Source organism: Rhinolophus hipposideros (genome assembly GCF_964194185.1).
Source record: "Rhinolophus hipposideros genome assembly, chromosome: 22".
Classification (NCBI taxonomy): Eukaryota; Metazoa; Chordata; class Mammalia; order Chiroptera; family Rhinolophidae; genus Rhinolophus; species Rhinolophus hipposideros.
The window spans coordinates 29674639-30161421 of NC_138068.1; the positions used below are offsets into that span (position 1 = coordinate 29674639).

The following is a 486783-nucleotide window of genomic DNA, read 5'->3' on the forward strand; positions in this document are numbered from 1 at the left end:
AATCGTGTTTTTCATTAGCATTCTATACTGGGTTCCAGCCATAACAGTCTCCATGCAATACCCAAGAGGCTCATCTCCTACACAAGGGAATGTGTGTATATTCTCATTAATGATACTATTCTCAACATAGTATCATATAGCAGATAGGGAAGAGAATAGAGGTGAGTGTGAAAAGAGAAAGGGAATTAGCAAGAAAGAAAGCATTTTAACTATCCAGAGTCAGTCCCAAAGTAAGAAGATTTGAAAACGTCTTTTAAATGTTCCCCCATCCTCCAACTATTTTCCTACTGTCTTAATTTAGGGATCATACACCCTTTCAAGGAGGGCAGTCTTTTGGATTTTAGTGCATGAACACTTTCCTAAAGCTTCAATTTCAAACCTCATGGAAAAGCTTATTCTGAGTTATATGCTGCTGCTAAAACCGGAAGTAAAATGGCTCCAAAAATAAAACAAGAAGAACATGTAATGGGAAACAAAGGGAGGCTGAGGAGTTTCTGTTATTGATGTTGTCTTTGCAATATATCTGACACCCTTCAAAGTTTCCGAGTTTCATCTCCCAACCTCTCAAGAGAAAAAGGCAATTTTAGTTTGTCCTTTGCCTTTAGCTTTCCACTCAAGCAAACAAACCAAAAATATTTAATAGATAACTTGTATTTTTAGTTCACTCAAATGTGCTAAATCCACTAGATAAAAAATCATGTTTCAGGTTCTACAATTCCATTACAATTCTGAAGGGAAGACCATGAATGAGTAATCAAATGACTTATTCACTTATGCGACCACAGTCACCTACCTGAATGCACTGTCTCCACATATAAGTGTCACACAAGAAAACGGTTAAATTGTCATGAACGATTTCACTATTTTCCATTTAAATCAAAATTACAAAGACATCAATGTTATCTTCCTATTATCCAACTCAACAGGAAAAGAAAGGGTGAAAAAGATTAAAAAGAACATCTCAAGCTATATCCAATTTTGTAATTTCACTTTTATGTCACTAATTCACGTTACATTACACATTTTACAAGCATCTATATAGTATCTTTCTATGTCTTCAGTTCAAAATCAATAATAATGTTCCCAGAGAAACGGCTCTACGCAGCAGTCTCCTTCCTTTATCTGGAATTCTGTGCATATTATTGAGAGAGTTGCCATTTCTCTGACTCTGATAGATACTTTGATAATTCAGTTGCTGACATTAGTACCAGCAATTGAAACAAGTTCCGTGTCATTCAGTGCAGAGCCTGGAGTAATTAATATAATTTTAAAACAAAGCAGAAACATTCTGAAATTAGGCAAAATTATAATGCAATTATTGTAGTGTAATTCAGAGAGTACAATAGGCTCAGAAGCAGGGTAGATAATATTTAGGATGTTCAAACACCTCCTGTGTCTGAAAAATTACTTTGGAGCTTGATATTACTCAAAGACAGCAAAGGATGCTTTATTATTTCGGAACACATTATACTAGACTGACACAAGACACTTACAGAACAAATAAGAATCCACACTTGAAAGCTTATAGAATAAATATAACTTACCTGGTCCCTTCAACTGCAGCAGTTCCTACTTCCCAGTCCATTAACCTGTAGGAATCCAGAGATTAAGCACTACTGACAGTTCTTCGTCTCCCTTATCCATTTTGGTTTTATGTTCACCTTTCATATTGTTCTGAAAATCAAAATCCTTAAGGGGAAAATCCTTCCGTAGGTTGTTCCTCAATGGCATTACAATTGAGCTTTGGTTCAACTGGAACATACCCAATGGAAAAGCTCAGGGAGCTGGACTGCTATATATAAATGTAGCTTACCTTCTGTGCTTTGGATACTGGAACTTTTTTAATAAGTAATATCATTTTCCTTCATCATAACTGGGATTTTAGTTCTAAAGGGAAATCATATAAAAAGTAGGTTACCATATATCATTGTTCGTGCTAACTCTATAGAATCCCCAATCTTAGTCTCTAAGTCTGCAAGCAAATATTTTTTTTTATTTTAGTATTTAAATAATCACTTTCTTGACAGAATTTTAATTTTATATATTACCATAAGTTTATTTCCAATGTGTAGCTTCTTAGGATAGATATTGAGATCATCGATCTGCCCCAAAGCGTTAAAAGCCGTGTGGTCTGTGTTTCACATTAAACCATTGATTCCTAACCACAGCTTTGTGGCACCACAGGATTGACCCCAATTATATCAGGGAGTGTCTCAAAGCCCTAAGTTAATTTATTTTTTCCTAATTGAACTGTATAGATACACATATAGTAGAGGGTATTTTGAAGGCAAAGGAATGAGGGAGTTTTGTAGAATTCAAATCGCGAACTAACTTAAACTAAAGAAACTGTGACAATGTGTATAAATTTGATATACTACTCCTTCTCAAATCAGCTATTTGAAAAGCTTTTTTTTTAATGTCAGCAAGATTATATAAAAATTGGCCCGTATCCTTCAAAACTATCAGTGTCATGAGAGACAAAAAACATAAAGGAAACTAAAAAGATGTAACAACAAAAAAAATTTTTTTTAATAAGATGTAACAATTAAATGAAATGCCTGATCCTATAATAAATCTTGGATTGGGAAAAATATTGCTATTAAAGACATTTGGAAGAGACAATTGGAAAATTTTGAATATGCATTCTATATTGGATAATATTATATCAACGTTAAATTTCCTGATTTTGATAATTGTATTGTGGTTATGTAAGAGCATACACTTGTCTAGGCAAATACATACAGAAGTATTTAAGAAAAAAGATGGGTGAGGTCTGCAACTTACTCTCAAACAGTCCATTAAATATATGTGTATGTGTATATGTGAATGCATATACGTATACAGTACATATATGGAGAGAGAAATCAAATAAACGTCACAAAATATTAACCAGTGAAGTCAACTGAAAGATGTCTGTGAGTTCATTATACTATTCCCTGAACATTTGAATTTTTTTTAAAATAAGTTTTTTAAAATTAAATTATCAACTGACAGTTGATAATTAATTTTGATAGTAGAGAAATGTTACTAAGATGTTTTCACATATATGTGGGTTTAATTTAAACTATTCTTTCCACCATGATTATAATAAATGTGTTGCATTTTTCCAGTGGATGAGCTAAGCCACCCCAAATTGGGGATTGTATCTTGGTGTTATGCACAGAAAGACAAAGACTAACATTGTATGAGTAGCTTCCACCACAAAATGTTCGGTAACTGCTTGTTCTAGCCACAAATGGTTTTTGTGAACACTACTGAGGACTGATTCCCAGGTTGAAAACAGAAAATTATAAACTTATACTTCATATAGAAAACTTCACCTTCTCCCCACTTCTGCTACCAAATGGAAGGAAAGTAGAAGATACACTTTTGGGCGTATCAGCAGCTCCGGAGAAAAGACTCAAAGACACAGTCACTGGGAGTTTCCCAAAGAAGCAACCAGATTCACTGCCAGTTGTACCTCCCTGTGGAGTGGTTGTTCCCATCTTGCAGGAAGGCTGAGCCGCTTCCTGCAGCTTCTGCCGAGTCTCCAAGGCAGAGAGCTGAAGATGCAACTTGCTTCAGAAGAAATTGTATCAGCAAGATGGCTGAGCTCACACAAAACTATCCACAACAACTGCAGCTGAAATCAGAAGTGAACCAAGAGATTGTGATGTGGAAAAGTAAAAATGTCTTCTATAGGCCACACCCAGGAGGCGATTTGTACCAATACTTCACTTCCTCACCCTCCCACCCCTCATTTGCTTCTCCCTAAAGGAGCAATATTGGTTAATCCAGTTGGGCGTATAGTGGTCTTTCTTGGGCCCATTTCGCTAGAGGGCCAAGTTACGATGTCTCAAAAATCTCAATATTTTCTCTCTTTAACCACCTGATTACACTCAGTCACAGCTGATGCTATTGCCTCAGCTTACTTATGACAGGCACTATGCTTTCTGTCTTTATTTGTCAAGCACACCAGACCGTGTCTATCTGAGGACCCCCTCCATATACTCTTTCTGTTCTGGCTTCTTGCCCTGCAACTGCTAAGGTTAACCAGGTAGATCTGCATTGTGGGTTAAGAGGTCTTTAATTTAGCAGGAGGGAACAAAATATTAGATCTTTGGTTTAAGTAGATAGACAAAGGACAAAGCAGGATGAGAGATCACCGGAATAAGACTTATGAAAACACCAATGTTTACATTAATAGGTATGGAATAGAAAATAAATTTAATATTATTATTTTTAAAATCCAAAATGATACTGAGATAATGACAAAGGAACAAGAGACTATTAATTTTTATCAGCAGATTTGAAAAATAAACTGAAATCAAATAGATGGATTAAACAAGATTAGACAAAGCTGAAGAATCAGATAGATCTGAAGAAATTATCTAAAACGCAACTCACAAACCAAAATATGAAAATTATGAAAGAGAGGTTAGGAGATGTGAATGGCAGAATTAGACAAAGACTAAGTCCCAGCACACATCTACTCAGTTTCAAAAGGAGAAAACCAAATGAATGGAGGATAGGCAATATTTGAGAAATAATGCCTACCATTTTCCAAACTGATCAAATTTCATGACATGTAATAAACTTCTAGTACCTAGACATATTTTAGTAGGTATAAAAGAAAAGATCTTAAAAGGAACCAGAAATGACACATATTACCTATAAAGGAATAAAACTTAGATTAACTGCCAATTTCTTCTAAAAAACAATGGAAGAGAAAAACAGGTATGATAATACTGTCAAGATATTGGTCAACCTATAATTCTTTACTCAGCAAAAATCTTTCAGGAACAAAAGCAAAACAGACGTTTTTAGACAAACAGAAACTGAAAAAGCTTAAACTGGGTGGCTGTTCAAATCTGTTTTGAAAATTATACTTTAAACTACACATACTCATTATATACACTCATGCTATATTTCATTAGACAGAGAGATATATACAAAAGTAAACAAGTTTACTCACAACAATTCCTCTCTAAAAATCTTCCAAAGAATGTACTTTAGGAAGAAAGCAAAGGATTATAGGAAGTGGATTTGAGATACAAGGTATAATTAAAAGATACGGTGAATGTTTAAATTTAAAAAAAATTATTACTAAAAGACGCATTGCCATTAATCCTCCTCAAAATACTCCCCCTTGCTTCAAACACTCTTATCCTAACATTTTTGCCACATTCTGAAGCAGTTCTGAAAGTCCTCTTTCGTGTCTTTACTTCATCCTCCATCATGACAACGCTCTGTGTCACACATCGCTTCTGGTTTACGGCAATTTTCATCAAATAAAAACATTATGGTGCGTCCTCATCCACCTTATTCACCGGATCTGGCACCCTGCGACTTCTGGCTCTTCCCCAAAGTCAAAATGACCACGAAAGGAAAACGTTTTGAATCAATTCAGGACATCAAGGCAGCCATGACAGTGCAACCAAAGACACTCAGGAAAGAGGACTTCCAGAACTGCTTCAGAAGTGACAAGAATGATGGGATAAGTGCGTTCAAAGCGAGGGGGAGTATTTGCAGGGGAATAAATGGCAATGTGTCTTTTACTGTAATAATTTTTTTTTATTTAAACATTCACTATATTGTTTGATCACACCTCGTACAAGAAGAAATTTTGAGCAAAGAAATTGATTAAAATATGCAAAAGCCAAAAAAAATCCTCAGTGTAAATAATTTAAAAAGTACTAAATTCAAGACTGACCCTAAATCCTAGACAAAACATACAATGTGGGTGGATCATTAGATTTAAAGTATCTTAAAATCATTGTGTTGTATTGTTCAGGAGGTAGGTAAGTATATTGATATTCATTCTGAAATGAATACCCTATGATTAGGTTAAATAATGACAGTAAATTTTCGAGGGTATTTGCCAAAAGAAAAGAATATTAATTATTTTTTTAGTAAAGAGAAAAAGTTAGAATTAGATGAAAACTAATTCAAAAAATAAGAAAGGAAAACAAAAAGAAATATTTTAAAAAGAGGTCAAATAAAAAGGCCAAAATAAAATGGGATGAGTTCAAATATATAAGTAATGACAATAAATGTAAATGAACTAAATCTCCAGGTATAAACTAATATTATTAGACTAAACATACTTTAAAAGATTATCAAACATTTAAATGTGTCACATCTGCGATTGCTTTGGATGAATGGAAGAAATATGGAATTTGAAATTCTAGAAAGAAAGGTATGGTAAAGTCAAATCTTGCAAATTATTGAATCTATTTCTTTTGAGAAATTGACTAAGTTTTGATGTAGAAAGCCAATTTGAAATAATTGTCTCAATGTCATTGTTTTATTCAGTGCAGTGTGACTTCTACAAAACTCCAAATAGCTCCATTTGACCAGATTGAGATAAACATGTTAATGTGGCTCATATTTGTTTATTTAGTCACCCACAGTGAATTTGTTTATTCATTCCTCTTACAAGTAGTCATTCCACCCAAAGCCACTTACCCAGTGTGGGGAGTAAGTATTGTTAATACCATTAACTGTTTGACTTAATTCCTGTGTTACCCACATATTATTGGACTGATATTCTTTAAAGAAAATTTCACAGTTGAGTTTCTATTAGTATCAGACCAGAGGTTTAGCTACAACAGTAAGAAGGAGTAAGCAGTCTAATTCCCTTCATCCTTCACTCTACCCTCATTACCATCTCTGACATCTAAACACGTCTCCTAATATATATGTGAACCAGTGTGACCAGGAAGAAAATCATTTAAATCCTGTCTAGATTGAATTTTAACAGCTAAGAAATATGTAAATACCATCTGAGAGTCTTACTGAAGGGAAAACATGGGGGTGGTGTGCAAAGATGAAAGGTGGCGCATGGGGACAGGGCTGCAGAAATGGGAAAAAATTAAATTAGGCTAAGCCTGGCCTTGCTCTGGAATGCTGTGCCTGGGAATTTGATCTTTCATTCTTTTGCTCTAACCTTAAATACTTGGGGATGAGCTGGTGTTATTTTGTCCCAGTTACTATACCTGGTAAAGAGTTTCCAGAAAAAGCAGGTAGTTGGCAAAAGAAGAAATGTAGAAATATATCAAAATGCCCAGTGGAAGAGCAAAATAGACTTGTGATCCCTGGTGAAACCCTCCCTAACTGGGATTGGAGTAGCAGCTGATTAGACTTGTACCAACTTGGGGATGTGGGAAGTCTGCATCGTGTATTAGGAATATGCTGTGGGGTTTTCCTGTCTCACCATCTCTTTGGGTTTCCATATCCTTTGCCTTTCAAGACATAGTTCCTCCTCTAACTGTGCTTATTGGCAGCTCCATAAACCACACCACCATTCCTTCATGACACCCACAAGGGAGGTTGAGAGGAAAGACTCCTTAATTGAGAAAGAGTCTGAGGCCATAGCCTACACTCAAAATGTCCTGAATAGAGAAAAAGGCAGTGGGCCTATGGTTGGTGATTATGTCATCAGGAAATGTAGAAAAACTAGGTGTCTCTGTGCTTCAGTTTCCTAATTTGTACAATTAGAATAATAATCACCAGCTCTTGGACTAAACTCATTAATTCAACATAGAGCATGGTGACCAGTAAGAATTCGTTGTGTTCCCTAATAATAATAACTGTGGTTGTTGTGTGAGTGTATACTTTCTGGTGCCTCTGGGGCATTCCCATATGCACTTGGGAAGACAGCTATATGGCAAAACTGAAATAACCATATTAATTGAGGCCCAAACATCTTTGCTATTGGGCCTTAGTCTCAAAAAAGAAGTTTAGGAGAAAGTGTGTTCTGACTGACCACAGAGAGAAACAAATACAGGAGATTCAGGGGCACGTGGGACAACAAAAAGCAGGAACCCCAAGAAGAAAATATGATTGGGATATGGAGGGGCATAAAGGGTAGTTCAGCACCATCTCAGTGGCCCAGGCTGAGTGTTTGTTAGATTAGGGTTAGAGTTGAGGTATTGAGGTCTGGCAAAGCTAGTAACGTCACTTGGAACAGAAAAACAGAAAATCAACAATGGCTCACATACTACACAAAAAGATCCTTCTCCTCTTGGAAGATTTCCATATAGAGCAATCTGTGTCTCTAACCAACTGTTGAAGTCCTGGTACCTAGAATGAGGTGGGAATACTTAGATGGAGTGTGTATTTTATAAATAGATGTGTGATTATATTAAAGAATAGAAATAATTGTCTGGCCAGCGCTGATAAGAGCCCCTTCATTTTCTATTGAATTATCAGGATAAACCAGAATGTTTTGTGCCTTATGATCAAGGCATGAGCTGCAAATACTGCAGTTAAGAGCATTTGCTCTTATCTAAGAAAGTGCAAGTGGTTTATCTATATTATTACTAGTTCCCTCTTGACAGAGGGTCAAGTTCATAGCCTCCCAGGGACTCATCTGAGGCTTTTTGTGGGTTCCAATAGATAATTGTTAATGGGATGAATGAAATCACTGTAAATTCTTAGACTCCCATCATTGGGTACTAAAGATTTCAGGCTTCTTTGCTGCAGCTACTCCAAATCCTCATTTTTTCTAACCACTTAGTAAGAAATTGGGAAGAAGCAGAGAACTGGATCGTTAGCCACGTGAGTGTCCAGTAGAAGTACTTTAAAAGTCTTAGGCAATGGGAACAGTCTCTTGTACCAGCAGAGGACCTTGCCCCCATGGTAGTGATTAGTTGTTCTCTGACTCTGTCTAAACACCCTGGAGTAAAAGATTTTGAGAACTACTGCAAAAGTCACTTCAGCTCACAGTGATAATCATAGCCCTTCTAATGGGTGGTGAAACCAAGCTGGTTATACAATATATTTAATTGAGGCAGTGTCTACATGTGTGTTTCTCAAAATGTCATTTCCAATTAACAGCTGCAGCATCTCCTGAGAATTTCTCAGAAACGTCCATTCTTGGGCCCCACCCTGACCTATTCATTCAGAACCTCTCGGCATGGGACTTCAGCAATGAGTTTTAGCAAGCCCTCCAGGTAATACTGATGCACACTAAAGTTTAAAGAACCTTGATCTACAAAGACCAATCAGTTTTCACTTGTTTAACTGAATTGATCTGCTAAGTAAGCTGGACCAAAAAGAGTGGTTGCAAATCCAAAAGTCCTGAATTACTAAAAAGTTTACCAACTATAAAGTAAGTTTCTCAAGGGGCTCTTCTTATAAAGTGGTGCCCCAGAGCTGGAGATAGAACCCTAGATCATTGACAAAAAATTAAAATTAAAGATAAATAAAAATAAACACTGATGCCAAGTGCCACCCCAGAAATTATGCTGTAATTGGGGTGGTGTGTGGCATCAACTCTAGTAGATTTTCATGTGCAGCTGTAGTGGGATGACTGCCCCAAATGGTCACAAATTATGGCCCTCCTAGTATCCATATCCTTTTTTTTTTTTTTTTTAATCCATATCCTTTTCAGTGTGCCTTTGTTGTTCCCTCTCATTAAGAGGAGGAATTACACTCCCTTGAATATGACCTTGGGACAGGTAGCAAATTGGACATAAACAGAGACTTGGGAAGGGTTTGTACATTGCAGCTTGCTCATTTGTTGCTTTTGGAACCTGAGACACCATGTAAACCAGCTTGGAGGATGAGACTATGTGGAGAGAGACCCCAGTTGGCTCAGCTGTAACAACCATAACCATCGAAAACACAGCCAGTCCCAACCCACTTGCTGACCATAAATACCTGAGCAAGCACACCCAAGATATGTCAAACTTGAACCAAGAACTGACCTTTCATATTATAAGCTTAAGTAAATAGTGTTTATTTTAAGCCACTAAGTTCTGGGAAGGTTGGATAAGCAATCATGGGCAGGTAGAAGATAAGGCTTGTGGTCAACGAAATGGTGACTCCTGGAAGGAAAATCATCAAGCCAAGGAGAGGGTTCCAGACACCCATTCCCCTGGGGTTACTTGTCACGGCTGACCAAGCCACTGTGAGCTTCCTCCTCTCTCCTTTCAGGCAAGAATGTCCAGTTACCAGCACCTTCCATAAGTCTGATTCATTTGGCCATCATTAAAGACAGGAGAACTGGATCATGAAGGCAAAAAGAGGTGGAGACCTTGAAAGAAGACATAACACAGACATGAGTCCAAAACATGTTTCTGAAGGAGAATATTTATGGTTAAGCATCTGAGACAAAGCTTGGTTTCTGGATCACCCCCAGCAGGGATTAAGGAAAGTTTATGAGATTTGTACATTGAATCATCACCAAAAAAATTCAGTATGTGTAAGATGTATTTCTTGACAAAAAGGCCAGTAGGAAATGAATAATGATGGAACATAATCCTTTGTCTGTAATAGATGATAGTTCCAATACTCTTCTGCTGCTCGTTATAAACAGGATGACATTTTATCTGTAGTGTGTGGGGATTGGGGTTGGGGTGGTGTAGGTTTAGTTTGACTCACATTTGTCTTTAGTTCTCTCTTCATCCTCATTTGGCTTACTCTCCTCCCCACTTCTAACTCTATTCTCTTGTTGCTATTGTTTCTGCCTGGGCCTCTAGTCCCCTTAACTTTAACTAAATTCTTATTTTCAGGTTTAATCATGGATTTAACTATTCCAAAAAGCCCATTTAAGACTAAATTTATGATCCATTTAGTATTTGTATTCTTCCTGTATTTACTTTTATCATAATGCTTTTCACTTATATTGAGATGACACTATGAGAAGCTTTGGAGTAGGAAGTACGTGTTATCAATTGTTGCATATCAAATGTTAGGAGAACATTTGACTGCAAGTGACAAAGATGTGACTAGCAGAGCCATCACAAATAAAGATTTGGTCCCAACCCCGTCAGAATTAAAAGGAATCTGGAGGTAGGCGTTTGGTGGCTTTGATTCCTATCGTTTCAATTGCCAGTGGGAATCCTGGCTCTTTCTATCTTCCTGCTTCAAGATGTTTAGCTCATGATTGATTACATTTCACCTTTATCGTTATTATCCTTCTCTTCATGGGGGCAAGATGGCTGCTATGCTTCCAGGTAGCATGTCTACAATTAAGTCAGGAAAAGAGGAAAAGGAAATACCAGCCAGCTTTATACTTTATTTTCCATGAAAGAAAAGGTCTTTCCAGAAATTGCCCAGCAGAAGCTTGTTTAGGTCTCCTAAATTAGAAACGTATCTTATAGGCACCCGTTGCTGCACGAGTACTGAGTAGCAAGTTAGTGTAGAGTGCTTGTTATGTGTGCTGCATGCATATTTGTTGAATAAATACATGAGAGAATAGCATTTCAGATAAAAGAAGATAATACTGAACTTCTCCCTTTAAGAGTATCTGACATCATGAACACTACAAAGGATGATTGCCATGACTGACTCATTTGTGGCAAATCTAATGAAGTCCATGGATTCATACATTCAACTTTTTATGTTATGGGTCAGCAATAATAGGTGGTATAAATCATGAATTCAGCCATTCTATGGTCTGATTAAAGGGCTGTATATAGAGTTTGAATCTAAGAAAGTTAAGTCAACTTTAGGCAAACGTCTTCTAAAAAAAATTCATGTGGGGATTTAAAATGTCTAACTCCTATCTTTTTACCTACCCAAATTTGGAACTCACTGACAGATGTAGGCATCAGTCAGATAGAGCTCAAAATACAATTATTACAACTGAAAAATGCTAGTTCAAGAAAGTACCTTCTATCTGCTATCCAATATGGCTCCTTTGACCGGAACTTATATACGAGTTACAGAGATACTTAGGGAAATACCAGCCTTCCCCATGGGGACATGGTCCTGAAAAACTTACATTATGGAAGAGATGAGAATGAATGCTCTTTGCTGGCAGGTAGATCCCACAGGGCAGAACTTGAGCCAAACACACTCAGCTTCTTCTGGACTTACCTGTTAGTTGAGTCTTTATTGTTCTCCAGGGGAGGAATAAATAAGGGGATAGAGAAAGGCCAGAGTGCTATTCTGGTAGGAATCCTTTCCTTCCCAGTAGACCACAATATGAAAATGCTCTTACCTCCTTGTCTAGGTACAGAAATCAGCTGTTTTTTCTAACACCTGCTGCTAAACTAACCAGGTGTGAGGAACTTATACCTTAGGGGACTCCATGGTAACAGGATAGAGAATTCTGTGGCAGATGGAATATATTTATCCAGAGAGAGTATTTGCTAGTGGCACCTTACCAAAAGTAAATAATTGATGAAAATATGAGTAATGAGTCTACCCTGGAAGTTACTCCAGAAATGAGGAGAGATGTATTTTGAGTGAAAATGGAAAATAAAACCCAGAAGCATTAAAGGATATAAATTAAGAGAAAAATAAACAATGTGATAGGATATGATGAAAAAATTATTGGCCAGTACAATTTGGTGCCAACCTTTACTTAGAACAGTATTTCTCAATGTTTTTTCCATTATTCCTTCCATTAAGGAAACTTTTTTATACTAATTTCAACTCCCCTCCCCACGTGAATTCTAATGCCATAGTAAAACTGTGTATCTGTTTATTTACTGTAGCTCTGCAGAGGGCTACAAGCCATTATAACATCTAAGATTTTTATCACATCCCCCAAGAACCAATTTCCTCCCCTTCGGCCACAATTGCGTTCTCCATTGAAAATGCAAGTTTTAAGATAACAACACATATTGTACTCTATATTCTCTGCCCATTCGTTCAGAACTTTTGAATTCCTTATAAAGAAACTTGAAACATATGATCCAGGAAGAAATTAAGATTTGTTTTAGTGAAATTACCAGGTATTTTTATCGCAGCCTACTGCTATCCATCAAAATAATAACAGCCAGGTAGGTTTTATGTTCCATGATATTTAATCAATGGATACACCTTGCCTTGGCAACCAACATTTCTTCATTATGATCACTTTACACAGAAGTACGCCATTGGTCACTCAGACAAGAAGATAGTCCTGAAACTTAAAAAAAAAACGGGGGGGCAGTTAAAGTGTTGTTTGGAAGCCAGATTCCACATTCACTAAATTCTAAAACCAACTCAGAAGTTGATGTAAACTATGGTGGTTTCTCTATGTCAAACCTGTAATACCAGTCCCTAAAATAAGGCATGTATGCACTAGCTACTGCTGCATAACAACCCATCTCAGAATTCAGTAGCTTAAAGTAACAAGCATTCCCTATTGCCCACAAGTCTTCAAATCAGCTGCGTATATGTACTTATAGGCGAATGGGCTCACTCATGCTTCTACAAATAGTTGTACATCAAGGAGGCAGTTCTGCTGATCGTGACTGGGCTCTCTCACATATTTGGGTGTTGCCTGGCTGAACGCTGGTCTGGTATGGCCTTGGGTGATACAAATGGGCTTTCTTCCATGTTATCTTTCTTCCTCAAGCAAGCTAACCTGGGCTAGTTCACATACTGGTGTCAGGGATCCATGACAGAGATAGTGGACACTGCACTAAGTAAACTGAGCAGATTTTGTGATCTTAAAACAAATACAAAAATAGCAAATTACAAGTAAAAGAAACAAATGAAATAGCATTAACTACCATGAATACTGGATTCTTTATGAAAAAGAAAGAATGGCATGGTGGAAAGGGCATTAAACTAAAGATAAGAGACTGGATTTCTTAACTTTCCCAGGATGTAACTTTAGAAAAATAACATATTCTCTCAGTCTCAATTTGTTCATCTGTAAAGTAGAAATAATATCTTTTCTTCACATCTCTTAAGCTTGTCATAATGAGCAAATGAGATGATTTTAAACTGTGAAGCTTTATACAAACATGACATATTGTCCCCTCCTCCTATATATTTGCTTCCTGAATTTCTTTTCCTAATTGTTATGAATAAATAAGCAGCTAGTTTTTTTTTTACTTTGACTAAAGGATAGAAGAAACTGTTCCACAGGAAAGAATAAGAATACGTAGCTTAACATGTGGTTATATCAGTAAAAAGCCAAATAACTTTGGGAAATATATATGAACTTGGGGAAGCCACGTGACCTCTGGTCCTTAATTTTTTTCAAGGTAAAGTCACAGTAATATATTTGAACATTTCTAAAATTTCTTCCATCACTCAGATGCTAAATGAACTTACTAGTCTTTCATTGCAGCATATTAAAATATGTTTGTGTTGGTAAAGGCAAAAAAAAGAAAGCAGAATTTTATCTGATCCAGGCATTCTGATGAATTAAAGGGAATGAAACGAATTTTCCTAATTGAGAATGAACCTTTGGAGATAAGAAGCAGGAGAGATGGACAAAGAGGAAAACAGGGTTGGGAATCATAGCAAGGAAGAAGAGTATTGAGGGTAAGAATGACAGGAAGTAGACATAGGATTGGCAGCATTAGCCACAGGTATTTAAACTAAAGTTCTGCCAACAGACACCAGAAAGGTTTTGAGAAGCCAACACAGTATTTAATTTTGTCATACGGGAGACCCTGCTTGCTGCACCATTTGTCATGTGGAGCGGCCTGCGAGGTCTCAGCTCTCTCTTCTCCACATAAGAACATAGGACATTGTGAGGCCAAAAAGGAACACCCACGGAGCCATAGATAAGGGAGTCATACCACTATAGTCTCGCAGGCGGCTGGGTTGGAGACATAGGAAGCAGGAGCCACATGATCCGCAACCTGCCGTCCACTTCTCTCTGCCAACCAACCTCACTTGCTAGCTGCAATCCGCCTCTCTGCAATCCGCAATCCACACTCTGCTGCTTGCCAGCTCAGCCACCATCTTCTTGCTAGGCCCCATTTTCTGCTAGCGTAGCCACGGCAGTTACATTAGTGGCCAATGTCTCACTGGTTACAGCCAACGGCCAACTAGCCACACCTGCTGGCCATCTACTACCTGAGCCAGCACCTTTCCACGTGAGGCTGAGAGCCTGGAAACTGCATTCCTGGCTCTGTCCCCACAATTTTTTTCCTTTTAATGGAATGCCTTTAGTTAGGACAAACATTCTCCATTCAGCCATAGTTTCTAACCCCTAACCCACATCACACACTCATGTTATCTATTTGGCTCTTTTGGGGAATCTGAGTTTGCAATCCTGGGTTGTTAATAAGAGGTAATTAAAACATGACTCCCACCCCTTAGACAATATAGGCTCTATACTCCAACAGCTTTAGCTATATACTGAATGAGCAAGTGTCACTCGGGGCGCCTTGTGGGGTCTCTGCTCCCACTACCCACATAAGAACGCAGGATATGGCTAGGCCAAAAAGGAACACCCAAGGAGCCATAGGTAGGGGAGTCACACCACTATAGTCTCACTGGAGGCTGGATTCACATGACGTGCTACCTGCTGTCCACTTTTCTGCCAACCGACCGACTACTCTCCTCGACTCCCTCTCGACTCTACTCCCCAGCTCAGCGGCGGCAGTTATATTAGTGACCAATGGCTCAAGGGTTACAGCTGATGGCCAACTAGCCACAGCTGACGGCCATCTACTACCCGAGCCAGCACCTTTCCACGTGAGGCTGAGAGCCTGGAAACTGCTCTCTGGGGATCTGTCCCCACAGCAAGTTACTTAATCTGTCAATATTTCCCCTAAATTATAAGCAGTATGTAATCCTGGGTCTCTGGTCTCTCTCCCCACACCAGAACACAAAATATAGTGAGGTCAAAAAGGAATGCCAATGGAGCCATAGATAAAGGAGTCATACTATAGGGGAGTCATACCACTATACTCTCGCTGCTGCTGGGTTGGAGACATAGGAAGCAGGAGCTGCAATCTACCATCTGCTTCTCTGCCAACAAACCAACCCCTTGATATCCACGATCCACTTGCTAGCATAGCCATGGCAGTTATATTAGTGGCTAACGGCTAACTGGTAACAGCTGATGGCCATCCAGCCATAGCAGGTAGCTATCTGATTACAGCTGATGGCCATCTAATAACCAAGCCAGCACCTTTCCACGTGAGGCTGCGAGCCTGGAAACTGCTCTCTGGGACTCTGTCCCCACACAGTAACATCTGATTTGCGGGGTTTTGAGAGAATGAAACGGTGAGCAGGTCTGAAGTGCATAGCACAGTGGCTGGCTCATAAAAGGTACTCAATATTGATTGAGGTCCTCGATATTGGTTCCATTTTCCTATCTCTGTCTCTCTCGTGTTTTGCTCTTCTGTCTGTTCCTCTCCTGCTCCATTTTTTCCAGGGCCTCTCCTCTTTCTTTCTCCTCCTGTTTCTCCTCTCTTCTCTGCTGCCTCTGCCTCAGGGGTTCCTGAGCTTAGCAACTACTCTTGAGAAAAGGCTTTGCTTTCTCCCTGATTACAATTAGTCCCCGCTCCACCTCACCTGCAGCAATGTCTACTGCAGGACTCATGCTGAAGCAACAAGTGGAAAAGAGGGGTTCTGGAATCAGTTTCACATCCATGGACAAAATCAGTATTTCAAATATCAAAAAGTAGAGAACAAAAAGTGATTTGAAAAACATGTCTGCTTAAGGAGATAAAACCGTCCAGCAGCTGTATCTAGAATATCAAGGGGAAGTTATTTGAATTACTTGACTCTTTCTTCTTTAGTTGGAATTGTTTGATATGGCCAATTGTGAAATATAAATGCAAAAGCATCTAGGGCTTTTGCTTTTAAGTAGTTATCTTCTTGAATAATCCTACACACTGCCGGTTGAATTATTTCATTTATTTCTTGATGGTGCTGCTCTTTATGTAAACGTAATGGTGTGAAGTGATTTAAAGAAATGCAACTTGGATTTCTTTTAATAGTTTCTACACTAATCTAGAAGATTGCTGTAACCCTTAATGAGACTCCTTTTAATTTCTTATTTAGTGGGGTATCTATTCTCTCTACACAGGACTTTTCCAGGTAATTGATTATGTTACTTTCAATCCATTTCACAGCTGTGAGATTTATGCTTGCTTACACCATTTGGGAAGCTTTTCTGTCTCTGTCATTTCGCCCTTACCATTTTAGATATGTTCATGTGCTCTCCTTAAAGAGAAAAATTAAAAATAAAGTTCACGCAATGTGTGAGATGCTAAGATGTCCTCCCTACATCCCGTCTGATTAGCCTTGAAGCTACAAACAGATGTTGACACCCTGAGGGGCTACAGCCTTGCTACCCAGGATGAAGCTCAACATAGAAGTACTAAGAAAGTGAAAAATGGCCCTCCTGACAACTAGGCCACGATGTTCCTCACTGAACGTAAACCACGCTCACAACATATAAACAGGACCGAGGCAAAGCCACTTGGCACCCACGACACACGATTAACCATGGAACCCCTCTGACTAGCTCTGCTTTAACCTTCCCGCCTCCTAGAGAAAAATTATTCAGATACCCCGACTTGGACAACATCCACCGAGAACTAGTCCCTCTTTCATTAAGCCTGCCTTAGAATTGTCCAACATGAACCCAAATCCCCTAAGAAGCCCTTTCCAGCTCCCTCTTACTGAGAGGCCCCACTGCTCCTCGGGCTTATTCTCTTTGATGCAGCAAGCTAAATAAATATCACTTTGTTTGACTGAAGGTGTTGTCCTGAGAGACTTTGGTCAGTGAGCTTTAACAGTAGGTTTTTAATAAATGCCTGATTAATGAATTTTCTTTTTTAAAAAAATCAGCAACTTTTTATGAGCACAAATATTCATCCTTTCCAAAGTCCCTCCAGCAATGTCTATGGCACCATGCTCTCCTGACCTTCCTACTGTCCCCTCATCACCTTCTCTGACTCCTTTGGTTCTTTTCCTAAGTCTGCCAACCTAGAATGCCATCTATTTCTCTTTTCTAAGTCACATTATCTTCATCTATAAAATGGATATGTATTAAATATACTGCAGTAGAAATTATTAGTTTCCTGCCAATATCCATTCTTTCTATCGTCCATAGAAATTGATTAAATTTTTTTACTTTTGAAAAATTTAAAACATATATTAAAAAAATAGAAATTAGTATAACTACCCCTATGCACTTATCCCAGTTTAGCAGTTAAACTCATGACAAATCTGGTTTCATCTGAATTCTTCATCCTAACTCTGCCATATATTATTCTGAAACCAACCCCAGAAACATCATCCATTACGACATTTTATTCATAAATATGTCATTATGTGTGTCTAAAAGATAAGGACCTTTCTCCAATGTGTCACACTAAAAAAGTAATAATGGTTCATATCTCCCAATATACCATCGGTGTTTGACTTTTCCTCAGTGTTTCCTAACATTCTTTGTTTAAATCAAGATCTAGACAAATCTTTGTATTCGGCTGACATAATTTACTCCTTGAATTTTTTTTGTCCTTGAAATATTTATTGAATAAACCAGGTATTTTGTCCTGTTTGGCTACCCATAGTCTTGATTTTGATGAGCAGTACCACCTAGATGTCCTTTAATATGTTCCTTTGTTCACTGTATTTCCTATGAACCAGTAGTTAGATCTAAAGGCTAAATAAAAATAAATTTGAATTCTTAAAGAGTCCTCCTCAGTGGTGGTGTATACTTTAATTAGGAAGCTTATTTTTATGTTAGCAGATATTGATGATCATTGTCTAGGTCAATATGAATACAATTTTTAGGAATTGCAAGATGGTAGTATTCTATTATTTCTTCTTCATTTGTTAACTAGAAAATGTTAGCAAGAACACATCTAAAAAGAGAAACTTCCTTTAACTTCCTGTTCAGGTGACCTGAAGTATAGTTCATATTAGCTTGTTTTCAAAACAGTAATGTATTCCCTAATTTTCTCCAAAGATGACCAAAGAGATGTTTTATTCTGTTATCTGGCTTGGGATTTTGAAATTACTGATGTGTTTCAATCTATTACAGTTACTAGCTGTATTAATGGTCTGAATTTTCCATTTTTGGTCAGTGACTCTTAGAGTTTGCTCCTGGGACCTTTTTACATGCACTTAGTAGCTTTGATAGCTTCCTTGTTCCAGGCATATCATAGACATTTGCTGCACTTGACCCAGAACCAGCCATACTGATGGTGCCTTTACTGGAATGATGGCATTTAGAGATACCACTCTGGCATAAGGGGTACTTGCTTATGTAATTGAGTTTGTCATTGTATCCAGACCTTTTCAGCAGTGAGATCTATAAAACACACGCATGTGTGTATCTATTTTTTAAGAGAAAATATGTTATAAATTCATAATGAAACTTCTAGTTCACATTCAGAACTACAGACTTTTTGGTCTTAATTGATTTTTACATCCTATGCCCTTTCTTTCTATCTAAAAATCTATCTAAAAAATCAGTGGTATTTAGCAAAATTATCCATTGCTTTATTCCATTGTCTTCAAACAGACTCACAATAATGATATCAAATCATCACCAATATATGATTACTGAAGATAATTTTTTAATTGCAATTTTGTTTTTGTCCATAAGGTACAGCCCACTAGGTATAAATTTGTAATCAGATTTGTTTCATTTTGCATTTGATTTTTAGTAATTCTTTTTAATTTTTAGTAATTTTTTTTTATTTTTAGTAATTTTTTTTATGATTATGTAAGATATTTACAAGATTCGAAATCAGCACACATTATATTCAGATAAGTCAGCCTCTATCCTGGTCTCTTCTACCCTGTTCCTTTCCTCCCTCTACAGGAGTCTAATTTTTAAACTGCACAGTTCATTTTCTAATATTTTCATAACAGCAAATGTATATGCATTTTGTATGCCTTTCCCTTCTTAGATAAATGGTAGCATACTCTCCTCTATTGTGCTTTTTTTCTACTCATCCCAACGATGCTACCATAAGAGTTTCTAGAACTATTCCCCATTCCTTTCTATAGTTACTCATATATACTACTCCCTGTATAATGTTCTCCATTGATGGACATGTGTGTTGCTTCCAATATTGCTTTTACAACTAGTGCTACAAGGACCACTCAGAATAAAGACTAGTCTTTCTTGGAGTTATATATTGACACAGACTAAACTCTTAAGAGAGGGCTATAAGTGGAAGTGACATTTTTTTACCTTCGAGTCATTGCTTTAAGGGAATGGATATGTTTTTCTCTCCTCCTGTTTCTGCTGGCTGGACATAAGCATGCCAGTGAGTCTAGGGATGGTAGAACAACAAAAGAGAAGGACCCTGGGTTCCTCACAACACAGATCATCATATCTAGAGCAGAGCTTCTACATCCAGTTCAGAATTTTACATGAGAGAAAAATAAATGTGTGTCTCTTTTAAGCAAGTGTTGTTTTGGGTCTCAGTCACACATGGCTGAAGCCATGTTCTAACTAACACTTTTAACTTATAGTTAAGTAATGAGTATTAATTAAAATGACACAGATAGTATGCCTAGCAAAGAAGAGGTATGTCCTTAGGCCACCTCATTTGGTTCAATGTTTCCTTTCTTGCTTATCAGCTGACAATTTCCAAATCTCAATCATCAACCTAAACCTTTCCAGACCCACATATCCAATTCTTTAATAATCTCTACCTCAGACACAAAGTGTCCTCAAGTAAACCTCTCTCCCTTCTTCCTCCTTTATTTGTATCTGTCGGGAACAAATCACCATCTACTCAGTGGCCTAAGGCAGTAGCATAAAGCCACCTTCTAGGCCTTTATCTCTTTTACTTCCTACATCCAATCAATTTCCAGGTCTCATTAGTCTACTTCCTAAAAGGCATACATCCTCTTCTCTACCCCAATAAGCCCTCACTTTCTTTACCATTGCATTAATTCAGACCTTCAGCATTTTTCTCTTTAACTCTTAAAATCTACACCTATGTGGTTTCCATGCTTCCAGTCTTAACCTTTATCATACGAAAGCATTCCTTATCATTGTCAGCATGACCGTTTCCCAAATAGATTGGAAAACATTTGCAGACAGTGACACTGTTTTCCTTCGTTATAAGCCTATTGATTAGCAGAGTCATTGGCACACAATACAGGCATATGTACCTCGGAGATATTACAGGTTCAGTTCCAGACCACTGCAATAAAGCAAGTATCACAATAAAACACAACATCTGTGAAGCTCAATAAAGTGAAGCACAATAAAACGAGGTATGCCTGTAGTTACTAAATAATTAATATGAATCCATAACACTTATCACCAGCTATCAGGCACAAGTCTGAGAGCTTTACGTGTATTAACTTAATTCACCCTCACTATAACACTGCAAGGTAAATAGTTTTATTATCCCCACTTTACAGAACAGGAAACTAAGGCACAAATTGGTTAAGTGATTACAAATATTCAACTAGAAAAAGATCAAATCAAGAATGAATCCCACGTGTTTTTGAATAAATAAAAATAATTGTATGAAAAGATGAATGAATCAATGAAGAAAGATAATCATTTTATGAATACCTAGTGAGCCTTTTATCTGGGCCTATTTGCAAAACCTGCTCTTCCACAGGGCCAGAGAGGTATCTGGAAAAATCCACTGGGACCCAAAATGCACCTACAATCTTTCAATGGTACTGGAGATTTCACCATCAGAATTCATTGTCCTATCTTGAAGCTTTCCTCTCTTAATTCACCAGTGTCCTTTTGAAGAGAACAACCTTTTGATAGTTACTGTCATTTGTTTTTTGGTGTGGATGAATGAAGGTTTTGTTAGGAGGAGATGGGATGGGAAGGATCATGAGGATGGTGGTCTTCTGAGTTGGGTGGAAAAGAAAAAATACTATAGAATATAATGGCCAGCAACAACAGATACTAACTTCCTCTGTGTCTGGATTCTTTATGAGTTTTTATTGCAGAATGTTTATTGGCTTTTATGTTTGTTTTGATTTCTTTTTAATAAAAATGCTTAGATTGCCAGAACTGAAAATGAAAGGTGATAACATGGAAATCTACTGCGTCCATAAACTCGCCAGGGATGCAGGAAATCTCACAATGCCAAATTTATGAGGCCAGACAAGGCCTGGCTACCAACCAGGAACTTTTCATCCTCTTGCCTGGGTGATAAATTATACCATCACTTTCAAGGACCATTTGCTATAGAAAAGCAAATTAACCCAGTAATTTTTAAATTATACCTCTGAGGTTTCATGAAGATACATCTAATCTGGTTGTTTTGGTCCTGAGGCCCTGGCTTCCTGATTCTTCTCTGGTTGTACTAACTCCAGTTGTTATTTTATTCTGAAGGAAGTTCTATTATTTAAGTCTATAACTTAAAGCCCATAATGACAGAAGGCTAGGAATTATGATATTTCAACTACCTCTTAATTTTCTCATAACTTTATGTTCTATCCGTCAGTTTTGAGTTTCCTTAAACTGAACTGATCCTGAAACGTGTATGTATTTTAAGGGGTTGGGGTATTTGGTTTTATTAGCTAAATTACATTCATGTCCATGTAGAAGAGAAATTATAGCTTCTTCTATGACTGTATGTTTTATGCTATTAATTGATGACTATTGATAATGTAGTATTTTAATCAGTCTAATGGTTTTTAAATTAATATTTCTTTTCAGCTTTATTGAGGTACAATTGACAAAAAAAAAATTGTAAGGTATTTAAAGTTTCATTGTGGTAATTTGGTATACATATACATTGCAAAAGAATTCCCCTCCATCAACTTACTTTTGGGGGAGGGATGAGAACATTTAAGTTCTCTCTTAGCAAATTTTTAATTAATTTACTTATTTTTATTGAGATAACATTGGTTAATAATATTATATAAATTTCAGGTGTATACCGTTATAATTTGATATCTGTATACTCTATCATGTGCTCAACACCCAAAATCTAGTTTACATCTGTTACTATGTATTTGACCCCCTTTACCCAATTCACCCTTCCCCTCCTGAAACCACCATTTTATTGTTTGTGTCTATAAGTTTGTTTTTTATTTACTTTGTTAAGTCATTTGTTACTCAAATTTCAATTATACAATACAATGTTAACAACTATTGCCACCATGTTTTACAATATATCTGTCCTCATAACTGAAAGTGTGTACCCTTTTCCAACTTCTCCATATTACACACACTGCCACCCTAACCTTGCGACCACTTTTCTACAGTCTGTTTCTATGATGTTGAACTTTTTTTTATTAAAATTTATTGGGGTGGCACTGGTCAACACAACTACATAGGTTTCAAGTGTACAATTCTATAATACATCATCTATATGTTGCATCAGGTATTTACCACCCAGAGTCAGTTCTCCTTCTATTACCATATATTTGACCCGCTTGATTTTTTAAAAATTTTTATTTTATTTTATTTTTTTTAAGATTCTATGTGTAAGCAATACCATGCAATATTTATCTTTCTCTGTCTGGCTTATTTTACTTAGCATAATGCCCTCAAGCTCCATCCATGTTATCACAAATGGTAGAATTTCCTTCTTTGTCATGGCTGAACAATATTCCATGGTTATATATACCACACCTTCTCTATCCATTCATCCAGGATGGATACTTAGGTTGTTTCCATGTCTTGGCTATTGTGAATAATGCTGCAATGAACTTGGGGGTTCAATATCATGTTTTCATTTTCTTTGACTATATACCCAGAACTGGGATTGATGGATCATGTAAGTAGTTCTATTTTTTGAGGAAATTCCATATTAATTAATTTTTTTAAATATGAAAATGATAAAATATTCTGACTCCTCAGCTTAGCTAGATATTCCTTCCTTGTAGTTAGATAAAGGAAAGCAAATTTCCTCCATGTGGATCTTTTTCTTTTTCTTTCCCAAGTCATTCATTCACTCATTAACCCATCTCTTCTTTCATTTATTCCTTGGATAAATACTCATTGAGCACCAAGTATGTCCCAGATGCTATACCAGGGGATACAGATAAGTGGTTTCAATCTCATGCATGCCTGAATGATGGCAGCACAAGCCCATGAGAGGAAATACAGAGTGCTCTGGAGAATACAGTGGTACTTCATACCCCAAATTAAGCTCAGTGTATGTTATCAGTTCTCTATTTCCCTCTCCTGTCTTCTGTCCTCCTCTCCCCCACACCACAAGGCTTTCCTGCCTCTCTGTATGTCAGTATCACTTTATCTTTGTCCAGATATGCTTCCTCAATATGGCCACCTACTGCTCCATATGCATATCCTTCCAGTATGGCAACCCGAGCAGAAAGCAACCTTGTTCCTCTGTGTATGTATGAATTCCAGGAAGCATTCTAATGGGCCCTTATTAAATCACGTACCCATTTCTTGGAACTATCATGGCTGCCAATACAATGGAGTACTATTTTTTGGCCTTGACTGAGCTATATTATTTTCCATGTGAGGGTGTATGAGGTAATAAGATTGTTAATTCCAGAGAAGCACCTTGAAAGGGAAACATCCATCATAAATTTCATCATACATTGTACTCTCTCTTGTAACTTGTAAAATATTGTTATGTCTTGGTTGTTTGTTAAATGCCAGTTCCTCTAGCCACTAACACCCATGAGAATAGGGGTGTGGAAAATACTGTAACACTGACACATGCACCCACAAGTTTATATCCTTATTCTGCTTGGATCCCATTTGTATATCCCTGCATCCCTAGTGCTTGGCACATAGTAGGCATTTAATACATATTTGTTGAATAAACGAATAATTGGTATTATTGAATTACTCTACTCCCTTGAAATGGTCATGTTTTTGTCCCCAAATTTTCTGTTTTAACTCTACTAGAAACCTCATATCTTTTTAGACCAGGATACTAGAGTGCAATGGATAAAAGAATGTGGTTGGGTTGTGCATTTAAGCAGGTATGAGTTTGAATCTTTCTGTCACTTCCTACCTGAGCGTCTGATTCTTCCACTGTACTATGAAAATAATGTCTACTTTGCATCGATAATTTGATCAGTAAATTAGGTAATGTTGCAAAGCGTTTATGATTGTTCCTGTGGTGGTTTTAAAACATACCTGTATGTTGTTTGTCACTCTTCCTGTCATGAGATGGAAATGAATCCCCCTCCCTCAAAGATGGGCTGGCCTCAGTGACTTCTTTTTAATGAATAGAATGTGATTGAATGCACTTTTACCACGTAGAAGTGACCCCTGCATGACTTTTAATGCTCTTTCAGGTCGTATACTTTTGGAGCCCTGAGTAGCATTTAAGAGTTCTGGCTGCTTCAAGCTGCCATGCTGAAGGGACCACACTAAGATAAAGAGAGATACAGACTCACCCACTCCAGCCCGCAGCTGTTTAATTCTTTCTAGCCCAGGAGCCAGCATGTGAATGAAGAAGTTGTCAAGATGACTCCAGCCATGTTCTCACCCTAAGTGCCCAGCCATGTCAGGCTGCGACTGTATCTGCATGAGGGGCTGCCAGTAAGAACCTCCCTGCTGAGCCCAGTCAAACCCCAAACCAGGAAACATAACAATAATAAACGGTTTTTGCTGTCTTATGACACTAAGGTTGTATTAGTTTGATATAGACCAATTTTGATAATATTGATAATCAGGATGTCACTGACCTAGTAGGAGGTCAATAAATGACAATTTTAAAGCATAAATCTTAAACCACATACTACCATTTCAGAACGTAGCATATATTAGGTACAAAATGAGGCAAATGGTATGAGGATTAGCTATCATTGGAATTAATCCCCAATTATTGTAAATAAACAATAGATTGACTTAATAGTGTGTGTATTTGATTTAAAGTAATGAATGTGAAACAGTGTAGCCATGGGTTTTGGAGACAGGTCACTTGGTTTCAAAACTTAGTCTGTTATTTCAGAAGTGCAAGACCTTAGATAAGCGTCTTTTCCTCTGTGATACTGTTTTCTCATAAAACAGGAATTCTGAAAGTACTTTTATAATTAGCAGAAAATTGATTAATTCCCATAAATTTAGCCCACTGCTTGAGAAGAAGTGCATAATAAATGTTAGCCATTATTATGCTGGATTCTACAACCAAGCAAACGCATGCTACTGTGCCAAATGGCCATGAACTTCTGAGCCATGAGCTATGTTCATGAAGAAGGCATTGAATTAATTCTGAGAGCCTGACATGGAGAAAACAGTCCACAAATAAAAATGCATACTTGATAAAATGGCCTGCAGATGCCTAAATTATCCTAACATAATAATTAATATTCTATAGTGTTTTCATTATGCTTTTTATTAGATGATATTCTTGTTGCCAAAGCTGGCATTCCCGTTGTGTCATGTTCTTCTGGAAGTGAATTTTCTTCCTGTATTTCATAAACTCTTTGAGAATTACGTTAAAATGTTCATTTTCCTGGAACAAAATGTATGCCCATTGTGTAATTCTTTCATTTAAATTAGTGAAATCAGAGCCATAGGACATTAATTTTTAGAATTCTGTTCTGTAAGAATAGATTGTAAAGCTTTGTCTGCTCAAGGGATGCTTGAGACTTTAAGTGGCCCTCTGTTTTGTGCTGTTCATCAATGTTCTTATACATTCATGGTAGAAGGGAGGAGCGCAGAAATATTGGTACAATTCTTGACTGTCCATTCAATGTTTTGACCCTGCGGCTATACACAGATTGGTAAGCTTATAGCTTGATAGGTATCTCTAGGTGGAATCAATGTTTAAGTGATTATTTTTCAGTGTTTAGGTTTGCTTTTCACTTTTTGGCTGACTTTTCTTCCCACTTGTACGAAAACAATACTAGTGTTGAAAACTGACAAAGTAGATGAACAAAGAAGTGACTCCCTTCCACTTCTTTCCACCTAATTCTTTCTGGGACTTTGAAAAAAGAACCCTCTGTCCCTGATTTCTTATTCTTTAGTGTATCAAATAGAAACAATGGCTTCTCCACAGTGAGTGGATAAACGTTGATACTCGGGAATGAAAGCTTTAGAAAGGTGGATGTTCTTGAAATGATGGGCTATGATCATGGGAATCATTTTATCTTTGTCCAGAAATGCTTCCTCAATATGGCCACCTCCTGCCCCATGGACATATGCCATGTTTCTGAGGGCAGGACCAGTATATCATCTATGAAAGGATACAAGAGAGAGGTTGTTTTATGTTCTCCTGTATCAGGATACAGGTGTATTTTTTGTTTTTAATATTTGTCAATGGGTAGTAAGTGAAAAGTGAATAAAAATTTAAAGAGAAAGCTACTGAGGTATCTAAGTCTTTAAGGATAGGAATATATAGGGAAAATTTTAAAGATGAGTATTTTTGACATTTGAACCATCTCAGATCTTCTTGTATGAACAGCAAGCCAAGAAATATTTTACATGTGGATGGCACACATTGAGTAGACACAACTTATGTGCAAAATATTCTGTTCATACTTTATCCAGCATAAAAATAACAGGACTCGTTCTCACAATTCCAGACTCAGAGGAGAGAGATATTCATTTAAGGATTTGACAGGTGGAACATCCTCTTTTCTTTAGAGCCCACAGTGCTCCAACTGAAGAAAATTATGATGGAAACTGTGTCAAGTTTGACTCTCAAATTCTGTCAAAATGTGAGATTCTTTTCACTCCAAGGGGGACTTAGACTTTATGATAGCAGATTTTTTTTTTAAAAAAAAAAGCTTTTGGAAGTTAAGAACTGTAAATATGGTCATAAATTTTATTTCAGAGTCTATATTTTTACATCCCAACTGATACAGAACAAAAAGGGTAAAAAAAAATAAATGTATACATTTAGAAAACTGGTTTGTCAAAATATATTCAATTGTCTCATTAGTCACTGAGTTACTTTACAAATAATAATAGTAAAATAACAACATACACTTATTATATGCCAAGCACTGATCTAATTACTGCAAGCACGTAAATTAATTAAATACTTAGAACAACCCTCTACTGATGATGAAATGAGACATATAACATTTAAGCAAATTTCCCACGCTCTCACAGAATTGTGGTTTGAACCTCAGCATTCTGGTTTCAGATCTGGTTTTCTTAACTGCCATAGGTGTCTTAGCAAAGCTTTCATTGTAAATCTGTCAAATAAATGAGTCAAATATTATGAACTGCTTCATTCAGTATATTAGTCATTAGATCCTTTTTGGATGCCTGAACATAATTACCAAAGTATAAAAATCCAAGTAGAGCCTCCTAATAATAGAATAATTCACTCATTTGACAGATAAATCCTTCTTTAACAACTGTGTTGGATCCTGAGGACACCATAGCAAACAAGAGTGCCTTTCAACTCTTAAAGGGGCTCAGTCTTCCAGGAAGGACAGACGATAAACTAAAGATTAAAATCCAGAGTTGGAAGTGCTAAGATGAGGGGGAGGCATCACAAGAGTAGAAAGGAGAGTCTTCTGATTTAGACGTTTTGGTGGAAGGAAATCAGGGAAGACTTCTTGAAGGAACTGACCTCCAATCAGAGATCCTAGGAAGAGAAGACTTTAACTCGTGGAAGAGAAGCTGAGGTGTTGCATGTTTAGGAGGAGTATAAGAATCCAGATAAAGAGAATAGCATAGGAATCTGGCACTTCTCTTTTAGTATGAAAAAAAGAGATAAAAACTTTTAAACATTTTGAATACATGTGCCCATTACTTTAAATTGGTTTCGATAAAGTTAGCAGCTATTACCTTCTGATTTTGGAGGGGTATAGGAATAGTAAAGATTATGAAATGACTATTCCTTTTTTTCACTCCTTATTTTTATTATACCTTAAAATGTGAAATAGATCTGGCCATGTCTGCGTGTGTTTATCCTGTGAGTGAATTATTCAAGATCTATGGGAATTTCAACACCATTTTCATACCATGTCAACCCATAAGGTGAAAATCGTGTGTGTGTGTGTGTATACACACAAATGTATTCTGCCCCAACATCACTCATATAAATATTCTTTTTTACATTATGAAAGGAACATTCATCATGTCTGTATGTAACCTCATTTAAAAGGCACAATTTTGCTTATCCCTGACTGGCTATATGTGACCACGAAACAAAAAAATTCCAGTAATCTGTTTCTCATTTGTTTCAGTTATATAAGTGGGTGTTCTTTTTTTGCAATAAACAAAAGACCACATTTAGAGTAAAACTGCAGAGAACATTTTGTGAATTTTTAAAAAATGCGTTTTGAAGTTTTAGCAAAGGTCATCACATGCACCTGTGTCTTTCTTTTCCGTTGAAAGAAGATCTGTATCAGCAAGAACTAAGACACATTTGAGACTATTAGTCACAAACTCTCTAGTAGTAGTACAGGTGGTAGGTCAGTGGTAGTAGTAGGTCAGTGGTGCCAAGATTCTAGACAAAAACCCCAGTAGGTGTAAAAGTGAGGGCTCTCGCCCCCATGTCAGGGTAGGTGTGCACTTAACCTGGCAGCAGTCTACCTCAAACGAACACGACCTTCTTAGAATAATGTTATTCCCCTTGACATTTGGGGTTTAGAGAAGACATCTTAACTTCGTAAAGCCACCAAGGCATCATCTAGCTTTTTTGTTTGTTTATTTTTGTTTTGTTTTGTTTTAATGCTTGATAATTTAAACATAAAGCACCAAGTAGTGCAGCTATTGAATAATGCTCATGGAATTACATATTTTAATGTATCCATTGTAGTTTTCCTTTCTGAAGGACATTTTGGACATATTCTTTTAGTATTTTTGCCCAGCTCCCTGATGAGGCAGAGCGCAGAGCAACATGGTGGGCAATTTTGTGTCAGTCTAAATAACTTATTAAAAGGAAATGAGAAAAATTCAAGAAAGTGAAGGAAAATCATGACCTGTAAGTGTACTCATAGGCGGGTTCCAGTGTCTTTTGTACAAATATTAACATTGTAGTTTCATTTTATGATTTAGTATAGATTATTACAAATAATAAAATTGTGGTTAAAAGCAAAAAGGTGTGTGGAGAAAGTGGGAAACTAAATTTCACATTGTGGAAATATTGTTAGAACAAAACTGAAGAGTTTTTTGAAGAGAGTCATCTTTATGTAACACTGAAAGCTACTCTGAAATGTTAAGAGGACTGTTTTTATTTTTTGCAAAGATTACTGTCTCAAAATAAAGTTTCAGATACCCTATAACTGGTCCTACTACAGTAGAAATTTATGACTATGATTTCAGGGTAATCCACAAGGTATTACCCTTGATTTAAATGAATATAATAGTGTCTCATTTATTCAACATGACTGGATAAATTAAATCTTTAGACAATGGAATTCTCTCTCTTTCAACTACAAAACTTTTTTTTAACCATTTTACTCGACCACCTAGAAATTTAGTGACTCCACATTACTTAAAAGTAAAAAAGCCAAACTCCTTATATAGCCTGCAATGATCCCCTCACTGCCTTTCTATCCTCTTCTCTACAGTAATTTAAAATCTATGCCCCAGCCATGCAATGAAGTGTTTCGGGACTCTATGTCCTTACTAATATTGGTCTCTCTTACTGAAATCTAACCCTCTTCACTCCTTTAATCAAGCCTAAGTGATCCTACGACCTCTCTCTGCCTCTTTAGTACCTGTGTTTGTTTGTGCTCTCTGAACACTTGAGGGTGGGAGAGGTAACCTGCCAGGCACCTCCAAAGCCAGGTGACTCCCATCAGCTGAGGGCAGTTCTCCAGAAAAGGGTGAGCCTGTGAGCCACTATCCGCACTTCTCACTGCAGGGACAAACGCACAGCATGGTGAAAGGGATCTGCATCGGGCACTAACAGTGTCCACTGTGAGGGAGAACAGATATGCCAGTGGACATAGATTGCTTCAATGGGAAACCCTCCCCCATAGGTGGATAAACAAACCGTCTCTCCCTACAAGGCATTTAGGAGTGACATTGAAGTCAGAAGCAGAGATCAGAGAAGGGATGTGACAGAAGAAACATGGGTATATTTAGGACCCAGAAGCAAATCTGCAACACCAGTCAGGAACTCTGTGGTGGGGAAAAAGGAAGCTGTCCTGTTCAGCCTGCTGGCCTAACAAGGCAGTCTCTGTTCTGCAAATGCTTCCCTACAGAAAGCTTGCCAGGACGGCTGCCATTCTTTGGGGGTTTCCTATCCAGTTACCTTCTGTTGGTTTCACATTCTCCAAGTGTATACTGTCCTAGGAAATCAAAGAGAACTTCTGTCCTATCAGATGACAAATGTTTTATTATCTTGGCACCACCCCAAGAAGGAGCAAATGCCAAACTCCCAGGTTTTCATAAATGAAAGATTTTAAAACCTGGAAAATCCTTTCCTGGGCTAAAGAAAAAAAAGAAACTCTATCATAATTTAATTTTTCAACCCAAGTGTCTCTGCATTTCAAAGTTAATTGCTTTACTTTCCTATATCGTATCTGTCTAGTTTTAAACAAACTCATGTAAAATAAGTGCAAATTTATTTTTAAATATCCTAGCAATAGGCAATGTATTGTCCCCAGGATATATACATTTTGAAAGTCTCTTTTGTGTTAAAATTGTGTAGTGGTATCCAGTCTGGGAATGTAAGTACCTTGGGGAACAAACACAATGTATTCAATCTAGTCAACACCTTAGAATTAATTTTTTTTAAAAAACGGAACTCTATTAGCAAGGAATGAAAGATATTGTCTAGACAGTTTCCTTCAGGCTGAATAAACAGTGGCCGGCACAGCTGGATGCTTTGCCCTTTGGGAAATGGGCAGTCATAGACAGCTGAGGGCTCAGGGAGGAGGGGAGGTGATTGGGGAGGACCTCCACCCTTTGACAGAGCCCTGAGCACACTCAGATTATCATGTTTCTCTGGGTCCCAAAAGGTGGGCAGTCAGTGCCTTCTGCTGTAATGACAGAGCCCTACATCGCTGGAGCTGGAACAGTCAAGAGGGTGCATTCATTCTTCATTCTTGATTTGGATTTCTTAGATGCCAAATAGAATTCCTGGTTGGCTCTCCAAACTGCCGCATACTCCTGCTCAGCTCAGTGAACAGCCACTCCATGATTCCAGTGCCCAGGCCAAAATAATTTCAGTCATCTTTGCTTCAACTCTTCTTCTTACAGCCCAGGGTTAAGCCATTACTTAATGTTGTTGGCATTACCACTTAAACCAGAATTTGCTCATTCACACTCCCTTCACTGTTACTGTGGTCCAAATCACCACTACCTCTTGTTTGGATTGTTGGAATATCTCCTTACATGGTCTGACATCTGCCCTTGGCCCTGAGCACTCTTAACAGGGCAGCCAGTGATCCTTTGAAAAGGTAAATCAGATCATGCCACAGTCTTCTGTTTGAAACCCTCTAGTAATTTCCATCAGTCTTTTTTTAAAAAATAGGTTTTACAGAAACCTCCTCCTCATCCCCATAGATATCACATTTCTCTTTTAACCTCCTTATTTTTGTCTCTCCACTTGTTCCTTCCTGACACAAAGTCAAGCTCGCCTCTTGCAGTTTCTGAAGAATTCCAGGCATGATCTCACCTTGAGGACTTTGCTTAGAATATTCCCTCCCAGATATCTGCATGGCTAACTTCTATGCCTCAGCAAGTCTTTACTCACATGTCAATTTCTTACTGCCTGAGCTCCATATTTAAATAACAAATATGAGCGCTCCTGCCCCAACTCTCATTCTCCCTATCCTCTTGATTTAATTGTCTCTCTCAATTCTTATCACCACCCAACATACTGAAAATTTGACTTCTATTTTCATTGTGTATTTTCCCATGAAAACAATGATTCATTTCTGTTGGGTTCATGCGTTGATGACCAGGACCCAGCACAGTGCCTGGCACATTAGTGGCCCAATAAATATTTAAAGAACTCTTGCAAGTTGCCAAACACTCAGCCAGTCACTGGGCTGGGCCTTAAGAGTAAGTAAGTCAGCAAGACAGACCTGGCCCCTGCTTTTATGGGGTTTATAATTTAGGGCTGAACAGTCTGATACGGTAGTCACTAGTCACATATGGCTATTTAAATTAGTTAAAATTAAGTAGAATTGCAGATTCAGTTTTTCATTCAGATTAGCCACCCTGCAAGTACTTTATAGTCTCATGGGGTTACTGGCTTCAGTTGGACAGACCAGGTATAGACCATTTCCAACATCACAGAAAGTTCTACTGGATAATGTGGATAGAGATTTTAACCCTTGATAGATTATTAAGGGTTCATCTACTCCGACTTCCTCGTTTACACATGAGGAAACTGAGAATCTAGGACACAGTGATTCTGTTAGGTAGAAGTTAGAAGACATGGGAGAAGGAGAAGGGGTGGGAGGGGGTCCATGGTGCCTACACAAAAAGCTCATAAATAGCATTGATTAACTGCCTCCAGCCATATATCTGTTTTTATGACAGATGACAATAGGTGGCCTGGAGCAAGATAAGGATCTGAGTCAACAGACCTCCACCCATCTTAGGAGGTCACACCCTCCTGTGGAAAAGTATGTACCACTTTTCCCGCCAAATCAATATGTAACTACCTCACCCCACCCAGCAAACTGTAAGTCCTAGGAACAAGGGCTCTCTCTCTCTCTCTCTCTCTCTCTCTCTCTCTCTCTCTCTCTCTCTCTCTCCCTCCCTCTCCCCCATCTTGGCTAGGCCCATTCACTTCCCTAAGAATGTATCACTAATAAACCCTGCCTGCATATTAATCAGCTTGCTAACCTTTGATTCTTCACTGTGTCAACAAGAAGAACTGAGACTCCCGTAACAACTTGACCAAGATCACACAGCTAGTTCATAACAAATCAGTATTAAACCCAATTCTTCTGATTCCACAGGCCAACTGATAAACATGGTATTGAAGTGCTATCTACTTCTTCTGACAAATCAAAATATGAAACAAATAAATAAGCAAAACAGAGAAAGCACCCCTTTGCCTTATGGTATGTATATATTCAATTATAAAGACAGAAAGGATTATTTAGTGAGCATTTCTCTCTTTTCCTGCTATTGTCTGAATCCTTTTCCTATTTGGGAGGCATTTCCTACTGTATGACGATAGTGAAATGTAGACTCTAACTTCTTTTTAGAAGCCACAAAAAGCCAGGTGGACGCTTTTCCCTTCTTTATATGGTAGTTGGATGTTGGGTTTGTGACCAGGCTTGATTAATCAGATGCTCCTACCCAGGACTTTTCACTGGGAGCTGCAAAGACTAAAAGAAATTTACTGGCTGCTTACATTCCCTCAGGCCACTGCAACTGCCATTTGAAGAAACAGTTTTCAGACTTGGGCTCATCTCATTTCCTGTCCATTTTCAAGTTCCAACTATCTATCCTTCCTCCATTTATGTGAGATACCTGCTATTCCTACATACTTTTACAGCTCAAATCAGCCAGAGTTCATTTCTGTTTCTTGTAGATAAAACCCCTGACTAATAAAATGCACCAATCACATTAAAATTCATTTGATTTTAAATGAATGCTTCCTGGTATTTCTGTTTATACTGAACCTTCAATATCAGGCTTACATGGAAGCAATAGCTCATGGCTGAACAGCTGTGGAAGATGTACTCAGGCCCTTGAGCTTCTCATTCTTTTGGAGGAATTAGCTGATTCAATTGGTTGTGCATTCAATGATGAAGAGCCAAATGTAACCATTCCCATATTCATGAGTCACTCTAGCTTTTGGAAAGCCCTTCAGGGAAATACTTGGAAAGCTGAAGCTCAAAGTGTTCTGATACTTCAGTGGTTCTGATGAGAAACACTTCCTTGTGAGTTGTGTAAAGTTAGGCAACGGTAACTGTCAGTTGTTCTCATCTACTCAGCAAAATGTCTGAAGGAAAAATGCAGCGAGCAATGGTGAGCTGGTAAGAGAATTTTCCAAGTTTGAGAATGTCCAGAGTAAAATTGTTCATGAGTACTTATGAATAAAATCATCTTATATATGAATCTACCATATTTACTTTCCATTGGGCACTGAATTTTTTCTAAAACATAATAGTCTGTATCAACTACATTGACCTAATTGATATTTATAACCATTTTACCTAATAACTGCAAAATGCACATTCTTTTTAAGTGCAAGCAGTAGGTTCCTCGAAATAGACCAAACGCTAGGGCATTAAAAAATAAAAGAAAAACAAAACTATATATTTTAAGTGATTGTAATCCTGCAGAGTATGTTTTCTGGCCATGATGGTATTAGATCAATGATATAAGATGTAGAGAAAAACTTCAAAGATTTGCAAATTAAATAACAGACTTATAAATAACCCATTGGTCAAAGAAGAATCATAGTGGATTTTAGAAAATATTTCAAATTGAATGATAAAAGTAAAAGTCTAAAGGAATTCAAGTGGAAGAATCTTTTAACATCATACTCAAAGATAACAGAAAATGATTCAAATCCACCTAAGCTTTGTATAGCATTTTACAGTGTATATATGTATACATATACATATTTTGACATTATATATACATATTTTGACATTTCATCTTAACAACCACTATAGAAGATGTTAATATACATGGGCAGGACATTAAATACCTCTACACTCTGAAGGAGTCATAAAGAGGCCTGTCAGTCCACTGGTTGGCCTATGGAAGGGTGGTCTGGGCCCCTGCCCTGGCTTCCAGCCTGGCCCCTTGCTCTACCCCAATCAGCCTCTACTCTCTCTGCACCTGAGCTTATTCTGTTGCTTCCCTTGCAATACATAACAACATTCAAGAACATTTGTTTATTGATTCATATATCTACCTATTTGTTGAATAGTTTAAACCAAGGTCAGCTGTGACTTACCCTCTACTCCTCAGGAAGTGGGCCAGCACCCCTCAATAGTCGCGTGGGGCAGGTGGCTTCCATGTGGGAAAGACCAGATGGAGAGCATTCCCATTATCACAGGAAGCACTATTGGGTAGTGCTGATCTTTGATCTCTTGATAGATAACTCCGTCCAAGTCCTTGGCAGGAGAATCTTGCTATTTGAAAATATTTAGGGGCCGGCCCGGTGGCTCAGGCGGTTGGAGCTCCATGCTCCTAACTCTGAAGGCTACCGGTTCGATTCCCACATGAGCCAGTGGGCTCTCAACCACAAGGCTGCTGGTTCAACTCCTCGAGTCCTGCAGGAGATGGTGGGCAGTGCCCCCTGCAACTAAGATTGAACATAGCACCTTGAGCTGAGGTGCCTCCCAGATGGCTCAGTTGGTTGGAGCACGAGCTCTCAACCACAAGGTTTGTCAGTTCAATTCCTTGAGTTCCGCAAAGACTGGTGGGCTGTGCCCCCTGCAACTAGCAACAGCAACTGGACCTGGAGCTGAGCTGCGCCCTCCACAACTAAGACTCAAAGGACAACAAATTGAAGCTGAACAGCACCCTCCACAACTAAGATTGAAAGGACAACAACTTGACTTGGAAAAAAGTCCTGGAAGTACAAACTGTTCCCCAATAAAGTTCTGTTCCCCTTCCCCAATTAAAAAAAAATACAGTGAATGTTTAAATGAAAAAAACTTATTACAGTAAAAGACACATTGCCATTAATCCCCTCAAAAAAAAAAAAGAAAAAAGAAAATATTTAGTACTGCAAAACTTAATTCCACTTAAAATGGTGACTACATTTTCAGAGGAAAGAAAGGGTTTGATGTTGAAATAAGGCTGAGAAATGAAAGGAGAAAACAATCATTTAAATAAATTTATTTTGTATTTATTTAAACTTTGGTTCAAATCGTAGTTTTGCACTAGTTGGTAGACCAGGCAGTGAATAAATCAAATTCTGACTTTTGTGTATATGTAGTTATAAAGAATCATGTGTGGTACATCATTCTTTAAGTCACATTTTACTTTTGTAGCATGATCATAAAAAAGCTAATTGAGGGCTTCATCAGTTTTCCCAATGGCTCCTCTTAACATTTTATATTTAAATTACTCACATCCAAAGTACATGTTTAACCAAAATCCTGTTCTCATTTCTCTTTTTCACTTGTCAATCCTGTGAACTTCTCATTTGTCAGATTTGGGGAGGGAAGGGCTCAAAAAGTTCATCAGTGTCACACGTGTTTATATCATAAAACCTAGCTTCTGCAAGAACTTTAATTTCCCTTGGCAATTGTTTATAATTTATTTACATGACATTATTGAAGGTCATCCATCACATGATTGAGAGTAGAAGACAATGTCAAGGAAGAAGAAACGTTTGACTCAGAATTCATTTTATATGTAGATATTGGGATTTCTGTAACTGTAGGGAGGTAAATGATGAATATTCAGAAAACAAGGATCTCTCTTCCCTCCTTACTGCAGCTACTTCAATAGGAAACATTCACAACAAAGGCAATGTGTGATTTAATTAAGTATTACAGTCAACTAAATATTACATTAAATAGCTAATAAATATTATAGTACCATATAAATATTAAATAATTGTCGTCTCAGAAGCCAAGACTGCTTGAGCTCACCAGTATGCATGTTCTCTATTTCTTTGTCATACTACATTTACCAGCCCCCTTGCAATTAGGCAGAGCCATGTGACTAGTTCTCACCAATAGAATGTGAACAGAGTGATGTGGAGCACTTCTGGGCTGACGTGGTGAAGAACAGGTGAATATTGTCCATGTTGTCTTGCTTCCTTTATCTGTCAGCCAAGTGCAAAGGATCCAGAAGAGAATACGGACACCTTAGGGAATGGTGAGTCTCTCCTTAAGAAATAAATCTCTATTGGGTTAAAACATGAAATTTTAGAGATTTTTTTGTTTGTTTGCTTGTTATAGCAAATAGTCTACTTTGAATAGTATCCTGGGTCAATCCATACACTGAATGAATTAAAGTATCTATATGGCATTTCTGTTAAATATTCATAGATAGACTAAATTTGTCCTGTCATTTGGCAGACTTTGAACAGTTACAATGATCCATTGCACAAGAATGGGTTGAGTACTTACTCTATGCTTAGCAGTACACTGAAGATAGCAGGGAGTGTCTAGACAGGAGAAGCTGGAAGGGAAGGATAAATAGTTATTGAATCCCATGCCACACAAGCTCACCCACCATCATTTCTTTCCTGGGTCATTCATTTCTAGCCACCACTCACTGCTCTTCCTGAGACCACAATGGCTTACCCAATCCATCCTTTAAACCATGTCATAGTAATGTCTCCAAAGCTCCAATCTGATCACTTATCTGATCACCTAAAAATCCTCCAGATGTTCTCCCACTTTGTTTATAGACAAAGTCCAAATTCTTATTATGATTTACAACGTCCTCTGTTTGCCTCTCCAGCCTCATTTCATGTGACCTTCCAGCCCCTTTACTTTGTGTAGTAGTTGGATCAGGAGCCACTTGCAGTTCCTTGTACAAAACATGCTCTTGGAAACCTCTGTGCTTGTGCATGTTCTATTCATTCTGTCCACATTCTCCCCCCACTCCTTGTCCCCTTTACCAGAGTGGTTCTTTCAGGTCTCAGCTTGGCATTGTCTGTGTTACATGTCCCTCCCATCCCATGACATACTGTATCTTTCACTCATCCCTGTTGGCACCACACCATATTAACATAGTCTATACAATTAGTGTATAGTGTAATCACACCCTTAAGTGGTGTGATTCACTACTGTTTACCTTTACAATCCTATATAATGGTAGCATAGAGCTTGTCAGAGACAACATATTGAATAAATAGTTGTGGAGTGAATAAATGTTGAATGGCATCAGCATTCTATATGATCGAAACCAATGACACAATTAGAGATCAATACAAAGTGATATATAATGAAATTCTGAATTAAATGCAGTGAGCTTCAAACTTGTATTCTATGAGACGTATGTGCAATAGGAAAGAAAAGTCTTTGCAATTGCGATAAAGTTAAGCATTTTGAGATTGGAAGATTATTCTGGATTGTCCAGGTAGGTCCTAAATGCAATCACAAGGATTCTCATTAGAGGAAGGCAGAGGGAGGTTATATCCATACAGAGGAGAAGAGTGTGAAGACAGAACAGGAAGAGTTTTGAGAATGCTGGTCTGGAAGATTAGAGTGATATGGCCACAAACCAGGAAATGCCAGCAGCCAGCAGAAAGTGGAAGAGGCAAAGAACAGATTCTCCTGTAGGGCCTCCAGAGGGAGAATGGCTCTGCTGACATCTTGATTTTGGCCCAGTGATACCGATTTAAGATTTCGGGCCTCCAGAACTATAAGAGAATAAATTTTAGGCCACCAGTTTGTGGTAATTCATTACAGCAGCCACAGGAAACTAATATAAGGCACTAAAAAGAAAGAAGTCTATGTTTTCTTAGTTAGCAAGAAAAGATTCAGGCAAGGGGTAGAATTTGAACTTGATCATGAGGTAATTGGTAGATTTTGTTAGCTTGCATGTTAAAGGTTCGTTCCAGGCAGAAATAGGTAGCTTTTACATTTGCAAAATTTTTAAATTTTGAAAGAGAATAATAATGGTATAAATGACAACAATGCTAGCTGCTATAGGAAATAAACCCTACATTGCAGTGACTTAACATTGTAGAAATTTCTTTCTCACACGAAACTGAGTACAGATGTCCATCGTCAATACATGATGGATGCTTCATATAGTCATTGAGGCGCATGCTGATGGAGGCTGTACCATTTCTGACTTTGAGGGTTGCCCTGCATATTAACCTTCAGATGGTGCACAAAGATAAAGCATGGAAAATCACACGTGGGCAATTTTTATAGGCCAGGCTTGAAAACTTTTGTGAACATTCCATTGCCTACTGTTATGAACCGAATGCTTATGCCCCTCCCTCCAATTCGTATTTTGAAATCTAATCACCATGTGATGGTATTTTAAGGTAGAGCCTTTAGGAGATAACTGAGTCATGAAGATGGAGCCCTCACAAATGGGATGGGATTAGCGACCTTGTCAGAAGAGGCCACTGAACTCACTTGCTGTCTTTCTACCATGTGAGGACATAACAAGAAGTCAGCAGTCTGCAACCTGGAAGGCGCCCCACTATACTGGCAACCTGATTTTGGACATTCAACCTCCAGAACTGTGAGAAATAAATGTTCATTGTTCGTAAGTCACACAGTCTATGGTACTTTGTTATAGCAGCCAAAGCTAAGATAGCTACATTTCAGTCACATGGCCACACCCAACTTCAAAGGTATCTGCAAAATGTAGGCCATCTGTGAGCCCAGAAAAAAGAAGAAACCAACTGGTGAACACACATACTCATTCTTGCGTTCTCAAACATTTACTTTGTTTGTCTTCCCACACAAGGACATATTCCCTACCCAAGGCGGAGAAGTCAAATCTCCGATCACTACAACCAGCTCTATTCCAGGAGCACTCCTTCCAGATGTGGGTCCTCGTAGTCCAATGACCTATTATCTAAAAAGACAAATTATCTGTAAACTCCCACAACACACACGATACAATGATCCTGCAGAGATTGACGAATCCTCCTACTCATAACAGGGAATACTGGGAGACACACATACAGCAATTATGAGGTTCTGGTAAGCAGGCATTATTTACACTATCCCCTTGCCAGTACCTTGAGGGTGGGGGGAAATCCTTGATAAACCCTGATTCTGCTGTCTGGGAGCATCCCCCTTGCTCATGTTTCCCATGAAGTGTCTTTTTCTTGTCCATAAACCTTCATGGCCATGTCCAAGGTGTTCAGAGAGTATACATTCCTTGTAGACACAGCTTTCATAGCCTGATTCTAGCTGGTGCAACGCTCAGGTTTCTTAAGATTGTATTGTTTTACTTTATTTTCCCCAGCACTGGGTACAGTGGTTTAATGATACAGGCAAAAATGTTCTTCTTTTCATGTATCTTATATTCTAGTGAAGGAGACAGACTAAAGGTTGTTTTAAACTTCAAACAATCCAAACTTTTTCAGTCCTAGCTCACTGTTTCTTTGGCAATGTAATTTTTCCAAAAATTTCATGCACTCACGTCATTCGTTACATAGTTTTTATCCTAAACATCGATCTCAAGCCTTTTTTTGTTAGTTTGTGTCCTAGCCCCCATGTCTTTCTCTTTAGCTAATGGCAGCAACTTTGAGACCATGTAAAACAATACACTCAGGAGGGAAGAAGGTAAGGCCATTTATGTTATCTTGGTCAATGATTGGATCACTTTATTCAATTATGAAGTGTTCCTGAAACTTTCTCCATCAAAGCTTTTTCAGTTTTATCTATTACTATATTAGGGTCCAAACCTATAACAGGGATTCTTTCTATTTCCTTTGATATTTGATTTGAAACCAGTCATTTCTTGTCTAACCCTAATGTGATCTTCTAATACTTTGCTAAAATAAATTTGCAGTTGCCAACAAACAGACTTGTTATGTTGACATTTCCATCCACTTTCCCTACAATAATTTTATCCCCAGACCAGGAGCATCAGCATTACCTAGAAAGCTGTTAAAAATGCAAATTCTCAACTCAGACCTACAGAATCAAAAACTCTATGTGTGGTGCCCAGGAATCTGTTTTCACAAGTTCTCCTGGAAACTCTGATGTCCATGAAGCAGAGAACCATTGTTCTACAGCGACAGGGATGTGCCTTTCACATTATGACAAGTGGCAATATATATGGTTGTCACAAGGGTACATGTTGGTGATAGAATAATGCAAAATCATACAGAGAAAGAAGCGCAATCAGCCAATATGTTGATTATTTTCAGATATTGAGAAAGTCATCAGTTTTTTTCGTGACCAACTTTTTCCAGTTAAGAATTACATACTCTTTGAAGATAACCCTATTTTTCTGCAGTCATTGTGCATACAGTTGGCATTAATAATTTCACTTTAGAAGATGTCATTGCAGAGTACTCCTATATCCCTTGGGATCAGTTTATTTCCCATTCCATGTGATCCCATGGGTACTGCTAATCATGGAATTCCATGCCTTTGGCTATAAGGGAATTACAGCGGTACCTCGGTTTTCTAACATAATCCATTCCAGAAGACCATTCGAGTTCTGAAACGTTGAAAAATAGCTGACAGCTGGGCCTCAGAATCTTGCAATCAGCAGAAGCCACATGACATGTTCAACTTCCAAGCCATGTTCGAAAACCGAAGCATTTACTTCCGGGTTTACAGCATTCGTAAACTGAAATGTTCATCAATGGAGACATTTGAAAACCGAGGTACTACTGTATAGCCAAATTCAGGCTCAGCTGAATTTGGTAATCTATCCATGTGACATTAGTTATTATTATGTGACTCAAGCACAGTCAGTTAGAACGCAATCAGAGCCAGTAACTAACTGACACTTGGCATTGAGGGCCATGGTTGTCTGCTCAGCTCTTCACCTATCCATGAAACTGAGCACAAAGCAAATCTGGTCTTCATTATACCTTATATTAATTGGGGCAATAAATGCTGGCTGTTGTAACATGCAAATCCCCAAATTTCAGTGTCTTACCACAAACGAAACTTATTTCTTTCTTGTGCAAGAGCCATGATACATGTTTTTTGGATAGCAGGCAGCCTTTCATATAGTCATTCAGGGACCTAGCTTCCTTCTTTCTTGTGCTTTCATCATCCCCTTAGCCTGAAAGTCTATAACTTGCTCCCCTGCATCTGTCCAATACAAAGGGGAAGAGAGAGTATGAGAATGGTTGAGTAAGGGAGGTGTTCATAGGCAAGACCTAGAAATGACACACATCACTACCTTCCACATTCCATTATCCAGCACATGGTCATATGGCCATATCAAACTGCAAAGGAGGCTGGGAAAGGAGGTCTGGCTATGTGCCAGGAAGTAAAGGAAAAAGATATTTGTCAACCCAAAGCATTCTGTGTTATCTACTCCACTCAAAATAATTGGTCCAAGTGGTAGACCTGCTACCCAAGGCAATCAATCATAGTTCTTCCTCGGGATTTACATACACTGAAATTTAGTACAAAAAATCCTGTCTTAATTCTAAGATCATTAGCTAGGATAAGCTTGAAGTTGTCTGTCCAACACTGTTCCCTCCCACCCCATTCACAGAGTAAGAAAGAGAGACCAACACTTAGAGAGAATTTGTGCCAAAGTACTGTCTTGACCACTTTGTTTTGAGTCGTGCAGCAGTCACCTTATAGGTCATCTCCAAACTCATCCTTTCTAGTGGTCTGAGCCAATAAAATCTCTCTTCTCTCAAGCAAATTTGAGATGAGTCCTGATACATACAGCCTTGGTGAAATGCTTGACTTCTTTCTTGATGTCACTTATCATAAAATCCTAGAAAAGAAATAGTATCTGAGAAAGTCCCAAATCTGGGGAGAGACTTGGACAGGCAAGTTTATGCAGCTAAAAATTATACGATCATCTCAACAGATGCAGAAAAAGCATTTGACAAAATTCAACATTGATATATGATAAAAACTCACAATAAATTGAGAATAGAAGGAACAAACCTAAACATATTAAAGGCCTTATAGGAAAAACCCACAGCCAGTATCATACTCAATGATGAAAGATTAAAAGCTTTGCCTCTAAGATCAAGAACAAGACAAATGTGTCTACTCTCATCATTCTTATTCCATATAGTGCTGGAAATCCTAGCTCGAGCAATTAAGCAAGGTAAACAAATAAAAGGCATTCAAGTTGGATAGAAGGAAGTATAATTGCCATTATTTGCAGATGCTATGATTTTATATAGAGAAAAACCTAAAGACACACCAAAATATGACTGAAACTAATCAACAAATTTAATAAAGTTACAGGATATAAAATCAATATACAGAAATCTGTTGCATTTCTATATACTAACAACAAAACATCTGAAAAAGAAATAAAGAAAACTATCCTATTTACAATAGCATTAAAGAATAATAATACTTATGAATAAGTTTAACCAAGGAAGTGAAAGAACTGTTTTATAAAAACTACAAAACTTTAATGAAAAAATTGAATAAGACACAAATGGAAAGATATCCTGTGTTCATGAATCGGAAGAATTAAAAATATTGTTCAAATGTTTATACTACCAAAAGCCATCTATAGATTCAATGTTATCCCTATCAAAATTTCAATGGAATTTTTCACAAAAATAGAACAGTTATAAAACTTGTGCAAATCCACAAAAAGACCCTAAAGAACCATGGCCATCCTGAGGAAGAAGAACAAAGCACTGTTATTTTCTTGCTTGCGGGTCTGCAGATTGCCTGTTGCCGAAGTTCCCTCCTTATCTGCCAGGAGCCCCACTGGCTTTGCCTTGCTGGGCCTCTCTCATACTGACCCCAGGGGAGCTGGACCACTAACTTCCACCTGCTACTGAGCCTCCCTCTTCCATGTTTCACCCCCCACTTTGCCATGGATCACCCAGGAGCATTCATGATGTGCTGTCTGGTCCTCAACCCCTGGCTGCTCCTCACAGGCCTTGCTGTACTTCACTGCTCAGGATCTGACACATATGTAGGCCCGAGAATGCCTACAGCCTCCTTGAGTGACCTTCTCTGCTTAACTTTCTTATTCCTGAAATTATGCTCTCATAGATGTGATCCTTTGGTTCACATTAAAATATAAATTCCCTATAGGATGACCCTATTAAGCCTTGCAGGGAATTGCTAATTTACATCTTAATGTGAATGAGGTTATTGGATTTTTCCCTCTTAAAGCAAACTTTGATGGGTGTAGGGGGAAAGTAGAGGAAGCATGAACACCAGATAGAGATGTAAGAGGGTCAGAAAGACGGCTGTAGAGACAGGAGAGGACACAGGAAAGGAAGGTGAATTTTGGTCCACAGTTCTGTCTGGGGCATTTAGTGTACATAATAGTTCCAGGTTCTTTTTACAAACTTTGATGGGTACATTTTTTTGTTTTCTTTTCTTTGCTTGATATTTAATTCTTACTGGGTTGTTTCTGTGATGGAGTAAATAAAATATTTTGAAAACAAAAGGATTAAAGATAAATATAGATACATTCTTATGAGGAAAATTAGTCAGCATGTGGAAGACACCAAGCATACAGGAAAATAGGCATAAATAAATCACAAAACTGTCTGGCTAATGTGTTGGCTGTGGCTAAAGCAACTCAAGAGAGTAGGTTTCTATGGGGAGGCTGATCTCTCTGCTATGGCAATACAGTGTTTTATTTGGTCATTCCATTTTAGGAGTTGGTCCTATTTGTGCATTTTCAGGAACTCAGTTTTTCTGGTGCATACAGTAAAACAGCCTTAAAGGACTGACGCTTAGCTCTCAAATTCACGAGAGTATGATGAGAGGTAGACCTTTCTAGTATGCATAATATTTTACACACTGTCAGCACACGTGCTTTCTAGAACCAGGATTATTAGGAAAGCCAAATCTGTAGCAAGGTGGCAGCCTGGTGGAAAGGAGTGTTGAAGAAAGGCTTATCTTCATAGCTATCATTGAGTTCTTATGGTTACCACAGACCACACTGAGCACTTTATTTCTCATTTAATCCTGAAAACAATCCACAACTGAGGTGCTTTTATTATCCCCTTAGATGAGTAAGTGAGGCTCCAAGAATTGAAGTCTTTCTCCAGATCTTCAGTCTAAAAGAGCCTGAGCTAGATTCAAACCCAGGGAAGTGAGTCTATAAAACCAAACCAACAGGTCTCCCGCTACCTAGAAGACCTGAAAGTGGATCTGGACATGGAAGGATGGGCAAGATGTGAGTGGGCAAACAGAAGGGAAGATACCCTAGAACCTTGTTCAGGAGGAATAAAACCAAAGGGTTCAGTGTGGGTCTCAGGGCTGGGTAGGTTAAGAAATACACTTGGTCTGCATTGACGTCAAAAGAACCAAATCACTCATTTTACTTATACTTGTCTACATGTGCTGTGTTCTGCCTATGACTGGAGAATTATTTGGGTGAAGTAGAAAAATAAATAATAAAAATGATAATGATAATAGCAAATAAAATAAAATAAAAGAAAGAAATTCTCACCCGCTACCATGTGCTGCCTCACTTCACATACTTGAAATAAATTGGGAAAAAGAGGACAATTTGAAGTTTCTCTAGAGATGAATCTCTATTTGCAAATTTTAGTATTGAGATTTTTGTTGTTATTTATTTTGAAAAATTTAAAGTAAACTTTATAGAATTATAAAAATTATCTAAAACTTTATAAAAGATACAAAAACAGTTTTAATCTGATAGATCTATAAGAAAGAAAAATAAAATCAAGGATTGAATTTTATGTCTAAGGATATATTAGATATTTGGCGGAGAGATACTTCACAGAAAAAAAACACATAATATGCTCCATGTCAATCACAGGGAAGAAAGCATCCAAATAGAGTACACACGAAATATCCTTATTTCAAAATCTTTCTGATTGTATCTGTTCTATTCACTAAGGCAACATAAAAATTCTATATTAATTGGGGAACTGAATTCAGACTTGTTCAAGCAGGGCTATATACCCAGTAAGAATTTAGTGAGATATTTTAAGCTAAGTGGATTATGAGTAATTTGGCAATAAATTTTTAAAGAATTGAGTGAAAAATGGAAAAATCAAGAGGTGACTGCGTTTGATACAACTTAAGACAAATGAAGAAACTCCACTGACAAGCAATGAAAGTTTCATAAACACATTTATGTCTCAGTGCTTATAATATGATCATTCTTCTGCTACAATAAAACTTACTATTTTTTTCTAACTCAATTTCAGAAATAATTTTTAGAAGTCAGACTATATCATCTAAATATATAAGTATAAAGATGTGTGCTGAGTGCATGCATTTTACCTACATTTGAAGAGTTCTTGACATCTCTACTATTTTCTCTTAGTGTTTTCAATGAGCTATTCTGTTTTGAACCCAATAAGGCTCTAGAAAATGTAAGCTAAAAGGACCTTTTGAGATAATGAAATGTTCTATATCCACACTGTCCAATGTAGTAGCTACCATCAGAACGTGGCTACTAAGTGCTGGAAAAGTGGCTAGTATGACTAAGACATGATATTTTAAATTTTATTTACTTTTAATAAATTTAATCTAAATAGTTATACGTGGCTAGTAACTACTATATTGGTCAGTATATATCAAGAACATAAAAATATGTATGTTGACAAATGGTTACATATTAGACATCATGGTGATGACTTCATAGGTATATAAATGTTGAATCACTCAGTGGTACACCTGAAACTAACATAGATTGTATATGAACTATAATTTAAAATAAATTTTGAAAAAGAGAGAGACTAATCAAATGAACTAACAAACAAATAAAATAGCTCTGCTTAGAGAAAGCCAAAAGTGGAGTTTTATAAGAAGGCCTTTGTCATAAAACATTCATGAATGTTAGGTATTATTGTTCCACATGAGACACTGGTATTCATAGAGACTAAGTGTTTTGCCCAAGGTTTTCCAGTTTGAAAGTGAATCCAGATAAGAGACATCAAATGCTCAACTTTTTTAAGAACCTGCACTACTTTAAATATGTGAAACCATGTTTCTACTAATGGGCATTCTTATTGGTCTCAGTTTCTCATTTTTCAAAACTAATTATTCATTGAAATGAATCTTTTAGTGTATAAGTCACTGTTCTCACAGCTAATTATATATTTAAAGAGACAACTATAAATTAATTTATAGTTGTAGAGAATATAAATTTTGCAAATTATTTTCAGGAATATTTACACTCCTACCAGCCAGGTTAAAGATATCTGTTTTATCCACATTAAATATGGTCATTTAAGAATATCTTTGCCAATTCAATGAGTAAAAGATATTATCTTGTTTTAAATTTTTGTATTTACTTAATTACCACAAGTGAGACCAAATATTTTTCCGTTGTTTATTTTTTCCGTAAATTATCTGTTTCTGTTCTTTTCTTGAGACCGTAACGTTTTTCCCCTGAGACCTTCTAGGTTGCAGATCTTCTGAGGTTACAAACTATTGGAAAAGTGTTTTCATGAGAAGCCAGTCATTTACTGAAAATTTTTCCCTTTTGAATTCAGAGACATAACTTTTAAAAAAAGACTACTTTGAATAGTTGCATGGGCAGCTGCTCAAATATTTAGGGACTATCTCCAAGTTTTCTGTTCCTGGGCATCTAACTACTAGATTCTTAAGAAGTTTGTTGATATACAAAAATGAAAACTAAATAATGATAATAATAATTATAATATAAATCAGCAGTGATCGGTGATTGCACTACATAATGATTAAACATGAACTATCCTAATATCTTTAAATGTTTATTTAGATTCCTACCTCCTTATAAGATTAACCAGGGGCCCTAGAAATTTACTAGGTGCTACCACTTGAAAAGATGCTACTGCTTGAAGATAAATAAGAGAAGATAAAAGAGCTCCAAAACATAAATAAATATGATTTGACAATAAAAAATTCATGTTTTATAAAACTTCAGGAATATATCACTGAGTAAAGTGAATTACACCTATGGATTAAAATTCAGTGATGATAATAGAGGTTAGTTTCACACTGACGTTAATAACTAATTACTGATTCTCGAGTAATAATTTGTAGGTTCACAAGGTATGGGCATCTTCTAGATTCCACTTTATTTCTTCAGCACTGTTGTATTTCTTAAACATTAAGCAACAAGTGCACATGCTCATTTTAATGAAGTTTTTCCAAGTCTCTAAAATATAAATATACATGAAACAACAGTCTGAAATAGGAGTACAAACGTGAAATGATTTCCATTTATCCCACATGCAACATCAAACGTGCTGGGCTGATTTGTTCGTTACTCCTAACGGCATCATGGAAAGATTCTAAAATTTACTGGCCACTTTCTGATTAGTCAGGATAGGCTTGGTTAGGTTAAGGTGATGAAGGAACTTTAAAATCTTCGTAGATTAGCACATCAAATGTGTATCTTTCACTCATACAGTCTGTTGAGGATCTGGTGGTTCTCCAGGGCAGATGTCTAAGTGGTGACTCAGGAATCTATCCCCTTCTATGTTCTGTTTCCATCATCTCAACACATGGCTTCTGACAGGAAAGAGAGACTTGTCCAACTCAGAGCGAGTGCTTTTCTCCTCTCACCCAAATCTTGGACCATGAATGCTGTCTTAATTTAACTTTTGATATTTTACTTACCATGGGTTTCTTTGCATTTGTTTCTGCTTTGTTAAATATTTCCTTAAAACATTGGTCATCCTGATTACTGAGTTTTGGGGCAGCCCTCTAAATTTGGTGCCAGAAGAAAGAGCCCCATTTGCGTCATCCTCGTGCCAGCCCTGCCTTGCACAGAGAATGTTCCTTGGTCAGCAACCTGTCCGTGGGATCTGTGGCTGTGGGCTCCGACCTCCAGAGCTGCTTCCTATTCCATCATCCTTTGCAGCCACACTTCAGATTGGCATTTGGGAAAAACCCCCGTTAGGGGCTCAGTGGTTACTTTGTGTCTGAAACAGTCTGTCATGCAGGGTCTCTGGTCCCGCTCTCAGCGGTAGACACAGTGTATGGTGAGGCTAAAAAGGAACAACAACGGAGGCATAGATAGGGAAGTCATACCACTATATTCTTGATGGCGGCTGGTTGAGACACAAAAGCAATCATCTGCCAGCACCCCCAACACGGGGTCTTCCTGCACCCCAGTCTCACTGTCAGCCGGGGGAGACACAGGAAGTAGGATCCACATGATCTGCAATGTAATTTGCTTGCTAAGCGCACTTGCTAAACACAGTTTACCATCCATGCTTGTTAACCCCTTGCTAGCTGCAATCTGCACTTGCTAATGTAGCCACGGCAGTTATATTACTGGCTAATGGCTAACTGGTTATAGCTGATGGTCAATTAATTACAGTTGATGGCCATCTGATCACAGCTGATGTCCATCTATGACCTGAGCCAGCACCTTTCCACATGAGGTCAAGAGCCTGGAAACTGCTCTCTGGGACTCCGTCCCTATACATTCAAAGACATGTTTTCTTGACAACACGTGTCTCTCAGAAACCTAACAGGCTTATGATCTAGTATTTGCCTGAAAGCAGTTCTGTGTGACCACTGACCCCAAACAAGGTCTGTCTTGATTGTGATCCTGAGGGAAAGAGTTCCCGAGAACAGTTTCCAGGCTCTCGGCCTCACATGGAAAGGTGCTGGCTCGGGTAGTAGATGGCCATCAGCTGTGGCTAATTGAACATCAGCTGTAACCAGTTAGCCAATTAGCCACTGATATAACTGCCCCGGCTGCGCTGGTTGGGGGGTCGGTTGGTTGGCAGGCAGAGAAGCAGACAGCAGGTTGCAGATCATGTGACTCCAGCCTCCAGTGAGACTATAGTGGTATGACTCCCCTACCTATGGCTTTGTGAGTGTTCCTTTTTGGCCTAGCCACATCCTGCGTTCTTATGTGGGGAGCGGGACCAGAGACCCTGTAGGCTGCCTCACACGACAAATGGCGCAGCGAGCAGGGTCTCCCGCATGACAGATCCTAAGCCTCTTTCACTTAACTAACCCAGTATCATGCCTCCTCTTCAACTTCATAGGGCCTATATTGAAGGCATAGGGTTTCAGTAAGAAGGCTACCCACTTACTTTTATTAATATCTTTGCTTTGAGTCATTTTATCCAACAGTGTAATGTAGGGCTTCAGTTCCTGCTCCCCACACAAGAACGCAGGATATGGTGAGGCCAAAAAAGAACAACAATGGAGCCATGGATGGGTGTTCATACCACTATATTCTCGATGGCGGCTGGTTGAGACACAAAAGCAAACATCTGCCAGTACCCCAATGAGGGGTCTTCCTGCACCCCAGTCTCACTGGCAGCTGGGCGAGACACAGGAAGTAGGATCAACACAATCCGCAATCCACAATCTGCTTGCTAATGACACTTGCTAGCCGTAATCCACACTTGCTAGTTTAGCCATGGCAGTTATATCAGTGGCCAATGGCTAACTGGTTACAGCTGATGGCCAACTAGTTACAGCTGATGGCCATTTACTACTCAAGCCAGCACCTTTCCACGTGAGGCCCCGAGCCTGGAAACTGCTCCCTGGGACTCTGCCCCCACAAAGGGTAAAGTTCTACTGGGTGCCATATCCTTAGTCTTCTCTTTGCCTTGAGGTCGTTTAATCAATTGGAAGTTTATCCTGGTATTATGTTGCCTAAAGTCTTTTCTTTTTCTAAGATCTCATCTTTCTTTGGAAACTGGAAGCACAAGGCTTTTGCCAATATTCAAGACCCTGAATTCTGGAAACTCTCTATTGTCTCTCATATCTACTTAGAAGTTGGCAAATATTTTCTGAGCTTCTCTCTTTCTTGTAACACTTTTGCCAAATGCAGCCAATAATAATCAATGCCTAAGGTTCTATGTTTTAATCTCTACCCCTGGAGCTCACGTCCATTAGGTTCATGTGTGTGCCACATTAGGCAGACTAATGACTAATCAGGTCCACATCCTGATTACAGAAACCCGTGAATATGTTATTTTACATGGTGAAGAGGAATCAAGGTTAGAGATGAATAAGGTTCTTAATCCTGGACCTTAAATTAGGGAAATCATCCTATGTCATCGAGGTGCCCCAATCTAATCATGTGAATTCTTAAAAGTAAAAGAGGGAGGCAAAAGAGTACAAGAGATTCAACAAGAGGACTATACCTGTTATAATGCAGAGTTTCTGGTCCCGCAGGATATGGTGAGGCCCAAAAGGAACAACAATGGAGCCATAGGTAGGGGAGTCATACCACTATATTCTCGATGGCAGCTGGTCGAGACACAAAAGCAAACATCTGTCAGCATCTCAAGGAGGGGTCTTCCTGCACCCCAGTCTCATTAGCGGTCAGGGGAAACACAGGAAGTAGGATCAACACGATCCACAATCCACAATCCGCTTGCTAACCCCACTTCCTAGCTGCAATCCTCCATCCGCTTCTCTGCCAACCAACCAACCCCCTACTGTCGCTACGGCAGTTAAACTATGCGTGGCCAATGGCTAACTGGTTACAGCTAATGGCCATCTGATCACAGCTGATGGCCATCTACTACTCGAGCCAGCACCTTTCCACATGAGGTCAAGAGCCTGGAAACTGCTCTCTGGGACTCTGTCCCCACACCTGTCCTTGTTGGGTTTGATGATGGAGGAAGGGAGCCAGAAGTCAAGGAATATGGGAACCTCTAGATGCTAGGAACAACTCTTAGTTCACAGCCAGCAAGAAAATGTAAACCTCAATCCTACAACCGCAAGGAACTGGATCCTACCAACAGCCCAACTGAACAAGGAAGTGGATTCTCTCCTGGAGTCTCCAGAAAGAAGTGCCATCTGCTTTCACCTTAATTACAGCCTGGTGAGATTTATGTAGGACTTCTGACCTACAGAACTTTGCTATAATAAATGTGTGTTGTTTTCATCTAAATTTTAAGCAATTTGTTACAGCAATAATAGAAATCTAATATATCCCCAAGCTACATCTGGCAATGATTTTAACAAATAGTTTGCTCCCTGCACACATGCATCACTGTCTTTCCAGACTCCGATATATGTTACCTTGTTGCCGACCACTTGCCTGATAAGCTTCTACCAAATATGTTACGTTATTATTATGTATCCCACTTACAGTTTCAATTTTTACATTAGTCACAATAGGTTAAGTTATCCTGTGGTTATAAATTAACCAGAAATCCCAGTGACTCTAATACAGGTTTATTTCTTCCTCACGAAAAATCTGCAGCTGGCCAGCAGAACTCCAGGGCATCACCCTTCTAGGAGGTGATTCAGAGATCCACTTACATCTTACAACTGTTTAATATGTACCTTTCAGGGGTCACAACTGAGGACGAAAACACTGGGGGTCTCAAAGGACTTTGACTTTCTCTGACCAGAAATGACACTTGTCACTTCTAGTCATAGTCCATTGCCCAGAATTAAAACACAGCTCTGCATGGAACTCCTAAAGGGATGAGAAATGTCATTTTTTTGTGTGCCCAGAAGGAGAGAATTCAAAATTAATCATCACTAGTGATATCTTATTATACTTCATTATTTAAAAAGAATTCAGACTGGTCCAATTCAAAGCTAAATTTAAGTTGGATTTAATTTAAACCTCGTTTAAAGAGTACCTTCTCAGTTCCAGACTGGGAGAATTAGAGGGACAGAAGCAGCATGATCAGTGTTTTTATTTCTCCTCCCACTCTAGAACCCTGAAGTGGAGGAAAGAAAATAAGTAGTTTTATGGGGGGAACGTTTCCTTCCTCTCCTTCTAGGTTCCAACTCGTTCATTGGATAGGGTGGATGAGGAAGCAGGAGAAATGGAATCCGTACCTGAATGTCTATTGGTAGTGGGACTATTCTGCTGACGGCCTACACTGAGGTGATCTCCACCAGGATGGTGGTGCCTTGTTTCTTGGGGTAATGTTTAGTGTCCTTCTGCCTCTACTTCACTGAGGACCCCGTGGAGAGCAGAAGCCAAGTGTCGCTGTCCCTTGCCACTTCACTCAGTTGGGCATTGCAATGTTTGAAGTGGCCATTTGGTTTGCTTCCTTTTCTGTCCTTTATGCTTATTCGTGTGGAGTCATGTGTATTGCTGAGGCCTTTCTTTGTGGACTCCAGAGTCTCAAGAGAACTGGAACATGGTGAAGAGTGCCTCCATCTTCTCACCTTTGTGCTACACCAGGCTTCCCCACAACCAACCCTAGTTCTTGTCATTGCTATGTATCTCACTGGGAGAAGTAGACATTACACTTAATGTTCATTCAGTTTTCCAAACTTTGGGGCTACGTCTCAAGCTCTCCCAAGAACTTCCCCCCCAAGCCCCATGTAGCTGTAATAGCACAAAGTGAGCCTACAGGTTTGTGTTTCAGCTGTTGCCCAACCAGATATGCAATAAGATGCCAATCATCTCTTCTGTTGGGCAAACCCAAATCTTTAGGAATGGTTTTTCCCCAAGCATCTTCCTTTCCTTGGCTTGATTTGGGACAAGGACCCCTTTCCTTTCACTCACAGATAGGAAGGGTAAAGGCATAGTTCTTACTAATTCAACAACTGAAGATGCCAATGATTTCTTATTTTTTTCCTCCTCAGTCTGTCTAGGTGTCAAATATTGAGCTAAGCATTTGTGACTGGCCATGCAGTGCTCAGACATTTGTCCAAACATCATTCTGGGTGTGTCTGTGAGGATGTTTCTGGATGAAGTTAACATTTGAATCAGTAGACTGAGTAAAGCTGATTGCTCACCCTAATATGGGTGGGCCTAATACAATCAGTTGAAGACCTGAATCAAACAAAAAGATTGAGTAAGAGAGAACTACTGCTTGACTGCATGAGCTGGAACATTGGTACATTGGTCTATTCTGGCCTTCGGACTTAGACTAAGACATCATCTTGAATCTCAAGGCTGCTAGCTTTGAGACTGGAGCTTATCCCATCAGCTCTCCTGTTTCTTAGCCTTTTGAACTCTGACTAGAGCTGCACATTGGCTTTGCTGGGTCTCCAGCTTACTGACTGCAGATCTTGGGACACCTTAGTGTCTATAATCATATTAGTCAATTTGTTATAATAAATATTTATATGTATATATAAATATTATATGCATATATTATATGTATATATGTATGTATATGTATATATGAGTATATATGTATATGTTTATATATGTATATATAAATGTATATAAATATGTGTATATATATTTTATATATGTATATACAGAGGGTGCCAAAAACTGTATACACATTTTAAGAAAGGAAACAACTGTATTAAAATTGTAATACTCAATACCAATAACAAAAGATGAATACAAGTCGTGTTTGACTTTTGCAATTACAAGAGGTGCTCAAAATGGTTACCATCAGTGTAATTTTAATACAGTTTTTTCCTTTCTTAAAATATGTATAGTATATATTTTTGGCACCTTCTGTATAAATATATGCCCATAAGCATATAATGTATATAAATATATGTTTATATATTTATGTATATTTAAATATGTATATATAAATATGTACGAGGCCTGACAATTAAGTTTGCGAATTTGCCATCGTACACTTACATTGGCAGCACTGTACAAACAGCTCAGGAAAGTTTCACAGCCTTGGTATATCAGTGTCTCACAGCTGTATTCGTGTGGGAGTGTCTTGCTGAATGGCGTTCATTGTTGTTCATTGTTGTTGCGTGTTCTTGTGTGCCTTCGCAAAAATTGAACAAACATTCAATTTCTTGTTAAACTTGGCAAGAGTAGAAGTGAAATCAGGGACATGTTAGTCAAAGTTTATAAGGATAATGGTGTGAAGAAAACGACAGTGTACAAATGGATCAAATGTTTTTTTGATGGGAAATAACGCATCACTGCAGAAGAGAGGTCAGGGCGGCCAGTAACAAGCAGAACTGATGAAAACATTGCAAAAATTTGTCGAATTCTGCGTCAAAATTGTCAGCTGACTGTGAGAAGACTAGAAGGCCAAGTAAACATTGGTAGAGAAACAGGAAAATCTAAACTGAAAATCTTGGCATGAGAAAGGTGTGTGCAAAAATGGTCCTGAAGGAGCTCACTGATGAACAAAAGCGAAGGAGAGTTGAAGTTTCCAAGACCTTTTGGAGAAGCAAGATGATGTTTTGGACTATGTTATCAATGGTGATGAAACATGGGTGTATCAATACAACCCTGAAACAAAGCGTCAAAGTGCACAATGGAAGTCAGCCAATTCTCCACGACCAAAAGAGTTCCATCAGTCCAAATCAAGAGTCAAAAAAATGTTGCTAACCTTTTTTGATATTAGAGGGATTATTCATTATGCATTTGTACCAACTAGACAAATAGTAACCAGGTTTACTGTTTGGAAGTGCTCAAAAAGCTGCATGAAAAAGTTAGATGAAAAGACCTGAACTTTTTGCCATCAATTCATGGTTCTTGCATCAGGACAATGCACCAGCTCACACGGCATTGACTGTGAGGGAATTTTTAGTCAGTAAACAAATTAACTGTATTGGAACACCCTCCCTACTCACCTGATCTGGCCTCCAATAACTTCTTTCTTTACCCAAAGATAAAAGAAATATTGAAAAGAAGACATTTTGATGACATTCAGGACATCAAGGGTAATACGATGACAGCTCTGATAGCCATTCCAGGAAGAGTTCCAAAATTGCTTTGAAGGGTGGACTAGGCACTGGCGTTGGTGCATAGCTTCCCAAGGGCAGTACTTCGAAGGTGACCATAGTGATATTCAGCAATGAGGTACATAGAACTTTTTTCTAGGATGAGTTCGCAAATTTAATTGTCAGACCACACACACACACACACACACACACACACACACACACACACACACATATATATAATTTTCTTTGGATTCTGTTTCTCTGAAGAACCCTGCCTAATGCAATGCTTTATCTCATTTAATTTTCAAACCAATCTGATGAATAAGGTAATTTCATTATCCCCCTTTTACAGATGAATAAACTGAAGTTTAGGTCACCTAGCTAGAAAGAGGCCCAGGTGAACCTATCTTTAGAACCACCCAGCCAGCAGCCTTTGGCTACATAAAAGAAGAAAGAAAGACCTGGAAGACTGTGAAAGGGCAGGGAGCAGGGAGAGGGAACTCCCTGGAGAGACACTTAACAGAATAGGGTGGAAGTAAACACTCTGTGGGCCAGGAATTCTAGGAGATTGCCTTGCCTGAGGTCCCCATGGAGCTTACACTGTGGTTCATTGGGGGGAAAACTTGTGTAACTGGAAAAAAAGACACCCTAATCTTCTGCAGCAGATTGCAAGAGGGTAAAATACAGCAAGCAAAGTTACGTGTAAAGAAAGTTTCTTGCAGATAAAATCTTATTGAGGCATGCTCAGAAGTACAGCTCCCACAGAGTTCAACATCAGTCTGGGTATCAATAACGAACCAGTATTTTTTTCTGATATCAACAAAAATGTGGAGAAACTGGAGTGAGAGAAGCCACCTTGATAGTCATTACCTACAAATTCACCAAAACTACAGCTGGAAATTCCATTATGGCACTAGCGTGTTCCTCATCTCTACCTACATTTAATTCTACTTAACTCATTTCTACTTCTATTTATTCTTATTTTTCTAAACTTAGCCCAAGGCCTGACTCAACCTATCCTAATGCCCATAACCAGTTGGGGCCGGCTCACTGAAAAAGTGTTGCTCTGCCCTCATGGAAATGACGTTAAAGTAGGCAAAAGGAAAATGTATCCAAAGCCATTCAGGCCATTAAACAGATGAAACTAAAGTCATGTTTCCTTGGGGGAAAAAATCAGCGTGGTATTAAAAATAGTAAGAAGCAGTGAGTAATCGATTTCATCTATCTCAAGCTTCTGGGTCTGCATTGTTGGGCTGGGAGTGATGGGGCCACCTTAAAAAGCAGCATAGAAGCTTTTGAGATTTCAAGTAATAAACAAAAATAAAATCTTTTCCACATGCTGTGAGCAATTTCAAATAAATGGTTTGCGTTGGAATTCTCAGTAATCTACATGCTGATTCCCAGAACTAGTCTTCATTCTCTGTTTTAAAATAATGAATTTATTTATTTCTTGAAGGTGTCAGAAAGTTAATTCAAGTTGTATGCAGTTTTACTCTTTTAAATACTTTTTACCACTAGATTCTAGATGTTTTCATTTGCATAATTTCTGAATGTCACTTGTGTTAACTTAATATTTTTTTGTGCAGTCTGTCTGTATCAAAACTTCCCTGTGCTTCATTTTATTTCCCATGGTAAATTCAGATTTCAAAAGCCAAGTTTAAAAATACCTCTTTTCATCATCACAAATTTGAAATAATTCCTCATTTGTTCTCAAGGTTTGGTATTTCTATCTATCTGCCTTTCTATTTGATATATTTAAATTTATGTTTCATATTTAATTTAAACTATATTGTACAAGGGCAGCGGGTGGCTCAGTTGGTTAGAGCGTGAGCTCTCAACAGCAGGGTCGCCAGTTCAATTCCCACATAGGATGGTGGGCTGCCCCCTCTGCAACTAAAGATTATAAATGGCGACTGGACTTGGAGCTGGGCAGCGCCTCCCCCAACTAGATTGAAGGACAACGACTTAGAGCTGATGGGCCCTGGAGAAACACACTGTTCCCCAATATTCCTCAATAAAATTTAAAAATAAATTAAAAAAATAAACATCAAATCAAAATAAAATCTTTCCTTTAAAAAAAAACACTATATTGTACTACTTTATATTTATACTTAGTTTTATGTTTATATTTGACCTCTTATACTATTCACCACATTGGCAAACAATACATTTAGAAAATATTTTAAGACTCTTCAAATTACGTGTTTTAAATCATATATTTTATTCTTCCTTCCTGAAAACAGGATTAATCAAGATATCTAATTTATCTGTTTATATTGTCCACAATATCATTTTCAACCTCACTCTGTAAGGCACAAGATTTTCATTTATCTCACAGATAGGCCAAGTACTTGAGCACTATGAAACTGTAAAGCCCTTATTAATGTCAAATATAACCTCATTCTTATAGTATAGAACTCATTTTGCATAAGAACAGGTAAATTACTTTTTCCTTCATTCCCCTTCTCCCTCTGTGGAAGACAGATAAATGCCCCTCAACCCACCAAGATGCCACATCTTAATCCACAGAATCTATTAATATATTTCCTTATATGGCAAAGGGACTTTGTAAGTGTGATTCAATTAAGGATTTTGAGATATGGGAGATTATCCTAGATTATCTAAATGGGCTCAATGTAATCACAGATTTTCTTAAAAGTAGAAAGGAGAAGAAGAAGAGGAGGTCAGCATGATGGCATGTGAAAAGTGATTCAGCCTCTGGAGCTGGCTTTGAAGAGAGAGAAAGGGGGCCATGAGCCAAGGAATGTGGTAGGGCTTTAAGAAAGTGGAATAGGCTGTGGAACAGATTCTCCCCTAAAGGCTCCAGAGGGGGATGCAGCCCTGCTAGTTTCTTGATTTTATCCCAGTGAGATTCATTTTGGACTCCTACCTACAAAACTATGAAGAATAAATTTACGTTGTTTTAAATTTATAAGTAGTTTTTTACAATAGCAATAGAAAAACTAATAATCTTCCCTTCCTTCTTTTTCTTTTAGCAAATGTTTATTAAGTGATACATACCACACTGGATCTTGGAAATTAAAAGAAAAATTAGTTAGAAGATGGAAAGTATTGCTATTCTCCTCCTATTTTAAATTTCCTAGTAAAGAAAATGTGGTGTCCCTTTCCACTTACAAATCTTCCTAAAACAAAAGAAAATGAGAAAGCCTGTAAGAAGTATGTAACTAAGAGCTGTCACATTCAATGAAGATCAAATAGGGAAACAGAAAATGCTGAGGAGACACCCCATAGTAGTAGATCAATTCTCCAAAGTAGATGGCCCATCCTTTGGGGGTGTGGTGTGGTGTATTTTTTTTCAGTTGAGATATAATTTACATGTGGCTGTGTTTTGAGCAAAAACAGGAAGGAGGATTATCAGCTGATAGTGAGAGTTTCCCTGGACCATATTTGTTACCAGAGAATCAGGGCTGATGAGTATTCACACATATAGAGCATATTTGTAGGAAGTGGTCTCTCAGAGCAACAGGGTAGAAAGACCCCGCCTTGAGAGTAGCCCTGATGATGCCTTTTTGTGGGCTGGAAAGAGAGAAATGCAAATCTATTTTATAAAGACCTCAGAGAAGATGTCATGAGACACAACAACGAGATAAGTTAGCATAGATAAAGGAAAGAACGGAAGAGAACAATAATATCTCAAAAATGAAGGCAAAAATGAGAAGCACAAAGAGAAAAAGATCTTGCTGAATTACACAGTAGCATACATGGAAGATGGGATCAAGAAAAGTGAGCAAAATTAAATGTAAAAAACAAAGTATTAAGAAGGAGTAGAAAGAAAATGAAACATAGAAGACCAAACAAGTCAATCTAATGCATATACAACTCATCTTGAAAACAGAGAACTGAAATAATAGAACATAAAATATTTAAAGATGCAGTCCAAGAAAATGTTGCAGACATCATAACTTTGAATGAAAAACTTGAAAGGGCATGCTATACCTCACCATTGAATATTATCACTGATGCAAAAATATTCTAGTAAAATTATTTTACTTCAAAGATGAAGAACAAATCCTTTGGGAATCTGGGTATAAAAATTAGTCACCTGTCAGGGGGAAAACATCATGCTGGCCTCAGACTTCACTGCAACATTAGATCCTAGAAGCAAGGCCTGTAAAGTCCTCAAAGAAAGAAAAGGTAAACAAAGAATTTTGTACAAAGTCAAATAATCATTGAAATAATAAGGTGAACAGATAGACATCTTGACACATAATTATTAGAGTATATGGGTCCCATAATCCCTTTAAAAAGAAATTGTTAGCGGCCAAATGTCAGCAAACCAACTTACAAATGGAGAAATTTGAGCAAATGGACTATCAAAAAATCCACGCAATTGTAGGACTAAAACTAAATCAAATATCAATTAAACCATGAAAATATAGGAATAAATAACATTCAGGAAAGGAAAGAGGAGAAAAAGTGGAAAGTAGTATTAGTATACTATAACTTTTACAGCTAATGTCCTTTACAGGTGTCAAGGATATTATAAACCAAATAAAGCGGTAATAGGAGTGAAGATATACTATGTAAAGCTATAAACATAAACACTAAGAAAAATAATGTAAGCAATTAAATTTTTGAATGGTGAAGAAGAGGGATTGGGAAGGAAGTAGAAATAGACTTTCCTTATTTCTTATAATAAGGAGTAGTAATTAATGCTATAGGTATAATAAATTATGGCACAGCCGTACAGTGGAATGATAAGAAACTATTAAAAGATTGTGGCTGCTCTAGATGTATAGATATCCTTTCCAAAACAGATAAAATTTAGAAAGCAGAAGAGTGTGTAAGAAGAAGAAATAATATACATATATAAGTTGGTATGGTACAGATAAGTAAGGCACAGGAGTATAATGATTTCCTCTTGGTACTTGAATGTTTGGGGGTGGGAAGCAGTCCTTACTTTTCACTGTATACCTTTTTGCACCTTTTGAATTGTATTTTTTGTGTGTATTACCTATTTTAACATATGTATTTCTCTTTCTTTTGCAAGAAAAAAATGAGTTAGAATCCTGATTTTGCCCTCCAGAGTTTCACACTCCTTTAAGGTGAAACAGATAACTCTAAAACAATGAGGCAAGTGCTATAAAAATAGAAATATACAAGGTTCTTTGGGGAAACACAAGAGGCTTAATTCCTCCTGGAGGGGTTAGAAAATTTGAGTCTTGAATGGGAAGAATGATTTAAGAGTTATTTATAAAATGGAGTCAATCAATACCACTTTATGACTGCTTGAGGTGTAAAGGGAGGCTGTGGAAGAAGTCAAAATATGACTCACTAGTTCTGTTTCCAGCCACTCATTGGATTGCAGGGCCATTCATTTTTAGTTCAGCAAACATTTATTACTATCTCACCGTGTTCCCAGCACTGTGACGAGCTCTGGGGATTAGAAGTTAAATAAGAAATGATCCTTGCCCTCAAGAAAGTGAAATCAAATAAAGTAGTGTGGTAGATGGTAATGAGGACATTTACTTACCACTCCCTTTGCAGCACCCTCCCCCAATGGGCAGGTCACCTGCCCTGTCTCTAGACACTGGGCCCAACCTAGTGACTTCCTGGGCCAATGAGATGTTAGCAGACATGACAGAAGCAGAGGTGTGAAATGAACTTGTGCATTGGCACTTGCTCTCTCTAGTACCTCTGCCACTGCCATGAAGTTGAGATAGAATCAAGACTTGTGTGAACCAGCCAAGATGGACACACTCATTTCCAGTTGCATTGATATTATTTTTTTAAAGGGGTGGGGAAGCCTAAACATCACACTGATCCTTTGCTCTTAATATTTTGTCTGCAAGTCTGCTATAATTAACAGAGTATTTATCGTATATGTGATGGAATTCTGGTGGCCTCATCGGTTCCCATAGCATCAAGCCTATGCTATGACTGTGCAAATTAGAAAAAAAAAAAAAAAGTACTCTTTCTTTGGGGCAAATATAGCCCAGTGCCAGGTGAAAGCTTGGCAAGGGGCACATCTCAGTAGCCACTTACTGCACTGGCTGGCCATCCCTGTCCTACCCCAGGTCGTAGCCCTGCCCAAGTCCGAGATAGGACTCTCCAATATCAGAAGCTCACGCGGGTGCCAAAAACTCAGTTTTCTCATTGATTAAGTGCTAGCACATTTGTCAGCTTGTTTTAGAAAGTCTAGAAAAGGAAATGTCTTTGAGTAAACATTTATACAATACAAGGAGAAGAAAGTTTTCAATCAAGAGGTAAACTCTAGGCATTACAGAGTGCTGTCAATATTTAAAGAATCTTGTCTTCTTTGTTCTGTGACTCAATGTTGTTAAACTGATATGCCTACAACTTCTGAAAGGGAAGGTGGGGTCTCAGTATGTCGTCAGCGGGGCAGATAACCTGAGCAAGTCACGCAGCCTCCCTGAGACTTAAGATGTTCGTCAGTTTGTTGGAGTGACCAGATCTTGGTCCTGTAAGTCACTTCTTGGTGGGCAATTGTAAAAATCCATTATTTTTATCTTGGCCAGCACCAATCACAACGGCAAAAATGACTGAAAAAGGAAGGTCATAGAAATTTATCTTTGTGTATGTATGTGAAAAATTTGGGCTTCCTGAGACACAGAGGAACAATCAATTTAACCAGGTTGTACGTTTGTTGTGATTCCAACCCCATGGAGTCAGTGAAGGAAAGAAAAGAACATTGAGTCTTGTTGACTGTGCAATTCATATTTATATTGTAAGCTAATGTACTTTTCTAATCTTGTTACAGCATAGCAGAGATGGTAGGAACGAACCTTTATATTTACAAAAGTGATTTGTTCACATTTAAAGAAAGGAGAGAAACATAAAACCATGCAATTAGGCCAGCACTTTAGCAGCCTCATTAGGTAGTGTGTATAGTTTCCATATGCTCTCATTTCGTTTTATGTAATCTTCTCATAAACATCAGGTAAGTAGGAACAGTGCACTCATTCGTAAATCATAAACCGTAGGTTAAATGCTGATATCCAGGTTTGAGGCTTTGTAATTTAAATCTAACAACACTTGTTCCTCACACTTTAATGAAATGATCACAAGTATTTTGGCATCAGGAAAAATTACTTAATTGTCCTTTGACTTATTTGGGAAAAAATCCTTTATTTTTTATCCTAAAGTATGTCATAATTTTAGTTGTGTATTTTGCATAAGACATTTAGCAATTCACTTTACCATGGCACAGAATAACCTTTATTTTCACGGAACAACCCATTAACAGAAATATGAACTTAAGTGCTTAGTAGACTACATTGAACTAGTAATAGGGAATATTCCAAGAAGTGGTATGGAAAGACGGGACCGGCTTTCAAGGACCTTTAAGTGCACTATATTAAACCCCCACCAAAATTTTACCATCATGATAGATTGGCTAAATATAATTTGATATATTCATACAATGATATACTACCCACCAATAAAAAGGAATAAACTAATGATACAAACTGCAATGTGGATGAACCTTACAGAGATAATGATGAGCAAAAGAAAGCCAGACACAAGAAAAGTACATTCTGCATAATTCCATTTACAAAAAGTTCAAAAACAGGAAAGCAATTCTATGGTATTAGAATAGCGATAACCTTTGGTGGTGGTGCTGGTGGTGATGGTGATGGTGTGGTGGTCGTGGTGTGAGTGTGTGTGTGTGTGTGGGGGGGGTATTGATGGGAAAGATAAGGAAACTGTAGTGCTGAAAATGTTTGATATCTTGAGCCAGGTGGTGATCACGTAGGTGTTTATACAAGTGACAGTTGCTCACTTGAGACTTTCATCCTTTATTGTATATGTTATACACGTGCCTCAGTGATTGGCATCGTGTCATCACACAGCATGTTCGAATCTCTGCAGTCGAATCAGAACCTAAGTTTGGCTCACACATAGAAAATTCTATTCCTAAACCAAGTTGTTTGGAATGGAATTAAATTCTCGATTGTACTTTTCATTCTATTCTCATTTTATACTCCAGTCAACAATTGATTTAACAGAAGTTTAATGGGTTTTTCTTTTTTTTTGATTGCCATTATATTTTACATAAATTCAGTCCTTGGGCAATTTTCTTCATTATCGTTTTCTTTGGTTCTCAGTGTCTCTAACAAGTTGTTTTAGTTCTTGGCACAGAGTGCAACAAGACACAAGGTTTGGGAGGAGACACCCTGGGGCCGAGACAGCCCATGTCAGACTGGTTTTTGCGCTGCTCCCTTTTGAAAGATATATGTCCCTAATTAAGGCAAAATGGACAAATGGACCAGTCATGATCTTTTCATTTACAAAGGACAGCATGTAAAGAGCTAGGGGAAACTGTGATTAATCTATCATTTTAAATCAGGACAAGAGAGGTACTGCTCTTTCTCTAAAAAGAATACAATGTGATCTTTTGCGAATACAGTTGTGACTAGTGAACTAAACAGAAGTCTTCATTGTTCTTATCTTCCTTTCAGATAAAGCAATAACAACAATCAAGACAGTTTAAAAATCAAATAAGGAACTGGTTACATTGACAGTTTGCTTTGGCCCTTCCTGTGGTGAATGTTAATTCGAATAGAAGATGTTGCCCTGAATGGATAGCTAGAGCCTGTGGCTGAGCACAGAGAGGGTTCAGGGACCTACAGTCTAGATAGGGAAAGCTTCCATAATTGGGTCTAGTTATCTTTCTCATGGCACAAATAATTCCATTTACCTACCAACCCTTTAGCCTGTCTGGGATGGGCAATTTTCTGTATTTTCTCTGTGCTTCCAGTGAACACTGTGGAAGGCTGCTGTTACCTTTCTTGTGGGTATGCCACCCAATAGAGTGGCCTGCCTCGCAAGTGACCTCCAGCAGTAAGATGTGCTAGGCTGAACCACCACATAGTGAACCGTGGACTTGGAATAAAAGGAGTAGAGTTGGGGGTTGTGAGGTCTAGAAGAATTCTCCAAGGGCATTGGGGACACCTGCTGCAATGTCTCTTGTCTCTTACTCAGAGATGCAGATACAGTGAATTTAGAAATGACATCGATGGTCACAGGTCAAGGGTAGAGACACTTGTCCTTTTCCTTCTTCCTCATTCTTGCCCATAATGCTGGAGGAACAAGCCTTGAAGGGCAGTGGCAGGAGAGAAAGTGTGTAAGGGCCAGATTCTGTGCCACACGCCTTTCGCTTCAAGGAGCAAGGGACCCAGCTGGAGCCTGCAATGGGGACAGGGAAAGATTGAATTTAAATAGAGCTTGAAAGTGGAAGATTTAACATAGTCTGAGTATTAATACTGAAAATTATAAAACACAGCCAAGTGGAAAGATTGCTGTATCTTCTTTTTTTCAGTTTATTTTCCTTTTTATTATTAGTTTCAGGTGTACAAAACAACATAATGATTAGACATTTAATCACCTCACAAAGCTCTCTTTTTGTATTCTTGCTCCTGCAGGCATTCTATCATTTTAAAATTTATTTTTCAATTATAGTTGACATACAATATTATATTAGTGGCAGGTATACAACATAGTAATTAGACATTTATATAACTTAAGAATGATCACCCTGATAAGTCCAGTACCAATCTGGCATCATGTGTAGTTATTACATTATTGACTATATTCCCTATGCTGTACTTCACATCCCCATGACTATTTTTATAATTACCTGTTTGTACTTAATCCCTTTCATCTTTTTCACCCATCTCCCCAACTCCTCTCCCGTCTAGTAATCATCAATTTGATCTCTAGATCTATGAATTTGTGTATTTCTTTCTTTTCTATTTTTTAAATTGGGGAATATTGAGAAACAGTGTGTTTTTCCAGCACCCATCAGCTCCTAGTTGGTATTTTCTATCTAGTTGTAGGAGGCTTAGCTCACTGGCCCATCTAGGACTTGAATTGGCGAATTTGGTGTAATGAGCCCTGTGCTCTAAGCACTGAGCCAACTGGCCACCCAGTGGCAGCTCAGCTCCAAGCTCAAGCCATTGTTTCTCAATGGCCCATGTGGGAATCGAACCTGCGACCTTGGTGTTATGAGCACTGTGCTCTAACCACGGAGCCAACCGGCTGCCCCTTGTTTCTGTTTTGTTTGATTATTTTCTTCTTTAGATTCCACATATAATTGAAATCATACCGTATTTGTCTTTATCTGTCTGACATATTTCACATAGCATAATACTCTCGAGATCTATTCACGTTGTTGCAAAAGGCAAGATTTCATTCTTGTTTTGTGGCTGAGTAATATTCCATTGTGCCACCTCTTTATCCATTTGTCTATTGATGGACCCTTAGGTTCCTTCAATATCTTGGCTATTGTATAATCCTGTAATGAACACAGGGGTGCATATATTTTTTCAAATTAGTGTTTTGGATTTCTTTGGCTAATTACCCAGTAGTGGGATTGCTTTGTCATAAGGTAGTTGTATTTTAATTTGGGGGGGAAACTCCCTACTGTTTTCCATAGAGGCTGCACTAATTTACAATCCCACCACCAGGGTATGAGGGTTTCCCTTTCTCCACATCCTCACCAACACTTGTTGTTTGTTGACCTATTGGTGATAGCCATTCTGGCAGGAGTGAGGGTCTATTTCATTATGGTTTTAATTTCCATTTCTCTGATGATTAGTGATGTTGAGCATCTTTTCATTTGTTGTCCTACAGGCATTCTCAATACCAGCTCTCTGAACCATCATCTGATCACGTCCCCACCTTGCTCAACATCGCATCCTACAGTGGGTTCATATCACACTTACACTAAAGCTCAAGGTCCTTTAGGCGGCCCACTGCTGCCTCTGTGACTCCAATTCCGCCCACTCTATGTCTTGCTCTGCCACTCTGACCTCTGTTCTGTTTCTTGAACATACCAAATACATTCTTGCCACTGTTCCCTCTGCTGTAAATACTGTTCCCCACATATCCACATCTCTCTCTTCATTTAGGAATCCATTTAAATGTTGTACCTCCGGGAAGTTTTTACTTTTCCTTTTCACCACAGTTAACACTAATCAATGTCATATACTTTTAATAAGCTATTCATTGTCTGCCTCCTCTGGTAGTATATAAGCTTTGTAGGGGCAATGATTTGCCTGTTTTCCCATCCAAGTACTAACCAGGCCCGACCCTGCTTAGCTTCCAAGATCAGACGAGATTGGGCGCTTTCAGGGTGGTATGGCGGTAGACAGTTTTTGCCTCTTTTCTTTACCTCAGTATCCTGGGCAAAGAATAGTGCCTGGCATATAAAAATTCTCAAGAATGTTTGTTGAATGAATGAATGACTGTCTAAGATGTGATTAAATACAGGAAAACAGAACTTTAGCAGAATCTAATTGAACTTATTATTTTGAAAAAACATTGACTATTTAATGCTTATACTGCATTGAGTTGAAATTCCTTAATAAACTCATATTAGATTGAAAGCCTAACAATAACAACAAAAGAGGCTGTGATTTGGTTTACAAATATGTAAAATTAAAGATAGGCTTAATGTATAGAATTTTGAGTGAGCTGTAGGGCAGAAAATCTAGTTACATGGAAATTGGTATTTGTGGTAGACAGGGGGAAAAAACCAAGAACCACCTTTCTATTTTGCATCTCCTCTCATCAAGTGAAGTTTAGTATTTTTCCATGCTTTGAATCTGGACATGGCCATGTGGTTTACTTTGGTCAATAGGACCTCAGCAACAGGAAGTATGAAATGCTATCTTAAATTGGGGTTTGCCCTCTCTTGTTGCTGGGGACCATGAGTTCACCATAGGAACACCTTGTCATCTTAGCCATCTGGATGTGGCCCCAAGTTCCACATTTCTGCGACTGCATGAGTGGACCCAGCAGAAAAAAGCAGAACTGCTCAGCTGATTGCAGCCCAAACTGCTGATTCACAGAATTGTGAGCTAATTGTTTTAGGCCACTAAGTTGTGGTATAGTTTTTACACAGGAGAGGCGAACAGAAATGTCTGGGTGTACTATGTACTCAATTAAATTCCATTGGTAAAAATAGTCAAGACACAGAGATGCCAGCTTCTCGCTCATCTGTCTATGCGTCTGGAGGAATACAGGGACATACCCAGGACCTCCTGGAGAACTAGGTTTGAAACTAGCTACACTAGTTATTGGCAGTGTGACCTGGAGCAAATTGGCCTAAGAGTTGTCTTAAAATATAAATAGAGAACAGACAAAATACTGCCCTAAGCTCTTGCTTCTCAAAGTCGGATGTGAGGACCAGCAACATTAGCATGACATGGGAGCTTAGAAATGCAGATTCTCAGGTCCTACCCCAGACCTGCTGAGTCAAGGACTGCATGTACTTTGACAAGATAAAGATTTGTGTGCAGATTACGATTTGAGAAGAGTTGCCATAACACCATGGCATCACTCAACATCATCACATCTTGAAGCCTCCTGAATGGTGAGCAGCCACACAGCTTTTCCCTGGGACCTTTGTTTCCTTTCCAATCTGGCAGGGGCACTTGGTCTAAGCTATTTTCCTTGGCTTCCTCATAAGCAGACAGGCTCAAGCCGCTTAGGAGCTTGTTTCGGGGCTCAGCTGAAATTGCAGCTGAGCAGTTTAGTTGGGGAGTTGTCAGTGAGCCCTCAGACTCCTGGGGCTGAAGGACACTCAGTTGGTAAACTTTTGATCACCCTCCTCTTAGTCTTGCCTGGGAAAGGCCAGGATGTAAAAGGAGAAGTAGTCTTTTGCATGTACAATTGCTTCTGTCCCTTGAAGCCTGGACTATTGTTTGTGCATACATTCACCCTCCATTCCCCACATTGCATGAGCGGCCAGGCTCACTCTCTCCTCCTGGCTATCCGGACCTGCCCAGGCGGCTGAGCATGCCCAGTTCAGCTGTGAGCATGGCCCCAGTCCCCAGTGCGCAGGTGCCACGTCTCCGGGTTTTGGTGGCCGCCAGCCGGGAGGAGGAGGAGGAGTGGCGGGAGGGGGGAGATCCCTGCGGGGAGTCCCGGAGCAGCATATTGGGAGGGTCCCTACAAAAGGTGGTGCTAGGCTGAACGTTTGAACGTGAGTTTGACCCGGGGTCACTTGGGGACCATTGGAGAGCAGGGGCGAGGGGCGAGGGCAGGGGAACTGGCTGGGGCCGGGCCCCAGCATCCCTGGGACCAAAGTCTGCGAGGTTTGCCTCTCTGAGGTTGCACTTTGGGGAATACTTTTTGGAACCACTTAATCTCTCCCTGGCTCAGTTTAAGTCTTGAGGGAGAAAAAAAAGAGAGATTAACAGTAGTACTAGCTTTGGGAAACTGTTTGAAAGATTACATGAATAAAAAACCGTATAGAACAGTGCCGATGTGAGCGCTTTAGGTGTTTATCAAACAAAATAAACACTCCCCCCGTCCCCGCCAGCGGCTCTAGGGCACCAGTTTTCGCCAGTCCTGACGCCCCTCTACCCTTTACTCCCACCCCCGCCTCACGGCCGACGAGGGGGCTGCAGGTCTCCCAAGGAGAGGGTGCCACTCGTCCCTTCCCCCAGGGTCTTGCGCCCGGCGACACCCTGAGCGCACCCAACCCCAGGCCTGGAGCACGTGCCGCGGCGCTGACTCTGCGGGGGGCGGCCAGGGCGACCTCCGAGGAGCGCGCGGCGGGGCGGCTTCCCCAGTCGCCCCACCCACCTCCCCCGGCTGGGCCCGCCACCCGCCCCGGGTCGTCGGCAGGGGCCGCCGGGCTGCGCCCCCTCTCCGCTCGGCGCCCCTTCCCCGCCCCGCCCGCCCGCTCGCGGCCGCCGGGAGGCCGGCCGGCCCTTGCCCACCCCCAGCCCAGCCGGGCGCGCCGCACTGGGCATGCTCCGTAGCCCGGGCAGGTTGGGGCTGTGAGGCGACTGCTCGGGCTCTGGGGCCGGGAGGCGAGAACCAGGAGGGAGATTCGGGGGCTGGGGAGGGGAAGCGGCGGGTCCCGGAGGGGCGGCGGGGGCCGGGGGACGCCGAGCCCGGCAGGCGGGCAGGCGGGCGGAGCGAGCCGGCAGTGCCCGCGGGTTCCCGGCGGAGCCCGCGGAGACCCCCGCCCTGGCTGGAGGTAAGGACCGCTCGCCGGCGAGGCGGGGCGGCGGGGGCAGCGGGAGGGCGGGGCCGGCGCGTCCGGAGGGGGCGAGGCGGTCCGCTTTTATGGGGGAGGGGGCGGGGGCGCCGCGAGCAGTGAGTGAGCTGCACCACCAACACGCTCTCACACACACACACGCGCGCACCCAGGCGCGCGCACACTCGGGGGCTCCTGGCGGCGGCCGTGGCCGCATCCCCGGCAGCAGATCCAGGCGAAGTGACAGGTAGGAGAACGCCTTTCGGGGCCCGCCCGAGGATGCTCCAGCCGGCCCGGGCCCGTCGGGCTTGTTTGCTCCGGGCGGATGCGTCCCGGCCGCGCGCGCGCGCCCCCGGATGCCCGGCCGGGGAGCCGGTGCAGGTGCGGGGTGCCAGACGCCCGGTGCGCGCGGGAGGCGAGGGTCCCCGCTGCCACCCTCTGCCCCTGTAAGCATCGCCTACTTGGTTTCCTCGGACTCTGTCCAGATGTTCACTACTTCTGACTACAAATAGCTCGGCCCGACGTGTACATATGATTATTTGGGTTGGAAATAGTTGGCACCGTGCAACGCATGTAATTGTGTATGCGTGTGGATCTTCTTACCTCTTCTGGGGAAATAATAGAGGATTGACCATTTCCACGTAAAACAACACCGACAGGCCAGCCCTCGTTGGGGGCCGTGTTCTGCCCTCTTAAAAGCATACCAGTAGTTTTATTTCAGAATTTTAAAGTTGACTTCCCTTAACTAATTAGACCCTGTCCATGTAGCACAGTACTTCTGACTGTAGACTTTGTAGGCAGCACTGTATAGAAGTATGGAAATATGGAATTCGCCAGTTTTCAAGTGTGTCTAAGTACAACTTTATCTAGAATCATAAAATTAGCATTTCTTAAGAGAAAAATGCAAATGCACATTATATTTTCATAAATATGCATGTATTTGAGACCTGGCCCTCTACTCCTTTTTTTTTTTTCTTTTTTTAAAACTCTTTTAGTGATTCTAGCTGTTGTTCGAAAGCAGGTGTTTGAAATTTAGTTTTGGTCAAAACATTTATGGAAGGTTGCCATTTTTCACCATAAATGTGATACATGGTGGTCTATAAATTATGAGTATGAAGAAATAACTGTTTAATAATCATGTATGGTTGGCAATAATGCCATTCAAACACAGGCAGTTGTATGATAGATAAATTAGAATTGAGTTTTCCCCTTAAAGGGAAATCAGATTCATAAAGTAAACAGGACCAAGAAAAGAAACTGGTGACTTTACCTGGGCAGTTTACAAGGAGGTTAAGAAAGTGTGTGAGCAACTGTGTTTTTCAGAAAAGAAAAGCTGTGTGTGTGTATAAAATTTCAACTTTGTCCTTTTAGTTTTTTCAAGACTATTGGTTTCAAAAATATGTGATTGAACTGGGAACTTAATATTATGTACTCTTCAAACTTCAGTGGCCTGTTATAGAATCATGCAGAAGAACAAAAATCTAGCTGGGCAGGGGCTTGTGATTTAATCTCCCATTATCCCTGTTATGTAATCTAGAATGCTGTGTTTTTCATAGGACGGTCTTACATATTTTTCAGCTGGTGTTTTAATCAATTATGTCATCTTCCTTTTGAACTGTATAAATATAATAAACGATTGCCATCTTGGGAGAACACCTGTTTTCATAAATGTTCACTTTTTAAATGGAATAGCATTTGTTATTTCGTATTTTTATGTACATGAGACTTTTGCTGCCAGAACCAGTAACACTTTGCATGTAACATCGTATAACATATCTAAAGGTACCCTTTTTAGAATTCTGATTACACTTCTCTCCAACTATATTATTGCTCAACCATCCGAACATAGTTTTGATTTAGCTTTGATGATATCATTACCCAGTTCTGAATTAATCACTCGAGAAAATGCTATTCTACAAGTAACTGTCAAAACAGAATTTCTATGACTCCATTTTATCACTGGGTTCACATTTATATCTGTCGGGATAATGCTACCTTTATTTTACAAATGCACACCCATGCTGAAGAGCTTTGTTCTAAAACACTCTTTTCCAAGTTTTATGTTTGCATGCCTGAAAATGTGAGTGATGTTAAACTACTTATATGTCCTGGAATCTTGAGATGGTATGTTTTTGAGTTATGAGGTAGTGAAATACGGAAGTTTAAAAAGTGTTAAGGGTTACTGAAAAGCGTTTGCAGATTTTTTTGTTTTTCAAATCTGTATTACCTCTGAAATATTTCATCCCAGTAGAGACCTAGCCAGTGCTGTTAGCGTCGATATTTTGTCTTTTCCAAGAACATATCCAGCTGTTTTTAGATTAATGTATACTGCTGATTTTGGCAAGATGGAACATTTATATTTGGCAATCCAAATGATCAATGATCATGGTGTTTTCCTATGATACTACTAAATCCATTTGGGGGTTTGATTTATTAATTGAAATGATGACTAAGTGCTTGCCTAATATTTATCCCTAACCCAGCCTCCCTCCAAGTTAAAATTGAGGTGAAATTGAGCCTCCATGCTGCTGTGTGGTTTTTGCTGAACTGATTGCATTGGTATGCTAATTTGTGAAAAGATGTGACATGAAGTGAACTTCTTGATTTTGTGTCTGCATTTCATCCCCAAACTTTCAGGTATAGCTTGCAAACTCAAATATCAGAATGGATGAATACTTTTTCTGGATTATTTAAAAAATACATTAGTAGTTAGCTGTGGAGTTTTTGATTTTTTAATTTTGAAATCTTTTGTTGAGAATAAATTTTATCATTTTGGATCACAGCACTTAGGTAATATAGTCATGGGAAAGAAATATTTTGTATTTCTCATGTTCTCCACAAATGCCCTTAATAGTGAACTCAAATATTTTTTGGAAAGCAAAAATATTCTTTGAAACTTAAAATTATTTAGCAGATTGTGACTAAATTATCGTTGTTTGTGACCACTTGTAAAGGATGAAATAGCATGTTTATTAGCACTGATGACCCAGGTTTTTCATGAACTATCTATTACAGTGTGTCCTGTAAAACCAAGAACTTCTGCGTTTGATATGCAGAATGAGGTCAAGGACTAATAGAACCGCTTTAATGATCACAGTAGGTATTTCTTGTCCAGACTGAAGTTTTTAGCTCATAATGTGAACTTGTAGGTCTTATTAGTGTCTGTCAGAGACTTACCTACCCTTGAGAAATAAATACAGCTTTTCCTCGCTGATGGTCGGCAGCAAGGACTTTCTGTGGTTTGCTGTTGGTGTGCAAATGTTAACTGTGTTTGCCAGGACACTGCTTAATTCTCAGTGCTGTCCATCCTACATTTTTTCTGTTTCCCTGTAATAGTTAAATAACCTTGTGTAGGTCTTTCTTCCATTCCTGCAATGAAAAAAATAGTTCTTCTTTTGATAAAGAGGGATATTTAAAGTAGAAATACTTCTTCAAGGTAATATTATTTGACTTGTTACGCCTTAGAATGATATAAAGGTTTTGCACTTTCAGAGGCTGTGAGCTTTAGCTAACCAAATACAAAAGTGGGTTTACTTCATCCCCGGTGGAAGTAAAGCCTGGTGGTAATGCATTACTGAGTAGATGAGTGAGAAGCTTGCATTGTTCTTATTGGAATTAAGCCTGCTTTGGGTGGGGGTGGGGGGCTGTTATCACTTTGTGAGGGGTGTAAATGTCTAACTATTAAGTTGCGTTGTACACCTGAAGCTAATAAAAAAATAAAATAAAATAAAAAAGGAGTTGAAATGTTGGGGGGGGAAAATCACCCGAGTCAGTTTTCTTCTCAAGGCCCATTTTACTTCTTTCCCCACCCCGCTTTCTAAAAGGCTGGCTGCAAGCTCATGCCTTTGGGTTCTTTTCACATGCTGAGGGTGGAACCCAAGTTCATAGAGGAGAGATGAAAGCAGTGATGCCCTACCTTCCAAATCACAGCTGGGAGATCCTTATGTTCAACAGGATGAATGACCACCAGAGTTTTTATTTTCTCTGCATGAACTCCATCTACTTTTTTTTCCCTTTTCTTTGTGGAATCAAAATAGTTGAAAGGGACATAAATCAGAAAGAAGTTTTTCTCTTAACACTTCTCTTGCTTACTACCTATAAAACCTTCAAAGAGAAGGTCGCACACCATGTGACCTCCAGATAGTGTTATCTAATTCCCTTCATTGGGAGTCTCCTTCACAGCTCTTTTCCCATGATCCTATGGTGTGCTGAGGGCTGGGAAATTCCACCTCTAGCTACTGAGCCATCCTTGGCCCAGGTGAATCATCGCTTAAGATACCTTGTCCTTCTTAAAGCATTATTTTCCTCCTGAACAATTAAAGAATGTTTTTGGCTCCCTGACATGAATGAAGTAGCCATTTCCATAGAACAGGAGGAAGACAGGGACTCAAATTAATTAATTGTAAGTACCTAATCTAGAGAGAAGAGATCACAGACCAGTAGATTTACACTTGACATCTCACTGTCTCCCTCAGAATAGTTCTTAACCTAAGGTCCGCCCCATAGTGGCCTAAGAATGGAATTTGGTGGGTCCATGAATATACAAGGTGTGATCAAAAAATACTGTGAATGTTTAAATTAAAAAAAAAAATTGATTCCAATAAAAGACACATTGCGATTCCCCCCCCCCACAAAAAAAAATACTCCCCCTCGCTTCAAACACACTTATCCCATTGTTCTTGCCACTTTCTGAAGCAGTTCTGGAAGTCCTCTTTCGTGAGTGTCTTTAATTGTGCTGTTGTGGCTGCCTCGATGTCCTGAATCATTTTGACTTTGGGGAAGAGCCAGAAGTCACACAGTGCCAGATCCAGTGAATAAGGTGGATGGGGACACACTGTAATGGTTTTATTTGACAGAAATTGCCGTACCAGAAGTGACGTGTGACACAGAGTCTTTCTGTTGTGATCAGAAAATATGGTGACTGCTGCTGCCGAGTGCCATCCAATGGAAAGGCAGGGATTTTCAATATGGGAAGCAGCTCGTCAAACCTTCGTAACAGTGTGTGATGAGTTTCAACTTGTTGGGTGCAGTCACTCGGGTGTGAGCTACGGTTGAGAAAAGATGTGTTTTAAAGTGTGCCCTAAATCATTCTCCATCATGACAACGCTTCGTGTCATACATCGCTTCTGGTATACGACAATTTCTCTCCAATAAAAACATTATGGTGTGTCCTCATCCATCTTATTCACCGTATCTAGCACCATGTGACTTCAGGCTCTTCCCCAAAATAAAAATGGTTCAGGACACTGATGCAGCCACGACAGTGCAACTAAGACACTCACGAAAGAGGACTTCCAGAACTGCTTCCGAAAGTGACAAGAATGATGGGATAAGTGTGTTGCAATCGAGGGGGAGCATTTTGAGGAGGATTAATGGCAATGTGTCGTTTACTGTAATAAATTTTTTCATTTAAACAGTCACTGTATTGTTTGATAACACGTCATAGCTGGCAACTGAGTCACAGCCTTGTTTTCACTTACGTTCAAATGACAATTAGGGCAGCTATTAGTTACTGCTGATCGTGGCATTTAATGGGTTAAAAAAGAAGCACATATATCACTGTGTCCAGTTTTAAAAATTATTTTGATATTTCAATATAATTGCCTTCCTTTTTAGTTTATTTTATGCATTTAAAACATTAGGCTGAGAAAGGTCTATAGAATTCACCAGATCAAAAGGGGCTTCATAACCCACTCAAGGTAAAGGACAACTGCTCAAGAAACACTTCCTCTTGGAAGCAGCTCGGTGGGTAAGTGGGGAGGAATTGCACTGTGGGTTTGCCTTCAGACGAGTGAAGTTGCTGGCATCAGGTGTTGGCATCAGGCCAGATGCTAGCTGGATTCTTGACTATGTTTTGTATTCACTATTTGACACTGTGCATCCACTCTGGGCCTCAGTTTCCCCATCCGCAAAATGAGAATAACCCAATAGGGCAAAAAATGCCTGGCACTGCACTATGACTGACACTAGGTATTGTGTCACTACTGCTGTTGGTACAACTGCTATTAGTCCTTCTACTATCACTACTAGTATCACTGCTTCCCCCCTCATGCTCCTCCTTCACAGGGACAAATGCCATTGACCTATCCATACAAAGCAGGCTGAGTCAATTACTCTAAGGGATGCATGCTCTAACAGCCCCCTCCCTCCATGCCCCGGCAAGTACAGAAAGTTCTGGTTACCTTTTAGGGCCACTAAGACGTGCCACATCTTCCTCTGGACTTACCCAATCCAGTGACTGCAGTTGGACAGAGGGACCTAGCATTAACTCAGCCCTAAAGGCCTCAAAATTCTGTGACTGTGGGGTTTTGAAATATAACTCGGTAAGCCAGATGCTGTCCCCAGGGCATCTGTGTTTTCTAGCTAGGCTTTTTAAAAAGGCCCCATTAAGCCATTTAGCTCTGAAAAGAGAGAGGCATCTACTAGAATAATTGGGGGATCTGTGATATTTAGGGGGAGGCTTCATGGCTCTGGTTTTCCCATGGGGCTTCAGTGGGAGCACTCCACTTCTCTTCTTTACATAGTAATAGCAACTACGATAACAAAACAACAGACATCTGTTGAATACTTAAAATGTGCCAGGCCGTTTAATCCTCCCAACAGCTTTTTTTGGTGGTTACTAATAGTATCTCTATTTTACATTTGGCGAAAGCGTGACTTGAAAAGGTCAAGTTACTCACTTGGGAGTTAAAGTTAGAGATGGGGTTCAAACCCAGATAGACTGACACCAGAACTCCAACTTTTAACCACTATACTGTGTTACCTGCCTGCCACCAAAGTACGTGCTGCTGAAAGGTTTGTTACAATAAAAAGTTTTGTGACCGTTATTTTAAGTGACTGGGCTGAGATATGACTGAGAAGCTTCCGGCAATCCTACTGTCAGATGGAATTGAAATAGGAAGTTGAGGATAAATTCGTGTGTCCTCATCTAATTAATTCTAGGTGCTTTTGTTGCTACAGTTGCATGGGCCAGAAGTCTGAGAGAGGAAGGTTACTAAATGCTACTCTGGGGGAGCCTGAGAAAGAATTTGTTTTCTGGAGGGCCATTTTACCTGGTGAGATTTCTCATGGTTTCACTCAGGGTGTGGCACACTGATTTCTGGGAGGGCCAGGTAAGCAACATACGGCTGCCCAGGTGTCAGAGACCTTAGGAGTGGAGGGACCTACGGAGTCCATCAGGGAACTCTGCTGTGCCTGAGTTGGCAGGTCTGATGGATTTCTGCCAGGGCATGTGGCTCAGGGTTGCCAGCACCTCTATATTTTCAAGAGAAACATGAAATCCAGATTTAAGTGTGAAATCTTATTTTAAAATGTTTAGACATAATTACATTAAAAACAAACGTGTTAGCCCATGGGATGGCCAAATTAAATATGGTTATGGAACGAATTCAGCCCAGGAGCTCCCATTTTGAGCCTTTGGTCAACTGTAAGTGCTTGGAAACACTGTGGATGAGAAAATGTCGGTTGTTCATCTTTAAGTGAGCGTGGTGTCTCCTTTCTTCATGTGGTTTTTTTTTATTCCCTTTGAAATTTCTTACAAAGGTTGTTAGAATTGTTTATTTCTAGTGCAAGTTAATTTCAGATTTTGAATTTCTGCCTGTTTTTCCTCTCCCTCATTTTTTTAAGATATCAGAAAATATACAAAGTTGAGGGAAGCAGACCTTGGTTTTCTGTCCTATTCTGTGCTGCTCCTTGAAAATAAGAAGACCTAAATGTGGAGAAATGGGTGACTTCATTTATGGGAACATGGAGGTTCTCTTGCCTAAGTCACAAATTTGAACTCTTACCCAGTCACTGAATGTCCCCACTGCTATTTGGCAGTTGCCGTATTTGTCTTGGACGTATAGAATATAGATCTGTTTCTGCAGGTTAGTGTTTCAGTGTGCAGTTACTGAACAGCTTGCATTTTCCTTTGGCTCTTAAATGAGTGGTCCCCACTGGATCAAGTAAAAGTGAAATTCCTTTCCAGACGGGGTTCGGATGGATTTCTCACACATCTGCTGATGCAGTATCATTGGACAAATCACCAAAGCCCTCTCTAGAATTTCTATTAAATTTTCATTTTTTTAAAAAATAATGTATGTGATACATTACTGTGTTCCAGTTGAAATGATAATGCAGAAATACAGAAGCAAAATGTAAAATACTCTCTCCCACCTACACCCATACCCAGATATAACCATTGGCAACAGCTTAGGGCTCCTCTTTCCTTTTTGTGTGCATTTACATATATAAGTATATATACAATCTTTTTATTATTACATAAACTGGATCATGCTGTATATATTTTTCTGGGACTTGGCTTTTGTCCCCTTAAGTGTATGTTATGGAGACCATTTCATGTCAATATATGTTATCTTTTTCTTTTTAACATTACATAAACTTTGGTAGTATGGATGTACTATATTTTGTTTAAACATTCTCCTGTTTTCACTGTTGCAAACTGTAAGATTGAAGATCTTTGTACATGCATCTGTGTGCACATGCGTGAGAAATTCTTGTAGCTAAATTCCTAGAAATAGAACTATTTGGTCAAAAGGATATGCACATCTTACTTTTGAGAGAACACTGCCAAATTGCCTTTTAAAAAGTTCCCCATGGTATTTCTATCTCGTGGAACCTCAAATTATGAACATATCCTCTAATTGAAGCATGTCCCACATTATTACGTTGCTTTACTAATTCAGTCAGATTTCAGTTATATACAGTACACCAGGAAATGACTTTAGAAATAATCTATGTCCTTAAAACGCCTTGATCAAAATACAGTACTTAATCAAAATTAATTTACCATTTAACAGACTATTTTAAAAACTCCTTAGCAAAGAGAGATCTTGTAGAATCAGAGTTGAAAAATCTGTATTCTGATCAATTTGGTTAGCTGAACCTTTGGATGTATGGTCAAAAAAGTGAGGTTTTGTCTGCACAGCCAAGAGAGGTTGATGTTGACCTGGGAAAATCAAGTTAATTTCATTGCTAAAAATTCTGTCCAGGTGGATTTATATCTTTTGACTTCCAAATACTTAATTATTTAAGAATCTATTTTACCTTCTACTTAGAGAATTAGAAAGTATGCAGATACTGTTATCTTACTGAGTTTTATTATTTAATAGATACCTAAAGTTCATTTCCATGATATTTAGAAATAATATACCGACACAGGGCTATATAAATTAGAAACTGCACTATATTTTCATCTAGAGAGATAACAGGGAAAAATACAGAAAATCTAGGTCACCGATTTCCAATTATTTCCAGAAGTGACAACTTCGATAACTCGAATAATCAACTTTGATATCATCAACAATATGAAATGAATTATTAGTTAATTTTTAGAATTTTGCAACATCTCTTGAAAAACTTGGAATCACTCCGAGTAAATCTTGACATGGATAAATAGCAGAAAAATGAAATATTGTTTCTGTTTTCAAAGATGGATTTGCTTCTTTCATCTGTTTCTCCAGATATCCATTTTTAAGAAAAAATCTGGCATGGTTGACAGTGACATTCAGATTCTCATTGTATGCCTTCTGCATATTTATTTTTTTACAGCACACTGTGAATTGTAGAAATATGGTAGGATTCAGTTATATTTCTTTGGCATTGAAACCTTGGATATTGAAGAAAGTCAATATGAGGTTTTGCTCGTGGGAATGTTACAACATTCTGCAGTTTATGAATGATTTCCTTTGATAATGTCTGTGAAAGCCACAGTGGAGGGCCCCACCTGGTCACTGTGACCCTGTGTCATTCAGGGCCCTGCCAGAGAACAGATGGCATGTGTAAACCGAGTCCTTTGAGGAGGGCTTAATAAAGGGATCCTTTAGAAGGTGTGAGGAACACAACCAGAGTGAGTGCTCAAGAGGGACATAGCGACAATGGGGAGGCAAGAAGGGCTGTCCAACAAGAGCTATGTCCTTTCGTAGAGTAGAGGGACACAAGCAACCTGTCATGGCCACAGCTGGGGAATAAATAGGCCTACCTCACTCTCCGCTTGCTCCCCAAACTCTGGCTGGTGCCTTCCATTAGATGAACCCCAACCGAAACCAGAGGGAAGGAGGAGGGCGCAAGGGTGGAGAAGGATGGAGAAGGGGATTGGGGAAGCCAGTGGCAGACTCTACCCACCGGCCATTCTAAAGCAGAGGTCCGGCCAGGGTGGAAAGTCTACAGTCTGGTTTTGTGGACAAAGAAAAGCAAACGGCAGCTACAATGATTAAATTGAAATCGAAGTTGGGAATGTTATATAACACCACGTGGCTGATATCAGTGAGATTTGTAATGGGTCTTACAGTAACTTTTAAAAACAATATTTTTTAGTTCATTTGGAATGAATTGTGTTTCTTGGGAAATGCAGAGAATGGGAAACTTGATGTGTTTATCAAAGAATCAAAAGTGTGGGCTATAGACAGGAGAGATAGAAGGGATTCATAAAGTCTGTCAACAAGGAGTTACTTACATATCTAAGATATAATTTCTTTACTTTTAATACTTTATGAAAATATGTTATCTAAAATGTCAGGTGCTTGGGGGAAGAGGCTAGGAGGAAATTAAGGTTATTAACAGTAATTTTCCTTCAAAGAAGTCAATTTAACTGAATCATTAGCATCACTGAGTAGGAAAGAACAAGCTTATTTCCCCATTTGTTCAGCATGGCCGTAAGACTCCGAGATTTCAGGCTCATTTATTCTCTAGTTTTCTTGGCCCTGTTGTTTGAAAAGGTGAAGACTGCTCTGTTTGGTTTGTGTACTTGTCCTGAATGAACAAGCAATGAAACTTGATTAGAATCATAAAATCATACTACTGGACGGAATATCAGAGTTCATCTCTTCTTACACTCAAGTTTTACAGTGTAAGAAATCAAGACAGCTGCTGTTAGCAACTGCTACTGTGCATATTCCCCGAGTCAACGACTCGGCGGAAGTCACGTCACTTCTCCAACCTGAAAGAACTGCACTAGATTAATGCATTTTTGCCATTTCCCTTATAAGAGCCCTGAAATCCTGATTGCTAGAGCTTGCTGGTCCATTCTATGCTATTTTCAGTGTTAGAGGCAGAGCTTCATAAACATCTTGTCCACCACCCAGCCATTAAAATGGTATTTCTTTGGAGGTCTCTACATTATTCTTGACCCTTTTCACTCTACAGATTCTCTCTGTATGAAATAACTCATTCACTTCTATCTAGCATTTTCACAAATTCACCGATGACTCTTACGTCCCTGACCTCTTGTCCAAGCTCCAGTTATATCCAGTTGCCTGCTGGAGAGCTTAACGTTGAAGTCCTGTGGGTACTTTCAAATTAGTGTGCCTAAAACAGAAGTAGTCGGCTTTACTCCAAACCTGTGTCTCATCCTGGGTTCTAAATTTTTGTGAATCGAGGCACCATCTGTTGAGTCTACCCATTGATATCTTGCATTCCCGTCTACTCCTCTCCATTTCTGTTGCCACTGCCTAAGTTTATGTCCTCAGTGTTTCATGGTTATTCCAGTACCTTTCCATCAGTTTCCCTATTGTGCTCTTTCTCATTCATTCTGTCATTCACGTATTCTGTTGGCTGTTAAGTGAGTATTGGTACTGTAATAGTGATCGAGTTGCAGCTCTTGCCCTCGGGTTTGCAGAGGAGAGAGACAAATAAACAGCTACTTCTAAGTTTACATCTTTGTCCCTTTCCTTCCTTCTTCATACTCAGCTAAAGTAATTTGCACAGAACAAATCTTACTATAGCATTACCTCTAAAAATGCTTCAATAGCTCCCCGTTGCTTTTAAGACTTAATTCAATTTCCCTGATTCGCCAAATACAAGCCGTCCACGGCTGGACCGCTCCAATAAAGTTTTAACACCTTTATTTGCGTCTCCTATCCTAAGTGATATTAAAATTCCAAGAACATAAAGTCTCTGGCCACAGTGTCTTTGCTGGCTTTCTACTCAACCCCCTTCTTCAACTGGCTGAATCCTACAGGCCTTTACAGACCTGCACAGTTGCCATCTTCTCCGCAAAGCCTTCCTTGACTTCAACTCCTGGTTGGGTGCCCCACCTCAGTCCTCCTGTTGAACGGTTTGCAAATTTTAGCCACAGTATGACATTCTTGGAGAGGGAAAGAAGCTGGTGCGTATTAGAGACTAAATCAATGTGTCTTGAATGAATCACTAAATGCCATCATCAAAATTCTGCAGATTGGGCAAATTAGGAAAGCAGTCTGATTAATAAGCAGAAGAGGTGTCATGTTTAATAAATGGAAGCCATCTTCAGACTTATTACAGAGGGAAAAAGTATTCCATGCTTATTTCCACTGGGCACTGGTAAGTAACACAGTGATCTATTTGGGAAGATGATCAATAAATTGAAAACTCTGTATTCATTATTTCTGCTAACAGAAATTCTAATACTGCCATTTATTAGTATCCTAGAACCAGAGGAGACAGTTTCCTGAAGATTAGTTTACCATTTATTCCTGGTGGGCACAATCTCACACTGTTTTCTATTCATGACTTCGATTTTAATCAAGTTATGCTTATTTTCTTTACAGTATGTTAGCACTCTGAATCAGTGACGTTTCCTTATTTCAAACTTGGCTGAAATTTCGGGTGAAAAAGCATTTATTTAATCAGATTATTTTATTAAGTGGGACTCTGGATAACATAAAATGCTTTGTATTTATTTTCTTGTAGCATTTTATTTTCAAAATGTCCTGTAACTATATCAGTGCCAAAAAAAGAAAACAAGAGAGCTATTAATTAATTGAAGAAACGTATTCTGCTGAATGGTGATTTTAAGAGACCATCTTTTAATTCCCAAATTTGGAGGGAACATTTTATTCATGATGTCATGATTTCATGAATCTTATGAAAATAGCGGCTTTGACATTCTCAACTGTGTCCCTCACCTCAAGATTGGGATGCCAATTGTGTTTGAGAGGTTTCTTCTTCACAATTGACATCTTTTTGATACAGCAAATTTATTTTAACTTTGTGCTGAAAAAGTGCTGGCTAAGTATGTTAATTATTAGATGTATCATTATTCAAATTTGAATGGAGACAACATTTAGAAGGATTATAGTTTAGTTATTGCAACTGCTGAGAAAATATTTCACAACACTCTGGGAAATAAAGATGGATAATATTTCCTTTTATTTAGAGCCCTTTCAGACCTATGAGTTCCTCTGAGAATCTTAAGTATGGCCTCATTCTGTCCATTTTTCATTCTGTTTGAAAGAATTTCAAAGTAACTGGTTGGAGTTCCTCTCCTGTCTGCAGAAATTTCTTGTGCAGTTACCATATGGAAAGAAGGAAATTTAAAAGTGAAGATGATTTGGGTATTAATACCTATCATGAAAGGGACTCTGCTTGAACCAAGCTCTCCTGAATCGTTCTGTTACATGTTAGTTTTTATCTTCACAGCTTGAATTTATAAACATGGCAGACCAATAGGTTTTACATGAACATTGAAAACCAGGAGGATAACACTCCTCCATTACGAGCAATAAATGCCTTTAAAAAACCTTCTAGAAATGTTCCACTTTTTATTGAACCAGGGCTCTCCCAGCTTTGTTGGAGAGGTGAAGGCATAAATCACCTGGAAGGTATCCCTCATTTCTAAATAGGGTTTCTGGTCTAGACTATCTCAAGAGAAAGTTCTGCCCATTTCCTCCTAGAGGGGAAAGCAGCCTTTTTATTGCAGAAGGAATATGATGTAAGGAACACAAATGCTAGTGAATGAGTGCTTCCTACCCTCACGCAAAGTGCAAGACCCTTGGAAAGAAACTCTCTCTCTCTCTCTCTCTCTCTCTCTCTCTCTCTCTCTCTCTCTCTCTCTCTCTCTCTCTCTCACACACACACACACACACACACACACACACACACACACACGCACACACACAGTTGGAGACTATACTCCCTGGCCACTACCCTGTGGATTGGGATATGTGAAAAGTCACTCCATAAAAAAATGTAATCAGTGTTTTGATCTTCTTGAGTCTTTTGCAGGGTGGCTTTGTGATATTTTAGAATGTTGAGATTTCCCAGTGTACTGTGAGACTGGGCCCCAAACCCAGCATCTTTTAAGTTTAGGTAGTGTGCCCTGCACCTTAGAAATGAATACAACCCTATTTAATTCTCTGTGACTCTACAGGTTAGGTATAATTCCTATTGTTTGATACTGAGAAAACCGAGTGATTAAAGCATTTAGTTGAAGTCACACAGTTGATCAGTGGTCCAGACAGGTTCGCCTGAATCTGTACATCTACATCTGTGGTCAGCATTGTGCGTGGGACACAGTTCTCCTTCCCTTCTTTCTTATAGAGCTGTGATTTTGCATCAGGGTAGCAACGTGTCCACTTAATACTTCCCTCTTTGGCCTGCCCTGCAGCTGGAGTGCTCAGGTGACACAGTTCTGGCCAGTGAGATGTAGGTAGACCTCTTGTGTAGGTTTTTTTCTTCAGGATTTCTTCTTCTCTTCCTGGACACGATGTTTACATTTGCAGCTGCTATTTTGTGGTTATGACAGTGAGAACCACACACTGAGGATGGAAGAACAGGAAATAGAGGGTGCCCAGTTTCTTGATGACTTACTTGCATGGCCTCATCAGTCCTGATCAACTTACCTGTGAATTCCTTGTTAATTGAAAAAAATAAGGAACTGTTTCATGAAGTCACTTTGATGGGTGTTGTGGACTGACTGGTGTCCCTCCAAAATTCATATGTTAAAACCCTAACCCCCAGTACCTCAAATGTGGCTGTATTTGGAGATAAGGCCTTGAGATACATGAATTTAAAATGAAGCTCTTAGCGTGGGACGTAATCCAATCTGACCGGTGTCCTTTTAAGAAGACATATTAGGACACAGGAGAGAAAGCAGCGATGTATGCACGCCTACAAAGGCAAGGCCATGTGAGGACACATTGAGAAGGTAACTATCTTCACGCCAAGGAGAATTTCCAGAGAACAACCCTGTTGGCACCTTGATCTTGAACTTCCAGCCTCCAGAACTGTGAGAAAATATGTTTCTGTTGTTTAAGCCACTCAGTGTGTGGTACTTTGTTACGTATGACAGCCCATGCAAACTAATACAGTGGGGTTTCTTTTACATTGCAACTGACAGCAGTCCTACTGAAATAGAAACCAAAACAAATGAAATAATACAGTTCAAACTAATACAAATAATTTATTCTACTTTTTTTTGAATCTGTCCAGATAGCATGACATTATGCTTTGTGTACACACACACACACACACACACACACACACACACACACACACCCTACGTTTTCCTTAGGCTGAGATTGCCTATTTTTGTTTCCTCATTCATCTAGCACAACATAGCAGGCACTTTATACATGTTTCTTGAATAAATTAAGAGAACATCCTTGGAAATATTTAGGAAAACAGAAGGGTCAAATTAGAATAATGATAAAAAATTCATATGCTCTTTTATCATTTCAAAATAATAATTTTGGAATTTGAACGTATATTCCTAATTTCAAAAGGTGATTTTTGTCTTGAGCTGGCTTAGTTTACAGAGTATTTGCTTTCACTGGACTTTCATAAGTCAGGTTGTTTATAGGCAGGGATTAGGTCAATCATGTACATTCTTTAGTCAGTCTGCCTGCCTGTCTGTGTATCAGTCTATCTTCCTATGTGAGTTTTACATACTTCTTTAAGGAGTCTTAGAGTTGAAACATTTCATTTTAAATAAGCTTAACTAATTTTCCTTAATTAGGAACTTGAATCGTTGCACAGTTTATAATATGATAAGTAATGTATACTTATTGAATATCTCTGCTGTCAATTGAAATCCTGAGGTTAAGTTTTTTTAAACAGAATAAAAATGGTTTTGGTTCTTCTTTCTTAACTTTTAACTTCTAATTTAACTTTTAAGTAGTCCAGAAAATGTTTTACCTTTTTTCTCTTTAGGTAAGTGGTACTTTTCTAATATTCTTTTGTGGGGGGGAATAAATTGTGTGGCCTTTCATGAGGTGCAATGTAGTATTTTGCTGGAATCTGGTGCTTTTGAAACAGAATAGTGCTATTTTCTTAGACCATACAGACATTTGATTGTTTAGACAAAATCTATTTTGTTTAAAGTACTCTACCCAGAACCTGACAGCTACAACATAGCCTGGGGTCAAAGCAATAAGATGCCTTTATGTATGTGTGTGGAATTTCAGTGACCTCATGAATTCATTTGAATAAACTACGTTTAAGCCATTTGGCTCTTGTGATCATAGCTCATTCTCAATTTTTAAATCAGATTTGTACAGTAGCTCATATATAGTTAGCTCTTAAATGTGTCCTCAAATGAATATGTAAGATAGGAATACTGACCGCATGATGTTATTCTACTTCTCTTCCTTATTTTATCGTTTTGTATGTCCTAGTTTGGATTTGTATGTATTCTATGGTTTCTAAAATTTGTAGTTAAGCAATACACTTTAAAAGATTAATTATCAAGTTCTGTCTTACTCTTAATTTTCATGTGGTTACGTGAGGCAAACAGTGGGCATCCATCTACCTTTCTGACACCTGCTTTCTTGAGTTGAAAATATAATGACCTTGACTATAACCTTGATATTTAGGAGAGTTGATTAGACTCTAAAAACATAAAGCCCAGTGTGATTGTAAATGCCTATTCCTGTGACATTCTCAATAATGTAATAAAAATAATCCAGAAAATTGTCAAGATACTTGAATATTTTATATAGAGATCGGTGTTGTACAGCACAAAGTTACTCACAAGAAAGAGTTCATTTTATGAAGAATCCTTAAACAAACAGAAGGTTGGGCATCCAGTCCTGAGGCTGTGGTTCTGGTTATTATAACCTCAACATCTGGAGGAACGTCTGTTTCTTCCTTTGAACAAAATGATATATTTAAACTTTTTTTTTTTTTCTGTTTGGAGGGATGTTATAAAATGTGTCCATTGCATGAATCATTTTGGAGTGTAAGAGGTGATATGAATTAAATTATCATTGAAATATTTACCCTTTCCCTTTTATTCACTTAAACCATATGAGCTTATAAAGAGTTGAGCAAAGCCAACATGCCAAAAGAAAATGTGATCATCTGAAACTTATTTTATCTAGATTGAAAAGGATATATTTTATGGCTGAGGATCTCACACAGAGAATACCTTTCTAAAGTTCTCTCAGTAATAGCATAAGTGTACAGAGAAGGAAACCAGGATTTTTTTAGGTGCCTAGTAAAGAAAGGTCAGGCATTCCATTTGATGACTTTGACCAAGTAGGCTGGTTGCTTTCATGTTGAATGAGTTCAGATTAGGGGAAGTGATTATGTGAAAAAAGCTATGAAAAAGCGTTTGGAAGAAGTGACTTGTAGCTGTTCATTCTCCTAGTTGACTAAGTGTCCTTGAGCAAGTCCTCTGTCCTATTTTGCTTCATGTCTCTAAAAAAAATTAAAAAACAATGGATGATTGGATAAAAAAGATGTGGTATATATACACAATGGAATACTATACTGCCATAAGAAAAGATGAAATAGTGTCATTTGTGACAACATGGATGGATCTTGATATTATGCTAAGCAAAATAAGTCATACAGAAAAAGTCCAGAACCATATGATTTCACTCATATGAGGGATATAAAACTGAAAGCAACAAAAGAACAAGACAAACAAAGAAACAAAAACTCATAGACACAGACAATATTTTAGTGGTTACCACGGGGTAAGGGGGGAAAGGGGTAGTAGATGAGGGTAAAACGGATAAAAAAATATGGTGATGGAAGGATAATTGACTCTGGGTGGTGAACACACAATGTGATATATAAACGAAGTATTATAGAATTGTACACTTGAAACCCATGTAACTTTACTAACCATTGTCACCCCAATAAATTTTAATAAAAATAAATAACAAAATTATTTTCAATTGTAAGTGAAATGCTTAGGTTTGTAGATTCTTTTAGACTTGCCCTTTTATCATCATAAAGTGTTCCTTTTTGTCTCTAGTAATACTCCTTGTGTTGAATTGAAATCTATTTGTCTTACATTAATGTACTCAGTTCATCTGTCTTTTGCTTAGTTTGTATGCATGGTATAACTTTTTACTTTTTTCCAATCCATATGTGTGCTTCTACTTAAAGGGTTTCTCTTTGCAGAGAGTGTATAGTTTATTCCTGCCTTGAAAATAATAATAATAATTATTATTATTTTATTATATCCATTCTGACAATACTCTGGAGTTAAAGTTTTAAGAGGTATATTAAATTCTTATTTTGAGTTTTGTTATGTTCTCAGTTTTCTTTCTGATTTAACTTTATGAAAAAATAATCTTGCATAGTTGGATACTTGTTAGTTTAACTCGTTTGTTGAATGGGTCACACTTAGTAAGACACAAATAGAAACTCGTTTTATTCTCCCACTTCTATTTTGGATGATATTTTCGGCAGATCCCATAGCTTTTGAGTCATTTTAAAGTTCTGGAATTACCAAACTTTCAAATATTAGGAAAACTAGTACAATGTAAATCAAAACTTCCATTCTTCTGTCCAGTGTATAGCTTCTCTCTTTTTCCGTCCTCAGGCCTGACCCGTGGCTTTGCATTCGTCAGTAAGGAAGAAAGATCATTCTTAGTTTAACTCTTCTCTCGGCTCCTCCTTCTACCCAGTGTCTCTGGCTCCTCTAGAATTGGCAGGGGGATTTAAAAAAGGGGCCAATAAACTTTAATTAAAAGGGAGGGAGGGCAGCGCTGCTGTACTTAGCTGGTGAGTTTGTTTTTATGGCCAGCTCTTTCTCATCCACACCCTGGTGAGATCTTTGGCTATCCCATGCAGAGGCTCCACTGACACCATGCCACCATGTTGGATGTGTGCAGTGCAACTCTTGGGTGACCACTGACAACCTTCAGCTCCTGTCCTCTAGTGCTAAATCACTGCAGTGTCTCTGAACCCCTGTCCTGTCAGCCCACGTGGGTAGAGACTTCAGGATCACTCACACCTCACTACCCTCCATGGTATCCACTTGGTCCACAGGAAAACTCACATGTTAGTACCATTAAACTGAAGTGTAGTCCATTTCCACTTTTACCGAGGCTCCGTTGCCTTGCTCTACTATTGCAGGCAGCATCCACCAGGCTTGAGAGCCCCAAGTTCACACATGCCACATGGAGCAGGCTTTGAGGTTCAGCAGCAGACAAACATGCGGCCAGGAAGTAGCATACCAGCCTCTCTCATTGAGGAGAGCCCCAAGGTATGAGGGGTTGTTTTAGGCAGTTGTTCTGAGCTGATAGAGAGGGAAGGAAAGGGAACCACTCTTTTCTCCTGTGAATTCTCTTTGAAGAAGTGTCTTCTGCAATGCAAATTCTTATTGATAGATGACGGGGTGACCTCTGGACTGGTTGGCTTGTGTAGCAAATCATAAGGTCCTGTGAAGAGAACTCATCATCTGTTGTCTTTACATTGAGGCTTCAGCTGAACATTTGAAACAATGAAGAGACTTCCCTTTATATTTCTATTTAAAAGAATTTGGAAATTATTGGCTCAATAGCAAGATGTATAGATAAGTGTTACACTTTCAACTACTTTTATAACTTGTGAGCTACCATGTTCTGTGAGCTCCCTTCACAGTAACGAGAAATACTAGGTACAAAATAAATGTTTAATGAGTCAACTCATGGTGATTACAGGATATTGGTTTCTGGGGAAAGTAAGGGTGACCAATATAATAAGAGAAGTAAAGTTTCTAATGTGCAACACTCTTAATTTGGTTAAACAGTTGGTCACTTAAATGTAAAAAAATATAATTCAAAACTATTGTTGGCTCACTCAGTCAAACTAATTGGTAAATAGATAGTTGGCCAAGGAAGATAAAACCTGAAATTGGGTTGACAGTTACTTTTGCTAGAAATATCTAAACAGTACAGATCATATATATATATATATATATATATATATATATATATATATTTACATTGTTATATATTACATGTATATTTATGTATATGTTATATATAGATTGTATACATGTATGTGTATGCAATGTATATATGTAAATATGTTCATATAATGTATATGTATATATGCACACATAAATCTCTCTCTCTCTCTCTCTCTCTCTCTCTCTCTCTCTCTCTATATATATATATATATATATTTATAGTCCCGATATAGCTGTCAGAGAAAATGATGACATACGATGAGGTTAACTCAAATGTGTTTTAATAGTTAGCAAAGAATAAATAGCACAGATAAAAGGAGAATGGTTTGGAACAATAAAGAGGTAATTTACCTAATTTTTGGAGCAAATACAGATGAATGTAAGATCAGTTCATTGCTTAGTTTATATTGAAGTAGAAAATAACCTTAAAACATTCAATGTGGTTTTGTACTAGAATCTACAGGTGATAATATAATAAGTCATCTTAAAGTTATAAATTTAATTTTGACTAGTTAATTATAAATATAATTTCAAATATATTAACATCTCATTTTATTACACAGTAGTGATTTATGTGAATAAAAAGGAGATTATATCTCAGTAGTGTCTAAGATTAAACAAAACTTTGTAGCTTATCAAATGATACATGATCATGCTGAAAATATTGGAGACTAACTAAAAAGCACACAGAAGGCAGCACACGTACTCTTAATCTAATCATAAATAGATAACCATTACAGGCCAGAATGAGAAACGGCAGATTGCTTTTTGTTTATTGTTACATTTTTTCTATGAGTTATAAAAAATTGGTCTTTTCATTGCAGAACTTTCTTTGATCTATATTTAATCAGCTCACTTATTTTTCTGTTAAAGACTAAGACAAATTCCCTTTCATGGCTAGACTTCATATGTAGGAAGCTCTACCAAGATTGTGTCCAATATAATCAGAAATCTGCTAAATATAACCTCTCAAACTTTATTTGTAGAGTACATTTTTGTGTAATTTTTTGAGCCTTAGTCAGTTGTTAAGAATTACTTTAAGATGCAGAAAGAGAAATAAGGAAAGTGAGCTATAATTGCATAAGAAAAGAGGTATTTTAACCCTTAAGCATGTTTTTAGTTCTAGCCCTGGGACTGCGCGTGGCAGTTAATTTAATGTGGCTCTCAATTATTTCATTTTGTAAATGGGACGTGTCTGTCTGATTGTGGGGTCAAATGTGAGGGGGAATATAAATAAATGCTTTTGTCGTATTTTGGGGGTATACATTAAGCAAGGTAAACATTCATGGAGGAGTCCCAATTTGCTAGGAAGCTTAGAGCTTTGAGCTATAGATTTTAAAGGAGAAGTTGTATACAGAGTTCTACTTTAAATATTACCAGATACTGTCTTCGTAAAAGTATCTTCATCCTATTTCTTTCATTATGAAGCCCATCTTTTAAAATCATTAACCTTTGGTGAAGATTGAACACTGAAAAATAACTTTATAGAAGAAAAACTGTGAGTTCTGTGGTATTATCTAGTTGCAAATACTGTTTTTTTAATTAAAGTTTATTGGGGTGACAATTATTAGTAAAGTTACATAGATTTCAGGTGTACGATTCTGTATTACATCATCTATGAATCACATTATGTGTTCACCACCCAGAGTCAGTTCTCCTTCCATCACCATATATTTGATCCCCTTTACCCTCATCTCCCCCCCCCCCGCCCCTTTTACCCTCTGATAACCACTAAACTATTGTCTGTGTCTATGAGTTTTGTTTCTCATTTGTTTGTCTTGTTCTTTTGTTGTTTTGGGTTTATATACAACATATCAGTGAAATCATATTGTTCTCTGCTTTTTCTGTCTGACTTATTTCGCTTAGCATTATACTCTCAAGATCCATCCATGTTGTCACAAATGTTCCTATATCATCTTTTCTTACCGCCGAATGATATTCCATTGTGTATATATACCACAACTTCTTTATCCATTCATCTATCGAGGGACATTTTGGTTGTTTCCATATCTTGGCCACCATAAATATAGCTGCAGTGAACATTGGAGCACACTTGTCTTTATGTATAAATGTTTTCAGATTTTTTGGGTAGATACCCAGGAGAGGGATGGCTGGGTCATATGGTAATTCTATTTGTAATTTTTTGAGGAACCTCCACACTGCCTTCCATAACGGCTGCACCAGTCTGCATTCCCACCAACAGTGTATGAGGGTTCCTTTTTCTCCACAGCCTCTCCAACACTTGTTGCTATTTGTCTTCATGATAGCCATTCTAACTGAGGTGAGGTGATATCTCATTGTGGTTTTTATTTGCATTTCTCTGATGATTAGTGATGTTGAGCATTTTTTCATATGTCTACTTGCCATTTGTATGTCCTCTTTGGAGAAACGTCTCTTCAGGTCCTCTGCCCATTTTTCAATTGGGTTGTTTGTTTTTTTGTTGTTGAGTTGTATGAGTTCCTTGTATATTTTGGATATTAGCCTCTTATTGGAGGCTAATATCCAAAATTATATTGTTTGCAAAATTCTTCTCCCATTCAGTTGGTTGCTTCTTTATTTTGTTGATGGTTTCTTTTGCTGTGCAGAAGCTTTAAAGTTTGATATAGTCTTTTTTTTCTTTGTCATGGGAAAGGATTAAAATGGGTTACCTGAAAAAAGAAAGATTATGTCTATTTTCTTAAAGATAATTCAGCTATTATATGGAAAAAGACGCAATGTTCTTATACTAAATCATGATTCCCCCCCCACCCCCAAAGATCTGTGTATGGAAAATGTAAAAATAATAGTAAGTAATAGAAAGAGCAAAAATAGAAACATACTTTCAAGTAACTATCCCAAAATAAGTTTGGCTTCTAACACACTTTCAGGTTTTTAAAAAATGGGTATGAGATAGCTGTCCTGATAGAAATGATGACTGGCAAAATACTCAGTATTGTTTAAAAATCACTGGAAAGGTTAACCTGAAATGGCAGAGCAGAGAAACTCATGTTTGGGCCAATACGCTAAAGGTAACATTTCCATCTATGCACGTATATCATAGATATGTGCACATATTGAGTACAAATAATTACCACATGTTTTGGGGGTGGTAAGTCTATTTCTTCTCCATGAGAATTTATGAAGTTGTTAAATTAGGTTTCACTGGAGTCATAACAGTTTATTTCATTAAGATGTTTACTGGATAAATATTTTCACTAAGGTTTTCATCGACTTCAAAGAGGTATTATTTATTCAATGAAAAGTGTTAGGAGTCTATTGCAAATTGCATCCATTTTTATTTTCTTTCTACAGTGGATTTTCCCCTTTTTTGGTTCAAATGAGTCTATTTTAAACTGTGTCAATAGATCTGCTATCTTGTATGCACAGAAGCAGTGGGTTTTGTTTGTAAGTCCACCCCCCAACCACGTCTCCAAGATCTTGGTGCCACATATTCTGTAAGCATGACATGAAAGCCATGGTGTTGTGTGTACTATACATAAGGAGGGGCTGTTGATTTCTGAGAGCATCTGAAGCCATAGACTCAAGGTTATTTTGTATCATTTCTAAGTCATGCAAGTACCTGGTGGCATTTTTTTGTGTGTGTGTGTGTTTGTTTTTAAAAATGCTGTAGGTATGTAGAACCTTTGTAATCCTTGTAGCTGAAGATGAGCTAGGGAAGGTTATGATCCTGTGTCATGGCAAACCACATCTGGTTTCTGACGTGGGCAAACAGTAACTGTGTTTGATGTCACACTGGATCCCCGCTCCGCAGAAGCTTTTGAGCCCAAAAAATGAAGGTTCTAATGAACGTTATTGCAGTTAATATACACGTACAGTTCATACACAATATTTGAATAAAGGCCAAAGTGAGAACGCAGCATGATATAGCAGAAAAGTGAGAGCTGGCATTCCTGGGTTTGAATGTCGTGTTTGCCTTTTACTAAATCTGTGATCTTAGGCAAGGTCCTTCGCTTCCTCTAAACGTGTCCTCATCTGAAAGGGAGACCCCAGTGAAACACTGGATGTAAAATGCCTAACACATCAGCTAGCTTACAGTAGCTGTTTTGTAAGTGTAGGTCCTTTCTTTGTTCTCCACAGGCATTTGACAAGTAAATGTGTCATGGTGGGTTAGTCGAACAGTTCATAAAACTCATGGTATTTCTAGAAATGAAGCTCATAGATTTTTTTTTTTTTTTTTTTTTTTAGGATCGTGTACTTTTTATTAAGTCTCTTGGAAAAGTAACCTGTATGTGGTTTTGCTCATGCATCCATTCATTCAGCGTTTGCCAGTGCTTGTTGCATGCCAGCTTTCCTCAGCTCTATAATTTTATGTTTTGTTAAGACAGAACTGACTGTAGAATTTTAAGTTTCACAGAAGGTACATTGTTGAGGCTTTGTAGAAGCACAGAGTTGGGGCATCTGAACCAGGACATCCCTTAAAGGCCTGTTCTTGTTTTGTTAGGGACGTTTCATTTCTGATGATTACTTTAGCCATACCTCTAAATATTTCCTTTCCTTTGTTGAAATATATAGATTTCGAAGACTCTCTTAAGTTAGAAGATTCTCCATTTCTTAATCACTAGAATAGCTTTGCTCTCTTTTTTGTCATCATTTTCGTTTGTGTCTCTTAACATGAGAGTATAGTGGGCCATAGGAGGGCATGTACTAGAATGACGTGGCCTGTTATTTCTGATGGTTTTCATGACAACTGCTCTCTCGTAAGCTGGTCGGCCGTTTAGCATGAGGCATCCTCTTGACAAACTGAAACTGTTGATGAGGTCAGTGGCGATTACATAATCATGTTATTGGACAGTTATGTGGAACATAACAGTTAGTGGAAATAGGAACAGCTTCTGAAAACACAGGAGGTAACATAAATTATATCTGGTATATGTTAGAATATTTTTGGCTGTGAATTATAGAAAACAGCAGCATAAACTCACAGAAGTTTGTCTCACCTAACATGAAATGCAAATTTAAGAATCTAACCATTTTGGGCAGGTGCAACATTTTAGAGATGGCACCAAAAAACCAGCCACTTCCTGTGTTTCACTCTTTATTGTCTGGCTTTTGTCCTCATCGTTATGAGATGGTTCTGCACCTCCGAGCAGCTATTTCCAGGAAAGAGGGAAGGGGACATGATCATCTGATGAAAGTAGACATTCCCAGAGACCTCTGTCTTGTATGTCATTGCTCAAAACAGTGTTACATGGCTACCCCTAGCTGCAAGGGAGTCTGGGGGAACAAACCATTTTAACCTGCCATATTGCCACCCTAAAGAAAATCAAGGTTATAAATATTGGTTAGATAAATAGTAGTGAGTGCCATATCTGGGGATTTTATTTTTGTCATTTCAAGTGGCCTTAGGTTTAGATTTCATGATTTGGTAAGTAGTAGTTGCCACCTCATTCATGCATTTATTTGACAAATATTTATTAAATGCATAATAACTTGTAACACACCATTCCCAATTTAATAAAACTAGACCTCAAATATGGCTGCATGAATAAAAATTCATGGATGATTATGGATGTAAGCTAATGGAAGTTTCTTTTAGTTCATGTAGTAAATTGCTAGAACTGTGATTTTCAGATTGAAAACATGTGAATTTTATTTAGCTGACCTCCATCATGCAACTCGTTCATAATTATTACCCACACACTCCCTTCTCTGACTCTTGATCCTTTCACCCATAAATTTGGAAGTCTGCCGCCTCGTAAGGTTGTGTTGTTCTGGTTTTCCCATAATACTCCCTTTTCCAGCTTTTATGTGCTTATCCATTAAGTCAGACAAATTTCCTTTTCAGAATTTGTAATTGTTTCTTTATTGGAAAGGAAACAGATTGTTTTAGGTCAGGGAAACTTGAAAAAGAAAATAGAAAACCATCAACTACAATTTTTTTTTTTAAACATCAAATCTCATGTTAGAATTCACTGTTGGGTTTTGTGTATATTCTATTCCGAGGGAACCCAAGTTTGTTCTTGCCCCTGGTTCACTTTGAAGCAGGCTTGGGATCGATTTACACAGGCTGTTTCCCCAAACCATGACATAAATCCTGCTTTGTAATTTATGTCTGGGGTCAGCTTTTCAGTATTGGTGTGAAGGGTAAGTCAGTCAAATTCTGAGGCTATGAAGATAATTTTATTTGGTGTGACTTTCTCTGCTTATTGTGAACGTTGAGCTGTAGCGTCATGTGTCGCCTTCTAGTGTCTTGCAAATTCTAGCCAAATTATTGGTATGATCTAAAAAGTGCCCGTCTTTTGGCTGTTACCCAGTAGTAGTAGATAACTTAGGTAGCCCAAGTGGCTTGGAGATCTGATAGTTTTTTTATCTGCACTAATAAAGGATCTTTTCTTTCTTTCTTTTTTAATGGTCCTTTCTCAGATCTCTTGTTTAGATTTTTGTTCATGAAATAGATCACATTGATACGAGGCATGACAATTAAGTTTGCGAACTCATCCTAGAAAAAGTGCTACATACCTCATTGCTGAATATCACTATGGTCACCTTTGAAGTACTCCCCTTGGGAAGCTATACACCAATGCCAGTGCCTAATCCACCCTTCAAAGCAATTTTGGAACTCATTTTCTGGAATAGGCCATCAGAGCTGTTGTCATATTACTCTTGATGTCCTGAATGTCATCAAACTGTCTTCCTTTCAATATTTTCTTTATCTTCTGGTAAAGAAAGAAGTCATTGGGGGCCAGATCAGGTGAGTAGGGAGGGTGTTCCAATACAGTTATTTGTTTACTGGCTAAAATCTCCCTCACAGACAGTGCGTGTGAGCTGGTGCATTGTCATGATGCAAGAGCCGTGAATTGTTGGTGAAAAGTTGAGGTCGTCTAACTTTTTCACGCAGCCTTTTCAGCCCTTCCAAATAGTAAACTGGTTAACTGTTTGTCTGGTTGGTACAAATTCATTTAATACCTCTGATATCTAAAAAGGTTAGCAACATCATTGCAACAAGTTCGGGAACTTCATTGTCTTACCTTGTAGCAATTCCCTACGTATATTAATCAAAAGCATATTTAACTACCAGCAATTTCTGACAAGCATGAGATAACCAATGTTTTTATGTTGATATCATGTAATTCAAAGCAGAGATACTTGAAATAATATTAATACAAAGAAGGCTTTATTATAGTTAAATACATTTATACTTCTTATTTGGCTGTTGAAATAATGAAAGAAGGCTTCAAGGCCATTATTACTTCATTTATAAAACCCTAAGTACAGGCTGTTCATTTATCCTAGTGTGGCGTTTAATTTTTAAAAATTTGGCTTATTTCCCTAGTTTTTTCTGTTTTGGTGAAGGGTGTTTGGAAGCAGGAAGGTTGTGATATTTATGATCTGTGCATTTCTCTCTTTCACATATTTTCACACATAATTTTCACTGGATGATCATTTTTTTAACTTTTTGGAAATTTTAAAATGTAACATACAAGTACAGTGAATATAACAATGAACCTTCAAGTATCTATCATTCAACTTTCATATATCCATTATTAAACTACAACAAACTCATGGCCACTTTGTTTTATCTGTTGCATTTCCCCATCAGCAATCCCAACTATATTGTTTTGAAGCAAATCCTAGATATATTATTTCTGAACGGCCAGTTGTGAACTGAAAATCTACAAGGAGCTCTATCCCATTGTTACCATGCCATAGATTTTGATTTGGCTTAGTGTGTGAATGTTGATCCATATTTCTATATTGGTCGTCAATCTGTCTTGCCTTTCTTCTGTTAGCATAATTTAACTGCAACTATAATTTCAAAAAATAGAACGGGCAGCTATTACCTACCTTAATTGTACTATATTGGCGGTGGGAGACAAAGTGATGCTGGTTGACATCTGAAGTGAAAAGAAGCAGGAAAGAAGAGCCTCCAGATACTGACTGGCTTGCTTTGGGGAGTCCATTTGGGGAATTGGTGCTGCTTTGAAGGAAAGAGTTTCTGGAATTAAATGCAGCCAACAAGGGTCTTACTCAACCCTGGCTCTATGCAGATGTGGATGTGGTTGCAGGATTCACACTTCTTTAAGTAAGACGTTGGGAGAATTTCTTACTTAAAATTTAAGAAGAATTTTTATTAGCTGAGAAGAAAGTGGCAACTGAAGCAAGCAGCAGCTAATCTAGGTGTCCCCCTTTGAGGTGTGTGTGTGTGAGTGATTCCTTTGGAGCATGATCTCCTTGAATTTATGCACTGGCAATCATTTCAAATCATGGAGCTATTTTGGGTCAGAAATCTTGAGGCCGGCCCAGTGGCTCAGGTGGTTGGGCCTCCATGCTCCTAACTCTGAAGGCTGCCAGTTCGATTCCCACATGGGCCAGTGGGCTCTCAACCACAAGGTTGCCAGTTATTTCCTAGAGTCCTGCAAGGGATGGTGGGCAGCGCCCCTTGCAACTAAGATTGAACACAGCACCTTGAGCTGAGCTGCCTCCTGATTGTCTCAGTTGGTTGGAGCACGTCCTTTCAACCACAGGGTTGCCAGTTCACTCCCACAAGGGATGGTGGGCTGCGCCCCCTGCAACCAACAACAGTGACTGGACCTGGAGCTGAGCTGTGCCCTCCACAACTACGACTGAAAGGAAAACAACTTGACTTGGAAAAAAGGCCTGGAAGTACACACTGTTCCCAAATAAAATCCTGTATCCCTTCCCCAATTAAAAAAACAAAACAAAACAAAAAAAAACTTAGTCATTGTTTCAGAATCTACACATCATTTTCCCCATTGGAAGATAAATTACTTTACACATGGAACCTAGCATGTCAGGGTCAGAGTGAAGATTACATTCTTGCAGAAATTATTCCTATGGGGATGATGATGTGTAGATTCTGAAACATTGACTAAGATATCTTTTTTTAAAATTAGATTTGATGGAAACAATTTATAGTAGTAGATGATTAACTTGTATAAAACTAAAGCATTTACTTCCTTATTTGGGCTTCCTATTTAACTTATGTGTATATACATTTCAAGTATTAGATTAATTCAATCTATGCCAACACGTAATTTTGAATACAAAAGTCATATTTAGTATTTATTTGTGACTAGCAGGTTTCTATGCCTATTTATTTATTGGAAACCATATGTAAAATAATATCAGAGGGATCCTAATTTGATTTACTTTCGTTTATATATTTTTCTTTATCCAAAAGTCTTAGCTAAGAAAAATAGAGCCCATAAAAATGGCTTATCAGCTTAGACAATTAAAAAAAATCAACAGAAGGAGAGAGCAGCTTATAATTGTTATCTTCTGTTTCCTATTACAGCCTCTTCATCTTATTTTTAGAAACAGGAGTGGAGTTTTATACATTTATTTCTTCATTCATACATTTACTTCATGAATTAAAATGTTTCAATATAAGTCATTGAGATAGATATGAAGTAAATATTTTAATTTTAATTTTGAAAAAGTCCCACTTATTTCTATCCATTTCTATTTGATTTTATCCATTTGCTCCTTAGAAATCAAATCATTGGAATAAAAATCTTTAAAATGTTTCATTTAGATAAAAATAAAGAAATATTTTAAATCTGACTCGAAAGGTTCCCATTATTTAATATTGTAAATGAAACCATTATATCAGGAAATTATAGCAGGTCTTTAAAGTTCACCTTTACTACTTTCTGTTGTTAGTGGTAGCCTTTCTTCATTATTCCCCCCACAGGAAAACGTGGTTTCTCTATGATACAGAATCCTGAAATGTGATCTTTCTTAAAAAGGTAGGCGTATGAGATTTTCAAAATTAATCTGTGACTTTTAGACCAATTTGTTAATCTTGAGTAAATGCAACTCAGACTGTTTAATCCAAAAGCAGTTTTTATGCTGCTAATGCCTGCCATTCTGAATTGAATTAAAACCTCAAATTCAGCTTTCTAAATTCAATATTGAATTTACCAAGCTTTTTATAGAATGACTATTTTGAGTGAGTAGTGGATATCTACAGCAGTCAGAACATAAGATGTGTAAGTATCTCTAAGTAGATACTTTTTTATTGAAATCGATTAATTTCAGCTTATCTTGTTGACATATGGTCCTCTTTTTTTCAGTGGGTGACATCATTTTAGGGAACCCAGAGAGTTTGGAAGTATAAAATGGTCTGTGGCCAGGAAAAATTGTCCCATCTTGTGGTTTGTTTGTTTGTTTGTTTTGTTTCGGTTTTGTTTTGTTTTGGTGAGATTTCTTTTTCAGAGTGTAAGTTGTGATTGGTTTGATTCTCTATCAGCTATAACAAGGTTATGAGCATTCTTAGGTTTATGGCGTTTTTTGTAATCCAGCCATACTCTCCAAGACGTTTTTGAATTTCGTGGACGCATCTCCTAGCCTAGGAGTTACTTTTCATCTGATAGTTTTTACTGTGTGAGATAGATCAACATCTGTTGGCTCTCATTTTCTGAAAAGTGTGCTTGGGGACTTTTATTCTGATGACAGTAGCGTGTCCAGAGAAGTGCCTGCAGAGACGGGGAAAGCTCTAGACATTAGTGCGGTGATGGGTCTGATGGGCTGTCAGCACAAACCACAGGATCTCCTCAGACATTTTGTGACGTTCCAAGACCACAGTGGTCAAGCCTGACCTTGTAGCACCAGCCTTCAGTGTTTCCCTTTGGTCTCCTCTCAGATTGTAAGATTTTAGTTCTTAGTCTATTTCTGGGCAGAGACCTTATGGTGTAGAAACATTCTGTCCCCATTTTATAGTCACAAATTTGTGATGGTAATGGAGTATTTCTTCATTCTTCTGTCAGCTTCACAAAAGTGACTATTCGTCTCCAGCTTTTAATGACCTTGTCCAGCTTATGGCCATCTCCAGCCTGGGAACGGCTCAGTGCTGCTCTCTAATACAGCCCTGAAAATCAGTTACCCATGTATTATAAGACACCACCTACCTGTAAATAGTATAAGGGGAGAATTATGGCATGTACTTGATCATTGAAATTCTAGTATGAAGAACAGACATCTTTCTAATCTCTGAATTGGAAATAGAGGGGTTGAAGTTGGGGTGATACATTTGGCCTTTTTTAAGGTACATTGGAACACCAGTGTAAACTCAGCATTTGGACATAAATACTATAAGAGTGGTTGAAAGTAGAGACATCAAACAGAGAGACTACAGCTAGTTTGCTTCAGAAATGGACTTCAAAAATCCTCTGAGTGCAGATTACTTACAGTAAATGACTGCAAAGTTATTAAGTGAACATTTGCTATATTTTTTCCTCAAGGTTTCTTCAGATTTTGGCTTCAAAGGTGACACAGAGAAACATAAGTTAATCACAGGGAGAGAGAGAGGATACTTTTCGATAAAATGAGGATATGAAGAGAGTTGATGAACATAAATGTTGAGTTATAGGAAACCCAAAGTGTTAGACCTTGATCTTTGAAGGTAGAGTGATAACTGGGCTTAACTGCCGTATACATAATTTATATTATACATCTGTTACCAGACATACATTGGAAAAAATTAACTTCCAAACATTGGGAAAGTTGCTTTACGTCATTTGGTTAACACCAATCCAAAGCCCCTCTTGTGAATAAAAATCCACATCTCCGCAATACAACACCACACATCTGCTGGACATTTGGCGACACTGTCTTTAGAAGAGGGCTCCTAACCTACACAGGTCACAGAGCCCAGGAGGCTGTGGGATATTGTTAGACGTCCTGGAGTCCATGGCAATACCAAGGATTGCTCCTATATTAAATACACACCATCTTCCCTGTTTTTTTTAAATTTATTGGGGTGACAATTGTTAGTGAAATTACATAGATTTCAGGTGTACAATTCTGTATTACATCATCTATAAATCCCATTGTGTGTTCACCACCCAGAGTCAGTTCTCCTTCCATCACCATATATTTGATCCCCCTTACCCTCATCTCCCACCCCCCACCCCCTTTACCCTCTGGTAACCACTAAACTATTGTCTGTGTCTATGAGTTTTTGTTTCTCATTTGTTTGTCTTGTTCTTTTGTTGTTTTTGGTTTATATGCCACATATCAGTGAACTCATAGGGTTCTCTGCTTTTTCTGTCTGACGTATTTCGCTCAGCATCATACTCTTAAGATCCATCCATGTTGTCACAAATGTTCCTATATCATCTTTTCTTACCGCCGAATAGTATTCCATTGTGTATATATACCACAACTTCTTTATCCATTCATCTATCGAAGGATATTTTGGTTGTTTCCATGTCTTGGCCACCGTGAACAAAGCTGCAATGAAAATTGCAGCACACTTGTCTTTATGTATAAATGTTTTCAGATTTTTTGGGTAGATACCCAGGAGAGGGATTGCTGGGTCATATGGTAATTCTATTCGTAATTTTTTGACGAACTTCCACACTGCCTTCCATAACGGCTGCACCAGTCTGCATTCTCACCAACAGTGTATGAGGGTTCCTTTTTCTCCACAGCCTCTCCAACACTTGTTACTATTTGTCTTGTTGATGATAGACACTCTGACTGGGGTGAGGTGATACCTCACTGTGGATTTTATTTGCATTTCTCTGATGATTAGTGATGTTGAGCATTTTTTCATATGTCTATTTGCCATTTGTATGTCCTCTTTGGAGAAATGTCTCTTCAGGTCCTCTGCCCATTTTTCAATTGGGTTGTTTGTTTTTTTGTTGTTGAGTTGTATGAGTTCCTTGTATATTTTGGATATTAGCCCCTTATCGGAGGCACTGTTTGCAAAAATCTTCTCCCATTCAGTTGGTTGCCTCTTTATTTTGTCGATGGTTTCTTTTGCTATGCAGAAGCTTTTAAGTTTCATATAGTCCCATTTGTTTATTTTAGCTTTTACTTCCATTGCCTTTGGAATCAAATTCATAAAATGCTCTTTGAACCCAGGGTCCATAAGTTTAGTACCTATCTTCTATGCAGTTTATTGTGTCAGGTCTTATGCTTACGTCTTTGATCCATTTTGAATTAATTTTGGTACATGGTGACAGATAGCAGTCCAGTTTCATTCTTTTGCACGTGGCTATCCAATTCTCCCAACACCATTTATTGAAGAGGCTGTCTTTCCTTCATTGTATGTTTTTAGTTTCTTTGTCAAAAATTATCTGTCCATATTTATGTGGTTTTATTTCTGGGTTCTCAATTCTATTCCATTGGTCTATATGTCTGTTTTTCTGTCAATACCATGCTGTTTTGATTATTGTAGCCCTGTAGTACAAGCTAAAGTCAGGGAGTGTGATACCTCCAGTATTGTTTTTTTTTCTTAAGATGGCTTTGGCTATTCGGGATCTTTTGTGATTCCAAACAAATCTGATGATTTTTTGTTCTATTTCTTTAAAAAATGCCATTGGGATTTTGATGGGGATTGCATTAAATCTGTATATTGCTTTGGGTAATATGGCCATTTTAACTATGTTGATTCTTCCAATCCATGAGCACGGACTGTCTTTCCATTTCTTTGTGTCTTCTTCAATTTCTTTCAAAAATGTCTTATAGTTTTCAGCATATAGGTTCTTCCCATCCTTGGTTAAGTTTATTCCTAGGCATTTTATTCTTTTTGCTGCAATTGCAAAAGGAATTGTTTTTTGTATTTCTTTTTCTGAAATTTCATTGTTAGTATATAGGAATGCAATGGACTTATGTACGTTGATTTTGTAGCCAGCAACTTTACTGTATTCGTTGATTGTTTCTAATAGCTTTTTGGTGGAGTCTTTAGGGTTTTCTATATATAGCATCACGTCATCTGCAAAGAATGACAATTTAACTTCTTCATTCCCAATTTGGATGCCTTTAATTTCTTTCTCTTGCCTGATGGCTCTGGCAAGGACTTCCAACACTATGTTGAAAAGCAGAGGTGATAGGGGACAGCCCTGTCGTGTTCCTGAACGTAGAGCAAAGGGCTTCAGTTTTTCACTATTAAGTATGAGATTAGCTGAGGACTTGTCATATATGGCCTTTATTATGTTCAGGTATTTTCCTTCTATACCTATTTTATTAGGTGTTTTAATCATAAATGGATGTTGTATCTTGTCAAATGCTTTTTTTGCATCAATTGATATAATCATATGATTTTTGTCCATTATTTTGTTTATGTGATGTATCACATTGATGGATTTGCGGATGTTGAACCATCCTTGTGCCCCGGGGATGAACCCCACTTGGTCGTGGTGAATAATCTTTTTAATGCATGTTGTACTCGATTTCCTAGAATTTTTTTTTAGGATTTTTGCATTTGTATTCATCAGAGATATTGGTCTGTAGTTTTCTTTTTTTGTGTTGTCCTTACCAGATTTTGGTATCAGAGTAATGTTTGGTATCAGGGTAACCTCATAAAATTAGTTAGGGAGTGCTGTCTCTTTTTCAATTTTTTGGAAGAGTTTGAGTATGATTGGTATGAGATCCTCTTTAAAGGTTTGGTAGAATTCACTAGTGAAGCCATCTGGTCCCGGACGTTTGCTTTTGGGAAGGTTTTGGATGACTGATTCAATTCCGTTACTGGTGATCGGTCTGTTTAGATTTTCCAGTTCTTCCTGGTTCAGCCTTGGAAGGCTATATGTTTCTGAGAACTTGTCCATTTCTTCTAGGTTATTGAATTTGGTGGCATATAGTCCTTCATAGTGTTTTTGGATGATCCTTTGTATTTCTGTGGTGTCTGTGATAACTTCCTCTTTTTCATTTCTGATTGTGTTAATTAGTGTCTTCTCTCTTCTTAGTGAGTCTAACCAAGGGTTTGTCAATTTTGTTAATCTTTTCAAAGAACCAGCTCTTTCTCACATTAATTTTTTCTATTGTCTTTTTGTTCTGTATTTCATTTAGTTCTGCTCTGATTTTTGTTATTTCCTTTCTTCTGCTGACCTTGGGTTTCACTTGTTCTTCTTTTTCTAATTCTTTAAGGTGTAACATGACGTTATTTATTTGGGATTTTTCTTGTTTCTTGAGGTACCCCTGTAATGATATAAATTTCCCTCTTAAAACTGCTTTCGCCGCATTCCAAAAATTTTGGTAGGATGTGTTTTCATTGTCATTTGTTTCTATGTATCTTTTGATCTCTCCTCTAATTTCTTTTTTGACCCAGTCGTTCTTTAAAAGTATGTTGTTTAATCTCCATGTATTTGGTTTTTTTTCTGCTTTCTTTTTGTAGTTGATATCCAATTTCAAAGCCTTTTGATCAGAGAATATACTTGGTATGATTTCAATCTTCTTAAATTTGCTGAGGCTGATTTTATGTCCCAATGTATGGTCTAGCCTTGAGAATGTTCCATGTATACTAGAAAAGAATGTGTAGTCTGATGTTTAGAATGAAGTGCTCTATATATGTCAATTATGTCCATTTCATCTAATGTGTCATTTAGGGCTGCTATTTCATTATTTATTTTCTGTTTGGATGATCTATCCATAGCTGTCAATAATGTATTTAAGTCCCTAGTATAATAGTGTTTTGGTCAATTTCTCCCTTTAGTTCTGTTAGTAGTTGCTTGGTATATTTCAGTGCTCCCTGATTGGGGGCATAAACATTGATGACTGTTATGTCTTCTTATTGTGTAGTCCCCTTTACCATTATGAAATGCCCATCTTTGTCTCTTGTTATCTATTTTATCCTGAAGTCTGTTTCATCTGATATCATTATGGCTACACCTGATTTTCTGTGGGTCCCATTTGCTTGGAGTGTCAATTTCCACCCTTTCACCTTGAGTCTATGATTGTCCTTGTAGCTGAGATGTGTCTCTTGGAGACAGCATATGGTTGGGTTTAGTTTTTGATCCAATCTGCTACTCTGTGCCTTTTTATTGGTGAGTTCAGTCCATTTACATTTTGGGTGATTATTGATACGTGAGGATTTCCTGTCATTCTATCTTTAGTTTTCTGGTAAGGCTGTTTCTCCATTTTTCTTTGCCTTTTTTTGTTGTCTATTATTTTTGTGTTGTGGTATTCTATGATGTTTCCTTCTGTTTCTTCTTTTATTACAGTATAAGTTTCAGTTCTGGATTTTTTTTGAGTGGTTACCCTTAAGTTTATGTAAAAGAAAGTTTGATATTTAGAGTATTCCATTTTCTTCAGCACACTTACTTTCTCCATTCCCATTTTCCGGTTCAGGCCTTTACTCTCCCCCTTTTTATGTTTCGGTTGCCACAAATTGTCCCTGTTGATGGTGGTTGAATAGCCTCCGTTAGTATTTCTTGTAGTGCAGGATCGTGTATTAGAAAATTCCCTCAGCTTCTGTATTTCTGGAAAGGTCTTTATTCCTCCTTCATATCTAAAGGATATCTTTGCTCGATATATTATTCTTGGCTCATAATTTCTCTCTTTAATAGTTTGAATATTTGGTTCCTCTCCCTCCTGGCTTGTAGAGTTTCTGCTGAAAAATCTGAGAATAATCTAATGGGCTTTCCTTTCTAGGTTACCGTCTTCTTTTCCCTGGCTGCCTTAAGGATTCTTTCTTTGTTGTTGATTTTAGACAGCTTCAATACAATGGGCCTTGGAGAAGGCCTGTTGGCATTGAGGTCATTAGGTGTTCTATTTGCTTCTTGGATCCAAGGATCCAGTTCTATCCACAAGTTTGGGAAGTTCTCATCAACAATTTGTTTGAATATATTCTCTGTTCCCTTGTCTCTTTCTTCTCCTTCTGGTATGCCCATTATTCCTATATTGCTCTTTCTGATGGAATCAGAAAGTTCTTGTAGAATTCTTTCATTTCCTTTAAGTCTCAAGTCTCTTTCTAATTCTGTCTGTGTAATTTCCAGGTTTCTATCTTCCATGTCACTGATTCTTTCCTCCATCTGGTCAACTCTACTACCTATGCTGGTTATTTCATTCTTAGTTTCTTCTATTAAGTTCTTAATCCTCAGAAATTCTATTTGGTTCTTTTTTAAAATTTCAATCTCTTTTGTAAAATGCTTATGTTGTTCTTTGATTGCATTTCTGAGTTCATTAAACTGCCTTTCTGTGTTTTCTTGCATCTTGTTGAGTTTTTTCTGAACTGCAATCTTGAATTCTCTGTCATTTAAGTCACATATTTCCATATCTTTAAGTTCCTTTTCTGGAAATTTTTCACTTTTTTTCTGAGCTGTCTTGTTTCCTTGGTTATTCATGGCAATTACTGGTTTATTATTTTTCTTCCTAGACATCTACAGGAGTGGCTTCTGCAACAGGTTGATAGGAAGAGGTCTTTATTTTGTTTTCCAGTACTTGTTAGTAGAATGTTTTATTTTCTCTCCGACTGCAGCCTTTTTTTTCTCTCTCACACGGTAGTGCTGTTTTCTCTGCACTATTCCTGCTTCTGACACAATGGGGGGATTCCCTGGGAGACGGCCTTCTCCTCTGTTAATAGTTCACCTGGGTCACAGGGCGCCACGTCTCTGTGGGGGTGCGGAGAGCTTTTGAAATTCCAAAGCTCTTTCTGCACCCGATTCAGAGCCCGTATGTTTCAGCAGTTCTGTTTACTCCTGCAGGGATCCGCCCAGATAGTTGGGGCCAGGGGCGGGGTGAGTTGTGAGAGGTGGCCCAGAGCAATGGTGGCGACCACCACCACAGCCGGTCCTGCTTCCACAGCTCCCTCCCCTTTGCCGGAACTAGTTGGGCTGTGAATCTGTGTCTGCGGTCCACAGTTCTCAGAACAGCAAATTTTCTGTTCTTTTGATCTGACACTGCTACTGTTCTGCTTCTAGCACCGGGCAGGTGGGGGCGGGGCGAGCTCTGGGAGGGTAGGGAGGGGGCGGCTAGTCTACGTGCCTAAGGCTTCCTTTCTCCGCTCGGCTGTGAGGGCTTAAACCACCGTTTTCAGCCTTCTTCCCTCAGTCTTTTCTCCGAGGTCTCTGCCTTGAGCGTTGGGTTCAGTCGTGTTATATGCTGCCCCCTCAGCCCTGTGGGCCGTAAGTGGAGCCCTAGCAGTCCGAGTCCTTCCCTCTCCCGCAGCTGCGGCAGTTCCGGGATGCAGCGAGCTCGGAGCACTGAGCTAGGTCTGCGCCCTGCGCCCCCGGCTCCGTCCCCGCATTTCTCCCTTCCCTCCTCCCCCGCTCGCACGATTCACCCACCTTTAGGTGAATTCAGTAGTGGGCCTCTTCGTCTTTCCTGTCTGCTGTGCAGGGAGTCCTTTGTGGAGTTATTGTTTTCCGATTAGTTGTAAATTCCAGGGGAGCTTTACAGAGGCTCACCTCACGCCGCCATTTTGATCCTTCCATGTTTATGTATGTGGCTGTTTGACAACTCTGTCATAGCTGCTGCTGTTACGAAGAAATATACATGAATATAAAGTGTTACTGATTTAAGAGGAGCTTTCTGCTATAATTTATTGTCTTAACAGGAGTTAAAGCAAAACTAGTGTAAATGGTTAATAATTTGTTTTGATATTCAAAATGGGTCCTCATAAGCAGGAAAGTTGAGAATTGTTGCTCTAGAACATAGTGCAGGTATCTAAATCAGGTTAGGAGTAAATCCGTATCGAACCAAAATAGTGCTGAGAATGACTGCCATCCCTAGGATCGTTCCATACCACTTGTAGTAGCTTTCTGTCTGCGTTCTTGGCACTGAATGGAGAAAACAAAGCCTGGTTTGCCTTGTGGAATCTTGTAGGACTTTATGGACATGAATCCCTCATGCATATATGGAAAAGAAGATTGTTTTTCCCAAATGTTCTTCCAGTTCTCCTCCCTCTCCTGCTGCCCACATCCCATGACAAGTGGCAGGGGTCTGCGTACCATTTTGAGTTGATAACATTTTATCATGTTTGTGGTTGATACGTGTCACCATTTGGGTTGCTCAGCATCTGAATCCCTTTACTGAATTTGGGGGAATCCATCATTGTATGAAACTAGGTTGGTGAAAATGCCCTGTTCCTTCTAATTTCCCAGACAGGTATTTCTACTTCTGTCTTTTCCCTGACTACGCCAGCTACGTAGCAGGATCCTGGGACTTAAGAGCTGTCAGTCATGGGACTGTGCCTCTGGAGCGATGACTCAGAGAGGCGGAAGATGCTTTAGAATTCTGCCCATTCCGGGTGCCAGCGGCAGCATTGTTGACCAGGTACAGAGCCAGCTGCGGTGACCAGGGCTAGCAACTTCAGTGGTAGGTATATAACCAAGTGGACTATCGAGAAGAAAAGAGAAATACTGAGGAAAACAGCTTTTCTGCATATGTAAGGACCCAGACTAGCTTCAGCTGTTCAAACTGGTATCTTCTTCTACATGGAGTAATAATAACTGGATAATTAAAGACCATCGAGAAAATCAGACATCAGTGATTCATTAAATTAGTCACAATACAAGTAAGATATGATACCTACTTATGGAAAGTAATCCTTTTATTATACTTTAATGAAGGAATACGTTTATCAGAATTATAAACATCCCACTTTGGTTTAGAAGTAGAACAACTTTTTTTTTTTTTAATGGAGATTGGTGTTTATAATTCTGTTTCTTCTTAGATTCTAATCAACACCGTTGCTTGTGAACAATCACATTTCTGATTCCTACTGGTGAGGTTGATCAACCTGTTTTATTTGTTTTCTGGAACAAGTAGACTGTGGCATATTGTTGTATGTTATGTTTAAGCATATTGTCTGTTCTTCCTGTGCGCTGCTTCCCTACTTTGGTACATACAGCAGCTGTGTGACCATCTGTGTCAAATCTGAGACAAGTATTCTAAACCCCGTGCGCTATCTCTTTTTCTCCCTCTGGTTGGGTGTAGATGATCGTGAAGCATAGTGAATGATGGGGAGACAGGACTGAAGAAACCTGGGTCTAAGTTGTTGCATGATGGAAGGCTCTTCACTAAGCAGGAAAAGCCATGTGTTCCTGAATAGAAACTCGTTGATGGTCATATTGCACTCTTTCCCAGTAATACCTCTGTACAACGGAGGGAACATAAATTATGTGAGCATGAGAGAGAGAAACTTCTAGTGTTGAGAATATATATATATTTTTATCTGTTTGATATAGAAGCTGACGTTACCTTTGTATGCCCTCATTCAGCCACATAAATCTCACAATTTCTTCTAGTCAGCTATTAGCTGAAATTTTTCCTTTTTTAGTTGCCCATTATCTGGAAACTTCCTCTCCACTGAAGATTAGCATGGGTTATACATAGTTATAATGAGGTTATTGGAGAAGTTAGGTCACATAATTCCCTATATTGCCTCATATTGCTTACAGATAGACCTGAGACTTAGAAAAGGGCTTAATGCATCATTGGAAAAACAATTTGCCAGTTTTGTAAAATGTAGATTTAGGCTTTTTAACCACGAAGATTGTGGTGTCTGAGTATCCAAGGTCAGTGACAATTGTTTCTTCATAAGTATATAGAACATCTTTGGTAGTCTTATTAGAAAGCATTTTCCAGGCTTAGGGGTTTCACGTAGGCTGCATAGGCAGACAATGAAGGTGGAAAGGATGCTATGAAATCATCTTAGACTAAAACAAGAGGAAAGTATGTGAGGCGCAGTCAGAAGTCTCAGATGTTCAAGAGATTGTCCTTCTGCCTTTGACATGACAGGTAAATGATTACTTGGCAAAGATGAGGTATCATGGAATTGATGCTTCTGCTGTGTAGTTTACTATGTATTAACTAACGGCATTTTCTGCTTCTAAAATGGGGAAATAGCCTCTGTATACTTGTAAGGTTATTAACGGAGTTTTCATGTGTGCTAATACATTTGAAATGTTTTGAGTCCTTTGGGGGAAAAGTACTTAATAAATACAAATAAATATTTACGTTAATAGTTCATCTCTGTTGACTTAATACACCTCCATTTTCTCAATAAGACCAGAGCATCTTATAAACACTATGTAGCAGCTTGAGCAAAATATAAGACATTTTTAGTGTCAGCACTGTATAACCTGTGCCAGATGGTTTAATCTCTCCTGCCGTATTCTCTACCATTTTCAGGCACTATTCATCAAGATTATGATGAACGAAATAAAAAATTTGCACAAAGAAGCCACATGGCTATCCCTTCTGTCTAAGTTGTGAAAGTGGTAATATTTAAGTCTAGGACTTGCTCTTGTAGGAATGCCACAAACTCATCACTATTGCTGCCACTCTTCTTAAAGTCTGCTTTTTCATTATACTTTTAAAATTTTAACACATTGGAGAGTACTCTGTGCTATCCTATAGAGTATACCTCGAACTTTTTTGTCTCAGCCCCCTTTGTACTCTTAAGAATTACCTAGGGTCCTGAACAGAGTTAGTCTATAAGTGTTTGCTATATTAGGAAGGAAAATGGAGACATTTAAAAATATTTATTAATTAATTTTAAATAACAATAATAAACCCATTACATGTTAATATAAATAACAATTTCTTAAAAGGAAAAATTACAGTATTTTTCAAAACAAGATAAGTTTGGTGAGAAGAATGGCACTGTTTTATATTTTTGCAACACTTTCATTTCTGACTTAATAGAAGATATTGGGATTTTCTTATTTGCTTCTGTAGTCCACTGAGAGAGCCAACATTGTAAGGCCCCTGAAAAACTCCCAACTTGTGAGAGAATGAGAGTGAAAAAAGGCAAATATTGTCTTAGTCTCATTATGAAAATAGTCCTGACCTTCTGGACCCCCTGTAGTGGTCGTGGGCACCATACTTTGCGAACTGCTGCCTTACACTAAATCCCTTCTTCTTGTTTTTAGACAGTCTCTAGTTTGGTCATATTTACTACTTTGTACCACCACATAGCCATCCGGTGAGTGTGGTTATAGTAAGAAATCAAAAATGAGAAAAAAAATGCATAATGTATTAAAATATTCTCTTTTGGTTCAATTGACAGAAAGCCACATCAGCCAATTGACCAAAATGGAAACATTTAAAATATCATATATGCATCTGTTTATACTGTAGTAAATGAGCGGTATCTCTAAGTGTTGGTAATTAGGATCATGATGCTCACATTTGTGATGAAATGGTGAGTAGTTCCCAAATATCAGTAACTATATTTGTCAGTTACATGATTTCTGTGTAACAATCCAATACCATACAACAAGTAAATATTTATGTAGTTATTATAATGACTTTTCACTTATTTATTACAATAATTATTTCTTACTCGTGCTGTAGTTTGGCTGGGATTTGTCTTACCTCGGCTGTGCTCTCCTGGGCTTGGCTCCAAGCTGTGGGTTAGGTTTAGGATTACTCCACGTATCTCTTTGCTGAGATTTCCATGGGGTATATTCTCTTGAGATGGCAGAAGTGTAAAGACTAACCAGAAGCCTTCAGTGTCTCCTAAGGCCTTTACTTGGAGCTGACTCATTGTCCTTTCAGTTCATATACCATTGATAAAGCAAGTCACATAGCCAAGTTCGATATCAGCGTGGCAAGAAAGTGTACTCTTCCAGTGGGAGGTGTAGGGGGGGTAGGTAGGGAGAGGGAATAACTGTTGGCCTTAAAGTATTGTAATCTGCCACAATGTGCAATTCGAAAATATTAGTAGATAATTATTTCTACCTAGTTAATTCTTACTCAGAGGAATAACTAAAGGGCTAAATTTTAATTTAAATTTGTCGGCTGCACTCTTCCTATTGGTTGTATCTTCAGAATATCACTGGCATCTCACCTGTTTCCCCCATTCTCACAGCTACTTTTCAAATTGTTTCTTGATCCTATTGATCTGAACTATTGTGAAAGTCTCTAAATTGGTCTCTGTCCTAGTTACTATTGCTATGCAACAAACCACTCCAAAACTAAGTGCTTAAAATCACAGCAGTCTTGAAGCTGCAGTTAAGGCAGGGTGCAGCAGAGAGGGCTTGTCTTTGCTCCTTGTGGCATCACCTGGGGTAGTCTGACTGGGTCCCAGACGGTTCACTTCTGAGATGATTCACTCACATGCCTGGCAAGTGAGCTCAGGGCCAGGGACCTCGGTTTATCTCCAGGTGTGCTCTCCACAGACTGATTGGGCTTCTTCATAGCATGGTGGCTGAGTTTTGAGTGAGTGTCCCCAGAGATATGATATGAAAGTCTCCAGTGTAATGCAGGGACTCAGCTCCCACTCCCTGTACAAGAATGCAGGATATGGTGAGGCCCAAAAGGAACAACGGAGCCATAGATAGGGGAGTCATACCACTATATTCTCGATGGCAGCTGGTCGAGACACAAAAGCAAACATCCACTAATACCCCAACAAGGGGTCTTCCTGCACTCCAGTCTCAATGGCGGCCGGGCGAGACACAGGAAGTAGGATCCTCAGGATCCACAATCCTCCATCCATGCTTGCTATCCCCACTTCCTAGCCGCAATCCGCTATCCACGTCTCTGCCAACCAGCCAACCCCTTAGCATAGCCATGGCAGTTATATTAGTGGCTAATGGCTAACCGGTAACAGCTGATGGCCACCCAGCCACAGCGGATGGCCATCCGATTACAGCTGATGGCCATCTAATAACTGAGCCGGCACCTTTACACGTGAGGCCACGAGCCTGGAAACTGCTCTCTGGAACTCTGTCCCCACAGCCAGTTTCTTAAAGTTAGGGTTTTGGGGACTGGCCCACTGTCACTTCTGCTTTATTATGTAAGTCATTAGTCACAAAGTCCAGGTTCAAGGGGACGGGCATAGTAGATAGACCCCACCTGTCAGTGGGAGGGTTCATGTTTTAAAACTACCATATACTTTCTCCCTCAGTTCTTCTCACCCCCAAATCGCCCTATGTTTCCATCCTGCCCCCAGATTTATCTTCCTAAATCATAGCTCTCTTCCTTCTGGAGCTCCCTATTTTTTGCCAAACAAGAAGCAAATTTATCTCGCTTCAGAGTGATCCATTTATCAGTTTCCTGCAATCCCTCTTTAGCATTCCCTGTGCTCTAGCCAAACTTTGAGTTTTTTCTCCTTTGGCTTTGACCATATGTTGGTTTTCCCCTTCTCTTCCTAGAATATTATGCCTGTGATCTTTTCATATTCTGATATTCTGTTAATAATAATGAAATAAATGCTACCTGCTCATGAAGATTTTCTTAAACTCTCCATCCTTTTGTAACATGCCCTTCTGTAGTCTCTTAAATTTTAACTAGATCCTTTTAAAAGACCTCACAGTTTCTATTTTATACAATAATATATGCATGTATGTATGTTTTATATACTCTAGTAGATTTTATGTCCCTTGGAGGCGCCCATATTTTTATATAATATTGATCTTCATTGCACTAATACCTTGAGATACATGTAACAAATGCTTGATTTTGCTTTTTTAATGAATGAATTGAGAGTATGCACTTACCTGAAAACCTAATAGAAGTACTATCATGGTTATAATGACTAATGTTGCTGCTTGGCTATAAAATAAATGCATAAAACTAGATTGATGACTGAACTACCAACGTGAATGTTAGAAAATATTACTAAAAAGAGATTACACTTATAATAACAATATACAACTGTACAAAAATTGGGAGTAACTTTCCTGGACATGTGTAGGAACTAAGTGAAAGAAGACTATAAAATTCAATTGTAGGACATAAAACTAGTTGCAATTAAGTTTAGAGGGATAATTTGTTCTTAGAATGTAAGAGTCAGTAAGATAAGACAGAAATATCAGTTTTTCTCAGTTAAAGTACAAGCACAATACAATCCCTATCAAAACTAGGGAACTTGCCAAAATGATTCTAAAGATCATCTGGAAGAATGAACTTATAAAACCGCCCAGAATTATAAGAAGTATTTACCTTAGGTATTTGGCCATCTCAAATATGTATTAAAGAATATTATAAGTCAGTGATGAGATCAATGGTATTGATACAAGAATACATCAATGAATAAAATATAGAGTCTATTTTTAGATAAGTATATATGGTAATTTAGTATGTGATAAGGTGGGCATTTCAGATTGGAAGGAAAAAGATGAATTATTCAGTAAAAGGTATTGGGACACTTTCCTAGTCATCTGGAAAAAGAAAGCAGAATCCCTACCAAACAACTCATGCAAAAATAATTCTAGAGGATAAATTTTACAAATGTAACAAGGTAAGCTATAAATGTGTCAGTAAAATAAAAGGATGGATATTTTTACAATCTTGTGGAGGGAAAGGTATCTCTAAGTAGAAACCATGGAGGGAAGAATTTAAAAAATGAAACTACATGCAGCATTTTAAATCTTTATTATTTTAGCGTTGTGGAATACCATCTAAATTTGTTTGAAAGACAGTATTCTGGGAAAGTATTTGCATAATATATGATTGACAGAGGGCTGATATCCTTCATGTGACAACAGCTTTTGCAATTTTCTCTTATAATTTTATCAACAGGATGAACATCTTCATACAATCATGGGGGAAAATCATAAAATAATGAATATGGGGCCAGCAAACATTGAAAGGGCATGCAAACCTGCTAACAATCTAAAAGTGCAAATTAAACCAGCAATGGTTTATCTCAGTAACCAAAATGATGAAAATAAAACAAAAATCTACAATTGGTGATGGTGTGGAGAAGCGAGTACCATAATGTAGCTTTCCTCAAATTGTGGCGATGGACCATTTTTTCCCAGTATGTTTTTGACTGATACATTTGTAAAATACACTAAACATAAATGGCCAGGAAAATAAAATGACATATATAGAAAATCAAATCTCAAAAATATTTCTATAAAACATTCATCAGATATAAAATTGGTGTCAGATTCCCTTCAGAGTTTCTAAATGTTCACTCTCAGTTTCTGAACCTGTCTTGTGGACCAGTAACGAACAGTTTGCATTCTGACTCACTCTGCAGACCACTCTGAGTAGTTCTGCCCTAATGTCCTAGTGGGAGTGTGTTTTGGTTCAGCTTTTCTGAAGGGAAGATGTATGTATAAGGCTTTAAATGTTCAAACTCTTCTACCTCTAGGAATTTATTGTAAGGCTATCATCAGTTGTATAGGATTATTCTAGTGCTTTCTGTGATACATAAAAAGATGGAACCTAAATGTCCTTCAGGACACTGATGGTTAACTAGTTACGGCAGAGTCAGACAGTGGAATACTATGTAGTCATTACAGATACTAATAACTAAGGTATCCAAGTGCGGATGTTTAGCAGACGGATGTTTAGCAGACGGTTGGACATAGGGTCTGGGGTTTAGGGAGAGGGCTGGGCTGAAGGTGTGTGAATATGGGAGTTGTACATCTTGGTGAGATCATTGCAGGAGAGAAAGGTAAGAGGTCTGAGGACTGAGCCCAAGGACACTCACCCTTACAGGGCAGGGAGATTAAGAAGAATCAATATTAGAGATCAGGGATAAGAGAGAGCTAATGAAGTAGGAGGAAAACCAAGGGCGCCGGGTATCTTGGGAGCCAACTGACAAAGATTGCAAGGAAGGAGGAGTAATCAGAGGCTGTCCGGGACGACACTGAGACTTGACTGAACAGGGTGCTGAGATCTGTGTCTGACCAACAGGTTGCGTCAGCCTGAATTCGTGATTGATGTGTGAATTGTGTAGCTTGGAGATGATGATGATGATACTAATTATAGTTATTTTAAGAATTTAAAAGGAACAGTGTCTTTTTATTTCTTTGTCTGGAAGATCAAATATATACCTTACCATTAAAATGGGTGATAGCCAAAAACGAAACTAAAATTGCTGAAAGACAGTTTTTCCATGTCCTATCAGATAGTTTAAATTAATTATAAAGCTGATTGATACAGATGCAGCTGCCCAAACTTGGATTACACTTTGGCAGGAATATCTGTGGGGAAAAGCCCACTGAGAAAGTGAAATTGAGAGAGAGAGGGAGGGAGGGAACAAGGGAAGGGGGGAGAGAGAGAGACAGAGAGAGAGAGAGAGGAAAACCCAGGAGGGTCAGGAATGCTTGAAGCGGTTGATTATGGGAGATGTATAGGAAATAGAGAACCAAGTGCTCGGTAAACTTTGAGTCTCCGGAAATATGACACCAGGAACACTTACGTGTTTCGCCGAAAATAAGACCTAGTCGGACAATCAGCTCTAATGCGTCTTTTGGAGCAAAAATTAATATAACACCCAGTATTATATTATTACATTACATTATATTATTACATTACATTACATTACATTACATTACATTATAATATATATGACGACCCAGTCTTATAGTAAAATAAGACCTGGTCTTAGATTAATTTTTGCTCCAAAAGATGCATTAGAGCTGATTGCCCAGCTAGGTCTCTTTTTCAGGCAAATACAGTAGTTGCTTGAAACAATAGCTTTAGACTGAATAGATTTGAAACTATACATATTCTTTGTAGATGAATAGTTTTCGTGATACTAAAAATAATATACAGTGATCCCCAATATACCGAGATCCCCTTTCAGGGCAAAGGTGTGAATTCATGTCTCTGGGGCCTAAGACAATGTTCAGGAAATAGGGCTACTAAGACAGTGAGAATAGTTTTGCTAGAATTTCTAAGTATTGATTTAATAAAACAAACAAACACACTAACAAAACACAACTACCACATTTTTGGTACTTTCTCTAGAAAATATTGATGAAAATACTAAAATAAAAATTTTTTTAGTGGTTCCCTGTTTGGAAAGGAAAAATCTCACCATTTTCAGTTGTAGGGAATTCATGTAGGGTCTGAATGCATTAAGTATCGAAAATAAAATGATTTTTTTAAATGGTCTAAAATGACTGCTTCTTGATTTAATAAACATTTTGACCTCCACCCCCTCCACAACACACACACACAATACACATATTCTCGTGCTTATCAAATCGTGAAAGCTGGGTTCAGATAAAATAACAGGAGGGTTTTTTCTGGCATCAGCCAAGAGTTACTTGGAAAACAGGCTGAACAAGTTAAGTGCAAACCTAATACAGTGAGGGGAAAGATTTGTGTGCTAGGCACAGATGGAATAAGTTCATTCTCACATAAATATTATCCCTTTGTTCTTGCCAGGGCTGAGATGCAGTCATTGTCTTAACTCAGGCAGGGAGTTTTCAGTTAAGGCTCCAAATCCTTAGTCTTCTGGAAACTGTCACCTGGCTTCATCTTCCTCTAACGAGCAGTGTGACCTTCAATGGGCCACTTAACCAATTTAGGCAGCAGTATTGAGGGTGATGGGTGTGAGGGTCAGGTTCACCTCTTCCAGATTTTAGTTCTGTGTATCCATTATTCCAGTTTATCAATACATTTCAACAGAGAAGCTTAGCAGCTTTTCTATTACTAATAAATGGATATTTTACTCAATAGCACTCAACTGTTTTTTTGCAGTGTGTTAATTTGTGGAACATTTTGAAACCCAGCATAGAAAATGAACGCATTGTCAATGCTAACATACAGTCTTTCAACTATTTTGTTTGGAATTATATTCTTTGTTTTTAATTTTGCAGTAAAAATTACAGTTGAATATATGCAAAAAAATATATATTTTGATTGAAAAAGAATATTTACACTAATTAGCATTTATTTCAATAAAACGAGTATCTTTAAAACATGGGATTTAAACATGTTTCCACTGATAATAAGCATACTATCTCAGATACACACAGATGTCTTTCAAGCTATGATTTCTCCTCTGTCTGCACTGTCTTTTGCGGGGGGTAAATAAAGAGAATGAACGGCGTTTAGGCTATCTACACCTTTAAAATTTTCTCGCAAAGGCTGCAAGTAATGGTTGGCATCTGAGAAGATAAGCAGGAAATTAGAGAGGCAGAGGTTTTTCATCTTTTGCCAGGGCTGGACTCCTTGCTTCATTTATTTTCTTAGGACACCAGAAATCTGAGACCGGTATTTAAGCTGACCACATCTTTTTTTATAGCTGGTCTACACGTGGCAATCTAGAGATTGCCGAATCTTTCTACTTTTCTCCAAATTAGTATACTGGCATTTGAAGTATCCAATGTACTTTTCATCGATGAATGGTTTAAAAAACGTAGAACAGTGTGGCACTCTCGTCATCCTAAAACATTCCTTTTTTTTTTTTTTTCCAAATGATGAAAGGAATACATGTGTGTTGTAGATAATTTGGAAAATTATTTTAATCCAATTCCATAATACACAGATCACCGCTGTTGGTGTTTTAGTGTCATTTTCTCTAGATTTATTTGTATTAAGTAATCGGTCACTTTATGTTTAACAAATTGTTTCCAAGGGGAGCTGGTAAGAATGTTAATAGGTGTTTTGGGGAAAAAAAAAGAATGCGTTTTCATGGTCACATGGGTTTGGTAAATGCCAATTTGAATAATGTTAGATTCAGCTTTGTCACAGATGCCCTCCTCAGGGCTGGACCTCCTCAGGACTCTCCTTTACCTGGGATGAATGGCATCAAAACCCTGCAAGTATTACAGACCTGCTTTGGCAGCACAATTACTAACATTGCACAGGAGTGGCCTGCAGACGGCAATACAGATGCATGTTGTTTTTGTTCGTTTTGTAAAATTGAGATCTCATGCTCTTGTAACCTGCTTTTTTCCACTTAACATATTATGAACACTTTGGACTTTCCAACATATTTTTCCAAAAATTGCTTGCCTCCTTCTTTTTCAAATGTTCCACTTATAAAGGTTCTGTGTGTAAAGCTGGGGGCCTCAGCCAAGTGACAGATCATTTCAGCTCTTGGTGATCGTCTCGAAAGGTTCTGAGGTATCAAATGTTTATACTCATTTTGTTTCTGCCTTCCACCCACAAACCTTTAATTTGGACAACTGTTGCTGAAGCTTGTGGACTCAGAGTTCCCAAAGCCACTGCTAACTTGTTTGCTTTGGAAAGGCCTGACAAAAATAGGTTGCTTTTAATGCAAATCGCTTATTTTTCCTTATTGGTGGGCAGTTCATTTAAGAATAGTGTTTTATTTATTGTATTATAAAAAAATAGCCTCTTTGAGGAGAATGGCCTGCTTCAAGTAACTCTCACAGATTGGATTTTCTTCCATGCAGAAACTATTACTTTGATCTAGAATAGTTTATTGCCTTCCCAAAGTATTTTTTCTACCGTTAAGTAGAAATTTGTATTAGGTTGCTGCAAAAGTAATTGCGGTTTAGAAGGTTAAAAATAATTGCAGAAACCGCAATTATTTTTCACCAACCTGATATTTAATGTTTCTTAAAGCCTATTAGTGTTAAGTATTGCTAGCACCTTTCCTTCATGGCTGATTTTCTAAAATACTTTTCTACAATTAAGGGTAGACACATATTTATCTCGAATTTAGACCAAATTAAAACAGGGTCTTCATTTTGAATGTTCCTTTCACCCATTCTTTATTTCCTTTGTCACAAAAATATCCTTGAATCATAGCATTTAACAATTGTGACCATTTTTATTGTCCTGTGGGAAGTGTTAAGAATATGAGGAGAAATGTATTTATCTTTTAAAATGTATTTACCTTTATGAACTAGGGTTTAGACACATTTTAGAGACCTGTTGAAACAAATGCCTGACTCTATATTGGTTGTCTCAGCCTGATTGATAAACCCTCATTCCTCTAGCATAGATGGTGTATAACTGAAATATTTTAAACTACATCGTAAAGTCCTTTCTTTTATAAACAACATATCTGGGCAAGGCCTGGAATATATTCATAGACTGTTTCCCTATGCAATTCCTGGGCAAGTGCATCCCTTTAAAGTCTTGAGCTGAAAAGCATAATGTGTACTTTTGGCATGGGAATTCCTTATAGAGAAATATGCAAATTTCTTCAAGGAAAACTGAATTTGCATGCAAGAGCTGTCACTATAATTATAACAATTTCCTCCTTTTTTTTTTTTTAATTCAGCTTTTCAGTGTGCTAAGTATAAGGTTTTCTCCTTTCCCACCAAGACAGGCCTTGCTGAAGGAAATGACTACTGAAAAACCTCATGCCAAGTAAAATGAGGTATTATAAGGTTTGAAATGCAGTGGGATGTGTTGGAGGGAGGACGGCAGGAAGTGGTAATGCCTTGAGCATCATTTATGTGAACATACAAGGCACCATCTGACAGCCTATACCAAGAAGAAAAATGAATGAACTCATGAAAGGGAAAAAAAAAGAAGTTTGGTAATCAAGTTTTCCTTTTTCTGAGGCCTGTGTTTACATAATTTAAATTGTAATAAAAATTAACATGCCTGAAATGTTTCAGAGTCGGAATCCTCTGCTGCTTTTAGCTCATGGGCACCTCCGAGAATGCTTCCTCAGATAGCAACACAAAACACTGGCAGCCCCCCAAGAGAACATTCTTTGAGGACCTCACTGACAATGGGAAAGGGGAACTTCACATTCTGATTGTGCAAAGTACAGGCGGATGTGTAGTGTCCATATTAAGGTTGCTTTTTGTCTTCCATGTAAAGTGTATAATTTTATTTTTTCAGATATGTTATAGGTGGCAAATCCAAATAAACAGCTTTATTTTGGTTAGGAAATACAGGGAATTGGTGCATTGAGGGAAAATCACATATTACTAGAGACACTTTAATTACCTTTGTGGATTATTAGTTTTCTAATAACCAAAATTGTTAAAATACTAAATTTTATTTGTTTTCCAGTAACTCAAGTTGCTAAAAGGCTATGTGATCTAATACACCAAATTACTAAAATAGTACCAAATATAATTAAACTTCCATTTGATTCCAAATGTTTGATTCAGTGTCCCAGGGTCATTATCACTATTGCATTCATGTGGAATTCGAGTTGCTGGGTGTCCCTGTTAGTAAAAGGCTAAACACATGGAGCCAGGCGTATGTACCTAGCATGGTGTGACATGCAGCAGCGTAGAAAAGGGAGGACCCGAGTCAAGCCCACAGTGTGACTTTTGCTCAAATTGTGACATCAATCTTACTGCCATTAGAGGCACAGATTTCTAACAAGATAATTTGGGCTTGACATAGGACCATACTTAATAAATAAGATGTTCAGATGGGTAGTGCAGCTGCTAGGAGCAGAGAGGAGAAAGGAGGATAACGGAATTGTTAACTTTTGAGCAAGTCAATGACCAATTTGTGTAGCATTTGAAGGAGAAGTTAGAAAATAAAAGAAACAGCATAAGTAGAGGGTTAGAGGAATGACTGTTGAGTACATCAGGGAGAGTAATGATAGTTCATCTGAGTACACTGCATTAAGAACAAGTGTTAAATACTAAAGTTGAGGCTTGTTCCAAACTCTCAGACCTCCCTTTCCCTTCTGTTTAGTCAGGAAATGAGTGAAGATTCTAATATGAGATTAACGGCTTGGAGAGGGGATGGGGAAGAATGTCAAGTTCTGTTTGTGCATCAAGGGGAGAACAGCTTAGAGCAGGGGCCCATTGGGATTTTCACTATGGTGGCCTAGTCTGGGGCTCATCTTGGGCCAAGTCTTTGGCTGATGTCACCTGGAATCATTCCAGCTTCTTTTAACTGCCTGCCTCTCCAATTAAAGGCAGCTTTCTGGAACCATTGTGTGGCACCCAGGGAGAATTTACATAGTTTTCTGAGATGCCTGAGTAATGACATTTCTTCCTGTCCAAGCATGCTGCTGTAAGAGGATACCCTTCCTTCTGATGGCCTTGACCAACCTCACATTTAAGGGCCTGTGCACAGTTAGTTCTGTTGCTTGGAGGAGGTGAGCAGTGACACCAGCCTTTAGTTGCTATTGTTCGATCATGACTCTTTCCCCGATGACCATGAACTTCACACAATAACTGGCTACAAGATCTCCCCGCCCTTAGTCTCATACTTGCAAAGGTATTAGTTCTATAGGGTGAAGGACTTACTTTGTATTTTTCCTCTCTATTCCATATTTTAAATAGTGAAATTTATTCTGATGGTTAGTTCCTATGCTGAGACAGTAGACCTATACACTATTTCAAAACTTCCACAAACCTTATTTTAGCCATTTTTTAAATATTCAAGTAGTAAATTGAAACCACAACAATGCTGACGGTTCTTAAAAAAATTAAAGTATGAAAGAACAAATTTGTTCATTTAGGTAGTAACAAGGTATTTCCAGGTGTAATACATCTATAACTCTCCCCCAATTACTTCGTATTTAATAATAAAAATGTCTCCAACTATAGTGCTCTGTGACTAATAGAAAACCACTTATAGTATAATTGAAATATAAATTTAGTGTAATTAATGGCAGTTTATTTAGTTATTTAAGTTATTGACAGGTTTGATTCTCTTTAATTCTAGTGAATACTTGCAGACAACACAACGCTGTTCAGCATTGATCAAGTTTATCCTGAATTACATATTTTAAGTATAATTGTAGGCTCTAAATTTGGTATTTTTCTGATTTATAAAATGTTTTATTTACTAAATATTAAACACCCCTTTAGGAGTAATGTAATAGGAGTTTGGAACATAATACTATTATGTTCCAAATGCTATTGTGCGTTTCCAATCCTCCATAGGGACTACACGTACGAGTGTTTATAGTTAAAAATGGGAATATATATGCAGTTTTGACTTCTAAATATAAAATTATCATTTCTAATGTGCTCTACTTGTGTTTATGACTTCCAATCTTTTATGAAAAAGGATTAAAAATTATATTAGTCCTGATTCCCATCACTCCACTATTTATTTCACTCCCCAGAACTAACTCCTCTCCTTAGGGTGTTATTTTTCTTTTCCATTTATAGTTTTACTCTCTTGCCTCATGTATGTGTCGCTTATACATATGTGTATGTATAAAGTATGTGTATGTAACACACACAGACACATACACGTTCACAACCACATATATACATAAACACACAGTACTGTTGTGTATTCTAAAAATGTACACGTCTGGAACCGTGTGGGCTGCTCAGTTCTACTCCATTAGCTTTGTTTCATCGATCCTTAAGTCAATACCACAGTGCTCAGACTAGGGTGAGGCCGACAAGGCATACGGGACACAGAATTTACGGGGGTTCTTACCCTTAGGCTCTGGAAGCCTCACTTGATTCAGCCTAGTTTCAGCCTTCGTTATAGCTTTATAGTAACTTTTGGTATTTGGTAGGTCAAAATCTTGGCTATTCTTGGCTCCTTCACTTATGAAATAAATTTAATAGCCTATGAAGTTCCATGAAAAATCCCCCCAGATTTTGACTTGAATTTACGTCGACTTTATAGGTTCAGAGAGCATCAACTTCCCACCAGGACTCCTGCACTGTGGTCTTCTCTGCCTTCTAAACCTCCTCTTCCATTGTTCAAACTTGCATACCTCAAGTATACCTGCCTAGAACACCCCCCAGATGTTTGTACGACTACCTCTTTTTATTGTGTTTCCCGCTCAGATTGCACCTCCCCACAGAGGAATTCTATGGCCACCCTACCTAAAAGATTCCTTTTTGGTTACTCGCTTTCCTTTTACCCTACTTTATTTTCTTCACATAATTTTCATTATCTGAAATGACACAATCGTGCTTATTATTTATTTCTGTTTTTATCATGGGCTTCTTCCAGTAGAATGTCAGGGCCTCACAAATAGGGCTTTGTCTCGTCTTGGCTATCACCGTACACCAAAAGTTTTAGTAGCATGTGAAAAAAGCAAAACGGAAAAAGTTAAGTTAATAACGCTTTTTAACCCAATATCCCTACAATGTTATTTCTCCATGTAATCAATATAAAATTATTGAGATATTTTACATTCTTTTTTTTTTTCAGATTAAGTGTGGAAAATCTGGTGGGTCATTTACACATAAGCACATCTAGTTTGGACTAGCCTCAGTTCACATGTTCACTAGCCACGTGTGGCTGGTGTTTACCATGTGGGATGGTGGAGAGCTAGAACAATGCCTGACACATAAGAAATCAATAAATATTTGCTGCCTGCGTGAACAAGTGAATGAGTGAGTGAATTTAACCTGAGTGTGTGTAAGTTATGAAAGCCTGAGTCAAATGAAGAGTAAACTCGAATTCCCATAAAGGGTGATTTATTGTACCTTACTGTGGTTTCTGAATGGTTTCAGTTAAATGTCACCTTTATGGAGGCCTTCGTGTGCTAAGCATCATACTGGGCACTGAGAACATGAGTAAAATAAGACATAGTCCTCAAGATGTCTGATGTCTGGTGAGCTAGTGAGAAACTTGATGCCGTACTCTTTTGTAAGTTTTGTATGTTTTGGAACAGGTGTGTATCGTGCATTTAGTTTTCTCAGTCTACACTTTAATAATACTTAAAAACTTAAGTTCAGAACTTAAGTTGCAGATGCAATTGTGGGCCACCCAGTCGCTTTTCATTGAACACATTTTATGGGCACTTAGCATTCTGGGAAGGTGCTAAGGGGAGTAAATATTAGCCCTAGAACTATTTTAATGTGTATTTCGTTAGGTTGGATTCTTAACTCACCTGAACTATCCTCTAAGCATGATTCTTAAGTATTTCAGCTGTATTTTGGGTGCATTGAGATTCTAAATGTATATGCAGCATGGTCTTTCTTTCGTTTTCAACTTATAATTGGCAAGTTCCCATAGGAAAAAATCATTATTGGTGCTATAAAAGCACTTTATATCTGTCACGTTTGGGAAATGAAAGTTTTGAAAGGTCAAAAGAAAGTGTGCCCCCAATTATGATGATGACTTGTACATCACAAATAGTTTAATAGCTTGGAACCCATCCTAGTCTCCGTTACAGAATAAAAAGAGAAAGATAAAAAAAAAAAAATACCAAACCCAGTCACTCGATAGGTATTTTACCATGTATTATTAAGAAGGATGACAAAGAGCCCACTTAAACACTTTTATCCACATCTTTCTATATATATTTTCTGTGACTTGGAATTATTTAAATTGTGTAAGCCCACAAGTTTATTAATTCACCCTTATTAATTTGTCAAGGTTAATGTCTGCATAATGAGTTGAAGATAATTCAAGATTTGTTGGCATCCATCTGTTAGTGTTTACTCAGTGTAGTAAGTTTTATAGCTCTTACTGGAATGTTTCCTGAGATTTCTTTACCACTGAACCAATTTTTAAAACAGAAATCACGCTGCTGCCTTAGGCAAAGGAAGGATTCTTTTTCTTAATCTTTCAGCACATGACAGCCTATTAGGGAGATCAGATGATGGACCTCTGAGAAGCCCAGGGCGTGTTTGCAGACACAGTTGAGAGGTGGGTGGTGATGCCAGCCGATCAGACACTTGGGCTGGCGGCTCCCTTTTCCCTCAGCAATCTGCTTTGGAAGGCTGTCTGCTGCCGGCTTCTGCTAATTATTCTGCCCCAGCAGCAGAGCTGTGGGTGCTGCCCTAAGAAAGATGCCCTCCATGCTGTCCTTATGTGAAGGCTGATGTGCATTAGGGAAGGGAGCGAGCTGACTAAGCGCAGTGCTTCCCTGAGAGCCTACTGTGTGCAGCCTCCATTGTCAATCCATAGGCTAAAAAAGAAGGGTTCAGGAGGGACTTGGGGGCCTGTGAATATCTTACTTAAATCCCTTTCATCTGAAACCTTTGACATGCTCTTTTAAACCACTCCCTCCTTTTCCACCACCCCCCCTCAAGCAACTCTTGCCATCTCCCTTTCTCTCCCTCCACATAGCCAGTAATTGCCAGTTCCTCCCTCCCTGTTCCAGTTCCCAAATCTCTTAGCTTGCATCCTCTTGGCTCCATTTTCAAGGTCAATATTACCTTTTACCTGCAATTACCTTGGCTTTCTAACTCCTTTCCCCACATTCTCCTGTCCTCCTATTCCCCAGCTCACCTGCATTCACCCATCTCTTGGACTGATCTGATCACACAGCCCTCTGCTGACGTTTTCCATGGTTTCCCATTCGATGGGGAATAAAATCAAAATTTTTAAATCGGGCAGTCAGGCTCTTGCAGGCTGTCATGCCTCCCTCTCCCTCCTCACCTTAGCTGCCTTCCCAGAACCGCCCTGGTCCATAATCAGAATGGGCTGCTCTGTTACTGTGCGCGTTCCCCTAGCACCCGTGTGCCCCACTTGACTAGCACTGTGCCTCACCTGTGTGAACCTGTCGCTGCTCTCAACTCCAGTGCTGCCTCCCCAAAGCCTTGTTCACACCTGACCCTTGGCCCTGGCCGTACCCGATGATAATCTCACCTTTCTTACTGTCTCTTGACTTTTTAGGCCTCTCTGGAAGTTCTCAAAGCTTTTCCCTTGGATCCACACATGATCACAGATCCTGCCTGTCAATTTCCAGAGGCATTGTGGCATCAGCCCACTTTTTTTGTCTCCCCACAATGTCCAGCGAGCACTTGGCATTCTCTCAATGTGTGGACAAATACTTCTGTAACTTCCGTAGTCCCTGGCTTGGCAACTTCCAGCTCTGTTTTTCCTCCCCTTTCCTTCTTTTCTTAACTGCCTTTTGCTTTTTTTTTTTTTTTTTTTTTTTGGAATGGGGGAATTATTTTGGAATTAGTTTTTTTGTTTTGCTCAGTAACCACCCACAGTGATCAGAGTCTTCTCTCCGGGCCTCTGGCTTCCCGACAGGGCCCTGGGCTTCTCTTACGCGTTGCTCCACCTGCTCTCTGTTTTTTGCCCTAGTTTCTCATGAAACCGTGAACAGTTTCCTCTGAGCTGCTGTATCTCTTCCCTTTAGCTTCCATGTCGCGTTTGAGGGTTGTTCCCAAGATCTTGACCAGCTTATGTCTGGTGGAAGTGTTGGGAAGTAGCTTGTTTATAAGGATTATAACATTTCAAGAGTATTCTTCATTGGATAATTAGGTGTTTTCGCTCCATTACTTTAAAACCATTTCTGCTCCCCTTCAAGATGTGGATATTTAGAAGTTGTTATATGATAGTGCATTTCATAAGAAGATATAGAAGAATTAGCTGTATTCTTTTTATTTAAACATGCAGTATTTGAGACATTAGGAAAAATGATACTAATTTTGAGTAATGTTATATCATGCAGGCATTTAAAAATCAAAAACATTTAAGGAAAGGCCTAATTTTGCTTGCCTTAATGGTGGCCCAAGTTTGGAGACTAGAAAGCATTTACAGACCATTAGCTGTAATACTTCACTCTCGAGACCACTTGTTGTAATCAGTTGTCAATTATTGTGCATCTAAGGGTAGTTAAAGGGACCATTGGGCTTGCAGTTTAAAAGCCAGCATTTAAAAATGTGCAGGAATTAAATTATAAATGTGGTGGTTCGATGAGACTCTACTGTATCATGTCCCTGTCTGGATGTACTTACTGTCTGATCTCTGGAAGGTTTTAGTGTCCATTTAAAACTAGAAACAGTAAGAATGTTATGCACATAAGCATATGGTTACACAATTTTTGTTCCATGCAATATATTTTGGGGGGAACATTTTAAAACCAGAAGTTACAGATCAGTATTTCTTATTAAAGCATGCAGTGAGTTGGTTTCAGCCGATACTTTGGAGTGAGAAGAAGGAACGAAACTGGAGATATTTAAATGCTTTTTGTCTTTATAGGGGACTCAGTTGAAGCTACAATCTCTTAGACTGTATCATGTGTGTTACCTTTTTATCGCTAGTTTCTGAACAATGTTTGCCGTTTCAATATCTGTGTGCTTTTAAAAATACTCTACTGTAGCTTTTTTACTAATATAACATAACCGGGTAACATGTCACATTTTTTCATGGTTAAAGATGCCCTTTGCTTTCCATGTACCAATTCTAAATGATCACACTATTAACAAACTCTTTGAAATCCATTTGTTCTTTTTTTGACATTTCAAGTGTTTAATTTTAACTTGTTCTGAAAGGTCAATATTTGGTGCATGAGAAGATCCTTTTAAACTTTGTTTCTTTTATTTTTATTTATTCTCTTATTATTAGTTTCAGGTGTACAAAACAACCTAATGATTCGACATTTACATCCCTCACAAAGTGATAACCCCAACAAGTCTAATGCCTATTTGACATCGTGCATAGCTATTACAATACAATTGACTGCATTCCCTATGCTGTACTTTACGTCCCGTGGCTGTATATGTGTGTGTATGATATGTATAATATATACAATATATATTATATGTATAATATATAATATGTATTATGTACATAATATATATATAATATGTTATATATTATATATTATGTATGTATAATATATATATTTTATACACACACATACTGGGGGTGCCAAAAAATGTGTACAAGTGGACACTTTGGTCAGTGTTGCTCAAGCAGTAGTTTGCCGTAATCAGAAGTGTCTGGACGCTGATGGTAACCACTTTGAGCACCTCTTGTAATTGCAGAAGTCAAATGTGACTTGTATTCATCTTTTGTTATCGATATGTATTATTAAAATTTTAATACAGTTTTCCTTTCTTAAAATGTGTATACATTTTTTGGCACCCTCTGTATTGTTATAATTGTTCTGTTTCATTATTAATTACCCTTGTTAATCTCTTACTGTGCCCAATTTCTAAATTAAACTTTATCATAGCTATATATGTACATAGGAAAAAAGTAGTATATACGAGTATGGAGTTTGGTACTATCCTTGGTTTCAGGCATCCACTGGGGGTCTTGGAATGTATGTATCCCCTGCAAATCAGGGGAACTACTGTATTTTTCCAGATCTCTCATCCAAGTTTTTACAAAGATAGGTGGGTAAGTAGGTAGATAGATTGATGATGATACACAGATGATATATAATTTTTTCTATATAAATTACAGTGTTTCTTTCAAATAGGAACAGTATCCATAAAGCAGTATAATACAGGAATCTACAATCTATCTTATGTGTTGCTATCATATAGGCTAGAGCAGGAGTTGGTACACTTTTTCTGAAAAGGGCCAGAACATATTTTTGACTTTGTGGGCTCTACACTGTCTATTGAAACTATTTAGTGTTGTAGCACAAAATAGCCATAGACAATACGTAAATGAATGGGCATGGCTATGTGCCAACAAAACTGTGTTCATGAATACCAAAATTTGAATTTCATGTGATTATCACATGTCCTGAAATATTATTCTTCTTTTGATTTTTTTCAACCACTTAAATATGTGTAAACCAATCTTAGCTCATGGGCTCTATGAAAGCAGATGGATAGCAGGGTGGATGTGGCCCATGGGCTATGTAGTTTGTCAATCTCTTGTCTGGAGTAAAGAAAAAAAGTTCTTACAAAATTAAATCATACTGTTTTCAGAGTTAAATATCACAGTGGGATTAAGTCAAGTAGTTTACAAAGAAAACACTTCTTTTATAGAAGTCACTTGATACTTTATAGATAGTAAGTGAAAGGAAATATTTAAGAAGCAAGCAAAGGTAAGAGAAAAAAGGCTGAGAGTGGGCTTATGTGGCGTCTCAAGTTCTGAAGGATGAAAGGGGAGTTTAGTGTTATGACCGATTCACAAACTTCCTTAGCTCTTTCCTAGGAAGTATTCCTGATCCTGTCTCTGAAGCACAACATTAATCTAACACTTTACTTCACATGGAAACCTATGTTTTGCATGTCTCATCTTTTTATATGGATTTTGTTTTGCTGTGTTAGTTTTGCTGTGTTAGTTGACAAATACCGTCTTCGTAATCGACAATTTCTTATATACCCTGACTTGGGATTTTTAAAGTTTATCAGTTATTAGGTTTTATATTCCTTGTTGAAATATAAAATAGAAACATTGAAGATTGCCCAGGAAATACATTACATCTTAAGGCTCCCTGAGTAGATGCTTTATAATGTGAAGGCCGGCCCCATTAATCTATTTCAAGGGATGCTGTCTGAATGGCTCTGTGGCTCTTGATTTGATCCAGTCGCCAGGTGTGTCTCTTGATGCCAATTCTGCTTTCAGACCAATGAGAACACTGTGATCCAGTTTTTCTGCCTTCTGGAGCAATTGCTAGTTTTACTGTAATAAAAATAAAACAATAGGGCACCTGTTGTGATACCTATGAAATTGTTGTTTTGCACCATAATTGCAGAATACAACATATAATTCATAAAACTAAGAAAACTTATTTTTCATGAAATAGGGAACAGTTTATTAAGGATTATTCTATTTAACTTTATTTGCTTAGTGTGTGACTTAAGGAAAGCGTGGGTAGTAAGAAGCAAAACTACATTCATTGTGTTAGGTTTTTGTAAACTACTTGTCCCATATTTCATTTTATTCACCTGAAGTGGAGAGTCAAATCGTATTTTGTGTTTTCCATTGTATAACTTGCCAATTTGGGGAATAAAGGATATTCTTATTAGATAACCAAATATAAGGGTGAAAATATACATACATATGCACACATGCATATATGAAAAGGGGTTATAGCTTTTATTCTTCTTAGAAGAAGTTCATGGTATGAAATTTAGACACTATGGAGCAGCATAAAGAAGAAAATAAAAGCGTATATTTTCACCAGCCAGTCGTAACCACTATTAATAGTTTGGGGAGTACCTTCCATTGTCTTGTCTGTTTCTACATACATAAGCACATATGCTTATATTCAGTCCTTCAGGTATTTCTCGGGTCATATTTGTTGCATATCTATGTGGTAGGTGTAGTGTTGAGGCACTGGGGACATGGAGGTGAACAGAACAATCCCTCTTTTGCTGACGTTTTCTTTGTTCTAGTTGGGGGAGACAGGAGTAACCAACCAGGCACTGTATATCAGATGGTGGTGAGTACTATGAATAAAATTAAGAACAGGAGAGAGGTTAAACGTGTGTGTGTGTGTGCGTGTGTGTGTGTGTGTGTAAAAGTAAACATAGTACATGGTTATACTACCCACACTATTCTATAGCTTGCATTTTTAAATTAAAAAAAGATAGCATGAATATTTTCTGTATCTCTACACATATTTCTAAAAAGCGTTATTCTGATTGACATACACTATTTTTATATGAATGAATGAGGTTTATTTAATTAGTTGTTCAATATCATAAACTAATGTTTCCTTCAAAAAACTGCTATTATAAACAAGACTGTGAGGAATATTATTAACTGAAGGTGAGCATTTTTGCACATCCTTAGGATAAATTCCTAGAAGCAGAATTACTGGATCAAAGAAGAATCATGTGTTAAGACTTTTGATGTACTGTAAGATTAAAAATGTCATATGGTGAATTCATAGCTCAATTTCTTTTCTTTTACCCGTATTCATCCCTTTTTCCCTCCATATTTTCAAAGTTTCAGATCCAAGCAAAAGTAGGCAGTATTCCCCAAATTTGAAGAACTGTGTACCGTGATAGCATAGAAAGTATTCTTGGTGCATTTTATTTTTTGTTTCTGAAACCAGATTCTTATCATGGGTGAGAGGGCTAATGCATTTACAATTGCATCATTGCACAAGCTAACACAGTCCTATTTGTTGCTTACAAAGTTGGTATGAAATGAAGAAAAAAGACATTAAGCACAACAAACCAGCAAGCACTGTTGGAAATGTGAGAGGGTCAGTGCAAGTTTCAACATGTCATTTCATTTGCTTGTTTTTGGAGGTCTGAAAGAAGTCTAAGAATATTGAACTGTGTTACAAAAGAAACATTCAGTCTTAGGAAAAAAACATTTTATTCTTTGCAGCTTGCTTTCGGACACATTTTTCTATTCCAGCAAAATAAAATTTATTGTTTTAGAAGAAAATTTTCTAACTTGCTGTCACCGTCCACTGGTTTCCTTTCTGGTGACATTATACGTAATACTAATACTAACATAATTGGCATAGACTTACATAGAATCTACTCTGTGCCAGATACTGGATTACCTCATTTTAAAGCTAGATGGGGATTGTTTTCCACAAAAGAAAGTGGAAATTTTAACACCAAGGCCCTAGAGGTTTAGCAACTCTAACCCTTTTCAGAAATCATACACAGAAGTAGGAGGGCCCTGTTAACATTCGGGTTGAAATGCAGACTCTGGTTTAGCAAGTCCAGCATGGGGCCTAAGACTTTGCATTTCTAAAAAAAAGCTCCCAGGTTAGGCTAATGCTGCTGTTCCATTGACAATACCTGGAGTAGCAAGATGTTTAGAGATCTTTGTTTAAAGCCTGCTGTTTACCTGTGGGGAGAGTGTTACCAAGAGGGGCCGGTGGCCCAGCTCTGCCAACTGCACAGGCCAGAGGTTGGGAGCTGTACGATTTCTAGACACGTCCTTCTTGTACTTTGTTTTTCATGTTGTTCATCCCGAGAGAGTCACCCCTGCAATGAGGTAATGATATATGACTCAGATCTTCTTTTTATGTTCATGTGTCTTCTAAGTTTTCATTCATGATCATATATTCGTCTTATAATTGGAAAGAAAGAGAATAAATTCATATTTTTAAGTAGAACAGTCCCCTTCCCTAAATTTCTATTGATGATTGTCCTTGGGGGTCTCTTGCTTCATCTGATCTCTTTGAAGACCTTTGAGGAGGTCTTTGAGAGAGTTGTTAGAGTAAACCTGTTAGGTGCCCTGCCCTTATTATTAACCTTGGTACTTACCTTTAAAAAAAAAGTGGTAAAATAAACATAACATAAAATTTACTGTTTAACCAGGTTTAATGTATGGTTCAGTGGCATTAAGCATATTCACATTGTTGTGCTACCACCTCCATGATTCATCTCGAGAACTTTTGCATTTGTAAAACTGAAACTCTAAACCCATTAAACAGTATCTTTTTTTTTTTTAAAGATTTTATTGGGGAAGGGGATCAGGACTTTATCGGGGAACAGTGTGTACTTCCAGGACTTTTTTCCAAGTCAAGTTGTTGTCCTTTCCATCTTAGTCGTGGAGGGTGCTGTTCAGCTTCAAGTTGTTGTCCTTTCAGTCTTAGTTGTGGAGGGCGCAGCTCAGCTCCAGGTCCAGTGGCCGTTGGTAGTTGCAGGGGGCACAGCCCACCATCCCTTGCAGGACTCGAGGAGTTGAACTGGCTACCTTGTGGTTGAGAGCCCACTGGCCCATGTGGGAATCGAACCGGCAGCCTTCGGAGTTAGGAGCACAGAGCTCCAACTGCCTGAGCCACTGGGCCGGCCCCTAAACAGTACCTTTTTATTCCCGCTTCCTTTTAGTCCCCTGGCAATCACCATTCTATTTTCTATGAAATTGACTACTACTCTAGGTTCCTCATATAAATGGAATCACATGGTATTTGTCCTCTTGTGACTGACTTCTTTCACTGAGCATAATGTCCCCAAAGGTCATTCATGTCATAGCATGTGTCAGAATTTCCTTCCTTTTGAAGGCTGCAAAATATTCTATTTGATGTGTATATTACATTTTGTTTATCTAGTCATACATCGATGGACATTTGGCTGGCTTCTACCTCTTGGCTATTGTGAATAATGCTGCTATGAACATAGGTGTGCATGTGTCTCTTCGAGTCCCTGCTTTGGCTCCTGTGTGTGTTTTTTAGCCCACTTCTGGCTGTCTGCATCTGTGTTTCCTTACCTGAGTGAGGGCTTTTTCTGGCTGCCTGCTCTGCCCATGTATGGGCTGTGAAGCCGATGTCCCTTTCCTTTCCCCATTGAGGTCGGAATCGGTATACAAGTGCCCCAGCTTCCTTGCCTCTCGGGTGGGATAATTGAAGAGGTATGTCTTCACCATCTTCCCGAATTCCTTAGTGGGGTTAGACCCCAGTCTCCCACGATGATAACTTGAATGACTTCCTTGTCTCATTTAGGGTATGCCTCAGAGGGAACCCAAACTAAAGAGTGTTGAGAAGGAACCCTGTGAATACCTACTTACACAGAGCACTATTCTGTTGTTGGACAGCAATAGTGAGATTTGGATATTTGAGATGGGTTCTTGGTGGCGCTGCCTTGCTACCCCATCCAGCCAGGTACTCAAGAAGAAAATTCAACCTTTTCACATCAGCCTTTGAACTTCATTGTTTTAATGTAAAATATATTTTCAAAGCTCTGTTTAAGCCTCTACTATCTCAGTGATATATTCTCCTAGTTTATTACCATACATGGAGCTAGATCCCAAAGAAAGAAAGAAACAGTTCTATGAGTAAGTAGATATTGTGTTGGTTGATATAATCGTTTTCTATATATAGATGCCTGTTTCTTGCTTCTGCTACCATGTTTAGCCTCTGGGGTTCTTGGATGTGTCTGGTTTGTTGTTTTTGGCTCATTTTGACTTTCTCTGGGTATTGTATTTTTCATATAAAATTATGTGTTTAGCAACAAGCTTGGAAACAGATTAAGTTTCTTGTACCAGAGTTGCTGCTCAAAATGAAAATGCAACCGGAGTTTTCAGTGAGAGCTCTGCTGCAGTGTCTTTGGGAAGTCTGGCTTCTCGGGAGGTGTGAACTTTCATTGATCTTTGGGACTTTTCCTAGTTAGAGGATTTACATGCCAACTGTACTGAAGGCAGCTACCATAAAACCACTGAGAATGACTCCTAGATTTGCAATTACAAATGGAAGATGTGTACGTCCGTGTAGACAGCAGCTAAAGAACACCCACCTCAAACCAACAAGTCTTTGACCATCTGTATGAAAACACAGTAGATTTGGTGGGTGGAAGATGCATGCCTACGTCAGAAAGTCTGTTTATATCTTCCTTTTGTGAGTTTAAAAGATAAATTACTTTAATTGAAATGTTGTCCAGGCAGTTCATAGCATGAATAACTTTCAAAGTAGAAAGCAGTTTTAGATACAGAAAATAGAGGGTAATGTCGTTGCAGAAGTTTCTCTTTAAAGTTATCAAAAGAGTATCACAGCAGATGTTTTTCTGTGTTTGAATTGTTTTCCCATGAAAACCGTGAATGATGTTTACACATGGTAGCTCATTTTCCTAGGTCAGAAGCAAACTTATCTGACCTCACATGTTGGAGGCTGGAAATCTTCTTTGTTGACATTGCACAATGGCAACTATTTGGAAAGAAATCATGTGTTTCTTAGTAGGATAAATTGGAGTGAATGAGGTCAGCAAGAAATTAACATAAAGCCCAAGCAAAGCGAATTTAGTCCTTGTTTCTCTGTATTAACACAGATTAACATATCCAGAATATAAGAGGGCTCATTTAGACGGAGAAAATAAAGTCAGCTCTTCATTGTGAAAGGAATCTCTGAGGGTTTCCTAGGAAGACAGCGCACCCTCCCTAAGCCTCTTGCCTTTCCTTCATTTGTGGGGCTCCTGGCGGGCACCGAACAGCATTGTGTGAAATTACATTACATTAGAAGACACTCGGGGGTGGTATTAACAGTATGTCTAAACATTGTTTTAACGGCTCACGGAGCAGTAACTGATTTTCTACTGTAAGCCAGATATGCTTTGTGCTGGAGATATTAAGGATGATTAGTTCTGTCTATTAATCTTTCTATCCCTCTATTAACCTGTCATTTGATAGACCAACCAATCAACTAACTGATCTATAATCACTGAGCTTCCCTTCCTCACTCGCTCCTTCCTTCCAAACTAAAATCTAAACTCAACCTAGAGCCAGGCAGGCTTCTACCGTAGAGTTTCAGCTCTGAATGAGATATCATCTAATCTCTGTGATCTGCAACCTCCTACCTATTGAATGAAGGGAAGAGATTGGCTCCTTTCAGTGCAGTGGGTGGGTAGTTAAAGGCATACATAACCTCTGGATCTGAGTGCCTGCATTTAGATCCCAGCTTTACTCCTTCCTGCTTGTGTGATTGTGGGCAACTTATTTAACCTCACTGTGCCTCAGTTGCCTCCTCTGTGAAACTGGGATCATGATCGTACTTACCAGCTGTGTGGAAGATCAAATAAGACATTATAGAGATATGTAAATTGCTTAGAACAGTGTGGTGCATATTAAATACTCAATAAACATTACCTTATTATGTATCTTGTCTCTACAGCAGATGCTTAGCCTTTTTTCCTCTATTCAGTTATCTTCCCCTGCCCATCTTCACAAAGCTCATAGTCTGGTTTTGAGACAAGCGTAATTACCTGGCAAAAATAGAGGAAGAAGATGACATACAACTTGGTATTAACGGATGAGAAAAGGTTTGCCAGGGAGAGAAGGTAAGAGGGTCATTCCAAGCAGAGGGAACTGTGTTAGGAGGCAGGAAAGAGCTCAGCGTGCTTCATGTACAGCAGTTAATTGGTTGTGGCTGGTACATGGGGTGCTTGCTGACTATGAGGAAATGTGATCCTGCACCTCTGTTTTACACCAGCATACCTGAGTGACACAGTCCTACCAGGGCAGTGACTTTTCATCGCGGTGATTCCCCTTCATGTGGAATGGGGCAACCATGATTTCCCAAGGGCTGGGATCTGAATCTTGGGGAGGCTACGAGTGGCTCAGTCTATATTGTAAAACCCTCACATTTCCTCCCTGGGATATGTGCGTCTCCCTTTCTTCATATTGATGTTATTTAATCTCAGGGCTCATTTACCCATTGGCCAAGCTTTGGGGGATGAGGTGCCCCTGTCTTTATGCTTATCCTTTAATAGTTAAGCAGCTCCATTTAGCACATAGAACCCTAGTTTGGCTATTGTGAGGCTTCAGGCCTGGGTTTGTTTCTAGTTAGTGGTCGGACCTCAAAAGGTGCTTTCTCTGTAGGTCACGTTTCTTTATCAATGTGATGAGAAAAGTGGTTTGGGGGTTCTCATGGACTCTTTAGGCAATGCGGTGAAGCTTCTATGAAGCTTCTCTAAAGAACTTTTTTAATGCATAAAATGAAATACATGGGACTACAAAGGAAATCATTATATTGAAATACAGATATAAGAATAATAAATGAATTTGTGACATAACATATGGACATCTTTTTAACACATGAAATGACATCACTATTATAATTTTGAATGACCTATGTGCCTAAATGATATTTTACAATATCTGCAATAATTCTAATTGAATTGACATGAAAACTATCTGGAATTTCCATTGAAAAGCAAGTCGCAGGTGCTATTAATACTATGGTGGTTTGCGATTTATATTTATAATTGCAAGAAATGCCACACTTCAGTTAGTGATTAGTGAAAATAATCATGTAATTATTTTCCCCATCCAAGTTTATGGACCCTCTGATTATATCTGTAGACTAGTTGACTGATGGGATGTTTCCTTTGTTGATTCTGTGGCTACCAAATTTAGTAACAATCTCATAATACTAAAAGCTTTCCAAATAAATGAAAAGTGTTAAAGTCCCATGTAATTGATAAAGCACATGTTATTGGCACATGCCATTGGAGAAAAACAAAGGTATTCTGGGGGTATGTGAGGCACTTTATGTATGGTATTTAGTGGTGTCTGGTTCAAGAGTGCTAGTGGCTATTTTTGAAAGCCCTCAGTAACAACAAACTGAAGAGTGTAAATTGTGTACAGTTGATTTCGTTATTCACAGTAGTTATGTCCTATAAGTTCTCCATGAACAATGAATTAGTGAATAGTGAGGCACTGCTCCTGGTGGAAACACAGGCTTAGGTTCCTGTGAGCCTGTGGTCACATTTTCATCAACTGATCAATATAAAAACCTTTTTAATGTATGTCTGTCTTTAAAAAGCTTCTTAATTAATATGTATTGTTAACATTGAACTCACGTCAACAGCACTACAACTCATGCCTGAAGGAAGCTTTCTGACACGTGTATTTTCTCCGTGAGGCACATCACAAACTTCTCCTGGTTAGGACCACTAGACAGAACTTCAGCACTGCACTTGGGGGAGCATTTTAAACAGTGAAACCACCGACAAAAAGCACAAAATTGTGAAAAACGTGGCTTGAAAATAGACTGAAAGAGACACCTGTCTACAGTGTAAGAGATGAAATAGGAAGGCAGAACAAGCTTTGTCCAACCTCAGGGAACATGTGCATCAATGGCTCAAGTGTTTTGACTCTCTGTGCATGTTTGCCAAAGCAGTACCTTACTGATTTTGCAGTTACAAATCAATTTTGGCGAGTAGGTGAATTTGCAAAGATGGGAATCCACAAAAAAATGGGGATCGACAGTATATGCTAATATTTCTCTCTGGCCTTGAGGTCTACTTGTGACACTGACACTCTCTGTGTCTGACCTTGGTTTAGTTGTTTCACTACTCTGTTTCCTTATTTATAAAACAAGGAGGTTGGCAGTAGATTTTTTAAAACAATAGCAGAAGTAACTTTTATTCATGCAACAGCCCAAGGTATAAAGCAGTAGTCAGCCCCGTGTTCCCTGCATCTCCTGTCCTTCACCAATTTTACCAATAATGTCTAGAAAACCAGTGGGCTAGCTCTCCAAGACAATTTTTCCTCTGTCCCATTAGGTTATACTTTATTCATTTGACAAATATGTATTGAGCCTGATACAATTCTAGATACTATTCTTGTATCAGTTCCACCAAAAAAATTGATTAGAACTGTTTGAAAATAGCCTACAAATACTTTTTAGTTGTAATTCTTATTAAAACGATTTTTTGCTAGTTTCATGTCTTCTGACCTTTCTAATATTGAGTGGCCCAAGTTAATCTTTCAGACTCAATGTTGTTTCAAAATATATGTCAGATTCATTTAGGAGCTCATTCCAGGCTTAGTTCACCCTGGTCTGGGCATCTTTCATCTAGGAAACTGGAACCAGGAAGGACCTCCTCATTAGTCATGTCTGAAAGCAGGCCGATTGGAAAGCAGGACAAACCCATTCAAGTGGACACCCAGTATTGTCATGCTCCCTGGCACTTTGGTTCTACCAACCCACTGGAAGGCTGTCATAATGGCAATACCTTTCCCCTCTGGAAACTGCATTTTTATAATCCACATGTGCATAAATAGTAAAATAATAAACAGTGTGCATTAAAACAGTCTCAAAGTGGACTTCCAGTTTAATTAAAGCAAATTATAATTTTTACATAAGACAGTTGAGGTGTGGTTTTTCTTAGTCTTCAGTGCATGAAAACCAAAAACACAATTTGTTAAAATTGTACTTTGTTCTTCAAAGGAGTTGCATTCCCCTAAGTGGGAAGGAGGGAATTGATAGTAGATTTGGATCAGTTTGTTTTAATCCACTGAGTGTCCTTTAATCGTGAAATCTTCAAATTTATCTCAAGGATACTACCTAATCTTTAGTGAGGGAATCTTTCCTTATTGGCATTTCTATGCTTTTGGTGAAAAAATAGGATTTTTCTCTGAAATGCCTTTTTCCTTAGGGAATTATGAGAGTGAATTATTTCTACTCTCAATGAAGAGCTGGCCTAAGGAAGGCACCCAGGTTCACACAGCTTCAGTTTTAATGTGATGTGGATTGTTTCATTTCTGTAATCACTGGCTTTTAACACATCTGTTGATGCTTAGTCCAGCTGTGGTAGATTGTTACCTTGGTGGCCTCAGTGAACTCCACCCTGCATCGTGCTTGTGCCCTTTATATTCTCCTCCTTCACTGATGCGAGACTTGGCCAAAAAACTCGATTTGGTCAACAGGATATTAGCAAGCATGATGCAAGCAGAGGCTTCATAAGCACTTGCCCTTTAAGATTAGGGTGGATTCTCTTGGAATGCTCCTTCTTGGAAGCCCACCTTCGTGCTATATAAAAGCTTGGACTATTAAATGATTGGCCACATGGAAAGAGACCCTGGAGGATGAGATACTATCTTGAATATTGCATCCCCAGTCAAGCACCCAGCTGAAGGCAGCTTGTTGAGTGACATCAGCTGTACCATGTGAAATAGAACTGCCCAACTGAGCCTCGCCAACCCAGTGAATTGTGAGAAATAATAAGTGTTATGGTTTAGGTCATTAAGTTTTATAGTGGTTAAACTGTAACTGAAACCATGTCCTACTTTTCTTTTTATTAGTTTCAGGTGTACAAACCAATGTAATACCGTGTTTCCCCGAAAACAAGATTGGGTCTTATATTAATTTTTGCTTCAAAAGACGCATTAGGGCTTATGTTCAGGGGTTGTCATCCTGAAAAATCATGCTAGGGATATTTTCCGCTTAGGTCTTATTTTCGGGGAAACATGGTAGTTAGACATGTACACCCGTCACAAAGTGATAATCCCCCTCCCCCAATCCACTACCCCTCTGACACCGTATATGGCTCTTACAATTCCATTGACTCTATTCCCTATGTTGTACTCACATCCCATGACTATATGCTGTGTTTCCCCGAAAATAAGACCTAACTGGAAAATAAGCCCTAGCATTATTTTTCAGGATGACATCCCCGAACAAAAGCCCTACTGCATCTTTTGGAGCAAAAATTAATGTAAGATCCGGTCTTATTTTCGGGGAAACACAGCATATACATATATGCACACGTGTGTATATATTTAATTATAGTTGATATTCAATATTATTCAGCTTCAGGTGGACAGCACAGTTGGTCAGACATCTACACCGTCCATGAAGTGGTCTCCCTAATAAGACATGTGCCCATCTGACCCCCTACAAAATCTTTACAACATTTTTGATTATATTCCCCAAACTGTATTTCATATCCCTGTGCCTATATTGTGATCACTAAATTGTACTTTCTAATCCCTTTACCTTCTCCCACATCCCCACCCCCTCCCATCTAGTAACCAGCAGTTTTTTCTCTATGTCTCTGAGTCTATTTCTGTTTAGTTTGCTCATTTATTCTGTTCTATTAGATTCCACATGTAAGTGAGATCATATGGTATTTGTCTTTCTCCGTCTGACTTATTTCACTTAGCATAATATTCTGTAGGTCTATCCATGGTGTTGCAAATAGTAAGATGTCATTCTTTATGGCCAAGTAATACTCCATTGTATAAATGTACCAGTTTCTTAATCTAGTCATCTACCAATGGTCATTTCGGTTGTTTCCATGTCTTGGCTATTGTGAATAGTGCTGCAATAAACATAGGGGTGTGTAGATTTTTTTCGAATTAGTGTTTTGGATTTCTCTGGATAGATACCTAAGAGTGGAATTGCTGGATCATAAGGTAGTTCCATTTTCAAATTTTTGCAATACCTCCATACTGATTTCCATAGTGGCTGCAACAATCTGCAATCCCACCAGCAGTGCACTACGGTTCCCTTTTCTCCACATCCTTGCCAGCACTTGAAAAGATCTGTGCAAAAGGACACATTCTGCAAAGATACCGTGTATGTGTTTTGGTTTATAGAAAACTGCATTTCATAATGCTGTAGTGCCATTAAAAGCACAATGAACAAGGGCAGGTGTGTTTGTGTGTGTGTGTGCTTGTATGCGTGTGTGTGAGATGGATCGTGGCATTATTGCTTTCACTTTGCAGCCGAGTGTCATGCATTCAGTATTTTTTATTTTCACAAAGGATATATACCTAAGGAAGGTACCTTGAAAAGTAATTGCTCTTTTATTCATTCAGGTTGTGGAAGATACTGAAGAGTAGAAGGAAAAGAGCTGTCATCCAGAATCCCATTACCTGGAAAGTTTTCATATTGTAAAGACAGTTAACAAAACACTTTCCTTGGTTCTTCTTTGAAAGCCTAGTATATTAATTAGATCCAGTTGAGAGTGTAGACCTCTGGTATCTGTATAAAAGTGGTAAAAGCAAGAACACAGGTATATAGGTTCTTCCACTGGATTTACAGTTTGCAGTGTCCCACCACTCCACTTCATTCTCTACACTGCTATCAGGCTGCTTTTTCTAAAAGGCAGATTTCTGACATGCTTTCTGCCTGTGCAGTAGCTATACACTGCCCTAGGGCAGTGGTTTTCTTCAAGGGCTGATTTTGCCCCTGGGGGGCATTTGGCAATGTCTGGAGACATTGACTGTATTGGGAGTGTGGGGTGTTGCTATTATTTAATGAATAGAGGTTAAGGATGCTGATAAACATCCTACAACAACACACAAACAGACCCCTACAACAAGAAATTATCTAGCCCTAAATGTCATTAGCACCACTGTGGAGAAACCTGGCTCTACGGTAAGGCCCAAATTCCTAGCTATTGCTGCCCTTTCTGATCTCACCCCTCTGACCTCTGACCTCATACCTCATGCATTTTCCATATGCAATACTGAACAGCTCCCTATTTCATATTTTCTCACCTTGTAGCTCTTTGCTTGTGCTGCTGTTTCTGCAGTCTGGAATACCCTTTCCCTAAAGGTAATTGTTCTCGTTGTATTTTATCACAATGCCTGAACCTACTTCCATTTTTCAGTTACACTGAGTTGTAGTTACTTTTTAAAATCTGTTTTCTCTACAAGTAAGGTAAGCTAGGACCAAGCCACATAGCTAATAAATATGTGAGTGAATGAATGAATGTCTGAGTAAGACCAGTAAAAAGGGGGCTAGAGCTACATGTGTTGAGAGCAATGCATTGCCCACTGTCAGTGAGATTTCTTTACCTATGGGTGACTCATTCCTGCAGTGGCACCGTGGACACCAGTTCTTCCTGCTGTGCATGATTTTAATGTCAAATGAACTTCTTGGTGATTCTTCCAAAGGCTTCTTTACCTCTTAGCAGGTATCAGTATCCAGTTCCAGGTGGGCTTGATGGAGTAGAGAGGCAGCCTCAGGCAGGTGAGAATAAAAACATGAAGGTTTGTTCGCCAGATGTCTACCTATAAGGACCATGTCAGGGAGAGTTTTAGAGAAGTGATGGACTGTTGCAAAGTATTATCTTTTGCTTCAAGCCACATTTACATTAAATTAGCATAATGTAGACCAGTTCTCAAACTTGTCTGCATATCAGTGTCACCATGGCAACTTCAGAAAATACTGTTGTTGGTTGTCCAACCCCAAGAGATATTGATGTCTTTGGTTTTTGGTATGTCCTGGTCTTCAGAACGTCTAAAAGTTTCTCTGGTAATTCTATTCTGCTCCCAACTTTGAGAACCACCGATACAAACAATTAGGTAGATATTCCCGTTAACATTTCCACAGTAATTTAATTTTTTCCTTCTCGATAATTTAATATTTCTTAACAATTTTATAATCTTAGTAAAAATAATGTATTACTATTTATAACTTTGTTCAAATTTATAATTGCTGTAGGATAATCTGATACCTAACTTTGTAGTAAATGACATGGTATAGCCTCACTTTTTCTTTTCTCTTCCCTCTTGGCCCTGCAACTCAGATGAAATATCATAGAGAAGCAGCTGACCATTCTTCATGTTGGAGGAAATTGGAAGGAAACTGTGTTTTAGATAGTATGCCCACAAAGATACAAAATTAGAACTTTCCTCTTGGTTCTCATCACGCCTCTCCTGTTTCCAGTACTCACATACCCTGAATTCGTGGTGCCTACGAGACGAAGTAGGAGGAGCCTCGTGGTCTGAAATAGTCCTTCCTCATTGTTACTTCAGGTTTTCCATTTTATTACAAATAGTGCATTTGTTATGAATATGCTCCCTTTTAATCATCTTCCCCCTTCCATTTTAGCCTCTGCTTCCTCCCACCCTCCTTCCAGAAGCATTTTGTTTGCTTGTTATATGTTTCCAAATGGTACTGAGATGAAGTCTTGGTCACCTGTCAGAATGGTCTTGCTCATGACTGGTGGTTGGTATGATTTTTGGCATGATTTTAAATATGAGAGGTAGAAACATGGGCCTCATTCGTGGCACTGCAGGTCCAGCACTGAATGCTTTTTTTTTTTTTTAATCAGTTTATGAAAGCTTGGGATCCAGTGGCTTCTGTCACTGAGTAGTAAGCACTGGTATAGGATGGCTGCTCTTGGCAGAGGCCGTAGCTTTCAAGAAGGGAATATAATCACTTTGAGCTGGGGAATTTTAGGTGACTGTTTCTGTTTCATTTCAAGAGGGAATGTTAGAGTAGGAAGAGATTGTCAAGATAATATAGATAGTGCAACCTGCTCACTCCTTTTTTTCTGTTGAATAAAACCGAGACTCAGGACCATTTAGTTCATCACTTGATCACTGTTTATGAAATGCCTTTGGTTCACCTCTCTTGGAGGTGCTGCTGGGTTTGGGGAATAAGGAACTTAAATGATTTTTCCAGGAGACATGAAGCTATGGCAGAACCAGAACTACAAAGCAGCCCTCTATCTTTTGAGGTATTAATTTATAAGAACTTTACAGTCTTGAATTTTTAAACAGGTATATCCTATAACAGACTAAGAAGATAGTCAGTAGATGTTTATACAAGATTTATGAGTTTTAAAATAATTGATTATACGAGTATGTATGCTGTCCAATCCAGGAAATTTGATTTAAAATAATATCTAGTAGCCATTTGATTATTGGGTTAAATTTTCACTTTCTAAAAGTTGTTTTCTTTATGGTGATAGAAAAGTGCTTTTTGCTTATTCTGAATTACCTGAGTTTAAAAACAAAAAAGAAATAAACAAAAACAAAAAAACATTCGAAAGAATGGAGTTTTGTGTCAGTCTAACTATGGAGCCACATGATTTATGTTCCTTTTACTGCTGAAAATTTTTTAGCAAACATTAAAGCTGGACAAGAAACCTAGAGGTCCTCCTACCTAACTTCATTTGACAGATGAGGAAATTGAGGCCTGGGGAGGTTGTTTGTTGAAATTCACAGAGCTAATCCAAAGCCAACTTGGAGACTAGAAGTAACATTTTTTTTATTTTAAGTTCAGTCAATATGTACTTTGGTGCAGAGTGAAAACCGTAGACAAGGTTTGTACTACACATATGCAGGCATACGCATGCTCTTTATGATGAGTCTGTTTTCAGAGGTGTAGGTTATTCATGCGTTGTTTTCGGTTGGCTTCTCCCAAAGCTGGCTAGAGACAAGGATTGGAGTGCAAGTAGCTAACCTGGGGAGTGGTCGCAGGAAGCACCTATAGGGAAGTGGGGAAGTGAGATACAAAATGGCAAGGCAGCCAGTATAGGGTTTGCTGACAAGCTGATTCCACCTGGGGTCACGGAGGAGTCTATCTGCTGGAACACTGTCTTTTGGAGACTGTGTGGAACATGCTTCAGAGTAGTCCACTGGAAGGGTGAAGAGCTGGGCTTTTTACCACTCTGTGTCACTGTTTGCAGGTTTACTCCTAGGCACGTGGTGTTGAAAAGCCCATGATCAGGGAGTCTCGGATCCTAGAGTCAGGCCTCTTCCAAGTGCTTGGGAACTGAGTGCACAGGGAATGTGGATGAGCAACTCCTGCATGCTCAGAAGGAAATGGAAATGGGTGTAAGGGGAGTGGTCCTAAACACAGTGTGATTCCGGCAAACCCTGTGTCTTGGCACTTTCTTATTCTTTCTATCTGTATGTCTAGTGCTATAGTATGGCAAGGATGGGGCCTGAGAAACAAGTACCCAATATGATACCATCGCTGTTCGATGTTCCATTTTCCTCTCCAGACCCACTTTCTATTATACTTTCTCTAACCGCTCTTGTTCCTCAGGCTGGGCATGCCATGCTGCATTATTGGGCTGCTTTGCTCCCTGGCTTCTGGATGGAGCTAGGCATTGGGAGGCGCTAGCAGGAGACTAAAGGGAAGAGGACCATGAGGCCATCCCGTTTATTCCCCCAGGGCTCTTGTTGCCACCAGGCTGATGGTTGTCTCTGTTGCCCTCCTGGAGGTCACAGGGTCCGTCAGAGGCCCTCTCCTATAGCTATAGCTTCTTTTTCTGGGTTCTTAGCTTTGTGCTCTTGCCCCTTTGGGCCCAGGGCACTTCACAATTCTGGGTTGTCTTCCCTAAGCCTTGCCCACACCTGATAAATAGCCCCTCATTATACTCTCCCGGTGGCCCCATGGGAGTGCTCCAACTATTTCCTGCTGGGACCCAGACTGAGAACCTTCTTTGCCGAGTTTACTTTCTAGACAGAATGGGAGGAAATGAAACAGCTAGAGACAATTTGAAGGTATAAAATAATAAAGTGTAAGTTGTACTTGCGCCCTAAGGACACTCAGCATGTAGGATGCATTAACAAAAGAAGAGGAACTTAAAAGAAGACATTTTTGGAGGTGTGTTTTCAGTTGTAATCGGTCATCTTTTTGTGTGTGTGTGTGTCTACTCTGTGGGTAGTTCTGTTTGAGTAGTGAATTAAAAGTTAGAAGCTCTGCTTTATGACCAGTCAATTAAAAGGTATTTGACTCTGTAAGATGGAATAACACGTAATTCAAAGAAACACATGGGTGAAATAGATCTGTCCATCTGGAAATTTCAGAGATTTCTCTCTGAAATTTTTTCTTTTTAATTCTTTATACTCCTCATCCCTCTAAGGGGTTTATCTGAGGGTTTTTTTTTTATTTTTTATTTTACGCTGGTGTGAAAGGCATTTCAGACTGCTTAGAATAAGGCACGATAGCAACAGAAAGCACTCACTCTGTGCGTATATACAGAGGGCCCCTTGTGATTCAGGCACTTTGCTTAGTACCATGGAGTCGATAATGAATAGTATTTGATCGCGGCATTCAAGGAAGTCACAATGTCATTGGGAAAATAGAAGTTCAAACAAACAATTATGGTAAATATTTTAAGTATGATAGATATATACAGAGTATTGTATGTATCTAAATGAAAGTATAGTTCAGTCTGTCAAGAAAAGGCAGAAAGGTTGGTGAATGTCAAGTAGTGCTTCACAGAGCAAGTGCCATTGAGTTGGGTCTTGAAGGATGAGGGCGAGCTTACCAGGTAGCGAAAGTGGGGGAATGGTCTGAAAGAAGGTGTGAAATGTCCTGAGAGGTTGAGGAATCAGTGAAGCATGTGATTATTTGGCCAAAATGCTGGTGGCCTTTAGAGGAGTGCCTGGACTTGAGGCCAAGGAATAGAAATCTAATCTTTAATATTCATCACTTGAAATAATACAGACACTCTAAAATTATTAGTAATTAAGACAAAACAAAATAAAAACACTGGCTTTAAGAAATCTTTAGGCATTTAACATATTGCTAGACTTCATGGAGCACATGTTCTAAATACTGAGGAATGCGTGTTTTTAATTCATGAGCATTTCTAAGTAGGGAAATAGACCCATTGGTATCTTGGGTGTTTTTTTTTTTTTTGTTGTTGTTGTTTTTTACATTTTTATTGTGGAATATTGGGAAGCAGTGTGTTTTTCCAGGACCCATTAGCTCCATGTCAAGTCGTTGCTTTCAATCTAGTTGTGGGGGGTGCAGCTCAGCTTCAGGTCTAGTGGTTGTCTTCAATCTAGTTGTGGAGGGCCCGGCTCACTGGCCCATGTGGGAATCGAACCTACAACCTTAGTGTTAGAGCACTGCGCTTTAACCACTGAGCCAGCCGGCTGCCTCCACCACCACCCCCATTGGTATCTTCTATCAATATATGTGCCTTTGCTCAGATTTGTGTGTACTTACATGAAATTTATCACTACAGAATTAACTTGTATTACTTTAGAATTACCTAAAATGTGGAAATATGGATTACTTGGAAATACCATAGATTGCTCTTAAATTACTAATGATTATGTTATTAATTGCATCCACATTTCGCAGTCACTGTTTACTAGAACATATCTGATACATCCACCACATAAGAAATACTTGTGCCTTATACCTTCTCATTATTCCAGTCTCTAAAACTTTAGGGATCAGTAATCTTGATACCCTATAACCGGTAATTAGTGAAGACTGTCTTGGGTATCATGGGGTATTATAGTCAAAGCTTTTGTGAACAGAAGGCCCCTGAGCCAATTGTGTTAAAGGCCATTTTATTGTCAAGAAACTGAGATCTCACGAATCACAGAGACAGGAACTAGAATGGAAAGTCCAGAATTAAGCTTAAACTCCCTGTCGTGCAGGAGCTGCCCCTCTGCTGCTATTTGCATAGCTGCTTTATTTTTTCCTTATCTTATTTGTTTTCTTGCTCTATTTCTGTTTTAGGTATCTCTTGCTTTGTAACAAACTACCCTAAAACTTATTGGCTTAAAGAACAACTGTTTAGTGTCCCTCGGGATGCTGTGGGCTCACTGGGCTCAGCTGGGCAGTTGTTCTGCTTCGCATGGTGTTGGGTGGGGCTGCAGTTATCTGGGGGTTCAGATGATCAGATGGGCTGGAATGCTCAAGATAACTCTGGTGGGCCATTGATGCTAGCTGTGGGAAGGGAGTTCAGATAGGATGTCAACTGAAGCCCCATAGCCCCTCTCCATGTGGCTTGGGCTTCTCACAGCATGGGGATTGTGTTCAAAAGAGGGAGCATTACAAAAGTGCAAAAGCAGTTGTCAGTGCCCCTAGGCCAGCCTCAAAAATCCCAGATGACCACTCCCAATGCATTCTATTGATCAAAGCAGTCACAGGGCCAGCTCTTTTGTTTTGCACATGGTTCAACATGACCAATATCTCTCTTAGCCCTATTATTCATGGAAACTTTTTAAATTCAGTGTTCATCACTAATTGCACAAATTGGCTGTAGCCTTTTTGTCTCTTAATGCTTCCAAGTTCAAATGCTCCTAAGAGACACTCCTACTGGTTACTTGCTGTCCAGTCATCTGTGGCTGACAGGGCCAAGTCTCGTGTTACGAAGAATTTCTTGGAGGGGCTGAGGCGAGAAGGCTTATCTCAACGGGACTGTGGATAGAGTAGGCAATGGCAGATGAGTCGAGAACATCAGCACACTGAAGATTATTTGCAGGAGCCTCTCATGGCTTGCCCATTTCTCTGAGGCTAGAGATTTCTTTTCTTTCTACTTTCCACAAAGCTCTGCTTGACCTACCTTATGCCTTCTAACTTCTTAGCCATGCCTACCTCATTCTCCAGCTTTGCATTTCTGTTGTTGTTTTAAGTTAACTGCAGTGTACCCTTTTCCCTTCTGCCCCTGTGTCCTGTCTATCCCGGTCCCTGTGACAAGAAGGCTGTGTTCTCTCTTACCATGTGTCATTTAACTTATAACTTACTCTTCAGATCTTACCTCAAGTATCACTTCCTTGGGGGAACATGGAACCCTTTGGCTTAAGTCTCACCCCCTGTTCCATCTCTGTTTCCTTCATCGCACTAATCATAGTTTGTAATTGTATAACTGTGTGGCTCCTGGATCGTTCTTTGTCACCCAGTGTACTCTCTAGAAGGCAAAGGAATGTGCCAGTATTCTTTGGGGTGGCAGTGGCTGTGCATGGCTCACGTTAGGTACTGGCAAATATTTGTTGTTTGCATGAATTAAAGACTGGAGGTAGTTGCCCTGAAGAAGTAAGGATTAAGGGGAGTGAATCTTTACCTTGATGAGAGAAGTGAAGAGTGGCCTGTTTTAGGGACTATAGGGACATAATTTCCCAGGGAGCCTCCCTGCAATGGTGATTTGAATATCAGTGAAGTCTTATCATTAAGAACGTACACTGGAAACCTATGTAATTTTACTAACTATTGTCACCCCAATACATTTTAATTAAAAGCAAAAAGAACATACTGGTGGAGGCTGCATGGTAATTTCTGAGATGTAGCAGGAACTGCTGCCTGGAGAGAGACCATCAGTGCCCAAGTAAAAGCCAACTCCTTTTTTCCCCTCCGCCACCGTGTGGCCCCAGATCTATACCCAGAGAGCTGAGTGATGCTCCACCTTTATGACGGTGGACCTAGAACTGCTCATTCCATTCATGTTTACTCTCTCACAAAGCCAGTATCTTGTTGGACTGTAAAGCAAAGATCAGTTAGATTACAACTTGGAAATGATGTGCCTGTCAGCATAGTCTTCATGAGATAACACCAGCCATAATTTTTGTCCAGTTCTCCTGTGGCATACTGTCTAAAAACAGAGTCAGTGGAAGACTCAAAATGGCAGAAGAGAAACAGAAAGATAGAGTAAAAAAATGACTGAGACTATTTTATCCAAAGGTTCTATATCCTTTGAATTCTAGGGTGTTTCAGTTCCCTACTTTCAGAGATTAAGATGGAGGGCAATAATGTTTCAGTTCATTTATTTCACTGAAGTCATTTAATTTAATACTCCATGTGTGTCAGTGAAGGGTGTAAAAATGAATACAAGTTGGTATATGACCTTGAAGTGTATACCTACCCTGGAAATAGGGCATGCACCTGTGACTTGAGGTCCTAATGAAAGGGTCAGATAAAGAGGGCCATAGTAGGACCTGAATAGGGGCTGGAGTAGTTAGGTGTGTTTATGTAGGGGACAGAATTGGAGCTGAGTCTCTATGGATGAGTAGATTTAGGAAAGGTTGCACAGAAGGGAGAGCGAGAGGGCATTCTAGGCTGGGAAAGCCCCGTGTGTGTAAGTTAAAGTGAGAGAATGAGCAAGAGTACCCTTTCACATTCCAGAGGCAATGCATGCATATGGGGTAGGGATCTAAGTTGAAAAAGTAGAGAGCTATGACAAGCTATTACGTGAGACCCTTGGAGGCCACGGTGTAGGGACTGAATGCCTGAAAGCAAGGGAAGTCACATCATAAAACCTGTGCTTTCAGAACATTATTTTGATGGCACTTGGCAAGGTGATTTCGATGAAGAAGAGGTTGGAGTCAGTGAGACCTCCTCCTGGGAGATTGTTGTGGTTGGCACCAGAGGGATGGCACTCGAAACTGAGAGGGAGAGAAGTGTACAAAATAGAGTTCAGAGGAAGAACTGGTGGAGTTAATGTCTGGATTTATAGTGGGGAAGAAGGAGAAATAAGAAACAGGGATATTGAACCAGGGTGAATTGATAATTAGTTCCATCGTCACTAATACCAAGGTTGGGAATGGGTGGTCATGCTGAGGTTGAGGGGCCCAGAGGAACAAAATATCTTAGAAACAATGGCAGGTAACTGGGGGTCAGTTGGAAGATAAAGAGTGGAGATATAAAATTAATACGTCATCAGAAGCTGTTGGATTAAATGCACCTAGTTAAAACAAATTTGGTGTTTTACTGGGCATTTTAAGTAGGAAAAAAAAAAAGAGAGAGAACCTCTACCTTCAAAAACTAATACCTAGTACATGAGTAAATTCTATTTGTTCTGCATTCCAAACAGATCCCCAACTTAACCAGTTTGTGTTATCTTCATCAGTGTCTCTGGTCGGTCACCATCCTCCTTCGCCTGAATTCTGCAGTAGCTTTCAAGCTGGTGGTCTCCCTGCGTATGTCCTCGCCCACCTGCCGTCTGTCCTCAACATTGCAGCCCTAGGGATCCTGTTCATTAACATAAGTCTGATCATGCCACCCCGCTCCTAGTCTGCAATGGCTTCTCACCTCATTCCATGCAGAAGCTGAAGCCCTTCCAAGGGCCCTTAGGGCCTGGCACTGTCTCTTGCTCTTTATCTCCGACTCCATCTGGTACTACTCTCCCCTGCTCACTCCATGCCAGCCACTGTGCCAGCTGTTGTTCTTCACACACGTTAGGCATGCCTCCCCATAGGGACTTTGCAGATTCTCTCTTTGCCTGGAAAGCTGTTCTTTCAGGATCTGTAGGACTTTTCCCCTTACCTCCTTCAAATCTTTGCCAGCTGGGGCCTTCCCTTACCCTCCTGTTTAACATTGCCACCCCACTTGTTCCGTTTCCCTACTGTAGCCTTTTTCCTTGATAGCCTTTAGTGTCTTCTAGTATCCAGACCATTTACTTACGTGTGTGTTGTCATTATACCCTTCTGCAATGGAATTTCCGCAACAGGTGGGATTTATCTGTATTGTTCCCTGTGGCATCCTCAGTGCCTGATACAGTGACAGATAGTCCGTGGTCATTCTTGGGTGAATGAACAAGTTCTGTGAGAAGTTTCTTTTTTGAGTGGAATTGTGACTTCCTTCAGATTAGCTGTAATTTTGATTTTCATATCCAGAGATAGTCAGTGCTCAGTAAACGTTGAATAAGTGAATGGAACCGGAAATACAACATGCTTACATTTTGCATTATCAAGTTCCGGAAATTTCCATTGCTCAGTGGAACATTTATAAAGTGATAGGGGGAGGGGTGTGGAAGAATAGTTTTCTTCATTTAGCTGAGCTTCCACTTTGGGCTTCAGAATTCACATAGCACTTTGGCAATTCTTTGATTATTACTACAATTACTAATAGGATGCTTTTTAGAAATTTGGCCCCTAAACTCTCGGCTGTTGTTTTCGGAGATTATAGTATACAGGGTGCAGAAATTGCTGGGGCTAACTGTAACTATTCATGGCCAATTAAGGAATAGCATTGGCAAGAAACACAGGGTGCCTTGTGGAGTCCTGGTGGCGGTGGTTCCTGGTCTCTGGGAAATAGCTGCCGGGGCTCCCTTCTGCAAAAGAGATCTTCCTTTGGTTGCCTGGTGGGTGCTTTTTATAAATAAAATGAATAAGTAACCTTGAGAGATTTAACTTTGTAGGGTGCTTATTAACAAAAGAGAAGGGGAAGAACAAAGTGAAGAAATTGCTCTATATTTGGGAGCATTTACTTGAGAAATCCCTCCGAAGTTTGCTTTTTGTTTTATTTGGTATCACTTTCATCTCTTCCCAGGAGATGCCGATGTCTTTTGAAAGAATGCATGCAGAAAAATAGGCTGTAGGAGGCCGAAACAGATTCTTGAAAGTTTAATAAACTTCCAAAGGGCAGAGCTGCTCCAAGAATCTGGGCTGTTACCACAACTTTGAGGTTGAGATTTGAGGGAACCAACTATGGTATTCCCTGCTTCCACCACTGAGGTGGTTTGTGGGTGACACAACTAAATGGCTAGGTTCTTATTTATATTTTAGGTGGGGCTTAAAGTGGTTGCAACAGTATGGAAATATGACTTAAAGCAACCTGAATACATCAGCGGCAGATTATGCCTTTGCTTAACTTTAGGGTTAAAGCAATCCCTAGAAAATTGTTTTGGACTTTTCTAGCTTGTGAAAATACGGTACAGCCCTTGTTTTCAAATATAGTGTCCAAGGAGTCAAAAGGAAAGTTCAAATAAAATTAAAACCTAGAGAACAAGGCTGTACACATACACAGCCCGAAAGATCACCCATGTGACATTCCCTAAGGCTATGGCATGGTGTCAGTTGGCAGGATGCTTAAATCAGTGGCAGAACTATTTTCTTAGCTCTTCCCAAAGTGCCGAAGTATATTGGGTGTTTGGTCTGGGGTCAAAAGGCATGTGAGAAGAAACATCGAAGACAAGACGTTTTGGATTTTAAAATGTCTTATCTGTGTTTGCACTCATTTCTGTCCTCATTACAGAAGATACGTCATGGGGGTAACCAAAATAGTGAACTTGGTGTCCAGGGTAAAAATGAATGAGAAACAAAAATATTTGTCCAGTGAGTTTTGTGATGGGAAGCAGGAAATCTGACCCCATGGAGCTCTAAAGAAAGCCCTTCCGACATTTTTGCTACATAGAAGAGGTCACGTTCATTACATAGCACAGTTTTTGGAGTGAATTCTTCACTTTCAAAAATTAGTTAAAATGTTTATCTCCAAAAAATAAAAGATGTTATCTTCAGCAGATTTTCTGTGATTAGCAAAAGAAAGAGACTACTGTGCCCTACTTTTCTTCCCATGTTGCCTTATTTTTGACAAGTGCCCTCACTACATAAATTCTAAACTCATAATGATCACTCTTACCCAGCTGATAGGATTATCAAGGTTCTTTTTTTCTTGTATTCTGTCTTTGGGTGTTGCCAAATGTTTGTCGCTAGCTTTTCTCGAGGTTGGGCGGGGAGAGGGTAAGGAGAGAATATACCACAAAAATCGATCATGTTGTATTCATTTGTCCAAATTGCTTGTTCATTTCCCCATCCATCCATCCAACTGTCCATTCATCCACCCACCCATGCATGAACCCATCGGATATTCATTGATTGTCTGCTGTGAACCTAGCATTATATTGGGCTCTGGATCTAAAGATAGAATAATCTAGGATTTCTCCCCCATGAAGGAGACCAAATAATAGGCAGTTATAGTGAGGGAAAATGTTAAAATAGGTAATTTCTATCACAGGACCGTCTTGGAACCTGTTCTTAGGGATTTCAGGGAAAGTTTCCAGGAAGAAGTACTGTTTCAACTGACACATGAGAGATGAGTTGAAGTTAGCTGGATGAACTCTGTATGTTTGGGCTTCTGTGTGGTTAAGGGATAAGTCGGAGTTTATAGCAGAAGAAACAGTGTGTTCTAGAGGTCACATTTTATGTGAGGGTTGTGTTTCTGAAGTCCTTGCAAATTCAGAACTCCCATAATTCAAGAATAATTCTCACAGAAGATAGTGGGCTTTTCCGTTTAGTAGCTAATGTGGCGCCACCCTGTGGCCACTCTTTAAACAGAATTTAGAGATCTCTGCCCAGCCAGCTTCGAAACTACCATTCTTGAAGAATTTTAACGTTGATTCAAATTAATGTGACACCATATTGATGCTTTTCTATCATATCACTTCGAAGCTACATGTCAATTTCACATGAAATAGGACCAAACGCTGGAGAGTTTCAGAGCGCTAGCTCATGGCCCATTTGATGGAATCAGAAGTACTTCAGCATGGAGAGCATGCATACCTGAGGGTGGCAGTAGGCTAGGAAGGAGATAGAGGGGAGAAAGAGTGGTGGGAGGGGAAATGGACAAGGAATCAGGGTCCTGACCATCAAAGGCTTGTGAACCATGATAAGAAGATGGCATTGTGGGAGCCTCTGAAGAATGTTGAGGGAATGACAGAGTCAGCATTAATTTCTGTTAGCTCTAATAGCTGAGAAAGTTGAAATTAGACTAAGGCTGTATATGGGTTTCTGATATTTGTGGAACATTACTTTTCATTTCTAATTAGATTTTGGTTATATAAGGTTTCGTGATTTCAAAGTCCTTTTAAGGTTTTTGTTTTGTCTGTGTTTGAGGGCCCCATTAACTATCTCAGAGGAGACAGTAAATGCATAGCCTAACTACTGTGTTTCCCCAAAAATAAGACCCACCCCGAAAATAAGCCCCGGTTAAGATCGTCAGCCAGATGGACGCATTTAGTACGTTATGACGATGTTCCAGAAGAAGATGACATGACTGTATTTGAATAAATATAGATTGTTGTACACGGAAAAATAAGACATCCCCTGACAATACGCCCTAATGCATCTTTTGGAGCAAAAATTAATATAAGACCCGGTCTTATTTTCGGAGAAAAACGGTAGAAAGAAGGTTAGATAGAGGTTCAATTCAGAATCGGGATCTAGGGCTGGGGGAGAATTTGATTAGTGAATTGTGCTTGGGGGGGGGGGTCTATGGTAAAATAGATTGGGAGAAATACAAATTAGACAAAGTTAAATAGATTTCTTTACGGTGGGACTTCTGAGAGCCTCAAAACAAATTAACATGTGTTGTGAACCTCTAAGATCAATTTAAGGCATGCAGTGTGCCCCTTACTTGTTTCACTATTAAGGAACCTTTTTTCTGAAAATAGTCATTATAGTCTGGCTGACAGCTAGTGTTCCAAGGAAGATGTATCAGTTATGTATTGCCACAATTATTCTGAGTAACAAGCAACTACAAAACCACAGCAGAATACAATAACAAAACCTTACTTAGCTTACAAGTGTGGGAAGCTTTGGATGATCTTGATAGGGGCTTAGCTGATCTCACTCACGTGTTTGTGGTCAACTGTGAGTTGGGAAGGCAGCTCTTCTGATCTCAGCTGGGTTTGCTCACATGTCTGGGGGCTCAGCTGGCTGTTGGCTTATCTAGGACCGCTAAAGCTAGGAAGACTGGCGTGACTCGTCTTTGGTATGTATGTCTCTCATCCTCATGCACCCTAGACCTAGTGTGTTCTTCTGGCCACGACAAAGGAGCAAGAATGAGAGCAAGCCCAACAGGGCATGCACTTTTCAAGCATTTGCTTCTATCCTGGTTGCTAATACTTTGTTGGCCAAAGGAAGTCACATCACTGGTCCCAGAGTGGGAAGCCACTACAAGATTACATGGCAAAGGGTATAGATACAGGGAGGGAGAAGATTAGGGCTACTTTTACAATCAGACTACCATAGAAGCCAACTTGAGAATTGCTGGGTGAGATTGCAGTCAACTGAGAGCAAGGAATGAGGTCAAACTTTACTCTGTGCTATAGTCACAGACTGTACTTTTAATTCTGATAAGGAATATCTCAACTAGATGTTTGGGCCATGTCAAGTGAGACAGAGCTCATCAGATTTCACACAGTACTTTTACTATGTTTCTCTAAGATCTTTTCAGGATTGCAAAGATTGTGGACATCAGTTAGTTCTAGTTGCATCATGTTGGAAATGAGGAAACTGAAGCCTAGAGAGGTTAATTGACCAGCCTAAATTTACACCGCTAGCTAGAAGCAAAGCCGAACCTCGATTCCAGATTCTATCTCAAGCCATTTGGGTTTTCATTAGCTCAAAGCTTTGTTGGGGTTGGGAGCGTGGAAGGGACTAAAATGTATTCACAATCTTTGTATATGAATAATCACATTCCTTCTGGAGGGACTATAATACAAATAAATAATTTTTAAAATAGATGTTGGATGTCTTTGGAAGAGCAAAGTGGATAGTTAAACATGGAGTTGATTGCTGAATACTGTGACTGGAGATACCTTTTTTTTTGGAGGGAAAATTGGGGATTGGGTTTGAAGTGGGAAGTGTCCTCAGTTGGGTAAGTCATTTCGCTTATCAGAGCCTTCGTTATCCTACCTGTGAACATTAGAAAAGGAAAGCAAAATATGAAATGCTTCAGAATTTGCATGTCACCCTTGCACGGGGACCATGCTAATCTTTGTATCATTCCAATTTTACTGTCTGCGCTCCCAAAGTAAGCACTAACTGGAGAGTCTTGGTAATATATTTTTGTTTTCAGAGTTTTTCTCTCCTCCATCCCCTTTTTACCCGCCCCCCCAAAAAAAAAATTTCTGCCACATCAGTGAAGTCAGCAGAGGACTTCTGAGAGAGCAAGAATTTGTGTTCTAGCTCATACTTTGTCAAATAGTAGATAAAATCGTGGAAGCATATCTAGCTTTCCAGAAGTAGAGCTACATTAACACATTATTTAGCTGACAGTGCTGGGGAACAATTTGTTCTATGTAAGTAAAATTTTGATCATGAAATTCTACTAAATGCTATCAAATAAACTTGCTACTTTTATGATGGAAATACTTTTAGACTACAGCGTATTTCCCCCCGATTTACTAAGCAGAATAATTGAAACTTCTCAGCTTCATCCTTTGAGGCGTCAGTTATGGAAGTGTGCAATAGTATACAGCAGCATGCCTTACAAGGAGCCATGCAAGCAAAAGGCATCATTATTGTTATTGTTTGCTTAGGGACTGCTGGAGTCTGTAGGACTACTTGCAATTAAAGTTAAGTGTTCACAGATCTGCTTTTTTAATTCTTGTATTTTATTTTTGGAGTGTGTAAACTTCCTTGTTGTCAGTTGGTCAGTTGTATTTTGGAACTGCTCAAACACAGGCTTGTTCTTAGATCTAGTCTGTGATACAGGGAACTACATTTCCCAGGCTCCTTTGCCTTTTGGTGTCCGAGGGGAGACATAGGGTATCTCTCTTGCTTCTCTCTGCTTTCTTTGTTATCTCCAGGAAGAGCTGTGTCTCTTCCATAGCTTCTGCTCCCACCTGACTTCGCCTTTCTCCATAGCAGCCTGTGCTGTTCTAGTCTCCAGTTCACCCCACTCTCTGGGCTCTGATAACATCACGTCCTTCCATTATCCCTCCTGCCTATGCAAGCTAGCAGCTTCTCCTGATTATTAGTCTCTGGGCTGCCTCCCTGCTCCCTCTGTGGCCTCTCAGCCATTTCATCACTCTGGAACCAGTCCCTTGGTTTGAAAGGGACTGTTTTCTGCTTGTCTTTGACTAATAACAGTTTACTGAGGTTGCCTTCTCTTTCAACTCTTTTCTCTCCTTCTAGTTTGCTCCTTGCAATCTACTGTGAGAACAACAACCTGGTTACCCAGCTTATTTTATTGGACATAAAAATGCAACCTTGACTAAGCAGTAGAGCAGAGTTATTTAGAGCCTGGGCTCTGGCATCTGAATGCTTGAGTCCCAATCCCAATCATATCTCTCATTGGCTGTGTGACTCTGGACAAGTTTCTTAACCTCTCTGAGACTCACTTTTTTTATCTGAAAAATGAATGTAATTACAGTATCTATGTTGTCTCTTAAGATCCACACCTATGGATGGGAAAGGAAGGATTCGGGATTAGGCAGAGGGAGAAGTTGAGCTGTGATACCGTCTTAACAGGAGCCTTGGTCAATCCCACAGGTAGCTGTAAAGCACGTTGGGCCTTTTTTGACTGATGTTGAACACTGATAGCAGCTGCCAGGAAAAAGGTGCTTGCCCTTGGGTGGAGCAACTTTTTCCGGCTGCGGGCAGTTTTCTGCATTCTGCCTGTGGCACTCTCGAGAGCAGGGGAATAAGTTTTTCAGTCCTGAAGTGGGGTCTGGTCACATCACAGAGTCCATGACACACATTCAGGTGTATAGTTGTGAAAGATAAATACTTCACCCATGAGAAGTGTGTCGCTTTGTGCCTAGGACCTGGTGAGTGCTCAGCAATATTAGTTATCATTACGAATGGATTCAGTAGAGATGTTCTAGTAAATGGACTTTATGATGCCGCGTGTAGCTATTCAGAGTTTTTACTGGCTTCCTGTCCTAGAGAATGGAGAAAAAGCAGTGTGTGTGATCTGGGGGTATATGAGAGTCTCCAGCTTCTACTCATAGACTATTAAGCACATTTGTACTGTTCAGTAATGATAATGGGGTATCTCTACATTTGACTTACCCATCGGTACTTACATGATCCTTTCCCAAGGGATTCAGAGTAGTTAGCATCAGATGTGGTGAGAATTAAGACAGCTTTCACTTGTTTGAACACTTACATAGCCGTGGTGCTGAGCGTGCATTGTCTCATTCATTCTCAGAATGACTCTCTAAGGTGCTGAGATTCCTGTTCATGATGAGGACCTGAGGTCAGTGAGGTTAAGCGATCTGCTCGAGGTCCTCCAGCCAAGTGGCCACTGTGTTCTCCCACCGGGGCTGTAACCCCAGACTCCTGCAGGCCTACGCTTTTAAGTGCACATTTTAATGATTTAAAAAGCAGTAGGGGAAACCTCCTCCTCTGAAAATAACTAGCAAAGTGTAGGTGTTGTTTTGGTAAAAACATTTTAGCTGCTGCCATGAAAATCTTCTCCCAAATGGCTTTGTGAGAGCAAAGCTGTGTGCGTGTTTATGATGTGAGCCTTATGGCTCTCCCACAATACAAGGATTTGCTTTCCTGGCCTTGTTGGCAAAGCAGTTTAATTTCTGGATTTCCCTGAGGAAAAGGTCTAAACAAATAAATGTCTTTATAATTGGATGTTTAAAGAGGAGCCACAAGGCAGTCAAAATGGGAGGCCATGTACGTTTTCTTTGACTGAGTGACGCAGTCAGAGTGGTGGGTAAGGACATGGAAGTCACTTGGTGGTTTCACTTTCTAATAGTTGCCTTTCTGCTCTTCATCAGAAAATGATTATTATAATCAACTAAAGCTCCATGAACAAGATGGCTGTTTAAGTTAAGTACGTCTTCATCACTGTTACTGAGAACAGCAAATTAGGTCACTGTTTGTGTATATCTAGTGATACAGGTAACCCCCCATAACACGGCACCTCTGTGACATGCTTTTGCTCTAACACAGTTAGAGAATTGGGGGTACCCCTCGTACAACATGGTATCCTAGAACACGGTTTCACTCTAACACCGTTTGAAAATTAGAGAAATCCCCGAACAGCACGGACCGTAACAAGAGCTTTTAAGAGCAAAAAATATCTCATGCGAAATTCGGGAAATCCCCGAACAACAGGGAATGAAATAAAAGCTTAGTAATGATGATGAAGAAAACATTATTCAATGCATATTAATATGTTATACTTTTGGTGAAAATTGCTTTAATAAAGATATTTCTCTTAGCTATAAAAATATAATAGTATGTTTTTTTTAGGTATTGGAACCTAACCCCCTTTTTTGTACTAGTTCTTTGTTTCGTATAACACAGATTCACATAACACTGCATTTTCAGGAACTTAACTGTGTTACACGGGTGTTGCCTGTACCTCCTTTTCTATAGGAAAAAATAATTTTTTAAAAATTGGATTTATGGTGCTCATGAAAAGTCTAGGAAGCTGTCGGGTCAGGGATTCCTAAGAGTGTGTTATGAGGAGCCCTATTTGTTTGATGTATCAGTTAGGATTAGTTTTGACTATTTATAACAGAAAAATGTAAAAAAAAATAAAATAAAAAACAGTGACTTAAACAAGATGGAAGTTCGTGGAAAAGAAATTCAGAGTTAGGCACTCCATGATTTCACAGTGTGGTCAGAAGCCCAGGATCCTGTCATTCTGTCCACCATCCTAATCATGTAGCTTCCATTTTCAAGGTCATTCAGGGCCAGTTTAGTTTAGGCTACCATGTTCGCTGTCCGGATGTGCAGCAGAAAGGAATTAGAGGAAAAAAGGGATCCCTCTTCGTCGAGGCAGCTCCCTCCGTTTCAGCAGACTTCCTGGAAGTTTCATATAATACTTCCGTTTGTATTAGGTGGGTGCAAAGTAATTGCAGTTTAAAAGGTTAAAAATAATTGCGAAACTGCAATTACTTTTGCACCATCTTCATATTTCATTGTGGCCAGTACTGGGTCGCATGGTCATAACTGGCTGCAAGAGAGCCTTGCAGTGTAGTCTTTAGTTGTAAACACGCTGGAGGTCGTCTTACTGATGAAGAGGAGGATGGATATTGAGTCATAACTGGCAGTTGTGCTGCACGTGGGATTATACACTAATGCCTTGACCAAAATTTAGATATGTTGGAGTTGACGTTAAAAGGTGACTTTTGTTGGTGTGTTATCCTAATAATCCTCAGATTCTTCAGTGGGCTCACATGCATCAGAACATATAGAGCTCCTGAATGTGCTTCAGTCTGGCTCCTTTTACTGGAGGAAATAATATTCACAGAAGCACACTTTCTTCAAGTAATTCAGCAAATATTGATCAACTACCATGTGCCGTGCATTGGGCCAGATCTTAGCAGCGTCTAGGAGCTAGAGCAACATTTCCCACATTGGTTTGATCACCTTCTCCCCCCCACCATGTAAAGTCTATTAACACTTCAAGGAGGTAGTGTCTTATGGGACCTAGTTTGGTAAGTGGTAACCTGAAGGTGCTCATCAGTCCGAGAAACCTTCCATCCTGGCATCCCTAGCATAGGGATTGAAAGAGGAAATTATCTGTTGCTGCATAAAACCCTCCTTAAAGTTCAGTACCTTAAAACTATAAGCTTTTATTTTTGCTCACATGTTCATGGTCGGCTGGGTGGTTCTTGTGGCCTTCACTGGAGTCACTGTGAGCTTGTGTTTGGTCAGTTGTGGGTTGGGAGGTGTCACTGCTGATCTTGCGTGGACACGCTCACTTGCTTGGGTGCCGCTGGGGGCTGGCTGGCCTAGGATGACTTCAGTGGGACCCTGGGATTTTCTCCACGTAGTCTCTTCACCCTCTAGCAGCCTAGTCCAGACTTCTCATGGTAGTCACATGGTCCAAGAGAAAGAGGGCATGAAGCTCCTTGAGGCCAAGGCTTAGAATTTATACAATCTAACTTTTGCCAAAGCAAGTTACAGAATCAGCCAAGATTATGTTGGGGATAAGAAGCTCAATCTTTGAAAGGAGCTGCAAAGTCACATTGTGAAGAGTGTAGAAAGCCGAAGTAGTAGAGATTGGAGCCATTTTTGCAGTCAATCTCATACAGTGTCCCAGGGAGGAAACGTTTCACCTGTGTGGATCCCTGATCCTTTTCTGTACCTTTTTTCCTTCCCGCTTTCCACCTAACATGCATAGTCGAAATTCCTATGCGTCGAACATCTTGGTAGCTACTTTGATGGAATTAAATCAGTTGTCTTTACTCTCCTCAGTGTGTTGGAATCCCCCAAACTCAGTCACCAGATGGTGGGTGAGACTTTTGAGGAGGTGTGCTTTGTAATATCACTGCTGGCCTTTGGGATGGCAAGAGTGCTCCATTTCCTGTATGCTCTATAGCTAAACTGCCAGGAAGTAGGCATATGACATAATTGTAACCTGTGACATAAGTGAAACCTACTAGACTATAGCTGAGTCGTGCCCACTTTTTCTTTCACACTTTCGTCCAGTGCCTTCTAAACACCTAAGGCTAATAAAAGCAATATGGACAAGAAGTCACAAATAGGAGAGTAGTTTGAGCCAGTCAATAGCAAACATCATAAATAGAGACCATTTATCAGTGCAGTCCCCGTACCTTACTCTGTTAAATTGTTCTATTCATATGTACTGTGGAATGTCAGAATAAATTATTAACACTTTAAAAACTATGATAGTTATTAAGAAGACCTTTCTCTGTAAGTTTCAGTGTCTCTTCAGTCATCTGCTGTGGGTGCTTTTGTTCTTAATCTTCAGTTTGTTTCAGGCAGTGCCAAGGGGTGGATCTGATGCTATATCTTGCCTGATAAGGTCTGTTACGTTGGGCATGTTACAACATCGGAAACGTGCAATCCCCTCATCCAGGAAGTGGGCATGTGGTGACACCTATCTCAGTGTATTCAACAAGTCCTGTAATGGTCACATATGAGCATCACTGATAATACCTAACATTGCCATGACATGGCACTAACCGTGTGTTGGGTACAGTTCTCAACAAACCTGTAAGTTAGATGCAATTATAATCCCATTTTTAGATGATACGATCGAGGCACAAAAAAACCTCAAGACCTGAGGCTTGTGCCCAGGAACCTGGCGCTGTGGTCCTGTCACAGAGTCAGGCTGAAGAACTGCCTCTGTAGGTGTGTGTCCATGGTTGTTTAAAAAATGAGAGAAGTAAAGGTCTAATTTTGACAGAATTGAGAAGGATGGGATCAATGACTTAGATTTTGAAAATTAACTTTGGACTCTTAATACAAAGCCTGCCCGGGCAATTTACATAGCTATTTCTTGCAAGTATGTTTGACTTTCAAAAGTAATCAGATTGTATTATCTGTTCTTTGAGAGATTACTGGGCTCTGTGCATCTTGAAGGTTACATTGGCAATCAGCATTAATTTCATTAGCCATTTTCCTTCCCATTAGGGTCTTTTTTTCTTCTTTTTCTTTCCTTTTTTCAAGTCTATCTGGATTCTAGTGGAGATGATAATTTGTGGGATTATATGGGGCAACTCAAGTTCATTGTTCAGGGAGCCGTATTAGTTACAGAGAGCAAACGCACAGCTTGCCTGAACCTCGTGGATCTCTGATCCAGTATCACTGAGCAGTGTTCTCTGTCCTTTCCATTTTAGCCCAAAATGCCCATTAAACGGCAGTCGGGTGAAGAGGCACGTGACGTTAATAGGGAGTAACTTTCCTACTACATTTTATGATTCACTCAAGGGAGTCACACTAAAACTACGTGAACAGAGGAAGGAATTCCCCTGGAAGTCAAGGACAGAGAAAGTCACGTGAAGAAAAATCAATAAGTGATGCCTGTTTGCTTTTATGTTTGTCGTAGTCCATTGGGGCTGCTATGACAAAATACTACAGACTAGGTGGTTTGTAAACAACAGACATGTATTTCACTCAGTTCCAGAAGCTGGAAGTCTTGAGGTCAGGGTGCCAACATGGCTTCTAGATGATCACGCTCCTCAAATGGATGCATTTTTAATTTAAAGAAAAACAAGGAACTTTTTTTTTCACCTGTGCGAGAGCCCATGATGAAGTCTCTTTACTTTATCTTGTAATTCATAGGCCAGAAGATCGAGTTTGAATATATCATATTTACCTCGACATACTTATAAAATACTAGTAATTTTGCTAGTAACAACTAATTTAGGTGAGATTCTTGCCATATGCCAGGTACCATTTTAGTACTTTATAATAACCCTTTTTTCCTCACAATAACTCTTTGAAGTAGATACTGTCATCTCTTTTACAAATAATGAAATTGAGGCACAGAGATCCTAAGTAACTTGCCTAAGCTCACACAGCAAGGTTAGTGGTGAAGCTAGTATTCAAACCCAGACTGTTTTAATTGCTATACTAGTGTTTCCCAAGTATCAGTCATTCAGATACCACCTTCATGCTTTCTGCCATGATTGTATTCCACTCCTATTATTATTTAATGTTTCCACTTTCCCCCCACAAATATATGTATTTAAAAAAGAAACCTCAAGTTGCTACCTTAAATTAAAAACTATTATGTGCCACAAATAGTAGAGATAGTCAAGTTAAATGAAAACCAAATAGTGTCATTCACTCATGAGTAGATGACAATGCTTGCCAAAAATCTTGAGTCAGTGGCCTCTTTTTCTTGAGAGACGGTTTGGATGGGTGGGGGGAGGTAGAAGAAAGGAGGGAAGAAAGGAGGGAGGGAGGGAGGGAGGAAGAGGGGAGAGAGAGAGAGAGAGAGAGAGAAAGAGAGAGAGGGAGAGAGAGAGAGAAATTGAGATTCCTATTGGAGCATTCTGTGTTATTCCAGACTCAATCTATATACCACCTGAAATCATCTTACAGGCTACCAGTGACCAGTGGCTCTGGAATCACTTGTCTAAAATATGAAAATGTACTCTCTCCTGAATTATCTTAGGGAGGGAGAAACAGAAGAGTGTGGAAATGAATTCAAGCCTTTATTAGTTCAGCCAATCAAAGAAAGCTGTTATCTGAATTATTAAATTGCTTACCTGGTTCCTAAAAGACCCTTTCCGATTTCTTTGTGGAAAGAACTGTGGGTAATTTTGACCCAAGTTATTATCTGTAGAAGATGTGGTTCCCCCTGAATTTTAAACCAGACTACTTGGAAGATGGTCTTAAGTTGAGCCTTGCTTCATCCTTGACCCATATCTATTGGTTTGAAATGTCAGAGAGCTTTAGGCCTCTTTCAAATACCTGTTGGAGATCATGTTCCGTGTCTGTTACCAAGGTGACATTCTCTGTATGTATGTGCTGTGCGTGATCAATATAGGATTATTATATTTGATTATGATGAGAAAAGTGAAAGGTGTCTTCATCTCCCACTTTGTCGTAAATGATGAGACCTAGTGTGTTTTCATGTAATGAACAAGGGATCTTCCTTTTAATTCACAGGCCTCTGTAAAAGCAATTCATGGACATAGTTAAGACTCATCAATGTGAACAATAAGTTAATCTGCATCTGAAGGTTTTACTGATTACCTGATCACATGATTTCCACATGTTCTGATTACATTTTTACATCACATGAATTCTTAATTGGGATGATTCTGTTTGCAGCGCCTCTTCTGTACCTGGTGAGCCTTGTAATGGGGAAAGTTCAGCTTGACAAAAGTGTTAACAGACTTAAAGATGGTGAATGAAACTGGGTTGATCTTGCTCAGCATCCCTATTTCTATTTTTAAATATTACAGTGAATATTAATATTAAGTATTATAGCTGCGAATAGGCAGCAAGATATTAATCAAATGTGGCTTGTGTTGCTGGCGAAATATTATAGCTGTTTGCTGTTCAGTGTGCCGGTGAACTTCAGACAGCTTTCAGTAGATTTTGAGCCTGTTTGGTTGCTCAGAAGAGGTGGGCGGGCTGCGGGAGGACATGTGAACATCTGTCCACACTATAGCTGTCGCTCCTGTGGGCTCTGTATCCCTGGGGCCGCCGTGCCATTCTAGCCAGGACGGTGTGCTGGGATGGATCAACCACTGTTTGGTGACGTAATAGAGAGCTCCTTTATTTGCAGGTTTCATCTGGTAGTGCCATGGTACATTTCATCTGATTAGTAAATTGTGCCCAGCGCTGGTCTGTAACAGTGTTGCTGCGGCTTGTTTAGGTGACGCTTGTTGTTGTCCCACTCTACCCTGGGCTAGGTTTTGGAAACCAGAACTAGCTCTGGAAGTGTGTCCTGATTTCCAGAACAAGAGTATAGAGAAAGTCATTGGATAGTTAGATCCTCAAGGGCGTGGGCCATGTCTCTTTACTCACCAGTGTACCTTGGCATCCGACATAGCCCTGAATGCGTGGTAGGGACTCAGTAAGTAATGTGTTGAAGCAGTGAGGCAACCGAGTTAAATTGGGCCACTGATAATTCTTGACACCATGTCATTTTTGCTTGGTGACAGGAAACCACAACAAAACTGTGTGTGTGTGTGTGTGTGTGTGTGTGTGTGTGTGTGTGTGTGTGTACGGGTGCACATGAGCATTTTACAGCTTTCTTAAGAAACAGTATCAATTTCAGTTTTTGAAACTAGAAAGAATACAGAGAGTTATCTTGAGTTAATGGCTGGTTTCCTACAATAACAGTTTCCCTGATTGAAAAAGGTACTTTCAGGTTCTTTCAGAGATGGAGAAAAAGATAGCAGTGACTTCTGTTCCTTTCGTTTTTGTATGTGTGCAAGAAGAAAGTGCCTGCAAGGATTTAGAATAGAGAGAAGCCATGTGGAAAACAGTTTTCTCCCAAACTTTAGGTCTTGAGGATTAGTAGAACATACCAGGAAATAAGGTTCTTTTTCTTGGGAAGTTACTAATACAGGCAGCTTGAAATAGCATGAAAAAGACTTTTAGTAGTGGCGGGTTTTCAGATAGTTTGCTGGAGAGAAAGGCCCACATTGAGGAAAGGCAGAAAGAAAGCCTGAGTTACATTATCAAGTAATTAACACAATGCAGTCTGGAGCAGGATGGCAGCCCACATGTTCTTAGCACCTCCTGTGTGTCAGGTCGTATAGTATATTATTTTTGAGACAGGTAATATTATCCCTGTCTTACAAATAAGGAAACTGAAGTTTATAAGGATATCTGTACTTAATCCAATACCACATTAATAGCTAGCTAGCACATATAATGGGGCTAGGGTTTGAATCCAGGCCAAGTTTTTCCCCAGGTTGAGCAGTTTCTTGCTGTGTAGTTCATAGCTTTTACCATTTTTAAAGAAAGAGGTCTATTTTTACAGGGAAGGTAATGTTGGATTGTGAATTCAGCGATGTATGCCTGAGTGTGCATGTGTGTGTTTGTGGAGAGGGTGGTGGGGGCGTGGTATCCAGATGGTCCAAATCCTTGATACCTTGTTTCCCCGAAAATAAGACGTAGCCAGATAATCGGCTCTAATGCGTCTTTTGGACCGGGTCTTATATTAATTTTTGCTCTAAAAGATGCATTAGAGCAGCTTGTCCGGCTAGGTCTTATTTTCGGAGGAACATGGTTCTCAAAGTGTGGTCCCTGGACCAGCAGCATTGGCATCAGCTGGGAGCTTATTAGAGCTGCAGTGTCTCAGGCCTCACAGCAAACCTCCTGAGTCACAGTCTACATTTTTAACAAAATCCCTAGATGATTTGTGTGCATCTCAAAGTGATAAGCTCTGGTCTAAACTGTGATTCCAGAGCAGCTATCTGAGTGGTTGGCATATTGTATAAAAGCAGTAATAGTGCATAGTGGCAATACATTATTATCCCCGCTTATTGAGTACCTACTATGTACTAGATCATATGTTAAGTGTTTTATATAGATTTTCTTATTTAAAATTTTTCCGTAACCCTGTGAGGTGGTATTTTTGTTTCTGTTTTAGAGACGAGAGAACAAAACCAGAGAGAGTTTAGGTACTTGTCCAAAACCAAACAGCCCCAATGTCAGTCGAGGTGTGTCCAATTGCACCCTTAATCTCATGCTCTCCAGCTTATCTTACAAATCAATAGATATTGATTACCAACGTCTGACTGGTGATAAGAAAGTTTACCTTACAGCACAGAGCTTTGCCCATTCACAAACCATTTTCTGTGAAATGAATTTTATTTTATCGACTTTAAATTGTGAGATAAAAATGAAGTTGGAGCTCTTGAATAATATCCACCGTTGCTTGTATTATGTCGGGCATATTTTTTTCTTGGAATAGAATACAATTTTAGACTTAGGAACTTAGGAAGCATTTTTAGTGTTCTGTGGATTCTGTCTAACTTTAAGGATAAGTACCTTTTTCACTGGTTACTGATAATTATAATAAAAGGATCCAATATTACTGATAATATTGATAGAATGCATTATGATAAAAGATGTTGAACGCAGCTAGCATGAAGAGTTAGCAGAACTTTGTTGAGTATATATTAATATGGTATTTAATTTTTGTTGTTTATTTCTTCCCAGAGTGGGTTTTTTTTGTGTGTGTGTGTGTTTTTTTCTTTTGTTTTGTCAAATGCTTTTGTTTCATGATTTGCTAGGTGCTGGATCCAGGTGGACTGAATTGGCAGTGTTTATTAGAATGTCATTATGCTTTACAATAATGTTCTCTATTAATTTGTCCTTTGTTCCCTGGAACAGTGAGTTGACTCTATCCTGAGTATACTGAATTGTTGGTTTTAAAATCAATCTTTAGCAAGGTTAGAAGGATCAAGGACACTATTAAATAATTGCTTTGGTCTTTCATCCATAGTCTTTTGGGGGAAAAGGAAGCAAAAAATATCTTTTTTGTGTGTGTTTGGGGATGTGGGGGAGAGGAAGGAGAAGGGAATGAGTCAGACACTAAAAGTTTCTCTCTGAACCTGTTTGTTTGTTTATCATGTCAAGGTAAATGAATATGCTGATACTTTCTTAAATACTTAGGTAATGAGAATCAAACAATAGATTTAATATTCTATTTAAATCTAGGGGAAAATGCTATCCAAGCATATTAAAGGGAATTAGAACTGATGGTATTTATTTGGAAACACAACCTGCATTCATGTTCACTGGTCCTATAGTAAAGCCCTCACTTAATGTCGATAGCTTCTGTGACTTGAAGCAAAACCATGCAAAGCGAAAGGGGGGGGGGGAAATACTGAAAGTGGGAGAAAACAAATCTTCATTAAAAGTAGGAAATGGCAAAAGGCCAGACACTGAAGAACGTCTGCCAAACTTGGTGATCTTTGGAGCAAATCCAGGGAAAATCAAACTTGTTTCTCTTAGAGCACCAGCAAGTGGAGGCTCTGCAAAGACCAGACAAGGAAGCCCTTACTCGGAACAGAGAGGTTGAAGGCACAGGTGGGTCTCCTGAGAAGTAGCGCTCATTCCTAGTTTGATGTTTTCTTTGTTTCTTAGATTATGCAAAACCCTCCATGTTTTTTTCCCTATAATTTAGGTTTATATTTTGTGTTTTACTTGTTTGTAAATCATTTCTTGCAAATGTGAATAATGTAACAAAATCTTGTTTATTGATTTATTAACTTTAGATAGAATCAGAGTCTATTGACTCTTAGATATGAAAACTTTGAAAAACAGCACATTCATACTTCCTCCCATCTTCTCTAATCTCTTGGTTGTATTCCATGTTATAAATCTTAACATTTTCTTTCTTATAGTTGCTGTGCCTGTATTTATCTTCCAGCTTTCTTAAGAGAGGAAGGTATAACATTGTATAAATTTAAGGTGTATGTGATAATTTGAATATTGAATACAGATCTGTTGCAAAAATGATTACCACAGTGAGGTTAGTTAAGACATCCATCACTGCACAGAGTTATCTTTTTTTTTTTTTTACGTGTGTGGGTGGTGAAAGATTTATCACATTTTCATTTTATTCTGTATACCATAATTGTTTGGCTTCCATTTTATATTTACATAAATTATGTTGCAAAAACCGGAACAAAAGAAAGGGTCAACCCAGGAAGCCTACCAGAAGGAAAAGAATTAAGATGAACCAGCTGGTTGTTAGAAACCATAATGTAAAAGGGATAAACTCATGCATAAGAAGGGAGCTGTCTTTTGTCTATGAGTCATCTTAAACAGTCATTACAGGCACATAAACTGAAATTCAGCGGTGGTTGTGATTAATATGATAGACAGAGGTTTTACTTGTAATGTTAATGCCTTCTGTGGTCTGAATTTTTAAAACAAACTTGTGTTACTTTCACAATTAATTTTTAAGACGTCTCAGCCTCTATCCATTCATGGTAAGACACAGATGTGTGTTCTTTGTGGTAAAGAGTGACACTGTGGAGCTGCCCGGTGTTTGTCACATGGGAGGCCCTCAGTGCATAGTGGCTAAAGAACATCTTCTCAAGATACTATAGTATTAGATGTATGTCACATCTGCCCAGAGCTTTGGAGTTTGTATTCTCATGCAGCCTTGTGACATTATCGTGAGAAGAGATTCTATTGCTGTGTTACAGATGCAGAAAATAAGGCTCAGGGAAATGAAGCTGCTTGCTCAACAGCACACCATCCTGTACCATCCAGAATCACTTTTTAAGTAAAATATTTTTGTCAACATTAATAACGTGGTCTCTTCAATAGAGTGTTATAGATTCTACTGAATAAATATTGATAATCATAAGTATATTTACCAATTAAGACATGTTTTTAAAATTATATCTTCGTATAAGAAAGAATAAAGGGATATACCTCATTTTAGAGAGATTTCCATCTTTCAACGGACATGATTTGGAAAACAGCTTGTGTGGAGCAGTTTGTTTTGGGCTAGTCAGGGTAGATGAGTGTGTAGTGTTGGCTTAATTATCTTGGTGGGACAGCTGTGAACTGCCAGTCTATCCCTGGTTCTATCCTGAAAACCCACTTCTTCACATAAATGAGAGCGATAGACTGTATGGGCATTCCTTGCTGGAGATGTGTGGGCGTTGCAGGACTCTGACTGGAGATAAATGGAAGCGTTTGAGGTCAGTCGTGTTTTACACAAGATTTGCTGGGGGCATATGACTCAGTTTCTTCCTGTGCAGGTGGTTGAAATGTGCACATATGGATGCACTATGTACCGTGTTTGTATGCTGTTTTTTAATTGTTACTCTGGGCTTGGCGTCAGTGTTTTGGCTGAGGTGCCCACTCTGTAGGATACATTGGGTGAATGTTAATCTCTGAGGTCTGACATTCAACTTTTGAGGACAGATGGGTAACCCCTGTAACAGCCACATCCTCTCTATTAGCAACTGTGAGGTTCGAAACAAAATGTTCAGCTTCTTGAAGGCAGACATCACTTTGTCCCTTATATTTTCTAGCATAATGCGAGGAATAGCAGATATTCATTAAATGCCTGTGTGGTATGGTTGCATTCCACATGCTTCCATTTGGAAAACAGGTTTAGCTCTATAATATTGAGTAATCTAGAAATTGATCACACTGTAATTTTAGAGATATCAGTGCAAATTGGGATAGAAGGGATGCCTGATAATTTAATGGCTTTTCTAAGTGCTTTGAAACTCATCACAGTGTCGGCTTTGTTGATTAAAAGTTGGCAGGTCGAATCTACAGTTGTTAGCATTTCTCCAATCTGTCTCATGAAATACAATTCCCTCTGGATGAACAATACATAAAATGTTTCTCAATAGATTGATGACGAACACGAGCATTTAAAAAACAGAGAAATCCTGCAGTATAGGACTCTGTCTACATTAGTGTAAGTTGACCATCCTAAAACTTCACACTGGAATTTTATTTTGCAAAACATTTTATATTCTCTGGCACATTTTGGGACACAGTGGATAGAGTCTTAATTTGATGTAGAACTAAAATCCTTTTGAGATATTTATAGGAAAAAAGTCTCCACATTTTGCTGTCTGTGCAAGGTAGATAATTTCCAGATCTCACCTTCATTATTAGTTCTTATTTATTTTTCTTTATATCAACACAGATAGTAACTTAAAAGTTTAAAAATTCTGTTTCCTTTCTTGAAACCCGAATGTATGATAAAGGAGGAAAACCAGCAAAAGGTGGCAGGCAGCTGGGGAAGTTGAGCCAGATGCTCAGCAGCTTACAAGTTACTGTGTTACATTTCTTGAATCGTGAGCCATCAGTTTTGCTTTCCCGTAGGTTTGTGTCTTGAAACTTTTTGTGGCCTTCATTATAGAAAAAATAAAACAAAGATTTGTTATGACGAGTTCAGGTGGAGGCTTCATATTTTATACTTCATGTTGATAAAGCCCAGTCTGTGATCCAGTGGTATTTCTTGTGATGTGCGGGGCCTCTTCCTCATTCCTTGGCAAGGTGCCTATGGAAAGCATTTGCTTCTATTTGGGGTTCTGCTTAGAATGGTGAGAAGAGTCTGTCTCGGCCACTTTGGATATTTAGTTGTGGCTGTGGGCACTGCTTGCCAACCTCTCACTTTGTGGCCAAGGGGAGGACCAGTCTCCTTCCACTCGCCTGGCTTCGTGGGCTTACCCATCCTGAGTTTCTCCCTTCTCCTCCCCTTCTGGAAGGAGTGTGTTTATCCAAGAACTGATTGCCCCGGTGGTTTTCAGCCTGCATCAGGCATCTCTCAAGAGTGTGTTTCTGACCTGGTGAAGTTTAAATCCTACTTACTCCTCTTCAGGTAAGAGAGCATACTGAAAATGGCTTTATGAGTGGAAGTAGATTTACAAAGGGAGGTCGTTTCGATAAGTTTATGTTTTTAATAGCTTGTAGTAGGGCTATCACAGTTTTATTTTCGTGGTGCCTGAAACGGTAGTGGTAAAGAAAGAAAATGTTTCTGTTTGTAAATCTCTTAGACCACTCAAACTGTTCCTGAAGATTGCTTTATTTATTATTGATGTTTTTCTTTAGATTTTTTTTCAATAAGTGATAAACCTAAGACAAAATTAAGTCAAGAAAGTGTTTTAAACACTATCGTTTTGTGTTAATTCTGGTTTTAATTAGATACAGATTTATTTCAATGTCTGTTTATAAAATTTCCCTAAACCTAACATATTCAAATAGATTTTTCAATAAGGTATTCATTGGTATTATTTCATTGGCAGATAGGATTTTTAAAAGTCATTTAACATTTCTATATTTTAAAAGTTAAACACACCTGTGGGGCCAGGGGGCGATATAAGAAATCTCTGTACCTCCCCACCCAATTTTGCTGTGAACCTAAAACTACCCTAAAAAAAAGTCTATTAAAAAACTTAACCACTCTTGAAAATACTTTCTATAAATGCCTAAATATGAAGCAATTCAACACAGTGTTAAATGTTTTTCCATCATGTGTTAATTATTATAAAAACGGATTCAGTTTTGTATTTTTATAATTAGGAACAAAAATATAGGATATATTTCAATAATTTATGTTTTGATTGCCACTTTTTGAGTTCAACATTAAGATAGGTAAAATGATTATTTTAAAAAGTCTCTTTTCCCAAATAGGCAGTGAGAATGAAAATATAATTATTGTCTTAGAACTCTTACTTCTTCATTGTCTTGGAAAGTTTATCAGAAATTATGTAAAATTGCTTCCTGAAATAAGAGAGTGGAAATTAATAACTTAACAAGTTGGTTAATATATTTGGTAATATTTTTGAAATCATTTTTCATGTAATTACACATATTTGTAAACAAAGATGTGATGCCAAAGAATGAAACTTGCAGTCAGTATGGAATAATTGGCTTCAGATGGCTTAGGAAAATACTTCATGTTTGTGTACTTTGTTTGGTCAGTTAGGAATATCTTTGTATCTTTAAAGATATCTGTAATCATGAAACAAAAGGTAAAACCTTTAGTTTCGTGTGAACCACGACTCGTCACAGCTATTTGAGAATAAAACAGTCTTTATTATAGCAATTGAACTATACAAACATGATAATTCAAATAAACTTATTTTAGATGTATATATACGTAAATAAAATGTAACAGTCTGTGGCTGTTTTTAATGGGGAATAAAGAAATTCCACAGCTCTGTCTTACAGCTGAAATGGGGACAACGTCCAGAGAACTCTTGATAGTTACTTGTTGGAGAAAACATTTTATACACATTTTACATTAAAGAGCAATTACATGTAAAATGATCCACTCACCAAAGGCATACAGAATATTTCTAGACCCATTGGAGAATGTGAAACTTTCCAAAATGCTCAAAACAGGTTCAACTGTGTTTTATTTTGATAGACTCTCTAGGGCTTCAGGGCTGGAGCAAGGTCTGTCACACAGGTGGAGGCTAGGACTGAAGCTTTGAAGCACTTGTGAGGGGAAGGTGCTTATAGGAGACAAGGTGTCCAAGACCTAATATTGCTCACTTATTTACCTATACCTGTCCTCTGTATAAAGTTAAAGCTGCTACTGAGAAGACAAGTTACTGGGGCTCGCTCTGCAGACTTGGTGTGAGATCACCCCACTGCATCTCACACTTGCAGGTGTACACGAATCACCTGTGATTTGGTTAAATAGCAGCTCCTAATACGACAGGTGTGGGATGAGGCCCGAGATTCTGCAGTTTTAACAAGCTCCCAGGGACTGCCAATGCTGCTGGATCACACTGACTACCGAGGAGCTACGCAATGTCAAATACCTGTTCAGATTATTATTTTTGCCTTAATGGACATTGTCTAGTCCACACCAAGCAGTGAGTTTGCGAAGCATTTGACTGGGAATGTGATTGAAGTGAACTAACTGTGACACTGGCCCCTTCACAACTGATGCAATTGATGACGTGTGTGTGACCTGCTGTTTGTTCTGGAAGGAATGTGCGGTATTGTAACCTCTGACGAGTTTCATTAGCTGTCCTTTTCCGGGACTCATCATCGTTGGTAGCCTTGCTTCTGGCCTCTCAGTACAAGTCTCTCTTAGCATTTCCGCAGCCACCAAGGCCGCATTCACTCCTTCCCTCTGCCATCACTTTCCTACCCATCAGGAGCCTTTTTTGTGTGTGTGTGTCTTGCTCCTGAGTGTACTAACAGCATCTTCTGCCCGACCTGGCTTGCAGGTGCCCCGCTTGAGCTCACTGTACATTTAAATATAGAAATTTTGTCTGTCGGGAGCTACTTCTTTCCCTCTCAACACGTAATTTCCTAACATAATCAACCAGTTTCAGGCAATTGATTTAAAAAAACAAAAGAACCTTCCATGTCTCAGCTTATTAGACTTGTGCTTAGAATTTTCAACTTAAATATTCTGCCACGGTCCTAGAGACCACGTGAACTCTTGAAGGGAAGAAAGTGGGAAGTGGGGTGGTAATGTGACATTCTGAACTCTTCGGTAATTCCTTTCCTATTATATCTTCTTCTCCATTTTTTTTTAATGAAACTTGCACACATATGGTAATTTGAAAGTTTTATAGTGAACAACTGTATATTCACCACCTAGATTCCACCATTAACATTTTACTTCATTACATGTCTGTCCATCTACCTATCTCTTTCCCCATCTCTCACCATCTTATTTTTGATGCATTTTAAAACAAACCACAGGCATCAGTTTGCATATTTCAGCATGCTTGTTATTAACTAGAGTTCAATATTGGTTGACAGTTTGTATATGAAATTTAGGAGGTATGATCAAACAATATGGTGAATGTTTAAATAAAAAAAAATATTACAGTAAAAGATACATTGTCATTAATCCCCTGTCGTGCAGGGTGTCATGCAGGGTCTCTGGTCCCGCTCCCCGCATAAGAACGCAGGATATGGTGAGGCCAAAAAGGAACACCCACGGAGCCATAGATGGAGAGTCATACCACTATAGTCTGGCTCGCGGTTGGGTTGGAGACACAGGAAGCAGGAGCCCCACGATCCGCAACCTGCCATCCACTTGTCTCTGCCAACCAACCTCACTTGCTAACTGCAGTCCACCTCTCTGCAATCCGCAAAACACACTCTGCCACTTGCCAGCTCAGCCACCATCTTCTTGCTAGCCCCCATTTTCTGCTAGCGTAGCCATGGCAGTTATATTAATGGCCAATGGCTCACTGGTTACAGTTGATGGCCAACTAGCCACAGCTGATGGCCATGCAATCACAGTTGATGGTTATTTACTACCTGAGCCAGCACCTTTCCACATAAGGGCGAGAGCCTGGAAACTGCACTCCTGACTCTGTCCCCATGCCCCCTTCAGAATATTCCCCCTTGCTTGGAACACACTTATCCCATCGTTCTTGCCACTTTCTGAAGCAGTTTTAGAAATCCTCTTTCATGAGTGTCTTTAGTTGCCTTGTAGTGGCTGCCTCAATGTCCTGAATTCTTTTAACTTTGGGGAAGAGCTAGAAGTCACACAGTGCCAGATTCGGTGAATAAGGTGGATGAGGACACACCGTAATGTTTTCATTTGACAGAAATTGCCGTATACCAGAAGCGATGTGTGACACGGAGCATTATCATGATGGAGGATGATTTAGGGCACGCTCTAAAACACACCTTCTCTCAACCATAGCTCACACCCGACTGACTGCACCGAACAAGTTGAAACTTGTCACACACTGTTACTAAGGTTGGATGTATTACTTCCCATATTGAAGATCCCTGCCTTTCCATTGGATGGCACTCGGCAGCACCATTCACTGTATTTTGTGATCACAACGGAAAGGCTCCGTGTCACACATCACTTCTGGAACAGCAGTTTCTGTCAAATAAAAACATTACGGTGTGTCTTCATCCACCTTATTCAACCGGACCTGGCACTGTGTGACTTCTAGCTCTTCCTGAAAGTCAAAATGACCATGAAAGGTAAATGTTTTGAATCAATTCAGGACATCAGGGCAGCCACGACAGCGCAACTAAAGACACTTACGAAAGACGACTTCCTAAATTGCTTCAGAAAGTGGCAAGAATGATGGGATAAGTGTGTTCCAAGCGAGGCGGAGTATTTTGAGGGGGATTAATGGCCATGTGTCTTTTACTGTAATAATTTTTTAAGTTGAACATTCACCATATTTTTGACCACAGCTGAACAAACAGAGAAATGCATATATCCTTAGTTGTATATACCGTGTTTCCCCGAAAATAAGACTGTGTCTTACATTAATTTTTGCTCCAAAAGACACATTAGGGCTTATGTTCAGCGGATGTCATCCTGAAAAACCACACTAGGACTTAAATTTTCTGGTTAGGTCTTATTTTCGGGTAAACGCGGTAAGTTGAGCTTTGACCAATGAATGCCCCTGTGTAAATCAGTCCCATCACCATCACCTGAGAAAGTCCCCTCACATTCCTTCCCAGCCCTTATGTTCTTTTGTGTCTCCTTAAAAAAGGACTTCTTGACCACACATAAGTGATTTGTGATCAGTTTATTTCTTCAAACTACACTTTGATCGATTTTATTTCATGCTAGTTACTTTCATAGTTTAGAACTACATAGTGTACGACACTTTCTAACAAGCTAATACTTAGTTTGGGCCAACTCATCGTGGTGTTCTTATTTCCAACAAAAGTAAAATTTTTACAACAGTAACAGATTATCTAATTTTTACTTGGCAGAAATTACTTGCCAGTGACTTAATTGATTCTTATAACATTTTACAAGATGGTTGGTGAGATCATATAAATTGAGATGCAAAGACCAGGAGATAACAGCAAGGTAAGAAGTTCATTGGGCTGACATACCTGGTTTCTCTGGATGCAGTAGCAAAAGAAACAAACAAAAACAAAACAACAAAAAAACCACAACAACCCTATTTCAGGCCAGGCATTTCAGTGAAGATTATTTGAAGATGTATTCACCTCATAATTTAGCCTGAAATAAATAGTTCATACTGCTTCTTCAGGAAGTGTATTTATTATCCTGTGTTAATCTTAGTTCCTGACATTCCATGTTTGTATGCAGTACTTTGTGTCAACTTTACCCTCAAGTACTTCACAGACTACTGGGTTGATTTGGATCCACAGTGCTGTGTAAAAACTCCTCCATCCAGCTGGCAACTCCAGCGGGCAACTTGCTTGAAACACCAGGGTCTCAAAATGACCTGCTGCTAGGAAGTAAAACGTCCAACCAGGCCTTTGGTCACAAAGAAGCAGTTTTTAAATAACTACATAGCAAGAAGGTAGCATAGCAGAAAGGTTATGGTTAAAACGAACTGAATTCATAAAGTCGTTGAGGGACAATAAAATGCTCGTATTGAGTTCTTTGAAAGTGCCATACAACTCCCATTTTTAATTTGCTTGTTTTCACTGTCACGTTAATATACTTTCAAGGAACATAAGACTCATCTTCTGAAAACCCACACAGCTCCTTTAACTGTTGCTTACATAGAGACTTAGTTTGCTTTTCCAGTGAATACTGATTTATAAGCAATGGATTTATTCAGCTGTTTTCAGTGAGGAAAATCCATGTAGTATAACTCAGAGTTAGAGATTGTAGAGTAGATGCTCAGAAGCTTCTTTTACTGTCTTCAGAATGAAGGCATGAAAAATTTATAGTACTTTTTAAAGGTACATCATTTCGTAGAAAGTTTGTTTTCTTACTCATAAAGGAATGCGAGGAAATATGCCAGCCATTTTTAAAAGCACGGTGTGCTTAGAACCAAATTGAACAAATATTCAACAGTGTGTGATCCTTAGAACCAAATTGAACAAATATTCAACAGTTATCTATTCAAAATTTCAAACCAGAGACTGGCTGAATCTTGGTAGGGCTAATACGTAGTTAACTACCCGTAGGCTAAAGAAAAAAGTTCTTACATGTGTATTTACTCTCTTCTTATTTTCCAGGGTACTTAATTTATAGTTGCTTTTCTCTGACATAAAAGGACAGAATAGTTTTTGCAAACACTTGCTGAAGTCAGTTATGCTAAAATAACTCAAAGAACCATGCTGTAAGAAAAATAAATTCAGTTGTAAATAAGCAACTTTCCACTGGGTTACAACAGTATGAGACCTCTACTTATTATTTCATCTTCTCATGTAATTGGAGCAACGATAGGCATATGTCTGCATTTATTTGTACTATCATGTAACAGAGAATCATGAGAAATGGTAGTAACTACTTCTCCTTCTTACAATTTTGAGCCCCAGTGGAGAAAAATATCAGTTATCTTCTCCCATATGTTGCAGAACGTTTGCATTTGTCGTAAGTTCATCTTATAACAAAGGGCCACCATTTGTGCAGGTTTTATTATATTTTCAGCTTCAATTACAAATTTAAGTTTCTAGGACGGGAGAGAAGTCACCAAGCCAATTTCTGTTGAGTGGAATATTTAACCCTTTTTCTACATAAATCCTGTCTACCCTGGAAAGTTCAGCCTAAAACCCAACCATCCTGAAGTTGTCCTCACTGCTCTAAGTCAAATCTCTGCTAATCTCTTCCTTCCTTGAGTACATATTGCGTTGACTTACAAACATTTTGACATCGTTCTTCAGGGCAAAGACTATTAATTACTCTCCAATTGTTTTGTGTATTAGCCTTGTCTTCCCAGTGATATTTTAAATTACTCTGTGTGAGAACCCTATTTTACACTTTTGCATTTCCTACTTTTTCTTGTTTAGTGCTTTGGAGAGTCTTCAGTCAATAAATATTTTCGGCTGGTTGCCTGAATATTAAGAGGCCACTTGTATCTGCAAATGTGAGTAACTTCATTTCCCCCCTCTTCTATCAATTTACCCTAAGAATATAATTAACAGAAGGATAAAATTAACAGAAGGATTACTTAAGGCAAAATAATTTAGACTTTTATGTTTCTTTTTCCCTTCATTTTTAAAAGTTATTACCATTTATCTGGCCATGTTTCAGTAATAGTCTTAACATTTAGCACTTTAATGATTCCTTTCATTTGCGAAGAACAAATTGTTTTTCCATAATAATTTCATTTCCCAGATGATTATAAAGCACGTTGGCCCCATTGATGATCTAGAATGTAAGAAAATTCCGACACTCTGAAGTTCAGCTTCTGAATGACTTGGGAGCAGAAAATGGACCACAGATTGCTTTCGGTGCATCTTGGCCAGAAATATAGGAGTTCTGTCAACAGCAGAGCTGTTTGCCTCTGTAAGCTTTGGTCTGTAGTCTGGAGTGGAGCACTGTGCTGGAAAAAAGTCTGTTCTGTTGGTTTATCCATCCTTTGTCCATATTTCAGCCATGTCACATGATTGGATCTATCCAATAAAGAAAATAAAGAGCAACAATCAGTGTTGTAGTCATACTTTGCCCTTCCCAGGGCTACTGGTTGCTAATTTTATGCAAACAGATTTTCTGCATCTCCTAATAAATTGAGAGAGCCAGCAAAGCCTGGACTCTTGTTCTCCCTATTAGAGGAGGCACATGCTCTCCAGTTCAACCCAGCATCCCCCAAATCCCTGTAGTAGTTTCCTGTTGCTGCTATATAACAAATTGCCGTGAAGTTAGTGGTTTAAAACAACACAAATTTATTATCTTACAGTTCTGGAGGTCAGACATCTAAAACAGGTCTGCAGTGTTGTTTTTTCTGGGGCCTCTAAGAGAGAACCTGTTCCTTGCCTTGTCTAGCTTCTGGATGCTGCCCCAATTCTGTAGCTTATAATTGCATCACTCTGACCTCTATTTCTGTTGTCCTATCTCCATTGATCTTACTGCCTCCCTCTTCCATTTTAGAAGAGCCCTTGTGATTACATTGGACCCACCCATCTCTTCATCCCAAGATCCTTAATTTAATCAGTCTCCAAAGTACTTTTGCCATGTAAGATAACGTAGTCGTAGGTTCCAGGGATTAGGATGTTGACATCTTCAGGGAGTGGGGTGTTATTCTGCCCACCACATCCCAAATTCACCCCTCTTCCCCCAGTGACGCCTTCAAGCTATGACATCTAAAGTGTTGAACAACTGTAATTGATTTCTACTAATGTGGAGTTGGATATTTATCAAAAAAAGATTTAAAAAAAATTTTTTAAATTTATTTTTCAATTACAGTTGACTGCAATATTATATTAGTTTCAGGTGTACAACAAGGATGGGAATATTTAAAAATTGATTATTTTATCCCTCTTTTTTCACAAATCACTATATGTTGATCTATCTTGTTTTCTGAATGTTATGTTCAATAACTTAAAAAATGAACATACCTTCTTTCTCTCTTGGCTTGGCTTTTCTTCTTTTTTTTTCTTTGCTTTTTTATTTTTTTTTTATTTTACCTGAAATTCTTTTATATTTCAAGTCCTTTTTATATTGTGGTTTTCTTTTCATCTATATAATAAACTTCATACTCCGTAAGTCATTTTTTCCCTTCTTGGTTCCTTGACTATAAATCTCTCAAACCCTAGTTTTTTTGCCTGGGGGAATTTCTGTGATTTGTGTTTTTCTTCTTTGTTTCTCCACCTTTTCATGTAATTTCTTCTTTTCATTCTGTAGCCCTTCCCTCTCAATTCTCTTCATCTTTTTCATCTGACAATAGAAAATTATATACCTTTAGAACTTGTGACACTGTCATTTATTGGCAGAACATAATATAATACCCACTTTGACTGATAAGAGAGAGGAAAAATAAATGTCAGAAATATACAAGCTACTTAGTAACCTAAGAATTGAGTAAACTTCATCTATACTCAAAGGTATCTGAAGTAGGAACAATTTGTCCATCTTTTCCAAAGATCATGAAATTTTTTAAAATTAAAATTTATTGGGGTGACAATGGTTAGTAAAATTACATAGGTTTCAAGTGTACAATTCTGTAACACATCATTTATATATCACGTTGTATGCTCACCACCCAGAGTCAGTTCTCCTTCCTTCACCATATATTTGATCCCCTTACCCTCATCTACCACTCCCCTCCCCCCTTACTCTCTGGTAACCACTAAACTGTTGTCTATGTCTATGAGTTTTTGTTTCTTTATTTGTTTGTCTTGTTCCTTTGTTGCTTTCAGTTTTATATACCACATATCCGTGAAATCATATGGTTCTCAACTTTTTCTGTGTGACCTATTTTGAATCTTGAAATTTTTCTTTTGAACTTTCTTGTTGTTTGTGCTGATAGTGTAGCTATTGAAATTAATTACACTTTGTTTTACTTCATTCATGGGTAAGGCTGTTCCAGAACTATTTAAGGGCATTGTTCCAGAAAACCAGGGTATATATATATATGTATATATACGTATATACATATATACATATATATACATATATATATATATATATGTCAGTGATTCTCAAAGTGTGGTCCCCAGATCAGCAAATCAGTGTTACCTGGGAACTTGCTAGAATTGCAAATTACCAGTCTCCACTCCAGACCTATTGTATCGGAAGCTCTTGAGGTACAGCCCAGAAATCTGTGTTCTAACAAGCTGTCCGGATTCTGATGCACAATCAAGTTTAAGAACCATTGGTACATTGCATTATCACACTAAGGGGCTGGGTAGAAGGATACCTCTTCTCGGTCTCATTTATAGATCAATTTATACATTCACTAACCCCAGTCTCCAGGGATGTCGCTTTCAATAAACTATTTTCTGCGAATATTTTCAATTCAAATAAACTGTCCAAAGTCACCTTATTTTACCTCGGAAATAGTCATCTATGGATTGCTATCACGAAAAAATAGTTCTTAGTTGAAGAATCTACCCACAGGGCTTAAAGCTCACGTTTACCAAACTAAACACAAGTTTCATTCCTGGAACTCACCAACTTGTTCCTATCATAGATAGGTCCATTTCTCATCCATAAAATTTTGGCAGTTTCAGTAAGTGCTAATGTTTCAACTCACTGAAATCTTTAAAATAAATCACTAACTTACTCCACATGCAAGAAAAAAATTACATTCCCTCTCCCTGTCTGCTTCCTACAAAATCATTCAAAGGAAAATTTCATATCTACCACATAAGCCTGTATCCATGGCAAATCAGATCATCCCTAATTTTGTCTCCAAATATGATGAAGCGTCCACTGGGACACTTAAAAAATACTAACTTCCTTGAGCTATAATTTACATGTAATAATGTGAATCCATTATTGGTGTCCATTTTGTATTTTAATGAATGTTGAAACAAGTGTGTATACCAGTGTCACCATTACCAAAATCATGATACAGACCCTTTCAGTTACCTCCAAAAGCTTGTTCCAGCTTCTTTGCAATCCATCCCTCCAAACCCCTTCACCCCAGACAGCCACTAGTCTGCTTTCTATCTCTATAAATTTCTTTTTGCATTTTCTAGGATTTCTTACAAAAGAATCATGTATTCTTTTTGGACAGCTTTTTTTCTTTCAGTCTAAAGTTTCTGAGATTACCCCATATTATGTGTATAAGTAGCTTTTTTAATTGCAGAGTATTAATCAATTTTATGGATATATCACAGTTTATTCACCTGTTATGGACATGTATTTTTTTCTTTTCCAGTTTTGGGCTATTAAAGTTTCCATGAACATTGGTATACAAGTCTTTGTATGGACATGTTTTTCTTTCTCTTGAGTAAATACCTGAAGAAGGGATGGCTGGGTCATATACGTGTTCAGCTGCATAAGAAATTGCCAAATTGCTTTTCAAAGTGGTTGGACAATTTTGCATTCATGCTCCTAATGCCTGAGAATTTCCACTGGGCCATTTTTACATTTTGTGATGTCAGACAAATAGAAATAAACTTAATTTTTTGCTGATATCTAATGTATATATGTTCACATTACACACATACATAAGTATATACACACACATAAACATAGAAATGTGGGTGTGTTTCATTATGTCATACGAAGAAGCACAGCACCAATTTTGCTAGTAAAATACAAAATTCTGTTTTATACAAATATAAAATTCTAACCTGTGAGCATGTATACAAAATCCTTCAATTGCATATAAGTGATTGGTTTCTGCTTTTTTTTTTAATATTTGTTTACTTTTGTCATTTGCTGACCATTACTGATAGTTAAATGACTTTTAAGAAAAATTATAGTGACGCTAACATGAGGAAATTCTTATTAACTTGTTGCCGTCTGACTTGGGAAAAGGTAGCTTGTCAGATGATTTTGGTGTTTGGAATAGCCTGAGACCTCCGGTACCGCCATGCAAAGTGTAAGAACCTCTGAGATGAACAGTGAGCAGAGGTTGGTGCACGTGAGGGAAACTGAGGAAGAATGGTCATGTAGGGAGTAAGAAGAATGGACTGGAGGTGACTCCAGGGAAGAGAGATTTTCAAGGACGAATGGTCAGGACCCCGGGATCACATGAGGATGGGACCAATGGAGGTGGCCACCGTGGTGACAGGGAGGCAAGTCGTATCCACCATCATCATGACGGCAAACAGAATGTGCAAAAAATGTCCCGTACAAGTAAGAGCAACATGCGGTAAGGGCAGAGGGCAGGACTAATTCTGTAGTTGGAATGCAGACAGGAAAGTGTCGGGAAGCTTCAGAAAGAATAGTTAGTAGAGCGACAGGAGAGCAGAGGAATACAAGGCACCTCAGCTTTATATGTGAAGTGCTGGCATTGTTGAATAGTGTTTGTAGAGTATGGAAATAAAATATATGGTTGGGTGGTTTGTTATATAGGATTATATCCTAAAGGTATGATGAGGACTAGTTAAACTGCTGTTGTTTATGTCATACAGCCAGCAGAGTCCCTGGGACTGGACTGAGCCAGGGGTAAGGTGCCGGTATAAATTTCAGTGACTCATCTCTGGTGTCTAAAATAGCAGCAGGCTAGGGGTCAAACTGTAGTAAAGGAAGGAAGTCTTTCTGACACATGTTCCTATTGAAAGCAAACTTAGCACCAGTATATGTAATGCAATTTTCTCAATTTTCTCAAGGGAGTTGGATGGAGAGGGTTAAGGGGGGGAAATGGGTCCTGAACCTGCATCAAATCATGAAAGGTAATGTGTTCTGTGCAAGGAAATTCTGATTTTATCCTACAGATCAGCCATTTTCAGTACAGCTTTAGGCATACCTTAGGCATAAATTAAGATATTCTCATGGAGTACGTGCAGGGGCTCAGAGACTCTTAAGGGAATAACTTTCCAGGTTTTTAAATTCAGTATATGTACTCTTTCCTAAAATTGATCTGCCTGAGAATGCATCTGCTCCCCTTCTCACAGAACGAAGGCATTCCTCTCATCTTTCCAGAATCCTAATATGACACATTGTCCTGTGATATGAAAACATTCCAAGTGCTAAACAAAAGGACACTTAGCTTGTGTGAAAATTGAAGACATATTTGAATCATGAGTTTATAGGTAATTAAAAATAATTTTGGTGATGGATCACTGTTTTTGATGACCTAAAAGTCAAAAGGAGTTCAGAGATTTAAGAGTCGATGGGGGGGCCGGCCCGGTGGCTCAGGCGGTTAGAGCTCCATGATCCTAACTCCGCCGGTTCGATTCCCATATGGGTCAGTGGGCTCTCAACCACAAGGTTGCCAGTTTAATTCCTCGAGTCCCGCAAGGGATGGTGGGCTGCGCCCCCTGCAACTAAGGTTGAACACGGCACCTTGAGCTAAGCTGCCTCCCAGATGGCTCAGTTGGTTGGAGCGCGTCCTCTCAACCACAATGTTGCCGGTTCCACTCCCGTAAGGGATGGTGGGCTGTGCCCCCTGCAACTAGAAAACGGCAACTGGACCTGGAGCTGAGCTGCGCCCTCCACAACTAAGACTAAAAGGACAACAACTTGAAGCTGAACAGCACCCTCCACAACTAAGACTGAAAGGACAACAACTTGACTTGGGAAAAAGTCCTGGAAGTACACACTGTTCCCCAATAAAGTCCTGTTCCTCTTCCCCAATAAAACCTAAAAAAAAAAATCGATCCTCTAACTGGATGTGGAGTGTAAATAGATTAGATTAATCCAGGCTTGTCTCCCAGGTTTCTGACTGGTCACCAGATGGATTGTGGGGCCATATAGTGAAGTGAGCATCAGAGGATGGGCAGGTATGGTAAGCAGAAAAATAGCTCCCCACAGGTGTTCAAGTCTTAGTTTCCAGAACTTATAAATGTTACCTTCCATGGTAAAAATGGAAGTTGCAGATATGATTAAGAGTACGGACCTTAAGGTGGGTAGATTATTCTGGGTAATCTGGGTGGGCTGAATTTAATCATACGAGACTTTAAAAGTAGACTTTAATTAACTGTTGCCAAAAAGAGAGAACAAGAGGTGCGGGTGGAAGGGATAGAGGGTCATTGAGAGAAAGAGAGAGCCCAAAAGAGAGCCCGAGAGCTTGCATGAGCACAGATGTTAGAAGACATGACAGGAGAAATCCAAAGCATGAAAGGAACTTGGGACTGATTTACCATTATTGGCTTTGAAGTAGAAGGAAGAAGGGAGAATGGGCCAAGGAATGTGAGTGGCCTCTAGAAACTGGCAATAACTAGGAAACACATTTTCCCCTAGACTGGCCAGAAAGAAACACAGCCCTGTGGACACTTTGATTTTAGCCTGGTGAGACTCGTGTTGTACTTTTGATCTACAAAACGTCTCAGGTCATGAATTCGTGTTTTTTTGAGGCTCAAGTTATGTGGGTTTTGTGATAGGAGCAATAGAACACTAAAAACAGCAGATTTGTCCAGGTTTTTCATTGGGAAGGAGATAAGTTTTTCCTCACTTCATATTGCATTAGGTATGCCAAAAGTGTGCAGTCTAGAATCATGGGCGTTTTAGTCTCCGGTGCATGCTTCCTTTAGTGAATAAGATAAAGTAGATATGAGGAGCATTTTCTTGGAAGCTTGCTTTTTTTCAATTCTCTGCACTTCAAGGTCCTCTTCCTCAATATTAGGGGTTGGAATAGATGATCTCTGGTTCCCTTCAGTTTGAAAATCCTGAAACTATTTGCCTTTGATAAAAACAAAATAAAACCAAACACATTACTACCCAATATAGTCTCTTCACTGGCGAGGACGAGGAAAATATGAAGAAGCACATGCATCAATGATTGGTGAACGTAGGAATATAACATTTACTCTAAAACGTGAATGTGGGCTGTGCTTCTAGTGCCTTATGTAGGAAAGGAAACTTCCCTAAACATTAGACATAACACATGCCCTGGAATTTCTGTGCTGAAATCCCTCACTTTGCATCCGGGTAAGTGAATTAGAAGGTTCTGAATAGGAGCATGTGTTGCCCTGATAATCTTGTGGGCCAGATATTCATCATCATAAAAACCTCTCTGTGTCTGGGCATTACTGTGGTTTATTACGTAAAATAATCAGGTATTGCGGAAAGGATTCTTCTCATGAGCACTACGACTCATTGTTCAGAGATGTCACTCTCACAAGGAGAATCAGCTTCTTCTCGATGGAGAAGTTTTCCATTATGCTGGTAAAGCTGGTGCTACTCTTTGGATTCTGCAAGCCGAGAGGTTTGTCAGGGGTGATTGTGTTGGATTTCTGTAGGGAAGAAAGCATGCTCAAGTCAGTGCTTTGGGCTACCTCTGGCTTAAGCTCAACTTAGCATGAGTAGTGCTCCGACTGAAATCCCCTTCTGCCCAGGGGCTAACGTGTAATTTCTAACACAACTGCCGCCTTTAACACAAAGATGGGCACTCTCATTAACCCAAGGGAAAGACTGCAGGCAGTGGTGCCATGAGGGCTTTCCAGATCACTTCAGTGTTGTTAACTGATCCCCTTGGCTGAAGATCACATTCCTATCCATTCAAGGACTCCAAGTGCAAATTCTATGGGACATAAAGCTGTAGATTTCCTAAGAGTTATCTCATTAAGAGGGAGTTTGTAATGTGATTCCATCTGGATCAGCTGTTGCTCTCATACCCTGGAAAACTGTGTTCTCGCAAAATTATTTCAGCACTTGAGCAATAATTGAACAAATGCCCTTGAACTTGTTATTCAGACATGGGCTGCCAAATGCTAGAGTGACGTGTGGAGACGATAAGTCCAGTGTGAATGAGGCAGTTAAGCTGCAGGGCCCATATGCTCTGCCTGATTGTGTTGCTGAGCAAAGTTCTTTGGAAATCAATGACCTTGACCAAACTTGGGAAAGCTGATGGAGATATGGCCACCAGAGAGGTCCAAATGGTTGCCTTTATCTAGTGCCAACACATGTCTTTGGCCTCATACACTGTGTGCAGCTCTCCTGTACTGGCATTGTTTTCATGATATTAGTTTTTTCGAGGAACACTGACACTGATCCACTTAATTTCTGTGACCACACTGCCAGTGTCATGGGACATGTGTCATAGGAGACTCAGGGCAATGAGCATTGTTTTCTTGTCATATAGATCACCATTCAAGGTATATCTCAGAGTAAGCCTTGATGAAGCCCCCAGATCAGATGTTTCCTTGAGGACTATTTGGTTATATGTTTTTCCCCCTACACCTCTGTTTTTGTTATTTCAGGGAACTCTAACAAAATACCATAGACTGAGTGGCTTAAACAACAAGCAGTTATTTCTCATAATTGTGGAGGCTAGGAAGTCCAAGACCAGGGTTGCGGCAGATCCATTGTCTGCTGAGAGCCTGCTTCCTGATTTTCAGGTGATCTTCTTGGTGTCCTCACATGGGACGTGTACGTGGGGAGGGACAGAGATCTTGTGTCTGTTCCTCTTTATAAGGACATTAATCCCATCCTGAGGGCCCCATCCTCCATAACCTAATTTAACCCTGAATTACCTCTCAAAAGTCCCACTTCCAAATACCATCACCTTGGGGATTAGGGCTTCAGCATAAGAATTTTGGGGAACACAGACATTCAATCCATAAAAGTCACACTAGGACAACAAAATGAGATAAAAAAAATGATGGTTCTATAGAGTTTCTTCGAATAACACTAATACATTATCCCAAAAGGATGCCCATCCATCCATTTTATTTTTTTCTTAAGAAAGGAGATTAAGCTTAGTATTAGTAGGACTTGGGAATTCACTTTCAGATCTTGGACTCACTTCCTGAAATCATTTTGAGAAAAGGAAGAGCAGAGTAAGTAATTGATTTAAGGACCAGGCTTGAGAGCAGTGGTATTTGGGAGTCCTTGTTTGTTTTGTTGTTCTTTTTCCATAACATCTCACCCATATTTTGGCTAAGGGTAAATGTTTAAAAAATACATTTTGTATAAATAATTTGATCATTACCGTGTATCCTCGAAAATAAGACCTAACTGGAAAATAAGCCCCAGCATGAGTTTTCAGGATGACATCCCCTGAACATAAACCCTACTGCGTCTTTTGGAGCAAAAATTAATAGAGACCCAGTCTTATTTTTAGGGAAACACGGTAGCTGGAGTAGTTTTACATCAATAAAGATGACCTTGTTGAAGAGTTGATTCTTCTTTGTGTTTAAAAGCCATTGGGAGCTAGCTGCCAGCTCTCACTTCATCCCACTTCATATAAGAATGGGTTATGGCTTTCTTCTCATCCTTAAGATGTCAATCACCTGGACTGTCACAGTTAAAGGAACCCTTTAGTTGGCTAGACGAGGCCAAAGTGCCTAAGGAATGTTTGTGCTTCGTGTTTTTGTTGTTGTTGTTGTTGTTGTTGTTGTTGTTGTTGTTTTAGATTTTATTGGGGAAGGGGAACAGGACTTTATTGGGGAACAGTGTGTACTTCAGGCCTTTTTTCCAAGTCAAGTTGTTGTCCTTTCAATCTTAGTTGTGGAGGGCGCAGCTCAGCTCCAGGTCCAGTTGCCATTTTCTAGTTGCAGGGGGCACAGCCCACCATCCCTTGCGGGAGTCGAATCGGCAACATTGTGGTTGAGAGAACGCATTCCAACCAACTGAGCCATCCTGGAGCTCAGCAGCAGCTCAGCTCAAGGTGCCGTGTTCAATCTTAGTTGCAGGTGGCGCAGCCCACCATCCCTTGTGGGACTCGAGGAGTTGAACCGGCAACATTGTGGTTGAGAGCCCACTGGCCCAGGTGGGAATCGAACCGGCAGCCTTCAGAGTTAGGAGCATGGAGCTCTAACCGCCTGAGCCACCAGGCCGGCCCTGTGCTTCGTTTTTTTGTCTAAATATATTAAATTGTAGCAGGAACATGGTTTGAAACCTCTCCTGCTCCTGGAGGTTGTTGTCTCAACACAAGTGGTCTCCCCTAGTTTTCTCTACTTTCCAGCCCAAGTGCCTCTGGGAGCTCACCCCTCCCATGAAAATACGCTGTGTTGTTGTTTCTGTCCTGGCCCAGATGTCCCTGAGTGTACCCGGGATAATTTGGGATTGAATGACTGAGCCCATCTCTGACAACACAGTGGCAGGAAGTGTTCTCTTTGGCCATGTTTCTCTCCCTCCTTCAGTTAGTGCTGTGGAGGATGAAATTATAAAATAATGATGGGCTGGTTCAGAATCAGATGCGGAGGCAACTCTAAAACAAGGTCCAGCAGTAGCATGCGGAAAGTGCAGTTAATACCCCAGAGGAAGGAAAAATTCTTTCCCGTGACCACAGTAAGAGAGAAGAAAGATCTGCTAGATTTCTAAAGTTAGGGTTTGGAGTGGCATCAAAAGGACCATCAAGCTAGAGATAATTATTTAGATAAGAATGCTAGTCTAATCTAAAGTATCATTATTTTTAAGTTTTCCCTTTTGTATTTGCAATTAGAGAGTGGTGAGTAATGTTTTAAGTGCTTTTTACTTTTTTTGAAATATGTACAGGTGTTTAAATTTGTATATAAATTGAATTAGGGAAAATGGAATCTGACTTTGTTATTCATGTGTATTGTTGAGAAACATTGTACTTTCAAATTGGACATCCTGATATGTTACTGGTAAGTCTTAGGTTGAACTACATGAAATTAATGTTTTTGTTAGTCAAATGACTGAATATTAGTAATTTCATATGGTTCTTCCAATATATTTCTACCTTTGGCCTTTCTATTTACATACAAATAGATTGATCTGCAAAGCTGTTACTTTTGTAAATATATTAAACTGAGGAATCTGCTTCAACAGGAACTACTCTCCCTGCTCTATCATTTTTGCAAGTACAAAATGTTTTCCTGGGTTTCCTTCAAAAGAGACAAAATTTAAAAAGTTTAAAGCAACTGGAATGTACTAGAATATGGGAACTTGCAAAGAAGGGATGAAACTGAAGGTAGAAGGCAATCTATTCCATTCAGTGACTTAAATTCTGAGCACCTTCTGTAAAGATTTTGAAGTCAATCTTTGGTCAAAGATGACCACTCCGGTATTATGGCAATGGAAAAAGGATCGACACCCTTTATCTTGTTTCTTGGTTTCAATTCAGTTTGATTTTTCCTATTTCATTGGAGTAGGTTGCTTAGATTGTTTTATTTGGCTCAGAATGAGCTCCAGGTGGTGTTGTGTTTTTTGTTTTCTGTTTTTTTTTTTGTTGTTGTTGTTTTTTAAATATTCTTCACCTTCAAAGGCAATTCCTTTAAAATTCTAGGTGAAACACTCCCATTGTGCATGTGTAGTGTCATGATGTCATTGAACGTACTACATTTGGGAAGCCATCCTTAAAAATGATTCAGATCGAGAATATTCCCATGGGTTTTCTGTTGTGTTTGGAAATTTAAATTAGTACCAAAAGATAGCATTTGGGGGTCATAATGAAGCATCCTGTCTCAAAAAAAAAAACAAAAAAAAAACCTCCCTGGTTTTTATGATAAAGGAACATTTTTATATAACTTGACCTTTAAAGAAATAAAACATTGCCCTATGGATTGATTTACCGGCTGTAAAGTACTCTTATGTATTGTTGTATACATATAACACACATCTCTAGGTCCTGCTTTTATTAGGAAAAAACAGTATGTTGACAGTCACACGTGTTGATTTCTGTAATGCGTGCCCTCCTGCGCACCACTCTGGTTTTCCTGTTGGAACAGAACCATACATAGGTGAAACTTGCAGACCATGAGTACATTCCTGCTGTGTGAACAACCTTGCTGTAAGGGAATCCCTTGCTGGAATGGAATCCCCTGTTACATAGCATGGACTGAATCGAAACCTAGTGTTTGGATGAAGGGTAACCTTTTCTAGAGAGTTTTGGGGTATTTATACTGAAATTCAGTAAGGGCATGCCATTCAGTCTTGTTTTTAGAATCATCCTTGACTCCTTTCTTTCTCTCAGTCCGCACATAGCATGTTGGTAAATCCTGTCCGCCTGGCCTTCTTTTTACCTCTTCCATTGCTGCCGTACCCCCCATGCCCACCCTCAGTCTGAGCCATGTTCTCCTTCGCCTGGAGATCAATTCCAGACTTGTCCCTTCTGTACTCTGTTCTCACTCAACAGCGCGAGTGACCTGTTAAGCATAAGTCCCTCCCTGCCAAGAATCCTTCATGGGTCCTCATCTCACTGCCACTACAAGCCAGTGTCTTGACAGTGGCCCCTCAGGCCAGCATGACCTGACTTCTCATGACCTCTGTTACCTCATCTCTAGCTCACTCCATCAGCTACGCTGGCCTCTTGGCTGTTTCTTTAGCGCACAGGCACACTCTCATCTAAGGATCTTTACTTGGCTGTTCCTCTTTCAGCAATGCTCTCCCTCACCCTCTACGTACAGGGCTAATTCCCTCAGGTCCTTCAAGGCTTTGCTTAACTATAAGTCGTCCCTACTTATCAACTCCTACCCTGTTCTCTACTTTTTTTTTTCATAGCACTTAACACCTTTCAACTTCTTATATAATTTAACTACTGGTATTTATTGGGTTTAGTGTTTACTCTCTTTCCCCTCTCTAGAATGTATGCGTCATGATGGGGGGTAGATTTTCTTTTGTTCACCCATGTGTCCCAAGCACCTTGAATAATGCCTGACACAGAGTCAGAACTCAGTAAATATCTGTCCAACAAATGAGTGCTCACGTAAGGGTGATGGGTGAACCCTTATGGTCCCTTGACCACAGGTGCTTTCTGAAATCAGATTTAACGAATCTTAAAGCCATTTTATATGGTATTGATTTTCAACTTCACATTTTACATATCCACTGCAATGAGTCAAAAGAACATTTTTTAAAAATAGTATTTGCTATAACCCATTCTGATTGTTTTGTTCTGTTGGTGACAGATTAGCCTTTGCCAGCACTATCTAGAAACTTCCATCTGATTTCTGGAGGATTTTGATCGGGGTGAGGCTTTTTTCAGGAAAGGGCTACTCTAACATCTGTGGAAAATAATCTTGTACCTTTGATTTCACTTCTCTGAAACTAGCTGATAAACCAAATAGAAACCTTGGGCATTGTAATTTTATGAAGTGGCTTCAATAGTCCCTGAGGTCATGGCGTCCATTGAACTCAATTTTCTTCCCTTCCTGTCTGACCATTTGTGAGCCTTCTGCGTGTGGGAAAACACAGGCGATTTAGCAGCTGCCTCCCATGGGATGGTTCAGACCCCCTTGGCACAGACCTGCTCTCTTCTATCTTGGCCAGGTTCCTTCTACATCTAGCTAGAATTACTTACGAATTAACTAGAATTAGTTATCTTATGCCTCTCTTCCCCACCCGCTTATCTAAATCAGTTCCTTTCTCTCCAGCCATGCTGCCTCCTGGGAAGGTACAGGAAAACCCACAGAAATAAAACCATCACTGCTGCCTCTGAGCTTTGTGTGTCAGTATGTCCTTTAAAATTAAACCGGAGCCAGTTGTCCCAGGGATTCAGCCATCTGTGCTGTGGCCCAGTGACTCTTTTACTTGCTTCCTGCCACTTTCTTACAGGTGACCTTTGTTTCAGCCAAAGGGGAAGGCTGGCCACTTGCAAAACACAACCATGCCCTCTGCATGCTGGCTCTCCGATGGCTACCTCCTGCTCCATACCTTCCCGGTGCCCTTACCTGCTGAGGACCCCAATTATACTTTCTGTGTTCCTTTTAACCTTGAAACCCGTCTGCTTTCTGTTGTCATGCTGTGCTCCAGTTCAGTTCGGTTCAAGAACACAATTATCAACGTCCACACCAGACTGTAAGCCCTCTGAGGGCAAGGACACGTATTCTTTATTGTTCTCTTTGATCCCATGTGTAATATGTTGCTGGGTATGGGCTCAGTAAGTATTTCATAGAACCATGGAATGTTACTGATTGGAAGGACTCAGGAAATAAATAAAAAAAGTTTAGTCTGGGGTTTCTAGAACTGTCCTGATGTTTATATTTAAATATTTAACTTTAAATATTCTGTCCCTTTATCCTCCATAGTTTTATTTTTCCAATGACATACATTGGTTTTTAGTTTGGAAACTACAGTTACCACAGACAAAATCATCCCGTAGTTTACCCTGTCACTTGTATGAATTGTGACTAAAAAAACTTTCAAGAGTGGGGGTTTAGGCTCCCATCACTACCCTGCATGCATTTGTCATAACATTATAGAATCAATTTGAGAAATATTTTTATAGCTTTCTCTGTTTTGATTATAAAACAGATTATAAATACCCTGTTTCCCCGAAAATCAAGTTTTATTTTCGGGGAAACATGGTATGGTCTTGGTAATAAATCTAAATACATACTTTTCCACAACCAATCTATGGAAAAGAAGCTTTCTCCCAGCTACAATTCAGGCACATCTACAAGGTAGCATTCATACATTCATTCATTCATCCTAGCAAATATTTATTGAGTGCCTCCTATGCGCCAGGTACATAATATAAATAAATTAGACAAAAGTCCCAACCTACAGGGAGTTTACATTCCAGGATGTGGAAGAAGATAAAAAGTTTAGTAAAATGATAAGTGTGCCAGAGGGTGATAAGTGCTCTGGAGAAAAGGGGGACAGAGAATGCTGGGCAGGAGTGAGGGGAATTGCACCTTAAAATAAAACAATTGACAGAGGCCTCAAGGTGGTGAAATAATGAGCCCTGTGGATAGCTATAGGAAGAACATTCTAGGCAGAGAGAACAATGACAGTATATGGGAATGGGTCATCACGTGCCAGGAACAGCAAAGAAACAGCATTCCGCAACATGGAGAGGGCAGGAGAAGAGGATTAGATATGTTCAGAGGTAGAAGGGTTCAGACCGCATCCATCCTTTAAAAGAGGGTTTCTCCACCTTGGCAGTACTGACATTTTGGGCTGGATAATTCTTCCTCTCAGGGGACTGTCCTGTGCATTGTAGGATGTTGAACAGCATTTCTGGCTTCTGCCTACTTGATGCCCGTAGCATCTCCTACTCCCCCCAAGTTCTGGAGAGAACTAGAAATGTCTCCAGACATTGCCAAATGTTCTCTGAGGTACAAAGTCAACACCCAGTTGAGAATCACTGCTTTTAGACCAAAGGAAAGATTTTGTTACTCGGAGTGCTTCGTTCATTTTAATAAGACTCCTCTGGCTGCTGGATTGAGAATAAATTGTGAAGGAACACAGCAGGGAGCAGGAGAGCTAGGAAGAAAATTGAACTCAAGTCCAGGAGGGAGGGGCGAGGGCCTGGAATCAGGCTGGGATGGGCTGGGGTTGGTGAGGAGTGATCAGATTTGGGACATTTTGAATGATGAGCCATCAGGATATGTGACAGACTGAAAATGAGGTTTATAAAGATGTGGGCCTGAGCAGTTTGCAGGCGAGATACAGGTTTCTGGCAGAACATCTAGAGTTTGGTTTGAACACGTTGTGTTTGAGAACATTGACCATTATCTGATTTCTCCCCCACAGTACTCTGAGAGGTGGGTAGTCTCTCCTTTTACCATAAAAAGACACAAGCACATGGAGGTTAGTGAATGCCCAAAGTCACACCACCTGTACAGAACTGAGCCAGGATTTTAATCCAGAAGTGTCTGACGACTCAGCCCCATTCCTTGATACACTTTAAAGTGATGCATATGGTTCCAGGAGTCCCGATAGTACAGTATCACGTACCCTGCAGAGATTAATTCAGTAGAGTAATTTTTCATGAAATGCGATTCTGCTAACCTTTCAAATAGAGACAGTCATTTCTTTTGCATTTTATAGCAGGGTTAAAAGAAACAGGAACCTTAGAATTCCTGGTTCTAAACCAATTACCTGGCTTATCAGGAAATAGGATTTGTGGTCAATTGGATTTTAAACATGCTCTCAGTCACCGTTTCTCACAGTCTGTCCCGAGGAGCTCTGCCTAGCCCTACCAGTTGCCTGTCCAATCAAGGGTTCTGTAGCCCATCATGCTCGGTTGGAAACACATCCGGGGTCCCCCTCTTGGTGATGTGCCGTAGACATGAGCGGACTGCTTCTCCGAATCCCCCTAAAACATATTAAGCATCTCAGAGAAGTAAGTGTCGTGAAACCGTTTTCCCATCTTTGATGTATTTCCACAGATCGGCTGTAGTCCTGGCTGTGTCCGGGCACCACCTTGATCTGTATGTTTCCTCAAATATACATACCCCTGAAGCTTCAGTGTAACACTAGCAAGCCATTTTGCTCATCTTTCCTTTTTCTGCCAAACCCTTCTGACCTTTTACTAGCTATGCCCCCAGCAGAACCTTGAGCGATGAACCTGAATGGATTTTCTTGAAATAGATCCTGGGACCTTTTGTATCCTCTGGCATCTAAAAGTACGTCTCTCTCTCTCTCTTTTTCCGTTATGTAATTGTGTTTAACCAGTGGGACACAACAGGGTAACTGCAACCCCAGAGTTGTCAGCAGTTTGAACCAGCAGGCAGCGGGGAGCTGTAGGTCATGATTGATTCTGGGGGGTTGGAAAGACTGAAGGTGATTTGAGAACTGCCCATGGGTCTCCAGGCTATTAACGAGTTGTATAGTTTTGTGATGGGTTAACCTAAAATAAAACAGAACACTGCTGTTTCTTCTTTTCTCTGAGAATAATCAATGCCAAGGGAGCAGTCCTTAAGAGGCCTCTGATAGGTTCTTCTTGATGGATTCTTGGCAGGGCCAACTTTATGGGTGTGTGCCTTGCACCTGGACTCAGAAGGGCTCTGTGTTTGGTTTAATGTTCTGTTGTCACCATCTTGAAATTCTCAATAACAAGGAGTCCCTTGTTTACCTTTGGTTATGGGCCCCGCAGATTATGTATCTAGTCCTAATCCTAAGAGCTGACCCCAGTTCTTGACTTCAGAGCTTTCAGGGGAAGCTTCCAAGGTGCAAGGAATTTGACTCTGGACATTTAGAAGTGACTTTTAATGGTACTCTCATGCTCATTCTTTATATGCCACAACCTAGGTTAGGGTTAGAGAACTGAAACATATTCATTGACTTAAGAGAAGGAACATATTTCTAGATAGAGGACCTATTCTGGGATATCATCAGTGGAATAGTTCTCATAAGTAACACTGTTGCTCAAAAGAAAACTATGTAGATCAACTCTAGTCCCTTTTCAGAGTCTTGTGTTCTAGCTGAAACAAGGACCAATCAGCTCTATGTAAAACAAGTTTTCCAATGAGACACAAAGTGCTACTTGATCAGCAGCGTTGCCAAGGTGAAGGTTGACTAGGGCAGTTCATTCATTCAGGAAATATTTATTGAGCACCTACTATGTGCTGGGCACTGGGTTAGGAGGAAGGATGGGTGGTATCTTAATTTGAGTTCCCTCCTAAGTGGATCCTGTGACAAAGTTCTAGGTGCGAGTGATTTATTGTGGAGGCAGGGAGGTGAACCCAGGAAATATTGGGGGGGGAGTAAGGAAGTGAGACACAGAAATGAAGGAAGTCAATAAATGTGGGAGTTATCAAGGAGGTTACCACTGTGGTCAATAAGGGCCCCATCCCACGAGGATCTCTGGAAGACGGTATAGCAGTGTCCCACAGAAGGACTCAGAGGTTGGGTGTTTATCCACCACCTCCTATCTTGCTTTGGTTGAGGACTGCCCCAGGGACATTTCTGGCCTGCCACTCTGTGCTACTAGGATGAACACAGCTCTTGGGCCAGGGAAAGCTTTGAGGCGAAGAATCACAAGCATGTGCAGAGGAAGCTATGGATGACTCTAAGATGAGTGAGTGCTTGAGGGTGAGGGGATGAAGAGAGACTGAATTTGAGGCTGCCATTTTGGACATTTTTGGTAGATGAGGTCTTTCCGATGTGACATTTGAGCAGAGACCTGAACAAAGTAAGAGAGTTGCATAGATTTTCAAGGCAGTGAGAACCATAGGTGCAAGAACCCTAGGCAGGAGCCTGTGAGGGGTTTGTGGAAGAGCCCCGAGACTAGCCTGGATGGCGTGGAATAATCAAAGGGAAGAGACGGGGGACCTGATGGTCAGCAAGGCACCCAGGGGCTGGGGTAAGGACTTTGGTTTGTATTCAGAGTGTGTCAGGAAACTATTGGAGAATTCTGAGCAGAGGAGTGAAACGACCAGATTAATGTTTTAAAAACAATAGTCCTACCTTCTGGGTGGAGAACAGACTATGGGGGACAGAGTGGAAACTGGGAGATGATGCTGAGAGACTGGAATTCAGAATCCAGGGGGTCTAGAGTTTCTTGTAAGGAGGACAAGCTGAACATTGCTCTATTAGGACGATAGTGTATGCACCCAGCCCAGAAGCCTCTTCCCGACTTGGCTCCAGGTTCCTGCCTAAGTCCACAGCTCTCGATTTCTCTTGGCTCTGAGGGGCCTTGCTTCTCAGCTGCTGTCCATGGCGGTGGGTCTTGCCACCCCTTCTCCCTTCGCAGCACCATTTGGCCTTAGCTCTTCCGTTCACCTCAGTCTTGCACCTGGGTCTGCTGGGCCCTTTCCCAGCAGCACTGCCTTCTCAGTGCTTTCTCCAGCACACTCATTCTTCCCTTGTGCCATGTTCCGCGTGCGGTTACTGCATGGTGTGCAAGTAGGAGTGCCTGATGGGCATTCCCCGTTTCACTGTAACATTTGCAGTTGGGCTGCTTTTCTCACTTTTATCCCTCAGTGTATGGCAGCTGAACTTTTCTGTTGCTTTTTATTTGTAGCAAAAGGATTCATGCAACCAAATTCCTCATCCGCTTCTCAGGGAAGGTTTGCTCAGTTGGCTCGCTGTGTCAGACTCTGGAAGCTGCAAGCTGTGATCTTCTGATGTAGGAGCAGTCTCCATCCACACAGACAGGCATTGCCCATGGCTTTGCACTCTGCCAGCCTCACCCTCCCTTGAGCACTTGGGCTGAGAAAGAGGGGAGCAGTGCTTCTGCCTAGGCTGCAAAGGAGCCCTGGGCTGCTGTGGAGCAAAGTTACATGAGATGCCACCAAGGGAGTGCCTGGAGGTTCCATACACAGAGATGGCTTCAGTGGCCACGCCAAGCTCTGGGGATTCTACAAGTTTGGTCCCTGTCCTTGGGGACTTTACGCTCTTGTCACCCATCTTGCTGTGGTTCACTGAGCCAGCTTGGCGGGTCTGAAGGACCCTGGGATCATCATTCTGTTTCTTCTCCCCATGGAGAGAGAAAGGAAGGACCAGGGGCCAACTGACCTGCTTTTTTAACAGCCACAGCAAGAAGCAACTCCTAGCTCATTGTTTGTCCAGTGTGATAAAATGGCAGCTACTGAAAAATGAGGTAGTGATTTTAAACAAGAAACTCACTGAAAGACCAAAGAGAAAACAGAATCAGCATATGTTTGCGATTTTGGCTTTGTCCCAATTTTTTTTTTAGCCAAAAAGGAACAGGGAGAGTATGTCTTTTTTTTCTTCTTTCAAGAATGTGAGGTATCCATCAACACAAATAGAATTCTAAAATCCTATAGAATACATAACACACAAAACATGAAAATATACTGTCATTTTTTGGAATTTTATTTGCGAAACCTTGTAGCTTTGAGATAGTGTTTGGTTATTTGATTGCTGGTATTATTGACAATATCTTTTTGAATGATGTGGCATCTTTTCATCTATGGTCTAGGTTTTTCTCAAACAGAGACCTTTAATAATCAGAATACTGAATTTTTTTTAAAGCAAAATTATTATTTTTAACGTGTGGAAGATAGTGTCTTTAAGCATATAAATTGCCTTTTTAAAAAAAAAGTGGAAACTATATATTACTCTTTTTATGTGAGTTCGTTGTTAACTTGGTATTTCTTCATGTTTTTAAACAACTGAATGGTAAGTGAAAGAAAGAACTGCCTTTTGTAGGACTGTGAAGTAATGTAAATTTTCACATTAGAAAAAAGTGATTCTCGCTTATTTTTGGAACAAGGTCAAGATTATTGCTCATGTTAAAATGTTTATGATAAAATGATTCCAAAATGACTTACCTTGTCCAATCAATATATAGTCATTATTACGAAAGTGTTCGTATTTTACCTCCACTACACAACTGCTGAAGGATGAAGAAATATTAGCTACATTTTCCTGTAAATCATAGCTTCATATAGCTTTACAATCAACATATTTTCTCATGTCCTTACTTCAATTCAAATTGATGCAGTTACATGATAAAACTATGTCTTGTAAGCCATTCTAATAAAATTTGCAGTAATCATAAAAGGAAAATTCATAGGGCTTGTTAATTATAAGAACATGTTTGTTTGCTTGCTTACTTGGCAATTATTGCATACATTGCCTTAAGCTCATTTGTGAAAATCTCTTAGTAGTTAGTGTTCTCTCTCGGTGTATGTTCCGGGTCACCGAGAGTATAAACTTGAACTTCAGTAAGGAAGTATCAACTTGAACTTCGGTAAGGAAGAGATGGCAGGATTCTAGGACCATGTTAAGAAATTTGATTTTTCTCTGGAAAGTGTTTTATCTTTAGTCCATTTTTAGGTTTGAAAAACAGGCTTAAACACAAATCTCAACAATTCCTAGCATAATGGGAATTATATGAACCATTGCAGTTTATAAAACGTCTGGTCAATTATGAAATCATATGTCAGATTTGTTTCATCTGAGAAGACTTGGACCAGGCTTCTCACACTGTTGTGGATACGATATCTTGTGGATATCATGTTAAAATGCAGATTCTGCATTTCTAACAAGCTTCCAGATTGTGCTGGTCCTGATGGTCCATGTGTACCCTTTGAGGAGCCAGGTTTTAGACAACTTGCTTTCGGACCCTTCTTCCATGACAGTGGGGCAAATCTATACCTGGGGGAGGGGTTGACTGCTTTGGAAAAAGGACATTTTAGAGATAAGTTAGCCTGAAAATATTTTGATGTAGAAAACCTTTTTCATGCCAACATAACTACCGAGCAGCTATCTTCCCAGAATCAGATGAAATGGAGAGTTGTGGCTAAGGAGGAAGGAAGTTCTTGGGTTTTTTTTTTAAGTCAGGTTTGAGAACATCTGAACTGCTACTTCTTTGCCCAAACCCACAGTTATCCCCGGAGGGTTCCTCAAAACTTGGAAGCCCTTTGAGTAACTGAGTTTGCAGTTGTTGAATTTGCAGAGGGCACCAATTTTTTATGACTTCAGATGTAAGCTGCTGAGCCTCGCTTCAGGGGTACAAAAGGTAGAGCTTACAGTGTTGAGCAATAAGGGCCCTTAATGTGAAGGAAAGGGCTAGTAGAGATTACAGAAGAATTTCAGGTAGTAATTACAATGGCAGGACTCTGTTCTCTTAGCAACAGTCTAGGCAAGGGGAGCAGAAGCTTGGAATAGCAGCGGTCCCTACAGAGAAATCTGTGCGCTGACAGAATCAAAAGCAATTGAAACAAGTTTGCACTAATGACTTTGGGGACCAGAGTTCCTTGAGAATGGGAGAGGAAGGCCTTATTATCAGGGGTGATCTCTAATTTGCAACGAAAATGACTGTTGGGCATGTAAGTGGACACCTGTGGGAGGACTGTGTAATGTGGGTGGTGCTCAGTGCATTTCTCTGTCTTGGATTTAGATGGAGAAAAGGTTTTCTTCTGCTTCTTGCAAGGTCAGTAGTGACAGATGGTTCTTATTTTCCACCGGCTTCTGTTCCTAGAGGAATAAAGTTGGAACAGAATTAGGCCTATGCAAAGATGCTTGCATTGGTATGGGCACTTTAGGGATAAAAGGACATTGGCTGTTATTATTAAATGGAGGTAAAGAAGGCTTGTAGAAAGTCATAGAGGTGAGGGCTAGACAGAGCTACTCCTGTGACCCTCAGCAGGTTATTAACTTCTTCTAGCATCGCTTTACTGTAATGAGGGTAATAATGTCCACCCTTGGTGTGTTGGAGACGATTAAGTGGAGAAGTTATTTTAGAAAGATTACTTGAGAAATAGTCATGATTAGATTTCAAGAGGAGAGCTGGAGTTCTGAACTGAATTTAAACTTGAATTTCATCAACTGCATGTAACAACAAAGAACAGAGGTTGTAGGAAATGCAGAATGGCCAGGAAGCAAGACGCTTAGAGTAGTAGGACAACTGGTAAATTAGTATTTTTTCACAGATGTTACAGAGCTTTTGCACATTGAGGTAATGAGTGAAATACCTGGAGCTGTTATGATTAGAGGAGAGTTAAGTTCTGATGATTATAAGAACTTACAGAATTTCTAGGTTCTTTCAGGCCAAGGGTTAAATGAGCCTCTCCAATTATTTCCCCTCTAATCACCTTGTAACAGAGAATTTGCTATTGACAACTGACAGCTCATTGATTCTCCATTAACCAGTCGTGTAGATTCTCTCTAGGACCAGCCCTAGGACCTGTGCAGTCCAGTATGGGAGCCACTAACCTCCTGTTGCTTTTGTGCAGTCAACAAGTGGCCAGTCCAAGTTGAGATGTACTTGCAAGTGTAAAATATACACCAGATTTCTAAGACCTTGTATGAAAAAGAAAAAGTAAAATACCTCATTAATAATTTTAATATATGGAATAGTTATTAAATTGGTAATATTTTAGATACATTGGGTTAAAGAATACATATTATTAAAATTAATTTGATAATTTATTTTACTTTTCTATTGTGGCAACTAGAAAATTTTAAATTACATATGTGACTCGCTTTTACTTCTCTTGGGCAGCGCTGGGCTAGACTGCACTGGGATTGCATAGGAATTTCCTGGAGGGGTCTAAATCATCGAACTCCCCTGTCCCCAAAATGAAGCAAAACAAAACTTATACTTGCTCAGGGGTGCTTCCTGACCTGAATTCTGTTGTCCTTTCTCAGCAAAAGAAACCCTGATCTTATAAATTAACTGTATTCTCATGGCAAGCACATTAGGTCACTCTGGATATAGTCTCAAAATTTTTACGTCATTTGTATTCAAATTTTACTTCATGTTGTTCTAAGTCAGCATTTGGTAACTATTACCTAAAAAGCAGGGTTTTATCTAAAGTTGGCTGTCTCTAAAACACATTCTTCCCCTCTAGAAACAAACACAATAAACAAATATTGAAACAAAGGAAAAATCACACAGTGCATTTTTTGTTCAACATTTATCTTGCTGTAAAAGAGGAAGAAATAGAAGGTAAGTTTGCAACAATTAAATGCATCACATTTACTCTCTTTCTTCATGGAATACATGAAAGCTGCAAAGTAAATTTATTCTTTCTGGTTCTAAGTTGTCAGGGAGTTATTGAAAGGGAACTGTGGTCCTATTTCTGCAGCAGAACTAATGTGAGAGGAGAATGGTAAATTAAATAAGGGCAAGATGATTTAGCTTGCTGCTTCAGTCTCCTGAATGACTGCTTGTAAGATACAAATAAATGTAGGGCTTTGTGCTGTTAAATAGAGTTATGGTTTTCAACCTAGAATGAATGCGGTGATGTGGCTAAGTAGTCATATTAATGCGATATTTTTGGTCACTCATTTGTCCTTAGATTTTCTCAGCTCCAGAGATGGGAATGATTAACATTGCACTCAAATCATGATGAATAGAGGGGATGGCGTGTTGATAAATTGGAATTGAAGAATGGCCTGTGAGTTCTTTCACCAACATATCACTGTGTTCCCGAATTTTGATTTAGCGTTTTATTTCTCTTTTTTGAAGGCCATCTATGGAACTAGAGGGCTTTTAAAACCCTGATTCAACCTTTGATAAATCCTCAGAATTGAGGGGGGTATCATGTGGGCTGTAATTGCACAGGAGAGCTTCAGGATTTCAAAGGTGCTTAGTGATGGTTGGACTGCACTCTTATGTGATGTGGACAAGAGGGTCAGGAACATGTATTACCAGTGGGGCTCTGTTAATAACTGTTACTAAGTATTGAAGCACTTTAACTTTCTTGAGAAATTCCAAAATAGTCTCTACTTTCTTTTTTTATTTGTTTCTGTTAATTACTTCTGTAGGTTTTAGGATTGTAACATCAAGTTGCCTTTACAAACACCAAAATTATAACTAGGGAAGTACATTGGGTCTGCCTTGGGAAAAGAAGGATTGTAAAAATGGAGGTGTGTTTACCTTCCTACTCTGCCCAGTGTACTAATCCCCATCCTAACAGTAACAGAAAGTTTCATTCGTTCATTCATTCATTCATTCAATCAATAAGCATTTATTAAATACTGCAAGGTGTAGAAACACCATGTAAAGTAATGAGAATAATCTGAAAGGACAATATGTTGAGGACTTGGTTCCAAATTACCCTTTTCAATATCACCATCTCTGATGGAGTCCTGAGAAATATGTCAGCATAGCATTGACTGCTTCTCTCACCCATGGATCTTAGATGGTGGGGACACTGAAATCTAGGGGAAAGTTGTTTCATGCTATTTACAATTTCAGTCTCTCTAGTCCTTCAAAACCATCTTGAATTTCTTTAAAATTATTCTTCTCAGTCTTGAAATATTAGATTATCTTTATAACAAATGGTTTTCATCTTGACAGCATTCTTAACTTTTGAGAGAAATGAAAAAAAAATTCTATTCTAAACCCTAGTTCATCCAGATTTTTACTATTACAGACAATCAACATAGTACATGAAACTTCTGAAATTATAATTTACTGTTTGAGGCTTATCTCTTCCTGCATGTTGGTTCACCGGCACTCTACTGCATTAATCTTCATCTATTTACATTTTAATCATCTTGTTTATCTCTTGTCAGTCCATTCATCTGGATAATTCCCATCAAACAGCTACAATAGCTGATAGGGAATATGTTACATGAAAGTCATTAAGGGCAGAAGAGAAAGAATGATATTCTGATATTGATCTTTATTCAGAATTTTCAGTGACTTTCCCTGAGTGACAGTTGGCAGCAAGTGTTTCAAAAGTTAGATATTGAACATGGCAGTCTCAGTTTCCTACCGGCACTCCTGACTCTCAAACATTGGATGCCAGACAGTCAGTACAGTTACTCTGTTTCAGTTTCTTAAAGATCTTTGTTGAAATGAAACTATTCATTGTTGTTCAGACTAAGTGATTTTGTTTCTGTAACCTTAATGATGCTAGTTTTCAACTTTGACATCATTTCTTTTTCTAACATTCCGCGTTGCAATCCATCAGCCAATTCTGTTGCTTCTATATTCAAAATCTGTGCTGAACCTGACCACTTTTCCCAAGTCAACTGTTACCAGCATCCATCAAGCGATTGTCATCACTCATTTGAACTCTTGTCATATAGCCTTGAATTGGATTCTCTGCGTCACTCTTGCCCTGCTACACTTGGTTCCCCAAATAGCAAAGTATTCTTTTAAAACTTAGGTTGGGCTTTGTAACTGCTACTTAAAATGCTCAGATTGCTTCCCATATAACCGAGCATGAGATTCAGTCAGAGTCTTTGTGTGATCTGACTCCTTTTTTTAGATTTCATCTTTTAGTGTCCCCCTGGCCCACTCCACTGTGCTCCAACCACATCAGTCTCGTCAACCCTGTAGAATAAGTGCTCCCCTCAGGGATTTTGCACTTGTTCTGCCCTCTTCCTGGATTCCTCTTCTTCCAGATCTTCACAAGGCATATTCCCTCACTTCCCTCAGGTCTTTGCTCATATGTCGCTTCATTGAGGCCACCCCTCCTGAAACTATCTAAAACAGAAACCCCTTCCTTCCAGCTTGCTGAAAAATGCAATAAATATTTGTTGAATGAGTGAGACAAGGATTTTTCATGGAAGACATTTAATTTCCTGTTCTATCTATGCAAATAGATAAGGGACTCATAAAAGTATCCTTAGCAGCAGAAGATAGGTAAATATTACAACAGAGTGATAAAACTTAGACATGGTACAAATTCTATACCATATATTTAGTTTTCGTAATGTAAAGTACGAACAGTAACAGAACAGTCAATAAATTGTTGAAAAATGGAGCTCTTCCTTGGAGTAGTTCATGAATTTATAATCAGATCATTAATTTATATAAATATGTACTATTACTGGCATAATTTTGAGTATAATTATTTAAAAATATTAGATACTCTTCCCTTTGGGTCAAATTTAAACTGTCAATGTGCTTGACAAACTGCCTTTTATGATGAAATACATGTATGTATATAGTATATATGCATGTTTAAATTATCAAGAATTTGTGATTCTTACACTAAGAAAAATTATTAATTATTTCCTATTGTTAAATGGAACTGTATTATTATTATTATTATTGATGTGTTAGTATGATTTATAGGTATTAGATATATTACATGCAAACTTGTAGAAGGAACATTTTTTTGGGAACCAGGAGATCTTCAACATGTTATAACTGAATTTACTTAACTGTCTGGACTTGTGGTAGTATCTCCAAAAGAAAGATAGTGTCTTACCAACTTAAAGATAGAGAAATATGTGTTGCTCTAAAATCTGATAAATCTTGAAGATTCATAATTTTAAAATCACAAGAAGCTGTCACCATACACCCATTAGAATGGCTAATAATAATAATAATAATAATAAAAATCCTGATCGTTCCAGTGGGTGAAGATGCAGAGCAACTGGGATTCTCATTCATTGCTGTTGAAAATGCAAAATGGTGTAGCCATCTTTGGAAGAGAGTTTGACAGTTTCTTATAGTGTGAAACATACAATTAATATATCACTCAGCAATCCTACTCCTGGGTATTTACCTAAGTGAAATGAGAACTTATGTTCACACCAAAATCTGTACAGTAATGTTTATAATCAGAAACTAGAAACAACGCAGATGTCCTTCAACTGGGAAATGAAAAATAAACAATGGTACATCCATACAATGGAATACTGGTTAGCAGTTAAAAGGAATGAATTATTGATGAGTACAGCAATATGGCTAGATCACAAAACGTATTACGCTAAGTGAAAGAAGCCAGAGTCAGACTCACAAAGTTATATAATGTACGAGGCCTCCGTACACTTAGGGCAATATTACAGGAACAGAAAACAGATCAGTGTTTTCGTGGGATTGGAAGGAGGGGCTGACTACAAAGGAGCAGCATGAGAAGGTTTTGGGGGTAATGAAACTGTTTTATATCTTGATTGTGTGGTGTATTTGTTTGCATTTGTCAAAACACAGAACTAGACACCAAGAAAGAGTGAATTTAACTGTATGTGAATAAAAAATAATAAAAATGGAATTTTCTCAAAAATTAATTTAAGAAAATTGCCTGTTTTTATTATTTTTTATTCACATACAGTTAAAGTCACTCTTTCTTGGTGTATAGTTCTATGAGCTGTGCCTCTGAGTCCAGGCATTAATGAAGCCGAAATGTCCTAGGTGGGTATATATATCCCAGTCTTAGTTCCTCATTTCATTTACTTAATTTGCTATGTTTCCTACAGGGACCTTGTCCTGCTTCAGATAGTACTCGTAGCTTGATGGACTTTGACTCTGATGTCAGAAGTAGCAATGATAGAAAACTGTCCCATATTTTCCCAGAAGCTGTTCCATATCCTCAGGGGGACATTCCCAGCTGACTAACCTAGCACAGGTGGTGGTAGTGCTGACAAAGACTGGGGACTTGTCCCTCATGTTAGAGTTGTAAATAAATTGGCTGCTTTAGTTTCTTCAGAAAACCAAATAAAAGTGAACAGTAAGCAGAATCAGAGCAGGCCGTTTCCATATAAATGACTCCAGGCTGTGCATTTGGAGCCCTTCTGTTCAGTACGGTACCCATCTCAGGGACCTGGCATCAGCAGTTCTGGGCGTTGAAGAGTTTGCAAAGTTCCATCAATTAAAACCAAGTTATTTGCTGTATCCCACTCTATTGAGCCCCAGTGGGTGCATGATATAATTCATCATAGAAACAGATGGTTGACCGGTTGTTTATGGCCAGAAAATATCTGACAAACATACATACCACTATCAAAGTTATGTAATTCATAGAAAGAGAACTTCAAGCATTGATTGCTTCTTATAATATGTAACATACTCCTTCTTCTATTCTCGAAGATATATTTATGTTTACGAAGAATGCGAATTTGTAAAGGTTCTTGAAGTCAGGATTCTCTCGTGACACCAACCCTGTTTCCACGTTTCTAGACTATTTAGGGGCCTTCACCTGCATTTGTACAGCTGTCTCAAGAGTGCTATAAATCTAGATTGATCATGAAACCAGCTTTTTACCATCAGATTAGAAGCGAGTCACAACAGATTAAAATAAAATGTTTTTCTCTCTGGCATTACTCCAGAACAGTAGCTGTTGAGTGTCTAATGTTACTATTCTTAGTTTAATTTGTATGGATCATTTTTCCTATATGTGTAGTTATTCGAGTGCAGAAATAAAGGAGTGGGAGAGAACTGTAATTGAACACCCACTCTGGATTGCCGGAATGCGATAGGCACTTCTGGTGTATTATTCCATTTAAGTTCACAACAATGAGTAAGGTAGATAATTTTGCTGCTTTACAAACAAGGAAACTAGGTCCTAGAGAGGTTAATTGACTGTATTCTCAGAGACAGATCTCTTTCATTCCAAAACCCCCGCTCTCTTTATACTCCCTAAGGCTCTATTTGGGGATAGAGTTTTCTCATCTCCTATCTCTTTCTCACTTCCTGTGGGGGATGGAGATTGCTCTGGTCTTCTGAGATTGAGCCCTGGGCTTCTTGTCAGACCTGGTCTGAGAACCAGATCTGCTCCCTGCTTTACTTTTCAGAGTCCCAAGACGTTTGTCCTCATTTTATGTATTTTTTCAAAGCGGCCATCACACACTTATCACTTGTTTCTTTTTCCTCCATGACTGTAGAGGAAAATTGAGTCTGACAGTTTCATGGCTCTGAAGAGCAACCCCTCTAAAACAAGCCTTTTTATTTTAGTAATTCTACGTCTGATCACCATAGGGAAATAGAAAAGCAAAAAGAGCGGGGGTGGGGGGGGAAGAAAACAATTATAAAAGTTCAAAATACTATACATCTCTTGAAACTCCTCTTACTTTTATTCCTTAGAAGGTACTAGAAGTCTTTTTAATAGGGATTAGTTATTAATTTTTCTCTTAGAACTGTGGTCCAAAACAGATTTGGTTGGTACCACTGATGAAATTTTCTCTCCTGGTCAGATCATATTTTCCATTGACTGTCTAAGCTCAAAGGATTTTATTACGAAGCTGCTCTGTAAGAGACTTCCAGAAAGCAACGGTGTTTCGTGTTAGAGAGAATGTGCTATTGAAGGGGATTGGGAAATGGATATTAGACTTAGTTTCAAGTATTTTTGCTGCCCAATACTGGGAGCCTCAGCCCTACGTGGCCATTGAACACTTACATGCGGCTAGTTTAAATTGAAATATGCTGTACGTGCAACTACACACTGGATTCCAAAGACAGAATGAAAAAAGTATGTGTATATTATAAATAAATATATATGTATACATAAAATATATATACACATATAATTTTATATTGATTATATATGTACAATGATTATATGAGAAAATTCTGTATATACTAGGTTAAATATATTATTAAACTTAAATGAACTTTTTTATTTTTAATTTTCAGATTGCTGTAGAGTCACACGCAGTTGTAAAATATAATACAGGGAGATCCCTTTATCCATTTTATACCATTTTTACCATCCACTGGTACCATTTTATAAACCTTGGTATAATATCATAACCATGAAATTGACGTGGATACAATTCACTGACTTTTCTCAGATTTTACCAGTTTTATACCCACTCGTGTGTTTGTTTGTGTATGTGTGTGTTTAGTTCTGTGCAATGGAATCACCTGTGTAGATTCTTATAACCACCCCACAGTCAACATGCAGAAGTCCATCCCAAGAATCCCCTGTACTACACTTCTATAGCCACAGCCACCTCCCTCCCTCCGCTGCTCCCTAACTCCTGGGAATCAGTAATCTGTTCTCCATCTGTATGCATTTGTCATTTCAAGAATGTCGTGTAAATGGGATCATATAGTGTGTAACCTTTTGAGATGAGCTCTTTCCACTCCTCAAAATTCCCTTGAGGTCCTTCCAAGTTGTTACCAGTAGTTTTCTACTTTTGTTGCTCTCAGTTTTATTAGTGAAGTCATGTGGTTCTCAACTTTTTCTGTCTGACTTATTTCACTCAGCATAATAATCTCACAATCGATCCATCTTGTTGCAAATGGCAGTATATGGTCTTTTCTTATGGCAGAATAGTGTTCCATTGTGTATATATACCATATCTTCTTTATCCAATTATCTATGGAAGGACACTTTGGTTGTTTCCATGTCCTACAACAAAGGAACAAAACAAACAAAGAAACAAAAACTCATAGACACAGACAACAGTTTAGTGATTACCAGAGTGTAAGGGGGTAGGGGGAGGTAGAAGAGGGTAAAAGGGGTCAAATATATGGTGATGGAAGGAAAACTGACTCTGGGTGGTGAGCACACATGTGATACATAGATGATGTATTACAGAATTGAATACTTGAAACCTATGTAATTTGACTAACCATTGTCACCCCAATAAATTTAATTAAAAAATAGTTCTTTTTACCTTTTTAGTGGTGCTACTAGGAAGTTTTAAATTCCCTATGTAACTCACATTTGTGGCTTTCATTGTAATTCTTTTGGACAGTACTGGTTTAAATGCATGTTTGTTGGGAATAATCAATAAGCATATTTCTGTTGCATTTTCATTGAATTTCAGGCATTCCTTTGTTAAGTGGTGCATTTTGTTCTGCTAACTCGAGATCATTTTATTTGGGAATGAACAAGGGAACAGTACCTTTTAAAAATCATTTCAGGAGAGTAAAATCATCTTGATATCCTTCTAATTACCCCCCCCCCCCCTTTTTGGTTAGTTTTTCAGTAAGAAAATCTTTGTGTTTCTATCTACAAAAGAAACTTTTCGTAAGGTTGGGCAGCAAGGAGGGGTACCTTGCAACTGCTGCCAGTGGTATTCAGAACCCTGGTTTGAGACTAATTAAATGGCTCATATTTATCTGATATTTTCCCCCTTGGGAGATTCAGAAACTTTTTTTCAACTTAAGCTTCAAAAAGAAACCAGCTCAGTTAGCTTATGATGGAGGGAAGAAGCAGGACACAGGGACAAGGGCAGATTAGAACTGAGGTACAGGGTAAAACCATTTTCAATTAAAACTGCCTGGGGAAATTAGGTAGACCGAGAATAATTACCTGGATTGGCATATCTCCAAGTTTCTGAAACTGAGACCCTGCTTGAACGTTCTGAGGGATCCCTGCCCACCACAGGCAGCCAAGGACCTTGCGGGTTATGTCTGATCTCACACAGATTTGAGTGATCTGGCTGAAGTGCATGGCAATCTTAAGTCAAAGTATATAGCGTGAGCAATTTGAATAAAACTTGGTGAAAACCACGACCCAAAACAAGCAATGCCACAAAACATCAGATTAAGGGGAGGTTTCTCTGACAAAATAAATGTACATTTCTGTAATTTCTGCTGTGTGACCACGAAGACACCGGAGCTGAGATGGAGCCATGGAAGAACTAAAGAGGACTGATTCCAGTTCTAGTCTCTACCTTCTCACTCAGCGGCCTGTCACGCTCACAGTCCTTGGTCATGCCTTGCAAGTACCAGGAAAAATCACTGAGTAGATGCTTCCTGACATGTGGGCTCGTCCAACCTAGTTGTGGGAATGAGTCATTGAAAGCAAGGCTGCCTTTAACGCAAGTGTCAGGATATAATACTGTGTTCCCATCCCGGGTCTGCCTCCCGTGATCCTATTGCTACAACTGCTGAGCAGGGGTCTCTTGAGGTCTGTGCTGCTGGTGGCTGGTGGTACCTGGTGCCATGCTGCCCCTGATTTGGCTGGGTGCAATTGATGGCAAAGGTTTGAGGTTATTGAACGACAGATTTGTCCTTTCTTACTACCTAAGAAAGGCTCACTTTCTCCTCTACAAAAGGAAAGGGAACCCGTGTTTTTTCTTCTCTGCTTCTAGTGTTCGCTTTTGCTTTGTTCCCATTTTTGCATAATCTCTCAATTTCAAAATGTAGCGTACTGAAAAAGGGTTTGGCTGGGGTAACAAAGAGAAGGAAGGAATCAATTATGTTTTTCCTCTCCCTTTCCAACTAAAGACATAGGGCTTAGAAGAATGCCTCGAGTTTTGTTGAAGAGGACTTCATAGGCTTCCATGGACAAAGCTGCTGTGGGACCTAGGGTGTCTTTACACAGATTATAGAAACATACCCTTTGGCGGGGCTGCCGCCTGCACTCACCCCGTGGCCTTGGACACAAGCCAGATCTGTTTGAGTGTGATGCATATTCACTTGGCCACCACCTGCTACTGTTTAATAGGTGGAGAAAGGGCCCCTAGTTCACAGTGGGAAAGCACAGATGGGTGCACAGGCTGATGCAGTTCTTAAAAGGAAGGGTCCTGAGGCCCATCCTCAGGGTTTGAAGTCATGCTCCTTTGCTAACTTGCCTTGTGGCTCTGGATAAGTGATGTAACCATTCTGTGCCTCAGTGTCCTCATCTGTGAAAAGTTTCTGCCTATAGAGTTTGGTGAGATTTAATGAATGAATATGCATAAAACACAGAGAGTATTTACCTGCACATACTAATTTTTCATTAATTAGGAATTATTATTATTGTTATTATTTACTTGGCTTCTTCCAAATCTGTCAGACTATTTTGCTCTCTAATCAAACCTTTTTGGACAGGAGATTTCTTAATCAGTCTCATTTTTCTTTTCTGTTAAACACATCTTGACTAATATGCCATGTAGTTATGGATGTGGTAAGCATGCTTTGAATTATCTTTACCTTTTTTCCTTTAAATATTATTGTGAGTATGTATATATTACCTCAATGTAACTTCCAAATAACCAAGTCAGTGGAGTGAAAAAGCATGTAAATTGATTGACACCTTGTAGAAAATAAAATGTAATTTAAAAAAATTTCAGCCCATGGTGTTGTTTGGACATTTGTCTTTAAAAACACTTTTTTTTTTTTTTTTTGTCCTTCTAGGTAATAGATGTGGTTATTTTTCATCTCTTTCTCCTCCTCCTTCTCCTTCTAGAATGTCATTTTCTAGACATCCTGTTTTATAAAGTTGCATTTAAGTTGAAGGAGAGAAACATCTTGCATAGGTTTGTAAATTGGTACAGAGCATGCATTCTTAGAGTTAGATAATGGAATCCTAATTACTCTAATGATGAGTGAGAGAGTTATGACAAGTAAACTCTGGTTTTAACTTCCATATATCCTCTCTACTTGCCAGTTAGCTTTCCTTGTGACGTGACCTCAACTCCCAGCCTGAGAAGAAAGATGCATGTAGATGACAAATGAATGCTAGCAATTCCTAGATGTCCTAGGCAGAACTCTAAGACGGCCCAAAGATTCCACACCCTGTATATTCCCAGGACTGCGACTGTGATGAAATGTCTCTCCCGTGATTAGGTTATGTTGCATGGCACTGTTGACTTTAAGAAGGAGACCTGATCTTCAGTGAGCCTGTCCTAATCAGCTTATCCCCTACAAAGGACCAAAGAAAGAGATTCAAAGAAAAAAAGGGATTCCACATGAGGGAGATTCTGCAAGGGAGATTCTCCATCGTCAGCTTTGAGGACTGTGGGGCCATGTGATAAGGAATATGGGTGGAATCTAGGACCTGAGGGAGGCCCCAGCTGCCAGCCAGCAAGGAGAGGTCCTTAGCCCTTTGACAGAAGGAAGTGAAATTGGAAAATAACCTGCCAGAGCTTGGAAGCAGATAATTCCTTGGAGCCTCCAGAATGGAGGGAAGCCTAGCAGACACCTTGATCTTAGCCTTGTAAGATGCTGGACAGATAAACCAGCAATGGTACCTGGACTTCTGACCTACATAACTCTGAGCTAATAAGTGTGTGTTGTAAGCCATGAAGTTTGTGTCCGTTTGTTATGCAGCCATAGAAAACCAATATATGAGGGAACCAGGCAAAAAGAATGCCAATGGGTAATTGCAAAGCCGTCACCATTATTTAGAGAAAAAACAATCCATTAAACAAACTTGTAATAAACTCCTATGAAGAGCTCCCAGTTAATGCATTTTAGAGCCAGTTAGCCACAAGAAGTGACAGATACAGGAGCTGTAACGTTTCCGGGCATGTTTAGAGCAGTTTCTCCAACTGGTAGTTTTAGATTTAGGAAGGGGCAAACGAATGGTTACAGTGCTCTCCTTCTGCCTATTTACTGCACGATGGTAAAGGAAAACTGCATGGAATAGGAAGGTGGAATCCGCTTCCTTCTGTGCTTGTAAGTGTTGATGACTGTGCCTTTCATTTAGGGCTCGTTACCTCAGTGGTGGGGAAGGGGAAGTAGGAGAACGTAGGTGAGGGGTTTATTGGGTGGAATTGATCGGGCGAGTAGGGACTGTGAGGAACTAGAGCGCTCAGGCCTTCTCTGAAGGGACATCTGCCTCTCAGCTGTGGGTGGCTTATCTGCAGCACTCTCGGTCAGCACTAAGTTGCTGAATCTTCCAGATATCCAAGAGAAACTAGGATTGCAGAGATTTCTATGAAATCTCCTATTTGAAAAATGTTAATACCAGCTTAAACTTGATAAGATCACCATGGGGACATGTACACATGTATGTGGCCAGATGAGGCCCACAGCAGCCTCCTTCAGTGAGTGAGTGCCCTGCTTCCCCGAAAATAAGACCTAGCTGGACCATCAGCTCTAATGTGTCTTTTGGAGCAAAAATTAATATAAGACCCGGTATTCTATTATAATATAGTATAATATTATATTATATTATAATTATACTGGTATTATATTATACTGGTATTATATGATATGATATATGATATGATATGATATGATATGATATGATATGATATGATATGATACCCGGTCTTATTTTATTAGTAGTAAAATTAGTAAAATAATTACTTATAGTAAAATAAGACTGGGTCTTATATTAATTTTTGCTCCAAAAGACGCATTAGAGCTGATGGTCTGGCTAGGTCTTATTTTCAGGGAAACACAGTATGTGTGAGCAGTTTGGGGGACTGAGAGAATTGGAGGCTGTGAGCTTGGTGAGGACCCAGAGCTTTGTTTGCTTTGTTCAATGCCGTATCCTCAGAGCTGAGCACAGTGTCTAGTACACAGTGAATGCTCGATAAATATTTGTTGAGTGACATTGAAGAGACATAAACATATTCATATAATATATGAAAATGTCAAATGTGATTGCATTGGTGAAATGTGTTTCTAAGATCCAATTATATTTAATGTTGTGATGTGTTACCATCTGGGCAAAGACAGTGTAATTTTGGCTCAGCCATTTGCCTCTTAACGTACAATTCCATTGAAGGACTGTTTTGGAAGTCATTAAGTATGAAAGAGAGCAAAGGGAGAATCGAGCCCTTCTGTATGGCTGGTACTGTCCTGCATGCCTTGTATCTTTCATCTCATTTCACCCTGACCCAGACGTCTAAGTTGGCTCCTAACGTCATCACCTGTATTTCACAGGTGAGGAGATCGCTTCAGAGGTGAAATCAGTTGCTTGAGACCACACCATTTAAGGCTGGTAAATGATTGCCCTCAGCCTTATCTGATTGCCAGGCTTTTGACCTTCTCCTACGTGCTTGCTTCTCAGAGCGTGCTCTGGAACCAGCAGCATCAGTGTCACTTGGGAGCTTGTTAGAGGTGCACAGTCTCTGGTCCCACCTCAGACCTGTCTCAAACAGAATTTGCATTTCAACCAGATCCCTTGGTTTGCAATTGCAGTAAGATGCTGGTACTTTTTTATGATTGGGAGGCAGTTCTGTGCATGCATTCTTCTCTGGAGAGGGTAAACTATCACTGCATTTCCCATCACAAGGAACCATGAAGAATTACAATACTCAGTCTTTTTACAAAACGTAGATGTTCACCACTCATTGTGTTTTCTTGAAGAGCTTGAATAAATGTTTTGTCATTTTTGGAAGAAGTCAACTATTATAATATTCACTGGGAAAGTCACTGAAATGCAGCCTTAAAAATAACTGCTTTAATGAAGTGTCATTTACAAAGCGTAAAATTCACCCACTTAAGATGTATGATTTAATGGTGGTTAGTGTATTCACAGAGTTCTGCGATCACTAGCACAGTCTAGTCGCAGAACATTTTCATCACCCCAACAAGAAATCCCACTGCTCAGGAATAGTCACTGCCTGTCTTCCCTGCTTCTCTAACCTCACACAAGCACTGATCTGCTCTCCGTCTCTGGATTTGCCTGTTCTGGACATGTCATATACATGGAAATCATACAATATGTGGTCTTTTGTGACTGGCTCCTTTCATTTAGTATGACGGTTTTGTAAAAGTTCATCCGTGTTGTCACATGTAAACACGTTGCATTCTTTTTATTGCTGAATAATGGATATATCAAATTTTGTTAATCCATTCATCAATTAATGGGCATTGGGATTGTTTCCACTTTTTGACTATTATGAATAATGCTGCTACTATGAAAAAAATACATACACTATTTTTTGCATGAGCATATGTTTTCTTTCTCTTGAGTACATACCTAGGAACAGAATTACTGGGCTGTATTTTAATTCCATGTGTAACCATTTGAGTAACTGCCAGACTGTTTTCCTAAGTGGCTGCACCATTTTATATTCTAACAAACAATGTATGAGTGTTCCAATTTCTCCAAATTCTCCATACTTGTTATAATCTGCCTTCTGATTATAGTTTTCATAGTGGGTGTGAAGTAGTACCTCATGTGGCTTTGACTTGTGTTTTATTTATGGTTGACCATCTATCTCTTCATGGGTTTTTTAGTTTTTTGAGAAATGTCTATTCAGGTCATTTACCCCTTTTGTATTGGGTTATTTGTCTTTTCATTGTTGGGTTATAATAGTTCTTAACATTTTCTAGGTACAAGTCCATTGGCAAATATATGACTTGCAAAAAATCATCTCTCATTCTGTGGGCTGTTTTCACTTTCTTAGTGGTGACCTTTGAAGCAAAAAGTGTTTAATTTGATGAAGTCCTATTTATCTATTTTTTTCTTGTGTTGTTTGTGCTTTTGGTGTGATGTCTGTGAAACTATTGCCTAATCCAAGGTCACAAAGATTTACTGTTGATCCTTGAATAACACAGATTTAGGAGCCACGCATTTCAAACTCATATTGTTCAAGGGTAAACTGTATTTTCATTCTGAAGTTAGGAATCTGCTTATGTGGAGGGCCAGATTAAGTTATATGCAGATTTTCCACTGTATGGGTGGTCACCGCCCCAAACCCTGTGTTGCTCAAGGCTCAACTGTACTTTTTTTGTTATATTTTCTCCTGAGAGTTTTACAGTTTCAACTCTTATATTTAGATCTGTGATCCATTTTGAGCTAATTTTTGTGTGTAGTGTGAGGTAGGAAGGGAGTCCACCTTTATTCTTTTGCATGTGGCTATCCAGTTGTCCCAACTACTTATTGAATCGACTGTCTTTCCTCATCGAATAGTCTTGGCACCTTTGTTGAATAAAAAAACAGCTTTTGTTTACACCAGCTCTAATAGGATTTTTTGATTTGGGGATTTTATCTATTTATTAGGTTTCCTTCTAGGCCATAGAAAAATACCTTTCCTTTTTTGAAAGGCCAAATGTGCACAAGAACACATAAACACACACAGTTTCACACAGACTTATGTACAGACACCAGACACCTACACTCACTCATCCAATCTCGTCTTTACAAAAACTCCATTTAATACCTAGAGTTATAAAAGAATGAAAACATTAGTAGGTTGAGGTCTTGATTCACATATTACTACAACACCAAGTCAGTTGCCAATAGCTAAGTGCTTCATGACAGTTTATACTGCTTCATTTCCCTGTAGTTAAGTGTTTCAACATTGGGTTTCCCAAATGTTGCAATATCGTAGCCATGGACAGAATTAAAAAGGTTGACGGAACAATGCATTGGCTTTATGCTGGACAGTCGCTAGAGAATGAGAGAAGGAAATGGAAAACATGTGTGTCCAGTCTTTTAGTCTTTAGTTACAGAAAGACTTGGGCAACAATAGTTTCTCAAAATGAGGAGCATGGTATGGCAGGGTCGTTAATCAATGAGCTTTTTGGGAACTTAGCTTGTTTCACAGCCCTGAGACACATAAAACAGTTGCTAGTTTAACTTCCCAGCTCTAGGCAGGCCACTTAGTTATTTGTCCCTTTAACACAGATTTATTGAGTACCTACTATGTGCTAGGCACTATGATAGGTACTGGGGATACACATGATGGTGTCTAATACACAAATAATCCCGTCTTCATGGAACTTACAGTCTCATATTAATATATCATTATGAATATAAATGTAATATTGAAAATATGGTAAATGACATGGAGGAGGCAATACCATGAAGACTAAACATGGGTCAGATTGCCTGCATTTGAATGCCAGTTTCGTGTGATTCTTGAAAAGTCACCAAACTTCTCAGTTTTATCTCCTATCAAAATGGGAAAAATCACAGTACATATATTTTAGAGTTTTTATGTGAATTAAACATGATGCAATCCATATTTAGAGCCTACGTCTTAGTAAATATTCACCAAATCAGTAAACTAACTGTACTTGATGCTATATACTCTCTAATTCGATATATTTAAAATGGAACATTTTTTTCTATAATAGAATTTGGGGTGGATTGGATTCTTTTTTCAATTTAATAGGTTGCATGGTGAAATATCGCATAATGGTTAAATGTTATGTTAAAATTCATAGGCCCTTTTTAAACTCCTTTCAATACCAGTTTTTAAGAGGCAGCCACATGCAAGGGTTTCTTGTTACCCAGATATGTTCTCTGCATATAACAGTATTCATAGCTGTGCATTTAGATTAGTGAGGTTTGTTTTAACACAATGGGATCATAGTATACATATTACTGCACCGCTACTTGCGCTTTTAAAAATTAATACTATGACCTGAGAATTTTTTTCCATTATCTGTCCATACAGATCCAGGTTCACTTCTTTCTTTTTAATGGCATCGTCTTACATTGTGTGGCTGAGACCTTTACACGAGACATCTTCATACATAATGACCTTCACAAAATCCCACTTCAAATTTTACACACACAGCTTTCTCATGTCTTGATTGTCAGTTTTTCTGCCTCTACTTTCTTCCCAAATGCAATTGGCCTTCCTCTTACCTTTATGTACTTCTGATACCACCTGGAACTCTCTCACCCCCCACCCCATTTTGGAAAGCTCTTGACATCTAAATTTCAACCAAACTAGAAATCCAGTGTCAGATCCAGAATCTACATAAACAACTTGTTAACAAAAATACACATTAAAAACGACTCTTTTGGTAGATAGATGCAGTTCCATTGTAAATCTTTCCTTTTCAACACTGTTTTTTTGAAAGGGCAAATTGTTTCTTACAATTACAGGTCATCTACGAGCATTTTGCTAGTAATCAGGAAAAGACCATTCTATTTAATTCTAGAAGATTTTAGATAGCCTTGTTGTTTAATTGCTGCTTAATTATTTTGAGAGATTAAGAGGTTTAATTGTAGATCAGCAGCTTAGTAGAGAGAGTGTATAAACCCTGTAGGCTGAGTGTAGCAATAATATTTCTGATTTGATGACTATATGTCTTTGTTGTCCATTTTGATATTAATGTCACTAATTTGTTAATGTGTTTTTCTGGTGTATTATTTTAAAAAATTGTAGACTCTGATTTTGAAGTGCAAAGGGCTGTTTCCATGAGAATTCTAAAAATCCTTTACATTGATTTTTCTCTGGTCTGTGTCTTCTTGCTTCACAGAGGTCAGGACGGCGCTGTGAGCCTGACTGAGCGGACATCACGTGCCGTTGGTCCAGAGCCGCCTGGTGAGTATTCTTCACACTGTGCTAAAGATTTGCTAATTGTGGGGTTCTGGAACTTTCAATCTGTAAAATGAATCCCTTCATTCATGATGATGTCAGCCCATCTGAAATATGCCTCTCAAAACTGTTTCATAGACATTTGCCTTTCTTTGGTGGAGCATTCATCCCGTGGCACTTTCTAGATTCGAGTTTATTCATTCCACCAACCTTGGGCACTTCACATTTTACTAAATTTTCTACTTGCCATCTGTGGTAGTATTACCTGCATTTAGTAAGTAAGCATCAGATATTATTTAAGTTACTGTTCTCTGAAGTTCTTTTTGAGGAGAAATGTATGACTTATTTCAACCCTGTGCAGAATTTGTTTAAGAAGATTCCCAGAGATAGGAAAAATCACAACTATGCTCATATCTGTGGAATGACGTAAATACATTCTTCTACCATCCCTTTAAACTTGCATTTTACAAGTCTTTGAAGAAATGCTAAAATGGGAACCAGAAATATCTTTATACGGCCAATTCTTTTTATTTTAAACTATAACTTGCCAATGTTTTATGCTAGAGCCAGAATCTTAGTATATGAGATTGTCCTTGTCTGACCCCTTAATCAAATTTCTATTTTCTAATTGATGTTGTAAGTAAAAAATGTGGACTATGTATCATTTCTTACTTAACAGTCATTTTATAGTGACCACATGAACAAGATAACTAGCAAATATACTGTTCATCCTGATAGGTGAACTCCAGGTCCCAGGCATTTAAAATCAATGTTCTTTTCTTCGCCGTGAGCATGTCATGGCGGACACTCCATTATCTCCTGGCAGGGCCCACGGCTGATTTTCTTCCGGCCTTTCTGCGAGGGGAGGAAAGAATCACACTTCTCTTAGTGATCAGTATTTAATGATGACACAAGAATATCAAGAAAGTAGATTTATTATCGAATGTTCCTACCTATTTTTAGTCAAGTGCACTATATTTTCCTGCTCCCCAAGGATGATTCATAAACCATGTTTTAGCAGGCAATCCGAAGCTGGGGGAGGGGGCAGAGCTGACTAATTCTCTAGGGACTGTAAATCAGTTAGATGTGACATCTGTGTTTAGTCTTTTTTATTACATTTTTTTCTGGACTTTCTCTGCATAATAGTTGTAGTATCCTTAAAAATAGGTCCTTTTACATCAGCTGTATTTAAATGATTTCTATTAAGAATTGTGTGCTTAGTGAAATTACACACAAACAAATCAGAGCTTAGAAGTTGTTTGTTAAATATTTTAAGTACCATGAAGAAATTACTCTATGTTAAGTGGCATAAATGTCATGCATTTGATTTTACAATGACTTTGGATGCCATTGGGTCCTGGGACAGATAACAGTATGTGGGCTTCGCTTCCATCCCCACAGCTAATGGGACCTGATTGGACCTGGTTTCTCACATATCATCTGGTTGTTGATTGTCATGTCTTGTGTTAATCTTCCCCTCCTCTCAAAGAGTGTATTCTTCTATATTTCTCTCCATCCTCTCCTAAAAATAAAAACGTTCTACTCTAGCAACATTCAGTTGTTAGCGATCTTGTATTTTGAGGTGTTTTTTTTTTTTTTAATTGAACTGAAATCTGATGCTTTTATAATGTCTGCGCATACTCAAAATTGAAAACATTTAGATCCAGGAACCTGAACTTTTCTGGTTGTGTCTTGAACACCTGCTTTATTCCCCCATGATTCCAACAGTACACTGTACAGTAGCTCTGAATTGTTTTTCTTTTTTTTTTTTGACTGTTACATATATAATAGACTTTTAGAATGTATTTTAATTACTGTAATAACATAAGGTGTATTTTATTTCTTATTTATGTTACATTCAACTTAACTTTTTATCACTGTTAGGCAATTTGGGGGTGAATTATCCTCACCCTTACATTTCTCGCTTCAGAATGACTGTTGGTAAAGAAGAATTTATTACTCTGATCAAACCAAAGACTATCTTCAAGTTTCATGAAAAGAAAGAAAACAACCCTTGATACCTTCTTTCCTTAGTATTTCAGTTTGGAAGATGTATTTACTCTTGAAAAATTTAATGTTGTGGAACACTTTCTTCCTATCTGAATGATTTTAAATTGTTTTTATTAAATATTATGTACACAATTTATAACATTAGTGTCTAGTATGAAGCTCACCAAACTGTAATGTTGACAACTCTTTTTATCTCTACTTTGGAGCCTTACACACTATCGTGATGTTTGGCACACCTGGAGATATATATGTTGTTTGACCATTAGCATTGTTTTTCTAGATCTAAGACCTATATTCTAGGGCTACTGCAATGATCTTTAGAGAAAAAAGTTACTTCTTATTAAACTGTGGAGAATGCAGTTATACTGTGAAGTGTTCTTGAAGATCTTATCATGGTGCAACAATAATCTGGCTTCATGTTTTCTTTATAGCCCATTTGTGCAAGCCGAGAGTCTCAGGTTGAGCTCCCTGAGAGCAGACCTGAGATGAGGATTTGTGCATGAGTGTTTTATTGAGGCAGGGCTCCTAGGAGAAACTAATGACTTGGGGCAGAAAAGGGAAAGGGAAGAAGCCAAAAAGGGGGGATGATTTGAGCAAAGTCCCTGACTCAGTCTGATCCCTCGGGGAGCTCTGGAGCATAATTGCTTCTGAGAGTCTGTTCCTTCTGCTCAGGGCAAGGAGGTGGGCTTTCCCATTCCTGCATCGGTCATTGTCTGTGAGCTGGTGAGCTGTGCCCTTGGGAGCGCATTTATATGTGAAATAGCTCCAGCAATTGAAAAGTGTTCCTCTTAAGAAATTTGTGGATGCCATCTCTTAGAAATAAAGCCCACAAAAGTTGGGAGGTGGGTACACAGGACTTTTAAAAGAGACCCAGTGGTCCCAGGACACTGGAGTGTCTGCTTTGACTAGCCATAGGCTGTCTAATTTCCTCACTCCTACAGGCACATTTTCATTCCTTACACCATTTCCTGATGCAAGTTAAGCACTCTCAAAAGCTGTGTAAGTTCATTTTCTTCCCTTGAGAAGGGAATGAGTTACCGCATCAAATATCTTGCAGTTTGAGAGACACCTAGGTAATTTTCAGTGAGTAGAATTTCTACATATGTTAGAGTTAACGAAATAAAATCTGAAATTTCAAATCTTTCCTTCAAATGAATGTCATCATGGGTGATGATTTTAGTGCCCTAAAAAAGAGGCAAGAATATTGTTTGATTGTATAATGGCAATTATTCTTGCTATTATACAAACAGTTTCAAGCATACATACTAATTCTACTATTTTTTCAAACTCATCTCTTTTTATTATTATTATTAGTTTCAGGTGTACAAAACAATGTAATAGTTAGACATTTATACCCCTTACATAGTGATAACCCCCCTGCCCCAATCTACTACCCCTCTGAAATCTCATATAGCTGTTACAGTTACACTCTATTCCCTGTGCTGTACTCCACATCCTGTGACTATATATTAAATTATAGTTGACATTCATTATTATTCAGCTTCAGCTTCAGGTGTACAGTGCGGTGATCAGGCACCTACACCATCCCTGAGGTGGTCTCCCTAGTAAGACAAGTGTCCATCGGATACCCTATAAAATCTTTACAATATTATTGATTATATTCCCCAGACTGTCTTTCGTATCCCCGTGGCAATCTTGTGGTTACCAATTCTGCTTTCTAATCCCCTCACATTCTCCTTCATCCCTACCCCCTTCCCATATAGCAACCCTCAGTTTTTCCTCTGTATCTCTGCAAACTTGTCTCTTTTAACCATCCTTTTAAATGTTATTTCCTAATATTTCACCTTTACCTTTGAAAACATGTTTTTTCACAAACTTTTTAGGGAAATATATAGTGTTTCCTTGGGCACCTTTAATTCAGTCTAGCATAAAAGTGCAATCCTATAGAAATACCATGTGAGTAGCATGTGCAATTTAAAATTTTCTTGTAGCTTCATTAAAAACATAAAAAGAAAAAGGTTGTTATAGCAGCCTGTGCTGGAGGCTGGGAAGTCCAATATCACAGTTGAAATTAATTTTAATACTATCTTTAGGCTTACATACCTAATTATTATTTCAACATTATTAAAGAGATTTTACTTTTTTTTTTTTTACATTTTTCATCTAGTGTATATTTTATACTTACAACAAATCTCAATTCAGACTAGCCATATTTCAAGTACTTAGAAGACACATTTGGCTAGTGGCACTGTTTTGGACAGTGCACTTCAGAATGTGATAGAAAAACTCTGATAAGATAAGATGTTTTGTCATTGTTCCTGAATCTTCCAGCTTGGTGACCCTATTCGGAAAGAAATGAGGTGGCACTGTTGTCCAAAAAAAGTGAGCTGGTCTGTCCTTGATGAGCCATTACTGAATGTAATACCCTGTTGGCATGAATTATGATGATTTAAATGATTGAGTTTGACAGCTAAGATGTCACTGATAACTTTTCAAAGTGCAGAATTCTAGGGTTACTTTTTGGAAGAAAGTGGGTCTTGAATGAAGTTTAAAATGTAGAAAGATTTTAAAGAGGAAAGGAGGGCGTCTCGGGCAATAGGAAAAAATGTACCGTGTTTCCTTGAAAATAAGACTGGGTGTTATATTGATTTTTGCTCTAAAAGACACATTAAAATCATGCTAGGGCTTATTTTCTGGTTGGGTCTTATTTTCGGAGAAACACGCGTATTTCCCCGAAAATAAGACCAAGTCTTGTATGAACTTTTGCTCCAAAAGATGCATTAAAATCATGCTAGGGCTTATTTTACAGTTAGGTCTTATTTTCGGGGAAACACAGAATGAGTCACGTAGGTAAGTCCCAAGCCTGCCCCGTTTCAAGGGGAGGAAACTTAAACGCCCACCTCTCAATAGAAGTATTAAAAGTCATGTTGTATGAAAAGAATGTTGGAAATAATCTGCCACAGGGACCCTCTCCAATGCCACTGCTACACGCATCTTGCCCCCTTTAGCCATGCTGTGAGAATGCCCTAGCATGAAAACGCCATTCTCTCCTCAACACACTTGTGTACAATGGTTCTCTCTTCTTGCCTTACCTGGTAAGCTGTACAGCCCTTAAAGAAAATATAAGGTCTTCCGCTTAGGCTATGAATGGCCAGCCCTGGCTTTCCACCCATTTTTTCAATATCTTCACTTAGTCTTTAACATTAGAGGCATTCTCAAGTGGTGAGCACACCCCCGCCTCTAATGTTCTCCCTTTCTTGACTTACGGAGAAATTGAGAGATGAGAAAGAAAAAGAGCAAAAACAAAAGAAAGGAAGAATTTTCTAGCCCTTTACTCCTCTCACCGAAAGGTAATAGCGTTAACACCCAAAGGTGTCCTCTTCAAAAGAGTGAATTCTCCACCTTGGCCAACTGTGAGTTTTTTTTCTCACAATCTTTCCATTTCTAGGGTGGTCCTCTCTCTGTTGCTCTCCTTCTTGGTCTCCAAGGCCAACTGGGCTTCTTTTCCCAAGGTGATTAGGAGGGAGGAAGGATGTGGGGCCAACACCATGACTTTTGAGTGATAACTTGCCTAACAACGGCTAAGGCGGCGTTCTGCCAAATCCTTTTCTTCCCGGTGGTTACAAGAAGAGTTCATTCTTTGCCAGAGTCTCATCTTTATCTCAGCTTGGGCACGGAAACTAGGTGCATAATGAGCTTTCACTTACGTTCCTTTTCCTCCTTCCCCTTTCAATGTCACAACCTTCAACTAGAAAAAGTGAAAATGCCAACAGCATAAGAGTTTAGAGGTGACGTGTATTGAATTCTGCAACTAATTTACTGTGAAATATGTTTTTAAAAAAGAGCTGTGGAACAGATAGAGGAATAGAAAAAGGACAGATATTCAGAAAAGCTAGGTGGGAATAAGGTTGTTCACTATAAAACAAAAATCTTTCAACTTTATTTTTTAAATGACATGTTACAGAAGAAAAACATTCACCATAAAATTACAGTTGGGTACATTTCAGAAGAAACTGTCAGCAGATTTGTAAGGCTTATGATTTCTTTCAGTTCAAAAAAAGTTTCAAAACAAACGTTTAGTTTGTGTTAGTGATGTGATTTGTTCCCACTTGTTTCCCAAAAGATTTAAAGAAACCAGAAAAGGTCTAACAGTCCCGTATAGAACGTTTTGGCTCTTGCCCTTATATTTCTTAGATTCTTTGGGCTTTTTATATGGACCTTGTGAGTGTGCTCCTGGTGAAGTCACTGTGATAGTGAAAGACAGCTTTAGGTGTCATCTCCTAAGGCACCTGGTGGTCGCGACAGTAAGAGCTTCTTACTCCAAAGACAGAATTTCTTGTCCCCGCATGTTTCCTACTCTCCCATATTGATTGAAGAGGGAAGAAAAAAATAAATTCAAGTTAGCTCTCTATTTTGCATTTATCAATAAAATGTTGCAAGCCAGTGGAAATTGTTGCTTTTGAAAAGTCCTTACCTATTTTTCTGAGACAAAAAGAGGAGCAGGTATCTTGTCTTTGCTGTCCTCAAGTGGGGAAGGGCAGCTTGCTGAGTCCTGAGCACTAAAATTATCCCTCCCCGGAGAGGAACCAGCCAATGACCTTGAGCCATAACCACCTCGTAGATCAGCTGCTTTATTCCTTGCCATATTTTGTGGCTTGTGGAGGGAATCAAGTGTCACAAAAGCAGCAAAAGAGCAGTTTGAAGAGGACCCTAGTGGCTCTGCGGGTGAAAAGTGCTGAGATGATCCACTGACCCTTCCCATATGGCTGGAGGATGTGTGGTTTTCCAGAGAGCGTGCAGGTAGCTGGGAGAAGGCCATTCTCATAAAAATAAGCAGCAAGAAACTGATGCAGCTGGAGTGTTTTTATACTCCTCGAATAATAATACAGAGGTGTAGAATTTGGATATTTTCTCATTGGTGATACGTATATTGAAGAGCCCTTGTTGAGCTGATAGAAAAATAAAGTCAAACCCTTCCCTCAAGCAATTAGAAGTTTAGTGAAAAACTAGATGATGCTCCCAGTGACTTTTATAATTGCTCGCCTGGCTGGATGCATTATGGCATGGTAGGAGGCATGTGAGCTGTGAAGCCTGGGGTCTTGGTTTTCCCATCTGGAAAATGGGCACAGGATCACCTGTTTCATCGGTTTTTGGAAGTATTTACAAGGAGATGGTGCATATATAGGACCTGTCTTGGAAGTACTCAGTATGTTCATTCCCATTTTCCTTTCCCACGAATGTTCATGAGGCTCAGAACTAATTTCTAGTTAACTTGCCTCTTTCTCCTTCTCTGTAGCCTTCTGCTCTTTCTTCTGTACAAATGTAAAACAATAAAATGGTCTGCAAAGGACTAGCATTGAGGGGCTCTAGGTATCACATGGTCCTCATTTGAAGGACCTTCTCCTACCTAATGGTGCTCTGCCCTGTAGGACTTTACCAAGTAACATTTCTGAGGAATACAGACTGCATACAGATGGTGCTCTGCTGTTAGGAAGACCATCCCTATATTGAGCCACCTTCTATTTTATGTGTTCACAATATTTCTACTTCCCTCCAACCGTATTTGCCAGCACCACTGCTCATTTCTGCCATTCCCAGGGCCTCCAGTCCTATTCAAAATCCTGGGCTGCTTTGCCTGATACGTCTTTTTTAATTCCTTCTGCCTTTTAAAGAAAAAGAAAATTGAAGTGAAATTCACATACTAAGAACAACCATTGTAAAATGAATAATCCAATGTCACTTAGTACATTCACAGTCTTGTGCAACTACTGCGTCTATCTAGTTCCAAAATATTTTCATTAGTCTCAAAGAAAACTTCATACCCATTTCAGTTGCTCCCCACTTTCCCCATTCCCAACCACTGGCAACCACCAGTCTGCTGTCTGACTCTATGAATTTACCTATTCTGGATATTTCATATCAATGCACTCATACAATATGTGACTTTTTGTGTCTGGCTTCTTTCGCCAGGCATAATGTTTTTAAGATTCATCCATGTTATAGCATGTTTCAGTATTTCCATTTCTTTTTAAGACCCTCATTCTTATTTAATCTCATCTTTAAAGACTCTATGTCCAAAAACAATCACATTCTGAAGTACTGGAGGTTAAAGCTTCAACAGATAACATTTTGGGGGAGACACAATTCAGCTGATAAAAGGCAGCATAGTGGCAAAGGAGAGCATAGATAAAGGAGCAGATAAGCCAGAAAAGTGGATCAAAGATCAGAGCCACCAGGAATAAGGAAAAGTTGTAAGAGAGGAATCTGTGTGTTCCTGATGGAAAGGAACTTTTTCCCCAGCTGTATCAGTTAACTGTTGCTGCATAACGCACTATCCCCAAAACTGGAGTGGCTTAAAAAAAACAACAGCCATTATTTCGCTCAGAGTTTCATGGGTTGGCAATGGGCTGGCCTTAGCTGGGAAGTCCTGGTGATCTCCACTGGGCTTACTTATGTGTCTCTGGTCAACTGCTGGGTACACTTAGGACTGTCTCACCTAGGATGGCCTGAGCGGGGATGGCTTATTTCTCCTCCAGCGGGCCTGACTTCCAGCAAGCTAGTTGAACTTGGTCACATGGGAGAGAGAGAGAGAGAGAGAGAGAGAGAGAGAGAGAGAGAGAGAGAGAGAGAGATCACACCATCATTTTTGCCATGCTATTCAGTAAGGTTAGGTCACAGGCCAGCCCAGATCAAGAGGTGGGGAAATACTGTAGACCCTTTCAGGTCAATGGTTTGAGACAAGGATTACGTGACTGTAGAGTTCTCTGGCCTATTATATTTTATATTTGTAACAGACTTTGCCTATACTCATGAATCAGAAAAAAACAATCTGGAAAGGAATTACACGTCCATTTATTTACGAGTGGTGGGTCTCTTTTCCTAAATTGGAATGAATAGTTTAATTAGAACGTTTAGTTCAACTGTGATGTCTAAGTTTCCTGCGTGGCTTGGTTTAGCCAGCTAGCTTATCGGGAGAGATCATAGTCTAGAGAGCACTGAGTGATAGCTCAGTTTCCTCCCTGAATGTAGCCTCTGGAAATAAAGTATGCTAATAGAAACCTCCAGCTATTATTGCATGGAAACAAGCCTCATGAAAGCGGTAACAGGAGAAAGAATCTCTGGGATCTTGTGTAGAGCGGCTGCTGAGAAAATTCCACTATAACTCCTTCTGTGGGAGAACGTGCTTCACATAAACCCTCTTAGAAGAGAGTTACCTTCCTCTCGCTAGATATACTAGTCCCCATGTGGCGCTTTAAGAGAAATCTCCCTTGAATTAATTCAGCATTTCATATTAAAAAACAGTGTATAGCAGTTGTTCCTTGGCCTCACAGTGGTATGGCTCCCATGCACTGAATTTCCATGGACAGGGAGAAGGACCTGTTAGCATCTTCTGGGGCAGAGAACAGAAACTGGTGTGTAGAGTCTAAAATTTTCAATATTAAAGTTTTATATTTGAAAAGCAAAAATAAACCTATTTTTTAGTACATTTACCTAGAGGAACTGTTCAGCAGCTTCTTGTAAAATTAAACATACACTTGCCATATGACTCCAGCAATTTCACTCCTAGGTGTTTTTTCCTGAGAGAATGAAACCTTTTGTCCACACAAAGACTTATAAAGGAATGTTTATAGTAGCTTTGGTCTTTGTAGAAAAAAATGGAAACAACCAAATGTGTACTAACAGGTGATGGAGAAGCACATGATGCTATGTGCATGCAACAGAGTACTGCTTAGTAATAGAAAAGGGATAAATTACCAGTACAAACAACAACTTGGGTGAACTTCACAAACATTCTGCTGTGTGAAAGAAGGGATACATAAAAGGGTACCTGCTGTGTTATTTCATTTATAGGATGTTCTAGAACAGCAAATGTAATCTGTAGTGACAGAGACCACTACATCAGTGTTTGCTTGCGGCTGGCATGCGTGTGGGGGGTGGGGGTGGCAAAGGGGCCTGAAGGAATTTTTGTGTTGATGGCAAAGACTCTAATATCTTGATTGTGATGCTAGTTACATGGGTGCATTTTATTATCTATAACATATACCTCAATAAATTTGGCAATTTGTGGGGAATTGCCCGTGTTTCTCATAAAACAGACATTACATGAGGGCAATGTAAAATTTTTATGATCATCACAGGAGCATATAGGTTTGAAAAGATTAAAGCTTTCTAGAAGCTACCGTTAGACTAGGCTTATTTGGTAGATTTTGCCCATTGTTAGAAACAATGCGCAAGAACAAGCAAGTGAACCATTTAGAGTCTCATCATATTTAGACCTGGCTCATGTGACTAAGCCAACATCTTTTTAATTAAAACCAAATTTTTAAAATTCTTTAACAGAAGTGCAGAAACTTTACCTGTATTGTTGAACTATGGTAGCTCCAGCTGGGTCAAGTTCAAAAGTAGGTCATTTTCAATGTCCAGTGCAGTTCAAAGGAGTAAAGATCAGGTTTATTGTTCATAAATGATATATTCACATCAAACAAATCTTATTCTTTGATGAACACCAGAGTGTCTTAAAAGTGGGTATGTTTTCTTATGTATACGATACAAGGTATAGAGGGGACAAAAGTAAATCAGAACAAGAGAAAAACAGTGTCACAATTATTTGGACATGTCTAATCATGTAGAACCTGCTGCTAAAGTCCTTTTACATCTGTTCACTTTCTGATTGTTTAAAAAATAAAGCTGAGAGAAAAATATGTTTGTCATATGTTGATTTGGATTCAATACTGGATATAACTTAGTAAGAGCAACTTCTTTTCTTTTAACATCAAAGGGTTTATTAATTCTCAGATGTTATTCCTGCCCCAGAGTGCTAGAGACAGTCATTTATATTATCAAAGTCTGGTGATGCTAAAACGGAAGCAGATTTTGGTTGGCTTTTTAGCCAAAATATAGTCGGCTTGGAGTGACTGAAATGTATCTCATTTTAGTTTTGTTTTGATAATTCAGAAATGAGTTTCAGATTTTATCTTTTTAAAGTTTAAGTATTAAATGATGATGAATCCAAAAAATTTCTACAGTTCCCTCTTCATTAGTGTTTTCTAAATGGCTTTTCTTTTTTGTATTTTCTGTGATTTATTCATTTGTTAAGCAAATGTTTTTCAAGTGTCTGCCATGTGCTAGGCTTGTTCTAAGAACTTGCAAGCAAGCAGTGAACAAGATACATCCCCGATCTTATAGAATAATATTTTCTAGTAGGAGGAGATAGGTAATAAAGAAGTAAACAAATGAAAGAACAAGATAATTTCCTGTAGTGATAGCATTACGGGAATAAAATGAGATCATATGATAGAGGCTGACTGGGGGAGGGAAGGTGATTCATTTGAATTTATAATCAGGAAGGCTGTACTAAGAAAATGGCATTTGAGCTGAGACCCAAATGACAAAAAAGAGCCAGCCATGTGAAGAACTAGGGGCTGAACTTTCAATACAGATGGAGCAGTAAGTGCAAATGTTCTAAGGTAGAGATGAACTTGGTATATTCAGATAACAGCGGCCAAAGGAGAGCAAATGGTAGATGAAATCAGAGAGGTGGGCAGCAGCCAGATGGTGTGATTACCTTTAGATCTTAGAAAGGAGATTTTAATTTTATTAATTAATTAATTAATTTAATTTGATTTTATTAGTTAAAGTTTATTGGGGTGGTGATAATGGTTAGTGAAGTTACATAGGTTTCTGGTGTACAATGTGAACAATATCACATTGTTCACCACTCAGAGTCAGTTTCTTCTTTCCATCACCATATATTTGATCCCTTTCACCCTCATCTACCACCCCTCTCCCGCTATTTTTATTTTTGATATTTCTATTTTTTTAAAGGAATGGGAAGTCATTGATAACATGATCTAATTTATATTTTAGAAAATCACTTCTGGGAGTGAGAATGAATTGACGGTGTGGAGATGGAAACAAGCTTGGGAACGATAAGTCAATTAGGAGGTTGTTATTGGATCAACCCAAGAAAAAAAGACTATGGTGGCTTTGACTCGGGTGCTAGAGGTGGTGATAGAAAGAAGTAGGCAGATTTGGAAACCATGCCAGCAGCTGATGAACAGGGATATGTACAGTGAAAGGAAGGTCAAGGAGGCATTGAAGATGACTCCTAAGGGTGCCATATTGAACCATGGGTGAGAAATTTACTGATATGGGAAAGACTAAAGGAAAAACATAGATTTTAAAAAATCAAGCGTTCTGCTTTAAACTTTAAAGTTTAATATGCTTAGTAAATATTCAAGTGTAAATGTCAAGTAAGAAGTTGGATATGTAAATCTGGAGCTGTTGGATATATGAGAGCTAGGGATAGAAAAGTGAATGATGGGAATATAGATGGCATTTAGAGATTTGGGACCATCGGAGATCACCTAGGAAGAGAGAATGCACAGAGAAGAGCCCCGGGTCATTCCAACATGTAGAGGTTAAGCTAGCAAAAGAGGACATGACTGAGGACAAATGGCTGGTGAGATCAAGAAAAACTAGGAGAGTGGGGAATTGCTGTCACCAAGAGAAGAGAATGTGTCCAGAAGGGGAGAGTGGTTAACTGGGTCAAAACTGTTAAGATGGTTGATGGGGACAAAAAAATGACCCTCAAATTTCACAATAGGGAGTTCACTGAGAACCTGGACAAGAGAGGAGAATTCTAATTGGAGAGAGAGAGAATGAGAGAGAGAAAAGTGAGGACTAATGTCTGTTTATGTTGACTCTTAAGACATTGGATTAGAGACGATATTATCATTGAAAAGGTATACAGGGAGGGGAGGCCAGAGGTTTAAAGACACCATATGAAATAATCATTTTAGAGAGAAGAGTAAACATACTAAAGAAGGATTATTGGACAATCTTTGAATGATGACTGGAGATTTGTGGTAGAGTCAATGAATGGTAGGTCTCAGAGAGACTGGGAATTGTTGGACTTGGTGTTATAATAGTAGAGATGGTAATGGATGATTAGGCAGGGAATGGATGTTTGCACATGTTTTTAAAGGGAGTACAGTGGCTGGTGATTTCAAGGTCAAGCAAATGTCCATGTACATGGGTGACGGAAGCTGGGTGGACAGAGATACCATTTGAGGTTAAAAAGTTCAGGGTGTTAAACTCGCCTTTGCTTCTGTCAGGCCATAAATGTTAAAATGTATTAATCCATATTTTACAGAAAATTATATAATAGTGTCTACGATCCCTTGATATAAACCAACTTTATTTCTGTAAGAGAGACTTATTTCTTTCATGGAAACATGACTCCCAGTGGCCAACAAACTATACATATGATAGCCTCAGGCATCCAGAAAGACAGACCACTTTCCCAATTCTCTTTTCAAAAATCCCTGGGAAGATAATGAATGGACGAACATTGAGCCTGGGGTTTACGCAGTAGCAGTCAGCCTTGGCTGGCAAGGTTCCCAGATGTAGAGGCAGGTTATTGGGCATATAATCCCATGAATGCCTCCGACAAACACGAGTTGGTTTACATCATTCAGTGGGTAAGAAAGGCTTGAGCTAGACGCACTTCATGGACACACTTTTATTGAAGAAGAATTAATGTAATTTAGACTGCACAATCACTGTCTTTGGCCTCTTTCACTAGTGGTCTGGATTTTATTAACTTACCTTTCCGGTTTAGTTCAGCAGGAAATGTAGCAGGCTCTGATCGCCTTTAGCTATTCCAGGCCAAAAATCTCCGTTGTCCAGATACCTTGGTTGGTCTATTATTTATTTGTTTATAACATCTCTTTATTACGGGGTAACGAACATACTGTGAAAGTACACACATCGTAAGTGTACAGTTCATTGGATTTTAATGAAGTGAATACATCCAGGTAAACTGAAAAAGACACAGGGTATTCCCAGCACCCCAGGAGCCCCCCTCATGACCCCTTCCAGTCACTGTCCCTTCCTTAAGGGTAATCTCTCTCTGTAGATTCATTTTCTCTCTTGAGGTCTTGACGTTTGCATAGGAGAATCTGGTTATGGTGAGCAGGTATGCTGGATAAAATGAAGAACATTTAAATGACCTATTATAGATCTGTGCTTCCTTCCAAGGCCTGACATTTTTGCTTCTATTCCCCTCCCAGAGAAAGGAAGAATAACCTTCCAGCATAAAGAGAGACATTACCCTCAAAGGCCACTAGTAATTATATCATGATATGAATTGATAGGACACGTGGTTCCTTTTCTAGTGTCCAGGCTTTCCCTCTTGCTTTTGGTTTTGGTTTGTTTTTCGTTTTCAAAGACAAATCTCAAGAACCTTTTCTATGAGAGTCTTGCAGGGAACAGCCTAGGCTAATCGTGCAAGGCAGTGTTTAGTCTTTCCTTCGTGTGTCTGTAATGGAGACAGCTCTTCTGATAAAGGTTACCGATGCTTACTTAAGTGCTCTTCTGTCCTTTTGCAACAGAGCAGGGCTGGGTGATGTCAGACTCCAAGGCAGAGTTTTCCTGGACTCATTTTGAATTGATGGAAGAGGCACTTAGTCCAGACAAGCGAGAGCATTCTACACAAGTTTCTATGGAAACTAACGATGTCATAAGAGCTCAATGGCTGGATGTTTTTTCCTCCAAAGATGGCTTAGGTTATATGATTTTGAATACAACTTGGCCTGGAAGAAACAAAAGAACAAGATCCTGTGTTTCATGGAAAGAACAACTGAAATATGTGCTGTTTACCCAATAGCATACAGATTGTTCTAGTTACTCATCTGCCCTCGTATGTCACCATGATATCTATGTGACAGTTGTTTTTATTCTACTAACTTCCCTAAATCATTTCTTAAGGATACATTTGGTGTATCACAAAACTACAGATTGTGGAATAATGGGTCACTTTCCCACAAGTCTTGAGGTCTTAAGAGAATGAATGAAAAAAGACAAAAGAAGAACGTTAAAACATAGTCTTTCTATATTATATGCTTTATTTTTACTCACATTTACCCTCTGTCTTTTATCCACTGGAGAATAACTTACATATGAAAAAATGCATACATCATAGTTTAAGATGTTTTGATTTGTACATATACATACACACCACTTCCCAGGTCACTCCCCAGGTATGTGTGTTTGTGTTTAAATGACCTGTAGTCTGTACACACACACACCCCTCATAGCCTTTGTTAGCTTTGTGTGGTTAAGGATTCTTTTCTCACATTCCTAATTTGTGCCACCATATGCAGTGACTCATGTTGTGCAGTACACAACCTGGGAAACCATTCGGAGCAGCCTCATTCCTAAGCCCTCCAACATGCTTAGGTGATATTCACTGAATTGAATTTGAGTTTAGTAGAGTTCACTAACCAGGTTTGCATATCTGGCTTGCAATTTAGGGTTAAGAAGGATCTCCCCTAATTCAGATCAGCTGTTCTTGTTAGCGGTGCGTTCATTTACTCATCAAATACTTATTGAGCCCTTCCTGTTTATAAAGCATTCCTCCAGATATTGTCATCTACAAACATAAGTCAGACAGAGAATATGCCCCTCCACAGCTTCTAGACTAAAAGTTAAGCAATGCAAATAAAAAATTACAAATCATGATAGAAAGTTCTACAGTATGTAAAGAAGGTAAAGACAAGCCAGCTAAGCGTCTGTCATCTTGAAGATAGAAGGGTTTGGCAGAGGGAGATAATGGAGGCCAGAAAGGACAACAAGGATATAGGAAAAAGGAGGCAGTTCCTTGGGCTGCAGCCTAAGATAACCAGAGGGAAGTTATGGGAGAAAAGGAGGGTGACGAGGGTCTGCTTCAAATAAGAAGGGCCCTGAATATCATGCTAAGGAGTTTGGATTTTTTTCCTGCAGGAACCTGTTACTCGTGGTATTGTTGAGGGACCAGCAGCATCCCCGGAGCTTGTTAGAGATGCTGAATCTCCGGTCCCACGCAGTTTACTGCCACAGCATCTCTGGGCTGAGGCTCAGTAGCCTGGGTTTTCCCAAGTGCTGCCCGTGGTCCTTATGCACGCTCCTCATTGACAAGCACCACACTAGCTAGACCACAGCTCCTGAGAACACAAACCAGTTGTGTGGACAAAGTTTGCTCAACAAGAGGAACTTTAAGTGGTGTTAATATATGTTTTGCGCAGAAGTGAAGTGCTGAATTTGACAAAGCTAGAAACTATTCTTTACCGTGGGATTCCCAGAACCCAAAGTATGCTAATGTAGATAGTGAATCTCCCAGTGGGAGTTACGGTATGCAGTGTTTTCCAAATTGTTTTTCCATGGAAACCTTTCCCTTTTTTTCCTAGCATTTTCATAAGAACTAATGGGGGCCTTAATATTGTTTGGGATACTCTTGGGGACACACGACTGTGGGCAGTGATGAGCCAAAGAAAATTTTTCATTAGGAAAGGAACGGAATAGATGAAAGAAACAGTCATCTGTGAATAGTCATTTCGAAGCCTGTGGGTTGAGCCAATTGGGTTGGTTGGGAGGCGGGAAGCAGGGGCTGGAGGTTTGAGAAGAAGGAAACAATGAGCTTGCGCAGCAGTAAGCAGATTCCTGGAGTGGTCCAGGTGACAGCGTGAGAATGGCTGTATTAGAATGGTGATGCTGGGGGGTTTGGGGGTGGGGATATTACAGGAAGGACTTGGAGCCTATGCAAGTAGCACCAGCATACATTATTTTAACATTCAATGGTGAAGGCATTCTGCTGTGACTTCACTACCAGAAAACAGTTCGTGGCCTACAACGATGGTTTCTAACATTGGAAGTGGTCCTGTGCTGAGAGTGTAAGGGATTGCCGGGTCGATGGACATGGGCCACGGCACGTGTGCTGTGCATCAGGAGGTGGACGGGACACCCTAGAGGGACAGCTCATCTGGATGTGGGTGTAGTTGTCTTTCAGTGCAGAGTGGGAGCTCTGGAGGCAGCAGAGCCTTTGACTTCCCAGTCTGATCTTACCGTTCGAGTCCTTTCTCCAGGTGACACTATCACTGGGTAGGTAACGCCATACTGGTGCTGCCTCCTTGATTTTCCAAGGCATAAAAGGAAAGTGGAAATTGGCAGCAGTTTCTCATTACTGAGGCTTTTAGTGCAGTGTTCCATGCTCTAAATGATGGTGCTCAAAGACAGTCAGGTTGTATTTGAGGGATTTTCCGATTTATCTTTAAAAATGCCCTCTTGTGCCCTTGGATTGCCAGCTGGGTCATTTATGTTTAATAATTATTCAGTAGGGAAAGTGTAACATTTTAGTTATATTTTTATTAAGAGGAATGTATGCATATGTAAAAAACAAATAGTGAAGAAAGACGTGCTGAAATGAATCAATTCCTGCACAATCACACCTCCAATGCTTTGGAGGCAGTCACTGTAATAATTTCTGTCTTGAAATCGTGTCCTGGTTGTTGCTATAACCTAAAGTATATCCTCATCCTTCCAGGACCCAGTTCATGAGTTTTGGACATTAATTATTGACTTATTGAATCAATTATGAATTTAACTCACATAAATGACAGCCTTGCTTTTTTATAATTACATTACCGTCTATAGTTCTTCCGTTAGTGGCCTATGGTCTTGAGCTTCTATTTCTTATTCAACATTTGAAAGTCTGCCTTGCGTCCCCCTCTGTGTAAGGTGGTAGTAGTGTTTGGTCCACTGTCCTTCCCTGGAACTTTCTTTAACTTCCTCTTCTCTAAACAATCCTCTTACTTTTGCATTGTCAAATATTAGAGCATTTCCTCTGTTGTTTTTTTCACATCATATATCATGATAGTTTTCCCATGATAGTTGTCCCGTGCCTTGTCTAACTTGATTCTTCCTCCTGTCCTCTGCACCAGCCAGCTCCAAGCCATGCCCACTGCCACCCCCTCCTCCCATGTTCTGGATGGCAATTTTCCCTGCGCTGACCTCAGCACAGTTTTACCTCCCCTTCAGTCTCTACCTTCTAATGTTGCTCTGGACTTTTGGTCCTCTTCAATTATCGATCGATTATCTTCTTTATTCTTTACTTTCACTTCATTTGGCGGCTCAGGGGAATCTATGGGGGAAAAGAGAGAGGAAGGGAGGGGAGACAAACATAGAAGTTCGATCCAACAACCACAGCCACTTAGGTTATACTTTTGTTATCTGCTCTCATGGACTGTGGTACACATCAGAACTTTTTTACTGTACTTCTGCATGGTAGAAAATAATTGAATTATTTTAGTCACAAAAATATTATCTGGCCCACTGAATCAGTTACATTCCTTCCTCTATAACCCTTCTTAAGGTTATAGAATACAAGATAATACCTGTGGAAGAAATATTTAGGCTTAGTTTTCTTTGAAATATGAGCAAAACAAGTAGTAAATAAAAAAATAAGTAGGAAAAATGTTCCAGTGGGATTAATTTTATTGTTTAACTACAAAGGAACTACTCACACGAATGGCGAAGCCTTCTCTGATTTCTTTGATTCCAGTAATGATTTTATGGGTCAGGTAAATACTGTTGCCTCTCTTCCCTGGTTCCTGTTTATGGTGCCCATTCATACCCCTCCTTTGCATTTCTTCTTATGAGTGAAACAGGGATTGGTGAATGAGGCTGCTAATCATTCTTTTATTCATCTTACGGCAAAACAGTAACAGTGCGTGCACACCCCCCCCAAAACTCCTTAAGACAAACCAGTGAGCCAAAAAGCAGAATGGGAAATAAAATTGGCCAAGCATAAAAAGAGAGGGAAATGAAAGAACTAGATTAGTGTTGACCAACACTGAATATGATTTCCAATTCAGGATCATTGTGCGATGAATCAGCAGAGGCATTCAAGCATTATGCCCAGCGTACCAAACCGGAAACCGGAAGCTTGAAGCCAAGGGCATAACCTGGAGAGGCCAAAATGAGGATAGCTCCTTTCCTAGAGAGCAGGTCTTGGTAGGAGCCAGGCAGGGGAGAGTCTTGATGAATTTCTTAGAATCAGAGACTTGAGTGGAGGCATAACCAGAGTGTCAGGCACTGTATTAGTTATCCATTGCCACAATAATGCTGCGTGATGATCACCCCAGACATCAGCTTATAATAATTAACATTTAGTTTTGGTCACAAACTTATGGGCCAGCAGGGCATTTTTGCTGGTCTGGTCTAGGCTTGTTTGGGTTTACTCATGCATTTGTGGTTAGCTAATGGTTCAGTTGGGGACTGGCCTATCTTGGGTGACTCAGCTCTGTTCCATGTGGTTGGTCTCTCATGCTCTGTCAGGTTACCCTGTGTTTGTTCATGTCAGCTGAGCAAGGTTCCAAGAGAAGGAACAGAAGCGTGCAAGGCTTCTGAAATCCAGGCTTAGAACGCGCACATGCCACTTCTTTAATTGGTTAGCCAAAACAAGTTCCAAGGCCAACCCCAGAGTCAGGATGGGAAGAGACTTCAAAGTTACAGGACAAAGGAAAAGGATGCAGAGAGGCTGTTAATCAGAAGCATTAAAGCAATCTGCCACAGGCTCCTGTACCAAATATGGTGCCTGGGGGACAGGGCAGTTATTTGGTTAGTCCCATGAATCTAACCAAATAACTGCCCTGTCCCCCAGGCACCATATTTGGTACAGGAGCCTGTGGCAGATTGCTTCCTGGGAGATTCACCAGGATGCATCAGAAACAGTCATCATGAGATCAGATTTTAAGAAGAGGACTTGGGATGGAACCCCTCCAGGCTCCTCTTCGGGGAAAGGAGCGAATTCTCTTACAGGCAAATAAAAACAAAGGGATGTCTCATAGGTCCCTTAACAAGCTTCTCTCAGGATGATAATTTATTTGAGCCTTAGAGAGGTCCTTTCCATCTTAGGGAATCTAATCCAATATGAACAGTGGCTCAAGCTTCCTAAGTTGGGCATTTTCTGATTTCCAAGGGTTGAGGGAAGAGGACTGATTGCTCAGTGGGCCTAGATGAGACTCTCATATTCTGTCCTGGGTTTATGCAGATTAGCTGGGGCTTTTGTAGAGTTGGAGGTGCTCCTTCCCCACACTCTACCCAAACGAAGGAATTAGAATACTGGTTCTCCAGGTGTGGTCCCAGGCCTGCATCATCAGTAGGACCTGGCCACCTGTTAGAAATGCAGGTTCTTAAGCCCCACACCAGACCTACCTCTGGGGCTGGGACCCAGGAGTCTCTCTTTTAACAATTCTGATGATTCTGATGCATGCTCAAGTATGAGACAGCTGAGTTAGAGGACTGAGTATAGTTTTGACAGATTTAAAAGAGATAGAATAGTAAGATTTAGTAAATAAAAATACAGGGTATCCAGTCATATTTGAATTTCTGATCAACAAGTCATTTTTTAGTATAAGTATGTCCTGTGTAATGTTTGGGACATACTTATATACAAGACATACTAAAACACTATTTGTTGTTGATCTGAAAATCAAATTTAACTGCGTGTTCTTTATTTTATCTGGAAACCCTAAAAAGAGGCATAGAAAAATTGTTAGAGGGTTCAAAGAAGAACAATGAAGATCTTTGGCAGGATAGAAATTCTAGAAAAAAGGGTTAAAGAAATTGATTTTGTGAACCCTGAGAGGACAATGGTGGGATTAAGAGTTTGAAGGATTTTATTTAAAGGGAGTGATACTGAGCTGTTCTTCATGGCTGCTCAAACTAACCCAGAAGAAATTTCTCTTATGAAGAGGCAAGACTTATCAAGAGGCAAGTCAATAAATGACTTCAGTGGGGGTTCTGAGTGATGTCGTGATTCTCAGCGGTCTCAGATGCATTTGGAAATTTCATGTACTCCTAATGCAGCCAGGCCTCCAACCTGTATTTGTGAAGGAGCTGTGTAGAGAGACATTTGCCATCAGGGGGCTGGAGCAGATTAATTAATTCTCAAGGCCCTTTAATGACTTCTCCAAGATTGTTTGAACGTGCATCCTTACTTTTTATAAATTTTGTAGTCTTTTGATTGTTTTTTTCAACTTGAGCTTATCAGGAAGGTTGGTGTTTCAGAACTTGGATACAGAGGCAGTTGTTAAGGGGATGCTTTACAATCAGACTTCTCGTCCCCGCATTGTCACTTCTCAGCTGTGTGACTTTAGGCTAGGTACTTTGTGCCACAACTCTCTCATCTGAAAGATGGGAATTATTAATTATTAATTAATATCTCATGGGTTTTCATGAGGCTTAATTGAGCTTACTTATACAAAACGTAAGAACTGTGCCTGGAACATAGTGAACCCTCTTTAAATATTACTTTACATTATTCGGGACTTGAATCTGTATGTTTCCTGGGCATTCATAGGTTGTTTTAGCCAAAAGCTGGTGTTGAATGGTTAGTTCATTGTCATGTGTGGGAGAGGGGTTGTCCCTTGTGAGCAATGATGTCTTGTCCCTCTTTGTGACCCCTAATCTTAAGGTGTCAGTGTAAGCTTTCAGGGGTGATATTCGTTAAAACGCTACATCTTAGTCATGAATCATTTCTCTTTCTTTACTCAGATGAACTTTCCCACATCTTCCAGAAACTCCCAAGAGAATTAGGTTTCATTTCCCATTGCAAATTAAGTTCAATTAAAAAGCTGCAAAAGAATGCCATATCATCTCACAGAGAACATAATGACATTTCCAAAATATTTTTGAGAAACTTGAACTCTAAATCAGTTTAGCTCTGCTAGTAAAGACAAAGATTCAGTCATGGGAAATTTATAATTTGACCTCGAGCTTTTATCCAAATTATGGATTCAGTTGATCAGTTACTTTGAAAAACTTAATTTTGGAAATGAAAATCAACGAAAATTCTTTCTTAACTCCTGAAGAAAAAAAATAGGTGAAAATAGGTAACATGACATCATTTCAGTCTACACGTGATTGAAGTATCAGACAATAAATTTCATAATATTGTTAAAAAAACAAACAGATTTGTCAGTCTCCTCAGGACTATGTTATATATTTACTTGATGATCAATAAAATATGGAGTGTTTAGCAAGAGTTAAATTTTTTTGTTATTGTTTTGCTGAAAAGTTTAAATTTGTTCTTTAAATGAAGTTCCCTTTTGAGTTTGCAGAATAACAGGCACTCAGTCTTGCAGTGCTCAAATTCCAACAGTAAGTGGTAGAGGTTGTTATTTTTCTTTCAATAAAGAAAATGCACCATGGTACTTCTATCAGTACATTAAGTATTTAAGCATTTATTATTAATCTTGAGTCTGTGAGGGTATTGGTCAGTTATGAGTAAGTGGATTTGCTTGGTTGATCTCAGCTGGGCTTGCTTGTATGTCTCCATCATCTGATGAGTTAGTTGGTGGCTGTCTGGTCAAGGATGGCCTCCCTCACACCTCTGGGAGTTTGCCAACTGTAGACTGAGGATGTGTGGACAGAACCACGTGCCTCTCATGCTCCAGAAGGCTGCCCCAGGCCTGTTCACATGGTGGAGGCAGATTTTTTTTGCATAAGAATGCATAATTTATATTGTTATTCCAGCTAAACATTTTCTTGTTATTCACAATTAGAGAGCGAGAGAGACAGACACTGAGGTGGGCACGGTCTCTTGAAACCTAGACTAGGAATTGGCGCAGGATTACTTCTGCAGCATTCTATTGGCCAAAGCAAGTCCCAAGGTCAGTCCAGATTTAGGGGGCAAGGAATGGAATCCCCCTCTTGATGGGAGGAGCCATAAAAATCACCTAACAAAGGGCATTGTGGTTGGCTGAAATGTTGCCCCAAATCCATGTGAAGTCCCTGGAACCTGTGAATGTTACCTTCTATAGCAACAGGTGGGATTCGGGATTTTTAGAGGAAGAGTTTATCCTGGATTATTATCCAAGCGGGATTTAAATGCAGTCACATGAGTCCTTAGAAGAGAGGGGCTGAGGGAAGGTGAGAACCTCAGAAGAGAAGAAGGTGATGTAAAGACAGAGGCAGAGGTGGGACTGATGTGGCCTCAAGCCAAGGAGCACCTTAACCAGCGGAAGCGGGATTTGAGCCTCGGTAGGAAATGTGGCCATGACAACACCTTGATTGTGGACTTGTGACCTTCGAAACTGCGAGCAAAAAAAAAAAAAAAAAAAAAAAAAAAAAATATATATATATATATATATATATATATATATGTATACATATATATATTTTTTTTGGGGGGGGGGTGAATATTGGGGGAATAGTGTCCCTCCAGGGCCCATCAGCTCTAAGTCATTGTCCTTCAAGCTAGTTGTGGAGGGCGCAGCTCAGCTCCAAGTCCAGTCACTATTTTCAATCCTTAGTTGCAGGGGACGCAGCCCACCATCCCCTGTGGGAATTGAACCAGCAACCTTGTTGTTGAGAGCTCACTCTCTAACAACTGAGCCATCCAGCCGCCCCTCTGGCAGCTCAGCCGCAGCTCATTGTCTTCAATCGAGTTGTGGAGGGACAGCTCACTGGCCAATGTGGGAATCGAACTGGCAATGCTGTTGTTCAGAGCTCACATTCTAACCAACTGAGCCATCCGGCCAGCCCAAATTTATATTGTTTTGAGTTATTCCATTTTTGATAACCTGTTATGGAAGACACAGGAAACCAAACCAGATGTGGATGCGGGAAGAGAAAAAGAATTGAAGCCATATTTGCAATAATCCACATATGCTTATAAATTTGTGTAATTTTCTATAGTGCTTTTTCACATAACATGACAAAACATTTTCCCAAGTTATTACAAGCCTGTTGAAAACACTAAATAATTGCACGCTACAATATGTGTGAATATATGTATAATGCAATACATGAATAAGCACATGATAATAAATAATATATCTTAAGTTAGTCTAGTTAAACATTTCCTTGTTATTGATAATTAAATTCTTTGGGTTTTTCAGATGAAGCCATGTGCATGAGGTAACATAGCCCTATGCCCTGAATCACCACCATTCAATTTCTTGCTTGGCACTTTACTCCATCAAGCCCATGGTATTTCTTGTTGGAATTATTATTATCTCCTTGATGACCTCAACCTCCCTCCAGCCCACTTTACAAACAGTTTTGTAAAGAAAACCTTGTTCAAGCCGCCTCTGGCTAACAACTTTCAATGATGTTCAATTGCAAATGTTAGTTCTTTAATCCAACACTTAATACCCTTGAAGTAAAATTGTTTGTGTACTGGTATCTGTATAGTTCTGAGGCTATCTGTATTATTCTGAGGCTTTGATCTACTTGAGGGACAGCATTACTTTCTCCATCATTGTATCTCCCACATCACCTGCACTGGTTTATTCAGCGTCTGCTGCATGAATGAGTAAATGAGTCAAAAGGGGAAATACCTCTAATTGCTTTGTCCTTTCTTCAATGATCCCAGTCATTCAATTTGACGAAAATTGAAATTGATTGGGTGAATTGACTAGTTGTTCTAACTTGGGGTGTGGTTAGTCTTAATATTTTTGTGTCATAGACCCATTTGGCTTCTGGGGAAGCCTGTGGATCCTTTGCAGAGTAATACTTGTTAATGCATACCGTGTTTTCCCGAAAATAAGACCTAACCGGACCATCGGCTCTAATGCGTCTTTTGGAGCAAAAATTAATATATTACTTATATTATGTAAGACCGGGTCTTGTATTATGTAAGACCTGGTATTATACATTATATTATACATATATTATAATATAATGTATATATATATTATACATTATATTATATCTGGTATTATATTATATTATATTAATTATATTATAATTATATTATGTTATATTATACCCAGTCTTATGTTAAAATAAGACCAGGTCTTATATTAATTTTTGCTCCAGGAGACGCATTGGCCTGGTCTGAGCTGATGACCTGGTTAGGTCTTATTTTTGGGAAAACACAGTAAAATAAAGTATGTAAGATTACCAAGGAAATTGTGTTTATTACACTACAACTATCAAAGTATTATGAATTATAGTATAGGAATATGCTTAAAATAATAAAATCTAGTAGTAGGTTTATTAGCTACTATAATTTCAAAGTAGTATTGAGAGTATACAGTATTTCAAGATACTTCAACAACCATAATGTGATATTAAAATAGCTGTGGTTTCTATTGGTGACAGAATCACAGATCCTGCTAACACCGCTATGGGGTTTTTTTGTTTGTTTTGTTTGTTTTGTTTGTTTGTTTGTTTGTTTGTTTTTGCCTCTGGCCATTACTGAAGAAAATTCTAGATATTAATGGTAAATTAGTATCAATGAAGGTATAAGTTTGTTCCCATGTTAGTTCATGAACCTGCATGAATTCTCTAGACCCCAGGTTCAGAGAGGCAGAAGAGCTTGTTTTAAAAAGAGCGCTAAGACAAGTCTGTGCAACTCAGTTGTCATCATGTAAGTCTGAGCCAACATTAAGCATTTCAAAGTAATTTATGAGGTTATAGGTAGGCAGGAAGTTTTAGGACATTTGCATGTGTGCCTAAGATATTGTAGACACATCATGGAAAACTGTTTTGGAAAAGTAGCACATCCTCTTTAAGTGCAGTGGAAACTGAAAACTCTTCCGTATCCCATCCCATATTGTGGAAACTGATGCCTCCTGGTTCCTTTTGAACTGCCCTGATATGTCACCCATGTTCCCGACTCGGACACATTTCTGTTTCAAAGCCTGCCAGGCAGTTGCTTAGTTGACCTGAGTTGTTTAGTTGAATGTTCTCTAAATGGCACTGGATTGATACATTGCTTGCGTATAGTGTACTCTACGAATAATCACCTATGATATTTACTTGTAAAGCGTATACCCTCTATTTACTTTCAAAGGGACTTGGAGCAGCTTGCCATCTGAAACAAACTGCAGAATACAGTAATTATGATAAAACACACTGCGCTATACACCTGAAGCTGAAGCTGAATAATATTGAATGTCAGCTATAATCAACTACACACACACACACACACACACACACACACACACACACACACAGTCACAAGATGTGGAGTCCAGTATAGGGAATAGAGTCAGTGGAATTGTAACAGCTGTATACAATGTCAGAGGGGCAGTAGATTGGGGGAAGGGCGTTAGTACTACTAATAGTAATAAACACACGCACACACCCCCCAGGTCTCCTGGAGTTGCTGAGGAGGCAGGCCCTCCAGGCCCTTGATCAGATTTCTACTCCTTGACGTTGCACTATGGTCTTATTTCAGTGGGCTGACATGTTGTTAGTGCAGTTTCCATTTCCTCTCAATAGAAATTATGCAGAAATATTTTTATTCATTCTTTGAAAAAAAGCACATTAAAAACCCTTCATTGTTACAAGGCACTGGCTTACAGCATTATATTATATTTGTCATTATAGTCAAGCTGAGTCACTACAGGAGTCCTTATAATACTAAGAACTACAGTATTGTAGACAGTGTTTCTGAGTATTGTACACTGTCTCTAATTGCATCAATGACCCATTAGCTCTATAATTATGAAGCTAAGATAAACATCTATATTACATATCTCTATATATGTATTCATTACCGTATCTATATGTGTGTATATTGTATATATGCATATATGTACATACACATATACAGAAAACGTGTATTATATGTATGTGTGTATATATATGTATACATATATACTATGATTAAAACTCATGTAGAATTATGTTTACATGAACACTGGCAGTTCTTTATATGAATGACATTTACATTATTTTAAATCTTCAAAGCCATCTAAATCTTCTTGACTTTGGGGCTTTCTGATTTGGTTGAAACTAACATTACATTTGGAAATCTTTTAACGTACCATGGTAATTGAAATATGCGTAGTTTCTTGATATGGGTGGGAATAAAATGTAGTAATCACTTGAAGTTATCAAAGCAGTACATAGTTTTTCAGTGATTAAGTTTGACATCTCTTATACATATCATTAAAGTAAAAAATTCTGTCTCTTATGTTAGATTAACAGTAAAATTTGCATAAAGCGTTTGTGTTATTTATTTTTGTTTCATTGGATTTAAAATTTAAATCTGACGTAGTGAATCCTTTAACACTTTAAGAACTATATATATTGATTTTTAATTTGTTGAGAATCACACTATGTCTTCAAATTCCTTGAGGCCCGACTTCTAGGCTGTTTCATTAGCAAGGTTTTCACTGATCCTTTGTATTCTTATTGCTGCTGTAGGAAATTACCACAAGGTCAGTGGTTTAAAACAACATCAACGTATTAGTATCTTACAGTTCTGGGAGTTAGAAGTCAGAAATGGGTCTCACTGGGCTACCACCAGGGTGTCGGCTGGGCTGTGTTCCTATCTGAAGGCTCTAAGGGAAAATCTGTTTCCTTGCCTTTTCCAGCTTCTAGAGGTCATCTGTGTTCCTAGGCTTGGGGCGCTCCCATCTTCAAAACCATCAATGTCCTACCTATGGAATCTTTCTCACAATGTCCTCTGCTTCTTATTCTTCTGCCTCTTTCTTCCCCATTTAAGGACCTTTGTGATTATATTGATTCCACCTCGATAATCCAGGGTCATCTTTTTATGTTAAAATCAACTGATTAGCAATTTGAATGCCTTCTGCAACCTTAATTTCCCTTTGCCTTGTAAGGTAAAGTATTCACAGATTCTGGGCATTAGGAGGTGGGGATCTTTAGGCAGCTAACAAGTCGGACATTTAAGTTTGTGAATTCATCCTAGAAAAAGAGCTACATACCTCACTGCTGAATATCACTACGGTCAACTTCAAAGTCCTCCCCTTGGGAAGCTATGCACCGACGCCAGTGCCTAGTCCACCTCAAAACAATTTTGGAACTCTTTCTGGAATGGCCATCAGAGCTGTTATCGTATTACCCTTGATGTCCTGAATGTCATCAAAATGTCTTCCTTTAAATATTTCCTTTATCTTTGGGTACAGATCAGGTGAGTAGGAAGGATGTTCCAATACAGTTATTTGTTTACTGGCTAAAAACTCCCTCGCAGACAGTGCCGTGGGAGCTGGTGCATTGTCGTGATGCAAGAGCCATGAATTGTGGGTGCAAAGTTCAGGTCGTCTAACTTTTCCACGCAGCCTTTTCAGCACTTCCAAATAGAAAACTTGGTTAACTATTTTGGTTAAGTGTCCAGATGGTACAAATTCATAATGAATAATCCCTCTGATATCAAAAAAAAACTTAGTGACATGGTTGTAACAAGGTCGTGAACTTAATTGTGAGACCTGGTATTACTCTGCCTACCTCCTTCCCTAAACCAGAAATGATCCATGTACATTTCATAAGGTTTTAAGGACACACTGTTTCAACTTGTTATTATTCAAGTACATGCTTTATTTTCCCTTTGTCTTTTGACCTTGACAAGACAGAATCATGTGTACATCATATTTGTGTTCTCAATATATAGCAACATTGAAAGAACCACGGAAATGTTTCCTTGAGCAAATGAATGATTTTGTATAAAGCTTTACCCAAAGATGCATCAGTTAAAAGGGAGGGAGGTCAACTATAGAAGTATAGAAAAAGAAGCAGACAGAAATGGACAGATTATCATTGGTACTACCCACAAGAGAATAGTTTCTTCATATGCATTATTGTCTGTAAGCAGCGAATATTTTCACTCGTCAAAGAACACAATCCTCTTATGAGTTATTATAGTTTCCCTCCCTATAAATTAATATTTTGACATTAAAAAAACTTCAGTGTCTTGGCTTTTTAAATGTGAATCAGTTCCTGGAAGGCTTATGAACTCTGAGCTCATATCTGAACCTGCAGACTCTGGAAAGCGGTGGCCACCCGTGGGACGAATGCCCTATGAGGAGGCCTGTGGAGTAGCTAGCCTGCACTTGTCAAGTGGTACCTGCAAGCCTTCCCCAAACTCTAAGAGCTTTTTGAAGTTAAAGCACTTGCAAAGTACACTTAAGAGCAGAGGAAAGTGAATGATTTCCCCATGATATTTAGGCAACCAAGATCCTCCCCCCCCCCAGGTATTATGTTTACACTGCATGTGAGTTGTATATTCTACTCCATGATTTATATATATATATATATATATATATATATATATATATATATATATATATATGCCAGGGGTGCCAAAAATGTATACAAGTGGACACTTTGGTCAACTTTGCTCAAGCAGTAGTTTGCCGTAATCAGAAATCAGAAGTGTCTGGACGCTTTGAGCACCTCTTGTAATTGCAGAAGTCAAACATGACGCGTATTCATCTGTTCTTATCGGTATCTGTTGATTATTACAATTTTAATAGTTTTTGTTCTTTCTTAAAGTGTGTATACATTTTTTGGCACTGTGTGTGTGTGTGTGTGTGTGTGTGTGTGTGTGTGTATGTATATGAAGTGGTTTTTTTTCCTCTTTCATGAGTGTCTTTATTTTTTTAAATTAAAGTTTATTGGGGTGACAATTGTTAGTAAAGTTACATAGGTTTCAGGTGTACATAACATTTTAACCCTGTGTCTCATCCAAGAAGTGTCACTTTGAAAAGTATGAGCACATATTATCCTTACCATAGCTCTGTGATATGGACAGGCATTATTTTCCTGTTTTATGGATAAGGAACTCACCTCACAGAATACAAGAGTCTTGTCCATCATCACACAGCTGGTATGTGACGGGTGCCTCCCAGTGAGTAATTTGAATATTATGACTTTACCCTAAACTCCATGCTTCCTGTACATGTAGCACCACAGAAACTACATTTCCTTGGGCATCAAGGCTTATAGGCTTTGATGTTTTCTATTTACTTATGATCTAAATAATGCAGCAGTTTGCAAAATGGTTTCCATGGCATATTACTCCAATGATATTCTCTGTGAAAAGGACGTATTATGTAATCAAGTGTGTAATTAACAATACTTTCAGAATTAAAGCATGCAATGGTAGTGACTATACATAAAAAGTCCAGTGTCTTCCCTTCTTTTACCCCAGTATCTTCCAAACCCGTATGACCACAGGGCTCTTGCGTTCTGTCTTCTTGCCCACTTAATAACAATTCTTTTAGGAAACGGCCAAATTTCAATGTCCTAGGTCCCCAGTTGTTCAGTACTAACTATACTGCTAGCCAGTGTGCAAATAGAGATGTTGTTAATGGGCAGAGATTGGTTTTGACTTCTGATTCCACTAAGAATGGTTTCAGCAGCAAGTACTAGAGTATCTCAGTAATTTGGGTTTGAGCCTTTGCTAAGGAAAGTGTGGTCCTTGTATCTGATACATAGATATTATGGGGAGATTGTTAGAAATTCAAAATTTTAGGTCCCACCCTAGATTTGCTGAAAAGGAATATGCATTTTAGCAAGATCACCGGGTAATTCACATGCACAGTTATGTTTAAGAAGCTCCGATTTAAACCTCAAGGACATTTATTTTATTTTATTTTTTTACCTAACTAGAAATTCAGAGGTGGAAGGTCCTATTTTGATTTGCAACTCAGAGGGGCATGCAAGACCCAGGGTCTTGTTTCCTTATGGTGATAAAAGGGCTGCCAAAGCTCTATGGGTTTTGTTCTCTCCTAGTTGCATTTAAAAAAGATGCACCTGGAAGAACAGATGGGTAAAGGAGGCAGGGGCAAAGGATTTTTTTCCCTTATGTGGCTTTCTCTTTTTATTAAGGGATAATTTCTTTGTCAGAGGGCTTCTTATAGCTTCCCGTTAGTTCCCATCGACTAGATGTGTGTCCCATATCCACCTACTAGACCAATTACTGACAACACGTAGCAGGAAAGCCTCAATTGCCTTTTGTCATGACCAGTGCTGTCCAAAAGAAATACAGTGCTAATCACATACCAGGGGTGCCAAAAAAATGTATGCACATGACTTGTATTCATCTTTTGCTATTGGTATATATTCAGTATTATAATTTTAATACAGTTTTTTTCCTTTCTTAAAATGTGTATAAATTTGTTTGGCACCCTCTGTATATAATTTAAACTTTTGTAGTACCTACATTAAAAAAAAACAGGTGAAATTAATTTTATTTGTATATTTTATTTAACCCAATATATCTAGACCATTATCGTTTCAACATGTAACCAATATACAAAAATTGCCAGTGAGATCTTTTATATCCTTTATTTCATACTATGTCTTTGAAATCAAGTCTATATTTTATGCTTTTACCACATTTTAATTCAGATGCTAAATTTTCATTAAATATACTTCAATAGATACACAGATATATCAGATATACAGATATAAATACAGATTGTATTTCGATCTCATAAAAGTCACAATTGAAAAAGTATTCACATACCTAAATTGCTCCATGTGTGAGTAAATGATTTTTAATAAGCAAGTTTCAGATTTTAAATTTAAATTAAATTAAAAATTTGATTCCCTAGTCACATCAGTCACATTTCAAGTGCTCCCCAGCCGCGTGTGGCTGGTAGCTTTTGTATCAGACAGTGTAGGCCTAGCCCCTCACTACGCAAAGTGTAGTCTGGGGACCAGCAGTAAGAGAGTCATCTGAGGTCTTGTTAGAACTGCTGAATCTTGGGTCCTACCCTAGATCTATTCAATCAAAAATCTGTATTTTAATTTAATGCACTTTAAAGTTGGAACAAAACTAGTCTAAGCTGTTTTCAACTGTGGCTATAATTTAGAATGATGGTAGGAACTTCAGAAAAGGATGTTTACACCCCACCCCAGAACCTTGGAATCAGACTTCCTGTGGTGGGGTGCAGGCATCAATATTTTATTAAAGCTTTCTAGGTTCTTCCAATATGCACCCAAGTTTGAGAACCACTGGTCTGGACTAATCTTCATTCATTTCCTCAAATCAGATGTATTGCAGTTCAAGCAATATTGTAGCAGATGCTCTTGAGTTAAGTAACCAAAAGTGGTTTCCATACTTGCTTTTTTCTGAAAACTAAGTCAGTATTTTAACTGTACAGATTCTATTATTTAAAAAAAACACCATAGATTAGACAATTTTAAAGTTATAATATAGGATTAACATACTGTTAAAAGTTTTACTTAAAAATCTATCACATTTATATAATTTTTCTCTACTACTCATATTGCAATAAAAAAAGAATATGGTGAAAAATTCCCCATGAAATTTTTGGTTATTTGTTAGAAGTGGTCCAGTAGGCTGTTCAGAGAAGGTCCCTGAGAAATGTGCATATGGCTCAAATTATGTGTAGAACGGCAAAATATGAAAAGTATAATGTTAACTTCTTCGTATTAGAATTAAGGATAACAGGAACCACCTAACAGTTTAGAGGGCTAGACAAATTTTGACATTTCTGCAATCAAACATTCTATTCGGTAAAAAAAGGAAAGCAAGTAATTAAATACACATGCTATCTAGTAAAATATATATTTATGCCTGCATGTATAGTAAAGTATATCTAATTTGCCCAATAATATACAGAGCACATGGAGGTGTTGTGCCTTGCCATGTTGATAGCACTTTCAGAAAAAAATCTCACCATCTTCTGTGGCCCTAAGCAGAGCTGTAATATGTTGGTTCCAATAATATGTAATATGTTGGAAACAGACTCAGAGAAGAGCAATGTATACCCAAAGTTTCTGGGCTTTCAGACATTAAAGATTAGCTAGCGAGTTGAACGCTCCATAGTTTGTTAGACCACCCTGAAATACGGCTTCTCTCACCTCTCTACTACAGATCCTCAGTCCTTTTTATCCATAATTCTGAAAGCATTAAAGCTTTGAAATCTTAGTTTTTCCTTAAGTTTGGCATAAATTCAGTGGCGAAATTATGCCTGAACGAACAGGGGATTATATATAGTATTTATTTATCCCACTTAGAGTGAATAGTCATAGGTGTCACTGCATAAATACTGTTGTATTTACTGGAGATCAGAAAGCATTTTCTCTACAGGGCCAGATATTAATAGTAAATATTGTAGGCTTTGTGGACCATCCTGTCTTTGTGGCAACTACTCAGCTCTGCCATTGTAGCTAGCAGGAAAGCTGCCTGAGACAGTATGTAAATGAAAGCATGGCTGTGTTCCAACAAAACTTTATTTACAAAAATAGGCGGCAGGATGGACTTGGCTACTGGCCAGAGTTTATGGCTAACCCCTTAACTAAAGGGTGATGCCTTGATCTGTTCGGACTGTTGCACAATGTATAATGTATATGTCATATTCCTTTTCTGAATTTGAAACATATCAGACCTGAAGGGGTTTTGGTAAGAGATCATTGGCCTGTACCTAAGATTTAAAAGAAATTTTATAGAAGAGAGTCATCTCCATTTTGGTCAAGCATTAAAGTTCTTGTACACAGGTAACAGGAGTGGTAATTAAAGCTCAGGTATTATCATTGCGTTAGTCAGGAGTGAGTTCTGTGAACCAGAAAGTATTTAAACACATAGGCTCATATTTGTTCCACATAACAAAAAGTTCAGAGATAGGTAGTCCAGGGCTGGTTCAAGAACCAAATCATTTGCTTAGGGATTTAGACTCAGTTTATATTTATCCTCCACCATCCTCAGGATGACAAGCCTTCGTCCTGATGCTCATTGCCTCCTGGTTACTAAATAGGTGCAGCATCTCCAGGTATCACAAGCATACTCCCAGCGGAAAACATAAGAAGGTACAGGGAGCAATTGTATCTATATTAGAAAAGCAGAAACTTACCCCCAAATCTTAACATATCTCCTATTGGACTAAACAGGGTCACAAGTCTACCTCTAATTATAAAGAAGCCTCAGGAATCAAGTATTTTTAGCAAGTATATTTTAATTGTAGTTCATTTTTTTTCACCCACTGAAATCAGGAGAAAGGATGTTGAGGGCAAGTTGCACATCTGCTCAAGCATCTGGTCTTGTTTTGGTGACTGTTACATTTTGTTATAGATATTTAACAATGTACAGTCTTCTCCTCTGGACAGCATATCTTTGTAAGTATCCTCAGTCTTAGCAGTGTTTTCCATCTGAGATGGAAAATTAAATAACATTATTCACATTTTTTTTGAGAATGTTGTGTAATATGTGTCTATAATCCCTTCGGAATTGACTTCTTCAAAAATATATTTTCCTGAGGATTTTAGTTTTGGAGAACTTTGTTTAGATGTGACCCTTAGTATGTGGGGTAGCAAGGTTTGAGGAAAGAGTGAAGCTGACATAAAGACAAGGCAACTTATACATTCAGCTTTGTAAGCAAATCTTTGTTCTGATGGGGGATGATCGCACATTAGAGCAAGATTTGATGGCAAGCAGTGGGGAACTTGCAGTACTTTAAGAGAGACAGTTACTCAATAACATTTTAAAAATATGGTTCTCATACAAGTTTGAGAGAAAAGCAATAAAATAGGCACACAAAGACCGTTTTTGTTTTTACTTACATATCTTGGGATGTTTGTCCTCCCCTCTCAGGAGGTATTTATTCTCTTTCTAGAAACAGATTACTTGCTGTTTCTTTGGCATAGACCTCCATAATCAGAAAGGATGGAGATATGTATATAATTTTAAATGTGTCTTATGGCTTTAGTGGGATATCTTCAAATGGTACAAGTGGGAATAGTATGAAAATAAATACATTCATTCATTGATTTGTTTAGACTTTAAATGTAAGTGAAATGAGTTTTGCTTTAACAAAGTTCTGTAATACTGAATTAATTCCAGAATCTGTTTCAATGTCGCCATTATGACTAAGTCATAACCACGATCCTTTGTCTCTCAGATAAAACCTGATACTGAAATAATGTCCATTAAACCCTCATCTGCCATACTCTTGGGACCGCAACAAGAAAACCCAGTTTTAAGTCAGAATGGTTCCTAGTTCTTAGGGGCACTAGGTTGAAGGATCACAAAAACTTATTTCAGAGGTGACCAGAAATTGATGGTCCACATTTTGGTGAGTAGAAATGGAGAAGCCATATAAATAAGGATTTGGATCCCATTCCTCTTTGGCTTCTGGGTCGTTCATTAATGTGATCGAACAAACTAGAATCAACAGATATTCAGGCAAAAACAAACAGCTAAAAGAGAAGGATCAACATGAACAAACCTACTGACTGAGATAGAAAAAACAGAGCAAAGAGATAAACCCTTAAAATAACTCTAAAATTTATCGTTAGGGATAGTTAAGAACAACAGATTCCTATGGAAGAGGAATAGTTCAAGAGCAAGAAGGAATTCTTGGAAATTAAAGTAAAATTAATGCCTTAAAAAATAATACAGTGGCTGAAAGAAAAGGTGAAGAAACCTTTGAGTAAAGCAGAGCAGAAAGACAAAGGGTTGGAAAATGAGTGAAAAGTTGAGATGTTAGATCAGTCCAGATATAGACACTCTGCATCTCCCAACAGAGGGTCTAGAATGAGAAAATTGAAAAAGAAATGGAGGAAATAATCACACACACACACACACACACACACACACACACACACTTAAATTCTCCAAATCTTCAGACCACAATGGCCCTCTGAGTGCAAAGTAGAATGGGTAAGAATAAGTACACAAATGGACCAGTAACTAAACACATTTTCATGGTATTTCAGAACACCAAGGAAAAAGGAGAAGAAGCTAAAAGATTCCGGAAATGGGAGTGGGATAGTAAGTTGAACACAAAGATGATTTCTAGTAGACAAGAGAATGCCTTCATGGTTTGTAGGGAAAATTGTTTTGAACCCACAATTCTGTTCCCAAACTTCAAATTCAGTTAGAAGGGAAAATGAAAGCATTTTAAGACAAATAAGAATTAAAACATTCGATCACTCCAGATCATTCCTAAAAGAATTAATGCAGCAAACAAAAGAGAGAAATATGGGTTCCAAGGATGGGTAGATAAACTGAACCAAGGAATGCAGTGTAAAAATGTTTTGAAGGCAAGGATTTTTTGCCAAATCTTTTTTGTGTTGTTGTTTTTTTTTAACTGTCAAAATCAGACTTCGGTTTTTAGGGAACTCTAAAATCTTAAAAGCAAATGAAATTCTGTAACAGAATGTGTGAATCTTCTCAATAAGCAGGTAAATTTACTATATTTAACTAGGGCTCTCCTCTTCTCAGTTTCCTTGTTATGGTTCTTTGAGTCGTGCACATTTAATGACAGTATTATATGGCCTTTTCTCTACAGTCATACAACACTACTTATTTCTGCAGAGAATAATTGTTACGTAATTTTCACATTATAAATGCTTCTCATTTTCCAATTTACAAAGTCAGTGTGCAAAACAGTTGTGGAACAGCACAAGGTATATAAATGGTGAAACTTTGACAATGTAAAAGTAATAGTTTTCTGGAAAAAGGTTGGGAGTCACGAAAGGGAGGAGAGAGGAGAGGTAAAGGGAACTAGTAGAACCTTAATCTCTCATTGTACAGAAGAGGGGGAAGTTAAGACTGTCTCAATTTGGTGAATTTAAGAAAGAGAAGTTTAAATGCAAGGCTAATGTTCAATTGAAAAACAAAATATTAAAATAATACTAGCAGAGACGGAAAGAAGGAAAAATAGAGAGAATGGCCTACTATGGAGTCAAATGATAATTTTTAAGTTGACTGACCAAGAAAGAGGGGTCTAGCATATTATCTAGAAGTGCATTTTCTAATTCAATAGCCACTGGTCATGTGTGATTATTGAGCAGCTGAAATGTGGCTCATTCAAACAGAGATGTGCTATGAGTATAAGATGTATCCAGATTTCAAAGACTTAGTACAAAAAAAAAAGAATGTAGACTATCTTAATAATTTTATGTTAATGACATGTTGACGTGATACTTTGAATTTATTTGGTTAAAGAATATATATTACTAAATATATTGCTAAAATTAATGTTACCACATTTTTTTGTTTTTCATGGTACTACTAGAAAATTTTAAATTACACATGTGGCTCACACTCTATTTCCACTGAACAATTCTTGCTGTGGGGATCTGGAGGGACACTAGAAGAACTGAAATCAGAAATGATCGATTGAGGAGGTGGGCTGGGCACAGTGGAAAAAGGAAGCGTTTTCTTTTATAACTTTCATCTTTTAGAAAATTATTTTTATTAACTATTGAGCAGTTTCAAAAGAATATTTGTAAGACATATGAACAGCATGAGGCATAACAAGATGGTAAACACTCTTAATCACCACCCAGTTTAAGGGGGAAAAATCACCCCCAATTTACTTTGAAGGCTTTTCTCCCTCCCACTCCAGGCTCCTGAATTGTTTTAGTTTTTATTTTTATTACTTTCACAATAATAAACATAATCTTACTCTTTTTTAAAAAGTTTTTAAGTGAAGGGTTATCTTGCAGGGTTTTTTGTTTGTTTGGGTAATTTGGCAATATTAAATTTTAAAAAGTGTATGCCATTTGATTCAATAGCTCCCTTTGAGATGCGTGTTTCGTGTTCTTGAAAACGCAAACTGCAAAGAACTATGTAAAGTTTGATGTCATTTTAATTTTTTAAAAAGCATATATGTTTCTTTATCTATTTTGTAGTTATGCATGTACATATACATGTATATGCTGCCATATACATATACGTGATATATCTATGTATACACATGAACATACCCATATGCAATAACTGGTAACATTGTCTCTCAGAAATCTGATTGAAAAGGCAGAAGGTGGAGACTTTATATTTTTGCTTTATAAATTTTCAGAGAAGGAAATTGCTGTTAGTAGTCTTGATCATTTTCTATGTTTTCCAAATGAAAATACTTAAAGAAATAAAATAAATATTTAAATATGTTCTAATAGGCAGGGCTTTCATAGAACAGAACATATTGTCTTAGCAGGTAGGAAGCAATCTGTTTAGAAATTTAAAAAGAAAGAATACATTATACAAACAATATTAAAGCCATCATGTTTCTTCTACCCCACCCCAAATATATTAGTCCAAGCGGCAAGTGTTATGACTTTCAGACCAACCCCACAATCTACTCCTTACCTCATCCTTTTAGTCTAAGGTACTTTGAAAGAACACAGCCATCTTCCTCCAATGTACTTTATTTCAAACACATAATTTAAGAAGCATGTGAGCAAATCAAGGTAATGTCATGAACTGTGTTTCCAGCGGACAATCAAAACAAAGGAAATGCATGAATCCTTTTAATTTGCTGAATGTGTGAGTGTGACTAGCCGTTGAGTCGGCTTCAACACCTGGTGACCCTATGAATGAGTGATGTCTACAATGCCCTGTCCTCAGCAGTCCTGCTCAGTTCCTGTAGACTCATGCCTTTGGCTTCTTTTATGAAATTAATCCATCTTATATTTGGTCTCCTTCTTTTCTTGCTTCCTTCTATTTTTCCCAGCATTATTGTCTTTTCCAAAGAACGCTGTCTTCCTATGATGTCACAAAGTAGGACAGCTGAGGTTTTGTCATTTTTGCTTCCAGTGATGTTTCAGGCATAATTTGTTCTAATTTGTTCATCTTGCTGGTAGACCAGGGTATCTGTAGGGCTCTCCTCTAACACCATATTTGAAACAAATCAATTTTTTTCCTATCAGCCTTCTTTACTGTCCAACTTTCACATCTGTACATAGTAATTGAGAATATGATTGCTGAATGTAGACCATGTATATAAAATGTTTACTTTTTCTCTACTTATAAGTGTTCATGTGTATTGAAAAGATTTTTTTAATTCATAAAATTACAAAGAAGAAATGAAATATTTACTATAACCCTATCATCCAGACATAACCACTAGTAATATTTTGTTGTATTTATTTATAATATTTCCAGACATCTGTATAAACTATGTTTTCAAACTTTGGACATATACTATGTATATGTATTACTTTTTCCCCGAAGAACATTATATTGTGAGTACATTTTCATGGGATTAAATATTCTTCATAAGCATACATTTTTAATGACTTTGAAATAGGTTCTTTTACAGTAATCAATTAAAATATTCTAAGAGTTTAAATTATGAATGACTATATTGCATTTTTATTGTGGTTGGGAATAACATATTTATTACTCTGCTTGAGTTTGAATGTGTAATTGATACTATAAGTAAAAAGAACAAAATGTTTACCTTGTCATATTCAATAGCAATTTTCTAAGCTTTTACTATTAGGTGAGTTGGAAGTATTCCCTGTAGATGTAGAAGTCATGTTCAAGGACATCTAATGAAAACAGACCAGTTGTGCACTTACGTACTCACCAGTTGGTGAAAAAGCGGAAACTTCATTAATGTAAAGTGGGATGGAGTTACCACCTTGAGTGCTAGGACAAAAATGACATCTAGATTCTATCCTTATCTCAGGGAGGCAGAAGGTTGCATGTTCATCTTTGCCAGGTTATTATCTTTTAATGACTCATTTGGCATCAGCTAGCATTATCTAGGTGAATTCCACGTGGGCCAAGTCTAATACATGTCATAAAAGATAGGATGTGGTGGTTAGGGAAAGCTGGGTATGTGGAATTATATCTTCTATGGTTAAGGTAGTGAATAGGGTAGAGTGGGTGGAGGAAGTAATGGTCTTTATGGTAGATAGGAATCCAGGAGCTGGTGCCATCTGAGGAGAACCACTAAATTTTTATAAAAATAAAAAAATGGAAGATCAGAGACATTTGCAGGGATCACAGTAAGAAGAGTATGATAAGGCAAGGTAGGAGGAGCATAGTATTCAGTTAAGTGAGCAAGTGGAGAGAGAAGTTTATAAAAATCATAGACCCCCCCCCCCAGCTCCTAGATGCCTTCTGTTGGCCAGCCGCTTATCTCCCATGGGGTAGGATGGAAGTCGCCTGCATAAGTTATGAATAATGGAAGACTAGGCAGGGTTTCTTTTTACTTGGCATGTAAGGATAACAAGATTGAAGGAGATGGGAAGGAAGGAAAGTAGGTTGAAATAAACAGTCTTAATTACTGGAGGAGTTTGAAGAGTTGACCCTGTTTGACATTTCATGAGGAAATGAAGACCTCTTTTTAATGACTCACAAAACGTCATAGGATTGTTCACAGGTAGCCCCAGAAAGCTGCCCGCCGCTGTTGGACATGGGCGTGAACTATTTATTCCTGTAAGATCCTGACCTCTGGGACAGAGCCTGGATGTTTTCTAGAACTTCTGGATTGACATGTCAATGTATTGTCTGATGAAAAGTGAAACTACATTCCCTAGGCATTGGAATTTATAAGCTCCCTCTCAAGCAAGTTTAAGCAAGAAAAAATATTTTTTTACTTTAAGGATCAGGGATATTTCTGGGAATCTCAGGGTAAAAAGGGAAGGATCTGAAAATGTGAAAAAGCTTTCAAGGATCTAGGCAGCAACTGATCTTCAGGTGCTCTCCTACCCTTGCTCCTCCAGTGCTGTGTTTTCCTCACTCCCTATTTCTCTTTCCACATAAGTTACAATGACTGCCCCAGATGTCTGCATCCCCTAGTTCAAACAACTCATTGACTGGCATCTCTGAAGTCCAATCCCAAACTCTCAAGAGGGGAAGAAACTGATTGGCTCAGCACTGAGCACATGTCCCTCATTGGTCCAATCATGTCTGATCAGGGGCAAGGCCCCAGCACATATATGGGTGCCACTGATATCTTGTGGATAGGGATCTGATGATAATTATCAAAGAGCCATGGACTCTCCAAAATTGACTACTACGACTGATACCTTAGCAGAAGTGGGACAGGGAACAGAGTCTTTCACTATCACTGTTTTCTTTTGCATCAAGGATATCTGGTTCCTTGCTATTGAAAGTGTGGTTTATGGACTTGCAGCATTAGCATCACCTGGGAGCTTAGAAATGCAGAATCTCAGGCTCCACCCTAGACCTGTCGAATCAGATTCTGGCAGTTCACAAGATCCCTGAAAATTGTAGGACATTAATATTTGAGAAATGCTGATTAGATGGAGGAGTTAGAAACCAGCCACAGATAGGGCTGTTGACATGGCTTCTTCTACAAGTGCCTGACAGTTTACTTCCTGGCAGGAAAATTGTTTTGGCTGAGCTTCAGCTGAGAGCCTTCCCCAGCCCCTTCTGCGCTTTCTTTCTGAAGTTGTTTTTGCTGGAAATTCAGGGTCCAGGACAAGGATGGAGTGAGATACCTGTGTCTGATGTGGGAACCATAATGTGTCCTATTCTGTGTTGGCACAGTGATCGCAGGGATGAAAAAGAGAAAGAGAAAAGCAATAAAAGTGTTAAAAGCATTGCAAAAACAGAAGTATCAGCAAGCTTGCTTTTAATTAGATAGTCATTATCTTGAAGTTAATAAATATCACATATATCAAATCATTATCCTACCTCGATTTTTATTTGCAGCTCTGAAAGTTTTTACAGTCTTTAGAAGCACAATTTTAAACAAAGCTTAAACTCTTTTTGAGCAAAACTGACAACTTTTGATTATAGAGAAATGACTAGATTGCTTGTTTAGAGCATAGACACTCTTAAGAAACACACTAGGTAAGATATCCTTGGCAGCAATTCAGAAATCCATGCCATTAGTCTTTTGGACTTGAAGTCTTAAAAGATAAATTTCAGACACTCTACTTTTCAAGAATTCTGTCTGCCTGCAGTTTCTCTTGTTCACTCCTTTAAAGAACCCTGAGAACTAATGTAGATCACTATAACCTGCCATTACCATTAAATCAGTCTGCTCATTTGCAGAGCAGCATTTCTTATTTAGTAATTGGACCAGAAAAATCCATAAAAAATATTTTCTTATAAAAACCCTTACTTTGTAACTGCAAGAAGTGAATAGGTGGAAATTAAAAGAATTTCTCATTCTCTGAGCAAGTAGGAGGTCCCACCTCGGAAGGACCTTTCTTTTAAAAAAATTATTAAATTTATTGGGGTGACATTGGTTATAATAAAATTTTATAGGTTTCAAGTGTACAATTCTATAACACGTCATTTATATATTGCATTGTGTGTTCACCACCCGAAGTCAAATCTCCTTTCGTTACCATATATTTGACCCCCTTTACCCTTTTCTATCTCCCCGTCAACCCCCTTTTCCCTCTGGTAACCACCATACTGTTGTTTATGAGTTTTGTTTGTCTTGTTCATTTGTTGCTTTCGGTTAATATCTCACGTATGAGTGAAATCAAATGGTTCTCAACTTTCCATCTGATTTATTTCACTTAGCATGATATTCTCAAGATCCATCCATGTTGTCTTAAATGGCAGTATTTCATCTTGTGGCTGAGTAGTATCCCACTGTGTATATGTACCACGTTTTCTTTATCCAATCATCTATCAAAGGACACTTTGGTTGTTTCCAAGTCTCGGCCACTGTAAATAGTGCTGCAGTGAACATAGGGGTAAATATATCTTTATGAATAAATGTTTTCAAATTTTTCAGATACCAAGAAGAGAGATTGCTGGGTCATATGGTTGCTCTATTCTTAATTTTTTTGAGGACACTCACTCCATACTGTTTTCCATAATGATGGACCAATTTATATTCCCACCAGCAGTGTATGAGGGTCCTTTTACTCCACAACCTCTCCAACACTTACTTGTTCTTACTTGTCTCGTTGGTAATAGCCGTTCTAACAGGTCTGAGGTGGTATCTCACTGTAGTTTTGATTTGTATTTCCCTAATAGCTTGTGATATTTCATGTTCCTGCATTGGAAGGATCAACATAGTTAAAATGACCGTGTTACCCAAAGCAACATACATATTTAATGCAATCCCCAGCAAAATCCTAATGGTGTTTTTTTTAAAGAAATAGAAAAAAAAAATCATCAGGAATCTCTGGAAAGATTCCTCTTTCTGGAGAGGAATTCAGAATTTATTTTGTTAGAATAGAAACCGATGGCTTTCTTGTATCATGTTGGAGTTATCAAAGCCAACTGCTCTCATACGTTTGGTATTCTAGGGGACCAAATTTTTATATTCATTAAAACAAAGTATCATTTTGTCGCGAGGTTTAATGTCCTTTTATTAGATATAAATATGGAAGCATTTGGAGCTCTTTGAAGTACTGTTTCTCATTCTTGGCTCACGTTGGAATCACTGGGGAGCTTTGACAACTGTGGATGCCCAAGCTGCACCTCCAGAGATTCTATTGTAGTTGTGTGCCTGCAGCCTGGGCACTGGGCAATTTTACACCCTCTTCTCCACCTACACGTGTAGCCAGGGTTGAGAACCATCATCTTACTGACCTGTTTGTCAAACAATCCCATAGGGATACTTGTCAAAATGCAGATTCCCAGGTACCAGCCCAAGAGAATCAAATTCATTAGTTTTGGCACAACTCTGAATCTGAATCTTTAAGCAAATCCCAGCCCAGTGTGATTCCAATACAGGAGACCCTTGGGCCACACTTAGAAACACTTTCTTGTAGAGTATTTCTAGAAAGAGACTGTGTGGTAGAACTGAAATTTTACTATTTTAGTAAAATAGTAATTTAGTAAAATAATTTTTACTAATTTAGTAAAATAGTAAAATAGTATTTTACTATTGGATTATTAGGGATCCATAAGTAAGCGGTTCAGAATCTTGAAAAAAATTAAAAACAGTAATGTCGTGGTGTGAGGGCAAGACTCCTGGGGTGGCTGTGAAAGAGGAGTTCTGGTACTCATTTTGCTTCTCTAACCAACTATGGCCCCAGGTAAGACACCCGATTTTGCTGGTACCCAAGCTGTTTGCCTCTCAAAGGAAGGCCTTGGGAAGGATTAATCTCAGGTCTTCCGAAGCCCCAGTACTTTATGATTCTCTCTGATGCTAAAGATTTTCTGTTGGCATCAGTTCTTGTGGAAGTTTTCAGCGGGACTCTTGATCGATGCACCGGAACAGTGGGTCAACAAGAATGGTCCGTGAATCAGCAGTGTCTCCATCACCCGAGTGCTTGTTAGAAATGCCGATTTTTGAGCCCTGCCCCAGACTTACTGAAGCTGAATCTTTGAGAGTTAGGACCCGGTCTAGAAGTAATACTTGGAGGAAAAAGTTGAGAAATGTTCTTTTTATCTATAACAAAGGGAAATCACCTCTGTAATATGAACTTTTAACACTATTAAAAAATATGATGATATGTATGTTGGCAAGCTGATTCCAATTGAAAGGGGAATCCATAAAAAAAAATAAATAAAAAAATAAAAAACCTGAAATATAGAGCCTTGTGACACAAAGTGAATATCACCATCACCTGAGAATTTGTGAGGACTGCAAAATCTCTGGTCCCACCCCAAAAGTACTGAATCAGAATATGCGTTTTTTGTGTGTGGGTTTTTTTTTTCAAATAGCACGTCCTGGTAACTCATTTGCAGGTTAAACTCTGAGAAGTCCTTCTCTTGATAAAGACATTAAGATTATAATGTCAGTTTTCCCTTACCTTCATAATATTAATTATATACCTATGAGTAATTGATTCTACCCACACTTCCATAGTCAACTCCAGGAATTTTTTTTTCCTTTAAGGTTGCTCTGTGCTTATTTCAATTTAATAGTTGGTAGCTATTGTTTTATCTAGTTGAGTCTTTTAAGAGTTTTTTTCTTCATTCTTCCTTGAAGAAAATTCCTTAACACTTCTGCTTTTTTTCTTCCCTTTTTTCTCCTTTGAAGCTGCCATTTCCCATTACCTGATCCCTATATTACCTGATAATTTTTTTTTCTTTAAACTTATTTTTCTGGTATCTGGCCTACTTCTCTAAAATGGAGGCTGTGCAGAATATTGGTGTGTGTTTTATTTTTTATTTTGCTTTTATTCATTGTTATGTCTGTAGGTCTGTGTAACTACCAATAAAATTACAAATAAGAAGATTAACATTAAAGTGCAACAAATTATAAGATTAACATTAAATTGCGGAATTTTCCTTTTAAAAGGAAAAAATCATTAGGGATTCATTAATTCAAGCAGTAAAACCTTCTGTATTATTAATAACAATAAAAAAGAACCAGCCCTATGTAGTGATCACCATAGCGTGGGCAGAGACAATTTAAGATTTCACAATCTGAACAGGGCAACTTTAGTATAAAGTAGATGGAAATGGAGACAGCACACTATATGCTTATTCTTATGTAGCAACTTTTTAAAATAATCCTTTTAATCATTTTTATCCTTTAGGTATTCTAGTCACAGTTCCTAGGATCAAGGACATTTTCCGCCTTTTCAAAAATTGTGTGAATTCTGAAAAAATGTTACTGGCTGCAGAATATGAGATGAAAACTACAACATTAAAATGACTGTTTCATTAATATCTCCCAAATAAGACATTTCATTAACTATTTTATCAATTATGACATTATATCAACTTATAACTTAAATCATCCTTTTGTACTTACATGTAAATAAACTACATTTCCTGTGGATGTCATACATTATGTTCGATATGATTTGGGGTGGTGTGTCTAAAAAATAAAAGTTCCTAGAGCAACAAAGATCTTAAAACCCTGACCTTCCATGGCTAATTACTTCCTTCATCTCTTCTATGATTATTCCATCTCAATTTTTTCTATTTAGAAGTACAAATGGGTCAAGATTTTGTTTGTTTGTTTCGTGTTTTGTTTTTTCATTTGTAAAAATAATGTGCCAAAAAGGGCAATTTTTATCAAATTTTTTGGTCAAATTTGAGGTATTGCTTCTCTCTGGAAATGTAGTTCTTGACCTTTCAGAGGCCTACAACTCATTTGAGAATCTCATGAAAGCTGGAGAACCTCTGCTCTAGAAACATGAAAGTATGCACAAAAACATACATTTTGAGCTGAACGTTAATCTTTCAGTAAAGGCTCTTTATATAACAAAAATAAATAAACCCAAAAATAAAATTAACGAATATGTTGACTTCAGAAATTTTAAGCAAGAAAAGGACAACTTGTTGGTTCACATGGCTGACAAGGTGCTTCAAGCATAGCTGGTTCCAGGGTCTTTATTAGTCTGATTGTACTTGTTTTCTTTCAGTCTCTGACATACCTTCTACTGTTTGGATGATCCTCTAACTTCACATATTAGTCATTGATAGCTCTAGGCTGATGTCCCATAATACCAAACCTAGCAGAAGAAAGAAAGACTCTACTTCCCAGGTATCTCAAATAAAGTCTCAAAATTGAGTTTGTTAATCCCGATTGATCAGATCACGTTTTCTGTCCATTCCTAAACAAGAGTATTCCATCCCTACCTGTGGAAAATCATGGCCCAGCTCAGAAGCTTCATTCTGCAGTCAGTATCACTGGAACCTTAGGGACTGAAAGTAGGAGAGGGGAGGATTGCAAGACAAACATTAGGGCATTTTTTTCTATAGAAGGATGAATGGTGTTAAGGGACAAAGACAACCAAAATCCACTGCCGTCAACCCCTGCCAAGCAACCCCTGCTTTAGAGATATAGAAATCATCTAATTAACTGAGGCCAGCCTTTTTTATTTCTATAGAGCACCAAAAATATGTACATTTGAATTCATTCCCTTAATAAAAATGTACTGTGCACCTTTTGTGCAAGGCATTTTCAACCACACATTCATGATCCTTACCCTCATTGATGCATTTCCTTTGAATCTTGTCATTACTTGCCTTGTCCAAAATGCTGTGCTTATTTTAGCATTTAAGCAAGGTGGTTATGCATGTTGAATTTGCTCAGGTATCTTCCCTAGAGGTATGACAATTCAGGTAGCTCAGTCTCTAGGCATCGAAAAATTAGACTTATTCCTAATAGTACTTCAGGCTACATTTGCCAAGCCTCATGGGAAGTCTTTTGTTTTGTTTTTAAACAAGTCTGCAGCACTTATTTTAGGCTTAACTAATGTGGTTAATTGTTAACAGCAGGAAAGATACATTTAAAATCAACAAATAATGAACAGCCTATGAAAGAAACAAGTAAAATAAATCTATGATGAACATACTAACGGTTGCCAGTAGGTAAAAGGTTTTATGTTGTGTCTTCATTTGTTGGTGATGGGAGTAACCTGGGCTATGACCTCCTATAATAGGAGATGGAATGGACAGAATACGTGGATCTGACCAACCAGGATTATCAAGCTCGATTCTGAGACTTTAGTTAAAGTACCTAGGGTATAGAGTCTTTCTTCTGCTAGAGTTACTACTGTGGGAAATCAGCTTAGAGTTGTTACCTTTAAGACATAATTACTTAGGTTAACATATATCATCATTCCAACGCAGTGAGTAAGGACTGAGTGGTACTGAAAAATCTGGAAAACAGAAAGTAGCTCACTTTGGCCAGGATTGCTGAATTTAAGTGGAACTTTTCTGAAACTTCCAAGTAATCCTGTCTTTAGGCACCATGACATGGGACCATTTTATAAATAAACTGCTTTTTATATCCACAGAGATCAAGGCCCAATAAAGAATTCACTATAGGTGTTTCAACCAGAGAAGATTTAATACAGGGGATTGGGTGCTTACAAAATGGCCTAAAAAGCTGTAAAATGAGGACTGGTGTGGCTACCATTGGATTTTTGAGTTCAGGATCACACCACTGTTGCTATTGCTGCCAAAACCCCTTCTAAAACCTTTGTCTTTCAAACCTTGCTTGTCAGGAGCAGTTGCAGCAGTAAGATGACCACTACCCTTCAGATATTTAAGTGTTTCTAGTAAGTTCCAATTCTAATTGGAACCAAGCTGCAAAAAGGCCTTAGAAACTTAGCATTTATCTTTCTGACCTCCCCAACCGAGGCAGGGTAGGATGGAGTACAGAAGTAATCCACAGTGTATACTACAGTTTTTAAAAATGGGTTCTCTTGTTCCTCAAAAAATTAAAACTCAAACTACCATAGGATGCGGCAATCCCACTTCTGGGTATATATCCAAAGGAAATGAAATCAGTATCTCAAAACGATATCTGACTTCTGTGTTCATTATATATAGCATTATTCACAATAGTCAAGGTACAGAAGCAAGCTAAGTGTCTGTTGATGGATGAATGGATAAAGAAAATATAATACACACACACGTGCACACACAATGAATATTATCCAGCTTTAAAAAAGGAGGAAATCCTGCCTTTTGCAGCAATATGGATGAACCTAGAGGATACTATGTTAAGCGAAATAAACTAGACACAGAAAGACACAGACTGCATGATCTCACTTATATATGGAATCTAAAAAAAAAAGTCAGACTCATAAAACAGATTAAAATAGTGATTGCCAGAGGATGGGGAGTGGTGGGAATGGGGAGATGTTAGTTAAAGGGTATAGTTTCAGTTACATAGGATGAATAAGTTCTGGAGATCTACTGTACAGCATGGCAACTATAGTTAATAATACTGTGTTGTATATTTAAAGTTTGCTGAGAGTATATCTTGTGTTCTCATCACACACAAAAAGGCAACTATGTGAGGGGATAGCTATGTTAATTAGCTTGATTGTGGCAATCATTTCAACATGTATGTATATATCAAAGTGTATTGTGCACCTCAAATATATACAATTTTCTATTTCCATTTTTATATTTCCTATATCTTTGTTGAAGTTCTCCCTGAGATCATTGAGCATCCTTATAACCAGTGTTTTGACCTTAGTATCTGTTAGATTGCTTGTCTCCATTTTGTTTAGTTTTTTTTTTCTGGATCTTTGGTTTGTTCTTTTATTTAGGACATATTTCTTTGTCTCCCTATTTTGGCTGCCTGCCTGTGTTTGATTCTGTGTCTTAGGTAGGGCTGCAATGCCTCCCAGTCTTAGTAGAGTGGCCTTATGTAGTAGGTGTCCTGTGGGGTGCAGTGGCACAGTCTCTCTGGTCACCAGAGCCTGTTGCTCCAGGTGTGTCCGTTGTGTGGGTTGTGTGTACCCTCCTCTTGTAGTTGAGCCTTGGTTGCTGTTTGCATGTCAGTGGGAGCAACTGACCCTCGGGCTGATTGGTTATAAGGACTGGCCATGACTACAGTGGTGGGGTTGCAGTACAGGGGCTGACCCTACAGAACAGGATTCACCTTAGCAGGGTTCTGGTGCCTGCCCACTCTGCCTTTTTGATGTGTCATCCTTGGAAGCAGCTGGGTGATGTTCCATCTTGGTCCAAAGCGGGCCCCTGGGCATGCCAGCTCTGGGGCCTCCTGAGAGGGAACCCACTGCAGGCCAAGTTCATCCGTAACCTATGCCCTGCCTGGTGCTACCTGGCATGAGCCTCAAAGCAATCCACAGATGGCTGCTGCCTGTGCTAGGCTTGAGGTGCCTCGAGAGGCCAAGCTGTGAAGCAAAGCTGGCTGCCACTAGTGCCAGGCTTGGGGCTGCTCAGCAAGAAGCATGGGACATGCTAAAGTCAGATGCTACTTCTTTGGGTTTTGTGAACCTTTGTGAGATTTTAGGAAAATGTACGGCATGAACCAAGACAGGCCATTTGTTTGGAAAAGCTCTCGGAAACTGGTTTTGTGTGCGTAAAATTCGGGCAGGGCGGGGTCTCAGGAACTCACCAGGGTGAGATGTAGGAGCAGTGTTAAGGAGGTTATTGGAGACTCTGATATGGCAGCCACCCGTGTCTGCAACCATGAAGGGGAGAGCTCAACAAAGAAACAGTGGATTCTGCCAGCACTTCTATCAGGAGAAAGCTATCCCTCCAGCACTCTCCCTGATGCCGGACAATTCAGTTCCTCCCTGTATGTCCCTGGCTGCTGCCCCAGTGCTGGAGCTCAGAGTCAGTGAGTAAGTCCATGCAGGCCCCTTAAGAGGCGCACCTGTGACTGCAGCCACCCTCATCTCAGTCAGCAACAATGTCCACTGGTTTTCACGGCCAGAAGTTATGGGACTTCTCTCCCTGGCACTGAAGCCTTTGTCTGGGAAGCCTGGTGTGGGGCTGGGACCCCTTGCTCCTCTGGGGAGGAGCTCCATAGCAGAGATATCCCTCCTGAATTTCAATGGTCACACGTGGGTGTGAGACAAGCCCATTCTGTGTCTCTGCCCCTCCTACCAATCTCAAGGTGGCTGGCTGCTTCTGTATGTCCTTAGTTGTAGGGCTTTGGTTCAGCTAGACTTCCAGCAATTTTCAGTGAAGTTTCTTCTATAGTTTAGTTGTAATTTTGAGGTGGCCCTGGAGGAGACAAGCACAGCATTTACCTACTCCGCCATCTTGATCAGAAAACCCAAACTAGATGTACTTTATTGATGATTAATCAGGTTATATAGTATAATTATGATTCCTGAATAGGAGCAGGACAATTAGACCAAACTCAGGAAATGGAACGTTTTGCATTCTGATATTTAGAATAAGTACCTAGGATATAGCAAGTACCTATTTATTCCACCTCAGTGAGTTTTCCAGAAAATGAAATACTTTTAAAATCAATTGTTGATTTGTGCTGGATTAGAACTGAAAGGCCAGTGAAGGCCGCCTAAATTTTTATTTCAAGAAGTGGAATCATTTTTGGCTCTATTCACAGACAGCCTTTTCTCTAGACCAGGGGTGTCCAACCTTTTTCAACGCTTTTCACCAAGGGCCATATTCGGTAAAATACACAAACAGCCGGGCCACTCACTCGAGGTGAAGTACGTATTGACTCACCTGGTTTATTTAAGTAAACTAAATATATTTTTGGAATTTGCTGTGGGCCAATAAAAAATGGATCACGGGGCACAGTTGGCCCTCGGGCCGCAGTTTGGACACCCCTGCTCTAGACAGATTTCAGTATATTTTGATGATTCACTATAGAAATTATAAGAGAAAGCACAACTACCCAACAACTAAGAAAAGGAGAAAAGGTAACATTATCTAGTTTCAGGTTCCTAAAGGCCTAAATGGGTAGAATGTAGTTAGCCAGCTTTGAATTCATTCAGTTTGAGGACTTACGCTGCCCTCCTTCTCTTTTCTGAAGGGTTCTACAGTCATTCTGTCAAGTTTCTTGGTAGTCTATTTTATATCTTACTTGAAAAGCAGAACCCTAGTAGCACTATACTTTCTTGGGCTCAGCTGAATTGTCAGGGGTGAAGAATCCAGACATTTGCTTCTACTTACTCTATCCCAGATATCTGTGCGTTACAGTCAGTGTCTCACAAATTTATCAGGTAGGTAGGTTTTTTTTTTTTTTTTTTTTTTTTTTTTTTGTTAAATCAACATTTAACAGTTAAGAAAGAGCTGGGTTGAAAGAAGTTAGGTACTTTGCCAAGATTCACTTAATCATCAAGAAGAACTTGAACCCAGTGCAGCCTCTTGACCAAGTCAATACTTTTAACCAATAAGTTTTAGGTTTTTCTTTGCGTTTCAGTTTGATGTCATTTTGGAGACATCGACTCTGTCAGTGCTATTTTGTGTATATATAATTATGTGTATCTGTAATGAAGATGATACCAGCTTATCCAGTTTACTTACCTCTATCAATCATTTCTGAACAATGCAAGGTAGGAGGAAATAATACATCCTGCATAAAATGTTTGTGGACCAGTGAGGTGACTAATTGGAATCACTGAGTTTCTTCCAAGAAGGGGGGCCCAAATGCAAATAGAGTGGAATTCTTTACAGCACTTGTACCTGGAGTTAGAAGTCATATTTAATGAAATTAGAAGTCACCTACATTAGTTGGGGTTTTTAGACTATGTGTTTATTGGATTTTAGAGAGACATATTTTGACCTGATGTATAAAAACCTTCTCAATAACAGAACTTTGTTTTAATGAGGTTCTGCTGTGTCATTTGAAAATAAATTGATGAAACTAGATCAGATCAGGGCCTTACACCCAAAACATTATAGGTGCTTTAGTAGACATTGAAAAACATTCACTGCTGATGAGGATGTCGACTGGCAATCAGAAACCCAGGAATGGAACATTACTGATGATTTACCTGTTGTAATGGTTATCGCTGTAAAGTGCTTACAGAGGGCTGCGATGTCTCCAGCTTAGACTGTCAAGACCCCTCCTTCACATTAAATGTAAGCCTAGACAACACTGTCTTAGTACTTTCTAAGTACATTTCATTGTGGCAGGTCATATACCTGCTAGGTTCTTCTGTGCAAAGCAAATAAGCTGCAGGAGCTCTGCCCTTGGTGCCATTAGTCAAACTGTGTTCCACTCCCAAGGGTGAGCAGGTGTGATACATTTTACAGTGAACACACCCTTAAAATAAAAACTGACTGATATCAGGCAAGGTCACCTTGCGTTTTGGTCTAATGAAAAGACCCTCATAGCTTGTTCTGGTAGTAGTTAACTTGACTTACCTGTGAGCTTCTGGTTACAGGAATTAGTTTTCTCATTTAATTTTGCCTTTCTGGGTACCTAGCAGTGTCTGTTATTCAGCAGGTACTACCGTGTTTCCCTGAAAATAAGACCTAGCTGGACCATCAGCTCTAATGCGTCTTTTGGAGCAAAAATTAATATAAGACCCAGTATTATATTATATTATATTATATTATATTATATTATATTATATTATATTAATATACCTGGTCTTATATTATATAAGACCCGGTCTTATATTAAAATAAGACCGGGTCTTATATTAATTTTGCTCCAAAAGATGCATTAGAGCTGATGGTCCGACTAGGTCTTATTTTCGGGGAAACACACTATTATCTGTCTCTGTATCTCTATCACTATCTCTCTCTTTCTCTCTCTCATATACATATATATATATGTATATGTATATATATATAAAATAGGTGTGTGTGTGTGTAAAAGACTTTAAAGTTACTTGGGAGGAAATATACCCATGTAATTTAGAGAAAGCTAAAAACTCTTCAGGAAGATGGAAATCTTTGATTGGTTTGAATGCTCAGTTAATATATTTATTAAACAACAGGGTACTGAATGGGTAACAGAGGTCGAGTACCATGCAGGAGGGATAATGAGACACCATTTTTTGCAAAGCATGCAACCAAACATGAAAGACCTACAGATGGAACATAGAATCAATTCTACTGCCACTTTTATTACTCCTGCCTAACATTTATTGAACAATAATTACATGTCAGACTCTCTTCTAAGCCATTTCAGTATTAACTCATTAATGCTTGAAACAGTCCTAGTGAAGTAGGTATCATGATTATCTCCTTTTTAGAAATGAGGAAACTGAGGCACAGAGAGGTTAAATAACTTGCTGAATATCACACAGCTATAAAAGATGTAGTTGGGATTAGAATCCAGGCAGTCTGAGAGAGCCCATACTTGCATGTACTGAAGGCTGCTGGTCAGATGAGAAGCAGGGGATCTCACAAGAGCACCCCCACCAGTGCCAAGTTTGAGAAGGCGTCCTGAAATCAATGATGTCAGTGTTAAATCGTGGATGCTGGGTGGGAATTAACTAAGTGAGGAAGGAGGAAGAGTGGGGCTAAAAATATTCTGTTCAAATGGTACATCATATATGGAATTGGTCATAGTGTGTGTGTGTGTGTGTGTGTGTGTGTGTGTTTGGGGTGGACAATAAAACTATGATGTGAGAGCCAGATTATGTAAATATTTGTTAAACTGTGTTTTGTTTTGTTTTTTTTAATTTTTTTTTTGTTGGGGAACAATGTGTTTTTCCAGGACCCAGCAGTCGTCCTTCAATCTAGTTGTAGAGGGTGCAGCTCACTGACCCATGTGGGAATCGAACTGGCAACCCTGTTGTTCAGAGCTCGCGCTCTAACCAACTGAGCCATCTGGCTGCCCTAAACTGTGTTCTTAAATAGGTTTTTGTCTTGTAGATGATGGTGAGCCATTGAAGTGTTTTAATCAGGTGGCGTGATAAAACTTGCATTTTTAGAGAAGTTATTTGGGATTCTGTGTAGAGAACACAGGGAAGGGTAGGGGGCTTTGCTACAGAACAAGGGTGATGGGTACTCAGCCTGTGGGTGGGGAAGCGAGAAAGGGCCAGATTCAAGGGAGATCCAGAGGGTAGAATCAACGCACTTTGTAGTTGATTGGATGGACAGGAAAGAGAGTTAGAGGGAAATGTTACAGTTAGAGGATTTTAAAGAATAAAGTGCGAATTTTACAGTTCCTGCTCCAGGCCAGCACTTTATTGTTTGCACAGGTCATTTCCATATAGAAAAGGAAGGGCAAGTTACATGTTAGAGGAACAGCTGTGCAGTTTTCTGTGGACTTCTAGCCCATTTGGCTTCCCTTTAGAATCTAGCTGTAGTTTCTTGAGTTCATGCTGCTGGTGGCAGATTCTTTGAGTAAACCTTTCATGTGTGCAGCCTCTTAAGCATAACAGTGCTGATCCCTCAATTTGCCATCAGAAAGAGAATGAAATGCAAAAGTACGATGAAAGGAATTATATTAATCTTCTCTAGCATAATGGGTGTCCATCTTTAAGTGTTAAGACTGAACATGTCTTTTATCCCCAAATAATCAGATTCTTTGTTCTATTTTATACACGTAAACCCGTGTTTGAAATGGGATAGATAGATAGATGATAGATAGATAGATAGATAGATAGATAGATAGATAGATAGATAGATAGATAGATAGATAGACAGATAAATGCTATCATGTTGGAAACAACGAATTTATTTCCATCAACTTTGAGTAATGTGTTTTTATAGTGGGAAATTCTATCCTTAAACATATCATTGTATTAAAGAGAAAAATGTCATTTGTCCAATGAAAACCATGCCTATATTTTTCCTCTACCCTTAGTTTCTGGAATAAGTTTCTTGGGCAATACAAGCTGTGTTTACCCTTAGGGTTTATCTCTTGGCTGATAGGTTTTATCCATGGCTCAAGAGAGCAAATAAATGTATCATATAGGTATCCCTCATTATCTGAATGTCTTGCTGTTTCTATACAATCCAGGTTTTCAAATGATAAAATAACTGCCTTATGTAAAATTTTGAACATCTATACTAATTATTTTATCCATTTCTTCCCTCACCCTTTTAGCTTTGTAATATTCATTCAAGTGTAACCCAGTTAATAACTCCATGAAGACAATGGAATCTCTTTGGAATTTTACTGTACAGTGGGTAATACTGGTTTTGACAACCACATGAATTGTGATTTATGATATTCCATATGAAAGTGCATTATCTGGCAGGAAGGAAGCAGGTGACATATTATCAAATGGGACCCTATTTATCTGAGGCCACTAGAATAGAAGAAAGCTAGCTTACCTGTTTGCGGAGTGCGTACTTAGTCCAGTTAAGGTGCTGATTCGAGGCTTATGTTTATTGTTTTATGTGACCTTTCTTATTGTCTTATGTGACCTTCCCAAGAGGTGAGCAATGACATGATTATTTCTTTCTCACTGAGGATAGTGAGCTTGGGAAATTTATCTAGACGTAGTTGTCCAGTGCTGGACGAGGAAACAATGGAGATGAACTTGGACCTTGTTTCATTTCAAAGGTGATGCTTTTAACCAAGACAATGTAATTTAGGGTACATGTGGGCCTATTTCAGGGGACAGCACAGTAGGGAGGTGAGAAAGAGGAAGGATGAAAGGAAAAGGATGGGGAAGTTACTGCAAAGGTAAACTAGCTGCCATAATGAAGAAGACTTATAAATATATAATGGCTCAAATATGGTACAAGTTTATTTTTTGCTCATCTAACAATCCTGGGCAGGTGAAGTGGGTGGTAAGGGTGCCATATGTTCTCAGTTATTCAGGGATCCAGGCTGATGAGAGCTCTATTATCTTTAACACGTAGCTTCCAAGATCCCGCTCGGGATGATGTCCACCTAGAGGGGCAAATTGCATAGAGGAATGAATGTGTGGGGAAGGATTTTTTGAGCCATGCCTAGACATGACACACATCACTACCACTCACATTTCATAGGCCAGGACTATCATACAGTCGGACCTCAGTGCAAGGGAGACAGGTAAATGTAGCCAGGTAGAGGACGTATGCATGTGTTTTGCTGCTGATCGTCAGGAACCAATACCGCGTTTCCCCGAAAATAAGACCTAGCCGGACAATCAGCTCTAATGTGGCTTTTGGAGCAGAAATTAATATAAGACCCGGTCTTATTTTACGATAAGACCGGGTCTTATATAATATACTATACCATGACATGACATAACATAACAACATAACATAACATAACACAAAACAACATAACATAATATAACATGACTGGGTCTTATAAAATAATATAATATAATGTATAATGTAATACTGGGTCTTTTATTAATTAAAAGATACATTAGAGCTGATTGTCCGGCTAGGTCTTATTTTCGGGGAAACAGGGTAGGTCATGAGTCCCTGTTAGAATCAAATCTCCGTATACATATTTATATTTTTTATTTTCCCATGCTTTGTGGGTGAGGGATCATTTGTCTCATTTTACAAAGCAGAAAACTGAGGTCCAGGGAGTTGCCTAAGGTCATGTGGCTGTTAAATGGTGGAGCTGAAACACTAGCCTGGCTCTGTTTCATTCCTATATCCTGCTCTTTCCTCCCATCATGCCACACATATATTCCTGCCTCTCGCTCACTGGCACAGACCAGTGCTTTGCTAAGAAACAATCCAGAAAGTAAGATTCAAGTCCCAGTTGATTCTGTGCTACTCAAAATATGGCCCATAGACCTGTAGCACCGAGACTCTCAGGGAGTTTATTAGAAATGTTCAGTGTCGGTGGCCATCCCAGATCTGGTGAGTAGGACCAGTCATTTCCACAGTAGCCCCAGGTGATGCGGACACAAGAGAAATCTTGAAAAGCCCTGGCTGAGCTCCTGTAAGCCAGCTGTCACCTGATCTTGTGTGACCATTGTTCTTCCACACTTGAGAAGAAATGGATTCACTCTATGTTAGTCACAGGATATCACCAGTTGAGTACAATTTCAACCTTTATGCAGAGTAAACATGTTTAACCTAGAAAGGACTAGTACTTAGCAACTTAATATTGAATGACCATTCAGCCCAATTTTTGAAAAGCTTGAGCTGTTTCCATAGATAAGCCAAACAGGCCTGAGCAAAACAGAAGAAAAGAGAACTTTGCTATTTCGGTTCGTGGACAACTTGATTTTCTAAAAAGAACAGCTTTGTTTCTTTTCCTGAGAATATGAGACTACTGATATCTCAGCCCTTGCAGTGTTCCTGTTTATAGTTAGGGCAAAAACAGATGAAAAACGCACACTATCAAGCCATCTGATCGATTCTAAATCCCCCACAGTAATCCAATTCCTAGTGTATCAACGGTTAACCTTGCGCTGTGGTTACAAAAGGGTGACTGCTGGTGAGATGCTTCATGGTTGATGAGTGTCAGGTGATAAGAACAGTTCCCTTGTGAGTCTTTGGATAATCGTTTCCTTTAGATTCACTGCAGAGAAGGAAGGAAGAGGCATAATTGCCAAAGGGCCCCAAATGCCATGACAGATGACCAGGGACAGCCTTCCTATCTAAGAGACATGGAGCCTAAAGTCCATAGCTCAAGAGACACACAGGCCAGGCACTCCTGTTTTGAAACAAACAAAAATAAATCTGGTTTCCAAAAATGTTGCTCTCTTGATTATTTTATTGCATGTATGAATATGTGGTTTTCCTTAAGAAAACAAATCGGGAATGGTACCGCTGTTCCAGTGGATGACTGTATGCGGCCACCCCAACGTGCCTCTTGCCTTAGAAGGTAAATTTGTGCTATTTTTATTCAATTAAATCTTACAAGCCACTCAGAGCAAATGTTTCCATCTTGCTTTGGAGAGTTGGACACTGAGAAGAGAAACTTGCTTAAGGTCAGAGCAAGAAGAATTCCAGTTGTATGGAATCTCCGGTTACAACTCTATTTATGAACTCATGGTAGATGGGAGGGGTGGCTTGTGAACTCTGAGACCTTAATACTTGACAGTGACTTTCTCCCATAAACTTAAATCCTCTCTATAAATCAAGGAAGGTGTTTGCCATTCTCACGCTAGTGTATTTTCTTACAGTCAAATTGAAAGAGAACTGGTACTGATGTTGGCAAGAATTCCAGGCAGGATTTTATTTGTAAGAACAGCATTGTGCAGGAGGGTGTACATTGCTTACACAGGACATCCAAAAACTTACTCTGCCTAAGTTTTGAAGTAGTTTTACTTAGAGAAGTACAGAAAATATATTTATTTATAAAGTTCTAAAATTGTATTTTTTAGGAGAGGTTCAAGCAAAGATATTTGCTTACTAATCCATCCATGGTTATTCCAACAGGCTCTCACATAACAATTACAGCTGCCTTTCATGATATGCTTTACGCAATGCTGGATGCTGTGTTCAGCCGGCTGCCTGCAGTTATCTAATATCACCCTAATAAGGTCTTATCAGGTAGATATTATTACCTCTGGCATCCAGCTAAGGGAGCTGCATAGGATCTCACAACTAGCAAATATGAGAGCTGGGGTTCCAATGTCATCTAACGTCACAATCACTGTGGGTTTCCAATGATAGCTGACATGTCAAATGAACACTCTCCATACATGCCATGACTACAGCAGTCGCTCATGTGGTGCCTGTTCATTCACTCATTCATTTCTTTTCATTTGTTTAATAAACGTGTATTGAGAACGTGTCATGAGCCAGCAGGACACAAAAATGAGAAAGATTCATAGGTCCTGCCCTCGTGGAGTTCCCCCATCTAGTACTTTATTAAAAGTTTTATTTTATTTTCATCCTTGGTGGTTGCATAAGCAACATGGATATGTTGTATGCTGGACAGCCTCAATTAAGCGCAATGGCTAATAACTCTGAAACGATGGATACCAGATTATGGGGTCTGACATTTGGCTACAGAATGGAAAAATATCTAAGGACAGATTACAAAATTAAATCTAAAATTAAATAATACACTTACTAATTTATTCTTTCACCTGCATGATTCATCTATATTCCTTTGTCTGTATGTATTTATTGAATGCTTACTACGTGTAAGGTGTTATGCAGGGTATACAAAGATGAATTCAGATTCCCATGCATCTAAAATTTCTTGCAGGATAGTACATGAGCTTGAAATAATTATAGTGCTAGATGGAAAGGATCATTGTCTTGAATAGGTATGTATAAAGTGCTGTGGGATTCAAGGGAAGAGAGACTTAGAGAAAACTCTGAGGGGGTAATGACACTTGAGCCAGACTTCAAAGGATAAACAAGCTTGTAAGATAGGGAGATAGGTTAGGCACGGGGTCATTTTAGGCAGAATAGAGAAGAACATACAAAAAGGAGTGATTAGGAAGTAATTCAGCTGAACTCTGAGATACGAAAAATACTTTAGATATATCCACGATGACTTATTAAGCAACTTACCAGGAGCTCATCATCATTTTGATAACCTTTATGAAGATTGGAGTATTTTTAAAAATCCAAGTAAGAAATGATCACTGAAATATTTAGAAAGTACATAAAATTATAAAAAAGAAAAAACACAGCCAGAAACTTTCACCCAAATGAAACCACTGGCTAACATTTGAATATTTTCCTTCAAGTCTTGCATTTTACTTCTGTGCATCTTTTTGAATAGCTAAAACCATGTTTTATGTTCTACCTTTTCCTTTAAAATAATACTGCCAGAGTTTGCCTGTGTTATGAAAAACTCTTTGAAACCATGACATTTAATGACCTTGTGGCTTTGTCACAGTTGGCTTTACCCCACCCTATTGTTGGAAGTGTAGGGTGTTTCATGTTTTCTACTACAAACAGAATGGCTGCTGCCCAGCTAGCCCCTTTTGTATTTCACAGATGGTAAAGCCAAGATACTTATAAGAAGCTGATATGGGGACTCACTTGTTTGGTTGCTAGGAGCCAGAAGGAACCAAGAGATTTGTGTACACAAAAATTAGCTCTCTGACTAGAAGAGAGGGCTGTGGAGTTCCTGGGGGTAAAGATTAATTTGCTATTTAGGTCATGTCCCCTAAGAAGTTGATCTAAGTATGTCACCGACCTTCTGGCCCCCAGGAGGGAGATTTATTGACTTTCAGGCTCAGAACCATTGGTTGCTTTTCTCATTTCCCAGGAGAGTTTGGGTTGTTAGTAAAAGACCAAAACATTGGCCCTTCACATTGAATTTCCAGGTTGGGAAGAGGGCGCAGGAAGACCTATCAAAGGGCATGTATGTTCCACTCCCCTCTTTGACCTGAAAGATGGAATGGGCAGGGAAGGTAAGTAGGCATGAGAGGTGGGAGTCTCTGACCTAATTTCAGTGGCTTTCTCATCCCCTGTAAGTCAGAATTAGCAACCAGAAAAGCATTCTCCTTAGGAAGAAAAATGGCAAGGAAACTTATGGCTGCCTTGCTTGGATTTTTAATATTATCAAATACCCATATTTGTGACTTATTCCTTGTATAGTGTGAGCCTAGTCTGTTCTTCATTAGCTCTTCTTATCTTTGGTTCCATCTTTCATGAAATTTCACTCTAAGAGGAGCTAATTGAATTGGAGAGAGACACAGGTCCTCACTGAGCAAGCTTCAGTAAATTCAGCTTCTAAATCCATCGTAAATCCTGACAATGGTACATCAGAAATGTGGTTCTGTGTGTTGAATGTGTGTTCAGAATAACTGGAGGCCTCCTTGTGTTATGGTTCAGCAAAGGAAGGAGACGAGAAGGAGACTGTTAGCTCAGAGCAAAGAAACATCTGTTCCATGAGATCCCCCCCGCCAAAAAAAAAAATACCACATTTTACATAATAGATGCTGTTTTGAAAGTTTCTCTGGAATTTATTTCCCATATTCAGTTATGCTACAAACTTTCTTAGGAACATCACTTTTTAAAAGCACCGCTCTAGTAATTCTTTTGAGAGAAAGCAGAATTTCTTAAAAGTTAAGTGGACTAACATTGAGATGAGACTGTCATCATTCTAACATTGGCTCCATCGTTTAATAGCTTTGTGGTTTTGAACAAATGATTTAATTGTTCAAGGCCTTCAATTTCCAGCCTGTAAATCAGACACAATAAGAGCACCTGTGACAGAGTATTTCTACAGATTAGAGGTAAGAAAACATTTTAGAATGCAGTATTAGAAATAAAGTTAAACACTTGAAAATGGGACTTAACAATCTGGGAATTATTATGCAAGTGACACTATGCATGTAAAATAAAATTTTGGAACAGTCGTTTTCTTGCTATGAGCCAGGTGTGTAGGCTAAGCATACTAGCACATTCAGATTTGCAAAGTAATGCAACTGAACCATGAAGCTAAGTAGATACATAAACACAACTGAATTCTAAAATGTTTTATGTTTATCACATGATATTTTATTACCTAAATTTGCTCCAAAGTATAGGTTCTTACATTTGAAATGACAGTCTATGTTTAGTTTGAAATGTGGAGCTGAATGATTCTGCAAAATTAGATTGGGAATGAGTTAAATTGTGGATTTTCACAGAAACTGTCTATGGTTAGTTAGATGACTGATGTTCCTTCTTATTTAGTGTAATTGAAAAAAAAGTAGGTATTGAGACATTAAACATAGTCTAAAATTTCAGTAAATATTACGTGACTGTTTACTTCTACATAAATTTACAAACAACATCAGCCATGGGAGTTAAACAGAAAGTAAAACATCAGAAGTAAAAAATATAGTAAATATTGTAAAACAGCTATTGTACAATACTGCTATAAAATGCTATTAAAAAATTCATCTGCCTTCACTCAGCGCCTTCGTGATTCTTGTTGATCACCTAATCTTTGCCTTACTTATTCCTCTGAACAGTGTAAGGGAATTCCTCTGAACAGAGTAAGCCATAACTAAGAACAGTTTGGGAGAAAGCAAAGCCTGACAGCAAAGGCACATGGAACAAAGTGTAGAAACACAGCTTTGTTATCTCGTCGCATAATGATCAAGTTGTTTCTTTCCTCATCCTATTATTTGCTTCTTCAAAGTTTCTCTAATCACCTATTAAAATACCAGTCACTCTGCTAGGCACAGGGTTTGGAGAAGCAGATGGAGGCCATTCAAAGATAAATAAGAAACAGATCTTTCTATGTCTAGTTGCTCATTGTCAAGTGGACAGATTTGTGTTCATAATAACTAGGGTCATCCAGAAAAGTGATACAATCTTTTCAAGGCCTTGCTTTAAATAGTCACAGGTAGATGACTTTAATTTTATTATACTCCTGTACTCACACCCTGGATTGCTTTGCAAGTTTCTAATTGCTCCCTTTTTTTTTTCTAGACTCCCTTTACTCTTCCCTGGACCTCCTTCATCATCTTCAATAGCGTCATTTACATAACATAATCAGAATAGCCACTTGCTCAGGAGCCATCTAGAGAACTCCCATCCCATTCATTATTTTAGCAGGTGTGCTACTTAGTTTTTGCTGTGTAACAAACCACCCCGGATTTTGTAGATTGAAAAAAGTTGTTTTATTTCTCACAATTCTTTATGCTGATTGGGCAGTTTTTCTAGTCTGGGCTGGTTCCGCTAGGCCTGGGTGATCTCGGATGACCTTCCTCACATATTTGCGGCCTCAGCAGGATGGCTGGGTTGATGGAAGCTCCTTTCCATGTAGCCTCTCATCTTCCTGCACGCTTTCTTAGCCTTTTTAACATAGTAGTCTCAGGGTTCTAAAGAGAAACAAGAAAGAAAGCCCAAGTGTTCAAGTGCTTTTTATGCCTCTGATTTGCGTCAAAGCAAGTCACATGCCCAAACCCAAATCCAAGACCCACAAAGAGAAATAGTTTCTACATCTTGATGGAGCAGCTGCAGAGTCACGTTGCAAAGGGACATGATAAAGGGAGGGGAAGATTGTGTGGCTATTTTTACAAACACTCTAAGGTACCCAGAGAAGGATTGGATCTGTTTCAACCCCGAAGGGTCTCACCTCCTTTTCAGTCAGAGACCATCCGTTGGAACTAGTCATATGACCCCTCACCAAGGATTGACCCACAAGAGGATGAAAAGTAAAGGCTTCTGTGTGATTAGGTGTTGCATTTGTCTCAAATGACAGAGTTATACCATGTTCATTTTCTCTTAACAAAATCCATTTGGGCCTTTGAAAGTTAGTCTTATTCTAAGACACCGTGAGTATCCATCTTCAGCCTTTCAGTGATCAGAGGCTGCTGTTCTAATAGATCAGGGATGTGAGGGAGGAAGGAGGGTTCTATGAAGTGGTTTACGTTTTCTTAAATAAGATGGTGACTTGACTGCTGCCTGCTGATCACATATCATCTTATAACCTCTCAGACATTACATGTCACATTTCCCAGTCCTGAGATCCCCTTTACCCATTTCACTTAATAAGAATCTCGATCCTTTAAGACGCAGCTCAAAAGTTCTCTTCAGGAAGCTTTTGGGCCCTTGTCTCCCTTGGATAGGGAGATCCTTATAAAATTTTATATTGTTTCTGTCGAATTATCTGCCTCCCTCCTCTGCTCTTCTGGATTTGAGTTCCTTAGTGTGGGGCCTGTGCTTTATCCACCACTGAATTGTATATAGTGTCTAGTCTAGCAGAGAAACAGTAAAATAACTAATAGCTAAGGTGCTGAGGAAAAAGGAGGAGGCTATATTTACCTGCAGTGTCCTAGTTTATTCCCTATGTATTGTAACTGTTAATGTTCTATTTGTTTTCTATCCCCAAGTCACCAGCATATCAGACCACTGTCATGTATGGATTCCTCTGTTAATTCCGTCATTGCAGAAAAGTGAGAAGGAGGCATTCATTCGTTCTACACAAGGAAATGTTGTTCTCCAGCTTTGTGTCATAAGTGTTTTAAGGGACAGAGACACAGCAGAAAACAAAGTTGCTATTCTGGTGGAGAGATATAGAAAACATATAAATAGAATATATAAAATATCAGATATCAGATATTAATGTGTTTTAAGTAGAAAAATAAAGCAGGTGAGGAGAGAGATCTTGGTGGTGGCGGTGATACCAATTTTGTAATGAGTGACAAGGTGACATGTGAACAGCGATCTGCAGGTAGAGTCATGCAGATATTTAGGGTAGAGCAGTCCAAAACAGGGGAATGGTATATGCAAAGGCCCTGAGGCAGAATTATGAATGGGACCTATGAGGACCAGGAAGAAAGTCTATGTGGTTGGAGTCTAATAAGTGTGGGAAAGGAATAAGAGATGGGAGGAGTGAGGTACACGTTTAGCTAGATAATGAAAGGCCTTAAAGTGCATTGTATGACTGGCTGAGGGAGATGGGAAGTCATGTAAGTAAAGGATAAGGGATTAAATGTATAGAGAATTATATGGGTTTGGGGAGACAGATGACAGAGGAGCGAATTATGTATCTCTGTCCTGTGATCTTACTTCTCCCTCTCCTCCAACATTAAACAGGTTTCTCACCTTGTTTCCTCCTGTGAAAAATTTAATTCCAAGAATGACTCTGTATTAGCAAATCACTAATATCTGTGAAAATACATATAGTGTTATTTGGATATGTATAGAAATAACTTCTCCCATCAGAAATAGATAAATAGATCAAAGAAAAATAGATTTTATAGCTTTTGCTGGTACTTTATATCCTTTTAAAAATGAGTCCCATATTTACGTATTGTTCGTATTATAATTTAGGTTCTCAAAAAGATAAGTTTTGGACACGTCTAAATAGCGCTGCTTAAGTAGTGTGGGTAAAATCCAACTAGCTATATGTTATAAATAAAAACAAATAAGCAGGTTTTTTTTTTTTTTAACTTAAAATGGCCTTGATGTCATATGGCTATACATGGGACATGGGACGATGCAGAGGGTTGAGCACTGACTTTCTGGATGAAAAAGCAAACTGCATGCAGGTATTTTTTGTTGTTGTTCACAAACTCATTTTCTATGAAGAAACCATCAAGAGCCAAAAGCTTTCAGGATTAATGTAGGAATAATTTTTTTTTAATTCATGACAAAAGTAACATTTTAATAAATGTAAACAATGTCGAATTTTTTAGAGTTCTAGAAATGTAGTTATAGTCAATTCGTATGGCGTTCTTTGAACAAAGAAAACCAGCCTTGTTATGAGCACATTCGTTTTTTTCCAAGATAATTTGGTTATAGCTGAGTTATTGGTTTTATGTGAGTAATGTTGGGCTATTGTGTGCGTTGTTCAGTGAAAGGAAAAATGGAATTGCCATTTTTGCTTGCTGTGGCCTTCAGTAAATAAAGCCTGATCCTTGCCCTCTTTGGCAAAATGTAGTCCTCCAAATACAGGATTTATAGGACATCCAGAGGTTAGCCGAGGTTAGAATGCTCTGCAGCTGCTAACAAAATCAGGATCTGTTGTGAAATAGAGGGATTCCTCAAATGTGTAGGGAGCTACATTGTTCCAAGAGCATGTTATCTCCTCCACCTTAAGAGCCTCCTTTGAAGAGATTATAGGGAGGTCCTTTCTCAGATGAGGAAATTCCCTGAAATATAATTTGTGAGATTCTCTTTGGTTTTATAGTAATTGGTTGAACCAGGTCTTGAAAGAAGTCCTCCTCACTCTGAGTGCACTTTTGTCCACTAGACTGTGTCCATGTTTCTTATATACTCATGAGGTATCCTGTGGAGGTGTGTGTATTGAAGGATATTTGAAATTAACCTGGAATTTAGTGTTTGATTTTTCCCCATATATTATATATTTCTGGGATATAGATCCTTATAGTTGGGCTCATCAGTAATCAAGTAGGCTAAAAGTACAGAGGGTGCAAAAAAATGTATACATATTTTAAGAAAGGAAAAAGCTGTATTAAAATTGTAATACTCAATACAAAATAATACTCAATACAAAATAATACTCAATTTTAATACTCAATACCAATAACAAAAGATGAATACAAGTCACGGTTGACTTTTGCAATTACAACAGGTGCTCTAAGTGGTTACCATTAGCGTCCAGATACTTCGGATTATGGAGAACTACTGCTTGAACAACATTGACCAATGTGTCCACTTGTATCACTGCACATGCTGTTTCAATATGTTCACACTGCACCATGCATCTCAAACTTATCACGAATGCTTGCAATTGTTAGGCGTGTTGGAGGTTTTGTTGCATACCTCATGCCTCCATTGTTGTACTTCAGCAACGTTCTCGAATTTCAAAATGGTCTTGTGCTCCTCGAACCACAACCGTGCTTCTGCCATTTCCTTTGACTGTCCTGCCTGTCGCATGGTGACGTCTTTTGAGCAAACATCATACTAGTACACATTGCTACCATAATAATTCAATTCAACTTTGAAGAGTAATACATAGATAACATCTCTTAAAATGTGTATATATTTTTTGGGCAACCCCGGTATAATTAACCTATTCATTATGTCTCCAGCCATACATCTTCACACTTCATAAAAGTTTTGCTGAAAAAATGAGTCCTGAGTGACATGATAGGAATGGCTGCAGCGGAGCAAACTTTTTGAGTTCTCCTCCAGATCTTATCGCAAATGGGACATCTATAACCCATCAAAGGACTCTCTGCTCATCATGCAGAACAGCTAAGAGACTCATGCAAGGATTACTTGAAGGGCCCAGCTTAACAGGCACAAGATTCAACACACCCAGAGGCCAACTCCAGACCAAACCAGAGTATTACCGGATTTAACCTACAAGTGACACACCCAGAGGGAATTCTCTACAGGCACAAGAGCCCATAGAGGCCAAACCACATTTAAGTGGTAAACCCTCACACAGCAGAACACGCTGCAGTGGGCAAAGCCAAGTCTCACAACTAGTCAGCCTAGGAGTTAACCCCACCTACTCATAAGCGAAAAGCAATTAAAGGTCTTCTTTAACAGGATAATATACACAACACAAGAGTCACCTTTGGAGTACACGCAGAGGAGAAGAACAAAATACTGCAAGTCAAATATAAAGGACACATACTACATAAGATAAACCAGCAAGAACTAAGAACTCTAGGGGATCTACCTAATACATCGAAGCAAACACAGAGAGTCAGCCAAAATGGGGAAACAAAGAAACATGTCCCAAATAAAAGAACAGAAGAAACCTCCAGAAATGGAACCAAATGAAACAGAGGTAACCAACCTATCAGAGACAGAGTTCAGAACACTGATCATCAGAATGTTTAAGGAGCTTAGAGACGACATACAGAAGGATAGAGAAATCATAATGAACAACCAGTTACAAATAAAGAACACAATTACTGAAATAAAGAACTCACTTGAAGGAATTAACAGCAGGTTAGATGAAGCAGAGGATCTAATTAGCAACTTAGAAGACAAGTTAGCAGAGATCACCCAAATGGAACAACAGAAAGAAAAAAAGAATAAAAAACAATGAAGATGGTTTAAGAGACCTCTGGGATAACATCAAGCGCAACAACATGCACATCATAGGAATACAAGAAGGTGAAGAGAGGAAGCAAGGGATTGAGAACATATTTGAAGGCGTAATGTCCGAAACCTTCCCTATCCCAGTGAAGGAAACCAACCATGCAAGCCCTGGAAGTGCCGAGAATTCCAACCAGGATAAACCCAAACATGTCCACACCAAGACACATTATAGTTAAAATGGCAAAGGTTAAAGACAAAGAGAGAATCCTAAAAGCAACAAGAGAAAGACAGAGGGTTACATACAAGGGAACTCCCATAAGACTATCAAATGACTTTTCTACAGAAACATTGAAGGGCAGGAGGGAGTGGCAGGAGATACTCAAAGTGATGGAAAACAATCGCCTACATCCTAGATTGCTTTATCCAGCAAGGCTATCATTTAAAGTTGATGGAGAGATAAAGAGCTTCCCAGCAAACAACAAGCTAAAGGAATTTATTACCACCAAGCCAGCATTGCAAGAAATACTAAAAGGACTTCGGTAAATAGAAGAAAGATAAAAACAATCTAACTACAAATTCTAAAATGGCAATAACTATGTACCTATCAATAATCACTTTAAATATAAACGGATTAAATGCTCCAATCAAGAGACATAGGGTGGCTGAGTGGATAAGAAAGCAAGACCCTTGTATATGCTGTATACAAGAGACTCACCTCAGATCAACAGACATACACAGGCGGAAAGTGAAGGGTTGGAGTAAGCTATTTCATGCAAATGGAAATGAGACAAAAGCTGGAGTTGCAATACTTATATCTGAAGAACATATTAAAAGACAAAGATGGGCACTATATAATAACAAAGGGATCGATCCGACAAGAGGACATAACCCTAGTAAACATCTATGCACCCAACATAGGAGCACCTTAATATATAAAACAGATATTGACTGACATAAAGACAGAGATCAACAGTAACACTATCATAGTAGGGAACTTCAACACACCTCTGACAACAAGGGACAGGTCTTCCAGACAGAAGATCAATATGGAAACAATGGCCTTAAATGACACATTGGACCACTTGGATTTAATTGATATTTTCAGAGCATTTCACCCCAATGCTACAGAATACACGTTCTTCTCAAGTGTGCATGGATAATTTTCCAAGATAGACCATATGTTAGGCCACAAAACAAGTCCTGATGAATTTAACACAATTGAAATCATACCAATTGTCTTCTCTGACCACAGTGCTATGAAATTAGAAATGAACTACAGGGAAAAAACTGGAAGACACCCCAATTCATGGAGGCTGAATAACATGTTACTAAATAATGAATGGGTCAAGCAGGAGATCAAGGAAGAAATCAAAAGATATCTCGAGACAAACGAAAATGAAAACACGACGACCCCAAATCTATGGGATGCCACGAAAGCAGTCCTAAGAGGGAAATTCATAGCATTGCAGGCCTACCTAAAGAAACAAGAAAAATCACTAATCAACAGTTTATCTTCACACTTAAGAGATCTGGATAAAGAACAGCTAAATAAGCCCAAAGAGAGTACAAAGAAGGAGATAATAAAGATCAGAGCAGAAATAAATGAAATAGAAACCAGAAAAACAATACAAAAGATCATTGAATCCAAGAGTTTGTTCTTAGAGAAGATAAACAAAATCGACAAACCTTTAGCCAGACTCATTTAAAAAAAGACATAGAGGACCCAAATTAATAAAATCAGCAATGAAAGAGGAGAAGTGACAACAGATACCACAGAAATACAAAAAAATTTAAGATATTACTATGAGCAACTATATGCCAACAAATTTGACAATCTGGAAGAAATGGACAATTTTCTAGAGGCGTACTACCTTCCAAGGCTAACTCAAGAAGAAACAGAAAAGCTGAATAGACTGAATATCACCAGGGAAATTGAACCAGTAATCAACAATCTCCCAACAAACAAAAGCCCTGGACCAGATGGCTTTACAGGTGAATTTTACAAAACGTTCAAAAAAGAATTATCACCTATACCCTTCAAACTCCCAAAAATCCAGAAGGAGTGAAGGCTCCCAAACACTTTTTATGAAGCCACTATCACCCTGATCCCAAAATCAGACAAAGACACCACAAAAATAGAAAACTATAGGGCGATATCTCTAATGAACATAGGTGCAAAAATCCTCAACAAAATATTAGCGAACAGAATTCAGCAATACATTAAAAAGATCATACACCATGATCAAGTGGGATTCATCCCTGGGAACCAAGAGTGGTTCCACATCCGCAAATCAATTAATGTGATACACCACATTAACAAAATGAAAAATAAAAATCACATGATCATATCAATAGATGCAGAAAAAGCATTTGATAAAATCCAGCAACCATTTATGATAAAAACCCTTAAGAAAGTGGGAATAGAGGGATCATATCTCAACATAATAAAAGCCATATATGATAAACCCACAGTTACCATCATACTCAATGGAGAAAAGCTAAAACCATTCCCCTTAAGATCAGGAACAAGGCAAGGTTGCCCACTTTCTCCACTTCTATTCAACATAGTGCTGGAAGTTCTAGCCACAGCAATCAGACAAGAGAAAGAAATAAAAGGCATCCAAATTGGTAAGGAGGAAGTAAAATTATCATTATATGCAGATGATATGATACTATATATAGAGAACCCTAAAGATTCCACCAAGAAACTATTAGAGCTGATAGATGAATTTAGTAAAGTAGCAGGATACAGAATTAATATTCAGAAATCAGTTGCATTTGTATATACCAATAATAAAACATCAGAAGGAGAAGTTAAAAAAAAACAATCCCATATACAATTGCTTCAAAGACTATAAAATACCTGGGAATAAATTTAAGCAAAGAAGTGAAAGATCTGTACTCAGAAAAGTATAAGACACTGAAGAAAGAAATTAAAGAGGATACAAATAGATGGAAACACATACCATGCTCATGGATAATTAGAATTAATGTAGTTAAAATGTCCATACTGCCTAAGGCGATATACAAATTCAATTTAATTCCTGTCAAACTACCAATGACGTTTTTCACAGAAATAGAACATATAATCCTAAAATTTATGTGGGACCATAAAAGTCCCCGGATAGCCTCAGCAATCTTGAGAAATAAGAACAAAGTGGGAGGTATAACAATACATGACATCAAATTGTACTACAGGGCTACAGTAATCAAAACGGCATGATACTGGCATAAAAACAGACACATAGATCAATGGAACAGAATAGAGAGTCCAGAAATAAATCCATGCCTATATGGCCATTTAATCTACGACAATGGAAGCAAGAATGTATGGTGGGGTAAAGACAGTCTATTCAATAAATGGTGCTGGGAGACCTGGACAGACACATGCAAAAAAATGAAGCTGGACCACCTCCTTACACCATATACAAAAATAAATTCAAAATGGCTTAAAGACTTCAATGTAAGATCTGAAACCATAAAATTCCTAGAAGAAAATATAGGAAGAAACTTCACAGACATTACCCGGAGTAAGATTTTTACTGATATATCTCCTCGCGCAAGGGAAGTAAGAGAAAAAATAAACATGTGGGATACATCAAACTAAAAAGTTTTTTCACAGCAAAGGAAACCACCAATTAAACAAAAAGGGACCCTACTGAATGGGAAAAGATATTTGCCAATAATATATCCGATAAGGGGTTAATATCACAAATTTATAAAAAACTCACTCAATTCAACTCCAAAAAAACAAACGACCCAATTAAAAAATGGGCAGAGGACATGAAGAGACATTTTTCTAAAAAGGACATACAGATGGCAAACAGACATATGAAAAAGTGCTCAAACTCACTAACCATTAGAGAAATGCAAATAAAAACCACAATGAGATACCACCTCACCCCAGTCAAAATGGCTATCATCAATAAATCAACAAACAACAAGTTGGCATGAATTTGGAGAAAAGGGAACCCTTGTGCACTGTTGGTGGGATTGCAGATTGGTGCAGTCAATTGTGGAAAACAGTATGGAGGTATCTCAAAAATCTGAAAATGGAACTACCTTATGATCCAGCAATTCCACTCCTAGGTATCTATCTGGGGAAATCCAAAACTCTAGTTCAAAAAACTTTATGCACTCCTGTGTTTATTGCAGCACTATACAAAATAGCCAAGACATGGAAACAACCAAAATGCCCATCGGTAGATGACTGGATTAAGAAGATGTGGTACATTTATACAATGGAGTATTACACAGCCATAAAGAAGAAAGAAATCTTACCATTTGCAACAACATGGATGGACCTAGAGAACATTATGTTAAGTGAAATAAGTCAGACAAAGAAATACAAATACCATATGATCTCACTTATATGTAGAATCTAAAGAAAAGAGTATGTGAATGAACTAATGAGAAACTGTTTTGGAGACAGAGGAAAAACTGAGGGTTGCTAGATGGGCGGGGGGGTGGATAAGGGGGAATGTGAGGGGATTAGAAAACAGTCAGTGACTACAAACAAGATGGCCATGGGGTTTTGAAAATTAATTTGGGGAATGTAATCAATAATGTAAAGATTTTGTAGGGTGTCCGATGGACTTGTCGCATTAGGGAGACCACCTCAGGGATGATGTAGATGCCTGATCACTGCAGTGTACACCTGAAGCTGAAGCTGAACAATAATGAATGTCAGCTACAAGTTTGTATGTATATATGTGTGTCTATATATATGTATATATATGTATATATGTGTATATGTATGTACTTACAAGAAGTGGAGTACCGCATTAGGAATAGAAACAGTGGAAAGGTAATGGCTGTGTGCGATGTCAGAGGGATAGTGGATGGGGGGGTTCACATAGTGTGAGGGATATAAAAAATAAACGTCTAAGTATTACTTTGTCTTGTGCACCTGAAACTAATAAAAAAAATGAGTCCTTATTTAGCATGTGAGGATATTGTTATGGCTCTGGGAGAAGAGACTTATTTAAGTTTGGGAGGTAGCAGTTAGGGAAGACTCATTGGCTTCTGGTTTTGTATTCTTAGCATCCATTTCTGAGGCTTAAAGCCTTTGTGTGCATTGCCTGAGAATAGTTGAGAACCAGCATTTTATTCCAGGAGGCCATGAAGCAAGAGGAAGTTCCCATTCTATAGCCAATCATTTAAGCTTTGGAATGTAACATACTACTTTGCTGAGACCTGGGAAGGTATCTTGAAGTACTACATGTAGGTTAAAACACAACCACAATATGTAGTAGGAGTCCTAGTCTTTAAGACCATGTCGAGGAAGTCATCACGAGTCATAACTTCTTGGAGAGAGAATCCTAATCAATTAGTAAAATCAGCAGAGAACTAAATAAGGGAAAGAGGGCCTGAAGTCCAGTAGGAGAGAATTTTCACAAGCCATAAGCATCTCAGTATACACTTTCCATCGTCTGGAATCTGTATGCTCATACCACCAGGACGGCATTTTCGTGGACATGGGGCTGTGTGCCAATCTCTTGCCAGATTATGAGCAAAGAATGAGTCAATGAATGACTATTTATGGGGGATCTGGTGAGATTGTGGGTGCTCTGTAAACTTCAGGTAGTGCCTTTAATTTACCAGAGAGCATCATAATTTTCCAACATGTTTGTTATCAATGAAGATTTTATTTTTTATAAAAACATGATAGTAATTTCACACATTGCCAAATAACAGGTTGCTGCTATCTGATTACATCAGATGAACTTTACACCTTTCCTGGAACATATGAGTTAACAACATGTAACATAGCCGACTCAGCAGTCTCAGGATCAGACATACCAGGCATTTCTGTTTAATCATCACTCAACTCATACATGCAGGAATTAGGAGACAGAAGGGATTGTGAAGATAACTAAAGTTATTATTGGCACTTGAATTAGAATTTGTCTTAAAAATATCAATTTACTTCCATACATGCTACACAGACCTTAACCATGTTTCTAATTCCTTTGTGAAATGAAAATGCTAATAAGAATGAACTGTTTTGATAAGCTGCCTCACAATTTTAGAGTACATTTAAAGTTAAATCTCTAAGAACTAATATACAATGATGCCGTTTTCCTGATTGTATTTTTATGAGCCACAGTTTTATATCCCGCTGCTTATCTGATTCAAAAATGGTTGTAATGTTTGGAGAAAGTTAATATTGAGTCTTGCCAAAACCTTAATAAACTTAGTCTTGAACTAATATTTCAGGATCATGCGGGGTTTCTGTATGCTAAGATAGATTTTAATATTACAGAAATGCAATAGTGACCTTTCTATAAAACCTTAATAAAATTACTTTGTGATATAAACTAAAGAAGAGACGGGAACGTTCTTTAACAAGAGAATGTGTGATTTGTCTGCATTTCATGGTTTATCTTGTATCTCATTTCTTCAGATCTCTGGTGTTTTTCTTTCCCTTAAGCCAAACAGTAATTTCCATAACTTAAAGGAGGGAACAGACACAGGATTTTCAAAGACATGTTTTCCCTTTGCACCACTGTCATTTAACTGCCACTGAGGTGCTTGTTGTCTTGGTAATTCTGATAGTCTCCATGCTGTTAAAAGATAGAAAATTTCACCCATAAGTTTCAGGTATTTAAGTTTAAAAATACCATTTGGTGATGGTGGCACATAGCAGCTGTATAGGAGCGAAGCAGAGTACAATGTTTTAGGACAGGTGTTGATTAAGGATACCGGATCCAGTTTATAAAATTAAAGGGATGAATATTTGGCAAACAAACTGCAACTTCACAAGTGGAAATGTCGTGTGGTATTCTGAAATTGAAATTCTTAGTTTTCCAGAGAGTGGCATACAGAGGACCAAAAATGACAAAACTCTGACGGTCTGTGGCTTTGAGTTCATAATATGTTTTGTCAGTTTAGGGTGGAAAAAGAACTTAAGTGTTGTCAGTGTGAATCATTGTTTTCTAAACTGCCTTTTGTGGTCTCCTTGAGGGCTTGCCGTTTTCAAGAGTCTCTTTCAAGTACACAAATGAAAGACAAGATGAAGTCTTGTCTGAGGAGTAGAAAGTTGTGCTTTTTATTAGCTCCAAAACTATCTGCTAATGCAAAATCGGGCAGGCATTCCCCAAGAAATCAATCACTGTGTCTAACTGTTTACCACTTGAATTTTAATCAATAGTCTTATACAGGATAAACATCAAAAAACATTTCACTACATACTTGAGTTTGAGAGAGTGTTTAGGTTTCTTTGGGTCAGAGGAATTTGGAAAGAGGGTGTTAGGTTCTCTCCTAGAGATGAACTAACCTAGCTTTATTTTCTGAAAAGACATTAGTATACCTTCTTGTCCAACAATCCCTTTATAACCTCCAAGAACAGAGGAACATCTAAAAATCCTTAAGGGACTGGAAGCATCTCCTCTGAAATCTGAAAATGTATAATTTTAATTGTAAAATAAATTATTATTTTCCTAATGTCAATTTAAAAGTTACATTCCGAAGACCGCTAATCTTTGGTACATAGTTTTACCTCTGAATGAACATAATGTCTATATCACTCCCTCTTCCACGTGAGTGATTTTCAATACATGCCATGAATCAGAATGGAGATGGGACGGGCGTCAGGCAGGCAGTTCAAGGAGGTGGTTCTGTCACAGCTCCACCAGTAGGGCTGTGGAACTCTGCCCGATTCACCAGTTCATGGCCTCTGTTCCCACCCAGTGCCCAATAGCTAACAGTAATTCTGAAAGCCCTGGAAACTTCTTTTATTAATTCGTTGCTTAAATGGTGTGACTTCCTTCAGCAGCTCTCCATTTTGTTGATGTGCTTCTTAAAATTGTGGTATAAGAGTATACAAAATACTCTAAAACAACGGTGGGATCTAGAAGAGTTTGCCGAGATGGTTATATCCCTTGATAGATGTCCTCCCCAAGACTGCATTAAGTTTGTTAATTAAATTGGTTAAGGTTTAAACTACCTCTTTACCATTAGCTCATTATGGTTGGAGTTCACCAAAAGTTTAGATGGTTTTCATATTAAAAAGACTTTTTTTGTCCTGTAGTTTGTTTGTTTTTTTTAACCTCTGTGAAGACCTCTGTGTTGATCACTTTTACATGGATCTTGGTACTTTGACCCATTGTTCCAAGCAGCCCTTTTGTAGCAGTGAGCTCAGCTCAGGACATATTTAGACATCTGAAGTGCTAGAAGGAACATAGTGTTTCCCCGAAAATAAGACCTAGCTGGACAATCAGCTCTAATGTGTCTTTTGGAGCAAAAATTAATATAAGACCACGTCTTATGTTATATAAGACCAATCTCATAGTAAAATAAGACATGATATTATATTGTATTATATAAGGCCCGGTCTTATATAATAAGTATTATAGTAAAATAAGACCAGCTCTTATATTAATTTTTGCTCCAAAAGACACGTTAGAGCTGATCGTCCGGGTAGGTCTTATTTTCAGGGAAACACGATAGATAAGAAATAGAGATCTGGAGAGGAGGAAAGAATGGTGATGCCACAGAATTGCCACAGGAGGGAGGACACTGAGAACAAAAAAGATAGAGGACAAAATGGGGGTGAGGGGGCAACAGACACGTGTGGAAAGAGGATCAGTAGAGTATAAAGGTAGGAGTTTAATTCTAGAGAGGTTAAGAAAGATTAAAAATAAGAAAAGGACATTGAGTTTGAAGACTAAAAGATCCAGCTACTCAAAAAAAGGCATTTTGGACAGAATATTTGAGGTAGAGTCCATATTTTAAGACATTTACAGTGAGTCAGTAGTTAGGAAATGGTGATATTGAGCAAAGCTTGTTTTTATTCTTAAAACAATATTGACTATGGGAGGGTATGATATAGATGGCCAAAATATATCTTAATTACAAGCCTTCCTCTCTTTAAAACTCCATTAGATGCTTTGTCCACAAAACCCAATTTAACTTATCATTCATATAGTGATCATAATTGAATCCTATTTTCTTTCTCATTTTACCTTGGGGGTTGATTTCAATTAGAGCAGAATAAAAATTAAAATATGTAAAACGGCTTACTCACACTTGTGATTTCATCAGAGTTAAATATAGGCAACCATATTAATTTTGTTAAGACTCCCACCTCAAATATTCCAAAAGAGCGTGTGGTAGGCCAACTAGTGTCATGGACCAAGTGGCTACATCTCAATGTTTTGATAAAACTAAGTTTTCGCTATCAAATTTAGAATACTCTAAAAAGAAAGCTAAGAATTAAAGACATAGTGATCTTTTTAATGTGAAAATTATTTTATGAGAACATTTAAAAATAAAATAAACCTTGATTTCATTTTTCTTTTGGATAAAATTCCTGATTTTAAAACTGAGGTAAACAAGGGTCTCTGCCTTCAGGTGAGTTTTAAATGGAAAATTGGATAGTGAAAGTAATATGAGCATCTCCTTTATGGAGGCAATTCTTATTTTTGGTTTAACTACCATGTTTCCCTGAAAATAAGACCTAGCTGGACAATCAGCTCTAATGCATCTTTTGAAGCAAAAATTAGTATAAGACGTGGTCTTATTTTACTATAATATAAGACCTGGTCTTACATAATTATATAATAGTATAATATAATATAATATAATATAATATAATATAATATAATATAATATAATATAATACCAGGTCTTATATTAATTTTTGCTCCAAAAGACACATTAGAGCTGATTGTCCAGCTAGGTCTTATTTTCAGGGAAACATGGTACCTCTTATGAAAGCAGCTTAAATACAATCCCGGGAGCAGACAGCTCTCTCTCTCATTTTGGTCAGAGGCCATATCTTCAAAATGTTTTGCTGAATTTGAGGAACTTTCAACATGAGAATCAAGGTCAGACAGTGAGAGTTTAACATTTAAGTTCTAGTTCTACTATAATTTGAATGAGTCGAAGCTTTCTGAATCCTGCTTTCCACATTGGGTTATGATTTCTAACTTTCCACATTGGGTTATGATTTCTAACAAGTTGGGTTATGATTTCTAACTTAAAGAGAGTTTGTGAAAATGCTTGGTAAAATGAAAGCCATTGCATAGCTGTTGGGTGCCCTTATTGTGAGAGCTGTTTGAAGTTTGGTGGATCAATGGTAAATAGCCCCCAGCAACTGCATTTATTGCTGAGTGGTGACAGGATACACGGTTATTACTGCCGGAAGTCCAGCTTCTCTGGCCTAATGAGAATGTCATCCTCCTAGTTTCCAGGTCAGGCCATTGACTTCTCTCTGGTGTCTTTGAAATGTGCCTGCAATCTTGTAGCATTTTAGAATATGCTGGGTCAACTTTACCCCTTAAGAAACGAGATAATTGATTACAGACCACAGGCCCGAAGCAATTTTCAGTAACTTTGCTTATTAGTGCCAACACTCGAGGGAACCAAGGGCTTGTCTAACAAAGGGGCAGGGAATTTAGAGAGAGGGCCATTTGGCTCTCTTTTTTCCCAGCCTGCTGATCTGGCTTGAATTAGAAGTTAGAGACATTTGCTAAAATAAAATACAACTGGAACTCTTGGGAATCACTTCACATCCGACTTCTCTGACCTCTGATATCCTTCCTAGTGCCTCCAGGCCTTGTTAGAGTGAGGGATGTTTTTCAGTGTCTATAAAAGCAATAGAAACAAACACATTTTAAAATAATCCAGTAAAAGCACACGTTGTATGAAAGGAACAATTATTTAAAGATGTTGACCTTCCCAGAATTGGGCAAGCGTTTGGCATCTTGCAAGTCTGCTTTGATACTGAAGAGCTGTTCTAGAAATGTCACCATGCCATTACCCTTTCAGTTGCTCTTCAATACACAATGGTCATACATTGTTTTTAATCTTATTGGGAGCCATCTGAACGTGGCTTTCATTTTAGGAAATAAAACATATTTCCGGAAGGACATATATGATTCTTAAATAACATCTGTGTTTATTCGGAGCCCAAATAATGTTTAATCAAACTAATCAGGAGAGCAGGGATAAAAAAAATTGACTATCTCAAACTTCTCTTTTTAAAGACAAGGAAACTAAGCCTCCAAGAGCTAAGGGGCTCCCTGAAGGTCACACAAGTAGTTGGGACAGAGCTGGGACTGGAATCCAGGTCATCCATCTCTCATTGCCCTGCTGTTTCCATTCCAGCAGGCTGCATAGGTCATATTAATTTAATATTAATTGTGGAAAAGATGTAATATATAATTAAAGTCAGACCCATTTTTAAGGTTTGGCCAAATTACTTATAGAACCATAAAATGTGGATCATTCTAATTCACTTTTCTAATATCACATTAGAAGACTTATTGCAAATCGTGTGAACATTGGTGCTGGTCTTTCTTAGGGGAAGGATGGGGAAACAGATGAAATGTTGTCTGCTGCTGGTCTATCAGACAAAGCCAAAGACAGCATATATTCTGATACGTACACCTAGTTTTTATGTGCACTCATAGTTACATAAAACCAATGCACACAGGAAGTTTTCTGCCTCCTTGGAAATAATGGTTAATGCCATACTTGGGAGGAAAAAAAGAACACCTCAGAAGATAATACTTCTTCCATAAATGAACTAAGGTTAAAGGTTAGGTTTCTTTTTCCTTTCAGACTAATTGTTGTTGCTTTTTTTTTTTTTTTTTTACACTAACAAAAGAGGAGGAAAGGTTTGGAGAATTTTGAATTTACATGAGTAGGAAAAATAAAATCAACCTCCTAAAACCTTAAAATTCCATGTAATTCACTATCTCTATTTTATTAGTTCCATCTCTATCCTTAGTTTAGCTTTTGAAGAGTGGAGGGAGAACAATTCTGAACATGTAAGTAAGGCGATAATTGAATTTGTGTGAGATTTGAGGTTTATTTAGGTTACATGTCTTTGACCACAGGTTATTTTCACGTCTTGTGGTACCCTGGTGTGTATGAACATATAAAAGCTGTTAACTTTGGATACCTTTTAGCTCGAAACCTGAGGAAAAATATTTTATTTTCTCCTTTTATGGTCTGGACTCAGTTCCAATATCCATGGTCTTACCCTTTGTCCTCATCTTGTGACTCCTGTATAATAATAATAGCAAAGACCTGTTTATAAAATTGCTTAGAGAATGTTTAAATATCAGGAATCTTGATGAAATTTAAGAGCCTATTGTCTGTGTATGTTTATTTTAATACAAAAGTAGTTTTTAAAGTAAAGAATTTTCCAAGCCCTTGAATTTGTGCCTGCTCCTAGTCCAAAGAAGTTTCTCTGTTTTTGTAAAGTCACATCTTGCAATCCTCAGCCTTATTCCATACACATGCCTGAGGCAACATTCAGATAGATTATTCAAACAAAGATAAAATAAAAATCTTTCCTTTGAAATATTCAGATAACTAAGGCAAAATCAGGCCTCTAAAGAGAGCATTGTGTCTTGACACATGATTCATGTTGGTGGTGTTTTGCCCAATAAATATGGGAGAGCCAGTCCAAGGGCAAAGGAAGGGCAAAGCTGGGCATAGGAGAGAGGAGGACCTTATGAGCATCCCAGAGAGTCTCCTGTAAAGAGGCAGTCTCTGTGGATAAGAAAACCACACACCCCATAAGGAGATGTCAGGGTGTGCCCCCACCTTCCAAGACCCCAGTGCCAATCTGAGCAGTTTTCAAGGGGAATCAGTGGTCAGAGGTCTGAGCTAAGGGCGGAGCACAGCAGAGGTGGTATTGGGGTGCGCAGCCAAGAAGTTATTCTTGGGCCGGCCCGGTGGCTCAGAAGGTTAGAGCTCCATGCTCCTAACTCCGAAGGCTGCCGGTTCGATTCCCACATGGGCCAGTAGGCTCTCAACCACAAGGTTGCCAGTTCAATTCCTTGAGTCCCACAAGGAATGGTGGGCTGCGACCCCTGCAACTAAGATTGAACACAGCACCTTGAGTGGAGCTGCCGCCGAGCTCCTGGATGGCTCAGTTGATTGGAACGCATCCTCTCAACCACAAGGTTGCCGGTTCCACTACCGCAAGGGATGGTGGGCTGTGCCCCCTGCAACTAGCAACGGCAACTGGACCTCGAGCTGAGCTGTGCCCTCCACAACTAAGACTGAAAAGACAACAACTTGACTTGGAAAAAAGTCCTGGAAGTACACACTGTTTCCCCAATAAATTCCTGTTCCCCTTCCCCAATAAAATCTTAAAAAAAGAAAAGAAAAGAAAAGAAGTTATTCTTAGGCCCAACCTGGCTGCAGAACAAAGTGAAGAATGGAAATTGGTTTTACAGGCTGGGTTCCAGGGAGGCTACAAGGTACGCGTTGGGAACAAGAGACTGGGAACAGCATTTCAAGATTCTAGAAGGGAGAGCAGGTACACGAAATAATGGTACCAACATGCCATTTGGGTTAATAGGAGCCAAGTATTATTGTCCTCTGCCATGGTTGCTTTTAGGCTTTGTTGGGAGCTCCTCCACAGAGTAAGATGTCTATTCATTCATCCTGTCATTCATTCACTGTTTACTGAGTGCCTGCTGTATGGTGGACACCATCATAACCAGCAAGGTTAGCCTTCCCAGAGTTCCTCCTGTAGTGAAGATACAGATAAACACGATGGAGTGTGGTGAGTTCTACAACGAGGAAAGTACGGAGTGTGCAAGTGAAAATACAGGAGTGGTACCTAACCCGGTTTCTTTTGCTGATCCCCACAGGATAACCAGACCTAACCAAATTTGTGAGAAAGGTTCAGGAATGAGAAGGAAGGAGAAATATGCAAAAGGCTAAGTGTATTTGGGGCAGTGAGTCAAGCCTGATAAATCCAGAGAGAAGAATGTAAATGAAAAAGTGATGCTTTTGGCGCATCTTTTGAATTGATGCTTCTATTCATTGCAGGCTATGGCACAGTTCTCCTCAAACCGTCATGTTTTAACATGATGTTTTTCTTCAGCTCTTTTGTAAATTGTGGCTCCTTAAGGAGAAGTTTGCTGGTTGAATCTTGTTTACTCAGTCTTTTCTTTCTGAGTATTAGCATTCATAGCTCATCAGGGGCCATACAAGTTTAGTATCTTTTATTTCTGAAGATCGAAATAATATTAAGCCAAGGACTTCCTAAACATTTAGGCATATGATACCTCAGAAGATAGCAGATGGAGATACGCCCCTGTTACTCTCAACCTATGTCACTGAGTCCATCAATATTGCTCTCTAAACCCGGGCCTCTGCCTGAGCCCTTCAGGGACTTAACAACGAGGGAAGAGGTGACTAGCAAGACATTATCAGGTCAGAGAAGCCCAGTCATAGACAACTACTCTTAATATAATTTCAGCCACTTAACGTGTTCAAGAGGATCTTGGAGGACTGACCTGTGCACTCAAATGTCATTTCCAAGGCAATCACTGCTGGCAAACAACCAATACCCAAACAATCTTTGAAGCAAATCAGTTCTTTTCTTGGGAAACTATGTACTTCATCAGATTCTAATTTCTTTGAAAATTGCTCATTAAGATTTAATTATGTTAACAGTTATTCATTACAGTCAAATTAAGCTGGTCCTAAACATCCCATATAACCAAGCATGGTTTCGACATGTTTTGTAAAATTCTGATATCATGAAGCCTATAAATGATCATAAGTATCACCTAATACATGTATAAAAGCAATTCATTTTAATATTTTCATTCATCTATTTTGTAGTTATTAAATTTCATGAAAGTTACATTTGCCTCTTAATTATGATGCATATTGAGATCTGGGAGATAGAGACAAAGATCAGATATATGCTGTTTTCATTTTATTCCTATTCAACTTGTGTTTTTTAAAAAGCCAGGAAGTCATTTTAATTCAGATGGTGTTTTATTGATAAATAAGTATATTTATTATATATTTAGGACAAATTTAATAGATTTGTCCTGCATAGGCCTTAGGTACTTAGTTAGGTATTTTTTAGTTCAGCATTCACCAAATTCTAAATCCAGTACCACCATAACCTACATACATACGTACATACATACATATATATTAGAGATGTCAGAGTTAATACCAAAGTTTTAGTCAGTATTATTAAGTAATTCCTTCCTAAGAGTCAGTCATATCTGGTATGTGTGAAAGCTCCCAATGGACAGTCAAGATTTTAACTCTTGAAAGAAAAAGGAGAATGTTTTACAGTTTTATTATTCTCTTCCTGCTGTTTGTTCTTGCCAGGCGTTCTAGTGGAAAACATGGACATTATTTAAAAATGATTTATATTAAGAAAAACTAAAATAAGATTTTAATGTCACCCTCTATATTAGAAAACATTTTTCATGAGTATAAAAGTTATCATCACTATGAATATTTTAAAATACAGAAGCTATTAAAGAAAATAAAAATCACCTAAAATTCTGTAATCGAGATGTAACCACTGCTTGTATTTTGGTATATGTTTTGCTAGTCTTTCCCTCCTGTTAAAAATGTGTGTGTGTAATAAATATGTATATAACAGAGAAAAATTTGGATCATACTTGCATACAATTTTGTAATTAGCTTTTTTACTTGCTTAATAATATTTTGAGAGCATTTGTATTTGCTTGACAGGAGTTGTCAATATTTTTAGAAATTCTTCTAAATTTGCTGTTGTTCAACAAATAACTATTCATTAAAAGCATTATTTTTAATGGGCAAAAAATATTTAAATACTATAGTATATTTAACCAGTTACTTAGTGTTGCTCACATAAGGACAATATTTTTCTATCATAAATAGCACACCAGTGAGTATCTTTGTACTACATAGATTTTGTATGCATTTACTTAGGATAAATCCTACTAGTAGAATGGCCAGATCAAATAATATGGACATTTTAAGGCTGTAGAAATGCATTGCAAAAGTCTTTTTCATCAAAATACATAAGAATGCCCTTACCCCCAACCCTCAACAGCATCGCCTATGATCATTTTCTTAATCCTGCACCTTTTATATGGCTTTTTTTTTGAAAAGGTTATTTAATGGTTTGATGAAAATGGAGGTGTTTTTTAGCAAATGGGGACAATTGTCATTAATGATGCAACATATCAGTGTCAAATTAAATTCTTACTTGAAGTAAAGCCATTTATTTAAAAGCTCTGGATGATCTGATATAGTTGTCCATTTGTTTTTAGGGACATAAGGATATCATATTTAAAGATTGAAGAGGAAGGCATTGAAATCCGCTTGATAGAGTCAACTAATTGACTTTTTGTCAGTGGAAATTTTATCCCAATCCTGTGTGATCTGGAAAACAACCTTGGTTGTGCTCATTGTGGGGTCATTTAAGAGCATGGGTTGTTTGGTTTAACTGGATTTGTATGGTTGCATAGGGAAAGGATTAATTCCTTGTGGAACTTTTTCTTCATGAGGTTGAAAGTAAAAGATAAAAGTTACATTTAAGAAAATTCATAACTGAACCATGGTACGTTTTTGTTTACTTGAAAGCTATATGTTATCAAGTGGAAGCAAATGCTTTTTCAAACAAACTCATTTGTAAATAAATAGAAACAAACAAACAAAAAACCCGAAAATGTCTTAGTTGGCTTAGGAGAAAATGCATGGTTTATTTAAAGTTTGTATTTATTGCTGAGGGGCAAAATTGTTTTTTTTTAAAAAGGATGCTGGGGAAAGATATTCTGTAGAAATGTCTTTACTCCTCAAAGGGTCTTTAGAATAGAAAGACAGGGGTTATCTGAATCCATTTCTAGAATCCAGACAACATTCTGTTTTGTACTTTTCTTTCTGTCTTTCTTTGATTCAGTTGAACAAACTGTAGGTGGAACATTCATCCCTTCCCGGCAGAGTTGTGCCTTCTCCTTGCTAGACCTTTTAGGAAGATGTCCATCTTCAGTAGGCCCAATATATTCCTCTCCTCGGGCTGCTGTGAAAGTTACCACAAAATAGTGGCTGAAAACAACAGAAATTTATTCTCTTGCAGTTTGAGACCAAAAGTCTGAAAGCAACGTGTATTCAGGGTCATGCTTTCTCCAGGCAGGAGGGGAGAATCAATTCTTTGTCTCTTTCCAGCTACTGGTGGCTGCCAACACCCCTTGACTTGTGGCTGCATCAGTCCAATCTCTGCCTCAGTGGTCACATTCCTTCTTCTTCTTCTGAATGTGTCAAATCACTCTCTGCCTCCCTTTATAAGGACATTGTGATCGTTTTTAGGGCCCCCTCGGATGATCTGAGATAATCTCCCCACCTGAAGAATCTTAACTTAGTCACATCTCCAAAGTACTTTTTTTGCCACGTAAGGTAATACTGAGAGATTTCAGAGATTAGGATATGGCTATCTTTTGGGGGCCATTGTTCAGCCTGTCTTTCCCAAGACCTTAAATAAACCTGATTTCATGTACTTTCTTCTGACTGTTCTCTACCAGAACATAAAAGCTTATGTCCAGAAACAAAAAAATTATTTGCCAAAGTTTGACCCAACTGGCCTAGGGAGGCAGAGTTGACTCTGTAATCGAACCAGCATATCTGGGATAGGTGGTCTGGTCAGTCTGGAAGAACACCATGTAGGTGTAGCCGGGGAGACTAGACAGCAGACTGAAAGAGGCAGGGCAGAGTAGGCTGACAAACAAAGAGCTTCTCTTCCTCGGTTCACACCAACTGAGTGGATGAGTGGACGATGGAAGGCCTCCTTTATGGATGGTGTGCATGTCCTTCTTTAATATTTGGTCCCCAACAACCTACCTGAAGTCCCTTGTGCTCCTCCTACTAACTCCTTCAGTTTCTTGCCATCTTCTTTAGAAAGAGCTTTTTGCCACTTGCTGTGATGTGACACTTAGCCTTCTAGGACTCCTCTCCTTTCTTGTTCCTTTCCTGCCAAAGTCTGCAGTCCAGGGAGTCTTTTCTCTCAGCCTGTGCAATAGCTAATCTTTTCCAATTGCATAAGAATTTATAAACAATAAGACTATTTGAAAGTGCACTGGCCTCCTTCCAGTAGCTGCTCAAGGTGTTTACTCAGGAAAAGGTGCCGAGTGATATATCCATTTTTTGTGTGGATTCTCCTTCACTTCCTGTGTTCTTCAAGAGGGAGGGCCCTTTCTTGAGGGCTCTAGGTGACGAGGTGGTGTTATCCTAGGATTTGAAGTAGGCAGTTGAACCTTGAAGTACCTCTTAAGTGAGGCCTTAGGAGGCCTCAGAAGACAAGCCGGAGAATTTGGCATGACACAGTAAAAGCGGTTTTTGATCATTAGCTGTGGGTGGGGCTTTGAGACGATTGCAAAAGGGACGTCGTTACAGAGTGACCAGTTCCCCACTCCATGCCTTTTAAAAAAAGTAACTGTCCCTTTAACTTTCTCTGGAGTCAGTTAGACTACAGCATGTACCTTCATTTGTTCTCATTTTAAAATCAATTACCTGGATTGAACTGCTGTTAAACACAATTGGCTGGGTCAACATTTTCTAGCGTGTAGGTCATAGTTGTACCATCTATATAAAAGAATCCAGCTGCTGCCCCTCATGCCAGACCCTAGGAAGTATTTAAGACAGTGCAAGAAACAGCTCTCCGGTTCAGAAATTGGAAAAATTCAGGGTACTCCAATGTCATTTTGTAAAAATGCCTCTTACCTTGTTCAGAACCCCAAAAGCTCTGAAAAAGTAATCAATAAAATGAACACCTACCTCCACTGCAGATCTCTTTAGAGATTTAGTATATGTGCTGCCGAAGCGAGCACCTCTTTAGAGATTAAGGTCAAAATTACCCTCCATTTTCCGTTAGCCCCCACTGAAATCCTTGACATAATGAGACCATTATGATGAAATTAGTACCCCAGGTAGAGATGAATATTGTAGTAGTAAGGATAGTAGTGAAATCTGAGTAACATCATGTACTGAGGACTTGTGTTGTGTGTTCTTTCACTGAAAAGATTCTGGGACAAGCAGAGTTAAACTAGTGAAATAGAATGCAAGTTGATATAAGCTTTCTTTTTCTTTTCATTTTTGATAGAGCTTTTTATATCAAACGCCTCTTATCGCTTGCTGTTCCCTTTAAAGTGAAACCAAAAGGAAATACTGAAAGGGATAGTTGGCAGGAGTGAGAGCACATAAAGGTGTGCAGAAGATAGGTGTTTCACCCACTCTTCTCCACAGTCTGGTCAACCAGGGAGGCCACCATATTGTTTTTTCATCTGTCTTGAATGCTAGCACTTGGGTCCCTGTGGTTGGTTATTCTTATTACAGATCACTGAACGACACATCCATGACATCTGGAGAGGGTCTGCAGGTCTGTTTTTGTCTGTAGATCTGTTTTATGGCATAGAAGGCATGAATGCACATGATTGCACTACAAGCTTGCTTCCAAGCTGCCTTGGGTGAAGGATGTGTGTGTCTGTAGCAACAAGGGGCTACGTTTTAAGTGGCCACAGAATTTGGGTATCGAATATGCATTCACCATGCACATTAAGACAGAGTTGAGGCAGCAAAACACTATTTATTAAGTGAGGCAATAAATAAGATAGACAGAATAAAACCAAAGTAAGACAAAGAGCAGCAGTGAGTTCTCACCACCCAAAGAGTGTTTCCAAGGTGCTGGGGAACCGAGACAGCGTCTTGGCTTCTGGTGTGTCCAACGAGCGTCCCCGTCAGAGAGTTCTGACTAGGGCTCCCCGCAAGACACTAATTATATAAGGCATTTTTTTAATAGATTACCAGTCAGGGAAGAGTGCTAAGGCCATAGCGATTACAATCAGCAAGTACAATGAATCACAAGTTTCAGGGTAATTATCTAGGGTAGGAGCAGGGGACATGATTCCGGCAGTTTCACAATGTACATGAGGTACTATGGCCACAGGGCAACCTACGTGATCCTATTTGTGCGTTCCACTGGCCGGTCAGCTATTGTTCAACCAGGGGGGCTGGCGAGGCCTGCCCGAGTTTACTCCTGCTGACTGGGGAGTCAATGTCTGGGTGCCACCCGGACAGAGCGTTCCCCTGATGCAACAAGTGGAAGGCACAAAGGGGCACCTAACCCACATTATATTTACTTTACATTCTTCCCTTGACCCTTTGGGACTTCTGCTTGGGGAATGTTTTTTTATGGTTGTTGGCGGTGAGAATTACATAGAGTACGTGCTTGAGTACACAATGGGCATAATTGAATACAACAGCAGGTGCATAACGCAATAGCAATAAAAGCAATAATCAAATATATCCATTCTTTAAAATTTGGCCACCAAGACCTGATCCAATTTGGAATAGCAGATAAATCCAGGCCAAAGAAGCCCTTTCTCTGCGTAATTCGTTCGGACAAAACATGCAGGTCCTTGAGGTATTCTTCAATTAGCCAGGAGTTATCAGACAGATTGAAACAGCACATTCCCTTAAACTCTTCACTCCCATGATTATGTCTCAGCAGGAGATAATCAATAGCAGCCCTGTTCTCCAATACTGGTTCTCTAACTTCACCTAATTCTTGATTAATTTCTGATATAGCTTTAGAAGTGGCATTAATGGCCTTAGCCATGCTACATGCTAAATGACTTATCTCAGCATTTAAAGCAATGGACATGGCTGGGAGAACAAACAAACTAAGGGAAACATATTCTGCGGGGCTAAATAAGGACAGATCAGATACACAATTTGGGGGTAGGCTATGTCTTTCTCTGATTACAGGGGTCGTCACGCTCATGTAACTCATTTGAGACATGAATACAGTAAATCGCCCTATTGTACAGGGCCCCCCTGTGGTATTAGCAGGTATATAAGAATAGGCCGTCCTGCCACAGATTAAAAACCATCCAGAATGTAATTTTATGTAGGAAATTACTCGGCCTACCCTAACAATAATATTACAATCAAAATGAGATATATCTTTAATTCGTTTGAAACCTTTGGTAAAGAAAACACAATCACAAGGTGAAGTCACATTTTGAACCCGGATAGAAAACATATCAAATGTCTTACAGGGGTAAGGGAGGCCTAATTGATTTACATCAATATACTTTTCTCTCAGTAAAGGACCTTTGGTCAAATTTATAGCTTGAGTCCAATTGGGGAGGCACACTCCTATCAAACAAGAAGATAAAGTTTGTTCAACGTATGCCCCTTCAGTCAAGCAGAAATGCGAAACATTCATTACATTCTTGGCTAGGTAGATCCAGATGTTTTTATCACGTTGGAAGGCGATGGGTCCGGAGTCCGCTGGTGCCGTCCAAGTCAGAATCAGCAAGGCTAGGGCTGTCCAATTCCAAGACCACTGTTTATTCCCGAAGAAACATTTGATTAGAGGGCAGAATTTCAATTTTTTCTTGACCAGGGAACATAGTGCAAAGGTATTTGTACTTCCTTCGGCAAACACTTGGGCCTTAAGAGGAGCGGCAGGGGCCTGACCCATACTCTTGTCTCTCCCTTTAGCTCAGTGGAGCCGAATCCTCCTGTTTTGGTTGTTACAGGAGGAGAGGCATCTAACTGATGCCATTGCCCCTTCAGATAGGGGACTATAATTAATTGTGCAATGCAGACTTGTGCATTGAGGGTGATGGCTTCAGATGTAACATGCAGTAATACTTGAATTATACCAACATAACCTGCATCAATTATTCCAGCCATTATGTGCAGTCCTTTTACTGCCAAGCTGGATCGAGGTGCAATCCAGCCGAAATGACCGGTGGGAATCTTAATTCCCAATCCTGTGGGGACGGTGACAATCCACTCAGGCAGTGTATCAATCGCTCCCAGCGTCCTTAGATCATTGCTTGCTGACTCTAGAGTTCCCAAATATGGGGGTTGGCACATTCATCTATGGCCCACCACTGTAAACTTTGTTCAGATGTCTTTCTGGTGGGCCATTAGGAGTTTAACATACGGCCGAGGGGAGTAGTATCTCCTAGAAGTCTGTTGTTTAACTGTTGTAAGGCCATAGGTAAATTATCTTTCTAATGTTGATAAGAATTTTGTCCCAGTTTCCTTAATTTCTCTTTTAGTAAGCCATTCGTTCTTTCAATTAAGCCTGACGCTTGTGGATAATAAGAGATGTAATACAACCATTCTGTTCCATGTTGGTGGCAAAATGCCTGTATCTCCTTACCTTTAAAGTGGGATCCATTATCACTCTGCACTTGAATTGGAATTCCATAATTTGCAAGTATTTTTTTGAGTGGCCTGAATAATTTGCAAGTATTCTTTTGAGTGGTACGAGCAAAAGGAATGGCCACTAATACTCCAGAATAGGTGCAAATATATTGGCATCCTCTACTCTTTGGTAATGAGCCAATATAATCAATTTGGCAAATTTGAGCAGGCATATTGCCTCTGGACAATTCCCCTGTTACAATTTTTGGAGTGGACCATTGTGGATCCTTTTGACATATTTCACATTGATTATTAACTTCCTTTAATATTGAGTGGGGAATATGAATTCCCCGCTGCTGTGCCCACCTGTGCATAGCTTGTGGCCCTAGGTGTCCAGTTTGGTAATGGGTCCATTTTACCAGGGCAGCTTCCTTGTGATCTTCTTGCGAGACAGTGGCTATATTTGCCAGTCGGTCAGCAGTTCAATTGTGCTGACATTCAAGCGTATCCTTCTTAGTATGGGCGTCTACATGAAAAACAGATACGTTAGTTTTCTGTACAATTTCCCAGATTTCTTCCCATACTAGATTTCCCCAGATTTCTCTTCCGTGGATCTCCCAATTATTGTTTTTCCATGTGGGCATCCAGGTGGCTAATCCGTTCGCCACTGCCCAAGAATCAGTACAAATATGACATTGCCCTCCCTGTTCTTGCTTAAGGGCCTGGTGCACTGCCTGGAGCTCAGCTAATTGGCTGCTTCCGCCTCGGCCCTTTGTCTCCAAAGTCCTGATACGAGTGGGGGCTTAACAAAGCCATCAGTTAATTCCTCTATTATTTCATGTAATTTAGCAACCCCTCCTTTCCCTGCTTTTGCTCTATTCTGGATATACCATTTCCATTTGATTATACTAGCTTCTTGTGCATGCCCTATTTTATGGGACACTAGGTCACTATTAATCCAAGTCATAATAGGGATACGGGACCTTAATAGGACATCATGTCCTATTGTGAGCTGTTCAGTTTCAATTAATGCCCAGTATATTGCTAAGAGCTGCTGTTCAAAGCGGTTACAAGATTGCCCGGCCTCTGGAAGCTTTCGTGACCAGAAACCAAGAGGCACTCTTTTCCCCTGATTGCATCTGCCATAGGCTCCAGTTAGCGTATTGACTAGAGGCAGTTACATGAAACTCAATTGGTCCATCTTGCATGGGCCAAAGATCCAAAGCTGTTTGGATTGCCATTTTCACTTGTTTAAAAGCCTGAGTTTCTTCACCCCCCCCCATTCAAATTTATATTTCTTCCTAGTAACTTTGTATAATGGCTGTAAAATTCTTCCCAGATGGGGGATGTGGGCTCGCCAGTAGCCAAATAGCCCTATAAATTTCTGAGCTTCCTGAAGTTTAGTCCTCAGGACTGGGAAATCTAAAATTTTCTGCCTCGCTTTTGGGAGGATTTCCAATGGACATAGGTCCATTGTTCCAATTAAATCCCCAAAATTTCACTTGTTCAGCTGGTCCTTGAATCTTGGCTGGATTAACTTCCCAGCTTTTCTGTCTCATATGCCGAATTAATCTTCTAGAATGACCTGTGTGTGCTGTTCTGACTGGGTCCGTATTAAAATATTATCAATGTTATGTGTGATCTGCACCCCTTCAGGCAAAAGAAACTTATCTAACTGTTCTGCAACAATCTGGTGACAGATCGTAGGGCTATGGAGATACCCCTGTGGGAGACGAGTGAATGTATATTGTCTCCAATTCCATGTAAAGACAAACTGAGGCCAAAACTTACTATCAATTGGAATAGTAAACAATGCATTAGCCAAGTCAACAACAGCATAAAAGTTGTCTGGAAATTTTTGGACACACGTTCAATTGAAGTAATAGTATCAGATACAGCAGCATATAAAGGTGGAGTGATTTTATTTACTCCCCTATAATCTACAGTTATGTGCCAGGACCCATCTGTCTTTTCACTGGCCAGACTGGACTATTCCAAGGAGAGATGGTGGGCACCAAGACTCCAGCTTTTACGTAATCTTGTATTGTATCCGTAATTTCTTGTTGTCCTCCAGGAATCTGATATTGTTTCAATGTCACAATTTTAATAGGTTCAGGTATTTCAACTGGAGTCACATGTAGGTGCCCCACCGTAACAGGCAGAATTTTGAAAGCCTATACTGCAAATTGATATTTCCCATCTTCTAAATTTAGGGACATCCCTCTAAGAATGTCTATCCCAATTATGTATTCCTTAATGGGAACTATTACTACAGAATATTCTCTTTTGGGAAACTGCCCAATCTTCATGGTAAGAGTAACTTGTTTAGCTGTAATTTCGGCACCCCCAATGCCGGTTATAGTCAAGGAGCGGCCTTTAAATTTCTGTGGATTCCCATAAACTAAAAAGGCCGCCGCTCCGATGTCAATTAAAGCTCTAGCTACAATATGGGACCCATTTTTCCAATAAATAGTCAAATCAATATGTGGGCGATAATCTCTTCTATCAATGTTAATTGACACCAGAGTTTGGCCTGATCCTTACGGGGCAGCCTGGAGAAAAGGGTTAAAATCAGGGTTATAAACCCTGACGTGGAGGTGACTGAGCGCTAGATCCCATAAGCTCCAGTTCTTCTACCTCTCTCTCTCTGTTCCCCTTTCTGATGTCTGCCTTTCTTGCATGCTTTATCTTTTCGTTATATAGCTTCCACATATCAGAAGTTGGAATCCCATCTATTTCCTCTCTTTTTGCTCCAGCCTTTAACAAGGCCTGAAACATGTGTCTTCTAGAGACCTTGCTAAGATTTGGGGGTTGCCGTTTGGAAGGGTGTGCGCTCTCTCTCCAATCCTCCATATCCCCTAACTGGGTCATTCTATCTAGGACCGCTCCCAGTGTACTCCCGGTTTCACTCAGGAGAAAAGTCATCATCAAGTTCCTGTGAGCAGACAGAGTGGTGCGCACCAACACATTATGATGCGGACCCCCACGGGGGTGTCAAAGTATACATCCGCCTCTCCAACCATTATAGCAGTTTTCAGGCAGTCTTCCTTTAATTTCATAATACCGTCTCGAAGCGTAGACCATGGACGGTCGCTAGAGGATCGTGAAGTGTCAGTTGGATATTGCTGGTTACAGCCCTGTGCTGCAAGGGCTAACAAATTAGTCTGTCTGCCCTGATCCTGAGCGTGATATTCCCTAAGAGTTGCCTGCATATGTGGGTTGGAGGTTACAGATACAAATTTCAAGCAATCAGTGACATCTAACATTATTCCTCCAGCCCCTGGATCCACTATTCGGATCATTCAGGTGATTAAAACTTCACCTGGTCTTTGGGTAAATCTAGATAATATGTCTTTAACCTCTTGTTGGGTAAAATCTTCAATAGTTGTTTTCCCTGCTACATTGTCTGTAGCCATATCCCTCTCTCCCCACCGGCGCACAATAGGACGTGCACCAAACAGATATTTTCCCTCATTTCCCTGTTTAGCCTTTTCCTCCAGTTCATCCCAACCCTCCTGATCATCATCTGTATCGTCCCAAATATCCCCATCCCAAGTACCGGGATCCCAGTCTGCCTTAGCAGAGGCTGTAACAGCATGTACCTTCTTAGAATTTACCTTTCCTCTCCCTTTTTTATATTTATACTTTGCAACTCTAACAGCTGCAGTCTCAGCAATACTCTGGTAATTATGATCAGCCAAAATAGAATTCTGACATGGTAGCATGGACAAACGACTTTGTAAGTCACATTTTTTTTTTCCATTTCCAGTTTTTCCTGAAGCAGGCTTTCCTTGTTTTCTCTTCATCTTTCGGTAGGCAGTTAGAATTGCCCAACGGCGGCAAGCAACTGACTTCTTTTCTGTAGTGCTGACAGCCTACAGGCCCGGCAGCAACGGCGGAGGCTCGGCGTTAGCAACCCCTGTATCCCAGTTTTCAGCAAGGCCAGAGCCCCGAGCCCATTCCTGGGCCAGCTGAGAATACGGGAGTTCTTCCCAACCCATCACAAGGGGCACGGGAGCCTCAAGATCTCCTTTCCTCCCAAATGGCATGGTGGTTGCGTATCCTGCTCACAGCACCAAAATGTAGCAGCCAGGGGCTATGTTTTAAGTGGCCACAGAATTTGGGTGTCGAATACGCATTCACCATGCACACTGATATGGAGTTGAGACAGCAAAATACTATTTATTAAGTGAGGCAATAAGTAAGATAGACAGAATAAAACCAAAGTAAAACAAAGAGCAGCAGTGAGTTCTCACCACCCAAAGAGTGTTTCCTAGGTGCTGGGGAACCGAGACAGCGTCTTGGCTTCTGGTGTGTCCGGCAAGCGTCCCTGTCAGAGAGTTCTGACTAGAGCTCCCCCCGGACACTAATTATATAGGGTTTTTTCCAATAGATTACCAGTCAGGGAAGAGTGGTAGGCCATAGCGATTACAATCAACAAGCATGGGGACAATGAATCACAAGTTTCAGGGTAATTATCTAGGGTAGGAAGCAGGGGGACATGATTCCGGCAGTTTCACAATGTACATGAGGTACTACGGCCACAGGGCAACCTACGTTATCCTATTTGTGCGTTCCACTGGCCGGTCAGCTATTGTTCAACCAGGGGGGCTGGTGAGGCCTTCCTGAGTTTACTCCTGCTGACTGGGGAGTCAATGTCTGGGTGCCACCGGGACAGAGCGTTCCCCTGATGCAACAAGTGGAAGGCACAAAGGGGCACCTAACTCACATTATATTTACTTTACTGTGTGTGTGTGTGTGTGTGTGAGTGTGTGTGTGTGTGTGTGTGTTTCTCCAACAGAAACTGAGAAATAGACATGGAAAGACACAGAGAAGACAAACTGAGAGGAACACAGTGACAGAGATGGGAAGAGAGACCCAGATAACGTTATTGTGGGAGATACAGAAACGTGGACCAACTAGGGAAAAGCACTTCCCCCTCCTCCCACTCTGTATCCTGGCTTGTCTTCTTGGCTTTACGTAGGAGGCCCTGGTGCTGATGAATGCAGGGCTGCTTCCCTCCTCAGCTGGCCTGGTTAGAATGTCCTTCATGCTTTCACCAGCTTTTAGCCTGGTCAGTAGTGAGTAATGGAGTAATTCCTCCTCAAACAAACAGTGGCCATTGTGAGAAAGCTACTTTGAAACGTAACCTAGTATAACCTAATGTATTCTTCATCTACTTTAAATTGTTTGGGACTAAAGAATAATACATTTACCTATCTGTACGATCTCAACCTTTTTTCCTTTTAAAAATTTGCATACTTTTTTATGTATACAATTGCACATAAATGTAAGACTATATTCCTATAATAAAAATGTCCAGCACAGAGTTAACACTAAAGATACCCTGATTTTCAGCCCCAGTCCTTATTTCCTCCCCAGAAATAAGCAGGGTCATAAAATTTGGAAGGTTCTTTCCAAACTTTTAAATAATTTATATACACACATATATACTTAGAGAAATACAAGGGAGGGGGGCGGTTAGCTCAGTTGGTTAAAGAGTGGTGCTAGTAACACCAAGGTTGCTGGTTCGACCCCTGCATGGGCCACTGTGAGCTGTGCCCTCCTTAAAAAACAAAACAAAATGAGAAATTCGTATTTGTTTTGTGTGTGTGTGTGTATGTGTGTGTGTATTTACATACATGCTATTATACTGGTGGTATCATCCTATAACTGTGTTTAGGTAAATGGTATCACAGTGTTCATGTTTTGTATCATTCTGTGGTTTCCTGTTTTCATGTGATGGTATGTATTAGAGACCTTTCACATTCAAGTTTACCTCACACGGTGTGCCATGATATGCTTACAATAAACTTTTCTCTTGAATCTGTTTAGGGAGTGAATCACATTTTTTTGTTGTTGTTGTTCAGTGTTGAAGCAACCCAGATTATACTTTCAATAACTTTGTGGAAAAGATTTGTTCATATTTTAGCCAGATTTTTTTCTCTGTAAGAATGAGCTTTAGAGTCAGTTAATTTGTTGTTGTTATTATTGTTGTTGTTGTTGTTGTTGGGCACCTTGGGGTATGGTTGATAGGATCTGATAATGGGACTTGTGAAATGTGTTAGGTAGTAGCTTTACTTTTTTTTTATGTCCTGGAAAAATGTGGGTACCCAGAATTAACCTTGAAGGTTTGGGAGAACTCCCCTGTAAAACTGTCTGGCTCTAATATTGTATTATTTTATCAATTGCTTCCTAGGTCACTGGTATATTTAAGAATTCTCATTTTCTTGAGCCAATTAATTTTTTATGACTTTGAAAAACATCCACTTTAGGTTGTCAGATATTTTGGTTCAGCTTGCACTACACATAGTTACAGTTTTCACCTTTTCCTGTTTGTAATTAAATCCCCCCTTTTCATCATGAATGTTGTGAGTTTATACTTCCCCTCATCTTCTTTCTCCTTCTCCCCAATCTTTCTCTCTCCCCAACACTTGTCCAATTTTTAGCTAATATATGAATATTTATAAAAAATTAACTTTTACTTAATCATTGTTTTACTATTTTTTGGCTACATGTTATATGTCTAGATTTTGATGTATGATGCTCCCTATATTTTATTTCTAAGAAGTTTATAATTGCTGCTTTGACAATTCTGCTTAACTCAAGAATTATTTAGAAGTATGTATATGTGTTTATGTTTATTTTCTATGTGTATAAATTTTGTGCACTTTCTGTCATTATTTTATAAATTGGCCTCATTGTGGTCAGTGAGCATGACAACTGTAATTTCTACCTTTTGAAAAACTCTGAGATTTCCTGTATAGCCTAATCATGATTAGATTTTAAGATTGTTAGATGTGTAGTGGGTAACTGGAGTACAAAGATGGAATGAAGAAAAGAGATATAGATAGATATAGATATAGATAGATATATAGATATAGATGGTTGTTAAACCTTCTGTTTCCATTTTCCAGCTCTAAATTTTTCATTCATACTTCCTGTGTCTTTTTGTGGTACATTCGGTAAGAATTCCTTGTCTCTACTTCATCTGAGTTCTCTTTATGATTCATATTTTTATGTTCATTAAAATTATTTGCATTTTTAAAAATTCTTTGAATTAAAAAAATTATTTATAACTCTATTAAAAGTTTAATTTTAACAATCTTTTTAAAAAATTTCCCGAATCTGTAGTTATGTTTTAGGAACAGAATGCATTTTCTCCTCCCTCTGAGGATATTAGCCAGACTTAAGCCCAAATCAGGTTCTATTTGTCCTGTTCACTGTTTCTTTGAATGTAAGTTCTACTTATTCTGTTTGGTGTGTATCTCCCATGTTCTTGGAATTGCTGAAGTATTTGGTGAGCCGTGGGTACTCACCTTTTCATTGAAAATGTCCTGCTTGTAGCTATTGTACATACACCATGGTGCATGATGCTAAGGTGGATAAAAGGAATGCCCGGTTATTCCTAGATGCAGACAGCCACCCTGAACAACGCCCAGGCTCTCTTTTAATATCATAATCTAAGTCTTTGCTGGAAAGTTGACTTCTGTTGTTCCCTGAGTGGTCCAGGTGAGGAGTGGGTGAGAAAGGGCTAAAGAAAGGACCAAGGGATTTAAAAAATCCTAGCTACCCACACTTGATTCTGCAGTCCATCACTCTGTGGACTCCTTCTGCCCATGCATTCATCTTTGGGCTCGTAATACTCCAGGCTTGTAAGCCACTCACTTTTTCCAGCAGGCATCTCTATATATAGGTTTAGGTGCATGGTTTCTTTCTTTTATCTGATGCCATCAGATTTATGATTACTATTATTATTATTATTATTATTTTATATGATTTGAAGAGGGAGGGGGAGCTTCACAAATGATCACCTGTAGCATTTCTTAATGATATTATTTCTCCAGGTTTAGAGACAAGGAAAAGGACGTTGAGGTCAGATTGAAGAGAAGAAGAAACAATTTATGGGCTTATTCTATGTGTGTGAAGAAAAGCTTTTGCAAACACATAAATAGAAAGTGATTAACCTTTGATCTTCAGTTGTTTTTAGATTTTTGTATACTAATGATATATTCTTTTTCATTTTCAGGTCTTGAATATAATCATGGCCAAACCTTATGAATTTAACTGGCAGAAGGAAGTTCCTTCCTTTTTGCAAGAAGGGGCAATTTTTGACAGATACGAAGAGGTAAAGAAGTGTTATTCGTCTTTTCGCTCAAAACCTTCTTATAATTATTTCATTTTAATTACAGGATTGAGTAAATAGTCTTTGACAGAAGTAGGAACATCTTTGAGATTTATAGGTTGGAATTGTTGGAAAGAGGCAAGTTATAAGATATAATAATGATAATGATACTGTAATTTATTGAGCACTTACCACGTGCCAGATATAATGAAAATGATACTATAAATTATTGAGTGCTCACGGTGTGCCAGACAATCTTCTAAAGCATTTTATGTAATTGTTTAATTCCTCACAGTAATCTTATAAGGTTGTTGCTATTATTATCTTCATTTTACAGATGGGTTTCATGTAGCAACATTTTTTGCTTAATAAAGTGCTTTTGGCAGGCTTTCTACAAAAAAACTTTCTATTTGTTACAAATGTAATAGTGATTTGACTTTGTGCTAGTCATTTGCTTTGCTTATTTCATTTATACAGAACATTTTGACCTAAGTTTTGCATGACTCTGCTTCTGTCATTTATCGTTTGTGCCCTTGCAAGTTGGCAATGGCTCCAGACGTTCCATAGAGCAGGGGCTTGGGGCTTTCCATCTGTTCAGAAGGTTTAAGTAGGTGGGGTGAAGCCTCCATAGCATTGTAAATGCCTTGTTTTTGTTAGATTGCACTTAAATTTGTGGTGAATTGGAGAAGAGTGTGCGATGAAACTGTTGCCTCTACGGAAAAGTGAAATGTAAAACTTGTCATTACTTCGTTTAGAGTTAAAGTTGGTTCCTTTCAAAATCAATTGAATATATGTAGTGGCTAATTAAATGTATGTGGTGGTCCTCCCAGATGTTCAGATTGTCAGGCCTTTTCATGAGTCTGTGGGCTGAAGTGACTCAGAATTTGTTGACTGGTTTTTCCAAAACGTGTATTATAATACTCTCTAGATTTATGCCATAGTTGCTTTGTAAGTAAACAAAATTGAGAAAAGCAAAGGATGAGCCCTAGTGCAGTCACTATTCCTTGTATTGAATTAAAACATTGAAGTGACAGCTAATTTATATGACTGAAACTTTACTGCTTCCCAGAAAGGACAACTGCTATAAGAAGAAATAGAACATATTTCTGTTTCTGAAGGCAACCACTGTTAGTTAATTCTTTGGCAGTTTTCTTTTAGTTTTGTTTCCTTTTGTTTTGTTTTTCTTTTTTTTTCCCATAGTTGTGATCATAGAGTAATCTTTTGAAAATATAAATCAGAGCTTGTTCTTTCTCTATTTAAAATGCTTCCATGACTCCCTATTGTAGGATAAAGGAAACTGGTCAGAGTGAAATACTTTCATAATCTGGCTCAGGCTGATTTCTGCAACCTCATTTCCCACCAGTTTCCTGCACACACTCTCTGCTTTAGCCGTAAAAATCCACTTACAATTCCCCCAATAAACTATTCTGTTACGTACATGTTTTGTGCATGCTGCTGTCCCTGAAATACACTTGTTCCTCCTTGTTTGACTGGTGAACTTCTCTTCATCCTTCAGAACTCAGATGAGAAACTCCACCATTTTGGTATCTTCCTTGACTCATTCAATAAGAATTGATAACTTCTTTGTGTCACTATCTACCCTTGCACATGGTACTCTGCATTCACATTTTATTTAACGTTTTTTTTTTCTCTCTCCTAGTATATTCTTGAGTTTCTTGAGGTCGAGAACTATACTTAGTTTTCTCTGTTCAGGGACTAACAGTGCCAAACTCACTGTAGATGTCTAGTATCAAAAGGGATTTTAGATAGAATTGATTCTAATTCAGTCTGTTTTTGTTGTTTGTTTGTTCATTTTCTTGATAACTGAAATGGTGAGAAGACTTGATAATCCTTGAGATCCATGTGGGGATATCTACTTCAACAGATACAAAATATTAGGGTAAACCATATGACGTTTTCTTCTTTTAAATTAAAAATTACCAATATCAACAATTTGATATAGTTCAAGTCTAATGCAAAGTAAGTTTATTGCAGTTGACTACTTTTCTCTACTTTATACAATTTAGCAAAGAAGGCCTCAGATTAGCTTGGATGCATTTCCAAGTCTTTCTCCCAGGTAAGCCAGGTCTAGGTTTGGCACCAGCGTCACCAAGATGATGGCCATTGCTCACTATTATAAGCTAATGAGACACATCACTCCCTAAAGCTACTAGGGGACACTAGAGTGTCCCAAAAGATTTGTGGTTTTCTAAGGTAGTTTCCCAGGCTCTGGAAATCTACAGAATAAGTAAAAAATGCTACATGGCTTCTAGTTACTCAGAGAAGGTCTTTTTAAAGAGATTAAATGTAGTCACTAGCTGAGTATCTCTACTACTGTCATATAAGCAAAAACTTATTAGAGAAAAAAAGTGCTTTTTGATAAATAAAGTGAAATGTGATTTGATGAACTAGAAGTCCATCATCACTGAATTCTTTTTATTTCTCATGATGGTTTTATTAATCATCATAGCTCACTCACATTTAGAAAACACTGATTACTTATACTTCTAAAGGTATTTGCTTTTCTTTCAGGTTCTTCTACAGATGAGGTCATGTTAGGAGAAAACAAATCTTGAGCAAGTATTAAATACAATCTAGCTAAGCTTTCAACATTCTTAAGGCTGTTTCACTAGGGTTTGAAGCAAAAAAGAAAAATGAAATGAACTTCATAAAGTGAATACTCGTATGTCTCTTTATAACAACGTATACAACCAGAAAGCCAAATTGTATTTCAAGCTGGACTGTCCCAGTGTTTCTTATTTCCCCATCCTATAAAATTTTGTCCTTTGGAGCCACAGCCATTACAATATTCAAAGCAACAAAATATAAGCATAAAAGGTCCATTTCTACAATTGGTGCATGAACAACAGTGAGAAATGACAGCTGACAGTAAGTGGGGGGAACTGGAATTAGAGGAGACCCAACCAGAGCATCCAAAAGCATCACAGCAAAGAGACCATTACTTATAAATGGGGTATAAATGCCTTCAGCACCATATGACAACCATCTCCATGGCCTGAAGGATCAGGTAAACATTCAATTATGTTCCATGGGTTGTTTTAAAGAAGACAGGAAAGTGTTTTAAGCCGTGGGTGAGCATGCACTAGGACAGAAAAAAAAAAGCGTTTGCTGGCCACTGTTTCTAAAACTATATATTATCTTGCCAGTAAATGTGATCAGTGCAACTGCATTTAAGCATGATTTTATTATTTCTGCATTGCTGAGGGATTTCTTTTGAAGTAGCCCCAAATTTCAGAAACTGCCTAACGTAGCAGTTTGCATTGTAGCCTCTGTATTCCTATGCCACTGCTAAATCTGTTTTTTAATTTAACTTTATGTGACTTAGAAATTACTTGAATGCAAACTATATTTTGTTTCCAAGCAATGCTTGTTATTAAATCTTTAAAAATAGAGATTTTTTTCTGTTGCAGAGGAGAGAAACAGCAGTGCTTTTTAAAGCACATACAGTCCAAATGTCTTTAACTCAGCCGTTCCTCTCATGTCCATATTGAAGGGCTGAAGACCCTGTCCCCTGACTCCTCGAGGCCCTCCCCTGTCTTTCCTAGGATTCCTAGGTGCTTACACTTCTTGGTGAATACGCCTATTATCAAGGCCTTCTTACTTCTCTGTCCTCAGTTCTAGCTTGTTCCTCTTCCGAAACCCACTATATTTTCAAATCCCCAAAACAAGGACATTATGTGAAGTAGACTTCTACTAATGACTGAGTAGTAACACAGGAGAGTGGCAGCACACAACAGGACACGCTTTCAGATTAAACATCAGAGATCACGCTGAATCAATTTCATTAGTCAGCCTGGCCAACGGGTGTTTCTCACTGTCCTCTCATCAGCCCCACTCTCCCACCAAGATGCACATTACTGTTTCTTTTTTTTTTAATCTCTCTGTCAGAGGCTTTTTCCAATTTACCCTTTTCCTCTTTTCCATAGGCCACTTTTCCCAATCAAAAAAAAAATTAAAAAGAAAAAAAAAATCCCCGTCTCAAGCCAAAAGAGAAAAATGGTAAATTCTAATCCTTTCTCATCCTGAGCCCCTTGCCTTCCTTTTCACCTCAAACTCTCCCATCCAGACTCTCCCAAGACCGTCCCTTTTTGCATAACTTTGAAAGGCAATGTAGGTCCTTAAAACAAACTACATTTAAAAAGATCTTTATCTTTAAGAAGAATGCTGCTGTCCTTCTATAGAAAAACAGTCACCTACAGAACTGTGCAATGATGGATATGCTCTATATCTGCGCTCCCCATTACCATGTGTGGCTGGTCAGCACTTGAAAGATGGCTAGCGGAACTGAGGAACTGAGTTCTTAATTTTGTGTAATTTTAATTAAGACTTACATAGCTACCTGCGGGTGATGGCTATCTTATTGGACAGCACAATCAGCTCAGACTACATTATAACCAGATTTTAAAATACCATCCTTCTTTCCCAACAATAAGAAGCAGTTTTTAGTTCACTTAGTTGGAATCTACAATGTCATCAGTCATTTCTTCTTAGTGGCAGCTGGAGTAGAGATTTAAATGTTTTATAGATGACTCATTTCTGTACCAATAGGCCTCCCTACATCACAGATCTCAGTTTGGGCCACCCCTTTTTCTCACCCATGGGACTTATTGCATCTGAAACAAGCTGCCCAGATGGAGTGTCTTTTTCTGGTAAAGCCTTGGTCTTTAGCCCCTCCCACCTCCCTCCTCCAACCCCCTCCCCTACACACATAAATAGAGCCAGTTGGTGCTTACAACTGCCACCAAGAACACAGAAACAATTACGGCAATTGTCAAACCCAGAGAAATATCAAAGTACAGGATCAACCTAAAGTTGGGCCGAGTGGGACAAGCCAAATATGGCCTCTTTCCAAGGCGTTGCTGAAATCAAAGTGTGGGCCACACAGTGAAGCTCCAAAAGACCCAAGCAGCCTACACACCCCACGCTGCTCATCAGTGAAGTAAAGAAGTTTCCAAATATAATTCCCCAAACACTAAAAGCACAACCCTGGTAGAAAGTATTTAGACTTAAAGATTCGTTTAACTCCTCGGTGAGGACACCAGCAGAAGTTAGTTCTAACAACGTTGGAGGAAGAGAGTTTTCATATAGTCCGGAAAGGAGAGCTGAAACAAGTTTTATCAGTTAGATACAAAACTGACTGTTCCTCTGTAGGGCCATGAAACTGACCTCTGTGGTTATCTTTCCTACCAGACACAAATCACAAGCATTGCTATAGAACAAAACCAGCTGTAACTTATCTAACTAACTTCAAAGAATCTGGGCCCTACCCAACAGTAAGTCAAACAAAGTCATATTCTATAGAAATAAGTCATTCTTCGGTGGGTCTCTAGATAATGGTCTTGTATGATGCGGAAAGGATAGGTAGCCATCTTTCATCTTGTTCCCAAGTTTTGGATCCTTTAAACTGAATTGTGTGTATCTACGGGATCAGGATATTGAGCTCAAAGAGTAGAAAGTGGAATTGTGGTATATTACTTGTATTTACAGTGAAGGATACTAACAAAGTCATCATAATGATAATAAGCATGATAATACTTGTCTTTCAGCTTTTAGAATCAACCTAAAGATAGGCAAAATATTTAATTATTATTGACAGAGGAGAATGAAAAAGGTATTAACTATGTGAAAGGTAAGAGGGCAGACAGATGTTGGAAAGTACAAGGGGTTAAAGAAATGGAAGAGACTAGAGGATTAATAGTCTCCGTGGGAGGTAATGTTGATAATTAGTTGATGGTGCATAACATAGAGACTTACATCTCTTATTTAAAGTGTAAAAGGTGCCAATTACAAAACCAAAAATAACACAATTTCAAATTTGGAGTAAGGGGAGCCGGAGAAAAAGTAGGGAAGTGAGTTAAACAGAGTTAGATTTCTGAGTCTTTATTCTACGGGACCTATTACTACATGTGCCTGGTGAATATTGGTTCAGTTCTTGGCTGCTTTGCCCCAAGTCCCACTCTCTTCAAGCTCCAGTCCCTTTTAGAATCAGACATTTAAAGTAAAAGAAAAATTTTGCTGATATCACTTTATTATACACCAAATTAAGTCCACATGTTTCCGTTTGAAACTGCAGGCCCTCAACATGTGACCCCAGATGCCCTGCACTTTCCCCCACAGTCAAGTTGTGATGAGGAAGGGGGGTATTGTGCACCCCGTGGTGTGATGAATCTGGAAGGACAATGGGTCCAGGGGACTGACCTGGGTTGCCTCAGAGAGCAGGCCAGTCAATCAGCCAACCAAAGCGCAGTTAAGATGAGGGCTAATCCGTGGCCGTGGCTTGTGTAAGTCATGGATGTGGAATAGGGTGAAGTGGCTTGTCCAGCTGGGACAGAGGGAGATTGGTGGAGGGCAGCAGCTGAAGCTATAGACATGGGCGGTGTCAACACATCAAATGGCTTTACTTTCCAGCCCCAGGCGTTGGCATGAGATCCTGAAAGCGACAGGAAGTCTTAGCAGGGACGGATAAGGTCTGAATGATGACTGGAAAGTGGGTATGGCTGGATTCATTGTGTGAATAGTCTGGGAGGGAAAAGCTGGATTAAAGGACCCAATAGACAGTCAGACATGTGGGAAATAAGGGAAGAGGTTGAATATGAAAATCAATTAGGAGATTTTCTAACCTGGTGGATGTAGAAGGTGAGAGAGGGAATAAGAAGGGTAAAATGAAGTGGAGATTTCTGCCCCAGGAAGCTGGGCAAACTCTGATTCACACAAAAAGAACGCCAGAGAAGAAATACATCTGTGGATGCACTTATGTTGTTCCTCTTCCTGAGATAAACGGTATTTATCATCCTATCTTCTGTAGTACTTAAGAAACTATTGCATGTAATAGAAATCACGTAAGTTTTAGTTAAAAATAAATTGAACAAAAAGGGAATTGAAAAACACACTAAACTATCCAAAAGCAGGAACAAATGGATGCATTTTCCTCCTTTCTCAGCCCTCCACTCCCAGGGCCACTGTTGGCACCCTGGTGGGAGTCACATCGTGTGTGGACTCATGGTAAGAAGAGAAGTCTTAGAAGTGGGCCGATGCCTCATCCTGGAGAGCAGCAGGTCTCAAAGTGTGGTCCCCAAACCAGCATCGTCAGCATCACTTGGAGCCTTATTAAAAATGCAAATTCTTGGGCCCATCTCACAGATGAATCCGAAACTCTGTGAATGCTCCCAGCAATGTGTGGTTTAAGAAGCCCTTCAAAGGATTCCAGTGCACACTCAAGGATGAGAATCAGTGGTAGAGTCAGGACAAGGAGTTTGGCTTTTACTTTCTGATTGTTAAGGGAAACCATGTCCACAGGGACTGACATGATCCAATTTACATTGGGGACACTTTGGTAGCTGTGTGGAGACTGGTTTGTGGGGGTGGGGTAACGTGCATGAAGTAGATATGAGAATGTGGTTGGAGACACCAGGAATTTAATTTAAGGAAGGTGAACTGGAGTTGTAGTTATTGGTTATATCTCTGTAGGCCATTTCCTTAACATCTTTGTGCTAGAAAAGAGGAGATGTTAAGACGCATGAGCCTGAAGAGTATATTTTTCACCTAAGGATTATGTGATTCTATGGCCACCTGCCTTCAGTTACCTTTCTTGTCATCATAGCCATGTGACTTCTTCCTCACATGATAAGAAAGCTATGACCAGGCACCTGGGCACTTAAATCAGTTGGTTTGAACACTGAAATCCAAAGCTGCAAGGTTACAAAAATCCATCAGCCAGGATTTTGCAAAAACACTCAGTCCTGTTCCTTCCTCCAGTCTAGACCAACCTTTAAAACAACAGTGCTGATAATGTTATCTATTCTCTCAAACCCCCAAAGCTTAGAGTTCATTGTCATCCAAGCATGAGGCATTTAAGAAAAGGTCTATATGATTTGGAAAGTTCCGGAAAGTAAGTTGACTTAAAGACAAAAGACTCTGGTTTGAGCTTTGACCCTGACATTTACAAGTTGTGTCCTTGAACAAGTCCTTTTACCTGTCTGAGAGAGCATCCATCTCACCTCAAATGGGGACACTATACCTGTGCCAGAGGCTCCTAGTAGGTGTGTATGAGGTGCCGTATCCAGTGCCCAGTGTATGAGGTGCCCAGTGGATACCTCTTCAGAGCAAAGACTCCACCATAGTTGAGACCATATCTGTTCTATAAACTGTTCAGCCAATACTTCAACGAATACTGTTGGAAACATTAAAAAGCTATTATCACTCCACTCTCAGCACTCGTAATCAGAATCCTAAAGTTTCTGCCAGTAAGTGGCTTTTAACACCTTCCACCTTTCATTCTCTGCCTTAAGTCAGACTGGGAGGTTGATTAACTGAAGTCCAGGATAATCCAGGTTTTCAATACCTCGATTCCCTAGCCCACATTTGTTCCTTTACTTGTAGATAAGGTTAGAAGAGTAATTTCAAATTACAGAGTTTACCGACCCGCCCTCCATCACCATCAGCCTCTGAGTGTGTGAGCTGGAGGAAGATATAGCCACTGCCTTTAATGAAAAGGAAGCTGTGCCTGATTCAAGCAATGGAAACGTGTGTTAAATGAGATGTATACCAAAGAGTGCTAAGTTGTGCCCACAGTTACCCAAGGATAGAGAGAACGGAGAAATCTAAAAGTACTGGAACAATCAGAGACAATTTCCCTAAGAAGGTATTATCAGACCTCAAGCTTGACTGACTGGACAGTAAAGTTACAGGGAGGGACAGAGGACAAAAGGGACCAAGCCTGCTAGGAGATGCAACATCAGGTCTGGAATGAAGTGATGAGGTCTGAAAGGGAGGAAAGAGCAGGAGTTAGACATGTGAAGAAACAAAGGTTGAAAAGGATCACATGTCACTCAATGATTGTATCAACTTTTGCTGCATAACAAACCACACCAAAGCTTAATGACTTCGGGGGAGAAAACTTTTCCTCTGCCCTCTTAGTTTCCAAGCCTGGGGCTTGTGAATTAAACTGGCAAAAGCCAGATTAGCAGGAGAAAAAGCAAATAAATTTTATTGATGCTCATACTTTTGCATGCACAGGAGCTTCACAGAAAAGAAGTGAAACCCAAAGAAGTGGTTAGACTCAGAAGCTTATATACCATTTTTAACAAAGGGCAGTACATCGTGGAGAAATGACTAGACAAAGAAAAATAGGATTTGGGCTTCTAGGGGTAGTAAATTGTGAAAAGGTCAAGATGTGGGAAAATTAATGGAGGATAAGGGTTATTTTAGTAAGGTTTGTGCAGACTCATCTTAGTGCTGACTTTCCGTCTGCTTCATAACCGTAAAGCTCCCCAGAGAGGGGATTTATGGAAATCCTCATTTCTGAGATGGTTCTGCTTTTAATTAGATAAGGGAAGCTCTGCGAAGGCTTCTTTCTGCATCTGTTGTTTCTCAATTGTCTCCAGCTCAAAATAATTCATATGCCAAAGTGACATTTTGGTGGCATATTCTAATCCCCTTCAGTGGTTTAAGGCATCAACCATTTATGTAGTCCGTGATTCTGTGATCAGCCTTCTGGGCTGCGCTCAGCTGGGCACACTCAAGTGTTTGCTGGGCCAACTGAGGGCTGATTTAGGATGGCCTTAGCAAGAGCATCTCATCCCAACCCCAGCTGATCTGTCATCTGCAAGCAGGAGGGGCTTGTTCTCTTTTGGACATAGCCAGGTTTCTGCTGCATTCTCCAGGCCAAAGCAAGTCACAAGTGCAGCCTAGACTCAACGAGTGCGGACCTACACTCCACTTCTTGATGGGAGGAGCTGCAAAGTCACATTGCAAGTATGTAGATACAGGAAGGGATGAAGAACTCTGGCTTTTTTTGCAATCAACCAGTTATCTTAGGTACTCTTTATGTAGTTGGTTTTTCATGTAGAAAAGACTTAGAAGAGTGGTCGACATACTTTGTAAAAGACGACATATTAAATACTTTAGGCTTGATGAATCACACAGTCTCTTTCTCAACGACTCAACTTTGTCTTTGTAGCACAAAACCAGCCTAGCAAAAAGAGCATAAACAATCTGTAAATGGGCTGTGTTCCAATAAAATTTTACTTGCAAAAACAGGCCAATTAGATTTGACCCATGGGCTGTAGTTTCCACACACCTAGCTTAGAAGACAAATAATGTTACACAGAAATGAATAACAAATTAGTTTTGATGGTGATGATGATACCTTCAGTTTCAGGTAATTTGAGTTCAACATTTACAAATGTATTATTATATTTATTTTTGTCATCCTGCATTTCTTTTGCTGTTTTCTATCACTGTATCAGTTTTTGCTGCATAACCAACCACTCTAGTCTTTTATTTTCTAAGATGCTCCAGTTGTGTTTGTTTGAAGTGTTAAATAGGAAGATGTTCCATGTTAACCTCTTCAAGCCATGTCTGTGGCTGCAGGTGTGCAGGTGTGCAGAAGCATGGTGGCCCAAGCATTCTTTTCATTAGAGTTACTGAGTCAGCCTCACTCATTTTAATGTTGGTCCCCTCTCTGGAAGTTTCTTTGAGTTGGCTTTTGTTCATTCACAAGAGTAGAAGATAATTATTCCTTGGAAAAATAGAAGCATTTCACCCATGAAATAGTGTCTGAGTCAGTCTCATGGAAAACTCTAATACTTGAGATGGGTGCTATTCAAAGGTCAAGGGTACAGGAAGGACTGCTTATTCCTGGGAAGACGTGAGACGCATCCACTCTGCAACTGGCGAAGGAAATCTGGGGTGGCGTTTGATTTCGAAGGAGGTTGTGGAAACAAAACACTACAACACAAACCAAATAGAAAGTGTGTAAATGAATTGAGAAAATTAAAATGTAAGGAACTAGTTGAGGAGCGACGTAGTTAAAATTCAATGGCTAAAGTGACAGTGCTGGTTGTTTATTGCTTCTTTTCAACCTGAAGTGTAAATAGGAAAATGTTCCATATTAGCTCTTTCAAGCTGGGTCTGTGGCTACAGGTGTGCAGCCTGTGGCCTGCAGTGATTCACAAAGTGTGGTCCCCGGCCCCTCCCCATACCCACTGAGTCAGAAATTCTGGGGGTGGGGCCCAGCAATCTGTGCTTGAAGAGCCCTCCCTTTGTGTGATTCTGATGATATAGGTCAAGTTGGAGAACTACTAGGTATAGGGTAAGATAAGGAGTTTCAGGCTTCCTGAGGAAGAAAACAAAAATCCATTTAAAGTTCTCTATAGCTGATCTCCCCCAAACAGGCAATGCAGCTGTGCACATGTGCAGGAGCACAGTGGCCCGAGCACCCTTTCCATTAGAGTTGCTGAGTGCAGCCTTGTGGGTCTGCAGGCTGCTGGTGAAGGCCCAAAGCATATCCTGGCCTCATTCTCTTTGCGCATTTTCTTTGGGTTTGCACTCTGCTAATGCATGTGGTCTAGCCGTTGAAGTAATAGACTTCGTTTAAGTGTCAACAAATGAACAGTCAAATGCAATACACAAGTACAGCATATTTTAAAGCAAATCATTTTGCAGACCCCTCTTGAGTAATACAATTGCTTTTCTTTCTTTCTTTTTTTTTTATTATTAGTTTCAGGTGCACAAGACAAGGTAATACTTAGACGTTCATCATTTATGTCCCTCACAAAATTGCTTTTCTTTAAACTCAACTTCATGTGAGTGAATTTTCTTGCTGAGAATGATGAGGAAATATTTTTATGTTGCTTGTTTTGGTCATTTTCAGGAACGGTGGTTTTTAGTGCTTTCAGTAGACATATATGCCTCTAGGAGCACCTCACCAGGTGCTGTACAAATGGTGCTATTTCGTAAGTACTACACAAACCTTATTTCGTTTTAGCCTCATGTTACAGATTGCAAAACCGAGGCTTGAAATGACATAGCTGGTCACACACAGCAGAAACATCCCAAACTGGCTAGCCTGCAGTGATTCACAAAGTGTGGTCCCCGGCCCCACCCCAGACTCACTGAGTCAGAAATTCTGGGGGTGGGGCCCAGCGATCTGTGCTTGAAGAGCCCTCCCTTTGTGTGATTCTGATGATATAGGTCAAGTTGGAGAACCATTAGGCATAGGGCAAGGTAAGAAGTTTCAGGCTTCCTGAGGAAGAAAACAAAAATCCATTTAAAGTTCTTTACAGCTGATCTCCCCAAAACAGGCAATGCAGATAACGGGAGGAAAAGAAACAGCTGTTCAATAAGAGACTTTTCTTTTTCCTGAGGAGTTGAACATACTAGATTTTAGTGAGTTCTTTAAACTACTGACTTTTAATGTGCTAAGCACTTGACATCTGTCACCTCTTTAAACCCTCAGATGGTTGTGAGGATTAAATGAGATTATGTTCCACATTCTGCAGGTAAAGAAAGAAAAGCTTAAGGAATTGTGTACTATCTAACATGTAGTAATCGATGGAGCCAGTCTCCAGAACTGATGTATTGATAAAGAGAACATACGTGAATCCCAGCCACTTGTATTATGACTCGGAATAGCTGCCATGTACAAACAATGGGATTCAGGTCACACTACCCTACAATATGGCACCGTGACATATTGAATATTTGTAAGCTGAAGGAGGTTGAGAAAACAGCAGAAGCAGGATCTCTCCCCACCTTTCCTGAAATAGGTCTCAAAACCCTCGTGTGAAAGGTGCCCTCCCTATACCTGGAGGAAAGGAACATCCTTATGTCTCTGAAGACCAAGGGACTCCAAGAATTATCCAAACAAACAGTCCTTGCTAAGTCTCCCCCAGTTTACTGCACTTACTTTATACTCCTTGACCTTTGAACTATTATATTCCTCCAAGACTGGCCACTCTTCACCAATCGTCGCATAAAAATACTCGGGTCTAACTGTTTCTGTGGGTCTTCATTTCCTTATGAAGCCACCTGAGTCAAGTAAACTTATTTTAAATAAATTTGTATGTTTTTCTTTTCCAAATCTGTGTTTGTCAGTTTCATTTTCAGACCCAGCCAGAGGACCCTAAGAAGGTCAAAGAAAACTTTTATCTCCAACTTTTTTTGTGTGAAAATATGTATTATGTTATATATGTGGATATAGATGTATGACTTTTAACCTTTTTTCTAAAGTTCGCTTATGGAAGCTAGAAGCAAACATCTCTTTAGCTCTTTGAGTCACCCATTTGCTTTATCTATTTTAAACCGTAATTATTATACTATTACATCCAAGGTTTCTTAATTTGATTCTCTGAGGGAAATGAGGATGGAAAGAATTTATTTTTCATCTGTGTCCCTCTAAGTGTCCCTAAGAACATTAGTACCTCTAGTTTATGACTAATAGAGGGATAGAAAAGTATTAACCAGGACTTTTTTAGTCTCTAATTTTTTTAAAAAAGAAACAAAAGCTACATAAAATGTACTACATAGAAGGAACGTAATATTTTCTTTCAGTCAGTGGAAATAGACAAAAATATTCTCAGCAGGGAAGCCTGTCTTTTTAATATTTAATATTGATTCTGATAAATTAGTAAAAAAAAAAAAACCACACATAGTTTTTAATCTACTTGCTCTTGAAGTCATAAATAGTAAGAAATTGCTCTAAAATGGTATCTTGTGCAAAACATTGAGTGAAGCGTATGGGCTGAACCAGTATAGCTTCCTAGGTATCTAGGATGACACACTCTTTCTGCCAAAGAGTTACCCTAAGGACAGTTTTTCTGGCATCTCTATTGTTATGCTGTGAATTTTCTTCTCCCAAGTACCTAAAAGTGCAGCTAATCCGCTTAACTTTGGTGAGATGCGAAAAGGAGCCTAGTTTTTGCTCCCCAGAGCCAAGTTGCCAGGATATTGTTAGCAAATAAAGAGTTTTTGTCCTAAGTGTTATTTCAGGTGAAATCTTTTCCAGACAGCTCTTTCTGGAAGAGTTTGAAATACCCATAGTTGGTTAAGGGCATGAGTTTGGGGTTAAGTAGAAAGAGGTTCAGTGTTGGCTTTGCTACTCAAGAGGATCATGAGGCAGTCTTAAACACACTAAGCACTAAGCCGCAGCTTCCTTGTTTGAAAAATGGGGGTGGTAATAGCTACTTCACAGGGCCGGTATCAGGAATAAGTAAGTTGGATCTTTTTCGAATATGCCCCTCTTCTGGTTTAAGCCTTCAGTGGCTTCCTACGTCATTCCAAATGATTTCCAAGTCCATCTTGTTCTCCTTACAAGTTCTCTACACTACCTTTCCTTTCACTTTCCCATCCATGTTCCCTGAAATACCAGGCATACTCCAGCCTCAGGGCCTTTGCACTTTCAGTTCCGTCTCTGGACTTCTTTTCCCCATATGCCATCAGTTCTCATGATTCACTTTCCCACTTCATTCTGGTTCTGCTCAAAGTCACTTCATCCAAGAGGCTTTCATGATCATCTTATGTTTAAAAAAAAAAAGTGTATGCATACATATATTCATACATATTCCCCTACCCTTTTAGATTTTTATCTTCACATTTATCAACTTCTGATATATTTTTGGTTTTTTGTTCATTGTCAACACCCCCCCTTGCCACCCCATAATATAAGCCATGAGAGCAGAGACTTTATTTTTATTTACTGTTATATCCCTGGCAAGGAATTCATTCATCATTCAACAGGTATTTGGTAAACACCTAAAATGATCCAGGAAGTCCATAGTTACAAATCTGGGACTGAAATATTTTGTTATTTAAATGGTTCCTAATTTTTGAGGAATTTTAAGAGCACCAAGAAACAGTAACTGAGGTCCTTTTTGGGAATGTGGAGAAGGGTTAGCAAGAGATACCATCTGTGGCAGCCATGGAGGTGTGCCACTTAAACTTTCCAAGAGAAACCTGCCACTGGAGTGAAGTAAGTGAACAGGCCCCAGCTGTAGCGTCTTCAGCACCCCTGCAAAGATCATGCCAAGGGGCTCAGCCAGTGAGTGTCATGGCAAGATACTGCAGCTGGCTGGCCCTTTCCTGCCCTCCTCTGGTGGGCAGTCCTGCTGTAGGGCACCATCTGCCTAACAGAGGCATTCTCAGAGCTGTACTGCACTTGAGACCCATCCTACCCAATCTTCCTTCCTCCTGTCTCTCCTTTCAGAGATGTTAGTCCTGACTCATGGTTTGAAGGATCTCCCTATCTACTCCTGCTTCCTCTCCCCTTTGTCTTTCACAGGCATTTCCCCAGAAGATCTCTTACACTTCCAAGTCTGTCTTTTTTTTTTTTAATTAAAGTTTACTGGGGTGACAATTATTATTAAAGACACATAGATTTCAGGTGTACAATTCTGTAATACATCATTTATATATCACATTGTGTGTTCACCACCCAGAGTCAGTTATCTTTGCACAAAAGACCCCGAATAGCTAAAGCAATCCTAAGGAAAAAAAACAATTCTGGAGGTCTCACACTCCCTGACTTCAACTTGTTCTACACGTCAACAATAATCTAAACAGTATGGTATTGGCAGAAACACAGACACACGGACCATTGGAGTAGAATTGAGAACCCAGAAATAAACCCACATAAATATGGACAGATAATTTTCGACAAAGAAGCCAAAAACACACAATGGAGAAAAGACAGCCTTTTCAATAAATGGTGCTGGGAGAATTGGAAAGCCACGTGCAAAAGAATGAAACTAAACTGCTATCTGTCACCATGTACCAAAATTAATTCAAAATGGATAAAAAATCTAAATGTAAGACCTGACACAATAAACTGCGTAGAAGAAAACATCGGTACTAAACTAATGGACCTTGGGTTCCAAGAGCATTTTATGAATTTAACTTCAAAGGCAAGCGAAGTAAAAGTTAAAATAAATGAATGGGACTATATCAAACTAAAAAGCTTTTCTGCACAGCAAAAGAAACCATCGACAAAATAAAGAGGCAAACAACCGAATGGGAGAAGATTTTTGCAAATAATGCCTCCGATAAGGGGCTAATATCCAACATATGTAAGGAACTCATGAAACTCAACAACAAAAAACAAACAACGCAATGAAAAAATTGGCAGAGTGTCTGAATAGACATTTCTCCAAGTCTATATTGATGTTTGTTCCTAGATGACCCAACAGATGTGTCAGCCCTCTTCAGTGCCCCTCCTCTTTCCCCCCACAACTCCACCTCACCCCATGTAGGACAGTGACATGCTAAGTCTTTGGGACTGCCTGCAATTTTCTGAAGCCAGCTCTACACTCGCTGCAGAATTCTCTAGGTGATGGCAGTGGTCCTCGTGTGCACGCTTCAGTCATTTCTGCACTTCTGTTAAACACAATAAAAAGGGATAGAGCCAGAATTGGTCCTAAAAGACAGTGGGAACTGTGTATCTTTGAAGCCTAAAGCTAAGCTATTTCAGAAAACAAAAGTGGGAAGGGAGTGACATATCACGCAACTAGTGTAAAGAATATCATTTTTAAAGCTGAATTATTTAAGTGGGAAACACATATATTTATAAGGAAATTTCTTGGAAGTCATTTGAGATTCCTTTCCTTTTAGTGACTCTAAAAGTTTAGTTGAGTATAGTGACTCAACGTGGCTGTCATCTCCATATAGCAATAGTTTACAACATTCTTTCCTTGACCTACCTCTTCAGTTGTATGTCCTCTATGTCACCATATGTGTAATCACTTAGTATAATTTATTATTCTGGAAGTAATTGTGTTTTTATTAGAAGTCCTTTACTGAAAAGATGGATTTACCAGCTTGTGATCATGTGTTAAACATCAGCAAAGCATATCCCTTGTTGTTTTTAGAATTTGGTGGGGGAGGAGGGATGTTAAAGAAAAAGTTATTCATGACACTCATTAAAAGAATGGCAAGGCAGACTGTATTCAGGAGACTGCTACAATGAGGTTTTGCAGGAGGAGAGAGAGGTTGAGCTCAACTCTGAATACAACAAGGAAAAGGGGATTTATAGCCAAGGAATAGATGGGGGTCAGTGGGTGGAAAATTACTAAGAGGAAACATCAGGGGTAAGGGGAGGTTTAGGCTGAACCAACCTAACAGGGTTCTTCCTGAATGCAGACCAGGTGATCAGACATCACCTGGGAGATGGTAAAGATTGCAAAACCCCATCAGATATCAGGGATGATAAGATATTGAAAAGAGGGATTCTGGCTAAACCAACTTAGCAGGATTCTTGCTACCAATGGGCATTGCAAAGACAGACACAGAAGTCCAAAAGCTGAGGCCCACTGGGAAGAAGATTCAGAGGTTCCTGATTAAAGTTTGCTCAAGGAGACAATCTTTGGGGTGGTGGGGGGAGGGGAAGGAGAAGGAAGTGACATGTATTTTTAACATGTATTGTAAATATTTATTACGAAACACTTCTTTTCCTTCCTGGCTCTGAGTAAGCTGGTCTTCTTTAATTTTTTCTTATTTTAGTTGCTAAGGCAACTGTTTTCACTTACATAAGTTTTCCCATCCAAGAAAGTTACTTTGAGTGACCACCCACTCCTCCTAAAGACATGCTTTGTTGACTTAGTTCTTTCTTCGGCAAGCTGCAGATAGTTGCCAAATATCTTAGGAGTAATTTCTTCAAGTTCTATGGCAAGAATCGGGGAACCTGTCCCAACTGTCTCGCTACAACACAAAAGTGCCCTCAGAATCGGAGCATTCAGGTTTGGCTTCAGAAGGCCCACATCAGAGGTGCTTCCAGGAGAGAGAGAGAGACAAAGAGAGACAGACGCAAAGCGCTCGGCATCTCAAACTGGCAGACCTTAAAACTCAAGTCCCTCATTTATTCTGTTCTTTAGGTTCCACATATAAGTGAGATCATATGACCACTTCACGGACGGTGTAGAGCCTGACCACTGCACTGTGCACCTGAAGCTGAAGCTGACTGATATGGAATGTCAACTATAATTTAACATATATGTAGTCACAAGATGTGGAGTACAGCATAGGGAATAGAATCAGTGGAATTGTAACAGCTACATACGATCTGTGTCAGAGGGGTAGTAGATGGGGGTGTGGGGTTTTATTACTTTGTGAGGGACAGAAATGTCTATTACATTGTTTTGTACACCAAAACTAATAAAAAAAGTTAAGTCCCAAAGATTTAAGGGCTTTATCTGGAAGTAAAAAAGAAAGTGGGAATTCATGATGACCATGAAGTAAGCAGTCAGAAACATAGTGTTTGACTCTCTCAGGTGGCTCATCTGAGCACGTCCTTCCTTCCCCGTATTCAAATCCCAGTTGAGCTGACCACATTCCCACAAATCCAGGATATGGCAGAGACCTTGTCAGTAATAAGCACCATCAGGCCAAATTTCAGTTTCTTTTTAAAACATAGCAAGAAAAATCAGGAAAGCTGTTGTGTCTCCTCTTATTGCTTTTCAGTAGCCTTCATCAACTCTTCTAAGCCAGGCCACTTGGAAAGTTGATGATATTCTTTATTTCTGAGGTAAGAATAAAATGAAATGAGTGGATTAAAACTTTCTACCTGGTACCACAATAAGGGTTCACTGTATCTCACAGTCATTGCTGAAACGATCATTTGAAATGCTCCCAGTTGGTGATTGAGGGGGAGACACTTGCATTTCTGTTTCTATGGAACTTAGAACCCAAGATAGAAAGCGCGTTGCTAGCACTTGTAAAACTTGCCCAATAACTCATTTGATTGTCCCTCACCCTCTGAAACTATGATCTGCCATGTCAGGGGGATTCAGGGCAGAGGCCCTCAAGCCAGGGATTATCTCTTCAGGTCACTACTCACCAACATGCCCGTGAAGAGGGAAGAAGCTAAAACTGTTCTGATGGCTTGGCCTTTGTGCTGCATGTGTAAACTGAGGCTGACGCAGGCAAAGGACAAACACAACCTGACCTCGCTAGGCAAACACTAAACATTCAGCAAGTCGAGTTCCACAAAAATTTGCAAGCTCTGGGATTCCCTCATGCTTAGGCTTCCAGATGTTCCTTCTGGATCAGAGGAAAGAAGCACACAGTGGTACCATTCTCATGGTAAAGCTCCTCAGAACAGAAAGGTTCTCACTGCCACAATGTCGATGTAATTCCGCCACATATTTTTCTGTGTCCATTTGGGCGACTTAGGACCAGTTAGGATTAGTTTTCTCATCTGTAAGGTAAGGGTGGTGGTAGTTACCTCGTTTGTTTCTTGAATGATTAATAATAATACTGGCAACATTAGTAATAATTACTATTACTGTATTATTATATTAATCAATAATAATTTAATGGGTTCAGATTGTGTATCAAGCACCCTAATGCCCAGAGGTAACCTATGAGATAGGTACTATTGTTGTTCCTGCTTTCAGAAATGAAGAAACTAAGCTCAGAAAAGCCTGTAAGAGTCTATCTAGCCACATCTAGGTCAGATCTGTCTGACCCTAACACCAACGTAAAATGCCCAGTAGTTTACGGTGCTCATAAAATGGTTTTTGGGTTTATTTACACTTGTTTCTTTCACAGCCCAAAGGAAACTAATACACAAATGTGTATCACTAGATAAAATGAAAGGAACAAGTATTTAGGTTGAAAGGAGGAAAGAAAAAAAAAAAAAAAACTTGGGAAAGTATATCAAATTAAGGGGCAAAATTAGCAGGCAGCCCCTCTGTGGGTAGAAAAATGCCCCATAGAGCTGAAAGGAGCCACAGATTTGCGACTTGTGATCCTGGTGGTCGAAGTAATGCAAGAAAGAGAAACAATCTTAGGATTCACATTGTGCATTAGATTGCAAGGAAAGACACTAATCAGGAAAAATGGTTTTTCTTGGTATTAGGATCTGAGAAAATTCCGACACGATGTATAAGATAATGAAAAACACTGCTCCATAACAACCCAGTAACAAACACAGTCTGTACAGTTAAGAATTGCCTCTAATTTCCATGGGTAGTTTGAATACATTTGGTGTAAGAATCTTCCAGTCACGGTTGACAAGCGTATTTTGGGCTTTGTCGGAAACCTTGTATTTAGAGTTGGTCAGAACTTCTAAGAGGTCCCACTGGAGAATTTCTGTTCTGGCAGTTGCCTCCTAATATGTTATGTTTTTATCTATGAACTGTGGACACTATATGGTAAATGATATTTTTTTCCTTTTTCCTTTTGTTGTTAGAAAGCCTAGAGACAAAACAACATCCTGTGTTCACTCTGCGGGACCTTCTGACAAGTGTTTCTAAAAGTTATCTTTTACTGTCCTTATTTTGCTATTTTGCCTTATTTTTCTTCTTCTCGCCCAGAGTTCTTATCCCATTTCAAAAATGGATTCTTTGGAGTGCCACTCAAACAGTACTCCTGGTCCAGCTGGGATTCCCAGGAGGTGCTTCAAAGCCACACTCGACCTCTAAGATTATGAATTAGAAACAGATGCCCCTTCCTCCAGGCAGACAGCCACAACACATTGTTCCTGTATTTGTTTGCCAACCCTTGACAGCCCTCAAAGACTGACCCTGATGGGTCTGGGCCTCATGCAACCCCCTCAATTTGAGTAACTTCATTATCTTTTATGTATTAGCCTGCTATAAAAATATTTTATTTGAGAAAATGTCATTTCATTTCTTTATTTGAGAAAATGCTATTTCATTTCTTTAGTGCATGGATTTAGTTTTAGTGTGCTTCTGATGTGCTAGGTGCTTGGAGCACAGATGTGAACAAGAGAGTTTCAAGGAATATGCCCTCAAGGAGATCATACTCTGGCATGGGCGCCAGGCTGTAGATCAATAAACAAAGAAATGAAATAATCACAGACTGAGTTTGGTGCAAATAAGGAAATAATCAGAGACTGTAATAGAGACTCAAATGAGAGGCCTGTTAAGGAGATCAAGGAAAGCCCCCCCCCCCAAAAAAAAAGGGATATTAAGGCAAGGTCTGTAGGATGAAGAGGAGCCAGCTAATGCTAATGGAAGTACCGTGTTTCTCTGAAAATAAGACCTAGCTGGACCACCAGCTCTAATGCAACTTTTGGAGCAAAAATTAATATAAAACCCGGTCTTATTTTACTATAAGACCAGGTATGATATGATATGATATATGATATGATATGATATGACATGATATGACATGATATGGTATAATATAATACCGGGTCTTATATTAATTTTTGCTCCAAAAGATGCATTAGAGCTGATGGTCCAGCTGGGTCTTATTTTGGGGGAAACACGTAGGAAAAGACTTCTGCACAGGAAGAACTAACTGCAAGTACAAGGCCCTGAGGCTAGAAAGAGCTTCAGAATTTCAAGGAGAAGTATTCTGATGGTTGTAGTGAACAAAGAAAAGGTAGTGCAGGAGCAGAAAGAAAGATTATGCAGGGCACTTTAGGCCTTGGCAAGGAGTAAGATTTTATCCTAAATATGATGGAAATTCATTGAATGGTTTAATGAACTCATTAAACATTTAAAGAATCAATCTGGCTGCTGTGGAAAGAAAGAGTAGAAGTGAGATGATCAAGCCATGGGAGAGATGATGGTGGTTTGCACCAAGGTGGTGGTGGTGTGGAATGAAAACATGAAAAAAATGCTATGGAAGTAGACATGTTAATAGCAGTGTAACGGTGGGGTGAAGGAAAGTCAAGGTTGACTCTGTAGTGTCAATAAATGGGTAGATACTTAGCATAAAGGAAGTCTTGTGATGGACAGGCTTGGAGAGAAATGGGGGGGAATAAAGAATTCAGTTATGGACATGTTAATTTTTAAACATCTGAGTAGAGATGTCAAAAGGGTTAGATATCTGAATTGGGAACTTCAAGAGAAATGAGACGCTATTACAAATTTGGGTGTCTTCAACAAATGGCCATGGGATTAAATGAGATCTAGGAACAGAGTAGAAATGAAAATTCCCAGAACCAAGTCCTGGGGAAAATGTAGAAGTTTGATAATGAAGGAAAAGAGATTAAAGGAATGGAGCACAACCAGGATATCAAGATTGGAGAGTGTTTCAAAGAGAAGGGAATAGTCAACCACTTAAAGATCAACTCAGATAAGAAGAAGAACGTGCATACTGCATTTGGCTGCATGAAAGTCATGATGTACTTGGCCGGAGAAGTTTTGGAGCATGGTAGGAATGGAAGACAGATGGAATTGGTCAAGGATGGTAAGAAAGAGAAGCAGTGGCAAGAATGATAAGTGTGTTCGAAGTGAGGGGGAGTATTTTGAGGGAGATTAATGGCAATGTGTCTTTAACAGTAATAATTTTTTTTGTTTAAACATGCACTGTATTTTTTGACCACACCTTGTTTTTGTGTTCTGAAGGAATGATCTAATAGAGGGGAAAAATGAAGTGTGTTGGGTGGTGATAAACAAAGGACTGAAGTCCTTGTGTAGGCGAAAAAGGATTTAATCTGGAAGAGGATTGAATGGAGCAGAAGCGGGGGTGGTTAACCTTTGATGGTAGAAAGCATGCTTCATTAGGAGGAAAGAAGGAGAGAGGTTCTCATGATGGGTTTTCTTTATTCAGTAAAGCACAGTAATTGACGGGGAGTAAAGGGGTTTGAGAAGAAGCAATGAAACAGTCCTTTCAAAGAGTGGGGAATGCTTTAAGAAATAATTAAAAAATTGAAAGTTGTTGTTGAGTATCCATTTGAAGCTTGTAATCGTGAATTTAAACGAAAGCCAGACGATCCAGTTTTGTGATTTTCTTCAAGTTTTGTGATAAAATATGGATAGGATAGACTTAGAAACAGAAAATGAAGACATTGGAGTTAAGGGTGTCTGTGAGGAAGTGATTGTAATATTGGGTTGTGGAAATAAGCTAGACAAAGATGGAAGTAACAGGGGAAGTCTGATAGATAAGAGATTGGTAGGGTTAATGAACAGGAAGGTTCAAAGATGTCAGATGTAGGAGAATGAGGACTGTATAGCTAGGGGCTAAAAGGATCTGATGAAATGGTCCAAGAATTGGATGTTACCGTAGGAATCAAAATTTCAAGGTAGTGATGATAAGCTCTGAGGGTACAAGTAAGTGAGAAAGGAACAAAGAAAAAATCATTATTGCAGTTATGGAGACAAAGGAACTGAACTTTCCCCTCAAAATAAGTTGGAAAACCATTTTTATTCATTGTGCACATTTCATGAATCATCTCAAATCCTTATTTGGAATTGGATAGGTTGCACTTAAATAAATAATATGATGGTAGCTGATTCATTGTGGGTTTACTCTGTAAATAGGGCATACTTTTGAACACTGGACCAGAATTCTTCATTGCCATTAGGATGTTGATTGTGAAATACTCTAAAATGTGTCAATTCTCATAGTTTAATTAGGTAATAGTTTCCATTTCTGAATCAGTAATGATTTAAGACTCCCATGACCTTTTGGGTCAAGATGGCCATTTTGTCTGTTGTACAAACACCCTTCTGATTTAGCCATATTTATGTGCCCAGTCTCATCCCTGTCACTCCCTTGAGATCTTCTAACTACCCCAACTCCTCAGAAGTCCCTAGTGTCAGGACAAGCCTACATGTCGTTACAAATGCTGCTCCCTCTGCCTGGCAGCCTGCTTTACCTGGATAACTACTCCTCATTCTCTAAGACCCATCTAAAGGATCAACCTCAGTCAAACATTTTATGAGAAATTGAACCACCCAGAAGTACCTCGTTGTGGGTTTAAAAACATCACCTATTGGCAATTTCATATTGTTAGCAATTTGCTACCACAAATGGAAATTTAAACTACCCATTATTGACAGTAGCTACCCCTTGCTGAATTGTAACAGTGTGCTAAGGATCTTACATTTGCCATCTCATTGAATTCTCACGGTAGGCCTGAAAGGCAGGTGTAAATACTTTCACTTATTTGACAAAGATTCTGACACTTAGAAAGGATCTTTCTGGGAGAAGGTAAATAACAAGTAAGTGGCAGAACTGGGTTTTGATTCTAAAGACAAAGGGCATACCACCAAACCCCTTTCTTTGTCTTATTCATTGCTGTGACTTTAGGGCCTACTACATACATGGTACAGAGTTAAAATATGTATGATAATTCTTCATCTGTCGGAAAACTACCCAAACAAATGGGAAGACTAGCTTTGTTCATGACTTGCAGGACTCTAAATTCTGTCACTTGATGGTGGCCCAGGATCTTGACATTGGATTTACCTGATGAACGTTGCTGCTTCCCTAGAATTTAGAAAGATACATTTTGATAGATGAAGCTAAGAGTCGGAACTGATTTAAAATCTTAATCCCATAAGTACTCTTTATTTGTTTTAAGTCACTACCTCAATCCGTGTTTGCCAGATAGGTTCCTTATTGCTGGCGCTTTATTTACCTAGGAGGACAAGTTCTTTAGATCAGGAGACAAACTGTGGATTTGTTGACACATGAGTGCCAAGTCTTGGTGTAATGCAAACAGAGGGGGAGGGCATCTGGGTTCATTTCCTAAATACCCTTTTTTCTCTCAGTGACATAGAATTTTCCCGGTGTTCGAAAGCACAATGGTGCTTTCTAACTGAAAACCAGGAATCTTTTGGCAAATACAACATAGCTGCTCTAGGATCCTTGCATTTGTCCAACATTCCTTCTTGATTCAAATTTTGATTCTGTAGTCTTCACCAGAGCATCAGGTGCCAAAGTGCACAGCAGTGGATTGCAAACTTCAGCGTGCCTCCGAATCACCTGGAGGGCTTGTGGGAACACAGATTTCTGGTCCTCACCCCAGAGACTCTGACTGGGTCCTTCTGGGCTGGAGCCCTAGATTCTGCCCTGCAGTCAAGCTCCCCGGTGCTGCGGGTGCTGCTGGTTCAAGGACTCAAAGTGCCTCTCAAGTCCTGGTTGACAGGGCACCAAATGAGGTTGGATATAAAAGCAAAAATCTCAGCAGTGTCCTGAGTGAACATCTGAATGCTGAATTGTGTAGACAGAAAAACAAAAATGACGACTTTCAAAAATAGTATCTCCTGATGTTTGACATCACGTTAAATGCGGGCAGTGAGTCGTCTTGTGTGGAGGGGAACAAGTGAGCAGGAACCTGGGGAGTCCTTCTTCCATGATCTTAGAGAAACTTTCTTCTCTGTGACCTTCAGGACATCCGTGTGTTGTGTTCCTGAAGCTATTCTAGAGGAAGATGCTACATAAAATTGGTCAGTCTTTCAATACAAATGTGAATGCAAAAAGTTTTCAAAATGAAAACATTTTATACTAAGTGTGGTCATTCGATTCAGGATGCGAAAGGGTGGTTTCTCATTTGCCCTTGTTTAGAGGCTAAAAGATATTTGCATTTTTATTAGATTCAAAATGGTGTAAGTCATGCAGATCAACACGTTTCTTTTTAACAGGAATCCATTGTGTTCGAACCCAACTGCCTCTTCAAAGTGGATGAATTTGGCTTCTTTCTGACCTGGAAAAGTGAAGGCAAGGTATGGCGCAGTGAGTTGTTCTTTCCTGTTGTCTGGGTTAAGCCATTTTATTTCTCAATGAGTAGACAGAGTGCTTCTTGAGGGCATGGACCCTATGCTTACTCATTTATTCAAGATTTTTAGAAATGTGCTTCCAGTGCCAGGCATGCTGACACAGTGGTGACAAGGACATTATCCTAGTCCTCACAGATTACAGTCTAAGAGCAAAATCAGACATCGAAAACAAGACAAAAAAAAGGTACAAGTCATTGAGTGTTGTGAAGGGAAAGGTCAGATTGTTACAAGAGTTTAAAACAGGCAGGTCTGATTTAATCTTGGCAATTAGGAAGGTTTCCCAGAAGAAGAGCTGTTCAAGCTGAAGTCTCCAAGGTACATGAAGAGTATGTTCATCTGGTTATATTGCAAGATTTAACTCAGTGCATCACACAATGTACACATTTAATGGACGTTTGAGCTGAATTTAAGGAAAGTAAAGTTGCAGTTATATATAAATAGTATTACTGCCACTTACTATTTCATGTATACCTATTATATGTAAAAAAGTACAGCATTTTGTAAACATTTTATAAATAATTATTCAGAGGTGCATTTATGTGTGTGTATATATATATGTATATGTATATGTATGTATATGTGTGTATATATATATATATATATATATATACACACACACACACACACACACACACACACACACTTGAAATGGGATGTTTTGGGTCTTGACTATTTCTGATTGGTACAAATTATTATTGTTTTCACTCCCTCTTCTACCTTACTCTAATCAACATTGCCTTCATCATCACAAACATTTGCTAAGTACCTTGTTTGTGCCATAGGACTGGCAGAACTTGGCTCACTGCTGTATTTTATTCTCTCTTTTTCAGGAAGGACAAGTGCTAGAATGCTCCCTCATCAACAGTGTTCGGTTGGGAGCCACACCAAAGGTACCTGTGAATGGTGTTTGCTGTCCTTCTAAATACAGATTTGCTTAGATTAGAAATGGTCTCCTAAATACTATTTAACCTGTTACTGCCCCCAAATCATCAGCTGGGAATTGAGAACAGTTTAGAAATCTTCTCATGAATAACTGTTGGGTGATTTGGCTTGCATTATGTTTAGTTATGTTAGAAATGTTATTAACCCTTGAAAGCAAAGACCCTTGCTTGATGCCAGCATCAAAATCCCTCTGCCCCCTTTTTTTTTTTTAGCAAACAATGATTCATTGCTGGTTTGTGGGTGATGCAGAAATTTAAGTGGCTTGGGTAGTTCCCTATTCGTGCACCTATGCATGCAGACACTGGCTCACCTTGAAGGGTTGGTTTGCCTCTAAGGAAAAAAAAGTGACAGAGCGCATAAGTCAGCCTTCTGTGTGAAGTCACTGTGAAAGTGACTGATTTGTTTGAATAAGATGTTTGCATAGTGGTGCTAGGAATTTAAAAGATGTTTTTTTCTAGAATATTCTAGCACAGTGTTTATTCCCTTTTCCATAATAGCCCTGCAGGTTTTTAGATGTTCAAAACAAAATTTTGTTCCAAACTTTGTTTTGTTTTTATTTTTCAAGCTATTCTCTTTTGTGTTAGTTCAAATTTCTGTGTAATTATGTTGGCATTTCCTCCTGAGTTCTTTCCGAGGACAAAGACACTCTTTTATTTGCTAATTAGGGTAAACTTACACAGATTTCATTCCAAATGTGGATGCCATGGCTTCTAGAGGTGAACACAGTCACTCTTTGTGTCCAGGCTACTTGAGGGACTTAATCTCATTTCTGAGTAACCAAGGATGCTGGTTGTGGCAATGCCAATCTTATTTGTGTGAAACCTTGGTGACTGTTCTCCGTGAGCGACCCCTTCAATCTTTGTGGACACAAACAAGTCCCAGTCAGAGCCTTTCCATCTTGTTGCCATATTCCACACCTGGATTTCTAAATCAATAACATTACAGTACCTTTCTTACCAAATGAGTTCCAGTAATATGTACTGTTACAGATTTTACCTCTGCAAGTTTTAGAATAATGCGAGATGTCTGGCATTTTACATAGAAAACATTTGCATATTGCATATATATGTAAATTTTTTGTCAAACGTGGTTTCTTTTTACCAGGTTTCCTCCACGCTCTGTGATCTAACATACTTTTTTCCTATTTATAAACCTCTATACAGGATCCCAAAATCCTGGCTGCTCTTGAAGCTGTTGGAAAATCCGAAAATGATCTGGAAGGGCGGATAGTTTGTGTCTGCAGTGGGACAGATTTGGTGAACATCAGTTTCACTTACATGGTGGCTGAAAATCCAGAAGTAACTAAGGTAGCCTCAGTGAACTGCCTGCCTCCCTTCCCGTCCCCATACATGCATATGTGGTACACGTAATTTTTTATAATATAATTTCGATATATATATATTTTAATTGTATAATAATTTAAATTTAAAAAAAAAATATTTCTATTTTCTTGGTGGAATGTTGGTATAGAAAATTCAGCAAAGCACAATACCCTGTTAGCATGTCACTCAGATGCACCAGTAACCCAAATACCTTCTGTGATGTGTTGCAGGAAAAATTAGCCCAGCACCTCTCAGACTTGCATGTGCACGGGAATGAATCACCTGAGATTTTGTTAAAATTCTGTTAAAATTCTTCTGATTCAATAAGTCTGAGGTGGAACCAAAATTGTCCCTTTCTGACAAGTTCCCAGTTGATACGGATGCTGCTCGTCTGACAACCACAGTTTGAGTAGCAAGGGGCTTGATCAGCACTGCCTCGTGGAAATAGAATGCAGGCAACAGATAAAATGTAAATTTATCTAGCAGCTACGTTTAAAAAGTAAAAAGAATTAGTGCAGTTAATTTCAATAAAATAATGTATTTAACTGAATATATGCCAACTATTGTCATTTTAACATGAAATCGATATAAAATTTATTAGTGACACAGTTTACGTTCTTCTGTTCATACTAAGTCTTTTCACAAGTGCTCGATAGCTACATAGGGGTAATGGCTACCATCTAGACCATGTTGGACACACAGGTCTAGATGGTTAAGATAGCCAAACCCCTCCCAAGGGGTTTGAAGTACTGGGTTATGATCCATCCTTTAATACCATGCCCAGCACACTATTGCCCTAGCAAGCGAGTCTGAAAGAGATTTTGGCCAAAGTAGACAGTCTCAAATTTAAATCCTTTTTCTGCAAGCCATTTGTTTCACAGTGCTTTTGACTCCGAAAAGAGCTCCCGTTGTCTTTCTTTCTGTGATATATGTGAAGAGGCCTGCATCTTGGCTGTCCCATCACAGAGACCTGGATTTTGGGGGATACAGGGGGTATTTCATTTTCCCAGTAATATTACAAGTAGAAACTCAGTTCAGGGTTGAATGACAAAAGCCATCATTAGAAGTATCGAATTTTAGAGCTAGAAGGGAATGTACGTAAGATCACTGGAGGAAACTGAGAGTAGAAGACTGAACCCTGGACCCAGAGCTGACTGGTAGAAGATTTGAGTTCTGCAGACTCCGAGACAATAAAGGCTCTCTTACCCTCCCTCAAAGTGTGGTCCACATTCCAGCAGCAATGGCTTCACTTGGGAGCTCCTTACACATTAAAGTCACAGGACCCTCAGACCTATTGATCCAGAATCTTCATTTTTAACAAGACCCCCCTCCCCACCCGGTAACTCATATGTGCAGTAAAGTCTAAGAAGTGTGCCTGGCTTTGTAGCTTTGGGGCCAAGGATCTTACGTGAGAGCCTTTGCTTCTGCCCTCTGTTGGTTTTGTTGGTTTTGTGCTATTGTTCCAGATCACCTCACTTTGGGAGAATAGATTTTGCAGTACCTTCACGTTCTTTTATTATTTTGCTCAGGTCAACACCTAGTTTGAATGGCTTTTTGAACCCTGATGATCTAAACAAGGGGTGTCCAAACGTTTTTCAATGTTTTTCACCAAGGGCCACATGCAGTAATATACACAAACAGCCGGGCCACTCACTCGAGGTGAAGTATGTATTGCCTTACCTGGTTTATTTAAGTAAACTAAATATATTTTTGGAATTTGCTGCGGGCCAATTAAAAATGGATTGAAGGCCACAGTTGACCTGCGGGCCGCCGTTTGGACACCTCTGATCTAAACAAACGTTGTTCCTGCTTCTTGTAGTTCACACCAGCATATGTGCTACAGAGGTGTTTTTAGTTGCAATTTCATAGCAACATTCAGTCGTAGAGGTCCATGCTGACCACCCACAAATTAAAAAAGGTTTGTGAAATCACATACAGGTATTTAGCCACCAGAAATTGAGCAAAATGATACTTCCATAGACCTGTTTCCTGGCTTTGTCAACTTGTCATATTGTAAGAAACAGTATGACTAGGTATAAGCTTTAGGGACCAGGTTGCCTTGGCTTAAATCCTTGCTCTTCCACTTCTCAGCGATGCGACTTAGACATACAACTTGCCTCTCTGTACCTCATTTCCTTAGTCTGTAAAATGGGAATAATACTAAAATAGCTAATCTTAGGATTGTTGTGAGGATTACACAAGTTATTACATGGAAAGTGCTTCGTGTACTGCCTTTCTCATTGAAAACCTTGATGTGTCTTAGCTATTATGATCACAGGGTAGAATTTTAGAGCTGGAAATGGAACTTAGGAAGGGCTTCCCAGCACCCATTTTTCAGATGAAGAGATGAAGCCGAAGAGTTAAAAGAACTCACCTAAGACTGCGCACCTAAGGCTGGGCCAGAGTTTGACGTAAAACTCAAGCGTTCTGATTTCCCATGTTATGCTGCCCACTCCACCCAGGACCTCAGCAAGTACAGTACTGGGAAAATGGTTCAGTTTAGTAAATCCCATGTAACTGTTTTGCCTTCTGTGTTTCGATTGCTGTCAGTTTTGGTCCATTTTGTTTAAGAACCTTGTTCTTATGTAGAACCTGTACTTATATAGATATTATATATGTGTATGTGTGAAGCAGGGGGTGTATCGTATACTTAAAGATAAAAGGTTGTGTTTTTTTTCTAGTATCGTTTTCCCTGAACTTTAAGATAAGCTAGCCAAACAAGTAAGGACTATAAAATAATACTGTCCTGAATTTTCATTGCAAACTCAATACTATTTAAACCTCCTCTTATTGAAGAAACTAAATGTTTCTGGGAAACTAAACAGTTCTGGGAACTGTTACTTAGAATTTCATATTTCATTAATAGTGTAATATGTAAATACAAATCTCACGGTCTAAACTAGATTTCCCATATTATTAGAGCCTGTCCTGTTGGCTGATGGACACATAGAAAAGATATGGAAAAAATGTTTTCACTAACTATATGTGTATGTGGATAATCTTGCCCACCTCTTGATTGTAAAACTTAAAATACTGTATTAATCTAATTTCAGAATACTTAACCACTTTCACCACTGACAACATTTTCCCCATCACTGCCATTTTGTTCATATTCCTCTACATGTGTTCTTATCCCAAACAGAACACACAAACCATCAAACTGAGAGGATTTATACAAAATACACACAGATGTAATAACCTCAAGTCAAAGTGATGGCGGAATTCATAAATTAAATCAGGTCAAGTGAGAAATGTAAAGATCTCCCAGTGTACCTGAAATGGTGTTTGTGACATAGCTTGTGGTACCACTCTAACGTGAGTACAAGTTAGGGGTCTAGAACATGGCACCAAAGAATGTGCTAACTGGCCCTTTAGCCAGCTGTATTCCTGGTCAGTTTATCACAAAAGTCAGTTAAAGCAAGTTATCATTTTTTAAAACAGCACACACATACCTTAAACACTTTATTTTAACTCAAAGCATATAAATGTGACTCAATTCTTGGCTAGTCTTTTAAGGCCAAAGTGTTTTCATTAGGTATGGGGCTGTTGATTGAAGTCGATACATTTTTTGTCAGTTCCTCATCCATAATGCATTGTCTCAAATACCCAGTTTGGTTTCTGTAAAGTAGAACTGAGACCATAAAGACACTCATGGAGCAATGACGTACAGAATCCTACAATTGTATGACTTCTTTCCCTAATGCTTTAGTTGCCTTATTCGTACAGAGTTTAAAAAAAAAATTTTTAGCAACTTGCCTTTAAAGAAATCTTCCCAACATATTCAACTAGAGAAAGAGCCACCACTTTCCACAAGCATATTTCATGGGTTCACGTAACATTTTATTACAACAAACATAAACCAGTTTGAAAACACACATAAGTAACTCATGGTAAGCATGCAAGGTGAGAGCAAGAGTACATCCTGGGAAAGTAGCTTATTAACTCTGAGAGTTCAGCACTTTCTGGGTGGTCAGGGTGTTTTTCGTGTTTCATGAACATCTGAGATGCCTTGGTCTGAGCAGTGAGATATAAGTTAAGAGAGTCTTTAGTGTAGAACTTGCTTGGGAGTATTTATCCTATGAGATTCTTCAATCTGTTCTTAATTCCTTGGCTCCTATGACAAAAGCTGACCATTCTGAGAAATTTGCTTCGCCAAACATTTAATCCGGACAAATGAGCCCATTTTCAACTTCATGTACTCTCCATGGAGGACCCTTTCCTGACCCTGAGGAAGCCAAGCCATGTTACCTTCTTTGTGCATCCACTTCTCAAACACGTCCTGAGTTTTTTCTTCTTTTTTCAAGTGGGTGTTTTAAGAGTCCCTAAAATTTTACATGAACTCTTTTTTCGGGTTGAGGTTTCAAATAAATATAAAACGTTTCCAGTACACATGACTGTGAAAATATGATTGTGCTTTTCTTTTCAAGAAAAGATGGCACCAGTATAAAAGACATTTTTGTAGCTCAGCTTGTATTTTCTTCAGCTGCCCTTAGTAATAAACTTGCTTTGCCACACTGTACCTCTTTAGAAGATTGGAACTCAGTTTTATAGACCTTTCCCCCTGCAAAATACATGTCTAATAATATTGTACACTTAAGTACAAGTCCAAGCTTCTCACCCTTCTGCCACTGTCATTTCAAGTTGTTAAGACCATGAACACCTTCCTCGCGTGGGTTCATTAACGAACACTCGTATATGTAGAATCTAGCTGCTTCTCACCACCACCCAGGCCAATATCATTTCTCCCTTAACTGGCTTCTCTGACTTTGGCCTTGCCCCTTTTAATCTAGTCTCAAAATAACAGCTGGAGAGATGTTGTTAAAATATAATTCCGATCACATAATTCCACTGCTCAGAAACCTCCAAAGCTTACAAGGCCCTGCAAGAAGCAACCCTCATTTCCCTTTCCCTTTCTGTCTTCATCTCCCTCTTTACTTCTTATGTTTCCTTCCAGCCTCAGGGACTTTGCATGTGCTGTTCCTTTCGCCTGGAATATACTCTTTCCCCAGTTACACGCATGCTTTCTCCCTCACATTCTGAAGTCTGTACTGGAATATCACCTAGTGGGAGCTCCCCCCCTCAGCCCCTTCCTGACTCCTTATCCTGCTTTATTTTTCTTCATAACACTGTTAACATACCGTATATTCATTTGTTGTCTCTCTCCTTCCACACGAAGCCAATGTCCCTTTCACGGCTGCATCCCCAATATGTAGAACAGTCATTACTCAACATTTAATAAGTACTCGGTAAATACCTGTTTTATTGAGGTCTTTATGTTCACTGAATCAATGAATTCTAACCTGGGTCATAAATAGGTATAACCCTTAATGCTGCAGACCAAGGTATTTTGCAGTGTAGCTCTGAGAAAACTAGGAAAGTGATCTTTGGACAAGAAGATTGAGAAAATGCGATTCAGTGATAATCCAAAAGGTCTGGGATTCCATGGTGTTATTTATAGAGTCACTTTTCAGGATGCAATGGGCCTGTTGCTAAGAATCCATGTCAACACTGGAGGTTTTAACCCTGGTGTCTTGGCCTCTTGCCAATTTCGATCATTATTTTCTGCTTACCTAAATCCTTCCTGTCACTTCAGTTAGAAAATCTAGCTTTCATTTCCTCTCCTTAAAAACCCTCTGTTAAAAAGAATTGCTAACAAAGTGCTGACACTTTTTCCTCAAACACAGTGTGCCTGTACATAGTACGGTAGTTCATTCTCACATGTCATGTAGCTTAAAACACCTATGAATAAAATCAGCCACACGAAGAAGGTATTTTCCAATTTGTTTCTATGCTGGAATAAAGCTTTTTTATCCTGACTCATACTTATCTCCTTGCCCACTGCTACCATGATAATACCGAACATGATAACAACTTTCTCTAGTTAGAAAAGCAACTCAGTTTCTCTCGTGTATTTTCCTCTTAGAATGCAACTAGCTTGCGAGGATTTTGGTGTCTGGTGATTGGAGTTCAGATGTCTTTCATTAAGTTGCAGCTGGGGCTACACATCAGACTGGAATTACAGAGTCACTGTACATACGCTTGAAATGCAACCCGCATTTAAAATATCCACAATAAGTCTGGTATTTTATACCAAGTTGAATTTCCCTTTGATTACAAAAATAAGCTGCTCTCAAGAAGTTCAACATGCGAAGATTTGGATTGAGTTTAGACAATTTCCAGGCTACTCATTATACTTTATGCAGATTATAAATATTTGGCAAACCCCATAATTATACTTTGTAACCAAATCATCACATAGTGTGGTGAATAACCACCAAAGAAATTAAATGACAAAAATGTTATGTGTTCTTTTTGTATACAGAAAGATCAAGTCAGTTTTTTATAGGTGATAAAATCTTATTGTAGTGAATTGGGTTAAATGTCAACATCACTTTGCTAAACTTCAATTATGTGAGTGGAAGTCTTACTGCAATGGTTCTTGGAGAAGGGGTTTATTCTTTTTTTCATTGAAAAAAAACAAATCAAGTTCACTATTTAGTAAGTCCCTTCTACTGGCTTTGCTAATACCCTGCAGTGCTCCCTTTCCTCAACTAGTTTCTCTGCCCTACCCAAGGTCAAGTTTGGAGCTACTCAAAGGGATTAGACTAGAGACCTCACTAAGAGCGTCTTAAAAATGCAAATTCTCTCTGCTGGCACTTTTGAATGAATTAGAAATTCTGGGGGTGAAGCTCAGTAATCTCTTTTAACTAGAAGGTTATTAACCCAGGTAATTCTGATGCTGGGTGAAGTTTGACTCCTGTTGGCTAGCATAAAAATGGATTTAGTCCCAAAATCATGATTTGGAGCCCAAACAAGTGTTTTAGTTTGAAGTGTACAAAGCAATGTAATATGTTAATAATAGTTAGACATTTAAACCCCTCATAAATGATAACCCCCCCAAACTACTACCCATCTGACATCTTATATAGCTATTACAATACCATTGACTATCGTCCCTATGCTGTACTCCACATCCTGTGACTAAATATACCTATATATTTAGTTATAGTTGATATTCAATATTCTACTTCAGCTTCAGGTCTATAGTGCATTGGTCAGGCTTCTACACAGTCTATGCTGTAGTCAATCAATTTGGTAAAAACTTATTTGGTCAGACTGTGTAGATGCCAAATTGATTTACCGAATTGACTGACTACAGCATACAGATAAATCTCTAGACCTATCTATTCCACTGGCTTAGAATACAAAAAGCACAATTAAAAAGGATTCATTTCCTTGACCCCAGAAAGAAGTTTGTTTCAAAGCACCCCCTCTTAAAATGCTACTTCTTGAAATGCAGTTTTAATTGTATTATATATGCCGGTGGTTCTCAAAGTGTGGTCCCCAGACCAGCAGCTCCAGCAGTACCTGGAAACTGAATTAGAGATGCAGATTCTCAGGCCACAACCCAGCCCTACTGAATCATTAACCTGGGTTGAACTAGCCCTGCAGTACATTCAAGTTTGAGAACCACTGCCCACAGACAAGCTCACTAATTAGCATTTATATCCTGCTTCTCTGGCAGAAGCCTTGAAGAACTTACATTAACTTCCCTGCCTGCTGCCCAGGCTCTCCTCTGCCAATGCCAGCTGAATGGTAAATAGCTAAATTGTAAATCTGAATTTCCTGTCTATCACCCTAGCCCCAATATACAAATTGATTGCAGTCTTTCACCACATTGCCTCACTGTTTTTTGAGGCTCAAGTCTGGCATGGGGTGTGTGTGTGTGTGTGTGTGTGTGTGTGTGATTTTTTTCATGTTTCCAAGTCTGAAAGTTGGCATGTTCTTGTTTTACTTTGGTTTTTCTTTAAACCATTCTGAATTCATGGGAAATAAATCAGTGAGGGGCAGTAAAACATTTTCTTAAGAGATAGAGCTGCGAATCAGAGCAGACAAGTGGGTTCCTATTCATAAACTTTAAATGCCACAGCCCACCTAGGTGTTTTCTTGCCAAATAAAGATAAGGGGGTTTGTTTGTTTTGTTGCTGGATTGAATGTAGATACCATCAGCCTCTGTGCCTTGGGAGAGCTGTGTGCCTCAGTCAATCTGTGGAGTGGTGAACCATCTCAGTGGGCCTCCCACAACCACCTCAGTGGGCCTCCCACAACCCCCTCAGTGGGTCATCCCACAACCATCTCAGTGGTCCTCCCACAACCATCTCAGTGGGGTTCCCACAACCACCTCAGTGGGCCATCCCACAACCATCTCAGTGGGCCTCCCACAACCATCTCAGTGGGGTTCCCACAACCACCTCAGTGGGCCATCCCACAACCATCTCAGTGGGCCTCCCACAACCACCTTTCATCTCTCTTGCTCCCTTCCTGCTCTTGCAAGACCATCTGTCCCAAAGTTCAGTACTTCAGTGTCTCATCCATGGTGGCACTCTCTGAATTCTGAAATTGTTTTTTTATGTCACCAAAAGTTGTATTTCCTTTAGACCAGAAGTTGTGAACTCAGACGCCTACAGGAGCCAGAGAGATGGTGTGAATAATGAAAAAGTGCCAGGCAAAGACAAATAGGGAAATGTGTAGACTTTAGTGAATTGGAGTGTACATACCTATGCCCATAACTTGGAGGAGAGAGGGGAGGGCAGTATCCACTTAGTTCCCGCCAGTTTTCAAACTGTCAGAACATGGGCCTAAGGTTGCTACGTGGTGGTGGTGGTGGTGGTGGTGGTGGTGGTGGTGGTCATGTTTTTTCCGTGAGATAACTGAACATCTGGATTTCTTACATGAAATCTCCTGATGTTAAAATATTGACAAATACATTCATTTTTTTAAACACTGTGTGTGCCAAATGACAAACACGTCTGTGGATCATTTAGAATCTTAGCACTAGACATCAGCCAGCATAGAGCGTGATGCATTTAACACCAAGGTGAATGCTAACATTTACTTAATGTGTGTACTTCATTGACATTTTAAATGAACACTCCCATTTTTTTTCCTTCTTCTTTCAGCTATTCACCCAAGAATTGTTTTCTGATTAATTATAAATTGGCATGAATCATTCCATTGCGTAGGCTTTTTTATCCTCCTTGTAAAAGTAGGGAGCTGTACCAAGGGACCCTTGACATTATTTTCTCCTATAAGACTTAAAGATTCGTTTTGCAGAAGAGATTGCGCTGGATGTCAAGGAGGGTACCAGTGAATGGCTTTGACAGGATGCTTGTATATACATAGAGGTCCCTAGATTGGCCTGATGTAAGTCATGTCACCATCTCTAAGGCCAGTCATCAAACAACTAGGGTAGGAGGCTCTGTGGTTGGAGAGGAGAGGAAAGTATTTCCATAGAAGGAGCAGGGCATTGTACCCAGAAAAAGGAGGGCCCACAGGTTACCTTATGGTGATATCCATAGTACACAGTCACAGTCCACCAGAGAAGAGAAGGCTGTGCAAAGGGGACTTCGGGCATGAGCAGAGATTCAGAAGCAGAGGAATGTTGGACCCTCAGTGTTGGGTCCATTGAGAAGACTGGAGTGAACACTTTTTATTGGGAAATTGGTAAGTTAGGCTTTAGACCGCGGCCTGCCTTAAGTGCCAAGTTGTGATGCTGGTGCAATCTGGCCTGAAGATTCTGGAGCAGTAACAGAAGGTCATGACTTGCATTGTGAGAGGGCTGCACCGCGATCTTTCCATTCTAAGAAGATATACTAGTAATAACACATGGCAGAGGGCATGGCTTCTCAAAGTATGGCCTGGACCAGCAGCGTCCTCCTCACCTGGAAACCTAGTAGACCTGCAGGGTCTCAGCCCCCACCTAGACCTGCTGAATCAGAATCAGCACTTGAACAGGATCCCCAGGTGCTTCCTCTGCATGTTGAAGTCAGAGAGGTCCTGAGATAGGATACAAGGAAATCAGTTGTTCTTGGCTTCAACCAGTCACTCGAGGTAGAAGACCTGAGAAACACTGGCATTTGGAAGCAAGGAGGTTTGTTTCTGTGTGAGGTTAGAGGAGACATGAAGGTAGAGACCAGATTTTAAGTCTGATTAACTGGGAGTATGATGATACAGTTAATCAGAAATTAAGAGCCTGGTTACTTTGGGATGAGGGCGGAAGGGACAATGAATTTGTTTAAAATACGTTGTCTTGGGAATATGTACGTCACAGGACACGCTGTGGATCATACAGTGCAAAGGATATCACATGCTCGTCGGGGGCCCTCGGCTTGTCTGTGGGGCCAGCCCTGGCCTCTGTCTCCCGAGTTCTGTATCTCTAGCCCCTTGACATTCTGAAAACAGCTATCTTTGCTTCCTTTTGAAACCCTCCACTTTTTTAAGTAGTCAAATGTGGATTTCTTCCTGTCATTGTCCTTAGAACTGGACTTACTTAAAAGTAAAGCTCCTTGTAAAAAATGCATATTCAAGAACCTCGACACTGAAGCCAGAAGAGGTTTTGCTGTTGTTTTCAGCGAGTTTTGTCACCAGCATCAGTGAGGTCTCCTTGGAGTAGTGATAGGAACAAAGTAAGAAGCCCAGCACTGAGGCTTAGCGCCCTGCCCTGGTCGGCAACAACAGCAAGGATCCTGGCAAAGTCATTTTCAACATTTGCATGGGCCATGCAGTTTTGTCCTGTTTGCTGGTGTATTCTGAATGCAAAAGAAGTACTGGCCATGGTAGAGCCATATGTGCACTGCATTCGAGTAGAAAGTACGGAGAGTAAAAACAAGAATATAACCCCCTTCCTCCGAGAGCATTCCCCCTTTTTTCTGTGTCTGTTTTTAACGTGAAATTCACATAAACACAGTGAACCACTTTAAAGTGAACAATTCAATGCCTTTGAGTATCTCACAACGTTGTGCAACCACCACCTCTATGTAGTTTGAAAACATTGCATCTCTCCTGAAGGAAACCCTGTGCCCCTTAAGCAGTTGTGACTGGTGAGCCCCCCTTTACTCCCTCCCCACAAATCCCACAGCCACCTTAATGTGTCTTTTTAATACATACACAATTTTCTTTTATACACAGTTGGACTCATGCTGTTTATAGTGTCTAATATAGTGTACTTTATCATTTGAAAATTCTTATCCTGTGCATTTTTTGGTCTTTGAAATTTTTTCGTGGGCTCAATGTAATTGTAAATGCCACGATCTCAGAGGACGCTTTTCGTGGTGTTCCCAGCTCGTGCTTCTTCAGAAACTTGTATTTCGAATGCTGAGATCTTCACCCAGAACATGTTTGCATGGCCAGGGCCTCTCTCACTGTTCTGTTTCTTGAACCTGACAGGTTTCCTAAGAAGCGATTCTTTTTTTTTTTTTTTTAAGTATAATTTCCATTTCATTTTTTCCCTCAGAGAATATTTCTTCGGATCTTAAGGACTTAGCTCCTTACATGGGCTTTGGTGGAGGTTGTGGGGCAGCGCTCACAGGTCTAAATCGGAGTGGGGTGTTTAGGCCTTCCGGGCTTCACTTGGATGATGCCTGGCTACCTGGCTGTGAATGGCACAACTCACACAGTAATGTAGTCTCACATACAGCTTGGGAAGCACGTAGGCGGCGAAGACACTCGCTTCGGAGATGTCCCTAACGGCTGCGGCCTTTGCTATGTTTCGAATGACGAACTCTTAGTGGCCTCGTCCTCGGGCACGCATCGGGCGCAGCTGATGCAATGAACAGGCTGGACATGGCCACGGCCATTTTTGGCACGACCATTGTTCCTTCTTTTCTTGGTCATCTTGGAAGCAAGGACCCAAGAGCCTCAGAATCGATTCTATGCTCTAGGCCCAGCCCAGAGCAGCTCCATTTGCCCTAATTGCAAGTGTTATCAAATGACTCTACCAAGGGAATGCAAAATGAATTACTCTAATTCCACCAGAAGCATAATATGAAGTTGGGATCTCACCTTTTGGCCCCTGGGAGAGAAAAATGGAACTAGCTTTAAATTGCCTCTCTGTTGACCACAAAGCTCCAGTTTTTACTACTAGCAACAATGGCCGTTGTGAACATAATGTGTGCGTAATGTGGGCCTACACGTGTTTGTATGTTTTCTAATCTTTGGGGTGTAATTGTGAAAGGGGATGCATGAGGAGGTGGGCAGGATGCCGTAGCTGAAGTGACATTGTTGCCTCCAAACGCTAGGATCTAAAGCAAAAAATTTAATATACATAATCTGAGGTTAGTAACGTGAGACCCATGGACCGAACCCAACCCTCAGCTTGATTTTATATGGCGAGTGAGCTAAGAATGGCTTTTACGTTTTTAAAGGGTTGTTAAATCAAAACATAAAAACTACAACAGAGAACCATATGTGGCCCCCAAAGCCTAAAATGTTTATTACCTGGCCCTTCCCTGAATAGGCTTACTGACCCCTAAAAATTATAATAATAAGAGCAGCAGCAATGAAATTTTTTTAGTTTACATTGAGTAACAGACACTGTTCAAAGTACTTGACATATATTATCTCATTTAATTCTCACAACAATTCTACGGGATGGGTATGACTATCTTGAATTTACAGAGGATGGAATAGGCCCAGAGAGGTTGAGTAATTTGCACAAGGTCACACAGCCAGTAAGTGGCAGAGCTGGTGTTCTGAACCCAGCAGTGGATCCACTCCAGATCTTGCGTGTTCCCACCACCTTAAGTTGCAGCTCTCAAGTTGGGGAACAGCCACTTGCACCTATAACATGGTATGACTTTATTGTGCTTGTTAAGGTAAATGTTTAATATCCTTATCCGTGAGAGATGTAGGACTTGGGAAGAACAGCACTTCCCAAATTGGTGGTCGCAAAATGGATTCCTCAAAAAAGTTCACATTTAAAGGGGGTTCTCTGGTCAAGCAAGTATGAGAAAGCCTTGCTAGACACGTTTCTTTATGGTTACTATTCTCATATCAATCTAAGCAAGGAGCAGGGTTAGTCAGCTATTTCCGAAACTTTTGTTTATTTATTTATTTTGGCCCATTGAAGGGGCACAAACGGAAATCTTTCAGAATGACTGTTTTACAGGAAAAAATCAGCAAATGACATCACAGAAGCATTACCCAGCTCAGTATTTTTCCAGAAATATCAAAACAATGGAATCTAGGCATTCATATATTCATCTTTCCCATAAATATTCTTTTTATTGCCTCTCTTTTCCTGCTGCCACATTTCTTCCCCCTCCCCTTTTATGGTCCAGGAAGTGGAGGATAGAAAGTTAGGTAATGGATAGAAAGTTGGACAATGAAACAAACCCACTCATTTAGATTCTTTTTCGTACTTCTCATATTATGTCCTATGTCATTTACAGGACTACATACAGACTTGATGTGCCAGAGCTCATAAATACTTATAGGTTGATGCTGCCTGAGCCACAGTTAGCCAGAGTCCCCCTGGTTGATTATGCTTATTACGGAGCCTCAGCAGGTAGCATTTGTCTGCATGTTGAAATAGTGTTCATTTTGGCATGACTTAATGTGCCAGTGTTGTCAGCTGGTACGTGTCAGGAGGACTGTGACCTCAGCCAGAAAAACGACTTCATGAACACCTTTTAATTCACCAGCTGTTTACTTGTCCCTTACCCACCAAGATTTTGCAAATTTGACGGTTGAGACCAAAAATGCACTCTCACAAATCGGGTGGTTCCTGACTGGCATAGGATGATGCTCTTGGTTTTCTCAAATCTGAAAATTCTTCAGTTAATTCAAAGTGCTCCACTGGATGCCAAATAAGTGTTACATAAAATAAACCAAACATCTCATTTTCTTCTTGAATGATTTCTGGGGATTGTAGGAGTGGAGCTGCTCTGTCAACTCTGGGGCACTAAAGAACATCACGTATTGTTTGTCCAAGGTCAGTGAGCACGAGTGAACATAGCCATGAACGTATTTGAATGTATGTATGTGTGTATATATGATTTCTTCAGCCGAGTCTGCAAAATAAACTGACAACAGGCCAATTAACAGGAGAAAAGACATAGAAATATATTATTTTTTGTTCATTTAATTTATTAGTTTTTTATTTTACATGCACGGGAGCATCACAGGAAGAAGTGACTACCCAAAGGAGCAGTGAGATTTGAGAGATTTATGTTGCATCTTAACAGGGGAAAGAGGGCGGGCTATAAGGCCACTTAAAGGAGAGCAAATGATGTTTTGGAAAGATTAATGGGCCCTCAGGGGAAGAGATAGGAGATATAGTAGTTTTGAGACAATTTCTGTTTGGGTGTCCTGCCAACTTTTCATCTTCCAGAAGAGAAGATCAGAATTGCTCCTGGGAGGGGATTTATGACAATTGAGTTCTTTAGGGAAGTTCTGCTTTTAGGCAGATAAGAGATTTCAGGAATTCAGATGGCTTCAGCGAGAAATAATTCCTATGCCAAAGTTGGATATTTTAGGGTGCCATATCCTGATTCCCTTCTACAGTGTTCTTAGTGGAGTAGATATCTGGAATGAGATGTGGTTATTTGGGACAAGATTCTATAAGTCCAATAGGACATAGTTACAGGGTATCTACAGAATCAGGCTTAGGCAACGCAAACATTTTCTCTTAGAAATTATAATGAACAGAAACCCATCTGGAATAGGAGTTTAATACTCCAGTTTCTCAGTGATGACCAAGAACAGCACGATGTCCTCTCCTTTCTTGTGACTATTTAGAGATCCTTTTGGACCTAACTACCCAATGTTGTCAAGATAACCATCCAGGCTGACAGACTGTTTTGTTTTGACTGTGTGTGTGACTAAACTAATTTTGACTAGGAAAGTATAAATATTATCCAGGCCCATCCAAATCCATCTTTGAAACACAGCCCCACATATTCATATGTGACAGCTTATTTCATGCCCAAAGTACTCATTTGCCAAGGTGATTTAAGAATCAGATGACGCTTAATACATTCCTTCTTTAACCTTCTTCAACTTCACTCTGTGAACAGAGAACAGCAGATGAAAAAATTGTATTTTCTGGAAGACACTCAGGCTTGCTCTCTCTATTTTCTTTTCTCAGTGTTCTTTTGGATTTGAAAATTTTATGAGAATTATTTTTGACTTCCCAAGGGCTTTTGAGATTGCTGTTGTCTCTCTACTGATTCTCCTTTCTTTCTTAAACCTCCATTACTGTTGGCTACCAGTTTCAATAGTTTGGTCATTATCATAGGCTTATTAATTTAAACTTTCATCCTGGGTTTATCAACTAAATGTGTCTAAGATTGCGAGTTTACCTCCTTTATTGAATTCTTTACCATCTTGTTATCTTGCACTCTTCTCTCTTGGAATAGCAGTTATGGTGGCTTTCAGATTTCCTTGCCTGATTTGTTCTCACTGTCAACACTGTCATTGTCTGCTTGTTTGCCTTCGTCCCACGGCCATGAGGGAGTTTCCAACGCTGACGTTGATATCTTGTGAGGCTGACAGTTAGTACATTCTCCCTGCACCTCTCCCTCACCTTAATAAAGCCAGGAAAGGTAGTTGAAATGAAAGAGAAAAGCTGTTTTATCTTTCCTTCTTAACATATTAATGTAAAAATTGGTCTGTGACATACAAACATTGGAAGAGCTATTCCAATTTAATTTTAGAATGGATTTACCATCCTAGAGGAGTACATTCGAAGGGTAAAATGTTACTGTTTTTTGTCAAGTCCTTCCTAAATCACCAGCTTCCCCACTCTCCTGCTTTTGCCTCAAGGGTTTGATAATCCCTGGGCCCTGCTTCAGACCTGAGCCAAATGCCAAGGGGATAAAGACTTCCTGCTGCTGTGTTGGCTGTAGCCTGAGTGCTCAGAGCTGATCACTGGACATTTGGTGGCCCAAGTAGTGTTCTGATCATGTACCCTGGTTCTGGGAAATGGACCTCTGTCGTATTACTGTACCAAATAATCTAATAAGTGTTCTCCCAAGAAGCCCAACCCTTCCGGATCAGGACCGTCCTGATTTTGCACTTACCTGTCTCGGACCAGGGGAAGTTGCTACTTCTAACAGGCTTCCCCAAGCCATCTCCTGCTTCCTAGTGAGATCCTGGAACATCACCAGCCCTGGATGTCCTGTGGCTGTGAAACATCCTTTTAGTCAACTTTCCTATGGCTGCCGGCATTGCTTTTTACAATGCTTGCTTTATACATACTTCTTTAAAATACTTCAGCACATACAGTGATATGTCTGTGTGCGTGAATTTTAATCCCAAACAGGGGAATGAAAATTTAAAATTTAAAGTATCTCAATTAGTAGGACTTACCCTAAGGGTGCTTAGTTAAGATTTGAAAATCTTGAATCAAAAGCCCATAGGCCATTCATTATATATAAATTATACCTCAATAAAATTGATTAAAAATAAAACCAGACAAGTCTACCCTCCCGTGGCCACATTCCTACCCTCTTCAATTATCTTTTTCTCTTATTAGCACCAGATGAAACTCTGATACTAGCATCATGCAGTGATTGTTGCGTTAGAGTCACCTGAAGGGCCTGTTCGATTTCAGATTACTGGGCCCCACCCCCAGAGTGTCTGATTCTGTAGGTTTTGGATGGGGCCTGGGAATTGGCATTTCTAATAATCTCCTACATGATGCTGATCTGGGGAACCATTTGAGAACAGCTGGCATAATGGAAAGTAGAACTGCTTTTTCATGGGTGGACTTCTTAGTGATATTTAAGATATGTGACTTGTCGAGAAATAATGTATAAGCCCTGCAAAATTAGCTCCATGTTATTGACTATATTCCTCTTCCCCTTTTTACCCTCTATGTTACCCCCCTTTCTGGTAACCATCCCTTTGGTCTCGGTTTCTATGAGTTTGTTGTTGTTTTGTTTGTTTTGTTTCTTTAGAGTCCACATGTAAGTGGAACCATATGGTATTTGCACTTAGCATGATACCCTGTGGATCCATGCATGTTGTCACAAATGGCAAGATTCCTTTTTTTTTTACTGCTGCCTAGTAGGGTGATCACATTGTAAGGTATCAAAAAGTTGAATCATGATATCGTATGAGTACACCTGAAACTAATGTAACTAATATAAGATTGGGTGCCAACTATACTTAATTTTTTAAAAAGTCAAAAAAAAAAAAAAAGAAATGCAGAATCTTCAACGTAGACACTAGACCTACTATATGTGAATCTGCACTTGAACAAAATCCCTAAGTGATCCAAAGGCACATTAAAGTTTGAAAAATACTAGGATAAACCAAATTTAGTATATGTGGTCTAGTTCAGAGAGAGGTCCTCAGTTGTAGATTCATATTAAAATTATCTGCAGTGTCTAAAAGGTACATTGATGGCCCACCCACACTCAGACTGTTAATGGGAATCTCTAGGGGTGGAGTCCAGGCTTCTGAAATGTCTTATAAACTCCGTAGGGGATTCTGATGTCCAGCAAGCTCTGGGAACTACTAATCTAGTGTCTGAGTGCTACCCACATAGTTTTCTTTTAATAATGTACCAGCTGGTAATGTCTTCCCCTTGTCTTGTCTTCAAATTTAAATGTTGCCAGTTTAATGCCAACTAATACCTTCTTCTGACTGAACTGAAATGACTTCATTTGCCGTGCTTATATATAAGAGAAAACATGTTGGGTTCTACCTACGGTGTCTTTAAAATCTGAGCCACTGTTCCAAGTACTGGCAAATGCTCAAAATGCGGTGCGAAAGCTCAAATGCCCTCCTACAACTAAGTTTCTAGTTTACTAGAAAGATATAATTACTCCACTGATTATTATTCATCTTGAGATTTGTGACATGCTGCAGTTTTACATTCTAAACACTTTATAAGGAATCTTGTCTTGGTGCAATATTAAACACTGGAAGTCTTACTTGAAAAGTTTCATAGTTTGCTCCAAGTGCATGGAAATAGGTCTTATTTCCATTCTTGAATGTCTTTCAGTCTTACCAGAACTCACAGCACAAAGAGATCAACAGCTATATTCAAATTATATAAATTTCTGGCTTACGTTGTTTGAGCAGATGAAAACTAATTAGTTATTAGAGCAATCGGGCACCTTATGAATAGTCAATCGAAAAATGCCCTGACTTTTTCTTATCTCCATTTACTTAAAGAAACAAAAACAAACATAAAAACCTGTATGGAGTAAGACTTATGACTTATCTGTACCCCACACTTCCCATATTCTAAATATTTCCGATGGCCCCATCCATTGATTATTTTCACAGCTCAGGCATAGGGAAGGTAAAAGTCCCTACCTGTAGTATCTTGCCTCCTCTTGTTTCCACACACAAGTAACTGAACTTCAGCCCCCTACTTGTGCAGGTCAGAATTTCCATTCCAGTGAATGCAGATTTGTTCAGCTCAGGTGGGGAGGGATATAACACAAACAAATTGCAAATCAGGAACGGTGGGCTCTTTCCAGGGGCCTTACTAGAAGATCGCATATTCCAGCCGAGGGCACCGTAGGAAACCTTCACCTCCCTTAGGAAACCAAACCCAGATCTTCCCAGGTGGGCAATGGAAGGAGATGCTCCGAGTTGGGAGGGACCCCTCTCCTAGACTGTGCTTCTCAAACGGCATGTACACAGGTGTCACCTGGTGACTTTATGAAATGCACATTTTGTTCCAGTGCATCTGGGATAAGACCTGAGAGTCTGCATTTCTAACCAGCTCCCAGGTCACGTGGATGCTGAAGATCTAGGAACCACCTCTTGGAGTGGTGCGGGTTTAGAACAGAGTTTCTTAAAAGTGCGTGTACAAAAGAATCACTTAGGAAGTTCATTTCAACACGGATTTCTGTTCCCCAGCCCTAGAGACATTTAATAGATGAAGCCTGATAATTTGCATTTTAATAATTCCCAAGTGATTCCGATGCTGCTGGTCCCTTAAGGAGCAAGCCTCTGGTTAACTTCTGAGCAGACTTTGTTAAGATGTCTCCACCACCTCCATCAGTCACCAAAAGATTGGGGAGGATGCCGCCGAGTCTTCTCTTGGGAGAAAATTACATAGCCAACTTGGAGAGAGTCACAGGGTGTCTGTTAGTTTTTGCTTTGACAATAGGCCTCTTTGGCTAAAGACAAAAAAAAAAAAGTGCTTCTGGAACAAAATCTAGAGATAAGTTTGAGTTGCAGAAAGACTAATTCTGCCTGAAGTGATGCTGATTGTGATGCTGATAGTAATCGTTATTTAAATGGACAAATCTACATGTGCACAGAAAAAGGCTAGAAGGACAAATAGCAGAACTGGTCAGTGGCTATCTCTTCCTAGCAGTACAGCAAGACCTTGACTGAGAGGACATTTTGTTCCATGTCATTTTGTGATGATGTTGATGAGATGCGAAAGGAACTTACCTCTTGTTCACATCAATTAGCCTGTGGTAAAATTGGTTTTGTTATGCTTTGTTTCACTTAAAGTCACAGAACTTACCCACAGCATTAAGTGAGGACTTTCTGCTAAAGGGATTTGGGGCGATAGTCACTTTTTGCTTTCATTTTTTTACCAAGGGAATCAAATATTGCCTTTATAACCTTAAAACAACCTAACAAGTGTTTTTAAAGGAAAAACGTGAAACTTATGCTCTGTGTAAATTCATATATTTTTGTTTTTGGTTTAGTTTTGTTACATTGGTGTCTCTATACATTTCTTTTTAACGGGAAAGGGATTAATTTTGCCTGTGACAGTCCTAGTGTGCTGAGGACAAAGGAGACAGGTAAGGGTGAAGACCAGCCATTTGCCTGGAAAATGGACCCTGCCTGCGTAGGGGAAATAAGTTGAATGAGTCCCAGAGGAGAAGTTGAAGGTTCCCAGGGGAGAATTAAAGACAGCTCCTACTCCTCCCTTCTTTACCCCCAAACGACCCAGCACAAGCTCTCAAGAGTCCCTTGAAGAACTGATTTTTCCTTCTCCTTACAAGGCTGAAATAAGCTTTAAGTTAATTTAGACAAAATTGGAAAAGAGTGAAAAACTAGAGAAGAGTAACAATTACAACTTGCTAGGGAAGTGCCAAGGCTGCCGATTTGGACATCAGAGCCGAAGCGCTCCTGTGGGCTGGGTCCCCTGCATTCAGGTTGCATATGCCCACCTGGGATGAGAGAAGGTGCCCAGCGTGGTTGGAATCATATTAGGAATATGTCACCATCCAACCAACGTATGTGCTCAACCTGTGTCAGAGACTGATCCTGCTAGAAACAAGGAGCCTGAGACCTGAAGATGTGCCTCTTGGGGCCTTATGTAGACTAGTCACATATGTACTTATTTTTGGCCATCCAGAAAAACGTATCTCAGTCACATTTTTTGCTTCTGTTAATCTGAAAACATTCAAAGAGGTTTATATGCATCTAGTTCACTGCTGGCACAACTTTTCAACTAGATTCTCAGGCTCTGCTGACACCTGCTGGCATTTCGTCTATTTTATGTTAAAAAGAAAACAAAGCAAAAGAGCAAAATGCTTAACGTATTTCCTACAGTCTTTTGGCCTTGTTATGCTAGGTGTACATTACCTGAAAGATGATAAAGAGAAGGAAAAGTCTGATAGGACTTTTCCACACCACGGAGGGAAACCTGTGAACAGCCATTAAGTGAAAATATCCCCAATGTGAATGGCATACGACAGTGTTCTTATTGCTTCTCAGCCCTGAGCCAGCGGGTCTGTGACCTTGGGCAAAGCCCTTGACCTCACTTTCATCATCACAAAGAATGAAGCAGCAACCTCCCTCCCAGGGTGCATCAGGACTTATGACGATTCCAGTGGCATTTTCTACTAAATTAAGCCTGGATGCTGTCACTGGGGTGATGACCTCAAAGGTCACTCTTAGGGACCTTTCCATCACAATAAACAAGATTCTTTACCAGCGCTGTATTTTCAAACAATGGGTAGAAGTTGTTGAAGCCTCCTCAAAACGCAGCGCTTCTGAAATCTATTTCTAGAATTAAACGAAATTAGAATGATCAGAAAAAGCCAGTGAACAGTCTCAGAAATTGTCCATTTTTCTGTCCCAGTAAACCATGGACTTTGTTTTGTGTTTTGGAACCCATACCAAGCCTTCAGGTTGAGAAAAATGCTTCCCAGTTAATGCCAATGAATTATTTGTGCTTTTTCTGTCTCCTCTTGGGAAACTGTGTGGGCCTGTGGTTTGTTAGACCAATAACAGGATATTTGATAGTCCTCGGGGAATTACAGTCCCATATTTATCCTGACAGAGGAAGTGAAGTCTGATGATGAAAATAATTGAGGCATTTCTTTAATACTACTATTTCATTTCTTCCTCCTCCCTCAGAATCCTGATCTCACTGTCATGCTTGCTGAGGCTTTCCGTGCTGTTTACAGTCCTCAGAAAATGGCTGTTTCTAGTTTTGAAAGGAAATTTACCCCTTAGAGCTGCTAAGTCCTCCCTCGGGAAGCTGTTAGGTATGATTAGAGTACAAAGAGGAAAGCAAAAATTCTGTCAGATTCACATCCATTAGGATAGCTACTATCAAAAGCATAAGTAAATAACAAGTGTTAGCAGGAATGTGGAGAAATTGGAACCCTTGTGTACTGTTGGTGGGATTATTAAAAAATTGCTACAGCCACACTGGACAACAGTATGGTAGTTCTTCGAAAAGTTAAAAATAGAATTGCCAAATGATGCAACACGTCCACTTCTGGGTATATATCCAAAAGATCTGAAAGCAGAAAATTGAAGAGATACGTGTACACCCATCTTCACAGCAGCATTATTTGCAATGGCCAACAGGTGGAAGCAACCCACGTGCCCATCAACAGACGAGTGGATAAACCAAATGTGGTAATACAAGCAGTGGACTATTAGTTAGCCTTCAAAAGAAGGAAATTCTGACACACGCTACGTGGATGAACTTTGGGGACATTATGCTAAGTGAAATAAGCCAGTCACAAAAAGACAGATACTACAGGACTCTACTTATATGAGGTTCCTAGAGTAGTTAAATTCATAGAGACAGAAAATAGAACAGTGGGTGCCAAAGACTAGGGAGAGAAAAAATGGAGAGTAGTTTAATGGGTACAGAGGTACAGAGTTTCATTTTTGCAAGATGAAAAGAGTCCTGGAGCTGGATGGTGGAAATGGTTGCACAACAATGTGTATGTCATGTTATGACACTGAATTTTTCACTTAAAAATGGTTGAAATGATAAATTTTATGTTATGTATACTGGGGGTGCCAAAAAATATGTATACACATTTTAAAAGATGTTAACACTTTGGTCAGCAGTAAGTAGTTTGCCATTATCAGAAGTGTCTAGACGCTGATGGTCACCACTTTGAGCGCCTCTTGTAATTGCAGAAGTCAAACGTAACATGGATTCATCTTTTTGTTATCAGTATCTATTGAGTATGACAATTTTAATGCAGTTGTTTCCTTACTTAAAATGTGTATACATTTTTTTGGCACCCTCTGTATTTTATCACAATTAAAATTAAAACCACACACACACACACACACTTCTAGAACTCTGTTATTGCTTCTGGCCCTTACAGTGACTAAATCATTTGATTGTGTTAAACCTAGTAATACTTGCAGTGCTGTCCAATAGAACCTTCAGTGATGATGGACATGTTTTTTTATTTGCACTGTCCACTGTGGTTGGCACTAGCCCAGTGTTTGCTTTTAAACATTTGAAATTGGACTAGTCTAATGGAGGCATTGAATTTTATTTTGATTCATTTCCAATTTGAGTAGCCACATGTGATTAGTGGTTACCATACTGGAGAGTGCAGGTAGAATGAACATCTATATTACTTACTATCTTTTCCAAAATAGTTTCCTTTCCCAGCACAGAGCGTCAGCAGTCAGACCCATAAACCAAAGAAGGTAAGGTACCGGCTTGTGTGGAGATCCCAGTTCTGTTTTAACTTTCAGGATTAATTTGGTACAAAGCATTTTGCCAAGAGTGTGATTTTTTATTTTAGCAACTCGGTTTGGCATTCATTGGCATAGTTATTGGACCCAAGGACAGTGTTGACCTTAACTCCCAGGCCAGCCTTTTCTAGTAAAATGCCCTTTAGAGACCCAAATTCCTTTACTGCCATGCACAATCTTCCTTCACTTTTCCTTGTAAATCCATGTGGTGATGTTATGAACTAAAACTGAGGTCCAAGTCCTTATACAGATATCATGTAAGCATGTTGCTGTTTCCTCTGGATACCCTGGCTATCAGGGCATATTTTACTTTTTAAGGCTTTGCTGGAAAACACAGACAGGTAAGATGTGTAACAAACTCTTAGATTGAAATAGAATCGCACAATAAAATTGATGAACCCCTAAAGCATTCATCATCTAAAATAGGAATAGCTAAATATGTCATCTTGTATTGTATAATGTTACTTAGAAATGATTAAGATTGCCAGTGACTGAAAAGGGGCTTATATTTAAATAGGTTGCAAAGAGAAGGCTTAACAAGTCGATCAGTGGCAGCATTCCTTTGTGACAACCCAATGTTTAATGATACTGAGGATGCCACGTTATTCCTCATGGAAAGAATGAAAGCTGTTTATTAAAAGAATAAAATATGAGCCTGCGAATTGAAGATGGCTGTGTGGCAGGAAGGGGATAAAAGTTGATATTATTATTACACAGAATGGATACCGGCTATCTAATAAAAACTGTGTTTAGCTCCAACAGATTTACTCACCACGAACACCTTTTCTTCTCTCTTTCAGCAATGGGTAGACGGCCTGAGATCAATCATACACAACTTCAGAGCCAACAATGTCAGTCCAATGACATGCCTCAAGAAACAGTGAGTTTTGTTTGTATCCCCCTTTGTTCTTGGCTGCGCTCAAGCAGATGGTCAGATTAGAATATGAGGCTTAGTATGTGGCCAGGCGATGTCTTGCTTGCCTTCCCCTCCATGTTCTTGACCTTGAAGAGGAAGTTGACCAAAACATACCTGTACTCTTCACGTCCCCCAGCATGGCGTGTGTGATAAACTCCACAGCCCAAAGGCTGTATGAAAGGAATGGTTGATGGCTGGAAAGTGCTGAAACCTCAGCCCTCCATCCCCAGCCTCCTCTGAGCTGTGGGAACTGGCTTTTGTGTCCTCAGACTGAGTCTGCTGATAAATAGCTCCATGTACCTGTGGCCACAGTTGGGTGTTGTTGTCCTGGGGCCACGTTGTGCTTCTGCCTCTGTTGCATGAGACTGAGAAATGGGGAATGTGGCCAGGAGAAGCACTTGCAAAAAGCCTCCCATTGCTATGTTAAAAAGGGAGCACTGGCCACAAGGATTATTTACCACACAATCAGGGACCAAAGGGGTCTTTTGAAATTCAGAAAGCAGGCCTTACCTCAGCTCACTGTATCCAAAATTCAGGGGGGGACTGTGGGGAAGATTTTATCCCGGCCTAAGTCATTCTTTCAAGGTGACGTGTAAGTTACTCAAATGGATATCATAGCAAAAGCCCAAGTGAAATTGAAAAGCAGTGACCCACAAAGGAGAGGGCCGCCTGCCATCACAGGGCCACTGGCAGGCAGTTGTGAGGTGCAGAACTGAACCACGCTGAGAAATTGCAGTCATGACCTTGCATCTCTCAACCAGGCCCAACACCAAGGATGCAATTGCTTGGACTGCTGGGCAGTGGGAAGAGACGTCAGTCCTTCAGGCACTTTCACTCCTTTCCCTGGTCCCTTTAGCACATGCTCTAAGAGTGTGGGCTCTGGGCTGTAACTCCTAGGTTGGCTACAGGGTTCTCCTTTTCCTCTACAGTTGTGGTGGCATGTTTCTCCAAAAATAAAGAGCAACCCAGCAGACATTTTGATGTGATGACTTTGGTCACTGATGAGTCCCAAAAGTTCAAAGACGTTTGGAATGCCCACTGACACCTGAGTGATCCACATACCCATATCTAGACAGCAGATCTGATCTGCCCCGAGTGCTGCCCTTCTCAGATCCCTGTATGGATATGGTGTTTGCCCAGCCACCAGCTGCCATGAGAGTTAGCTCATCAGGGCTCACACCTGCCCGCTTCTTCCGAGACGTGCTCTCTGCCAAAGGGGAGTCACTGTGCCTGTGAGATTATTCTCCTCCCTCCTCCTGGGGGAAGCCCATGGCCAATGATGGGTTGAATCAGGGTACAAAAGGTCAGCCCTCTTGCCACCCAGTCTGGTGTAAATCATGCCCCAGAGCTCCCCGGGGCATCAGGCCAAAGCTCCAGCTGAGAACACAACTTTGCGTAAGTGTTCTTGCTGCCCTATCTGCTTCCCTTCAAGCCTGTGGTTCTGAAAACGCCCCCTTAATATATTGTCAGTCACTTGTGCTCCTAGGAAACTTGACCTAAGACAGAAACTTTACCAAATCATCCTATTGTGCAGATTGTTAGGATATTATTGACTGGAAATGGAGAATGGGAGTCATTAGCTAAGAATCATCCTAGCACCAATGTCCTGGGTCCCCACGTGTCCTGAAAGCCTGGGTAAAGCAAGGAGTTGCTCGCTATCAGTTTGAGTTGATGGACCTCTCCTACGACTGGAAATTAAGGAAGGTGCCCATTTGATCTGTACTTCACTGCACTGGGAGGTGGGAGTTGGGGAGTCCCCATGGGTCCTCTGTCAGTTGCATTTCTCATTACCTTAGTAGATTATTAAAGAGCAAGAATCACAGAATAAGTACTGACGATTTGTTTTGCTCAGTGCAAGGACCCAATTTGCTAATTCGTTTAGGGTGGTCAAAGAAAATACGGACTCCCAGTTAAATTTGAATTTCAGATAAGGAACAAATAAATTGTTAGTATAAGTATGCCCTATGCATATTTGGAACATACTTATAGTAAAAAAAAATTATTTGTAGTTTACCTGAAATTCAAATTTAACTGAAAGTCTTGTGTTTTCATTTGCTAAATCTGACAACCATAAATTCATGTCACAGGGTATAATTGTCTCTGGTTTTCAGAAGAAATGGTCTTTGTTTGAATGAATGATCTTGTCAAGTTCTCCCCTGGATTGAAGCTGTTCCTCCTAAGAGATATTAAAACAATGTTGTTACTGTTGTTTTCCAGCTGGATGAAATTGGCATTTATGACCAACACAAATGGTAAAATTCCAGTTAGGAGGTAAGTCTGTCATTCCTGTGTGCCCTCCACACCCTGTGTCATCCCTCATCCACAGCAAAGAGAGAGCTCTCCACGAGTACTTGTAAACTGCTTTAACTAAACAAAAATTTCTGGAAGCTTAGCTTGAATCACTTCATCAAATACCGTGTTCAGTTTGTAAACATCATTTATGGACATAAAGTTGCGTATTTCTTCAGAATAGGTAGTAGCATCAACTCTACTCTCATAAGTTAAAGAACATTGGAAAAAGTAGCATTATTTTTTTTAAATCTTCAAATAGGTGGGGTTTTAATATTTCGGTGCCTTTTACCTACTTGCCCAGAGCAACCATTTGCTAAAATTAAAGAAGTTTATATTATGTACCTACAGTGGAAGTACGTGGGCTGTGTCTTAGGAAGGGTGATGCCCCTGGACCGTGCAGTACAGCTCATTCTTTGTTGCCCCTCTGGTGCCCAGGGCATTGGTCTCCTTTTACTTCTGGTCCCTTGCTCTGTGGCTGGACTGTCACTAACCACACACACTCTTCAGGGCCATCAGTTCCTCACCCTGCCCAAGGTAACAGTGACAAGGGAAAAATGGCAGTAAAGCTCAGGTGGAGTCAAGAGTGAAGAGAACATGAAGCAGATCCATCTTCCACAGGTGTTCTTGAATACGTATGCTGATGTGTTTACCCTTTGAGGAGTCCTTCTGCTTCCTTCTTTTTGGCCTCTCCCCTCCCTTTTAGGTGTTAGTGTTGCTGATGATTTGTGGGTACCGTTGGAAGCTCTTACAGTGGTAGTGATGGGAGTTCTTTACCAGACTCTCTAGTATTGTTTTGGTTGGTGTTTGTGTCAACACTTTATGGAAACCCCAGAAGCGGGACTGGCCCCCAGTGTATCTGCTGTCCACCTGAGGTCAGGAGTGTATTTGGACTCATGAACCTAAGCCCACAACCTTCATCAAACACAGGTTCCCCAGATACCAACCCACTCTTCTAGGAATCTCCAGCCTCAGGTTCATGTTGAATTCTCTGGGCACCACGTTAGCAAAGAAGTCCAACAAAACCCAGAGCTACAGGGCAGTCACCACCTGTGTAACATTTGAGTAGACGTACTTGACTGAGCAGTGGCATGCGGTGCCATTCTTACTCTTCTAGGCCCTCCTTTCTGCCCAGTCACTTGATTCTGCTCCTCAGCTTCCATTCTGCACCCCTATGAGAGTGTGTTCATACTCCCTCAATGTTATTCTTTTAACAGAATTGGCCTAGAGGTCATCATTTTTCTTAATCACGTGTACTATAACAATCATGAACTTAAAGTATCCATGTGACACAAGCGAAAGACCAATGAGAAAATAAAAAGCATACAAATCATAAAAGAGATCTTGCGAAGTTTTCTTTCTATTTAACATTTTATTGAGGGCTTACAGGGTTATAGACCTCATGCATTTGTTGTGCTCTTTACAAATCTATATGTAGGACTCTCTGCTTTTTATTTAATAACTTACTGGCAAATCAATTTTATGCCTACTTTACTGTTTTAAAGGATGCCCTATAGCATCCTTGACTGATGGTTGTTGGCGAAGTCACTTGACACTGATCCTTATTTTATTTAAAACCCTTCGCTTTGTTGGACAATAGCAGGACAATTATTTTTTTTTAAGATTTTATTGGGGAAGGGGAACAGGACTTTATTGGGGAGCAGTGTGTACTTCCAGGCCTTTTTTCCAAGTCAAGTTGTTGTCATTTCAATCTTAGTTGTGGAGGGCGCCGTTCAGCTTCAAGTTGTTGTCCTTTCAGTCTTAGTTGTGGAGGGTGCAGCTCAGCTCCAGGTCCAGTTGCGGTTTTCTAGTTGCAGGGGGCTCAGCCCACCATCCCTTGCGAGAGTCGAAACCGCAACTGTGTGGTTGAGAGCCCGCGCTCCAACCAACTGAGCCATCCGGGAGGCAGCTCAGCTCAAGGTGCCGTGTTCAATCTTAGTTGCATAGGGGGCTCTGCCCACCATCCCTTGTGGGAGTCGAGGAATTGAACTGGCAACCTTGTGGTTGAGAGCCCACTGGCCTATGTGGGAATCGAACCGGCAGCCCTCGGAGTTAGGAGCATGGAGCTCTAACTGCCTGAGCCACCGAGCCGGCCCCAGGACAATTATTTTAATATATCCCAGTGTCCTACAGCTGTTGCCAAACATATAGTACATGTTTATTTAAAATTAGTATTGAAGTAATAAGTTCAAACTTAGAGAACACAGATAGCAGTGTAATCTGTGTTACACTATGTAAGTTGGATCTGTTTTTACATACTTTACTCTCCTGCGCTTTTTTTCCAAGATAAAATTCAGGAAACGGACAAGGTAGAAAATGCATAAATTGTGATCAGAGCACTTATAACTGGCAGCTCTGGTTTCATTTGTATGTATCCGACTAATCGAGCCATTCTTATAGGAGCTGGGCAGCTTTTCCGATTCCAAACATCTTTATCTAGCATATTCATATACAAAATTATTTCCTTTCTTTTTTGTAGAAATAGCCTAGATATTTTGTCATTTTTCATAGCTCTCTTGGACATGAGCTCTTTGGAGCCTGCCAGTATTAACAGGTGGTGGACACAAGACATCTGTGATTCGGGGGCAGTTTATTAGAGTTGATGGAGAATTGATACCATGCCAGAAAAAAGCAGATAAATCTCCTGGTGGATGAGCTGCCAAGGGCTAGGTGGAAATTGTTCTGAATGTTTTAATGGATATGAAGAGTAAACACTTTAAAAATATCATTTCATCACTATCATTCTGGAGCTTTTAAAATGGAAACTATTAGTATAGTGTGCATAATGTTAAAGGGGATCTGGCTTGATAGTCATCGCTTGGGAATGGCCTCTGCTCTTTAGCAATAACCAAAATTTAATATCCAGGAAGTTTCAGGAATGATGAATGAGGAAAGTCTTACCCTTTATCTCCTTCATCTCTTTTCTTTCTATGTACGTAATCGTATGCAGTCTGTCTTTCTCTCAAATGTACAAACTCACACTCAATTTATCAGATCAAAGCTTTGGATGTCACTCTGTTCTTTCGCCATCTGGAGTTGGAACCAATGGCTAGAGACTTGGGAAATGGTAGCCAGACAATAATTGTGGGCTAAGGCTGGAAGAAATCTCTAGAAGGCGATAGTTGTGTTAAAGAAGGCTGAGACCTCATGTATGGTCATGGCAGCCCAGCTCCTACATAATACACTCACATCATGAAGACTTCGCCTGCCTATGAGGAGGGTCTGGTTCTGCTGTGGCTTCACTTTCATGAGTCCTTTCTGACGATTTCAAAAGATGGTTAAAACCATTAGACTGTAGACCCTTTAAGGGTAAGCAAAAAGTGAGACTCCCTTTAGTTTCTAGGATCGTTGCTGTATTAGTCACCTGTAAAGTACCCTGGAACATGGAAGTTAACCAGGGCTGGGTATCACTTAACGGTATTTGCTTTTATAGCATTTCCTTTGGGAAAGGTGGCTTACTTGATTCAATAAAAACTCAACTGAACACCTAATAGCTATGAGGTACTAAGCTATGCTCTGTAGACATAAGGCTGTATATAGACTTGACTAAGTCATCGTTTATCATACACTCTACATTTCCATAAAATGCCTTATGATGGTGTCTAAAATACCCCCAGCCTGTGGTAAGTGTGTTTCTCTCAGGACCCCGATTAAATGGAATTCTGCTGGGCCTCTGATGCAACTGGAATCTCAAAGAGTTCACCTTTATTCTATAACCACCCCTTACCCTTAAATGAAACCGTTTTAAGGCCCAAGAATCATTCCAAAAAGTGCCTGAAGCAAAGGCAAGATAAAGGCACCACCCAGGGGTGATCTGTTTGACTTCCTTGCTCCTATTTTCCACCCTGGATTTGGTCTCTTTGATAGAGTGAGGTGTACATATCTGTGGTGAGGATGTCCAGCCCAAGTCCTCTCATGAAAAGATGGGCTTGAGAATGAGCCCCTCTGTCCATAATGCCACTTCTTGCTTTTATTGAATCTTGTATGCAGTCAGGTCATGGGGCTCTGACTTTGCCTTCATTAGTATATTCCCACGTGGATTTCCCTCTGTACAGGCACTAGACACCCTATTTTCTCTCTCAAGTTCTTTGTCTCCCACAAATACTTGGACCTGCCTGTTCCCATGAGATGTTCTTGTTCTACCTCCGATTTCTTGCCGCTTCACCAAGTCCTAGCCCAAAAATTCTGTTCCTATACACTCTTCCTTTCCTCCCTGTTCCACCCCCCTACCCAACACCCAGGTGCTGTTTTACCAGAAAGGATCAGCCCCTCTACCTGCTACATTCATGACCACCATGTCAGTCACTTATGTCCTTCGCAGGCCTATTCAAACCTCGCAGAAGCTCAAGTTAGCTGACATACCCCTGATTTGCTATGCAAAGTGTTTCCTCCTGATTACAGGTATCAGATATCCCAAATCCTGCTGGGGGCCTGTAGCTCTCCCATTAACACATGCTTTAAAAAAAAATGCATACTGAATAGCTACTTCCCCCCTGTATTACCAAGGTCAGATAAATTGCTTCTCAACCCAATTTAATGTATAAAATTTCCATGAACTCTGGAGAAGTAGGAAAATGTGTAAATAGTACCCACTACACTAGAAACCGTTTTACTGGATGTCAAACACATGTGCTGTACCATGTCTGTAGATTTGTTAAAGAGAATTCATAGGCCTTCCTATATTTGAATATAACTGTCTCACAGCTCTCTTAAAAAGGTACCTCTTGAAGCATTCTTGGACTGAGTATAAAACAATAAAGCTTTGAATGAACACATAACAATTCATTTACTCAAAGTCCGCTCTTCCAGATCTATTTTGGGAAGTTGTATTCTGCAGTTGAAGTGGTACTTTCTCCTACTTATGAAGATTTACGGGCGGTCAGTGCTTATGTTTGGAGTCTGCCTTCCACTTAACACGAATGGTGACAGGTTGGGACTGGGGAGGCGCTGTCACAAATCCTCATGTTCACAGGGATGACATTCGAAAGCCAAACTTCACAGAAAGGAAAGGAAGCTCTATCTTCAAGTGGAGGTTGGATTTCAGATTTAGAGTTAAAGTGTCATGGTGACAGATTATCATTCAGGGAGTGACTGAAGGCTTCTTTGGGTGGCTAAGGGATGGCTCAGAGCCAAGTGTGGATTCCAGGGTACCAAGCCCTCTCCTCCATACCGTTCATTCTGAGAGTCACCGATATATTGATCATAGGGAGTCTCTTTTTCCCACTTCCATTATCGTTAGGAAATATGCTCACACTCATTAGAAGGCAGCATCCTTGTGCAAAAACACCATGTTTTAGGGGAGTGCCAAGATTCCATTGAAACACTGAATAATTGTTCCCTTGCCTCCCCTCTCTTCCACACCTATCATTTTCATAATAAACTCCCCTATCCTTGAAGTAGCTGACATTTCAGAGTAACTCAAGGGTTCTTAGCTAGAAAAACAAACAAATAAACAAAATGTGTCTGGTAATGCACGTCAGCTGCAGTGTGAAACCAGGGTAAGGGCATTCGGAGTCATGGACTGAGTTCTAAGGGGCCCCCTTCTTCTTCCCAAGGCTAGATATGGTCAACATGAGGTTTTTTTCTAGAGCTACTATCCCAAGAAAGTAATTTGGTAGCATCAAAATGTATCATTGTTTTTGTCCAACAGTACTATCCCCCAGTGTCTCTTTTATTCACAAGCACCCAGCGGGGGGAGAAAAGGGGGGGCTGTCTTAGAATCAAGTTGCCTCAGTAGTACAACCAGCTGGTGACCATGGGGACTTTGCAGGAGCTATTTTGACAAGTGAAAAACACCTAGAAATGAGAAGTAATTTTATTTTCCTTTTCCTTCTCCCCCATCCCACCATCCCTAGTATTACTTGGATCTTTGCATCAGAGAAAACAGAATTAATTAACAATAACCTTTTTTTCCCCCTTTCTTTTCTGCTCTAGTATTACTAGAACCTTTGCTTCGGGGAAAACAGAAAAGGTGATCTTTCAAGCACTCAAGGAGTTAGGTCTTCCCAGTGGAAAGGTATTCATGAATTTAATAATGTGTTTCTAAAACAATTTTGTTTATTTAAGTTCTCTTATGTAATAAGCAAACTTATTTATACTAAATTGATCTCAATTAGATTCGGAATTAGATTCAGTCACATACAGTACAGTTACTTTTCATTCACCTTCCTTCCTTCCCTCCTTTTGTTTTCTGGGCATTTTAAACTCAACGTTTTCAAATTTAGGTAGTGTACTTCAATTTTTTTTTCAACTTTATTAAGAAAAGGAAATGATTCTTTTACATAGTTTATGGAAAGCTTATTTTAGGGAAGCCCATCAACACTGCCTCAAGCACAATGTCAGCATGAAAAGCTGACTAATAAATTCAGTTCTTCAAGATGGCTGTGCGGTACTTAATGAAGCATCTACCCCACACAAACCATTTGTGTTCATGGCCCTGCAGATTTAAAATAACCAAAATTAATTTATTGACTGCTAGAAAGTTTTAAGCCTGTTGCTGCTTTAACAAATCCTATTTGAAATATAGATTTCAGTATGCAAAGTAAAATCATACAGGGTTGTCCTGAGCCCCTTTATTTGTTCTTGTGAAAATTCACAAAATAAGCAAAGTAAACTTTGGGCTTCATTTATTCTGCATCCTTCAAGCAGGCACTTGCTTTTCTTTCTCAAGGAGAGAAGAAGGAAATGTTTCTTTATATTTGTTCTATGGGGTGTTTCCTAGAGCAGGACCACCTGTAGCCGAGGTTTGAACATGCAAACCCTGGCAGCCTGGGAACCAGAAATGCTCATTTCCACATGTTGTGTTCTAATGGCTGGCCTGGCCCAGGCTGGAGGTTGGCCTTCTGGCTTCTGTCAACAAGAATCAGAGATGAAGACCCTAGGACCAAGTGGTCCTTGTTTTATGAGCCTGCAGATTCTTCCCCTCCAAAGTGAAAATATGTTTCATGATGTATGACACACTTTTATTCTTTACAGAATGATGAAATTGAGCCTGCAGCATTTACTTATGAAAAGTTCTATGAACTGACACAAAAAATTTGTCCTCGGACAGATATAGAGGATCTTTTTAAAAAAATGTAAGTTCCATTGATGAGAAAGTGCCCTATCCTTGTGATCCTTGTCCTTTTAGATTTTTTGAAACTTTTTTTGTCCTAATATTTTATTGTAGTGTGTTGACAGTATCTAGGAATATCTAGTCAGGGTTATATTTTCACCCCTTAGTTTATCTGTGTAAAAGTTCTCTCTGATTTTTTGAGAAGCTTTTATACAAGTTAGTGGCAGCACCTGGAACTTTATTTTCCCCTTGCATTGGCTTTACTAACTACCTACAATTTTAACCTGCTCCTTTAGGTATTAACCCATTATGTGAACTAACTAGATGCGATTTGGAATGTTATTATGTTGTTAAAAAGTTCATTCATTCCAGTTACCTCAAATGGATGACTTACATGTTGTTTTTTAAATAATGTCTTTTGATAATGCTAACGAGGAATTGCAGACAAGTTCTGTGAGCTAGTGGGAGTGTTTTCTTTCTTTTGCTGTTGTTGGGTTTTTTTGTGTTTTGTTTTGTTTTGTTGTTTTGTTTTTTTTTCCTTACAAGCAGTCTCTGGCCATTTTAAGAATGCATCACTATTTCAGGGTTAGAAATAAGTTTAGAATTATCATCAACAAATGTCAACATGTAAATCGTACCTACTGTAGCATCATATACAAAAACTTACTTTTTCTAATAAATTTCTTTTCAGCAATGGAGACAAAACTGATTATTTAACGGTAGACCAATTAGTGAGCTTTCTAAATGAAGTAAGCTTTTTCATACATTAACTCCATAAAGTCTGTGTGCCGTGGCTTGCCTCCTCCAGTGTCCTCATTGCATGCCTGCATCATACGCCCTCATTCGCTTTGCTTCTGACCTGCTGATCTTTCCATTATGGCTTTACCAGGTGCAAAAATCAGCTGCTCCCCTGTGTGTTCATGCACTCCCTACACGTTGGCTTTGCACACTGCTTTTTTGTTGGTTTCTTGCTGTGATGTGTAGCTCTGGTTCTGTGTGTGTGTGTGTGTGAATTTTATATATTCATTTAATTAAACGTGTCTGTGTTTTCGCAAGACGATATTTAAGGTACTTACTTTTTTTTTTTTCTATTGATCTCATTATATAGAAAGAGAATGGATTGAATTGACCCCATTATAGTTGGATTCTCCATTGCTAACTTTTTTCTCATACCTCTGCATGGACTGGAAAGCTTTATTTTTGTCTTTTAATGGATTGCATGTAAGAAAAAATATGTAGGTTCAAATAGAATATTTTGACAACAAGCACAACACTGGAGTTCCTGGGTGAAAATATAATACATATTAGGCCAATTGGACTGCAGGTTAAATTTTTACTTATTTTTATAACATCCTCAAAGTTAATTTTAGAACATGATTCACTTAACAACCAAAACTAGTTGACAAAATTTGCTTAAGTACAATAGAAAACTATTTTAGAGCAAGTAAAAGTTGCAACTTTCATTCCAACTAAAATTAACTTCTTTTTTATTTTACATGTACAAACAAGGTCTTTTCGCTTCAGTGAAATTCACTGAAGCTCTTACTTAATCCAAAAAGGAAAGTGTACTTTTTTCCCCAACACATTAATAATAAGAAGAGTTTAAGTGAGGAATGGACAATACGTTTTTGTTTCGAAACAATACATGTTAACCATTATACTATATAAAGGGAAAACATTAGAGTAGACAGTATCATGCCAGGTATGAGGTATCGCCTCAAGAAAAGACAACAGGCTGACTGTGATTTGTCAGTTTGTAGAGACAAATCACATCTTGCCAAAGGGCTTCTCTTTTCTTTCCCTGTCAGGGTTCAGTGACTTCCAATCTGTAGAGTTGCACTTTAGAAGCTATGGTAACCAGAGCGTAAAGCGTAAAGCACTGATGCAGGAAGAGAAGGTACTCCATATATCAGCACAGATGCCTCCACTTTTTAATGAGCCTTTCAGTACAATACAGTATTTTAATTGAAAACATTTTAAGTTTTTTCACTCTACTCATTTTTGGTCATATGAATAATCTTTACCCAGATATTATCCACATTCTTATGCCACTGTTGCTCAAAGTTAAATCACTTTCCTTTGTTTCCTTAATCTCTTTCTCCTTCCTCTTCTTTTAAAAAAAAATGTATTGTTTTATTTCCCTGAGCTTCTTTATGCATGGTAGGTCACTGATCATCTTAAGTTGTGGTGAGATGGGCAGGAATCTTGCTTTCTACCAAAGAGGGAAGACACTTTAGTGGGGAGGAGAAAAATCTACCATGTCATCGATTGCCACTTCCTAAAAAAAGACCTTTGTGCACTCTGGGGTGAAGCTGGTACCTAGACATCTATTAAACATTGCATAGACCTTAATATACATTTCACTGTGCAAATAAAGAAACAATTCTGAAGTCTGAAGATAGGTGCTGCATTCATGGGTTCTTATTTCATGCCTTTCTTTTTATAGATTGTTTTTGTAGTCCTACCCAGTGATCACTCTTATCATTCTTATAAATCCAAGACATAACATTTAATTTTTAGGAGATATTCTAAAATATCACCCATACTTTCTTGTTTGGACATCCAAATTCTTTCTTAAAATACTTATTATTTAGTAAGGTTTTATCCATCACTATTACAGTAACCAGTAGCACTCATTTGTTGTTTATATTTCCTTCTGTTTGGCTTCTTATTAACAGTCGGGAAGCACCTTTAATTTGGGGATGGGACTGATAGAATCACTGTGATTTTATATTAATTGCTTTAGGTCATAGAGAGTACAGGACCGTCCAGAAAAGTGCACAGCCTTTATTTTTAATCTAAGTTTCAGCCCTGAATCTCTTCCATTTCTATCCTAGTGACTCAACTGTAAAAGCTAGACAGAAATCTGAATGTCTCTTTGAAGAAGCTTTGTCAGACTTAGGGAACATTCTGCCAGCTCCTTGTACCCTCTCTTTTGAATCCTACCATTGCCCCCTCATCTCTCCAAAATCAAAAGCACCTTTTAGGCAGAATCGCCTTCAAAATCCATAAGAAAGGAAACAGAGTTCACTCAAGAAGGGAGCAGGCTTTGGAATGTAAGAGTCTGTAAGTCCAAAAGCTTAGACCTAAACATTTTCAAGATGCCTTAGCCACATAATCTCAACATGCCAGAATTCAACATTGTATTAGAAGCCCGGGATTGTGCAATAAGACTAGGAAAAATAAATACCGTATTTTGTCGTCTATAATGTGTACCCATGTTTTTGGCCCAAACTTTCAGGGGGGAAAAATCTTTCATTTTAATTTTTTTAATTCAAATTTTTATTTGTTTACATTTAGGTACTTGTTTTTTGTATTATAAAGGAATTCTAACATTTATTTTTTAAACATATTATGGTATAAGAAATTTTATGTAACGAATAGTTACATAACACAAGAACAGAGAAAAGATACGAGAAATTTTATGTACTGGTAACAAATTTACAATATTTACACATCATAGAAGGCCAAGAACTCTGTTGTTGCCAAGTTCATTGTAAGTACAACAAAACCGATTATCGTGTTCCAGGATATTTTGCATAAGGATATCGTTCTAGAGTTACACTATTAACTCCTAAGCATAATTAGAAGAATTAAAAACATTTATATAGATATGGAATTAGTACTACCTCTATGTAAAATGCGCATCCTTATTTTTCTCTCACAAATGTGGGCAAAAAAGTGCACATTATACATGGCAAAATACGGTACCGTAAGTCCTGGGAACATGAAAGGCCAGGCCCCTACTCTCATTATTTGCAAATGGTGATTGTATACCCTGAATATTGAAAACTATCAACTGAAAAACTCTTTGAATAAATGAGAAAGTTTAGCAAGGTAACCAGAGAGATGATCACAGAAGCAAAATCAATAGACACATGTACACCAGCGTTAAGCAATTAGAATAGGTAACGGGGAAAATGCTGTGTATATTGTAAAAGCCATGCTGCCTTCCACCACCTTCCAGCTTGTAAATCCCTTTGCTCTCTATATGAATTTTTTTGTTCAGTATATTAGTGTGTATCTCCAGGAAGCTGGAAGGAGAGGAAGGGCAATGGGCCGTTTACTGCCTTTGTTGCCATGTAGGGATTTGTACCATCTCTTCCCTATCCATGCCATGGATACTCACTAGCTTTTCACAATAGCTTTAGCCCTGCTCTGCCTCTGCTTCTCAGTATCTCCATGGTCATTGCTCCCCAAGGTGTTGTCCATGGACCAGCAGCATAGGCGTCCTCTGGGAGCTTGTTAGAAATGCAGAATCTCTGGTCCCACCTGCTTAGTTGGAATGTGCATTTCACAAGATCCCCAGGTGATTTGTCTACACAGTAAATTTTGTGAAGCACTGTCCTAGTTAACTACTAGGGTTCCTCCTTGGAACGCTTGATGTGAATGGGAAGAATGTAAGAGCAGCACATACCTTCCGGTATTCGCCATAATGAATTTACGTGTTTCCCCGAAAATAAGACCTAGCCGGACAATCAGCACTAATGCGTCTTTTGGAGCAAAAATTAATATAAGACCCCGTCTTATTTTACTATAATATAGACCGGGTCTAATATACTATACTTACTATACCATACCATCCCATACTATAATATAATACTGGGTCTTATATTAATTTTTGCTCCAAAAGACTCATTAGAGCTGATTGTCCGGCTAGGTCTTATTTTCGGAGAAACACAGTAGTCATGGAAATCCACCAGATCCAGTCAGATCTAAAATTTTGCCACTGTTGTGTGTCTTGTTCCCATCCAGTAGACTGAGGGAAACTTTCTTTGCCTATATTATAAAAATAGCAAACTGGAGTCTAGGAGAGCTTGTGGGGGCTCTCACCGGCAGCTGCCACATGGTTAGACACTGCACTGCTGTCAGCTCAGTCTCTGTATGTGGCAGGACTAATAAAAATTTCTGGGCTTCAGTTAGGTTCGCTTCTCTTTTCCTGTTCCCAATGAGAAGCTACATTGATTTTAGTTTTACCTTCATCCTCTATTTGACTTCTTACAAAGATGGTGACAACTTAGGTTCTGCAAAATTGAGAGATGACATAGAGAACAAGAGAGAAAGATCAAAAAAGAAAGAAAAGAAAAAGATATTCATAATAATAAGGAATAAGCTTGTTTACTTGTTGCTGGTAATCTTTCCTGTGCATTGCACATATTATATCATCACATTAAGGCTAAACCTGGTGTTGTAAATTTATTTTTTGTTTATTTTTCATTTGAAAGAATATAAGAAAGGGCCCGTGATCTCTTTACATTTACAGTATCTTTATTCTTTAATGCGTAGGCAAAGAGAGAGAAGGAGGTATTTAGGCTCACAGGGAAAACTCCTCTTGCCAAGTATTCTTTTATTTTCTTTATATCTCTTTTGAATATGATTTCTGTCAACATCTATTTCAGTGCTACTTGGACTGAAGCCAGTCTATACCTTTTCTCAGTAAGAGTAAGGACGTCGTAATGGAGCCCGATCCATTAACTCCCCGTTCACTTGGGCAGCGTTCTGTGATCTATTTTTGGAAGCTGTTTAGAATCTCATTTTACAAAGTTTGGGACATCATGCAGTGAATATCCTGGGCACATGGCTTCCCAACTGAAAATCCTTGGTCCCTCAGAGCTGTGAAGCATTTGCCCCACTGTGCTTATGTCTGTGTGGAACTTTTCTGCAACTTTATTACTCTGAGATTACCTGGAAATGATCTTTCTCTTCTTTGCTTTTTCATCTAAAAGAATTATAGTTTTGTGACTCTAAAATAAATCTTACCACTTGCTTCCTTGCCTTTTGATTATCCAGATTACACTGTACTTTCTTTTGTTTTGAAACATGAAAATGTTAGGAAAAGCAAAAGATTATGTTATCTGGTGGAGCACATGCAAAAACAAGTGCAATTTCGTATTATCTGCTCTTAATGCTTATTTGCTATGCATGTAGAATAGGGGATTATGATACATCTATTTTAGAACTTGGTTTTCTTAGCTATTGCTTCTGATAGACAGGATGTTCTAGTGAATATCATGCCCTGGGACTAAGTTTTAATGGGGTTTAATTCGGACGACATCTTAAACATTTAGCATTCTTCTACCTTTGCAGGACTTAGGCACTTTTCTAAACGATATGTAAATATGTTAAAAGGCATACCTTTATATGTTAGGGTCATAGTTCTTAAACTGGAGCGCATCAGAATCACCTGAGAGGTTTGTTAGAACACAGATTTATGGGTTCCACCCCAGAGAATCAGATTTGGTAGGACTGGGGTGGGGCCCAAGAATCTGCATTTCTAACAAGCTCCCAGGTGAGGGTGATGTCATTTTTCCCATCCACAGAGCACACTACTGGTAACGCCAGATTAGAATACACACATATATGTATATAAAAAGCACATAAGAATGTCTGATTCCCTCTCCTCCTTTCCTTAACTTTATCTCTTCTCTCCCCTTTAGCTGAATTTTCTCTTTCTCTCGCTTTTTAATTCATATGGATTTGCCCCATCATCTCCATGAGTCCGGAATACAACCAACGAGCCTATCTTTAAATCAAAAGACAATTTTAATAAGGAAGAGAAATAGAGTGGCCAATCATGAACATAAATTGCAGTGGGGTCTAAAAAGGACATTTTATCCCACATCCATCTTCTTCCCTGCTATTATTTACAGAGACAGAAGGGAGAAGAAAGGTGCCAAGAAATAATTTTTTGTTTGTTTGTTTATTTGTTTGTTTTTAAAACAATGCATTCTCACCAGCGGGGTGATGCTTGTCACTTCCTCAAATAGCAAGATGTAGAGTTGCATGACAGCATTGATTCCCTAAACAGGGTACAGCATGCCTTCACTTGCCTGGCATTCCATGGTCCACAGTTCTCTGTGTACCCCATAACTTTTGTTCGTTATGGTCTCAAAGCCTGTTATTAACCTAACAGTTTCTGCTGTAGCACATGCATGGATGTGAGCTGTTGTGAGCTGTAATTTCTTTGATGACAACAGAAGCATGCTTCATTGGGATAAATTGACAAAAAGATATTGATTCCTTTTGAGTTAACACTCAACTCGGTGGGGAGGTGAGGGGACCAGAACAGGCTAGGCCACAAGTGCTTTAGGAAATGACATCAAATGTTCTGTTGGCCAAAGGCATTCATTCTGTGTAAACCACTTTTCAAATTACCATTTCAAAATAAATGGGGAAGCCAAATCCATATGAACTTTTAACAATTGTTTCTTAAATACATTTTCACAAGTGTTTTTCCAAAGTCTGTGCATATATTTGGGTAAAGAGTTATTGCCAGGATCCTACCTATTGACCAGGTTTTGCTCACATCTGCTTATCTCCCATTATTCCATTGAAATTTGCTTTATTTGATGGAAGACCAGGGTCACAGTGTTTGGTCCTCTAATCCACAGTTAACAATAAGGAAGTTTAATGGACCCACTGCTTTCAGGTCTATACAGACAGATAGACACACACACACACACACACACACACACACACACACACACAATGGTAGTTGGGTTAGTTAGTAATTTGAACTCGTTTCATCATTGCTGTGAAGTTAGGCTGGCAAACTGCAGGAACAACATTACCACGAGCATCTAGTGCTGATTGGAAAAGCATGACATCACACGCTCCTAAGTACCATCATCATTCACGTGCTCTCTGCCCAGAGAATTTCCTCAGGGCAAACTGAGGTAGATTTCATACAGGAAAAGACTTTCCGAACTACTGATATTGAAATACAGATTTTCATACTGTTAATAGCTTGTAAATATCCTTGTGCTGATTAATTTTCATCATTATTACAATTGGTTCATGTTGATCAATATTCACTCAAAAAAATGAAGTTTTCAGAGTGCCCAAGAAATCCTTTATTGATGTATAAGGATATAATGGAACTGAAATGATGTTTGCCTGTCTTAGGGGATTTTGTTATTGTTGTTTTTGGCACTTAAATTAGTATATTATCTGTTTGAACTATTTTGGGGGGTTCGATTTTTGCTTTTGTTTTTCCTTTTTTTAAGATTTTTTGACCGCACTTTTTATAGACATTTATGCCAAGTGTCTTACCTGTGGTATGACCACTAGAAAACAATACAAGTAACATGCACACCATGTTAAGCATCCTTTAATTTTTGAAAGAAAAATAAAAGTATATTCTGTGTTCTCCCTCTCTAGCTCAGTGAGGGGAACCAACCAAGTACTTCTAAATTTGGAGTTTTTTTTAAAGTATATTTTAGGGAGAAAGACAGGAAGACAGTGAAACCCTATCTTTGTAACTGTAAACATGATATTATAGATGTCTTTTGTTTTAGAGATTACATACTCTAGTAGTGTGTAACGCCAGAAAAGTGAGAAACGTCAACCTAAATGGAGTTGTTTTCTCATCATAGCATCAACGAGATCCGCGACTGAATGAAATTTTATTCCCATTTTATGATGCTAAAAGGGCAATGCAGATCATTGAGATGTATGAGCCTGATGAAGACTTAAAGACAAAAGGTAATAAAAGTAAAAAAAAGTTAATTTTTCTTTATTAAAAATAAAAGCAAGAATGTACGCAATTTTTAAAGTCCTCCGATTTTTAGTTAAAAGTATTTTTAAATGGCTTGGAACGCCCTAGAGCCACGGATTGGTAACTGACTGATTTTTTTTTTTTCTTGCTCTAAGATGGTATAAATTTTATCTTACATCAAAATTTGTCCATGCTACCTGAGGTAAAATGTTAAATTTATTGTATTATTAAACACATTATAGTGGTATTTCCCTCCATGTACTTTCTTATGTTAGATCTTTAGTATTGCTTAATGCTTAAAATGTAAAAATGCCAAATACAATCTCTGTTTACAATGTTTGAAAAGAATTCTATTTTCTGTAAAAATTTACACCTGCTTTTTCTCCCTTTTGTTTTGCAAAGCCCAGTAAATATAATACATTATTTGATGAGCCTTCTCACCCATCACTTGACCTCTGGTATGGAAGATACATGTAATTGATATGAAATTAGATAGGCAGGCAAATAGGCAACAATTCAGCAAATTATTGGGGTTTTAGAACTGTTGCCCCTTTCTTTTATTTATTTATTTATTTATTTATTTATTTATTTATTTTAATTTATTGGGTGACAATGGTAAGTAAAATTACATAGATTTCAGGTGTACAATTCAGGCGTATTACATCATCTATAAATCCCATTGTGTGTTCATCACCCAGAGTCAGTTCTCCTTCCATCACCATATATTTGATCTTCCTTACCCTCACCTCCCACCCCCCTGGTCCGTTGCCCCTTTCAACGAATCTTTGGAAACAATGTGTTGTCCGTTCCAATATTTGACAAAGGAAAGGCATGGAAAGAAAATTTCAGATCAGTCCCATAGCAGTGGGAAGGAAGATACTAGTTAAACTGGACAGGAGTTCCAGGAGATACCTGAGTTAGAGCTTCTGGCCTGTATCTCAGTGGAAAGAGAAAGAAGATCTAGGTTCAAGTTCTGTCTGTCCCATGTGCTCATGAATATCATAGCTGCAGTTTCCTCCTCTTTAGAATAGGGGTTCTTTTTATTTTACATCTCAGTGAATGTGGCTCAAAGGTTTATACTATATTCTCTCGACGCACACAACCTGTTTATAAGCATGCCTGGTCCACCATACAGCGTTACCTCATCTTTGATATTTTCCCAAGTCCAGCAGTTTTCCCTGGGTTATAATCCTACGTTTATACTTTCTGCTAGGGCCTCAAATACCTATTTTCAGCAAGACTGCTTCATAATTTACCTCTCTATGAATATTCTGAGTATCATAATTTATTCCATATTACATGCTCTTCAAGTGAAGGGAAGAGTGGCTCAATAGAAAATCTAGCACTTTGCAGTGTTTGATTTGATTCTTGTTGCTACCTTGTCATTAGTGTGATCTTGAGCAAGGAACTATATTCCTGGGTCTCTGTTTCCCTGCTTATAAGATGGTTGGGTTCATGCAGTCATTCAACTTGTATTACTCTCCCCGCTCTCATTCCTTAAAGTTTGTAGAGGGCTGACTGGGTGCCAAGCAGTGTGCTGGATACTGGGGATTGAAAACTGAGTAAGGAAGTAGTGATCTGTTAAAGGAGAAAGACATATGACGCAGCAGTTCCTTGGCAGTGTGTTAGATGTTATGACAGAGGTATATCATTGAGTATTTCTAAAGTCCTTCCAGGTCCTAAACGTCTATGAAATTACCATTGATACGTCTAAAAAGCACAGCTTCACCATTTTACCAATGACGGAAATTTTAAAGTCTGTCATTATCAAGTATGAGCGAGAATGTGCTGCAAAAGCCTTTCTTACAAACTTCTGGTGGGCATAAATTGGTACAAACAACCACCTTGATGAATATTTTGGCAATAGTTAGTACAGTGGAAAATATACCTCTCCTACGGCAAAGCCTTTCCATTTCCAAATATGTACCCTAGAGAATTTCTCCTATATTTCCCAACTCTGGATGTCAGAGTGGCCCAAGCTCATTCCTCAGATTTCTGCTCTGTTTACAACTCACTCTTTAGGTGAGCTCATCCAGACCAATGGCTTTAAGCTTCTCCTATAAATACATGACTTTGTAATTAAACTCTCCATTGCTAACCTCTAACTTAAACTACAGACATGTGAGACCTGTAGTAGAATTCTTCATTTAAATGTTGAAAGAGCATCTCAAATATATATGTACATTATGTTTTGGTTCTCCTTGCCCACAGACCTGTTCCTTTCTCAGCCTAGAAATTGGTACCATTATTCACCCAGCTTTTCAAGCCAAAACTCTTGGAATCATCTTCAACTTGTTTTGTTCTTTCATAACACCTCTAATCCATCAGCAAAACCTACAAGATCTATCCTAAAAAGAAATCCTGAATAAATCATTTCTCATCATCTTCACCTTTGTCAAACTATCCGAGCCTTTCTCATCTCTCCCAGGACAATGCCAGTTGACTTCTAACTAGCCTTCTCCTTTCTACTCCCTGCCTTACAATGTATGCTCCACCCAGTGGCCAGAGTAAACCTTTAAAACCAAATCTAATTGTGTCACTCCACCCTTCAAAATCCTCCAAAGGCTTCCCACCACACTTAGAAAAAATCCAAAGTACTTAGGGAAGACAAAAGTCCAATTGATACAGCCTTTGGCTGTCTCTCCAACTTCATTTCCAGTTAGTTTTCTCTCCTCCACCACCACTCCTGCATCAAGGTCTTTGCACTTGCTGATCCTTCTACCTGGGATAAGTTCCCCCAGGTGTGCAGGTGTGCATGTGGCTCGCCCCCCATGCGTGAGTGTGATGACCTCAGAACAGCTTTTGGGACCACATATCTAACACAGCACCTTGGTCATTCTCTCTCACTTTTATTCCCTGCTTTCTATTTCCTTCTAGCACTCTCACGACATTGCATTATATTTGTGGGTTAATTTATTTGTTATTTTGCCCATAATATGAGTTTCATGAAGGCAGGACTTGTCTGTTTCTTCTATATCTTTCTCAATGCCTCAAAAAGCACTTGCTCTTAGAAGGAATGTATGGAGATAGAGACACAAATTTTTATCTAAGTATCCATCAACAGGATGATAATAAACTGACATATTCACGTATGGACTACTGTACATTCCATATACTACATACTACTATACATTATTCAGTGAAAAATAAAGGAAGAAGAGGTACTTATATTAACTGGATAAGTCCCAAGAAAATACAGAGTACAAATAGCAAGTTGCAAATGCAGGTAGTGGGATATCTTGTATATAATTTTTTAAAAATACTCCAAACTACCTGTTGTTTGGATAAATGCATATGCAGTGATGTTACAAAACCATTTGGGGAACGTTAAACACAAAAACTAGGGTAGTGGTTGTCTACCTTGAAGTAGAAAGATGGACTTAAATGGAATTGAGGGTGGGGTACACAGGGTGCTGCCAAGGAAACTGTAGTTATATGTACCTTTTAAAAATGTCGAGCAAATAAAGTAAAATGTTAAGATCTGACAAAATTGTGGTGTCGGTCTATGGCTATTTCTTATGCTATCTGTATTTTTCTGTATGCTTAAAATCTGTTCATAACTTGCAAATGTTTAAATAAAAACAAAAGCTGAAGCTGTAATGACTGATAGGATGGGAGAAGATGGAGAAATATTGGTCGCCTCTCCTGCAGTTACCATGGACCCTGTCCCCATGTCAGAAAGGTGTGACAAATGAACAGGGGCTCTTGGGATCATCTTTCAATGACCTTTGCAATCTCTTCTCACTAGTTCCATAGGCTGCCTTTGAGATGAAATCGGAAAATTGAATTGTTTAAATCCAGAAAGGCCACTAATTCCTTCTCCAATCTGGGGAGAACAATAATGCCTCACAGTTGTCTGTATCCCAATTTTTTAAGAGCACCTCTTATATGTATTGTCATTTGCCATCATGACAGTCCTGGAAAGCAGGTGTTGCCAGTATTTCCCCCCATTTGACAGAAGAGGAAGCTGAGACTCTGGAGCATAAGGAGTGAGTGGCAGAGTCAGAAAGACCGTGTCCCGTTGACTCCTGGTCACCATAGCTCCTGTTGCTATGCTTCTGAACTTGGGGAACTGTGTGCTCTGCCATCGAAGACATAAAAGCAGAATGCTACCTCTTTGTGGAATGCATTAGGTTACTTATAATGTGCAACTATGTTATGTTGTCCAAGTTCTGAAAAATGATGTTTCTTGGGAAAGAGACTGTAAAGACGTTTGTACTTCTCCTGTTTAAGCTGCCTCAGCTTCCATGAATAAAACATGAGATGTGTATCGTTAGAGCCACAGGTCTACTAAGATGTTCTTTTTATCCCTAGGCCTCATATCCAGTGATGGGTTTTGCAGATATCTGATGTCAGATGAAAATGCCCCCGTCTTCCTAGATCGTTTAGAACTTTACCAAGAAATGGACCATCCTCTAGCTCACTACTTCATCAGTTCTTCCCACAACACCTATCTCACCGGCCGACAGTTTGGCGGGAAGTCTTCAGTAGAAATGTACAGACAGGTTCTCCTGGCTGGGTGCAGGTCAGAAACTCAAGATGGCAATTGTGTTTTTTTGTCTACGATGCCTTTTCACTTTATGCTGAAAAAAAGGAAGTAATAGTCAAAATTGGTCCTTCTCTTAAATTATGATGGTCATTTAACCGTGAGAAAGGAAGGACAGTATCTGTTCCAGAACAGTCTAGAGGCCTCCTGTGGGTCGAAAGATATTTCTTACTGTAAATTTGAAATATCCTCCAAAAATTGCAAAAAAAAAAAAATGCATATTTTAAGAAGTCATGCTACGTTTTCTATTGGTCATAGATAGATACTTGCAAAGTTAGCTTTACTTAATGTTAAAAGTTCTAAATTTTCATTTTCTGAGAATAAAGATTATTGAACATTGTTTTCCTATTACAGAAATTGGCAAAGGTTTAAAATATGACAAAAATGCTGAAAGTGAAAAATAAGAAATGTAATTACATTATGATTTTTTTCTTGGTTATTCGTATCCAATATTTTATTTTTTTAACCCACTATATTTTTCTTTAGTATGGAAATACTTTAAAAGAAATCAACTATATCAGGACCTCTGTCTCTAAATACTTGATTATGAGTCACTGAAACAATGAGAACATTTTCCTTTATGGCCTAAGTAATATCATCCCACCTTAAAAATTATTCTTTACCATTGTCTAAAACCTAGCCCATATTCCAATTTCCCCAATTGCTCCCAAATTGTCCTTTATTGTGGCTTTGTCACAACTAGGATTTCATCCAGAGCCACACTGGTTGTGATATCTCTGAAGTCTCTTTTAATCTTTGACAGTGCCTTTTGGATGCCACCAAACAGATGAAGAGAGTAATGTGATTTAAACCTGCATATGTCATAAAATAATCATGTTACTTAATTCATTCCATTCTCCACTTCTGTCAGAAAACAACTTATTTTGGTGTCTTTTCCTTTTCTTTGTACACACACTGTTGTATTGTAAGAGTTCAATATTATAATTTCAATATGTTTCTAGATGTGTCGAACTTGACTGTTGGGATGGAAAAGGTGAAGACCAAGAACCGATAATAACTCATGGAAAAGCAATGTGTACAGATATCCTTTTTAAGGTAAGTTTTAAAATTATATAGCCATAGGGTTTTCCAAACTCTTGTGGCTCTAACCACGGGGGATTCGACCGGTAGTTTCAGGGTAAATGGGTTCTCCAGGCCTGAATTGCCAAAATTGCCTTTCTGAAAAGCTCAAAGTAATAGTCTGTGATTGGTTTCAGGTGCCTTAAAATTTGTTCTCTTCTCTCTCATTAACACTCTTTTATCTTTAAAGGATGTTATTCAAGCCATCAAGGAAACTGCATTTGTCACATCTGAATATCCTGTAATTCTCTCCTTTGAAAATCACTGCAGGTATAATGATTAATTCTACCCCAAGTCTCTGAGCATTATTTCCTGATCCTCATTCCCTACTTCTGCTCTAGTCTTGTTTAAACAACCTAATTGTTTTGTCTTATGCAACACATAGTCAGTCTTATAAAAAAAATAGAGAGACAGAAAGAAAGAAAACTCAAACCACTACTCTCCCACCTCCAAAAAACACCCAAACCAAAACAAAACCCAAAGTCATCCTATGTGTATGTTTAGAGATGCTTCCTCTAAACTAAAAGCAGAAATCAGGACACCTTGCTCCAAGTTCCATTGAGTTGGAAGATTTGGCAGTATATTTAAAATCAGACTTCATGAACTTGAAAGACATTTTTTATTCTGTTTACCATCTCTAGTTTGGGGGCAAATTCTACTTCTTTTTTAAACAACACTGGTTCAAGTTTGTGGTATGTAACAGTACATCTTACATTAATATCAAGGGGACAATCGTGCATTCTGTAGTGTAATTTTTAATTGCCTAGGAATGAGTGTTTCTTATTCTTGGACAGTTAATGGATGTTTGAATTTACAAATGCCAGTTCTTTCTCTCCAGCAAATATCAACAGTACAAGATGTCCAAATATTGCGAAGATCTATTTGGAGATCTCCTGTTGAAACAAGCACTTGAATCACATCCAGTAGGTATTTTTAGCTAACCATATTTCTGACATGAATGGATTTGTTTTGAAATTCATTTCTGAGGGGTCAAGTAGTTCTGGAGGACTAATGCTAAAGATGTTCATATTTATTTAAATTCATTGGTACAGAAAGCTTTCATTGTGCTTCAGAGGGATGTGTAGAGAGAGACATAAAATAAACATCTGGTTCAATTTAATTCGGAAGATATTGGAGTCTATGGTTTCTGAGATCTCTCTCCTAAAATTTTATAAAGTGCCCACTGGCCAAGAGTCTAGACTCTGCAAATATTTTCAACTATAGTTACATGTTAGAACCACCTGGGGGAACTGTTAAAAATATCTTTAAGAGGGCCGCACTCAGATATTCTGACTTAATTGCCCCAAGTTTTTTAAAAGCTCTCCAGGTGAATCAAATGTGCATTTAGGGTTCAGCACACCTGGGAGCCTGTTGCTACAGGAAGTTCACAGATTAAAGTCACAGAAGCCTGAAGTTCAAGTTGCCAACTCCAAAATAAATACTTGGGCAGTGTTACACGGACATCTTTTGAGCTTCATGTTACATCTGCTAATTTCTTCATCAAGCAAAGACTTTTTAACCTGTGGCCCATAGATGGGCTTTGTGGGGTCTGTGAACTCATTCTAATTGCATACAATTTCTTTTGTATACAAAGATTCCAGAGAGTTCATCACAAAGAGCCATGAACCTAAATGGTTAAGATCCACTGTCACAGATGTTATGAGTAGCCAGACAGCGAATGGAATTAAAGTAATAGAACACTGTGCAGTAGTAAAATATTTTGGCCCCCTATTGGCAAGCAGCTGATGGGCCCAAACATGGTAGAATGAGGTGGCAGTAGAACATTACAATGACTGACGGGAAGGAAGCTGCTTTGTGTTACCTGTGAACACATCATGTAGTTGAACAATGACTTTTTCAGAAGTCATCTATGGGAGCTGAAAAAAATACAAGAGACAAGGGTATCTGCATCCTTTGCAACCACCTCTGATTCTCTTCAGTTTAGTGAAGCTATAGCTGCAGACGCCCTGTCCATGTTCATGCAGCACTTCCTATTTCCCTGGGTCCTGGCCTGACTTTCAGCTGAGTGCCAGCGCCTGTAGCTTTTGCCCTGGTCACTGGAGCCTGCTCTGCCCACATGTGAAAGAAAGGCCAGAAGTGCCAGAGAATTAACACCTCCACCACATACTCCCTCACTCCCCAGGAGGGATAACTCTGAGCACGTGTTCTCCACCGCGCCCAGGGTTCCCCAGCAGGATGGCACTCCAGTTGCCCACAGTGATTACTTGCCTCATAATATACCACTGATTGGCTGCCTGTCTTCTTTTTATTACTTTCCTGCTCCTCTTGGAGTTTCCAAGAGGACAGCGTCCCAAATAAACTACTACAGGTTGCATTAATCCTTACCTGAGACTGATTCCAAGGGAACCCAAACTAAGAAACATCCCTGATTTTTTTATTCTATATTTTTTGACCTAGGCCCTCTGTTTATTTTTTGGGCTGTGCTTAGGTGCTTGCTCTTGTGGAAAGACCATTGTATTTTTTGTGAAGTGATATGCACATACATAAAAGGTGCTGTGGGAAGCATAGGTATTATAAGTGAGAGTAAGACCTGCTCCCTGAACTAAAGACCTTTCAATCTTGAGGCGGGGGTGGCACACAGGACACAAATGTAAAAACATAACTAAAAAAGAAGTTGGCCTAGGATGTGTTAAGTATTTATTAGAGATATTCAGGTCAAGAGAGGTCACTTGGAAATGGACCGGTTACGATAGGCTTCTCAAAGGAAGCAGAATTTTGGCAAAATTTCCAGGCAACACAGATGTAAGAATGCACAGTGCCTTACATTAAGAAGTAGTTTAAAAATTACTTTTGAAAATGAATAGAGGCCTGGATGGGTTGGTGGGTGGGTGTATAGATGGATGGATGGGGGAATACGGAATGGATGACTAGATATGGCATACTTATATGAATCAGAGGTAATAGAAGAAAGGACCATTTCCTTTGCAGACATAAATCCAAGCAAATGAGAGCAAAGTAGAGGTCAGGTTTCAGTAGTTAGGACCACTCCCTTCTTGATTCCTTTATTGAACCAGCAAAACCACAGTCCCAAGTGTTGAGGTTGAATCAGCCTACTGGCTTACTGTACAGCCCAACACTTGGGAGGATCAGGGGAGACTCCTGACTTATGGTTGGGAAAGCCAGTTCTGACCCCAGCTGGCACAATGATCCTTTGTACTTTACCAGATAGTACTTAAAAGGAGCAAGGCCTGAGGTTGAAGAGGAGCCCCTCCCGCAACACCACCACAGGTCAGACCGAGCTCCACTAGGGAAAGTGGAGCAGCTCTCCCCAGCCTGGAGACTGTGTGGATGTCAAGTCTGCCACAATACTAGTATAAGGCAAAGTTGGATACTGTAGGCTAATTTGAGTTGGGAAATGAAAACATAAAACTGTGCTGACTGCCATCTAGTGGACATGGGTGGTATAACTCATAGGCCTCCATGCTTATTGTGGGCTGGTAATGAGAATGGAGAAGCACAACCTATCATTAATTCAGCCTTTTCTGTTTCTCTCTAGCTGGAACCAGGCAGGCCCTTGCCATCCCCCAATGACCTCAAAAGAAAAATACTCATCAAAAATAAACGGCTGAAACCTGAGGTTGAACAAAGTAAGTCAAATACGTGCATCTATGATGGAAGCATACATACATTGTATATTTGGACAGTTAAACTACCTACAGTAAAATATATTTTAAAACCACTGATTTTAGTGATGCTACATATACTTTTCAGAGCAAAGTTGCCATATTTACATTTAAGTTTAATTTCTGCATCAGTTCGTTTCTGCAGTGGGAAAAGTATATTCATATGACAGAATTTGAAGGGATCCCGAGGAGAAGTGAGAATAAACTGGAAGAGACATTTTGGAAATTATCACAATACAAGGAACTATCATTTTATCATTTTATACACTCTAAACTCCTCTTTAAAAGTTTCCCTTTGCAGTTTGCCCATGTGATACATACATATCTGGGGATCCTAGGTAAAGATGAGAGTGTGAATGTGTGTATGTGTGTGTGGAGAGAGAGAGATTGAGAGAGAAATGATTTTATATAGACATTTTCCCCTGCATTTTCCTAGAACGTTTTCTTTGAAAATATTTTCTTCCAGCAAATCTCAGTTCAATAAATTAATAGCATCATATAATGGTATGATTGCATTGTTTTTTCCCTAGATATTCTAAATTACAATGTTAATTATATTTCTTATAGTTTTTTATTACAAAAGCAATTATGCCATAGGAAAATGAAGACAACAAAAAAGTATAAGAAACTAATAAAATAGCCCTAAATTCGTGTATTTTACACAAGATACATGTACTCTAGATACATGTACACATGCACATGTTTAGACATATACAAACATTTTTAACAAAACTGGGATCGTGTTAAATTACTAAATTTTTATTACTTTTAAAGCAACCAATTAAGTATACTTACATGCAGAAAGATGATATAAATCTACATCCTAACTTTAATTCTAATGTATGAAACACTACGAGGTCAGACAAGTAAGTTCACGAACTTGTTGCAATGATGTTGCTAACCTGTTTTGATGTCAGAGGGATTATTCATTATGAATTTGTACCAACTGGACAAACAGTTAACCAAGTTTACTATTTGGAAGTGCTGATAAAGCTGTGCGAAAAAGTTACACGACTTAAACTTTTTGACAAAAATTCATGGCTCTTTCATCCCGACAATGTACCAGCTCACACGGCACTATCAGTGAGGGAGTTTTTAGCCAGCAAACAAATAACTAATTGGAACACCCTCCCTACTCACCTGATCTGGCCCCCAATGACTTCTCTTTCTTTACCTGAAGATAAAGGAAATATTGAAAGGAAGACATTTTGATGACATTCAGGACATCAAGGGTAATACGAAGACAGCTCTGATGGCCATTCCAGAAAAAGAGTTCCAAAATTGCTTTGAAGGGTGGCATCAGTGCATAGATTCCAAAGGGGCGTGCTTCGAAGTTGACCATAGTGATATTCAGCAATGAAGTATGTAGCACTTTTTCTAGAATGAGCTCATGAACTTAATTGTCTGACCGCATACACAGAGTTTATTATGTGGAATATGGTATAATTTGACCAGTCCCAAAGTAATGGATTCCCATTACTATGAAAACAACAACGATAAACATGCCTGAATGTTCATTTTGTACATTTGTGCAACCTTCTCCTTGGAATCAATTGGTACAATTAGAGTTGGTTGGCCAAAGCATATACACATTTTATATTGGGATGGATCTTGTTATACTGCCTTTCAGAAAAGTTGAACCAATTTACACTCTGACCACAATATACGAGATTGCCTGTTTCCTAGCAGTATTCTTAATGGTGGCTGTTGGTCAGCTTTCATATGTTGCCTAATAATAGAAGAAAAATGGTGCTTTGATTTTTTATTTGTATCTCTGATAACTAGTTTGTTTATATATCATTATTTATGATTTGCTCCCTTTTTTCCATTTTTAAAATTATTTCATTTGTCTTTATCTTACTGACTTATAAAGGTTTTTTATATATTAGGATAATAACTCTGGTTGTATCAGTTATAAGTATATTTTCTAGAAGTTTTGTCACTCTCCAATGGGCATGTTTCTTTTCTGTCACTTCACCTTAATTGTTCCCCAAATTATGGGCTTTTGTTAGTAAGACTTAAGTTTTTCACGATGATTGAGCCCCCCTTCTCAAACCAGTGACCAAAAATCTGAGTAATTCACCCACATTCCAGTAGTTCTTCATCACTTGTAGATAATGTAGTTGTTGCATATTCCTTAAGTTCAGTCACCAGGACTGGGTGAGACAGTGGCCTTAGGAACGTCACCAGTAGGAGTCATGAAAATACATTTCCTGTCGATCTGAAAGCCCAGATTTTCTAAGTGATGTAACATCTGTCACCTTCTCCTTCTTTCTATTTTTTCATTTTTTTATTTAATTTTTTTATTAGTTTCAGGTGCATGAAACAATGTAATAGAGATTTACACCCCTCACAAAGTGATAACAAAGTGGGTGTAAATGTCTAACTATTGCAAATGTCTAACTATTACTCCCCTCCCCCAATCTACTACCCCTCTGACATCGTATGTAACTGTTACGATTCCATTGACTGTATTCCCCATGCTGTACTCCATATCGTGAATCACCTTCTCTGTCTTGTTTGATTTTAATAACAGAGCAGCTTGAAGCTTTGAAAAGCATGATGGAAGCTGGAGAAACTGCTGCCCCAGTTAGCATCTTAGAGGATGATAATGAAGAGGAAATAGAAAGTGGTGAGTTGTTTTTGTTTTTTGTTAGTTTACATGTCACAAAAATACTGTTTTAAAAATAAGAATAGCATGAATTTGTCTCAGTGGGCCCGTTTATATAATGTGACATTTTAATTTTTAATAGGTATGTATTCATGCACCAAACTTAATATTTTGGTATTTTTTGGTACTTTTCCAAATAGGATTATTTCCATTTTACGTGGGAGCTAGATTTGAGTGACTTGGTCGTCTCTCTTCCTGTTGTACCTTTAGCTGTTCAGCAGAAATTCACAACCAGAGTCCCTGAAGCACTTATTATAGAAGCACTTATTATAGAAGAACACGGACTTTAGTGTTGTTAGTGATGATGGTATTAGTAAGGCAAGTTAAAAGGAAAGGATCATGGGTAGAAACCCTCAAGTAAATGATTGGTTTGTGTGCACACACAAAAGAAATTGGACACTCAAAGCCAGTATTAAAATTTCAAGTTCAAATTCATTCAAATAACCAGCTCGTTAGAACTCTCTATATAGATAATTTTAACAATGGCAGCCTTGCTTAGAGTATTTGCATATTTGCTATTAGCTTCTATTTTACCTTAGCCATATAGCCACAATCATAATGTTTGGTGTTAAATGGGTCTTTTGAGAGGTTTGAAATGTTTTTAGAAAATTGTTTGTTCATTATGTATCATGAGACTTGATTAACAAAATGATTTGGACTTGCATTGAGTGTCTATTGGTTAGACAGTGCCTTGAATTTATATAATGGCTTTGGGCTACATGATTTAGAAATACTTGTAGAAACCCTCTTCATTTGTTGCATAAACTTCTGAAATGCAAGAGTAGATTTTAGAAAATTCAAGGGTAGATTTCGCAGACTTTGATATTATAGGTAAAAAAACCTGAATCCTGTGATAATTAACTAATCTTATTTACAACCCCTTAATAAAGACTTCCAACTATAGAACAGACTTCATAACAATGGTTTATGTTACATGTGCAAATCATGGGTTCAACTCCACTCCCAGAGAAAAATCATAAAGACTTACTTTCATATGTTTTAGATGGCAGGATGACCTAGGAGGCCAAAGATTTCTAATATTATTTAATTAATGCCTATTATGTTTATCTATTACTGTGTAAAAAAATCACCCCAAAATGTAGAGGCTTAAACAACACTATTATTTTCTCTCATAGTTGTGTGGATCATTTGGGCTCGGGTTGGTGGTTTTCCCTTAGCTTTCTCATGCAGTGGCTGGCAGATGACATCTGAGGCTGGAGTCAACTGACGGTTCAGTTGGACCAGTTGTCCAAGATGGGTCACTGATGTGGCTGGCAGCTGTCTGCTGGGAGCTCAGCTGGGCCTACTGACCAGAACATCCCCAGGTGGCCTCTCCATGTGGTTGGGCTTCTCACAGCATGGTGGCCGAAGTTCCTAGATGGAGCAGTATGTGCCTGGAACTGGGACATCATCACTTCCTCTTTGTTATTCATCAAACCAGTCGTAGGGCCCACCCAAATTTGAGGAGGTAGGTGAGAGGCAAGATCACGTTGTAGAAGAACAAGTGCGAGGGCAGATGTTTTTGCAGCTGTCTTTGGAAAATACAGACTGACACAAAGCCTGTTATATTTTTTCACTTTTTTTCAAATAATCAACCTAAACAAGATTTAAGAATAAAATATTGCAAAAAAATTATATTTCAAAAGGTTTGTAAAATACTTTTCAATTTGAAAAGATGAATATTAGGTGAAAACAGTTCTTTAACTTCTGTTTCAAGATGGTATTCAAAAATGTGAAGGCATTACTAGATACTAGATACCAGTAAAACAATCTGCAGAATAATGGAATAAATTAACAAGAAAAAAATTATAACAGCTACCCTTGTTGTACCAACCGTGCCAACTGAGGATCAAGCCATTTACATCACTGCCTCATCTGATCTTTATAAAGCCTGATGAAGTAACTTATTACACTCATTTTTAGATGAGAAAACTGAAGCTTAGAGAGATAACATATTTTACATATGATCCCACAGCTGGTAAGAAGTGGGACTAAGATTCAGTCCTAGAATTGTCTTACAATACTGCCCTTCTAACATACAGGAATATGAAGAAAATACAGATTTGCAAAATGGCTGTTAAAACATGTTTTAAAGGAGAAAGAATATAACTGATGAAAGTCGCAGATGTGAAATTTTCTGAGCACATACACTAATGTAAAATGAGGGTCAATATGATCCACTTATCATCCGTAAGGGTACTTTCCCAAATGTTATGTATGTGTTCATTATTCCTATAGACAAAAAATGTATACCTCTAGTGGCTGTCATGTTAGTTCAAAATATACTTGAGATTTTGGTTAAATTTTCATAGAAATAATCATTGTGAGATAGTACACATGTAGGAATAACCGAGAGGATAGAATCATCCGCTTGAATTTCTCTTTAAAGGCACAGAGGTTCCTGCTATCCCAGTTATATATTTGATTGTTAGGTTCGCTCAGTAATACTTTAGTTCTGGGGTACCAATTGGCTGTAATTACCCTGGTATCACAGTATGATCCAGGAATACTATACATGAATGACTAGAGTCTCTAATGTAAATACTTTGACACAGCAGGCAAGAGGAAACCAAGCATAGTTCTAGAGGACAGGTCTGCCTAGAGGCTGTAGAAATCGAACAGGCTCTCAGTCAGTGAAAGCATATGTCCCTTCATTAGCTGGATTCAGATGCAGAAGGACACGTAGCTCCAGAACTGTGAGACGCGCAGTGGGGAACACCAGAATTGTATGGGGTTGTGGGTATGTCTGTGCATACTTGCACACTCAAGAGATGAAAACATTCATTCATACAACACTGAAAGTAGTTATTCAATTTCTTCCACTTGTGTGGGATGCAGCCCTTGACTTCAAGTAGTTTACATCTGGCTGGGCAGGTTAGACTAGAGATATATGAAATGGAAATTTAATAGTGATGGCAGGAAGTTTCAACATCTTGATTACAGATTGTAGCTCATGGAAACCCAGTGTCAGGTTAAGAGCATTGTGCTAAGAATCTGGAAAAATCTAGGTCCATGTCTTACTCTGTGACCTCACAAGTCAAATCATGTCTCTGAATCTGTTTCCTCACCTGTAAAGTGAAGACACTAGAGTACGTTATTTTAAGACCTAGTCTAGCTATTCAAATTATTTTTTCCTGCCCAAAGCCTATATGACCTACTATTTTTTTTTATTTTTGTTTTTGTTGTGTGTGAGTATGTGAATATGTGTGTGTGAGACTGTGTGTGTGTGTATGTGAGTGTGTGTGAGTGTATGTGAGAGTGTGTATGTGTGTGTGAGTGTGTATGTGTGAATGTGTGTGTGTTAATAATCTGCCTCCAGACTATCCCCTCATCTGTGCCAGAGGAGGAGGGTATCTTTCTTGCCTTACCTTCATCTCATGCCTGCAATAGTACCTTGCAAAAAGTAATCCCTCAAACTGTGAATCCAAGATACCATCAGTTGAAAGACATCAATATTTTATTATGACTAAGAAAGAAAAATGCTTCCAGTTATTTTTAAGATACCATCAATTGAAGGATACATTGCAGTGCCAGATAAACGAAAAGGTGAGGGGGGGCTGTGTGCATCTTAGAATCAAGGAAACAGTTTTCATTTACTCCTGTTCTCAAATTCTCCATTGCACATTTTAAAAATGCTGTTTTTAAAAAAGTGTCTAATTCTTCTGGGTCTGCCCTTTTGAGTCCATACTTAGAAATTATTTCACTTTTTTTTTTTTCCCATTAAGGGTCCCTCATGCCCTGTGTTATGACACTGTGGATTTCTGTTGCCCTTGTCCTGAGGCCCGTGGGTTTCTGCTTGACACTGGCCAGTTTTTAGGCAAAGTCTTTACCTGGGAGCTCCTGCAGAATGGGGATCATGAGAATCCAGATCTCATGACAATATGTGGCTCATTTTCCAATGGGTGACCTTTTTTCTACTATGGGCGACTTGGGTGGATACCAGAGTTCTTGTCACTTGCCTGGACCAGGACTGAGTATTTCTGCGCCTCCTGTCACAGCCTGGGCTACGCTCCTGTGCAGTCCCTTTACTTAGCACCCACCCCTAGCTCCTCTACTAACTTGCGCCCACAGAATGACTTCAGAGTCTTTTAAACCTAAGGCAGATATGACAAATGATTTACAAGAGCAATACAACCCTTCCAAGTTCTTTCTTTTTTTATATCACACCACTCCAGGCCACAAGTCATTATGCCCATAAAATCCAACTGGACATTTTAGTCTCCTTTTCCAAAATATAAATGTATTTTCGTGTTATCTTCTTCTTGTTTTCTCTAGGTCTCATGGAAGACCAAAATATCCCCCTATGAGCCACAGATATTCCTGATGTGCTTGAGACTTTAATTTCTAGGGTTAGTGTACTAGGATGGAAATAAACATTAACGTAAGAAAAATGTTTTCAGAATCAAGCATGTGAAACACCGTGCTCCCTGCAGCAGAAATATTAATAATAAATAACAAGATATGCTGTTTGACCTTGAGTAGGTAGATAAGAGTTTAGTGAGCGTTTTCTTTGAGAAAAAAGTTTGCATATTTCAATGTTTCCATTTTCTGTCAGCTTCCTTTTCCTCTAAAAATGTTTACATTCACCCAGGATTATGGAGAAGGTCTGACTGCTCGGTAATAATTTGCCTTCGTGGATTTTCCTTTTCTGTTTCACGCAGCTGAGCAAGAGGAAGAAGCGCATCCTGAATACAAATTTGGAAACGAACTTTCTGCAGACGACTTGGGTCACAAGGAAGCTATTGCGAACAGTGTCAAGAAGGTCAGAGTCTTGGTGTCCCCCCTATTTCATGACGCTCAAGAGGCACTATCTGTTAATTAGGACATTTTAGAAATGTCACCACTACAAGGGAATAAAGGAGCCTATAATCCCCCTTTGAAATTGGGTGACCAGATGTCTGCTAATACTCAGTACTTACCTTCATGCTGCATTACTACATAAAGCCTTTCCCCATACCCAGGCGTGAGTGATGAATTGCTGAAGGGGGGTCATTCATGCTTGTTGCTCTTTCCGTATCCGGGGAGGTGACCACATTTGTGATTTCCCTAGCCCCTGACAGAGTCACTAATTAAATCACTGTTAGTAAGGCTCTTAGTAGGTGAAAACTGTCCACAAAGGAGGGAGATAGCACTAATATTAGTTTTTCTGTTACCTGAGACAATTAGGCCGTCGTATCTTTTCAGGATTCACTTTCGTCCATGTCTTCATGTCATCAATAAATTTCTATCTTAAATAAATAGAAAAATAAATGTACCTATGTTTATTGAAATATATGGGTGTGTGTGTGTGTGTGTGTGTGTGGCTGATACATTTTCAATGCTGCCCTTTGGAGAAAGTAAACAAATTATTTTCATTCTCTAATTTAGGCTTCTGATGACCTCGAACATGAAAACAACAAAAAGGTAAGAAAATAATTTCCTTGTGCATTTTGTTTTCGTTGTAAGACATGGTATGTGGCCCTCTAATACTGAACATTTTTGTACCAAATGTTTTCACTCTTCCCCCGCCTCATGGAATGTCAGGCTTACTGTTTATGGGTTTGATGTTTACATGCTTGATGCATCTAATTATAAGAATCTTCAAAAGAAAGGATTAATCGCAGTTATGAAATGATTAAAATCCCAAGACTAGGGTAGGTTAAAATGATAATTTTCCTAAAAATAAGTGTTTAGTGCAGTTAGGCATTTTCTTAGCTAGGAGTAGAGATTTCATTCCTAGAATAGGAGTACGTAATCATCAACATGTTGGATTTGAAAATACAAATGACCTACTAGGTCAGCAAATCCATATTGTAGTGAAATAGAAAGGCAATCTTGATTCCAACTACTTTGACATTCTGAGAGATCCTTAGTTAATTTCACGTTGTACACATTCTAGGAATTTATTTGACGTTATTAGGTATTGACTTTATTGTAAGGAAAGTAAAGTTCCATCTTTATTTTCTCTTCTCCCCTTCAAAGTTCCTCGTGATATCAAAGTGGTCTTATTTGGTAAATGTCCATGGTTTGTTACAGTAGTGGCCGTCGAGGCAGAAATTTGCTTTGTAATTTGATTCCCACACTTCAGGGCATCAGAAAATACTATTGTGATATCTATGTGTTCCTATCTTATTTGGAATAAGACTCTTATCTTCTTACTGTCTAAATGTTAAGTTTGGAGTAATTATGGATATAGGGCTGATTCTAGTCCTCTCTCAAGGTGTTTGTGAACATTGATGATCATTCTCCTCTCGTAGAAGATCATGAGGTATTGGGGTCAACAAAGGACAGATTAACCTTTGGTCACTGCTGTTTATTAGCTAAGTGGCTGTGACTGAGTTATTTTAATCCTTAAGGCCTCAGTCTTCTCATGTGGTCAATGGGTAGGTGGGTAGGACTGTGATTCTTACTACGCATGATTACTGACAGTGATAAAGTTGTGAAGCAGGAATTCAGCCCGGTGCCCAACACGTGATACTGGTGTTACTAATTATCATTAAACACACAAGAAAAAAATCAGACATGCTCTCTGCCTTTATGTGGGGAGTCCGGACATGTGAGAAAATGACTTAAAAAACTCCAGTAAGTTACATTATTTGATATTTATGTCATGAGTTTATTGGTGAAATCAGTTTGATGATTTAGAATGTCAAGTCAAATAAGACAAATGGTCTGACCATTTTTTTAACTAATGACTTGATTCATATGACTAAGCAGTTTCTCCACCTGTAACAGTCTATACAGGAAATTTAGCTTTTCAGAATCCTCCACAAAATATTGCTCACTTTTGAAGGCAGTATTTTTGTTGTTGATTTTGTTCAAATTTACCAAGAAATAAACTCAAATAATTTTCTTTTTTTCCCTCTATGCAAAATAATAAAATTTCTATTTCGATAGGACAACTTAAATGTCCTATGTATGTCGTAGGTCATCAGAAGGTTTTAAGAATAACTTTGTGTTTTTTTTAAATACCATAAACTACTTACGTATGTGGCTTAAATTCTAGAGCAATGTTAAGCAGTGTGGTAGCTAGTTAGAAATGCAAATTCCTGGGCCTCACTCCAGATTCATTCCAGAAACTATGAGGGCAGGGCCCACGAACTTGGGGTTTTAATAAGCCCTCCAGGTGATTCTGATGAACATGAAAGTTGGAGAATAACTCTTTTTCACTTTGTGCCTCCATTTGTGAAAATAGGAATAATTCTTGCTATAAATATATTTCATAACATTGCTGTGAACCTCAGTGTAGTTTCTGGAATATTTTTAAATCATTTGAAAATCTGAACAGTGTCCTAAAAATGTAAGATGAGCTTAACATTTTATTACCTCCTTTTGGATTATTTGGAGCTACAGTACACATTAACTTTTAAAATGAGTCTTTGGCATAACTGAGGAAGAAAAGGGTCTTTATCTTTCAATCTGTATGTGTGTAAATTGTCTTAGGTGATGAAGTCTTTAGCATATGTGTGTGAGTAAGTCCTCGACACCCCTATTCCCTTCTTGTGCTTGCAGGGCCTGGTTACTGTAGAAGATGAGCAGGCGTGGATGGCATCTTATAAATATGTAGGTGCTACCACCAATATCCATCCGTATTTGTCCACAATGATCAACTATGCACAGCCAGTAAAGTTTCAAGGTTTCCATGTGGCTGAAGGTAACACCAAAGGTTAAATGCTATTGCCTTTTTTGTCTGCTTTTCTGTTGTTATGCTGATGAGCTGTGATCTGACATGTTGCCATTTTCTGGGCATGGGACTGTTCCTTGCCTTATTTTTGTTTCACAGACCACATGTCTTTGGCATGTGATGGCATTTATGATGTCATTCCTTCCATTATCCACAGGGTGGCTCTGACAGACTGGATTTATTAACACATGAAGAGCGGCGTAGCCTACTGCATTCAATATATTTCGTAAGACCACTTTTCATCAGAGCTGGTCTCCAAAAATGTAGAAAGTATTTTATAACTTCATAATTATGTCTGGGCTACAGAAGCTGCCACTACTACCACCACCATCGTTGTCATCATCATCATCAAATATACATATTTCAAGGGTGGTTGTGTGTGGCAATCATGTACGCATAATTTGCTTAATGATTCCAAATTTAATTCATCACACTTTTTTTTTTAAAGTCAGCTGTCTCCATCTGCAGGACGTTAATGAAAGTAAGAGCTACTGATAAGATAATGGAACATCTGCCTGCAAAGCTTCATGATTCAGGGTGTAATTATATTTATTGCTTGTCTTTCTGTGAGGGTTTGATGACAGGGTTTCTGAGTGCATCTTTGCTTTTCTTTACAGAACGCAATATTCATTATAACATGTCTTCTTTTAATGAGTCCGTCGGTCTAGGCTACTTGAAGACACACGCAATTGAATTTGTGAAGTATCCTTATGGAATCAGTGGAATGAATGGTTGGTGCTCTTTGGGGAGTGTCTAAAATAGATAAATGGCTAATACATAATTGTGGTTGTAGAGCTAATACAATAATATGTGTGAAAGACCACAGCAGCTGTGAAAATCTGCCCAAATGTGAGTTATTTTCGTAATCCACACAGCAAAATGTGGTTTTTCTCTGAAGTATCATTTATAAGTGTGAAATTTACTCTCTGTGGTCTACGTGTTTGTCATTGTTGGTCTAGACCTTTATTGTTTGAACTCTTTGTTGTTTATTTATTGCTGCCGAAATACTCTTTTTTTCATTCTCCTTAATACATTACTCAGTTACAACAAACGGCAAATGAGTCGCATTTACCCCAAGGGAGGCCGAGTCGATTCCAGTAATTACATGCCTCAGATTTTCTGGAACGCTGGCTGCCAGATGGTTTCACTGAACTATCAAACCCCAGGTAGGAACTGATGTCCAGTGACCTCGAATTCCACGAGAATGCTCTGACAGGATGGTGCCAACAGTTGCCATCAGTTTGCTGTGGGCAATTTTTAAAGGAAGCAGACATATGGTAAAACAATGTGTTATTGGATTTATGTAATGATGAGAAATTAAAAACTCAAAATAGAGCAATAAAATGATGATAGGAGACAGTCTATTTTGATTTAAATTGAATTTCCTTTTGTAAGTGCCACAATTACTCTGCTAAACATTTTCTCTATTCCAGAATATTTCTAATTTTTCTTCCTTTGGGATCAAACTTATCTTTGTTTCCAGAAACAGTTAAATGAGGAGAATTTGGGTGTCTTTGTATAGTAACTATGACTCATTTTTACTTTGGAAAGTGCCCTTCCAACTGTTAACATTCAGTAGACATCAATGACACAGTGGTACCTCACCATAAACGTGCAGAATATTATGGGGTAGACTCTGCTAAAATGACGTATAAGGAGTTATATATTCTTAGAGATACTAATCTATAACTTTGTTCTCCAAAGTGTACTCAGAGGCAGGTTTCCAATAGTTTCCCACCCCCTGGAAGGAGAGGAGTAAATTTTTATAAATGCATAAACAGATTTTGATAAGTTTTTAAGGTTTGCTTAAGAGCCTAGGATCACAATTTTAATACTATAGATAGAAAAGCAATGGATTATGGGTGCTTACCTAAAAGACGTGAGAAATATGTGACAAAACCTAGTCACTTTCTTGGTTAATTCCACAGTGTGGTCCTTAAACTGGTAAAAAAAAAAAAAATTAAAAATAAAACAATAAAACAATGCTTTCTTATTCAATTCTTGGCTCTATGCAGGTACCTCCCATGTTTCCCAATTTGGGGGCCTTTTCCTTTTCTAGACCCTCTGCTATACTTTGAGAATCTCTCTCTACCTTGTTCCTTATTCTCTGGACTGATTGAAAGCCCCTTTGACATTCATCCTTTGGGCATAAATGTGAGCTGACTGTATCTCCAACCCCTTGATAGAGGCTCTTCAGTGACTACAAGCTGGAGCCATTTTTTTTTTTTGAAGATTTATTTGTTTTTATTTTTATTTGGAGTCAAATTTATATACACTGTCCCCATCAGCCCTTGCTATACTAAACTGTGACCGGGTGCCAGTACAATCCCAGAGTATTTCTAGCAGAGATAAAATAAAATAAAAAGGCCCTGCTGGTTTTACTTCCTTAAAAAGGGGTCAAGTTGTAGTCTCAGTTGTTAGTGGGTCCCTTATATGGGTTAAATGATCCTAAAACAGTTTATTCAGTAGGTCAGCTTATGTTTTATTTTGTAATGGTTTCACCACAACATTTTTAAGAAGAAAAATATCCATCAGCTGACCCATTTCTTTTGCTGATGAAAAGAAAGAATGAAGATCGTATCTGCTTACAAGGGAAAAATCATAAGGCATGCCTTGTCAGTGGAGACCCCATTAGAAGAATCCCCCTTGAGTCACTGATTTTTACATGATCCTTACCTAGTTTCCTTTTGTTTCTTTTCAGTGTAGTTTTGTATTCACATTCAAGCTGGGTACCTCCAGTATATGCTTCCTCTGGGGTCACAGGGCACATCCTCTCCAGCTGTATCTGGTTGAACGTCTGTACTCTCAACACTAATTGAACAATCAAATAAGTCATATATTAACTCCAAGTATTAAAGTAGTGCTAACATGATCTATCTGAAAATCCACTTTATGTTTAATTTAAACACTTCCATATTTCAACATAGAAGAAACAGTTATTTGCCTTAAACAGACCCAGTGAAACCTTGTGATATTAAAAAGGACCTCTCAGCCTAGGATCAGTATCTGATTTCCATTGTTTAAAATCACCCCATCAGGATCTTCTTTGTCCAGAGAGATGAGATACTAAATTACTTTTGTCTCTTGACAGATTTAGCGATGCAATTGAATCAGGGAAAATTTGAGTATAATGGATCATGCGGGTGAGTAATGTGATTTAAACTGTTGTCACCGTGTTCCAGCACTCCATACTGCAACTATAATGAAACCGTGTCATTTTTAATTAGGGACTGCTGAATTTAAGCTGGGATGGGATAGAAGCAAATGAAATCCCTGGATAGGTTATATTCGCGAATATATATTCTTCATCTACCCCAGTTTTACAGATTTTTTAAAAAATCTGAACCACAAGTCAAGCAGTGTAGCGTACACACTCTAGAGTTTAATGTTCTCATTTTAAATTCAATAATGGAGGTTTTTATAGCTAGGAGAGATAATGATCCCTGTTCATTTGGGCATTAACCGGACATTAAATGTGTATATTTTACCTAGGACAAATGGAGGAATGAAATTGATATAATATATAATGAAATGATGGGTGGCAAGTTGGATTTAATTCAGTTAGGAAGAAAGCTTTGTTCTCTCTTGATTCTTTTGCATGTCTTATAAATAGCAGTTATCAAAAAATAATGCTATGAATGTTGTTCTAGTTTACTTAAATAGCACTCTGAAATCTGTCAGCCAAGTAGTGAAATAGGAAATGTTAATTCCACCGAAATGATGAAAGGTTAAGTGAAAATATAAAGTTAAAATTTTATAGAGATGAAAAAGCTGTGTGTCCATTTTTCCTCCATGCACCTGTCCCCATGCAGCACTGCAGGTAAATAACCCCAAACCACTGCCCAGAGGCCTCTAAAGTAGCCCAGGGGAGACTGTCCCATCCCATGGTGCTGCTTGGCCTCCTTGTTGGATATCTAATTTTCATCCTCAAAACAGCAAGTTAACATCAAAGTTTTCAGTAGTTGTGGGTTCAAAGTGCACACCCCCACCTTTCCTGTCTGCCACATTGTTCTCTGCCAGTGTATCTACATGCCTGGTGACGGTCCTGGTACCCAAATCACCCACGACACACATAGCTGGAGCATACACAACACTTTTTCTCTGCTGTGCATGTTGAAAGAAATAAAATGTGTACACCTTAAACTAATACAACATTATATACCATTATATCAATAAAACTGGGGGGAAATGAAATAAAAATGCTGTAGTTCAAAAAAACAGCCAAATACACATTTTGGAGTTTTTTTTAAAGCTATTTTGTTATTGAATGCAGAGTGTTCATAACAGGAGATTGTGCACGTAGCTGATGGACCCCCAGTGGTAGGCTGAGGCAGTGAGGCCCCACGGGGGGCTGTGGTGTGGGAATAAAAGCCCTAGTTCGCATTTGAAGCCTGGGTTTGAATCCCAGCACCTCCACGTGCTGGCTTCATGGCCCCGGGCAGGTGTGTTAGACTCTGAACCTCGATTTTCTGCTTGATAAAGTGAAGACAATAACACTTACCACACCCAGTTTGTTGTTACAGCTCAGTAAGGATGAACGTGATTGTAGACGAAAGTACTTCATGAACTGCGAATTTCTGTGCAAAAGAGATTTAAGAAAAACTTAAGACCTTCTAGTAGATCATACGTAGAGATCACACAAGATTAAATGAGCGCTCTGATCAAAGCTGGCCTTTAAGTTCCAGGAGGCAGTCACTGCCCTCAGGGTTCATATCAGACACATCAGGCCTGGCTGGGCTCCCTCCTTAGACCTTTCCCTGAGGCCCAGTAAAGCCAGGGCTTTCCATTCTTGTCTCAGCTGTCCCACAGCTGGTACTGACACAGGGAGAATTGCCTCCAGATAAAAAGGGTCCCAATAGGAGTTGTATGCGTTCATTACATTTCTTTTTAGGAGTTTCCATTTTGCCATTGTTCACATGTTCAGTGTCTCCCTTTCCGCACCATTGTTTATTTTAAAACACATTCATAAGCAAGGACGGAGCTACTTTAGCCTGAATTCTGTGCTGATATATTTGAAGCAATGTGACCAAAAGCCTAAGACCCACCAGAGGCACAATCATAAAAAAGATGATTGTTCAGTGGGGCAGCCCAACTGGAAGAGGCATTGACAATATTGTTCAGTCTCGTGTGCCATGCCTCCTCCCTCTTCCCTTTTCCCCACATCCAACCTGGAGGCAAAGGTCGTCACCAGTGGGCAAAGAGAAGAAATCTCTCTGGGTGTTTTTGTGCCCCTCAGTGACGGAAGAGTCGTACCTGCCTGGTACAGGGCCAGCCTCTCAGGACACTTGTCCATGGAGCAAGGGCATCCAAGGTGCTCCGTGGCTCTCACAAGTTGCCCTTGTCGTTTTTCTACCCACCACCAGGCCCTTTTTTAAAAATCCTATGGGCTGGCTGGTTCTGAGCAGTGCATTCCTGTGAAGAGACAGTCTGTGCCTTTTAGGCGCCCTGTGGTAAATAACTTTTTTGTCTAGAACATCAGTGTGCAATATGCACACCCCTGAATCTAGCAATAGTAACAAAACATTGGAAACCCACCTGGGAATCCCTCTGCTCTGTGGGCTGAGCTTATGGGAGGCCATGCCATTGCCTCAGTAAGTGTGATTTTTTTACCAAGGAAGTGAGCCATAGTTTATAACAGACTCATTTTTAAAGATGGGAAAATGGGAGGCATTTCTCTAATTCCTAGTGAAACAAAATAGAGCAAATTAATTTCTTAAGTCTTTTCAGGCTTTTAGAAGAAATTGGATGATTGATATCAAAATACTATGACTTCCTTTGATTCAAAGGTGCACACTTTTTATATAACTTTCTCAAACTGGAATGTGTTTTCAAATCCATACCATCTTATAGTTATAATCAGCAGCCATTTTGCTTTCTTTCTGGTAAATAAAATAATGGAGTGTTGAATAACTGATGGCATCTCAGGTGTGGGGAAGCAGGACTAATTTGTTAATGACCCCATCCTCTGATTCTTATGGCTCCTGCCTACCCCCCTGACTGAAGATCCTTCTTTTCTCCCTCCCTTGCCTGCTGAGGCCCTGCAAAGTTCACAGACAATTCTCCAGTACCTTCTCTTGCCATTGTCTTTGCTCTATGTCCATGTCCACCATGTAGACCTGGATGCCTGGAATGAATTCATTTTCTGAACCAAAAAACACCAGGCAGGACCAGCTACATAGTTTGCAGGGCCTAATGCAAAATGAAAACAAAGGGCTTCTTGTTCAGAAATGATGATGATTTTCAAGACAGTGGCTACAGAACATTAAACCAAGCACGGAGCCTTTCTAAGTTCAGGAGCCTATGCAAACGCACAGATCCCACACCCATAAAGTGACACAGCTCCGGCTCCAGCTTCCCCATCACTGCCTGGGGTCCCTGGACCTGCACAGCCACTGGGACTGTGAGTAGCAGCCCCTGCTGCATCTGCAGGTGGCTTCAGGCTCAGAACAGACACTCCTTCAAGACAAGCTGGCTAAGTGTCATCCCCAAGCCAGGGCTGGCCTCAGAATCCTGTCAAGCTCTGTGTGTTCTCTTTTGTTAAGTGTATAGAATAAACACGTTACACTGAAGGCTGCCTGCTTTGGAGAATTGGATTTACGTTTCTTGCCCTTTTTCCCTGGCATTTCTTACTTTGGATCAATTCACTCTTTCATACATTAGTTTTCTTCTAAGCGGGTCTGCCAGAAGGGTACGTGGAGGAATGTTTTGGGCACTGAGACAGCATCAATATCGTTATTTCTCTAGTTTTGGTGAGAAGGAGCTCCTGACATTAAAGAAATGACCGAAGGGCATGGGGAATGCTGAACCTCTGGGCAGGCCCTGCCCAAGGAGATTCTGGACTGGAAAGATGATGACAATCCTATATGGAACCCCGAGTCTCACCTTTCTCAGGAAGCAGAATCCCTCATTTCACACAACTGGAATCCCAATGCTGCTCCTCTTGAGAAAGGCAGCACCATCGTCTGTTTCCTCCCCTTCTGGCTGAAGTCTGACATTTTGCCAGATAAAGCTGGTCGGCTTCCCTTGAAGAAGTGTGTATAGCATAGTAGTTACTCATCTGCTTTCCTTCCAAAGTCTAGCTTTTGTTGTATCATCGTGTTTTCCAGGGGCTAACACTAGCCACAGAAATAGGTCCAAACCTGAAACTCTATGAATGTAGGAAACGTTCTCTCCTATGCTATGAGGGAGCTCTTATATTATATTTTGGGCTGAATTCTCTTGGAGACAGGTGAATGTTCAAAATCATCTTTAATATATGAACGTAAACTCTATCTGTGATTCAATAATCAGTATTGTCCCTCAGAGGTTCTTTATTGATGCCATCCAAATCGAATGTGTGTTGTTTTTTAACACTTTTTGTTCAGATTTAGAAAATAGCAAAAAATGGCAACTTTGTCAAAACCAAGAACAGTAACTTTAAACTTTTTTTTTGAACAGGACGTTAAGGCTTTATTATTGCATGTAGGAACAAATATCGCAAGAGGTCCGTGGCATAAGCAAATTCAAGAGAAGATGGTAGTATCAGAAAGTCCTACATGTCACTGATCCTAGAATCTAAAGAACATTCTTTGTTTCCTGCTCCTCTTTAGGATTATCCATAGCGCAGGGATATTCTTGTCAGAACCTGGGGTCCTCTGCCTAAAAGCCTAACTCCTAAATTAGAGATGGATCAAAGGAAGTAGTTAATGTCCTGAAGTGTTAGTGTTTTAGTCTCTGTAAAAACAACGGATGAAATTAACTCCTATGCTTTTGTCCCACCAGGTACCTTCTCAAACCAGATTTCATGAGACGGCCTGACCGAACATTTGATCCCTTCTCAGAAACTCCTGTTGATGGGGTTATTGCAGCCACTTGCTCAGTGCAGGTAAAGCCCTGCTCCTCACAGAACAGTATAAATGTGTATGCAGGTGATCCTGGAAAAGTCTTCAGAAATCACAATGAAATTGTTTAACGTCAGCAGGCCAGATCCATGTGTTGCGCTCAACTTTGACTTAAAATTTCCCTTTTTTCTTGATATATTTTTTTCACTAGTAAAATTCTTAGCTACTTTTAGTGAAAGTCACAAGATCAAAAAAGTACCTATTAGAGGAGGTAGAGCAGCAGAAACTCTCACTCATTACTGGTGGGAATGTAAAATGCTATAGTGAATTTGGAAGACAGTTTGGTGGTTTCTTACAAAACTAAACATACTACGTAACCCAGCAATTCACACTCCTTGATATTTACCCAAAGGAATGGAAAACTTACGTCTACACAAAAACCAACACTCGGATGTTTGTAGCAGCTGTACTGGTAATTGCCAAAATTTGGAAGCAACCAAGATATCCTTCAGTAAGTGAATGGAAAAACTGGTGCATCCCCAACAGTGGAATACTATTCAGCGCTAAAAGAAAATGAGCTATTGAGTCATGAAAACACACGGAGGAAACAAAGCCGATTACTAATCTGAAAAGGCTACATACGTTATGATTCCAGCTACATGGTATCCTGGAAAAGGCAAAAGTGGAGACAATAAAAAGATCAATAATTGCCCGAGGTTGAGGGAGAGGGGATGGAATAAGTAGAGTGTTGCGTCCAGCACGACAAGGGTTGTGGGAAGCGAGGAGGGCGGCACAAGGTTTAAAAAGACAGTAGACGAGAGTAGAGTAGAGTGCAAGCGGGCCAAGGGACTGCAGCCTCAAGGACTGAGCCCCGAATTGGGCCAACGCATGGCTTTTATTAGTTAGGTGTGGAAGTAAAAGAAGTAAAGCTTGTGGATCTCAAGATCTGTGAATCCCATACATTACAATAGGCAACTGATTTAAGCCAGTCACCCTTGCCTGAAGGCAGCTGAACCCTAAGTCCCAGGATAAGTACTTCACCAAGGGACCAAACCTTTATGCATATGAATAGATGGAGAGCTCATCATTGAATCTCTTCACAAGCAGGTTGTGGGAAGGAATGCAGCCACAGAGGCAGAAGCTCTCCTTAGCCAGGGAAAAGTGGGGGGCTGTGCCCACCTCTATCACCCCGCGAGTTCCCCAGATGGTCCCCACATGGCTGTGTCTGGCTTGGGTTGCCCCCGCCGTGTCGTACCTGTCAAAGTCGTACCCGTCTTTGACTAGCCAGCAATCTTTCTGGGGCCAAACAGGGAGACTTAAGGTGTAAGCACAAAGGTGAAGCAAAGTCCCTGAAAGGATCCATCTCACAGACTCTCCTTAGGGGCAGGTACGAGGAGACAGACGGGTAGGCTGCTGCGTGGCAACAGTAGAGCACAGATGAATTTAAGGCAGTGAAACTATTCTGTATGATACCATCATAGTGGATACCTGCCGTTTTATTGTCCAGTCCTGTAGAACGTACAACACCAAGAATGAAGTCTAATATAAAGTATAGACTTTAGGTGATAATGATGTATTGATGTAGGTTTATTGATTGCAACAAATGGACCACCCTGGTGTTGAAATACCAATAGTGTGGCAGGTTGTGTGTGTGGTGATGCACTATATGCACTCTGTACTTTCTGCTCAGTTTTGCTGTGAACCTAAAACTGCTCTAAAACGTAAAATTTGTTAAGGAAAAAAATACCTACTATATGATTTCCTTTACACAAAACTTTAGAAAATGCAAACTAACGTATAGTGACAAAAAAGTAAATCACTGGTTTCTTACAGAAAGAGGTGGAGGTGGGGAGGGATTACAAAAGGGCACAAAGGTGGTGATGGAAATGTTTGTTGTCTCAATTGCGATAGTTTCACGGATGTGTTCATATGTCAAAACTATTCTTATACATTTTAAATATGTACAGTTGATTGTCAGTGAGACCTTAAAATAAACTGTTTCAAATTATTAGCGATTAGATCATTTTTGAAAACCTGATAAATATCTATAGCCATTTGCGAAGTAAGTAAAAAATAGCTCCTCCATAGCTTTATAATAGATGGAATTTAATGCTGTTCTTTATAAATACGTAACACTCATAGCTAACCAGTGTCAGTATCAGTAAAGAAAAACAGGCAAGTTTTAGTATTACTTTTTGTCCTGTGTGTGTCTTTTCAAGACTTTTAAAACAGTTCAGTAAAAGGATGGCAGAATTTCGGAGCTGTGAAGTGGATCGTAGGGCATATTTGAACCCATCACTTCATTTCATAGGTGTGGGCATTTGGGTAAAATGAAGATTCTTGGACAGTATTTCTTTGTGTTTTATGATGCATGTCTACTCGTATTTCCCTCTTTTTCTAGAGCGTTTTCCAACGGAAGCTCTGCCTAGAATAGTGTTTTGCCTGTAGTAGTTGCTCAATAATGTTTTAGTTTAATAAGGAATGAATACATTATTTCCACAGATAATTAAAATTTCTAAAGATGAACCAAGGATTTACTTCCTAGTTATTCTTTGCTGCAGATGATTACACAGACTTTACGTCTCTCTTGTCCTATTTCTGTCTTGCTACAGGTCATATCAGGTCAGTTTTTATCAGATAAGAAAATTGGCACATACGTAGAAGTGGATATGTATGGGTTGCCCACTGACACTATACGGAAGGAGTTCCGAACTCGCATGGTGATGAACAATGGACTCAATCCAGTTTACAATGAAGAATCATTCGTATTTCGGAAGGTAGGACATTTTCAATGTATCAGACTCACGCTGCTAACTTGGGAGCCACGTTTTAGCGCATAGACACTACATGATATAAGGGACAGTTATCCAACCCCAAATGTCTTCTGTTTTCCTTCTTCCAATGGTTTAAGTCCTTTAGCCATCATATGATTGTTATTTCTCTTTGTCCTGTCCTTTTTGCTCTTCTGTCCTCCTTGGAGGAAGTCCACCTCCTGTGTGGCAGTGCCCAAGCTCCAGGTGTGCAGGCTACTTAGAATGCAATCTCCCTGGTGAACACCATTGTACATTGGAGAGTTCCTCCCACCCGAACAACAGCTGGTAACTTACACTTCCTTTAGCCAAGAGGGCGGGTAGGATGTTGCACCCATTATTAAGGCCACTAAATGTCTTCACATGGGTCAGTTGGTATTGTCCTGTGCCTCCAGAAAGTGTGATACCCGTTGCAGGTTCAGTGCTTCATGTGCTGTTTTGGTTTGGGGTTTGTTTTTGTTTTTGTTTTGTTTTTTAGGCTTTTTCCCCCCAATACTATAACTTGGTCCTAAGAACAATCACCTTCCTTTTCTCTAATGCAGTTTTTAATCTTGTAAGCATTTTTCACATTGTTTCTCTGTTGTCAATTAAAGATGTCTGGAAAAGTCCATTTGTTGGCAGTGCTATCGCCAAGGATGTCTGGTTTTTTTCTCTCACTTTTTCTTTATCTTGACCAAAATGGTTTCTTGCTTCCTCTTTAGGAATAGGTTTTCCAGGTGTTGCTGCTCCATTTCTGTATCATGCAACACAGATAACTGGCTTCTAGTCTTAACAAAATAGGGATTATCCACCTCAGAATAGAGTGACTGGTTTGTAGAAACCAGTTTAAGAGAGATCAGTGTGGGGACAATGAAACAGGTAATTTTGACATTTAGGGTCACCCTACGATGTGAATACCAGTATCCTGCAAACCCCGCCTTGCACCTGCCCTGCTCCTGTCAGAGTGTGGTGTAAATTGGATACACAGCTGTCGTTTTTCTTTTTTTCCTTCCCTGGTTTTTCCAGTTTGTTATTGCTAGATCTGTTTTCAGCTTGGCTTGTGCTCTTTGACATAATAAATAATACTTGAACACGTTTCTAGGAATGCAAACAGTTAACTGAAGAGGTTCTTTGTTTTTATGAGTGAGGAAATATCGAACCTGGTTTTTTTGTTTGTTTTTTTTTAATTCGTTTATTTATTTATTTTTAATTAAAGTTTATTGGGGTGACATAAACTTGTATACCTGAAATACAAGGTATACAACTCTGTAATACATCATCTATGATCACATTGTGTGTTCACCACCCAGAGTCAGTTCTCCTTCCATCACCATATATTTGATCTCCTTTACCCTCATCTACCACCCCCCACCCCCTTATCCTCTGGTAACTACTAAACTATTGTCTGTGTCTGTGAGTTTTTCTATCTCATTTGTTTGTCTTGTTCTTTTGTTGTCTTCAGTTTTATATACCACATATCAGTGAAATCATATGGTTCTCTACTTTTTCTGTCCCAGTTAGAATAGCTATCATCAACAAGACAAATAGTAACAAGTGTTGGAGAGGCTGTGGAGAAAAAGGAACCCTCATACACTGATGGTGGGAATGCAGACTGGTGCAGCCGCTATGGAAGGCAGTGTAGAGATTCCTCAAAAAATTAAGAATAGAATTACCATATGACCCAGCAATCCCTCTCCTGGGTGTCTACCAAAAAAACCTGAAAACATTTATCCATAAAGACATAGGTATTCCAATGTTCATTGCAGCTTTATTTACGGTGGCCAAGACATGGGAACAACCAAAGTGTCCTTCAATCGATGAATGGATAAAGAAGTTGTGGTACATATACACAATGGAATACTATTTGGCCGTAAGAAAAGATGAAATAGGAACATTTGCGACAACATGGATGGATCTTAAGATTATAATGCTAAGCGAAATAAGTCAAACCGAATTTGATATTTTTGTATGTAGCATCACTGTCCCCAAAAACAAATGCCAATTCTGGATCCTTCACTGTTCTTCAGAAATTATATTGTCTATCATTGTTGTCAAGCACTTTAATTTTGTTTTCTTTCTTGTTGTTATTGTTTTTGTTCTTTGCAGCAATCTCAAAAGGTAATAAACCTCCACTCACCACATGAGAAACACTGGAGTGGCTGAAGTTGGCTGAATTTTAGCTTTACTCCTTTTCATCTTCTTGAAGTTAAAATTAAATTATAACCTCCAGGCATAAATAGGCAATCAAACCATAGTCTAGTTTGAGACACAATACTCCAATCAGCCAAGATGTCCTGGGTTGCTCTCAGCCAAAGGAAAGGCATTCCTGATTTAAAACATTGGATTTTCTCATCATATTGCTATTGTATATCTGAATAGGGATTCTGCAATCTGAGCTCAAGTTTTGTGTCCCTTTATGCAGTTTGGGAATGGCAAGAGTTAGGTGTCCTGGGTATACATGTGTGACTGTTTCTAGCTGTCCTGTCTTACTCTATTTAATAGATGTTAAAATATGTTAAAAACTGAGGAGTGCAAGAAAAAAGGAGAATCCAACTTTAGGTATAAATTATCTTTTATACATGAAGCATTTCTTCAAGATACTCTCTACATTCTTAAAAACAGACAGAGTTAGATGTCAGAAGCAGCCCAGATACGTCATAGACCACAGGATTAGAAGTCAAGGGCCCCACTTGCCAGGCCCAATTGTCTGAGATCAAGGAAAGTCACTTTATTTCTCAGGGTCTCCTATTGCTTATCCATCATGGATGTGGATGGAAAAGATGATAAGGGTCGGACTAGCAGTTGTTCACATCCATTCCTTCTAAAATTTCCAATGAGATGATTTCCGAAAAACTTGTTCAGTTGCCTTTCTCAATGGTTTAGGCACTGTGTTGTATACAGTATACTTTAGGAATGCAAAGTATTGATCATGGGCCTATTTTCACCATAAAGACGCATTTAAGAGCATTGTGAATATGGTCCAGATTCCTAGAGTTGTGGATCTTGGGAGCTGCATTCCAAAATTCAATAAAAAGTACCCTTCTTTGCTTGCAGGTAATCCTCCCTGACCTGGCCGTCTTGAGAATAGCAGTGTATGATGACAACAACAAGCTGATTGGCCAGCGGATTCTGCCCCTGGATGGCCTCCAGGCAGGCTATCGACACATTTCCCTTCGCAATGAGGGAAATAAACCATTATCACTGCCAACAATTTTCTGCAATATTGTCCTCAAAACATATGTGCCTGATGGATTTGGAGGTATGTAAACATTTGGGTACAGAATATGATATAGATATAGATGTAGGCATAGAGGTAGATATAGATATAGTCATAAGTTACAAGATTGTAAAATATTTCACCAATGGTTAAAACTAAAGTCTGTTCCAACTCTTAAAAACCTCGAAGAAATCAAGGATAAATACCGTGTTTCCCCAAAAATAAGACCGTTTCTTATATTAATTTTTGCTCCATTAGGGCCTATTTTCAGGGGATGTCTTATTTTTCTGTGTACAACAATCTGCATTTATTCAAATAGTCATGTCATCTTCTTCTGGACCATCGTGATAACGTACTAAATGCGTCCGTCTGGCTGAGATCTTAACTGAGGCTTTTTTTTGGGGAAACACGGTAGCAACCTCAAGTTTCATAGTAAGGAATGAAAGTCAAGGCTCTGTTTTCTTTCAGGTTCTTTCTTATTTTAAGATACTATAGTTTTATGTTGTTTATCAATTTTTATGAATATGTTTGTGATATGAATATGATACACAATCATTCAAAGGGGGCAAAAGACATAAGTAATGTGGAACCATAGATCTCAGCTGGTATCACTAAAAGATTCCAATTGAACTCAACTATCAACAGGCCTGGATTTTCTTCCAACCCCACAAGAGAATTCAATTTCACACAAAAATCCCAGTCATCAGACCACAAAAAACCATCTTTGGTTTTGCTAGGGTAATCAATGGGAGGAATCTAAAGCTGGACCAAGTCATAGGATTTTGCTTAAACCTAAACACATTCACTTTTTATAACTCCCAACTAAGCCAAGAACATTAAGAGAAGACAAAGATTCTCTGTATTCTCAGAGTCTATTCAACCAGTAGGAAACCATACAGCAGAGTGATTGTATCAAATTAGCCAACAGTTCAAATCCTGACTCTCCACGTCATTGGTACAATGACGTAACCTCTAAAATCCCTCATTTCCTCACCTATAAAATGAAGATACTAATACTACCTCCCTCAGCATTCTTGTGAGGTGCTCGTCATTACAGTATAGCAAGGCTCAAAAATGTGCACACATGTGGATGTGGCTATAGATACAGCTGTGGTTTCTATACAATACTGGAATACATCACACTGTGTCATGCAGGGTGTCATGCGGGATCTCAGCTCCCGCTCCCCACACAAGAACGCAGGATATGGTGAGGCCAAAAAGGAACACTCACGGAGCCATAGGTAGGGGAGTTGTACCACTATAGTCTCGCCGGTGGCTGGGTTCGAGACATGGTTGGCCACACGATCTGGGTTGGCTACACGATCTGCAACCTGCCGTCCATTCTCTGTCAACCAACCAACCCCTGCTAGCTGCAAACCTCCACGCTGACTGCAATCCTCGCTTGCTAGCTCAGCCACCATCTTCTCGCTAGCCCCCATTTTCTGCTAGCGTAGCCACGGAAGTTATATTAGTGGCCAATGGCTCACTGGTTACAGCTGACGGCCAACTGGCCACAGCTGATGGCCATCCAATCACAGTTGATGGCCATTTACTACCTGAGCCAGCACCTTTCCATGTGAGGCCGAGAGCCTGGAAACTGCATTCCTGGTTCTGTCCCCACTCTGTGGTTTGGGGATTATTTCGTTGTTCGTTTTTAATAATGCATGCTACTCTGGAGGACAGATTTTCTATGACTAATCCTCAACTTTAACAACCTGATTGCAGCTTCAAAAAGCCAGGAGGATTTTTCAGTCACAATATCCAGAATAGAGACTCCTGCCTTCCTCCTTCTCCTATGTTTTTCATTTTAAACAAAGAAAGAAAGACTATAAGAAGGCACCACATACAATAGCAGATGTAAAAGACATAAAAGAGACTGGGAGTGGGTGCTATGTGCTAGGAAAGGGGATCAGAAAAGAGACAAGAGTCCCACAGTGTGTATGTAGGAGCATGTGAGGTCATGAGGCATCCTCAGTTGAATGAAATCACGTTCTACATAACTTGAGCTTCAAAATGGGCAGCACGTAATACGTAATACATTTTTGAAAGTCATATACACAAATATGATGGAAGACTTAAAAGTTTTGCTTCTGCATGGGTTACTTTTCAAATGAAACTATAATTCCTTCCGGGGAATTGGACCATTTGAATAGAAAAGGGGAAAAAATAGTTTGTTTGCGCTCCTAGCTTGTATCAAACATCTTATATAAAGAGTCCAGAAATGGGAAATTGTTCAGAATGGATGTGGACATGCATAGGTCCAGGCTGAAGAAATGTCTGTATTTGTAATGTAGCATATTGCCAGTGTCAACAATTATGTAAGCAGTGATCCAAATTAATCTCTTTAAAAATAGTTCTGCAAGTATCCTTTCCTAAGGTGGTGTTTTTATCAGGAGCATTTGAAATTTCTGTACTGCGTTACCATTGATGGAATTCTGCAGTTAATGTTTCAACCTCAGATTTGACATTCAAAGACTTGTTTCAGAACATTCTCTCTCTGTCATCACTTTTATATGTGAAGAAACTGAGGGCTGACATGATGAAGCTTAATTAAGGATCTCACCTGAAGATAACAAAAGGGGAATATGAGAACTTTCTTTTCCAAATTTCTGATCTTCTTTACAGCATTTTGATTTGTATAACACATTTACATTTCATCTGCTTAAGAAACCTTCCACTTCAGATCTGAACATTTAAGTGCTGAATCAGCATGGCAAGAAACCTATTGAGTCCCTGTTCCCAAGAGCATTGATTTTCTCTGTTGATTCTATAGGAAAAAATTTAAAAATGAAACTCTGCACATGACACACTCCAGCATTTTCTAGGGGGAAAAAAAGGGGAGTTGTTGATACATATCATCACATTTTTATTTGGCTAAAGAAAGACAGAATGGATTCATTCATTCATTCCACGAATATGTTTAACAGGTTTTATTCTGCAAAAGACAAAGTAGTTAAAATATGTATCATAGATTCTGACAGCACGAAGAAGAAAAGAATGGTCATCCATAAATTTCACTGCCCAGAGAAAACTCCATTACCCTATTGGTCCCTTTATTCCCAATCTCACTTCTTCTCAATTTTATTTTTAATTAAATTGGATCTTACTGTACATCCTCATTTGGACTCATTACTTCAGAGAGAAAATCTTTTTTTCACTTAATAGAGAATATTTTCCTATGTCATAAAATATTTTCATTGGCTGCATGGGATTCCATTTTACGTATACCATAATTTATTGATTAACAATGAAACCATTTTAGTTTTTCTTTCACATCTAAGAACACTAAATGTAAAACTTAGGAGATATTCATGATCACTTCCTGAAGGTGAAATTTTTGAAGTGGACTTGTCGTAATAAGGAGTGTGTGCATATTTAAACCTTTAGATTCAGATGCCAAATAACACATCAGCAGTATATAAGATATAACTTTTGTTAACATGTACTAATGTAATCAGTGGAAAGGGTATTTCATTAATGTATTAAAATATTTTTTCTCAGAGGAAAAGATATTGTCAACAATTATTAGTACCTGCTCTATGAATGGCCTGAGTAAGAGATGTAAAGTTAAAAATGTCAGGTACACTTACCCTCAAGAATTTTCCAGTCTAATACACATATACATACACATAAGCAGGTACATGCGTACGCATAAATAAGTGTGACCTATTATACAAGTACCCAAAAGGTAGTAAGCCAAAGGGTGTCTGGAACATTGAACTAAGGGGTGATTAACCAGAGTGGGGGTGGGGGGTCTTCGGTAGCTGTTTGGGCCTTGAAATATGTGTAATACATCACAGTGAAAAGGTAGACTGGATTTCTCTACAGACAGGGAAGCAGCTCTTCACAAGCCCTTGGTAAGGAAAGTGTTGGGCTTATTTATGCATTCTGAGGAAGCTGAAACCGAGAGTGTTTGGTGTTAAAACTGCAAACATATGGTTCATGTCTGAGAACACATCCTCAAAACCTTGTGTTACTCAGCAAGAGGAGTATGCTGTTCCTCTGAATAATTTTGGTACCTTAAGGAAAATATGCACATTTTCAGGGCACGAAGTAATTTGGTAAATTATATCTTCTCAGTTTTCAGGAGGATCGGTTTGTCCACAATCACTCCACAAGTTTAGATCCAGTTATAGAAGTAAGACCTCTTATTCCTCACCGAGCTAATTAAGTTCCAACTTTTATAGCTCACCAAATACTTAGCCTAGGAATTATTTATTACTTTAGTAAGATTGTTAAAAGCAAATTTTTAAAAACCCATGCAGTAATGTCATGCAGCATCATTTGTGTAAAAAATATCAGATACAACCTAAGTTCATCAATCAAGGCGGGGTAAATATGTCATAGCCATTCTCTAGACTACTATGTACCATTAAAAATAATGACTCAGATCTCAGTGTGTAGACATAGAAAGATGACAGTGATATACTGCTGAGAGAAAAAGTGAATTGCAAAACAATCTGATAATTATTTATAAACACCTTAGCTGTTTACACATATACATAAAGTACATGGAAAAAATTCTATCTGACTTATTTCGCTTAGCGTTATACTCTCAAGATCCATCCATGTTGTCAAAAATGTTCCTAAGTCAGACAGAAAAAGCAGAGAACTCTATGATTTCACTGATATGTGGTATATAAACCAAAAACAACAAAAGAACAAGACAAACAAATGAGAAACAAAAACTCATAGACACAGACAATAGTTCAGTGGTTACCAAAAGGTAAGGGGGGTGGGAGATGAGGGTAAGGGGGATCAAATATATGATGATGAAAGGAGAACTGATTCTGGGTGGTGAACACACAATGGGATTTATAGATGATGTAATACAGAATTGTACACCTGAAATCTATGTAATTTCATTAACAATTGTCACCCCAATAAATTAAAAAAATAAATAAATAAAAATAAAGTCCAAATTTAGTTGAGTTGGTACTCTGGAGAGATGACTTAGTCAACCAAGAGCTGATGTCCAGCTGCCAGTGCAAAAGTAAATAGTCCCTTGTTGCTAGGGCATGTTGCTAGGGAATGACAGCACTGGTGTTATCCGGCAAAATGTTCTCCTTCCTAGGGCTGCAGCAGGGATTTCCCTATGCTTTGCCCTATGCATTTCTTTCATCTGGCTGTTCCTGAGTTATTGCCTTTTATAATAAACTGATAATCTAATAAAAAAAATTCTAGAAGAATACACACCCAACTTTAATAATAGTTGCTGTTTGAGATTGGGGGTAAGGGTTTAGTGGAACTAGCCAACTGCATTGGACAACTTCCAGGAGCCTCACAGAGAATATTCTGTCCAAGATGGCAGCCTGCTATAGCAGGACTCCACTATGACTTCTGGATTGTTTGAATTTAAGTAAGCATATATACCTTTACTTTCTGTAAATTAAAAAAAAAAAATTGCTTTGCCCTATTTTTTCTATAACAGCAAGATAATCTGAAAATAGCAGATAGAAGACTTTTTTAAATATGTATTTATTTTGCATTTGGAAAAGAATAAAGAAAATTAAAGCAGCCTATTATCCTGATACCTAGATAATTCTTGATGACATTTTAAAATAAAAGAAATATATGAATGTCTTAAAATACTATATGTATTTTAAAACATAAAGCATATCTGTGTATATATAAGTACATATGTATATACATAAATATAAACCTTATATGTATGTGAGTGCACATATATATATATATATATATATATATATATACTTTTTTTTAAATTTAACCAAACAAGATATATAATACACCCAGTTCTGTGCTTTGCTTTCTTTACATAATATAGCATGGACTGCATTTCATGTCAATGCACATAAAACTTTTGAATTCTTTTTTAAGATTATATAATATTTGTTTTATATGTATATACTACTATCTGTTTATCCTTTGATTTGGATCAATATTACTCCCACACATTATTTTTGAGACTGCCTATTCTCACTCACCGTGGCCATTTCTGGATTCTAAAAAATTCTTAAATTTTTCCAGTAAAGGTAGTAAAAGTGATATTTCATCATTTCAGTTTGCATATTTACACGTTTGAATCAGATTGAGCATATTTCATGTGCTTCTTGGTCACTTGTATTTCTTTGCCTAACTAAGAGAAAAATATTCTCTTAGTTCCCTTTTTCTATAATTGAGTTGTTCCTCTTTTTCTTAAGTAATTGTTTGAATCAAATTTTAATTTACTCATGAGATCTCTCATTATTTCCAAAGTGGTCTCAAATACATTTCAACGTCTAGATAAAGTTCTATGAATGTAATATTTGGGGATTCAAAGACTTTCTTGTTTTAGTCTGATAGGTGCTATTTCATTGAGGTCACACAGCAGGAATGTAAGAATGCTGGCTAGAGCCCCACAGGTTACCAGCTATCTGACCTTATATGAGCTTGCAAAACATTTTACATTTCACTGTCCTCATCGCAGCTCAGGGATAACAGCAGCCCCCACCTCATAAGTGAAGATCAAATAAGGGTGGAACAGTGCCCAACCCTAGCAACCCCTCCATTAATTTTTTAAAATTTATTTGTAACAAGCTAAAAGAAAAATCCATTGGTTATATTTTCCTCTCCCTAACTTTACGCTAAGGTTGCTACAGTAAATTTTTTTGTCATAACAAGTCATCATCCTAAGAAACATCTCTTAATTTTGTGCTAAGAATTTTCAGAATTCTCATGCATTATGTTACCATAATGTCTGTTAAGTACCAACAACTCTATGTTCTCTGTGATTTTTAAATGTATTTTAAATCTTAGAGAAGTCAGGTGGGTGGTTTCATTTTGTAAAAACAAGAAAAATGTTCCCAAAAGGTTTTTCCAAGTTGAGACAATTCCTTAGGCAGGGCCCGGGCATTTACAGAAGCTGCTGGTCACTTATTTATTGGGGTTCTGTTCCAATATTGGGGTTCTTAGGTCACCATATGATGATGACTACCTGCTGATGAGACAATTTGCCATTTTTCCAATTGCCCATAATGGTTCCTGGTGCTCTTCATATGGCATATGGTGCTCTTCAGAGCTTTGAACTCTGGGCCACCCCAGTTCCCTCCCAATGTGAGATAGGTCTAAACCAATGTTATCCACCATGACCCTCTTCCACTCCATCTAGATCCATTTTCCTTCCTTGCCCCCTCAGGAGACAGAAGCAGGGCGGGGTTAGTGCAACTGCTTCTCCTCCTCATTACTATAGTATAATAACTCCCAAGATATGCAAAGGAATGAGAGTCAAAATGGCTACTAGAGTTTCTGGACTCTTCATAGATACAGTAGTCCCCCCTCCTTATCCATTGTTTCTGTTATCCACGATCAACCATGGTCTGAAAATATTTAATGGAAAATATCAGAACTAAACAATTCATAAGTTTTAAACCATGCCCCATTCTGAGTAGCATGATGAGATCTTGTGCCATCCCGCTCCATCCCACCCAGGACATGAATCACCCTTTTGTCCATCGTCTCCACACTGTAGACACTCTCCACCCGTTAGTCACTTAGCAGCCATCTCGGTTATCAGAGCAAATGTCATGGTATTGCAGTGCTTGTGTTCAAGTAGCCTTATTTTACTTAATAATGGCCCCAAAGTACAAGAGTAATGATGCTGACAATTCAGATATGACAAAGAGAAGCCATAAAGTACTTCCTTTAAGTGAAAAGGTGAGTCCAATACAATAAGACATTTTGAGACAGAGACCACATTCACATAACTTTTATTACGCATATTGCTATAATTCTTTTATTTTACTGTTATTTATTGTTGTTAATCTCTTACTGTGCCCAATTTATAAATTAAACTTTATCATAGGTATGTATGTATAGGGGAAAAAACAGTATTTATAATAGTGTTTGGTACTATCGGCTGTTTCAGGCATTCATTGGGGTTCTTGGAATATATCCCCTGCAGATAAGGGAGGACTACTGTAGTTTTGTTCGTAAGTGGCCTAGATGTAAAATATTTCTGGGCTGAAGAACACAAATGAAGCCTCTTAACTATCAGAAACTAAATTGTGACATGAAAAACAATGGTAACATTTAGAAGAGGGATGATTAGGGATGAATCAGGAAGCCTCAGTTTTTCAATATTATTTTTCTACTGAACATAAAGTAAACAGTCCTCGTTTATTCCCACTCTCAGGCACAAAATGGCAGTACTAGGTTGGGTGCTAAGGTGCACTTTCCTGTGTCAAATCCAGTGAGACCCAGAGGACGGGGCTGTCTTGCTTTATCTGTAGGTGTAAATGCTGCTAACAGTGTCACTTCCCATTACAGCAGCTTTATCACTATTAGCCACTGCTTTTGGTGATGGAAACAGTTTCCAAAGCCGAGGACAGTTAAATGAGTGTCAGTATTTCTCTTTACCCACCCACTGTTGCTTGTAATGGGTTTTCTTATTTGCATTTCTTTCATTATTACCGAGTGGTAGGGAGGAAAACAAATAAGAGAATTGATGCTATGCTCCCAGAATCTATGGAACATTATATTTCAACATTACTCGGAGTTGTGGTTCATGAACACTGTGTTCTTTCAGCCGTGCTTATCACTGCTTTTATAACTACAGATTTTGTCTGCTCTTCTCCAACTAGGCTAGTTTATGTAAGCAAAGCTGAAGTGGCCCTTTGTTTATTGGCCCAGTTATCCTTGCCACCTCCCTTATGACTAAAGATACATCACGAGGCGTTGGGAGGGTTGGAGGGGTGTTTCTTCGTCACTCTGCCCATCATCTTCACAGGATTGCTTCCAACCCCGTCACAAAGCTAGTTGGCCATTTCTTACATCAGATGGTTCCAGAGGAGGTACCTCCTTAATTAAGATGCCAAACCTGAGCTCAGGTTTTCCTGATAGAATTGAAAATTGTTCCATATTGTCCTCTCCTTCATGGATAATGGAAACGCCTTATCCTATCAAGTATTTGTTGAAAAACCAATTTGCATAGCAGTGATACCCATTTCTGTGGCCTCTTCTGACCTACAGAAAATATTAGTAAGCATGCCAAGAAAAATAGCTCTGGAGGGGAAGAGGTTGGAAATGGATTATGGTGAAATACCTCAGAAATTGCTACGCTAAATAGGCTATTTGTTGCATAGTCCCTTGAGATGTACTGTGGAGCCTGACAAGAGGGGCACACGAACATTTCTCATGCCTGTTTCACCACAGGACATTTTTGCCCCTGAACACCTAGTGTATCTTCTAGCATTCGAGGAAATGCAGTTTGTGGAATCCTTAATCATTTGGTAGAAGCTAGAAGAGCTCGTGCAAATTCATAGTTATGGTATTTGTTGATGTTTATTAGCATCGCTTTGCAGCCAGTAGTGGAACATATATTTTCTGCTGCCTTTATTTCTTGATGAGATAGAAAAAGTCAAGTGGAAAATGGGAGGGAAACTGGGCCAGGAATATGCACATGGGGGAGTGTCCTAGGCGCCATGGTTTGTGCTCACCACTGGGGAGCCCTAATCAAATGCCTTGAAAAGCAATGGCTAAACAAACAAGCAAACAAAAAACAGAGTTCTGAAAAGACTGTAAGTATGTGGAAGTCTGTACTAAGGAATCTCTATCTTCTTTTCAGTACTTGGGAAAGCCTAATTGATGCTTTCAACTCTATGTGGAAGTGATGGGTGAAAGAGAGGAAGGGGGAAATAGAATATACATGGAAAGTCTTCACCACAAGAGACTAGCCTTTTGGAAATGCATTAAACTCCAAAATAGAGGGCATTTAAAAAAATACAAATAAGCAAAATTTCCATTAATTTCGTTTGATTCTTTCATTAAGGAAGAATCAAATGAGAAAAATCAAATCGCTTTCTTTTTAAAAAAAAGAAAGGTCCCAGAGCTTGTGCCATGGCCTCTAAGTACCTGGACAATTTTAGCACATCCTTGTGGGTTCCATAGAGGCAGAGGCTTGGTAGACGTTCAATGTGGCTAGTCCCTGGACAGACCTGTTCACGCACTAGTAAATGTTATCAGCCTTTAAAATTAATTCTTGCCACAGTGGTTTGTCCCACGGAATACTGAAATATGGGGGATATAGCTAGCCATCGTGTTCCCACAAGTGAGGGAAAAAGCCCTGTGAAATGTCAGGTGGTACCAAAGATGCCAGGTTTACTGAAATAGGCAAAACTTTTGCCAAGACTATGCCAGATGTATTTAACTGCTTCGTGAAATCCTTTTTTGAGCTGAGACAAGGAAAAAGTAACATTCTCAAATAGAGTTATACAAGTATATAAAGGTATGAGATATTTGAGATAAAGCTTCTCCTTCTCTGATTATGCATCCTTTTAGATGTGGTTATTAAAAATCAGTTTCCATATTTGATATAGCTGCATATCAAATAAGTGTGTGTGTGTGCAACGTATATATTTAAAACTAAGGTGTATATACCTCTGGCCAGAGGAAAAACTGGGTCACAATAGAAAAATTATCTAAAAGATATGAGGACAGGCCTTGGTTCTGTAATCCCGAGCCTGTTTTCCCTTGGTTGAATAATTTTGGTGAACTGTCCCAGGTGTACAGTTGCCGCCCTCTGCATTGATCTATGACTCTAGCTGCAGAATGAGCACCTGCTGTCACTTGGAAAAATTATACATCCTGGACTTACCTAATTTATTATTCAAAATTGCCAGGAATGAAGCACCTGTTTCGGATAACCTGCTAACATAAATCTTGTCCAAGGCATTTAGCCATTTTGTAATCTTTTTGTACCATGTGATTTAAACTGAACAAGCCTTATTTATACTTTGTGTGTTTTTGTTGCCATGAGGTCAAGATCACTATTGTATTGTTATTGAATCCTATCATGTTGTATATTGTAAAAAAATCATAAGGTATATGTAACTGCAAATGAGACATCTCATTTAAACTCAAATAATAAGGCAGAATTTCAGGATCTGGGGACATAAGCTAGAATTCTAGAATTGGTCATTGGAGATAGATTTAAGTAATGGTATTTAACATTTTTCGCACTAAGATATTTCTTGCAGTCATCTTTTATAGAAAAATTGAAAGACCACCTACATATCAGGCAGTGGGGAATACTTTGGTACATAAACTCAGCGGAACATTAGCCACTCACTAAAAGTAATTTTCAGAACTATACAGATAAAATTTTAAGGAAACCATGTAAAATATGTATTTATATAGAAAAAAATTACATAAGAATATACTAAAATGAAAGTTTGATTAAGATGGAAGGATTATGGACCATTTCATTTTTTAATATCGTGCTTTGTTGGTTTTATATTTGGTTTTAAGTGATTAAAAAATTATCTATTATTCCTATTTGAAGGACTACCAGTTACCCTTCAAAAATGCCATATACTCTCATCAGGCCCCCAACTGATTGTAAATCATTAAAGACAAACAAGTATTTGTTTCCTAACAAGCCAACCCTGTGGGTCATCCACTGTAGTGTACCAGTGGGAAGCCGACACAAAGTGTACGCAATGTGGGAATGTCCTAGGAGGCTTCCTGATAGGTCTTCTCCAGGGAAGGGCAGGAGAGCTCAGTGCGCACATGTAAGTTTCACTTTTCCCCATAACAGTGTGGACAGGTGGAAGGAGAAAACATTTGGGAGACAGTCACAAATGGCACTAAAAGTCCTTAGCCACCCGACGAGTTTCGCACCATGGCAAGTAGGGCATCCAGGCTTCTTCTGCCTCCATGTGACCCTGTGAAGTCACAGCACCTCCTGTGCAGTATTCTTACAAAAAGAGAAAGTCAGGCCTTCGAGTTAAATGATACCCAGGAAGCATGGAGATTCAGAATGTGCGACATTTTATAGGATTCCTGATCTGTCTCTCCCCAACAACTCTATGCATTATGAAAAATAAATAGTAGGAGGAACTATTCTAGATTAAAATAGATTTCAGAGACATAGTGCAGACTTTATAGCTTGATTCAGACAAACTAATTGTAAATACTCGTAGGGAAATACCAGCATGAGCTATGTGTTATATATCATCATAAGGAATTACTGCCAATTTTGTTGTATACAGTACGGGTATAGTTGGTTCTGAAAGAAAATGCCCTTCTTTTTTGAGAGATGGCAAAAAAGAAATAATTAGGAGTGAAATATAGTATCTGGAATTTGCCTTCAAATATTTCAGCAGAGAGAAGAGAGAGAAAGAAAAAAAGGAAGGCTAGATAAAAGAAATGTTGGCAGACTTTATAATTGTTGGGTCTTCACCATCAGTACATAGGGGATTGTTTTACTTTTCTGTCTACTTTATGTGGATTTGAAAATTTTCATAATTAGGCGTTAAATAGGTACATACATTCCTAGAATCTTAATTTCCAAAAAAAAATTCTCTGGGTTTTTTCCTAAGCATGATTTAAGGGCTAATTTGTCCACATTCCCCATTATGAGGCAAAGAATTCTTAGGGACATGGGTTATAACTAGAATCAAACCTTTTCATAGACCACTGGTAGGAGAATAAATTGATGCAACTTTTGTGGAGGGCAATTTGGCAATAACTCCCACAAAGGACAAATACCCTTGCCCATCATTCTAACTTCTAGGAATTTATCCTGTAGACATATGCAAAGGTCTCCTGTGAGAGATGATCAAGCATATTCACTGCAACATTTTATAATATCAAGGAACTGGAAGTAATCGAATAGTCTATCAATAAGGAACTGATTAAAGGTATTACAGCCACTCAGAAAATAGAATATTTAAGCAGCCCTTAAAAGTAATGTAGTAGGTCTACATTGCTGATGGGGAAGCGTTTCCAAGAAATTAAAAAATTAAAAAATAGGTGGAGAAAACTATGGACCCATTTGGAGTTTTAAAAAATGTAAGGATGCAAGAAATGGGTAACAGTAGTTACCTTCTGGCTGTAAAATTGACAGGAGAGGAGATTTTTACTTTTCATTTTATATAGTTGAATGTTTGTCATGTCATTATAAAAGAGAAAAAAAAAATTAACTGAGAAATATTATCTTGTGAATGTAATTAGTCAGATGATTCTGCTAGGGGGAATTGATAAACATATTTTTTAAATTCTGTAAATTGTATACTGTTTGAAGGGAACAAGAATATTCCTTCTGTGGTATTGGTAAATTATGCAAAATTATATGAAATTCTCTTTGAAAGTACTTGGATTTCTTCAAATGATGTTATATAAAAGATGGAATTTTACTGTTTTTAAATGCAAATTATAGTTGCAAAACCACTAGAGAAACATTTCAGTTTATCTACCAAGGAACAAAATTGGCTTTAAATATGCATTAGCCTTCTGTGTGTGAAAATCAGACTTAGGGCTAGTGGTATCTACTATGCTTCAAGCACTTTTGACATTCATCGTCTCACTGAATTCTCAAAGTACCCTGCGAGTGGGGGGTGTCAGTTCTAATTATCTGATGAAGAAACTGAGGCTGGGGATATTATTAACTTACTCAAGGTCACAGAAGTCAATAGTCAGGAACCCAAGGCAATTTACTTGGCTCGCTCTGCCACACTGTCTTCTTAATTGGGGGAAAATCAAAGGGAAAATAAGAGAAAATCACCTAGCCTTTGATCCTTTTCTATTTATTTTTCTATAACTAGACGTGCTCTCTGAACTTGTCATGTCCTAGGAGAAAATACTTAGAGGGCATAATGGGGGTCCTGGATTCTGAATAGTACATTAGCTGAATTTTCTTGGATGTTTTCAGTAAAACAGAGAATTAACAGCTCAGTGTTCTTTTTCCCCCCCAGATATTGTGGATGCTTTATCGGATCCAAAGAAGTTTCTTTCAATTACGGAAAAGAGGGCAGACCAAATGAGAGCTATGGGCATTGAAACCGTAAGTAGTGATAGTCAATTAAAGATAGGCAAGTAGTAGTTTAGTTGTCAAACAGTGATGACAAGGGTAAGATCAAGTAATAAATTAATATAACAAGTTTAAAGAAAGTTTTTGAAACTGAACTTATCGATTCAACAAAATAGTTTCAAAGGTCAATGAGAGTAGCATATTTAATAAAATATGGCCAGCATCTGAACAAAACCACTTAATCACCGTGGTTTAATGCACATCTGGGGACCCTTTCCCCACTAGAAATGAAATGAAACGCATCCGTGATGCTATTAAGAATGTTTAAAATACATGATGTTTTTGTGATACACTCAAATACCAGCAAACCCAATTCAATAACTGAATGAAATTGACAGTTATGATTATTTCTTTATTTTTTTTTATCAGTCTTGCATCCAGCCTTCTCCCATTTCAGTACACACTGGTGTTGTTTGTTTCTTTGTATGTAAAGCTCCTTTTACCATATTCCACAGTTTGGAGTGAAAGTAGCAATCTCTCCAGTAGCTAGAAATAAGAGAAGGTGCAGGCTGCGCCCGGTGGCTCAGGCGGTTAGAGCTCCATGTTTCTAACTCCGAAGGCTGCTGGTTTGATTCCCACATGGGCCAGTGGGCTCTCAACCACAAGGTTGCCAGTTCAATTCCTCGAGTCCCGCAAGGGTTGGTGCCAGTGGGCTCTCAACCACAAGGTTGCCAGTTCAATTCCTCGAGTCCCGCAAGGGTTGGTGCGCTCCGCCTCCTGCAACTAAAATTGAACAGGACACCTTGAGCTGAGCTGCCCCTGAGCTCCCAGATGGCTCAGTTGGTTGGAGCGCGTCCTCTCACCTACAAGGTTGCCTGTTCAACTCCCGCAAGGAATGGTGAGCTGCGCCCTTTGCAACTAGCAACGGGACCTGGAGCTGAGCTGCGCCCTCCACAACTAAGATTGAAAGGACAACAACTTGACTTGGAAAAAAGTCCTGGAAGTACACACTGTTTTCCAATAAAGTCCTGTTCCCCTTCCCCAATAAAATCTTTAAAAAAAGAGAGAGAAGGTGCATCGTGTTTGTGAAGGAATTGCATCTTCTTTCCTTGGCTCCGTCTTAAGCCTCAAGCCTGAGGAAATCATATGACATTCTCTCCTGCCAGGCAGAGATGTGTTAAGAGAGTTGAAGGAGAGAAGTTGAGTGGTACAGATTCTGTAAAACAGAGAATGTGCAAGAATGTGCAAGACAGTTGAACTCGAGGTGGCATTCATTTAGGTTAATATAAAACGTTTCTGTTCCAGAGTGACATAGCCGATGTGCCCAGTGACACTTCTAAGAATGACAAAAAAGGAAAGGCCAACACTGCCAAAGCGAATGTGACCCCACAGAGCAGCTCTGAGCTCAGACCAACTACCACAGCCGCGCTGGGATCTGGTATGGAAGCCAAGAAAGGTAAAGGAGGGTTGTTTTAGCTCCTTCTCTACTCTGGGAATTTTAGAATCTTTGTAAAGTGTCTTTTATGAAGGTATTTAGAATTGTTAATTTGCAATTTTCATTGCCCCATATAACTGAAGATCAGCCTGTTTTCTTATGGCTTGGACAAACTGCTTAAATTCCCTATATTTCATAGGGAGTCGGGATTTGGGTTTTTTCTGCTAGATTCCTGCACCCTAGTGGATACAATATCCATAGTTTTAGAAAACGTTTAAATTTGGTGTCCTTTTTGGAAAGAACTTCCACACGTGGTAAACTTCACTAACTCCTCCCTACTCTCTCCCGGAAACCAACACAGACAAGCAGTGAGTGGGCTCATGAATCAACAGAATCATTACTGTTCAGACATTTCTAGATCTCTTATTGACAGTTTCCCCCCACTGATAGATATTTAGGATCCATAACAATTCATTTGTAAAATTATCAGATGGGCAGTTGAAGGCCAACTTTATGCAGTTACTTATGGATTAAACAAAAGATCATAAAAGGTGTCATCACAAAGAATTAAGTGTCCCATGTGCTGATATTCAGCTGGCATGTAGAGGGACAACTGTACCAGTTACTCAAAGTTGGCTTCCATTCTTATTGGGCAGGAATCCTTTCTGATTGGATGGGGCCCATTCCATACTGGTAATTAAACATTTTACATATGTTCCTTATTTTTACTTTAATTAGAATTTCTTTTTTTTCCTACTGATGTTTTACTAAATATATATATTTCCCACTTATATATGAATTCACTGTCTTGGGTGTAAAGAAATCAAGTTGTTTGTATACTTAAATACATATATCATACTTAACCATGCAGTTTAAGGTAAGAAACTACAAGTTTTCCTAACCCAAAGCAACCTAGTAGTTAATATAGCAGGAAAGTGTGCATGGAGCTTCATGAAACAAATTAGAAAATGAGACTGCACAAAAGTAGCCCAAACTGTACTTTGCCTGCAGCTGTTTTTTTGTTCTTCCCTGGACAGAACATGAAGCAAGGTAATGATGCAGGCTTTGGGCATTCTGTACCAGCACTGGTCATTGTTACCATTAGCCACTCAGACAGAGATAGACAGTGGAAAATGGAAGAGCTTCTGTTTAGTTAAAGTTCTTGTATCACACCTACTTAGTAAAAAGACACTTGTAATCATAATGACTTAAGTGGCCTGAAAAACATTGCAGTGTGGCCAGCTTACAGAAGACAAAGTGACTCTAGTTCTAGAAGGGAACATGTTTGCATTTGGAACTGCCTCATCCCTGGTTCCAAACAAGGCTGCATTTGAAGGAGCCGAGCAGCTCTCACTTCCACTCCAGTCTCCTTAATAGATACCCTATTAGAGAGTCTACGTGCTGTTTCACTTTGGCTTTTTATTCAGGAGACTTGGAAGCCTCCTCTAAACGACAGTACTAGGTTCTATAATAAATGTCTTCACACCTTCAGGGCCCTTACATGGTCAGAGCAGTAAGATAGGGCAGGCTCCCACACAACGGCCAGCCCAAGAAGTGGTGAATGAGGGCTGACCCTCAGAAACAGAAGGGGAGAGGGCATCCCTTCCTGCAAAGATCCCAGAGAAAACTTATGGATGAGATCCCAACTGAGTTGGGCATTGAAACATAGATCTGACTCAAACAGGAAGAGAAGGTAAAGGAGCCAAAAGAACGCAGCCTAGGAAGAAACAACATAGGAAGCAACCTGGATGTAGGAAAATGGGGCAGGGCAAATGCTGATAGGTAGTGGTGAGGAGTTCACTTATCCTGGTCTGGACAGGGTTCTAGGATCACCTGGAAAAGGCAATGGAGAATGACAATCAAAGGAATATTTTAAGATTAATATAGTCTTGGTAGAAGAACCAATTGAAAGGGGGAGATAGATGTTAAGAGCCAGTTAAGAATTATGGTAGTCATGCTGCTATTATAACACTTATCATGTTAAATATTTATATTATATTTACATTATATTTATATAATGTGATAACAACCAGAGAAAGGGGTTATTGTAGGCAAGACAACACCTCCTTCATCAGTGTGTCTTTGGAACCATGCCTAGTAAAGATCTAACAGTCTCTTTTCTTAAGAAGTCAATGGCTGATTAATGAATGACCCATCCTAGTAGCACGGGGAGTCTGGATTAAGTGGAAAGTAGTTAGGGTGAAAGAAGGAAGGGAAGGAAGAATATAAATAAATTGGTAACTTATTGGACCTTAGGGAGGATGAGGCTCAGCAATAATTCAGAGACTTTAAGGACAGGTCACAAATAGACGATGCTATTCAGAGTAGAGAAGTGACGAGGCAGAACTGCTTTTTTTTTTTTTTTTTTTAAATTTATTAGGGTGACAATTGTTAGTAAATTTACATAGATTTCAGAGGCAAAACTGCTTTTGGTGAGATGATTCCAGTCCTGGATATCATCAAGTTCAAGTTGTTAATGATACATCTGGGTAGAAACATGTCACAGCAGAGCTATGGTAGGTCTAGAGGATGGAGGAGGGAGAGAAGAAGGAGGGAGGGAGGGGAAGGAAAGAGGGAATAAGAACAAGAATGAGAATGCTTGGAAAGGAGAATGAATAGAAAAACAGAGATCTATGCTATAGGAAGAATGAGTTTTGAGAAGGTTTATAGATAGTCCAGAGAAGTTAAGACTGCAAAATTAATGTTGAATTAGACATGCTTTGATGGTGAAGTTGGAAAACAGTTAGAAAAATTTGATGTTTTAATACATAAAATGGTCATTATGGAGGATAGTAGCATGCTGGTAAGAACCAATGAAAAGAAAGAGAAGGAAAATGCACAAGAGGGCTATATATTGAAACAAGCCTCTGAGGAAGAGCTGACTGAGCCATGACCAGAAAAACCACCCAGATAACCTCATGAGCAATAATTCTCATCCAACTCACCAGTCAACCTCAAATGCATGAGCAAGACACGCAGAGATCAGCCAAACCTGCTCAGACCAACCAACCCAATGAAACATGACCTCAGTAAATGATGGTTGTTTTAAGCCACTGAAACTTGAGGTCATGTGTTATGCAGCATATGCTAACTGATACACTTTCCATCAGAGTTTTTTTCCTTCCACCCTGAAACTTCTCTTCACTCATCCTTCTTCTTGGCTTGGACAGAACATCTCTCTTCCCTCCTTATGCAGCAGGATCTCTCCCTTTCCTTTAATTCCTCAGAGGCTTGTTTCAATATATAGCCTTCTCATGCATTTTCCTTCTTTCTTTTCATTGGTTCGTACCAGCATGCTACTGTCTTCCATAATGACCATTTTATGTCTTAAAACATCAAATTTTCTAACCTGATTTCCACCTGAGATAAGGCAAACTGCTGGTCTTAGCTGTACTCACTCACGTTTGGGGTTCAGTGAGCTTTAGGTTGATCTAAGGTGATGTTGGCTGGCCAAGTGTGCTCTCTCCCACGTGGACTCTCATCTTCCATCAGGCTAGCCTGGGCTTGTTTACATGGCAGTGGCAAGGTTCTAAGATGGAGAATGGGAGTGTGGAAGGCCCAGTGAGTTCTAGGCTTAGAAGTGACACAAAGTCCTTTCTACTACATTTCTTTCAACAAGCAAGTCACATTCAAGGGTTGGGGAAACAGACTCCATATCTTGACAGGAGGAACTCCAAAGCCAGTCGGCAGTAGGTATGGAAACAGGGAAAGTAAAGAATTTGGGCCGTGTTTTCAATCAGTCTACCACATTGATCATAATATCCAGGTTAATACTCAAGTAGGGGTGATACTAGAGGAAAGAGATAAGCTAGAAAAGGAAAAGGTTAAAGAAGCAAGGAACAGATAAGGGTAAGGGGATGTGTGGTGGATGTGAGGGAGTGAGTAAAGTTGACTGTATGGAATTGTGGGCAGAAAGAGGCACCTTTAAGTGACAGATCTTGGAGGAGGGACAGTTTCAGTGTTAACAATCCATTTATAGCTATCAGCAGGAGGTGAGGTAAAATGGAGAAGATTTCTAAAATGAAAGACATCATAGAAATGAGAAGGAAAGGAAGGAAATAGAGTCTTCTCATGGGTATTGAATCTCTCTGGTGGAGGCTTGAGAATGCTTCCATAAGAAAGTCATGAGCCAGACGCTGGAATTAATGGAGCAGATTAATGTACAACCTAGAAGGACACATGTGGAGGTAGCAGGCTCAGCAGAACCTCATCTAAGTGAGGGGCCTATCCTTTTGCCTGGTAGCTTTTAGGGGAATGCTATAGAAGTGCAGGAGGGAAATTTCTAGGTGTTCTCCCATTCCTCTCTAGGAATAGGGGGACTGGGTATGGGGAGAGTCGGGAAATAAACTACTCCAGTGGCCTTTGTGGGAAGAGATGTCATTTGAGAAGTCAAGCTTCCATTTTCTCTCTATAGGACTGTCTAAATTTGGGTCACCCTGAAGCAGACCCTGAGATAAGGTTTCAAGTGCAAGTAATTTATTGGGGTTGGGGGTATACAGTGGACACAGACAGGTGGGGGTATGGAGAAGTGACACAAGGAAGAGGAGATAGCCAATAATCGGAGTGTTTTCAAGCTTATTACCACTGAGGCACTTGGAGCTCAGTGGCCCTGGAAATATATCCTAGCTTCTTCATCTGCCCTGTCCTGCTTCTCTTACCCCCTTAGGGATTTCTCCCAAGAGCCTTCCCTTAATAAATTATGTGCACACAAATCCCCATCTCAGGCTGTGCTTGTAGGAAACACAACCTAAGACAATAAGCATTTCAGTTAAGTGTCTATTTAATTGCTTTGTAATAAGAAATGCATCTGTTTATATTCATAACTTCACATGTAACATTTTCAGATGAGATTTCAAAACTGAATTTTCAATTATCATATATTCTAATTCTTAATATACACAATGTCTAATCTTTTTTTTAAAGGTATTGAACTTATCCCTCAGGTGAGGATAGAAGATTTAAAGCAGATGAAGGTAAAATTGCTCGGTCATTTTCCAAGCACTCTTGTATCACACATATTGGTGAAACCAATATATTTTTGTTTCTCACCAAGTGTAATTGTCGTGGCTACGAAAAAAAACCATATTTTGGGTCCTCTTTGTTTCTTCCACAGGCTTACTTGAAGCATTTAAAGAAACAACAGAAGGAGCTAAATTCTTTAAAGAAGAAACATGCAAAGGTAGAGTGTTTTGTGTGTGCATGCATATTTTGTGTGTAGCTTTGTTTTCCTGTTTGGAATTTCTTTCTTTTAGCTCTTTAATGAAAACCTAAAGCTACTATTTTGTGTTACGGACCAGTGAATTCTTCACCAACAAAAAGACTACTGAGAACCTGCTTCCAGACAACTGGACAGCAGTACCTGTATTTTAACTGGTTAGAAATAAAATTAAAGCATAGAATCCCTTTGGGATCTGTTGTCACTGGTTTGTAATCTGCATTTCTAACACCTACTGTTTCAAAAGCATAACAAAGCTTCACCTATTTAAAAATTGTTTCATAATATGATTTATCTACACATGTGGCATAAAGACCTTTAAAAACCAGCTCACAATCTTAGCCTTTAGGTACCGAAATTCCCTGCCAATTCATTGGCAGACAGTATGCCGCATATAGTGCATGGAGGGAGAAACTGACAAGTTCTAAACCTCTCACCCACGGCCCCTAGAGACAGAGCTCTTCTCACTTTTCCCCAATTATGTAAACTGCTCCATGACCTACTTCTGAAATAGTTATTTTTTCCTTCTTACCCATAAGAAGAGGTCTTCTGACAGAGATTGGGAGAAATTATGCGAGCTGGCTGTAAGCTGAAGAGAGCAGCAGGCGGTGGCCTCAGGAATTTTAGGGTGGGTTGAAACACTTCACAGCCCTCGGACACCGTCCTGCTCTCCAGTCTCTGCTCAGAGAGAAAGGAAGAAGACAGAATACCTCTTTCCTTCCTAAGATGCCTCACTATGCAGCTGCTTCCACTGGAAGGACAATGTGTGTCCTCTTCCATTAAGGACAGTAAAAGCAAGAGAAACTTCGTTTCTTAAAAGGACCTCTGAGTTCTTTTAAACTAATCCTGCATCCCACTTCTTTATGTCTGACCCAAGCTTCAAACCGAGGCATGTCCTACAGAGCTGGACTTAAGTGATGGACCTCTGAATCACTCCACATATTAAGATGCAAAGAGCATGACCTGGAACTATGTCATTTCTTTAACAGTGTGTACTCCTTGGAGAAATTCAGCCTAATCTTGCCTAATAATAGTGCCTATATTACAGAACTGATGGCTTAATGGGTTTGCTGATATTGAGGTCATTTCAAAGACTGTTTGCTCTTAAATTTCATGAACAATTCCAATCAGTGGGATTCTTTTTATTGTCCGTAAGGAAAACTTTCTACAGGTTTGTTAAGTGTGAGACTATGGGAGAGAGAGCTATTTAAACTAGTAATTTTAATTTTGCTGGTCATTGGCAATGACCTAGAATACAGAAAGGAAACAGAAAAGGAGAGAGAAAAGGAAATAATAGAGTATACCTAAATGACTTTAATCATTAGGAATAGAGTTGGTACCCATATGACAAGGCATCATTCAGCAGATTTTTTCCTTCCATTTAAACTGGATCTCTGTCATTGAGACGGGCATTTCAATGGCCTTTGGGCTACTTGGAAACTTAAAATGTTTGGCCTCATCCTCATTTAATATTTCCTTGAGGCATGACCAGGAAATATGGTGACTGATAATAATAATAATAATGATGATAATAATAATAATAATAATGGCAGCTAGAATTTTTTCATGCTCAGTACTTTCCAGATGCTATGTTCAGCACTTTACAGTTATTATCTTGTTTAATATTTTCTACCCTATAAGGTAAATTCTATTTAAGTCCCCATTTTGCATGTGAGGGAATAAAGGATTAGGAAGGTTATGCAACTGAATTAAGGTCCCAGAGTTAGAGAGCAGCAGAGCCTGTATTTGAGCCCAAATCATCAGCCTAGAACTGCATTATTCTGTGTAGAACATTAGAAGTTTCAATAGGTAAACCAGTTCCCCTCGTTGTATGAAATGCAGTGGCAGCATGTGAAATGTTATGAAAATCTCCATCTAGTTTGGACAATGTCAACATATGGGTTACTTACAGTTACTAAGAAAGGATGATCCTCAATTCTTTAAAACTTGACCCACATAATACTGGGCAGAATGGTCTGTGGATTTCCTTGTCTAAATGTTTGAATCCAAACTGACTCAGGTCAGTTAACAGGCCTTTCTGCTTAATCAAAAAAGTGTCTAAGATGGTGTCCTAGCTTGGGCTTCTATAACAAATTGCCATAGACCAGATGGCTGAAAAAGCAAACATTAAATTCTCCCAGTTCTGGAGGCTGATGAGAGCCTTCTTCCTTGTTTGCAGATGAGCTCCGTCTGCTGTGTTCTCTCCTGTCTCTTCTTAAAAGGGCACTAATCCCATTCACAAGGGCTCCACCCTTATGACCTAACCACCTCCCATCACATTGAGGATTAGGACTTAAGCATAAGAATTGGGGAACGGAGATACAAACATCCAGTCCATAGCAGATACAAAATTCTTTTTCTGTGCGACAATTTAGAGGTGGCTTTAGTAGATCTTCTGGTCCACTTCAGACACCATTGCACTTCAGCCCTTCTGTTTTCTTCACGATTTTTGGCAGGGAAATATTAATATTATTTATTTTTTTAATATTATTTGATAACCAGTAAATCCCAGATAGCTGAAAGAATCCTAGGTGCCATCCTTTGCAGAAAACAACCTTGAGCTTCTGGGAGCCCCACATTATAAGAGAAGCAAAACCTAAAAGATTTTAAGTCTCCCTAAATCCTACCTAAATTTGCATGGACTTTTATAACAGTTTAGTGGGCATTTTTTGGAGGAAGCTTTCAAAATTCCTTAGGCCAACTAACAAAGCTAAATTCGCACAGTAAAATATTCAGACCTTGACTGCTACTTTTCAGAAGCATTTCTGAGGAGGGGCATACATTTTACAACTTGTTTTTCATACCTTTGTATGCTGCAGAAGTTGACGTTACAAGTGTGTGGTTTTAAGTTTCTGAATGAATTCCTTCTCCCACGTTAAATACACAGGGGGCCCACTTTTATTGAGTTTGATTTGGCAATATAATTTATTAACCCTATCATCTTTTCTATAATCTTTTTACGTAAAACTACTACTACTAACATCATTTAATTAACATTATTAACAACATTTAATGCCACTTTTATGCTTTTCAATTGTCCGATGTGGTCCAATCCTTAGAGGAAAAAATTTTAAACCCAAAGTTGGGTAAACCCAAAGTTGGGAACGTGTCAGACGCCCGTAGTGACCAAGCAGGAAGAAAGTTGGCCAGAAAACAGGGAGCACGCATTTCTGTCCAAAGGGCAAAGTAGCCCCAGCTCCCACTATTGGTGCCTCATGAGTCTATGGGCTTCATTCTTGAAAGAAGAATAATAAAATCTGAAATCTTTTTTGGATTTCTTAATATTTCAATATTGGCCACTGATTCAATCTTTTCTTGAAACACCACGTAGGCTCCAAAAAACAAAACTTCATCTGCAGATTGGCTATGAATCCTTTGTTCACCCATTTGCAATGTCACTATTAGATGAGTCAAATGAAATGCCTGAGACACTGACTAAACTGTGGCACTTCAGTAAAGCTACTAATGGAAAATTTGTGCTTTGCTGTCAAGCAGTTTAGCTGATAAGACCAAGACTTCTGTTAAATTCATCCATTATAATGCATGGCAAGACCACAACAATAGACCTAGAATTCTGCCACCCACAGTAGCAGTTTATTGGTAATCTCAGAGGTATGTGCTCAGCAAACTTGAATTACTCAGAGTTTTCAGCATCATCTGTGGTGCGGTAATTCACACCCACGGTCACATCCATCAGGAGAATGAACTGCAGCAGAAGTTTTTCCCACAGGGAGCTGAATTTACTCTTAACTTCTATAAGAAACATTCAAATTCAGCTCAACACTATATATTATTCCTCCAAAATGTCCCAATTAAGATTGACTTTTAAGTGAACACATTTAAGTACTCTTGACATCAATGAATGAAAAATGCATATCTCTTCTATAGTGTCTCATGATTTAATTAAGGACCAAGAGAATATAATCAATGATAATTTTTTTTTTTGAGTTAAAATGGGCTTAGAGGTCATTTCCTGGCTCCTCTGTTTTACACAACAGGAAGCGGAGGCTTGACCCATGTCACATGATGATCAGTAATTTGGATCCCTGTTTCGTTGTGAAAGGAGAAGGGGTGTCTGAGAACCAGATTATATCAGAACACTTTAGTAATCACTCCCTACCACACATGGATACAGTTTTGAGCACAGAGAGAAATACAGAGATAATTTTTCAAGACCAGCTTTCTTGTTATTCGTATTAAGTGGAATCATTTTAATTCAATATGCTTCTAATTTTTCAAATCATTTCTACATACACTAGGTGACTTGCAGTTCATAACCAACCCATGAATTAGGTTAGGCAAATGGATCTTGTGCGGTTTTCTAATTATTGACTGAGCTGAGATCAAAGTCCAATTCTTCTTGCTACATTCTAATTTTTTATTCATGAAACAAATATTTATTGGGCATCTATTTGTAACAAACTTTGTGCCTCACACAAAGAAGGATTATCCTACCCTTCTAGAGCATATCTTATAAACAAGTCCATCATAAACACCTTTATAGTACAAACAGCCTCGTTCCTCATATCTAATTGATTTACTAGGTTCACAAGAATATATCCATAAGAAATACCATGTTTCCCCGAAAATAAGACCTAGCCAGACCATCAGCTCTAATGCGTATTTTGGAGCAAAAATTAATATAAGACCCCGTTTTATTTTACTATAAAACCCCGTCTTATTTTACTATTAGAGGGGGTCTTATATAATGTAATGTAATGCCCGGTCTTATTTTACTATAATATAAGAGCAGGTCTTATATAAGACCGGGATTTACATTAATTTTTGCTCCAAAAGATGCATTAGAGCTGATGGTCTGGCTAGGTCTTATTTTGGGGGAAGCACAGTAGTCTGTCAGCTTACTTCTAAGCCTCAAAGCCTTTCCTTTTCCTGTGCTGCACTATCGTATTTAAAGAAATAATCTTCACCTTCCTTTCAATGATATTTGCAAGAGACATATGTTTTAATCTAGATTTGTATAGAGCCCCTTATTTATTTGCCCAGGAAAATTAACACATGTGTTAAGCAGACAGGATGACTTCTAAATCCAGAAGGTAGATTGGTAGTAGGGCATTTTAGCAGGGATTTTTTTTTTGTTTTAGTTTTTTTCCTAAGACAGTACGAGAGTCATTAACTCCGTCCAAATGAGGATATGTCAAGGTCTCATCTGTTCCCTGGGGCAGTAGATTAAGCTTGGAGGAAAGGTTTGATTAAATTATTCTGGTTGCTGTCTCTTGTCCCAAATCACTCTGAATATTATCATGTATATTGAATAATATAAATAGGTTCATATGTAACTATTTTGAATAAGGTGCAACATGCATTTATAATATGATTTATGTTATATTTACTTTTTATCGTAACAACCCTGAGACCGAGGTATCACTACTCCAATGATAAAAATGAATAGATTGAGAGGGTAAGTAACTTGTCCCAGAATTTGAGATTGAAGAACCCATTTCCTTAACCCAATGCCATGTTGCAGAAACCCTGGCTGAAATGTGTTTATAACACAACAATGTGCAGATAGCTAGGTTTATGAGGTGTTCCAACCACAAATTAAAAAAGACACTGTTACATAGAATTCCCTGACCCCAAATCCACAGAAAGATAATTTCCCTTTTGGCTACCCTCCCCGATTGTCCTCATTGTGAATTCCTGTTCTGAGAACCTTCCCACCCAGCGCTATTCTCTCCACTTCTCCCAAAAGCATTTATCCACCAGGCAAGAATGCTGGGACCTTGTATACCAATGCATTTGTGAAGAATATGTGCATAAACAAATTGTAGATCAAGTCCTTAGTTCATTAACTAACAGTTCTGGGAAATTACAGAAATCTTGGTAAAGTTAAAAATACTTTCATCGTTTATATTTTATGAAATCTTTTGAAGACTTTTATGAATTCGGTTTGCTTAAAGTTGAAAATACTTTAGGAAGAAAATTAATTTAAAAAAATTGATAACTTTAAAATAAATAAGCAAAAGGAACTATAACTGTCAGGATGCTATAAAACCTAAAAAAAAAAAAAATCCGTCCATTGCAGTCTTAAATATACCATTTCATGTCTCTAAGTTTCTCAAGAGTAAGATCAAGTTTCATTTAGAGTCAGATATTACTGATTGTATTGATTTCCTCTATGAGAGGCTGAGCAGCTAAGGAAATCTGACTGTGGGCAAATTATCAGGAGGAAAGATTTTTTTATGGAGAAATACTTCTTTTCAAAGCGTGCCCCATTTCAGTGATTGAATGAAGCAGGTAAGAAATAGTTTAAAGATCTATAAAACTGAAGACCAGAGCTCCTAAACGCTATCATCCTCATGAATGCATCTAGATAAAGAAACCAGTGAAAATACCAAGTGATAGGGATTCCAAATCAGCTGACAGTGACAACCACATTGGTAATTCTCATTATGTAGTGATAATGTTCAAGACCTTCCAAAATGTGCCAGGTATTTAAAAGCCATGTCACATGATGAATAGTTATATTCAACATATAAAAAAAGAAATTTGGCCACTGAAATAGTCATTATTATCATATTAACTTTGTATGGGGACAGATGGTTACTGGACTTATTGTGATCATTTTGTATGGTATATAAATGTCAAATCAATATGTTGTACACTGAAATTAATATACTGTTGTATATCAACTATATTTTACTTAATAGTCATTGAAAAAAGGAAATATGACAGCTGAATTTGGGGACCAATGTGTGCAAGGGGCAGGAGACTAATTGTCTCAGACAGCAAAACAAAGACAGACGGGTAGAAATTCTATGGCTGCTATGTGCGGAAAAAGGGATTTTGGGGTGATTTGTGTTGCCCTTTGGTGGGCAGGGCTGTCTCTTGAGGCGGGCGTGTTCATTAGGTTGAGGCTGAACATTTCCTTTCTGGGGACACAAGAGACTCTTATGTTGCGTGGGAGATCGAAAGTCTTTCCAGTTCTGACTCGGTCACTTCTTGATTTCCAAACCAACACTGGAAAAGCTGGTGAAAATTATGGCAGCCACGCTAAGAGTCCAACTCAATACTGCAAATTCTTTTCGTTCAGGAGCACAGTGCCATGCAGAAGTTACACTGTACACAAGTTGACAAAATCGTCGCTCAGTATGACAAAGAGAAGTCGACGCATGAGAAAATCCTAGAGAAGGCAATGAAGAAGAAGGGGTAATACTGTTTGTTTCCTTCTGGAGGCTCTTTGCTACTTTTTTTTTTTTTTTAGTTATATAAAGTTTAATCATCACAACATTTTATATTTTGTCTTTTCCCACAATTCAGCTGCCTGTTTAGGCCAAGGAAGAACTTAGTCTTGACTCCGTTTTCGTCATTAAAAATTATTCCTGGAAAATAAGTAACTCATTCAACTGAAAGGAATGATTAAAGTAGAAAAGAGGAGACTTATTCAAGTTCTACAGCTTTTGTTTAATGACAGAATAGCTATGTCTCATGTGTTTCCCACTCAAGTATCTTAAAGATGAATGAGGGAAGAAGGAAAGACAAGCTTAAGTTGGGAAAATTCAAAATTGCAGAAATCATTTTGCATAGCCAGAAAATAAATAATAAGGTTGATGCACTCAACAAAAGAAATGCAATCTTGATTTTTAATATTTCAAGAGTTTTTCGCTTGGGCCAACAGACTGTTGAATAAAACCTTTCATTGCATTTACTGTGAAAGATTTTTGTCTAGAATTAAGCCCCGGGAATGTTTCTGTAATGCTGGAAGCTCATTGAATAATAGACGAGAGGGGGAATATATTCAGTGCCAGCCATCGAGAAGTAATAGATTTGATGAGAGACCTAGCATTTTTTTTAGAATAATGCTGTTCTCAGAGACACTCTCAATGAATAATATAATGAAGCATTCGGAGTTAGGCCATAAAAATCAGAGCACATATGCTGAAGACAGAAACTCAGAATCTGTTCTGGTTTCAGCAATGATATGGATATTCCAAAAAGGAAAAATAATCACTGAAATAAGCAGTAATGGTTGCTGGGCAATTTCCTAGTATATATTTCCTACTCACAATAGAATAAGAAGCGCAAATTACCCTATAATGCCAAGAAATGCTATTTTTTCCCTTACTGGCATGTGTCAAAGACAAAAATCTGGCATTACAACCAAAACGGAAGAATTAAAAATTCACTTTAATGCTGAGGACCTATTTTCCAGTTTTTATCGCAAATAATATTTCATTGAATAAATAAAAAATAGCTTGAAGAAAAGCAATAACCAAAATGGAAACTCTGAAAACACACCCTTGACAATGAAATAATTATTAGGTCTGAAGTGTATCTTTATGCAGCGGTTGAATTGAGTAATCATGATACAGAATTTTCTAAGGTATGCATCTATTACTAGAAAAACTGATGTTGCCCAATGAGCCATAGCATCCCATGTCTGATGAACAAATTGTCTCTTCATCAGAAAACTTTGTAGCAAAGGCCCATGAGAATGGGAGCATATCTAACTTCTGGCACACATTTGCGATTTTTCATTTTCAGGGGAAGTAATTGTCTTGAAATGAAGAAAGAAACAGAAATTAAAATTCAGACACTGACATCAGATCACAAATCTAAGGTAAGAAAACGCCTATTTTTGCAGCAGCAACTTGCACAATATACTTTGTAATTTTTTCAAAACAATACCTAGTATAAATCAAATAACATTAGCCTGGGCCTCCTATGGGAAGTGAAGGGGTCCAGGCCGCAGACTCACTGGCTTTGGGAAGAGCCATTTCATAGAACATCTTTTCCTTCATCTGTAGAAATATAACAGTACTGCTAAACAAATAAGCTAAAAATGTTCGTTGTCTGCTTCAGAAACATCAAGTGAAATAATAAATGAATATACTAAAAGGAAACACTGTATAAAATATGCTTCCCTATAGAGGTAACATTAAACATATGTCGGAAAACCACCCAACTAGGGGTTGAGTACTCTTTGATACTCCACTCTAACTTTGCTGCAGAAGTTTGTGATGAGAAAAAAATCGAGAGTTGGTATTCTAGGAGAGGAGCCTAACTACTAGTATTTTCCCAAAGACACAAGAAAAGAGGAGTTTGGGAGACCTTAATTAACTTTGTGGACATTTAGAGAAATGGATACTAGGTTCCAGTCAAGAACATAAATAATTCTTCCAGCGATAATAGTTATAAAAGAAAAAAGAACTCTTAAAGAAAGCTCCCAACTAGAGCTCATGGTCAAACCAGCCAGCCTCCATATGATGACATGCAATTCTGTCATTCAGCCCCGTGACCCTGCTGAATACATGGGCCAGCCACACTAGTCAACCTGAAGTTCTCCTTGCTATAGACCATGTCCTATAGACCATGAAGTCTATAGGAGCAATAAGCCATGTGTCTTTGAGAGTTGATCTCCATTTTCTCTTTCTTCTTAACTAGAATGTTTGAGAATTAATACCTGTGCAATATGCCATGATTTTTAGATGCTTTGCATAAATAGGGAAGTAGAAACCTTGGTTACTGTATCAGTTAGCTTTTACTGCATAATAAGTAATGCCAAAATGTAGTGGCTTAAGACAACTACCATTTATTAGCTCACAATTCAGTGGATCTGAAATTTGAGCTGTATGCAAGTGAGTGGTTCTTCTGCTAATTCCGGCTAGGCTCGCTGGTGTGTCTACAGTCAGCTGGGATTGATGGCGTCACACTGCTGGTTAGATGGTGGCTGATTGCTTTTTCCTACATCAGCTCTCATTCTCTAGCAGGCTAGTACACAGTCTGAGACACAGGGTAGCTTCAGGATTCGAGATACAGCAAAGGACAAACACTTTTCAAGCTTCTACTTGCATCACATTTTCTACTGTCTCATGACTAAAGCAAGTCACAAGGTCAGCCAGATTCAAGGAGGTGGAGAAATAGACTCTAGCTCTTGATGAAAGGAGGTACAAAACCACATTGCAAAGAGCATGGCTACAGGGAATGGAAGACACTTCACCCCAGTATCTGTTACGGTTGACACAATAAGTCATGATCCAGGAATAAGAGAACCCACCTCTCTATTCAGACGTGTGGCCTGATGGAAATGAAATTGGAAAAGCATGAGGTAATGAAGAAAATTCTGATGGAACTGGTAAAGGAAACCAAGGCCCAGACAAACTGGAGTTGGCAAGATAGGCAGTGAACTAACAGGTCGTGGTTAAATATTAGAGCCAAAGTGATTGACTTATTTTAATAAGCTATGACTTCCCAATTCCCATTGATTAGTACATATTTTTTGCAGGTCATAGGTGTCTACTTATCCACTAAGTAAATGGGTGGGAGGGATCTAAAATACAGGAATAATATTATGCTTGTAGTTCATACCTGAAATATAAGAATTCCAAGTGGCACCATCCCCTTTTTCCTACATAGGTCAAAGAGATTGTGGCACAGCATACAAAGGAATGGTCAGAAATGATCAACACCCACAGTGCTGAGGAGCAAGAAATCCGGGATCTGCACCTTAGCCAGCAGTGTGAGCTGCTGAAAAAGCTCCTGATCAATGCCCACGAACAGCAAACCCAGCAGCTGAAATTGTCCCACGACAGGTAGGAGAGTTAGCCATCTACAAGATGAAATCCTAATTTTTTAAAATCACTAATTTTGCATGTGTCTATGAGTGAAATCAACTTGAGACGTTATAGAGAGCTTTTATGTATATCATATCATATGTTGGTGTGAGCGAGGTGAACTATAAGAAATGGATTCTGCCATCAAAGTGCTTACAGGTGTCGTCAAGATATGAACACTCACATGAAAACTTAAGTTAAATTACAAGTAGCATATGAGACATATGGAAAAGTGTCAGGACAAAGGTTAGAGCTACAACTGGCCTGTGAAAAATGTCCTGGAGTCTCTTAGGAAAAGAAAAGACAGGAGATAAAGACCAACCTTTTCTCTGGGCAAAAGAGCATTTCTGTCAATTGTATATTTTTATTACAGCTTTGTGCAGCTTGCTTGCTTCTCCCTCAGAGCCTATTATATGCCATAGTTATGGTCTATTGATACACACAAAGAGTAGAAAATAGAAGCATTATATAAATAAATCAAACAAAAACTTTTAAAATGCTAAAATGCATAAATTATCTAGTTGCATTCCCAAGTTCCCAATCTTATTTTGGAGAGATAGATACAGCCATTAGAGCGTGAAATGTTTTTTGCCACAGTTTCCAGTTCTCTTTCAAGGAAACTAAATAAGGTGTACCATGCTACATTTCCTGTAGCATAATGTTCTATACCCTATCCATTTTAAAGTATGGTTGACCCTTAAACAACACAGGTTTGAACTGCACACGTCCACTTATATATGGATTTTTTTCAATAATACATACAGTACTGTAACTGTATTTTCTCTTATGATTTTCTCAACATTTTCTTTCTTCTAGCTTACTTTATTGTAAAGATACAGTATACAATACACATAACATGCAAACTATGTGTTAACTGACTATTTATTTTATGAGTAAGGCTTCCAGTCAGTAGCAGGCTATTAGTAGTTAAGTTTCAGGGAAGTCAAAAGTTATACACAGATTTTCAACTACACAGGGGGTCGGTACCTTAATTTTCATGTTGTGCAGTGTCAACTGTATTCTATTTTGTTGTATGGGATTAGAAGTTGTCTTTTTTACTTGGTTTGCTCAAGATGGCAGAGTAGGTAAAGGGTGTGCTTACCTCCTCCTGTGACCACATTAAAATTACAACTAAATTATAGAACAGTCAACCTGGAGAACCATCTGAAGATGAGTTGAACAGAAGTCCTATAATTAAAAATATAAAGAAGAAGCCATGTTAAGATTTGGGGGTCCAGCTACCATTGTCCCTGTATTGAGACCTTCTCTCATGCCAAATCTGAATCTGCTTTGGCCTGGTGAGCTCTGCTGGCTCCACCCTGGTGGTTTCCCTGGGAGCCCCACCCAACTCGTTCACTGCCAGAGGCACTTTCAACAGTGTGCACCCAACCCCATCCTGTGCTGCAGTCTTTCTTGGACAACTCTCAGTTGGCAGCTGGCCTCGGTGTCCTCTGAGTCTTTTGCTAAATAGCCCCAAGCTTAGCACTGGTGCCAAACCTGATCAGCATTAACCTGGTGAAAACCACTTGCCCCACTATGGTGACTTCCTGAGACCCTGCCTCCCCTAAATTTTACACTGCAGGAGCCTCTTTCTGTAGCTGAACCTTATGGGCAACGGGCATGTGGCAACAGGCCTCAGAGTATGCTGGACCTCTTGCTGATTTTCCCCAGCCAAGTACTGGTGCCAGCCTGCATAGGCTCACAGTGTGGCCCCTCCCACACATCTCCAAATCCAGCACAGACAGCAACCAACTTTGGATTGCTTCATAGCTCCTACCAGGTAGGCGCAGGCTGGTCACAGGCAGTGGCTGACTTTGGTCTGCACAGGAGCCCTTCCCAATAGGTCCCAGAACCAACACACCTGGAGGCCAACTTCAAACCACAACAGAGCACCACTCACCCAATTAGCCCCACAAGCGGCACACGCAAAGGGTGGTCTTGGCAGGCATTAGAGCCCACTGGGGTGAATCCCACTCTTTGGGGTCAGACCCCGCACAGCATTTCCTATGCTGTGGGCATGGCCAGTCCTTACAGCCAGTAAGCCTTAGAGTCAAGTCCACCCACTGAGGTGCCAACAGCAATCAAGGCTCAACTACAGTTGTACACACACAGGAGTACACACACAGCCCACACAAGGGACATTCCTGGAGCACTCGGCTTAGATGATCAAGGAGACTGTGCCACTGAGCCCTATAGGGCATCTACTACATAAGCCCACCAGGCCAAAACTAAGAGATGTACCAATTCTACCTAATATGTAGAAACAACCTAGAGAGGCAGCCAACATCAGGAGACAAAGAAACATGTCCAAAATGAAAAACAGGAGAAAATTCCAGAACAAAACATAAACAAAATGGAGGCAAGCAATCTACTAGATACAGATTCAAAACAATGGTTATAAGGATGCTCAAGGAACTTAGTGAGAACTTCAACAGCGAGATAGTAAGCATAAAAAAGGACATAAAAAAGAACCAGTCAGAAATGAAGAATACAATAACTGAAATGAAGAATACACTAGAAAGAATCAATAGCAGATTAGATGGAGCACAGGATTTAATCAGTGATTTGGAAAATAAGGTGGCAGAAAACACCCAATCAGAACAGCAAAAAGAAAAAACAATAATAAAAATCAAGATAATTTAAGGGGCCCCTGGGACAACATCAAGTGTAACAACATTCATATGGTAGGGGTGCCAGAAGGAGAGAGAGCAAGGGATTGAGAACCTATTTGAAGAAATAATGACAAAAAAAAACTTCCCTAACTTGGCAAAGGAAATAGACATACAATCTCAGGAATTGCAAAGTTCCAAATAACATGGACCCAAAGAAGCCCACACCAATGCACATCACAAATTAAAATGCCAAAGGTTAAAGACAAAAAGAATCTAAAAAGCAGCAAGAGAAAAGCAGTTAGTTACCTACAAGGGAGCTCCCATTAGAATGTCAGCTGATTTCTCAACAGAAACTTTGCATGCCAAAGAGACTGGCAAGAAATATTCAAAGTGATGAAAAGTAAGAACCTACACCCAAGACTATTCTGCCCAGCAAGGCTATCTTCTAAAATGAAGGAGAGATGAAGAGATTCCCAGACAAGAAGAAGGTAAAGGAGTTGATCACCATCAAACCCATATTACAAGAAATGTTAAAGGGACTTCTTTAAAAAGAAGGAAGGAGAAAATAAACATAAATATGAATAATAAAATGGCATAACTACATACCTGTCAATAATCACTTTAAATGTAAATAGATTAGATGCTCCAATCCAAAGACATAGGGATAACTGAATAGATAAGAAAATAAGACCTATACATGTGCTATCTACATGTATGAGATCCATTTCAGATCAAAAGACACACAGAGACTGAAAGTAAAGGTATAGAAAAAGATATTTCATGCAAATGGAAACAAACAAAAAAGCTGGCATAGCGATACATAACATCAGAAAACATAAGCTTTAAAACAAAAGCTATAATAAGAGACAAAGAACTTTTCATAATGATAAAAGGATCAATCCAACAAGAAGATATAATCCCTATAAACATGCATGGACCTAGCATAGACACACCTAAATATATAAAGCAGATATTGACAGACATAAAGGAAGAGATTGACAATAATACAGTCATAGTATGTGACTTTAACACCCCACTGACATCAATGGATAGATCTCCCAAAATCAACAAGGAAACAGTGGCTTTAAATAATACAGTAGACTAGATTTAGTTGATACTTGTAGAATGTGTCACCACCCCATAGCAGTATAATGTACATTCTTTTCAAGTACACATGGAACATTTTCTAAGATAGACCACGTTAGGCCACAAAGCAAGTCTCAATAAATTTAAGAAGATTGAAATCATATCAAGTGTCTCTGACCACAATGGTATGAAACTAGAAATCAGTTACAAGAAGAAAACTGAAAAACTGAAATTATGGAGGCTGAATAATATGCTACTAAACAATGAATTGCTTAACAATGAGATCAAGAAAGATATCAGAAGATACCTTGAGACAAACAAAAATGAAAACACAATGACGCCAAATCTGTGAGGTGTGATCAAAAATTACGGTGAATATTTAAATTAAAAAATGATTACAATAAAAGATACATTGCCATTAATCCTCCTCAAACTATTCCCCCTCACTTCAAACACATTTATTCCACCATTCTTGCCACTTTCTGAATAAGTTCTGGAAGTCCTCTTTCTTGAGTGTCTTTAGTTATGCTGTTGAGGCTGCCTCAATGTCCTGAATTGATTCAAAACATTTACCTTTCATGGTTATTTTGACTTTAGGGAACAGTCAGAAGTCACACAGTGCCAGATCCAGTGAATAAGGTGGATGAGGACACACTGTAGTGTTTTTATTTGACAGAAATTGCCATATACCAGAAGTGATGTGTGACACAGAACTCTGTCATGGTGGAGGGTGATTACGGAACACTTTAAAACGCACCTTTTCTGAACTGTAGCTCACACCCGACTGATTGCACCCAATAAATTGAAACTTGTCACAATTTATTGTTACAAGGTTTTATGTTACTAAGGTTTTATGTGCTGCTTCCCATATTGGAGACCCCTGCCTTTCTGTTGGATGGCACTTAGCAGATTTTTTTTTTTATCACACTTCGTATGTGACACACTGAAAGCGATCATAAGAAGGAAATTCATAGCAATACAGGCCTACCTCAAGAAATAAGAAAAATTTCAAACAATCCAACTTTCCACTTGAAGGAACTAGAAAAAGAACAATAAACAAAACCCAGAGTAGAAGAGAGGAAATAGTAAAGAGCAGAGTGGAAATAATTAAAATATTGTCTAAAAAAAAACCAAAAAAAACCCAAGAGCTGGTTCTTTGAAAAGATAAACAAAACTGATAAACCGTTAGCCAGACTTATCAATAAAAAAAAGAGAGAGAACCCAAATAAATAGATTCAAAAATGAAGAGGAGAAGTGACCACTGACACCACAGAAATACAAAAAAATTTTAAGAAAATACTACAAACTATTATATGCCAATAAATTAGACAATCTGGAAGAAATGGACAAATTCCCAGAAACATAGAATCTTCCAATACTGAATCAGAAAGAAACAGAAAATCTGAACCAACCAATTTCTACTAATGAAATCAAATCAGTAATCAAACCCCCAAAAGCAAAAGTCCTGGACTAGAAAATCAGTCCTGGACAGGTGAATTTTACCAGTCAAGGAAGAATGAACACCTATCCTTCTCAAACTATTCCAAAAATTTCAAGAGGAGGGGAGGATCCCAGGCTCATCTCATGAGGCTAGCATTATGCTGATTCTAAAACCAAACAAAGAAAATTATAGGCTAATATCCCTGATAAATATAGATGCAAAAATCCTCAACAAAATATTAGCAAACCAAATTCAGCAATACGTTAGAAAGATGATATACCATGATCAAGTGGGATTTATTCCTGGGGTGCAAGTTTGGTTCAATATCTACAAATCAATTAACGGGATATACCACACAAACAAAATAAATTATAAAAATCATATCAATACTTGCAGAGAAAACGTTTGACAAAATCAAGCATCCATTTATGATAAAAACTCTCAGCAAAGTAGGAATAGGGTGAACATACTTCAATATCATGAAGGCCATATATGACAAATCCATAGCTAACGTCATACTCAACGTTGAAAAGCTAAAAGCATTATCCTTAAGATCATGAGCAAGACAAGGACATCTACTGTCACCACTTTTAGTCAACATAGTATTGGAAGTCCTAACCACAGCAATCAGACAAGAAAAAGAAATAAAAGGCATCCAAATTGTAAAGGAAGAAGTAAAACTGTCATTATTTGCAGATGACATGATACTATATAGAGAGAAGCCTTAAAGATTCCACAAAAAAATTATTAGACCTGATAAATGAATTTAGTAAAGTAATAGGATATAAAATTAATATTCAGAAACCATTTGCATTCGTATACACCAATAACAAACTACCTGAAAGAAAACTTAAGAAAACAATTCCATTTACAATTGTATCAAAAAAAAATAAAACACCTAGGAATAAATTTAACCAAGAAGGTAAAAGACCTGTACTCAGAAAATTGTAAGTCATTGAAAATAATACAAATAAATGGAAGCATATACGATTTTAATGAATAGGAAGAATTAACATAGTTAAAATGTCCTTACTACCCAAAGCAATATATAGATTCAGTGCAATTCCTATCAAAATACCAATGGCATTTTTCACAGAACGAGAACAAATGATTCTAAAATTTACATAGAACTACAAAAGACCCTGAATAGCCACAACAATCTTGAGTTAGAAGAACAACATTGGAAGCATCACACTATCTGATATCAAACTACAAGGCTGTAGTAATCAGAATGGCATGGTACTGGCAAAAAAAGAAAAAAAAGACACATGGACCAATGGAACAAAACAGGGATCCCAGAAATAAACCCACCCTATACTGTCAATGTATCTATGACAAAGGAAGCAAAAATATACAATGGGGTAACGACAGCCTATTCAATAAATGGTGTTGGGAAAACCTGGACAAATACAGGCCAAAAAAAAAACGAGACCACCTGCTTACACCATATATAAGAATAAACTCAGAATGGATTAAAGACTTAAATGTAAGACCCAAAACTGCAAAACTCCTAAAAGAAAACAGGCAGTAAACTCTAGGATATTGCTCTTAGTAATATTTTTTCTGATATAGCTCTTCCAGCAAGAGAAACGAAAGGGAAAAGAAAAATTAAACAAAGGGGACTACGTTAAACTAAAAAATTTTTGCACCGCAAAGAAAACCATCAACACAACAAAAAGACATCCTACTGAATGAGAGAAGATATTCAACAATGATACATCTGATAAGGGTTTAACATCTAAAATTTATAAAGAACTCATACAACTCAACACCAAATAAATGAATAAATAAATAAATAGATAAATAGATAGATAGATAGATAGATAGATAGATAGATAGATAGATAGATAGATAGATAGATAGATAGATAAATAAATAAAACAACCCTATTGAAAAGTGGGCAGAGGACCTCAATAGACACTTCTCCAAAGAGAACACACAGATGGCCAACAGACATGTGAAAAGATGCTCAATGTCACTAATCATCAGAGAAATGCAAGTTAAATCCACAATGAGATGTTACTTCACACCTGTCAGAATGGCTATTATTAATAAATCAACAAGTAAGTGTTGGTGAGAAGTGGAGAAAAGGGAACCCTTGTGCTCTGTTGGTGGGATTGCAAATTGATGCAGCCATTTTGGCAAAATAGTATGGAGGTCCTTCAAAAAATTAAAAATAGAACTATCTCGTGACCCAGCAAGTCCAATTCTGAGTATTTATCAAAGAAATCCAAAACACTAATTCATAAAGATATATGCACCCCTATGTTCATTGCAGCGTTATTTGCAATAGCCAATATATGAAAGCAGCCTACGTGCCCATTGGATAAAGAAGATGGTGGTACATTTATACAATGGAATATGACTTAGCCATAAAAAAGAATGAAACCTTACCGTTTGCAACAACACAGATGGACCTAGAGGGTATTATGCTAAATGAAATAAGTCAGATTAAGAAACACAAATATATGATCTCATTTATATGTGGAATCTAAAGAACATAATAAATGAACAAACAAAACAGCAACAGACTCATAAATACAGAGAACAAACTGATGGTTGCCAAATGGGAGGGTGATTGAAGGGCTGGGTGAAAATGGTGAAGGGATTAGGAAACTCATATTTATAGTTACAAAATAGTCATAGTGATGTAAAGTACAGCATAGGGAATACAGTGAATAGTAGTGTAAAAACTATAATGCCAGGTGGGTATTAGACTAATCTGGGGGATCACTTTGTAAATTATATGAATGTCTAACCACTGAAACTAATATAAAACAATATCAAATGTCAATTGTAATTGAAAAATAAAAATAGTAATTGAAAAATAAAAATAGTAATAAAAAAAGAAGTTAGCTTTTCTTTTTTCCCTTAGAAATGCTCTTGATTTATTACACAGAAAGGTATGTTCATTACTCTGCCATAGAGCATTGCTTCAACACCAGGTTTTAGGGGTCTACTCTTATTTAAAAATACTTCACAGAGTAAGGCACTCTTTTCTAATTTTTTTTATAGTTGAATAAAGAAAAAAATCACCCTCAACAGTAGGCAATATCCAAAAGAAAAAACAAAGTAAACTAATTGTCGCATTACTTAGGAAGTCATTTGAAGAGACCATTACCTAGTTATTAATTTATCTTAAAAAATAAATCTATGGCAGGGGCATTTTTCAAAGCAACAGCAGCATTTAAGCTTTTTCTGAAAGGCTGTGTTCTTTTACACCATTCTAGCTGTTGTCCTTGGTTAAAAAATCTTGCCTTCTTACCACTGATCAGCAAGAATTGGTTGTTGATAAGTGTTTGTTGAATGAATGAATGAATGAATGAATGAACGAATGAATGAATGAAGAAATGGTTAATTTACTAACAAGTTATGGAAAATTTGAGGGCAATTTCCTTGGTCGCAGAAGTTTGTGTATATATTCCTGCCTGTAGCCACAATATCTTAAATTGAAGAACTCTGTTACAGCGTTGTCCATCCCTTTTTTAAAATCCTTTTTTAAATTAAATTGATTAAGATAACATTAGTTAATAATATATAGATAATTCGATATCTGTGTACTCTATTGTGTGCTCCCCACTAGAAATTTAGTTTCCTTCCACTACGCCTGTTACCTCTTTACCCAATTAACCTTCCTCTCACGCCACGTCCCTTCTAGTAACCACCATTCTCTTGTCTGTATCTATGAGTTTGTTTTGTTAGCTTGTTACTTTTTGTTTTACGTTCCACATAGGAGTGAAATCATAGTTTTTGTCCTTTTCTGCCCAACTTACTTCACTTAGCAAAATACTCTCAAGATCCATCCATGTTGTTATAAATGTCAATATTTCATCTTTTTATGGCTGAGTAGTATTCCATTCTCTGTGTGTATACCACATCTTATTTATCCAGTCATCCCTTAATGTACACTTAGCTTGTTTTCCATCCCTTCTGATGGGACCTAAGAAGACTGCTTAGGTAACCTGACTCCTTCGTGACTCATTTCCAGGCAATGCTTTGAGTTCTTCATGTTCCAGAAAAAAATCCTGTGTTAATAATATTGTGTTAATAATATTGTGTTAATAAAAAATCCTGTCTTAATAATAAATGTGTTAATAATATTCATTTTAGTATTTAAAATACAATTTAGAATTGTATGCCCTTAATGTACACATACATTATTTAAAACTATGAGTCTTTGTCATATTTGAAACCATTTAGTTCCCTTCATTTCCATGGACTGTCAGAAAACAGGAAAGTCACTTGTGAAGGTTAGAATATCCTCTCTCTCTCTCTCTCTCTCTCTCTCTCTCTCTCTCTCTCTCTCTCTCTCTCCCTCCCTACCCCCCCAGGCCATCTGATCCCCCCAAAAAAGTGGACAACGCTGGAAAAAGCTTTGTGTTTTATGGACAAACATAATGTCCCCTCTTCCCAATCCATCATTATTACTTCACCACTAGGTGACTCACTGCCCTCAGGGAGAAGCATCCTCACGGACTGGGGCCCCCTCCATTGTTTTCACGGATACAAAACAACTCAATGAGCTCAATATGAAAAAGAAAATCTAATCCTAATGTTACATGTGAAATTTTTTTTTTATGTTTCTATTATAGTTAAATATCCACAACATAAAAATTACTGTTTTAACCATTTTCAGTGTATAGCATTAAGAACATTCACACTGTTATGTAACCATCATCACCATGCATCTCTAGAACTTTTTCGTCTTCTCCAGCTGAATCTTTATACCCATTAAGCACTAACTCCCATCCTCCTCCCTGTTTATTTTTTAATACATAGGGAAAGCAAGGAAATGAGGGCACACCAGGCTAAGATTTCTATGGAAAATAGCAAAGCCATCAGCCAAGATAAATCTATCAAGAATAAAGCAGAACGGGAAAGGTAAGTCTGAAAATGCTGTCTATGGGACTATAGCATCGACCTAAAGATACAAGTTTAACGTTTATGTGTGTATACACACACATACAGACACACACACACACACACTCACATATAAGATAGTGAAACCCTTGTGAGTTTTGGCTAAGAATGCTGCTATTATAACTGCTATTAAGATTTATTATTGCTATAGATTGTTTACTAGTAAAATAAATTTACATTCAGTGTACGTGTGCTCATTCATTTACAAATAAAATCGTATAAAATATGGCAAAATATCCTTCCCACATTCCACTGGTTCACCCTCCTTGCCTCTCACCTGCTCAATGTAAGCCCATTCTGTGTGGGCCGGCTCTGAGTAGCAGCATGTCGGAGGACCATTATCTTCCCTTGATTTGCCTGATGCTTCCTTGACAGCAGGAACCATCTCCCAAGCCCTCACCCTGTTTTTCTGGTTTGTCCTTGTCTTAGGTTTGGTTTTTCTAAAACCAGAGAACAGGGCAGGAATATGGGTGCATGTGGAAGGGATCTACACAGAAGGGGAGTGGGGGAAACAGGAGGGGGTGAGGGCAGGGGCTGAACAAGAATATGGTCTCAGCTAGAGTCCCTCTCCCTCTTCAGCCTGATCCCAAGCTCTAGAGTATAAACTGCACCGTGGATTTGAGTCTTCAAGCTTTTGTACTTGTGTGTTAGGACATCAATACAGCATGCTTCACTTTATTGCACTTCATCGATGTTGTCATTTTTTTACAAATTGAAGGCAAGACCCTCCACCAGCAAAAAGATTATGACTCGCTTTATTGCAGTACTCGCTTCTCGCTTTATTGCGGTCGTTGGAAACCAAACCCTCAATATGGTGGTGTGCCTGTCGTCATGTTACCAAGAGAGGGATTTAACAGCACTTGAATCCTAGTTCTCAAATTACCATAAATTCTGAGTTACTGATAACCTAATAAGCCAAGTTATTTGTTTAATTTTCTAATTTTGACTTATTATACTTATGTATTTTATCTCTACATCTAGATGGTTCTAAAACACCCACAAATGACTGCTTTTTTGAAAAATAATTTCCCTATGCTAAATGGTTATTTTTGTGTGTTATCTGTATATGTGTGTTTATCTGCCTTATCAAACTACTGAGAAGTAAAATTAAAAATTTATAATCAGGGAGCTAAGAAAGACATATTGAAGCTGAAAAACATTTCTGTTCTTGGGTCAAAAAAGCATGTCAACAGAAACTACACAATATTTATAACTGAATGACAGTGCAAGCAGTGTTTATCAATGTGTAGCCAAAGTGCACCGCAAAAGAATCAACAAAATGAAGCCCCCTATGGAATCGGAGATAATATTTGTAAACCATACATCAGATAAGGGGTTAATATACAAGATATATAAGGAACTCATACAACTCAATTGCTAAAAAGTAAAATAATAATCCTATTTAAAAATGGACAGAAAACCCGAATGGACATTTTTCCAAAGAAGACATATAGATGGCGAAAAGGTGCTCAACATCACTATCATCAGGGAAATGCAAATCAAAACCACAATAAGATATCACGTCACATCTGTTAGAATAGCTATTATCAATAAATCAACAAACAAATGTTGGTGAGGATGTGGTGAAAAGGGAACCTTGTGCACCGTTGGTAGGAATGTCAATTGTACAGCCAATCACTATGGAAAACAGTATGGAGGTTCCTCAAAAAATTAAAAATAGGATCACCTTAAGATCCAACAATCCCACTTCTGGGTATATATCAGAAGGAAATGAAATCACTATCTGGAAGGAGATACCTCCACCCTTATGTTCACCACAGCTTTATTCTCAATGACCAAGACACAGAAACAACCTAAGTGTCCACCAGTGGATGAATGGATAAAGGAAGAGTGATATAAATATATAATTTAACCATGTAAAAAAGATGAAAATACTGCCATTTGCAACAACACGGATGGACCTTGAGGGCATTATGCTAAGTGAGATAAGTCAGACTGAGAAAGAAAAATACTCTATGATCTCACTTATATGTGGAATCCAAAAAAATGCCAAACTCATAGAAACAGAGAATGATGGTTGCCAGGACCTAGGGCATGGGGGAATGTTGATTAAAGGGTAAAAACTTGCAGTTAAAAGTTGAGTAAGTTCTGGGGATCTATTATAATTGTATACATTATGGTGACTATAGTTAACAATACTTATTAAATACTTGAAGGTTTCTAAGAGAGTAAATTTTAAATGTTCTCACCACACAAAAAAAAAAGATAGCTAAGGTGATATTTAAACTGAAAATTATAGCCTAGATGTATATATTTTAAAAAGAAATGAAAATTAATAAGCTAAACACTCAAATGTATAAAATAATAAAAACAAAGTGAACCCAAAGATCTCAGATAGGAAGAAATAATAAATACACAAGCAGAAAATATTGAAATAGAAAACAAAAAGCAATAGATAGTATCAGCAAAGAGAAAAACCTTTTATTTGAAAAAATAATAATTAAATCAGTAAACCTCCAGCAAGGCTGATGAAGAAGAAAAGGAGTGAGAAAGCACAGGTTAATAATTAGAATGAAAAGGGGAAAGAACTGCAGATACAATCAATATTTTCAAAAACCAAGACTTCTATAAATAATACCACCGATAAATGTGAAAACTGAGATGGAATGGACAATTGCCTAGAAAAACAGAAATATCAAAAATGACCAGCAAAGAAGGAGAAAACCTGAATAGGCCTATAACTATTACAGAAATTCAGTCAGTTTTAGGTCTATTCAGTCATGAAAAGCACTCCATCTCACCGGTAATCAAAGAAATGCAGGTTAAATAAAGCAGCAGCATGATGTCATTTTACAAAACCAACTGACAAAAAAGTAAATGTCTGATGGTACCAACAGTAGGTGAAGATATGGAGATGGGTAGCACCCAGACACTATGGATGGGAATGCAAATTGGGACAAGTGCTTTAGAGTCAAGATGAAGTTATTCATTCCCTACCAACCTGCAAGTGTAGGTATCTACTCTGGAGAAACTTTTGCCCGGATGCTCTGGAAGATGGGCCCTATACTTCATTCATTTATTTAGTCAATGGCTACTTAGTGTGCCAAGCATTACAGGGCCCTATGCACCAGATTACTGTAACATTGTTTAGAAATAACCGACTTTTCATTAATGGCAAAATGGAAATATTGTAGTCTATTCACAAATGGAAACTATCCATACAGCAGATGAAAATAATGGAAGAGTTTGAAACAGCTGTGTCTCTAAAACATAAGGCTAAGTGATAAGTTCAAGAAACCCAGAATGTTACCATTTAGGTAAAGTTGGAAACCACACAAAACAACATACACTGGCAGCAGCATCACCTGAGAGGTTGTTAGAAATGACAGGTAACAAATTCAGAATAGTGATTATGTATGGAGAGAGAAAAGGGAGAGAAATGGAATCAGGAAGAATACAATGTGCGCTTTGATTATACCTATAACACTTTATTTTCTTTACAAATGTGAGACAAACATGGCGAATCATTAATATTGACTAATCTGAGTGACGGGTATACAGATTTTTAAAAATATTTTTCTCTGTTCATTTTATGTTTCAAAATTAGGAAAAGAAAGTGATAATTTTATCCAGATAATTAAATGAAATGTAACTCTTCTTTAACACTATGTTAATTCCATTTGGTTTCATAACAACTGTTCTTTGTACCTGTTATTTTTAGGCGAGTCAGAGAGTTAAACAGCAGCAACACTAAAAAGTTTCTGGAAGAAAGAAAGAGAGTAAGTATTGTAATTTTCTTGGCGCTCTTCCTTAAAAAAACTATTTTAAAAATAACACATGCTTAGATATCAGACTTCTAGCTAATTTTCTTAGTTTGATTTTTCTGTATATTAAACATTTTAGCTTCCATACTCCCTGAAAGCTAAAGTAATTCTCCCAAAATCTTTAAGATAATTATTTGGTACCATTTTATATAGAAAATCATAAGTACTCTATTATTTTCTAAGATTTTAGCAGGAAAGATCTTCCCAGGAAGAATTATGGGTCTAACCTTTCCCAGTTTTAAGACTTTTTTCTTGTTTTTTATTATTATCTCACTCTCTTAAATTGTATAATTACCACTCATTCCTCAACCATAAATTCTAAGATTACAACCCAAAGTTTATCAGAATTTTTTTTCTTTGCAGCTCGCAATGAAACAGTCCAAAGAAATGGATCAGTTGAAAAAAGTCCAACTTGAACATCTAGAATTCTTAGAGAAGCAGAATGAGCAGGTATTTCACCTAAAAAGTATAAAAAGACATAGGCAGCCAGGCAGCTTTGGAAGGCAAATACTGTGTGGCCTATAATGACCCATCTGCTAAAGCCAGTGACCTGAGTAACAGCGTGGAAAAGTGGCTAGAAAATGTGGTGCCTATTAACTGTAATTTCCTTGTCTCATCCAACAAGAAAGTAGTCTTTTTTGAAGTGGGAAAGGGGTGTGACTGTGGAGAAAAAAGAACCAAAAGTCATCATTTGAATAGATTCTGGGAATTCTAAGAATGACGTTACTGAGAGGAGGAAGAAACAGGCTACAAATTATTTCTCTTTTCATTTAGAATTCTACAGTTTGCAACCTAGAGGCAAGTGATAGTATGTTTAAAAGCAAATGAGAAAACCACCTATTTTCAACCTCAACCTAAAAATGAAGTTATAAAAACTTCTTAGGGCTTACAAGTAGGACCTAAAGGCATGAAGGGCCATAACTGCAAACCACTTGACCTGAGTGGATATACTCTTGGTGCTTTTTTCCAGCAAGGCAAAACATTAAATTGAGAAGTGCACACAAATAAAAAGATTTATCCAAAATCCAATTGTTTAGTTAGGCCATTGGGCATATACCGACACCAAGATAAATGTATGTTTACTTCAAGCATAGTACAGATGGGCTCCATCCCAAATGGGCTGCTGCCCATCAGCCATCACAGTTTCACTTCAATTTGATGGAAATATCTCTAGCATATATAGCAAAATGACCCTCCGTAGCAGTTTAAATTTCAGAATATCTCAGTTCAAATTTCACTCTTCCGGTGTAGCTGGTTTGGAAGTTATTATTTCTAGATAATTTATCTCCATCTAAAAACTATAAAGATGTTTTGGTGAAATATGTACTAGCACTATATTGTTCTTTCCTGTTTCCTCTCATCCATAAAGTAATCCTATTTAAGGTATATTTTTTCAGAGTAAAGTGCTGCTATTGAAGAACACTTAAGTAAGAATTATGCTAAAAAGTACCTTTGAGAAAGTAAAACAAAACCGTAAGATCCTTTCTTTTTGGTATTACAATTGAGTAACAAATAAATCCATCCTCTGGTTTCAGATTCTTTACTTTTTGGTGGACAGGAGGGTTACTCATGAATATACTTCTGAGTTATGTTTCACATTCCCTATTGAGCTAATGCCTCTATTCATGAACAGTCCACAGATCCCCAACAGCGATGATAAATGTTTATTGTCCCATGGGTCCAAGTCATGTGACCAACTCATAGATACGTCACGTTCTGGTACAAATTACCTAGCTTGTGTTTTTTGCTCTTAAAACACTTCTCAGAAAGTGTTCCTTGGGAGTAAGTGGGAATACGAATACGGGTAAAGCCACCATCTCCAAAACATTAGAATCTACTTCATGATTCAGGGCTGGGTGAGGATAAGGAAGGGTGCCTTAGAAGAAGACCCAATGAAGGTAAGGCACAGTTATGTTTCAGTTAACTAAATTAAGAAACTACTTAGAAATTATTATGTTGCTTAGCAACAAATTTGACTAAAGAATGTAAATGTGTTAAAAATAACTCATCACTACAATAGTGTTTTTCAGAGCTAGAGAACACAGTTACCTAGTGTTTTTGGTTTCAAAGCCAAAGTACATAATAAAAAACTCACTTTGAGCTTTTATCTTAATATATGGAGAATTCAAACCACACCAGAGTTCTTACATTAAATATTGGATCAGTGGTAGTTGTATTGATTGGATCGTGTTGGGAGGATAGTGGCTTTTTGTTCCAAAAATACATATAATGCCTTTTAACGTGTCATAAGTATTGTCTACCACCTACAACTGAGTCATGGAAGCTTAGGAGAGCACAGAACATGAGAAGGCCTGAGGTTTGATTAAGATTAAATTAAATTCAATGAAAAGAAATTCAAGATACAGTGACACTTCTGGCAGATGTGGAATTTGGACTTGAATTTCTGTGTTAAGCTTTGCTTTACAAATATGGCCTATTCCATAGCAAATTAAATCCCAGATGTTTTTAGCACATTTTTTTGCTCTCAATTCACAGTTACTCAGTATGTTAAAATACTGTTGTAGGTGCAGTGCAGAAGCTACAGTGACTCTATTTCTTCCCTTGTAATAAAGATCTGGAACCATGTAGGAGAGCTCCCTTTATAATCCAACATTTCATTGGCAGAAGACAGTTTCCTGTCTGCAGATAACCCCAAACTTTTATAATAATCTCCCAAACCACTGTTATACCCCGAGACCTTTCTGTTTCTAAGCCAATAGTAAATTAATTTTAATATTCTCCCATAATATCTCCTTTTAAGTTTTCTTACTGCTTTCCTGTGACCGTGCTTCTCTAAGTTCTCCCAGAAACCCCAACGCAAAGCATGGAATGGGTGTACTTAATTACCTGGACCAGTGTTACGGACACTGGCAGAAAGAACTCACGTTTTAATACACTTTGGTCCTGATTCTGGATCCTAACTCACGTGTCCTTTTTAAGCCACTACTTGGTCAACCAATGATTCATTTAAAACTCCATAGGTCTGTTTAATTTTTCCCGTAGACCTACCAGCCACACAACATCTATCTCACCCATCATGACATGGACCATCTCAAACATTAACAGCTCCATTTCTATCGCACCCAAGTTTTCAGAATTCATTTTGTCATCAACCCTATCATTTAATAAAGAGAGGTGAGGGATCTAAAGGGAGGGTTCTCCATTCACTGGCTCAGAAGAGAGGCACCGTCTGGGCTAATAGGCATCGGTTGTTTGTTTTGTTCTTTTTTTCTGTTGAGATCAACTCGGGGGAAATGTGTCACTGATGGTTGTATACATATTTTATTCTTAGCTTTTTGCTTTTCCGTATATGGTTTTTGCATTCATTTCGCAAATTCACTTCAGTATTCATTTATTTTCTTTGTTTTGTATGTATGACTCAATTTTGACATTACTATTTTTGTACAAACAGCTTTTGAAATCCTGTCATGCAGTGTCCCAAACTCAAGGTAGGACTGAAACTCTGATAAGCAAGACATTGCTTTCCTTCTCAACTATGTCAGTTTTCTCGGGGTAGTCTCCATTTATAATTCAGATCTGGTCATAACTAATATCTCCAAGGTTTGGATTTAAAAGCTTGATTATTTCATACTTGGATTTCTGATGTAATGTTCAAACCCAAATGCCCAAAATCTTGAGACAATTATTTCTGATGGAGTGTTACCAGCATTTCCAATTACAGACCTGGGAGACACAAGTCATGCTGCTGAGGGCATACCCAGGCATCAAAAACAGATATACCGGTGTCATTTGGACCGATCACAGCTAAGACTGGGTCGCAGAGTCAAATCTTTCACAAACACTGATATGACTGCAATTTATTTGTAAAGCACCCACTGAAAGTTCATTGGTGGTTTTGAATGACAGAGTTATGGTCTGTATACAGGAACATTATACAATGTCATTATACAGTGACTCTTGTCATGCTTTCTACTAGATCCAGTCTGCCAAGCACCTTAGTCATTCCTAATAAATAAGGTGACTATTTTATTGTCCCAAGCAGGACAGTTTTGAGAGTGAAAGCGGGTGCTGTTCATAATAGCCATCAACTAGAACTGTTCCTGGCAAATGGGGTTCAGTGGTCACCCTGCTCATAGGAGAACTTTGCTTTTGGAATCATTTTTAGTGTCATACGATGCTTCCTTCTAAACTGTGTTCAATATTGCCTTTAAACGTTAAAAGGGGAGAAGCATAGAGATGCCTTTATTACTATTCAATGAACATAAAAAATGTTTAATTTCCAGTGCTAATAATGTTTCACTGTCATCTTTTATGAATACTCTTTGTGTCATAGTTTCATGTTTGTATATTTTTCTCCATTTCTTCATTTCCCTATTAGAGTATTATTATACTTCAGGCATAAAAAAATATTTGGGAAGGAACCATCCATCCCAAATGTGAACAGAAAGAAATAATTCTTCGGTGTTATTATATCCATCCTGACCAAAATGAAATTTAAAGCCACCATATAAAAATAATAAGAAAATCACTGTATGGTCCATGGATTAAACTAATTTTGTAGCAGGACTTTGGGACATTTAGATGCTCTTAGTACGATCTATAGCATTGACCAAACCCTCCTACTGAGCTTCTGTTTCTGGAATATCTAAGTAAGACATGAAGAATAACGTCAAGCACCTCAGTGTCCTCCTCTGAGTTATACCTAATATCCATGTTTCCATTCTTAAAAGTCCTTTATTTCAAAGTCCTTTATTTTCACTAAAAGAAGAGAGGGGTACTTTATTGTTCCTCCAAAAGACATGCATTGGGTTGGGAAGGAGCAGCCAGTGGAAAGTAAAAGCTGAAATGAACCAATTAGTTTTCCTTATATTGCAAAGCAATTATTTGACACCAGAACCTGCACCCCATCTGACTCCTTTCCACCTCCTAAACCAGCTGGTTGTCTTAGAAATAGTCTTAATTCATGAGATTGAGCTCACCATGAATTACCCCAGAGAAATGAGCGCCCTAAGGATAGTTTTTGGACGATAGAATTCCAGGAACCCTACATATTCTTGGAACGTACTATTTGCAGGATACTCCAGCGAAAGCAATGTGATATCCTCCTACCTAAAGGTCTCCATGAGGCAGATTCTGAAGAAACTACTTTTGATGAAATTTCAGGCTATTTGGTGAATAAATTGTACATAAGCAAAACTTACTCTGAAAGTGATCAAATAATTGACACACAGTTAAGGCAATATGTCAATCTTTAGAAAGTAATTCACACAAACATTTTAATGTGACATGCTCTAAATATGAAGTGACTGGTTCAGCCTCTTTTCAAATAGTTTTCCTGACACTGTGTAGACCAGTCCTTTCCCAACTCTAACGTGCATTAAAAATACTTCCTTAGTATCTTATTAAAAGGTGGATTCTGACTCAGTAGGTCTGGGGTGGAGTGCGAGATTCTGCCTTTCTCACAAGGTCTCAGGTGACACTGATGCTACTGGTCCATGGACCACTCTTTGAGCAGCAAGGACATAGTGACAGCATCAGATTTACACAGGAGAAGAGAGGCCAGGTATGCTACATGCCTTCAGGAGAGGATTGCAACATGTAAGCCCATGTGTCTGATGTTACAGGCGAAGGAGATGCAGCAGATGGTGAAATTGGAAGCCGAGATGGACCGCAGACCAGCAACAGTAGTATGAAACTCCAAAACTCAAACTGAAGCAGCAAAACCACACGGCGTCACAAGTTCTCTCCCAAACTTCTGAACACAAAGTCCATGGAAGAAAATCGTTGTCTTTTCTGTTTCCTTTGTGTATAGACAAGATGTTACCCAAAACCAGACTTCCATACTTCTAATTCACATTTTGAATATTGAATTTCCTTGGCCAACCCAAAGTAGCTACAAATCCACAAAAATGATCATTCCAATAAGGCAGAGTTTAACCATGGATAACGCAACTTAAACATGTTTGCTATAAAATACCATCACAAGTAAATGAGCCTGGTGTTAATAACTCTGCTTTGTGATGCATTAGGACATGTTTGAGCTGCAGCAAAAATAGTGCATTAGCAATTTAATAGCAAGTGCATGCACTAGAAAAAAAAAAAGCTCTGTCAATAAATTCATCAGCAAAAGTGAGGATTGGCAAGACAAATAATTCTGTGGAACTTTTCTACATCTAAGTTACCTCATTATTAAGTGCCATGTCTCTACCATGCCATAAGAAGCTTATTTTCTGTAAAAGTTGTGGAAATTATTAGAAAAATAGAACAGTATACCCGTGCCAAAACTCATCAGTGCTCAAAGGAGAACTCTGTTAGGTACATCTAAGGAAGTTTACATCTGACATTGCTTTCTAGGAATTGCTTCGGCCGATTCCAGATGCTATAATTCACTATTACACCTTCAAGATTGTGAAGTGGTTATTGGCAAACGTTTGTAAATGTGACCATGTATAAAGTATTTATACTCCTAATTCACACTGTTGTAGAGCAAAATCATCTAAGTATTGCCACATGACAAGATTAGTAAACAAGAATACTAGAACTATGTTTGCATGATACACAAGCACCAATTAGGACTAATCCGTACAGACACAGTTAACCTAATGCCAAATCAATACTGGTGGAATAAATGTATGGCACAGACTATAATTTGACTATCAAGACTTTTAGCATACCGAAAAAGTCTATATATATGTGTATATGAATTACGTGGGCATTCTTGATACTTCAACTTCTAGTTTCAGAAAAAAGTACATAACTAATTTAATTTTACACAAAAATATTTATGCAGATTTTCAGAATTTCATATCAGGAAATAACCTTTTTATGTCTGTTAAATATCAAAACAATTTGCTACAGTGTTAATCTGCATGGTCTTTAAGCCTGCTGTGGTGGTGTTACAGACAGTGCATGAAAAGGTATTCCGCTGGGAATTGAGCCAGGCCACCAAAGCTGAGAGGAGCGCATGGAAAGCTGGTAGCCTAGAACTAATCAGATTACTGATTTTTAGACAAAATACCAACTGACATTGTTGTATATGCTTGTACAAATTGATTCTGTGTGTTCCTCTGAATAAAGCAGAGAAAATTATGTTACCATCAATAATGAAATTAAACTTCCAACTTCTCTAATAAAAATTTAAAACATGTAACACCTGTCAGCATATTTGCTCCCAAGGATGCTTTTCAGCAAAGTTTTGCCTTTTTCATAAATGGTAGAGATCATTCCTTTACTACTTTCAAAAGAGGCTTATTCATTAAATGTTGGAAAGGCTGTGGAGAAAAAGGAACACTCATACACTGCAGGTGGGAATGTAAACTGATGTAGCCGTTATGGAAAACAGTATGGAGGTTCCTCAAAAAATTAAGAATAGAATTGCCATACGACCCAACAATCTCTCTTCTGGGTATCTACCCCAAAAATCTGAAAACATTTATCTGTAAGGATACGTGTACCCCTATGTTCACTGCAGTATTATTGATGGTGGCCAAGACATGGAAACCACCAAAATGTCTTTCAATACATGATTGGATAAATAAGATGTGGTACATATACGCAATGGAATATGACTCAGCCATAAGAAAAGATGAAGTGCTGCCATTTGTGACAACATGGATGGGTCTTGAGATTACCATGCTAAGCGAAATAAGTCAGACAGAAAAAGTCAAGAACCATATGTCTTCACTCGTGGGATATAAATCTGAAAGTGACAAACAAAAAAACAAACTCATAGACACTGACAACAGTGTAGTGGTTACCAGAGGGTAAAGGGGGAGAAGGGTGGTAGATGGGAGAAAAGGAGGTCAAAAATTTGATGATGGAAGGAGAACTGACTGGGTGGTGATGAACACACAATGCAATATATAGGTGATGTATTATAGAAATGTACATTTGAAACCTATATAATTTATTAACCAATATCACCCCCAATAAATTTAATAAAAAAAGCTTATTCGCACCCTCAATATATTTCCCCAAAAAATGATACAAAACAGACTGATTCTAGTTGACTCCCAAATGTAAAGTACTTGTTTTTCTTTTTCTCATATTTATAATTTGAACTGACTTTTGTGAAATTTCACTGGTCCCAAATTTTCTTATCTGCAAGACAATGGAAATAGACTACATGTCTTTGTGCACTAGGCTCCCAAGAAAAATTACGGCTATTAAACTAGCACCACATTGCCAATCTTCAAAAATTGCGCATGGCTCCTTCTCATCAAATCCAGTGGCTTCTTCCCAGAGATCAGTGAGCTTACCGTTCTGTGTAGCATCTGACTGAACATCACTTACCTCCTCTTTTCTCTGCTTCTAAAAGCTACTCCTAGTTTTCCCACTTTTCTGATTGTTTCTACGATGATTTTTCATCCTCCTGCACTACCATAAATATTTCCATTTTCAGTGTTCTATCCAGAGCAAAGTTTTTCTTTACCCTGGATTACCTTTAGTATTTAGACAACTTACTGTATCCTGAAAGATGTCATTGTAGTAGGATTAAAATGAACAACAAAAAGTATGTGTTCTACTTTCTATTACAAGTTCATATTGTACTCAAATCCTGCCTTCTCACTTATGAAAGAAAAAAAATCTTGCCAATTAACAACACTCTTCCAGCTTAAAAAAACACTTTATTTCAGGAGCATATTCAGTTACTTCAGTCAACCCCTGTTGGAGTTCCCTCCCCATTCAGGAAGTCTCTGCTTTCTCCAGATGGCATCTGGGTGTGAGAGGAAGTTCATGTGTCCTCCAGCAGTGGAAGGAGCGTCTGGTCTCCCCAGTGGGATGGTCCTAAGTGCCCTGTACTGCAGTTCTGCAAAGTGGGTCTTCCCATCCCAATGTCTTCAAATCCCTGCTCAGCCAAGTGTTCACTCTGGGCCCAGTTTATTCCAGCATTCTTCTAGGATATGCAGGAACTTCTGGATCTTCGCGGGTTATGGGTGAACCAGAGGTACTAGCTCAGGTCCATCCATTTATAAATCTCCTTTGGCCATTTGCCAGCTACTAGCATCATGTTGTTCCAATGCCATGGGGGTTTCTGCAGGAGACTTGCAGTTTTCTAGAACTATGCCCCAAAAAGCAACAAACAAGCCTGCTTTGTACTGGACCCCAAGCCTATCTAGGTTTCTACTACATCTTGCTTCTCCCACCCCCAGGACTTTTTATTCCAATTTGGGAGTCAGGATACTTGAGTCTCATTCTTACCCTTCTCCCTCCTATCAGCTCAGAAAGGGTATTCAACAGCCCATTCATGACTGATTGGAATGCACGTACAAGACTACTTCTTCCCTAAGTAGATTGTTCTTCCCCTTTTGGGAGAAGAAAAGCTTAATGGAAAAGAAACCCGATTATCAAATAGGGAAACCTCAGGACGTACCATAGTTCATCAAATCTAAGACAGCATTGATTGTAACAGCCACCATTCTTTTGTACACCACAAAGAATGAAAACATGCTGCCATTTAAAATATGACACACCAGTGATTATAAGACATATTTCAATTTCAAAGATGTTAAAATGTGAAAAATATGTTCATCTTCAAATCTGTGAAATAAATAGTATTTCAAAAATATAGAAGCTCTTTAAACCCCAAGACTTAAGGTGGGGGAGCAAATTTAAAAGATAGAGCACAAGACAAACATTATATCAGAAAACATAAACTAAGAGACAGTTCTACAATCGGGTCAAAATTTAGCAATAAGCTTCCTTAAAAGCAATTCAAAAAGGGAAATCTATTTTTTGTCATCTACTCAAAGTATCTTCTCTATATTTATTTTCCCTGAGAACGTTCATTCAATCACATGACTTCAATTTCTAGTAATACTTCTTTGTATATAATTCTCAAATCCATAACTTTAACTTTACTTCTCCTAAGCACTGGTTCTTCCTCTCAGATTTTCAGAGTTAAACAAATGGCTCATGTACATATTGGATGTAGTTAATCAAAAATAGAGACCCTTCCTCCATCTGTCCTCTCTCTTTAACAATCCATAATGGGTACTTAAACTTGGTGCCATCTTGTATCTGCTTTATATCATTTTCTCCCATACCCCATCTGTTGATAAAAACTGAATTCTACGTATCTTGGAAACTCCCCTGTCCTCCATTACAACTTCTCTCATTCTTCAACACTTAGAATTTTAACATCCTATTGAATTTCTTTGCCTTTTAAATTTTTTTCTACGCATAGGTTAATCTCCCCAAATGACAGCTCTGATTATATCACAATTCTTCTTGTAAATGCTGAACTCTTTATCTACTACCAAAAGAATAATGTTGAAATGACAAATATCAGCATTCCGTTTTGACCCCAACCTGCCTACTTATTTAGACAGTCTAAATGTATCACTCTTCTTTGTTCACACATGGCACACATCTTTTCTAGACTGTAATATATTGATATTCTATCAATCCTTAAAAGCAACCTCCAAAAATGCCACCTCCAAAAGATCCCTTGTTCCCCCAAGCCAGAAATAATCTGCCATTCTGAATTTATCCATTTATACTTTAAAAACTATTTAGATAATTCTGCTCAAGGTGGTGGTGTCGGTAGACACTGTGCTTGTATCCACTCACAGCCACTTCAAAATTACAACTAAACTACAGAACAACCATTATTGAAAATCACATGAACTATAGTCGAACAAAAGTCCTATAACTAAAGATATACAGAAAAAGCCACATGGAGATGGGTAGGAGGGGCGGAGACGTGGAACAGGCTGGTCCCACACCCGGATGTGGTGGTTAACAATCAAGAGAGCTATCTCAGCTGTGGAGGTCCCCCCTGAGGAGAAAGGGGTTCCAGATCCACACCAGGCTTCTTATCCAGGGTTCCAGTGCCGGGAAGAGAAGTCCCCATAACTTCTGGCTATGAAAACCAGTGGAGATTGTAGCTGAGTGACATGGAGGGTGTCTGGATTCCCAGGTATTCTTAAAAGGCTTATTCACTGACGGACTCACTGGCTCTGAGCTCTAACACTGGGGCAGCAGCTCAAAAGGTGCCAGGGACATACATGGAGGAACTGAATTATCTGGCTCCAGGACAAGGTCTGGAGGGGCAGCTTTCTCCCAAAGAGAAGTGCTGGCAGATGCCATAATTTATTTGTTGAGCTCTCCACCCGCCCTCCCCCAGAATATAGACACAGGTGGCCACCATATCTGAGTCTCCATCAACCTGACTAACACTCTTCTTCACCCTGCCCTGGTGATTCCCTGATACCCCAACCCATCCAACTTGCAGAACAGACCAAGTCGCTTCCAAATACCTTTCCCATATGGCCTGTCTTGGCTCATGCTTCAGACTTTCCTAAAATGTCTCAAAGGTTCACAAACCCCAAGCAAGCAGCATTTGTCCTTGGTGTGCCCTGTACCTCTTGCTAAGCAGCCCTAAGCCTGGCACTAGCAGCAGCTGGCCTCAGTTCACAGCTTAGCCTCTCCCAGGCACCTCCTAATTCAGCATGGGTAGCAGCCATCAGCAGATTGCTTTGTGGCTCATTCCAGGAGGCCCTGGGGGGCCAGCACACCCAGTGGCTGATTTCAGACGGAGCTGGAGCACCACTCAGCTGCCTCCATGGACCACACACCTGAAAAGCAGACTGGGCAGGCACCACAGCCCAAGACACATCAAAATTGAAATGCCAAAGTTTAAAGACAAAAAGAGAATCTTAGCAGCAAGAGAAAAGCAGTTAGTTACCTACAGGGGAGCCCCCATTAGACTGGCAGCTGATTTCACAACAGAAACTTTGCAGGGCAGAATGGATTACATGAAATATTCAGTTATGAAAAGCAAGGACCTACAACCAAAGTTACTTGACCCAGCAAAACTGTCATTTAAATTGAAGGAGAGATAAAAAAAAGCTTCCCAAACAAGAAAAATCTAACAGAGTTCATCACCACCAACCCATATTACAAGAAATGTTAAAGGGACTTCTTAATGAAGAAGAAAAAATATGAATAATAAAAATGGCAAAAACTCCATATCTATTAACAATTACTTTAAATGTAAATGGATTAAATGTTCCAATCAAACGACATAGGGTGGCTGAAGGGATAAGAAAACAAGACCCTTACATATGCTGTCTATAAGAGACCCACTTCAGATCAAAAGACACACACAAACTGAAAGGAATGATATACAAAAAGATATTTCATGAAAATGGGAACAAGAAAAAAAAAAAGCGGGGGTAGCAATAGTTATACCAGACAATAGGCTTTAAAATAAAGGCTATAACAAGAGACAAAGAAGGACTCAGTAATCCAACTTCTGGGTATTTATCTGAAGAAACCCATAGCACTACTTCAAAGGGACATGTGTAGCCATATGTTCATGTGGCATAATATACAATAGCCAAGATTTGGAAGCATTCTGGGTGTCCAACAATGGATGAATTGATAAAGAAGAGGTGGTACACATATACAATAGAATATTAGTCATAAAAAAGAATGAAATCTTGCCATCTGTAACAACGTGGATGGACCTAAAGGGTATTATGCTGAGTGGAATAAGGCAGACAGAGAATGACAAATGCCGTATGATTTCCCTTATATGGGGAATATGAAGAACAAAATAAACGAACAAACAAAACAGAAATAAAATCATAGATACAGAGAACATTTTGAGGGTTGCCAGATGGGAGAGGGGTAGAGGGACGGGTGAAAAGGGGGAGAGGATTAAGAAGTACAAATTGGCAGTTACAAAATAGTCATGGGGATAAAAACTATAACATAACAAATACAGTCAATAAAATTTTATTAACAATGTATGGTGTCAGATGGGTACTAGATTTATCAGGTTGACCACTTCGTAAGTTACATAAATGTCTAATGAGTATGTTGTATACCTGAAACTAATATAATATTGTATATCAACTGTAATTGAAAAATAAATTTAAAAATTACTAAGTTATTTAAGTATATGACTTTTTTCACCAACCCAGACTAATGTCTTTCCAGGCTGTATTCATTTGATTTGCAGATCATAGGTAATCAATCACTTTCAAATGAGTATTTAAATTATTTTTCTGGGCGGTAGAATGAAGGATTTCTAATTGCTTGTATGGCCTCCTGGGCAGGCAATGGCTTTGAAAACCTGCGTGAAAGGTTAAAATAAGCTTCCTTGTGATTTGTCTTCTCAATTTCAAGAAAAACAGCTTTCCTCTATTCTTAGGTTAACATCCTTTCAAAACAGTACGACTATCACAGTGGCCTACAGGCACTTAGAGTGGACCCATCAGCATTGAGTGTGATTATGGAGAGCGATGAGGGAATATTTTACAGTATTTCAGTGTTGAGGTTGTCTTCTGGATGCCTCATTCCAGGCCCTCGATAGCTTCTCCTTCATCATCACTTCTATAATTCTAACAGAACACCGTGCTTTCCTACTTTTCCTTGGTGCGTGGCATTTAATAGCATCCCAGGCACAAACTTTAATAATTGCATCTTTAATGTCATAATAAATTCTAGGTAGTGCCCCTGGGATGAATTTCTATGAGCCATCATCTTTAATAATATTTCATGAAAAGTGTTCTGCTTCATAGGTTAGAATAATGAAAAAATATTGAGGGAGGGAGCAGGGTAACGGTTAAAAATAGCATCATTGCTTTTATGTAAAAAGGAAAAATAGGTGGCTGCGCTTATCCTGATAAAGGATTCAGTGCCTCTTCCTCTCATGTTACTTTCTTGGAAATTTAGGGCAAGGGACAGTCCCCAAGTTGCTTCATCCTGGACATTTTTGAGACTCCTTAAAGTCTCCATGAAGATCAAATTTGGAAAAATATTCCAAAGGAGGCTAGTTTAATACCGTATACCTAATTACTCACACCATGACCCAGTAGCGTTAGGTGAATCAGAATGTACCAAAAGCATAAAGGTGTGGGGCAGAATTTGACTTTTGGTCATTTCTGAACTTTGATATATAATTTTAATGAGGAAATGTTATAGTGGTCCATCAAAATACTTATTGTTTACCCTTTTCAAGCAATGTATATATTTAATTTTCTCAAAATTTAGTCACAGCTTTTTACACTCTATCTTTTGCTTTTCCTTAGGAAAAAACCTGGTATTTGCATTAGAGTGTGGTGCTCATAACACAGTATATGGAACTCTACAGGCTATACCACCTTAGTACTATGAATTCTTACATACCTTGCCTACCTCACAAATTGTTATATTAAACACATCCTCAGCATTGAACTAACTTTATTTTTTTATTCAGGTGCACAAAACAATGCAATTGACATTTCATCCCTCACAAAGTGATAAGCTCCCCCCAATCTCTTGCCCCTCTGACATAGTATATATCTATTACAATTCCATTGATTCTATTCCTTATGCTGTACTCCATATTTTGTGACTATATATATATATATATATATATATATATATATATATTAAATTATAGTTGATATTCAATATTATTCAGCTTCAGCTTCAGGTGTATAGTGCAGTGGTCAAGTATCTACACCATCCATGAAGTGGTCTCCAATAAGACATGTGCCCATCTGACACCCTACAAAACCTTTACAGCATTATTGATTGTATTCCCCAAACTGTCTTTCATATCCCCGTGAACTAACTTTATTTATTCATTGATCAGATATTTATTAGGAGCCCACTGTTATCCTCTATACTTTCAACTAGCGTTTTACTAGTATTACACTATTTTTTAAAATTATCTATAATTTTAGTTTGGGGCCATGCCGAAATGGTAGATGTATTGCATTACTAGCCCCAATTTTTTAAGCCTTCCTGTATCATGTCCTTTGGTAGCACCCTTCTGTACTGACTCTGGGCTTGGCCATGTCATTTGCTTTAGCCAATGGGATAGCAGCAAACTTGACACAAGCAGAGGCACATTTTTGTTTCTGCCCTTGGATCTCTGCCACTGCCATGAAAACAGGCTGGCCTGCTGGTAGATGGGGAAGACTTGTGGAAAGTTGAGTCATTTCAACCATCCTACCTACTGACAGCTAAAGCATTGGGATGGATCTAAGACCAACTCAACCTTTCCTGGACCAATGGAACCATCCAGCCAACCCAGAAACTCATGAGAAATAGTAAATGGATGGTATTTTGAGATACTAAGTTTTAGGACGGTTTCTTATGTGGAAATAGCTAACTGATAAAGCCAAGCCTTGGAAATATGAAGACGATAAAAGTGTCATTTCAGTGCTCCAGAGACTGCACTTTAAAAAAAGAAAAAGCCACTGGAATCACTAATGAGAGTGGGCCATAGTTTTCCATTGATCCCAGACATGATCCCAGACATAAAATAAAGGAAACAAGTTTTTTTATTTAGTAGTCTAATAATGGAAATACTCATATATAGTATTGGGAAGTTACACTGATTTTAAAACAACATTTATAAAGAAACAATATAGAGGCATATATTACATATTAATAGGAGAAATGTTAAATTTATGCTAAATAATATATGCTGCAGTACAATTCAACAATTAAAGATGTGTTCTGTGGCTTGGAAGTCTATTAGGCTAAACATCTAACTGCTCACTTTCCAACAATTCCACTCCAAGAGAAATGAGTGCAAGTGTTCACCAAAAAATATATTCTCCATGCATAGTAGCAAAACCTAGAAACAATTCAAATGTGCACCAATAGAATGGATCAATAAAATATGGTGTATCTGCACAATGGGATGCTCAACAGTGCTTACCTTATGACTCCACGTATATGAAGAGCAAGAAAAGGCAATGGTAACCTTGAAGGAGGGTGACAGAATAGCAGTTCCCTCTGTGGGAACTTTCTGCTATAATGGGACTGGTCTATAGAATTGGTTCTCAAAGTGTGCACCAAGGTGTAGAGCAGCATGTCCTCAAGAGCCTTCCAGAGGGTCTGCGACGTCCTCTTGTCTCAATCCACCTCTGTGGGAAACCAGAGTTTCTTCATATACATCAATGAAAATGACATACCACAGCAGACTAAAGGAAGAAAAAGATACAGAATTCAGATGATTTCTATGAAGCGAGACATCAAAGAGATTTGCAACAATGTAAAAATAATTTTTAGAAAATATAGTTATTTTAATAAAAATATGCTATTTTAATAATACATTAGTTAAATGTTAATACTGATGGTTTTATCATTATTTTCAATGATAAATATTTTGAAATTTCTGTTTCACTCAATTTCTAGCAGTAATATTGACAGATATAATTCACATAAGCAAAAACTGTTTCTTAAAAATTTAAGAGTGAAACTGAAGATTTTGAGAACTGCTGGTCTGTAACGAGCTGAGTGGTGGTTACATGGGTGTTTACATGGGCAAACACTGAATGGTCTATACACTTAAGATTTGTGTACTTTGTTGCATGTATGTATCTTAATTAAAACCATTTTCTTAAAAGAATATAGGAAAATAGATACGTGGTCATGGTATAAAGCAAACTGGAAAAAAATACAATATAATTTAGTATGCAAAAACACATATTACATTCAGAAGATCGAAAGAAATTATGCCACCATAACAAAGCTTACCTCTGAAGCCTGCTGTTAAGTGGGAACCAGCTAAGAGGCATAATTATCTAGAAGAGTTTTGAGTAAAAAATTAAATCTGCAGGCTTTCCTCTTCTACAGAGAGGCTATTCCACACCTTCCAGAAAGAGAAAGAACAGGAAAGAATGTGCTCAATGAGAAGCAGAGCTTGATGCAGACCGTGTGCTCATCTCTCCCTTCCAGTGTTTTCCATGCCAACTCTCCAAGTTAGCAATGGAAAACGATTTAAACAAATACAAGAGTAACCACCTAAAACAAAGACTCTGACAAGGAATAGGAAATGACACACCCAGGGAAAAGAGTAAGAAATTCACTTAGAAAAGAGGCAGCTGTCAGACTATTAAGAACTGAAAGATAAACAAACAGTCCCAAGGGATTTTGTAACAATGTTAATAGGGTAAAGCAACAAGGAAATGAGTAAAACTGCACTCAGCTAAGATAGATGAACTTTGTGTTGTAGATATCAGAGTGGCATCACACTGACCAGGGTTTAAATTCTAACTCCAGTATTTGCTAGCTGTGGACTTCAGGCATGCTACTTAACCTCACTGAATTTGAGCTTTGCATCTGTAAAATGGGCATAATGCTACCTACCTCAGAAGGCTGCTGTGAGAATTAAATGAGATTTTGAATGCAAAGAGGATACAGTTTTGGGGATATCTTAAATGTTCAATGGTATTTTTAAAGATTGTCCATGGCTGTGTTTATTACTTTTTGACTGAGAATTACACTTCACAGTAGAAGCCCTTGTAGGAATTATTTAAATCCTGTTACTTCATTATTTTGTACAGTATGTGAAGATATCATTTTAAATTTTTGGAAAAACAAAGTATTAAGTCAATATATTATTAATGATTGATTAACAAAGTTCATGTCAATAAAATGTTCAGTAATATTCATTAGATATCTTCAGAGAAGCAAACTGCAACTTTTTTCAATAAACCAAGCTTTAAAGGTAGATAGCACATTTTATTTATCCACTTATCAGTTGACAAACATTTAGGTTATTTCCAACTTGGGCTATTTTTAAACGATGTTGCTGGGAACATTCATGTACAAGTTTTTTTGTATGAACACGTTTTCATTTCTCTTGGATATATACCTAGGAGTGGAATTACTGGGTCACATGGTAACTCTATGTTTAACCTTCGAGGAAGTTCCAGACTTTCCCCTAAGTGGCCGCATTATGTTACGTTCCCACCAGTAGTATATGAGAGTTCTCATTTTTCCACATCTTTGCCAACACTGACTGTTGTTGTCTGTCTTTCTGAACATAGCAATCCTAGGATGCGTGTGATGGTATTTCATTGTGGTTTTGATTTGCATTTCCCTGATATTAATGATATTAAGTATCTTTTCATGTGCTTATTGGCCATTTGTATGTTTTTTAGAGAAATGACTATTTAGAGCCATTGACCAGTTTTATATTGGGTTATTTGTTTTTTTATTATTGAATTGTAGGAATTCTTCATGCTTTTAAAATACTAGTTCCTGATCAGACATATGATTCCCAAAACCAAATTTCCCATTCTCTGAGCTGTCTTTTCACTTTCTTTATGGTCTCTTGAAGCACAGAAGTTTTTAATTTTGATTATGTCCAATTTTTTTTTTCTTTTGCTGCTTTTGCTTTTGGTGTCATATCCAAGAAAACACTGCTTAATCCAAAGTCACTATGATTTATGCCTGTTTTCTTCTAAGTGTTTTATAGTTTTAGCTCTTATGTTTAAGTCCTTGATACATTTTCAATTCATTTTTGTATATGATGTGAGATAAGGGTCTACCTCCATTCTTTTGCATATGGATATCTTGTCCCAGAACCATTTGTTGAAAAGACTATTTTTCTCTCACTGAATTGTCTTGGCACTCTTGTTGAATATCAATTGACTGTAAATGTGAAGGTAAACTCACTTTCAAAACTCCCATCACCCCCAATGACATTGCTCAAGATATGGATGACCTTCACCTAAGTAAATCCAATGGTCATTTCTATGTTCTCATCCGAAGCTCTCAGCAGCATTTGACACACACAGTCAACCATTGCCTCATTCTTGAAACACTCTCCTGTCTTTGTCTTTATGACTTCACATTATAGGGAAGCACAAACTTCCCATGCTACAGTCCCACCTTCTCCAAGGGAACTCCTTCTGTCCTTTCTTCCAAGCACAGAAGGCAGACCTCAGGAACCCCATATCTATGAAGCTCCCATCCTATCACATGTTCTCTCATTCTGCCCTTCTCAGAATGGAATATAGAATGTATGACCCAGACCACACCAGTTAGCAATTAGTTCTAATCGCTCTTTATCTTTTGCTCTGATTTTTATATGCTTTCTCTCATCACCCCACTTAGACAATAAGTTCACGTTATTTTAGTCTCCTATTGCTGCAAAGAAAATTACCACAAACTTATTGCAAACCTAGTATTATGTCACAGTTCTGTAAATCAGAAGTCCAGGCAGCGTGGTTGGAGTCTCTGCTCAGTCTCGCCAGGCTGAAATCACGTCTCAACGGGGCTGCATTTTCATCTGTGGCTCAGGACTTCTTACAAATTCAAGTGGTTGTTTGCAGAATTCAGTGCCTTGCAGTTGTAGGACTGAGGTCCCCACTTCATTGCTATCTGTTGGTCCTCAGTAATCCTTAGCTCCTAGAAACTTCCTGCAGTTCCTTGCCTCATGGCCCTATTGGCAGGCCCTCTTCACAGTTTAGTTTTTCAAGACCAGAAGCAGAATCTGTTTGGTCCTTCTTCTTTCAGAAAGGGCCCAGTCCATTTTAGGGGCTTACTTGATTATTCATGCCCACCAAGGATAATTTCCATTTTGGTTCATTCAAAGTCAACTGGTTTCTTACGTTAATTATATCTGCAAAATTCCTTCAAATTTGTGATATATTATAACTTAATCAAGAAAGTGAAATGTATCATATTTACAATCCTGCCCACATTCAAGAAGAAACTATACAGGGTATGTACGTAGGGGGAAAAATATTAGAGGCCATCTTAGATTTCTGCCTAACTACACATACACACACACCCTGTAAGCACAGAATGTAAAGTTCAATTTTACATGTTTACAGCATTTAACAATCTGATAAATGTAATGTAAAGTTCAATTTTACATGTTTACAGCATTTAACAATCTCTCTCATTTATCCCCATGTTATAGGCAAGTCGAGAACATTATCACCATTATGCACATGGAGAAATTGTTGAGTCCAAGGTCAAAAAGCTACACAGTGAGAGATTAAAGAATAGAGCCCATTTAGTCTCCATTTTCCAAATTTCTCTTCTCTGCTGAACCACCACCATCTTACTTAAATCTAAAAACCACGATCATAGTACAACCTGACATTTTACAATTACAATTATAAAGCGTGGCCACAGACACAATGTCATTTAATTGTCATGGCAACCTATTAGTGTGGGTTTTATCATTTCTTCTTCAAATGAGGAAAGGACTGAGTGAGTCCTACAACACACCACATAGCACAGTAAAGAACAAATAATAAGCTTTTTCTTGGTGCTATCAAAAATTAATTTATGTATACCACCACATAAGAAGCTACGTGAAAAATGCAAAGGGATTATCCCTGCCCCAGAAGGATTTATTTATTGATAATACATCGGAACTAGATAAATCCAGTGCATTCCTAATATTAATTAGATTTTATTTAAATAACATCATCAAAAAGGAATTCAGCAGCATAATAAAATCTAAACAGGACTTTGCTTTTAAAAGTCTAGCCTAGAGATCAGCAAACAATGGCCCATTGGCCAAATCTGATCTGCTATCTGTTTTTCTGTAGCCCATGAGCTGTGAATAGTTTTACATTTCTAAGAGGTTGAGGGGGAAAATTAAAGAACACTGTTTTTTGAGTCCTAAGAATTATATAAAATATTCAAATTTCAGTATCTTTAAATAAAGTTGTATTGGAACACAGCCACACTCATCTATTTATGTCTGCCCTATGGTTGCTTTCACGTTACCATCATAGGGTTAAATAGTTGTGACAGAGAATGTCTGGCCCTCAGAGTCTAAAATATTTTCTATCTTGCCCTTTACAGAGAAAGTTCGCCAGCCCTTGATCTATCCCACTTAAGCTGAGTAAACAAAGGGGAAACGGATGGAGGTACCCTCAGAGTTGAGCCAAGTGGCGAGAATGCAGCTTTCCAGCTTTTGGAGAAAAGAAACAATAAAGGACCCTCAAAGACACAGGTGTTTTGAAACGCAGAACGTCAAACGGAAAGACTACCTGACTGCTTTACAAGCCTTTATAGAGGTAAGGGGCTGCCTTGGACATGGAGCCCCGTCCATGCTGGCTGGGACAAGGAACAATAGTAGCAATTACCTCTGGGACTGAGCAGTGGGAGGGTCCCCCATGCCTCAGGGCCTCACCTGTCATTGGGTAGTCCTAAAGAAGGGAAAGAAGACAATGAAGTGATTCTGGAAACTTGGTGTGTGTTCTCTAAAGAGTATTTTATTTGAAGGTGATCCCAGGAAACACAGCGAGAGATTTGGGGTGTAGTGCAATACAGCTGGGGATGTTACTGCTATGAGCAACTTGTGCTCAATCCCGCTGGGGACTCTGAGGGACAGTATAACACTCACCTCAGAATTGTCCCACCAGGGTTGAAGTCAGAGGGGCATTTATCCTCCAACTTTGTCCTTTCATTAGGGGAGAGACAGGAAGAAGCCACAAGTGTTGGAGGCAGGAAGCATGAACAAGGCTATGCCCTAAACCTGCAGGGGGAACGAGGTAAGAATGGGGCATCATGAGTGTCTGCTGCACCGGGCTTCCTTCCCCTCAACCTTGGAGAGTTAGTGGGATTGGGAGAGGAGAGTCAAATGAGAATTATTTTCATAGAAACAAACAATTAATAAATGGTACTTCCAGCTGCCAGAGTGTGCCAGATGCCTAAGTATGTGTATTGTTTTCCCTATTGGACGGCAAACTCCTCAAAGTCAGGCAAAAAGATGAGTCTTGACATTTGCTTAATGGGGTAGCCAATCAGGGAAAAGTAGTAAGAAGTTTTTGCTCCCTCTCTTCTCTTTCACTGACTATCCTCTGAAATGAAGGTTATCGGTGAGAAATGTAAACAACAACAAAAGTCATAAATAATTCACAATTAGTTACTCTTAAATGATCAAAGTTGATCACCAAAACCTGGGAGAGCTAATCAGCTCTGGATCTTTATTTCCCATCTCAAATTTATTTTAACAAATAGGACAGAATGATATGATATGCATTATATTTTAATAACAACAAAACCTGTAGAGATGTGAAGAGGTAGTGAGTTTTCTTTTGGGGGGGGTTGGGTTAATTTTTTAACTTAAAAAATACAATGACGGTAGTGTTTCCAGTTGAAATAGAATCCAGGCAGCCTTCCAGATTTCAAAGGGTGTATAACAGAAAAAACAGCCCATAAGTAGGTCATGAACAATCTTGTCCATAAATCATCCCAGGTCCACTGTGTGTGTGCCAGGTGCCAAGAAAGCCACAAGACTCTGCCTCAAGGACAAGGTGCTTTTCTAAATTTACTTCTCAATGTGAAATTCTAATATTTGGGTTCACTAAAATTTTGCATTCATATGAGAAAGTGGACCCTACACTAAGGAGTAGAACAGAGCTACACAGTCTTGACGTAGCAAGAAGGATCCTTGGTAATCACACTCACAAATCTGTATATACGTCTAGCAATTCCTCCTTACTGATCTCCACTTAAAGCTGCCATTGGATATACAATAGGCACTTCAAATTTAAGTTATTCAAAACAGAATTCCTGGGTGTTTGTTTTTTGTTTTTTTTTTTAACCCACTCCTTCACATTTCAGTTGTCAATGGTGTTACCATCTTCCCAGTCTCAGGCTAAAGTCCTCAGAATAATCTTTCATTACTCTTTCTCTCATCCCCTTGGTCTAAATTATACTAGTAAGTAAGCATCATAGGCTTGTCCTCCAAGATACTTCTGGGATGGAACCACTTGTAAACACTTCTGGGATAATAACCATGGTTGTAATCATGTCACCTCACACTTTGACAACTGTAATAACCTCCTGGCTTCATTTCCATCCACTCTTGAGGCACTACAACCCTTTCTCCACACAGCAGCAGAGCGACTCTCTTAAAGTATAAATTGCATCGTGTAAGTCATCTGCTTAAAACCCCTTAATGCTTCCTTCTGCACTAAAATTAAAAGCCAGACTCCTTTCCTGAGCATAAAGCGTCACATGATCTGGCCCCTGCTATTTCAGTTATCTATTGTTGCATAACAAACCATCCCAAAACTTAGTACTTATAGCAACAACAATTTATTATTTTTCATGATATTCAGCAAAAGAATAGCTGGCCAGTTCTGCTGTTCCAGTTGGTATTGGCAGAGGTCACTAGTATGGCTGCATTTGATTGGAAACCCAACTAGAGCTGAATGAAATGTTCTACATGGTTTTACTCATGTCTGGTGCCTCAGCCTGGATGGCTGCTTGGGCTTCTCCCTCTCCACATGGTCTGTTGGCATTTAGTGGTCGAGTTCAAGCTTCTTTTCCTACCAGTTGAATCTCAAGAGGAAAGCAAAGAAGCTGCCAATATTCTTAAAGCAGATGACAAACTACATATCACTTCCACCACTGTTGGTCAAAGCAAGTCAAAAGAGCAGCCCAGACTCAAGAAAAGAGAAGACACACCTGCCTCTTGATTAAAGGAGTGACATAAATGTACAACAATGGGAGGAATTTTTGGCAACCATTTTTAGAAATAATCTTCCATACCTACCTAGTCTCTCTAATCTCATACCATCCTATACAAACCACACTGGGCAGCGTCGTCTTTCTAGTAGTTGCTGAGATAAAGACTTATGGCTTTCCTCCCGATATCCTTCTGTCCATTTTCTTCAGGAATAGAACTTCTGGATTTCAGCAAGGTTCATGGCTTCTCAGAATAAATACTATATGTACCAGTCTTCTTTGAAGCAAAGTATGACCGTGTAATTGTTCTGGGCAATGAAATGTCAGGGGAAGGGGCCAGTGGAAGTTAGCAAACCTTCCTTAAAAGACATCAGTTGTCTTTTCTTTCACCCATTTCTTCCTATACTTTTGCTCTTTCTTGCTGGTTTGACCATGAAGGGTCATTGAGAATAAAGGTTTTTCCTGGTTAGAGAAGTCTGAGTCTCTGAGACCATGGAACAGCCTACCAGCCCTGGAGCCATGATCCCCGGACTTTCCTTTGAGAGAAACACACAGTTGTCTTGCTTCAGTTGTTTTGGGTTTTCTATGTCTCACTGCCAAACTTAATTTGTCCTGATGAGCATTTCTAGCAGAAGGAACAGCAAGAGCAAAGGGCCTGTGGCAGAAGAACATCCATAATGTGAGGAAAGTGAAGAGGATTGAGGGATTGTAGGAGAGATAATAGTGGACACATCATATAGAGCCTTATAGACATGGTGTTTTGTTTAGCGTATTTGTTTTACATCTGAATGAAATGGGAACAACTACAGTT

At 38.8% G+C, this 486783-nt stretch overlaps 1 protein-coding gene and 1 pseudogene across 12 annotated transcripts; one reads left to right on the plus strand and one right to left on the minus strand.

The window, feature by feature from the left end:
- The first annotated feature begins 68375 nt into the window (after positions 1-68375).
- On the plus strand, positions 68376-470727 carry PLCB4 (phospholipase C beta 4). Of its 11 annotated transcripts, none has more exons than XM_081033467.1 (40): positions 69377-69472; positions 178755-178831; positions 218870-218934; positions 315468-315566; positions 340700-340780; positions 341665-341724; positions 342940-343083; positions 366630-366709; positions 368963-369016; positions 374969-375050; positions 376010-376110; positions 376780-376837; positions 384464-384572; positions 388900-389110; positions 390094-390187; positions 390402-390481; positions 391050-391134; positions 393729-393819; positions 396392-396487; positions 401188-401288; positions 401894-401929; positions 404018-404159; positions 404807-404891; positions 405231-405355; positions 407281-407332; positions 411951-412053; positions 414622-414786; positions 417853-418057; positions 431710-431798; positions 433071-433221; positions 438124-438173; positions 438314-438379; positions 445467-445582; positions 446918-446993; positions 448790-448965; positions 458905-459006; positions 462728-462785; positions 463194-463280; positions 466243-466279; positions 468416-470727. In XM_081033467.1, the coding sequence occupies exons 4-40, from the start codon at positions 315483-315485 to the stop codon at positions 468502-468504; spliced, it is 3621 nt and encodes a 1206-aa protein (XP_080889593.1). In that variant the 5' UTR covers positions 69377-69472; positions 178755-178831; positions 218870-218934; positions 315468-315482; the 3' UTR covers positions 468505-470727. The 11 variants fall into 11 exon arrangements, with proteins under 11 accessions (XP_080889591.1, XP_080889597.1, XP_080889594.1 ...); XM_081033461.1 differs by lacking the exon at positions 69377-69472 and adding an exon at positions 69570-69719; XM_081033466.1 differs by lacking the exon at positions 69377-69472 and adding an exon at positions 168580-168623.
- Positions 354426-354771, minus strand: LOC308490877 (small ribosomal subunit protein eS26-like; annotated as a pseudogene). Its single transcript has one exon. The product of its transcript is annotated as a small ribosomal subunit protein eS26-like (transcript).
- Positions 470728-486783: the final 16056 nt, after the last annotated feature.

Coding starts and splice junctions, on each gene's coding strand:
- PLCB4 (XM_081033465.1), top strand. CDS start 315,483: ATGGCCAAACCTTATGAATTTAACTGGCAGAAGGAAGTTCCTTCCTTT. Junction 389,111..390,093: donor GTTCTCCTGGCTGGGTGCAG/GTCAGAAACTCA, acceptor ATATGTTTCTAG/ATGTGTCGAACTTGACTGTT. Junction 438,380..445,466: donor TAAAGAAGAAACATGCAAAG/GTAGAGTGTTTT, acceptor CTTTTCGTTCAG/GAGCACAGTGCCATGCAGAA.